Here is a 576,716-nt window from a genome sequence, read left to right as displayed (position 1 = left end):
CGACACTCAGTGTCTGTATTCCTTTCAGATTACCAGTCCCTTCTGTTCACTGTTCTACTTTCTGCAGATGTCTTTTTTGTCTTTGAGTTTGGCTATGAGGTCCTTTTTCATCCATTCAGATCTCCTGGCACTTTGGGCTAACTTCCTGCATGCTGGGATAATCAGCCTTGAGCTTGAAATAAGTAATGTTTGAATATTACCCAACTGTAAAATGTTTCCTGTTGTTGTTATCAACTCAGATTGGAGGGAGGATTTTTTTTCATCTTTTATCACCTTTACTCACACAGAATTAAGGTAGCAAAACCAAAAAGATATGTTTTCCTATAGTATTTTCTTTTGTCCCATATAATGAACCTTCTGACTAGAAATCAGAGTTCATTTTTCACAGAAACATGCAGAAAGTTCCAAACCCATAGTGTACATTATTGTGATAAAACACTTGCTTCACTAAGTATTAGAAAGAATGGTCTCAACCTGGATTCAGTTCCTAGACATATATGGGGGAAATAAAAAAGTCCATTTTCTCGTAGATTAAGGTTTAATCCTGAAATCACTGAGGTTAATGTACATAGACACACAGTATTACATTCAGAATCAGTACAATTCTTATCAGAATTATTTTCAAACTTGATTTTCACTTTAAATAAATCAGGCGTCTCTTCTAATGCTTTCTGCATGTCACCTTGGACATGAAAATATTTTGGTCATTTAATAATAAAAATAAACATAAACTACACAGATATAGCTATAGAAGTTGATACACATTGAAGGTAAAATTGAAATATTTTAACTGGTAGCTCTTCCTTTAAAACGGTGAGAAAAAAAAAACAACCCTTTGTCGAGGGAAGAAAAGACTTTTTATTGTTCAGATCCCAAGTGTGAGAAGCACTCTGAATACATAAAGGCTTATCATGAAAAACAGTGACAGGAATTTTCTTCTGAATTCCAGTGACTGCAGTTTTCAACTTTGTACTTTATAAATATTTATCTAACTCTAAGTTCCTGCAGTTTATAAAATTCTTGAGATTTTTTTTTGGTCATGATAGTTCAGTATTCAGCCTTTGCTAGCACATCCTCTGAATCTTTCAGACTTTAGATAAATAATGTGAGTTCACTGTTTCAATACTAACTACAATCAGATGCTTAAGAAGACAAAAAAGGGAACATTGTCAAATATCTCTCCTTCTTATTAACATACAAGAAAATCAACATTTGAATAAAGTTAAGGCTGTGGCATAAAGTAGCTAAACTAGGTATCCTTATCAATTTCTATAGCAGCTACTACAGGTACCTATTATCACAGCAGAATTTTTGCATCTTGTGAAGTTAACCTACAGTCAGATCATGCCTGACAAATTTGGTGTCCTACTATGACAGGGTTACAGAATTGGTCAATAAGGGAATAGCAACTGATGTCATCTATCTAGACTTGTGCAGAGCATTTGACACCGTTTCACATGACATTCCAGTCTCTAAACTGGAGAGACAATGACTTAATGGATGGCCATCTCAATGGATAAAGAATTAGCTGAATGGTCACACTCAAAGCGTTCCAGTAAACAGCTCATTGTCAGGGTGGAGACCAGTGATGAGTACCAACCCTCAGGGATGGGTATAGGAACCAGCAGTGTTCAGCATCTTTGCTGGTGACACAGTGAGATTGAGAGCACCTTTAGTAAATTTGCTGATGACATGAAGCTTTGTGGTGCAGCTGACATGCTGTAGAGAAAGGATTGCTGTCCAGAGGGACCTTGACACTCTTGAGAGGTGGGCCCATGCAAACCTCATGAAGTTCAATAAGGCCAAGTGCAAGGTCCTTCACCTGGCTGGGGCAACCCTAAGTGCAAATACAGGCTGGGCAGACACTGGATTAAGAGCAGCCCTGAGGAGAAAGACTGAGGTGTTGGTCAACAAGAAACTCAACATGACCCGTCAGTGTGCACTTGCAGCCCAGAAAGCCAACCATACCTTGGGTTGCATCAAGAAAAGTGCTGCCATCAGGTTGAGGGAGGTGATTCTGCCCCTCTGCTCTTCTGAGACCCCACTTGAAGTGTTGTTTTCAGCTCTGTGATCTCCAGCATAAGAAGGCTGTGGACCTGTTGGATCAAGTCCAGAAGATGATCAGAGGACTGGAGCACTTCTGTGAAGACAGGCTGAGAGAGCTGATCTTGTTCAGCCTGGAGAAGGCTCCACAGAGACCTGAGAGCCGCCTTCCAGTACCTAAAGAGGGCCTACAAGAAATTTGGAGGAGGACTTTTTACAAGGACATTTAACAAGACAAGGTGGAATAGCTTTAAGCTGATAGAGGGGAGATTTATACTATATATATATAAAGAAAAAATCTTTACTGTGAGGGTGGTGAAACACTGGAATGGGCTCCCCAGAGAAGTTATGGATGACCCATCCTTCGAAGTGTTCAAGGGCAGGCTGGACAGGGCTTTGAGCAACCTGGTCACCCCTGTGCCAGGGTGGTTGGAACTAGAAGATCTTTAAAGTCCCTTTGAACCCAAACCATTCTATGATTCTACATTTTTTTTTCTTGACAAAACAATTCTTAAACTCTGAGAACATAAAACCAATCCATATTTCCATTTCTGTATTTATGTATTATTGTATATATTGTGTTTTGTTATATTTTAAAATCAGAACATTTCCCATTTTAGACAAGTAGAGCTATAAATGAAAGACTGTTTCGTGTTAAAGGAGGACTTTAGATTTCCTTGCTATTTTAGAATAGAATTAGCACAGTATATATGACTTGACTTAGAAGTTTTAATACCAGCTTAACTGGTATTTCTGCTTTTATTCTCATCATTAGATGTCAAACGGTACTTATAAATTAAATTTATACTAAATGTAAGTTAAAATTTTCACTTTGTGAGTTTGCTAGACTAATGGTCTCATGTACTTTCCGCAAACTAATGCTCATCTTAAAGTCACTTGGATATGCATGATGAGATGGCTGCTATAAGTTGTTGTAGTTTTAATGTGGTTTTATCATTGTTATAGTGGAGCCAAGTTATTATACACAGTGCCTGAGCCAGAAAATGAGACATGCAGAAGTGTAGTGTAGGAATAAAAGACCACTGCAAAGAATGTACTGGCAATTAACAAACCAGACAACAAATATTAAAAGGTTACACATTCTTTCATTTCCACTAGTAAAAAAGAGCTTCTTAGTATTCCAGGCAATGCTTTTACTGTCATTAAATTATTCTTAGGCTTATTAAGGAAAAAATATTTTAAAAAGATAACATCAGAGACCTATGGCATGGTTTGGCTCTAAAAAAAAAGTAACTTTGAGGCATGTATTTATAAAATTCTATGTTAAATCACCAACACACAAATATACAATCCTCAAATATAAAAGCAGTTCTCCAATTTTACATTTTCTTGGGGTATGCCTTGAAAACAACTTGAATGACTTGTTCTTTTAACACAGCTGAGCAAATACAGTGCAAGATTTTCAACCAACCTTTGATTGAATTTGCTTTGACAATACGTGCAACCCTTTGGTGATCTTTCTGCAGGAATATTTGAAAGATTGAATTTAACTGGCAAGAGCATTAGCGGAAAGTAAATTTCAAAGATGCAAGTGAATATTTGCAAAAGCCAGGGTTTTAGACAAATAGTTGCAAAAGCTTTACCAGTCCTCGAAAATTCTTTCTGCATTCATCTCAGGGAAAAAAAAATAAAATAAAGAAGTGATACAGCTGACACTTTAGAAATAAATAACTAGTAAGTTAGTGGTTTAGATGCATATAACAAATGGTCCATGAACATGCAAGCTGCAGAGAACAATGCAAACTAAACAAAATAAAAAGTGAAGCCTGAAAATAGATCGTTGAATGTTTCTAAATATATTCAAGGATATCCTGGTTTGCTTGTTTAGTTCTTTGTTAGAAGCTATTCCACATGCAAGCAATAAGCTAATTTTGTTGAATAAATCCATTGTTACAAATTATTCACTAAACCCTAATCAATAATGCATTGTGGTGGATTCACTTTGACAGATGTCACTATTACTAAAAGTTATGTCTTGTAATAATGTAGTACAATACGAAACTTCATGAATAGTTAGCTGAACAAAGGTTTGCACTGGGAACATAATTAATACTTGACACTGTTAACTGCAAAACCATTTGTCATATATGTGAAAAAATATTATCCAGTTGATGAAACAAGTCTCTAAACACTCTTGAAATGCATAATAAAAAAAAATGGCAAAACCACACTGAAAAATTAGTAGTCACATATTAAAACACAGTAGTGCACTTCCGTGGAGACCTTGCAGTAGTCTCAACTACAAATACATATTTAAATACCTCAGGTAACAGAAAAATCCAGAAAAAAATCTGAATATATTTTTACTGCCAATTGGCCTTATAGTTGAGAAATACTAGTTGAGGGCTAGTTTCTATTCCATAATACCTGCTTTTTAGGTTTTTTGTCCTTCTGGGTATTTGTACTGTAGATTTGTACTGTAGTTAGATTTTCAAAACTGCATTTATACCCCTAAAACTGGTCATAGCAACAATGGAGAAAAGGAGTTAAGAACGCTACTTTTGGGGAACGATAGATGGAACAGATCCAATGCTGTTTTATCAGTTTATTCAAATATTTCAGTGGGCTTCATAAAGCTGATATAATCACTGAAAATGGTTTTCAGGAAATATTTCAGGGTGCAATATGATGTACAGTATGTAGGACAGTATAAAGCTTAGGAGCTTTTAACAATGCATACTTTCTGCTTGAGCGAGAGAGGGTTCTAGGTGGAGCTAATACCTGCAAAGGTTTCTGCACAATAGAGAGTCTAATGAAAGAGGAATGGTTACAACAGTATGACTGGCACAAACAGTATGACTTCCCAGAGAAGCCATCTATACTGCTGTTAGGTGGATTAAAGTACAAATCATACTCAGAAAGGTACAACTACCAAAATCCTCCAAATTATAAATTAACAGAGCATCTTCTTATCTGTAAAAAGAACATCCTTTCATTTCTTTCCTAAACATTTCTTGCCAGAGATACTAGAGAGCATTTCCAGATTATTTTAACATCTTTGATGGGACCATTGTTGTGACAATGGTGCCCCTTATCCATTTTCACTCAGTCCTGCAAGGGAATTTACAATTTTCTCTGTGGAAACATCCAGTATTAGATTGGTTTGTTGCTACTTTTTGGGTTCTCTTTCACTTTGATCTCTTCCACAGACCTTTTGTTTTCAATTTTATCCTTAGTCAAGACTCACTTTGTAGTAGCAGCAGTACATCTTTCTGATATTTTTCCATATATTTCTACTTCTGCCATACAGACATACGCAACCAAGATACAGGCAACATTTCTATTTTTACTCACTCTCATTTTATAAATTGCCACAATAGTTATACAGAAACCTAGAAATTGAAATATATTAACAGGATTCCCAAAAACCTGATACAAAATACCAGCCCCTACAAAGTATGCTATTAAGCTTGTTACTTAATACTAAAACAGAAGACAAGACCTTATTTACAACAAAGCATGGCTTTCTGTCAATACCTTCCATGTGTTTGATCTAATGAAAAGTTTCTCTTTCCACCAGGCAAATTTACTGCTGTAGATATCTGTATTTATATACAAAGCAACCTCTTCATTATTAGGCCCTTTAATATAACTGTTGCAGAATTGAAAAAGAATAGAGAATTCATGAGGGGAAATAAAAATGCAAAAAGCTTGAAATATTTAACATGACAATATGGGAATGTTTTCATAACACTGTTCATGTGATCATATTGGAAAGGTATTCTTCAGTTCTCAGTCATGATGAGATTTGTCTCAGTCACGATGAAATTTGTCTCAGTCATCTGTCTTTATCCAGGCTTTCTTCACAGTCCTATGCTTTACTAATCTTGGCTTGAAATTCTGCAGTTCTCCCAAGTTTAGTCCATACTACACAATAACAAATTCTAATTTTATTATTTTTATATATTTTATATATAAAGATATAATAGTAGTATTATACTATATCATAATTAATATATTAGTGATGTATTTTATGAAAGTATAATATTTAATACACCCATAAGAAATAATAGTAGTAATAATAATCACTTATGTCATAATTATCCTCATGTTGCAGATCACAGCAAACTCAGCTTAGTTTCTTGGATTTTGCCTTCATGAGTCTGTTACAAGTGGTCAACAGTAACACAGTTTCATATTTTAACATTTTTAAAATTGGAAAAGAAAGGACATCAAAAAGAATATTGCATGACTATCTAACCAACTTATTATTTTACCCAGTAACAATCCATACAGATTTTCCACTTCTCCATGTAATTTTTTAAAATAATAATAATTTTCAAAAACTGCTCAAACTGGTTTTGACCATCTATATTCCTTAGGTATTTCTTACTTGCAGTTACTTACTGAGGCATTTCTTAGGAAAAGAGAAAGTCTTTTTTTTTTTTTCCTTCTGTTTTTATTGTGTATTGTCTTAGTCCATATAAATACATGGATAGGTGAGGGTATATATACAGATATGTATCATCTCAACAACCATGTAATGCAGAGGTTTCAAAATTGCAAATAAATTCAGAACAAAATTACCTGTTAACTTTTTTTGAATGCATTTTCTGCTGGATTAATTTATTGCAAAAGCTCTCAGGAAGGTTTGATGGGTGGGGAAAATGGCAGGAGCTGAGTGAAGAAAATGAATGAACTGGATAAGGGTGCCCCAGACACTCCTCTTTTAGTGTCTTGGTGTTAAATTTTCTTATCTCAAGGACACCTAGCTCTGAAGGGAATGATTCCATCCTACTACTTTTCTGCTTCCTACTCACTCCAAAGAGAGCCTACAGCTAGCTTGAACAAGGCACACCACTTTCAGTTTTCTAAACTCAGGTAAGCTGAAACTTATTTTACATGTCTCCAAATAATGTAGAGCTAAAAATACAAACCTTTCAGACTTTCCAATAAATACAATGGATTTGTATATTAAACATTCTGTGAGACTTCTGTTAATAAGACTTTCAATTATCTCTCTTGAATTTTCCTTAAGAGTTGCTTTTTTAAGTTGCATTTATTTTAATACAAAATTTCACGCCATGCTACATAACTTAAACCCCCAAAGTTAAAATTCAGAAAGTCAGTATGTCTTGAAAAGGATAGAAAATAAGTGATTGATAACTGGAAAAAAACAGAAGCAGGATTTTGTGGATATAGTTTAAAACTCTTGGGAAAGACAGCAATGTTTATTTGCCAGGTAAGCTGCTGAAGTTCTGAAGATTCTTGACCTTTTAATCTTAAGACATTTCTATAAACAACTACTGATTTTTAATACTGAGTTCAAATCTCAAGGGCTCTGTTGCTAAGAATAGTTCCCTAGTGAAATTTGAAGGGCGTCTGGGAAAAGAACAATCTACCTGGTGGCATTCAACATCCAATAAAATATAGACCTGTATTCTCATTCCAGGGTATTATTTCTTGGTTGCGTTTTTTTTTGGTTGTTTTTTTTTTTTGTTTTGCTTTTTTTTGGCTCCCCCTACCCCTTTTTTAAAAAAAAAAATAAATTAATAATAACCCACTTAGTGTACAAAGCGTATTTATAAATGACTGGAAACAAAATTCATGAAATAAAGTACAAAATCAATGCTGAGCCTTTAGTTCAAGGGCTGTGTAGTTGTAGTCTAGACCTAAGATATTTTTCTAAAGCTGTGCCTGTCAAATAATATTAATCAGGTTAAATTGCACTTCATGAATATGTAACTTGTTTGTTCATTATCATGGATTACACTTCCATTTATAAATAATGATCTGGTTTTATTGCTACCATAAATAAATATTACAGATATAATTTAAATAGTTTTATTAGAAATAGTCTACATAAATATCCACATATCCACAGAAATATATCCATTTTTATACCACCATTTTCTCTAATGCATTCATTTTCCTTTTGTGCTTGTTTTGGGAAATGCCTCAAACATATTATGTATACATGTTAAACACTTAATATCTGTATTAGGGAAAATTCAACCATGCATTTGGAAAGATGCATTGTTTTTAAGCATAGTATTTATCTTTATTTTAGTGCTTTCACAACTGAAGAAAAATACTATAGTCCACAATTGTTCTAATATGACAAGTTTTGCTTCTACCATTATAGAAGACTTACTGTTTAGCTTTTCAGACAAAAACATTATTTCAGTTCTTTTGTTTCACTGTATTTTAATAAGTTGGGCCAAGTCATTAACATGAAGGGGTTAAAGTGATAACACTCAAATAGTTAACTTCAAAAGATGAGTTAAAATTATTTTCAGACCTAAGAAAATAAATAATTAAACATAGCTTCAGTATTTTGAAGGCAGGAGTCTAGGTTATATGTAGCATCTACTTTACCAGTAATTAAAGATTCAACAACTACAGCTAAAGACCCCAAAAATTAAACTTGTCTGTGCTGCATTTAATTTCAAAACCAGATAGGGTGACTGTCAATGTCTCATAGAGTGATAATACTGCCAAAGAAAAATCACTTTCCAAGTTATATTTAACAATCATGCACAGATGAACTGTGGTTCGAAAACCTGCAGACCCACTGGATGTGTAGGTCTGCAGTAGGCCCCCACCTGTGTTTCAAAGCCTGTGGAAACCATCCGACAGCTACTGCGGGCAGAAGAGGAGGAGCAGTGTCCAGAAACATTATGCTTTACTGCAGACTGACCTGCAAGACTGGAAAGGTAGCAAGCAGGAGAGCAAGAGCATCATGCTTCTGCTACAGAGCTCCCAGCTGCTGGAGATCAGACATATGGCAATGCTTTGTAATTATTTGTATTTCTTTAATGTCTAAAGACTCCAGCTGCGATCAGTGCACCACTGTGTAATCTCTTACTGTTTAAGAGATGGGCCCTATTCCAAAAAGTTTAGGATCTGAAGACACAAGGAAGAGAGATAAAAAAAAATTTCAACAAGAGAAAGAGAAAACGCAATTGGTCTGAATTATGCCAGACTTAGGGTTGCAGTGGACATTTTTAAATGAAAATTAAAGACCTAAAAAAAAAAAGGAGGGGGGGGGGGGGTAAAAGGCAGGGAAATATATGGAGGCAGAAACATCAAAATGAGAAGAACAAGAAAAAAAAAAGGAAAAAACATTAAAACAGAACAAAAAGGAAGTGAAGAGAGAATAAAAGGAAATAGAAGACAGAAAGGAATATGGATAAAAGAACTTTTATTCTCACGCAGTACCACATAATATTAATATGAGGATAAAGGAGAAAATATGGCATAAAAAGAGATTTCTTTTTGAATGGCACATGCAAGCTGAAATTTCTGATTTTCTGAAGGGAAAAAGATAAACACTAATAATATGTACAATTTTTGAGTTCCAAAACTGATTTTTTTTTTTCCTGCCAAGCATAGAATCACCATAGAATCATAGAATCGTAGAATAGTTTGGGTTGGAAAGGACCTTAAGATCATGAAGTTCCAACCCCCCTGCCATACCTCACACTAAACCATCTCACCCAAGGCTTCGTCCAGCCTAATCTTGAACATTGCCAGGGATGTAAGGATCCTTCTCATACCAGGATTTGACAGTCCTTTAAGCCATTTACACCACTAGAGAAGCTGGCTGAATCTGACAACGTTCTAGATGCGCATAAAAGAATCAGTGGGACAGTCAGTTTCACAAGAAGGTCAAATAGCAGAAGGCTCCACTACTTTGCCATCGTGAAAATTCAGAGTAAAACCATCATAAAACTGGACTCAGCATCTGGAAAATAGAACCAAACACTAACCTAGGAAATGGGACAGTAGGAGGGTGTATTAAAAAAAAGACCCTCAATATCCTGGGTGAATCATTTTCATTTTCGATAAAGTATTGTCAACAATTTGATCATTTGAAGGACATGTGTCCTGGGTTCAGCAGTAGCAGTCATGTTTCTCCTTCTTGGTAGCTGGTGCAGTGCAGTGTTTTGACTTTCGGCCTGGGAACAGAACTGATAGCAATGTTTTGGTTTGGCCAAGGACTTTGTGAGGCTCATGCTCTGCCAGGGAGGAGGGGAAGCCAGGAGGAAGCAGAGACAGGACACCTGACCCAAACTGACCAAAGAGGTATTCCATACCACAGCACGTCATGCCCAGGAGGTAACTGGGAGTTAGCCGGAAGGGCTGGGGGACTGCAGAGTTGGAGGAGGTATCGGTCGGTGCTTGGTTGGGCTGAGGGGGGCAAGTTATCGGTCGGCTGGTGCTGAGGTGTTGTATTCTCTTCCCTTGTTATTTCCTTTATCATTATTATTATCGGTGGTAGCAGTAGTGATTTGTGTTATACCTTAGTTACTAAACTGTTCTTATCTCAACCCGTGGGAGTTGCATTCTTTTCGATTCTCCTCTCCGTCCCTCTGGGAGTAGGGGGGGGAAAGAAGGGGGGGGTGAGTGAACGAGTTACCTGACTGGGTTTAAACCACGACAGTTCTTTTTGGTGCCCAACGTGGGGCACGAAGGGTTGAGATAACGACAGATTTGACTGGATTAATAGTCACTCGTCACAATGCTGATTTATTGGCTCTCAGAGTTGTTCTTCTTGATCTCACAGCTTCAGAATGCAGTACATTACTTAGAGCCGGTATTTGCTGTGTTAGTGTTTATCAAGTGTGGGGCTTGGGCTAAGGTTCTTGTCTCACTGTGCTGTCTGGCAATGGCTTCTAATACGGGTGGGCTCCAGCAGCAAGGCGGGACGGACGTCGCCGTGGACTTGTACCTGGCCGTCCGGCTGCTCTTCACGGGCCTGGCCCTCTCCCTACTCTCCATCTTCGTGAGGCTGCGGGGAGCCGAGGGGGAGCGGTCCCGGGAGCCGGCGGCAGCCGAAGCGGCTCAGGAGAGCGGCCCCGGGGACCAAGCGGCGGCGGGAGCGGGGCCGGAGGCCGCGAGGGGACGGCTGCCGGTGGAGGAGGTCGGGGCGGTCGAGGAGCAGAAGGAGGCGGCTGCCGAGCAGCGGGAGAAGGCGGCGGAGGAGCCGAGCCCCGCGGCCGAGCCGAGCCCCGAGGAGCAGCCGAGCCCCGCGGTCGAGCCCAGCCCTGCGACGGCCGAGAGCATTCCCCGGAAGCCGCCTGCCGAGCCCCAGGAGGATGCTGGAGACCACGCAGCATTTCCCAGCAAGGCAGAGGAGGAAGAGCTGGACTCAGGAAAAGAGAAGCTGGTGGTGGGAGAGCCGGCAAGCACAGCAGCTACACCAGCCCCAGTGACAAGTACAGCAGCATCGTTTGAGAGTTCTGAAGGTTTTGAATGGCCTTTGGGTACCCTTGGTACCTGCCTGCTGATTGTGATGGGGATTGGCATGTTGGCACACACACACACTGTGTTCTACCCACAACCATTTTGTCTGATCTCAAAAGTTAAGCAGAGTCAGCTTTGGGTCTTGTCTGGGGTTAGACAAGGATATAGGGGGACCAAGAGGTTTTCTCCAAGGCTGGACAGTCATGAGTGGCAGGGTGTGTGGGACAGTATGGGCAAGTATCTAGTCCACTGGGCCCCTCCAGTGCTTTGGAAGCATTGGAGATGGAAGGCAGCTGTATGGAGTCCCCAGCAACAAGCTGCAGAAACTGCTGAAGGGGACAGTGAATTATTTTGAGCCTGGTGGGCCCATGCCACTTCAGGCCATCAGAGCAGAGATGCAACACAGAGATGGACTCATGATCGAGGGGTGGACTTAACAATGGACACTATTGCCCAGGTTATTCACAAGTGTGAACACCGCACACAGTCTCTCCTGCTCTGAAAGACTGTTACAAGAGATGGAGCCTGGCATCATGGACCAGATGGACGCAGCAGCTTTATAGCTACTGGTCCATGCACTTAGATAAGAGTGATGGTATATTGAAAATGTGGGATCTGAGCATGACGTGAATGGTATGGAATAAGGGGTGGATAATGTCCTGGGTTCAGCAGTAGCAGTCATGTTTCTCCTTCTTGGTAGCTGGTGCAGTGCAGTGTTTTGACTTTCGGCCTGGGAACAGAACTGATAGCGATGTTTTGGTTTGGCCAAGGACTTTGTGAGGCTCATGCTCTGCCAGGGAGGAGGGGAAGCCGGGAGGAAGCAGAGACAGGACACCTGACCCAAACTGACCAAAGAGGTATTCCATACCACAGCACGTCATGCCCAGGAGGTAACTGGGAGTTAGCCGGAAGGGCTGGGAGACTGCAGGGTTGGAGGAGGTATCGGTCGGTGCTTGGTTGGGCTGAGGGGGGCAAGTTATCGGTCGGCTGGTGCTGAGGTATTGTATTCTCTTCCCTTGTTATTTCCTTTATCATTATTATTATCGGTGGTAGCAGTAGTGATTTGTGTTATACCTTAGTTACTAAACTGTTCTTATCTCAACCCGTGGGAGTTGCATTCTTTTCGATTCTCCTCTCCGTCCCTCTGGGAGTAGGGGGGGGAAAGAAGGGGGGGGGGTGAGTGAACGAGTTACCTGACTGGGTTTAAACCATGACAACATGTTTGTATGACTTTTTCAGAGAAATTCTAATGTATTAGATACAATGCAATTTGTTTGTTTGTTTGTTTGCTTGTTTTGTTGTTTTTTTTTGGTGGGCTTTTTTTTTGTTTGTTTTAAAGCTGATATTTTTATGTTATAAAAAAGGCCAAAGTCCACAATGTTCTTCTGGGTATCTTATTTATATGCATTGTAAAAACCTGCCTACAGATGTTTAGGCAGGAAATCAGGAAACTATATTGTTCCAGTTCTCTAGTATAATAGTATATATTAGGTATTAGGTAAATAGTATATATTTTACCACTCTGCAGTTCAGGCTTCATTTGAGTTTCCTGTTACAATATGAGTGAAAGGAATTGTAATATGCTATCTATCTGTAAGAGCACTATATATAGGACTACCCAAACTCCTAAGGAATTAAACTTGACCCAGAAGTTAACTGATTCTTCTCTGACCAATCATTCACGCTTGCCATATACACTGTGGCTGTGCACACCGGCCTGCAGCTTGGTTAGACAACAGAAAAATGTGTTTTTCTCTGAAATCCTATAGAAGCCATGTTGCTGACCTACCATAATTTGTACACTGCAGTGTTTGTTACACAGAGGGTAGCATTTTGTGGTTTAGCTTGAACTTTTACATTTGATTAGTTTTAACACGATTACCAGTAGGAGAGAGGTTTGCACAGGAGGTAATCAAGGAAAAATCCTGGAATTTCAGTGTTGTATGTTTCTTGAAGGTCACATAATATCATGTTAGCATCAAAGAATAAATTCTAAGCAGGAATAACTCCCTTCCTAGGATTGGAGTCAGTGTTTCATATAAAATTTAAAATCGGTATGTTTCCACTTAAGATTATTATTTCCGGGATTTCACAGGTGGATGGAGTCGTTGTTTAACATGTTATGATCTCACCAACATCGTAGGAAAAAAAAAAAAAAAGGGAAAAAGAGAGTAATGGATAGTAGTTTATCTAGGAGGTGATTAAATTTCTTACAAAAAATAGAATGAGAATTGCTTCTCCTTGCAACACCTGTTTTGAGTTAAGGACTATTTTTCTGGGCTCTCCACATCCATGGTTTTCTACCATAATAACAGAGGCTTTAATTCCCTTTGCTACAAAACGGAGAGGTTCAAAGGACTGGAATTTCAGCTGTATAGTCCCTGAAAGAGCAAGAGCTAAAAAAGCCCTGTACCAATCCACTTTTATAGTAAGGTCTTTCTCACTGTAAAAGTTCCTTTTTGCATACAGTGTGGGAATATATCATAGTTTAAAACCAGTCAGGCAGCTCGTTCACTCATTCCCCCCCTTCTTGCCCTCCTCCTGCTCCCGGAGGGACAGAGAGGAGAATCGAAAAGAATTCAACTCCTACGGGTTGAGATAAGAGCAGCCCAGTAACTAAGTGTCCTGGGTTCAGCAGTAGCAGTCATGTTTTTTCCTTTGTGTTAACTGGTGCAGTGCTGTGTTTTGACTTCTAGTTTTGAGAACAGCGTTGGTGAAGCCGATGTTTTCGGTTGTTGCTAAGTGATGTTTACCCTGACCAAGGACTTTGTGAGCCTCATGCTCTGCCAGGGAGGAGGGGAAGCTGGGAGGAAGCAGAGACAGGACACCTGACCCAAACTGACCAAAGAGCTATTCCATACCACAGCACGTCATGCCCAGGATGTAACTGGGAGTTAGCCGGAAGGGCTGGGAGACTGCAGGGCTGGAGGAGGTATCGGTCGGAGCTTGGTCGGGCTTGGGGGGCGAGTTATCGGTCAGCTGGTGCTGAGGTGTTGTATTCTCTTCCCTTGTTATTTCCTTTATCATTATTATCATTGGTGGTAGCAGTCGTGATTTGTGTTATACCTTAGTTACTAAACTGTTCTTATCTCAACCCGTGGGAGTTGCATTCTTTTCGATTCTCCTCTCTGTCCCTCCGGGAGCAGGGGGAGGGCAAGAAAGGGGGGGAAGTGAGCGAACGAATTACCTGACTGGGTTTAAACCACGACAGTTCTTTTTTGGCGCCCAACGTGGGGCACGAAGGGTTGAGATAACGACAGATTTGACTGGATTAATAGTCATTCGTCACAATGCTGATTTATTGGCTCTCAGAGTTGTTCTTCTTGATCTCACAGCTTTAGACCGTTGTAACTTACGTAGAGCCGGTATTTGCTGTGTTAGTGTTTATCAAGTGTGGGGCGTGGGCTAAGGTTCTTGTCTCACTGTGCTTTATGGCAATGGCTTGTAATACGGGTGGGCTCCAGCAGCAGGGCGGGACGGACGTGGCCGTGGACTTGTACCTGGCCGTCCGGCTGCTCTTCACCGTCCTGGCCCTCACCCTACTCTCCATCTTCGTGAGGCTGCGGGGAGCCGAGGGGGAGCGGCCCCGGGAGCCGGCGGCTGCTGAAGCGGCCCGGGAGAGCGGCCCCGGGGACCAAGCGGCGGCGGGAGCGGGGCCGGAGGCCGCGAGGGGACGGCTGCCGGTGGAGGAGGCCGGGGCGGTCGAGGAGCAGAAGGAAGCGGCTGCCGAGCAGCGGGATAAGGCGGCGGAGGAGCCGAGCCCCGCGGAAGAGCCGAGCCCCGCGGAGGAGCCGAGCCCCGCGGAGGAGCCGAGCCCCGCGACGGCCGAGAGCCTTCCCCGGCAGCCACCCGCCGAGCCCCAGGAGGATGCAGGAGACCACGCAGCACTTCCCAGCAAGGCAGAGGAGGAAGAGCTGGACTCAGGAAAAGAGAAGCTGGCGGTGGGAGAGCCGGCAAGCACAGCAGCTACATCAGCCCCAGTGACAAGCACAGCAGCATCGTTTGAGAGTTCTGAAGGCTCTGAATGGCCTTTGGGTATCCCTGGGACCTGCCTGCTGATTGTGATGGGGATCAGCATGTTGGCACACACACAGGCTGTGTTCTACCCACAACCATTTTGTCTGATCTCAAAAGTTAAGCAGAGTCAGGTTTGGGTCTTGTCTGGGGTTAGACAACAATATAGGGGGACCAAGAGATTTTCCCCAAGGCTGGAGAGTCATGAGTGGCAGGGTGTGTGGGACAGTATGGGCAAGTATCTAGTCCACTGGGCCCCTCCAGTGCTTTGGAAGCGTCGGAGATGGAAGGCAGCTGTATGGAGTCCCCAGCAACAAGCTGCAGAAACTGCTTAAGGGGACAGTGAATTATTTTAAGCCTGGTGGGCCCATGGCACTTCAGGCCATCAGAGCAGAGATGCAACATAGAGATGGACTCATGATCGAGGGGTGGACTTAGCAATGGACACTATTGCCCAGGTTATTCACGAGTGTGAACACTGCACACAGTCTCTCCTGCTCTGGAAGACTGTTACAAGAGATGGAGCCTGACATGGACCAGATGGACGCAGCAGCTTTATAGGGACTGGTCCATGCACTAAGATAAGAGTGCACCGAGATAAGAGTGATGGTATATTGAAAATGTGGGATCTGAGCACGACGTGAATGGTATGGAATAAGGGGTGGATAATGTCCTGGGTTCAGCAGTAGCAGTCATGTTTTTTCCTTTGTGTTAACTGGTGCAGTGCTGTGTTTTGACTTCTAGTTTTGAGAACAGCGTTGGTGAAGCCGATGTTTTCGGTTGTTGCTAAGTGATGTTTACCCTGACCAAGGACTTTGTGAGCCTCATGCTCTGCCAGGGAGGAGGGGAAGCTGGGAGGAAGCAGAGACAGGACACCTGACCCAAACTGACCAAAGAGCTATTCCATACCACAGCACGTCATGCCCAGGATGTAACTGGGAGTTAGCCGGAAGGGCTGGGAGACTGCAGGGCTGGAGGAGGTATCGGTCGGAGCTTGGTCGGGCTTGGGGGGCGAGTTATCGGTCAGCTGGTGCTGAGGTGTTGTATTCTCTTCCCTTGTTATTTCCTTTATCATTATTATCATTGGTGGTAGCAGTCGTGATTTGTGTTATACCTTAGTTACTAAACTGTTCTTATCTCAACCCGTGGGAGTTGCATTCTTTTCGATTCTCCTCTCTGTCCCTCCGGGAGCAGGGGGAGGGCAAGAAAGGGGGGGAAGTGAGCGAACGAATTACCTGACTGGGTTTAAACCACGACACTAAGGTATAACACAAATCATTACCAATAATAACGATGATAAGAGAAATAACAAGGGAAGAGAATACAATACCTCACCACCCGCCAACCAATAACTTGCCCCCGCAGTCTGACCAAGCACCGACCAATACCTCGTCCAACCCCGCAGTCCTTGCCCTTCCTTGGTAACTCTCAGTTACATCCTGGGCATGACGTGTTGTGGTATGGAATACTTCTTTGGTCAGTTTGGGTCAGGTGTCTTGTCTCTGCTTCCTCCCGGCTTCCCCTCCTCCCTGGCAGAGCATGAGGTTCACAAAGTCCTTGGCCAGTCTAAAACATCGGTGTTATCAGTTCTGTTCCCAGGCCGAAAGTCAAGCCACAACGCTTCAACAGCTACTAAGAAAGAGAAAAATGACTGCTACTGCTGAACCCAGGACAGAATAGCAACTGCATTCTATGTTACCCTTTAGAAAATTGACTTGACTGCTTCACTTCAGGCCAGACGTCTGAGTTATAGGATACCCATATGAAATTTTTTAAACAAATTTGATTGAAATTAAACTTTAAATTCTTACAAAACAGAGACTCACATTTCTTGGGGGGGGGGGGGGGGGGCTGGGTTTTGTTTTTTTGTCTGCTTTTCTGTTTTGTTTGGGTTTTGCTTTTGTTTTTTTTTTTAGCAGAAGCTATGAAGTCTGGGTATGCAGTGGGTTTACTTTCTGGGCAGTGGAGCAAGTGAGGTGGTGGTCGCTCTTAGAAATTTAGCCTTAAGTCAGTATATAAAGAATTCACACACTGACCCTTTAAACAGAGAGCTCCCACTGCAAGCATAAACTTGATTATATCTCAGGTCACAGTTAACTAGCTTACAATACAGCAGTGACCTGTTTAAAACAAACGTAGCCATTCGGCCACAATTGATTTGGCCTTTTCTCCACTTCCAAGGTTCTATTTCCAGAAATTCCCTCCGAGCTATTCAGCTGACATTATCTGCTTCATTTTCAATCAGTGCTAGTGCCACCACTTTCCACCTTTATTACTGCTCTGTAGTACTGTAGACATGCTGAGCTGGGATGTGGAGATCCCAGTATTTCAAAGATGTAGTGAACAGCTCAAGAAGCCTTGGGCTGCTGGAATAAAAAAACAAAGAACTTTTTATTGTTCCATGACAAAATATGAATTGTTTTCAACTGTAGTCTAGAGCTGATGAAGTATTTTAATTATTTTTTTTTCTATAACAGAACTAAAGTGTCGAGATATATGTATGTATAAAAATATAACTGATAACCTCTTTGTTAAAAAGCCATCAGGTGCAAAGGACTGTTTTTTTTAGACAGCACTTGCAGAATAGAGAATAATAATTTTTGAGAAAATCACATTTTTCTTTTCCCTAGTTTCAAGAAAAGCTATCTGATAGCTGGCATTATTATTATTATTATAGTTCTGCATAGAAAATCATAGAGCAAATTTGTCTTAGCAAAAGACATCTGTACACTATCAGCAAAACACAGCTGCTAACACCTGAATTTTTGGATTACTATATCTTGTATTCTTAAATAATGTTGGAAAATGAGGATAGCTATTTTTGCAGATACATGCAAACTTAATCTTGGATACAGTTTAATTTTAGTACTGACTTGTTGCTTGTTTAAAACAAACATATAGAGGAGTAAGAAAAGTAGAAGTTGAAAGTAATGAGTCACACAATTTTTACTGCTGACAAAATAATTCAGAGTTTCAATGAGATATGAATATATGCAATGCTCCTGTTGCTTTAGAATTTACTTCCTAAAAATCCCCTGTTATTATATTTATTGTTTGCTGACCATTAATGGTTTGTGGACTATCTTACTTAGAAAAGAAAGATTGCATACTTCTGCTCGTGGTAATAAAAGAATTTCTATCTTTCACAGATGTGTTATGCTCACATAGTTTGATTTTCTGGTGTTTTGTTTTTGGTTTTTGGTTTGGATTTTCTTTGTTGTCGTTGTTGTTTTCCAAATGAATCAATCCCTCTGTAGAGACTAAGCAAGAATTTCTGGAGAGAAATATAAACTAATAGCAGTTTTTCTCTGAGACTTTGCAATTTTCTCCTATTGTTCTCACAATTCACATTATTTTATCTATTGAAGTTTCCCTTATGTTAAGCTTCTAGAGCATTTATAAAGTTAGATATAAGGATATTTTTCAAATCACACTTGCTCTTGAAGAGTCAAAGACTATTCACTGGAAAGATTCCTATTCTGAAGGGACTGAATAGAATTGAACTATTCTGTAGTACCTTGGAGAAATTCATATGAAAGCTATATAAGAACCAAGAAGAACTCAATATATCAAGATGTTAATTTATATATGTTTAGACAAATATGTATATACAATTTATAGAATATTATTTACATACAATTTTATATATTTATATAATTTATGGGTTTTAAATACAAGTATATATAAATTATCAAAAGGCATAAATATATATACTTGTTAAAATTTTAAGTATAGACATTTCAAAATTGTTATCCTTTTATGTAGCTGAAACACATAAAGCAAGCTACATAAAATGAGACTCATGGTTAGTAAAAGTCCAATTTCAGCCCATCTTATTTTATTGGGTAATTTTCTGCAACTGAATGATTTCTTCTCACCCTTTCCTTCACACTACTTTATTGTATGTGCTTGAACGAGTCATTGCTTTTTATGTCCTATTGATCTAACAGCACTGTAGAGGTAAGATCTCAAGCCTGACAACAGCAAAAGATGATGCTTTAATTGTGAGGAGACAGTGAGTATTATCTGAGGTTTGGGGTTTTTTTCTGCATATTATACTGGAGGTTACAAGTCACTCCAAAATGGTCCTTTGCAGTGATTTTTTTTTTATGGGATGCTTAAGTATCAGGTATTAAATAGGTGAAGTATCATAAGGAATATTAGCTCTGGAGTGTTATTTCATGAAATTGATAACACCTAGTGGGATCTTGAACGGTGATAAATTTACAGATTGACATTACAGATGTACTTTAGAGATGCATGTAAAGATTTCCTGTAATTTGCTTAGGTTATCCTGTTTCAGCTCAAAATCTCTTTTCTATGTATTTTCATTGACACTATACTAAGATGCTGAAAACACAAAGTATTTTTGTTCTCTATTATTCCTGTTCCTACTGTTTATTCCCACCTGAAGTCAGAATGTCAGATTGTGGCATCAATCTTAGCACAGCAGTGAGGACTGATGTCACAAAGGAAGGATTATTATTTCAGGTGAGAGAAAGCAGCTAGAGCATATTAATTTTTGAAAAACAAAGAAATCAGGTTTTCCTACAAATGTAGGAAATAGAGAATAATGGAAATGAAATTAAACCAATACATAGTAGGTCTGCAAGTAGATTTTTCTTTTTTCTTAGAGAGATGATTTTCAAAGCTGTTCCACCAGAAGACAGTGATCTTAAAGGTGACTCAAACAGAAACAGACAAGTGAAGGGTGGAATTGCATCTCAGTGTCCTGAAAAAAAAAAACAACTTGAAAGTTCTATTTCTCTGTTTCTTTCTAATTTAATATTTTTATTGCTCTGTTTTCCTTCTTACATCTTTTTTTTTTTTTTTCCCCGCACCCATTTAAATAAAACAGGGCTTGTATTAATGGGCAAATGAAAAAGTAACTGAATCATGAAATTAAAAATTAACAATAAACCACAAATATTTAGAACAGGGTCTTAGCATGATGAAATTCTTTGCTAGTATCGAGTTAATTTAATTACCAGAATACACAACAATATGCATGCATCTGAGGTTTACAAGAATTCCAGTGAAATCAGAAGGGGGGAAATATAGCACTATCTATTTGTAGTGGAAAAAAAAAAAAAAAAGAAAAATTTGGTTGAAAAATAAACCCAAAACCAAACTAAAACCAAAATCAAAACTAAAATAAAAAAAAAGACTACTAATATTTTCCAACTCTCTCTTGTATATCTATAGGAATTATTATATCAAAATGGTCATGAACCCTGTGTTCATTTTTAATTCTGAGGTGTCACCTTTAAAATTAGACATGTATGTCTGCCTGTATTAGCTTTACTTATGTTTTAAATTTAATACCTCAAATGACCAATATTGTGTTCAGAAAATCAGCAGTTGGATGCGTGTTTATCTATTGTTATAAATAAAATTATTATAGATATCATTTTCCTGAAATTAAAGTATATCCTACAAGAACACCACTGGAATCTGCTTTAATTGGAAAAAAAAAACACAACAAAAACCCTGTAGTTTTTATTTTTATACATACAGGCTTAGATGTAAAAAAACTTGCAAAAATGAAATCCTGGACCCACTAAAATTACTGACAATTCTTTCCCTGATTTTACTGAGACAATTATTCCCATTCCCTGAATGCCAGTAGCTTATGTTTTTGTTGAATTGCTCAAGGAGGTATCTACTTATGTTCTTTTACAAGGAGGGCTGTTATAAAAGTAATTTAGACGTAATAGCCATTTATTAACGAAAAATCCCAAACCTGTCATGGAAAACAAAAAAAAGCCAACATATTTTCTAACCGAAACTAAACCAAACCAGTTACTAAATATTTTAAAGGCCATAAAATTAATTTCAGCTGAATATATTAATTATAGTCATATTTAATTTCCCTCTTTTACTGTCAGAACTGTCTCACAGGGCATTTTCTTGCAACAAAAAAAAAAAAAAGACTTTACATATGAATTAGTCTCCCATAAAAATCTAACCATGGGTTTGGATCTGATTCTCTTCCTCCCTAAGTTAATTGAATACTCCACAAGATGTCAAATTAATGCAAGGTTCACAGAGATTTAAGATGAGGTCTTGTGGCTCATTGAGCCCAGTGGTTTTCTTTTGCAATGGATGTTCCTAATAATTAAAAGAATGTTCATCTTCTGTAGTTTGCTTAACTATAACCTCCCCCCAAAAGTTTCCCAGGAAAACCTTCTCCAATTAGGTTTTAAACAGACTATTATAGCAAAGCTCAGAACACTGAAAACATCCAGGTACATTATTTTACCTATGTTAGAATCACAGAATCGTAGAATAGTTAAGGTTGGAAAGGACCGGGCAGGGATAACTCCCACTAAACCATGTCACCCAAGGCTCTGTCCAACCTGGCCTTGAACACCGCCAGTAAAGAACTTCTTCCTTATATCCAATCTAAACTTCCCCTGTTTAAGTTTTAACCCATTACCCCTTGTCCTGTCACTACAGTCCCTAATGAAGAGTCCCTCCCCAGCATCCTCATAGGCCCCCTTCAGATACTGGAAGGCTGCTATGAGGTCTCCACGCAGCCTTCCCTTCCCCAGGCTCAACAGCCCCAACTTTCTCAGCCTGTCTTCATACAGGAGGTGTGCCAGCTCCCTGATCATCCTCGTGGCCCTTCTCTGGACTTGTTCCAACAGTTCCATGTCCTTTTTATGTTGAGGCTACCAGAGCTGCACACAATATTCCAGGTGAGGTCTCACAAGAGCAGAGTAGAGGGGCAGAATCACCTCCTTCGACCTGCTGTCACGCTCCTTTTGATGCAGCCCAGGATACGGTTGGCTTTTTGGGCTGCAAGTGCATACTGCAGCCGGCTCATGTTCATTTTCTCATAGACCAACACCCCCAAGCCCTTCTCCTCAGGACTGCTCTGAATCTCTTCTCTGCCCAACCTGTAGCTGTGCCTGGGATTGCTCCGACCCAGGTGTAGTACTTTGCACTCGTCATGGTCAAACTTCGTAAGATTGGCATCAGCCCACCTCACAAGTGTGTCAAGGTCCCTCTGGATGGCATTCCTTCCCTCCAGGGTATCAACCGAACCACACAGCTTAGTGTCATTGGCAAACTTGCTGAAGGCGCACTCAATCCCACTGTCCATGTCACTGGCAAAGATGTTGAACAGGACCAGTCCCAACACCAATCCCTGAGGTGTAAGTTCCACATACTGATGCAGTAACTGTATGTTAAATGTAACAGGAGTAAAGTAGTGGACCTATTGGGGTGCTAATTATTCCAAAGAGTCTCATGCAGAACTAAACTCGGTGTCAACAGTATTTTGGACCTTGTTGTAGCAGACTGGAAAGGAATAAGAGAAGACGAGATGGCTTTTAACTTTATGCAAACTAGAAAGATAATACACTTGGAAAACAAGCTCTGTTTCCTACATAATATATATAGATGAGAAAACTGAGAGAAATTGAGATGTGAAGAAATCATAATTTCCTCATGTCTCTTCTGACAGATTGGTGTTACTGCCACTGATACACTTACAAGCAAGGCAAGCCCTTACAGAACTTCAAGAAATCTACTCATTAAAAAACAAAAATGTAAACATAGTAGCAGCACTAAAATAATGACATGGAATCATAGTAGCAACACATTTAATTTCTTTATTTTGTTGAGGGTTTTTTGGTGTTTTTTTTTGGTGTTTTTTTTTTTTTTAGATTGTTTGGGACCTGGCAATTGCATGCAATGTGTAGTAAGTAGTATTTGTGGAAGAACCAGAAATCGCCTTAATTTCCAAAGAGGTTCTAGGTGGAAGACTTGATCACAGGACATAAAGCAGGATAAAACAGTTTGCAGGCTTTTTTGCTACATTACTTAGAAAGAAAGTAATTTACTTTGAAAAAAAATCCCTATATGTGAAATGTTATTTATTGTTGAATGTAAAAACTCTGTTCTATGTTTATTGAGACACAAATATTTTGTGACCTAGATCTCTAATATTCAACTATCAAAGATGGTGGTAACAGTTTTAATGAATAGAAAAAAAAACAGGATTCCATTAAAAGTGAAAAAAAGAAAAAAAAGACAACAACATGTTAAGCTTTCAGAATTTCTCTTAATTGTTATCAGAAACTCAGCAGGGAGAGGAAGGAAGAAATCTTGAAACACCAGGAAGAGGAAGGGAGTGTGACCTTAGCAAGAAAGGATGACTCTTAATGAAAATCAATATCATTATTGTCTTCAGAACAATGAATCTTTCCCATTTATTTTTTTGCTTTCACAAATCCTCCAAGTAGCATAAAAGTGGATAATGAAAAAATGCAAGTCAAGAGACTTTTTTGCCCTTCTTATATTCATCTAAATTTTAGGTTATGTATTACTAATCTGTTTAGTTAATTTGGTTTGTTCAGTCAAACTACTTTGTCTAGAAATCTGTTTGAAAAAAATTGTATCTTGGGCCTCTTGAATACAGTAATCAAGGAGTAGATGACGTATTGGTTAATGCTGATGAACATGGAAGTAAATGATTGCAACACTTATTCTTAAAGATGGCTTACAGCAGAGAGAGCCCCCAGCCAGCAGAAGTTCCCTGGAAAATCTGTTTAGAACTCTGTGAAAGGTACTGAACATAAAGGTAAAAACATAGAAACACCCTTTGACTCTACACAGAGCCACAAAAATAACTGGGCTATTGGAAACCTGTTTCAGTGCAAGACAGGGTTTAAGTGGTGCAGCTTAGCCAATATATGTTTATTTGAGCTGCATACTTCTACTTTTAACTCTGAAAGTCTCCCTAGGTGTATCATCTCAACACAATGTCAACAGTCCATTGCAGGAGATCTATACTAGTGAGTTGGTTTTCTTGCAAAGGATGACTTCATAATCTTTCACAAGGGAAAAAAAAGAGATGGGTGTCAGGGAGCAGCAAGAATGGGGTGGTTCCCTGGGGCCCAGAGCAGCAGGAGCAGGAGGATCCCCCCATGGGTCTGACAGGGCTGGTCCTGGCAGCCAGAACCTGTCCCAACACCCCAGCTAGGAGCAGGCAGCTGGGGCACAAGGGACAACCCCAGGCAGCAGGCACGCCCCTGGGACTCGGACAAGGCCAGGCTGGGATATGGGCCTGCAGGTGGGCCCATGGCTGGTCAGAACAGGCCTGTAGGGAGCTAGAGAGCTATCAAGCAGGGATGTTGCTGGGGCACAGGCTGACAGTACTGGAGGGCTACAATGGGGTCCTGGGCTGTAGGCAGGGTGGGACAGGCAGGGCTGGCAGTGCCTCAGTGCTATGGCAGAAGGGAACACATGCATTTTGTATATGTTACATAGTAAAATCATAAGAAATAAATAATACATTAGGGATACTCAAAGACCCCCAAAAAAGTCAGTAGTAGAGACCATGATAGATGCAATTTGATAGGCATTTGAGATGAACCTTCATCAAACTCTTTGGTGGAAGGCATTTAGCATCACTTTTATTTTGCCTACAGCAGTCTCTCTCCCCCATCCATCCTTGATGTTTCATTTCACAGAGTCTTGGTCCCCAGGCTTCGTTTTCAGATTTGAACTAGAATAAATCCAATGTTTCAAAAGAAAAAAGACTTATTAAAACCTACAAATCTTCTGGTACACAGTTGTAGAAACTGACATTGGATAGATTTTCTGTCCGAGACCATAAGAATCTTATAAGCCTTCCATCCTGGTTTCTCAGGGACTTCTTCCCCAAATCCGACAAATCGCAAAAGATCCGTTTTACTCTTCAATTACTGTAGAGGACCTCAAGTGAATTGTAGAGCCCTCAACTAACATGGTAACCCATATTAACCAAATTGCAGTCCCAGAGAAAGGAGGATGCTTCAAAGATGGGTTGAAAAGTGCTGAGCCAGTTGGAAAGCAGAAGTACACCATACTTTATGGTCAATGTTATTTATACGTATTGTACATGTATAAAACACACAGACAGACTACCAAACACATGGCAAAGGGTATTAGGAGCACAAAACATTTTAATTTTTATTTCTATGCATACACTGCTGCATATACATAGACAATGTAAAGAAAATGTCTAGGCATAAGCATTGATGGAGGTGTTAGCATTTACAGATAAAATTATGTGCTGTGTAACAACTACTGTCACCTTTTGCTCAGAAAACAGAAGTTGTCTGAACTTGATTGCAAGCACAAAATCTGAGATGAGCTTAGACTTATAAATATATGGCATATGGTGCATAATTTCAGTCTGTCATAACCTAGCTTTTAAATTCCCAGAAATAATTTTCAATTTCAATGTCAATAATTAGACTCTTAGTTTTCAGGAAACTATAACCAATATTTGACTGCTCTTCCTGACTATTTATCTGAAAGAAAAGTCATAAATATTCTTTAAAAATCCTAGTCTAACTTGCTCAGGATTGCAGAAATTCAAGTGTTCAGATTCTTCAGACCCTGTTCCAGAAAGATTTCTTTCTGTTGCAGATTAATTAAAATGCATAGCTAGCACATTTGTGTAGTAGTCTTTGCTGTAATTATGAAAATGCCACTAAAAGATATTGCATTTGGTTTTGTGCATTTTAGATTGAATATTAACATTTTAATCTGGGCTGTTCATATTTTGCTTAGGCTATCTCTGACCTTCACTTTGAAACAGACTTATTTATGTGTCCCTGTGTTTTAATCAGCAATATATGAGTTCCTGCCTCTAGAAATAAACACTGTATTATCCTTCTTAGCTTTTTTTTTCTTTTTTTTAGCTCTTAGTCTACTTGCGAAGAGCAAAAAAGGAAAAAAAAAAGTCAACTCCAGTTCTGAGTTCAGTTGAAGTTTGTTTATGTATATTGAAACTACTGGATAAAAATAAATAGAAATCAGCTGCAGTTTGGCAAAGCAGTTGTTTCAGATTCAGTGTCCCTGAAAGATCTCATTTCAGGTATATTCACCTTATGGAGTTCCAACTTTTTGATATTTTTACTTCACATGGTGATTTTATGTCTTGCAGTAAGAGAACTTTCTGAGCTTAACCTTCTACAAGCAAAAAATTGAGAGTTTGTATTGACAAAGAAACACAGAGTTGACTTGCTGAGAATTTCTTCTTCAAGATGAATATATATTACTTCTTATGTGGACAGATAAACTGAGTCTGGAAGAAGTGGTGACTCTAGCTGTGTAAGATCTTTCAAGTAGAATTATTCCTGGTAAAGAACATCTTTTTTTTGTAGAACATAAGGTTTCCAACTGTATAGTTGAAATGATCATTTCGTGTTTGCTTTCTGGAGATCAGTTTCCGTACAAGACATATGAAGACATACACCTGGGCCAGAGCAATCCCAGGCACAGATACAAGTTGGGTGGAGAAGAGATTCAGAGCAGCCCTGCGGAGAAGGACTTGGGGGTGCTGGTCAATGAGAAAATGAACATGAACCAACAATGTGAGCTTGCAGCCCAGAAAGCCAACTGTATCCTGGGCTGCATCAAAAGGAGCCTGACCAGCAGGTCGAAGGAGGTGATTCTGCCCCTCTACTCTGCTCTTGTGAGACCTCACCTGGAATATTGTGTGCAGCTCTGGTAGCCTCAACATAAAAACAACATGAAAGTGACGGAACAAGTCCAGAGGAGGGCCACAAGGAAGATCAGGGGACTGGAGCACCTCCCGTATGAAGACAAGCTGAAAAAGTTGGGGCTGTTGAGCCTGGAGAAGAGAGGGCTGCGTGGAGACCTCATAGCAGCCTTCCAGTATCTGAAGGGGGCCTATAGGGATGCTGGGGAGGGACTCTTCATTAGGGACAAGGCGTAACGGGTTAAAACTTAAACAGGGGAAGTTTAGATTGGATATAAGGAAGAAATTCTTTACTGTGAGGTTGGTGAGGCACTGGAATAGGTTGCCTGGGGAAGTTGTGAATGCTCCATCCCTGGCGGTGTTCAAGGCCAGATTGGACAGAGCCTTGGGTGACATGGTTTAGTGTGAGGTGTCCCTGCCCAATGGCAGAGGGGCTGGAACTAGACGATCTTAAGGTCCTTTCCAGCCCTAAATACCCTATGATTCTATGATTCTAAGGCAAGAGCTAAATGTCAAGTCACATACTAGTCCCTTGGATCCTTCAGTACCTAGCCCCACCTTGACCATAAACCCTAGGAAATACATGGATTTGAGGCCCTTATCTCTTTCATTTACTACTCAGCGCAAGGGCTAGTAGAAGAGGCATTTCCCTGATGCTTACTTTTTTTTTTGCATGGTAAAGCAAAACTGAAAGAAATCTTCCAGATTAGTAACCAACAACCTGACAATTTCTATTTCAAATTTTCAGCGGGTTTATGTAATTTTTTTCCCTCATGGAAGATTTCACAATATTGCAGACAGTTTTTGGTGGGAAGAAATTTCCATTGTTTAGAAAGCTTTAACTCTGGTTTTATAAAAAACAGGTAAAATTAGAGACGTCAACCTACCTTGAAACCAAAGTCATGAGCAGTACCTACTAGAACTGCTTCTTCACCTGCTGCTTGCTTGTTGTGATTCTACATCTCTACATGAAGGAGGAATAAAAGATTTATTTTGTAACACCTAATTATGACACTTTCTTCCAGCCCTATATACTTTCTTTTAATCTTGGAAATTTCTTTTATTGATTTTGAATTAGAATTCTTTTCACAACTAATAGTACTCAGTTTTAAAGTGTTCTCAGTTACTGCCATTTCTTGATTAAACAACTCAGCCTTCAGTTATAGTGTTGTTAACTATATCCTCTGACTCTTTAGAAATACAATATTTCCACTAATTTTATCAAGAGGGGAATGAGGGAAAACAAGACACTATTCAAGGATGCCTGAATAGGATGCCCATGCACTTTAATCTAGAAATATCTTTTTAAGCTTCTCCAAGGCAACTGGGACATCATCAGCTGTTATGTTTACCTCATTATTGATGCTTTCAGTACAATTCTATGAGGAAGATCTTACAGATGAAAAACAACAACAACCAACCAAACCAGAAAACCCCCAGACCCCAAAACTCTTTCTTATTGTATTTTGGATTTGTTTTCCCCATTCAAAAATCTTCAGTAAGAGAAGAAATACAAAGTTTTTATAGATTTAAAACCATGCATTTTGTTTACTGTGGTATACTTACCTTATGTCAAACCAGTGTGGTTTACTCCATAGCATTTTTGCCTTAATGAAATTCAGGTTTTGGAAAGAAAAAGTCTCCTAAAGGCAAAAATGGACACTCATGTCTCAGATGAAACAAGAATGACAAAGTAACCATAATACTACTTGGGTAAAGTGAAAATTCATTCATGCATGGCAGTACTTGACAGATGAAAGTTTTGAGCAAAAACCCACTTAGTGGTGCCTCAGAGGAAAGCATAAACACCATGAATGTGGTATGTCTGGCCATACTGCTTTATAGCCCTCTAGAATAATCTTGCAGTTTTCTGTGAATGCAGTATGAACAGCTGGATGCAGTTGTTTTCGTATTGAGGCCTCTGGCACATTTTTGGTGTTTTTTATATATATGTGTGTGTGTGTGTGTACAAACACACACATATATATGTATGTGTATATATATGTATGTGTGCGTGTATATATATATATCTTGATTTTCATCTTAATTTCAACAGTACTTCAGAAGTTCTTTTATGGGAATTAACATTCAGAAATATTAGAATACACTACAAAGTGTAAAAAATTGTTTTTAGAAGTGTTGTACAATGATGTCTTTTTTAATAGGTAGGAATTTCTTTATGATGCTACAAAGAGTGACACAGCTAAGCCACTGGTTTAATTCAGGATTATAAACTCTTCTGAAGTATGAATAACTATTCCACTTTCTGAGGTGCTTCTCTGTTCTCATTTTATCTTTGCAGTACATAGAGAAATGTCTCTAGTTTATAATAATTTTTTCTTTATCCACATTATGTAGAATCAAACTTGACACTAAGTCTTGTTTTTACATATAAATTAAAATGTACTTTGGCAACAACTTATGACAAAACATTTTTAGCTGCGATGAGTGCTGGCTCAAATTTAAAGGATCTTTAAAAAATAAAATAACATGAGAAATATTCTTGAACTTTTTTCTAACACAGTGGAAGTTTTGTTTCTTCTGTCCATGGCAAAAAGTCACCTCCTCTTTCTTGTTATTAGAAACCAAAAAAATGTAGCTTGAGGACCAGCTTTTCTTTTCTCAGCTTTTGTTTGACACCAACAACTTGTCAAGCTTTCCTCTGTGTCCTGGATTCAGCTACTATACTAAGGAATTAAAGTATGCACAGAGGAAAGTTATACATAGTGATGCTTCAAATAGTTAAAAAATCACATTGTTCAGGTTCTTGAAAGACTGAAATAACTAGTGATTTATCAGTGATGGGAAAAAAGTTTGAAGCTGACTCACATTCAGAAACAAATGGTTATTTGACTAAGGCTTCAATTCTTTAATAGCTCAGAAGGATGCTAAAGTGAGCATTTGCCTTGTAGTGCTTTCTATAATACATGACAATAATGGATCTTTCCACAAAAAATTATCACATTAGATACATTCCAAAATTCAATTCTTATTTGTTCCAGGAGAACTGGTATTATTCAGTCCTATTAAGGTTTCCAGGGAGAATGGTAAAACACAAACAGCCAGCAAGGGTTTACAGTAGTACTTCTACAGTTTTAGGAGTACTCAGTACCATTTAGTATTCACTATTATTTGTCAATGCATGTAAGGTTTGTTTCTCAAACAAAGGAAAAGATCATTTCTATATCATAAGAAAACATATGAGGGAAGCACTAAATAGGATAGTTCTGGGGACAATGTAGTTGCTCCCAGTTTCAAGAATACTGTTGGGAAAAATTAATGAACACAATGCTATGTGCGGTTAATAGTGATGTAGCAGTAATGGAAACCTAGAATAATTCTGCCTGAGGGTAATATATATCACAGAAGATGATAGTGCGTGGAAAGCATTTCTTTGCTTTCCATTTGAGAATGGAAGTACAGTTGCAGATTCCAGCAGTTTAAAAAAAAAAAAATTATATGAACTGTTGAACAGATTGGATGAGTTTATAATTTCATTATATTATTGAAATAATTACAGTAAATGAGCTTGTATTTTCTTTTTTTTTCACAATATATTTCATGAATTAGAGACCAAAGTCATCAAATGCTCACATAAATATGTATAATACTGCCCTTGCTGTGGTAGCAGGACAGCTAATAGAACTGGCTAGAAGGCAGAGCTCAGCCCCTGTGATATTGCCTCCTAGAGGCTTCAACTCTCATGTCTTAGTCTTTTGTTCCAGGCCTCAGCTGGCAGACAGAGAGGTTCTTTTTCAACACAAGTGTAGAGGAGGCAAAAATAATGCAACTGTTCCTTGCCTTCTGAATATAGCAAACTCTCTCCTATTTTCCAGTACTGGAGGGTGGGGAGTGATTGAAAGAAGCAGAAATAAACATCATCTGAATCATTAAACCTGAAACATAAAAACACTGGGGGGGCCTGCAGAATTACTATATGGTTTCCATTGTTTGCCTTACCCTGGTTAAAATAGTGTTAATAGGTTATCAACTTGTCATTTTCACATTTCTTTTAACACTTGGTGACATTAAACAATAGCCATTCCAAGCTATAAGGAATCACTAATAAAAGTGTAAAGTAATACACATTTTTAAAACAAACCAGTGTTCAGTGGGACAGTAGTGATGCATATTACAATTCCAAGTCTGGCAAAATGGGTGCAGATGGAAATAAAAGCTATACTCTTAACTTGAAGGGTGGAAAGGGAGGATGCAAGTAAAGTTTATTGATCGTGCAGAGGGATTTCAACAGCTCGAAACTCACTAATCATCTAATTTGAAAACAGCTTGTCTCATTTTCAAATATCCGGTTCTTTGCTTTCTTAGGAAATTTTCAGATGCAATATGTTTCATTAGAAAAGGTAGGGAAATGTTAAGGCATGACTTCAGCATATAGTAGTAATGGTCACTACTGCTTTTGTTGAGTAAATGTAGGAATGCATGCAAATAATCATTTTTATTTAAACTATCTGAGGAGGTTACTGGAAAGTGCAAGATGAAAAATATATAAACCATTTTCTACAAAGCGAAATGATGCAGTGGTTGAAAGATTTCCTGAAATTAAAAATTTATAAAGATAAAATAAGTAAACCACTATGTATAAATAATCCAGGAATACACTATTACTGGCAATTCACATCATATATTATAATTTTGGAGCTTTGCTACATTTTTCACATCTATCACAAACACATGTACAGCTAGACACCTGAATTTCTGTTGCATATTTTGTAAAGACAGTATTGGCAAGAATTTGTTAGTGTGATGAGAACAAAATGGAATAGAGTATTGACGGTTCAGTATCAAAGACTGAAGATTATTAGCAAGAATTTGCTAGTGTTATGAGGGCGAAATGGAAGAGAGTATTGAAGATTCAATATTGAAGTCTGAAGATTTTCTATTGAAAATACATTGAAATGTATTGAAATATATTGTAGTTTTTTCTAGATCAATAATTCACTATTTTTTGCAAACCATAAGCAAAAGAAACTAAATTTTTCTCCTTCTGTATATGGAATTCTTATGAGATGACAAATTTTCTCTTATAATTCTTATCTATGTATTTTCTAAGCACTTTTCAAGAGGTCATTCAGGAAACACAGCTGAAACGAGCTTACAAACAACAAGTGAGACACAGAAAAAGGCAGCAAAACAGCTCCTGTGTAGATATTAGAAAAGGAACACAAAGAATAATGTAAGTTCACTATCCAATGGAAAATGAAATTTTCCAAAATAAGTAGCAGCTTGAAAATGACAGCGTCAATCTAAACTAAGCTTAAGATAACATCCCAAAAGTGAATTTCTAAGCCCATTATGGTAAGAAAATTAGACTGGCGTTTTAGGTTCAAAATTAATTCCCCTCTTTATAGTTACTTACAATAAAGGGTTGAATTTAATAGTACAGAGTAATTTTATCCTTCTTTAGTGAAAATTTATATGTGGCATTTGTTGTTTAATTTTCACTCATAAGCCACATAAACTAAAAGTTACTGCTCCCAAGTATTTTATTTCTACACAACACAACTACACTGGAAAAGAAACTAGCATGACATTTTGCTTATGTGGGAAAGCCCATACTTAGTCTTGCTACTTAAATGTTGCGTCTTTCAGAATGTGGAATAATGACAGAATGCCTTGCAAGTGATGGGACTTAGCTGAATCATAATATTTCCATAAAGCACATATTCACAAAAACATATTCACATGACTGAAATGTAGGTTGCCAACAAAAATAATATGGGTAAGATGAACTTACTGTTCAAAGCAAATAAAAGAAAGGAAAGAAGTTGTCATGAGACAACTAAAGATTTTGTACTTTCCAGCTCTTAACTAATGCAATTTTAAACTTGAATCTGATTACTATTAAAAAAATTAACAATTTCATTAATTCTTCAAAGACACTAAATGGACTAACTTGAAATAAACTTACTAGACTTGGGACAAACAAATAGTCTTCAGAATTAACATTCTTCCTGGATGACTTAATAGATAGACTTATGAATGCATAGATCTAAGTTAAACTGTTAATCCTTCAATTAGTTTTTCTTGAATCACAGTCAGGAATATTGGTGAAGTAAAGTGGAAAAAAAAAAAAAGAGTAAATATTTATAGAACACAGTTTTCTTGGATTATGAGTTTGAAACAATTAATTAACAGTAGATTCCTCCAAACAAATACCATAAGCAAAAATAAGTGTAAAACTCAAAACTTCACTAAAACTTAAGGTCTGGATAAAACTGAGTCATCTTATTTCAACAAATAGAAACAGAAAAAGAGGAAAATCAAACCAGTGTATAGTTTGCAGCTTACAGAGAAGAAAATGTTAATGACATTTTGTAACCCTGCTTCACATTTTGTATGACACTTACCACACCAAAAGAACTGTCTTGTAAACTACATTAAGATGTACATCTGGATGTCTTTGTCGCTGACTTCTATGTTCTATTTCAGTCTGGGTCCTTTTATTTTCTTTCCCCAGAAGAGATGATGGGTGAAGGAGAAAAAGTTATTGTATGCTGATATAAACTAGGACTACACCAAGATATTCATGGCATCTAGAATTGGGATTTAGCAAGTACTTCTTAATCACAGCACTATCTATCTCAGGAAAGAACCTCAGAAATATTTAATAATGAAAGAACAGAGCTGAGTTTATAAAATTAAACAGAAATGTTTCAGAGTTCAAACTCAGAATTATGGAATAACCACGTAGCACTAACAGCCACTCCCAATAGTAATGCCATGCTAGGAGGACAGAAAAAAAGGTCAGAGAATGTGACCGATAAATGTCTACCAATAAGTATGGCTCAAATATAATATTTGCTATGGGCTGAGAAGGTAACTTTTAAAATTTTATCAGACTAGGGTTCATTTGACTACATGCAGAAGAACATCCCTAAAAATATGTGCATGAGGTTTTCATATATAAGGGTGCCAAATCTCAAAGGCACAGTTGATATTCAAAACAGTGAATGAGCATTCATTAGTAAGTCCTTACAACCTCCAGTGATGTACTGGAAAACCAAGGCAAGAGTGGTGACAAAGTCTAGACTGGTTCTGCATACTTTTACCTAATTCATCATGCTGAATTCAGAAAAAAAAAACCAAAACAACTAGCAAACCCAAACATATCTGCAAGCCATTTTCTCAGCATGGCTCACTTTAAAATGACAATGAATAAGCAAACAGACCTTGTGCTGTGGAACCTTTTGCATTGCTGAAGTATCTGTAACAGTGTATCTCCAAATTTAGTCACTTATTTTCTGGTCTGTCCTTGATTTAGTTAAACTGGAAAATAATGCGCTCCCAAAGACTTTATTAATCATAGCAAAATTGCTCAAGATCATTTATTTATTGGGCTGTAGCTGATTCTGACCTTGAAATAATACTTTCTGAAGGAAATGCTGTAAAATACATGCAGCACTTTAAGTTTTACATATCCTTTTAGCATACTGTTCTCCTAATGTCTGGATTTAAACCCAGACAGCACATTCTCTCAAACCATTTGGAAAATATTTTTGTAGTCTTTTGCCAGCCATATCATTTCTATTCCAGTCATGTCATTGAAATATGTGGTGTTTTAAGTTCACATCTTTGTTGTAAATTACCTCAAGAGTATGATTAGCAAATCAATTCCTGTAGCTATATATTTGCCTGTTAGAGAAAAGAAAGATCATGTTGAAACTTCCACTGTAACAAAATCATCTGTGTCCCCATTGGATTTTTGATAAGCTTGTTCAGATTTAAGAAATCTTGTTTCTTGTTCTCTAGTCTCTTGAAGAATGGAACAAATCATTTTTCTTTTCAAGAACTAGGTGAATTGTTTAAGACAGCATCTTAAATGTTAGGAAGCCTTTGATAGGAACTTTGATAAAGCTGCTGCTGTGTCTGCAGTACATACATTATGAAAGCAAATATCCACTTGTTAACATGTTAATGGAGTATTTTATCTTTTTTAGCATTTTTTGTTGGTTTGTGGTTTTTTTTAGGTTACTGTTCATTAAACTTGAGTTATAAAAGAACTATCTGACATGTAACCTAACACTCAGAGGACATTTTTTTTTTTTAATCATACAGAGAGTTTTGGTGAGAGGTTGCATACAGCACAAAAGGTCATTTTCCTGCATCTCTGTAGCACAAAACTAAATCCTGACTCACAGTAGAAAGACTGATGTAGAAATCCTTGTTTATTCTAGCCAAAGGTTGGCTTTGCAAACTCTGAATCAGTTCTAAGACTCTAGGTCACCCTTTCCTATTTTTTAATGTCACTCTAAAATCCAACATTTGTGACAGATTAAGGGGGGGGGGGAGGTTTTTTGTGAGAAAGCAGAATTGTGCAAGTCAAGTGTCTTCTTATTGTCTTCAACACTATTAACCTGTGGGGGTGTGGACAGGAATGTTATCTAATGTATTGTCCCTCAGTGATTATGGCATGTATACACTAGCAGATGTCAACATATACAGCATGGTCTATGGAAGGGTTCAAAATACATTAGCTTAAAGGAGTCAAATTGAAACACCAATAGTAATACCTTGCACTTTTTTAGTAACACTACCACTATTCTGCAGACTGGCAGTATGAAGTACAGGGACAATGATGTGGCCACAGTTACCTAGGAGTTTATGGCAGAACCAGTAATAAAACACAGTTTGGAAGTTGCTAGGCAGTTAATCCATGGAGAACTGCAGAGGAGTTCACTTCAACGAAGAAGGTAATTAGTAATAGTTCACAGGTTTCTTAATGTGAACTAAATACACAGAATTATTAATTCTATTTCTTTTTATATTTTTTATATTTTTATATTTTTAACCTGTTTTGTTCATCAGTCTTCACACACATTACAGATTTATAAAAATCCTTTCTACATCAAATTCAAAGTTTTAGATTCAAATGTTATTTGAATCCTTTCTTTATTAATTTCTCACAGTAACTCCTAAGAAAGCTGCACAGGCAGTAAACAAGACTTTATGTGATTGTTTATCTATTTGTCTGAAACAAGAGTAAGAGCTGTCTGAGTTCAAATATAGCAGAAGATGTGAAAATTACATTTTTATTCAGGATTAAAATCTCAAATGTAATTGCAAGAGAAATCTTCATTACCTTAAAATAGGGTTCTTCTGCCATTCAGAAAGAAAAGTGCTGACTTCTACCGAAATCAACAGTAATTTTCTTATAAATAGGTCAATGTGTGTGTGACAAGCTGAACATCAAACTGTTTCAGGCTTGTGACCAAAATCTACAACACTCACACTTTAAAATGCTGTCAAAACTAATGGAGAAGCTTTCTTTAAGCAATAGCTGGAGAATACAGTAGTGAACATTTGAGAAAACATAATGAACCATTCCAGCTATGTGAATTAATGATTTATCATCAACTGTATTTATTATTGTAAACTTTATAAAGTATGCTGTGGGTAATTTCTTATTTTTCTCCATAAAATATTCAGAAACAAGAAGTGTGGATATTCCTTCATGTTCTTTTTCTGTCTATTTTTTTCCTATTTTCACTGTTTCATAATTACCTACCAAGAAATAAAGAAAATAAGGCATTCTCAGAATAACCTTTTCCACTTGAAAGTCACCTGAAAGACACAACCTCCTTTGCAGCAGGTGTAGTTTTAATGGTGCTTTGATGCCATATGTCAAATTTCATCACTTGCTGTGAGGAGTGACATTTCTTTTGATAGCTCCTAGCAACAGCAATACAAGTTGTTGGTGGTCACCTCACACTAGACAAATAATTCCTGCAGCAAGAACATTTAATTTCAGTTTCATGCCAGGCTGCACATAATCTCTGCTGCTCTCCTGTCTGTAATTCCTTTTAAAGTAAAATAAATCTATATTGTTAATTCGCTGCACACTGTATTTGGTTTCACATGCACACTCACAGTAGTACCACTACATTCTGCATGGGCGCATTTTAAAGCTGCTTTCAAAACTGGATTTCCTGTCAGTATAGGCAGTTAATATGTGTACAAGGTGCAAGGTGCAGTTGCAGGTGACTTTCAAGAGCTTGTTTGCCCATAGGTGCCATGCAGTGGAAGTGCATCATTGCTATAGCATCAGACATACTGGTGCATCAGCAGACATCTAGGTATGGGGGATCTGAAGATTTTCTAAGAGCCCTCTATATGTATGGGGTGATGGGGAATATGACATTCATCTTTGTTACTGTCATAATCATTCTTAAGAGTCAGATAGGTATTCTGAAACCTTTGGCACCTACAGATAAAGGAATCACTTTACAAGTCATCTTGATTTTCAAATGGCATTTCACATTTGTTTTTCTTCTAACATTACTTATATATGAGAAGCATACAATAAATTGCAGTGCAGCTTTGCAAATCCAACACTATTGGGTATTACTAATCAGTAACACCTTTGGCATTTGCAAATATATAAACAAAGCAATAGAAGGAAGAGAAATAAAATGCCTCACTGCTGGGCAGAGGGGAAAGGGAAGTATGAAGTATCTACAAATTCCTTTGGGAAGGGAAGCAATTTGACAACTTTTCTAATTCATCCTTCATTAAAAAAGTGACTGACATCTTTAGTAGAAGAATATGAACTCATTGTTACAACAGGGAATGGAAACATGAGACATATTTACCTATGTTATTTCCCCTTTAAATTAGAAGGAGCTTATGAAGTATCTATGCTAACATACATTGTTAATGAAGTCTCAAAACTGTCAGCTTAGGTAGTGAAGAAATTCTGGAGGACTGGTAACACACAAAGAAAAACTGCCTTTGAAAACAAGAAAGACAAAGAATCAGAAAAGTATAGACCTATCACATTAACCTCATTCCTGAAGAAATAGTAGAACACACAGTCTAAAATAAATTTGCAAATTTATCTACCTGGTAGTTAAAAAGAAGAGTAACAGCCGGCATGAATTTGTCAAGAATAGATCATATCAAACCAAACTAATTTTCTTTTATGACAGGGTAATAGACTCTGTGAATAGAAAGAACGTGTTAGATAGCACATATCTTCATTGCAGCAAGCTTTTCCCAATCTTACATGAGATTCTCATAAGTAAGCTAAGAAAATGCAGCTGTTATGAGGTGAACACCTAAATGGCAAGTATTTCCCAGAGAGTAGCTCTCTTTTCAACTAGAATATATCAAATAGGGTTCTATAAGTTTGGTACCACTGGACAACTGGAGTGAAAGAATAAGGATCCTGGTAACCAAAATCATAAATGAAACTAAATTTTGATGAAGTACAAAAATATCATAGGGCAGAAGTGTATATGTAAATAATCTTGGCAAATGAGAGAAATTGTGTGGAAAGAAATAAGATGCAATATAGTAAGGAAAAATACAAAATTTTACACACAATTAGATGCAAATGGCTGCACAGGCATAGGGTGTGGAGAACCTGTCTGGGCAGCAGCATTGCAGAAATTGCTAAAAAGCTTGTGAGCAGAGTTACAGTCACAGCATACATTAATCAACAGCATCACACTAATGATGAAAACTCATTTAACTTAATAAGTACTGGGCTATTACCTGCAAAAAACCCTGAATTCACAGTTTTCTAAGTGCTAGTAATGTCTCAGATGGAATAAAATCTTCAGTTTTGAGCATCTTAGTTTGATTCAGTTGGTGATAGTCCATGAAACAGTAGCAAGTGTGAAAACAGGTCCTGGAAACACAATTATGAGTAAGATTGAAGAAAATAGGTTCATTATGTTTAGAAACATGATGATGATCTTCGAATGTATAAAAGGTGTTGTGAAGAAGAAGGAATAATTACATTAAATGAGAACAATGGAGGGCTGGATTAACTCCAGGAAAAAAAAGTTTAAACAGTAAGAAAGGTTAAATAGATTTTTGGAACTGCTATCATTTGAAACATTTAAAAAACTGTAGAGCCTTCTAAATATCAGAATTTCAGGAGTGACATAGATATAATTGATCCAGTTTTCAGTGTCTACATAGATTTGTTTATGAGCTAATTGCTGTTATACCCTGTTCTTTAGCCCTGGAGACTGACTGCAGACAGCATAAGTAATCTGTTATCTGCTTAAATGTGGTAACTTCTTACAGACTAAAGTTTAAAATTACAAAACAAACAAAACCAGAGTGTCCCTCAGTAGAACTGTCAGATTCTGCATTTCTCAATGGGATTATGCACATATCTGATTCCTAGGCTGATCTCAGTTTGTGCAGATATAAGAATACTTATTCTCTTTCTGAAGCGTGTTATAGCTTTTATTTCTGTCTTATATGCATATAATAGTTGCTTGTCACAGGATCTAGGGGAATATTTACTGGTTTATACAATACATAAAATGCTGACTTCCAGATTGTGTACTATATGGCTGTATGTCATCACAGACAGAATTTGATGACCAAAATGACCCCTAGTATAACGGAATGGCTCTGCATTTCCAACTTACTTCAAATGTTTTAGCATTCATTATCCAATACTGTGCACAACACTACTGTAGTACATACAGTATTGTAATAATATATTATTAGCATAGAATATAATTTAATTATATAATCATTAGTATATAATATATATCAGTAAATAATATATTGATCAATTACTATTTCTTCTATTTTTATTCAAGGAAGTAATATGGACAAGGCTCCATAACTTTAGTGGAAAATTCAGGAAAAATAACTCAGTTGCTTCTTCTGGCATTCCTTTTTTATTTATTATTCTGTCTCTTAGTGTTCTTATAAAGCTGATACGGTCAGTCCATATTAATTCTTCAGGTTGATACCTCCATTAGCTGCATTGCTAATTAGATGCATTGCCTGCCGGCAACACGTACTGTGACTAAAGGACAAACACTAAAAACACATGTCAGAAAACACTTCTTTGTGAGAAAAACAATGTAATGTGAAAGAAATCCTTCTGTATCATGGATACTTTGATTTCCACATTAAAGCAAATATGTCCCTCTAAGTGTTTTCTTATACTCTAAAAATTATGTTGACTAGTGCAATATCTATGCTTTAGAAAATATTTGGAATGCTATGTTCTATTATTAGGAAAAGGGAAATTCCTCAAGAAACTTTAATAACCAACAAGCGTGTTATGTTAAATTTTAAAATTATTAATTAGTTCATTTTAAAATACCCAGAATTCAGTAAAAAAAAATAAAAATAACAAGAACCTTTATTTTTTATGTTCATCAATTATTACATGTTATGAGGTATTTTGAGCCCCAAAGAGCACATATTCTAAATAGACAAGAGTATAAGCAAGATGGGAATCAAATACACAGAAAGAACCATATCAAATTTTGAATTTAAAAAATGTGCCCATCTTTTCAAAAACTGCAAGTATGTAGATCCTGGGTCAGATTTCTGCATTCTAAAATTTAGTCAAAAATTCCCTCAGAGAGATTGTAGTACAGCAAGTGAAATAGCTTCAATCCAATCAGATGCAACAATTTCAATTCTGTAAAAATTAAAGGCATTATTACTAAATATTCAGTAATACATGTACCAGAGGTCTGTTAGTACCCATTATATTCCAGTGACAATCAGGATCTTTGTATGAAATTTTGGGTTTCCATCTTAAAATAATCCATAATGTATTTTACTGAAGAAATAAATATAAATAAAAATAGTTGTTCTTTCTGCTGCAAAGAAGTCCTTGTCTTTCAACTTGTCCTGGATTCAGCAGTAGCAGTCATTTTTCTCCTTCTTGGTAGCTGGTGCAGTGCAGTGTTTTGACTTTCAGCCTGGGAACAGAACTGGTAACAATGATGTTTTGGTTTGGCCAAGGACTTTGTGAGCCTCATGCTCTGCCAGGGAGGAGGGGAAGCCGGGAGGAAGCAGAGACAGGACACCTGACCCAAACTGACCAAAGAGGGGGGGAAGTGAGTGAACGAGTTGTCTGGTTTGGTTTAAACCACGACACAACTATAACTAACTAAAACAAGAAAAAAAAAGAAAAAAAAAATTTTAATGGTCTTTTTTTCTTTCCTTTAGATGTTACCAGTACAACATCATTCTTTGTCCACCAAGAAAAGTATTTAAAAAGGCCTGCAATGCTCAACTTTGTCAACTTACTTTCTATGGTTCCATTATTGCTGAATAACTTTACAGCAAACAGAGCAAAAATATATCTGAGCTTTCTGTAGGGACCTAGGAAAATAAGCAGGAATTGTGCCTCAGGCATTTCTGGGAGAAAACTGGGAGGGGTAACTCCTCTCTGGTGAGCACATTTAAGATAGCACATATCCATAATTTATACTTAATTTCTTTTTTTAGTAAAATTTTAAGCAGAACATATATTTTTTAATTTATTTCTTATTTATTTATTTATTAAAATGCCTGTGGTACTTGGTGGAGAGGAGCTTGGGAAATCTAACTGTGAGCTCAAGGAAGCTTTCTGTAAAGTTGGGATCATTTTTTAAGTGCTTGATAAAAAAAAAAAAAAAGAAAAGAAAAGAAAAAAAACAAAGCAAAACCTAAAAAAATATCAATTTTCCACGTTTCAACAGTATTTAATAATAAGACAGGGTGAAAAGAATCTTTACAGAGACTGTAGAAACAGATTTAGCTAAAGACCAACAGAAAACTCAGGACTGTCTGAATTGGTCTCAACTTTGTTGTAACTTAAAACTATAATTCAGTTTTGAAGAACTTGAAAAGGGAGTTTATAAAAGTTTGTGCTTTTATAGCATTGTGCACTGTTTGATTAGAAAAAGGATGAAGCAAATGGTTTCTCTAAATATTTGTATGAAATTGAGTTTTAAGTTTGTATTTTGGCTCTCAACCATCTTTAATGTTTTCTGTAAAAGGGACACCATAAGAGGGATTAAAGAAGAAACATGATGTACTTTTGAAAACAAAATAATTATAGAGAGTAACAAATGAAAAAAAATCAGCATATGCTACTGAGCAGTGTAACTTCGTTGTGTACGCCCCTGTTAAATAAATGATTGCTTTAGGAAATATTGAGGGTGCAAGTGCAGTACTTCATGATGCAGTACTGGTAAGGCTGCATTCTGAAGCATGACAGATCAGCCTGAAGCACTAGCCCTGTTTTGTGGTCTGATTTTGAGAGGTAATGTGCATCTGAGAAAGGTGCTGATTGCCCTTAACTCTCACCAGGTTCAGTTCTTCAGTACCTAACAATTTTAATCTCTTCAATCCTAATGCCTACTATTAAACTGTAAAATATTTCCCCCCTGAGCCACATTGCATTCTTCCATTTGGTATTCATTGATTTACCACCCTACTACTATCTCCCCAATTTCCAACTGAATTAAAACAGAGGGAGAATCATGTTATTTTTATTTCCTTGTGATGTTTTGTGTTAGCATCACTAACAACGTCAGAGTAGCTCTGGGAGCAGTTAACAGCTTTTGCCAGAGACAGCAAGAAACACTGAGCAAACTGAACAAAAATTAAGAGGCAAATATTTATAAACCAAATAGCATCTTCTACAGTCCTTAAGCATATTAAAAATAAGTCCACATGTAGAAAAAAAAACCTGTATGATTCTTTATAAAATAATCCTATAGAAAGAAACTTCAGATGACTAGTGTGCAGCAGCAAGGTAGCCTAATGTCTAGCAATAGTGAGGCTGAAATAATCAACATTTGTGAGTAAAAATAGTATTTCTGAATAGAAATATTTATTTTTTCTGATGTTGAGAAAGGAAGAAAATGCAGGAGATGAGATGAATTCAGTAATTTTGTAGTCATTAATAAAGTTCTGTTCACAAACTAGCTCCTTTAAAAATCTTTTCTAGAAAGTGTTATGAGCAGAATGCCATAACATTACCTCACCTTGCACTTGGTCTGATAACATTAAACCCAATATTTATTCTCATGCAGCTGAAGGTACTATTCAGGAGCTTGGAAATGAGGGGGAATGTTCACCTGAAGCTGTTCACATACAGGAAACGGAAACAGATGCAGTATGCATGCGCAGGAACAGAGCGCAGTTTACTGGCCCATTACCAGTGAACTACTTCAGCAAATTTCATGCAAGCATACTTAATTGAATGATATTCACAGTTACTAACTCCTAAATGCTCTTTCTGCTTATGCTTATGTGCTGGGTTCAGCAGTAGCAGTCATTTTTCTCTTTCTTAGTATCTGGTGCAGTGCTGTGTTTTTGACTTTCAGGCTGGGAACAGGGCTGATAACAGCGATGATTTTAGTTGTTGCTCAGTAACGTTTACTCTGACCAAGAACTTTGTAAGTCTCATGCTCTGCCAGGGAGGAGGGGAAGCCAAGAGGGAGCAGAGACAGGACACCTGACCCAAACTAGCCAAAGAGGTATTCTATACTCTGCACGTCATGCCCAGGAAGTAGAACTGGGGGCAGTTACCTGGAAAGGTTAGATCACTGCTTGGTCGGGCTAGGTATCGGTGGGTAACTTTAGTTACTGGACTGTTCTTATCTCAACCCATGGGAGTTACATCTTTTTGATTCTCCTCCCCATTCGTCTGGGAGCGGGGGTGGGGAAGAAGGGTGGGGAGTGAGAGAGAGGAGAGGCTGCATGGCTGAGTTTAAATCATGACAGTTCAAACTGCATATTTAAAGCAAAAGCATTTACTCAGAAACAAAACACTGAGCCACGCATAAGAATATTTTGAACCCCAAACAAGTCCTTTACAGTGTCCCTGGTCTTATGGTGGCAAAATGCAGACCTTCACCAATACCAGAAAAATCCATGCATTTACATGTTTTGCAGGAGATTTCTAGTTAAGAGTTGCATACTGAACTCAGGTGACAGAGAACTGTTTTGTCTAAACTTCCATCAGGAGTAGCTTTCAGGCTTCACTAACACCTGCTGAGCCCAAATGGATTACCGCTGCTGTGTGCCAGTCTGGATGGAAATGCTTATGTCTCCTAATATGGTTTTCTTTTTTACTGTTTTCAGCTGTCAATACCTCCTCTTTGTTCTGTCACTGGAAAATATTTTTTTTTTCTGTTTTTTTTTCTCTGCAAGGGAGTGCAGGGAAAATATATGCTTGGTGTTTATATAGAAATATTATTATACCCCCTATATTCTGTTTTTCTCTCTGTTTTGGGTTTGAGAGTTTTCTTTCCTTTATATTTTGGTTGTTCTAGTCAGCCTCACAGTCACAGTTCTCACTTTCTCTTTAAATTCTCTTTCAAACATTTAACTGAAAAGGTGCTCATTATTTTTTATTTCAAGGTCTAGTCAAGTGTCAGAAATAAAGAGGAGATATCTACCAGCTCTGCAGCAGCAGATGCCAATTTATTCGTACGAATATGATTCTCAATCTCTATTTTCTCTTTTCAAGGTATTGAGACACCTATGTCACATAAATCCATCTTACTTCCACCAAGGTTTTCTTATCAGGGCAATTTTGCTGACTGTATGAATAAAATAAGTGAGGGAAACATGTCCACAATGCAAGAGGTAAATTGATCAGAAACATCTAGGTTTTTAAGATGTCAAAATTAGCAAAGCACTCTGGCAGAGAATAATCCAGATAGGTAGGTATAGGTTCATAAATAATTTTGAAATTCTTATGAAATAATGCAAATGTAATTTTTTTTTTTTAATTTTCTTGACAGATCATTTCCACTGTTCCTCTCACTGGTTCAAGAAAAAGATGGAATAATAGCACTGAAAAAGACCTATCAGCTTGTACTATGAAAGATCAGTAAAGAGAAAATACACTTTGACAGAATTCAGATATAAAAGACAAAGACTATTACTGTCATCAGGTTCTGAAATTCCATTCCAGATTCAGTTCAGTTTAGTGACTGAAGTCCTCAAACCATAATATTCCCCATGCTATTCACATTTTTAACCTGTTTAGTACTTTGTTCAGGCACTGTCTCACAAATACCAAGTTGAAGTCCACTATGTTTAGGTGTGATTTTTTTATTGAGTCCAAGAAATTTAAAATAACATTTATTTACTGCCTGCAATTACTAATTTCCTGTAAAATATCATTGATACCTGCCCTTGTTGTAATATCCATAAGAACTCAGGCAGTCATAAACATGTGTTTTATTTAGGTTTTTCACTTACTTTGTATTAAGGCTCAACTAACCAGTCAATCACTATGGTTATTACACTAGAATTAAGGTGTATGGTTGATAATTCTCTTTCTCTATATATCTTGATAATTCTCTTTCTCTATATGTCTTTATTTCCTGACTTTTTTTGAAAGCTTCCTTTTGATTGTTTCTTTTTTTCCTTGTCTGCTTTCTAGATCTCCTTCTTTAATACTAAAATATCTGTCACCAAGCTTCCTTGGGCACACCTATTGTTCTTAGAAACCAATTAGTTATATTTCACACAAATTAGCCAAATTGACTAAAAGCAAAACAACTTTCATATAATTGACTACCAGCCTTTTCTTATGAAGTATCTGTGGCTTGTTTTTTTTTTTTGTTTTTTAAGTCTGTTCTGATAGAACAGTCTTTTTGAAAGACTTTGCAGTGTTCTGTGTTCTGTACTGATAAAATGCATTTGGAGAGACGTCATTAAAACATACAGATTGTTTAGAAGCTATAAATATATACAGTAATATACCTGTATATCAAATTTGATACAGTATTTGAACTGCAGTTTCTGTTTCATTTTTGTACAAGCTACACTTGCCAGAATGTAACCTGTCTGTAGCTAGATCACATCATTGGTTTTCTTTTTCATCTCTGATCACTCTAGGTTTTAACAAAGTTCAATCAACAAAGAATTATATTATGTAAATAAATTATAATAAATAATGCAATATGCTGGGGTTTTTTTGTTTCATAAATGTACACATGTGTGTTAAGAAGTGGTCAAATGAGCTTTATTCGGTGTGAAATACTATTCTTCCACTTTAAATGTCTTCCCTAATAACTCCTCATGTTGAACTGCAATTTACTAAATGTTCAAACAAATTCTTCTACACACATACACAGACATGCTCACACATTGCATTAACTCATTCTATGTAAAAAAAATTCAGTCGCATAGCATACATGGATATGAGTTTTAACTTTATTCAGATTTTATAACAGCTATCAAACATTCGTGATAAACTTGCTAACTTTTCACATTATATTGAAAACAGGTATGCATTCATATGCTTGTCCATTTCACCTGTTAGTTTGTCCAATGGTTAAAAATCTCATGTTTAGGGTTTGTTTTTTTTTCAGCCAAAAAAGATAGGCTGAGAAAGTTGGGGCTGTTCAGCCTGGAGAAGAGAAGGCTGCATGGAAACCTCATAGCAGCCTTCCAGTATCTGAAGGGGGCCTATAGGGATGCTGTGGAGGGACTCTTCGATAGGACAAGGGGTAATGGGTTAAAACTTAAACAAGGGAAGTTTAGATTGGATATAAGGAGGAAATTCTTTCCTGTTAGGGTGGTGAGGCACTGGAATAGGTTGCCCAGGGAGGTTGTGAATGCTCCATCCCTAGCGGTGTTCAAGGCCGGGTTGGACAGAGCCTTCGGTTACATGGTTTAGTGGGAGGTGTCCCTGGCCATGACAGGGGGGGCTGGAACTAGATGATCTTAAGGTCCTTTACAGCACAAACTATTCTATGATTCTATGATTCTGTGATTTTATGATTCTATGATTCTGTATATTTATCTTCATAAGTAAATAGCGTGGCAGTTCTTTCTGTATCTGCCTTTAGATTCAGTAATTCCTACAGAACTAAACTGAAATTCTCTAAGTAGCTGCTAGCATCATAACTTTTACCTTAGATTTATGGTTCATAGTTGGGTCAGCAATGATGCCATCTGCAAATATTCTGCTACCTTTCAACAGCAATTTGTTCTAGCTGTTTTGCCATTTAAACAGTGCAGGAGAAAAATTAGAGGCATTTCTGTATCTTGAACAAAAGTAGTAACTTCTGCTGCAAACAGACTGTACTTTCAGTCATCCTTTGACTACTTCCTGCGGGGAAATAAAGCACAGCAGAAAATACACAAAGATAATGTAAAAAAATGTCTTTTTATACTTAGCATGTGAGATATTCATTCAGATAGCATTTTCAGAGTGCCCAATTGGCTTAAGAGTCTGATATTAAAAAAAATGATGTAATTGTTGCCCATTTTACCGTTTTTCTGTTTTTTTTGTGTATACACGTCCAGTCGTTCTCATGAGGAGAGCTATAGAACAGCTAAGGTATTGGCTTTAGCAGTCTTTCCACATTTACTCTAATTTGAAGCAAACAAGCATCGCTAAAGAAGGCAATTTGGTCACTTATCCGTTTTCTATTTTCTGTGCTGAATGGACTGCTGCTGTATACAAGAGGGAGATTTTTCACAATATAAACAATCTGCCATTGGGATAATCTCCCAGGAGAAGTGGTGGATTCCCCATTGATGGACACTTTTAAGATTCAGCTGGACAGGGTATTGGGCCATCTTGTCTGGACCGTGCTTTTGCCAAGAAAATTTGGACCAGATGATCCTTGAGGTTCCCTCCAGCCTGGCATTCAATGATTCTATGGCTGAATTATTTACATACAATCACCATTATGTTCCTAAAATCTGTTCATAGACCACCAGGGAGTGTGTTTGGTCTTGATTTTCTTTACATTTTCTAACAGCATACACAACATATATCTTACAATGACATTCTTAAAAGTGAATGTTGCATTAATGCAAATAATGAGGTTTTAGATGCATAACAGAAATAACTGAAATGCTGAAAAAGTTGGAAAATGCAGCTTGGTAGAATGAAGTTATGTTACTTTTTCCTATGTTCCAATAACTGAAATGCTGAAAAAGTTGGAAAATGCAGCTTGGTAGAATGAAGTTATGTTACTTTTTCGTATGTTCCAATAACTGAAATGCTGAAAAAAGTTGGAAAATGCAGCTTGGTAGAATGAAGTTATGTTACTTTTTCGTATGTTCCAATAACAGAAATGCTGAAAAAAGTTGGAAAATGCAGCTTGGTAGAATGAAGTTATGTTACTTTTTCCTATGTTCCAATAACTGAAATGCTGAAAAAGTTGGAAAATGCAGCTTGGTAGAATGAAGTTATGTTACTTTTTCGTATGTTCCAGTAACTGAAATGCTGGAAAAATGTTGGAAAATGCAGCTTGGTAGAATGAAGTTATGTTACTTTTTCGTATGTTCCAATAACTGAAATGCTGAAAAAAGTTGGAAAATGCAGCTTGGTAGAATGAAGTTATGTTACTTTTTCGTATGTTCCAATAACTGAAATGCTGAAAAAGTTGGAAAATGCAGATTGGTAGAAGAAAGTTATGTTACTTTTTCCTATGTTCCACTCTTGTTCAGGTAATATACTGTTATGTAGCTTTTTTTAATTAATTAGTAATGCTCTTGGAGGAATCAGTAACACCCACAGGTATTATCACCTTTATAAAATGAAGCTTAAAGTCATCTGTAAAGTCAAAGACACATTAAGATAAATGTCAGGTTTATTATTCTTCATATAATGAGCCTTCAAATCAGCCTGCCTGTGAGTACATGAATGCGTGTTTCCCACCATACACATAAGTGGTTATTTTTTTCTTTATTTCCAGAATTCAGCTACTATAGTGATGTAATTTTTTTTAAATATTTATTCTTAAGGACATTTTATTTACTTTTCATCTAACAGCACCTCTGACTGTCACATCTGAACACTCTGCATATTAATCGTATTTCACATTCTGTTAATAATGTGATTCAAATAAAGTTTGGTAGGTATCAGTGAGAAACTTTTTCTGCCATGTGTTTAAAACAGAAGTACATTTACTAAGTTTTAATCTAGAATTTGTTAAGAAAACAATACTTTTTTTTTTTGTTTTTGTGTGTGCTATACACACAAAAGGAAGAAGTTCTTTACTATAAGGGTGGTGAGGCACTGGAATAGGTTGCCCAAGGAAGCTGTGAATGCTCCATCCCTGGCAGTGTTCAAGACCAGGTTGGACAGAGCCTTGGGTGACATGGTTTAGTGGGAGGTATTCCTGCCCATGGCAGAGGGGATGGAACTAGATGATCTTAAGGTCCTTTCCAACCTTAACTATTATATGATTCTATGATTCTACATGACAAAAAGAATGAAGAGAGCCTTTAAAACCTTTGCATAAATAACAAATTTTTTTTTATTTTTTTAAAGAAAAAAAAACAAGCCTGCTTCAGTGAGTTTCCAAATGTTGAATTTCATGCCAAGTCTTCATGCCCGAAGTATAGCTACTGTGTTCTTTAAAAGAGGAACATCTTAGTTGTCATAAGGCATTTGTCATTCTTTCACTTATTTGCTGAAGTTGAAGTTCTGTTAGTGTTTTTCCTGATCTTTTTATTTTCTTCAGGGCTGAGAATGACAGGATTTCAACAAAGGGGAAAAAAAGTCATAACTGTAGCCAAGAAGCTCGGATGAATGCCCAAGGATGGGTCAGTTGTGAGCAGTACAGAAAAAAAACCCTCAACAAGAAAAAAAACAGAAAACAAACTCTCTTTTTAAAGATACAGTTCTTATAACATGGAGCATTTCAGATTGTCCCACAAGATTGTAGTTACTCTTGAATGCCTGTTAGAGCCAAAGAACATCATGGATCAGAAGGAAGCAGTCATTTATCAATAAATCTTACAACTGATATAGGGATGAGGAAAAGATGTTTTTTACTCCAAATGCTTAATTCATGTTATTGCCACCATCTAAATGAAACAAATGACAGAGGCTATGCTTTCAAGAGGCACCCACTACCCAGATCTATATGTTGTTTCAACTTCTTCACTTTTCTCTTACTTTCCTGGTGCCATCTTACATGAACCTAATTCACTTTTGTCTGTACCTTGCTGAGAAAAGTTGACTTTCCTAAAACCCATAAGACCAGTTTTTACTAGTATGAACACTTATCTAACCACCTGTGCTGAATTTTATGTTGTGTGCAAACTTACACATAGCAGCTGACACAGCATCAGGAATAAAGTACTCCATCAATATAATTCACTTTGCTGCAATCTCTAACCGCATTTGGCTTTATACAAGATCATGCTTTCAACAGAAAGTTCTAAAAGATATACACAAAGGGGTACATAAGCTATTGTGTTTATGAAAAGCCCAACCTCTAGAGCACTCTTAATTGGTCTTTTAAATAATCGTCAAACATCTTAAGCTACTCAAATTGGACTCAATTCAGAATAGAAAAATATTGCCACCTTTTTTTTACTCTCATGAATGATTTGTAAAACAAACTGTAGTTTCTCTGTATTTGTTTGCTATTCAGCAATCTACTTTGTCAATGCGTCTTGGCCATGCTTTTTCTGTGGATTAAATTTGTGCAAATATTTCATCATTTAAATTCCAGATGTTTTGAGTGAACATACATGACAAGTTTATGCATTTTGGATGAATGAGTCTGACTCATGCAATCAGGGTTTCAGTACAAATACTGTTGAATTCAAATTAAAAATTAGTTTCACTGGTTGAGAAAGACAGTTTGCACAGGAAAACTTACTGCTGTGTTTGAGCCTTTTCATGCACCTACAGGAAGATAGCAAATGTGTATGAGAAAGAAAGGTAAAATATTTGTGTTATGAAGACATCAGAGGTGGAAGCAGAGCAGGAGAAAGAGTTAATTGGCTGAGGAAGAACTAAAAATATCAATACAGTATAGAGCAGCAAGAGAATGGGCAGAGAGGTAAAGAAATTAACAGAGGGAACCAAGATTCAGCTGCACAGAAATAAAAAGAAAAAAAAAATATCCACAGAATTTAACAACAAAGGAGGAAATAAAAAAAGAACCTAGGAAACAAGAATGAATTTTGTACAGAATAGCTAATTCTGTATGGGTTTGTAATCCCAAGGAGCACTACTAATCATATTGATGGGATGTATGTGGGGCCAGAAATGCCCTGCTTCATTACATTCATATGGCACCTGTCAGTAGAACCGAATGTGTGCAACTACTGAAAAAATAAGAATGTAATTTGGCCATATGGCTTGCATTTCATCACAGTGCAGCCTTCTATCAACTTAGGTGGCAGACAGCCTGTGATTGTATCCACTTGTCCATCCACCTGACAGCACTGATCCCCTGTCATTCAAATCTGTCTTGTCCCTGGCTGAACCTCCCAGCTGCTGCTGATGTGCCTGTTGCTTATGCTACTGCTTTGCTCTTCCTGGTGATGACTGGTCTCTTCTGGCTTTCCTTAGACTTCGTGCTGTTTCACCAGCAGCTCCAGCTGCTTCTTTGTGTCCTCCCTTGATTTACTCCCTTTAGCTGTATTCAATTCATGCTTTTTGTCTCTCTACAGACTGTAATATTGGTGAACACAGGATTCATGTGCTACTGATTTAGTCTCATGTAGCCTGGCTCCAAAATTGTTTGTGTATAAATGCATGCCCCAGTTCAATAATTTCCTAACCTCAGCAATTCCATTGTTCAGGAACAGACACAGGAGACATAAGAACTGGGTGCTTTTTCTGCATTGATATACATCAATAATGCTTGGCACAGAATCAGTTTTTCTACATTTTGTGAAACTGCCAGTCATCTTCCAACCTGTCTTTAATTAAAGGAAAATCTTTGATTAAAGATAAACAAGCCTAGTCAGAGTCCTTTTTAATTTTTATTTTTTTTTAAGATATTTCTTAGTCTTCCAAGATTTTTTATTTATTTATTTTTTTAATGCTTTGGATGTATCATTCTGTCCTGGGTTCAGCAGTAGCAATCATGTTTTTTCCTTTGTGTTAACTGGTGCAGTGCTGTGTTTTGACTTCTAGTTTTGAGAACAGCGTTGGTGAAGCCGATGTTGTCGGTTGTTGCTAAGTGATGTTTACCCTGACCAAGGACTCTGTGAGGCTCATGCTCTGCCAGGGAAGAGGGGAGGCTGTGAGGAAGCAGAGGCGGGGCGCCTGACCCGGGCTAGCCGGGGAGGTATTCCATACCACAGCACGTCATGCCCGGGGTGGGGGGTACCTGGGAGTTACCCGGAAGGACAGGGGCTTCCGGGTGGAACTCGTTTTCTTGGCCGGTGGTATCGTATTCTCTTCCCTTGTTATTTTCCCTTATCATTGTTTTAGCTGATAGTAGCGGTGGTGATTTGTTGCTGGACTGTTCTTGTCTCAACCCGTAGGAGTTGCACTCTCTCGATCCTCCTCCCCGTTCCTCCGGGAGCGGGGAAGGGGAGAGCCCCGGTGCAGGGAGGGGGGGGGAGACGAACACGGACCTTGATTGTTGTCAGCTTGGCACCACTCACTGGGAGTGAGTGAACAAGTTACCTGACTGGGTTTAAACCACGACACATTCAAAACCTGCATCACACGCATTATGTACATGAAAGCAAGAGCTAATTTTAAATATCCCCACAAAGTGTCATTTCTTGCATTGTGACCTGACAAACCACAAGTACCTCCCAGCTCATGTCAAAGATATCTTTAAAAATTTTTCAGATGATAAGGCCAATCTTTTTGCTACATTCCCCAGGACTAAACAAACCTACTTCCATCAGGATTAATCAGTATTAAAAAGGCTGCTTGGTTTAATCTATCTTGTGCGCTCCTGGCAAAGATAACCATATCCATAATCAGCCTAAAGGTCAAAACATGGAAAAGGCAGTATTCATTTACCTTTGGGGCACTGACAACATCACTTACTGCATTTTTTCTACCTTCAGTGGTGGTTTTGTCTTGTCAGTCAGTACATGAGAGATATTATCAACAATAAAAATAAAAACAAACCTATGATTCATTTACAGAACCTGGAAGATGAATGTATAAGCACAGATAGTAGCATATATTGAGTTCAGATGCATTTAATAACTATATTTCAATAGTATATTTACTTTGGAGAGTTGCCAGGAAATCTGAAATCTCACCTCACCACAAATCTAGAGCATGCCATATAGTAACATGTATCAGTTTCCCAAAACGTGTTGACTCACACACCCCCTAAATGATCTAATTTTCTTTTAAAACAATATTTCTGAAATTGTGTGCCAATAAATATCAGTGGAAAAGCCTGGCTGTGGAGCACACCTGGGTCCTCTGTCTGGAATATGATAATTAGGTATCCGTCTTTTTATTCATATATAAATATATGTTTATATGTATCTATAAATAAGATTTATAGGCTATTTACACATAAAAATAAGACTTGAAAAATTTAAACAGGTATAGATCATAAATTGATCTAGATATAAATAAGAAGATGTATAAATAACTGGTAATTTATTTATAAATCTATATAGTTAACTATTTTAAAAGACAGAAGTCTGTGGTCAGTTCTTTCCTTGTCTGGATGTAATCTAACCTCTAAGAGGAGACAGAGAATACTGACCATAGCACACTGGTATTATCAGTCTTTTGTAACCCTGATTTTTCTAAGGTAATTGAGTTAGATTTTAGTTAGCTTATTTGTTTTTCTGATGTAAAAAGTTAATCAGATAAGCCACATCTTTCTTTAACTTATAGACATCAAGATTTGTGATGAAAAATTTCACATAAGCAAATAACACTTTATTGAAAAAGTTGTATCAGTCATTACTTGCTGCAAGAAGTATCTTTACCTTGAAATGATTACTTACCAAAGAAAGAATGAATACTTTTATGAGTAACAGTTCAGGGTTTGTTGTTTTCCTTCAGTGGAAACCTAGAGTGCAAATTTTCAAGGGTTTGGTGTTTTGTGTATTTTTTTCTCCTGCAAGTATGGATTAGAGAAACCACACTATTAATATGCAAAGATGTATATTTTCTTTCGATTTTACTTCTTCAGAAGTAGTAATGATATTACACCATGAAAACCGATAATGTGATTCATGGTGGACTCATGAATATAAACCATTTATCCCAATTTTGAGTGAAATAGAGGTTTAAAAAATGATTTTAAACTCTGTATAACTGAGCAAGGAGATTAGTTCTGAAAGAAAATAGGAAATGTAGTGGAGGAGGTAGTTTCAAAATTTCTTCAAATTCTGGAGCTATTAAAGCACTTGAATTAACAAAGTCCTATATATTTTGGCAGGTTCACAGCCATTGAAAACAGTATTATATTTCAGCTGGAGTACAAAATCATGTAATAAATTGCATACTAATTTCTTGATTTAAATTACCAGAAGGGGAAAAGGTCACATAAGTTTGATGATGCTTGAGTGATGTTACACAGGTCAGCATTCTCTGTATCCTCTCGTACACTGAATTTACTCTGATTTCCATCAGTCAGTGGTCTGAGACAGGGGAAAGCAGCCTGCTAAAGTCTGCCTGTTTGCTATGACATTGCCACAATTTTTAGTACTTGGAAGGCTTTCATATTTTTTGTAGTAGGGTGAGTGAAACAGCAGAATACAAATGAGAGAGAAAAGAAAAAAAATTTAAAAAAAAACTTATTAAAATAGATTTTCTTGTTGATTGTTTGTTTGTTTGCTTTGTTGTTGGGTTGTTGTTTTGGTTTTTTTTTATTTTTCCCAGGAACTTAACAGACTTTGAGGAAGGGTAAAAATGTGGTAGGGATGTGGGAAGGAGGGACCGACTAGTGCTGAAGTTGCTGGTCCTGCTGATGTCAGGGGTCTGGGAATCAGGGACAAATGGTGGGTGAATCAGGGGAGGAGCCACGAGCCACCTCCCTTCACGCAGTGCCACCATCGCCACAGCCTGATTTCTACCCTTAGAACTACCTGGTCCCATGTGATATGATGTAGGTCATACAGGCAAAGGTGCTGCTTCTCAGTGTCCTGGGTTCAGCAGTAGCAGTCATTTTTCTCCTTCGTGGTAGCTGATGCAGCGCTGTGTTTTGACTTCCAGCCTGGGAACAGTGCTGGTGAAGCCGATGTTCTCGGTTGTTGCTAAGTGATGTTTACCCTAACCAAGGACTTTGTGAGGCTCATGCTCTGCCAGGGAGGAGGGGAACCTGTGAGGAAGCAGAGAAGGGGGACCTGACTCAGGCTAGCCAAAGAGGTATTCCATACCACAGCACGTCATGCCCGTGGTGGGGGGTAACTGGGAGTTACCCGGAAGGACACGGGCTTCTGGTTCGGACTTGTTTCTCGGCGGGTGGTATTGTATTCTCCTCCCTTGTTATTTTCTCTTATCATTGTTGTCGTTGGTGGTAGCAATGGTGATTTGTGTTGTACATTGTGCCGCAGAAAATATATGGACTCAGTCAGAGATCAATATGATCAGACAAAAAGCCATTTATTACAAAGCCTTAGCCCCTTAAATGCTATTTCTTACAAGCACAGTGATTTGGCATATTATGATTGGATACATGTCTTGAAGACCCTTTGCAACTAGCATATAATTGGTGTGCTAACTTGACCTCAAAAGCTTGCCAACAGTCCACAGTTCTCATTACCTCAGTGAATTCCAGCTTCTTCTAATCTTGCTTGCTTAAGCTTCCTTGGGCCTCTCACGGCCTTGCTGTATCTTTCAGGATTATTCAGAGTTTATGTACCAATTATCCATTCTCCCGTGTGAACACTGTCTCCACAACATTGGTTGCTGGACTGTTCTTGTCTCAACCTGTGGGAGTTGCACTCTTTCGATCCTCCTCCCCATTCCTCCGGGAGTGGGGAGGGGGGGGGGGGGGCCTCGATTGCTCTCAGCCCGGCACCACTCACTGGGAGTGAGGGAACAAGCTGTCTGGTGAGGGTTTAAACAATGACAGTTCTTTCTTGAAGGCTTTTAAAATTGTCCTGGGTTTAGCAGTAGCAGTCATTTTTCTCCTTCTTGGTAGCTGGTGCAGCGCTGTGTTTTGACTTTCAGCCTGGGAACACTGCTGATAACACTGATGTTTTCAATTGTTGCTAAGTAATGTTTACCCTGACCAAGGACTTTGTGAGGTTCATGCTCTGCCAGGGAGGAGGGGAAGCTGGGAGGAAGCAGAGACAGGACACCTGACCCAAGCTAGCCAAAGAGGTATTCCATACCACAGCACGTCATGCCCGGGGGTGTAATTGGGAGTTATCCGGAAGGACACGGGGTCTTCTGGGTTGGACTTGTTTCTTGGCAGGTGGTATTGTATTCTCTTCCCTTGTTATTTTCTCTTATCACTGTTGTTGTTGGTGGTAGCGGTGGTGATTTGTGTTGTACATTGGTTGCTGGACTGTTTTTGTCTCAACCCATGGGAGTTGCACTCTTTTGATTCTCCTCCCCATCCCTCTGGGAGTGGGGAAGGGGAGAGCCCCAGGGGGCGGGGCCTCGATTGCTTCCAGCCCGGCACCACTCACTGGGAGTGAGTGAACAAGCTGTCTGGCTAGGGTTTAAACCATGACAGTTCTTTTTGGCACCCAACGTGGGGCGCAAGGGGTTGAGATAGCGACAGATCTGTCCGGATTAATAGTCACTCATCACAATGCTGATTTATTGGCTCTCAAGGTTGTTCCTCTTGATCTCACAGTTTCAGTATATCGTATCTTACTTCCATTCGGTGTTTGCTGTGTTAGCGTTTTTCAAGTGTGGGGCTTGGGCTAAGGTTTTTGTCCCATTGTACTTTATGGTAATGACTTGTAATACAATAGAATCATTGATCATGAAACTGATCTGGCTTATGTTCCCAGTGTGGTCACCACCTTTATACTTTGGGAGGTATATAATAGAAGTGCTTAGCAATTACACATCTTTTTTCTCCTTCTCGGGTGCTCAACCTGTGAAGGAGACATCCTTTTACCCTCCCAGTCCTCCCCCCCAGACCATTTACATTTGAGAGTTTTGAATTTTTTGAATGGCCTTTTAATGCTTTTGAGACTTGCTTGCTGATCGTGATGGGGATCACCATGCTGGCACGCATACGGAGTGTGTTTTGCCCAGTACTGATTTCAAGAGTTAAGCAGAGTCAGGTTTGGGTCTTGTCTGGGGTCAAACGACGATTTTCCCTGAGGCTGGACAGTCATGAGTGGCAGGGTAGGTGGGATAGTATGGGCAAGTATCTAGGTCAGTGGGCCCCTCCAGTACTTTGGAGTTTCACTACCAAACAGCTGCAAAATCCAGAAGAATTTAGTAAAACACTTAAATGAGGTGTGTGGTCATTCTGGCCATACCAGAGATGGACAAATCATGGCAACGTGCTGGGGCTTGGCCTATGCTTACAGGGCCTTGTTCAACACTATCAGCACCTTCAAAAGGAAAAGAATGTCGGCGGATCTGAGGGCAAAGCAACAGTCAGCACAGCTACCCCAGCTCCAAGCACAGCAGCTACACCCCCCCCAGCAACAAGTACAGTCGCTACTCAAACCACAGTGATAATCACTGCAGCCAAACCAGAGGACCAATTCGTACCAACATCGGTTGCCCCTGTACACAATAGAACAAGCAAAAAAGAGGCAAGAAGGGTGAAGCGAGATGAAGAAACAATGTATTCACCACCTGGTCTAGCATCTGATCAGGAGTCATCATCACATGACGAAGAAGAAGAAGAAGAGGTAACTTATCGACCTCGGACCTCAACCGAGCTACGGAATATGCGAAAAGATTTTACCCGTCAACCAGGGGAGCACATCATCACCTGGTTACTCCTATGCTGGGACAATGGGGCCGATGGTCACGAACTAGAAGGTACAGAAGCCAAGCAGCTGGGATCACTTGCTGGAGAGGGAGGAATTGACAAAGCAATTGCAAGAGAGAAAAAGTCCCTCAGCCTTTGGAGGAGGTTCTTGGCAGCTGTGAAAGAAAGGTTTCCATACAAGGACGATGTTATGAGTCATTCGGCCAAGTGGACTACTATAGACAAAGGCATCCAGTCTCTGAGGGAATCAGACATCGTAGAGATGATCTATCACATCAAGCTGAATAACGGGGATACACCCATAAATCCAGATGAAGTTGAACTACACGACCCATGTGGCAAAAACTTACACGGAATGCACCGTCATCATATGCCCATTCATTGGCAACAGTAACCTGGAATGACATAGTACCACTAACAGTGGATGAAATGGTTCATAAACTCCGAGAGTTCGAAGACAACCTCACCCCTTCCATCATCTCAGCTGTGGAAAAACTGTCCCAGGACCTCAAACAATTGAGGGACGATCTATCTGATTTATCCAGCTCCTCATGTGTACCAACATACATCTCAGCTATTAACAAAAGGCGTCCTATTTTTCAAGAGAGGAGATACAGGAGGTATACGCCACGGGGTACCCTATGGTTTTACCTGCTGGATCACGGAGAAGACATGACAAAGTGGGATGGAAAACCTACTTCAGCTTTGGAGGAGCGGGTGAGTGAATTGAAGAGGGGAACAAGGGCCAAGACTGATCGTCCCATGAGAACTACGGCTTCAGTCTCTGCTGAGCAGTTTCCCAGATGGAGTGGAAGAGCTGATTTTACTTCAGCTCCTGTGATAATGAAGAATAATCCCTTTCACCACGACTTAAGTGTCCAACGCTGTGATGACCGTTAGAGGGACCCTGCCTCCAGCCAGGTGGAGGTAGGGAACAATTGAATTTGCTAGACTGTGTGGATCAGATGGCCTGGCACATCAGTCCCACAGAAGTATAAGGCTCTAGTAGATACCAGTGCACAGTGTACCCTGATGCCATCAAGCTGTCAAGGGGTGGAATCCATCTATATTTCTGGAGTGACAGGAGGATCCCAAGAGTTGACTGTGCTGGAGGCTGAAATCAGCCCGACTGGGAGGGAATGGCAAAAGCACCCTATTGTGACTGGTCCAGAGGCTCCATGCATCCTCAGCATAGACTACCTCAAGAGGGGGTACTTCAAAGACCCAAAAGGGTACCGATGGGCTTTTGGTATTGCTGCTTTGGAGACTGAGGAAATTGAGCAGCTGTCCACCTTGCCTGGTCTCTCAGAGGATCCTTCTGTTGTGGGGCTGCTGAAAGTTGAAGAACAACAAGTGCCAATTGCGACCACAACAGTGCACCGGCGGCAATATCACACCAACTGAGACTCCCTGATTCCCATCCATCAGCTGATCTGCAGACTGGAGAGTCAGGGAGTGATCAGCAGGACCCGCTCACTCTTTAATAGCCCCACATGGCCAGTGCCAAAGTCGAATGGAGAATGGAAACTAACAGTAGACTATTGTGGCCTGAACGAAGTCACACCACCATTGAGTGCTGCCGTACCGGACATGCTAGAACTTCAGTATAAACTAGAGTCAAAGACAGCCAAGTGGTATGCCACGATTGATATTGCCAATGCATTTTTCTCAATTCCTTTGGCAGCAGAGTGCAGGCCACAGTTTGCTTTTACTTGGAGGGGTGTCCAGTTCACTTGGAACCGACTGCCCCAGGGGTGGAAACACAGCCCTACCATTTGCCATGGACTGATCCAGACTGCACTGGAACAGGGGCAAGCTCCAGAACACCTGCAATACATTGATGACATTATTGTGTGGGGCGATACAACAGAAGAAGTCTTTGAGAAAGGGAGGAAAATAATCCAAATCCTGCTGAAAGCTGGTTTTGCCATAAAACGGAGTAAGGTCAAGGGACCTGCACAGGAAATTCAATTCTGGGGTATAAAATGGCAAGGTGGATGTAGACAGATCCCCACAGATGTGATCAACAAGATAACAGCAGTGTCTCCACCAACTAATAAGAAAGAAACGCAAGCTTTCTTGAGTGCAGTGGGGTTCTGGAGAATGCACATCCCAAATTACAGTTTGATTGTAAGCCCTCTCTATCATGTGACCCGGAAGAAGAATGATTTTAAATGGGGCCCTGAGCAACAACAAGCCTTTGAGCAAATTAAACGCGAGATAGTTCATGCAGTAGCCCTTGGACCTGTTCGGACCGGGCCAGATGTAAACAATATATTGTACACTGCAGCTGGGGAGAACAGTCCTACCTGGAGCCTCTGACAGAAAGCTCCAGGGGATACTCGAGGTCGACCCCTCAGCTTTTGGAGTCGGGAATACAAAGGATCTGAGGCCAGCTGTACCCCAACTGAGAAAGAGATATTGGCAGCCTATGAAGGGTTTTGAGCTGCTTCGGAAGTGATTGGCACTGAAGCACAGCTCCTCCTGGCACCCTGGTTGCCCGTGCTGGGCTGGATGTTCAAAGGCAGGGTCTCCTCTACACATCATGCAACTGATGCTACATGGAGTAAATGGGCTGCACTAATTACACAACGAACTCGAACAGGAAATCTCAGTCGTCCAGGCATTCTAGAAGTCATCATGGACTGGCCAGAGGGCAAAGATTTCGGAATGTCACCAGAGGAGGAGGTGGTGATGCGTGCTGAAGAGGCCCCACCATATAATGAACTGTCAGAAAGTGAAAAGCAGTATGCCTTGTTTACTGATGGATCTTACCGTATTGTGGGAAAGCATCAGAGATGGAAGGCAGCTGTATGGAGTCCTGGATGACGAGTTGCAGAAACTGCTGAAGGAGAGGGTGAATCGAGTCAGTTTGCCGAGGTGAAAGCCATCCAGCTGGCCCTAGACATTGCACCCCAGAGAGAATTGAGTCAGACAATGGGAATCATTTCCGGAATAACCTTATAGATATTTGGGCCAAAGAGCACGGCATTGAGTGGGTCTATCACATCCCCTACCATGCACCAGCTTCTGGGAAAATCAAACGGTACAATGGGCTGTGAAAAACTACACTGAGAGCAATGGGTGGGGGAACTTTCAAGCATTGGGATACACACTTACCAAAGGCCACCTGGTTGGTCACCCACAGAGCCCTGCCAACAGGGCTGGCCCAGCCCAGTCAGAACTTTTACATATTGTAGAGGGGGACAAAGTTCCCGTGGTGCATATGAAGAATTTGCTGGGGAAGACAGTCTGGGTTATTCCGGCTTCAGGTAAAGGCAAACCCACTTGTGGGATTGCTTTTGCTCAGGGACCCAGGTATACTTGGTGGGTAATGCGGGAAGATGGGGAAGTCCGATGTATACCTCAAGGGGATTTGATTTTAGGGGAAAACAGCCACTGAACTTAATTTTAAGCTGTTGCCTGCTGTGTAATACTTTTATAGCCCATCAACTAGATGTCTCCAGGTCACCAGTGACTAGCCCTGACTTCCCTCCAGCCATCATCCCAACAGAGAGTGAACTTTGATAGAACTGGATGAGTTCTGCAGTAAAGGAACGACCAGCAGCAGCAGGCAACGATCCAATACTGCACACAGCCTTTCCTGCCCTGAAAGACTGTTACAAGAGATGGAACCTGACATCATGGACGGAATGGACTTGGCAGCATTGTAGGGATTGGTCCATGCACTAAGAAAATGATCTTTCTCTTGGTCTGTATGTATATGAATGTATATATGTGGGAGAGCGATGGTGTATTGAAAATGTGGGATCTGAGCATGACGTGAATTGTATGGAATAAGGGGTGTATAATGTCCTGGGTTCAGCAGTAACTGTCATTTTTCTCCTTCATGGTAGCTGGTGCAACGCTTTGTTTTGACTTTCAGCCTGGGAACAGTGCTTGTGATATGGATGTTTTTGGTTGTTGCTAAGTGATGTTTACCCTGACCAAGGACTTTGTGAGGCTCATGCTCTGCCAGGGAGGAGGGGAACCTGTGAGGAAGCAGAGACGGGACGCCTGACTCAGGCTAGCAAAGGAGGTATTCCATACCACAGCACGTCATGCCCGGGGTGGGGGGTAACTGGGAGTTACCCGGAAGGACACGGGCTTCTGGGTCGGATTGGTTTCTTGGCCGGTGGTATTGTATTCTCTTCCCTTGTTATTTTCTCTTATCACTGTTTTGGTGGTATCGGTGGTGATTTGTGTTGTACATTGGTTGCTGGACTGTTCTTGTCAACCCGTGGGATTTGCACTCTTTTGATTCTCCTCCCCATCCCTCTGGGAGTGGGGAAGGCGAGAGCCCCGGGGTGGGGGGGGGGGGGGGGTCCTCGATTGCCACTCACCCTGGGAGTGAGTGAACAAGCTGTCTGGCTAGGGTTTAAACCACGGCACTCAGACATACCTGCTTAATTCGTATTGGTTGTTTTTTGATATGACTGGTAAGGAGCCGACCTGAGAAATTAGTTACCTAGTAGACGTGACCATTCTGGTGCAGTGGTGTGAAAATTACAGCAGCATATGAGAACCACTGCCAGTTTTACTCTAGTGGGTTGTCGTGGTTTAAACCCAGTCAGGTAATTCGTTCGCTCACTTCCCCCCCCTTTCTTGCCCTCCCCCTGCTCTCGGAGGGACGGAGAGGAGAATCAAAAGAATGCAACTCCCACGGGTTGAGATAAGAACAGTTTAGTAACTAAGGTATAACACAAATCACTACTGCTACCACCAATGATAATAATGATAAAGGAAATAACAAGGGAAGAGAATACAACACCTCACCACCCGCTGACCGATAACTCGCCCCCAAGCCCGACCAAGCTCCGACCGATACCTCCTCCAACCCTGCCATCTCCCAGCCCTTCCTGCTAACTCCCAGTTACATCCTGGGCATGACGTGCTGTGGTATGGAATAGCTCTTTGGTCAGTTTGGGTCAGGTGTCCTGTCTCTGCTTCCTCCCAGCTTCCCCTCCTCCCTGGCAGAGCATGAGGCTCACAAAGTCCTTGGCCAAACCAAAACATCTCTATCAGCTCTGTTCCCGAGCCGAAAGTCAAAACACTGCACTGCACCAGCTACCAAGGAGGAGAAACATGACTGCTACTGCTGAACCCAGGACATTATCCACCCCTTATTCCATACCATTCACGTCATGCTCAGATCCCACATTTTCAATATACCATCACTCTTATCTTGGTGCACTCTTATCTTAGTGCATGGACCAGTCCCTATAAAGCTGCTGCGTCCATCTGGTCCATGTCAGGCTCCATCTCTTGTAACAGTCTTCCAGAGCAGGAGAGACTGTGTGCAGTGTTCACACTCGTGAATAACCTGGGCAATAGTGTCCATTGTTAAGTCCACCCCTCGATCATGAGTCCATCTCTGTGTTGCATCTCTGCTCTGGTGGCGTGAAGTGCCATGGGCCCACCAGGCTTAAAATAATTCACTGTCCCCTTAAGCAGTTTCTGCAGCTTGTTGCTGGGGACTCCATACAGCTGCCTTCCATCTCCAATGCTTCCAAAGCACTGGAGGGGCCCAGTGGACTAGATACTTGCCCATACTGTCCCACACACCCTGCCACTCATGACTCTCCAGCCTTGGGGAAAATCTCTTGGTCCCCCTATACTGTTGTCTAACCCCAGACAAGACCCAAACCTGACTCTGCTTAACTTTTGAGATCAGACAAAATGGTTGTGGGTAGAACACAGCCTGTGCGTGTGCCAACATGCTGATCCCCATCACAATCAGCAGGCAGGTCCCAAGGATACCCAAAGGCCATTCAGAGCCTTCAGAACTCTCAAACGATGCTGCTGTGCTTGTCACTGGGGCTGGTGTAGCTGCTGTGCTTGCCGGCTCTCCCACCACCGGCTTCTCTTTTCCTGAGTCCAGCTCTTCCTCCTCTGCCTTGCTGGGAAATGCTGCGTGGTCTCCTGCATCCTCCTGGGGCTCGGCGGGTGGCTGCCGGGGAATGCTCTCGGCCGTCGCGGGGCTCGGCTCGGCCGCGGGGCTCGGCTCCTCCGCGGGGCTCGGCTCTGCCGCGGGGCTCGGCTCCTCCGCCGCCTTATCCTGCTGCTCGGCAGCCGCTTCCTTCTGCTCCTCGACCGCCCCGGCCTCCTCCACCGGCAGCCGTCCCCTGGCGGCCTCCGGCCCCGCTCCCGCCGCCGCTTGGTCCCCGGGGCCGCTCTCCCGGGCCGCTTCAGCAGCCGCCGGCTCCCGGGGCCGCTCCCCCTCCGCTCCCCGCAGCCTCACGAAGATGGAGAGTAGGGCGAGGGCCAGGACGGTGAAGAGCAGCCGGACGGCCAGGTACAAGTCCACGGCCACGTCCGTCCCGCCCTGCTGCTGGAGCCCGCCCGTATTACAAGCCATTGCCATAAAGCACAGTGAGACAAGAACCTTAGCCCAGGCCCCACACTTGATAAACACTATCACAGCAAATACCGGCTCTACGTAAGTTACAACGGTCTGAAGCTGTGAGATCAACAAGAACAACTCTGATACCCAATAAATCAGCATTGTGATGAGTGACTATTAATCCAGTCAGATCTGTCGTTATCTCAACCCTTCGTGCCCCACGTTGGGCGCCAAAAGGAACTGTCGTGGTTTAAACCCAGTCAGGTAATTCGTTCGCTCACTTCCCCCCCCTTTCTTGCCCTCCCCCTGCTCTCGGAGGGACGGAGAGGAGAATCAAAAGAATGCAACTCCCACGGGTTGAGATAAGAACAGTTTAGTAACTAAGGTATAACACAAATCACTACTGCTACCACCAATGATAATAATGATAAAGGAAATAACAAGGGAAGAGAATACAACACCTCACCACCCGCTGACCGATAACTCGCCCCCAAGCCCGACCAAGCTCCGACCGATACCTCCTCCAACCCTGCCATCTCCCAGCCCTTCCTGCTAACTCCCAGTTACATCCTGGGCATGACGTGCTGTGGTATGGAATAGCTCTTTGGTCAGTTTGGGTCAGGTGTCCTGTCTCTGCTTCCTCCCAGCTTCCCCTCCTCCCTGGCAGAGCATGAGGCTCACAAAGTCCTTGGCCAAACCAAAACATCTCTATCAGCTCTGTTCCCGAGCCGAAAGTCAAAACACTGCACTGCACCAGCTACCAAGGAGGAGAAACATGACTGCTACTGCTGAACCCAGGACATGGGTACAGAAAAAACACAGCTCCTCTTTTCTTATTACTATGAACTAGGTACTAGTATGTCTGTGTATCCTTCTACAGTGAGTGAGTCCGATACTTTAAAATGATCATCATATCCCATAACATGGTTTTAGAACCTACTTAAAGCTCTTACTATGGAGGGGCAGACCCTGAGCCAGTGCCCAGCTATTGCAGAATGGCTCCAAGAGCAAGGCCATGGATTCTTAGAGGTCTTGTGCGAGCAAAGCAAGGTGTAGGCCTCACAGGTAACCGGATACCGGATGTGGGAGGAGAATGTGAAGGAAGCTGTGTAGAACTAACCAATACTGTTCTGACCAGTAGGCGTGGCTAAACACCACGCGGATATAAGCGAAGTGCGCCACAAATAAAGTGGAAGTTTGCTTATCGCACATATTGGGTTGGCGTGTCTTGCTTCTCCTCACCGCTTACACCCAGCTGCAATAACATATGACCAATAGCAGTACATCAGCAGTCAAAGGTAGAGCTTACAGTTTCTGGTCATGGAAAGAAGGTCTTCGATTTATTCATGACTACTTAATAAAGTCCCAGAAAGCTGGTTCTGCAAATTGTGATTTCATTGTTGTTTAATATTCATTAATGCTTAAAGCAATGACAAAACTATGTACATATCATAAATATATAGATTAAGATAGAAAATCTTTTCTGTCCATTAATTTCCTTCCCCAAGGACATACAGACCAATTCTGTAATGCCTAATGCTTCTGAATACTTGAAAGTCACATTAACAATTTTCAGGACGGCTTTGACATTAAACGAGTTTAAAGAAATTTTGGTTATCGTGTATTGCAGTAAGTCCTTGTTAAGAGAAAAAAAAAATAAAGTAAGCTCATTTTATTTTGTTTTCCTGACTAATGTTTATTTTCTTATGCAAGAATATGTTTGTTCTTATTTTATCACGCTTATCTGTTGCATTGATTAGAAATGCACAGTACTAATCATATAAAAATCTATGTAGCACTCTGTGTTTTAAGAATGGGGTAATAACTTGACAAAACCTTAAACCTATGTAGCACATGTATTACTACATATCGTTATGTATGTCTTCCTGATCAAACCTAAATCCTTGTTAAAATACTCCCAGTGAATAAACAGACAGTCTTAATCAAACTGGGAGTTTTATTTTCTTGAGATTTTATTGAATGAGATGGCTCAAGTATGCTACATGGAAATCCAAATCAAACTTCTGTTAAATAAAAGATGCTATGTACATCAGCACCACCAGACTAGGGGGTCCCAAACAAAGGTTGCCTGTATAATACTGAAATAGTATATAACTTTCACTTTCTCTATACAAGAAATTCAGGAATCTTCCAGTCTTTCCTACCTAGCAAATCTCACGGTATGTAATAGAGTCTGAAATGCTCTTTTGGAAAGATGGGATAGCCACAATATGTTGTGTGATTACAGGACTTAAGTGGGATAAGTAGCTTGACAAAGGAATTTTAAATTTCTGGTTTTAATTTTTTGGTTGTTATTTTGCACAGAAAAGTGCTGGAATAATACTTCTCTCCTAGTCCATTTCAATGATCAGGGCAGTTTGTTAAATTATGTGGTAAGGGTCTTGCCTTGGTAGGGATGTCACTTGGTTAGTTAGCCAGTGATTAACTGAGATTTTATTCAACATTGTAAGAAACCATTGGCAATATTTTGAGTTCTCATGGGTTGCATCAGGAGTAGCCAGTGACTCAAAGCACTGCATAGCCATCTAATAATTTCAAACAAATGTTCCTCAGATGCTTCTCTAAATTAAGAGACAGTTGATTACAGAGTACAGCTGGTTAAACTGAACAGTGCAAACATGTTAAAGCAGGGGGAAGAAACAATAAAGGCTGTTTATTAAATGGTGCCAAATTTATGCTGAGATTATCCATCCTTTCTTAAGTGTTCAAACAATATAACTCTGAACAGACATTCAAGCAGAAGCAAGTATCACCTTATATCTTTGCCTAACAAAATTATCTCACCTTTTCTGAATGGCAGCATGATTGTAGCAGCTCAACTTTGTCATGTCTATGGTGGGGCTTGTCCTGGATTCAGCAGTAGCAGTCATTTTTCTCCTTGTTGGTAGCTGGTGCAGTGCTGTGTTTTGACTTTCAGCCTGGGAACAGAGCTGATAACAATAATGATTTGGCTTGGCCAAGGACTTTGTGAACCTCATGCTCTGCCAGGGAGGAGGGGAAGCTGGGGGGAAGCAGAGACAGGATACCTGACCCAAACCAACCAAAGAAGTATTCCATACCACAGCACATCATGCCCAGGAGGTAACTGAGAGTTACCCGGAAAGGAGGACAGCAGCGTCGGAGGAGGTGCTTGGTCAGGCTGGGGGGGAGCGAGTTATCAGTTGGCTGGTGGTGAGGTGACGTATTCTCTTCCCTTGTTATTTCTTTTATCATTATTATTATTGATGGTAGCAGTAGTGATTTGTGTTACACCTTAGTTACTAAACTTTTCTTATCTTTATCTCAACCTGTGGGAGTTGTATTCTTTTTGATTCTCCTCTTCATCCCTCCGGAAGTAGGGAGAGGGCAAGAAGGGGGGGGGGAAGTGAGTGAACAAGCTGTCCAGCTGGGTTTAAACCATGACAGTTCGTAAGGTAAACTACTCTTTATCGTTTCCTTCAGTAGCTGAAAACAAAAAAAATGAATCATCAACAGTGTATTTATAGTCTATGTTCTATGCTTCCAAGAATCACCATTGTCATGTGTAATAAAGTTCACAAATTTTGAGTTAGACTTTTACAAATAGTCCTCTTTCACAAATAAATATATATAATTTGTACAGACTGTTGCCCTTTACCTGAGGCGTGAAATTTTAGCTTTCTTTTCTAAACAACCACCTGCCAATATGACTGCTAGCTTAAAATCTATTTTTCCTCACATCCTTGTAAAGTAACATTTTTCATTAAAGAATAAATCAGAGGCATTTGAGACATAAAAATACCAATAAGCTCTGTTGAAAGTAAAAATGTTTGCTATGCATTACTTTGTAAGTTCTCTAAAGAGATGAAAACATTTAAGTATACTGTCATTAACTCCAGTTGTCTTTGTCCTTTATTACAGGATTAGAAGATTTAAGATTAAGAGTCTTTTTTATATGAAGATCAATTTCCCTCTAGGGTAGTTGAAAGCCACTGTTCACCATGTTTTAAATGGGTCAAATAATAGGACTTCTTCAAATCCCCTGTGAATAGGACTTCTTCAAATTCCCTAGTTTGGGAATCCTCACCATTATGGCCTAGCATATTTATCTCTGATAATTTATCCACACTACCAGCGCAGAGAAAAAAATATTTTCCCATATAGCTAGCTATCAAATAATTAATCATTTTTTAAATGAGAGGATGGATGTTCACATATACACTGCTTCCTGGCATTGGTAATATAACATGTTTCATTGATATGAAGAACCATTAACACTTTTGGATGCAGTTAATTTTCTTCCCAGTAGCTGGTACAGTCTGTGTTTTTGCTTTAGTCTGAGAACAGTGCTGATAACACACCAGTATTTTAGTTGTTGTTAACTGGCGCTTACACTGATCAAGAACTCTTCAGTCTCTCATGCTCTGCTAGTGAGGAGGGGCACAAGAAGCCAGGAGGGAGCAAAGACAAAACACCTGACTCAAACTAGCCAAAGGGGTATTCCATACAACAGCATGTCATGCCCAGTATATAAACTGGGGGGAGTTAACCTGGAAGGGGCGGATCACTACTTAGGTCATACTAGGTATTAGCCAGTGGTTGGTGAAAAATTGTAGGTCTAAACACCACTGCTGCTTATTTTTTTTTTCCCTTGCCCCTTTTAGTTTTACATTCTCTCCCCTTGTTATTTCCCTTCCCATTATCATCATTATTATTAGTAATAATATCTTGTGCATTAGTTATTAAACTATTCTTATCTCAGCACACAGGTTTTACATTCTTTCAATTCTGCTCCCCATCCCACCCCAGGATGGGAAAAAGGGGAGAGTGAGTGAGCAGCAGCATGATACTTAGTTGCTGGCTGGATTTAAGCCATGACAGTTTAACTGATAATAAGAATAAAATTTTTAAAAGAGGAAAAGCCCCAGAAAAGTTGCATGAATAAATCACCTGTTGCTAGCCAAACATCAAAAGTAGAAATCATATTAGAACTCTATAGTCTGCAGTAAGGGGATCCACATCACTGATGCTAATAAATGTTTGCTCTGGGTTCAGCAGTAGCAGTCATTTTTCTCCTTCTTGGTAGCTGGTGCAGTGCAGTGTTTTGACTTTCAGCCTGGGAACAGAGCTGATAACAATGATGTGTTGGTTTAGCCAAGGACTTTGTGAGCCTCATGCTCTGCCAGGGAAGAGGGGAAGCCAGGAGGAAGCAGAGTCAGGACACCTGACCCAAACTGATGAAAGAAGTATTCCATACCACAGCACGTCATGCCCGGAATGTAACTGAGGAGTTATCCGGAAGGGCTGGGACTGCAGGGTTGGAAGAGGTATTGGTCAGTGCTTGGTCAGGCTAGGGGGGCAAGTTATCAGTCGGCTGGTGGTGAGGCGATGCATTCTCTTCCCTTGTTATTTCCTTTATCATTATTATTATTGGTGGTAGCATTAGTGATTTGTGTTATGCCTTAGTTACTAAACTGTTCTTATCTCAACCCGTGGGAGCTGCATTCTTTTTGATTCTCCTCTCCATCCCTCCAGGAGTAGGGGGAGGGCAAGAAGAGGGGGAAGTGAGTGAACAATCTGTCTGGCTGGGCTTAAACCACTACAGACATGTTAACCAACATGGAGTGACAAAAAGAACTGTCATGGTTTAAACCCTAGCCAGACAGCTTGTTCACTCACTCCCAGTGAGTGGTGCCGGGCTGGAAGCAATCGAGGCCCCGCCCCCTGGGGCTCTCCCCTTCCCCACTCCCAGAGGGATGGGGAGGAGAATCAAAAGAGTGCAACTCCCATGGGTTGAGACAAAAACAGTCCAGCAACCAATGTACAACACAAATCACCACCGCTACCACCAACAACAACAGTGATAAGAGAAAATAACAAGGGAAGAGAATACAATACCACCTGCCAAGAAACAAGTCCAACCCAGAAGACCCCGTGTCCTTCCGGATAACTCCCAATTACACCCCCGGGCATGACGTGCTGTGGTATGGAATACCTCTTTGGCTAGCTTGGGTCAGGTGTCCTGTCTCTGCTTCCTCCCAGCTTCCCCTCCTCCCTGGCAGAGCATGAACCTCACAAAGTCCTTGGTCAGGGTAAACATTACTTAGCAACAATTGAAAACATCAGTGTTATCAGCAGTGTTCCCAGGCTGAAAGTCAAAACACAGCGCTGCACCAGCTACCAAGAAGGAGAAAAATGACTGCTACTGCTAAACCCAGGACAATTTTAAAAGCCTTCAATCAGATAGCCTTGTCTATCTGAAAATTGTATCTTTTTAAACTTCTCAAGATTCATAAATTGCCTACTTACAGGTATCCACTCAGGTGAGCTTGAATGAGTCCAAGCTTTGCAGTAGTCCAAGGTCTATAAATAAGAATGTAAAAGATTGAATGGAAAATCACCAAAATCTCAACTAATTCTTTTCTGTTTCGCTTCACAACCTCCCTATGTTATATTCTTCCCTCAGATTCATAGTACAGCTCCAAGCCCCCTGTACACAGGAAGGCAAAGTCTACCTTGGAGAGAAAAATCTCATGGTGCAGAGATGAGGAAGCGACCAGAAGGATGCTGGAGGGTAAAGACATGCTTTTTCTCAGCTGTGTGAATGTACTTACCTTTCACTGTGTATTCTCTAATTGCTGTAATAGCATCTTTATAATAACATTATAATTTTCAGTGTTCTTTAATAAGCTTTCTTTAACAAACTTCCACCATGCTGTCAGCCTGCTCATGTGATGCTTTTAAGCCTTTTGTTGACCACTTGAAGGTAATCACTTGGACTTCATTTTATGCCCCACTTTGTTATTGAAAATGCATTATTTCCTCAAATAGCACAACCCAGCTGTGCTACAGAAGTTTTACTCTCATCCTTTCCCAAGCCTCTTGGCTTACTCTTAATTTAATCCCTGATTTCTGCGAATATCACTTTTCTATTCAACGAAAACCAAATTGTTTTCCTAAAACAGGCACATTTATTGTAATTTAGTACAATGTTTGACACAAGCAAAAGAGGAAAATAAATGAAGAATATGAATTGCTAAGACTTGGTTAAAAAATAATTCCCCAATAGGAAAGATGCAGTACAATACAGATCCATAAGTACTGTCAGGACAATTGCGAACATACCAAGAACATGTTAATTCCAGGTTTTTTTTAGTTAAAACAGTTCATTGTATGTGGATGTAACCCAAAGGAGAAAGAATCTTTGAAAAATGTAAACTGTTTTCTCTTCCTTGCTATCAAGAAAGGAGAGCAGGTAGAAAGGTCCAGTAGAATTTTCTACCTACTAGTGGGAGATGTTTTATATAAAATATCAAAGACAATATAAGAGTCTTCAGTAACTTTACAGAGTTCAGTAACTTCAGTAACTTTACAGAGTTTCTTACTTCTAATTCTGGAGGAAAAAAAAACCAACAAAACCAACAAACCAAAACAAACCAGAAAAGACCTGAAAAGGAAAAAAGGCTCATAATTCTAGACTTTTCATTGCATTTTGCATAAAACTCTCTAAACAGTATTTCAAAGGCTTCTTATTCTTTTTAAACTGTGTTCTTAGGATGCTATTACTTCCAACCAGAAACATGATTTTCACCTACTGAGGTCATTAACTGGTTTTCTCTCACTAATCTATTCTGTCCCTATTGTACATATCATAATATATGATTCCTGTTCAGCTGTCCAGGCTGTCAAGCTTTCCTTTTTTCTAGCACAGTTCTTACCCATGCTTATACAGAAGGTTCCCACGCTTGCTACAGCTTTGTTCTTCTGATTCTGATCTTTATTTTTTATTTGTTATGTATTCTACACAGTTTTGTATTTTATATCAAGATTTATGAAAAAAATAGCAGTTACTTAGTTCTGGAGAAAAATTCTTATCATATACAGGCATTCAGAGAATTTCATTGAGAAGCAATGTTCAGATGGCTCATAGCTATTTTTATACTTAATCCATTCCTATATAAGAAAAGGAAAAGAAAAGGGGAAAAGAATTCTTTTTCACAATTATTCCTTTTTATGAAATAATTATATATCATTATATGGCAAATTATTCACAGAAATTTCATACTAAACTCTAAATAACATTAGCACAAGACAGCACCTTTTTATGGCAACACTAGCACCATGAAGAAAGAGCGACTAAAAAAATCAACAGAAGTTCAAGTTAAGAAGCAACTTACTTACATACAGCATGATGGATTCAAGTCTGCATACATTCAGTAATTGGAGCTTATTTATCACATTGTATCTTATGTATATGCTTATACATATGAATATGTATATATATCTTATGCTTATGTATCACATCGGTTTCAGTCTTAAAGATGCGAGGACAGCTGATAAGGCTGTTAAGTCTATCTCTGGTGTGTACAGTTTTCAACAGTCATCAAAATAATACAAGGAAACACATAACATTACTGAATTATATTTTATGGTATATATTGTGTGGGAAGTCAGGCTAGATGATAATAATGGCTGTTCTGAGGCCAAACTTTACAAATAAAATAAAAAAAAAAATACTGGTTTGAGGGTGAAAATGAATTCAAGTGATAAAGATCTAGAACTGACAAAGAAATTTCAAAAGAAATGGGCTCCTAAATTTTTTAAAGTCATTTGGAAATCTCAGATAATGCTCCATGTCAAATCAAATCTCTGTAATTGATCTTGCTATCTTGCTCTAGGGAGAATAGCTATTTTTTAAAACAAGTACAGAGACTTTTTGGAGGGACTGGTAATCTGTAATTTTCTACCTCTAAAACTGTTCACTGCATGAGGATAAACAGGAAAAATACATGAGAACAAAAAGCATGTGAATAAAATTTTGTAGCCTGTGGAGGATGCTGAAACATAAATATTCTGAATTTCAACATTTCACTGACAGAGGTGAATAATGCCCATTCTCTTGAAAATATGCTTTTTCTGTCTACTGGTTTTGATATCACATATTCTTGCATTTATTTAGAAGTGTATGAAACATAGATAACTTTTTTTTTTTTTTCCAGTTATTAACAATTCCTTGGTTGGGAGCTGAGGGCTGCTGAAATACAAAGTAAAACAAAACAGATTGATGGTTGTTCAAAGCTGCCCAGAGCTTTGTAATGCTAAAAATAAGAGCAAATTTTCATTGTTTGAAGTATATTTCAATGTAACTACAGTCAGACAGGAAAGCTATAAACCTTAGAGTATTTTCTACACTCTTTACCAAAACATAACTTCCTGTCTTCGAGTCACACACCAGCCTTAGCGCAAGTTTCTGTTATGGAGCCACCTATGTCCTAACAGCTTTGGAGCTCTGATTTCTGTTCACAAATCTACACTACATATATATATATATATATGCATATATATATATTTAATAGAAGGCAAAAGCACCCAGCTGCAGATGTTGAGATACTATTAAAAGAAATAATAACCAAGTCTGACAGTTATTTTTTAAAACAGCAGTTGTTTTATTAATTCATTTATACTGAAGTTTAATCTGGGAGTGATATGGAATCCCTGATCTTATTTTCCTAAAAATGCATTAACATGTTAAAGGACCAACTAAGTTACAATTGTCAAATTCTGGGAAAATTAGAGTTCTTTAGCTCAAAAGCTTCTATTCGTTGAAGTATGTGACATATCTATGAGAAAAAAATGATGGTGCATTCTTAAATGCAAACATGTACACAAGCCTTTAATAAAATATATTTCTAAAGTGCTAAGTGAATTTCCTTTTGCTTTAGGAATGTTCTGGATATACTCTTGGTGTTTTAATTTGTTAGCCCCAGCTTTCTGCCTTCTGCAACTCAAAAAGGTTTGGCTCTTTGCTGTCAAGTATACCCATTCTTGAAATTCTTTATATTTTTTTTTGCTGTTCACATCCCTTTTCTCCATGGCAACAGGCATGCCTGTGCAAAAAAAACAAACAAACCAGGAACATATCCTAATATTCAAAATACTCTTCTTTCACTGAGGTGTTTTATTTTTTTTTCGCATTTTTTTGCTTTTTAGATTTTAGAATCGTGATGGATCCCATCAGAGGAGTTTCTATAGATTTCTAAAGCTGGCAGAGGATGTGTCTAGTAAAAATCAGTAATTCCCCTAATGCCATTACCTCAGTCTTACATAAACTGAAGGAATCAGGAAAAGCAAAGGAAAGATAATAGAATCATAGAATAGTTAGGGTTGGAAAGGACCTTAAGATCATCTAGTTCCAACCCCTTCCATGGGCAGGGACACCTCACACTAAATCATGTTACTCAAGGCTCTGTCCAACCTGGCCTTGAACACTGCCTGGGATGGAGCATTCACAACTTCCCTGGACAGCCCATTCCAGTGCCTCACCACTATCACAGTAAAGGATTTGCTCCTTATATCCAATCTAAACTTCCCCTGTTTAAGTTTTAACCCATTACCCCCTGTCCCATCACTACAGTCCCTATCTTTCAAATATTTTTTTTTTTTTCCTCATAATATTCAAATTGCACATTTTTCCCTGCTTTGTCTTAAATGGACAGAGAAGTATTTCAATTTTCAGTAGAAATTGTTTAGTGAATTATACAGGACACTTCATATATAGATATTTTACTTAGTGATGAAATTAATGGGATAACTTTGAGCTTTCTTTTTGCTTTCCTCTTTCGGAGGATGAGACCAGTTGTTACATAGGAGAAACTTATCAATGTCATTTATAACAGGAATAAATTACCTTGGAAACTTGACTTTGGATACTACATAAAAATCTATTTTACAGATATTTATTCAGAGGTGACTATAGGAAAATATGATCCAGAAACACTCAGACTATTGCAACGTAGACTTGAAATAAACTCACAGGCAGCATTATATTTGCTTCAGGATTACTGTGAGACAACTTGTGCTACCACAATAATCCTTTCAAAAAAGAGGGAAAAAAAAGGTAAAAATAATAATCATTTTTATATGTATATTTTATACATATATCAAAACTAAACAAGACTAAATATTTATACATATATCAAAACTAAACAGCAGAAGAATTTTATAGGGGTAACTCATGCAGTGTTCTACTTCTCTACTTTTAATAAAATAATGTTATCTGAAGATTAGTAAAGCGTTATGAAATATACATCTCACTATAGCAAAGCCTATGCAACAGCAGTGCCTGTATGAGTATGAAAGATTAGGATTGACATGAAATGGGAGGTGAAGAACATTTTAGCTCTCTTATTTATTCTTCTCCTCATTGTTTCAGTAGATACACAATTCATTTGATGAGATGGAAAAAGAAACTTAGGAAATTATGCAAATATTCATTTTCTTTCTAGTAAAATATGATATTTGTCAAAGATTATTCATTTATGATTAATCAAATATCAATTGTAAAATTTAGCACAGCTCAACCATTCCAGAAAAGATCAGAACTTTGACATTAATGGAAAAGGACTTGCCAATATAAAAAAGTAGGAATGAAAATAAAATGTTGAATTTTTTCTTAGGTATGCACTTCACTTCAATACACTATTTTATTTTTTTTCTACTGTACTCCTTGTGTTGGATATTAGACATATACTTTCTCACAGGGTCATTGAAAAGTGCTTCAAGAGAGAGATTTTAAATTTAGAAATCAGGCTTTTGGCTATTTTTTTTTTTCAGGAGAAAAATTTAATTAGGACTGCATTATAGCAAAAGTTATCTAAATATCTACAGGAAAGAAAAATAATCTCATGGGAGAAAGCATTTTCACAGAGAAATTGTCAAATGGAATAAGAAGTTTATTGTTCTTGTACTTACAGTTGATGTAGTACTGAAGAAAATTGGGGACTTCTGCCTTGCATCCTTGAAGGGTGACAAGGAACAGTTGTTAGAGGGTAGCAACTGATAGCAGTCTATCCTTAAACCCTTGTCCTTTAAATGGCTCTAAACAGACCACATGTCAGTTAGTGTGTTATAACATAAGGAAAATGCCAAATGGTTTCATTAAAGGATAAGTAAGGAAAGATGAGACCTGTGCTTCATTATCAAACACTGACAGCATTCAAGAAGAAGGAATGGAAAATAGATTCTAAAGTATCTGAAATTTCTATTCCAGATTTTTTTTTCTCAGTTCGTCAAAATGACACTAAAGGGAATTTTTTTATTAAAAAAAAAAAAGATAATGGCATCAACTTACTTCCAAAATAAAGGCAAGAAGTAAGCCCAGTCATGGCATTCAAGTAGAAATCAGAAGTAATGAGAATAAAGAAGCAGAAGTATATAATGGTTTTGACAGACTTCTTAGCACAAAACTTGTATTAGAGCAAAAACAAATTCATCAGTGTTCTACAATATGTAAAGAATTCTTGCATCCAAATGAGTTTTCATAATCATTTAATTAATATATACAAATAATTAAGATATACAAAGAATGAAGTGATATAGAAACATCATAACTCAGATTAAGAATGGTTTTGAAAATTGAATAGACTTTCAGAATTTTTACAGAAGGTTTTTATATTCAATCCATTCCTGTTTGCCTGGACTTTAAAGATGCTGACAGATTTGCAAGTATGACCAGGCTATGGTCATCTCAAAAATGAAAGGTATTTTTCTCCAAAGCTGTGTTAAATCAGAAGTGACGTATGTAACCGGAGCAAAAGAAGTCAGCAAAATATTTATATGTCTTTTCTGGAGATCAATATTTATATGATCTCAAACTAATAATTGTCTGTACTTTTAATAAAATGGAAGAAAACAATTGCAGCCATGACACCCAGCTTCTTTATCAAAAGATATGTCATTAAGCTCACTTGACTTGTTTTGGCAACTGACCTGCTAGAAATAAAAAAAAATCCTAGTTACCACTTCATATTTTGGAAAATGTAATTTATTATGCTTAACATGTCAAAAATTTTATTTTGTTATGAATTATTGAATTAATTTTTTTCTTTCTTAAAAATGCAAGATTTCTCGGTATTGTTATAGAAACTTTCATAGCTTATTTTAAAACCTCTCAAAGTTTTCAGTAACTCAGAAATTTCATCTACGAAATCTAGATTTTATCTGATTATGAACAAAAGGTTTTTCAATGCAAAGAAATATTGTGGTGAGAAATGATTCTGGAGAAAAAAGTTTTGATTCTAAAAAGTTTATTTGAATTTGTTTGGGATATTTTTCTTGCATATTATGGAATAATTTTAAAATAATTGAATTTTATGATGTATATCTTTATATATTTTTTTATGAAACTACTGAAAAAATTTCTCCTATTTCATTTTGCAGTGAAATAAGACATTTCTTTTTGAATGCAGGTATACATTACTACAATGGCATTCTTCTTTAAAGAACGCCTTTCAAAGTTCCCCCTTTTTCCTTCCTACTGAAGATTAATTTATTTGATTGTAAATATTCTATAATTTTATCACTAATTCTGGAACTGTTGTGGATGTATTGCAAAATATTCTGTGAGATATCAGAAATAATCCTTTAACCAAATTATAGTAATAGATTTATGGGTGCGTAAATCCTTGTCAAGTGTGAGGAATAAAACTTGAGGTGAATCATCACAAGTCTCATGCTGTGGTATGGATCCTATGTATTCAGTTTGGATTCCTTTTTGTTCATGTCTTATTCAACTTCATTTTGATTTCTGCTAGTGTTTTATGATGTGTCACTATGAAGTAGGCATCAGAAGAAGAACAGAAAACAGAACAAATGAAAAAGACAGATAGAAGGGTAAAAGGATTTCTAGTAATAGCGGAGATGCACTGATTACATTCTGAGGTAAGTGAAATGATGAGATTCCATTCATTGCTGGTTCACGTGCATTAAAATAACATAAAGTAAATCAGCTGTCCTGAGGAAGAATTCTCCATTATCTCTGAGGTCAGACACACAAGAAATGTAATAACTTTAACTCCTTCAGAAGGGAAATTATAATTTCATAGACTCATAATAAGATTACATAGAGTCAATGCTTCAACCAAAATAGGAATATAACATAAAATGTCTGTTAAATCTACTGTAATTAGTACAAGAAGTATAATTATGCTCCGTAAGAAATAAGCATGTTTAGACTTTGTAAGCAGAAACATTTAAGCTGCCTCTTCCTCCTCCGAGAACTTCAAAGTACTCAATGAGGGCAAATGATAGTATGAGCTAGGATGTAAAGACATCAAACTTGTCTACAGAGTGTCCACAGGCAAAGTACAACAAAACCAGAACACAAACAGGTTGTTTTGCCCCCAGGCTGCGCTATATGAAGAGGTTGTCATAAGGTTTTTCCATGTACAGAAACAGCCCTTGTATACTGTCAACATGTTCAAGGAATGACTGTGCTGAACTGCAGTTCTAGACTTGCAAACTAAGGTGGCATATTCAGCTTGCTGTCGTGTGTTTAGAAAACTGAAATCCTCTGGAACCTGACCTTCTTTACCATGATCCTCTGGCTCAGATTTTGAAGGCCATCACTTCCTGTAACACTCAGGTCTGTTTTTGGAGAACTGAAGAGAAATTGCATAGGATTCATAGAAGTGTATCTATTGCCTGCACTCAATAGGATTCAACATCATCTGACAATTACCTTGTGATTAGGCCCTTATGCTATTGTAATTCAAATATATTTTTCACTTTCTGTAAAAATCTGAAGACTATTTTCAAGTAAAACAGTTGTTTGTTTGGTTTGTATTTGTTTGGTTTTTTGATCAACTTCATTTATTATCTTCCTGGCACCGATTTAAAAACATGCAAGTTCTACTAAGAAGCTGATATTTGCAGCTGTCACTTGCTGTTTAGGATCTACTTCAAAGTAATGTTACTATTAGCTGAATATGCTTTGCTACCTTTCAGAAAAAGGCGATCCAGTGTTTACCATCTATATAAATAATTTCTACAGGGATTTCTCACTATCCATGATGCAAAGGAAAACAATAGTCTAATTCTCCATTCTCTTGCACTTTCTTCTCTCATTACAATGGATGAGGAAAAAAAAAAAAAAAGCAGATTTAGTTATATAACTGATCAACACAAGTTATAAATTTCTGTATAACTGAGAATAAGAAAGTAATTTTTTTTTAAACCCAACCTGAAAACACATTATATAGTCATGAGAATAGTGACTATATTAGTACTTTAGAAAAATACTCATCTTGGCAGAAGTTTTCAATTAGTCAAGAACAGTAGAGAATAAACAGTAGAGACAAATAAAGACTGAATTAATCTTTTTGAGAATAAAAATGGAATAATCATGGAGTCATAGAATCATAGAACAGTTAGGATTGGAAAGGACCTCAAGATCATTTAATTTCAACCCCCCTGCCATGGACAGGAGTGCCTCACACTAAACCATGTCACCCAAGACTCCATCCAACCTGGCTTGAGCACTGCCAGAGATGGAGCATTTACCACATCTTTAGGCAGCCTATTCCAGTGCCCCACCACCCACACAGCAAAAACCTTCTTCCTTGTATCTAACCTGAACTTACTCTGTTTAAGTTTAAACCCATTACCCCTTGTCTTGTGCTACAGTCCCTGACGAACAGTCTCTCTCCAGCACCCTTGTAGGGCCCCTTCAGATACTGGAAGGCTGCTACGAGGTCTCCATGCAGCCTTCTCTTCTCCAGCCCCAACTTTCCCAGCCTATCTTCATACGGGAGGTGCTCCAGTCCCCTGATCATCCTCGTGGCCCTCCTCTGGACTTGCTCCAACAGTTCCATGTCCTTTTTATGTTGAAGACACCAGAACTGTACACAATACTGCAAGTGAGGTTTCACGAAAGCAGAGCATCACTTCCTTTGAAAAACGTACCTTAACTTTAATGTTCAAGTATGGCCAAAAACCTGCAGTAATATTTTAAGCCTTAACATTTGAGGAGGCATTACTAATCCCCATGAACTGTGGAAACACCTGCATAACTGAGATTCTTCTGTATTATGATGTATTTTGTTCATCTGTTAGTGCTGTCAAAAAACTTGCAATAAGCATAAACAATGCAACAGTTGCCTATCTTGATGCTCTCAAAAATCCTTGGGATTTGATTGACTTTCTTCAGTTTTAGCAATGGTATTCAAAACAGATGTTAATTCTTCCAGAGAGTTACACAGGTTGCTAGACTGCCTCGGGGCTCTGCCATCTGACATGCATATTTTTGTCTGAATATATTTTTGTATCCCACTTACAGAGCACCCACTATCTTCAGCATAAAAATAAATGATATACTTTGCCTTAGGAAACATTGCTTGAATATTTTCAGCTTTACAAACTAAATCATTATAACAATTTCAAGAAGCTGACTCTTTTTGGTCACTATTATTACACTAGGTTATGTTCATAACTTATTGAGAATAAAGCATTATGTGTTCATACTGAAATTAACAAATGGCAGTAAGCAGAGGACAAAGCTGAAGCACATAGTTCCAAATAATTTAGTACTTTGATCATTAAAGGGGGGTGAAACTGTTAATTATGCAGTGTATGTTTCTATGAAAAACAGCTGCAAAAGACAAATTCTGCTTCAGGTCAGAAATCAAATAAATATCTTAGGCAATGCCATGAAAAACACAAGAGAAGTTATCTTCTACTACACACTGAATACAACAGAAAGATAGAATAACAACTATGGGTTTAATAATTTGTTCATCAAAATAAGTAGTGCAATAATTTTTCTTTAAATACATAGTAAGGTTACTCAAGACATTAAAAAAAATAATGAGCTGATGTCAGCATCTGGGAAATGAAAAAAATAACATTTTATGCACGATTTTAACACAAATGTATTATCTGTTCCTTAAATTCACTAAAGGTATCCAATTCTGGTTTGTTGAGATTCTGGAAAAACGATCTTAATCTCAATATAGTTGTGCCTATGTTTATGTCCAACTCATTTTTACCAAAATAGTACATAAACAAGCAAAGAACATCCATAGAAACTAAGCAGAAAACAAAATGGTTGAGAAATTTTACATTGTTAATCAGAAAGTGAACTCTTTTACCCTGAAGACAGATAGGTAGTTAAGTATTACAAATATCAACATTTTTTATGAGAGTACCTGAAAATGTCCTCAAAATCCTTTTCAGCATCATATCCTCTACTTCACTTTAAAGAGGGGGAAACTTGGAACTATTGCCTCAGGATTCCTAAAGCAGCCAATCATTTTGAAAATGCATGAGTCTAAATAAAGATTAATGATCAGCTTTTAGGGAAACAGGGTGGCTGAATTACATAGTGAAGTCTAATCCTCTGGCACATTTTTTCAATTTTTTCCAAAATATAATTATTTCCTTTCCTTGCTGTCTTCCCATGTGAATTTTCAGCAATAAAACCATTTTAATTTGTATTTATAAGAGAAGCCAGAATATTCTGAGAATTTCTAACGACATTTCAAAAATCCATATGTCTAGACACTTAGAAATGATACAGACGGTTCCTTCTCTTGTAAAATGCAAGTGTCCATCTCTTCACTGAAATAGCATCGCTTACAAGCAGTTATGAAAACAGTTATCCATTTTGTGCTGTAGCATTTTGCTTATGGTATACTTTAATATATTCAGTTAATAGTACTAATCTCTTAATTGAAGAGAATCTTCTCAATAGGACTATTCAATGCTCCATCTACTCTCCTGTATCTTTTATATGCAACACAGAATCAATATTTTGTCAGTATGTCTGAGAAAATGACAAGGTTTTCAAGTTTGTTTAGTAAATCACAATGTTTTCTCTACATACTCGTTTGAGAAAGAAATTAGTGAGTTTAGAGAAATATTGAAACTGAAAAGAGGAATTAAAGTAAAACTGGTAATACAATGTATGAGGAAAAGGTACTTTAAAGTATAAAAGATGAAGAAAAGGAAAAGTAATGCAAGCAATGGCACTATAATGGTATTGAATCTGCTTATATATTCTTACATCCTGACTTCCATTTCATGAAATGTTATTGTCAACTTATGTCTGCTTTTATCTCAGTAATGTTCATTCACTCAATCAAACCCAATAGTTGCTATGCCTGAATGCTCTGCAAAGAGCACCTTGGGGCTTTTGTTGCTGATGCTGCTTATGGCATTTTTGTGGGGGTTTTGGTTTGTTTGTTTGTTTGTTTTAAAACAGCCACTATAAAATCATTGAATTCTACATTCTATTACAATTAAAATGCAAAATTATTGTGATTCCAATACTAGATACTTTGGACAACAGATCATAGAAGCGCTGTCAATAAAAAATGAAATAAGTGTTATAAATACCCAAATATAGCAAAGCAGGGGACTACCTGCGTAGATGAATTTGTACACAGCATTAGTATCCCTGAAAAGTAAATCAATTGCTGTATGCAATCTGTAGCCAAGGGGGAAAATCCTGACAAATTTGCTGTCAAGAGCATATAACCAGTTCATTTTGTGTAACCATTGGTTTTGTACCATGTTAATGAAAACTAAAATCAGACTAATAAGTACACATTCCTAAATGCTAAATTCATTATCACAGACACGGGTCTGTTGTCTGATCAGAGGCCTTTGCTGACATTTGCATTGGCCAACAATGCGCAACCTGTATTTCCATAGCTAGCAAGTGTGACAGAGACTCTAAGTGAGGCCCAGTCTAGGTGCGTGACTGGAGACTAGATGTGATTTCCTACAGTGTGAGAAATAACACCAGATGTCTTTATGTTGGCTGGCAGTCAAGCTTGGTGCTGGCATCAAAACATCTTCTTGTAGAAGCTTTGTTCTCTTTCCTCAAACAATAGAATCACAGTCTGGAATGGAATAGAATAGAATAGAATAATAGAATGGTTAGGGTTGAAAAGGACCTTAAGATCATCTAGTTCCAACCCACCAGCCATGGGCAGGGACACCTCACACTAAACCATGCCACCAAAGGCTTAGTCCAACCTGGCCTTGAACACCGCCGGGGATGGAGCATTCAAATTAACAGTTCAAGTTTAATCTTCAGTGAAAGCTATCACTGTCTGGTATGATATATGGGTGCACAGAATTCTTTTCAGTATACATAAATGTCATTGGCCATTCTTTCTTCCCCTAATATGAGCACACGTAATATATTGATGCAAAAAGAAATAGGCCAAGTTTTCTTGAAAGTTTGGAGTAAGTAGCTGGTTTCTAATAAGTCACTGAGAGTGGCATGTGGATTTATTCTTTAGTGCTGGTTTTAGCTTCAAGAGTTTCTAACTTAGAAAAAAAGAATTAAAAAATAATTCATCACATATCAGCTCTCTCTGTTCACAGCAAGATGCCCTCTTCACCAGAGGCTACAGAAAGATGATGAAAGAGTGACTTTTTTTGCTGAGGGAATTCAGATGTTGACATATAGCTCCAGAGTTCACCTAAAGACAAATGTTTGTCTTACTCAAATGTCATTCATTATTTTGTTAGCCTGAAGAACATCCTTTCTTGCACTGGAAATTTGAGAAGCATACATAAAATAAGTAAACACATTTGCTGTAAGCATTTATAGAATGAAGAATGAATGAAATTCCTGAAAATAAATGGAATATCAATAATGCTAAATAAGCAGAACAAAAAGATTTATTTTATTTTTACAATGAAAAACTACAATACGGGACTTGGATTGTGAAAAAGACATCCCTGTGATTTTTTGTTTTTGTAGTTTGTGCTGTTTTATTTGTTTGGGTTCTTTTTAATTCTAGGTAAAATTCTTAAGTCTCCAAGGAGCAATCAATAATAGAATATATTAATTGCAACAAAACTTACTTGTGAGGAAAATGCTTAGTAGCAGATTACTCATCACGAAACTCATCCAGGCAGCTGTTTGTTTTGCCAGCAGATGTTCATTTTTCCAGTCCTGCTAATCTTGCAAGTCATTTTCCCCAAAGTCCAACAGCAAAAGCTGTTGACAAAATCAACAGTTACTTCCCAAAATGGTTGAAGGATCTGCTGGTGTTTTGATTAGAAAGCAAAAGTGAAAACCAGGAAATATACCTATCACATACTTTGGTTTGGGAAATCCCTCCAAGAGAGTTACCTATGTTTACATTTTCTTAAAAACTGGCTGAAATTGAAAAGTCAAAATAAAACATGCATTGCATGAAGCTTAAAAAGAAAAAGGGTGTATTCAAAGTAATTTGTTCTAAAGAGTTTTTAAATAGGTTTTTAAAATGTCAGGTTTTATTTTACCTACCAAATGGACACAGGTATTAAGTTTTGTTAGGTGTAAATCTTTAATTAATATAAAGACAATCACATGATTATGAAATAACTTTACCCTGGAAAGCTTTTGATCCTATGCTTAGTCAGCAGACAAATCAAAGTACCTGTGCATACGCTGATGATGCCTTGGTCACATAGGACTGAGACAATACTTCAGCATGCGTGAGTATCTAAATTATACAAACTGAATATATTGCCAACAGATATAGGGTTGTGTAAAAGTCTGCATTGAACTGAATCTTTAATAAACCCTTAATTTAAAGACTAGTTCTATTTATAATTTAGAATAAATTATAATCATAACAATAATTATTTTAATAATTATTATAATCATAAATATAATAACAATAACAATATTGAATTTTCCCCCTCTTATTTTGCATTCTTTTTTCTTTTTTTTTTTCTTTTTATTTTCCCTAATATGGCTTTGTAGAGCTGTACCAATATTTCTTTGTTTGGGAAATGTGCTGACTCTTTCTGTCTTAAATTTGCCATTATGCAGCTTATATGAATTTATCAAATCTCCAGGCTGAGCCGCAATTTTATAATTCTTCACAACTTCTAAAATCTCTGCTTTCCGTATGGCATGTAGTCCTGAAGTTAACGGTGTCGGGTAAATGGTAATTCACACTGTAGTGGCAGTTGGGTTTTAAATATTCAGGTTGGGTCCAAGTCAGCACATAGGAACTGCATCAGTTATAACAGCATTATTAGATTACAGATCATATACTTCTTTTATATTGGCAGCTCTTCCTCCCACCAAAAATTGGATCATTCCACTTAACCAGGAATCTAAGAGAATATGCCATACAAAATGGTCTCTGGCTGCAAGACACTGACAGTCCATATTTACATAAGCTCATTTAATATGAGACACCTTAAGCTACCACAGCAGCTAGAAGTATCAAGTGTGAGCACTAGAACAGATTCATCTCAAAGCGGTTTTGGTCTGGAAGCAGTCTGATGAGCTCATACAGTGAAAAGCTGCTCAAATCTATTTTACTTCCAGATCCATGGGGCCTATTGTATAAGTTTTTTTGCTTTTGAAAGCAGTGCTTCACAGCTTTGGTCACCTTGGAGTAGCATCAATTGGCATAAATCAGGAATTTTTCAATCAGCATTCCATGTCAAAACAGATTTATTCATTGTAAGTTTTGTATTCTGATATCAGCAAAGCTTTCATTGGTATGTAATGGTTCTGTGTAGAATTCCTCATATATAAGAATGGACCTCTCCAAAACAACCAGCTGAGCACCGTATCCCTCTTGTTAATTAAGTTGTTGTGTTTGGAAGAAAAAGAATGGCCAGGGACTTAAATCCACTGTGTGGTCCTATCACTCAATTCTGTATGTGTTTATGTTTTTATATACAGATTGATTGTTTTTATTTCAGTCAAATGAGTAATGTCTTTCTTTTCCATTTAATCTTGAAATGTCATGGATTTAGAAAAATACCTTTCTATTTAGTTAAATTCAGAAAATTCTTGAGTTTATTTAGGAAAGGACAGCAACTCTTTTATTTGTCTGGCCATAGTCTAGGAAAAGATTTTTACAATAGTGTATATTTGTATAATACCACGCAACTTTAATTTTAAAGTAAGTTCTCTATAAAATTTCCTATTCAAAAATAAGTATTTACAAATATATAAATATATACTATTAATTAGGATTTTAAAAAACAAGATTAAATATTTAGACTCATTTAGGAAAGTTATACACATTTAGATGTTGCCTCTGCTTTTGAAATTGCAGCATACATTCACTAATAATTCCTTAGACATAAACTGAATTTGTCTTTTATCGAGTCATTGGCTGCAGCCAACCTGAGAGAAAAAGTCTTAACTGTTTTCAGTTGCTCATTCTGCTATGTCCAGACAACTTACTGTGACAGATATATGACCTGGAATATTGTGTACAAATCCCAGTAACAACCAGATTCTTAGGTGAAAAGTACTGCAAATACATGGAAAAACCTGAGACAAGAATCTTACAATTCATGTAATCACTGTATCCAAAAAGCCAATGACAATAAAAATGATATTTGGCTCCGAAAGACCTGTGACATATCTATGAATCCCATAGTGTGCCTATTCATGAAAAATGCTTTTTTTAGAAACACAATTATCCTTCATGGTCTTTGCTTATTAGACTTCCTCTGCACACTGGGGAAGAAGTGAGAAGAAAAATAAATTCGGTTCCTATCCATACACAGCTATTCAGCTTCCCTATTTTATTGTATTAAAGTCTTATATTCAGAGCCATGGAGCTAGGCCAAAAAATATCTGTTTCTAAACCTTTCAGATAAAGAGGTTTTGGGAGAATGGGAAGGAAATTAATCATATTTTCTACATCATATTTTTTTATACATATTGTCAATATAATGATGATTAGCTTTTGATTCTAATTTAGTTAAAGTGGTTTGGATTTTAAAAAAAAAACAAACAGGAGGAAAAAGAAAACCCACAACAAAACAAACCAAAAAAAACAACACAAAACCAAGCAACAAATGCGAAGAAAGAAATAGAACGCATGGAGATTGTTGGTTTTGACTTCCTGCTCAACAAATATTGATGCATCATCAAAAGAAATTCTGATTTTTCACACCCGGCTAAGTAGTAAACTGTTTTATGGTCTAGATTTGTGTGAGCTACTGTGATTTTCACTCCAAGTCGTTCTTCCGTTCCACTCCTCCATTTTAATTCTTCTCATTTCTTCTTACCACTAATAACAACATAGCTGTAATCACTGACATTTTTACAATGATGATAATTTCATGTTTTTGTTGGTCACATTTGAAAGTTCAGTTTCAGTCCCCCTGAAATCACAGTAACTATAGCTGGATATTTTAAACTAGGCAGTCTTGTAATGCTGCTTTTAATGAAAGCCAAATATATTGGTCCCTCAGCCTAAAGCTTTTAAGGAAATGCTTAACATCGCAATATCCATTTATCATGTGTAGGAGCTGGCAGCTGTGGAATGTGTTTCAAAAGCAGTAGCTGTAAATATTTGCTAAAAGACCTCCAAAAAATGTTATCAAAATGTTTAAGAATAACAGATCTGGGTCTTAGCTTTGAAATAGGTAGGATCATGTGAAAATATGATGAAAATATATTATTGTAATTCAACGCAGATGAGAAATGTAGGAGAAAAATAACTGAAGAACTTTGACATTATATTTTTAATATAGCATTAAAACATATTAGACATACACCAAAGCTGTCCAGTAGAGCTTATTGGATCCATTTTTGAGTTTAGAGTTTGACAACAGACATCAAAATATAAACATCATTATGCAGTATTTTGTGTTTTCAACTCTTAAGCACAACCTCTGCAGTAGCTCCCTGAATTAGGTGAATAGTATCAATGGAAAAAAACCCTCACTGACAGCAATGAAAATAAATGAGAATAAAATGCAGTGTAAATAGCATAGTTGTAAACTCTTTCACAAAGATATCCACTTTTGTGAATACTAATTTATTTTATGTAACTATATAAATTCTGTGTTTTTCTATAAGTGTTTGGGGTTGTATTTTCAATCACATCAAGGTTATATGTTTCACACTAAAAAGCATGTAATATAATGTCATTCCACAAAGGGTTTACCAAGGAGAACTGTGAATCAACTCACCTCCCCTCAGAAAGTTAATGAAAGCTGAGGGAGATAAGAATCATGGAAGTGACATGATCGTAGTTCATATATTCAATCTTCATTTAAAAATCTTAGAATAGCATAAAGAAGGCAATTAAAATTTATTAACATGACCTGCAGAAAACCCTGCCTTTCCCTTGTTCTTTACATAACAATTTTTTTTTCCCAGAGAAAATGAGCATGTAAAATAAATATCTCGATTTTTATCTCTATTAAGGTTTTTATAAATTATAAGTTTTTCCTTGTAAACTCACTGTAGAGTGAAACACAACTATGGCTCAATAATCATAGAACCATAGAATCATAGAATTGTTAGGGTTGGAAAGCGCCTTAAGATCATCTAGTTCCAATCATACTAATATGACTATATAAACTGAAATGTTAAAGAAATGGGTTTTAATTTATACTTCCTTTGTATATTTTTTAATTGCTATGCTTAAAAATAATTCTGAATAAATAAAGCAGTAAAACCTCATGGAAAAATATGCAACAGTTCTGGCAGTTACTGACTGAGAGAGAAATATTCTGTACGATATTAACAGAGTGGTGAGGGAATGGGAAACAACTCAGCATCAGCTTGTAAATGTGATTAATTAAAAACAGATAAGACTCCCACCTCCTTTTATTTTGGACAGTATTCCCCTTTGATTCCTTTCAGGACCCTTGTACACTATGTTTTATTTCTACCCTATGCCTTTGAACATTGCTTTCATCTTGCCCCTTCATACCCAAACATCTTACTACTTTCTAAACCAATACATCCTGAAGTTTTGCAGGATGCCAAACTGTTCATGTTCAGATTCAGAGTTCTTTTCTTTGAATTAATATTTCTCCACCATATTCAAATGCAAATTGTTTTTTGTTTTGTTTTGTTTTTTTTTGAGAAATAGATTGAATAGATTGTTTGGGAAAGATTTGGTTTAAGTATTAAATGTCTTTTCAAGTATACATGATAATATTATTCATATGCACACTTGACTCCTTTCTCTCCAAAGAGAAATAAAATGACAACAACCAAATATAAAAAAGTGAGAAAATTCTGCTTCTAAGTGGAAACTTACGGAAAGTCAAGACCATCATTGAAAACCAGACTTGATTGCTGATTATAAAATTTTCAGATGAAACCTGAAAAGAAGCTTTACAAATATAATATCAAAAATATGAGGTTGCATTTTCACAAAATGTAGATTAGTGGAGATCCAGTGATGACGAAATTTGTTAGTTATATTAAACAGAAGAACTAATTGTTACTTGTACCTCTTGTAAATTGAATTATGCTGCTCTATTATCTGGGAAAATACAGAATTTTTTTTTTTTTTTCTGCTGTCTGAAGTCCTTAGGTTATTTTGTTCCAGTTGTCAAAGGAGAATTTTCAGGTTTCATACTCAAACTTATATATTAGATAATGCAGATGTGAAAGGCATAATCTTGAGATAATTCTGCCTTAAATGGTGGCTTACCAACAGAAGGAGATAAAAGGCATGAATACAATCAACATAAGTACTAAAACCGTCTGGATCACTCGCCAGCAGGGTTGTATGAGTGATTGCAATACCATGATTGGATTTGCAGAGTGGTGGCTGCCTTCTGTACAGCAGACTTAAATGGGGAAGAGAATCCCTTTTGAAATACTCCCCTTGCACTAAAAAGAGATAACTTGCTGGTTTAAATGTGCACATTTACTTTTACAATATAAGACTACACTGTTATGGCTAGATAAATTCATTTAAACATATGTGCATGTCATTTTATACTGCTTAAATGCTACATATTTCCCAGTCCGTAAGAGGCAGAATAATCTTATGGAAGATTCTAAATTATTCCATTTGGAGAAAAGTATCCTACTTTTATGGATTTTTTTTTTTTTAACTTAATTACAGGAAAAATAAATTCTGTAGAACTTGTCTTCTCTCAAGAAATATTTACAGGCAGAATATTACTTGTAACTTGTATAGTTTTACTAAGCTGTTAGGTTACTTTTCAATTCCAGATCTCACTAAAGTATCTCCACAAATGTAATCTACCTGCTACAAATCTTGCACATCTTTAATATTACTGTTTCGTGGAAATAAATACACAGATAAACCATATCCTCAAATGGACATTTCAAAATTGGTCTCAAGACATTGTAATGAACATTATACATTCTATCTCCACCTATTTTAGAACTAACCAGGTTTATGAATACATATAATTGAATGTGAAAATCTGGATTAGTATTTTTACTGTGCATACTTATCTTCCAGATAATTTACAGTTTAATAGCAACACAAACTAAACAGAAAGGAGGTAGTGAACAAAAAAGCATGCAACTAAAGCTTCAAATAACAGATTCAGAATCTGTGAATTCAGAATTCAGGTCTATGATTTTCAGGAAGAGTTTAAATGTCATACTGAAAAATGTCATGTGTTGATGGGGGGAATAGTAATGATTTGGTTCAGAAACATGTCGGATGTTTTTAGAAAATTAGGAGAGACAAGTTGTGATTTGCTCAATTTCAAATCAATTTGAGCTGTGTAGCATCACCCATATATCTCTGGAGGACTGAGCCATGATGAAGTTAAATGAGTTGCCTAAGATTTTATGGTAAGACAACAGTTGACATGGGAAATAAAGGCTAACTTTTTCAGTCTACATTCTAATACTGTTCCTAATTCCATTTCCATATCAACCCACTGTGAAGCAGAAAAAAGGATTACAACATCTAATGCTGAAAGAGTGTAGCAAGGCTTTTAAATAATAGAAGAGACTTTGTTCACAGAAACATTTTTTTATCTGTGCATGGCCACAAAGAAAATATTTTATAGTTAAAAAAAAGAATATACAAAGACATCAGAGAAAGGAAATGGCTCAGCTCAGGTGGATGCACGATTCAGTGGATAACAAGATTCATAAACGGATTCTTTCTTCCTACTTGAATTTTTCTCACTTTAAAAATACACTTACTTTCCTTTATGAAGTCCCAATTGTCCTGATGCCACCTGGGAGCTTGGGAGCTCTGGACAGCTCTCAGACAGGCTCTTTTTTCTCACACTAATTGCAGCTCTGTGCTGAGACAGAAGATCCCAGATCATCCAAAGACATGGCTGGCTGGGAACCTCATCCTGAGCTTTCATGATACTCTTTCTCACCATGCGACATTCCTTTTCTGTCACCAGCTGTGTCAGCGCTGCTGCAAATACTGTAACTTGTCTGTTCAGAGGTAGCATACAACCGCTTTTGCTGTGGCCAAGTGAGGTACTTCGGTGTGTCCTCTGCCACAGACAGGAATTTCCACTCCTCTTTTGCTTTGCTGCCACTTATCTTACCAGGAGGACAATAGGTTTAAATCTATAGGGCTTATGGAAAAATAAACAACAACAAAAAAAAGTGTGTTGTGTGTCATGTAGCAGAGAACTTTCTCTAGGAGCAGTCTTTACAATCCATGCATTCAAAACAGCCTGAAATATTTCACTGAACCCTTTTTATCTCATTAGAAGGCAGGCTTTGATACATAATACTTATTAAGGTGGTATTTCCCACTGAATAAAGAAGCTTGGATAATCACACCTTTTATAGATCATTATGAAAATTCCATGGTAAGTGGAATTTTACGTATTTTTTATTTCTTGCCTTATGAACATATGCTGCAGAGAGAAACCAAGCAAAACGTAACTTCATGGTTTGCAATCTGACCTTAATTTCTGTTGCTGCAATTATTATCTTTATATATCGTCTTTCAAAGTCTAAATAAAAGAGCACATTTCTGAAAGAGTGCTACAGGTAGAAAGGATTTTTGTGAGATTGGCTGCTACAGCTCATTGTAGCCATCATCAGAGAGAACTTAATAGACATACAGTATTTTTATATATATTTATCTCCACATACTATAGCATTCGGTCCTTTTCTCTGTCCTTATCCTATTATTTTTATATTTTCTCTTTTTAATTTAGATTCATCCAGTCAATCAACTTGCATACCTGTCTAGACTGTTTTAACTACACACATTCAAAGCTAATACTTGGAGGAGGCAGAACATCAGTGGGGAATGAGAAAGGAATGCTTTCTCTCCCTAATTGCACAATGGGATTCTGTCCAAGTTGAACAACAAATAATAGAGGAGATAGATACCATTTTGCAGTGTCAGCTCACTAATAAATTGGAACAATGAAAGATTCTATTAAATCCATTTCTGAAAGCATGCAGAGTTTCAGAGGCCTAGTACAAGTACATCCTCTAAACACAATAGTACAACTCTGCAATCTCCATTGCCCTTCAAAGTTTCTTTCTGAAGAACAGTAATTTGTTTTCAGTTTTCTAGGACACCATTTATGTGGTCACTTACTTATTTTAATCGAAGCACAGGCTGAGGGTCTTATCTACTGATTATTCATGAATAAATGAATGATTTTAGTGAGCGTGTAGTTCATACAGAGTAAATGTTAGACCAAGTCCGTAAAATAGAAGCTTATCCTGTTCTTGATGAAGCTAGGTATCCTCATTTTTAGGTCAATTACTGTGAGTATGATTCCCTGAAAATGTGCATGTAATCACTATTTCTAGAAGTATATACACAATGCACAACACTGGTGAAAAGAGCAGACAACTGATTCCATGAACAGAAACCATATGTTTCAAAGAAGCTAAAGGGCCAAGTGCTGAGTCCAAGTATTACTTAAAGACATACGACTAGATTTATATTTAGCTGGGTGGCAGAAATATACTGTTTTCTTGGTTTAGTTCCCCAAAGAGATGGCACAAGGCTGAATGATGGCTAGATTATTAGATATCAGAGGATGATCTGTTTCCACCCTTTTGGAAAGAAGCAGGCAATCAATTTTGGATTTGCCTGTGTTCCAGCCCTCTACCAACAATGCCAGGCAGAACTGTGTCTACCACTGTTTATTCTGGCTAGTACATGTGCTTAATAGAACTAGAATAGGTTCAGTCCATAAACTGTGTTTGTATTTTGTCTAATCTGCTATCACAAAAATGTCCTACAGGTAGATACTAGAGTTACTTACTCATTTCTGACTCTAGCATTGCCATGCTGTTCTGTGTAAAGCTGTATTGCATTTTAAACATAATGCTTCTGCTGATCTATGCTAACAGAGGAATAATCATACCAATTTTCAGCTTCCTTTCCTGACAGTATCCTGTCAGCAGTGAGAGACATGGATACTCATGAGTTCTTAAGACATAGGTTTGTGGCAGTTTCTTCTTGATACAGAAATCACACATCACTCAAGTCTATGTATGGCAGTGTAAGGGTGGCGAATCATAGGCAACTAAGCCAGACAATACTGACTTCTTTCAAGACTACTTCCAGAACATCTTATAGTATCTATCTGTAATAGCTTATCCCTTGTGACTGGTATCTTTTGTTAAGGTCAAGTATAATCAACATTCAGCAAGATGACAACAGGTTCCCTATGTGCTACCATTAATCCTCTGGCTCAGTTCTGTTTGCAAAAACAGGTCTGACTAAGCATAATCAGAAGCAATTGTGAAGTGGTGTTAATTATGTTTGTTGTAATTAGCTCGTGTGAGGTGGGCTTCTAAATTTGGAAATAAATGGGAAATAAATGAGAAACAGAAAAAAGTGGCTGAAAAGAAAGAAGATAGTGACCACTTTGAAATGCAATCATATTTGTTATGCTTCTTAAGTACTTAAGAAGTGCTTGATTCCCATTGTAATTATGGTTCCAGCTGCCATTTTTGTTATGGAGTCACCAATATTTTTTACTGCCACCAGGTGAGTAACTTCATTCTATAATAATGAACTCAGACTTTAGTCATCAGTGTCAATTTTTGTAGCCCACAGATACAGCAGCATTTTCTGACACAGCCCCAAAAGAGCATAATTGAATAAGTTAGAAAAAATAAATATAATTTTTATTTACAAGGCATCACATTTACATTGGAGTAGATATTTAGACTAGAATTCTCTGCCTTTGCTAAACAGGGAGCTGGTGATTCAGCATGTGAGCAGAACAAAGCTGTCATGGTCAATGAGTTACAGTTGGTTAGCTAAGCTGCAAGAGCAGATTGTCTATTGCCTTGCAGTACATTTCAGTCAGGTTTTTCAATACGGTGTAGCCAAAACCAGTCACCTATGTGAGCACCTCTGGTGCTGGCACAAACCTCAGGGGAGCACTATAGTGCGGTGCACAAGGAGCTTTCCTGAAGCAGAGGATCCTCACACAGAGCTCCAGTGGGAACTAGGTGTCAGCTGCAGGGTGTGTAACTTGCTTTTATGCCAGTACCATGCAGCAGCAGTGAGCACATCAATGGGCGGCAGAGGAACTCCTCCACTTCAACAAGAACGTGATTTTTTTTTTTTTCTCAATTAGGATTTTTTTCTCAACTTGGGAAAAAATAATTTAATTTCTTCCTAATTAAAATAATTCTGACAGTAAGAAAAAAAGACAAAACCTGAAATATATTTCCCCTAATTCAACTTCTGCCCAGGCTCAACTTCACTCCTTCGTTCCTGATCTTCTATCTTTTCCCTGCCCTAAGTGGAGGAGCGTGATGGGGAATTAGGATCTTGCTCAGTCCACAAGAGCTTCCTCCTAATGTCATTTCCTTACTCCAGCTTGGAGTCATTCCCGCAGGATACAGTCATTCATGAACTGCTTCAGGTTGAGTCCTTTCCATGAGATGTAATTCTTTCAGAACTGCTCCAGAATGGATCCTCTCCATGGGGAAGAGTCCATAAGAGCAAACTGATCGAGTGCGGATGCTCCACAGACCACAGCTGCTGTGTGGGCTCCTCTCTACAGCTACAGGTGTTCCTGTGTGGGTTTTCCATAAGCTGCAGCTTCCTTCAGGGCATGCCCACTATGTGTCATGGGTTCTTTCACAGGCTGCAGTGCAGATATCTGCTCCACTGTTGTCCTCCATGGGCTGCAGGGGGATAGCCTGCTACATCACTGTCTTTGCCATGGGTTGAAGGGGAATCCCTTCCAATGCCTGGGGAACTTCATCCCTCTCCTTCTCTTACTTAGGTATCTGCAGGGATGTTTTCCTCACATTTTTCTCACTCTTCTCTCTCACACCTTTTGCACAGTGATTTTTACCCTTTTTTCAGTACTCTTTCTACAATGCAGCCCAGAAAGCCAACTGTATCCTGGGCTGCATCAAAAGGAGCCTGACCAGCAGGTTGAAGGAGGTGATCCTGGACCCTCTGCTCTGCTCTCGTGAGACCTCACCTGGAGTATTGTGTGCAGTTCTGGTGTCCTCAACATAAAAAGAACATGGAACTGTTGGAACAAGTCCAGAGGAGGCCCACGAGGATGATGAGGGGCCTGGAGCACCTCCTGCATGAAGACAGGCTGAGAAAGCTGGGGCTGTTGAGCCTGGGGAAGAGAAGGCTGCATGGAGACCTCATACCAGTCTTCCAGTATCTGAAGGGGGGCTATAGGGATGCTGGGGAGGAACTTTCATTAGGGACTGTAGTGACAGGACAAGTGGTAATGGGTTAAAACTTCAACAGGGGAAGTTTAGATTGGATATAAGGAGGAAATTCTTTCCTGTTAGGGTGGTGAGGCACTGGAATGGGTTGCCCAGGGAGGTTGTGAATGCTCCATCCCTGGCAGTGTTCAAGGCCAGGTTGGATGAAGCCTTGGGTGACATGGTTTAGTGTGAGGTGTCCCTGCCCATGGCAGGGGGGCTGGAACTAGGTGATCTTAAGGTCCTTTCCAACCCTAAATATTCTATGATTCTACAAGGTGCCACCATCTTTGCTGAAAGGCTCAGCTGTGCCCTGTGGTGGATCATTGGAGCTGGCTGCATCTGAGTATGTCCAGCACAGGTCAGACCTGACCTCACAGAGGCTTCCCTGCAGCCCTCTCTGCCAGTACCTTGCTATGGAAACCAAATATGTATCTTTGGGGATATGATTTGTAATCTTCCTTCTTGTACATGCTTTGATCTCCATGTATTAAGCACACCATTCACAACTTCATAAACACTAAATTTAAATTGCAATTTTATGATATATACTAAAAAAATCACAATCAAGCAACTGTAAATACCTAATGTGTCTGTATAAAAATGTTATTCTATGTTATTCCTGAAAAATTAACAAATTAAGTAGAAAAGATTTAAACAGCTTGTTTAGTTCCAAATTTTAAGAAGTGTTTGATCAAATACTAAGACAATCACAGCACAGTGCAAATAATGTGATATCTTTGAAAGAAACATGCAGTCTATGAAGGCTGAAATAAAACTAACTAAATTATGCAGCTCAAGTGGTTTTAATGCCCTCATGAAGCACAAGGCATCTTGAGAGCTGAAATAAAAGGAAGAAACTCCTAAAGGTTCATATGATTCATCAAATAATAAGTATACTGTTCCTTAAGTTCATATTACAGATATCTATTTCTCATTTTAATGGAAAACAATGGATCAATTGCACATAAGCCTGAGGTAACCAAATACTACACCAGTGCATCATTAAGTTAGAAGAATTTCAAGTTTCAGTTATTCCCAGTAGACAGACAGAGAGACAATCGTTGAAGTTTTGACTATGACAATTGTTATTTCCCCATATAAATCATGTGCAGTTGTAGTCCTAAATGGCAGAAAGGTAATCCCATATTAGCGATGCAGGAGACATATTTAGTATAAGCTTTCTGAATCAGAATAAATAAAAATCCTAATAATTCAGTTGTGTTCTTCAACTATTTCTACCCAGCCAAACCCGTAACAAATCCAGCCTTAAGTGTCTCCAACCTTAAAAAGCACTATACCTTTGGTTGTTTGTTTTTCCCCTCCAATTATAAAATTAAAGCATATAGACAGATGAGATTCTGCTGATATAGTGCTTACTCATCAAGTACTTTTAAAGAAAATAAACTGCTATGAGATAAGAAAAGGAATATTCACATGGGTTAATAGGTTGTGAAGGGAGGATACAGACAGTAGAAAAGAATGGCCAAGTTGCAGATAGCATGGATCTGATCAGAGAAGACTCACAGGGATTGTAGTGGAAACAGGTGTCATATATTAAAAAAACATGACCAGGGTAAAAGAAAGGGTGTGAAATAATGATGTTCCCATTTGAAATCAAATTTCTCAGGGTAGCAAAGACAAGGACTAACTGAAGTATTGCAGAAGACCATCACAATACTGAGTGACTAAAAGGTGAATTAAAATCAGCATGAGTAAATGTTTATTTGCCAAGATAGCAATACAGGAAGCATCATCCTGACTCCTAATAAATCTAAGGTGCAGTGATGTTTTGAATACTCCCAGAAGGTATGTTTCGCATCCCACCTCAGAAAAGTATGTTGTAAAATTGGAAAAGGACAAATGCATCTTTAGAAAGGTTTCAATGAAGAATGATCTTGCAGAGTAGATTCTTCAGCCTGAAAAAGAAATTACTGAACAGATAATGACAGATACCTATAAAATAAATAAGACATGCAGAAATTGAATGGCAAATGATTATTCACTCTTTCCTCTAATACAGTAAGTAAAGCTAGGAGTTGGTAGGTTCAAAATAAAAGAAGTCTGTGTCTTCTCTAGGTGTTATGAATCTGTGAAATGTCTTGCTTCAGGTTCACAGACTGATACAGCTGTTCAGGCTGCAAGGGAGCTCAGGAGGTCTGTAGTTGCAAACTGCTATCCGAAGTAGGGTCAGCTCTGAGGTCAGGCTTACCAGATGAGGTCAAATTTATATAGCAAAATTATGTCATGGGCTATTACACCTACCTATAACACCCCTTATGCTCCTCCATCCCCAAAACTTCCATGACTCTGGGGAGCTCAAAAGTGGTGGTGTGTACAAGAGTCTTCTAGAGACAGATTATTTTGTGCTTGCCATGTAGTTTTGATGGAGACAAAAGATCTGCTATACAGATCTTCTTCTGATCCAGTATAGCTTCTTTCATATTCTCGTGGATGTACTAGTGAAAAGTATGATTCAATAGAGAAATTGTTAAATAAATGAACAATGTATTTCCCAATGAAAACATAAAAATCTGTAATGAACCACTAACGGGAAAGAGGTATATTATAAAGATTAAAGAATGTGTATGCGAACTAGGATGCCACTGCCAGTTTTGACACCAGGCTCCTGGGAGTTGTGTTTTAATTGCCACTGAGACAGCATGCTGAAATAATTGGCTGTAACTGCAGATTCACTTTTTGCCATTTGAACTGCCTTTATTCATTCTGGCACACTGCTTAGATCTGGTTCTTTTCAATATAATGTGAGGGCTGTTAGCAATAGAAAAAAGTCACTCTGCTGCCAGAGTTTAAACCAATCTTAGCTTTTATAGTGATTTCAGCTCAGTGTGGCTACGCATGAAGAAATGGTGACTAGCTAACTACTGCCATTTTGCTAGTAAGTAAAGACTGCTGTGGATCCAATCCTGTACCTGCTGTCTTTCAATTTTAACTTCTTTTGGTGCTCAACAGTTCTCAAAAAGGAATCAGTGGGTCAGCATACATGTGTGCACGATTATGCCCATCTATGTCCTCAAAGGCAGGACATGAGTAAGCGAGATAATACCTCTCTGCGGGGGGGTTGCCTTATTACAAGCCTTAGCCTGAAGTCAAGCAGCAGCATGTGTGAGCAGTCCAAGGAGCAAATGTATATTGTCAGATACATTGTAATTTTAATGTTGGGGACAAAAGCAAGTAGGGCTCAAAATTCTGCACCATTTAAACTCTACATATGTAACATTCACAAATTTATGCTAAAAATGCTATAGTGCAAAAGCATGCACTCTTAAGTCAGAAGTTACCAGACACAGTGCTGCTCTTGTCCTAATTGTCTCCATTGTATGTATATGTTGTGGAATTAGGTTGTACTTTCATACCATTTTCTGAGTATCCTTGCTTCTTTCAGGGTACCTTTCATACTCTGTACTGTTCCTACACAGCACCTTTATCTTCATTATTCAGTGCATGGCCATGTGCCTTCTTTACTGACTATTATTCAAACTCTGCCTTGAAGGCAAAACTAATTTTTTTTTTAGATTTCTATGGTATTTATCACTGATATTACACTGTGGCACAAACAAATCACTTGATTTTTACAGTACTGTTGGAAAATAAAATGTTATTTTCTTTTATGCAGGAAAGCAGGGAAGGGAAGATGCACCTATTAATTTAGGGTGCCTATTCTGGCATGAATATTTATACCATGGGGCATTATATAGCATTTTATCTATTCAATGAAAAGGTCTGATCACATTTGCTCCTTACTGCCAGACTTTTTACAAATCAAATCCTAAAACTCTCAGGAAGTGAAGGATGTATAGTCTGATGACCCATAAGAAGTTTGAGCAACATTATCTTCCCAGAAACACAGGTGTCAGTGTAATAAAGAAGGGCAGTCTATTTCCATATAGCACTATTTAAATGGCTATGTGTAAGACTCTTCTTTCTCTCTTCCATCTCTAAATTTCCTCATTTTGTTTTCAACTTTCTGAAGAACCAAAGCAGAATTCTTACAAACAGCAGTTTCATTACAAAGTCTGTGTCCATGTGTAGAGCGTGCCTATTCTTTGCAATGTATATGTATTTTGACAGTGGATTACAAACCAAAGTATTATATACACAAAGCTGAATTGTTGCAGAAATATCTTAAATACAACACTTTATGAGCTTGGGAAGCTTTGCTGTGGTAGTTGATACAAAGCAAGTTGCAAAGGTGGATTCAGAAATTACAGAATCACAGAATTATTAAATCCAGAAGGGGACTTGAGATATGTGGAGACAGTGTTCTCACGGGAGAATGCATAATTGATACATAAACTCTGAATTATCCTGAAAAATACAGCAAGGACATGAGAGGCCCGAAGAAGCTTAAGCAAGCAAGATAAGAGGCTGGAATTCACCGAGTTAATGAGAACTGTGGACTGTTGGCAAGCTTTCGAGGTCGAGTTCTCACACCTGTGTTTAACCAATTATATGTTAGTCACTAAGGGTCTTCAGGACATGTATCCAATCATAATATGCCAAATCACTGTAAGTGCATGTAAGAAATAGTATATAAGGGGTTAAGGATTTGTATAAAACAAACAAGAAGCATAACTCATATTGAGTCGTTCTCTTGATTCTGGTCGCTCTCTCTGACAGAGATAATCTAGTCCAACTTCCTTGCTCGAGCAAGATCAGTTATAGCAGGTTTCATGTCCAGTGGGGTTTTCAATATCTCCACAGGTGGATCCTTCACAAACTGTCTAGGCAACCTACTTCAGTATTTTACTACCCTCAAAAAAAAAACCACAAAACCAAAACCAGTGTTCTTTTGTGCTCAAATGTAATTTCATGTGATTTATTTCTGCCCATTGTTATTTGTCCTGCCGGTGGGTACTGCTGAGAATCTGTCTCAGCCTTTCTTCATATGAAAAATGCTTCAGTCCCTTCAATAGTCTTTGTGGCCCTCTGCTGAACTCATTCCAGTAAGTCCATATCTCCCCTGTACTGGGTAGCCCAAAACTAGGCATAGCATTCCAGTTGTGTCGTTAACAATCCCAATGCAGGATGCTGTTAGCCTTCTTTGTCCTGAGGGTGCATTGTTATCTCATGGTCAGTTTGCTGCCCACCAGGCCCCAGAGGTCCTTTTCTGTAAAGCTACTTTGCAGTCGGCTGGCCTCAGGCATGTACCGGTGCCTGCAGCTATTCCTTCCCAGCTGTGGGACCTTGTACTTCCCTTTCTTGAACTTTATGAGATTCTCAGACCAATTCTCCAGACTTTTGAGGTCCCTCTGGATGGCAGCACAACACTCTGGTGTATCAGCTATTCTCCCCAGTGTTGTATCATCTGTGAACTCGCTGAGGATGCAATTTGTCCCAGTGTGTGTCATTAATGAAGAGGTTAAACAGTATTGGTAACTCACCTCACTGCTCAATTACCTAAACTCTACATTGTCAGCTTGTCTACAAGGATGTTATGAAAGAGAGTATAAAAAAACTCACTAAAGTAGAGGTAAACTATGTCCACTGCTTTCCTCTCTTCCATCAAAGCAGTCACTGCATGGCGAAGGCTATCAGATTGGCCAGAAGTCATTTCCCTTCAATAAATCCATGCTGACTACTCCCAGTCACCTTTTTCTCCTGCACATCTTTGGAAATGGTTTCCAGGAGAATTTTCTTCGTCACTTTCCCAGGAATATGGGTGAAGTTGACCAGCCTACAGTTCCTTAGATCTTCCTGCTTGCCCTTTTTGAAGATAACACTGGCATTTGCTCTCTTCTAGCCTTCAGGAACTTCTTTCAGTCACCATAACATTTCAAAGATAATTGTGAATGGCCCTGCAGTGAGGTCAGCTAACTCTCACAGGATTTGTAGGTGCAACCAGCCAGGCTCCAATGACTTTTAAGTGAGGAAAGTAAAGAACTTCAGTATAAACACCTGCTGATAACAGAAGAATAAAATCTAGTATTTGGGGAAAAAAACTCCTTTAGGTTCAGGATCATCTGCTCTTCTACCTTGCCAAAATTCAGATCTTGTCCTTGCTTTCTCCATAACCCACTCAATCTGCTGAATCTTATAGAGTGTTTCTAAGGGCTGCAAAGCAGAATGACAGTTCATATCAGTCATTGCAGTCTAGCTCAGATTTAGAACAGCTTGGGCTGACTAGAGCATTCACAGTACAAAGCAATCAGCTGTTTAGGTACAGTCAGATACCTTTTGTCTTATGTGCTGCTGTTATGGTTTTAGTTTGTAAAAATAGTTGGGTTTTTGAGTTTGGACTGTCTGAAATAACAATGCAGCTATGATGCTGCCTGCCAGTTTTCCTTTTTAGCATGACTCCAGGTATTCATTTCATGTTCTTAGGCACAACCTGAGTGTGCGTGGATGTAATTTAGGGTATAGAACAAGCTGGAATTGTGTTGGAAGACCATACTTATCACAGGATCATTCTGACATGGACTGTTCACTGTAGATCCTAGGACAAAGATAGACCCCTTGTGTCCGGGAAGGAACTAGTGAATCTACTTGAGAAGTGAGAAACTAGTAGGCATTCCTGCAGTATGATCAAGAGGAACCCAGAACAAGGGCATAAGAGAAAAAAAAAAAAAAAGGTTGGACAAATTTCCTGCTTCCTTAGCAAATGATTTCCAATTTTCCAACTTCATAATCTCCAGCTCCACCTTTCCTGTACTTCTGGCCCAGTCAGTAAATAGTTCTTTCCATGTTTTGCAGGCCCAAATGCCTCCTCATTACTCTTTTTTTGCCCAGAAAATTCCAAAAGTTCTGTCAAGTTCCTTGTACTAAGCAAGCACAAGCCAAGACTCAATAAAGGGGTAAGATCCAATTTTGTCAAAGTGTCTGACTGAAGCTTCTTTATTTCACTGTCTTATATTAGTGATGAACAAATATCCCCAGCTCCTGTACACCTTAAATTTGGCTCTGATAACTTTCTCATTCTATAAAGCTTGGTATGAAATAGAGAAACAATAATTCTCTTGGTAGCTGGATCCAGCTCAGTCCAGGAACTGGTGCAAATGAGGTGTGGACAGGGTCTTAAGGGAATATAAGAGAGTAAGACACTGCTGAAGTATGCAGAGTGGAACTGTTCAAAAGTAAGAACCTGGCACCATATGATCAGGTGTTTCCATAGATGTCAACAAACCAAATCTGTCAGAAAGGATAGTTTCATGCCCCAATGACCATAAATTTTAGCACTACCTAGTGAAAGTTTCTAGCAGTTTATAATAGTGATAATAGGCATTTTTTCTCAGCTTTCTGTCATGTACAGCTGAAGTAAACCAATAAAGAGCAAAGACTATACATGCTGAAAACATTTCTCTAACACAAACATCTAACATGTCATTTAAATATAGACAATATTTGGCAAAGGTCTAAGTAACTAAACACATTTTTTCATAGTGTTGTATATCTTAGACACTGTTATTAGACACACTTAAACTAGTCATCATGTGACCAGATCCAGCTGAGTTTTTACTTCTGTTAAAATGTGCAAGAAACTCAAGTACTACATCACAGTTTTTAATAATTTCATATTGTTTAAAAAAGGAAAGTCAAAGTACACTGAGAAAATGTCAAGACAGATTTTGTGCTCTACCAGAAGTTCTGCAAAATATGATTTTTATTGGTTTTAGTCACTGTTACTACTGTTGGACATAGAGGTTTCTTCCCTTATGAACCAAATTGAATAGGATTAAATGTTTAACACTGCTACAGAACACCTGGCTAGATCTTTTGGAACTTATAGTAGTGTTAGTCACTACATTCATACTATGTATTCTATTTAATAAGAAAAGCCCTTTACAGTTAGAGTTAGACCACATGTTTTTTAGCTTTTGCTTCTTTCTGCTTTGATTACATTACAATCTGTTTCTTAAACGTGGGGTTATTCACCCACATAAACAATACATACTAAGTAGATGACTATGTATAGTTTTGCTTTCCAACAGGAATAATTCACCTACTTTTAACATCAGTGTAGAAGTAGAGTTGTTAAAAAAGTTAGAATGATGGATAGTATTTTTGAAGTAAAAGGAATCTTCTTTGTTAATAAGTAAAATATCAGTTCCAGGCATTTATTGATAATGAAGTTGAGTAGCCAAACGAAAGACATTTTTCCAGCTGGTCCTAAGCACAGGTCTGAAGATTCTTAAGCACTGCAAGTACCAGCTGTCCGTGCCACCTTGAAGAAGATGTTGAGGCTTGAATCTAATGGCATTCATTTTCAGCCAAGCAGAAGAAACTTTCTGAGAGCCAGTGATGGAACCAATATCTTAGTTCATTGCAAATTGCCTTGTTATACACCATATTGCCAGTGCTTTTACTAAGGACCTGAGGGTATGAGAGACTCGTTGACAAAATTCTAGCACATCTGCCTAGCCTTACATATTGTGTATAAAAATTAATGTTATTTTAACAGACTCCAATTGATCAACTGAGAAAGTCTGCACAAATAGGGCAATTGTGCCACAAGATAATGAATTGCAACACTTATATGTATTATAAATATTTTACTAATTAGTATGGCAGCTCTTAACAGTAGTAAAATATAAGTCATGACTGAAAAAATTGATGTATTTTTGGTGTATTTGATGCACAGTGAAGCATTTCAGGAACAGCTTATTTACCACTTTAATATTAAATCAAAATCAAGTTTTCATATTAAATCAAGGTTGATGAAGGCTCTGTTTTTTCCGCTGATGAGCTCAGTCCTCAATCTGGTTCTAAAAATAGCTTTTGTGCATTGACTCAGTGAAGTTAGCTCTTTTGGAGGTCACATTGTTGCATAGTCCTTTTCAGTTCCACGTATTTTACTAACTCTGCTTACTTTCCTTTTTTATGCAGGCAAATACAGGCTTAAAAAATACAATGTCAAAGTAAAGAAAAATACATGGGAATTACCATAAAGATTAGAATACATAAGACTCACTTATTAGAATTTACTTTGGAACTTATGAAGAATTATGCCATTCTGATATTTATAAAATCAAGACTGGATATTTTGAAAGATTCTTTTGGCTGAAATTACTGAAGCTTGCACAGACATTTAGAAAAGTATCATAGTATGCTTGTGTTACATTATAAGAATTTCTATGAGGAAATATTAGCACATCTCCAATTTACAGTATGAAATTAAAAAAAAAAAATCTTTGTATGTCAACAGGAAGTTCAAACCCCCTTTCCCTCATGTTTATCCAGAAATGAAAAGAAATGAAGTCACCACGCTATTTATCTTGCTTCCTTGGCCACTTCATTTACCACATTTTATAATTGAGCTTAATTTTCCAGAACATTTTCTAACCAATTGCCTCTATTTGTTAAGCAAAATTTATGGCTGCCCTTCTATAGACAGAGCAGAATATGAAGAACATTTTACACCACATTGGAAAGCACTGACAGCTATAACAAAATTTCATCTGGATTTATAAGTACCTTACCTTTATATATTAGGATTTCTAGAAAATAGATTTTAATATGGAAAATTTTTATCAGTGATTACAAAAAGGAATTCCAAAGTGTTTGCTTAAGAGAAGACTAACATTATCAGGACAATGCAGAGAGCTCAACTATTCCACAGAAAAATTATTATGCATTTTTTATATTTTACTAGTCCAGAGAAGAGAATTAAACTTTGTCACCTTAACTAAGCTAGAGATAAAAACATTGTTAGCTTTCTGACTGAAAGTGTGTAAACGTTCAATTTATAAAACTTCTGAAAGTAATGATAAGGTCATGCAAGCCTTTTTGATAAGTTACTATTTTAAATGCATCGTTGTAATAGAAACTTGAGGATGTCTTCTATATTTGTAGTGTAATTACATAAGGCTTCACCAAGGTCAGATAGTGCCTTAGTGAACCGTCACCACCAAGAAATAGTGGTATTTGTGGCCTTCTATGATGGATTGACTGAAACAGGAGACAAGGGAAGAGTTACAGATATCTACATGGACCTCTCTAAGGCCTTTAATATGGTCCCACACAACATTCTTGTCACTGAATTGGAAAGCTATAGGGTTAATGACTGCTATGCGGATAAGGAACTGACTGGACTGCCATTTCCAAAGAACTAGAGTCAACAGCTCAATATCCAATCGGAAATCAGAAATGAGTGATGCCCTCAAGGGTTTTGTAAGGGGACCAATACTGGAGCTTTACACAAATATATGTAGATGGTTCTTAGCATAACAAAGATATTTTTGTGGCTACGGAAGGTAAATAACCTTAACACTAAGTAAATAAACAACTAGATGGTCTTCCACCTAACAAGAGACTAGAATAATCTGAGGCAAAACTCCAGCCTCCCTGGCAAACTTCAAGTGGAAACTGACTGAAAAGGGCTAATGTACTATGTTGGGTCAGAGATAAGGCATATGGCAAGTCTAAGACTCTGTCTATCACACTCTCAGGCAGGAAAGAGGAAATTAGCTAGATGAAGAGATACAAAACAAACATAGATTTTTTTTTTTCTTTTTCTCCCACCTATTTAATACCATTAAAGCACAAGTATCACAGTACAGAGACAAGCTAAAGTAAGCTGGAACTGCTTATGATTTTCAAGGTTTGTTTTTATTGTACCATATGTAACTAAGAGCTGCCATTTTCTTTTTTAACATCCTAGCTATACATTTCACACTTTTGTATTTCTTGTTATACCATCTGCGTCACAAAGACATTAAATTGCTCATCTAATTTAATTAAAATCTTTTTCTTCTTTGCCACAATTTGCCCATGAGGTAACAGTTCTCCCCCTTCCTCCCCCCCCCCTTTTTTTTTCCCAAGTAAAGACTATGTTTTCCATTGTCCTTTACCTTTCCTGCAGCTGGAAGATGAATTAGGGGAAGAATCTACTACTGCTCACAGGAGTGGTGTAGCATTCACAGTCAACTCAGACCTCTTTATTTATCAGGTGATTTTGCAAAAATGGAAAGCAAAAGGAATACCCCGTCCCAAGGAGTACTACCAGTCTATCCTTTCAGTCTTCTTCCATGATAGGTTGTTATATATTCACTTTCAACACAAAAAGGAAGACATCTGGACTAGAAAATATTGAAAAAAAACTATTAATCAGGTTTTGAAAATGCATGTAACAGAAGGTGAGGAGAACATAAGTGGCACTTATAGGTTAAGAGCAATGTATGCTTACACTTGAGTTGAAAAACTATGACATGGAGGGCCTTTTTGTAGAATTTGTGAGTTATTTTAGCTTTCTCAAGGAAATTAGTGGAAGAAGAAATTAGCTGGAGAAAAACTATGGATCTAGGACGAAAGCAAAGTTGTTTGATAGTACATTTCTTTTGTTGTTATTTTAATAGCCTTAGCCATGCTGTTGTACTCTTTAGTCTTTTTTAAGGAACAAGCAAGTTTGATGTCTCATTATTTTGTTTATGTTTTCCTTCATATACTCTCACTTTAGGTTTATAGAGCCCACTATTCTCCAAAATTAAAGCTAGTTTTCCTCTGGGTCACAGATCAAGTTATGGGATTGTTTAATTCACAACAAATGGGTTGGGAGAGGAGAAACATATATAGTGGGTAATTATAAAGAAGAAACACTAAAACTGATATCAAAGGTGGAAAAAAAAGGAGACCTAGTACACACTAATAATTTGAATTCTGCTAAATTTTGTAGCTAAAATTGCCTTGTCAGTAGTGTGGTTTCTAGCTTTTTTCAGTTAAGCAACCCATTCTGTCTTTTGCTGCCTTACTAATGCACTTTTTTTTTTTTTTAGGAAATCTGGGGGTGTTGTATCTAGTAAGTGGTGGAAACTTCTGGAACTAAAAATAATGTGAAAACGTCAATTTTGATAAAGTCCTTTATTGACAGTAAAAAAGTTATTATAAAAGTCAGATCTGAGAAATTAGGCTCCCTTTCAACTTTCAGTAAATAGGTTCCCTTTCAACTTTCAGTGAACAGGGCTAATTTTTAAGCCATTATTTAGCTCATCTGTACAAAGGGTTAAACACAAATTATATAAATCTAGAGAAAAATGTAAGTCAACTATCTTTACTGCTAAAAGTCAAAATCATGATGAACAATAGAAACAAGTTCTGTCATGTTTGTGTTTATTGAATGACAGACATGACAGATATTGGGAGTTAACATGTCAGTTAAAATATTTGTTGAAAAACAAATCTGAAGAACAGTGTTTTACTGATTCAGCATAACCCTATTTGTATTACATCATAGTGTCAGAATAGATTTAAAGCTAGCTGCCTTACAAGAATACATAAGATATTTTGAAGTCAAAATGACTTCTTATAAAGCATCTCATCAAAGGAGGTATCAAAGCAACTTTATAGTCTTGGCCTAAATTTTTAATTTCTCACATTACAAAATTTAATATCTCATTAACAATTCAGTCACCTCCTAAATCAGTATTAAATCATCTACCCATCTTTCTATCAATTACCAAAGGTGCTAACCCACCAAAACTCATTAGGACTTACTAAATTCTAACTCTCCTTTTATTAATTTAACAAAAAAAAAAAAAAAATCTTAATCCATAACCTCACCGTCCAAGTCTTAGAAGCACGAATACAGAATCATAGAATCATTGAATGGTTTGGGTTGGAAAGGACTTTAAAATCATCTAGTTCCAACTCTCCTGTCATTGGCAGAGATACCCTGCATTAGACCATGTTGCCCAAGGCTCTGTCCAGCCTGACCTTGGACACTGCCAGGGATGAAGCATTTACCACTTCTCTGGGCAATCTGTGCAAGTGCCTCACCGCCCTCACAGTAAAGAATTGGTCAGGCAGGATTTCCCCTTGGTGAAGCCATGCTGGCTGTTGGCAAGCACCTGGTTTTTCATGTGCCTTAGCATGCCTTCCAGGAGAATCTGCTCCAAGATTTTGACAGGCATAGAAGTGAGACTGACTGCTCTGTAGTATCTCAGGTCTTCCATTTTCCCTTTCTTGAAAATGGGGTTATATTTCCCTTTCTCCAGTCATCAGGAACTTCACCTGACTGCCATGATTTTTCAAATATGATGGACATTTGCCAGCTTCTTCATGACTCATGGGTAGATTTCATCAGGTCCCATGGACTTGGGCGCGTTCACGTTCTTGAGATGGTCTCAAACCAGATACTCTCCTACAGTGGGCCCAAGGTCTTCATTCTCACAGTCCCTGTGTCTGCCTTCCAAGACTTGAGTGGTGTGGTCAGAGCCTTTGCCAGTGAAGACTGAGGCAAAGAAGTCATTCAGAACCTCAGCCTTCTCCAAATCCTGTGTAGCCAGTTCTCCCATTTTGTTCCAGAGTGGGCCCACATTGTTCCTAGTCTGTCTTTTATTTACAACATACAACATAGAAACCCTTCCTGTTATCTCTGACATCCCTGGCCAGACTCAATTTTAACTGGGCATCAGCTTTACTGACGTGTTCCCTAACTTCCCAGACAGCATCCCTGTATTCTGCCCAGGTCATCTGTCCTTGCTTTCAACTTCTATAAGATTCTTTTTTCCTTCTAAGTTTCCTCAGGAGCTCCTTATCCATCCATGGAGGTCTCCTGGCACTCCTACCATATTTGCTTCTTGTTGGGACTCAACACTCTTGAGCTTGGATCAGGTGGTCCTTGAAAATCAAGCAACAGTCTTGGGCTCTTCTGCCCTCTAGGGCTGTATCCTATGGAACCTTACTAAGCAGGCTCCTGAAGACACCAAATTCTGCACTCCTGAAGTCCAGGGCAGTGAGCTTGCTGCGTGCCCCTCTCACTACCCTGAGAATCTCAAACTCCATCATCTCATGATCGTTGCAGTCAAGGATGCCTTGGAGCATCACATTCACCACCAGCCCTTCCTTGTTGGTAAGCACAAGTTCAAGCATGGCACGTCTCCTTGTCGGTTCCTCTATTACTTGCAGAAGGAAGTTGTCTTCCACGCAATCAAGGAACCTCCTGCATTGCTTGTGCCAGTCCATACTGTCCTTCCAACAGATATCATTGTTCATATGTACATACTCTCTATATAGCTTTTAACACATTTCCTTTACAAGTGTTGAAACTGAAGAGCAAGTCAGCCTTCTCTGTTACTGTCCAAAAAGTACTGTAGTCCCATTCATAATGCTTTAGCTTCAGGTCTCTATCTCACATCAGCTGTGAAAAGGCAATGCCAGTCCAGCTGGAGTTCTCATCAGCACACAGTCTCCTCTGCAGCAGCTGAGATGTTGATAAGAGTTGCCTGTTATTAAACTCTCCCCTAATTAGCTATCTTCATGTTACATTAATTTTTAGGTAAAGTTACCATTCATTTTTAGGTAAAGAAGACAGAAGGCTGTCTTGCTTTGCATTCATCCATGCATTTTTATTCAGTTTCTGTGAATCCTTGAACTAAATTATAGTCAATAAGAAATTTATAGCTGCCTGGATTTGGGAAAATGCAAGTTGTTTTTTTTTTTTTCTTCTGGAAGTTTTTTTCAGGATTTGGAATCATAGAATCATAGAATCGTTAGGGCTGGAAAGGACCTTAAGATCATCTAGTTCCAACCCGACTGTCATGGGCAGAGACACCTTACGCTAAATCATATTACCCAAGGCCTCGTCCAACCTGGCCTTGAACACTGCCAGGGATGGAGCATTCACAGCCTCCCTGGGCAACCTATTCCAGTGCCTCACCACCCTAACAGGAAAGAATTTCCTTCTTATATCCAACCTAAACTTCCCCTGTTTAAGTTTTAACCCGTTACCCCTTGTCCTGTCATAGAATCATAGAATCGTTAGGGTTGAAAAGGATCTTAAGATCATCTAGTTCCAACCACGACGTCAGGGACACCCTACGCTAAATCATATCACCCAAGGCCTCGTCCAACCTGTCCTTGAATGACCTCCTTGGGTGGATAAGGAGCTGCTGAGGAAAATTCAATTGAAAAAAGAGGCTTATAATAAGTGGAAGCAAGGACAGGCGGCCTGGGAAGAGTACAGGGATGTTGTCCGAGAAGCTAGGGACCAGATTAGGAAAGCTAAGGCTCAGTTAGAATTAAACTTAGCTAGAGGTATTAAAGATAACAGGAAGGGATTCTACAAGTACATAGCAAATAAAAAACAGACTAGGGAGAATGTAGGCCCCCTCTGGAAGCTCTCGGGAGAACTGGCTACACAGGATTTGGAGAAGGCTGAGATTCTGAATGACTTCTTTGCTTCGGTCTCCACTGCCAAAGGCTCTGACTGCACCACCCAAGTCTTGGAAGGCAGATGCAGGGACTGTGAGAATGAAGACCTTGCGCCCACTGTAGGAGAGGATCTGGTTCAAGACCATCTTAAAAATCTGAACATGCACAAGTCCATGGGTCCTGATGAGAACCATCCGCAAGTCCTGAAGGAGCTGGCAAATGAAGTTGCGAAGCCGCTGGCCATCATATTTGAGAAATCATGGCAGTCAGGTGAAGTTCCCGATGACTGGAACAAGGGAAATATAACCCCCATTTTCAAGAAAGGGAAAATGGATGACCCAGGGAATTACAGACCAGTCAGTCTCACCTCTGTGCCTGGCAAAATCTTGGAGCAGATTCTCCTGGAAGGCATGCTAAGGCACGTGAAAATCAACAAGGTACTTGGTGACAGCCAGCATGGCTTCACGAAGGGGAAATCCTGCCTGACCAGTTTGGTGGCCTTCTCTGATGGGGCTACAGAACTGATGGACAGGGGTAGAAGAGTTGATGTCATCTACCTGGACTTGTGCAAAGCATTCGACACTGTCCCACACGACATCCTTGTCTCTTAATTGGAGAGACATCAATTTGATGGATGGACCACTCGGTGGAGAAAGAACTGGCTGGATGGCCGCACGCAAAGTGTTGTGGTCAATGGCTCAATGTCCAGCTGGAGACCAGTAACGAGTGGTGTCCCTCAGGGATCGGTGTTGGGACCTGTCTTGTTTAACATCTTTGTCAGTGACATGGACAGTGGGATTGAGTGTGCCCTCAGCAAGTTTGCCGATGACACCAAGTTGTGTGGTTCAGTTGATACGCTGGAGGGAAGGAATGCCATCCAGAGGGACCTTGACACACTTGTGAGGTGGGCTGATACCAACCTCATGAGGTATAACTGTGACAAATGCAAGGTCCTACACCTGGGTCGGAGCAATCCCAGGCACAGCTACAGGTTGGGCAGAGAAGAGATTCAGAGCAGCCCTGTGGAGAAGGACTTGGGGGTGTTGGTCGATGAGAAAATGAACATGAGCCGGCAGTGTGCGCTTGCAGCCCAGAAAGCCAACCGTATCCTGGGCTGCATTAAAAGGAGTGTGACCAGCAGGTCGAAGGAGGTGATCCTGCCCCTCTGCTCTGCTCTTGTGAGACCTCACCTGGAGTATTGTGTACAGTTCTGGCGTCCTCAACATAAAAAGGACATGGAACTGTTGGAACAAGTCCAGAGAAGGAACCTTGCATACCACAATTTTGAGTTAATTGATTTAAAAATAATAAGTTTGATGGATCATCCTTATTCAGTATACTTTTTCTGTCTGGTTTTCCTGCTTTTATTGCCCTGGTTTGCATTGTGAAATCTTTAGTCAAAGAATAAGAAATATTTACTTTTCTGCAGAATTATCTATGGTCTAATCAGCAGTGTTTCCAATTGTGTCTTTAACTTTTTGCCATTATTTTTGCATAAAATAATATATTTTCTTGTATAACATGGACCTTGTTTTTCTTAATTTAATTTGACAGGATATATGTTCAAATACAAAATTTTTAAGATGACTCAGGCTTATGGCGTTCTATTTAGGTTCTTATACTAGAGCACTAAATTATTCAAATATATACCAAAAAAAAACCTAAAAAGAAGCATTTATTTAGAATTTCTTTCTTACATCATTTATTGGTGAAAAAATATAATTGTTCTAGTTTCATTTAAAGGAATGAATACTTAAATATATGCTGCATACTTTGTATACATGAGACCAATAATTCTCCTCTTAAAGTCACTTTAAAGTAGTTTTAAAATGCTACTTTAAAATAAGAATTTTTTGTTAGTAAACATCCTTAAAAAAGACCCTCAGATTATATAAGAACCTTACACTTAATAATCCATTCAGAAAATAATTATATAACTCTGGATCCAGATGTATTATTTTTAAATACTTAGGAGTCATTAATAGGGGGAAAAAAAAACTATGTTTTTAAAAGCATAACTTCTTTAATATTGCCTTTATACTCAGCTAAGAAAGACGAAATCAGGCTGCAGTCTGCTATCTAACAGATCAGTATTAGAAATATATACCATGGTCTGACTGCATAGTTTCCGAAAACTTTTCCTTGTAATGAAGCTTAAGTGACAAGTTGTTCACTGCTAGCTTGGGAAAAAGAAAAAAAAAAAGGAAAAAATTTGAAAGAAATCCTCCAAAACACAGACATTTTAAATTTACACATGTATAAATAAGTAGCTATCAGATGGTTGGGAAAAAATGCTACTTTTCTAGTTAAGACCCTTTGTTTATCTTTTTGACATTTAGCCACTGTCCTGGGTTCAGCAGTAGCAGTCATTTTTCTCCTTCTTAGCAGCTGCTGCAGTGCTGTGGTTTTGACTTTCAGCTTGGGAGCAGCACTGATAACACCAATGGTTTTAGTTGTTGCTCAGTAATGTTTAGTCTGGCCAAGGACTTTCTGAGTCTCATGGTCTGCCAGGGAGGAGAGGAAGCTGGGAGGAATCAGAGACAGGACACCTGACCCAAACTGACCAAAGAGGTATTCCATACCACAGGACGTCATGCCCATCATATAAACTGGGGGCAGCTACCTGGAAGCGTTATATCACTGCTCAGGTCGAATTGGGTATTGGTCAGGGGGTGGTGAGAGGTTGTATTCTCTTCCCTTGTTATTTCCCTTATTATTATTATTATTGGTGGTAGCAGTAATGGTTTGTGTTATACCTTAGTTACTGGACTGCTCTTATCTCAACCCGTGGGAGTTACATTCTTCCGATTCTCCTACCCATCCCTCCAGGAGCAGGGGAAGGAAGCAGGGGGAGTGAGCGAGTGGCTGCATGGTTCTGAGTTGTCAGCTGGGCTTAAACCACAACAGCCACCTATGTTGGAAGTCCCAGCCCAATGTACATTTTGATCATTCCAAGCTGGGAAATCTCTCCAGATGATAGTTTATGACAGAAGATATTGAACCATCAACAAATCTTTCACTAACTGGCTTAATTTTTTTTTTTTTTCTGATGTTCCACCAGATCTTTCTTTTCTTCAGGCATAATTAATGTTGTCAACTTACAGGTTTTTCTTCTCTTCATCTTCTTAAGGAGGAGGAAGGAAGAGAGCTTATCTTAGGTGCTTGAAGTAAATCATTGCTCCCATTTCTAATGTAGAGATTCAAGATGAAACTCTAGTAATGATAAGGTAAATTGTTATTATTGGAGTTGAATTATTCAGTGGTATCCATTACAAAAGTGGTAGCATCACAATTTTATATTTAGACTTCCTTGTAGACTGCAGCAGCAGCTTGTTTCCAGCGCGCTTTTAAGCATAAAAACGATGTGCGCACTTCCTCAGAAATAATGATAATTGGTGGTGGCCAGCTGAAACTGATAATTTACTGCTTTTGTGCTTTTCTTTGGTTTGGGGGGGGAGGGTGGGCGGGGGTGTTTTTTTTTAAAGCATGGACTTTACAAAGCCTTCCCAAAAATATTTTGATTGAAAAGTACACGTGTTCCTCTGATTGTTGTATTCTAGATATTTATTGTTCAGTTTTCAGTTGGTAAATGATGCCTTAACTATAATCAACAAATATAACTTACACATCATTTTTTTAATTGCATAATCTACATGTTGTAGCCCATTTGTCCTGATTATTCACAGGTTTTTAAAGAGGCTATATATTTTTCTAAGTGTGAATGCACTGTGATTTATAAGCTGTCAAGCAAATCTTTTTCCACTTTGTTAAGGCCTTTGACCTCTCTGATAGTTTTATTGCAGAAGTATGAAACTGAATCTTGCACATTTCAAACAGAGGAGAAAGCTGACCCTTTCCAAAACCTCAGTTGAAATATTTTCTATAACTGTCTTCATTTTTATGAGAAAAAGGGAATAATTCTTAGCGCAAAGAATGATGAAATGTATGCCTTACATAGGTTGGTTGGTTTTGGTGGTTTGGTTTGCTTTTTGAGTTGTTCTTTTCTTTTTCACCTGAAAATATATCAGAAATAGTTCTATCGTTTAATGCTCTAGAATACAAACAGTGCTAGTACTGTTGGTGTATTTAATTTACAGCAATTATCCATTAACCATCTATCTTTTCTCGATTCCCACTCTAAATACTTTTGTTGGCTTCAAAGTCATCGAGACAGGTCTTTACTACAATGGCTTTGTTTAATACTATTTCTGTCATTATCAGCTTTACATTCTCTTTTTTTATTATTTGATCTTCAGGTGAACTTGCTGCAAAATAACTTCAAAAGAAAGAGTTCCTGCATTTGCTTATAAGTTTACCTTCAAGATATTTTGAAAATTGGATTAATGGTAAGAAGACAGAATAAAATCAGACATCATCATGTGTAAAACTAGCAAATGGCATTTGCTACATTATCTGACTTTTAAAGGTTGCTCAAAAAAAAGTCCAAAGCAGATCTCAGCTGCTTTTCAATATATTTCCTTGCACACACAACCACTCAAAGCTTTTTTTCTTTCTTTCCTAAATCTTATGAATTTCAAATTTACTCTTATTTGCAAGAAAGAAACCAAGTTTAAATTTAATTGCAAAAGATGGGAATAAAGGGAGAGACAGGTGATTCCACCTCTTCCAGTCTTAGTGTAAAATGGTTACCTGTTAAAGTAATAAAATATCTCCTTTTCAAGTGACTTCTGAAAAGCAGCTTAACTCTGTAGAAGTGGGAATTAGCAGGTGACTTCTGTGGAAGTTAATCTATGGGGTACAGCATAAGGCAGATGATTTTGTGATAACATTTAACTGTAATGCAATGTTCTTGCAATCAATGTATGAAACCTGATATGGTTGCAAAGCAGTAACACAGGGAATTCATGGATACTACTCAATATAAGAATGGACACCATGGCCCTGGTCAGATTTGCAGAGTTTTGATGGAACTCAAGGAACTTGAGGGCGTATCTTCCTGGGCATGTACACTGTATCATAGACCCATATAGTACCATGGAATGGTTTGAATTGAAAAGGACCTTCAAAGATCATCTGTTCCAACACTTTTGCCATCTTTCACTAGATTAGATTGTACAAGCCCCATCCAACCTGACTCTGAACAGTTCCAGTGATGATCCATAACTTCTCTGGGCAATCTGATCCAGTGTCCTACCACCTTCATTGTAAAAATGCCTGAATGCTGAAGTCTGGTCCTATGCACATTCACTTTGCTGCTATGGACAGTTCACCGATTCTCAAAGTGCAAACACAATCTGAGAATAAACAACGTTAGTTTAACAAAAATGAAAAACACAAGAAGCAGCTTCTGAATAATAAAATAGTCCACTGCAACATTAGGTTTCAAAAAAGAGATTTAGAGATTAAGAGTGGAGTTCTCAGTAGAGATAGAATATTTCATATCTTTATGAAAATACTTTCTTGTTCAATGCTCATTCAATATTATTTATATTAAATATTCTTGGACTCTTTCATAAGACTTCATGTGCCGAGAAAATTTTATAAAATGTTTCTAGAAATTAAAATTAAGCTGTTTGTGGGGATATACAGTATTCTAGAACTTTCTAACAGTATGACAGTATTTACAGGTAGAAGTTTTATGCACTCGCACCAGAGCACCAAAGTTATGGGAAATCATATCCTGAAAAGGGTGCATCTAAATTACATTAAAATCAATATGCAGTCAGTTCCTGACCTTTTGACATCAAAAGGAAGGCTTTATGTAGGTAATGAATGAGTACTATTGATTTCATTTTAATTCCAATACAGATGTACTTATTTAAACCTTATACATAGATTACTGCATTAGTGTTTTTCAAATTTTCATTGCCAGTTCCATTTCTGTATTAAGTTTTATGTGGTAGTGCAAACTTGCAGCTATTTGCTTCGTGGCAGCCATAATGGCTTTAACTAAAATCAAGTACTCTGTTGTGTTAGGTGCCACATGAACATATGTTATGAAGCAACTCCTGCACTGAATATCAATGTTAAACTCTTTAATGACATGTGAAAACAATGCAGGTAAGCCTACACCATCACTCAGTTTTATCCTCCAAGGCTGTTGAGATTAAAAACTGAAAAATGTAGCTTAACAAAATCTCCGAATTTGCTCACCCTCATCAATGATCCACAGAAACACCAGACATTCACATATATACCACTGACCACAAAAATGAAACTCCTTGCCAGTGATTAACAATCAAGGTTATCGTTCTTGACATAGGCAGTGTTAAAGTGAGGCATAATGTTCAAGGTGCCCATAAACTTATTCCCTTTGAACAGACAGAAGCACTGCTTTCTCAACAGTTATGTACTTTCCCCATCACTCTCTGTCAAAACCTTAATTTGTGCAAATTCAGCTCAGATTAAATCAGTCCCTCTGCCACTATTTGTACTCTACCTATCATAGTAAAAACAAGGGAAAACTTGAAGCTCAGTCACAGATAAGTCCTGGAAAAGCAAGATTTGCACTACAGCTTGACTTCTGAAATCCCAGTTAATCACCTCCTTCAACCTGCTGGTCATGCTTCTTTTCATGCAACCCAGGATCTGATTGTCTTTTTGGGCTGCAATCTCACATTCCTGGCTCATCTGCCAGCATTCACAAATCCTTCTTCACAGGGATGCTCTCAATCCCTTCATCCCCCAGCCTGCATACATGATACTGGGTGTTGCCCTGACCCAGGTGCAGGACCTTGAGGTTCACATGGGGACACTTCTTGAGCTCGTCCAGGTCTCTCTGGATAGCATTCTATTCCTCAGACACGTCAAACACACCACTCAACTTGCTGAGGTTGCACTTGGTCCCACTGTCCATGTCACTTATGAATATTAACCAGTATTGGCCCCATATGAACCATGAGGACACCAACTGTCACTGTTCTCCATCTGGACATTGCACTGCTGACAACTACTCTGGGTCTGACCATCCAGCCAGATCCTTATACACTAAATAATCTGTCCATCATATCTGTCTCTCTGCAATTTAGAGAGAAGGATGCTGTGGGGACCACGTGAAAGTCCATATAGATGATAACTGCAGATCTTCCCTTATCCACTGACGTAGTCACTCCATCATAGACCACTAGGTTGGTCAGGTGGGACTAACCCTCAGAGAAGCCATGCTGGCTGTCTTCAATCATGGGATGTGCACTTGCTCACTACGTTCGTGTTCCAACTTAAGTGAAACCTTTCTGGTCCAGCTGGAGAGTGACAACACATGTGAAGGTCATTATGTTTTCTTCTAGTGAGGTTCCATATCACAGTAAGAGATAAATATGTCTTATTTTTGTGTATTTTATTTTCAATAATTCAGGATTCCATTTCTAAGTTCAGCATCTCCAAACATGAGGAAAGAGCTCGTGTTTGTGTGAAGGGAAATATGAAATAGTGGCTGAGCAAGTAGAAGGTTTTACTTAGACTTACCTAGAGTGAGACAGTCAGTATATCGCAGCTTACAGTCAGTGTAACATAGCTAGTAAATATATCAGCAGGTCAGATATCGTTTCCTCTGCAGCTGTCACTCATGCAATTATGTACATATTTTCTAGTCCTTTGATAATATTCCTTTCAGAGATAAACAAGCATGACTTACTTCAATTTCATGCAGTCATGAAAAACAGAGACCATTACAACGTTGAATTCCTGAGCTGCCCACAGCTTTACAGGCTTAGATAACCTTAAAAACTGATGTATTTTGATGGAGGCAACGGAGTAATGAGTCAATCTGTATTCTACACACGTGTGTGTCCCCAGATTCAGATTGCCACATAGTGTCCCCAGGAATTTCCCAGTCTTAATGCCACTCTTCTGCAGCAATGTACCAGACAAAGAGAAAAAGAAATTGTAGAGTTGTAGCATAGAAATGTTCAGTTGCCCTACCAGGTATCTTTAATATCACAGTTTGTGATTAGGAGTAAAGCTGCTCAATAAAGTCTTTATTGAAGTGAAGTTCCAGAATCTTCAATATCAAGAAAATTTCCACTCATTTCTTGAACAGCTAAAAACTTTTTTTTTTTTTTTTAAAAGGGAGTGAGAGAAAAACAAAAATCATTTTATTGCATATGTGCTATGGCTCAATAAAGTTTATTGGTTTTGACACTGCTGTTCTTCCTGATATTTCTGTTGGGTTTTTTTTTTTCTTCTTTTTTACCACTATCTGTGGTATTGTCCACACATTGGCATATGCTTCTACAGTATGGAAAAGACCCCAAATATTTTACAATATTTTTCCAGAAGCAGCAATTGTGGTACAATGTCCTGTACAGACTTAGAGAACACATTCAATTTTTGTAAACTGTTTTTTTACTATAAATCTTTCAGAATGCACAGACTCAGGTTATTTTTTTGTTTGCTTGTTTGTTTTCTTTCCAGTCCATGACCCTAAACCTACAGATGATACTGTATACCCAGACTCCAGTTTCCCACACAGATAGACAGATCTCCCAATAACTGGGATATATGGATATGGGCTAAAAAACCTCTGACAGGGCAGAATCTGTAAAAAATGAAAAGTCTTTATATTTGAAGATTGTTTCAGAAGGGAATTTGAATGAGTGGAGAGGACCTTTTTAAAATTCAGTAGGTAAGCTTTTCTTGTTTATCAGTTTTATTACTTGTGTGACCTTTCATTTTGAAACAGGAACCGTTAGCAAATCCATGCAGCTTACTTCAGCTGAAGATTTCTAAGCCTTTTACTGAAAATCTGGATTATTTTCTTCTGCTCTGCAGGACATTAAAATGTATAATTGGGCAAAGAAATACTGAAATGTTTTACCTGTCACCTGCTGGTCAGTAATTAACTTCATATCCTCCCCTCTGTTTGATGCAATGTGAGAATATTAATTTGTTCATGAAGGAATGCTGTCAGTTTCCCTGTCTCTTCACCTTTTTTTACAAAAGACAAAAGACATCTTTCAGAAAAAGCAAAAAGTATCTTCCTGGTGTGCAAATATTAGTCACAATGAAAAGCAGCGTGAGCATTATAAAAATGTCTGCCACTCCACTTTCACTAATACTTCAACCTTTTCTTCTAATCTTAATCATCTCTACCCCTCTCTTCTATCTTTCAGGATGTATATTAGATCCTGAACTTTGTGGCTTATGAACTTCAAAAAAAAAGACCTCCTGTCAATTTTCTCACCTGCCTGGCACTTCAAGTGTGAATTCTTATAATGTAAATTGCTGAGTAATTACTGATATCTTCAAGTACCACCTCATATACAGACCTTTACTCTGTATACTCATATGCAGACCTCTTTACTGTGAGAGTGGTGAGGCACTGGAACAGGTTGCCCAAAGAAGTGGTAAATACTACATCTCTAGCTGTTCAAGGCCAGGTTGGGCAGAGCCTTGGGCAACATGGTCTTGTGTGTGGTGTCCCTGCCCATGGTAAGGGGAGTTGGAACTAGACGACCTTAAGGTCCTTTCCAACCTTAACCAGTATATTGATTCCCTGATTCTATGTACAGGATCTTTTATTTAAATACTAATAATTGATTCATAAAGGGTAGTTAAACTACATTTTAAATGGTATTTTGAAAAAAATTGAAGTAAAACTGTCAATGAATAAATGGAAGATGATTTGCCATGACTGGAAGACATTTGCCATGTTTTAACTGACAAACATCTAAATTGGAAAATGTCTAAGTTGACATTTTAGGTTTCTAGGAAGTGTTTGAAAGTAACCCTTTTTAAAGACAAAGCTAACAGATCAGGTGATCAAATTGGAAGGAAGTTTAGGGATACGGTATCTATATATATTAATATATATGACAAGATATAAAACTGTATTTTAAATAATATATGTCTTCAGAGCAAAATGGTATGATATGGGGAAAAAAAAAGTGGTTCAGAATCAAAAAAATCAGCGTTGAAAACTCGGTTTCTTCTCAATTACTATAATCTTAATGGTGGCTGTGTGGGGAAGGGGTGTTTTGTTTGTGTTTTATTTTTCTTGCCATTTGTGGGGGTGTGTGTGGTAAAAGCCCGTGCTTCCAGATGTAATATCTTTGCATTATTTTACCTCACCTAAAGAGACAAGTTTCTGCCTGCTGAAATTAAAGCTACTGGGATTGTCTTCTCTCTCTGGTGAATTTCATGCAAAACATTAACACCAGCAAAGCAGAAAAAAAAAACCAAACAAACAAACAAGCCCACAACAAAACCTAGCACACACTATCAGTAATTCTTTCTTATCTAATTGTACCTTGTTTGACACAGACTACACAACTGTGCAGCCTTCTCTTCTCCAGGCTGAACAGCCCCACCTTCCTCAGCCTGTTGAAGACTTACCAACTAGTGTCATAACTAGCCATTTGAGTTACTTCATACAAACACTTGAATTATACTCAATAAAAGCTGCATCAAAAGGAGTGTGAGCAGCAGGTCGAAGGAGGTGATCCTGCCCCTCTACTCTGCTCTTGTGAGACCTCACCTGGAGTATTGTGCTCAGTTGTGATGTCCTCAACATAAAATGGACATGGAACTGTTGGAACAAGTCCAGAGGAAGGTCATGAGGATGATCGGGGGACTGGAGCACCTCCTGTATGAAGACAGGCTGAGAAAGTTGAGGCTTTTCAGTCTGGAGAAGAGAAGGCTGCGTGGAGACCTCATAGGAGCCTTCCAGTATCTGAAGGGGGGCTATAGGGATTCTGGGGATGGACTCTTCATTAGGGACTGTAGTGATAGGACAAGGGGTTAGGGGTTAAAACTTAAACTGGGGAAGATTAGATTGGATGTAAGGAAGAAGTGATGGCATACAGAAAATATCTGGTTGAAATAGGTGTATCCTGCTTCAAGGAAAAAGAAGCAAAGAACCCATTCCTAGAACCACAGCCAAATTCATAAGAAACCTAGAGAAACAATTAAGAATCCAATTGGTCAAAGAAGGACCTTAAATTGTTTTTGCCTTTTGACATGCAGCCATGTAGATGGCCATGTGTTGTTTCTTGGCTACTGGACTAAAGACGATTAAAACAAAACATAACAAACAACACCCCCCCCCCCAAAAAAAAAAAAACAAAAAACACACCACCACCACCAAGAAAAAATAGAAAAACAATCTCTATAGATTGTGCATCTACATAGTGCGTAAGCATGCCTAAGTGTGTGGATTTACATTTCAAGAGATACTTGAACTGTTTTATCCAATATATTGTGGTACGCAAATATTGTGGTATGCAAACAGAATCAGTCAAGAAAAAAACAAAGCTAGCTTGCATATAGCAAAAATCTATTTTATCCTGTCTCTAGCAGGTGAAGAGCTGACATACCATTGTATGCTAATGAAGGCAATTTTCCAGAAGTGAGAAAAATGCATTGCTTTGTGCACCTTTTTAAATACTATGCATGTGTATATCAAAATCATTGGTAAGCCTTCAGCTCATCAGTACATATTAAGAGTGACATTTCATACTTCATAATGTAATTATATTTAATGCTTCTAAACTTGACACCAAATCATTTCCTGAGAGTAATTAAAGTGAAGACAGACTATGGAATTATTTTCAAAAAAGTTATGTTTGCCATGTAAGATATTCAGATGTTTAACATAGGTTTTTGTGACGCTATCCCCATATAAATAAGAAAAAATTCCTGAGCTTATATAAGAACAAAAAGAACTTTAAGACGTATTAAACTTGAGGGGCCATTTCGTCTTTACACTCGGGTGTTCAAATATTAGATTGACAACTTTTGTTTCTCTAAGGCTTATAGCCATAAGGCTTTCCTTGCACAATAAAAGAGAAATTTTAATAGCATCTGGGAAACTGGAAACCAAAAGAAATGCATACAGGTCTTAAGATCCCCAAATCACACATTTTCCACGAACACAGGTATTATATTTAAAAAGAAAGTTCACCAATATTCAGTTACAGTTAATTTTACTAAAAGGCTCAAAAAGAAACTCTATGCAATAAATATGAACAGGTCTTTACAGAGATGACTTATTGTGTTTGTAAAGCCCTTAAAAATACTGAGACTTTGCCAGAAAGAACGTTCATTTTCACGTTCTTGATACTGCTCTACTAAGTAAAAATCACAACAAAAAGTAAAAGTAGGAAAAACTATTCATATCATAAATGGGTTAAGAGAGCTGGAAGACACTGAAGCAGTCTTTTAAAGTGGATCAGATGAACTTTCAAGTTTCTAGGGAAGAATATCTTGTAATAGAATAGCCATCTGCAAAGACAGAAAACTAGGTCCAATTTCTTTCTCTACCTGAAGATATTTAAAGTAGCTTTTCAGTTTCTCTAGAAAAGTACAAAGCACCAAGCTGCAGAGTGTTCAGGATGAGGTTCCCTAATTTTTTATTTTTCTTCTGTCAATGATGACATTTTTCAAGCAGTACCAGTGACAGACGTGTGTAATAAAGCCCAGGCACAAATAAGAGCTGGGTTTTGTTCACTCACAAGTGTTTGACATAATTTATTCAAAAGTTTGTATGAGTAGTGGCAATAAGGAGATGCTTATTTTTGACTATTTTTACCTCAAAACCAATTGAGATTTAACAACTCCAGGAAGGTATTACAGTTCTGCTTGGTTCCAAGGTAAAGGCTTAAAACAGAGTAAAAAAGTAAAATTGATTTAGAATATATTTCTGAAAGATATTCTCTGAGAATTAAGAGCTGTTTGCAAGAAGCTCTTGATAAAATACTGTGTCTCAGTGCAATGGGTCATAATAGCCTTAAAGTAGACTCACACAGAAACTAGGGCAATTTCGGTGTGTGGAGAGATCTTTGAGAAGAAAATAATGGTAGTAAGTAGTATCTTCATTCACTTATTTTTGAGGACTTTTCAGTGACCAAAACTTTGTGTTTAAACCATTATATTTCAAAAATGGCACTGATTTGCCTGTTTAACTGAAGAGCTTAATAAGCAGATGCTTGCCCATCTGCCATCTGTCTGTCTGCCAATGCCCAAGAAAGCACAGCTCAAAGCAGCAGTGTCTGAGGTGCCTTTATACAGCACATACTGGCAACTGAAAGCATTTTCTCTGCAAATGCCTGCTACACATTTAGGAAATACACAAATCCTTCTTCTGACAGAAGCAGTAAGTTGATTAACAAAACGATTATCTGCAGTCCTTTTTATATATGTAATCTTTTTCAAGACTGATGTCTTGTTTCTTCTGATAACAATTTTTTGTTGTTGGTTCTAAAAATATGAAATGAGTGGTTATAACTTACTCATGGGCATCAAACTCTTTAACAATAACCCTTGTTTAGAGATAGCAACAAAATGTCAGTTTGAAAAGTGAGTCAGTGACAATGACATGGGTTCCATATTTATCCTCTCAAAGCCTACCATAACACATCTGTGTTCTGTGAAAGAAAGGTTGATTTCAATGATTGCTAGCCCTGCAGATTTCACTTACGATCTGAAAAACAAACAACACTCTTATCTAATAATCTTGCAATCAGGGATTACTGGACAATTATCTGCTGGTGATGCATTAGACAGAAAATTATATAGGATAGTTTTGAACAGTTGTTTTTCCTTAGCAACATTAGCAAAAGTAAAATGCATTAAATCTCTCATGTTAGAGAGAAGTATTACTTCTAATGCATTCCAACAATAATTTTGATCATACAAGTAAAATGAGCACTACAAAGTTGATATATTTGGTAAGAAAGAAAAAAATGTTTCTTCTAATATTATAGAATGAGTTATGAAAATATTTATGCTATTACAAGATTCAAATAAATTAATAGATTGTGGTTTACAAACATTTTGGTGAGTACTTGGGGGTTTTATGTAAATTTTCTTGAAAGTTACATCAAAAATTTTCACAAACAATTATTCAATCAGATGCTTTTAACAAAATCTATTGGGGCTTTTTTTACAATTGTAATGCTATATTTTTCCCCAGTAAAATGTCATGGCTGTCCACTGACGAAGAAGAAACATCATTATATTTAAATAGCCAAACAGCCTGTTTTCTCTGCCCATGGCAGGGGGTTGGAACTAGATGATCTTAAGGTCCTTCCCAATCCAAACCATTCTATGATAATAAAAATGCAAAGTGGAATTACTTGTTTTTTGTGATTTTGAGATTTATGCTTCTTTGCTTAAGTTCTTTTGAGAACTTAATTCCAGTTCAAATTATAGAATGCAGGCTTTGGAGTACTGCAAGTGAGTGCATGGAAAAAAAAAAATCAAGACAATGAATATATTATTTTACTGATTAAAAAGGCAAGGAACATTGTTGTTGTTACCTAGTTGTATGAGTAGCAGTGAGTGTTGCAAATATAGGAAGCAAATAAACACTAGAATGAACTAGTATTTCATTCTCAAACTATAATATTGGTCTTCATAGTATGTGTCAGAGAACATTTAAATGCTTTTTTTTCATTAAATAACCTCACAGAGAATCAAATAGTTTCACACAGAATGAAGACAGTCTCAAACTGCTCTTTAAGCACTACCATTTCCCTCTTCATAAAACAATAACAATTTTAGAAAAAATCTGTCTTGAAGGATCAGATCATAGAAGGTAAACAACTGTGTGAAAAAGATGCTTTTCAACATGAAACAAATGGAGCTGAAGGAGAGACTGTTCAGTAAAATAAAAAAATAATACTTTCACTCCTCCATGTGGGACACATCTCCAGCTGATTAGGTAATGTCCTGTGTTGTTCTGAATTCTTGAAAATAAATTCCTTACTTTTAAATTAGGGGGGCTGTTGTTCTGTTCCCAGTAAAGTTCCATAAGACTATTATTCTATATGTACTATACTTTCCTTAAATGTAAATCTGAGTTTTAGAAATGTTCTTTAAAAGTTGGCTTCTTCACAGATTTCCAGTTTTTATCCAGGTATTAAATACAGTTTAAAGCAAGTAAGTTATTCTTTCTTTATGATTAGTATCTTCTGTCGAACACTAAATTATTCTACACATTTAAGTTTAAACATATTATGATTCCAGGTACATTTCATTAGAGAGATTATAATACCTGTTTGGTGACAATTTTTACACAGTAAATGTGAAGAGTAGCTGGTACAGACTGTCATGAAGTCAAATTAGAAGTCCACATAGAAAATATTTAAATCAAGTGTTTCCTTCATTATTCTTCTGTTTTCTGAAAATACTAGCAAAATTAATTCTGATATAATACTTTTATTGTAAATTATATTCACTTTCTTTAAGTTCTTCCATTTTCGGTGAAGAAAAGGAAACAATAAAAGTAGGCCTAATGTTGTGTGGATATTGAGTGAATGAGGTATCTATTTTATCATCTGTCTATTGTCTTGTAGATTGGCCTAACAAAGAATATCTTTATAACGCAATATTTTTATAGAACCAGAAAAACTAAGATACTTGATCAATAAAACAATTAGACATTTGCAATCGTTATTGAAAGATCAGAAGTGAACCTACTGAAAAGTCAAAATGCAGCTTGCAGGTTATCTTTTAAAATTACAGAATTAAAAGGGAAAAAAATGCACCATATAAACTAAAGGAAGATCTGCTACCAAGTTTTTCTGTTTCCTCTCAGAAATTGTGTTTTAGAGGATGTAGTTTAAAGTGGTTCTTTAAGGAACAATTAGAATGGGTCACATCAGCAAAGACACTTTTGAAAAGAAATTTGCTTTATGAGGAGCAAAAGAAAACCAACCAGAATCCCCAGAGAAAAACTGCCTGAATATTAAGGGAGTAACGTAACATTCTCCTTAATATGGTTACCTTGCCATCTCTGTAAGAGAGCTTAGAAATTATGGAAAGCTTTGGAAGTAGTAGATTGCATGCCTACTTTTTTGGTTGGCTTTCAAGACACACTTTTTTTTTTTTCTTTCTTTAAGTAATTGAGGATGCAAATCCCATACAGTCAGTATGTTCTAGAAAATTCATATGAACTTCTTAAAGCAAAGATAAAACTGCTTGCAGGTTTTTATCATGGCCAGAATAGTCTTTTTTTAATAGGTGTTTGAATACCTTTTATAGACCATGAGAGCTACTTTAGCCCCAGGCAAAGTATTTGATCTTAAGAACAGATGCTAATTTAACAATTCAGAATATTTCACAATAAACTCTTTCCATGGCCAAAGTACAGGAATGTGAAGTTGGTAAATTTCCCAAATGAACATGGATGGTACAAATATTTTATAATACAAGAGAATTCTTGCCCAAGACATAGTCTTAATTGTTTTCAAAACAGTTCCATAGCAAATTCTGTCATAAACAAAAACATCATTGAATGCTGTTATCTCCCTTTAAAAAAAAAACTGAACACTATGACATAAAAAAAAAAAACAAACAAAAACCCAACAAACATCAGCTTTCCCCAAAATCTCCCCAAAACCCACATAACAACCATGAGCCCAATGACGAGTCCAATGCCCATGACTTCCATTAGTGTTGGCAGACTCTAAAACACAATCAGCTGATCATATCTTCCAAAACAGACAGTAAGCTTGTGGCTTCATTTGTTTTATTTCCTGCCCTAATATCAAAGTTAACACTTCATACTTAACATCTTCTCTCACTTTTGTCATTCTCTTTTAATTGACAATTAATGAAATACTGAACGCCAGTGCTCACTGTTCTGCATGGCTGACTAGTAGTTAGCCTCTCTGATTAGGTAAACACTTGTCTCATCCAAGCTGTAAATATAAAAATGAAGATATTAAATTGTACAGGGCTTATATTCATAGACTTAAAATAAACAGATCTAACACCATGAGATGGAAAAACATATGATAAATTCTATGTAAATTTTACTGAAAAAAAAAGACCCAAAACAAGAAAAAAATGCAAAGGAAAATGGTGCGATTATTGGCTTTATGCCGTGAACTATAGCTACAGTACCAGCTACTAAAAGAAGGCATAGATAAAGAAACGGCTTACTAAGGAAATAATTTCTCCATTTGCTTATGGTTGTCCCAATAATTGTCATTAATTAGGACAATTTGAAGAAGCATTGTCTTTCAATAGTGTGGAATCTAATCTCAACATTAGAATAGTTGTGTTTTGAATTTTAGATGGAACCATTACTTCTCTTTCCCCCCTTGCCTCTTACTGCTGCTTTCTTTATAGAAAATAACCTCTGGTGCAGTAAGTGAAGACAAAGCATATACATGCACAAAATAGGAGAAGAAATAGATGGACTCAGAGAGAGCTTATTCTTATCTCCACATCAACAATGATAGTTTTGGTACCATGCAGCCACTGAAACACAACTTAGAAAAGTTTTTAGAATTTTTTTCATAAAAGTGGAAGATTGTATTGTTGATCTTGATATTGCATTGTTCTGCCATAGCAGAACTGAACAAATAATTGTCATTCGCTGATGATCTGCATTTGCCTTTGTAGGAAAAGGAGTCCCAAAAATGGGAACTTACCCTGTCATTCCTGGGAATACTGGCTGTGAAGGGGTGCTGACTGGTCTGGAACCTCTCTTTCATGAGTTTCATGTGATGCTTTCTCAATCTGTATGTGTCTGCCCTGCCAAAGAGTCTGATGAGAAGGAGTGGTCTGAAACAAATTGTCAGTACTGACAGTTCAGTTGACATTTGCAAAGTAAGCTCCCATCCTCTTGGAAATTATTGTTATGAGGAACAGAATCATACTGTCATATTTGAATGAACTTTCTTGGAAGCAGGGATTTGGAAACTTGATATTTTTGAGTGGTCAGTTAATAAATGAGAAGGCTGCCTTTTACATAAATGTATTGCCATACAGCTGTAATGTCATATTTATTTTTCAGTTATATATACACATTTATTTACAAGTTACATCTACTGTACTCAAAAAGAAACGCTGACAGTATGAAAGGACAAGGAAGGTTATAAAATAGCTTATGTTTGGCTATTCTCCAATCTGGGATAATAGGATTCACAAGAAAAGACTGCTGAAGACACTTCTCTCATCTGTCCTATGTTATCTTTCTTTACATCATCCTGGGTGAGAAGGAAGAGGAGGAAATTCTGCTTTGACACTTACTGAGTCACATGTTTTCATAAAAGTCTTTGGATGCAGTTTAATGCTCAATGCTTTCATCACTGTTCAGTTTCATGTTTTATCTTTCCTTTTCAGGCTCCTGCCCCAGTCTTATATAGTCTCTCCTGGGTGTTTTGATCTTTCTCCTTCCACACCAAGTGCTCCTTCCCAGGGGTTAAAGGGGAGGGTAGCAATGTCGCTGCTTTTAGTTTTCAGCACAGATTTAATCACACATGTGCTGTGCCAGAAGATTCTCCCAAGTTAATTTTAACAGCTCAGATTTTTCCCTAAACTTCTCGATAACCTTTCTTACTAATATAGATTAGACAATGCTTTAGGTATGCTTTTAATGATCAAAGTCAGACCACAATAAAGTTTCTACAGACACCACCTATGGACTATTTCCATAGCAAGATCCCTGGGGCAGTTTTTTAAGTTATCCTTCTTTCTTGCATCCTGCAGGTATGGTTTTGTCCTCTCAATTACCAGCTAAGAAATTGGATGTGTGTGTCCTTAATATGTGAATGCAATTGAGCTCTTAAAGGTCATGGGTAAGTGGTATTAGTAACAGTCAAAAACTCTCCAGGGTGCAAACTTGAACATAGTTACTGAACATAGTCCAGTGACTAAGGTATAATACAAAACCACTACTACTACCACCACCAATAATAATAATGATAAGGGAAATAATAAGAGGAGAGCACATACAACTAAAAGGGGAAAAGCAAAAGAAAACAATAAACATAAGCGATGCACAATACAGTTGCTAACCACCTACCGACCGATACCTAGCCCGACCCAAGAAATGATCAGGGCCTTCCGTGTGACTCCCCCCAGTTTATATACTGGGCATGACATGCTGTGGTATGTAATACCCCTTTGGTTAGTTTGGGTCAGGCATCCTGTCTCTGCTTTTTCCCGGCTTCCCGTGCCCCTCCTCGCTGGCAGAGCATGGGACTGAAAAGTCCTTGATCAGGGTAAGCATTACTTAGCAACAACTAAAAACATCAGTGTGTTATCAGTGTTCTTAGACTGAAGTCGAAAACACAGCACTGCACCAGCTTCTAAGAAAGAGAAAAATAACAGCTGAACCCAGGACAGTTCTTTATTTGAAGCGATCTTCTATGTAACTGGAAACTGGATAAGGGAAAAAATCCTGAAATCAGAGTTGTTTTCTTATTAATGTATGAGTGTGTTGGGATCCCACTGAATATCAGCCCAACAGACTCCACCTGTGCTGCAGAGAACTTCAGTGAAGTTGTTGCTAAAATTTGTAATAATGCAGCCTCTACTTATAGTCCCATTTTAATGCTTCCTCAAGAAGATTAATGAATATAACTACAACTATAGCTAAATATACAGGAAAAAGACAAGACACTAGCTAAAACCTTTTTCTTCCCTGTTGATGTCCCACGAGCAACAAAGCACCTGTCTATTGCTTGTTAGACACTTAATATAAAAATCATTCTTCCCCTATAAACTGGCATGCTTTTAGTGCTTACTTTAATCCCCTAAACTTTTTGATTCAATATTCTTTCCCACAGATTTGTCTTTGACTGCCCTTTTGAGTGCTATGCTATAATTTGAAGAACCTGCAGCTACTGTAAGCAATCCTGCCTGTGCTGTTTTCTCATTTTAGGTGGAAGACCAAGTCAGCATTGGAAGATAAAAGAGAACAGAGAAGTGACAAGGATGGAAACTGATGGGGATAAAAGTAGCAGAGAAAAAGACAGTGAAAAAAAAGAGTAAGATGAAGACACAAAAGAAGTAGCAATTTGTGATTGAGCAGAATGACAGAGAAAGAGGATATCTTATTTTGGAAATATTTGCCAGTACTTTTGACTATTTTACAGAGTACAAGTTTCAGACATATGGACAAGATTGCAGTTATGGCATGAAGGCAGAATCTAAGAACTATTTCAAGCTCTTTGCTCTTAGTTTACACCTCAGCCATGACCATATTAAGCATAGGATAAAACCTAGGACTATGCAAGAAGAATGTTTAGAAACAACAGCGTTTTTGCTGTTCATGAAAAATAAGTCTTCAACGTAGGTTTTTCTATAAACCTTTCCTTCGTATAAAATGTATCAGCTCTTTTCTTTCTTTTTTTTTTTTTGTCTATTTTCCACTTTCAGTCACAATATGAATTTCACCTCATGCTCTCCACATACATGACTCAATGAATATTATCAAAAATAAAATAGGAAAATAAGATTTATTTACTTCATGGTTTAAGCCCAGCTCACAACTCAGAACCACACAACCGCTCACTCACTCCCACTCGCCCTTCCTCCACCAGCTTCTGGAGGAATGGATAGGAGAATCGAAAGAATGTAACTCCCACGGGTTGAGATAAGAGCAGTCCCGTAACTAAGGTATAACACAAAACAGCTACTGCTATCACCAATAATAATAACAATAAGGGAAAAAACAAGGGAATAGAATACAACTGCTCACCACCTGCCGACCAATACCCAGACCAACCCAAGCAGAGATCTAGCCTTTCCAGGTAACCTCCCCCAGTTTATACACTGGGTATGACATGCTGTGGTATGGAATATCCCTTTGGCTAGTTTGGGTCCGGTGTCCTGTCTCTGCTTCCTCCCAGCTTCCCCTCCTCCCTGGCAGAGCATGAGACTCAGAAAGTCCTTGGTCAGACTACACATTACTGGGCAACAACTAAAACCATTGATGTTATCAGCGCTGCTCCCAGGCTGAAAGTCAAAACTACAGCACTGCAGCAGCTGCTAAGGAGAAAAATGACTGCTACTGCTGAACCCAGGACAGGGGTTTTAGTAGGCTTTTAAAGGTGTATTTCAGTTTCAATAAAAGTATTATTTGTCCAGATCTGTAACACAAGAAAAATGACTTCCCCATTGTCCTGGTTTCATCTATAAGGCTTATAACAGGGAAGGCGACGGGGATGAGGGAGCCGGTGTTGATTTACCTCTGGGTTTAAACCACAGGAGTCCTTTTTGGCACACAACATGAGGCACAAAGGGTTGAGGTAACAACAGATCTGACCAGAGTGTGACAAAACAAATTTATTATAAGCAAAGCTGTTTTGGATTAATAGTCACTCATCACAGTGTTGATCTATTTGCTCTTCGAGTTGTGCTTGGACCCAGAGTTTTGCTATGTCACATCTTACTTGCAGTCTGTATTCACTGTTTTAGCATTTATGAGCTTTGGGTCCTGGGCTAAGGTTATCGTTTTGTTGTACTTTATGATAGTGGCTTGTAATATGATAGAACTATTGATCATGAAATTGATCTGGTATGTGTTCTCAGCATTGCCCTCACCTCTATACTTTGGGAGGCATGTAATGGGAATTCTTAACAATTACCTCTTTTTTTTACCCCTTGGAGGACCAGCTTATGGAGATGTCATCGTCTCGTGCCTTCACCTCCCCCACCAGCCCATTTACAGTAGCATCTGAGAATTTTAAGGGTTTTGAATATGCTTTGAATACCCTTAAAACCAACCTGCCCTTATACACAAGAGGAAATGGAAACTAAAACCAACTGACATAGTGAAGGAAGATGAAGAAGAGTCAACACCAGAACTAGAGGGGCCAAAATCAGAACTAGAGGAACCAGTACAAGAAACAGAGGAAGAGGCAGAACAAGAGGTAACTTCTTAGTCTCTTTGAAGCAGAGTGCAAGACAGCTCACTTTTACTTGAAGGGGGATCCAGTACACTTGGAATTGACTGCACCAGGGGTGGAAACACATCCCTACCATCTGCCATGGACTGATTCAGTCCACATTGGTACACTCGCTAAAAACAAAGCCACAATATACGAGTATCAAAAGCACAGTTCTGCCAGTTTGTTGATGCTAACACCAGAATATATACCATAAAAGTGTTAAAGTTAGGCTTCAGCACTTCCTGCCTGAAATCTATTAGTAAAATCTAATTTTGTGCATTTATTGCTCCAGGTATATGTCAATTACCATACATAACTATACATTTAGATGAGCCTAGGTGACAGTGTTCATATAAATGAAACAAAATGGGATATCAAAGTTGAGTTTTCAGAGTCATATAGAGCTTTCTAAAAGCAGGATGGCTATGAGATTATTAGCAAAATATATCCAGGAGCAAAAATGAGGCTCATACAGGAATGACTTGCAGATCTTATCTAAGCAGATCATTTATCCTCCCTCATGTTCCCCAGTCTCTGAAATACTGATTTTAGCTGAAGTCAGGTAGTTTTGGAGCAGGCTGTGGTTTTAACAGCTGGTACCACTAAATTAAATTAAATCAAATCATCAGCAGGACAGCCTTCTTTAGGCCATGTTTTAATAGTGTTTTATAACTCAGTGGGACAATTTCTGTCAGCACAGATTTAAAATCTGAGTGGTAACCTGACTTTCATATCTCTTTTCTATGAAGAAATAGCCTGAAAAAATGTGTTAGACTATAATAAGAGATATTCAGAGTCTAAAAAATATATTTTAAATTCCTTGGCAGATCCAGTAGCGCATAACTATTTATTTCCCTTTTAAATTCTGTAGCAGATATATATACAGAGTATTAACTTTCACACAACATAGGTATAAATGTAGCATAATTCTAGAAGAGATGGCCATAATTTTTAAAAGTTAAATGGTGAAAAAAGCTATGTAGATCAATTGTTGTGCTACAATCTCACAACTGTTCACCAGTCATTTACCGTAGTCTCCAGATTATGAAAAACCATCACTGATTGTCATATGAAGATGTCTACAGTGTACAGAAATAAACAATAAAGTTTATGGGCAGTTTTAGGATGTTAGGATTAGTTTTTGACAAATATTTGAAATATGAGAACAAGGAAATGGATAAACAGTTATTAAATAAACAAAATAAATAATCTAATACTTTTGAGGGGAAGTTCAATTTTCTAATATATGTTACTCAAAAATGAGATCAGTTACGTTAGATCAACAAAGACAGTTTGTCAAATACTTGACACATTCGTGAGTCTTGACTGAACACTAGCAATAACAATGTTATAATAAAAATTAACATGTTTGTTTACATATCAATCAAGTTTCAAGAATAAAACAAAATAAACATTCTCAAAAAGCAAAAATTGCTTGCATTTTTTAACTTGTTATCCCATGGTCATAAACACTTTGGGTTGACAGATTAAGATTACAACAGGGTTAATACTTTGGGGAAAGCAGTAGACAACTGTTCCTTTGTATTACTTTGAATGACCTATGCTATCTAATTTACTTGCTGATTCGAAGAAAAACTCTGAGAACTCACCAACAAAGTTTAAGTTGACAAGCAGGCATTCTCTGTTGCGGGGCCAGGAGACACAGGGAATAGCTCCTCCGAGCATGTCTTGCTCGAGCACCAAACAAGCCGTGATTATACAGTCATCAAACATACACATTCATAACATTACATGAATATTCATAAAGCTACTTATACATGACGAAATTTTTGTAGAAAATTCCTCCCACATATGCACAATAATGTGGTAGTGGTCTTTGGGACCCCTGGTGGTCATTTCTTCCTCATCTTATTCTTCCTCATCTTATTCTCCCTCACTCTGTTCTTTGGCTGAACTTTAGGTTTGGAAAGTCCCATTGTCCTGCCAGCAAACACTAGTTCGGTTCTAGCTGGTCATTACAAAACATTTACCTAAGATACTTCTTCACTGTCATCTACCACAAAGCTCTTAACCATTGTTATTGTTGCAAAACTACCAAGCTCAACGTTACTTAACCACAAAGCAGAACTGATTTTACTTATTTACAAAAGATTATACTGTATTTTGTATTTCTTTGTTTCATTGTTTACACTTTGCATAAAGAATTCAATCTTATCTCTCTCCTGTTTCATTCACTAGCAACATTTTATGTCACTAGGGCATTGAATAATTGATCACTATTCACCTTCTCCATTGTTTTCATAATTTTGTCATGTAATTTATGTCATATCCTTCTTTAGTTGTCTTTTTTCTAGGCTGAAAAATCCAAACATATCAGAAGACATCTGTGAGATCCTAAAGGCTGACTTAAAAATTTAGAAAGAAAGACAAGTATCCTGGGGTTTTTTTTTGACATAAGCCTAATTTTCTTCTTTTTCCATGAAGAACTGAGAAAAGAAACACAGGTGTCACTTTCCTACTTGAGAACTCTTGTATCACCACATTGCCCATAAGAAAATATTCCCTTTAACTCTCTTCAAACCATACATAAGGAATGATTACCATCTTTTCCCTTTTGTAATCAATTAATGTATTCCTAATGGTTTTATCTATCTAATCAGTGAATGAAAGAGCAACTTGCCTTCCCAGGTAAGAATGACCTTAGAAAAGCATGTCAGTAAAGTTAAGCAATTCGAACTGGGACAGTATGAATAGTGCAGCTTTGGCCATTGAGAGCTTGCTCTGATCCATGGAGGGTATTTATGCATTAGTCTTGTCTTTTGCTTGTATGGCAAGTCCAATTTTTCATTAAAATATGATATGATTATCTAATAAACGGGGCTCTTTTACCTGATAGTGTTATGAATTTCATTCTTTACCATTGGCTATTTATCTGCCTAGTTACAGTTTTTCTGTGGAGACATACTTACCCCATAAAAGCCTCTAAATGTTATCCCTTTAATGCTTTCAGAGTAGTTATTACTGTTTATGGCAACATATTATTGTATACACCAGAGTCCAACTGAAAACAAATATGCTACTTTTGCTTTTGAATAACAGACCACTTCTCTTATATTACAACATTGTCTATTTTTCCTGGGAGGAATTTGTATGAGAATACATGAAGAGCCAAATGCTACTAAGTCCTTTTTATCTGTACTGTTTAGGTGTAGAGCTGATATACTGCATTTCCTAGTTTGTTATGTTTTTTCCATTATATTTATGCTCTATGTTATGTTTGCTAGATTTTCAATTTTAATTTCACTAATCATTTTGGAAGATGTCCCTTTTTATTACTCTTGGTGTTTTGCTTTTTCCAATCATGTCCATAGAGTCATCCATGCTTACTAAGCTTCTCCTTGGATGTATTTTTATTTCTTTTGAATTTTAGTCAAAACCTCATCTTTTATGAAAGACATGGCTATCCACTTTAAGCAGCAAAACTGAATTTTCAGCCATGGATCAGAAATCTCCTAAAATTTTACCTTTTTTTTTTTATCCCATGTATTCAACAAATCTCAGATTCTGTGGATTTTACACAATGTACAGAGCTCATCAGTATTTAATATACACTTTTTTAACCAGGCTTCTTTAGATCCAATCTGCTTAACAAAGATTCTTTATGTGTAATGAGCTAATATTTAACTATCCCTGCATAGCCAAGGAGTTTGCTGCTGTTGCAGCACTTCTGCCTACAAAGTTAAACCATTTAAAGACTCACTTTACATCTGTCAAGGAAGCTGCAGTGTTAAAATCATTTCATAAACCAAAAGTCTTTATCTGAAGCTAGAAACTGGGTGGGGAAATAGACGTAATTCAAGATCAAGTTGAGAATTACAGTAAGTTTCAATCTTTAACATTTTCAAACTCTCCACTACTCAGCACCGAGAATCCCCCTCACATCTTTCTTACGTTTGAGCTGATGTCTTGTGCTATCACCTTTTGTTTTAGGTTTTTTCCTTATTACTTTCAGGGGTTTTTTTATCATCTTATATAGTAATCACTCAGTTTCCTAGCTCCTGTTACCTCTATGTTTCAGGTTTCAGTAAAGAGGCTTGCTGTCACTGTTAAATAAAGGGAAACCTTGCCACACACACACACACGAGTTAACTAGCAAACTTCAATTTTCTTGGCTTGTTTTTATCCTCTGTGATCTAATCTTTTATGCCACTTTCCTACTGTTTAAGGAAACGAGCATTCTCTAATTATATAAGAGTACGGCCACATTAAATCCAATTCTTATTAATTACTGAAAAACATGTTTAATGATTGGCACAGGGAATTCTCACTGCAATGCTAGTATGCCCTAGAAAAAAATCTGATCTCAAATAATGTCCTCATGTGTAAAGCAACAGTAATCTGTTAACAAAGAAAGATATGATTGTTTTCTGATTGCTAGATAAAGACAACTTCATTGTTTGCTTTTTTTAAAAAGGAATTCCAACTTCCAAAATTGTTTTTTAAGACAGACATGATAATACAGGGATGACAGGGATCTCTGCAGGAAAAAAAGCAAAACAAACGAAAAACAAACAAACAAACAAACAAAACAACACCAAAACCAAAGACTGTCTATACTCAGAATGAAAGAGATTAAACAACAAATAGCATTGTGCAAGCCTGTGAAATTCTGTTGTTTGCCCTCTTCCTCAGTTCATTATATGTGATTTTATAATCTCTCAGGTTGTTATTTCTATCAATAAAAATTCAAGAAAATGTCATTTTAAACAATTTGTACATTATTCAGCTACTTCAAAAATAAATTTTTGCTCTATTACAATGAGAATTTGTGAGTTTGCCTTGTTAAAGCTCGTATAGTGGCTATTAAGGGCATGTTAGAAACCTGTGTTGTACAGTCTGCATAATCACCTAAATGCCATACCCTGCCACTGTAAAAAGACTTAGGCCATATTTTTAATAGCCTGGTGGTGACAGTGCATATGCATCTAAGGACAATGCACATGCAGAAGCAGCTAATTAACATCAAATACTAATTAGTCCCTCAGTATTTAGCAATAAAGTATCAGCAGCTGTCTTAGATGCCATATGTTAATTAGCATTAATAAACTTCAGAAATAATTGTCTCCATTGTTCTGTGTCATAGTACTCCCTCTAATTATACTTTGGAGAGCATTGCCTATAAATGGTAGCAAGCATTACATTGCTTTGCTTGAAGTTTAATGAGCAATTTATGGCAACTTATGGCAATAAAACAAAGAAGCTATATCAGAAAAAAAAAGATTAATACCAATTTTATAAGTTTATAATTAATGTTTTGGCTTGTTCTTGTGCTCAAAAATTCTGTGAGGTTGGAGGAAGATACATTTGTTGTTCTGTATGCAGTAGTGTATGCAGCAAAAGAATAAAAAGGTGATGTTTTGGTGTAATAGAACTGATTCACTGTCTTTGCATGCAAATGATGAAAAAAACAGTTTTATATCTCACATGAAATGGTGTGAGCTGTTATGCTGGAGTGTTTATGCTCAGCTCTTAGTTTTTATGGTTGTTCAGAATTCCATTTGTCTAATGGTGAAGAAAAAAGTGTTATTTTTTGTTCACTCTGATCAATATGCATTATCCACTACGGATGTTTTTCCACAGATTTCTATTTTCTTGGCAATATTGAAGAACTGTATGATTTCTGGCATTTTTTATTTTATTTTTTTTTTTTTTAATCAGAGCTCCAGCAAAATCCATAGGAAACACAAGTTTAATATTAGGTCTGTGGCATAAAACCTCAGACAACCTGAGACTCTTGAGATCCATTTAGACTTGCCTGAAAACTTGTGATAACCATTGCTAAAGAAATCCAGCACTTCATTACAGGAAGTGCAATTTTCCATAAATTGATCCTTTTACACACACTGCTCAGTCTCTGTATTGCCTGGTTTAAAGCATGTCAATAAAGTTAAGCAGTTCAAATAAAGTGAGTATATGTAATATTTCAGAACACCTCCCACTTATTGAGTCCCAAGAGAGTGAAAATTAAAGATCAGGAAAAAGCATATAATATAATAAGACTAGTGAAGACAAAGAACCAAGTTGAGCTTCGATCCCCCAAAAAGGAGATTGTATCCTGTAGAAAATCACCAGACAAACCCTACCTTATAATATTTAATTTCTAGAATGGGTCATGAGTTAACAGAGGGCAGGTCACACAGATGTTCTGACTGTATTTTACCAGAAGTAATAAGAAACACCCCATGGACTGTGCTTAAGTTTCAGCTACCTGTATTTGTATAACCATTACAGCTTAAAGCAAACAAGAAAATACCTTAACATTAAGCTTGCTTAGACATTTGTTTTCTTTTTCTTTTCTTATTGTATTTACAAGTCTGGCAGCAGACCAGTTATAGAATGAAAACTACTTAAATACATAAACTGACAAATATGTTCATGCAGAAAGAAAAAAAAAAAATTTTCTGAAAAAAAAACTGTAAATTCAATAGTAGAGCTGGAATCTCATCCTAGATTTACACCACTGAATAAGAGAGCATTGAAGTGGCATAGAGCTATCTTAAATTCCATGCATTTTGACTTCTGATAGCTATTTTTATACATGAAGAGTCTAAATTTTAAACTTTTAGAATCAAATCCTTGGCACAAATAATAAATGGGATTATTAGTTTTCCTTTCTACAAAATCTTTGCCAAATTCAAAAGGAAAAACCAAAGCAATACAGAAATAAAGGAATCAAACCAACATCCCACTGCCAAAGGAACTGAACACTTTCCATTAAACTGTAGCTAATCCAACTTATCCTGACTGGAGAGAGAAGCAAACTGAAGAGGTATATGGCAAACAGAAAATGTTGCTGTTCCACTGTTTACTGGTATTTTTTAAAAATTACTCACCTTCCTATAACAGTTTGTTAGTAAGATCTAGGATGAAGGGAAGGCAAAGGGGATGTAGAGGCAATTTAAAAAAAAAAAAATAGTGTAGCAATTGGCAAATCCATTAGTGTTTAACAGCCTGATCTGAAGCTGCAATCATTCAAGACCATGACAGAACTTTGTAAAAGATGATTTCCTCCAAGGAAACAGATCATTAGCTCATAGAAATGACTAATGTTATGAGGGGTTACTAGTCTATTACTTCTATCAGTGCAGAACCCAAGTACGAGGATTTCACCAAGTGCATTAATGCCTGTGAAACAAGTGAACTGAAGATGAAAGAGTGCATATGCTTAGTATAAGCACAAATCCATACTAAAGCATGTGGTTAAACTTTTGCAGTTGGCATGGGTTTGAAGCACAAAATTCAGTTACAGGTTATGTTTGGACTTGCAGTTTATGATTAATAGCATCTACAAACTACTAATAAACAAATATGCTCTCCCCACAGAAATAATAGTACAGGTGTTAATATTTCTGGGGGAGAACCAGACTCTAGAACTGAAGTTTGACCCTGTAAACCATCTTCTAAGCCATAATTTGAAAATATTTGTATTATAATTTACAATGATACTCGATTTGAGATCTTCTCTCATTTTAAAACTATTTATTTGCATCATGTGTAAGAGTGAGAAAGGAGGCTTATCCACTTCAAAGCAAACTAAGGCTGAAATTATTTCACGCGCATACTTTATTATGATTTATTAGCATATTAATGGTATGTCCATAAAATGAAGTAGTTTGAATATCTTTATTCATGTTCACATGCAGGAACATAAAACTTAAAAGTTATCTTAATAAACACTTTTGTACATTAGGAGCATCTTTCTTCATATCTTCAGAGATTTTCTTTAGAAATAGCTGTTTTACTGTAGGTTTGAAATGTCAAAACCAAAACCTATCTTTCAGGAAATGCATCATCTATTCAGACGGGAAGGGGTTTCTACCAGTGTTTAAAACTTCAGCTTGGACTAACAGGTGACTTATGCATTTGTACTGTATTTTATTTTATTACAAAAGTTTAATGCAATTTCTTTGAGATTCTGTTTTCACAACAATCCCTAGAGCTTTAGATAAAGGTTTTAATTGGAAACATATCTACCTTTACTTTTTATCGAGTTTTTACAGCAGAAATTAATATATTATGCAGGTAGTTGATTTAAATACAGAATATTTTTTCTCATTTTACATTAACAAGATCTTCTTGTTCTCCTGACAAGTTGATGCTTCCTTTTACAGTATCATGTGTTATCACAATGCAACATTTTTCTTGATTGTAAACATATTAAAAATATAAAAGAATAACTCATAGCTTCAATTTTTTTTAATGTCCTGGGTTCAGCAGTAGCAGTCATGTTTCTCCTCCTTGGTAGCTGGTGCAGTGCAGTGTTTTGACTTTCAGCTCGGGAGCAGAGCTGATAACAATGATGTTTTGGTTTGGCCAAGGACTTTGTGAGGCTCATGCTCTGCCAGGGAGGAGGGGAAGGCAGGAGGAAGCAGAGACAGGACACCTGACCCAAACTGACCAAAGAGGTATTCCATACCACAGCATGTCATGCCCAGGAGGTAACTGGGAGTTAGCCGGAAGGGCTGGGAGACTGCAGGGTTGGAGGAGGTATCGGTCAGAGCTTGGTCGGGCTTGGGGGGCGAGTTATCGGTCGGCTGGTGGTGAGGTGTTGTATTCTCTTCCCTTGTTATTTCCTTTATCATTATTATTATCGGTGGCAGCAGTAGTGATTTGTGTTATACCTTAGTTACTAAACTGTTCTTATCTCAACCCGTGGGAGTTGCATTCTTTTCGATTCTCCTCTCCGTCCCTCCGGGAGCAGGGGGAGGGCAAGAAAGGGGGGGAAAGTGAGCGAACGAATTACCTGACTGGGTTTAAACCACGACACTCATAGCTTCAATTTTTCCAAAATTGATATATGCAATATCTTGACATTACCAAATATCTACATGTCTACATTTGGATTTGGAGAAGGCTGAGGTTTTGAATGACTTCTTTACCTCAGTCTTCACTGGCAAATGCTCTGACCACACCACTCAAGTCTTGGAAGGCAGATGCAGGGACTGTGAGAATGAAGACCTTGGCCTCAATGTAGGAGAGGATCTGGTTCAAGACCATCTTAAGAACCTGAACATAGACAATAAAATCCATACGCAGGCCCTGAAGGAGCTGGCAAATGAAGTTGCTAAGACACTCTCTATCATGTTTAAGAAATCATGGCAGTCAGGTGAAGTTCCCGACGACTGGAAAAAGGGAAATATAACCCCCATTTTCAAGAAGGGGAAAATGGATGACCCAAGGAACTACAGACCAGTCAGTCTCATCTCTGTGCCTGGCAAAATCTTGGAGCAGATTCTCCTGGAAGGCATGCTAAGGCACATGAAAATCAACAAGGTGCTTGATGACAGCCAGCATGGCTTCACGAAGGGGAAATCCTGCCTGACCAATTTGGTGGCCTTCTATGATGAGGCTACAGAACTGATGGACAAGGGTAGAGCAGGTGATGTCATCTACCTGGACTTGTGTAAAGCGTTTGACACTGTCCTGTATAACATCTTTGCGTCTAAATTGGAGAGACATCAATTTCATAGGTGGACCACTTGGTGGGTAAAGAACTGGCTGGCTGGCCGCACACAAAGAGTTGTCATCAATGGCTCAATGTCCAGCTGGAGACCAGTAACGAGTGGTGTCCCTCGGGGATCTGTGTTGGGACAGGTCTTGTTCAAAATCTTTGTCAGTGACATGGACAGTGGGATTGAGTGTACCCTCAGCAAGCTTGCCAATGACACCAAGCTGTGTGGTTCAGTTGATACCCTGAAGGGAAGGAATGTCATCCAGACGGACCTTGACACGCTTGTGAGGTGGGCTGATGCCAACCTGATGAAGTTTAACCATACCAATTGCAAGGTCCTACACCTGGGTCAGAGCAATCCCAGGCACAGCTACAGGTTGGGCAGACAAGGGATTCAAAGCAGCCCTGAGGAGAAGGACTTGGGGGTGTTGGTTGATGAGAAAATGAACATGAGGCAGCAGTGTGCACTAGCAGCCCAGAAAGCGAACTGTGTGCTGGCCTGCATCAAAAGGAGCATGACCAGCAGGTTGAAGGGGGTGATCCTGCCCCTCTACTCTGCTCTTGTGAGACCTCACTTGGAGTATTGTGTGCAGTTCTGGTGTCCTCAACATAAAAAGGGCATGGAACTGTTGGAACAAGTCCAGAGGAGGGCCACGAGGATGATCAGGGGACTGGAGCACCTCCCATATGAAGACAGGCTGAGAAAGTTGGGGCTGTTCAGCCTGGAGAAGAGAAGGCTGCGTGGAGACCTCATAGCAGCCTTCCAGCATCTGAAGGGGACCTATAGGGATGCTGGGGATGGACTCTTCATTAGAGACTGTAGTGAAAGGACAAGGGGTAACGGGTTAAAACTTAAACAGGGGAAGTTTAGGTTGGATATAAGGAGGAAATTCTTTCCTGTTAGGTTGGTGAGGCACTGGAATAGGTTGCCCAGGGAGGTTGTGAATGCTCCATCCCTGGCAGTGTTCAAGGCCAGGTTGGACAGAGCCTTGGGTGACATGGTTTAGTGTGAGGTGTCCCTGCCCATGGCAGGTATGTTGGAACTTGATGATCTTAAGGTCCTTTCCAACCCTAACTATTCTATGATTCTATGTCAGTACATGGACTTCTATTCTGCCCATTTCTCTTATGTATCACAAACCTGGACTATCTCATACACTGTGTGCAAAGAGGTGACATTTAACTACTCCCAACAGCAAGGATGGTGTGGAAACACATTGCCTTTAAGGACAGAATTAGAAGGTACCCTAAATACATTAGATGTTTGCAGAGGGAAGAGCATGAAAACAAATTCTTTTAAAAATAGTCATGAAACATATTGTAGGCCTCAGTTCATTGATACATTTAATGAGAAACTTGCTTTAAGGTGTATAAAATCCCCCCCTTGGGCTTTTTAAACATTCCTCCTCTTAGGACTCTTTATGTACCTAAGTAAGCGATTGTATAATCTCAGGTACATTCTGGTTGTCTGAACACCTAAACAATAATGTCAGCTTCCTGTTCAGTACCCACAGGACAGATGAGCTCTAGGGCCACAGCTTTTTCCCTCTAGCTGTTCCTTGAAGTGGCTAATAAGAATTGCTGGCTTTGTCTTCATGGAAGTTAGTGCTTTGTCTCTATTAGCAAACAATGAGATGCACTGGGAACACATTCATAGAATAAAGTAGTGGATATTTCCTCTACTGGAAGTATATCCACACGGTGAGCATGCAGGAGGCTTGCTGGGGGGACAACTGAGAATTTGGGTTCAAGGGCAAAATTCTAATAACCATGGTTTCTACCTAGAAGTCAGAACACTTTGCATGGATGAATATTATGAAATATTCATTCCTCAATTAATTTCAGATAATCTTTATAACATTTATTCCTAATTATTTGAAACATGGGACAGAAATATTCCTTCTTTGAAGCACTTTCTGGACTTGTGAGTTTAAGTCAGTTCCATATTTCAGCAGTTTCAACTGCAGGGTTCAACAGCCTCAGTTAATTCTGAACATACTCACTGTGACATAGGTAGTTTCATTATCCTTCTTTCTTAGAATTTTTTGACAGCTTCAGCCACCCTTTCAGCTTTTCCACAGTTGTCAAATATTATCATAAGAAAGACTCTTGAGCTGGTGCTATTAGCTCACTAGCACAAGTTTCCAACACTAGCTGATGTAAAAAAAAAATTAAAAAAAATAAAAAAAAAAAAAGAAAGAAAGAAAGGAAGGCAATATGAGAGCAATCCCAGACACTTTCACTGACAGCAACAGCAAAACAGATCCTTGGAATAGTGTCATACCCAATCTTAGATCAGGTGAGCAATAATCTGAGGGAGAAATTTCTTACATTCTCTATTAATTCCTGCTCCAAAACTGAACAGCGAGGACCACGAGCTCTAGGTTTTTTTTTTTGCATTTATTATCACAGTTTTAGTTTTTGTTGGTTTTAGTTGTTTTATTTTCAAGAATCACGTTCATTTTATTTGTATTTTACCTAAAACAAATGCACTTCAGAGATGTGTATTCAAATCATAATTATTGTATTGGCTTCCTTTAATCTTTGCACAGATTATTTTACTTATACAATTGAATTCAAGCACTTGAATTGACTAACAGAAATAGCAGATGGTTTTCACATATGGAAAAAAATGATTAATATCCACAACACATTTAGCATGTTCATTTTTATTAATTGCAGTGAATGTTCTCAGAATCTAGGTTTCTGTCTTACCAGGTACCATAGAAATATAACAGGCTTGAACTAATGCTGATTTAGCCATATTCATTCAGGAAACTGGTTACTTTATTTGCATTGATTCAGGGTCATTTGCTTGCTTAGACTTTAACTATAGACAATTTTGTTGGAGTGCCAAGCCTTAACAGCTATTTCTGCTGCTGTTCAACTACCTACGTTCATGCTGAGATTCAGAAGGCACTCTTTTTGTAATCTCATGACAATTTATGTCGAATAGGTTTCTGCATCAGCCTCCTACATTGAGGCAAAATTCACTGACAATTTCTTGTTCATGTCATACCCAGTCTAGCTTCAGGTCAAACCACCACCTCACCTTCATATCATTTCTGTTGCTCTTCACATTCAGAACAGCTCAATGTCTGAAATACCTTAACCATACAGATTTACCCAAGTTACCTGTTATAGTTTTAGTCTTCCTTCTCAGGCTCTGCTTTCTCAGACTCCAGGAGTCTTCAAATTTCTGTACCTCTAAGGGTCTCGGGGTCTCACCACCCCACTTCTCTGTTCTGCTTGGGCTTTTAGGTATCATTGTATCATTTTGACAGACAGGATTCTTCAAGAACCACAAAGCTAATCTCTTTTATAAAATGCACCAATTTAGAACTGTGAAGGAACCCTGGACTAGTTGTTCACTGTTTTCTAGCCTTATGCATCTATTCCAAGGGTTTACCAGATCATAAAAGACTGCCTATGACCTTTCTTTCTCAGCCTTTTCTCTTGCTATGTGGTATTACAATTCAGTATAGTTAAGCTTCCTAATGATACCAGTCTATGGTCCATGTGTGTAACAGAACTGAATCTGTTCCTATCCTCAGAGGACCTGCTACTATTCACAGACCCTGATGCTGTGCCCCTTTCCTTTTTCTCGCTGAGAGGACCATGCCTGACATGGATGCTCCATCTTCTTCACAGGTCAGGTTCCCTGCAACCCAAGAAAGCAACTGTTTTGAGAAAAGTAAATAAAATAAAAATAAATAAAATAAAACAAAATAAATAAATTTAAAATGAAATAAAATAAAATAAAATTTATTTGAAAGAAAAATTAATTTTCTTGCTTGAAATCACAGAATGCTGATAACAGTTATTTGGCTGCATATCTTCAATAAAGAATATTATTAATAAACAAAACGTCGCTTTAGTCTCTTCCAGTTACATAGACTATCAGAGAAAAACTGTCACATTCCATTTTCTTGATAAAAGTTCAGAGTGGAAAGTACCAATTGCCTGAAGAAACTCCCACAGTAGCTTAAATAGTTAGATAGATAGCTAACTATTAACTGAAAACTGCCACCGGTTCACCACAGACATTCTTAAAGATTCTCAGCAAGTAACATCTCCTGGGGATTTAATGCCAAGATAGTTACACTTTTGTAGAAACATATATGTACTTGTAAGGGAAAAATAGGTAAAGACTGTTAGAGAAGAAACAGCCTCGTGTAAGCAGGCGATTTTCATTTATGTGAATTCTCTCCTAGGGCAAATTTTATTTTATATTTTACCTCTGCTGAGCCAGTTTCGGATCAGGAGTGATTTTACCCCTAAAATATATTCATCACTGTAGTTAGCTTTGCAGTATGGGGTGCATTTGGGTATTGTGTACATGTAGCATCGTTTAGGGTTTTAGCTGGTGTTTTCTTGGATTTTTTGCGTTTTTTTTTTTTTGGGGGGGGTGGTTTAGTTGTGTTTTTTTGTCTGTATAAAACAAAAGTTTTGTTGGAAATGACTGCATATTTCTCATTCTAAGTGAACAAAGCAGAAGTAAATAGATAATCTGTGTACATACTAAAGGGAGGTATAAAGTAAGAACAGGAGTAATAATAATTTATTCTTATAGGTAATTCACTAAATAAGTGAATTTGCAATAACTCTGCAACCTTTCTGTCAGGGTATTATTACAGCAAGTCCTTACACTGACATGATGCATTCTCATGTCTACCTACTTGGCTGCGGATGTGACAGCCACTAGAAACAGAAACACTTGCACTTGTAACTCTATATTCCTTGTAAATCATCACCAACTTTTATATATATATAAAAAAAAGCTTTTTGCTTTGTTACTTAGAACTTGATTACATGGCAAATTTTACAGCTTACCTGCCATAACAGATGCTCCTTTCCTTCTACAGACTAGAATAAAGTAATTCTCATAGGCAGTAAGCACTTTGGCTCTTAATAAATGTTATGGGAGATCTTATTTTTGCAGGAGAGCAAAAAACTCAAGGACTGAGTGATTTGTAGCTTTTTTACATGACTGTTTTTACAACTGAAACAATTGTTATTGTCTAGCTGACAAAACCGTCTGTGATCTACCAATCAAAAAGAAAAAATAAGTTTAAAATTAATGCCAGATGAGGAAAATCTAACCCTTTGTATGAGTTCTAAGTTCATCAGAAAAATGAAAGAAATTGTAAAATCACCTCCTCTGTTTAGAGTTCAGAGAGTGTTAACATCAGCGCAGTAAACCAAAATACTGTGAAGGTAAATAAAGCCCACTTTGGGCTAAAATAGAAAAGCCATGCTATTGTTTTAGATGTGGATATGTCAGTCATATGACTAATTTTCTGGGATGCCCTGCAAGATATGTAAATTGAAAACAGTGCCAAATATAAAAGGATCATCAAAGTAGCTGTGCTATGCCTGAAGACATAGGGAAACACAACACCTCCAGCTTTATACTAATAAAGTCTAAACTGCTTGTGTCTAAAAATAACTATAGGATTATTCAACTAGTCTTAGCTATTGTTAAAACATAACTTTCCATATATCCACACTTGAAAGTATTGGTTTTGAATTTAATATTTCAAAGTACATCAAGCCAATGTGCTTGAAGGTGGGCAAACTGATAATAAATTGTGTAAATAAATAAAAGCCAAAGGGTTAAAAGAGTTTTCCTACTTTACTCATTTTCAACTTTCCTTTTGCTTTCCAAGTTATTGCACAGATTTATTTTAATGTTTCTCACTTGTTAAAGCACCATTTTATTTCAACAAGGAAGTAAAAATCCGGTATAAGGGTAATCAGCAGGTCTATTTTTTCAAGCTGAGTTCATACTAAGTCTGTCAGAAATACAGTGAAGAAAGACAGAACACAGATCTAGTAGCTGGACCAGAAGAATATATCCTTATTAAAAATTACTTAGGGAGCAGAGAGGTGCTGCAAATGGCAACACTTTGGATGAGAAAGATTATTGCAGAGGGTATTTTCCTTTATTTACAATAATTTCCATGAATTAATAACAATTCCTTTTCTTCACAGCAATCATAAGTCATGAGCAGCCTTGTATTTAGTGTAATGTCATATTTTATTGAACTGCATTGTCTGTTTTCATAAGTTTTTTCCTATAGACTTTAGAAACAAAATTCAGAAAGAACTAATTTTCACTTTAAATCAGTGCACATTTATCTTTTTCTGTTGTGGTGGTGGTGATTTCCTTCTTTTCTTTTTTTTTATTTTATGATCTTTTCTACCCTTTATACCTTAAGTTAATGCATTAGTCTTCTTCTCAATGCTCTGAGCTGCACTCCTGAATATAGTTATCATTATACTTATCACCTCCAGTTTTGTTACTCCAGTTCTCACGTACCCCATCTGATTTGATGAAAGGATGTTTTGCTGTTAACTTCTCCTGTTTTTTAAGTTCCCAGGGTTTCTGCTCATGCTGCTACAGTTTCATGTTACTTCTGTCAAACAAGCCGAATGAACCAGTTTACACAATCCTGAATCTTTTGACAAGCTTTTTCTCAGCCAGGTGCCTCTCATCTTTATATCATATAAGGCTGATTATTTACTCTATCCTCTTAAAGATGATGAAACAACTGTTTCCCAGGATAAAACTGAAAGATTTACATCAACCCAAGTTAGGATTTTCACACAGTGAGACTAAGTGATTAAGTAATTGGTGAATTTTATCTCTAGGTGATCAGTGAATTTCAGGCTCATCTTAAAATGGAAAAAGTATTATCTCCAAAATACACTGCATACATTTTTTACACTTTTCATCTCTAGAGGGAATCAGCAACAAACATTACTTATTCATATACAGGAATGATATGTGCCAAGCATGATTAAATTCCAAGTTGTATAAATGCCGCTGAGAGTTTTGAAAATACTTAGTTACAAAATTTTCTTTGGTATCCGTGAGACTTAGGGCCTTAGCTATATTTTAGATTCCTAAATACTTTAAAAGTCTAACTCCTTTGTTATGTCTTCCTTAAAAGAAGTTTGTGTCTGTGATAATAAAATGACTACTCTGATATTAAGACTGTTTTATTATGTGTACAATGTCACAAATTGAAAGTTCCCTACGCAATTTACAGCACATGGCCTGACTAAGACCTGTGCACACTAACTGTAGCCAGAGAACCACAAGAAAATATTTCAGTGCTTCTCAAGTAACATCTTGTAAGGAGTACAGGCTAGATTACACTGAAAAGGTGATGGAAGAATCAAGAAAGTTGAGTGAGAAACAGGTTGCTTGAAATAACAGAATAAAAAGCCATTAAACTGATTGGAATACATTACATTCCACTGTCAGCTGTTTTAATTAATACATGTTTAGAAACATCTGACATTATGAGATGTATTGAAAAGCTACTGCTTTTTTAACACCTAAAATTTCTCATGCAAAGTATTTTTCTACCAATGAAGGATGCATCTCATTTTACCTGCATAACAACCAATCAATCAGTCATAACTGACCATTTAGTGTTTTCTTAATGACTACTCATGTCACTGTCACCTGGAAACACTGATCTCTGCAACTGCAGCAAAGGAGTAGAAGCTGGCAGAGCTGAAATGAGACAGTTCTTCCCTAACGGATGCTTACCAGAGATAAACAAACTCTCGGTCTTTGATGAAATTTCACAGGGACAGACCTGAAGCCTATTGTGGAAGGGGGTATAGATATGATGACTCTTGGAGGTTGTGAAGCAAAAGGCTTCTGATATTCCTGTTACAGCTTGAAGGGGTGAGTGAAGAGGTCGGGCCACCTTCATCAACAGGACCAGAAAAACTACGGACCTGTCTGAATAGCTCAGGCACTCCACAGTCATTCCAGTGAAAGGCAAAGCAAAGTTTACCTCCATTTTATTAATAGTATAAGAGAAAGTGTTGGGGAAAACAAACAAACAAACAAAGGGAAGTTTCTATGCTATCTAGACATTTACATTGGGGGCATTTATACTGGGGGGGGTAGGGGCAGGGGAATGCAATCTTCTTCAGCAGGAGTAAAAAAGATTTTATCAATATTTTTAATATGAGAGACAATTTCAAACATAGAAAGAGCAGTTGTAGGAAAAAGAGGCTAGCTGACTGTTGGAGGGAGCTGTGTAAAGTACCTCAGATTCTCATGCCCTAAGGCAGCTAGGCTAACTTAATATGGGCTGCTCCAGACAGAAGGCTCAATGAGCCTGTCTGAGAAAAATTGTAGTAGGTATCCAGTTCGGGTATTTAACACAGCTTTCTGGCATTACCTTTCCATTCCTTGCCTGAACTGCAAACCTGATGTCTTAGAAGTTTTATTCCCCTTGTCTTTATTTAATATTTGGTCAAAATAGAAAATAATACTGTTGTTACTTTAATAATCAAGATGCATTTTAAATGGGGACTGTGAAAACAAGACAACTGTTAAGCCTAAAGAGAGATTTACAACTGCATTAGTATAATCAGCGGATTATAGCTTTAAAACACGATCTAAACTACAATATTTTAGTATACGACAGCTAAAAACATTACTGAAATATAACTGTATTATCAAAGCCTATATAATAAGTATATTGTTTCAGTCTAGGTTTTTATTTCTTGGTGCACAAAGGTAGATATTAGTTCTAATGCATATTCTGTCATTTTCACCAATCCAGAAATGATATTGCTGTCATTGGCAAGTATGCCCAATTCTCTTTTTGAATCTCATTTTCCTTTCTGAGTTTATTCTGATTATGAACATTTTAGTTGGTGACATGGGCAGGGGCATTAAGTGCACCCATAGCAAGTTTGCAGACAGCACCAAGCTGTGTGGTACAGTTGATGGGCTGTAGGGAAGGGATGCCATACAGAGGGACCTTGAAAGGCTCAAGAAGTGGGCCCATGCAAACCTCATGAAGTTCAACAAGGCCAAGTGCAGTGTCCTACACCTGGGTCAGAGCAAACCCATGCACTTATACAGACTGGGCAGAGAGCAGCCCTGAGGTGAGCTGAGACTTGGGGTTGTTGACTGACGAGAAGCTCAACATGCAGCAGCAGCAGCAGCATGCCCTTGCAGAAGAAGCAAGATTTAAATTAGTATCCAGAAAAAAACTTTTCACTGGGGGTTGTGAGTCGCTGGCACAGGCTGCCCAGAGAAGTTGCAGGTGCCTCATCTCTGGCGGTGTTCAAGGCCAGGATGGATGGGGCTTTAAGCAACCAGATCTAGTGGAAGGTTTCCCTGCCCTTGGCAAGGGGGTTGGACCTAGATGATCTTTAAGGTCCTTTCAAACCTGTACCATTCTATGTTTCTATGATTCTATCTTTAAACCACAACTTCCCTCATTGCACTATAATTAACATGTATTTTTTCCTTTTTGGGAGGCCATCTATGATGTCATTAATTTATCTGTTCAATTGTATCACCTCACTTTTCAGATTATAAGAGCTTTCCATGTAAAAAGTAAAATTCAGTTCCTGAGTTTCTCTTATACAATTCTTTCTAACATAGTTATTATTTTTTTCTATTTTTTAAATCTATAACACCTTAGGCATGAGTGCAACTCATGATTTGATAGGGAAATGAAACATTTGTCTACAGCAAACTTTTAGAAGTAAAAATAATAAACATATTAATTCTTTCAGGTTTTTGACAGATTGGTATCAACAAATTTGCTACAGTGCTGAATTACATTAAAATATTTACCTAATATTTTCATAACAGTAAAGGTTTATTTCATTTTCTTTCCTTGTGTTAAGAATAAATTCTAATTTGCTTTCTGACAATTACTACAGTAAGCCAGACTCAATTTACAAAATGAAACCCTGGGGCCTGGTGGACACTGACAGTGATATGATAAACACTTCTGCTCTGTTACAGTATTTTGCTTGAAGCCAGAAACCAACTTCAAGTTGAGAAATTTAAAAATAAAAACTAAAAGCAAACACAGAATGCTAAAGTGTTTAGTAATGATTTCTTTTTATTTTTCTTAGGATCTGTTGCAAATAAAGAGAAGACAAAAAATCCACCAACCTATAAAATGGCAGACAAATTATGATTAAAATCATAAATAATTTGTTTTAAAAATCACTAAAAACATTTTCTGAAGTCGTTTTGCTTTGTTTCTTTTATGCTCTGACACAGCAGATTGCACATTATTACGATCTATTCTACAGCCAATTGCATGGAACAGATTCCTTAGCCATGGCTCTTACACAACCTACACTCAACTTGCTTAGCTACATGACTGCACACAGTAAGCAGTCTGTAGGCAGTCCACACTCTTAAACAGTAGAGAAGTTTTGGCCTCTGCATTCAGTTAGGGCAAGATAGATCAGACATTTTCTCAGTAACTCATTTTGTTTTAGGTACTGCATCAGGGCATTTTTATTTGGTCTAGTGAAGATGATCTGGTGTCAAAAGTGAAGCCATCTCTACAATTTTTGCACTTATATGGCATAAACTTATGAATATTTAGAAATTAAAAATCTATAAAAAGGGCTCTGTTTCTTCAACAGCCACATGAAATAGACAAAGATATCTCTAGAAAGGCTGGAAATAAAATTTTCAGAGAAATCAAATTGTTTCTGAATGAGTGGTAAAGCGAGAGATCTCCAGCAGGCTTTTTCTTTTTCATTCTTCTCTGTCTTTCTGCTTTCTGTCCTTCTCTGATTTAATTATTTTTTTCAAAACTAATGAAGCCTTCCCACAGTTCTACAAGGGTTAGAAGAAACTAAACTTGTTGACACCTATAACAAGTAAATATACTGGAATGGTAAACACACTGAAAAATTTAAACAAAACAAAATTTCCTCAGAGATTCTGCAGTACTGAGACACAAAAAGAGGTACATGGAGAAGCTAAAAAATAGACACTAACACTATAGTTCTATCAGTTGCTACATTAGTGTTTTCTCTTTTCCACTTAAAATAGCAGATTGTAAGAGGCTGATTTCTTTTAAATATTCTTTCTGAATTTTTTCTGCTGATCTTTATGTCTGCCTGGCAGATGTGGCTGTATTATCTATTCACACTAACTTTTCTAAAGGTTTCCACTCAGCTTTGAAATAATGAACAGTTGTTGAAACATAAAACACCACCTGGCTTAGTAATGGAACTTGCTGATAAGTCATTTGTTAATGACATTCTTCGCCCCACCCCATGCTCCTACTCTTGAAGGGAATCTACCCTGCATATGACTACATGCCCTAAGTATCATAATGTTGTAACTGCAGTATGTGCCTGTGTCTGTGTGTGCCCACCACAATTTGTGTCAGACATGATGCCTTGAATTAAGGAGACTACAACATGGCAGGGAACTATAGTTAGAAATTCTCACTGACAAATTCAGAATCACTGACCCTAGGAACAACCAACCAGTCAGCCACACCTTTTTACCCAGCAAGATCTTGGAATAGATTTTCCTGGAAGATATGTTAAAACATATGAAAGACAAGGAGGTGATTAGAGACAGCCAACACCTACTTGGAGTTCTGCATAGAGCCCCCAGCATAACAAAAACATGGACCTGTTAGAGCAGGTCCAGAGGTAAGCCATGAAAATGACCAGAGGGCTGGAGCACCTGTGCTATGAAGAAAGACTGAGAGAGTTGTGTTTTTTCAGCCTGGAGAAGAGAAGGTTGCAGCCTTTTTCTATATAAACGAGGCTTACAAGAAAGACAGCAAGAGACTTTTTACCAGGGTCCGTAGTGACAGGGAAACGCCAATGGCTTTAAATTAGGAGTAGATTTAGATTGGTATTGGACATGCTGAAGAAATTGTTTATAATGAGGGTGGCGAGGAACTGGAACAGGTTGCCCAGAGAAGTTGTGGGTGTTCCCACATAGGAGCCTTCCAATATCTGAAGGGGGCCTATAGGGATGCTGGGGAGGGACTCTTCATTAGGGACTGTAGTGACAGGACAAGGAGTAACGGGTTCAAACTTAAACAGGGGAAGTTTAGATTGGATATAAGGAAGAAATTCTTTCCTGTTAGGGTGGTGAGGCACTGGAATGGGCTGCCCAGGGAGGTTGTGAATGCTCCATCCCTGGCAGTGCTCAAGACCAGGTTGGACAAAGCCTTGGGTGAGATGGTTTAGTGTGAGGTGTCCCTGCCCATGGCAGGGGGGTTGGAACTAGATGATCTTAAGGTCCTTCCCAACCCTTACTATTCTATGATTCTGTGATTCCATGTTTGGAAGAGTTCAAGGCTAGGCTAGACAGGGCTTTGAGCAACCTGATCTAGTGGAAGATGTCCCTGCCTATGGCAGAGGGGTTGGACTAGATACACTTTGAAGGTCGCTTCCAACTGAAACTATTTATGATTTTATAAGAATATCGTTTGTGAAATTCTATTTTAATTTGGGTTTAATGTTTTTTTATTTAAAAAATTACTTAAATTAGCTGGCAAGCATTCTTGCTCTTCTCACTTGCTCTTAGACCTCAGCATTCTACAGGGAGGTCATTCCACAGTAGCTGGATAATGAAATACAAGCACAGGTGGAAGTTCTCAGGTGCTTGTCCCTCTAAGTGTTCAAAAACTATGTAGATGAGGCCCTCAATAATATGGTTTAGTGGTGGTCTTGGCAGTTCTGGGGTAATGGTTGGACTTGATGATCTTAAAGGTCTTTTCTGACCTATTTGATCCTACACAGCCAAAATTATCGAGTATCAGATTACAATGAGGAGATGCCCACCATAAAACTTTCATTTCAAGGTGTCTGAGCACAAGTTAGTCTCAAAGATGTGCAGCAATATCAGGTGATGTACCTAATGGGAAGCACCTATTTGCACAGGAGATCAATAGGTGTAGTTTTTCTGAAGCAAAACTGAGCATGAATATGAATTATGTGGAAAATCATAATGTACTGAAATTTCCACCACAGTTTCAATATTTCAGAAATTTAAAAGTTCTAGACAAGTGCCCCAATGTTGTGGATATGTGTGGACTGAAATCTTTCTCTATAATATAGTTTGTATGTAACTAGTAAAATATTATTTTAAATATAGTATGCTTTTTGTAATTCAACGTTCCAAAGGATAATTCTGGTTAGCAGTGAAATAACACAGAATTGTATATTATTCATTGACAATATTATCAACTAGATTCTGACCTAATGGCAGAAAAAAGCTACAGATTAACTTTCGAGCTTTACCTGAATTTACAAGGCTGCCTTTAAAAAATTGCTCTTATTTGTAAATTAGACACTATGTTGGAGTCTGTGAATCTGACGCATATTGATTATGCTGTGTTTCTTCATATGTGCATGAACAGGAACAGAGAAGCAACCAATCAAATTCAGTGCATACTCTTAGCAAACACAGTTATGATTATATCTTTAAATTGAAGCTATGCAGTAAGTGACTGTAAATTAGAGGCATAAATGAGTGAGGTATAAAAAAAAGACTTTTTTTTTTTTCTTAAAGAAAAGGTAGAGGGTAGTGCTTTATATTACTGATTATGTATGACAAAGCTATATTGCATCTAACAACAAAAAAGCTTGGGTCCTTCCATCCCTCATTTTTGCTGCTGGCATAGCATGGGCAGTGCAAGCTCAGGTTTGTCTGCATCTGCTAATATATAGATGTCATTGGATTTCAGTAGGAGCAAACCATTGTGTATAGGCTGTAGCTATTATGAAAAATAAGCACAGCTAGAAAATCAGCAGGCAAGTACCTTCTATGTTACTTTATCAGCTGACCAGCAGGAGGCATTCGTACCTTCAGCAGCTGTCACTTCGGCTCTTCTACTTATATCCCTTATCATGCAGAGCAGCCAAGGTCAGGCCATATAACTGCATCACTTTCACAGTATCAGCATAGCTGAGCTTCCCAGCCAAGTCAATGGCTGAGAAAAAGATAGATGAGGTTGTTTTCAAACCAGTCTTCCCATTTCACAATACTCTGAACAGCTGCTAAACCACCTGGCCTGCCACAGGATTATACCTTATTTAATTCCAATCCAACAGAACTCAAATACTGTATAGCATTGCTATTTCTGACTGCAGGAAAAAATGTCTTTTTTTCACAGTCAGAGTTCAGGTAAAACCTGAGTTTAGTAAATGATGTAGCCCTAATAAAGAAAATTACAAGAGGTGAATAAACTCCCCTAACCAGCTAGCTATTACTAGGAAAAGCGTTCAATGTGCAAGTACATGGCAAAGCTTGAATAGAATTTGGAGACCAAAAGGACTAATTTGTGATGGCTTTAGAACAGGGAGACCCAGGTACTGAATCATCTGTAGTCTGTTTATATATAATCATTTGTCAGAGAGTGTATTAGTATGGCAAGGGTTTGGTATCGGTGTGGCTACAGGGGTGGCTTCCGTGAGAAGATGCTAAAAGCTTCCTCTAGAAGTGCCCACTACAAAAGTGAGCACTTAGAGAGCTCACTCCTCTAGGTGTCCAATAAAGCCAATGCCAGGAGGCTCCAAGATGGACCTGCTGCTGGCCAAGGACAAGCCCATCTTTGATGGTGGTAGCACCTCTGGGATGACGGGTTTAAGAAGGGGAAAAAACAACCTGGGAAACTGCAGACAGAGAACAGAGGAGTGAGAATAGGTGAAACTGCCCTGCAGACACCAAGGTCAGTGCAGGAGGGGAGTAGGTGATCCAGGTGCCAGAGCAGAGATTCTCCTGCAACCTGTGGGGCTGGCTGTGCAGCTCCTGGAGGTCCATGGTGGAGCAGATCTCCACCTGCAGCTCATGGAGTATGCCACAACTGAGCAGGGAGATACCTGAAAGAGGCTGTGACCCCATAGGAAGCCTGCACTGGGGCAGGCTCCTGGTATGACCTGTGACCCCCTAGAGATAGTACCCTACACTGGAGCAGGTTGGCTGCAGGACTTATGACCCCATGGGGATCCATGCTGGAGCAGCATGTTCCTGAAGGATGTACCCCATATAAGAGACGCATTCTGGAGCAGTCTGTTCCTGAATGATTGCACCCATGGAAGGGACTCACACTGGAGAAGTTCATGCAGAACTGACCCTATACTAGAGCAGGCGAAGAGTGTGAGGAGTCCTCTACCTGAGACGGAAGAAATGGCAGAAGAATTTTAAGAATATTTAAAATAAGGTTATTGCTAGCTAGACTTGTGTAGATAATGATAAATAGGAAGAAAATAGAAAGCTTTTGTTCTCCAGCTCTTACATCTTACAAAAATATTATTAAATACTTGATTTAATTTACTTATTTCCATACCTCATTTAATTTAATTTACTAATTATTTTGGCCTTTATTCTAAGTCAGGCCCTCCTGAATCAAGAGAGACTTTATGTTGTAGCATTTCTCAAGGAAATGTTCCAGAAATACAAAGAATGATCCTTTTCTGTTGTTATATTTTCTCTGCAGAAACCTGATGAGCAAGTTTATCAGTGGAGTCCCCGAAAGCACAATTTTAGCAAAATATTGAATATTCATGTAAAATAAAGAATGCAATTTATTGTATGCTTGTAAAAATCATTGCAAACTATTCACTACTATCATTCATGAAATAATAGATTTTGCTATCTTTCAGCATTTGTTTTTAAGGAAGATCAATTTTGGTATTGTAATCCTAGATGTCAACAGGACTTAGATTACCATGCTTCACTGAATTAAGGATAAGGAAATATGATTAACTCTTCACATTTTCCTTTTCAGACCTAGAACTTTTCAGTCAACTGCTTGTAATTTAAATAGCTATCAGGTGTTAATCTCATTTGTTGTGGTAAGTAGTTTTCTGCCATGTGTTCCTCCTTACACTTTTCTCCTACTTTAGCATGTGTCCTTCATGAGCTGAAGTCACAGTATCACAGTATCACAGTATGATAGAGATTGGAAGGGACCTCAAAAGATCATCTAGTCCAATCCCCCTGCCAGAGCAGGAACACCTAGATAATGTTACACAGGAATGTGTCCAGGCGGGTTTTGAATGTCTCCAGGGAAGGAGACTCCACAATCTCCCTGGGCAGCCTGTTCCAGTGTTCTGTCACCCTCACTGAGAAGAAGTTTCTTCTCAAGTTTAAGTGGAACCTCTTGTGTTCCAGTTTGTACCCATTACCCCTTGTCCTATCATTGTTTGCCACTGAGTAGAGCCTGGCTCCATCCTTGTGACACTCCCCCTTTATATATTTATATACACTAATAAGGTCACCCCTCAGTCTCCTCTTCTCTAAACTATAGAGACCCAGCTCCCTCAGTCTTTCCTCATAAGGAAGATGCTCCACTCCCTTAATCATCTTCGTTGCCCTGCACTGGACTCTCTCCAGCAGGTCCCTGTCCTTCTTGAACTGAGGGGCCCAGAACTGGACACAATATTCCAGATGCAGTCTCACCAGGGCAGAGTAGAGGGGAAGGAGGACCTCTCTCTACCTACTAACCACCCCCCTTCTAATACACCCCAGGATGCCATTGGCCTTCTTGGCCACAAGGGCACAGTGTTGGCTCATGGGCATCCTGTCGTCCACTAGGACGCCCAGGTCCCTCTCCCCTACACTGCTCTCTAACAGGTCGTTTCCCAACCTATACTGGAAACTGGGGTTGTTCCTGCCCAGATACAGGACTCTACACTTTCCCTTGTTATAATTCATCAAGTTATTCCCTGCCCAACTCTCCAGCCTGTCCAGGTCTCGCTGGATGGCAGCACAGCCTTCTGGCGTGTCAGCCACTCCTCCCAGCTTAGTGTCATCAGCAAACTTGCTGATAGTACACTCAATTCCCTCATCTAAATTGTTGATGATTCCATTAGATCCTTCAGGAAGCATTCACCTGCTCCAGAATGGGGCCTTCTGCATGGGATGCGGCATGGATATCTGGAAGTCTCTGATGTGGCACCTGGATCAATTCCTCCCCTTCTTCTTTCACTTTCATTTCTGCAGGGATGTTTCCCTCACATTTTTTTCTGTCCTCTCTCTCAACTGCTCTGCAGCAGGTTTTTTTAACCTTTCTTTAAACACATTTTCCCAGAGATACTACCATCATGGCTAAGAAGCTCAGATGTGTCCTCCATTGGGTCCACTGGTATTAGTTAGGGTTAGCTGTTTCTGGCACAGGGCAGACCCTGGCCCCTTCTTGTCTCTTGCAGCACCTCAGCCAGCAAAATCTTGCCACCCAAACCCATCAGAAATATGTGTAATGGAAATTTACAATTACTCTGAATGCTTGGACTTAAAAAACAAGACAATCTGACAATCCTGAAGAATTCAATGTTGAAAAACAGATTTGATTTATTTATTAATTTATGCCAGATTTGTAAACAAATATGAAAAACAACTTTGCATTACAAGTTCAGTTTGAAGCAGAAGTTATTCTTTATATACTTACATACATACATACGTACACATGCATATACACATACACTGTCACATATACATATATTTTACATGTTTATGTGTACGTACACATACATGTAAAAATTGTCATAGTTGGGATTTGTGTTTTCCTTACTGTGAAGTATTAAAGATTTATTGATCTAATGGAATATGACAATTGTGCAAAAGAATGTGATGTTCTAATTGGAAACACATGAGCTCTTAATTCTGTGTGTATCACCCTCTTGTAATTATGTAGAAGATGCATCATGATTAATTGTTTTAAGATTTAAGATTAGTTCCTCTTGAATAACTATTACAACAAAGTTATGTCAATGCAGTTTGCTTCCAACTTTCCGTTTGCACATGAAGAAGAGTAATAACTTCAGGTGTACAAGATTACTGACTAGCATGCAAAATACTATGCCTCTTTTCTTTTTTTATTCAAAAACTTATAGTGATTAATGAAACACACAACTTGTAATCTTTTCACAGTTTAAGAGATAGAAAAGTAGGAGTAGAGCTCTATAAACTCTCAGATGGTACATTTGAATTCATGTAGTATTTCCCAAAGGGGAGTCCAGGTTACACTAAACAGACTAAATACTATGACATGGGTGAACAATGTCGAAAGCACTTGAACACTTTATGTAAAAATAAAAGGAGTTTGTAGCTTTGGTGGCTTCACAGAGTTTGATGTCTGAGCCTACTGACTGAGCAGTAGCCAATAAAAACAAATTTGCAGTTGAAAAAATTGATAGTTTATAACCATTAGGGACTGTAGCAACAGGACAAGGGGTAATGGGTTTAAACAAGGAGTAATGGGTTTAAACTAAAACAGGGAAAGTTCAGGTTAGATATAAGGAAGAAGTTCTTTACCATGAGGGTGGTGAGGCACTGGAACAAGTTGACCAAAGAAGTGTAAATGCTCCATCCCTGGCAGTGTTTAAGGTCAGACTGGACAGAGCATGATCTAGTGTGAGGAGTCCCTGCCTATGGCAGGGGGTTGGAACTAGATGACCTTAAGGTCCTTTCTAACCCAAACCATTCTGTAATTCTATAATTCTATAAGTGCATTAGAGGTTGGAATAAGAATTTAAATTATTTTGTTGATTTGGGGAGATAGTCTTCTAGAAGATTTAAACTCTGTGATAAAAAAAAAAAAGCCAAACAAACAAACTAGGTTACATGTCACGACATAACTGAATAAGAGAAATCCCTTTCATTTAAAGGCATTAAATGAACATATCTGAGATTTGTTTCTATTTTCTGATTGAATCACCATATGTGTGCAGTTGATTCTAAATCCTGTGACACACAGGATTACTGCACAGATAGATGTATGTTACATCTCATATTCCTCTGCAAGGATCAGGCACATAACAAACAAAAGCAAGCAAATATACAGACCAGAGTCTTGCTAGACCTGGGTGTCTGACAGTCTACATGGTTTACCTTCATGAGAAACATTCTTTGTACAAATAATGAATATATGACAGGGCAAGTTTCTTGCAAAGAAGCAGACTGCACTGTACCCCAATTCTGCTAAGAATTGAAAAAGTACTAAATAAGTTTGCTGTTCCACTGGGAGAAAAAACACCTGTGGGAGACTTGGTAGCTGTTGTCAGACATGCATATTGCAAGTGTTTATGATTTTCTGTGTGTTTATAAATGTATACATACAACTCTTGTAGGACTTTATTATTATGCCAGCCTGGTCACATCAGAAAATCAGAGAAAAAAAAAAAGAGCTGTAACTGTAACAATATTTATATAAAATATTACAGATTTTTTGACAGTGGGATAGATTGCTTGATTTGATCCTGAATATCAGAATTTTCTCCAAGAAACAATTTCCAAGAATATACAGTTCCAGCCTCAGGCATTCTAAGATCTTTCCTTGGTCTGAGTTTAAAAGAATATTTCACTAGGAAATATGGAAAAGATCAAGACAATACTACTGGAAAATGTTAGATGCAACTTTTTGGGGTATTCCAGGAATCAGTTACTACTGGGTTTTAGTTTTAATACACAAGAGGTATATTGATTTTCTATTTCAATGTTAGTCACAAAAATATTAAGGATAAGTAATTAAAGTGCAGGGACAAATCATTCTGGGAGATTAAGTAGTTTAGTTACAAAAAAAGTCAGCTTTGCATAGATAATAAAAAATCTGATTACTTTTCTAAAACCTACATGCAGTTACACTAAGAGAAATATATATCTTGAAAAAAAGTTACATTGACTATCTGGAAAAATATTACAGAATATGAGTCTTGACTCCATCATCAACCAACCAACAGTTTTGATCCATGGTTCCTTGTTTATATAGAAATAAAGAAAACTTTTAATAAATACTTTACATGTAGGCTTCTGTACAGGAAGGCAAAGGTTGTGACGTGTTTTATGCCCAAATTCCTAACACTTAGAGGCTTCTTTAATGTTTACAGAAATTCTTTAGTGTTATTAAAGTTACGCTTAATTACGCACACAATGTAATTAACTAGTAAGACTTAGCATCTAACATCAATGTAAAAGCTGGCTTTACTACTCAAGACAGTCACTGGGAGCTTCCACAGCTGGTTCTGGGAGCTATTAAGGACAACATGTCAACAAATCTTTCCCAATAAAGAGTAAGACTTCTAGTTATTAAGTAGTTTCCATAGAAGACACACAGGTGCCATTGAAGACCATGTAACCTCCAGAATGTGAAAGCTACATTCTTTATGCCATATTGAGGTAAGAGGAATCTTTTCTGCGTTTAAACGTTAAACCATACATATACTCTCTCTTCAGAGGGAAACAAGGCCTTTTTCTATCCAACCATAGACACAGAAGGGTCATGAGAGCACAGAAAAAGGCTACATTATTTTACATCTCCGTTTCCAGGCTTTCTACCTAGCCTGTAACTTTAACCTACCAACTATCCCTAGACACAATTCAGTGAAATGGCTGATCCCTATTGCAATTTCTAGGATCCTTTGCAGGGACTCAAAGCCTAGGTAGAACCTAATGGATGATGTCTAAGATGTACCTTCACATAGTTTGGCTTTTTAGGTGCCCTGAAGCTCATTTTACATTTGCATGATATGCTCTGTAGATACTGGGGGGAAAAAATTCCCCAAAGTTCAAGGATCTGTTGAACAACAAGGATATCACTGGTTCTCTGACAGGTATGTCCCTTTTCCTTAAGTTTCATCATTGCAAACACTTGCAGAAAAATGTTGTACTACTGAAATCTCTTTTGCTGCTTTCCTTATTAATCTCAAACTTCTGGCAGCTACCGTAGCTTGTCTTACCTTAGTTCCTTTATATTCTCCTTGGGTTTTTTGTCACATCATTATGCTTTGGGACTCTTTTTCCAGCTAGTTTTAGTAATTCCAGAAATATTCCATAAACGTTGTCTACCTCCCATTGTACGTGTCTCTATCTCAAACCTGCATAAGCACAGGAATGCACACACATAAGACTGTGTTTACTCTGAGTCTACAGAAAACAGACTAGTCAGTAAGATATTGAGTGTTTGTTACTAAAATTGCAATATATTCTCTGTTTTATAGACAAAGTCTTATATTCCCAAGCCAGGTTTAGTTGCTGTTTTTTTTAAACAAAGATCTTTTGTTTCTTCTGTTTTCAAATTAAGCTCATTTTCAGTCATTCAGATAATTTATACATTCCAAAAAAAAGGCCTATATATATGTTTTCATTTTTTGCACATACAAATTCACACATTTTCCTTTCAAAGTCTGAAATCTGCAAAATCAAACTACTCAAAAATTTAGCCAGCTGAACATGCACAGATATTCATGTAGACTTCTCTTTTTCTTCATTACCCATTGAAGTATTGTATTTGTGCATTTTCAAAGACTTCATAAAAAGTATCTTCTTCCTGTGCTTGAAAATATTATCACAACAGGAGTGTAAACAAAAATTCAAAAAGAATTTTAAAAGTACAGAAAATCAGATCATTTGCCTTTCACCACAAGAGTCTTTTCAGAAAAGGCTCCAGGGTAGCTATGATTTATCTTTATTCTTGTTTAATTGAATTTTTCATGTTTCACATTGCCATTAATTTGTAAGTTGGAAGCTGAAGAAATTAGTACCCTTGTGATTTACATGTCCCTATTTTCTCATCACAAGCATGAAAACTACGTAAATGTCTGCAGAGTTTGTCTGCAGTTATCATCACTATAAGCCAAGCATTTTCTCATGTTCATGGAAGATTCTGAACACACTGAATTTTGCTGGTTAGAGGATTTGCAGAAAACTATGACAAACATTTTTGGAGGAAAAAAATATCTTTTTGGATGCATTACACAGGCAAATGTAATGCACTTGTTGATGTAGTGGAAGCATATAATCTCAGAAAGCTTATTTTCTTTTAATACCATCATATTTGATGTCAGAGAGAAAACAAAAAAAAAGGCAAAAAAAACCCTGAGAAACACTTCCTGATATGATAAGGAAAGATAGCTACACATTAAGCGAATTGCTCAAGTATTATGAATACTAAAAGAATAGATGCTTTAAAATTATGTATGTGAACTTACTGACAGTGGAAAGACTAGCTTTGTACATTAGGAAAAATAGTCTAGTGTTCTAACAGATGTTTTGTGCTGTTGCTTGTCTCTGAAGACAGTGCATCTTGACTGATTTGGATCAGTTCTAAGTTTTTCTTCCAGAATCAATAACTGATAAACAATGTTACTATCTTTGCTCCCAAGGGCTCACCATGCACTGTTACTATGAGCAGCAGCCAGGCTATGTTGGTCTTTATGAAATATTTTTTTACAAGTGTCACATGACTAGTTGGTAAATGCACCCCTAATTCTCCTCTCTTTGTTGGTGTTCCTTTTTACTTTCATAACACATACATTAGCTTAAAGGGAGACAGAGACACTAGGGAGAGTATGTCTAGACATGCAGTGTTAATTGAAATAAAAAACTTAACTGCAGTTTCTGTAGCTCATCAAGAGTTAGAAAGACAGGTTGCTTCCTTTCTTGGATTTTTGGAAAAGCAGAGGTTCTCTACTGCCTTATAGAGCCATGAAATTCTTGGTAAAAATCCTCTTCCTTCAAATTATGTTTAATCTACTGTCTTCTTCCTTCTACTCTTAGAAAAGCAAAAAATCATACATAACTTAATTCTTGTCAATAGCTGTGTTCTCCACTATCGAACCTTTCATATTGCATTGAATAAACATCAAAAATCAGATAGAATTTTATTAGAAGTCAGTGAAGGTGTTTCACAATGATTGCTTTGAAACTAAAAGCATTGAAAATGTTATAAACAATGTAGTAGTTAAAAAAAGAAAAGTCTTGAACTGTCTTCAGCTGCATAGAAGTTTGGGCAGAACTATAAGAAAGGTTCAAACATTCATAGCACTGTAGTTTCTTCTTAAAGAAATAAAGTCTTTGGGAATCCATAACAAAATGCAAGACAAATGACAAGAGACAGAGATAAGTCATAGGATATGTTTGTTTAGAGATGGGGCACTGGTATTGGTTTTAAAAACAATAGATATCTTTTTGTGCAAAAGCTTTCACTTTTCTTTCAAGCTATTCACTGCAATTGTGTATATGTCAGAGTAACATAACACCTAACTTTTGATGTTTCCAACAGTGGTTTCTATGTCTGAATTAGTTGCCTAGACTTCTTTTCTAAATGAGTGAAGTTAATCATCTATCTCAGATATCTACCTCAGGATGAGATGAATCACGTATTTCAAATTAACTCTTGTGATTTTAAAAGGAGACTAAATTACTAGTTCGTATGCTAACATCTGAAGTTTGATGAGATAAATTCCACTCTTCAATCTAGACAGTACTCAGCATGAACATCACAAAAAATTCAAATATTTGAGCCTACTTGTTAATGAAAGGCTGGAACTCACCTACAATTCTGAGATTAATATACATCTGTTTATTCAAGCAGTGGCATACTCTTTAGACAGCTAGTAATTATCCAAAGTATTTGGAGAAAAAATTTGCTGGACATTTTCTCCACAGTAGCCATTATATATTTCATCCCCCCAGCCCTAGAGCAGAATACAAAGATAAAAATCTTTAATTTCATGTCAATATCATTATATTAGGAATTATACCTATATGTTTATAAGGCAAATAAACTTGCAGTGAGACTCAACCTTATAAAATTAAGTCCATGCTATTCACTTTCAAAATTCAAATGTACATTGTATCAGACAGTGCTAATAAAGGTGGTTACTTCATAATAAATCTGGCCTGTGTTTGTGCTTCATGGTGACAGCTGAGGCACAACAATGGGGTAAAACCTACTCTAGAAAAGCCATTTCAGCATGTTAACAGAATACCAAGCTGAAGTAGCTATCCTTTCCTGTACTTAAACACTCTGTTTCAGAGTAACACCACATCTTGCTGTGTCTCCTAGCATACAACTACAGAAGCCTATTAAAGAACAAGGTCCTTCAATTCCTGTTGAAATCAAGAGGAATGATGTCATGAATTCCTGCAAGAAAACTTTCTGAGTTCTCCATAAGTACACAACGCATATATATCATACAACAAAATATACAGCTTTGCATAGCACGCTACATACAAAAAATACATGACATATTATTAATAATGAAATCATATAGAAAGAAGAGTAAGATATATCTATGCAGAAGACAGTAGAGATTATGTGTTATAGTAGTTACTTCTGAAAGTTAGAACTAGCAGCTTCTGTTAAAAAAAACACATTTATCTAATTATTTAAAAGGGCCAAGTTTTGCGCTATTATAGGCACTGCCAAGACAAGATAAGCTTATGACAGGCATATTGAAGCCGTTATGTAGGGTATTGTTGAAAATTTGACAGGCCATAACTCTTGTGGAACTTCCCTTGCATATTAATACAGAATTCAGCAGAAGGTTTTGATGAAGTTAAATGCTTTGACAGGATAAATTTGGCCTTTGAGGCAGAAACAAAACATGGTTTTCAAAGCTTCCTGCTCTCTTTGGTAGCAAAAACATTAAATTACAGAGCAACAATATTTGTTTCCTCTGACAGAAGATGCAGCTTGTGTGATACATTGCAAATATGTAGCTTAGCTAGCATGCTAGCTAATTCTCTTCATTTAAAATATTATCAGGTTTTATTTGGGGATTTTCAAATAGAAAAACTTTAGCGATTATGTGTAAAGCACTAGAATTGGTATCCAAGTATTTTGTAGACTAGCCAAAGAACTAACACTCATAGTATATATGACCACAATCAAAATGCATGTCCTAGTGGTTAAATCTAATGGCAATATCAGTCACAAAATCCAACATGTTCAAGACAGAATTCCACCTGTGCGTAAATCTAATGCCATTTGCAAATAACTTGTGAATTCATCCAGAATCCATCATTAAAATGAAGGAATGTTTTCCATTTTGACAGTATTCAGTAATATGAGCCATTGAACAATTATTCTGCATTTAGAATCTAAATAAACTTGAAGCTCTGAATTAGCATGTCACCCAGAACCAAACAAAAGATACTGGTTTATTTCACATGATTGAACTGTACACTGAAGCCTCCAAATCAACACAGAATGAATTGTTGTATATGTAGCTCATCAGATGCGGTAAATTTGGGCATGAAAGAAACTAAGAATGGTTAGGATTAAATGTCATGGCTACAGGGCATACCTTCTAATTTTATCTTAAACCAGCACCTTCTAAACATGGTACCTCTGTAGAAAAAAAGAATCAGGAGAGGAATAGTGCTAATAGATTAGCATCATGTGAGCAAAATGCTTGGGAAAGAACAAGTGTTTCTTAAGTACATGAAAGGTTAATGTCCAGACACTGATTTAAAATCAGTGGGGGTCCTCGATTGCTCTCAGCCCGGCACCACCCAATGGGAGTGAGTGAACAAGTTGTCTGGCTAGAGTTTAAACCACAACAGTTCTTTCGGCGCCCAACATGGGGCACGAGGGGTTGAGATAACAACAGTATCCAAAGTGAAATATTTTCTTCCTAAACCTGTTTTTATTTCAGCTTTTTCCCCCATGAGAGCAGCGGCCGCAGCAATGGTGCTGGGCGTGGTAGCGCGCGCCTGTAGTCCCAGCTACTCGGGAGGCTGAACCCGCCGGATTGCTTGAGCGCAGGAGTTCTGGGCTGTAGTGCGCTATGCCGAGAGGGCGTCCATGCTAAAGGCTGGCATCAATATAAAGCTCCAAGCGGGCCCGGCTAGCTCAGCTTCTGAGATCAGATGAGATCAGGCGTTTTCTTGGGCACTGTGGGGTTCTGGAGAATGCACATCCCAAATTACAGTTCGATTGTAAGCGCTGCTGGAGACGGGGCTGGCCCAGCCCAGTCAGAACTCTTACATATTGTAGAGGGGGACAAAGTTCCCATGATGCCTATGAAGAATTTGCTGGGGAAGACAGTCTGGGTTATTCCTGCTTCAGGTAAAGGCAAACCCACTCGTGGGATTGCTTTTGCTCAGGGACCTGGATATACTTGGTGGGTAATGTCCAGATTTGTCTGTATATGGCTTTCGTCTTCACAGAGGAGACTGGGAAATGCCTATGACCAATGAGTTTTCTTCTTCTTTTGAAGGAATGTTCTAGGGAATAACTAACAAGTCTTTGCTTTTTGCAGTTTTTACCTTTCTTTCTGTAGTTTAAGAAACAAACCCCAGCAATGAATCCTGCCAAACTTCCCTTGGGTCACAGACTACACTGAGTTTGTCTTCTTCACTTATGTAGGTGTATTATTTCCACTAAACTTTTTCAAGTATATCACATTGGTTTAAAAGCTGTTTAAACCAAGCAAATTTCAAACAAGTCCCCATCCCAGTCTTATAATTTGCTTTGGTAAAACAAATTATTGACTGTGTAATTAAAATATTCCTACAAAAGAAAGACATGAAAGGAGCACTACTCTAGTTCACAAAGATGGAGTTCCTCATTTGTCAAGTCAGGTATCCTTCAGCTCTAGCCCACACTGAGTTATGAGTTATCTCACGCTGCTGCCTTTCAAAATGCTCCTTCTTGTCTCTCACCTGTCCTTCCCTTATCAGTGTTCTGTATGTTTCATTTTTGCAAAAAGAATTCATATGTGAAAAACAGCTTTTTCAGTAAATATGACTGTAGCAACTTGGCTTTCCTGTGTTCTGAATATTTTTCCAGTTTCAAGTTCTCTTTCCCCCCTATTATCCTATCCCCAAAGCAAATTTTCTGACTAGAAAATTTAATTAGTGCATCAATTATAGCTTTCAATATTTTACTGAAATAAAATTTGGGGATGATGATGATTCATTCTCCATAATATTTCTCAGAAATACTCACTGCACATTTTTTATTCTATTTATAACTCACTTTAGCTTGTCATAAATATCACATGAACCATATTGCTAAGACAGCCGTCAGATGTGGCAATTCTAATGCTTTTGCTTATTGGAGAGAGATGTGTTCATATCAGACACAGGTGTATGCTTTTGAAACACTTTTTTCTGCTTTGGTGTCCAGACAATACAGGAAGTTTAAAATCATTAATATAAAGTCAGATTACACATTAGACATGGTATACTATCTTCAGATTTCAAAGTTTAAGTTAAAAATATATACATTTTACTGTAGCTTGCATTGCGAAATAGTACATACTTGGGGAATATATGCCAATCAACTTGTGCTTGTGAATACAAACGAAATTCTTGAAACCAAACATTTAAAATCTTGCTGAAGTCAAATCACTTCGGGTACAAACACACAATTAAAAAAAAAAAATCCACACAAACAACAGATGTCATTTAAGAACCTTTAATTACTGTGCCTGCAATTGCCTCACCACAGACGAGTTGTTTGACTTCTATAACTATCTTTACACTTAGTAAGGTGTGTGGCCAGCAGGTCAAGTGAGATGATTCCTCCCCTTTACTCCGCTCTCATGAAACCCCACTTCATTATGTAATACTTTGTATAGATATACAAAGTGAGTCTAACAGAAGTGTCTTGACCGAAATTTGTACCATTTATTCTGCTGAAGCTATTGAGTAGTAATAACAGTTTTCTTCTTGTTAGAACTAAGTGTCCTCCTCCCTTCAGAAGAGGCAGAAGTAGAATTTGCAGTGGTCACTAATATTTTCTTTACCTTCTACAATACTTTCATGCAAACAACTGTATTGATATGTGTATGGCAGATGAAGAAGGTTTTGCAGGTCTTTGATCAAAGCATAGTCCTGTGTTATAGAAACTGAGCATAGCTGATGGCTTTACAAATTTTATTAATAATTTATTCACTTGAGTACATAGAGTTCTTGACCATGATACATTAACTTGGACTGTATTATCAACTATACTGACCTTCTAGGAATAAAAATTGAAAAAAAAAACCACCACAAACTCAGCGTATTTTACTAGGTCCCTCATATTTATTTATTTATTTATTTTACTGAAACCAACTTAATCTCATTCATCTGTCCAGCTTCTTTGTTCCTCTCAAAACAAGTACATCAGATTGTCTCTACTCTGTGCATACTGTAGTTCATAATCAGCTATATTAATTTAGTTAGATATGAAGGAAATAGCTGAAGTTAATACATCAGAATACAAATTTTATTCAACACTCCCTCCCTGAGTACTTGTGTTTAAGGTATATTTTACCATAAAAGAGAACCTGAACCAGGATACACACATGTTAAGAGTGTAAAGTAGTTATTCTTGGCTTAACACGCATGAAGGGCTAGGACCAGCAAGCTCAGTGTTAATACACACTCTAACCGCTCCCTTGAGAGACCCAATGAATCTTTCCCAACCAGTCAGGATTTCTTTTTTCTTGAATCTCTGAGCTTTGAAGTATCTCTCTGTTACCTGTTAAACTTCTGAATATTTTTATTTGTCTTATCTTGCTTGGCTTTAGTTCCTGTATTTTTTCCCACTTCATCAGGAGTTTTCTTCATAAGTCACAGACACACAAAGCTATGCTGAATGACACTAAGCCTCAGTTCACAAAGAGGTGAACCCCTGGAAGTTAGGTTAAGCTTTAGCACTAAAAAAACAGACGTAGTGCTCATTCTACCATCTTTGCTGTCTTTGATGTAAAAGTCAGGTACACAGATAGAAGTGAGGATTTGCCAACTGCAGCAGCTAAATGTAGTCTTTTATTTCAGTTGCCTGCTATTATGTTCTTTCAGGAAAACATGAATATCAGATAACTTAAAACAACAACAAAAAAAAACACCAAAAAAAAAACCCAACCAACCCAGCTTCTTGCTTCTGTTGACTTTATCAGTAATATAATTAAAATCAACATCGTCATGTTGTTCATGAATAATTATGACAATTTTTCTATAGGTTATAATTGTTATTCCTCACTCTTCTTCAAACCCAGGATTACATTCGATGACACTTGCCATAATAAAGTATTATCAAAGGTGATCCAGGTACTGCTAGCAGAAAAGAGCTAAGGGCCCTAAAATACATTATAGTAGACTGACACAAAGACTGTCTGCTTGGAGCAATTGTGAAGAAACATTTCAAACTGCCTAAGTTGTCTCACAAAATTCGAACTCTGTGTTACATCAAGGAGTATGTGGCAAAGCTAAAAGCAGGAAAAAGCGTCCAACAGTGGTGGAGCCCACATAATACTGCTATTAATTAGTATTTTCAGTGATTGTCAAACAGGGAGAACCTGCTCACAGCATCGCAGTGGACAAGTCTGAGTATAAGTCAAAGCCCTTTTCTCTGGACTGCATTTCTAGTTGTACTTGTGTACTTATTTCCTCAGCCAGAAATGATGCATAGCTCTTCAAGCACCAAACTTAAGTTTTTAGACTTCAGAAGAGTAAGATGTACACACAAAATATGGGAAGTTTCTGGGTCTAAGGGAGGGGTAAGAACATTTCTGTGTGCACAAGAGATCAAGAAAAAGCAAAAGCTGTGTAGAGTTCCTGCCCTATACACATTTGTAACACTGATACTGTCTCTGTACAGCTGAACTCTTCTTTAGAAACTTGTAATGGCCAAAGAAAATAACAGAGTACCAGAGGAACAGGAACATTGTGAACAGTCAATGGTAACAAGATGAAATCCGTTGGAAGAACAAGAAGAAAAAGAATAATGGCAAAGAAAAATGAACATTTTTAAAAAGCACACTGAAACCGTATAATAAAAACTGGAGGGAAAAACGTAGGTCAGCAGCAAAAGTTTTGCTGAAGAAGTGAGAAAGATGAAATTATTACCACTCTTCCTTAACAGAATCAAAGCAAGCATTTTGTAGAAAGTTTTGTGTTGTATTTTTCCCAAAGTAAGTGAACATTGTGTAAAATTCAAGTGATTTATTTCACTAAGAGCCACAATGGATGCTTGAATGCATAATTCTGCCCTTACAGTTTTCTTAAGATTGCTACCTCTACTATTCAAGACCTTAGATCATCCTTTGCCCTTATTTTCTCTAGGTTAAAATTTCCACTTGCTACTGATGTAATTCTTCAAAGATGGAAAAGTCAATCATTCTTTTTTTCCTATTTCCCTATACTAACACTTTGTCTCCTCCCCTCCCAGTCCCTCCCTGCTCCCCACCCTCCATCTCCTCCCCTCCAGTGTTAATTTCTAGTCATCTCCCTTCACATCATCAGGACTTCAGTGTAGTCTCTTCTTTTGGACCTCTGGTCATAACTTCCTTTTTACTCATGCTGAGTATACTAAGTCAACACTGATTAAAATGCAAAAAGTCCACCACTGGGCTATGCAGTGTTTTCCTGAGATCACCTCCTCTCCTCTCCTCTCCTCTCCCCTCCCTTCCCCTCTGCTCCTCTCCTCTCCTTCCCTCTCATCTCTTTCTTACATTCTTATTTTCATTTTTCCCCTTTTCCTTTTCCCTTTTCCCTTTTCCATTTTCCTTTCCTTAAATTATAGAACTTTCTGAGAGTATTTGTCCCATCATACTTAAAAAGAGATTATTCACTCTTCCTTCCCAAGAGCTGATGAACTTCCCTGGCAGTAAAAGAGAGGTTTTTGAACCTGTGACCACAAGACTGGTGCTCAATTGATCTCTTAATTTTGAGCCATCTTCAATTCTGCCTGCTTCTCTCTTCTTATGACTAGGACAGGAGTGCAGGGGAAACAAAATGTCTAATAGTTCCCAAGTCTCCCTTCGGCCCTTCCACCGTTCAGCTGAATTAAAACTATTGTCCTCGTCTTGTGAGAAAAGGTCTGTGAAACTACATGAATCAATTTTTTTATAAAATGACATGGATGTTTTCTTCCACCAGATTTACATTAGGTTTTATTTCAGTCAAGTCCCAATCACATTAGCAAATAGTTTTGGATTTTTTATTCTATACCTGAAACTCCAACGAAACCATACTATGTTATTAGGGATCTCCATTAACGCTTAGATTTGCCTCCAACAGATGGTCCCTTATAGGGTTGCTACTGTATGTTATTTTGATGGCACCTGTCCTGCAATTAAATGTGGACCCTTTGTCACTGGAATTGAGAGATATTTTCCACTATAAGAATAAATTTTAATTTACTTCGACTCCGCATAATTAAAAGTATTTTGCTTTATTTCAGATTCAGTGTCTGCCTGAGAGATCTTAAAAACAATATATGAAGAAACTAAATGGTTCATTATTGCCAGAAGTAGGGCAAACTTTGGTGCCTTGCCTTGGTGAAGGAACTAGACTTCAATTCTTTTCGATTTCATGATTGTCTGTACATTTTTCCCATGGTTTCATAGTCTTGACCAGCTCATGGGGATACAAGGAGATTCTGCATTATGCTGTAAAAAAAACCCAAACCAAACCGAAACACCCTAAACTCACATCTTTGTCAGATCCTTAGTTTTTATATTTTCAGGTTCTGAAATCCAAGTAGTGATTAAAACAACAAAAGCCATAGTAGGGAAGGTATGAGAATCTGATTCCAGCTGGAGAACCGCATGCAACTCTCACAAAGAACTAAATTTTATGATTTTTTTTTAACTTTTAATTACCTGGTGACCTGGTGACCTCAATGATGTTCTTTCAATTTAAGATGTGCTTTCAATGTGCTCTACAGAGCAGGGGGTTGTATGGAATTGTACAAGTTTGCTGCAATCTTAAAAAAAAAAAAAAAACACACTATAAATCTTCAAGAGAATGACTGTTCAAAATGCTGTGTTTTTCTCAGACTTCCAAATTTACTTTTTCCCTAACTGACACATTAGCTAAATTAAAATGCGGAGAAACATGTATTGCTATTTAACATGTACTGTTATTTTTTCTGTAAGAGATGCTTTCAAAACCTGACACCACCTTCCATCACTTAGAGCTTTGCATAGTTGTTAATAAATTTCGTACAGAACCAAGGGATGCTTTTTTTTATGTAGCAATGTTATGAAGTTCTCTATAAAAAGGACAGCTGAGAAAAGCTATTTTTCAGCTACGGCAGTGAAGAGCCTACTCCACAAATTTTGGCTGAATGAAGTCATTTAATCTTCTACAAGGTGCTGAAGTAGTACATTATGACACGGAGTACAGGCTGTCTCTCTAAGGCAGTTTGTTTTAAGGTGAAATATAATCTCACCATTATACATAGAGGGCACTATTCATTTAATTTATCATGTCATGTCCAAAATGACATGCTAGGCTTTCTACAGTGAATGAAAAGAGTCGTCCCTGGGAGTTATATCACTCAAAGACACATGTAAACAGGAAGATGTGCATTTCTGTGCAAGAATCTGTACAATATCCCTATTTCTATTTACTCTGTAGAAGACGTAAGTGATTAAATATTCAGGCAGTTTGGACTGTTAAACCAGAGAGGAGGGAAGGAACAAAGTGTATAGTTTACATTTCTTTGTTCATCATTCAATTCATTCCTTCATAATGATGAACTTAAGTGAACTGTCATATCTTAATTCGTCCCATAGAATATGTACTTTTCATTTTTTAGCTAAAACATTGGAAGCATTTCTTTAGAAGTTACGAAGGAAAACAAGAGAATATATGATATATTTCCAATGTTAAAGCATTAAAAATTAATATTCTGGAGAACAAGTCTGTACTGGTGTTATATAGACATTCTTCATTATCTTGCACACAAATGCAATTGCCCTCTGTACTTGCAAAATCATATACCAAAACTAAATCAGGAATTCTTTTTCTGTGAACAAGAGCTGAAAAAGAGAGACAAAAATTTACAACTGACTTAATTACTTTTAAGACAGAAAGACAAAAATGTGTTCTTTTTCTAACTGTATTTCATAGAACCATAAAATCAAAGAATCAACCAAGTTGCTCAAAGCCCCATTCAGCTGGCCTTGAACACTGCCAGGTATAGGTCAGCCACAGCTTTTCTGGGCAACCTGTTCCAGTCCCTCAGCACCCCCATTATAAACAAATTCTTCCCAATATCTAACCTAAATATCCTCTCTGTCAGATTAAAGCCATTTCCCCTTCTGCTGTCATTACTTGCTTGTGTAAAAAGTGTCTCTCCAGCTTTCTTGTAGGCTGCCTTCATGTACTGGATTTTCTCCTGGCTTTTTTTGAAAATCTATTCTCTTTGAGGACATCAAGAGTATTGGGGGGAGAAGCACGCTCTACAGGGGTACCCAAATCCGTATTTAAGAGTCTAAGTGTTTGTTCTAAATACTGAAAAGGACATAGAAACCAAAATTAGATGTACAAGTGGTGCATTTAAATTTTTTGTTCTGCTCAGGATCTTATGTGGCCTTTGTCACCTCAGTATTTAGCCTTGTACTAAACAAGTGGGAAACAGAATCCCCAGTATAATAATCCCCATGCTTGACCTTGTGCTCACCAACAGGGAAGGGCTTGTTGGAAATGTGATGCTCCAGGACAGCCTTGGATGCAGCGATCAAGAGATGGCCAAAATTGAGATCCTCAGGACAGTGAGAAGAACGTGCAGCAAGCTCACTGCCCTGGACTTCAAAAGAGCAGACTTTGGCCTCTTCAGGAACCTGCTTTGGAAGGTTCCATGAGATATAGCCCTAGAGGGCAGGGAGGCCCAAGACTGTTGGTTGATATTCAAAGATCACCTGCTACAAGCTCAGAAATGTTGCAACTCAACTAGAAGGAAGTGCAGCAGGAAGGCAGGGAGACCTCCTTGGATGGATAAGGAGCTGCTGAGGAAAATTAGAAGGAAAAAAGAGGCTTATAATAAGGGGAAGCAAGGACAGGTTCTGGATGAAATTAATTAATTATTTAATTAATTAAAAGAAAAAATAATTAATTAATTAATGTACAACAGGTTTCTAGGAAAGCCAAACATCCCAAGTCCTGAATAGGACTCTCAGCAGAGCATGTTATTGACAAACAACAAAACTTTTCTGTTTCCATGATTAAAAGACCGAGGGTACAAACACCCGAAAAAGTCTGGTGACAGCAGAAACAACAAAGTTCTTTAGTGTCTATTTGCACTTTCATGTTCAGTGTTTGTAGTCTATATTGGATTCACAATGGTAGACATGGTAGTCTCTCCTAAAAGAGGAAAAACTGCAGGAAGCAGTGAATCTCCAAGGCTGTGCTTTTTCTTATCATCTTCCAGTACTCTTGATTTAGACTTCATACTCAGCTCTAGCAAATCTCTACAGAACACATACCAGAAATATAGGCTATACTTGGGGAGAGATTATGACCCTACATAAATTGCTTTTTATATGAGAATGCTTTATATTCAAGCCTTGCTCCAGCATGAAAATCCTTCCTGGCAGTTAGAAATTTAAACAGAGAAAGAAAGCACAAGATATGACAACAGTCTGAATTGTGTCCACAGAGCTGCAAAGAAGTACTATTTGGACTCTTCTTTTTTAAGAGGCTTCTTATTTGTTATAAATCAAGCTTGCACACTTTATTAGTATAATTGTATAAGAAATGCCAACATTCCCTATCATTGCTTTCTTTCCCTATTAAATATACAATAGTACAATGGCTGTCTGATGACCCACAATGAAAACTCTAGCACGTACAGTCTAAGCTACAAAATATTTTTAGGTCTGAGACCTGACAGTCATATCTGTTGTTAGCAAACATAACAGCAGAGTAGATAACCTGAATGAATAATAAAGATATACAAGTGATTGTAGGTATCCTGCAGAAGACTGCACTACTGTTATTGCTATCATTCACTGAAAGACTTCATGAGAGTTTTTAATTTAATGTACTTTACAAGTGGACTGTTCAAAACACATCACCATTTAAAAATAAAGGCGCAAAAAACACCTAAAGTAAAGGTGAAGAAGTACAGGTATGATCAGAATATGACAAAAATCTTACAAAAATTATCATCTTATAAAAAATTATTTTACTGAATTAGTTTACGAAATACCCACAGAACAAAATTCTGGACCCAGGGCAAAATTACGTCTAACACCAGTGCCTGAAATCCTTCTGTTCTCATCACTTTTGTGTTCTTCTAGACTCTTCTGATTTTTTTTTCCATATTGACAATCATAACAAATTCACAGCTACATTCTCTGGTTTCTTAAAGTAATAGTCACTTATAATACTAATAGAAAATCCCACACTTTGCATTTTTGGATGTAAATATTAAGCCTTCAAAAACAGTTTTATTGTCTCTGTTGAATTTTTAAAGATCTGTAGAATTAAAATGAACTACAAAGCACCTGCTTAATCAACTCACAGCAGCTGAAGGGATGTGTTACATATATGCTTTGGGTTTGGCTGTTCCAATATTACACTGAATGTTGTTTACAGAAGCTGAGAATATTTTCTACTTGCCTCAGTCCACTCTTATTTATACTTCCGCATAGAAAAACAGCTTCTCACTGATAGAGAGGAGAGCAGAACCGATATTTTGCTAGTGAATCAGGGGTGTTAACTTGAATCTTACTCCAAACAAACCAGTCAGCAAATGAGCCTCTGAAAATTTTTCCTTGACTCTCAAAAATGGATAAATGTGATGCCAGTTCTTCCTCTACTGCAAAACCTGTGTTGCTGTAAATATGCTGAACCAGTTTGACAGTAATTCTGTTTCCCAGATTCACTGTACAGTGCTATTTTACAGACTGCTCATTCACAAAATTGTTCTTACCAATGATTAACAAATTAGGTTTATTAATTTAAGTTAATGTTAATAAATTATTTTTGGCAATAACATCATCCTGTTTTGTTGTTTTTTTTTTTAAAACACTGTTGAAGTGGCAATAAGTAATATCTAAGAAGCTCATAAAAGACACAGACTTCATTCACTATTCACCATTCACAGGTCTAAACTTGCTTTCCACTTCACATTTCACTTTTCCTTTTCTTTCTTTTTTTTTTTTTTTAACTTTTATCAGTAACATGTCCCAGTCTCCTTAGGCAAGAAGATAATACGGTGCTATGTCGATATGGTATGACACGCGCAGTTTTATCCAAAGCAGCTACAGATGTGGAGATGCCACAACTATAGTCCTAGATTTCTGACACACAAGTTGATAGGAAATTTGAAAAGAAGTCTGGTACTCCTAACACAGTGACATATGAGATCCTTCACCATTCACATGTGTCAAAAGGAAAGTCAGGAGCATTATTCAGATCACAGATTAAATGAATGGCAGTGAATGTCAGGACAACAAGAAGGGAGTCAATGACAAATACTTGATTCTGAGTAATTTAAAAAAAAAACAAAACCAACCAACAGTTTATGAATGGTAGAACTTCAATAAACCATCCAGAAATTTTACCCAAAAAAAAACTGAGGGAGAATTACAAAGTTAACTATTGGTTTCATTACATGGATTTGCTCTCAAAGCTTTGACAATATGCTAGCAACAGCGTCTGCTTCATAAAAGACAGTTAGGAAAAGTAAACCCTTTTTTTGTGAAGACATTGCCACACTGCAGTGCTCTTCAGAATGACATTTTGTCCAGTGTTTCTTCATTTGTCCAAGCATTTTATTCATAATAATTCTGTCTCTGTATTTTATTTTATTTTATTAGACATAGCATGAAATAGTTGTAGCACTTGATGAGCTGAATGAAAACAAGGTTGCATAGAGATGGTTGAATCCACCTTACACAGTTAGAAACATAACTTTCTCAAAAATATTGACTGCGTGCATATAAATTATATTTCTAAATAGTTTCCTGATTTTCTTTTTTATCTCTGAACAAAAATAACTAGAATGTAAGAAATACAAATATTTCAGGTCTGCCTGAGAGCAAGAAATACCAAAAATTCTAGTTGTCTTTATGTGAATTTGCAGGCATGGGACATTTGGGACACAGCCATAAGATGAAGAGAAGCAACTGAATATTGTAAAGCACCAGGAATCTTAACTCTTGCACAAAGGAGAGGGAGATGCACTAAAACCTTTATAACAATCACATTCATTAATTTTTTTAGTGCTACTGCGGACTAGTTTTAACAAGAGTGGCAAAGCTAAATCCATCAGGTTATATCTTACATTCAGACAATGGCTGAAATGAAATATTTAAGAGATATGTTGTAATCCCACCATATACCTTTGAACACGTGTTTCTGACTGATTTAAATCTTAGATCATAAAATATTATCACAATAATATATTTTCCTAGTTCTAACAGTTTAAAACCACAGATTTGTATCTGTGGAGGTTTTTCACCCCATATTTAAGTGTCACTAAGAACATTCTCAGCAGTCTTAAGTCTCACTAGACACCAAATGAAAAAAATTTTGTTTGAACATTTTGCCATTATGAGAAAATCCGCACTGCGCTACTACAGCAACAGAGTCACTTTGTCTTAATGAAAAATATATCTTTCTCTCTCTTCCCTCTACAAGTGCTTGGAAACACTAAAATGGTTTCACCATATGTGATATACTAGACAGGCTCAAATTTGCTGACTACAAATATCTTTCCAGGGCTCTCCATCATATTAGTTGAGGGGAAAAACAAATCAGCCTTTCAGAATATTTTTTTCTACTGATAACATTTAGTCATTAAGAATGTTTAGAAGGCAAGGAGTCAACAGCATTATTCACAAGAGTAAGCATTGTAGAATTCTTTCAGTGTAGAATTATTCATTCATGTGAGGAGAACAAGCATTTTATATTTTCAAATATCACAGTCGCCAATCAAAAGTTTTCAGACCTTATATCAAATAAAATTACATCTATTTTTTTCTGTCTTATAAGAAAAGGGTAGGAGGATTAATAGACCAAATAACTAATAGGATAAATATTGTCTTTTTTCATTGCGGGGGGGGGGGATCAGTGTTGAATTATATCATTTTGGGATATTTCCTTCCTCTTTCACCGTCCCAACATGTTAGCCAAATGAAAAGAGAAGTGAATCATAGGAAGGATATGGCTTGTTCACAGGGAAGGAGGAACAAACTGCAATACCTGCTGTGGAAGTAAAGAACGTCTAAGAACAAAAAGCAGTACAAGTCTAAAAAGTCAGTTGATAGTACTGTGTCAGAATAGGGTATTTGAGGGCATCTTTTTCAGCAAACAGTTTCAACATTCAGTTCTTTCATCCAAACTGTAGACAAAAGAAAAGCTTAAACTTGAGAATTTCTTAGAGGACAAAAAAAAAAAAAAACCTGATTAAAAAGTAAAGATTAAAATGAAAAAAGATGGAGGAAAATGGAATGGAAGAAAGAGAATACATAGAGCTGGTAAAAAAAAGATTTATATTTCATATAAACACAAGCTCCAGAAATGGAAAGATTTCTAAGAGGAAGTTTTTTAATAGAAATAATTGCTCTGGTGCCTTTAGTTACAACAAAATATCAATCCAGTTGCTTTTGCAAAAATGGTCCAGCACTTTGTTTGCAATTCTATGTTTAACCAATACTGTTTAGTTCAAAATGTTTCTGTTGAGGTTACATAAATTATTCTTCAGCAAGGTAGAAAACTGTAATTTCTAATATTATTTTATTAATGCTGTCTTAATATTAAGGCAACACCACTCACTACATTCACTATTCTTCTGTATTTCCATGTTTATTGTTGGAACAACATTTAATATTTATTTTAATTTGCACTTATCACTATTTCACTAAGAGGTGTTTTTGCATTTCAGTCATATTGAACATTAAGGAGTGCATTTATTTCATTTTAGCATAGTGAATATCTCCTAAAGAATTCTCACAATGCTACCCAGGACACAGGTAAATTCTGTAATGCAACTTTATAGATGCCACATTTTGAATAAATAAACATTTGTAAAAACTAAAATAAAAAATCTAATCCTGAAGTCTTATTGCTTTCCAGATCCATATTTACTATCCAATTTAAATGAAAGCTTCATGATATTTAGTACATGTTACTCAAAATAATGCAACATGATACAGCTTCATTTTCTTTCAGATACTGGGTGTATATTAATGTAAATCCAGTATCTTATGTGGAATTACTTCTGATTTACTTTTAGTAATAAAAAATAGTGAATATGGACAACTTGACAAAAGCTTTGAGTTATTCGAAGAATATTTCCTGGGTGTTAGGTAAGACCTAATTAGAGGAATTCAGACATTGAATATTATTTTTAATGGAGAGAGAAGATTCATTTACTGACCTAAATGACATCTCACATAATGCAAGGAGTTACAAAGAAATCTTGTTCATCTCTGAATCAAATACTTCCATAAAAATCTGCATGCCATCTTATACCATGTTTTGTTCAGCCTTACTGTTTTTATCTATGGCTGCCTGGAGTTGGGTTAAACTGCTTTATATATGTATGTTAGCTATGTTGTGTTTTCTACTTCTCATTCTATCTTTAATTTCTCTATTGTTTTCTTACAACAGGTAGATTAATGACGTGTCTTTTTGTATTGCTTGCATGTGCCACTCAGGTTCCATATATTGAGGTCTTGACAGGTGATGATGCAATCTTAATCCAAAATACAAATCAGCTCCAACCCATGGATTTTATGCATATATCTAAACAAGAAAAGGAAATATATATATATTATATTTATACATATAGGCAAAATCATTACTTCTAATTAGGTTGTTAATGATACACAGACTTATAAAAATAATTTTACACATTCAGAAGTATACAATAATATTTGAACTAGTATCTTAAACAGTGCTCTCCCAAAGATCTTGTTGCTATTACTTGACAAAGGAAATTACTTAAGACATGAGTGCTCAAATGAAATTTTTGTTTGTTATTGCCTGCTTGACCAAAAATAACTTTGCCGAGGCATAGTTTAGTATACTTTAACAAGCTTTAGCTTAGTAATCAATCATCTACATGACGCACAGAAGAAACAATTATCAGTTGCAAGATAGAAAAACATAAATTACATCTAGCTGAAACATATGTCCCAGATTATGGTCAGTATTACTATTCTAGTAATACTGCCAGTGACAGAACAGTAAAGTATTAGCCTGACAGTGAGTAGATAACCCAGTATTCTAATTACAGAAAAACACACATTTTCCTTTCCCTTCCCCCAGGACAAATAGATGTGGAACCTCTTAATGTGAGGATATTGTTTTGATTCCTGTTTTGACAGAAGTGTAGTGTAGTCTAGAAGAAGTTGTAATTTGTCGTCTTGCAAAAGAGAGAAGCCAGAGTGATGTAGATGTCTGGAATAACCACCTTGGTTAGGTAGGCAATAGAAGTTTGTAAATGACAATAATATTTTTTATTAAATGGTGGGGGGGGGTGGATGTGTCAAGGGGGGAGAATTATTATGTCACCATAACATGGTTTGAAGTCTTAAAAAAAAAGAAAAGTTAATCAATAGTTATTGTAATCATTGCTTTAGTAGAATGTGTAGGAATTAATGTGTATCGTAGAATCATAGAATCATAGAATAGTTAGGGTTGGAAAGGACCTTAAGATCATCTAGTTCCAACCCCCTGCCATGGGCAAGGACACCTCACACTAAACCATATCACCCAAGGTCTCGTCCACGCTGGCCTTGAACCCTGCCAGGGATGGAGCATTCACTACCTCCCTGGGCAGCCCATTCCAGTGCCTCAGCACCCTAACAGGAAAGAATTTCCTCCTTATATCCAATCTAAACTTCTCCTGTTTAAGTTTGAACCCATTACCCCTTGTCCTATCACTACAGTCCCTAATGAAGAGTCCCTCCCCAGCATCCCTATAGGCCCCCTTCAGATACTGGAAGGCTCCTATGAGGTCTCCATGCAGCCTTCTCTTCTCCAGGCTGAACAGCCCCAACTTTCTCAGCCTGTCTTCATATGGGAGTTACTCCAGCCCCCTGATCATCCTCGTGGCCCTTCTCTGGATTTGTTCCAACAGTTCCATTTATGACATCATAGTCTTCTAAATAAGAGCTTTACTCCTCTATAGATCATCTTGTTCCCACTTCCAAAGTTTTAGTCCTTTTATTTTACTTGAATTGACGATGCCTAAATTAAATGAGCCAGATGAAAGTATAGTAAAAATGGCCCAAAACTGGACAAAAGGGCTCTTGACAAGTAGGAAATTGTCCTCTATGCTTTTTAAACACCTAGAACTTACTAAAATCTGAATTGACTGTTGATGTTATTTTTGAGCAAATCAAGAATTCAAAGTTACAAAGACTGGAGCAGCTACTTAAGGCAGGAAATAGTTTTCATTCTGAAGATTGCTAAGCGTTGCCAAGAGATTTTCATGAGTTAGAATAAAAAATATTTCTTTCATTATGTACGACTCATAGCTTCTTCCTTCATTCACTAAATGCTACAACAAACTAGAACAAGTCAGTATCATCAGTTGTCTAAGAAATAATAATTTTTTTTCCACTTCTACAGTTCAACATTGTTTGTTTGTGGTGTCCTCAACATAAAAAGGACATAGAACTGTTGGAACAAGTCCAGAGGGGGGCCACGAGGGTGATCAGGGGACTGGAGCAACTCCCATATGAAGACAGGCTGAGAAAGCTGGGGCTGTTGAGCCTGGAGAAGAGAAGGCTGCGTGGAGACCTCATAGGAGCCTTCCAGTATCTGAAGGGGGCCTATAGGGATGCTGGGGAGGGACTCTTCATTAGGGACTGTAGTGATAGTTCAAGGGGTAACGGGTTGAAACTTAAAGAGGGGAAGTTTAGATTGGATATAAGAGGAAAGCCTTTTCTGTTAGGGTGCTGAGGCACAGGAATAGGTTGCCTAGGGAGGTTGTGAGTGCTCCATCCCTGGCAGTGTTCAAGACTAGGTTGGACGAGGCCTTGGGTGATACGATTTAGTGTGAGGTGTCCTTGCCCATGGCAGGGGGGTTGGGACTAGATGATCTTAAGGTCCTTTCAAACCCTAGAATCATAGACTATTCTATGATTTATACAAAATTATCGAATGTCTGTGTGTCCTGGGTTCAGCAGTAGCAGTCATGTTTTTCCTTTGTGTTAACTGGTGCAGTGCTGTGTTTTGACTTCTAGCTTGAGAACAGTGTTGGTGAAGCTGATGTTTTCGGTTGTTGCTAAGTGATGTTTACCCTGACCAAGGACTCTGTGAGGCTCATGCTCTGCCAGGGAGGAGGGGAAGCTGTGAGGAAGCAGAGACGGGGCGCCTGATCCGGGCTAGCCGGGGAGGTATTCCATACCACAGCACGTCATGCCCGGGGTGGGGAGGTAACTGGGAGTTACCCGGAAGGACAGGGGCTTCCGGGTGGAACTCGCTTTCTTGGCCGGTGGTATCGTATTCTCTTCCCTTGTTATTTTCCCTTATCATTGTTTTAGCTGATAGTAGCGGTGGTGATTTGTTGCTGGACTGTTCTTGTCTCAACCTGTAGGAGTTGCACTCTCTCAATCCTCCTCCCCGTTCCTCCGGGAGCGGGGAAGGGAAGAGCCCCGGTGCGGGGGGGGGGGGGGGGAGGCGGACACGGACCTCGATTGTTGTCAGCTCGGCACCACTCACTGGGAGTGAGTGAACAAGTTACCTGACTGGGTTTAAACCACGACACTGTGAAAAAACAAATAACGAAATCACCTGAGTCCATGGTATTCCAGAATCTCTTGGGTTCCACTATGGAAGGGCATTTAATGCTACTGCTGCTCAGTTCAGTAGAGTTTACTTCAGGTTTGGAATGTTAGTTTTCAGTGTATATTCATGCTTCATCACTCAGTGTTTCTTTATAAGTTAAAGTAGTAATATAAATTGACATTGTCCATCTAAAAATCTAAACACACCTTGTTGTGCTACATACCTGGTATATGGTGCTCTCTGTATGATTATATATTCATATATAAACCAAATATTTTCGTCTGACCACACAAACTGAAATTTATTATGTGATTATGAGATGTCTATTCTAGAAGTTGCAAAATGAGAGCTCCTAGAATATGAAAGATATCTAGGAGGGAATATGTAATGAGATCTGTAAATATTTAGACGAAAGTACAATTATAAAGGTGTTCTGTAATTATTTATAAGTGAAGGGTATGAAATAAAGGAGCTTGGGGTTTGTTTTGTTTGTGTAAGCACTCATTCTTCATTAACATCTTTAAGATAACAATATACACCAGCATGGCAAGAGCATCCATGTCTTTCAAAAAGAGTTAGATTAACTTCTGGCAATTGAAATTTTGCTGCTGGTGTTGTTCTTAGAAGTGGTACTGGGCCTGAAAGTTCTCTTGCATAAAAAGTTGATGGAGTTAGAAGACAGTGTCCCTCTTTGCAGGAAATAAATCGGGGTCATCTACAGTAATTCTTCTCTAAGTCAGTCTTGGGACAGTAATAATCAAATTTGACCAAGCAGCAGACAGTAGTCATACTGAAGAATAAGAAGGGAATATGTTCCTTACTTCTTAAATTATATTATTTGGTTAAATATATCTCATCATCTAGCTAATTTGATATTACAGTAGGGTAAGTTGTTACCCCCAAAACAAAACCCACTACTTTTTCATTGTCCTTTTCTTTAGCAATCTTGTGTCCATTTAGTTCTCCCTTCCATTTTCAGTCCCTACAACACCAGACATAAGGAGATGAGAAAATAAATAATAAACATGGAGACAGTAAACAAAGTAAGCAACAGGGAACTCCAACAGTATATCTGGCCTTTGGAAAAAAGCAGCTAAAGTTTCTCATGAAGAAAAAAATGGCTCAAAGCAATTTTCAGCTTAGGGACCCCTCATTCAGAGCTGAAAGCCATAGCTTACAAACCTGTTAATTAGTGCATGTCATGAAAATTAAAAAAAAACAGATAATGTCTTAATTATACACTCCTGTTTTGCTGCTCCTATATGCCACAATGTTGTATCATTGCTTGTCCTGCTTCAAACCAGTTTGTGCCACCTGCTGTCAATGGACTAAATGTCCTGTCCCGCTGGTGAGTTTGTCAGTACAAGGGGACAGTGGTGCTGTACTCCAGTTTGCTGCCAATGAAACACTGGCTTCTCCCGCCGTGCATCTATATTTATTTGAAGTTTGCCTATATTGTACAGTATACCATGTGCAGTCATATCAGATAACCAAACACCCATAACTTTAATGCCAGTATAGCGATAAATCTCCTTAATTCTACTTGAGACATGAGTCTTGTGCAGGAAAACAAACAAAATGGAAGAAAAACTCACACAAGCATTCCCGTCATCATGGTCCTTTTTCCAGCGATAATAAGAAGACACTTTTGCTTTGCAGGCTCACTCTGTGCATACACAGCAAGTACATTTTTATGTGTGCAAAGACAGCAGAGTGAATGCTTTCAAGATTTACACAGGTATATCACCATCAATATTCATTATTTAACACAGATCAAAAAGAAGGAAAATAAATTTATCACCCCTACCAGCTCTAGTAACTCTTAAGTGTTTGAAAACTATCTGATACTCCTGTAGTGGCAATGGATTTTTAACCAGGCAGGTGCAGTGAGAATAACACAGAACTGTAGTGGGCTTTCGTATGTTTCAATTATAGAAAACATGGACCAGGACTGCAGCCACAGGAGACATACCGAACAATAACAGATGTGTTTTTCAAATTACAGTAAGTGCAATTAGACTACATAAATACACTGGTCAAGCACTGTTGGGTTGCTCATTAAAAACGTATTTTTAAATGAAGGCTGTTATGAATGTACAAAACCAGAGTGGGTATTACCAGTGTTTTATTTATTTGTTTATCCAAGTATGACCTTTATTTATGAAATAAAACCACTGCAATGGAGGACAGTTGGTTTTGCCTAGTGCTGCACTGGGAGGTACGTATGAAGCTTCTGACCAACTTCAGTGAATATTAGACTGAGCACACAGTGCTTTTTCCTTCAGCTCTCATGCTGCAGTGACATTCTCATTGGAGTCACTGAAAATGATGCATGAGCACGGGCAGAATGCAGATTGAAGTACTGGACTATAAAGTGAGTGCTGACAGAAGTTTCTGGATTTTTTCCAAAATTAAAGGTTTATTATAGAGATTCCTAGATATCAGAAATACCTTATCCACTTGTGAACTAAAACATACTATGCAAGACACCTATCCACATGGAAGAAATTTCCGATATCCTGTTCTCTAAAACTATGGAATATCTAGATTTCTCAGAATAAAGAGAAGTCTACTAATCAGACCAACCAGTTAGCCATCACACCCCCTATCTTCACCCCCTCCCCATGAATAATGGAGAGAAGAAATGAGAGATGTATGGCAGATCATATAAAATTGCAGACTAAAGAATGACAAAAGAATCTGAAGCATCTCAACATCATAGTGACTAAATATTTTTGGCAAGGCATTTCTTATTTAGAATATTAAAAGCAGAAATCAAAACTTTTTTTTTTTATGGACAACTTCAGATTTTCTAATCACAAAAGAAAACAAGTTGTAACGAAAACTAGCTTAATATGCCATGGACTATGTTAATTTGGAGTTGCTTCCTTTTATCCTTAAACATGTACCCTAATAACTAAGGAAGTTTTCCTGACATACAAATTTAAAGAAATATCCAAAATTGTAGTTTTTCAAATAGATATTTATAAGACAATTCATATTTTAAGGAGAAGTTTAGGAAGGTACCTGTACTTCTTACTTAGATTTCTATTCAGTGATTGGCATAATTGGTGGTACTGACACCTATTGCAGAGGCATTCATTACTAGTATTTGTACAGTTCAGACAGGGCAGGGGCAGGGAACTTGTTGCTTTCTTTTGTTTTAATTTTCTTCTTTTTATTTTAAGATTAGGGAAAAAAAACAACCCAACCATATACTGTTACAGTACTCTAACAATCTAAGATGATTTTTACCATTAGAAAGATGTCACAAATCAAATTAATGTCTCCTGAGCAAAAAATTATGTTCAGGATCGGACTAAGTTTAAAAATTTATTCAGAGTTTCCCTAAGGAATGGTAGGACACAAGTATGATGGTTCCTTCTAAAAAATTAAAGGTAAAATTTACCAATCCTATGTTAGATCAAGCCTCTAACAAGGATTTTACTAGTTATTGCCAATGCAGAGGGAATTCTAGCTTCTGCAGTTCCAGACAACTCAAAATAAGATATGCAAGAATTCGTGATAAAATACATTTAAGTATTTTTTGAAGTAAATACTGATGTCCTGGGTTCAGCAGTAGAAGTCATTTTTGTCCTTCTTAGTAGCTGATGCAGCGCTGTGGTTTCGACTTTCAGGGTGGAAACAGCGTTGATAACACCGATGGCTTTAGTTGTTGCTCAGTAATGTTTACTCTGACCAAGGACTTTCTGAGTCTCATGCTCTGGCAGGGAAGAGGGGAAGCTGGGAGGAAGCAGAGACAGAACACCTGACCCAAACTAGCCAAAGAGGTATTTCGTACCACAGCACGTCATGCCCATCATATAAACTGGAGCAGTTACCCTGAAGGGCTAGATCACTGCTCGGGTTGGGCTAGGTATCTGTCTGTGGGTGGTGAGTGGTTGTATTCGCTTCCCTTGTTATTTCCCTTATCACTATTATTATCTGTGGTAGCGGTAGTGATTTGTGTTATACCTTAGTTACTGGACTCTTCTTATCTCTACCCACGGGAGTTACATTCTTTCCATTCTCCTCTCCACCCCTCAGGAGAGGAGGGAGGAAGAAAGTGGGGAGGGAGGGAGTGAGCAGCTGTGTGGCTCTGATTTACTGGCTGGGCTGAAACCACGACAACTTGTCAGCCTGAATCAAGGCCCAGAGCCCAGCCAATAGCAAATTCATACTGTTCATGTAAGGGTTTTATTGAAAAGCTGCCTAGATGCAATTGGAAACACTGGGGTCACGGGTACAGTTACATCTTTACAACTAAAATTCTACCCAGGTGCCAAACTCACAAACATCATTAAGTTAAAACCCACCTATTTCCTATTTTGAAATCATCAATGTCATAGCCCTCATTCAACCTCTAAAGATCTCTGGAAATAAAAACATATGACAGGCCTTTTCCACCTGATCTGAAAGAGTGACTGGAAAGAAGAGCTTTAAACAGTCACTAGCAAAATAAGTGGGAGGTAAGACCCCTTCCAATCACTAAGCAAAACCATCCTTCTTTTCAGTGAGAACACAGTCTCTCTGTCTGTCTCTGGTCTAACAAACATTTAAATATCAATTGAAAGTGGCAGTTACGCAAGGAAGAAATGAGAGCTTCTCCACTACGTGATTCTCTATAGCTTTGCTAGGCAGTAGATATGAATCTGAATCCATGCCAGAACAGTAGCCTTTGAATCTGGACCAGCTGCATGTTTGATAAGAGTTGAGAATAACAGAGATATTGGTTAAAAGATTTTAACTGCTCATATTATTTTAATGAAAGAAAATTACTTAGAAATTTTCAGAAAGGGGTTTATGCCAGATAATACAAATCTCAGTAAGGCCAAAGAGATCACTGAACAGGGCTTACCTTAGCCAACCAACTAGTCAGAACAGCAGTTTTTATTTTGCAGCTGTATAAATAGGGTTTATAATCCTTTCCCTTCATCAATTAAAAACACAGTTTTTTTTCTGTGCATCTGGACCCATGTTCTGGTGGTGGATGTAGTACAAACACCTGAATGGATTCAAGGAGTGCAAATAGGAGCAGGATCTGGCCTTTAATTTTATTAGCCTAAATGCCTAGTTTAGTAGAATGAAATGTCTTTATGACAATTAATTGAGTCAGGGAGAAGAACAATTAGCAGATGCTTAATATATCCTTGCCTAATGAACAAAGTTCTTTCCAAAAGTGAATAAAATTTCAGTTTAAAGAAACTCAGTAGATATCATTACAACTCTCCCAGGTGAAGCTTTAAAGGAATAGACACTATGAGAATTTAAAATTTGGGATTCAAGACACCACTGCTAAGAAGCATTTTACCTCTTTCTTGTCTTCACTTTTTCCTCTCCTGCTACACTGTTTAATTATTAAGTCTTCCCTATTACCTAGTTTGTAATGGAAGAGCACATGACACAAATGCCATATGAAGGAAAAAGTACATTATTGATACAAGAGGTTCCACTTAAACTTGAGAAGAAACTTCTTCTCAGTGAGGGTGACAGAACACTGGAACAGGCTGCCCAGGGAGGTTGTGGAGTCTCCTTCCCTGGAGACATTCAAAACCCGCCTGGACACATTCCTGTGTAACATTATCTAGGTGTTCCTACTCCGGCAGGGGGATTGGACTAGATGATCTTTCGAGGTCCCTTCCAATCTCTAGCATACTGTGATACTGTGATACTGTGATATGAAAATGTCACTGCTGTACACAAATGCAGTAACATAACCACAAAGAATAAGAAAGTGAGACTTTTTGTTCTGTTGCATGCTCTTTCTAAATATTATTCAAATGAGAATTTTAAGTTCACTGAGAATGTATTCTATTAAAAATACATATTATTAAAAATCATAGTACTAACATCTCATTGACTCAATGAATCAGATGGCAGACCATTAAATTCTTCTCATCTTTGTGCTTGTCCTTATCTTGTGCAGTTACAGTGCTAACTGTTGGAATTATTCACCCATGCTTGCTCATTTGCAAAAAACTGAACTGGTATAAACAACATGCAATAAAATTGCGGTTAAGTTCTCTGTTCAAATCTGCTCTTAAGAAAGCTTCACAAGAGCATTTTTATCATCATGCTTTAAACTTTCTTTAACTCAGAACATAGTAAACTTGGACCATTTACTTCCTCAGTTTCTGTGTCAGAAAATAGATATAAGAATTACCTCTTTCCTGCAGAGTCTTCTCTGCAAGTGGCTACATGAATCTTCTCTCAGCATCCCTGCAGACATCCTGTCTTTGTGAGCCAGCACAAAGTGTTTCCAAGTCCTCATCTATTAGTGACCTAAAAACGGAGTGTGTCAGCCTTTGTTTAAACTTGGTATCAAGATGTTTTCAGGTACATTTATCCCTACCTTCACTAAAAAAAAGAACACAGTTTCCAAACTCGGTGTGTGGAGGGCTAATAGGTGACAGAGCCATGCCTCTGAACCATCAGAGGTGTCTCCTATGGGTATGCAGGCAATCTGTGGGACTGTCCTGAGGAGTCACACAGCTGAACCACCTTTCCTGCCTATCTGAAGTAGCATTGACACGCTTCAAATGGGACCAGTGAAGAGCTGAGCCATTAGAGGGCTAGATCAGAGATACTGTGGTAAAAATGCTTGCAAGTCTTATGAAAACTTAACCAGTCACTCCTAATCACAAACACACAGAATGGCAGGTGATTATGCTATGCTGCCTGACACTGTGCCACTATAGTCTGGACATGTGGGAAAAATTTAAGATGTGTCACGTTGTTTGTGTGTAAAGAAATTAACACTTTCTCAAAATCTCACAAAGTAAACCACCTTCTCTGTTTTAGCAAATTCAGCCTATTCATTCAACCAGTGTTAAGCATAGCTGAACACTGTTTTGTGGCACACAATACTGCTTTAGAACAGTGATGTTACCTTTTCTTAACAGGGTGCTCCAACAGGCAATCTCAAACTCTGGAATTTTAGCCTAGAACCTGCCATTTTGGAAGCCTTTATGCTCATCGCATTCCTTGTTTTCAGGTTTGCCTTCCTTTTCTGTGCTGCTGAAGCCTTTGCTAAATTCCCTCATCTTCAGATGTTCCTGGGCCACACACAGAAAATGTGTTTGTTTTATTTCTCATCGAGCAAACCTATGTCCTGTACAGTTTGAAAAAGGCACTCGCCAGAGCTCTTACTCACCAGAACACTCTGGAAGTTAAGAAATGCATGTGAAACAGAGGCAACTCTTTCTTCAAATGAAGCTCTACTCTATCTTTTTATATCCAAGCCTCATTTCTCAGTGCCATGTGGTCAGTTACAGCTACATCAGTAAGGAGCCAATAATAAACTGTGAGCATTTAGCTCATCAGGATTATTTTGTTTTTTGAATAAAGCACACCATCATTGCACAGGCTGATGTAGAGCAAAAGTCTTTTTCACACTGAAATATGTCCCAGGAGAGGTGTTTTTCTGTATGAAAAGTGCTAACTGGTGAAAAAGACAGCATATAGTTTAACGAAGAGAGAATTTCAAAGGGTAATAATTCTTATTTTAATTATTCTAGCCATTTATGTTATCTTCTACATAATAATTAAAGAAATAATTAACACTCCGAAAAGAATTGTCTACTAAAGCTAGCTGCTCTACTGCAAATGATTTTCCTCTGAAAGATGTGTCTTGAGGTAAATAGCTTTCAGAATTACAGAATCTCTGAATGTGGGGATCATGACATCAGGTAGATAACAAAAGATATACCTTTATGATTTAAACTTAATGGAAGTAGATTAATAACTTGAATCCCTTTAATTTATTTTTAATCTCTATCTTGCATAAACATTTTGCTTTACCCAGCCTTGAGTTAAGAATCACTTTAAGGCAATAGAATGAAACTCTGCTGACATAAACTGAGACCTTAGTGATTATTTCTAAGATGCCTAGTGTATTCAGGAACAACGTGTGCCTTCAGAGTACTTAGAAGTGGAAAGCAGTAGCATCAGGGAACATGCTGAAATCCTGAGGCAGCAAATATGTTTGTCACATTCTGATGTGGAAAAAGAGATAGATTTGATTTCCTATTTCCTGAGGGTTTATGCTCAACACACATTGATTTGTGGAGTTGGTGGTCAGAGTATTATTCTAATTCCTTCCTTTACTTATTCTATTTACCAAAAAAGCAAAAATAAACCTGTTGAGTGTTCTGTTGAGATCAGTCCAGAAGCCATACTTAATATTTTTGATCTTCACTATATTTTGTTTGTTGGTTTTTTTTTACTTAACATCCTCTTAAAAAATAAAGCAAAACCAAACAAACAAAATGCCAAGCAATCTGCAAGAAAGGCAACTGCTGAAAAGATACTAACTTGTTTAAACAAGTCACTCCAAAAAAGCTTCCACAATATTTTCAATATCACACTTCTTTAAAGTAAGTGTTTTACTAATGTAAAAATCAGTAAATTGAACAATAAGCATTTCATAAACTAGGCCTACTTATATTAGATGAAGTACAATTATCCCTGAGGAAAGGAGCTTTAAAATAACCTTAACAGAAAGGCAAATTCTTGTTGACCACTTTTTTTTGTTTCCTCCTTAATGACAGCAAACAACATAGGGTTGTAAGAATGAGTTTATCATAAGACCCTTTTTCTAGGTAAATTCTAACTCAAAAAAAGATTCATACAACTACAATAACACAGATATTCTTTAATCATAAATAAATAAATATTCTGAATTAAATTGTTTGATCTTATTCACTGGTTTAATGCTGCTACCAAATACTAAACCACATCCCTAGAAGGAAGCACACTCTAAGCCAAGTGCCCTATTGAGGCACAAGTTGTGCTCTGGGAAAACTCTTGTGCTTCATTATACCACAAGTGATTGATATATTACCCTGTGCAATGACTTTGTGGCTAAAAGAGCATTAGATCTTTATAGTTCATTGTACACAAAGCTTCTTGTAAAGTCAAAAGAATCTCTTTCTCCAGTGGATACATTTTGAAGGAACTCACAGAGTTTTGAGAGTATTTGAGAGTACTAGGCATCTATTGAGGGAATAAGCTTGAGCACACAATATTCAGTGAGAACCAAAGGAACTGGGTTTTTCTGTAGGTGTTTTTAATTTAGAATTTCATAGAAAAACATTAGAAAGATTTCACACAAAACCAATATGGTCTAGAGGACTGTTAAACAGCTTACACATAAATGATGTCTTAAGTATGAAGGTTACTTCCCTCTCTGATAAGCAGTGGCAATGGCAGAAATTCTCTGACTCCAGTGTAAAGTGAGACAGCTCTGTTTAAAATATAGCAGAATTGTTTTCTACATTTCTAGTAGGTGAATGTTGTATTTTTGCATGCCTATGCCTAAGAAAGTCATAACTGAAAACACAGAATGGAATATTTCTCATCATAAACTTAAGACCTATATATATATTGAGGTATAAATGTACTTTGATATGCCATTTATATCAATGTTAATTATGATTTCATTAACCATAGCCAGTGTGTCTCACAGCAAGAGACAGTGAAGGTGGCAGAATAAAGAAAGTCCTTATAGTATATTGATCTCCTAGAAATCTCTAGGTGCCAAAAGGCTTGTTCAGTAAAGGCTCAATGATTGTTAAAGTAGGTCATTAAGAAAACATGAATTGTCACCAAAGATACAAGAGAAAAACACAACAGTCTCAAGGCAGCTTTTAGTTACTATAAGCTTTGTATACTTTTATTTTAAAATATTAGTCTGTAATATTGATATCTTAAGGTTATACTTACTCTTAGTGGAATTATGTCCATGGTGTTCTTTAGAGGTCAAACTCTGTACATAGAAAGGGAAAGTTTTACTTGTCAAACTTGACATGAGAGAGAGAAAAAAAAACAACAAAACAACAAAAAAATATTTGTTTAACAAATGACCAAAACAAAAACACACACACAAACACACACAAACCCATCCCCCTTTCCCCCAAACCAAACCACTACTACCTTAAAAAAAAAAAGCAAACAAAAAAAACCAACCTCTACGCACTCTCAAATTCATATGAAATTTCTTCTTGAAGTTGGATTTGCAACAAACTTACTGATTCACTTAAGGTAGAGGGAAAATCAGCCAGTGCTAAATACTTCCAGACAGAAAAAAAGTCTAGCAAGACAATACAGTGGCAATGTACAAAGGTAACTAAAATACATGGACATCAACAGATTAAATAGAATTTTAGTACATTTTTCCAACTTCTCAGCTACCTCAGGTTTTACAAACCTGGGAAAGAGGATGTAGATTCATCTTCTCAAAGGCAGAGAACATGGAAAAGACTGAGCTAAGTTTTTAATTTCAGACCTGATCACTATCTAGAAAGAAACTGACCTATGATAAACAAAGTAAGATCTTCTTCATTTCTTCCAATCAGTCAACATATTTATGAAGAAAGGGTCCCACTTCCTACAGCCTGATCAAGACCAAATGATGATATTAGTACTTCAGTTGTTACGTGGTCAGTTCTGAGAGATTAAACAATTTCATGACAGTTGCTTTGGTAATAAGCAAAGCCATATATTAAAACCCCAAACACTTGTAGAGTTCCTTAGTTTAATTTCGAAGTCAAATTTTCTCCAATATGATTTTTGTGAAAGGACAATATCTTTTGCAAAGTGATAATCCCCTTCAGCCCTCTAAACAGAACACAACTACCTTCAGAGTAAAAAATAACTACCTGCAAATGCTTTAATATTTTCTTGTAATACAGTCAGTATCTTTTCTCAAAATTCCTAGAAAATCCATAAAGGTATATAATTCTGAATATCCTGATTATTTGAAGTTACGTTTTAATCTTGCCTTTAAATGTTTCATTTTTCATTTTCAGTATATTTGCACAGAGGACATAGCAACTGGTTTTATCTATAATTTTACTTCCAATTTTAATGTCTAGAATCTCATGGAGCAAATATTTGTGAAAAAAAAAAAAATTAAAGATGCCACTCTCACAGAACCCCAGTTCTGGGTTTGGAACATAGCATTTGTTTCACTTGATCAAACCACAGGTTCACCAAATCCTATGACCTGCCTAAAGCAGACTCCATCACTGGACTGTATCTTCTGCTGAATCCCAGAAATGAATTCATTCAAGTGCCACAGTAATATAATGTACCACAAGGCAGAGAACAAAGTCTTAATTCTTAAAGCATGAGATTTTTTTTTTATCATTACATACATAACAAGTTTGTCTTAAAATTTATTTACAGTACCTGACAGGATGACCTTAATTTGCAATAAGTTTCACAAGGGGTGCTTACTTTTGGGATGTGTGGGTTTTTTTTTCCTGATGACAGTAATTCTTAATGTCTACTGGTCTTTTGTAGTAATATAGTGAAATATGAAGAAACACTGACAGACTAGCTTGTGCCATGGGAACCTGAACTGTTGAGTTTTATTTGCTTGCTACCTTAACTTTCTCTGTCTTTCTTTGCTATTTGTCACACTTATAAAAAGAATGTACTAGACCTGAGCCTGAACTAACCCCATTAGTTCTGATTTTCTTTACAGAAATAAAATCAGAATTGCTATTTCTGGCCCTTGTCTGCAAAAAGTAAACAGACAAACAAGAGCTCCCTCCCAAATTTCTTTTTACTATAACTTTTACAATAAGGTTTTGTGGAAATTATGCCATGTTTTTCCCTCACTAGGAAAACTTGGAAAGGTGTGCTTTCTTTTCACTCCTGAGTTCTGCTCACTGCTCAGACCCACTACTCAGTGGGACGAGAAAGATAATCAGGAGCGCAAAAAACAACAGAACTTATGGGTTGAGATAAAGACAGTTTAATAGGTAAAGCAAAGCTGCATACACAAGCAAAACAAAAGAAGTAATCAATTCACTGCTTCCCATCAGCAGGCAGATGTTCAGCCGTTTCCAGGAAAGCAGGCTTCATAATGTGTAGCAGCTACTTGGGAAGACAAATGCCATAAATCCAAACGTTCCCCTTTCCTCCCTCCTTCCCCCAGCTTTAAATCTGTGCACAACATCAGAGGGCATGGGATTTGTATTAAAATAGATATATAATTATATAATCCCATTAAACATAAGAAAGCTTTTTCATTTCAAATCCAATTCCAGCATATTATTTACATTCTTTTTTTTTTTTTTCTTGGCTGGAATATAAGTCATTGCTACTAGAATGTCATAAAGCATATACCTATGGAAAAGTAAATAAAGAATTTTGAATCATTTTTTATTGTAATCGTAATTCTAATAGAATTTTCTTTAGTCATCTTTTATCTGCAGGTGGCCTGTTACCTATAATATTTAATTTATTTGAAAGATATAGTCTCCTGTAAGCTTGTCTTACTGTCTGGAATGTGAAAAATTAATTACACCTTGGTCAAGTTGATACTTTCTCATTTTCCTTAGCTATTTCTGTTTTTCTGCTCTGCATGTGTATACGTATTTAGTCTTATGTAGGGTCTGGATATGAAAGTAAAAGAACAACAATCCAAAAACTTCAAGCAAGAGCTTGTACCTAGCGACGACATATTAACAATGAAGAAGAGCTGAATATGTATGACTAACACCTTTGGTTTGTAACAAGCCACCTGTGCCATGGCTCTGTTTTGTTGCTGCTTGGCTGCCTTGAATCGGATGATTAGGAGCTCAGTGACTGAGTCTGAGGAAGCACATGGTTGTCTGCATCTCCATAACTGGCATGTCCTTTTAGCATTTTCACATGTTTTTTGTAAGCTATTTGTTCTTTTTGCCTTACAGACACTTTGTTTTGATTTTAGTTACAGGGTTTGCTGGTTTAGACCACTGACAATGGGCATGAGACCCAGGCACCTTTAAGAGTATGGCCTCCAAATCTGTGGGCAACCTCAGTAATGAAAGGTACAGATAGCCATGAACTTGCACTGTTGGAGTGTCCCCTCCCTGACTTGTCCACTTCAAAGAAGTTCAGTACAGTTTTTCAAGTGCTTGGACCTTGATTCTTTGCTTGCTTTCTTTACCCTTCACCCTGCCTCCCTTTTCTTCTCATCCTCAGTGAACAAGCTCCTCCCTCTACTGCTGCATGAGTGGGATTCAGTCCACTGGCCAGGGTACTTTGGATTTCTACCTCTTTTTTATTTGAGTATATTAATTTTCATTCAAGAATGAAACTATAACAAATACCACAACAGCTTTTATTAATGTGCATAAATGTGCAGCTTTTCTCAGGCGTGTTGGCTCTCCTTTTCTCATGTGGTGCCATAAGGAGAATTTTTTCATGTGAAGGTCTGGGAGCCTTTCTCTCCATCTCTCTCTTAGCAGACACATTACTCAACAAATTTCTTCAAAGGTCATTCTCATGCTATAACTAGTGTCAATGACAATGGCTTTAGGAAAACACTAAATATTACAAATCTGAAGTATAAACCTTGGTGGTCTTTGTTCAGCACTTCATTCGTGTTAGGAACAGAATAGTGAGAAGGGTAAGAAATATATATATATCTGTATCAAGATACACCTGGCAGCCATAAAGAGCAGCAGTCTTTGAGGGAAAACAGCTTTACAGTCACAAAATGTAAAGCTCTGCTAGAAAAACAGCAGATACAAAAATTGTTTCACTTGTTGTACACCATAGGTTTGACCTCTCTGAATTCACCCCATTATAACTTCCATGATTCTAGCCAACATGGTTTAGATGAGGTCTGCTGGATAAGACAGAAGAAGCAGAGCTGTTGTCACCATATAGGGCTGCTTGAAGGGGCCTTCTCTGAGCCTGGCTGCTGCTACGGCTGCCTGATACAGGGCAAGGTTTTAAGAGTGTACTCGTTTTCGATCTTCAAGAGCAACAGTTTCAGGTCAAGCTGACACATTGTGTCCACCCCCACAAGGGCTTTAAGTGGTGATTGAAACAATATCTCATCTCATTTCTATTTACCAGGTTAAAGGAAGTGTCTCTCCAGAATGGGCTTTCGTCTGTTTGCAGCAGGAAATAAATTTCTTCTAAAAATAAATCAAAAAAGACTCTCAGAGCTGCCAACACAGGTCAGTGTAAAATAATTCTATAATACTTGGTTACTGCAAAAGTTTTTCTGAGCACTTTATCTGAAAAATATTGAAAAATCTCTGAACCTGCTTAGCTACTTTGTATAGACCTACTCAACATAGTGAAGCTTTAACAACTTCTCTCCCCCTTTTGCCTTCCACAAGTACTTCAGCTAGGTATTTCAAAAGGCATTTTTATGGAAACTGAGAAGTTAAAGTAGTCAATTGACCATTCTCACTCTAAGCTATTGGATATAAGCAGAAGAAGCTATGAGAGGAGATAATAGGAGGAGATGCATTTTATGAAATCAGTTAAAATTTCAAACTTCAGATGATGTTACAGTACATAACTTAAGCTGTCTGTCCTTATAGAATGCCAGCAAGAGGGAAAGAGCTGCATACTGTATAGGACTTCAATGATTTGGCCCAATTTGACCCTAGTTGTATTAAGGAAGTTATTTCTTTTTCTTTCAGTATTTTTTGATTATTCCTTAATGCAGACATGATGCTGCAAAGTAGGCAAGGAAAGCAGTAATTCAATACCTTTATACTTTGCACAAGATAAGCAGAAATGCCTTTTCTTCTAAAATAAGTAAATAAGTAAATACTATTTCCTATGCTTTGTATTAACTTGTAGGAGTTCATAGATATTTTCCTTGTACTTTAATATATATTTTAAAGTTCATATAGTTAAATACCAGTTCCTCAACACACAAGCCTATATCTTAAGACTTAGTGCAGAAAGCTAAATCACATCAGGAAAAAGAGAAGCTAATAGGATGAAAACAATCACAAGAAAAAAAAAAAAACAAACAATGCAACAGATTTATCATTCATTGAGTCTGTTCTTATCCCTAGATGAAAACTGGCATGACTTTATTAAGGGGAATTTATTTTTCTCCGGGTTAAGCTTCTCTTCACTTTAAGTACATCGGAGCTGAGAATTAAACAATACAATTGGCAAAGTTCAGAGTGACAGCAAAACATTCCCTCCCCCCCCCCCAATATTTAATTTCCTAAGCAACTGACAACCAGTTATCTTGTATCAGTAGGAGAGATGCCCAGGAAAACAGCTGCTTTTATGCATCAGTTCATATGTGCTTAGTACAGGATCACATAGATATACTGTAAGGAGAGAAACAAGCAGAACAATCACTAACAAAGCCAGTGTTTCATTGAAGTTGCTTAAAACCAGAAATGAGACACAAATCCATAAATCTGTGTAGTCATATTTCTTCTACTCTGTATCTTGCAACAGTAATTTCCTGATTACATTCATTATTAGCTATCATTTGTGTTCAGTAATGTATAGTTGGATCAGCTTGCTAACTTTGAAGTGTCTTCGCTTTAGGCCTAGATGTTCACAAAACTGAGATATTCCTTTAGAGATTCTGTCTTCAGTGTTGCTCTGTGCAGGTAGGGCAACATTAGTAGGTGTCAGTAGCAAGAAGAGAGCACCTGGAAAAGTGACTGAGAGATCTGCCAACATAATTTTACTGTCAGCTAATGAAAGTCAGGAAGCTTCCAGATCTTCTACTTTGCATTCTTCTACACAATTATGTCACAATTTGAAATCATGCCTAACAGCCTGTAATAGTAAAACAAATGAAACCCAATCCAAACATTATAGAGACAGAGAGGACAGTAGAAATCAGAGGTGTGAACAGCTTCCTTAGGTGGTTGAATAGCAAGGAATTTGCTGACTTGACCTACCTAAATGTTTGCAGAAAGAAAAACAGTAAATGCTACTCACCCACAACTGACTGATAGAGCAAATTAGCCTATACCTTGCTACATCATGATGCAAAGTTACTAATGCTAGTTAATTTCTGTAAGTAAAAAGGTCACTAAAGTGTGAAAAAAAATCCTAGTGGATTTCTGTGTGAAAAGAGGGCTTGGACAACTAAACAGTGTGTGACCAACAGCATTACTTTTGGGGATATAACTTTTTAGTCAATTTTTAAATTATACTTTTTAATTTCTCAGCTCACTTCTGAAGAAAATGGGCTACTGTAAATTTATGTCTTCATGTCTATGTTGTTTTAGTGTGGCTTTGAGAGAAAAAACTCAAAAGAAGCTCAAGACTGTATTTCAAAGGACTGAAGTCAATCTGTATATTCTGTAGCTATCAGACTTTTGTAAGGAGTTCTACATAAAGTCCTTTAAAAACAATTAATTTTTCTTGTTAATATATGTTAATATTATGCTATATTAAACATATGTTATATGTTAATATATATGAAATATGCTACATATTTATATACAAAATATATATAATTTAAATCACATATAATAAAATAAATAAGTATAAAAAATAATAACTTTATAAATACAATATCTATTTTAATATTTGAAACTTAATATTGTTTGTTTCAATATTTAATATTTTATTATTAAATAAACAATAAATACAATGATTAAATATAATAAATATAAGTATATAATGAAGTAAATATTAAAATTAATTAAAGATAGATAGTAAAATATGATAGATGTGTCATTTATATATAAATATGTATGTTATATTTTAATAAAATGATGTTAATACGTTGTCACTTGATGCGAGCTCTTGCTTGAAGTATTTGTTGTTCTTTTACTTTCATATCCAGGCCCTACGCAAGACTAAATGCACATAGACATACAGAACAGAAAAACAAAAATAGCTGAAGAAAATGAGAAAGTGCCAACTTGACCAAGGTGTAATTAATTTTTCATATTCCAGACAGTAAGACAAGCTTACAGAAGACTATATTTTTCAAATAAATTAAACATTCTAGGTAACAGGCCACCTGCAGACAAAAGATGACTTAAGAAAATTCTATTATAATTAATATCACAATAAAATACTATTCAAAATTCTTTATTTACCTTTCCATAGATATATGTTTTATGACATTCTACTAGCAATGACTTATATTCCAGCCAAGATAAAATAAAATTTCATCAACCTTTCTGCTTGAAATTTCATCAGTCTTTCTGCTGAAATTTTAGCAAGCTTATCTCTTTAATTTTATTCAATCATTAAAGGGCAAAAAAAAAAAGGTATTTAGCTTTATCTTGTCATTAACTCTGTCGTGGTGATTTCTTACAGAAACACCACAGAAAGACTGCATCTGTTGCACTGAGTGGTGGCAATTTTCACTAACATGTTTATCATCAGTACAACTTGTTTAGTGAGTGAAGCTGGTAGTCAGCTACATTTATGAATTTATTTGATGAAAATGAACTTTCTGCCAAACTTCAGTATTGTGTGGAAAATACAAAAAACAACAAAAGGAAGATCCTGATTTTGATTTAGGATTAACAAAAAACAAACAAACAAACAAATCTGCCAGGAATTCTTGTAGTTATGAATTTTTTTATTCAAGGTCTTGTACTTTGTGGTGTGAATATGGTCATAGGATCATAGTGAAGTGGAAGTTACCCAGGAACTTTCAGTCACTCAACTGGTTCAATGTGCATGTCAAGAAAACCAAAATACTATTAAAAGGTCTCTTTGCTTCATATCTACCTGATAAGACTTCCAAATAATTTATAATTTTACTTGGAAAGAAAAAGAAAATGTTTTGTGTTTGAACAAGAAAGGATTTTTTTTTTTTCTGAAGCATATCAGTTGTCTAATTAAATGTTCCCTCTGTCTGTAAGTTTTTTCTCTCATATCCTTAAAAGCAAAGTGGCTAAATCACAAGAAACAAAAGTACTGCTTTGTTCTCCAGAAAGAAATCTTCTGTTCCAAAGAAGCAAGCAAGGCTATGAGAAACAAAGATGCAGACCTGTATAAAGTTGTTAACATGAAATCCTTGAAGCTGGAACTACAAGATGAGAAATCTGTTGAAGGAAGTTGCATTCAAGGCAAAGCAAAAACTGATTGATGGCATTTACAAAAGAAACATGGGAAACAATGAAGTGGTCACCTAACCATATTTGAAGCATCTTCTAGTAAAACTGCTCTTCAAAGTTAACATATACTTACCTGTGATCTTACCACTAACTGATAGGTTACGCAGCAAAGCATATGAAACTGTTCAAGGAGGAATACCATGGAAATAACAGAGCAGTAGGAAAAAATTGCCTGCTTTTACTACAGTGATCTAGAAGAAGAAATTTTAGTTTCTGAATGCAATAACTTAAAACACTACTTTCTAGAAATAAATCAATCCTTGTGTACACCCAACTTTAAGCATAAAGACTGAGAGCCTAGACTCTGTATTTCTTATAATTAAAATTGTTTTACAAACTTTCTTTAATATAATGGTAATAAACTCCAACATTAAACTAGACATTTTCTTTTAAGCAGAAGCTGATTAAAAATGTTAGGCATCTCTGTGATACAAATAACACTAAATGATTTGTCTCTGGTGGCTATGAGTTGGGTTGTACTTCAAGAAGCAGAGTTTTCATATGTGATTTTCTACTTCCGTGGGAAGTTATCAGGAAGATATCTTTCTAAATTAGTTCAAATAAATGTGTATCATACTAAAATACACAGCATATTTCACAAAGCAAAACATAACCACAATTATATAGAAGTCTGGTTATTTCTGTAGCAGAGCAGCACTCTTATGACCTAAAAAATCCTTCACATGACCCTAGTTTGACCTCCTACAACTACCCAGGTGGATGGACCCTGCACCCTACTTCTTTAGATATTGAGATGAGCAGCTGTTCCTTCTCCAACTTGCTACTAAGACAGTATCTGACAACACTAAGGGGCTTAAACCTCTCTGAGAGTACAGTGGATGAGCATGCAGCAAACAAATGTGGGCTGCAAGGCTGTGCAAATCCCAGAAAAACAGCTGCTGACAGCAACATGAATGCTGATATCCTCAGAAAGAGAGTTGTGACTGCTTGTCCTGGAAGATGGCTTCCAAGTTCTGAGACCACAAATGGCCAGTGCTGGTGATGGTAACCTGTATAAACTGCTTAGAGGGTATTTGAGGCCATGGATTAATGAAGTACTCTTGTTAATTGAAGTACTCTTATTAATTTTAATAAATGTCAGCTCTTCAGGGCAATACTAAACTAAAATATGTGACTCAAATGTGTCTCTGATAAAACTGAGCATACTATGTATCTGCATTCAGAAAGGAAAACAAACAAAAAAACCCCACTATTGCAATGGGTGGAAGACCAGATGGTGCATAGCCTTGCAGGACTCAGCTACTCATAGTGAGAGCCATGGTGGATGTTTTGACCTACTTTGCAGCAGATCTGTATGGCAGCTTCAAAAGTATAGCGACCAACTGGAGTGGCACCAGAGAGCAGAAAAAAGTTACTGTCATCTTAGTGCCAGTGACAATGCAAGAGCATGAAGACAGGAGCATATTTCAATTAGCAGACCATTATTGATCATCCCAATATGGAAGATAGTCTGTCCTACAGCAGGTACTCTATACAAACCTATAGCTATCAAGAGTACAATTATCTTCTTACCACTAGGTTCCAGCAACCCAGCTGTGCTGATGTCTGTCAAGGATATCTAAGATGCCGCTGGCACTGGCGACTGAACCAAAGTCCAGGCATGCAACAATCACGGTAGAATCATGGCATTATCATCCCAGGTGTTTCCAGCTCCTGTTGACATACTTTTGATGAAACACAAGTGAACCCAAAGGGAAATGGGTATAGGGCTAGCCTCCAGGTAAACATGACTTCATGGCATAGTACAGGATGCTTGATTCTTCTGCCATTTCTGTTGAAGAGTGATCAGTAAGGTCTGACAAGTAACAGAGTGCTTATACATAGTATGCTAATGTCAATGCACAGAATGCACTGAGATGACAGCAGAGAAGAATTGACATGACATTGAAAAAACAGTGTAGATTGTGAAGTCATGGAGGAAATGAAAGTGCAGTAAAACTCTCATGATATAAAAGGAAGAGGCGTCAGTCTTATGTCCGTGCCACTGTCATAGTCAGTATACCATTGCTTATACAGCTGGACAGAGGAGATAAAGACCTCACATATGGTTTGAGAAGTATTTGGAGAACATCTTGAGATGACTTACAGATCTATGAGTGTAACCCAAATATACAGTAGCCGTACTGTTCAGCAAGAATTTCAGGGTTACCTTACACTGAAAAAGTCATCCTGGATCATAAGGTAGATTATATTTTTCAAGCTAGGAAATAATGATTTATTTTTAACCAACAGTTTACTATGGTCCACAACACTCTGTAACAACTACTTTTTTTGATACAGCATTTATTTTCAGATGCATCAAACACTGACTTTTAGAAATAAAGCTAACGTAAGCTAATGCCAAGATGCATATATATATGGGAAGTGAGGTTAATTTTGTTAGGTTGAATAAAATAGAACTTAAAATTGCAATGTCAATGTTGATTGCAACATTGCTGCAATAATGCCAAAGTACACACAAAGCACATAACTAAATAATGCTGAAGTTGCAAGACTGATTTTTAATTAATTGATTTATAAACAGATTGAAATGCCTTTATAACAGATCTTTGAAAACGGTATTGCCAATGATATGTATCAAGTTGCCATTTTGCTCTAAAATGGCTAAGTGCTGTTTTTCAAGCTTTGAATGAATTGGGCTCAGTGGAGTGATTAGTCAGAAACTAACCTTTTTGGTAACAAAGAGAAATCAGAAATAGGCAATAACTTAGTGTTCAAGTAAATTAAAAACAGTTCTCTAAGTACAGACACTTGCAAAATTGCACCTATCCAGCAAAATAATATCTAATTTAACACAGTTACTAAAGATAAATGATTTTTCCTGATCAAATTATATCAGGATGAATAATTTTATACTATATAATTGGTGAGCTGGATAATTCAATAAGCCCATTTGCTGTGGCTGACTTCCTTTCACAAGTAGAAATTCTGTAATGAGGAAGGCAGTTTTGTCAAAACAGCTGCCAAATGGTAGAAGCATAATAAAAAAAGACCATTAATCAGAAAATTAATTAAACATTCTGCTTATGTAAAAGCTGCTGCATACTGAGAAAATGTGAATGGCCTGACAACAGCATTTGTAACAATTTATTCAGTGGAGAATTGTAGGAAACAACCAATGTATTACAAAAGTATTCAAATACAGTTATTCTGTATTTGAATCCTTTGAAAAGGATTCAATTTCTAAGGTTAATTGGCTAGGAAAATAATGGAAACAAATTTAAAATGTCTATTCCTTTTCTTTCTAGTCTCTGTACAAATACTGTAGGGTATTATTCCTTTTGCCTTGCCTAAAGTGAAGAGTACTCCTAGCAAAGACCAAAGTAAACTGCAGTTATAACATGGGTGGCAGGCATTAGACCACTGGCATCTCTCAGAATCAGTATTGTGGGATGAGCTGGGACCAAGATATTCTGCATTGTTTGATACTGAATGAGCTACACAATAGTTTTTGATACTTCTGAAAATAGTTTCCAAAGTTTCTTCACCTTTGTTAAAAAAGTTGATCTACTCTTGACATTTAAGCTGGATACTACCTGTTGAAGGCTCCATTTTGAAATTGGTGTTGTTAACTTCCCTAAAGCTGGGTAAAACATTAAAGCTCAAGCTGACATGGTGGGGTTTTGACACTGAGAATCTGAATAAAAAAATACTTTTGTAGTGATTTTATAAAATAATACTGGTAGATACTAAGATGAAAATTGGTCTCTGTACACTGATCTGAAAAAAAAAAAAAAAGTGGGGTAATAGTCTTTAATATGAAACAAACCCAGAGTTAGACATGTGGTCAGTGTTAAATAGTGTCAGTTGCTGACAGACAGCTGAATATGATCAGCAGTGTGTCCAGGCAGCCAAGAAGGCCGATGGGATCCTGGCTTGTACCAGACATAGTGTGGCCAGCATGGTTAGGGAAGTGATCGTCCACCTGTACTTAGCACTGGTGAGGCCACACCTCGAATACTGTGTTGAGATCTGAGCCCTTTACCACAAGAGAGATATTGAGTTGCTGGAGTGGGTCCAGAAAAGGGCAACAAAGCTGCTGAAGGGTCTGGAGCCCAAGTCCTATGAGGAATGGCTGAGGTAACTCAGGTTGTTTAGCCTGGAGAAGGCAAGGCTCAGGGGGGACCTTATCGCTCTCTACAACTACCCAGAAGGAGGGTGGGGCAAGGAGGTGGCTGGTCTCTTCTCCCATGTAACAAGTGATAGGGCAAGAGGTAGCAGCCTCAAGCTATGCCAGTGAAGATTTATATTGAATATTAGAAAAAATTTCTTCACTGAGAGCATGATCATGTATTCCAACAGGCTGCCCAGGGAAGCGTTGGAATCACTGTCCCTGTAAAGGTGCAAAAAATGTGTAGATGTGACATGGTTTAGTGGTGGATTTGACAGTCCTGGGGTAATTGTTGCACTTGATCCTAAAGGTCTTTTCCAACCTAGTAGATTCCATGATTCTATGAAGTGTTTTAAATAACTTAGTATTGAACAGTAGAATTTTCACCCTAAGGGGAACATCATATTGTTTGGGGAATTAATATGGAATTTTAAGGCTTTTGTTCATTTGTTTTTGATAAGAACAAATCTTCAATGGATGTGTTGCGCATCCATGTTTTATGGCAATAAAATGTGCCCTAATTTTCTGGGGTATATAATCACAAAACAAACAAGAACAAACAAATAAGAGTTTCAAAAGCTTCTAATTAATTTAGACCCACTCATTCCTTTGAAAATCAATGATAGCAAAACAGGTAGTGACTTTGCGTATATCTGCATAGCTGAGTTTGAAACAAATGAAAGAAGGAAACTTTGTGGTTTCATGTGCAGTTCCTGCTACTTTTAAATAACATTCAGCAAATTACTTTTTTTTATTTCACGCTCTTTGTTTCCTTTTTAGGGCAGCACTGAGCAAGGAGAAGATGATACAGCTGGGAGAAGACCCATGTCTGTGGTCATTATCATCTGAAAATGCATTCTGATTTATGAAAGCACCTGACTATTTCCAAGATAGTACATTTGAAATGCAGTTTCATTTCAACACCAGGTGTTCTTTTCCATACCATGTATCTGATCTGTAGTAACAAGAAACTTTCAGTTTATAATTCTGTGTCTAGCTGAATGAATAGAATGCCTAAATTATATTCTGTGCTGCATAGCTAATAAAGTGATCCAAGTATTTCCATATTACCATGTACAGAAAAGATTTAATCAGAATTATATGGAACAGTTTAAATTTAATATCTGAATTATTTTTTTCCCTCCACTTTTTTCACTTTTTTTTTTTTTTTAAGGGAAATTATTTATTTATAAGTAGTTAGTGCTTGAAAAGCCCACATATATTTCTTCCATGGATGTTAAGATCATGTTGAAATAATGTCAGGTCTCCTCTTAGCTCTATAGAATATTTATAATTGTTGCAGTATCAGAACAATAGGAAATTAAAAACTAATAGATTATGGAAAAAAGCCATGTAGAAACAACACAGCAAACAAATCATATTAATGAGCAATATTTTTTGTGAATGTGTTCCACTTGCAATATTTTAAAGCTATGTCTCCAGGTACAGAAATGGTGCGCTGAAGTGAAGCCATGAAAACTACTGAATCATTCATAAGCTTGCCATAGGTAGAGGGTGGTTAGATGGTTAATGCAGAAATTTTTCAGGCTAGAGGTGAGTTATGTCTAGATTTAGGTCACAAGTGGGACACATTCAGTAGTATCAGCTTGATTTCTATGGATAATTTGTCACCTGCACAGATATATTTTATGATTGGCAATCTGTTCCAACATGAAGAAAGACAGGCATAGCAAAAAATATTGCAATTGGGATTAAGAAGCTGTGTAGACAAGGATTCAAAGTGACTGCCTACATGATGACTAGCTCTTTCCAGAACTACTGCTCCATTCAGAATCTTAAGAAAATGGCATCAAACACAGGCTTCCTCACAAAATACAGAAACATTGAAATGTTAGTTTTGAAAATAACATTACAATTAAAAAAAAAAATTACTGCATAAAAGAACATTTTTATGTTAAAGAGATATATGATTCTCCAAATTTTACATCTTTTGAGGTGCAAAAATAAGCATTTTCTGTCTAAAATTTTAATAACACCTAACTGAATACATAAATGAACACATGCAGCAAAAGAAATTACCTATACAGACTGAGATATGATTAGGAATTCTTTGTTGTTGCCATCTAGGAGACAAGTGCTCTGGGTAGGTAGAGACTTTTTGCTACACAGGTATTCTTTGCTTCAAGGCTAGAATAAACAAAGCTGTGCTGCTGGAAAGCCAGTGAAATAAAACTCATACTGTTCTCAGTTGTTGTTGCCATACATTAGAAGGTGTCCAGGTGACATCTGTAGGTGTTCTCAGGGTGTGTGTAGTCTGGTACATGTACATAGGAAAAGGAACTGGACAGGTGGAGCTGAGAAAATAGAATATTTATGTCCATCAGAAATATAGCAAGCCTCTAGTTGCTCAAATGTTGGTCTTTTATCTTTTCCATTTCCTCATTCCTGAAGGAAGTCAAGATAGCTACACAGAATTGAGAAGAACTACTTTGATGTAGCATTTGTAGACTGGAGCATAAGACATGATTTCATGACATTCAGCTTCAGAAACAGGGAATTTGAAGAGACAGGTCTAGGTTAGCTGCATCATTTGCTTCCAGTACACTTAATAAATACATAATAGTGATGTGTTGTTTCAGAGACCTTATACTCTGAAAGCAGAACCAGCAAAATCAACACAAAGCAAACTGTAGACTGCATCAGACATGTGAAAAACTTATAGTGCAGTTTTACAAACTTCTGGTTTTATCAGATTTCTCAGGACAACACTCTGCAATTAGCCTGTAAAGTTGTGATACTCTATTCAGAGGAATTTCTACTTCTATGTCAGTATTATCCTTTATTTCACCATAGATATTAGAAACCCTAAGGCTTTCATTTGCACCACTTCAATGTTTATTTATTCGATACTCAAAGGCAACCCCACTGCTTTGTAGCATCCTTCTACTTATTCTAACCATTTAACAATCTTGGGAGCTTTGAATGGCACCTAGAGCATTTTTAAGTTTTACCTATTAGAATAATTATTCACAGTTATGAGTTTATGAGCTCAAGGCAAAGTTTTTATTAATTTATTTGGGAAGTTTGCAATTGGATTAAACTGCTGGTTGCACGTCTGTGAAAGAAACGTCCTTCTAGGTGGTACGCTTTTCTGATGGATTGCTGGTATGAAATAAGTATTTTCTAAAGAAACATGTTGGTTGTTCTTTGTTTTATTTTTTCAAGGGAAAGTTATTTTTTTAGTTCACTTACAAGCTGCATCAACGTAATATCCTAGCAAGAAAAAAATCAATATAGAAAACAAAAGTAGAGAATCCATGGGATAGCTCTTTTATTCCTCTTTCCCTTATGTTTAGGTCCCATTTTAGAGAATAAAATGAGCTCTCAGGGTTCTTAGCAAGTTCAAAGTGCAGGATAAAAGCAGCATTTCCTTTTCAAATACACTACAATGCATATAATTCATTTATTTCCATGTCCATCTATTTATTATCACCGTTACTCATACAATGAACTATATAGAAGCTTTGGTTTAGGCCACCTCAGTGATCACTGGTAAGAAGATTATTCTTAATTCTGAACTGCTTCCTGAAAAACTTGTTGATGCTGTTGGGAAAATAGAGGTTCATTTAAGAAATTAAAGCAGATGCTCTAAATGAACGGGATGAACACCTGTATTAATATGTAGAAGGTATGAAAGTTAACTGATAACCCATATGTACATTGCTTTTAAAAATATGAAATCATTTCTTTCCATTCGATCTTCTACCTTTAAGCTCTTGCAGCACTTTTCAAAACAGTGGAAAAGGAAGCTACCTTTCTATTTTCATATGGGTTGCCCAGGGAAGCTGTGAATCCTCCATCCCTGGCAGTGTTCAAGACCAGGTTGGACGAGGCCTTGGGTGATATGATTTAGAGTAAGGTGTCCCTGCCCACGGCAGGGGGGTTGGAACTAGATGATCTTAAGGTCCTTTCCAACCCTAACTATTCTATGATTCTATGATTCTATGATACATAGAAATGTCATCTGTGTAGGCAACAGTGCGTGCGGTGAGGAAAGCAGAAGCTCTAATGCCACAAAACTTGCAAGAGATTTCAAGAATAATATGAAGGTCATCTGCAGATAGATTAGTCAAAAGCAAAAATCAAGGAAGTATAGCAAATGGGGCTGGCAAGTTAATCACAAATGTGACAGCAGGGACCTAGACAGTAACTGCTTCATCTACCTTAGTCTTCAGTCTGAGGTCTCTAGCACAAAGGAACAGTAACAAGGGAAATGGTGAACTGCTAATGGTAGAAGCGGTTTGAGTTACAGACCACCTATACAAAATGGAAATAGACAAATTCATGAGACTAATCAAGTTGCATCCAAGCATGCTGAGAGTGTTACCTAGCATGACAACAAAATAATTCCTATCAATCATTTCTGAACACCCACAAGGATCAGAAGTCCACATAACTACAACAGGGCAAATATTTTGCCCAATTACAAATATTGAGGGAAAAAATAAAAATAAAAAAATCAGAGAAAGTGCAGACAGACACCTTTCTGGTGTCTGGTTCCTGGAAAAAATAAGGAAGAGGTCCTCAGGGAAGGACAACCCAGGAACATGAAGAACAAGAAGGTACTGGGAGAAGCTGATATGGATTTACCAAGAGTAGATCATACTAGACCCACCTGGTTGCCTTTTCGATGAAACAACTTGCTGAATGGATGATGATAGAGCCATGGGTGTGTTCTGCCTTGATTTTGGCAAGGCCTTTGACATGGTTTCCTGCATCATCTCCATGGATGAGTTGTCAAGCTCTCTGCTGAACAGATGGACATTTGGGTAGAAACAGATCTTAACTACCAAACCCAAAGAGTAGAGGTGAATGACTCAAAGTCCACTGGCAGAAATCAGATACTGAGTTCCCCATGAGTTTCTTCTGGGCCAGATGCTGTTGAGCTTCCTTGTAAATTACCTTGATGATGGGAGTGAATTCACACCCACCAGGTTTGTGGATGACACTGAAGTGGTAGGACAGGCAGATGTAGTGGAAAGAAGAGTCAGCATGCAGAGAGACTACAACAGGCTGTATTAATTGCACTAGATATGGTTGCATGAGTTATTACAGAGAAACACAAGCCCTGCACACTTGGAACAGAATAATCCCAAGTAGTAGCACAGGCTGAGGTTTGGTTCAATGGGGTCTTTTATCACTTAACAACATTTGTTTCTCTTACTGAGAAAAGGAAGTAGCTGTCATATTTCTGTATTATGACTCTCATTTATCTAATGTCCTTTCGAAGCCACTACTTATATAGTCTCCATCACACTATTCAGAACAGATGAAAAGACCAGAGCATCTCTGATGACCTGAGAGACTTTGAACCTGTGACTATGTGCAGGGTGGAAGCCTTTCATGTGTGCTGCTGTGCAGTTCTCTTTCCGGAGATGTCCTCTCAAATTCACTGATATTCAGTCACATGGCCACCAGTGACTCAGGCATAAGTCCCAAGTCCCCAAGGCAGGTGTACATCAACTGCTTTTCACCAGGAGAAGTGACATCAATTCCCTGCTGGAGACTGTTGAGAGATGCAAAGGGACAGAAGAAACCAAGCTGTGATCTATAAGAAAGATGGTATGTGTATCCTTGTCATAAAGGTGCTTTTAGACTCTGCCTTCTATTAGACTCTTGCTGCCTTGGTTAGTGGGAGAAAAGAGCTCAGGGTGAGTAGTGAAAGGAGACCATCACAAACTAATGTTGAAGATGTCCTCATTCATAGGGAAAGAAGGGATGGAGAGATGAAGAGACAGGACATGACAAAAATATGTAAAAAAAGGAGGAAGTGGAAAATTAAGAAAATCTATAACAGTAATCTTTTGTTCATATACAGTTTTATGTTAACCTTTTTAAACTGGTCTCTCCTTCAATTGTTGTATTTAATTATTACCACTGGAAAGAAACTGAAGACAGATGTATTGCTTTGGGTAGCTTTTCGTGTGTATATGTCATACAATAAGTGTATTAAATGTTTTTTTTTTTTAAATAAAAGCCATAAAGATTTGCAAGAAGAAAAAAATAATTCAATGAAGAAACAGGACTCAAAAGTTCAAGATAGGTTTTAAACCCTGACAAAGTAAAAGGCTGAAATTCAACAGGGTTAACAGAACGCTTTGTTTACTAAAGTTTTATTTTGCTTTCTAAGTTACTCAGGAAAAAGGGAGGAAAAAAAGACCCAGTAAGATCATTAGTTCACCATAAAAGATCTGTTAAATTATAACATCTATAGTTATGGTTCTACTAAGAATAGATACTTAGCATATCCATAGAGTACTACCCAAACTTGCTCCCTCATGGAAAAAAGGCAAGGGGTTAAAACAGTTTACTTTAAAGCACCTGAGTGAAAAAACAAAAACTAAGAATTGTAAAGAGTTATTTTCAAACAGCAAAGAAAAAAAAGAGGAATAAAAAAAAACAAACCTCACAAAAACTTGTACACTGGAAGCATATGCAGTTGCATATTAATGATGACATCTGTTATGTACTGCCTTGAGTTCCCTTAGCCACAGAATGTTACATAACCACTGTCAGGAGATTTAAAAGACTTCCATTAATTTGTGATGGCAGCAATTAGCAAGAAGGGTGTTAATACTTACTGGTGCTCAAGTTGTCAATTTCTGGCTATTTTTCATTTGGATTCTCTGTAAACTCTCACTGTTGTTTACACAAGGATATCACTGCATCTAGGTAGAAAACAATTTTTCTTACTGGTATGAGATATTCACTAGACAGCTGAAATTTCTGTTAGGAACAGCTAAGGACAGTTTGCTTAAAGTAAAATCAATACCATGTATAAATCAGTACATACATAAAAATTAAGAGATAATTGTTTGGTAAAGTGCATTTTTGTCTCTGCCCATCTCAGTTATTGCATATTACATGCTGACATATGTAATTTGGCAGTGTGAATAATATGAAGTCTTTCTGTTTAGCTGATATGTGGTTAGACTCCACAACTCATTAAAGTTGTAAAGTAGGTATGCTTTTATTCAGCACTGAGGCGCAGGGGGGATAGCTCCTCCAAAGGCACGCACACCTCAGCATTGTTCTTCTTCATATTTATCCTCTAAACTGTTACATATTCATGAGATTACACAACACGCCTATACTTATACATGACCTATCCCTGCTTCATATTATAATGAGGTAAAAGGTCCTTGTTTGTATAGGGTCTCCTGGTGGTCATGGGTGGGGGTCTCAAGATGAAGTAAACAAGTCTTCCCTGAATTTCTCATCTCTAGTTGTTGCGCATGTTCCCTGGTGATTTAGTCACTGTCCAAACTGCAAAGCTGATTTCAGTCGTTTTAGATGTCCAGAGAACAGGAGTTACTGTTCCTTCCTCCTATCAATAGCCTTGGTCCTCCCACTCTGTTCCGGCAAGCATGATAAGTATTGAGCACATATTTGTTGAGTAAGCACAAGTAAGCAGTAACATTGTTAGCGACTTAACTCTAACCCCCCTCTACATCAGTTAAACCCTTCGCATCGTAGATGATCTGAGTGATATATATTTGCCTTAACATCTTTTCATAAGCAAAAGCCAATTGGTCAGAATTGAAAGCTCATTCATGAAAACATGCAATTTTTCTACAAATACCTTTTTTGAGAAAGTTTCTCTGGTCAAAGACAGAGTTTGTGGTCAAGGAAACAGTGACTTGAAGATATGTTAATTGAAGCTATGGAGCACGGATGTATGCTTTTCATGTAAGAATAAAACTCAATAGCTGAGTTGACAATTCTATGTCCTGCTTTCAGCTTATTGCTAATCACATTCTAAAGTATATGGTGGAGACCAAGAAACATTACAGAACAACATCACCATTACACAAGGTAGCAATGAAGCACTGTTATTTTCCTTTAGAGGTGACTGCTCTGGAGAAGATAGCATAGACCACAGTCTCCTTAAATTTCTTCTGGAAGTGGCATCCAAGATCAGGGAATTGTAGTTATATCCATAGAAATACCCAATCATTTAACTTACCAGGTTTGGTCATTCTGTTATGAAATGTCAGTTCAGGCTGTGGTTTTGAGATAATTATTCATTTGATAAAATACAGAATACTGAATCACTGGCTGTGTTTTGAAATCATTTAACAATTTACATATCTGTTATAATATTAACCTATATTTAAAATATTTTTGTGCCACAAAGGTCCACAAATCTTTTATGCATTGTATTCCCCTTCCAGAATTAGAAAGCAGAGCTGAGCTGTGTGAACTATGTTGCATAATGCTACAAGGAGAGCAGAGTAAATTCTGTCAGCTACAAAGAACAGCTATGGGATCATTTATATGACCACATAAAACAAAAAATCATAAAGGTCTTATTTGAAAGACCCATAACACAGTAAACTTCATGCTATTCAGTTTTTTTCTGCCTCAGTTAAATTGCTAGGTTAAATTGTCACTACCAGAAATTGAACTTTTGATTCGGTGGAACATATTTCAAGCTTAGCACAAAAAAAATACAGTGATCTGCCCCACTTAGATCTGCAGGCTGCACTGCTTGATAGCATACATTAGTTAAACAATACACGCTGAATTGAAAAAAATCTCTATCACCTGCAATCATTTTCACAATCTATATTTAAAAGTCCTGTGCCTACAGTATCCTAAGATAGCAGAAATAATATTTTTGAGGTTTGGAGGGCTTTTTTTTCCCCAGTGGTAGAATGCAATAGCTTCCAATGCTCAGTTTTAACTATCATTACAAATTACTCTTACTCCTCTGTGATCATCAGCTGCTTAGCTAATGTCAGCAGGAATAAATCTATTGTGACTTTCAACTATCTAATCTCCTTTACAAACCACCAGTCATGTAGTCTTTATCATATGTAGTTATTTCTGCTAAGGTAAGCAGGAATAACTGTAGAGTAGGAGGACCTGGGGGGACAGGAAATAAAAACAAAAAATCATAACTAAATGGATATTGGGGAAAACAAAAGAATAAAGGTGTTTTTAATGACATTAAACAAAAGCCATGTGGTCTATCTGTCACTACTAAATATCATGGTCCAGATGTGTTGCCCAGTTCAGAAAATTCCTGAAGTATATTTTGCTGATGTGAAATAATAGAGAAAGGTTTCAAATAATCCTCTTTTAAAACTGTTGTTAATTACCTGCTTTTGGCTAGCACCAGCAGCAGGTTGATAGGTGGCCAAAGAAGGACCTTTGCTCTACTACAGACTGAAAGTACTTATATTCATTCCCCTGACCGGGTTCTCTGAGGCAGAACAATCATACAACAGCAACTGCTGTCTTGGCATATACTGATGTAGTGGTTGGGAATGCACATCTTCTTACACTTCTTTGCCTCCTAATTTTCAGCTGCAGTCCAGAAGGGTTAAGTAGATAGTCCTAGCATTGATGGGGGAGATGGTTCTCTGCTTTGTCAGAGAACATGGCACAGACAAGCTCACAGACACACAGGATGTTAGTATTATGCTAACTGTATTATGCAGTACTGTAGTGTATAGTACTATAATATATGCGGTATTGAAATAATATTTGGAGCCAGGGAGTCCTAAAGAACTGATGATGCTGTGATGGGATTGTGTTACTATTGCTCTGAGAGGTGAATGAATGGGCATATGAGTCTGAACATCCTTTTGCCTCCACAGCGTAGTAGAAAAGGGTAAAGAGTAGGGTATCTTGCAGAGACCTTTGTTAAAACAGTGCTTGAGGAATAACAACAAATGATATAAATTTATTAATGAAGCCCCATGCCATTCTTACACTAATGTCATGCAGGGATTTAAAACCGTTCATCCTGTATGTCAGAGCACAGCGCATGTGCACATATTTTCATCTTTTAGCTTTGGGTATCAGTGTACTGAAGCTCAACATGGTAGGGGGCATGCCCTTTTCATAACTGAAGTACCTCTTGCCATAAAAGGAATTGACCTAGGTGGGCTAATGTTAACTTGAGCAATTATGTCTGTAAGGAACTGGACATCCTGGATTGCAATGTAGACCTACCCAAAGATGGGCAGGCAAAAGTTGTCTATTAATCTTCACAAAAATATTATGAATGTAACATATCTGAAACCCCATGCAGATACTGGTTTACATGATTAATTAACTTAATTGACTTCTTTATCCTGCTATGTCAGTTGTGCAACAATATCTGGGAAGAAAAATGCTAAAGAAATATGTTGGTACTCAGAGGTTAAATCTACACCTACACATAACATTGTAAGCCCACTCCATGAGACTCCAGTCCATGCAGTGTTAACGTTTGTGACCATAACAGCTGCGCATATGATCATAGCAGCTGTTTTGGTTTCCAGGCTGTGGAGAATTACAGCAGATGCTTCACTGGGGATTCTCCAGAACAGGGACAAGACACAGCAAGAGTAAACCTCTGGCATCAAGAACTGTTCCTGAATACAGTAGTATTCAGGGTCCCAGTGCAAAAAAATACTTCAGTTAACTGGAATAAGTCCAGGAGAGATACACTAAGACAGCACTTGCCCTGTGGGGAGAGGTTCAAGGACCAGAACTGGTTCAGCCTGGAGAAGAGATGTCTTCAGGGACACTTTACAGCAGCCTCTTGGCACCAGTGGGGTGGCTACTGAGGAGGGGTAGAAGGGCTCTTGACATTGGTGCACCATGAAATGACAAGAAATAACTGCCATGAACTGGAACAAGACTGGTTCTGACTGGCTATCAGGAAAAGCTTTTTCTCCCTGAAGACAGCCCAACAGTGGGACAAGCTGTGTCCAGTACAAATCCTGACAAACATTCAGGCTTCCTTTAAACACAAAAATCCTTCAAGGCATCTAATAACACTGCCCATTGCAACTATACATTAAAATTCCATGCCACCAAAGGTATTGCTTTTGTTGTTGTTGATCTTGGAGTTGTCAACAAAAATGACATGTAATTGACTAAAACCTAGCTTTACTGGACTCAGTCCATTAAGGAATGCTTTTATTGCTGCTTTTTTATTTACTCTAAGTAACTGCTTCCTGACCTGGCATTTTCTTGGTCCTTTCTGAAATGTGCAGAGCATAAAAGAGAATAAAACCTACAGCAGTAGAACAAGTGGAACAGCACTGAGCAGTGCTATTGAACTTCACTCTGTTTTCTGGAGTGGGATGTACAACCAGTGAGATATTTACTGGTTTAGGAAGAAAAAGTATGTAGATATAAATTACAAAAAAAAAAAAAGGTTTGAGAGTCTAGGTATTCAGAAGAAAGAAAAGGTGAAAGAGGATAAAATAAAAGCAAAGTCCAAAGTAACTAGGAACAGAAAATGCTATATGTTCATTTCATTTTAAAAGAAGTTGTAGTCCTGTCTGCAAGATAACTGCTGACTTAACCAAAAATTACTATTTAGCTCTTAGGATAATTCAGAATAATAGTCATGGTTTAAGCCCAGCTGGTATTCAGAAACACACAGCTCACTCTTCTCCTTCTTCCCGCCACCCCAATCCTGACAGGATGGGGAGGAGAATCAAAAGAATGTAACTCCCACGGGTTGAGATAAGAACAGTCCAGTAACTAAGGTATAACATAAACCTACTACTGCTACCATCAATAATAATAATAAAAAGGGAAATAACAAGGGGAGAGAATATGCAACTAAAAGGAGAAAGAAAAATAAAAGCAATAACAAATAGTGACTCACAATACAATTTCTCACCACCCACTGACCTATATCCAGCCTGACCTGAGCAGCTATCTGGGCCTTCCATGTAACTCCCCCTGGTTTATACACTGGGCATGATGTGCTGGGTATAGGATACCTCTTTGGTAAGTTTGGGTCAGGTGTCCTGTCTCTGCTTCCTCCTGGCTTCTTGTACCCTTCCTCACTGGCAGAGCATGAGAGACTGAAAAGCCCTCGATCAGAGTAAACACCACTTAGCAACAACTAAAACACTGGTGTGCTATCAGCATTATTTTCAGAGAAAAGTTGAAAACACAGCACCGTACCAGCTACTAAAAAGAAAAATAACTATTACAGCTAAACCCAGGACAATAATTCATTTGCATCTTATAATTTTACACAGTTATTTTGTAGTTCAGTGCTTTCTGTCTTTATCTGCTCAATCTAGCAATATGTATGACTGATATAACACTGAACTGTGAGCATTCATATTTAAATTGCCTTGTTAATGGTTGAAACATCTGGCATAACATTTTTTACAAGAAAGTTAAGGTGGAAATTACTTTTACATTTGTTGGAACTATCTTCCACCTTGTTTAGTCAGTTTGTGATTTAGATTAGGCTAAAAGGTCCATATTTTGTGAAGAAGCATTAAACTGCGCATTTCAGAATGAAGTAAATCAGTCTAGACATATGCTTAGAGAAAAATAAAATAGAGATGTAAGCTACATTATGCTGCTTAAGACAACCTAGAAGAGACTGCTTGGTCACAGTGCCCTTCTCTTACCACTTATTAGGGAACTGATGGCAAATCGTAAATTCAGCCAGGGTCACAAAATCTCTATGCCACAAACTGCAAACCACCTTTGACACACTTTGTGGTAGAAAATACTGAAAGAGACAAATTTCGTTGCCTTACAGAACAGAGTAGATTTTAGTTAGCTGTGATAGAAGAAACCTCATTAAACGATGTTCTTACAGCAGCACTAAGGCTGAGTGTATTAGATAAGAAACCATCTTGTATTCTGCAATCCTCAAACATCTAATTTTGATTACAAACAACATATTTCTGAGGTGGGTTTTTTTTCTGGTTGTTGTTTTTTTACATGTGTGAGCATTCTCACAAAAAAAAAGAGAAAAACTTCCCTGCTTATAGATCATTTTGCCCATGCTGAGGGTCTGTCCTGGGTTCAGCAGTACCAGTCATGTTTTTTCCTTTGTGGTAGCTGGCGCAGTGCTGTGTTTTGACTTCCAGCCTGAGAAAAGTGTTGGTGAAGCCGATTTTTTCAGTTGTTGCTAAGTGATGTTTACCCTGACCAAGGACTTTGTGAGGCTCATGCTCTGCCAGGGAGGAGGGGAAGCTGTGAGGAAGCAGAGATGGGGCACCTGACCCGGGCTAGCCAAGGAGGTATTCCATACCACAGCACGTCATGCCCGGGGTGGGGGGTAACTGGGAGTTACCCGGAAGAACACGGGCTTCTGGGTGGGACTCGTTTCTTGGCCGGTGGTATCGTATTCTCTTCCCTTGTTATTTTCCCTTATCATTGTTGTAGTTGATAGTTGCGGTGGTGATTTGTGTACATTGGTTGCTGGACTGTTCTTGTCTCAACCCGTGGGAGTTGCACTCTCTTGATCCTCCTCCCCGTTCCTCCGGGAGTGGGGAAGCGGAGAGCCCCGGTGGGGGGGCGACACGGACCTTGATTGTTGTCAGCTCGGCACCACTTACTGGGAGTGAGTGAACAAGTTACCTGACTGGGTTTAAACCATGACAGTTCTTTTTGGCGCCCAACATGGAGCACGAGGGGTTGAGATAAGAACAGATCTGACTGGATTGATAGTCACTCGTCGCAATGCTGATTTATTGGCTCTCAAGGTTGTTCCTCTTGATCTCACAGTTTCAGTATATCATATCTTACGTCCATCCGGTATTTGCTGTATTAGTGTTTTTCAAGTGTGGGGCTTGGGCTAAGGTTTTTGTCCCATTGTACTTTATGGTAATGACTTGTAATACAATAGAATCATTGATCATGAAACTGATCTGGCTTATGTTCCCAGTGTGGTCACCACCTTTATACTTTGGGAGGTATATGATGGAGGTGCTTAGCAATTACACATCTTTTTTCTCCTTCTCAGGTGCTCAACCTGTGAAGGAGACATCCTTTTACCCTCCCAGTCGTCCCCCCAGACCATTTACATTTGAGAGTTTTGAATTTTTTGAATGGCCTTTTAATGCTGTTGAGACTTGTTTGCTGATGGTGATGGGAATCACCATGCTAACACGCATACAGAGTGTGTTTTGCCCAGTACTGATTTCAAGAGTTAAGCAGAGTCAGGTTTGGATACTTACTGGGGACAAACAAGAGACTGCCATTAACATCGGTATCATGTTTGCATTTGTTTGATGGCTATGTTACAGATTTACAAATTATAGAAGTCGCTAGAATAAAATTGCTCCAGAACAGAAATGTATTTTGTAAAAATAATATGGCATTCCAGAATTTAAATGTTAACTTGGTTCTCAGTCACTGGTACGTGGATAAAAGGGACTGTTGGGTTCTTCCTAAGAAAAAGTCATATTATCATAGAGAGAAAAAGTCCCTCAGCCTTTGGAGGCGGCTCTTGGCAGCTGTGAAAGAAAGGTTTCCGTACAAGGACGATGTTACGAGTCGTTCGGCCAAGTGGACTACTATAGACAAAGGCATCCAGTCTCTGAGGGAATCGGCCATCGTAGAGATGATCTATCACATCAAGCCGAATAACGGGGATACACCTATAGATCCAGATGAAGTTGAATGTACACGACCCATGTGGCGAAAACTTACACGGAATGCACCGTCATCATATGCCCATTCATTGGCAACAGTGACCTGGAATGACATAGCACCACTAACAGTGGATGAAATGGTTCATAAACTCCGAGAGTTCGAAGACAATCTCACCCCTTCCATCATCTCAGCTGTGAAAAAACTGTCCCAGGACCTCGAACAGTTGAGGGACGATCTATCTGATTTATCCAGCTCCTCACGTGTACCAACACACGTCTCAGCTATTAACAAAAGGCGTCCTATTGTTCAAGAGAGGAGATACAGGAGGTATACGCCACAGGGTACCCTATGGTTTTACCTGCTGGATCACGGAGAAGACATGGCAAAGTGGGATGGAAAACCTACTTCAGCTTTGGAGGAACGGGTGAGTGAACTGAAGAGGGGAGCAAGGGCCAAGACTGATCGTCCCATGAGAGCTACGGCTTCAGTCTCTGGTGATCAGTTTCCCAGATGGAATGGAAGAGCTGATTTTACTTCAGCTCCTGTGATAATGAAGAATAATCCCTTTCACCACGACTTAAGTGTCCAAAGCTGTGACGACCATTAGAGGGACCCTGCCTCCAGCCAGGTGGAGGTAGGGGACAATCGAATTTACTGGACTGCGTGGATCAGATGGCCTGGCACATCAGTCCCACAGAAGTATAAGGCTCTAGTAGATACCGGTGCACAGTGTACCCTGATGCCATCAAGCTGTCAAGGGGTGGAACCCATCTATATTTCTGGAGTAACAGGAGGATCCCAAGAGTTGACTGTGCTGGAGGCTGAAATCAGCCTGACTGGGAGGGAATGGCAAAAGCACCCTATTGTGACTGGTCCAGAGGCTCCATGCATCCTCGGCATAGACTACCTCAAGAGAGGGTACTTCAAAGACCCAAAAGGGTACCGGTGGGCTTTTGGTATTGCTGCTTTGGAGACTGAGGAAATTGAGCAGCTGCCCACCTTGCCTGGTCTCTCAGAAGATCCCTCTGCTGTGGGGTTGCTGAAAGTCAAAGAACAACAAGTGCCAATTGCAACCACAACAGTGCACCGGCGGCAATATCGCACCAACTGAGACTCCCTGATTCCCATCCATCAGCTGATCTGTAGACTGGAGAGTCAGGGGGTGATCAGCAGGACCCGCTCACCCTTCAATAGCCCCATATGGCCAGTGCGAAAGTCTAATGGAGAATGGAGACTAACAGTAGACTATCGTGGCCTGAATGAAGTCACACCACCATTGAGTGCTGCCATACCGGACATGCTAGAACTTCAGTATGAACTAGAGTCAAAGGCAGCCAAGTGGTATGCCACGATTCATATTGCCAATGCATTTTTCTCAATTCCTTTGGCAGCAGAGTGCAGGCCACAGTTTGCTTTTACTTGGAGAGGTGTCCAGTTCACTTGGAACCGACTGCCCCAGGGGTGGAAACACAGCCTTACCATTTGCCACGGACTGATCCAGACTGCACTGGAACAGGGGCAAGCTCCAGAACACCTGCAATACATTGATGACATTATTGTGTGGGGCGATACAACAGAAGAAGTCTTTGAGAAAGGGAGGAAAATAATCCAAATCCTGCTGAAAGCTGGTTTTGCCATAAAACGGAGTAAGGTCAAGGGACCTGCACAGGAGATTCAATTTTTGGGAATAAAATGGCAAGATGGACGTAGACAGATCCCCACAGATGTGATCAACAAGATAACAGCAATGTCTCCACCAACTAATAAGAAAGAAACGCAAGCTTTCTTGGGTGCAGTGGGGTTCTGGAGAATGCACATCCCAAATTACAGTTCGATTGTAAGCCCTCTCTATCATGTGACCCGGAAGAAGAATGATTTTAAATGGGGCCCTGAGCAGCAACAAGCCTTTGCGCAAATTAAACACGAGACAGTTCATGCAGTAGCCCTTGGACCGGTCCGGACCGGGCCAGATGTAAAAAATGTGCTGTACACTGCAGCTGGGGAGAACGGTCCTACCTGGAGCCTCTTCCAGAAAGCTCCAGGGGAGACTTGAGGTCGACCCCTCAGCTTTTGGATATAAAGGATCTGAGGCCAGCTATACCCCAACTGAGAAAGAGATACTGGCAGCCTGTGAAGGGGTTCGAGCTGCTTCGGAAGTGATTGGCACTGAAGCACAGCTCCTCCTGGCACCCCGGTTGCCCGTGCTGGGCTGGATGTTCAAAGGCAGGGTCTCCTCTACACATCATGCAACTGATGCTACATGGAGTAAATGGGCTGCACTAATTACACAACGAACTCAAATAGGAAATCCCAGTCGTCCAGGCATTCTAGAAGTCATCATGGACTGGCCAGAGGGCAAAGATTTTGGAATGTCACCAAAGGAGGAGGTGGTGCGCGCTGAAGGGGCCCCACCATATAATAAACTGTCAGAAAGTGAAAAGCAGTATGCCTTGTTTACTGATGGCTCTTGCCGTATTGTGGGAAAGCATCGGAGATGGAAGGCAGCTGTATGGAGTCCTGGACGACAAGTTGCAGAAACTGCTGAAGGAGAGGGTGAATCAAGTCAGTTTGCCGAGGTGAAAGCCATCCAGCTGGCCCTGGACATTGCTGAAAGAGAAAAGTGGCCAGTACTTTATCTCTATACTGACTCATGGATAGTGGCAAATGCCCCGTGGGGGTGGTTGAAGCAATGGAAGCAGAGCAACTGGCAACGCAGAGGCACCACTCACTGGGAGTGAGTGAACAAGTAACCTGACTGGGTTTAAACCACGACAGGGTCTCGGAACTTCTGTCAGACACTGCATCACTATTCAGTGATTTCCAGCCATTTACTTCTGCACAGGACAGTGCTTCCTCACACCCACTGAGCTTTCATGGCATATGACTGTCTTAGAAATGACGGGAATCTTCGGACTTACCCAGAAGTAACTTGTTTGGAACTGTTGTCCAATGACAGGAATTCAGGGGAAAGTTGAGACTCTCACTATGAGTTTGAAGACAGAAAGCAAAGCTGAGACAGAGTGGATATTGGAAGCAGAGACTATGGGCTCGAGACTAAAGAATAATGCAGTAGAAAGATACTGGATATACAATCTTTTGATTTAAGAAAAATCTAAATAATTAAGTACTAATTATTATTATTAACTGGTCAAGGAGGCTTTAAACTAGATGTGTTGGGGGAGGGGGGCATCATTCCATCCCAACACACCCAGTCAGTTGCCAGAACCTATAATAAATGCCTGGAGCAATGTAGAGATATCCCAGCTGCTCCAGCCAATGAGCCGGCTTCAGCTGGAGCTCGGCTCAGATGCCTCTATACAAATGCCTGTAGCATGAGGAACAAACAAGAGGAATTAGAGATGTGTGCACGTCTATGGGGGTATGATATAATAGGCATCGCAGAAACATGGTGGGATGGCTCCTGAGACTGGAGTGTTGGAATGGAAGGTTACAGGCTTTTTAGAAAAGATAGGCCTGGCAGGCAGGGAGGGGGAGTTGCCCTTTATGTTAGGGAGAGGCTGGAGAGTATGGAACTCTGTCTGGGGACAGGTGAGCAGTCCACAGAGAGTTTGTGGGTCAGGGTTAAAGGGAATATAGCTATGGGAGACATTACTGTGGGGATCTGTGACAGACCACCTGAGCAAGGAGAACCTGTGGATGAAGCACTCCATAGACAGATAGGAAAAGCCTCACGCTCACAGACCCTTGTTCTCATGGGTGACTTCAACCACCCTGACATTTGTTGGAAGGATGGTACAGCCTGGCACAAGCAATCCAGGAGGTTCCTCGATTGTGTACAAGACAACTTCCTTCTGCAAGTAATAGAGGAGCCGACAAGGAGAGATGCTGTGTTTGACCTCATTCTCACCAACAGGGAAGGGCTCATTGGAAATGTGACTCTCCAGGGCAGCCTTGGATGCAGCGATCATGAGATGCTCGAATTTGAGATCTTCAGGACAGTGAGAAGAGCATGCAGCAAGCTCACTGACCTGGACTTCAAAAGAGCAGAATTTGGCCTCTTCAGGAACCTGCTTTGGAAGGTTCCATAGGATACAGCCTTGAGGGCAGAGGGGCCCAAGACTGTTGGTTGATATTCAAGGATCACCTGCTGCAAGCTCAAGAGTGTTGCATCCCAACCAGAAGGAAGTGCAGCAGGAGGGCCAGGAGACCTCCTTGGATGGATAAGGAGCTCCTGAGGAAAATTCAATTGAAAAAAGAGGCTTATAAAAAGTGGAAGCAAGGACAGGCGGCATGGGAAGAGTACAGGGATGTTGTCCGAGAAGCTAGGGACCAAGTTAGGAAAGCTAAGGCTCAGTTAGAATTAAACTTAGCTAGAGATATTAAAGATAACAGGAAAGGATTCTACAGGTACATAGCAAATAAAAAACAGACTAGGGAGAATGTAGGCCCCCTCAGGAAGCTATAGGGAGAACTGGCTACACAGGATTTGGAGAAGGCTGAGGTTCTGAAAGACTTCTTTGCTTCAGTCTTCACTGCAAAAGGCTCTGACGGCACCACCCAAGTCTTGGAAGGCAGATGCAGGGACTGTGAGAATAAAGACCTTGCCCCCACTGTAGGAGAGGATCTGGTTCGAGACCGTCTTAAAAATCTGAACATGCGCAAGTCCATGGGTCCTGATGAGATCCATCCGCGGGTCCTGAAGGAGCTGGCGAATGAAGTTGCGAAGCCGCTGGCCATCATATTTGAGAAATCATGGCAGTCAGGTGAAGCTCCCGATGACTGGAAAAAGGGAAATATAACCCCCATTTTCAAGAAGGAGAAAATGGAGGACCCGGGGAATTACAGACCAGTCAGTCTCACCTCTGTGCCTGGCAAAATCTTGGAGCAGATTCTCCTGGAAGGCATGCTAAGGCACATGAAAATCAACAAGTTGCTTGGTGACAGTTGGCATGGCTTCACTAAGGGAAAATCCTGCCTGACCAATTTGGTGGCCTTCTATGATGGGGCTACAGAACTGATGGACAGGGGTAGAAGAGTTGATGTCATCTACCTGGACTTGTGTAAAGCATTCAACACTGTCCCACACGACATCCTTGTCTCTTAATTGGAGCGACATCAATTTGATGGATGGACCACTCGGTGGATAAAGAACTGGCTGGATGGCCGCACACAAAGAGTTGTGGTCAATGGCTCAATGTCCAGCTGGAGACCAGTAATGAGTGGTGTCCCTCAGGGAGTGGTGTTGGGACCGGTCTTGTTTAACATCTTCGTCGTTGACATGGACAGTGGGATTGAGTGTGCCCTCAGCAAGTTTGCTGATGACACCAAGCTGTGTGGTTCGGTTGATATGCTGAAGGGAAGGAATGCCATCCAGAGGGACCTTGACACACTTGTGAGGTGGGCTGATGCCAACCTCATGAAGTTTAACCATGCCAAGTGCAAGGTCCTACACCTGGGTCGGAGCAATCCCAGGCACAGCTACAGGTTGGGCAGAGAAGAGATTCAGAGCAGCCCTGCGGAGAAGGACTTGGGGGTGCTGGTCGATGAGAAAATGAACATGAGCCCGCAGTGTGCGCTTGCAGCCCAGAAAGCCAACCGTATCCTGGGCTGCATCAAAAGGAGCGTGACCAGCAGATTGAAGGAGGTGATCCTGGACCCTCTACTCTGCTCTTGTGAGACCTCACTTGGAGTATTGTGTGCAGTTCTGGTGTCCTCAACATAAAAAGGACATGGAAGTGTTGGAACAAGTCCAGAGGAGGGCCATGAGGATGATCAGGGGACTGGAGCACCTCCTGTATGAAGACAGGCTGAGGAAGTTGGGGCTGTTGAGCCTGGAGAAGAGAAGGCTGCGTGGAGACCTCATAGGAGCCTTCCAGTATCTGAAGGGGGGCTATAGGGATGCTGGGGAGGGACTCTTCATTAGGGACTGTAGTGATAGGACAAGGGGTAATGGGTTAAAACTTCAACAGGGGAAGTTTAGATTGGATATAAGGAAGAAGTTCTTTCCTGTTAGGGTGGTGAGGCACTGGAATAGGTTGCCCAGGGAGGTTGTGAATGCTCCATCCCTGGCAGTGTTCAAGGCCAGGTTGGACGAGGCCTTGGGTGATATGATTTAGCGTAAGGTGTCCCTGCCCACGGCAGTGGGGTTGGAACTAGATGATCTTAAGGTCCTTTCCAACCCTAACGATTCTATGATTCTATGATTTACACTCTTCTACACTTAGGTATATAAAATATATGGCAACCAACTCTCCAGACAGATCTATTGGATTGAATAAGTCAGCTTGGAAGGTCCAGAATTTAGGAGTTCCACTTCTAGGTTTATCCAATAGAAAAAAAGCATGAAACTTCAGCATGTGTTCTGAGTGGCTGCATTAGGTACCTACAGTTAAGTGGCATAAATATTTCTCCCACGACATTTCTCTTTTTTATGCTTCATTGTTGTAAAAAGTTTTGTTATTAATTCTGTAGATAATCTTAGATTTTTTTTTTAAATAATCCATTAGCATAGTAACAACTTCCCACACAGTACGACTGTGACTGTGGAGGAGAGGAGAGATGTGGTCTCCTGGTGGTGATCAAGACACACAAAAACAGGGGAAGTGAGGAAGCTCAAGTTAGCCTTATGTTGCACCACCTTGAACCATTTTATTTAATTTGGATTTCTTAAAATTGCATTTAGAAAAACAAAACTGCAGAATTTGAGCAGCAGTTTTCACAGTTTAGAATTCTGAGAGCATTTTGTTCTTCATGCCTAAAACCATTTACCTTTAATTACAGGCTCACTCTTGTAAAAGTTGAGGGTGATTATTCAGCAGTTTAATTGTAGACAAGCTCCAAAAAGACTACTTAAAAGAATAACAGTACAACAAAAATCAAACTCACTCTGACATTTGCCATCCATCCCAAACATGGGATGAAAATCAATTGGCTTGGATGGACTGTGCAAAACATGATTTATCTGGATTTGTTATGAACTACTTTTGGCAACTTTGATAAGTTCACAATTAAAGGTGTTAGTGCCTATTCATATTCTTGCACTGCCCACATGATTCACAGTTTTAAAGATTAAACAAGCCTTAAACATCTTAAGGCTTTACCAGGGAAAATAATTATCATGACCAAACTGAAATTTATTCTAATGATTTATGTATGGCTTATGTATCAGTTCATTCCTACTTAAATCTTAAAAATAATACATGTAGAAAACAGTGACGTATCTTCCACTTTGCTGGTTACTCTGTCATTTGCATTCCCAATGCTCTATTATTTATTATTTAAAGATCAAACTGATTTCTGATACCTTTGAACAATCAAAAGACAGAAGAAGACAAAATTCTGCTCCTGGAAATCCCTGTGACAGACTGCCGCTGGGTAAATGTACTAATGAGTAAGTGTAGCAAATTCAGAGGAACAATTGCATTTAAATAATTAAATAATAATTTAAAGGAAAGGAGGAGGAAAGCTCACAGAAATTTAGTTTGGGAAGATGACAAAAAATATCCACTTTATATGCCATGTTGTGGATAGTAATGCAACTCCATCTTCAAATAATGTGCTCATTAGTGAAAGCTCTCAACAGAAACAGTCACACATGTAGTTTTACACATGTAATTCAGAGTTTTCAGGCAAGAATTTCAGGTTTGCATTATTTTATGATCTCTGATTTTTTTCTGGACACGTTATGGTAGTTAAATGTAATGCATTTTACACAGTCATAGTCTTCTGTATAGAATTAGCTATGTTTCTAATATTTTTTTCATCTTATTTAATTAGAACCACTGTTTACATTACTTCCATATTTTATGAAACTTATTCAATTACAAATTGAGACATTTTCAAAAACACTTAAATATAAGGACTTAATTTGTTTAGATTCATAATCAGAGAGGTTTTCAACAGCTATTTAAAATCATTACAACCGTTACTATCGCTGCATTACTTGCTAATTGGATTGAACTGATCCTTTGCAAATTGAGACAGCAATTTTTTTTTTTCACAGCAGATATTAGCTATGAGCAGAAATGATTTGGTACCATCTTAAAATCTGATATTCTGACATGTTTTTAAACAACACATTTTAGATATTCACAGTTGCTTGTGGATGCTCCAGTGACTCACCAGCACTGAAGCAGAATGATGAGTGTCATGACAGTGCAAGCACATGGTGTGTTCGCTTCTCTGTACCTGAACAAGTGCAGCAGGAGGCCAGGAGACCTCCTTGAATGGATAAGGAGCTGCTGAGGAAAATTCAAATGAAAAAAGAAGCTTATAAAAGGTGGAAGCAAGGACAGGAGGCATGGGAAGAGTACAGGGATGTTGTCCGGGAAGCTAGGGACCAGGTTAGGAATGCTAAGGCTCAGTTAGAATTAAACTTGGCTATGGGTATTAAGGATAACAGGAAGGGATTCTATAGGTACGTAGCGAATAAAAAACAGGCTAGGGAGAACGCAGGCCCCCTCTGGAAGCTATAGGGAGAACTGGCTACACAGGATTTGGAGAAGGCTGAGGTTATGAAGGACTTCTTTGCCTCGGTCTTCACTGGCAAAAGCTCTGACCACACCACCCAAGTCTTGGAAGGCAGATGCAGGGACTGTGAAAATGAAAACCTTAGACCCACTGTCGGAGAGATCTGGTTCGAGACCACCTTAAAAACCTGAACATGCACAAGTCCATGGGTCCTGATGAAATCCATTCACGGGTCCTGAAGGAGCTGGCAAATGAAGTTGCTAAGACACTGTTTATCGTGTTTGAAAAATCATGGCAGTCAGGTGAAGTTCCTGATGACTGTAAAAGGGGAAATATAAACCCCATTTTCAAGAAGGGGAAAATGGATGGCCTGGGGAATTACAGACCGGTCAGTCTCACCTCTGTGCCTGGCAAAATCTTGGAGCAGATTCTCCTGGAAGGCATGCTAAGGCGCATGAAAATCAACAAGGTGCTTTGTGACAGCCAGCATGGCTTCACGAAGGGGAAATCCTGCCTGACCAATTTGGTGGCCTTCTCTGATGGGGCTACAGAACTGATGGACAAGGGTAGAAGAGTTGATGTCATCTACCTGGACTTGTGACACTGTCCTGCATGATATCCTTGTCTCTAAATTGGAGAGACATCAATTTGATGGATGGACCACTCGGTGGATAAAGAACTGGCTGGATGGCTGCACGCAGAGAGTTGTGGTCAACAGCCCAATGTCCGGCTGGAGACCAGTAACGAGTGGTGTCCCTCAGGGAGTGGTGTTGGGACTGTCTTGCTCAACACCTTTGTCAGTGACATGGACAGTAGGATTGAGTGCGCCCTCAGCAAGTTTGCCAATGACACCAAGCTGTGTGGTTCGGCTGTTATGCTGGAGGGAAGGAATGCCATCAAGAGGGACCTTGACATGCTTGTGAGGTGGGCTGATGCCAACCTTGTAAAGTTTAACCATGCCAAGGGCAAGTTCCTATATCTGAGTCATAGCAATCCCAGGCAAAGCTACAGGTTAGGCAGAGAAGAGATTCAGAGCAGCCCTGCGGAGAAGGACTTGGGGGTGTTGGTTGATGAGAAAATGAACATGAGGCAGCAGTGTGCGCTCACAGCCCAGAAAGCCGACCGTATTGTGGGCTGCATCAAAAAGAGCATGACCAGCAGGTCCAAGGAGGTGATCCTGCCCCTCTACTCTGCTCTTGTGAGACCTCACTTGCAGTATTGTATGCAGTTCTGGTGCCCTCAACATAAAAAGGACATGGAACTGTTGGAACAAGTCCAGAGGAGGGGCACGAGGATGATCAGGGGACTGGAGCACCTCCTGTATGAAGACAGGCTGAGAAAGTTGGAGCTGTTGAGCCTGGAGAAGAGAAGGCTGCATGGAGACCTCATAGCAGCCTTCCAGTACCTGAAGGGAGCCTATGAGGATGCTGGGGAGGGACTGTAGTGATAGGACAAGGGGTAATGGGTTAAAACTTCAACAGGGGAAGTTTAGATTGGATATAAGGAGGAAGTTCTTTGTTGTAAGGGTGTTGAGGCACTGGAATGGGCCGCCCAAGGAATTTGTGAATGCTCCATCCGTGGTTGTGTTCAAGGCTGGGTTGGACAGAGCCTTGGGTGACATGTTTTAGTGTGAGGTGTTGCCCACGGTCACTTTTATACAAACAATTGGGTCAGAAGCAGAATAACCCAGAGTGAATAATAACTGTAGTCATCTCAAAACAAATAAAGACAAGAGCATGAATAAAAAGATGATAAGGAAAACCAAAGCACCTGAAATCCTACAGATTACAGCAGTTACATGGAATATGTTCAAGCAAGATTGTGATCTCTTGCTTTGAAAATAAAGCCATTTCATAATCTTCAAAAATAAGGTATGGGTTTTTTTTAATACCAACAGCTGTAAACCATTAAACAATGTACCATATTTAGTTGAGGAAAACCAAACCAGTTCTCAACACTATTTTATTAAGATTCATAAATTGAACTTTTTTCTGTAGGAATTATTTCCATACATGAAATTAAAAAGAAGGATAACACATTTTAAAATTTTAAGCATTGGATTCAAATAGGCAATTTCAGAGATGTTAGGTCCTAATACACAAATACATTGTACGCGGATAACAGATCCAACACTGAGAAGACCAGAAAATTATTGTACTGAATGTAGAGGATAATAAAAATTATGTCACGCGGTTGTTTTGAATAAAAATATAACAAATATAAATTTCGTAGAAAAAAAAAGAGAAGCATTTAAAAATTAAATGAATGAACGCTCACAGTTCTGAATAGAAGTTGGATAATTTTATGAAAAGTGAAATGCACAAGTGTAGAAGCAAACTAGTCTAAGAAATTTTCTTCCTCAAATAAAATTGCCATGTATTCAGGAATCAGCACAAAAAGGTTTTAGGTACTTGTAAAGAAATTAATCAGAAGTCTTTGTAGAGGTAGGATGCAACAATAATGAAGACTTACAGTAATCTTGCAAATCAAAGTGATTTCTTTGTAAATGGGAAAATAAACTGTGGAACACAGAAAGAGTCACAGCTCAGCAGCATTGTGCTGAGGCACATGCCATTTACACGGGTATTCCACCTTCCTAAGGCATTTCCAAACTTCCATCACATGCCAATGCTCATACTGATCATGAAGAACTCTTTCTCTCTATAAGATCATGCAGAAGTCTTCATGCCAGTCTTTGGGGACAGTGTTCACTAACTACAGCGTAGAAGTTATGACATTATTATCAGCATTGCTAATTATGCATCTAAATAGTAGTAAGATACTGATGCATTGCTACCTGGTATTAGTCATACGCTTTTCTTTACTTTCCTATTATCTTAAAAAATGCCTTCTTGTCTCATGGACTGTTAGGTTTTTATTGAGATATTATCAGCAGTATGTGAAACTTGAGCAGTCAAAACTGCTTCCTAAGCATCAGCTACAAGAGGCTTAGCTCTTTTGATTAAAACCTGTATACTCAAATAGATGACTGTAATGTAAGAACTACTGAACCTTTACCTCAGAACTCAAAGGCTGACAGCTGTGCGACGTAAATCACACTTTCTTTCCTTCTAATCATTCTGACATTTTTTTTCAACTGAATTACTGTCTTAGGATGGGTAGGAATGTTTCTTTATTTACCTGACATATCAAAATTAGCCAAGAAAATTTGTATTTCTCAAACTTTGAAAAATGCTAGGCTTTTCCGTAAACAGTCGGGGAGGAGGGGTTAGGGTTTTTCCTTTTTTTTTATTTAAAACCATATGCATATAACTGTTAGGTCCTCTAAAGTAGGGTTTTGGTGATGGAAGAGGTGCAAATTTTATAAGTGGTCAAAAATTAGTATTTCCTACTTTTTAAATGTTTTATTATCTTAACTCTCTAGGAAAACTAAGGAAAGTGTACATTTTGTAAAAGAAAACATTTTGTAAAAGAAAAATGCTGAAAGAAGACAGCTTAACTAAATTGAACAGTTCTTTCATTGCACTGAAAATCCTTCTAGTTTCTATGTTTGGTTGTTGTATTTTTTTGTATTGTTCATGTAGTAAAATACTGTCGTGGTTTAAACCCAGTCAGGCAATTAGTTCACTCACTTCCCCCCACTTCTTTCCCTCCCCCTGCTCCCGGAGGGACGGAGAGGAGAATCGAAAAGAATGCAACTCCCACGGGTTGAGATAAGAACAGTTTAGCAACTAAGGTATAACACAAATCACTACTGCTACCACCAATGATAACGATAAAGGAAATAACAAGGGAAGAGAATACAACACCTCACCACCAGCCGACCGATAACTCACCCCCCAGGCCCGACCAAGCACCGACCCATACCTCCTCCAACCCTGCAGTCTCCCAGCCCTTCCGGCTAACTCCCAGTTATATCCTGGGCATGACGTTCTGTGGTATGGAATATCTCTTTGGTCAGTTTGGGTCAGGTGTCCTGTCTCTGCTTCCTCCTGGTTTCCCCTCCTCCCTGGCAGAGCATGAGGCTCACAAAGTCCTTGGCCAAACCAAAACATCCTTGTTATCAGCTCTGTTCCCAGGCCGAAAGTCAAAACACTGCACTGCACCAGCTACTAAGAAGGAGAAACATGACAGCTACGGCTGAACCCAGGACAAATACATTTCACAATGCAAAGTGATTTTTGAGAGAAAAATGTTATAACTATGGAAAGTTAATCTTTAATATTTTTTAAAGGAAGTTGAAAGGACTAGGACCATCTCCTGATATGGCATTCATTGAATGGTTGAGTGTATCAAAGCCCATAGACATCCATCTTGAATTTTAGTTATATCTTTACTTCTGTATAGAATAAAAATGACCCCTTACTCTTTATCTGCCTTTTTTCTACTACTTTGATATTTGAAGAGCTGAATTAGAAGAGTTTCATTCTTAATATTACGTATTTTGATCTTCATTTTTTCCTCTTGCTTTATTTTCCATCAATACTTTCTCTTTTCCTTTCCCAAATACCTGTTCCTCTCTTGCGTGTTTCACCTATAGTGACTTGCAAAATTTCCTACAAGAAAGCAGTGTCAGATCAGACATACAAATATTTTTATGCTTATGTATAATATATATGCTTATAGCATATGTAGACAGGAAGTTAAAATATGGCACTTAAAAGCCAACACTTCAATATCTTTCATCTCCCATTTTATAGATGAGTTATTTTAAAGAATTTTTTTGTATCTTATAAGATACTTGAACATTAGAAGTTTATTTCTTTGCTTATGCAGTACTTACTGTGTTTTGCATTCCATTTAAGCTTCAGGGCAGTAAGTTACGCTATTGATATTATGCCAAACCAGATATATCAGCAACTTTTGCAGTACTCATCTTGTTCCATTGCAGACTTCATCTATGGAATTTGAGTTACTACTAAGTCTGGAAGTACAAAATAAGAACAAAATCTACCCTCTGTATCTTTCTTAAAAAAAACAGCAACTAATCCTTCATTGTTTAATAATGTTAATTTCCCTGAAGCCTTAAATTAATATTTAGAAGTTTTCTGTGTCTGATTTTCATTAAATAAATTATAATTTATTGCTGACAGTATTTTAAGTAAGGAGAAGATTTTGATTCATTTTTTTGTTTTTGGTTTTATAACAATTCACCATTACAAATGGAAAGGACTAAGTCTTATTTTGCTTCATATTCTACAAGCAATCTATACTAAACTTTAATTGCTTTCTAACATAATGTGCAATAATCTATACTAAATTATTACAAGGATCTTTCTATTTTTCTCTGATAGTTTCATCAGTGAAATATAATTTCTAACCAAGATTTATTTTCTTTTTCATATACCACTAGGGAAAACACATTTTTGCTACCTGGTCCTTCAAATATTTATGAAAAAATCCTGACACTAATCACAGGAAGAAATAAATAGCTGGAAAAAAATATTTACAAAAAACTCTAGTGAAAGTATTCATATTAGAGGAAGTTGCAGATCTTAAACTACAATGCTACTTTTCTTTATCCCTGAAAAGATGGGGAAGGGAGTATGTAAAAGGCTAATAAATGGGAAAATCTGGAAAAGAGATTATTTTGGACGGTAAGACCCGGGGGGGACCACCAAACCCAAGATTTCCTTTTTCCTATTTTCAGTGCTTGCTCAGTATATAAAATTTGAGTGGGTTTGGGTATTATTTTTTTTTTTAATTTCTTCCTCCTGTTCAGTTGTCTCCATGCACAGCTTAGTACAAGTACTTGCTTTTCCAGCTGGTATTGTAAACATCACCATCCTGCAGATGCTAAAAAATGAGCAGCCTGCTCTTTCCACTTTTAAAACTCAGAGTAGCAGAAGCAGATTGGCATTGTTTTTTGACATGCACAGCATACATTACTGCAAGATGTCATATTGCCCCAAAAGGGTACTCAGAATGTCAAGAATCTTGGACCAGACACAACAAGATCATAAATATGCTACAAGAGAACACACTAGAATATTTGTATAAGATTATTATTAGGTATCAGATGAATACTGTTTCATCACATGCTTTCTGTGGAATAGGATTTGATGGTTACCTACTTGTGATAACATGAATTATATCTTTATTTGAATGCCACTGCATTGCAAATAAGATTTCAAAACTAAGTAGTGCTTACACTTTTATGTAGGTTAGACTCAAAAAAAAAAAAACAAACAACTTATTAAGGAATAGATTGCAAATGCAAAGTTTTCCATGATCACAAGAATAACTTGCTTACAACTCACGCTGTTAGTGTGGATATTCACTTTGGGCTGGGAGCATTAAAAACTCCAAATCTAAAAACTCCTATCTTAAAAACTCCAAATCTGAATTAATTTGATATGGAAAAATAATAGTTTATATTTATAACCATTTGAGGAAAAAAAATGTTACCTTATAATTATCTTTTAAGTGACATGTTTACAGTGTATTAATTTAAGAACACAGGCTTAAAAAAAAAAAATCTCATTTTGTTTTGATCCAAATCATTTTTCAAAAAAAAAAACTAGTAGAACAAAATGTAATGAAAAGTTTTGTTTTACTTAGGCCGCAACCTTACTAATTCCCCTTGGAACTATTTGCAATAACATACAGAGTGCAAGTCATGATTCTTATTTTAATAGTTCCTTTCATATGGACAGCTTCTATTCTAACAATTCTTCACTCAGGAAAACTCAGAAAAAGAAAAGAGAACCTGCTGTGAGCCAAGGCTACAATATTTTGATCACACAGCTGGTCTCCAACTACTGTGGCCCATAAATGCAACCCTGGAAAAAAAAAAAAAAAGGATAAAATGAAAAAATTTAGCACACATAAATTATTAATTTACCTTCTGCAGGTGGAACTTTTCTATCTCTTTATGCTTTCAGATGTCACCACTGATAATCCTAATTTAATGGGCCCCTATCTATACATGAAATAACCAAACCAACCCTGAACAAGTTAGGTATGGTTTTACTAGGAGATTCTTAACAATACAGTTTGTAAACAGCACTGTCATGAACTGACATCCAAGCAAGCTCTTGGTACTAGCAGCTGTTGGTAGAAGCAAATCTGTACTGCAGGAGTCTCACACAACTTACTTTTCCCATACTTCTGCAGTTCTTGCTCTCTCACTTCATGTGTTCAGAGGTTGACAGTAAGGATGTTGGTAATGACCAATGTTGGTAATCCATTAGTGTTGAATGGTGACTTTTATCTGGTCTTCCTACTGTAGCTTTTTGCACTACCATTTACATCATATCTTTTTTGTTCCATACCCTGCGTAGAAACCTCTACTCCAGGAACCATGGTATTGCAGATTCTACACTTTCTGCAAGGTCTCAGCGTGGCCCTAAACCAGAATTCAATACATTTCTCCATGCCTCAGATATCCCCTAAATTGTGCAGGAACTGAGCGGTTCATACTAGGACTAATCAGAAAAAAGAATCGAATTGCAATATTGTATCTGTGTCATACAATTTCCTTTATTGACCTGCAGCACCAGCTTTCTAATTTTGCTCATTTCATAGCCTGAGCTAAATATCATGTGAGCTGTATACAACCTTCAGCTTTATATATAGTCCATTTCTTTACGAAAGAATCCAGTCTCTAGAATAATCTTACTCTACAGGTCCTTTTTTAACCTTGTTTTCCTGTTTATTGGTCCATTGATTTTTTCCTCCAGCCACACACTTCCCTGCTTCCCTGCTTACCCCTACAGGGACTTCCTTGATGTCTGACCTTGGCCTTGTTCTAGCTGCCCATCCTCATTTCAGCAAAAATAATTCATAACCATGGTAATTGTGCAGCTTCTGGGGGACATGGACTTCACAAAGCCACAGATCAGCATGTAACCACAGGGTTCTGCAAGCCTTTAGGGGATGCTTAAGCTTGGGAGAACAGGATGTACCTGTCTTGCCACTGTGCATGAGGATCAAAGGCTTACCTTAGTGTTGCGCATACCTGCCCAGTTATATACTTTCTAAGCGCCTGTCTCACTGTCTTCAGAGGATGGAGCCTTTAAAGAAGTTACTTACTTTCCTATAGTTCTGACAAAGACCTTTGAGACTTTGATCGAATGGGAGCTGTACTCAGAAAGCTAGGCAATTGAAAACTTAAAAAAAAAAATAAAAGAAAGAAAAAAAATCATGTATCTGATTTGAAATAATTGTGCCTATCAAAGAAAGGCAAGCGTATGCTTCTAACAGTAACACAGAGCAAATACAGGATGGACTACTGCCATCTCTTGACTATCTATATTTTAAAGTATTTTAAAAATATCTTAAGAATTGTTCATGTTAAGAAAATTACTGTTAAACATAAAAAAAAAAATCCTTTCAAAATATTTTTATGATGATATCAAAATGGGAAATGAGTAGTGTCTTAGCAAATTGACAGATGTGCAACATGGTGAGACAGAGCACTAGCAGTGCTACTAAGGTGGCTGCAGCATTTCAGTGAAAATTGCTGCCGAAACAACCACATCTGAACTTTTACTCATACAAAACTGGAAATTTACAAAACTATAAAATTTTATTTCATAAAAAATTTCTTCTTTTTTGATAGATTCCATTCTCAAGGTACTTTGAAACCATTTTCAGAACATCTGTTAGTGATTAAAAGCCTTAGGAACCTAAAAGTCTAGTTTTACAGACACAAATGTACCCACAAAACATACAACTGTGTGTGCAAAATGGGCATTGAGCAGCTCATTCTCTGATTAAGTCACGATTAAACCCAGTATTCAAGTTGAACACACAACCAAATGCCTGACAAGTGTAAGTTAGATACAAACTATTAAAAAGCAAGCTGAGGATTCTCCATTTTTCATGTGCTTAATAGGTCATCAGGGAATAGAAATCTGCAGTATTTTCCATATAACCACTTTACAGAGAAAGAAGAATAGCAATTAAGTCACAAAATGCTGTATCAATATATTCGTTGCACCTACAAAGGTACCAGAGAGCTGTACCAGAGATAGATACATTTAAAATAATTTTATAATTAGCAATATTGCCTCTACAAGACCGGTACCCAAATATTGATTCTAGTATTGTTTAGGATATAATGTTTTGTCCTGTACCAAAACATTTCGTAAAAAAAAAAAAAAGAAAGAACACTGCATGAAACTGCTTCTAACATTTTGTCACTTCAGGGGAAAAAAACAACCTGAAAAGTATTCCGATTTCTAGCAACTAAAGATTTAAGCATTTTGGATGTGTAAGAAGCAATGTTTAAGGAAAAGCTAAATACTTTTCCTAAAGCTGATGAAAATAATGAATTCAGTGACAACTTCATTGCTACGTTTTTAGGCAAAAATCTGAAAAAAATAAAAAAAAAGTAAACCAGACATTTCAGGTGGGATTTCTATAATGAAGATAACTTTTTTCTTAAATGAACATAATTTTTTCAATCATTTATACATACTTGTGTCACAATTCATAGTTATAGGTCCAGAATTACAAGGGACCTAAGTAAATAACTTAAGTGTAGTCAGACATTGCTTATTGTACCCTTTTCTATAAAAACTTGAATCATCTTCCACCAGGTTTCTCTTGTGAACAGGTAAGTGCTGTTCTAAAACTAAACAGTCATTGGTTTATGGTAACATATAAGAACATTATCCCTTAAAATAGTTATACGCCATGTGGTAAAAAATTTTGGTTACTATCAGGAGCTGGAAGAACTTAGAATAGAATATCAAGACATATATGTCACTCTGTAGGTGTGTCTGTGCAGTTAAAAAAAAATTTAAGTCCAGAGGGAGGTGTGTGAACTCCTCATAATCAAACAGTACTAGAAGCTTCTCAGACTTTCAACTCCCTTGCATGCTGTGTGCATCCACAATGACGTCAAGTGCACAAATTACTGTGAGTATATCACTCATTATGCCTTGGCTTGCAAACCACAGTGATAAATTGATAAGCTAATGGAACACAACCTTTTCAAAGTTACCTTATGAGGTTGAGGGGGAAGAAGAGAAAATTAAAAAATGAGAGAGCAAGCAAGGAAGCAATACAGAGAAAAGTAAAAATCTCTTCCAAGTGGCCAGCTTTGAAGAGAAGCAACAGCAGCCTCCAGATGAGTCTTATCTCTGAGGCATCCTTCCCTATCCAGCAGGTAATTTCCTCTGTAAACTTTTTCCTTAGTAGCTATACATTTTTCACCAGGACCCACTCAAACTGCCCACTGGATCTACCTGTCCACGATGCTATTTTTGGAGCATGACTGACCAGATGCAGTTGTACACTGACTGATAAGCTTTGTGAATGTCTATTATAGGGTAATATTTGTTAGATAGATAGGCTATGGAGCTGTAAATTAAAAACTGTGATAGGAAGGGTGAAGACATGCTTAATATTGAGTTATAGACTGAAAGCTGCAAGGTAAAGTAATGGAGACAGAGGAAGAACAGAACAACTTAAATAGCAAAGGCAATCCCTTTCTACAGAAAACCCAGCATACCAGTGGTTCTGACTCTATGGCTCCAAGACAACAGGGAGATGAGCACTTGAGATAGGAGGCTAAAGGCACTGCCTCAGCAGCATTGTGGTATGTGGTCAACAGATTGTACAGTTGCTTGTGAAAAGAAGGCTACAGGATCGCAAGAAGAGTTTTACAGGATGACATCTTACATTGCAGGGCTGTAATTGGTTTTACTTGTCAAGATTTTGGTAGTTGAGAGACCTCAGGGGTGGCCTCTCTCCAAAGAAACCAGAAGATTCACCTGTGCTGTACAGAGCCAGTTCCAGCTTTGGTCACAACTGTGTGCATCAGCATTGTTGATAGTGCCTTTTGTCATGAAATGAGTGGTTAGGGTTGCTCAAAGAATGACCATCAAAGTATTAGAAAGAGCAGTTTTAATATGACTTATAAAGGCACAATTTAAGAAAATTCAATAGCAAGGTTCACTCTATTACTTAGTACATGGACAAAATACGGAAAGGAAAATACAGTTAAAATTGAACTAAAAATGATTATACAGAGACCAAAAGCACAAGGTGTAAAGGAGACCTTTCCATTGGGTCATGAGGTTCAGAATTGACCCCCTTGCTTTCTGAACTACAGAAGGAGCCTAGGTAGAGCTAGATCTAGTCTTCGTCTCAGACTTGGTCAATGGCATGTATGTAAAGGGTTATGCCTCTGTCATATTAAAGAAGGGGCCAAAAAGCTGCTCAACAGAGAATTGAGGAAATTTGAGAGAAAGAGCTTTGCAGCAGCAAGGTCACTGAAAAAGGAAGGGGAAGAAGTGCTGCAGGAGATAGAGCAGAGATTACCCTGCAGCCTGTGTGTATTGGTGGGTACCGGGTGGCCAGCCAAGGTTATCATACTGTCCTGGGTTTAGCAGTAGCAGTCAATTTTTCTCCTTCATGGTAGCTGGTGCAGCATTGTGTTTTGACTTTCAGCCTGGGAACAATGCTGATAACACTGATGTTTATAGTTATTGCTATGTAATGTTTACCCTGATCAAGCACTTTGTGAGTCTCATGCTCTGTCAGGGAGGAGGGGAAGCCGGGAGGAAACAGAGACAGGACACCTGCCCCAAGGTAGCCAAAGAGGTGTTCCATACCACAGCACATCATGCCCAGGGGGGTAACTGGGAGTTACCCGGAAGGACACAGGGTCTTTTGGGTCGGAACAGTTTTTTGGTGAGTGGTATCGTATTCTCTTCCATTGTTACTTTCTCTTATCATTATTATCATTGGTGGTAGCAGTAGTGATTTGTGTTATACCTTAGTTACTGGATTGTTCTTATCTTAACCCATGGGAGTTACATTCTTTCTATTCTCCTCCCCATCCCTCCAGGAACGGGAAGGTGGCGGGGGGGAAAAGAAAGAAAGAGGGAGGAAAAAGGTGGGGAGGGAGTGAATGAGCTGTCTGGCTAGGTTTAAACCATGACAGTTATTTTTGGTGCCCAACATGGGGCCCAGTAGACTACTTTAAACAAAGGCATCCAGTCTCGGAGGGAATCAGCCACCATAGAGATGATCTATCACATCAAGCCGAATAACGGGGATATACCCATAGATACAGATGAAGTCAAATGTATATGACCCATGTGGCGAAAACTTACACGGAATACACCGTCATCATATGCCCATTCATTGGCAACAGTAACCTGGAATGACATAGTACCACTAACAGTGGATGAAATGGTTCATAAACTCCGAGAGTTCGAAGACGTCACCTGGTCTCTCAGAGGATCCTTCTGTTGTGGGGTTGCTGAAAGTCAAAGAACAACAAGTGCCAATTGTGACCACAACAGTGCACCGGTGGCAATATCGCACTTACAGAGACTCCCTGATTCCCATCCATCAGCTGATCTGTAGACTGGAGAGTCAGGGAGTGATCAGCAGGACCCGCTTGCCCTTTAATAGCCCCATATGGCCAGTGCGAAAGTCTAATGGAGAATGGAGACTAACAGTAGACTATCGTGGCCTGAATGAAGTCACACCACCATTGAGTGCTGCCATACCGAACATGCTAGAACTTCAGTATGAACTAGAGTCAAAGGCAGCCAAGTGGTATGCCACGATTCATATTGCCAATGCATTTTTCTCAATTCCCTGGCAGAAGTCAAATGCAGTAGTGGGAACCAGCTGTCTGACTGGGTTTAAACCATGACACTCACCACAAAGGATGAAACACAAAGCCACTCTGAAACATAGAATCATAAAATAATTTATTTTGGAAAAGACCATTAAGATCATTGAGCCCAACCATTAACCTAACACTGCCAAGTTCACCACAAACTATGTCCCTAAACACATCTACACATACTTAAAATACCTCCAGGGTTGATGCCAACTACCCTGGCAGCTTGTTCCAGTGTTCAATAACCTTTTGGGGAAGAATATTTTCCTAATACCCAATCTAAACCTCCTCTGGGACAACTTGAGGTCATTTCCTCTTGTTCTATTACTTGCTACTTGAAAGAAGACATTGACACCATAGTCCAGTTTCCCCCTTCCTCCCTTTCACAGCATGTTCATGTATGTGAGCTTATCATATAACACAGCAAAGTTAGGATTGTAAGAAGAACAATGGTGTCTTCTTGACTTGACTGCCCACATAGAATCATAGAATAGTTAGGGTTGGAAAGGACCTTAAGATCATCTAGTTCCAACACCCCTGCCATGGGCAGAGGACACCTTACGCTAAATCATATCACCCAAGGCCTCGTCCAACCTGGTCTTGAACACCACCAGGGATAGAGCATTCACAACCTCCCTGGGCAACCTATTCCAGTGCCTCACCACACTAAGAGGAAAGCTTCACAACCCTTATAATAAAGAGCTTCTTCCTTATATCCAATCTAAACTTCCCCTATTTAAGTTTGAACCCATTACCCCTTGTCCTATCACTACAGTCCCTAATGAAAAGTCCCTCCCCAGCATCCTTATAGGCCCCCTTCAGATACTGGAAGGCTCCTATGAGGTCTCCACGCAGCCTTCTCTTCTCCAGGCTGAACAGCCGCAACTTCCTCAGCCTGTCTTCATACAGGAGGTGCTCCAGTCCCCTGATCATCCTCATGGCCCTCCTCTGGACTTGTTCCAACACTTCCATGTCCTTTTTATGTTGAGGACACCAGAACTGCACACAATACTCCAGGTTAGGTCTCACAAGAGCAGAGTAAAGGGGCAGGATCACCTCCTTCAACCTGCTGGTCACGCCCCTTTTGATGCAGCCCAGGATACGGTTGGCTTTCTGGGCTGCAAGTGCACACTGCTGCCTCATGCTCATTTTCTCATAAACCAACACCCCCAAGTCCTTCTCCACAGGGCTGCTCTGAATCTCTTCTCTGCCCAACCTGTAGCTGTTCCTGGGATTGCTCCAACCCAGGTGTAGGACCTTGCACTTGGCATGGTTAAACTTCATCAGGTTGGCATCAGCCCACCTCACAAGTGTGTCAAGGTCCCTCTGGATGGCATTCCTTCCCTCCAGCATAACAGCCAAACCACACAGCTTGGTGTCATCGGCAAACTTGCTGAGGGCACACTCAATCCCACTGTCCATGTCAGCAACAAAGATGTTAAACAAGACCGATCCCAACACCGATCCCTGAGGGACACCACTCATTACTGGTCTCCAGCTGGACATTGAGCCATTGACCACAACTCTTTGCGTGCGGCCATCCAGCCAGTTCTTTATCCACCGAGTGGTCCATCCATCAAATTGATGTCTCTCCAATTTAGAGACAAGGATGTCGTGTGGGACAGTGTTGAACGCTTTACACAAGTCCAGGTAGATGACATCAACTGCTCCACCCCTGTCTATCAGTTCTGTAGCCCCATCATAGAAGGCCAAGCCCCATCATAGAAGGCATTGTGAAGTGCAGACGTGCTTACAGGGAATTATTACTGTCTGTTTATTCACTCTGGGTTATTCTGCTTCTGACCCAATTGTTTGTATAAAAGTGACCGTGGGAAACAAAATTATTTTTTTTGTTTTTTTCCCCATTTAATAACAAAGGAATCATTTCCCCTGTCCGTTTTACATATAATTGGTAAATTTCTTTAAATAAAATAACACAAATTCCCGCATTTAGAGAGTATTTTTGAGTTATCATTACTCCTATTTTACAGACGGTAAGACTGAGGCTTAAAGACCTTTAGAAATGTAACTCAAGTTATCTAATTGAAGATCAAGGAGTAAAATCAAGATTAACAGAGTCCCCATTCAGCACTCATGTCATTTTAAGAAACATTAAATTGTGAGATAATTTTATAGAAATTTAATAGGATCAAGAAAAAAAAAGAAAAAAAAAGGAGAAAGAAGAAGAACAACAACAAGGGGAAATAGAAATTTTCTAAATCCTTTTACATATGTATTATTATATGAAAGACATTCTGAAACAGCTGTATAGTCCCTAAAGTCATGCTAGGCAGACCACAGAATAAGCAGACAAAGTTTTTAATGTTATATGTAAAAAAAAAGCAGTCCTTGAAATATCAGTGGGTGAATCTAGCTACAACCTCTGGGTATTAAACTGCTAGTAGTATGCAATTGTACAACATGTTTTATGCTCCTTAGTGAAATGCTCGTAATTACCCGTGTCCTCCTTTTTATTTTTTTTCTTTGCCCTTCCTGAACCTGACACAGGAAGTTATTCTATTTCTGCATCACAGGTTTTCAAAGAAAATTCCAGGAAATAAAAACAAACAAAACCTCCAACTCCATGTTATACAGACAGCATTTTTTCCTCCAAAATTCAAGGAAAATAGCATATTAAGGAGAGAGGGTCTCCTTACAATTCTTTTGACAGTTTTATTTTTGAATATATATGTATAATGTTTCTTTTTCCTGCAAGATCATGATCTCCCTTGCACTGTGTGTATTTGATGAATCTCTCATTTTTAACTTGCTACACTGTGTCACCTGAAATTTCTGGTCATCACGATTTGCTTCTCACTTTAGTCAATACCATTTTGCTGCCATTATCAGCTTCCTATTTTTTAATTTTCATTTATGTAATGGTGTTACTTGAAAGTGAAGATTTGTATTTTTTTCAGGCTGCCCTGAGGTGCCTCACTTCCAGATGAAGTTGATGTTTTTACTTTCTGCACTTGCTGGCTTCACTTAGCTCCTTTCATCATTTTCTGTTTCTTGTGTGCGAGCAAGCAACAATGTGATGAACTTAGAGACAGTCACTAAATGAAGCACAGCAAAAGAGATTCCCCAAAGAAGGAATTGCTAGAGAGCCAGTCAAGCACTAATGACAGAATTGAAGGACAATTAAATAAAAGATAAAACATAAAATACCTTTCTCCCCCAGACACATTTGAATGCAGCTTTATAGTGTTTTCCTTTTCTGGTTTGCATTACATGTACTGCCAATTCTAAACCAGCCAACTGCCAATTCAGAAGAGATTTCATGCCGATTTAGTGCTGTACAGTTTATAAAGCACTACAGCAGCTGCAGAAACTATAAATTTCTGCTTTTCACAAGTTTGTGGATACAGTCATGCATAGAGCAGTAGCCTTGCTTATGAGACATGACAGCACTAGTGAGAGCGCTTGATTTCATTAGCTAAAGAGCTGCAGTGATCCCGTCAAACCTCAGATAGTCTTAGTGCTATTGGTGTTTATGATCAATGAAGCTAAATGTTAATCCTTGCTCATTTCCAAGGAAGTTCTGCCACCTACCAGCTGAAAATGCATGACCATGGCATCACAAGTCACTGAATTAATTCATTCGAAGTATGAGAGTGATAGCACTAAAAGCAGATAAACACTTAGCTGTAAGATTTTTTAGGGACCATTCTCTACCTAGAAAGTTTGGTACCAGATCATCCTTAAGGTCCCTTCCAACCTGGTGTTCTATGATTGCTATTAATCTTGATGGATATTAAGGAACAGTTTGGGATTTTTGCTGCTTTGTGGAGTATTACAAAAATATATTTTAAAAAATTATCTTTAATAGGTATTCTAGCAGCTGAATGAACAGCATCTCCTACTTGTTTTCACCAAAAGGTAACTCTTTCTAAAGTACTTCCTATAAAAAAAAAAAACAACAAACTATTGGCTAATGTTAGTATAGAATTCTTCATTAATCACTTCCTTTACATTTGAGATACATGTGTAAACAAATGCAGGACTGTGCCCTGAAGTTAGCCTCCTATAGCATTTTGTACACCCTCAACACATATGACTGTTCATGGTATATGTCAGAACAGGCTGTTGAACATCATCCTTTAAAAATACAAATTAGTCTAGCAAATACATGCCTACTGTTTCTGTACAGGGTAGTGAATCAAGTTCTTAATTTGTTTATGGATTTTATTAGCTACAGTAAAATATTTAACTCTTCAATAAGAATAAAATGTTTCCAAATAAATGCCTTTGCATTATTTTAATACTTTCACTTGTTTGAATCATTTGGGACATAGTATAACTGAATCAACACACAGACCTTGTAAATTACCAGCAAATAACCATCTTATCAACAGCTTCTATAAGAACTTACGCTCATGAACTAACAAAGCTATGAGTCACATGTTCACGAACAACGCTGCCACTAAATGAGAAAGTGTATGGTCAGGAGTTCTGGAGTAGCATTCAAAAATTTAATTTAACTGCTAAAAGTATATTCCAGTGGCTAGAATATTGTGGTCCTGCTGTGCATAGTCCAGACTACAATACTAGCAAGGGAAAATTCAGAGCGAGAGTAAGAAGGGGAACAGCTGACAGCAGGCGCCACCCAAAGACCCTGAAACGTAAACTCTACTCTCCCTCTCAGGAGAGGGTCTACTTTGTGCATAGACCTTCTGACAGGATGTCCTGGGTTTGACTGGGGTAGAGTTAGTCTTCATAGAAGCTACTATGAGGCTAGGTTTTGGGTTTGTGCTGGAAACAGTGTTGATAACAGAGGGATGCTTTTGTTACTGCTGAGCAGTGCTTATACACAATCAAGGCCTTTACTGCTTCTCACCCCATCCCACCAGTGATTTGTCTGGGGGTTCACAAGGATTTGGGAAGGGATACAGCTGGGACAGCTGACTCCAACTGAGCAAAGGCATATCTCACAGTATATGACATTATGCTCGACATATAAAGCTGTGGCAAGAAGGACAGGGAGGACATTCAGACTGGTGGTGTTTGTTTTCCCAAGTAACCATTACATACTTCAAGCCCTGCTTTCCTGGGAATGGCTGAATAACTGCCTGCCAATGGGAAGTGGTGAATGAATTCCTCATTTTGTTTTGCTTTGCTTGTACACTCAGCTTTTGCTTTACCTATTACCTTTACCTTTATCTCAACCCACAAGTTTTCTCACTTTTGTCCTTCTAATTCTCTCTGCCATCCCACTTTGAGGGGTGGGCAGGAGTGAGCAAGCAGCTGTATGGTGGGCAGTAGTGAGCAAGCAGCTGTATGGTGCTTGGTTATCAACTGGGTTTATATCACTACTCAGGAGTTGGTGATTTAAAAAAATTGAAAAGCAAAAGCAAAAAAAAAGCCAAAAAACACTTCCCCCCCCCCCGAAAAAAAAAACAACCCAAACCCCATTAAAATGAAAAAAAAAAGGGGGGGGGGAGGGGGGAGAAAAACAACACAGAAAACAGCCAACAAAAACCAAGCAAATTCATCTGGTTGGTATCACTCTCTGAGAAGTGGAATAAACCCCATACTGTTTATATAAGAAGTGTCCCCACTCATGCTCTACCACTGTTTGCCCTCAGACAGCCTGCACTGCTAGTTCCCACCTGTCTTCTGAGGCACACCACGTGATGGGCATCTAATGGGCCAAAGAGACAGTCATCTAGCCTTTAATTAAACAAACAAACAAAAAAATCACTGGCTTTACTACCATTTGTTTTGTAACAAAATCTGCAGGATTTACAGCTACATCTTCAACAGGATTTATTATTTCCCAATAAATATAGTAAGAAATGGTCTGTGTTTTAATAAATCATCTGTGTTTATTCAATCTTCTGCTGTTTTGACTAGTGCAGTCCTCTTTAATAATCATCTCTGAAGACAATATCAGGGGTTAATAGCTATAAACCAAAGACAAGAGACCTACCCATAATGGAAGCAATAAAAAAAGGATTGTACTGAACAGAAATTGCTGCTTTTTTTTTCCCCTGTTCAATCTACCAAAAATTAGGCCCTGCATTTCATATTTCTTTTGCCATTAACATAAATCAACTTGAGCTTAATGGGGAGGAGTCAAGAATCCTATTATTAAAATAGATCTAAATGAATAGCATATAGGCAGTGGTAATAATGTGCGAGTTTTTCAGATGCATTTAATGACAGCATAACATCCCTCTGGGCATAAATTATTGGGAACACATCTTTTAAAGCACATTGAGATTCAAAGAATGCATGCAGATGCCTATTGCTTAAGACTAAAATTTAATCACCTCCTGCTTGTGACCATTTGGCAGCTTCAGGAAAGTTTTCTCCAGAACTAGCTCTCTAAAGCCAAACTAATAAAGTGCTAATTAAAGAAAGTACATGGAAGACATGAACACTAGGAGCCTGGAGTAATTGGCTACAAAAAAGACAGAGCTGAAACACGTCATTTTCTCTGCTGCTCCTGATTAGGCTCTAATTCAAATACCAATATTTCACTGCACGTAAAGGTACTTTGGGAAAGATCTCGGGCTTTCTCCACAGAGAAGAGGGTCTACAACAAACAGTGATAAAAATGCTTAAGAAAAAAAAAAATCTATATTTAATCGTAGGCTACCATCAGTATAACATTTGTGGCAGTCTGGGGAGTGCACAGAAAGCTTATTTCTTTTCATTCCACAGTGGTGAGTCAGATCAGAAAGAACTGAAGGAAAACCACCATTATTAAAAAAATAAAAAGAAACAAAAACAAAAAAAAAAAGAGAGAAGAAAAAGAAAAAAAGAAGCTGGCTCTGGGACAGAAATCATCTCCCAAGCCTGTCACAACCAAGCAGTAATTAATCTGAGGAGCCTTTCATCTGCCTTGCAGGCAAGCTGGAAAAAACACCTGCTGGTGCTTTCCTGAAGAAATGGGCAACAAGTGAAAGTCACTTCCTATATCTTATTTGAAATGGTTTTTATTGTTGATTTCCTCTTCAGTATCATAAAATTAACTTTGATTGAGTGAGCTGATGTACGATTTCATTCTTGTTGCTGTTGCTGCTGTAGCTCAGTATAATTTCCTGCTTTTCCTGAGAAAAAATCCATTTTCTCATCTACTTATATTGTCACTATTTAATAGCCAGAGAAGATATTTTTGAACTATATTCCATATGTGAAACAGGACTTTAAGCAACTGGGCAGCTACTCACATTATGATTCACTAGAGCTGACAATTTAAAGGAAAATTTTTATATATTGTCATACTACATTCATAGATTAACACACTACCAAGCTACTTACTCACATACGTGACCACTCACTTAGGCGTATGAATTTAGCAAGATATGGCCCCATGTTCAACAAAGCACTTACTTAACCATACAAATAATCATATATCTGCTCAACAAGCCTAAGTAAATATATGTATAATTTGAAGAGTATTGCCATGCTACACAAGAGATAACAAAAATAAGATAGTTCTTAATTTTCTGAGTTAGGAAGCATTGTTGGTTTTGAGGTTTTTAATTAAATTATTTTAAATAAATAATTCTGTAAATAGGAATATATCACAGGAAAACAAGAACTGCAGACTTGTAAAATTATGTGAATTATATTTTGCTATCCTAAGTAGAATTTTTACTTTTCTATTTTGATAGTAAATACTTTTAGATCAAATAATACTCTATTCCTTTTTTTTTTTAATTCTTTTTAATTTGAAATCCCGAATCCAAACTGCATCTCAGAAAATATGCAAAAATTCAGTCTGCCAATGCAACATGATAAGTCATTAATTGGAACAATCAAGAAAATGTTAAAAAAAGAGGGCTTTGGAATGCTTCTAACAAGGCATTTTAAGGATTTTATTTTAATATTTTTTATGGTTACTTTAGAGTAGTTCAAGTCTGATTTAAAAAACAAGTATTTCTCAGGTATTGACATCTTAATTATATTCCTTTCTTCTGACAGGAAAAAAAAAAAAGAGTTCAAACTATTAAATTATATGGAAAAACTCTGTAAAAATATGTATTGAAAATTGGTGAGTAGTGATTGTTCCCCCCTAAATTTTCTCAAAATTTAAGGTCTGAGTGCATTACTTATATTCATGTTTGTATTTAGATAAAGGCAGGTTCCTTGGAAGACATTTTCCATACCAAAAAATAAAAGGAGTCAAAACCACACCATCTGAACTTTACAAAATATCAGCTTTGACTGAACTCTAATGTTTGTCATGACTCATCTAATGGACTTGACTGAAAATTAATTCAGTCTTAAGGAAAACAAACAAAAAAACCAAACAAACAAAATCATGAATTTCACTCTTCACAAAACTGTGCACAATTCCTAACTTGTGCATGAGATGCGGAGATTTGATTCATTATGGTGGCATCCCATGTTAAGTATTCACTGAAACTTTCAGTAGATATAAATCATAGAATTATAGAATAGTTAGGATTGGAAAGGACCTCAGGATCACCTAGTTCCAATCTCCCTGCCATAGGCAGGGCCACCACACACTAAACCACGTCACCCAAGACTTGGTCTCTATTTAGGTTTTATCAACCTGGACCTAATCCTCTCTTTTTGTATTGCCTAATCTAATCTGTATTTTGTAAAAAAATATGTAAACATTAATTGGTATTGCATATCCAAAATGCATGATTTAAACTAGTATACCAAGGAGCTTCTCACAATCTTATTCTCTAAGAACATAATACTTAAATAGTTCTTGACATGGAAATAGCTATTAATACTGCAACAGAGAGGTAATCCCCACTGCCTTGGTGATAACTTACTGCTGTACGAAACAAGTCTTTTGGTCTAGGAAACTGGATTGACATCCCCTCACCACATTTTATCTAGTTCAAATACAAAAAGGTTGATGGGAGCATAGAATAAGAGAGGGGATGAGGAAATAAGACTTGTCTTTCATTGTAGTGATGTCTCAACTTGCTTAATGCAGGTGGTAAAGCCCCCTGCATTAATAAAAAAATACTCTTTTCATGTGAAGGTTGAATTAGATATAACAAGAGTTTGACAGATCCCACCCAAAAAAAGGCTGAGTATACTCATAGTGAGGGCAGTCTTTGGAAAGTGGGAAACACGAGTGTAAATTGCTCCAGGCAGAACAGGGAATTGAATCTGGGTCCCAGACTGAGGACCAGTTAAAAAAAAAAAAAAGCCTCAGAAATTCAGTAATCCATTTTCTTCCCTTCTTCTGCAGATGTTTTAAATATAGCTTGACATTGAGTAAAGTGCTACATGAAGATTAGAAAGAAGTTTTCAAGAGGAAGGAACCCCCAAAACTGTAAGCAGAATTTCAGTGAAACTAATTACTCCTTAGCATTTTACTTTGGCAACGGAGTGAAAAAAAATTATTACTCTCTCAGCCTGAGGAGTAAGATTTAACTCATTTATAAAGTCTATTTTAGCCACATCTCAAATATTTTCTTCAGAAAGGTTACTCAGAAAACTGGAAGGCAAATATAGTTTAAAACCTAGAAATAGGAGAGCAAAGTGCATTTTGACACAGTGCAGCCAGTGAGGTGAAGCCTGACGAAAAGATTTTTAATCTACTCTGTGCATACTTTATACATTTTAGAAGCATATTTCCTCCTCTTTACAAGACTTACTTTGTTATATGCCTGCAATGATGACCTCACAATTACCAGAACACTTCAGTACTAAGAAGGATGCAAGATACTCTCAAGCACAGTCCCCCATCATGTCACGGCTTGTTTTGGTGTTGTCTGAAATTGTTATTGCAGGAGTGTGAATGTTGAATGTAAATAAATAATCATTACACTATTCCTTTTGTCAGGACAAGGCTAGCACTTACCTTCAATTCTTTATAGTCATAATAAATGTTGGTTTTAAAACAGATCTCCTTTTAAATTTTTCTTTGTTTTTTTCTTCACCCTTCTGTCACATTGTGATCCAGCAGTACCTACACAGACACCCAGCATCATTACAGCCACGCTAGACATTGGGCCTAATATGTTATTCACCTGACCCAAAAAAAAAAAAAACAAAACAACCCTTTGCAATAATCTATCTTTATAAATTGCAATTAGAAAGAGAAAATAAAGCCAAGATGAGAAACAGAAAGCTATCAATCAGTACTCTGAAAAATTATGTTAAGGGTATAATAAGGACCTGTTTACTGGGTTACAGTAATCACATCATTCAGAGAGGGCAATATTTACCTTCTTTTTTTTTCCTCTCAGAAAGAAAAATAAAAACTACCCTAACCTTATTTCACCAAAATTCCCACAGAAAGGGTGCTCTTCCTAGCTCAGTCCCTCTTTCCCCTCTCCTCCCTTCCCCCGAATTTACATATGAAATATCTGGGAAAAAAGACAAAACACAGGAGGCACATCATTGTTCTCATCAAGTTCCATTGACTTTGAAGGAATGAGAGGCACCTCCATTAAAATTAAATGGCACCTGCAAATTTTCAAACCAAGACATTTATTAAAACCTGATAATTTAATGATATAATCACCTAGAAAATACAAAAAAAACCCGCTGTGAATAATAAAAATAATGCCCATTCTTTTAGATACAGACTGGATTTTAAAACTGTGCTACTGTACACGAATGAACTTCTAACATCACAGTCAAGGCTGCATACAGAATAAATTTGGTAATTTATCTCATATTATTTTTATACTAAATATGAACAATGGAATTAGATTAGATCCAGAAAACATTTAGGTTTTAATACCTGGGATTTTTAGTGTGGAATAAAAAGAATAAAAACCTTGCTCAAAATATTTACATGCACAGTTACTGAGCCAAATTTCTTGTAATTTTTGAACCTTTAAATTTGTATTTGATGCATGAATAATGCATTTCAAAGTAGACATTAAGCAATTTGGACACGCTTTGCCAGATTTACTACTTTGTTCCCTTTTTTTTTTGACATCTTACTTTTACTGATGATAAGATTTGAAACATTTTTTTGCCACAAAATTCAACTCACATCAGCAGAACTACACTTAACTCCATGGTCTTCAATCCATTTCACAAAAAATGTTCCCCATTATTTTTGTTGTATATAGTAGAATATGAATTGTGCTCATGAGCCCTGGACTGTAGATGAGCCCTGATCTTTTTTTGACCTATTTTTCTGGACTACAGTTCTGGACAGACCTTCTTTTCATTTCAGTAGGATATCTAGATATGAGATGAAGTAATCATTTGAGTCAAAATATTTAGTGCCAAATTTTTGTGTCAGATATCTATAACAGTATTATACATAGAATCACAGAATCATAGAATAGTTAGGGTTGGAAAGGACCTTAAGATCATCTAGTTCCAACACCCCTGCCATGGGCAGGGACACCTCACACTAAACCATCTCACCCAAGGCCTCGTCCAACCTGGTCTTGAGCACTGCCAGGGACGGAGCATTCACAACTTCCCTGGGCAATCCATTCCAGTGCTTCACCACCCTAACAGGAAAGAATTTCTTCCTTATAGCCAATCAAAACTTCCCCTGTTTAAGTTTTAACCCATTACCCCTTGTCCTATCACTACAGTTCCTAATGAAGAGTCCCTCTCCAGCATCCCTATAGCCCCCCTTCAGATACTGGAAGGCTGCTATGAGGTCTCCATGCAGCCTTCTCTTCTCCAGCCTGAAGAGCCCCAAATTTCTCAGCCTATCTTTATATGGGAGGTGCTCCAGTCCCCTGATCATCATCCTCGTGGCCCTCCTCTGGACTTGTTCCAACAGTTCTGCCAGCAGCAAGGAGAAGCAAGACACGCCAACCCAATATGAGTGATAAGCAAGCTTCTACTTTATTCGTGTCGCACATCGCTTAAATCCTCGTAGTGTTAATTATGCCTACTAGTCACAACAGCATTGGTTAGTTCTAAACGGTTTCATTTACATTCTCCTCCCACATCTGGTTTCTGGTTACATGTGAGGCCTACACTTTGCTCGCATAAGGCCTCTAAGGATCCATGGCCTTGCTCTTGGATCCATTCTGCAACACAGTTCCATGTCCTTTTTATGTTGAGGACGCCAGAACTGTACACAATACTCCAAGTGAGGTCTCACAAGAGCAGAGTAGAGGGGCAGGATCACCTCCTTCGACCTGCTGGTTACGTTCCTTTTGATGCAGCCCACAATATGGTTGGCTTTCAGGGTTGCAAGCGCACACTGCTGCCTCATTTTCATTTTCTCATAAACCAACACCCCCAAGTCCTTCTCCACAGGGCTGCTCTGAATCTCTTCTCTGCCCAACCTGTAGCTGTGCCTGGGATTGCTCCGACCCAGGTGTAGGACCTTGCACTTGGCATGGTTAAACTTCATGAGGTTGGCATCAGCCCACCTCACAAGTGTGTCAAGGTCCCTCTGGATGGCATTCCTTCCCTCCAGCATATCAACCGAACCACACAGCTTGGTGTCATCAGCAAACTTGTTGAGGGCGCACTTAATCCCACTCTCCATGCCAGAGACGAAGATGTTGAACAAGACCAGTCCAAACACTGATCCTTAAGGGACACCACTCATTACTGGTCTCCAGCCAGACATTGAGCCATTGACCACAACTCTTTGCACGAGGCCATCCAGCCAGTTCTTTATTCACCGAGTGGTCCATCCATCAAACTGATTTCTCTACAATTTAGAGACAGAGATGTCATGCGGGACAGTGTTGAACGCTTTACACAAGTCCAGGTAGATGACATCAACTCTTCTACCCCTGTCCATCAGTTCTGTAGCCCCATCATAGAAGGCCACCAAATTGGTCAGGCAGGATTTCCCCTTGGTGGAGCCATGCTGGCAGTCACCAAGCACCTTGTTGATTTTCATGTGCCTGAGCATGCCTTCCAGGAGAATCTGCTCCAAGATTTTGCCAGGCACAGAGGTGAGACTGACTGGTCTGTAATTCCCCAGGTCGCATAGAAGTTCGGTGCAAGTGTGCTGTGCCATGCACGTGAAAGATGACTATTGTATAGCATAAACGTAATTTTGCTTCACAATAGTAATGTTAGTCTGTAGTACGGATGCTAAAGCCATACTCAATGTATTGCAAGACTCTGTGGCTTTAAAGAGAGCATACCCAGGAGCATGTATAGTCGTAAATACATTTAGAACTGATTTCAGTTGACATATAATTGAAGCATTTATCATTTCAAGTACAATTGAAACCTTACATATCATCAGTAGCGCATTTTTGAATATAATTCTTAAATGATACCGATCCTAAAACATAATTCAATTACTACTAAAGTAATTACTTGTAACCTTTTTGGCTCTGAGAAGAAATTATTTCTTTACATGAAAACTACGGGCAGATGAAATATAAATGGAAAATATTATGCCACTTTTAATAATCAATTATCAGCCTCAAAGTGGAAAGAGAAACACTCCTTTCTAGCAGCTAGAAAGCAGGCATTCATTTAATTAATCCTTCCAGCATTTCATTTCCCTCTTTCATATTCTGTCACTTCTTTACATGTGCTTTAATCTCCATTCTTTTTCCATTCTCTGTATTCCTGATGTAGAACCCTCTGTGAAGCTCCTGCTCCCCCCAACTAGAGAATTTTGCCCAGTAGAGTGTGTGTAAAACACTTGCACTTGTTTAATTCTTTCAAGAACACTACCATATGATGCAGAATATGAAAGCACAGGTATTTATAGAATCATAGAATAGTTACGGCTGGAAAGGACCTTAGGATCATCTAGCTGCAACCCTCCTGACGTGGGCAGCAACACAAGACACTAAACCATGTCACCCAAACTTTTATTGTTTCTGTTCTTTCTACAGCTATCCAAATGGAAAGATCTGCATGATGCAAAGTTTTCCTGTACTTTTATCAGTCTCAGTCACAGGCATTCTCCATTGGGAGTGAAGTGTCAGACACACTCCTGGATACAGTATATCTCAATAATGTCTGTTTCTTCATTTTACTTCCAGGCAACACCCAAGTTCACTTATTGGAATATTTTTCATAGGACAAAAAAATAGTCCAACTTTTCAACAATTTCATGTTGATAACCAACATTCATGTGACATTTCCCTGGCAGCCCTTAAATGAATCAATTAAAACAGAAACAATCACTATAAACATCTGTAAAGTATTACTGACACATACACAGCAATTAAATCTCTTAGCAAAGAAAAATACAAAGACTTAATGAAGCAGTTTATTCATATGGAAATGAGAGTGCCCTGACCAAACACCAGAAGCAAATGAAGAATATGCTGATGTGGATCAGGTTGGGAATGTACTGAAGAAAAAATTAATGTCAGAGACAGGAATATGCCAGCTGGTGGCCAGGTTAAACAATCCCTTTCATTCCTGATGTTTTGCAAGGAAAAGGAGTTTAAGTGGGATTTCAAAAGACAAGATTGGCTTTCGGGTAAGGAAAAAGGTAAGGAAATACAAAGAACTGTCATGGTTTAAGCCCAACCGGTAACTCAGAGCTACACAGCCACTTTCCCCCTCTTCCTCCCCCAACTCCCAGAGGAATGGGGAGGAGAATCAAAAGAATGTAACTCCCACAGGTTGAGATAAGAACAGTTAGTAACTAAAGTATAACACAAATCACTACTTCTAATATCAATAATAATAATGATGATAAGGGAAATAATAAGGAAAGAAATTACAACCACTCACCACCTGACAGCTGATACGCAGCCCAAACTGAGCAGCAACCTAACCCTTCTGGGTAAATGCCCCCAGTTTATATACTGGGCATGACGTGCTGTGGTATGGAATACCTCTTTGGCTAGTTTGGGTCAGGTGTCCCGTCTTTGCTTCCTTCCAGCTTCCCCTCCTCCCTGGCAGAGCATGAGACTCAGAAAGTCCTTGGTCAGAGTAAACATTACGTAGCAACAACAACTAAAAACATTGGTGTTATCAGTGTTCCCAGCCTGAAAGTCAAAACACTGCACTGCACCAGCTAATAAGGAGAAATATGACTGCTACTGTTGAACCCAGAACAAAAGATAAAAAGTGGCTAAGGTTAATTAAAATGCATTATATTATCTAATTGCTCATTTAGGCCTATTAAATTGAGAAGCAAATTTGTAATAAAGTGATAGAGGACAGCTGTAGGAAGACCCAGCTGCAATGCTGCTGTCAGAAAGGTTCTCCCTTATTTCAGCTCAGCCGTTACAGAAATTTCTTTCTGGTCCAGAAATTTCCTTATCCCCAGGGTCCACTGTTGAGTTCCTTCAGCCATTCTAGAAATACATGCCTGTTTCCTCTGCAAATGGCACTCATTCTGGTGAGATGCACAGTTGTACAAGTCACTGGATTCCTATGTGCAAGAGCAGGTAGAATTTCTTTTTTCTTTTTCTTTGACTTTTTTTTTTCCCACAGAAAGGAAAAAACAAAAAAAAAAAAAAGAGAAGACATTATTTTCACTGTATACAAGGTCTTTGCAAAAACTGGCCTCGAAGGGAAGGCCTGAACCAGAAAGTGTCTTCCTCAGCAAATAATTATTTAATATAATTCTCTTAATAAAAGTTCCTCCAAAACCACCTCAAAAGTGGGTTATTTTTTTGCCCTCTCTATGTTGTTTAGAAAATAATTCAAGATTTTTTTTTTACTGGATATTTAGAAACCATCTTGTAAATGTATTCATGATCAGTTTAAAGTATTCTTGTTCCAGCACAGTCTTTATTTTATGTAGCTCTTTTTCTCTGATTTTCGCTCCCTTGAGGTATTTATAGGGAGCTTTCAGCTGGATGAATTCAATCAAATACTTTTAGTCTCTGTCAGTAAGATTAATTCTTTATTGCCATGATGATCCTAGAAACCTTTTTCTGCATTGCTTCCTTTATAAATTTATCTTTCTGGAGTACCAGATGTACATTGTACACTGCTGTACAATGCCCTTAAATACTTCCCTATTTCCATTGAAAAACATGTTTGATATATCCTAGGATTGCATTAGCTTGGCAATACTCAACTGCTGCTGTAAAGAAACTACAGAAGAAATACAAGCATTAATAATTCATGTATTCATTATAAATGTACTGACCATAATGGAATATTTTAGTATTAATACTGATATCCAGAGGATTGCTCTTTATTGAACCAAGTGCTTCTGTTAAAGTATCCATAAAATGGAAATTCATACAGTCTGAAATTCAAGCGTTCAGCCTCAAAAATGCTTCTCCAAATCCTAACTTTAACTTTTATCCTCAATTCTGCTCCCTGCTTTTGGGATTGAACATGTGATTTAACTGCTCAACCCCTCTGGTTTCTATTGGACTGATTTCACATTGATGTATTTCTTACCATCAATGTCCAGTCAAAGTCAGGTTTTCCTATTGAAACAGAAGGTAATATTTTCCACAAATATCTACAAGACTGAGTAACTTTTCTCTTTGTACTATCTCCATACTGGAAACTCTGACAAAATTAACAAATGAAAGCAACAAGCAGCTGGACAATACTTCAAGAATGCTTGAAGCAGTGGCAGCTTTTGAGGTAGCATGGAGAACTTCTGTCTTTCTATTCCCAAGACTAGGGTATGCTCTGAGGCACTGTTAGTTCTCATTGCAATTTAAAGTCAAACATTTGCTAAGCAGAACAGTTTCTTATGACCTATGTCAGAAACTACCATGCAACATGCTGCAGCAGTGTCCAAGGAAAATTATAAAGAGTTGAATGTAGCCTACAAGTAACCCTTAAAGAGAAATCTCCAGTAGTTCTAAAACAGCTGTTTGTGCTCTTTTCACTTGAGTAACCAAGGATCAGAACCAATGTATCAGCCAGAACAAGCTCCTATAAAAATGAAACCTCTATTCTATCACTTCAGGTTCATTCATTTCAAAACATCTTGTCATTAAAAATATATATAATTAAAATCATGGTGTGTATGTGTCCTGGGTTCAGCAGTAGCAGTCATTTTTAATCGTTCTTGGTAGCTGGTGCAGTGCTGTGTTTTTGACTTTCAGCCTGGGAACGGTGCTGATAGCACCAATGTTTTTAGTTAGTGCTCAAATGTTTGGTCTGGCCAAGGACTTTCTGAGCCTCATGCTCTGCCAGGGAGGAGGGGAAGCCGGGAGGAAGCAGAGACAGGACACCTGACCCAAACTGACCAAAGAGGTATTCCATACCATAGCACATCATGCCTAGGATGTAACTGAGAGTTAGCCAGAAGGGCTGGGAGACTGCAGGGTTGGAGGAGGCATCTGTCAGTGCTTGGTCAGGCAGGGGAGGGGGCAAGTTATCAGTCAGCAGGTGGTGAGGTGTTGTATTCTCTTCCCTTGTTATTTCTTTTGTCATTATTACCATTGGTGGTAGCCGTACTGGTTTGTGTTATACCTTAGTTACTGGACTGCTCTTATCTCAACCCATTCTTTTGATTCTCCTTCCCATCTCTCTGGGAGCAGGGGGAGGGCAGAAAAGGGGAGGGGGGAGTGAGAGGGAGACTGCGTGATTTATGGCTGACTGAGTTTAAAGCACGACAATATGAAGGTCTCCTGGATCCTCAGCAGAAATGTTCTAAGCATATAATTCTTTGTGCTATTCTCAGCAAACAAGAGGTTCCAGTCAAAGCTAGAAATAGAAGAATTAGCAACCTGAGCAGTTGTAACTCAGTGCTTAACTTGTAACATAGCAATGAACCAGAAGAGCTAATGCAACAGGAAGGTTCCCTGAGAAAAAATATCCCAGACAACCATGTCTATTGAGCTCAGGTAATATGAGTGTGCTTACACTTTAATTCTGTGCTGAGACCGAATGTCTTGATATTCCCAGACAAACAGCAAGTCCCAATGAAGCAACTAATACCTACTTACTTCTGTAAAATACATGTACATAAATGCTACAGCTTTTGGTGTTCCATCTATTACCTGAAGGTGGCATGTGTAAATAGGTATTTACATTAAATACTTTTCTATCTCAATTTAGATTGGACTGACTTTTCATTCTTCCTCTATTTGTGTATTAATTTACAATACTGTTCAAAATTGATAGAGGAAATATGAGTAGTAAATTCACTATTTACTTCTCACTTGCAGAAACAAAACATATAAAGAATTCATATTTGTCAACCCACAGGCTGGCTTAATGTATCCAAGATTATCTCAGTCATGATTCATTAGAGTGTTAGAAAACTTTCCAGGTTAACAAAGATTAAATCACTGTAAAAGTATCTTGGTTATGGCAAAAGTAAAGTCCTTTCAGGTTCCCCATTCTTCAGTGTGAAAGTACATGAGCACTCTGTTTCTATGCTCATTAGATAAACAGATTGCCTAGCTACTTTTTTAAAAACTTGTAGAAAACTTATAGTATAATTATAGGACTTATCTCTCTCTCCTAACCAATACATACACATCCCCAGGTATAAGCATCCCACCTGTATTTTACCAAGTATGTCTTGAAATAGGTCCTTAATTATTTCCTGCTTACCTTTATATTCAGTTCTCAAGGAGTATTTCATTAGTGTTCCAGATATTATCTACTGAATGGAAACTTTACAAAACACTTATACCTCTTACTAAGAAAATAGAAAATATACAGAATTTTCATTATGTGGAATTTGATTATGCAGTACAGAAAACTGCTGAGAAAGCAAGCAAGCAAAATATTGTCACCTCTCAGAGGAATGTGTCCCGCAAAGCCATCTGGAACAGCAAGATTCACAGAGCATCTCATGCTCACTGCTGCTGCTAAGACACTTGGCTTCCCCTTGGTTTAAGGATCTGGCCAAAGGAACTCTGCTTGGCAAATTCTGACCAAAGAACTTGCCCCAAATTTGTATGGGAAAACAATTTACAAGGAAAAGCCCTCTCCCTTCACCCCCCGCCACTCCTTTAGAGAGCAAAGACAATTTGAAAGGAAAGTAAATGTAAACACCACACATGCAATTTTTATGAGGTTTACCATCTGCCATTGTAAATCTCTGAACCATCCTAAGTATCTGCGTACCAACTAAACAATTCTCAAAGATAGATTGCCCTAACATCTGTATAATGCCTAGCTTTTTCCAAAAATCTTGTTTATACAAATATGAGGCTCTTTTTCATTTCTTTAAGAGCAGAGGGAATTCCAGACAAACTATCTAGATAATAGGAAACAGTAAACAATTCTGTCTTTGAAACAGGGAAACATCTATGTAAATGCTGTTTCTTTTCCTTCAAAATATATCTTCAAAATAAGCTGAATTAGGACACAACTTGAATATCCTTAATCTTGATATCACATCTTCCAAACAGAAAAACTCAAAGTATGTAATGTGCTAACAAAATGAAGTTCAGATACTTAAGATTTTTAAATTTAATATTTTTAAAAGGTCCTGATTACTTTGGAAACTGCTGTTTTTTAAAAAAGACGAATTTCTCGAATTTTCAATTGTTAACTCAAAAGCAATAAAAATACAAGGCACTCAAAGGGCATCTTTGTTCATCTTCGTAAGACTCAAGTTTTTCTGGGATTATTGTTTTTCTTCCCAGAAACAGAAAAAAATAGCATCATTCTTGAAACTATAGATATGAACTGCCACCTGAAGATGGTGAAGACTCGAAGGGAGCAGCAGTATGTCAACCAGAAATCATTTAATTATCTTAGCCTTGAAAGCAAACAAAATGTTCTTCTGGGGGGAAACAAAACTATTTTAATTGATTTCCCATAGTGTTTGAAACTGACAAAGTTTTGCACCTTTGTGGTTGTGTTTCCATGTGACAGTGAATGACAAAGTAGCAGGAAACTGAAATTTATGCACCACCTATGATTTAGGTATTTTTGCCATCATTGAGTCTCTGCAAGTTCAAGTTCACTTAAGAATAAGATTTAAATTTTTTTTTCTTTTAATTAACCTTAGAGCTGATAAGGCTTGCTGAAAAAAAATATCTGTTAAGCAGTCTATGTGGAATGAGACTACAGGATGGCTAGCCATTCCTAAACACAGCTAACAGTGTGGTTTCACTGTTCACACAGGAAGTACATGGCCCTCAGCACTCACAGATCTCTACTTCATACCGTGTCTTTGTTGTTACTTTTTCTCAGATATCTAGCTCTTAGAATATGTCTAAGCATTCTGTGATTTCAACTCAGTCTGCCCTGCAATTTTAAATTCTCCTCTGCAGCTCTGCTAAGGGAATTGCTACTGTCCCCTTTTGGTTCAGGGGACTAAGGACTCCATCAGTATTATTCATATGTTTGGACTGACATCTTCAGCCTGAAAGCACCAGTTGTTGAAAGCAACATGCATTTTTCATATGTTTTTGCTAATTATCTGCATGGTACTGCTGAAAACAAGACAGAAAATGTCCTTTTACCATTGTATGAAACTTTACAAGCTACAGGCACTGTGTATAATTTTGTTCTTGGCAAATCAGGAGAGATAGAGTAGAGCTAAAGAAAATGCAGAGAAGAGCAACTAGAATGATGAAGAATGTGAGAAAAGCTCTTTTACCAGGAGAAAATAAAAGGAGCATTTGGATATCTTCCACCTGAGAAGAAGACTGCAGGGGTACCTAATAAGAAGGACATGTAACTGTTGGAACAAGTCCAGAGGAGGGGCACGAGGATGATCAGGGGACTGGAGCAACTCCTGTATGAAGACAGACTGAGAAAGTTGGGGCTGTTGAGCCTGGAGAAGAGAAGGCTGCGTGGAGACCTCATAGCAGCCTTCCAGTATCTGAAGGGGGTCTATAAGGATTCTGGGGAGGGACTCTTCATTAGGGACTGTAGTGATAGGACAAGGGATAATGGGTTAAAACTTAAACAGGGGAAGTTTAGATTGGATATAAGGAGGAAGTTCTTTACTGTAAAGGTGGTGAGGCACTGGAATGGATTGCCCAGGGAAGTTGTGAATGCTCCATCCCTGGTGGTGTTCAAGGCCAGGCTGGACAGAGCCTTGGGTGATATGGTTTAGTGTGAGGTGTCCCTGCTCATGGCAGGGGTGTTGAAACTAGATGATCTTACGGTCCTTTCCAACCCTAACTATTCTGTGATTCTATGATTCTAATGAGGATTTCCAAAATCAGGAATATGGTGAATAAGGTTTATGCAGAACTGACCTTCATCAAAATTTTCAATACTGCAATTAAAGTAAAACAGTACATCTAGCAGACATTCAAACTGAAACAAATACAGAACTTTTTAACATAGAGGTAAGGTAACTTCTGGAAATTCTTGGCACAGGGGTCACACAGCAGTCAGTAACAGCGGGATAGAGAAGGGATGAGACAAATAATGGACAATAGTTCCATAAATAGATAGTAAAAGAACTAGAAGAGGATAGTCCTTGCAATGTACCTAGTCAAATGATCAAAGATGCTGTGGAGCTCAAGGGTCAATGGAAAACAGAAAGGGACAAAGCTTGCACCCTCTGTTATTGCCACTGTCAGAGACAGCCTTGTAGGGTAGAGAGTATATCATTCTCTCATTTCTGGTGTTCTTGTGCCCCACTCTGCAGAAGTCTTTGGTGAAATCAAGCATCACAGTCTTAAGTAATATATAGAAAAAAAAAAATGGAGAGAGAAAGAAAACAAACTCTCCATTCCAAGCCAGTGGAATAAGAAAACAAAAGATGGAGTTATGGGCAAAGATTGGATATTAGGCTAGAAAAATGCCAAAAAAAAAAAAAAAAGAGTGTTGTTTTGTTTTTTTTTTCTCCTAGGGCTATTGCTCCACTGACTCACAACTTTGAGTAGCTTTAGGAGCAATCAGGTAGAGTGTGGAATAGGCACAGAAGGGCATTTAATCTTTCGGTTCATGTGGTGTTTGTTGTTTTTTTTTTCTTTTAGTTTCTTTATTTCTGTAGAATCCTATGAGACTCTTTCTCTGTTTTTCTCTGTCTTTTTTACTTGATTTTTTTTGTTATGAGACATTTTCATACAATTTTGTTCAATCCTTAAAAAGCAAGGAAGAGCTATTTTCTTCTAAATTTCTTGTTGAAAAATGTTATTGAAATCAAGGCATAATAGTTCCAATTTTGGTATTATTTGCTTCTGAATAGAAGTAATATCAAAAGATAAAATGAGAGGCAGGGAAGAAAACTACAGATGTACACAAAGATGTATCTGTTTTGTGGTGAAGGAAAGAAGAAGAGAGGCAGGAAAACAGAGGGGTGTAAGGAATAAATAGCTGAGACATTACAGACATGGAAAATGGTTGTAAGTGGATAATTCTGTCTTTATTAAATGGGATATTTCTGTACCTCAAGTACTAGCATAACCTTAGAAATAGGTAGAAGGAAATACTAGAAACATGGAAAGTAAGCACAAGAAGAGACACCAGTAAGTGAGAAAAGAGAAAACAGGTAAGAAAGGACATGGCTGAAGAGAAACGTGTCAAATGCACAAAAATAGAGAGAACAGAAAAAAAAAAAAATCTTTCTTTCTATATATGAGACTATTAAGAAAGTGCAGTAAAAGCAAGTAAAGACAAACTTAAATTTGATCTAATAGCAAACATCTCGTTTTCATAAAATGCAAAATGAAATTCATATGAGAATGTTATATTTTCACTGGAAATGTAGTTTTAAATGCTACTTCAACCTTCATTTCCTCTCAGAAAACAAACAAAAATCAAAGAAAAACAAGCAGAAAAAGTAGAAAAATTATCAAAAATCTCAACTCCCAAAAGTATGTCTTGAAAAGAATCTAAACCACTGCCAAGTTTTCAAAGAGATATTTATGGAGTTTAAAAACAAAATAAAAATTTGGACAGCCACCAATAAACGCTTACAGGAAAGATTTAACCTCCATTCATAATGGAGTATCATTCATTTATTTAAATAATCTCATCTAGTGGAAGACGTCCCTGACCGTGGCAGGGGGTTTAGAACAAGATGATGTTTAAGGTCACTTCCAACCTTGTACGGGGACAAGTCCTGTTTAATATCTTCAGCAATGACACAGACAGTGATACCAAAGGTGCCCTCAGCAAATTTTCAGATAATATCAAGCTGAATGGTGTAGTTGACATGCCTGAGCGATGGGATACCATCAAGAGGGATCTGGACAAACTTGAGAATTTCGTGAGGCACAGCAAGGCCAAATGCAAGGTTGTGCACCAGGGTTGAGGCAATCCCCAGTATCAATACAGACTGGGGACTGAAGAGATTGAGAGCAGCCCTGCCAAGAAAAATCTGGGAGTACTGGTGGATTAAAAGCTGGACATAAACTAGCATAATGCACTTGCAGCCCAGAAAGCCAACTGTATCTTGGGCTGTATCACAAGAAGCATGGCCAGTATATCCAGGGAGGTGATTCTCCGATCTACTCCCCTGTTATGAGACCCCACCTGGAGTACTGAGTCCAGCTCTGGAATCCTCAGGAAAGACACGACCTGCTGAAGTGGGTGCAGAAGAGGGCCATGAAGATGATCAGAGGGACAAAGCTCCTCTCCTATGAAGACAGGCTGAGACAGTTGGGGTGGTTCATACTGGAGAAGAAACAGCGCGAGTAGGAGGGGAGAATTTTCTACGTTTCAGAGAGATGTAATTAAAAATGTATTAGTCATTAGCAGAGTTTCAGGAGAGGATAACTGTGCTTCAGTGAAAAATACTCCTTGGACTAAGGCTATTTCCTGAAGCCAACTCTTTCTTTTCCCCTAAAGATAAAACAAACAACCAAAGAAACAAACAAAACCCCAAATCAACTATCTCTATTGCAACCAGGCCTACCAAAAATGTTCAGAAAATAGTCTAGAACAAACTGAGTTAAAGATACCTTATAGCTCATAAAATATATTAATCTAGTTCATGAAGACTGTGGCTAGTTTTAAATTGAACCAACATATCTTTCCAAAATTTTGCCACTTTTCGAGATCCCTCTAAAGCTCCTTAAGGTCTTCTCAAGCACCAGGTCTTCTAAATACCTTTGAATGATTTGACAAATTTTGCTGCTTCAGAGTTTGGCTGCAGTTGCAGATCACTGAAACTAATACAGAGCATTTTGGTAGTGTGAAGTAGGTAGGGATTCAAAGCACAGCCACTTTGTCAGGGTGAGCACCAGAGGATAAGCCCCTTGGAAAACACAACATTGCCTTGTAAAGAAGAAACATTTCCCACTATCAACAGGCTCCCCTGTTAATTGTTTTGATATATTTTATCACAGATTTAATAAGCCAGCGAATCTTGCCCTACATCCGGTGTATCCCTTTCCTTCCCTGGTTTTCTAAGGCTGCTATGGGGAAAAAAGTAATCAAGAATGTCTGGTGAAACTGAACTGACCTAATGAACATATGTCTGAGTTAATGAACATTTCCATGGACTCTGTCAGTGCATTTCCTAAGGCAATTGTAGGCACTGAGTGGCTGTCATTTTCTGAGCTGCAAAGTTGTTCAGCTGGCTTGCCTCAGCAGTAAGTCACTTCAGTTAATGTTGCTATTAATAACTGCATTTAAAGGAGCTTTAATTTTGCTAGGGGTTTGAGCTTTTGTTAGGGGCAGAATGCTGCACTGGCTGATTACTTAGATCCATATCTGCATGCTGCTAAGTGAGTGAGAGTGGTTCTGATTTCCTTCATATTTCATTTATTTCTTTAAATCTCCTATAGTCATGCAGCTGAAAGGAAAGTTGGAAGAATAAATGCATCTTAGGGTCTTATGTTAGGCACAGGTTCCCTATACTGAGGGACTGTCTGACTCCTTTCTTCTGTGTTTGGGTGAGGTCTTATTTCTATTCTAGCTTTGGCTGTGCAGCTTCATGAAATATCTGTCCACTTGCTCCCTTGAAAAACATCACAAGGTGGGTTTTTTTTTGTGTTTGAGTACAGGGGAGGGTACAGGGTCCACTAAGGTGTCAGCAAGCATGTCTATCTGGTAGTATCAGGGGTATTTTTGCAACATGATGTGCCAGCTTTGATATCTTTTATGTAAGCAAAAGGACAGCTTGCTTCATAAAGGTAGTCGCAGTGGTATGTGGTTATTTTAATTAAACTGTAAGTGATTTTAATTAAGCTCTATGGCTTTCTTATGACAGCAGACTTCACTCATTCTTTAGGACTATATGAACACAGCCAGCCTGAAAATGCACACATAGAGTATTCACAAATCCTCAGAGAATGATGAGTCAACTTTATTGTCTTCTACTTCTTTGCTCAGATAATGGCATGCTCTTCTGCAACACTGGGCACTTATTTCTGTTGTTTTTCTGTTTTTCCTTTTAACTAGACTACAAGGGATGAGCTACAATTTTTCCATCAACAAAAGAACAATAAATCGTTTACAAGCCAACTAATGTAATGTGACTGATTGACAGAGTAGTAAAAAGACAATTGCAATTAGGTAGAGATAAATGCAGAATGATGCACAAAGGGGAAAAAAAAAATCCTAATTTTACATGAAACATGAAATGTTATGAGCTGCCCGTTCTTACCCAGTGATGAGGTTATAAATGACATCTCTGTGAAAGTGACAGCTAAGCGCTCTGTAACAATCAAGAAGCAAAAAAGTGCCAGGAATTCTTATGAAAAGAAAAGGAAACAAATCTGAAGTCATCTTTACTTCTTTGTACAAAGTGACAGTACACAGTCCTTCAAAACTGTTTGCAGATTGAGTCTCAACAGTCACATCTGTAGAAGGATGTTGCATCTCCCTCAAAAGGGATTTAGAGCAGTTCTGAAAAGTACAGAAACATCCAACATGAAAAGTTTCCATAGAAGAAACAGCAAAAGTGAAGATCCTTCTTTATAGAAAAGAAATGCTAAGATTCGTATGATACAGGTCTATAAAACTGTAAGCATAGAGAAGGTAAATAAGTAATGGTTGTTTATCATCTTTTCTGTCAGATGAGTTAGAGGCATCCTTTTAAACAAGTAGGTGTCATACTTCATATAGCTTCAAAAAGCAGAAGAGCAAATATTTGGAAAAAAAAATTCACCTAAGCCTACAAAAGTACAAAATCACTCTATATAGCCCTGGGACAGAAGCTGCATATTTGCTGTCAGATATCCTGGGGACCTGCACGCCTGATTTATCCCTTTCTCTGGGCATGTGCTCCTGTTCACTGTCTGAAACCGATTAGTCATCTACATGCACATTTAGTCTGACATGATGTAGGATTGCTTCAATGAAGACGAAAGGGATGTACATTTTTCTGTAAACTATCTAGCCCAATTTATGAGCTTTTACCATTTTCTCTTTCTTCCTTTTAAGGAGATCTCACTGAATGAATGGTAATGAATAACATGAATAACATAAAATGAATGTATAATCATCTCTCAAATAATCTTAAAATAGACACATTTTTCTTGTAAATATTAGAGGTTGCACTTCTTCTCTGCCATATAGTTCTCCTTTTTGAAACTTTGAAAGATAGTTCCTCATCAAGACACAACTTGCACTGTCCAGCCCTTCAGCCACTGTGAGGTACTGGAAGTGCTGCTATTCTGCAATGTTATACTTGTGACCCTAGAGAAGTAATTCCTGATTACCTAGGAATTACCTAGGCTGGTAATTCCTGATCCTTCTGTGTTCTCTCTCCTGCATAAGACTGCCCCACACCCAAGAACATCATGATATAGAGCTATTGCAGTTTCAGGCTCTTTGCACAAGGGACTTCATGTAATCCCAACCTTCTCTTCACAAACCTTCACATGATGCTTAGTAAGCAGTCCTCTTCTAATATTTGGCATGTTGTGTCACAAACTAGACAGAATACTCACTTCTTTGCAGTTACTGAATTGACCCAATTGACACACCAGAACTGAGACACCAGAGAGGAAAGTGGTCCATTGCTGGTCAAAGGTACCTGCTGAGCACAGCTGAGTACTCATGCAGAACTGCGCAGATGTTACTTATATTTACTAACGCTCTTTCTAAAGAAAAAGACAGAAATTTGCATTCTGTACCCAAGTCAGACCAAACGTCTTGGATGATTCAGAAAGATAATCATAACATTTTCACATAAGTCAATCACAAGAACTTAATTTAGTTTTTAGTAAAGAAGACGTGAAGAAAACAAGCCTCCTTTTGCTTTCCCTTGTTTCTTTGTTGTAGAGGTAAGTCCTGATCATCAATTAGCACAGAAAAAATTTCTCAGAGGATTTTGGATTAAGCATACAGAAATGTCACAGGTAAAGTCAATTTATTGTGATGCACATTTAGCTCAGTTTGTTGTCTTTGCACAGACAATCAGCACACTTTCAGGTAGTAGGTGCAAAAAAGAAATTTATTGTTATGATTATGCTGACTGTAGTTCTTCCTATTGCTTTGTCTCTTTAGAGGTCTGGAAATGTGATTTATTTTCTGTCTGATGTCAATACTGATCATGCAGGCAGGCATCTCCTTCAGAAAAGCCACCCCTCAGCTGGCACTAATCACTCTCCTCATTGGAAAAGTCAGCACAAAGGCCAAGGATTGAATGGAAATGAAGCCCCAGCATCTGCCTGGTCACTCTTGGTCAGGGTTGAGGTATATGGAAGGATTATTACCTCAGCTGCATGGTACTCGTTTTGTGGAGAAATTGAGAATTTCAATCTTCCTGTCTGTCAATCCAGAAACTTTTATGGGCACAATGTCCTTTAAAAATTAAAAGGAAGAAAGAAAGCAAGGAGAGAAAAATAAAAAGTATGTATTGACTGTGTTTCCAGCAGCAGTAAAACCATTTTAGGTGTATATCTCTGCCATGATCTATTTGTTTTCAAACAACAGAATAGTGGAAATACAATCTATGAAATACTGTAAATTGTTACAATTTCAGCTGTGCATCTTCAAATGCTATGTAATTTTCTCCATTGTGTCTGCCATTGAAGCTCAGTATGCATACTTGTTAAGGAAATGTATTTTCACTCACACTGGAAAAAGCTGGGAAAATAAGCACAAATGCAAAAATGGTATGTATGCATACTTGAAAGAATGTATTAGTTCTCTTCTGCAGTCCTTAATGTCGCCAGGTTGGACAGAGTCTTAGGTGGCAGGTGTTAGTGGGAGGTGTCACTGCCCATGGCAGGGGAGTTGGAGCTGGATGATCTTAAGGTCCTTTCCAACCCTAACTATTCTATGATTATTACAATGATAATATTGCTTAGCTTTTATTACAACATTCCTTTTAACACATATATGGGCTCAAAATAAAATTACCACAAGAAAAAGATAAGAAATTGTATGTATATGCACAGTTTAACCCTGTCTGTCAAAATAAAAATAAGAAAAAAAGAAGTGAAAGTAGACCTAAGTATTCTTTTACATATGTTGTGAGAATTCAAAACACAGTTTTGGGTGGTACTCAAGTGCAGAAAACTAATATAAAGTCTCAAGACTTGTTTCAAAATAAAATGAAAACAAACCAGTCAAATGCTGGGAGAAATGTTAAGGGAAGAAGAAACCACCTTCTTGTTCTCTGTAGACTTTCCAAATTTAAACACTTTTTTATTATATTAAAAAACACATTAAAAAAATCAGGTAAGGAAGCAATTATTGGAATGATATGAAAATGATTTTTTTGAATCCTACACTGGTCATTAGCAAAGTACCTAAATCATGAGTTCATGAGCAAGAAAAGTCAAGAAAAGACAAGAAAAGAGAAGAAAGTCTGTTGTTGAAAAGCTGATGTTGACTGCAGTACTTAGGCCTAGCAGCACAGAGCCTTCTGCAGAAATAGACCTGGTAACAGTAAAATTACGAAGATAAATTAAAATCTTTCATCAAACAAATGAGCCACTTGAGGAGAAAAAAGTATAATTCAATGTTTAAAACAAAATATATTTTTTAACTTTTTAACAAGCTCATATTTTCTGTAATCAGTATGCCTAACAGGGCAGTTTTTACTGTTTTGTAGCAAACCTGTGTTTTTATAAGAAGTCACAAGATACTTGGATGAGCCACCATTTGAAAGATATGTTGTAATTGTCAACATCTTTTGTAGACCTTACAGAGAATATTCCTACCATCAGCTTAAAAAATTCAGCAGTAATAAAAAATAAGTTTATATTTGAGACTGTTCTGTGTACTTCAGGTTTTGTCTCCCTGAAGCCCCATTTATGTTCTGATTTTCCAGGCAGATGGCAGAGCAATGTATACCACGTTTTATAATGAATAATGTCTTAGCTGCCACATTGTCTAGGTAGCTCTGTGCTACCAGCCATCTGGAAGTTCTCATCTGTCCTGGTTTTGGCTGGGATAGAGTTAATTTTCTTCCTAATAGCTGGTGCAGTGTTGTTTTGTCTTTAGTCTGAGAACAATATTAGCAACATGCCAGTGTTTTAGTGTTTGCTCAGTAGTACTTACCTGATCAAGAATTTTTCAGTCTCTTATGCTCTGTCAGGGAGAAGAAGCCAGGAGGAAGCAACAACAGTACACCTGACCCAAACTAACCAAAGGGGTATTCTATACCACAGCACATCATACCCAATACATAAACTGGGGAGAGTTACCTGGAGGGGCAGATTACTGCTTGGGTCGGGCTGGGTATCAGTCAGAAAGTGGTGAGAAATTTGTATTGTGCATCACTTCTTGGGTTTGGGGGGTAATAGGGGTTACTTCTTCCTCTCTTTGTCTCTCTTTCTCTCATTATTTCAATTTATAATTATTATTATTATTTATTATTTTAATTGTTGCTGTATTATATTTTACATTTATTTCAATTTTTAAACTGTTCTTATCTCAACCCTCAGGTCTTTAATTTTTGAAAGATTCGTCTCCCCATCTCAGGGTGGGGAGAGGAAGTGAGAGGCTGCATGGTATTTATTTGCCGGCTGGATTTAAACCACAATAGAAACATGAGTGAATTCAAGTGTTTAGCAAGAGTCAAAAGGATTACAAAATTAGAACAATTATTGGAAATATATACAGTCTTCTACTCCAAAGTTTAAAGTGTATTTTAAATAATAAGAAATTGAAGAATATGACACTTTTCTCAAAAAATTGATAATGGAGTAATCAAGCCTCAAATCTAAGTCAATGTGCTCTCTTCCAATAAATACAAAACTCTTCCAGTTGTTATGGACAGGCCCCATGGCCTTAGGTACTTCTGATTGGTTTAAGTGATCCCTAAATTGCTCCTCCTCCAGCAGGGTAAGTTTGCCGTGTTCCAGCATCTCCCTCTGGTCTTGGAAGCCTGGGACTCCTGAAGGCTGGTTTTCCCAGTAAAGACTGAGGCAAACAATGTAGTGGGTATGTCAGATGTCTCATGGCTTTTGTCAGTCACGCTACCCCATTCAGCAGAGGATTCACATTTTCGCATCATCTTCTGGCCATTTATGTACTTAGAGAACCCTTTCTTTTTGACCTTCACATCCCTTGCCAGATTCAACCCCAGGTCAGTATTTTCTAACCCTATCCCTGCAAGACTGGACAGCAACTCTAGCCTCCTCCTGGGTGACCTGCCTCCTTCCACACTAATCAGTGATATAATTGAGTTTCCCAGCTAGCACAACTAAACAAAAGAAAACCGGATTATTATGCCAGAAACTCTGAAAAGCGTGTCTTATTAACTTACTTTGTCATATTTGCCTAACACTGAAGAAGCATGAAATATCTTTATTGCCCCAGGGGAAGAAGAAATCTTTTTCTGAGCAGAACAACAGACACAAATTGTCACGATTGTATCATGCAGTTCAGTGCTCAAAGAATAGCAGGTCAATTCTCTAAATTATTTTAGCTGAATATTCCTTCCTATGCTTTGTTTATCTAGTGGAGAAACATAGCATTTACTTGAACTCTTCAGCTGGTGTAAATTAAGGCAGTTACACTGAAATCAGTGATTCAATTACTTCAATAAAGGTGTATTGTTAAATGTGAGGATCTACTAAAAGATACTACATACTTCCAATGGTTTTAACACTATAACGAAATCATTTTTGCAACTCAGTTTAAGAAACTGTACAGGCGAAACCAGCTTGATGAAATACAGCTGCTTTTTTGCTTTTTTTGCCTTTTTTTTTTAATTTTAATTAGTTTTATATGCATAGAATAATTATCTTAATAAATGTTCCTAACTATAAGCTGGAATAACTTTACACGTATATAAGAGACATTTAGGACATGCTCAAACACATGATAGCATACTGTAATCTTAACTTGCAAACAGCTTGATTCTAAAAGCAATTATACACTTATTTTATTTATATACATACATGTGCATAAGTCTATTTGTAAACTGTTTGATTCTGAATGCAGTTATATACTTATTTAATTAAAAGAACTTGAATATAAAGCCAGGAATAGGGTAAGTGGATAACCCTAAAATTATAAATTCTCTTCTCAATTCTGTGAGGAAAAAAAAAAACATAACCGAGCTTACTAGAGTTTACTGAATTCACTAGACAAGATGTAGGATACATAGAGAAACTGAAGAACTATACACAGCCTATGGATACTATTGCCTGAATTTCTCATCTATTATACGACATTACTGAGGGATTGGAATTACTAAAGATAGCATTAAAATGTAAAATTCAGTTTTGCACATATGAGTCTGACTTCATCCATGTGTTGACTGGAACATGAAGTTCAAGTAGTTGAACTTATAAGGAATTTTTTTTCTCTCAGTTGTAACTCAATCAGAAGATTAAATGACTCTTTACATTTACAAAGAAAACATTATGATCTGAATTTCTCCTTAAAATTTATCTTTTCCTGCTGTGTTAACCTGAGTTTTTCAATAGTATACATAACAAAGCACATAGCAATAGCAAGACACAGTGTCTTGATGTAAAAATAGAATTTGGACCCATGTCTGAATTATTTTGGTTTTACAAGTTTAATTCTGGCTGCTACAGCCTTTGCAAATACTTTTGGGATAACTGCACTTCATGAATTTGTCACATTCTGATTTCAATTACAGTGCTATCCTGTTGGCATAATTTCCCAGATGCTACCAGAATTATTTCTGATTTACATTAATATTAGTTTAGTAAGAATTAGTGCCACAGCTATTCTGGAGCTGCATTCTAAAATGCATCATGCCTGTCAGCTATTTATGTCTTTGAAGGCTTATATTTTTAACATAACAGACACTAAAGCATGTATTTATACAGTTATATTTTGTACATATGCTTATTTCTTTAATTCTTAAATTGCCGAAGCTTGTTCCGGCACTTGCAGATTATTGACTGCTGCTATTCCTCTTTTCTTTAGCTCCCACAGAATTACAAAATGAATTTTAAGAATAAATGGCTATCATGATGAAAAGGAACCTACTGCAGGCTTTTTATTAAAAGGATTTGCCATGAGAGAAAATTCAGTAGAAAATAATGTGATGAAAACCAATTCTCTAGTCACAAGACAAGGACCCCATTACTTCTAGAAGTTATTCATTGTTACACCAATGATTACAAACATTTCTTTCAAATCCATGATGTATTAAATTATTTCTTTGGGCATCTATTTTAAAAACATATCCCCAATAAAGATATGCAAATATTGCTGGAAACAGGAAAAAAAAGGCAGAGGATTTGTGGTGCACACTAAAACAAAGACCGGTTTGCAAAAGATAGTGTTCCCACACAAGACAAGACAAAATCGTTGCTCTGAGATAGTAATCTGTGCACAAAGCTGAGAAAATGGGAAAAGTCTCTTATAACCTAAAATTTTAGAATTTTCAATGCACAAAAAATGCCTCCAAAAAATTGAAAAACACCTCATTTCTGTATGAAACTCTAGAATTTACAAATGGAGAAAAAACGTAAGATTTCATTTTTAAGATTCCCCAAGTGATTCATCAAGCTGCTTAAGTCCCTTTTTAAAGTACTTGTTAATTGACCATCATTCCATGGATGTTCTTCAGAAAGAATTGGTTAGATTTTTCTTTTTAGTTAATTTTTTGCTGAAACAGTAGATAAGCCTGTTAGTTAAAGGTTCATGGGAAGCTATAACCAGTGAATGCACCTTCAGGTGACAACACAAATTTATCAGGATACAATATGACCATACAACTGAGATACCCATTTTCATACGGGCTTAAACAATACTTCCTACAGGCATCTTTTTCTTTTGCCCTTTTTCTGCAATTCCTTTGTTTTCATGTAACCAGATAAAAGCTATGGCCTTTCTAGGCTCTCAACATCATACAGTCTAAAATAAAAAAATAAAATGAATGCAAGAAGTTGAGACCTTCTATGCCTCCATTTTCACAATCATCTATAGTATAGGAACAGCTCAATTTCCATTTTTCCGGACATGTTTGTTTGAAATAAGTCCTGGCAGCTTGACAACACTGGCAGGCCAGTTCTTGGCAGCATTGGTTTTCATTTCTAGCTCCATGAAACAGATTGAAATGTAAGCACCACATGTCCAATCATGTAGTCTTTATTAAATGACTCCTTTGAGGTAAGATGGTATTTGTGCTGACTACATATTCATGTGGACACAGATGTAATCAGGGTCCTAAAAATGCAATCTACTTATATATTTAAATAAAAAGGGCTGAGTATAGAGAATTTTTTTTTACTGCAGTAGTCTGAGGAATATTCAGAAATACTCATTTTCTGGAGAAAAAGAAACTTGTAAAAAAATAATTTTGTTTTTTATTCAAAGCTGTAATAAGTTCGCAAACATTTATCTTCTCCTTGATTCTACCTATAAACAAGATAAAAAAGTGGTTCTCAAGAGTATTTGCAGATGATGACTGGCTTATGAAATTTCTTCCCCAGGTATAAATTAAAAAGCTTTGCATGATCATCATCACCAAAAAAATATTAAAAAAAAAAATTAAAAAATAAAAAGTCAATATTCAAGAATAATAAATACAGAAAGATTTATGAAAATATATTTGATTTAAACAGAAAAAAATGCTTTTATCCAGAAATGCATTCAAACAGCTTAAAGGTCCTATTTCTCACCATCTATTGCATTATTCATCAAACAATTCGAGCATATCTTCATTTTGTATACATATAAAACAATGTGAATTCCTCTTTCAGCTTTACTTCACCTTTTTCTTTTGTTGGAGTACCTGGTGCTGAAGAGCTTTCCGCGTAAGTAGACATTTTTTTATAAATGTATCTGTATCAAATTAACCTCAAGAAATTAATTTAAACAGAATAAAATATAATATGGATGCATTTTAAACATTTCTTACATGTCAGAAACATGTTCTGATTCCAGATAAAGCCAAGGAAAACCTATTGTTTAACATTTAAGAGCCACATTAGACTGTAAAGCTCAACAGTACAGCCATAACAATCACATAAAACACACAATATACACCTAAGAAAAAGTACTTGTACAGTAGTATTATTTTTTCATGTTGTGAGAATGTGAATAATTAGCTGGAGTATCTCTTAAGACAGCCACTCTTTCCTATAGATTAATGAAGTCTCATTTTGGCATCAAAATCATCAAAGCTCCAGGACAAAGCAGTAGGGCTCCAGGAATGCTGTAATATAGATCACAGTAATATAAAATCACAGTTTTTGAGAGATTGAATACTGAGAAAAACAGTTAAATCATTGAGGCATTCTTCAAAACCTTGATCAGAATCTCTAAGGTATCTGTAGTAACAGTACTACTTTCTTTAATGGGTTTTAAATTCAGCCTTAGGGGCTGACATTTGAACGCCTTTTTCTTCTTCCTGCTCTGCCAGACTGTCCTTGGGGACTGATGTATATTACACGGATTGTTTTCTGAGCGTGATACCCAGGCCTCTGATTTAGCTAGGTGCTTAGATTTCTTTGTCCTCTGATGTTTTAGTCACAAGATGAATTCTTGAGGAATCTGTCACAGCTGTTACTATACTAGAGGCACCAGTTCTAAGGATATCTTCATGCTCCCACAACCCCTCATCTCCACAAGCAGTGCAGGCAGGCAGCACGTGAATGGCACAGTGGTATTGAAGCTCCCTGGCTCCTCAGCCCTGCAACCCACAGGTGATAAACAAGCCAGCAACAGTGTCAGAACTTGTGTCAGTGCTCTAGAGCATGGTGGCCCCACTTCTGAGTCTGTTCATGGTCCAAGCCATGCAGGTCCAACTTCAGCACCACAGGTATGAGATTAGAGCTTTTCTGACATGCAGCTTCTTCCAACACAATATCATCAGTGACAACTTTATCAGTCCCAAGGCAGAAAATAATGCTTTGGTACCTACATCTTAAAAGAGCTGTCATATGTTTTTGGGGTTTCTTCTGTGATTATTTCCCATAATTGTCTTCATTATTAAATTTAAAGTCAGTGGCCATTTTATTGAGATAATGAGATATTTTGAGATTTCCCAGAAGTGATGCAAATAGATGAGGCATATCTTTCAAGTTTGTCACTAAATCCATAAATTGGAAAAAAACTCTTACAATACCTTTTCAATTTTTTCTGTATGTTAGGAAGTGGAAATAGCTTAAGACCTTCATACACTTTCCTAATAGCTCTCTGAGGTTTCTTTGCCTTTACTGGGCAGTCTTCATTATCCACCTGTCAATCATCACAAAATCATAGAATAGTTTGGGTTGGAAGGGGCCTTAAAGGCCATCTAGCTCCAAGTCCCCTGCCATAGGCCTCTAGACTATCCGCTAGACCAGCTTGCTCAAAGCCCCATCCAACCTGGCTTTGAACATTTCCAGGGATGGGGCATCCACAGCTTTTCTGGGCAACCTGTTCCAGTGTCTCACCACCCTCACACTACAGAACTTCTTCCTAATATCTAATCTAAATCCCTGTTTAGTTTAAAGTCATTCCCCCTTGTCCTGTCACTACATGCCCTTGTAGAAAGTCCCTCACCAGCTTTCTTGTAGGCCCCCTTTGGGTATTGGAAGAATGCTCTAATGTCTCCCCTGAGCCTTCTCTTCTCTGAGCTGAACAACCTGAAATCTCTTAGCCTGGCTTCATAGAAGAGGTGCTCCAGCTCTCCAATCATCTTCATAGCCTTCTTCTGGATTCACCCATGCAGGTCCACGTTCCTTCTGTGTTGGGGCCCCAGATGAAAACAGTATTTGAGGTGGATTGTCACCATAAATGTTGAAGAAATTGCACTTAAGGAGTACAACAGATTGATACCAGGAAGGAAGTAACTTGTAAATCCAGTATTCAGGCATTTAATGAAGAAACAATTAACCAGCTGGTAGAAAGGGTGAAATAGCACTAAAATCTTTTGTACTGTGCTATTTATTTACATTCTAAATGGCGAAACAAAACCTTAAAAAACAGTAAACAGTCTTTTCCCAGACAATTCAGATCAGATTCATAAGATATATTCCCAACATTTGTAGTCATATAGTTTCATTTTTCTTTCTTGTAAGTTGGAGTTTATATTTTTGCATTGTAGAAGTAAACTATTTTTTAAAACCGCCATTTTTAAAAGTAGGGTTAGATACAGATAGATATTGCTTGGAATTCCTTTGTGAGAAATGAGGCTTGCCTTTAAATCTGACAACTATTTCTCCTGATTAAGCATACTGAACTTTTTCTGCCAAGAATCTGTTTGGAAGTACTTGAATAAAATACATGATCACTTACTTGTCATTTCATATTTAGATCAAATGAAAACTGAGGTTGAGTTGTGCTTGAAACTTGTAATTTATTATTTGAATTCTCTGAGTATTGATAGTCAAAGAACTCTGCCCTTCTTTTGTCTGGGTTGTAAAAGTAATAGGGATGCACGTTTCCAGGATTTATTATATTTTGAGTTATTAAAGATGAATTAAAAATATAGAAAATAAATTGCAAGTGATAGATACATTAACATAATATTATACTTTCCTGTAGCCATATGAGCTGTCTTAGAAAATATGCTGAGCAGATAGATCAAAAATGTTACAAAAAATCTACTTCCCTTCATTTCTAGACATCTAGAGCTACATTTCTTTGTTAGTTTTGTAAATATGTAAATTCTTCTTTGGCAAAGAAAAAAAAAAGAAAGAAAGAAATTTCTGACGTCCAACTGAGATCCAAGTAGTCTAGTCCTCTTGAAAGTAATAGGGGTTCTGCATTTTATCTAACTGGAGATAAAAGATGAAACCCATGGCAAAATCAGTTTATTTGAGATACAGATTTTACTGGATTATTTTATTCTTGTTTTGTGATTTGATGCATTTACCTTTTATTCACCTCCCCGCCTCCAGCTCCCACCCAGACTAGGAATCTAACTTAGCAAAACACATCAACTACTGAGAGCCTGAACTGACAAGCTACAGATGTTAGGGCAAATAAGGATAAGCAGCTAATTGGATAAAGACCTCCATTACATTCCACATTTCATAAGCCATTCCATTCTGGAAGCTATAGAATGTAACTTGTCAACTCTGTGAATTGAGGCATTTAAATAGAAATATATGTTTATATGCAAGAATCACAGACAATAGTTAAAATCTCTGAATAAGAAGGAAGAATACAAAATTAAATAAATGATATTTAATAACAGTATATGATGAGTGATAAACTCTCCTGAAAAAAAATTCCTGATATTCAGAGTTCTATGGTTTGAACAGTTGAAGTTGTGACCACCTGTTTTTCTAAATGAACAAACAGGAAAAGAGACTGAAAGATAAGAAGTTTTAAATCAGGTACCTCAAAATTAAAGCTATTTTAGAAAGAGATCAAAACGTTCATCATAAGCTTATATTTAATTTCAGCTGTAATTTTTTTTTTACCTCTTCATCTTATTTCTATTTAAGATCAACTTAAGAAAACAATGAACTTGTGAAGAGGCAATGTACATGAAAGACATACATTATGTAGTCATCCTACTTTTTCAATAAACTGATTTTTGAAGTGTATAACTGCTCTGCAGTAAGGAACAGGAAAATGAAAAGCTCAGGAATTAATGGAAAGCAATTCAGTTTCACATTCTTGTGTCTTTGCAATGCTTGGCTTATTTTGTTTCAATTTGTTTTGAATTTTTTTCTTTTTAATTTTCTGTCTGTGTACAGTGTGCCATATGCAAAACAAGATTTTTAAGTATTTCGTTCTAATATGAAAAAAGTGAAGCATTACTCACATTATGATAATCTGATAGATTTCTTTTAATCACGAGAAATTTCACCAACCCTACAGAAATACATACGCATATTATTCTATCTACATATACAAATTATCTATTAAAATTCACTCTCTCCACACTTTTTTTCCTACAAAGAATAATGAACAAACACACATTCTTCAGCCAGTATTGCTGCTCAATGAACAAAGGTATAAATTTATAAACTGAAGGTGTGAGAACTACGAGCAGTCAGATTAAGATTCACTGCTTTGTAGAAATTGTTAGGGAAAAAAAAAGTTCTTAATGAAGAATAGAAATATAGGAATAGAGGACACATGAAGAAGGAAGGGAAATCTTAAAACAGTTTTTTGATTCACATATACTATTATTAAAGCATGCCTAAAACATCATGAAGAATTTCAAGGCTTATGGAGGGCTTCAACATGTGCTTAGAGAGGTCCATGGATTGTTTTCAAAGTTGTGTGCTATGGAGAACTCAAAAAGGTCACAAAACCGCTTCTAGCACACTTCTAAAACAATATTTTGCACCAAAACCCTCCTGGCAGCATCTTCTGGATAGAATATGGTTGAAATGGGTATAATCTTTAATTTTCATTGCCTGAGTTTGTGATCTTATCAGAATTCCAGCCCTCTTTTTATCTTTTTTGTATGTTCTTCAGTGCCTCACCTTTTCTTAGTCTTGATTTTTCATAAAACAACTTACTTTCATGAGAATGAAAGAACTGCCACATTGCGTTAAATCAAAGTTTCACCCAGTTTAGTATCCCATGTCTGACAGTGTCAATTAGCGTATGTATGCTAAAGGGAAAAGTACAGGAAATGAGGCAAGTGTAACATAATTTTCCCCTGTCAAACCTTTACAATAGGATTATCTTTAGTACAAGGAAACCACTAACAATATTGTAACATTTGTACTTACAGATCATCTCTCTTAGAAGCAAAGCAAGAGTTTTCTTATTCATTTCAGAAGAGCAAAAATTTTAAAAGTGAAACCAGCATCTCATTAAAACCTCCAGAAAAAAATATTTAGAAAAAAATTACCTGCCCTAAGTAAACTTTAATTTTCTTCCTTTATGGTTTACTATTCAAAAACCCGCTATTCAGGGAACAGATTATTTAACAATAAATCATATAAATATGAAGAACTTACCCCTGAAATGTAGCTAGAGAAAAACTTACATGAAATACAGTTAACTTAGCTACTTAAAATATGATTCTGAATTCATGATTCTGTAAATCTGCAGATACCAGCAGTGGTTAGCTGAATAAAATTAAATAGTTTACCCATTTCAGATACACACAATGCCTTTCTCACTGATTAACGTGATCCCCTTTTTATATGAGTTAGCAAACTCATATAAAACAGACATTCAAATGCAGCGTTGTTGCCCATCTGGAATGAAAACATTATTTTTTTCAGCCGTGAGTATTCCTAAATGCAGCATTACAAAACTTTAATTTCATGAGATACTAGTTCCATTTTGCAATGAAACCTCTAAATCTTAAAGGTCTCAGAAGCAAATGTTGAAGATAAGTTATACTTCATATTGATTAAACACTGTTGAAATATTTTGTTTCATTTTTGAAGCTTTTGTTATATTGCAGAAAATCAAAGCAAGAAAGTTATGTACTTCAATCCATTTGAAGCAGGATATTTTCTCCTTTTCTGTTTCTCATCTAAGAGAAAACATTGTATTCAGAGTTCAGTTTCTGATAATCGCTTTTTTTTTCCTTTTTCTTTTTCATTCCTATCTAAATACTGATGTCGTTTACTACCCCACATGGAATGAGAACATTACTTCAATCAGTGGCAAAAGCATCAGAACAAGGATGTGAAGAGTAAGCAGGCATGGCTATTTAAGCAAAGGTAGCAAGGGATAATAAGAGTTCAAAACTAAGACTACAGACTAAATGAAAAAGATGTTAGAAAATAAGGTATAGAAAGTCTTTCAGTTCATTTTGCAAACTAACATTCTGCACAAATACTTCAGGATGTTTCAGTCAAAGTCTTTCTCTTGCAGCAGTCAGTGACTGTCTATCTTGGAAATGATTTCCTGACCGCTGTGGAAAAGACTCTTCTGCAGTTAAGCAATAGCTCATTGCAATTGGCTTATACAGCTTGAGAAAACTTGTATGGAAAGTTTAGAAAATCTTTGATGGAAATAAGGAATTCCAGGCAGTAAATGAAGAAAAAAACAAACAAACAAACAAACAAAAAAACAGAGAAAATCAAGAGTCAGTTGAAAAAAAGCAGTTTATACTGATGTGTAAGTAAACAGCTTTTTTTGAAACAAAATCAGATATTCTAGACAAAGGGAAAGCACTCAACCCAGTAGTTAGGTTTTTCTTAAATCTGGCTAAAGATTAAGATTCTCTGTCAATGTTATCTTAATTGACTCATACATCATTCTGTTAACACTAATGGTAAATTAAATAAGCTCAATCGATATTCAGACACTGAATTGTGGTTAATTGACATTGATCTTAATAGGCATTATCTTAAAATATTAACTGGTGTGCATCCACAGCTGTAGGGATTACATATTATAATATTAAATTTCAGGATATCATTTGCAAAAAGCATTAGTAATAGTTACTGAGTTTTCCTTATGTATGAAGAGGAATTGCAACCAGTCATCCCTAGAAAAGAAAATTAAATTATCCCCTTACAAAGAATATATTATTTTTCTCATTACACTGTTTTTCCTTTTCTGTTGAAGTGACTACTCTGAACTATTAAACACTTTTAAATCATAATTTACCAAATTTGTTGAATTATGCTAACATGCAAAATGAATTAATTGAATTAATTAAGAAAAATAAGTGCAGTAAAATGCAAACAAGTACAGAAAAAAAAAAAAAAGTTGTTGACTAAGGAATTGAGATCAGTCATCCGGTTGTATGATGCAGAAGACTCCTAATGTTCTGTGGAATGAATGGAAGTCAGAGTTATTCAGACTGGGATTTCCCAAAAGGACTAACAGCAATTAATATCTCTGTTTTCTAGCTTCTTGAGAAAAGTCAGCTTCAAGTGCAGTAATACGCAAAGAACTATCCCCAGCACTTTCTGAAATCCCCATCACTAGTTAGTTCCTAGTCTAGAAGGAGAAAAAGAATCATTAATTTCTATTTTAAATTTTGGCCTTGTTTCTTTGCAGATGGCTTCAAGAACTACCGCCTGAGAAGCCATTTGACTCTTTTTTATACCCTATGATTTTGATTGTTGTTGCAGGTAATTTCTTAGAGTTCACCATTATTTTAATAAGTCTTTAAATCCAATTTAACCATTTAAGTTCATGTATTTATGGATTTTTCTGTATATATATATGTACATATACAGATATGCTAGGACTGACTAACTTAGTGAGTAAATCAGGCCCTGTGTTTCAGGGGACATCTCAGAAGACCTCACAAAATAAGTGATAGTCCTAACGAAAATATCACTGGTACTGAAAATGAAAATTAAGAATGCTGTTCAATTTGCAATGCATTTCTTTCTAGTATTAGGAAATCAGTGAGTAGGCAACAACAGCTATGTAATATATTATATACATTGTATACTATATATGATGTAATACATACACTGCTTTATTAATATAGTCTTAAATTGATGATCTAAGGAGACTGGGAAGGAGAGCTATGTTTTATGGATGCATAGATATCACCTTTTAACATAGACTATCAAAAGCACCTCTTGATAACATGAAGCTCTGAACCTACAGTTATTCATATGTTTCAAAGAGGATCAGGACATGTCACTTATGTTGGTTTGTCTGAACATACAGTTATGCACATCTATGCACCTGCATCTATGTTAGAAGAGCCACTGAGCTTTTCATGGATATAAATGGTGCCAGAGAAGGATTATCTAATCTCTAGAAAGTGGGCACAACTGTCTTGAGCTGTCTGGCTCAGTAACCTAAACCTCAGCTCAAGCAAAGCTACTAAAAGATGCGCATACTCTTAGCAAGAGTTAGGAACACAAGAAAGTCAATGTGCATAAGCACACACACACATATGCATGCACAAACATGCACTCTATCTTACTGGGCATGAGAAAAAAAAATACTAAAATAATGGGAGTTACAAGCATGTAAGACAGATGGTATCTCAGGACAGCTAAAGAAACAATTAAAATAAAAGTAACAGCATCAGCTCTAGATACTCTCTGCAAAGTAATGAATGCTGTTACAGAGCTTAGCTAATTAAAAGGGATTCAAAACCACCTATATCTTGTTTTGTACCACCCAGGATGCTAAATATGGGCACTGGCAGACTACCTGAAGCAGCAAATTACGACCGTAAAGACTATCATGTCAGTTCTTTCTAGGGAAATGGTGCTAAGAAACAAAACAAAACAAAAAACTAGCATGAACCACATGTGTGCAATAAAGAAGATAATGGTAGAAAAAGCCACTCTAAGACAATTCTTTTCTGTGATTTTTTTTTTTTTTTCATGAAAATCTTATAAAATTTTACAAGCTGCACAGGTAAACTATGGTGAAGAAAACCATACTGTTCCAACTATTCATGGCTGATTTGGGCTGACCTGGTCACAGATGAGCCTAGGTGTTCAGACTAAAAGGGTTGAAAACACTAAAGAATGCAGAACTCATTTCAGTCTCAAAATTACAACCATTTAGGGGAAATTTGTACATTCAAATATTCCCAGTGTTAGTCTTTGAAGCATGTGTATTAAAGTATTGTGAAAGAAAAGTTCATGGAAAAAAGTGACAATGAAAAGTACTCATGTTCATTCTTGGCCAATTTTAGTGAACTTTTCTGTTGAACTGCTCATTGTAAGTACAACCTTCTTCAGGATAAAATGTGACCCAAAACGCACCTACCTACAATTTCTACACTAGCAAATTGACTTTGGCAGAAAAACAGTGCTACGTTGCTATTAAGACCTGGACCCTGCATCAATAAGTGTGCTAGCAGGAAGTTTACATATTAAAAAAAAAAAGTCATAAATTATCAGATGTGGTATTACACAGTAGCACATCATCCCTATTATTTTTTTGCAAAAATGTTGAAATAAAAAATTGAGTTGCACTCACTGTCATTCATTTCAATCACTTCATATGCTCAGTGCTCCCAAAACTTGTAAAAAAAGTAGGAAAGAAATATCAACACCTGTTTGCTTATAAATTATAGCAAATCTATGCCATATCATAGTACAGAAAGTAACAGTCTTAGCAGTTAAATTTCTGTTAATAAATGTTCTCTGACAATACAGAGGACAAATGAATTTCCTCTCTATGACATTTTTTACTCAGGAATGTTGAATGAGAAGCTGACACAAGTTGTTATGTGACAACTTTGGAAGTCAATCAGATCTCCATCTAGCTGAGGATTTATTACAGTTAAGTATGATAATTTCTTTATTTACCTATCTGCAGTTTCCAAAACTATCATCTTCCATAGTCAGAGTATTTTCTTTATTTCTGTAAGAAGATTGAAATTGCCCTTACTATGTTCAGGCTGCTGTTTAGAGCCATAAATACTGTTTGGGTTTGTTTTTTTTCCTTATTACTCCCACCACTGTAGAGAAACTTAGTAAAAGATAATGTGGCTAGCAATACTGAGCACAGAAACCAGATTTCTTTGCCTTGCCTATGAAGCAGAGCTGAATCACTGCTGTATTCTGGACAGAAAAAAAAAAAAGGAAAAAAGAAAAGGTTGTTTCAACTTTTCTGTCTTTCATTTTTATGTTGCGTAAGTGGTATACCAGCAGGGAAAGAGAAACTGGAGAGAGAGAGGTGAATACAGTGGGAAAAGTGGGACAAGAGGAGAAAAAAAAATTAATGTAGGAAGATTTGTGATACATGAAAAAACTTTGTTAAAGAAATATGAAGGTTTCAGAAGTTAGTGTTCCAGTTTCAAGAAAAGTGAAAGTGAAAAAATGCTACAGGCTTAAATCTATTTAATTTTGTATATTCTTTCCATGTGCCATGATTTAAGCCCAGTAAGCAACCCTTTCGTGAGTTTGGTTAGTTTGGGTCAGGTGTCAGTGCCTGCTCCCTCACGGCTTCTTGTGCCTTTTCTCACTGGCAGAGCATGACAGGCTGAAAAGCCCTTGGTCAGCGTAAATATTACTTAGTAATAACTGAAACGCTGTTGTGTTACCAACATTATTCACAGCAAAAACATAACTACTACAAAAATTCTACCCCAGCGAAAACCAGGATACCATGACAGATTCCTACATTGAACAATCCTGCACTATTTTTCAGAAACTATCATTGTTCTTTTTTCAAATATAAATACAAAGAAAAGGAATATTGTGTACATTTATATATAGATTCTGGCAGGGGGTTCTTTATATAGATTTTATTATCTGACACAGACCATTTGGTCTAGTTATTGTTTTCTGGATTTCATAAAGCTGTACCTACTGCAAGGTATATACCACAAACTGATGTAAACGTATTTGTTTGTTCCCAGGAGTATCTTTTTTAACACCATATTAATTCACATGACACAAACCTAGCACTATTTGCCTTTTTTATCAAAATGACATCATAGTGCTTTCCATGTTGCAAGGTTTGAAGGAAAAAAAAGTCTGCTGCTGACCTATTTGTGACTTGCAATGTGCCCTGATTTCAACAACTAAAATTTAGCCAGCTCATCCAGGCTAGATACATAGCTATGCCTGCAGGGATAACGAAAAAAACAATTGTGTCACCAGTGGATATGATGGTCTGTCTCTTGGACGTGTCTTTTTCTATTGAGCATAAAACTAGATGAAAAACTGGTGTAGTTGAGACACGTGGCTAAAGCTAAGAAGAGCGAATTTCATGTTTGGTATTTTTTTTCTTGCACCTCTGTATTTTTCCAGGTACTAATCCTTTCAAACTGCTGTCAAGGGCTGATCCTACTTACAGTCAGCAACAAAATTCAGACACAACAGCAAGGTCCTAGTGGAATGATTTTTTTTTTAACCTTTGCTTAATCACGTGCATATGCAGAGTTTAATCATTTATCAAGAGAATTTTTAAAAACTGAAATATACTCAAATGGACACAGCATTTCACTTGCATCTCTGATTTATTTCTTCTACAGTTAACATATTGTGTCCTCCATGTAGTGAAACCTACTTTCATTAAGCATCAATCTGCTTCATAATGGAAGAAGAAAAATAAGAGGAAAAGTGTTCTCATTTTTAAAAGCAGCTTTTTTTCCCATTACTTTTTATGATTAATGGTCTTATAGTTTAAAAATGGGAATATTGACCTGTTAAGAACCCTGAAGTCTCAAAAACTTTGAACTGAACAGAGGATATGATCCTCATAGACCAAGAACACAACACAATTAGATTTTACTGACCGTGATACAGTATAAAGTATTTCATTTGCTCCTACTGCAGAAATTATTCTGCTGAGAATTGGATTACATCCTTTACTAAAGTAGCGTTGTTACAATGTTTTGCAAATGTGAAGTGTTTGTCATCCTGAAAATGAAGCTTAAATAAAAATACAAATAGGATCGGTCCTTCAAAATGATATCGAAAGGGAAAAAGTACAAACAAAAAACATCCAAGAAAACCTAAAACTGCTCAAACTCAAAAGAAATATCTGAAAAGAAATTCCCCCCTGCCTTTTTTAATTGAGACGGAATTAAATAAAATTAAAAATAGAAATAGAGGAAGCACAAAAAATATTGACGATTTTATGAGCAATAATAGTATAATAAAAAAGCTGAAGAAATTAGACTAGAGTCTGGAGGTATTAAAAACTTAATATATGCAGCAGAAAACTCAATTTCAAACAACTTGAGTTTTACTGGAAGCTCACTTATTCAAAAGCGCAAATTTTTGTTCTTTGGTTTGCTGCCTTCTTAGGAGTTGCTAACAGCTTTATTTAATCAAATTGAGCACCACACCAAATCCAGTTCTTCTTTTGAACTTTAAGTTCAGATCCAAATGCTGTTGTCTGGCCTTATTATAATTTATATTACTTGTTATATTTACTATGGGATTAGTTGCATTGCACAAATATTGAGGAGCTCTTAATCCTTCTCCAAAAAAAATTAAAATTCAAGAGAGACTCAGTTTGAAGATGGAGCTATGACAAATAAGCACACACAATGATGAGTTATCTGATTTCTCACTTTAATAGTACTCTGTAAAGAAGATGCAGAGCTAAGGCTACCTTGATCCTTGTTCTTCATTATGTTACTACAGATAAACTTGGTAGGTTTGGTCAAAATGGGCACTTCACACTGAGCACTGCTTCCAAATGCACAAACCGATTCCTGCTGATTTCAGGAAGAAATCAACAAATCCAGGTGAAGGCAGAACCTAGGATCATGATTTCACCATAATGATAGTTGCTGCTAGATAATCTGACAAAAGAAGTATGAGGATAATTAGCAGGCAACAAAATATAATTCATAGCTAAAAACACCTTAGCCGTAATGTAGAACAGACAATATGGAGTCAAGTATCTGACAAAGATGTAGTTTGCATACATCCAGTTAAGATAAATAATAATTTGAAAATAAAATAGGATTAAATTACTCCTAAAGTAAAGCTTGATACAATATACTAATAACAATAAAAGAAAAAAAAACAAACAAAGAAAACAAACACCATAACACCTCTCACCCCACACCTCCACCACCCAGAACAAGGGCCTATGGTAAATCACCTTGTATATGCACTCTTTCTTTTAATCAAATAGGGCAGCAGTTGTTGGCACTGAGACTACTTCATGACTTGGAAAGTATTTCTGGATTTGAACTGGTAGTATAAAAGACAAGCTCTCTAAGCAGTGAAATAGAACAAACCTTTTTATACTCTTTTCTTTTCCTTTTTTTTTTTTTTTTCCCACATTCTGCCTTAAAAGATTGTATTCCAGATTGGCCAAATCAGACTAAGCCAGTGATGGTATCCATTCATTTTAACACAAGTTTGTTACAAAGATTCTGACTGCAAAGTTTGAAAACGGATAGTCATACATTTGTTCTTTCTAGCCTTTTGTCCTATTCCTTCACTCTTTTAACCTCAATTTCAAGCGATCACTCTTCATCTTCCTGCAGCACTTTTAGTATCGTCTCTCCTTTCATTTTTTTTTCTATCTACTACATTTCCTTCCTAGCAATTTCCTCAAGGTTCCCATTTAAAAAGTTACCAGAAATCTTTTAACTTATCTGCCTGAAGTAAATGCAACCTGTAAACTACACTTCAATCACCCCCCCCCCAAAAAAAAAAAACCAACTAAAACTCAGCCACTAGTTGGAATTAAAGAGGAATTTTTTTTCTTTCTAAAAAAAAAAAAAGTAGAGTACTTTAGTTTAAATAGCTATTGCTTTCTGATCAAACCTTTCATTTGAGAACACTGTTTACAAGAAATGTGGCTGATGCAACAGGTTGCATCCCAAAATGGGTTGTTACCAAATGTCCTCATATATGGATCAGTGATTACTGAGCCTCAGTCTGGAGTTGTGTACAAAGACAGTAATAGGAACGATCAATCTATTTACAATTTCACCATGAAGGCAACCTGATATTGTGCATGGCTTCTGCATGACTGACCATGTAAATAGTATAGCTTTTCTCTATTACCATTCTTATGAGACTTCCCCAATGTTGAAAAAGACACAAAAGTTTTGCCAGTGGGTTTAGCACTACCGAATTAATATGAATGAAATAAATTGACTAGAAGTGACTTCAGCATTGACCAGTCCTTCATGAAATTCTCCCTTTGATTATTTCTTAGAAAGGAACCAGAAAAACAAACAGGCTGGCGTAGCATACAAAATAATTAATAGGGAATCATTATGCATTAAATAAGTGAAACCCTCACTTGAGGCAGAGATAGTGCCAGAGACAGGATTCTTACCTAATGTGGTAAATACTGTGGGTTTAATTCAGCACATAGTTGAACTTCAGTAATTCTGAATTGAATTTCCAAGTTTATACTGAGTATCTCAAAATGTGTGTTGGGAGCAGACTTGGGTGCTCTTCTGTATTTGCACTCAATTTTGCATTTCACAGAGATAATCAGAAACAATCAGTGGGAGCTCTCTCTGCCATTGCTTCATATACACAGAATTCTTTTCTAACATACAACATCTATTTTCCTCATATTATATTGACTCACATTTACCTATAAAGTGAAACATTCCTGTCCATCACTCCTCACAGAATGACTGGAATATTCTTTTAATCAGTCACTTTACATGTCTGATTTTCTTCATAATACTCAAAGCAATTTACAATCTCACCTGTCCTAATGTAAGCCACAAAAGGAATTAAAGTATCTTAGAGAAACATAAGAATGCTGTAAGATCCTTTCCCTCTTCTGCAGCTGCTGCATGCAGCTTGTTTCCTCTTTCAAAACAAAAGAAGAATGTCACAGGATGTTAAGAGGGAGCTTCCTCTGGTGAATGCGGGGCCAGGGATACCTCCTGCCTGGCCACTGGAGCCGAACCTGGGGGTCTCTATCCCAAGACAATGGATGCAGCTTCTTTCCCTGTTGAATTTCCTTGCAGGCTCAGACAGCAGAAAAGTCGTAACCCAGATGCACAAGCATATTTGCAGGTCACCTAAGTACTAGCATGGCCTCTCTGCCTGGTAACCCTGCCTGGATCCCACGTGCTCTTACTTGCCCCAGGGCTCTCCTACTCACCAGTTGGCCCAGCTTGAAGATTTCTAGTGAGTTACACACACATACTCCCATGCATACCAGGTCTGGGGATTATGAAAACATTCTGGTAACCCTAGCAACTGGCACCAGGCACACAGGCTGTGACCAAGAGTCCTGCTCCAGCTGCAGTTGCTAAGCCTCTCGCTCACTTTGCTTACCCCTCTTCTACCTCAATAGCCACACCACTTGCTTCAGCCGCTAGCAACACAAGCTGCAGGTTGGCTGCACCTTTGGTCTGACTCCAGTAGCTGTCATCAAATCCACTCACATAAGACTCACCAATAGCAGACACCCAGCCCTAACAGCCGTCACACTCAAGACAGAGCATGAAATTACACAGAGATAGTTAAGAAAGGGTTTAATAACCAAATAGGACAGTCAGTCAAATGTACTGAGCAGCCCCAGTTTAGATGTGATCAGATGCTTTTTACATGCCTTTCTGTTTAATTTCCTCTTCATTTCTCCCCATTCCTCCCTCCTAAATGTTCTTTCAGAAGTTCTGTATAATCCCACAGGCTGCTCTTGAATATCCAAAATCCTCATGTTCCTCTTTTTAACCCCTTCTTATCAGTGCAAGGCGCAGGTTAACCTTCACCAACCCTGGGCCCTCAGTTTCTTGGTGGCCCAACTGGAGGCTTCTAAGTTTTGGTGGTGATGTTCTTGTTTTTAAACTGGACAAATGCTTCATGTTATTCAGTAATGCATAATCGATATGCACATGTAAATAGTCATAGCAGAAACAAGTGGAGTCTTCACTACAGAGTACTTGGCTGTATCCTAAGACGTAAAGAAATATTAAATCTCCCTGTATGAATCACTTTCTAAAAACAGCTTCATACTTAAAAGAAGAACAACTGGAGCAGGACAAACTTTCATATCAAACCATAATTTATGCCAGAGAGCAAAATTCTCATTTTTAAAAAAATAAATCTAATTTTAATATTTCCCTGTGCTACTTGTTCTTTCACACACAGAGATAAAAGAACAGCACAAGGAAAAAACAAACAAACAAACAAACAAACAAAAAAACCAAAAAAAACGCAAGCAACCTGTTTATTAAATAACAGAAAAGGTTCAATTCGGTATGGAGTCTAAAAGCTTGTTACTAATATAAATGGAAATGAGATGTAAATCTGATTAGGGTTTCCTACTGTTTGTTCTTCAATTTTTATTGCATTATATGCTAGCAATTATTTTACAGAAGTGTTATTTAATATCTGATAAGAGTTCATAGTTGCCCTAAACCAACCTCTTAACATGTCTTCACTTAAATATGTGCAAGACTGATGTTCATCAGATATCTATGTACGTCTCAGGCCTGGGTTTACAGTTAATATTTTTTCAGTGAAAAAGAGGTTCAGATACAGGTGGAACTCCTCAAAAATAGCTACAGGATAGGACAAGTGCAACAACTGAAAGCAGTCTGCTGTTTAATGTTAAAAAAAATATATGCTCTGATTAACCTGTCTGCTGTAACTTGTTTCTTTTATGATCCCTTGACTTCTGCAACATCCCCAGGCTTGATTAGGCTCATGCTAACCCACTGAAGCAAGCAGCAATCATGCTTACAGGTCATCAGTCCAGAGACAGCCCTGGAAGCACAGATGATACTGCTGAGTTAAAAGGATCCTGCAGGACAGCCTGAGCACAGTGCACCCCTGGAAGAGCAGAAGGTGAGCATGGAGAGCATTTGTAGTCCAGAGTAAAGGTGGTAACAAGATGAGCTTAACCAGTGGGCAATTAGCTTATCATCAAAAATGAAAAGAAAACGCACTGGCTAGTAAGAAATTACGCTATAGGTTGGTAAGAGGTTATTAGCATCTCTATCAAGTTCTTAAATATACTCCTGGAAATGGAAAGATAGTTGAGTTTTAGGACTATGGTCTGCAGCAGAATATCTCTTGCAGTAGTTTGAGTGAAAGGAAGAAAGTCCTGTGAAGCTGTTTTTAGCGTATGAGATGACATGTGCCTGAATGTTTTGGCTATAAAGAGAATAAAGTGGTGAGGGAAGATGAACAGAAAATGCTAAAGATGGAAAGTTTGTCCAATGGAGCACTGACTAAGCCAGGTATACATGACATTATACACTAAACCTGAAGTAGGGCCTTTGGCGTTATATCCCAAGTGCCATTGGCTGCATACTCTGATACCACCTTTGAGGAACAGTTCCTTTAGTCCTGAGTCTCACTGCCTGGACAGCATATCCTGCCAGTGTGACTTAACATGATTCAGAAAAAAAACATTTGTGGTGAACTAAGACATCCTGCTATGGCTTGTAGCAGTGGCATGCAGGATACCTGAGTACCCTGGTTCTTAAGATGGGGGAAACTGGGGGGATCTGGAGATGAGCCACAGTTTAATCTGAGGACACTCAAGGAATCAGCATGGGGCAATGCTCATTAGAAACTCCACAAATCCAGTATCAGGATCTCCAACAGATACTCTGATAAAACTAGGATCCTGTGAAACAAAAGCAACGTGACTATCCAAGGAAAGAATGTGTGAGTACCAACACAAGAACACATTTAGGTTTATATCAGCAACCCCAAATCTGCCACTTCTTAAATGAAGCAATCTTTATTATAGACACCCAGTAGTTTCTCTTATTCTTGTCAGCAATTCTAGGATTTTCCTAAGAATAGGAAACAGATTCAAGAATAGGGGAAAATGTCCCATGAGATTCTTTTTTTGAAACTTGGATGTCTATGAGGTGAAGGAAAACAAAAAATACACTGGGACTTACGAACAGTGTAGCCAGTCTTTCTTCTAACCCACGTACTTTAGACTGCTTCTGAGTAGTTGAGCTTGCTTGACTTCAGTGAAATCTACTGTTTAGAGTAGGCTTAGCCTAGCCTTGATTTCAAGCTCTTGTGCAATATTTCAGCAATGTATCAGCACTTTCACTGAAGATCACAAGTGAGGAAAATGGTTATGTCTAAAATTTTTAAACTCATGTGAATCTGAGTACTATTTCTTAGGACAAAAGAACAGCTCTACTGTGGGTAGCCAGAGTCACACTACAGAGAGCTACTGCTTTTCATACAAAAAATTTAAGTAAAATCTTTACAGTGGAAAATCAGAGTCAAACTTGTGACAGAGGTCTGTACCAGCTTTCTTAGAAAACAAGAAAACATCTGTAGACAGATGACCCAAAGTTTCTTTTATTTATACTATAAGCAAAATTTATAAACTTACTACACATTTATAATAATTATTTTTCATACTTCTGTACTTTGTGCCAGGTGGAAGTGAAGTGCGAGGCTGCCCTGAAGATATTTTAGGCCAACCAACACTAGCAGGAGCAGCACATTGAAAACTTCACAAAGAAATAGTTTTTCACTTGTTTAGCAGCCCAGTTTGACAGGCTTAAATGTGAAAGTCATGAATTAGCATTTTGAGGGGATATCTTTTGGATGCAGCCAGTGCTGAACAAAACTGATTACCAGGATATGTACAGTCATGAGAGGTTGCAAATTTCAGTGCCCTGTTAACATCTGTCCACTGCTCCAGCACTGGAATTGGGGTCTTTCCAATTATTTTTAATGAGCTATGTCATATACACAAAATAGTCCATCCATCACATGAAAATTTAATGTAAAATCTATTTAGTAATTTTTCTTACTGAAGAGAGATCAAACTGTCTTCAAAGAGTTCTCATGGATGGCGGGTTATAGAAAAGCATCAAAATTACTGAGAAAATTGACAATATAGCATGTTGAACCATAGCACATCTGTTGGACAGCTATAAACATTAAGGTTTTTGTAGCTATAATCTAAAGCTACTTGTCTGTCAGATGACACGTGGACTCAGAGATAGCACGATGCTCTAATCCAGGAACCTGGAGCTGACTGAAGCCACAGCTGCCTGCAGCCTTTGTACCTTAGCAAGTGTACTTCAGAGGGTGAAGGCCAAATCATATGACCTTCCTGTTCTGCTTTCAGAGCTTTGGGAGTGTGTGGCTCCTGGATTTGAGCTTTTCCATTCCTTGGTGTTTAGTAATGACTGAACCATATTAGCCTGAGCAGAGAAGACCACTGCTGCATAGGTTATTCTCAGCTAATCCGAGACATTTCTTCAACCTCCATTCTCCGGTATGCTATCACTCCGACCTGATTCTGAATCCTCTGCGGCTCTTCTGCTTAACTGTCAGAGTTGGAGTTTCTGCTCTTTTTCTGCCTCCCTTCTCCTGAATCACCTGTCACTCACACTTTGCCCATATGCTATGTCATACAGAGCTGATACTCTTGTGCTGCAGTACCTCTATCTTCTCTCATTCCAGAACAGCTTCCTTTCTATTATTTCTATTCTTTAAAAATTTCCAGGAAAGCTGAACCATCTGATTCTTGCCTTTTTTTTTTTAATACCTTGTTTAATCCATTCCGTGTCAATAAACAGAACAGGTAAAATGTTGGCAAACATGCAGTACAGGTGAGTCATATTAGATCTAAATGTAGCTGTTTATAATATTCAGAAACAAATGATCTGGGTGACTCTTTTGGGAAGTGTGTTTTCCCCAGTATCACTCTGCCTGATAGCTGCAAGAAGGAACAGTGCTCCCTATTACAGTGTTTCGTTTATAATCTCTTGAGAATAACAAGTAGTGAACCTGAAAAAGCAAATTTCCTTCCTTACCAGTAATATATACTGTCTTATGGTTTTTGTTTTTCCATTTAATTTCTTTCTTGCAAACTAATGTTCAGGTATATTTTTATCCTTTAGAGGGAGATTAGTTTGAAAGCTGGGTTCATCACTGGGACCAGAGAATTGTTTTATACGCCCAGGGCTAGGAAGCCTGGAAGGCAGGTACGTGAAATCAGTGATGCATGAGAACCAGAAATCCTGGGTATGTCATCACATAGCCTAGTTGACAAGGAGATTCAAAAGATGAACTTTCAAGTGATAGACAGTCACATTGATGTACATCACTACATTGATATTTCATAACAAGATAAAGATAAATCGTAGGAAGTCTCACATGATTGGAAACCCACACTGAAATTACTGAAGAAAAAAGACTTCTGATGTTTTCAATTGCAGACTTAGACATTGGCCCTAAAAAGCCTCTGTCATTGTAATGGTTGCTTAACAAGGAGAAAATAATAATTAAAAAAAAAAAAAGAAGAAGAAAACGGGTAGGGTTAGATGCTTTCCAAAAAAAATAAAAGCAAAAAAACTTAACCTGAGCATCTGAATGTCTGAAGCGCAGAAAAGTTTAAGACTAGGAAAAGGATTTGGAGTTGGAAATCGTTTTTATAATATCTGCTGTCATTTAACTCATTTAATAACTAGGAGGGAATGTGGAGGCTCAAGGGACCACCATGAAAATGTGGATAAAATATCTCATTGATCTAGCAATGCTTCTCACCCTGAAGAGTTTAATGCATTGATATACCCATAAGAAAAGAATATTGCATGTTTTAAGTCTGCATTGCATCTGGTAAGGATGGCAATTTAAGAAACAGATAGCAGCTGTGATTGACACTTCTCAAAGCCACTTTTCACTATGTAACCTATACATGTAATCATGTGAATGAAATAGATTTTATGAACCATATAAAGCTGTACAGAACTGCACAACTGATCTAATGACCATGTGCTCAATAGATGGCAATTCCCATTTCAAGTACTCTCTTCTATATCTGTTTTTTATTATTTTGCAAAAACAGCGAGAATGCAGGGGAATCAGTGACGGTGGCATTTCCACTTATAGTCACACATTTTTCTTTCTAAAACAGAGACTAGACCAACAAAAACCTGAAAGCCATATCTAAGTCAAGGGAGGATAAAATGCCTCTTTTTTTCATTATTTCTTCTGAAGAGAATTTCCCCTGAAGTAATGATGAGGCTGTTAGTTTTAATTCTTTTGTGGTGTGGAATAGTAGCTTTCCCATCAGCACTTATGTCCTAATTATTTTTATTTTTGCCATTAAACCTGGAGAGGTGCAGGTTTACCTCTCAAATGGTATAAAAGATTAATATAAAAGATATAAAAAAATATAAAAGAAAGTCAAGCAGCATTCAGTGGCAAATTGGTTTCTGCGCAGAGAAGGGTATTGCACACTTGGACCAAACTTAAATAATGTCAAGTTTCATACTCTGTTTAGATAAGCACTGCTAGCCACCCATGAAAATAAAATTACCTGTACCTAGAGGTGCAGAGTATTCATAGAACCATAGATTAGTTTGCAATGGAAGGGACCTTAAAGATTATCTAGTTCCAACCTCCTGCCATGGGCAGTGACACCTTCCACTAGAGCAGCTTGCTCAAAGTCCCACCCAACCTGGCCTTTAACGCTGCCATGGATGGGGCAGCCACAGCTTCTCTGGGCAGTCTGTGCTATTGCCTCTCTACCTTCACAGTAAAGAACTTCTTCCTAGTACCTAATCTAAATTTCTGTTTATTTTAAAGCCATTCCCCCTTGTCCTGTCACTACATGCCCGTGTAAAAGGTCCCTCTCCAGCATCCTTGTAGGCCTCTTTTGAGTATTGGAAGACTGCTTTAAGGGCTCCCCAGAGACTTCTCTTCTTCAAGCTGAACAGCCCCAAATCTCTCAGCCTGTCTTCGTAGGAGAGGTGCTCCAGCCCTCTGATCAAATGTTGTTCTTCTCTGGACTCACTTGAGCAGGCCCACATTCCTCTTGTATTGGGGACCCCAGGGCTGAACACAGTGCTTCAGGGGGGGGTCTCACAGTAGAGGAGAAAAATAATTAAAAAAAAAGAAAGAAGAAGAAAGTTTGGACAGCTTTCTTCATCTGTTTAGTTGCTGGCAACAGAGATGCTCCATTGTGACAGGTTGCCTGAAGCATAGATGCAAGTCTCCAGATTGTGGACTGCGGTGCAGTAACCTCTCATAGTTGTGACTGCCAGACTGAGGAAGGTGGGCAGTGGGTAGAAACTAAAGAAGCCTACTGGCCCTTGTATTTCCTGCAGAAGAGCAAAGCCTAAACACAATACCTGTGTGAATGAAAACCTGAAGTTACTAGTATCTATAGTGAGATAATGCAATTAGGAAAAGAGAGTAAGTAAGGCTCTGCCTTCCCAATACACACCAAGAGAGAAGTGTCTTCTATATGAACCTGCACATATAGAGGTTTGAAGCTTTCTGCACAAAGAGTTCCTTATTCAGTGTTCCTTCTCTGAGCTGACAAGGCACAGTCCGGAACATAATATACTTGTTTCTGGTATGCAGGGCAGTGAAGAACTGTTTTTTAGTGAGATTTTAGTAAGCATTAAACTGTTGTTGAAAAAACACTCTGAAGACATCTCTAAATAAAAAAGACATGTCATGCATTTGGAAAACTACCTTCAAGTGCTTCTCTAGCCCAGTTCTTGTAAACAAAAGCACTCACACAACAAAGAGTTTTTGAAAGTTTCATTGTCATTTTCATTTTGTATGAGATGCTTCTCATGGGGACATCTTTAAAAACCACTCCATCAATCTCTGTCAGTTTCTTAGGGCAGTCATTAGTGAAATGTCACCTTCTAAGTTGCTCACACTGGGAGTTTAGACAGCTTCGGCTTTAGAAAATAAAAACTTAACATAATTGGTACACTTAGTTAGATTCACTTAAAGGTAGAATCATTGCAGAAGACATAAGAGACAAATAGGTATGTTAAATGACTGTAACTGTAGGGGGTGTGGGGGAGGGAATTGCTTTGGTTTCTTTGAACAAGTTCAATATTTCACTATTTCACTTTCCCAGTGGCAGCCTTTAAACTTCTGCTGAATTTCAAGTAAATAGTCCCAGATTCTCTAGTGTCTGAGGTCTTTGTTCTCCCTAGAAGGCATACTTCTGTAATTAGCCAAGAGGCTTTCATGTAAGACCACTATGAAAGAGAAAAAGCCTCAGAAATATTTTCCAGTGAAAATATAATGAGGAGGTTTTGAGTGAGGTAGTGTCTAGAGGAGATCACCAAGATAGATTCTAGATTTCCAGCTAACAGCTGGTAAAAATGCCTAACTAGCTCAGAGGCTCAGTCTGGAGACCAGGATTAAATGGATATTCTAACTACATTAGGGACCGTAGTGGTAGGAAAAGGGGTAATGGGTTCAAATTTAAACAGGAGAAGTTTAGATTAGATATAAGGAAGAAGTTCTTTACTGTGAGGGTGGTGAAGCACTGGAATGGGTTGCTCAAGGAAGTTGTGAATGCTCCATCACCGGCAGTGTTCAAGGCCAGGCTGGACAGAGCCTTGGCTTGGGTGACATGGTTTAGTGTGAGGTGTCCCTGCTTATGGCAGCAGGATTGGAACTTGATAATATTAAGGTCCTTTCCACCCCTAACTATTCTATGATTCTATGGATTAGAGGTGCTTAACTGGTTCCCACACTCCCTTACAGCCCTTGGATTGTGTAGCCATCCATACAAAAGATAGAAATTATTCCCAGCTCACTGGCATAGAGTCACATAGCTAAGGAATGCTTCAGACAGTGAAAATAGTGTGTTGTGAGTTTCTGTAGTTGGAGAAGCATCTGCCATGTCCTGAATCACCTGCCTGATATGTTCTGTATCGTACAAAAAGCAGAAATACCACCTCACCATCATTTTTCTCTAAACAGAAAGAAACTAACACAAAAGTATTTCTTCATACCGGTGGAGAAGCAAGTCCTGTTAGTATGTTAGCTGCTAAGTACACTTAGCAGCTTGATGTCATCAAAGCACTCAGACACAGTTCTGATGTATTGCTGTAGTGCTAAAATGCACAGCATGGAAGCAAATGCTTGGGCAAGAACAGCTGTCTCAGTATATGCATGTATATTGCAAACATTTAGAGCAAAGGGGAGGTGCCTGCCACCCAGGATTAACGGTACTGGAGGACTGGCTTTTCATACTCTATAATTCAGAATGTAAAGCTCATTCTTGCTATATGCCTATGTGCTTTTGTGAATCTCTCTGATCTAATATGCAGTAATACTAGGTATCAAATGAAAATTAAAAGAAACATCTCTGTATTCAAGAGAAAAATCTGTACGGAAGTTAATGAAACAATACTTTCAGTTTTAAACTTCCAAATCTCTGATTTTATAGAATTTTTCATTTTCTGTGTGACTGAGCTTTCAGGGATTAACTTCTCCAATTTCATAATGTCTTATTTTTTTACCTCTTTTATTTCTTTTTATACTGAAATTGTGAGGAAGCTGATGAAGTCATCAGCTTTGGCTGCTATATACTGGTAAGAGCTATTGCACAGGAATTAATAATAGATATGATGACACCTAGTGGTGCTGTAAAATACTTATTCTTAAAGATTAATGCAGTTTAAATTCCCCCAATTTAAAGTAACTGAAAAGGTTGTCTGTATTTTTTCTTCACTCATTTGAATATAAAAAGGTGCAGTGATTTGTAATTTTTTTCTGCATTTTCATTTTACTGAAGAGAAAAAAATAGAGAAAATCTTCTCAGTACAGAAAATAAAATTCATTTTTTGAGATTCCTTTTTGGCACCAGGTCTCATTGGCCTCACAGAGGTCTACAGAAAAACAGTTATTGCCATATATATCTTTATTTCATTGATGAGATATCAAGGCTTAACTGTCTATCTTTTCTAGGGAAGTTAGTTCCACTGTGATAAATATAGATTACAGGATTTCCTCTTCTTTTATAAGTTACATTACAGGAGACAAAAAGGCTTAGCAAGTGTATCCAAAGTTCTTTTTAGTCTTGCAACTTAAATTTCTGTAATAGCATCTTTTAATGTAATCAGATGATTTGTTGTTTACAGGCCTGCATGAACAGGTATCTAAGATTCAACTTCCCAGTGTGTCAAAGTAATTAATAGATTATCAGAAACAATCTGATAACACTTTTATTATAAAGTGGTCTAAAATGTAGAAGTAATTATAAAATGAATCAACATTTACATCTTGAATTTACAGATACCTCTCTGTCAGCTTTTAACATAGAACACTTGTAACTCCATGTAGCTACTCACATGTAACACCAAGCAAACAAGGAAATGTAATTTACCTTAACACTTCTACCTCTGTAGCCTAAGGACTATGCCAACATTATATTCTTGTTTTTCCAAAAGTCTCTTGGAAATGAAAATGACCAAAAAGAAAGCCTCTCTTCCTCACTGTTCTAACATTTGATGATAACATCTCCGTTCTTAGTATCTTGGATACTCTGTTTTGCTAACTCACATTTTCTCTTCCTATGTGCAATACACAGTGCTTTAGTCTAAAATGGTCTGTCATTCGTCAAGAATAATAACAACAAAAAAGAGAAAATCAAAGTATTCAGACAGAAGTTGAGAGGTTTCTAATCAAACAATAGAATAAAGAACTAGTTATAGACAGAAGAGGGATAAGTAATTACTATTTATAAAATTTTGGTGGATTTTACGTAATCAGAAGGTGAACATGTGTAAAGAAATAAATAACAAACCCCTCTTTGACCACTATTTTTCCATGAACAGTGGATAATAAAAAATAATCCAAAAACCTGTAGAAAACTAATTTTCTACAAAAAGTATGGAGGAAGGAACTACAAAATAATACCTTAGTGTATCAGTTCTGAGGTGGACTTTCAAGTGTGACAAGAAATGCACCACACTATTTACAGGATGGCGCCACAGGCTCATACAGACCAGGGATAAGGTAATGCTACTCTGCATTGTTGTATGAATATATGAATCATCACCTGCAATTTTCTCCTGTAGACAAAGATACTTTTAACTGTCTTGAATCTTCCCATATATATCCATAATATAAAAGAGAGAAACAAATTTATAAAAAGACACATGAATGACATGAACATTTGCAGAGATAAAAAGTGTCAGGAAAAAAAGATGGACTTTGGCTTCTTTTTCCTCTAAATTTATATGACAATTACCTTTCCAGGAAGAAGAAATATGACAATTTCAGACATTGAGAAAAAGACACTTAGGAACATTTTTGTTTTTTAAAAGCCACATATTTACTCTTTAAAACTCCTTCTGTTTATTTAAATTATGGGTGCACTCTGGTATAGAGACACTCATACATTAAGTGCTATGATTAATTATAAATTGAAGTAACATACTAACCATTTTTTCCATGGTAAGGATTGCACCCATAGTAAAGACAAAGTCAAACTCAGTTCCTCCAGTCTCTTTTAGTGGATTGATCATGCAGAGTTAATACATTTATGAAAGAATGCCTTTCTGTACCATGAAAACTGCAAAGCAGCAAGAATTACCTGTTTAAAACACCAGTAACCAGTTAGGAGTAAAACACAGCACCATATGGATTACTATGAAGAAAATTAACTCCACTCCAGCCAGACGTAGTACAGTGCTAGTAGTAGCAGTTGCTTCAGCAGTACAGCAGAAGGCAACAAGAGCACTGTGGATGGACTAGTAGTCCATTGTGCCAGGAACATGCATTATGCAGCATAAGAGACTAGATCCTTCCAGAAAGCATTACAATCACAGAATCATAGCATAATTTGTCTTGGAAGGGACCTTAAAGATTATCTGGTTCCAACCCCCTTGCCATGGGGAATGCTGGTCTTGAACACTTCCGTGGTAGGACATCCACAAGTTCTCTGGGCAACCTGTTCAAGTGTCTCACTACCCTCACAGTGAAGAATCTAAGCCTTAATCAGAATTCACAAATCCTATGTGGTGAATGTGTCTCAGAGTTACAAACAAAACTCAGGTATCCTTTGTATTGTCAAGGCACAATATGTTCTTAGGAGCCTGACGACAGGAATCACTTGTTTACACATTAATACCTAGCCTAGATTCTCATATGAGATAAGTGTATGCAGCTACGCTAAATTAAACTCATTGCAACGATTAATGTCATGAAAACAAACACTATAGGAGGGTGCAGATACACTGCATTTTGAGAGTGAAGAGATGCCATACTCTGTAAGTGTCAAGAGGCAGCATGCTTCATAAGAAGACTTCGGAAAAAGAAAGCACTGTCCTCAACAGTCATGTTAGTGAATGCAGCATGGTCTAGTTTCTGAGTCCAGCAAGCTGGGGAAAAGGATGTTAGATCTTTTTGTATATAAGTTTCATGACTCATCATGTGGAAGGACAGGATGAAAACTAGTATAAAATTAAAGCCAAAGCTTTACATTTACAAGAAGAAACTAAGTAGAATGCCTGGAATTTAGCTATCAAAATTCCAGGTTAAAAAGGTAAAGACTATTTGATGTTTCCACAGAATAACTTATTCATATGCTTAATTTGGTACTCAAACCTGACATGGTATAGTAAACTTGGAGTAGTAGGATATCTCAAAATTGAGTCTTTTGTCAGCATGCAAAACCTAAAGTATTCATTTTTACTTACCTGTTATTAACAGACATGTTATTAATAGACTGATGAATGACATTGCAAACAGGGGATACTCAGGTGAATTTGTTCATTATCATAACTAATTTCCCAAGGCATCAATTGGGTAAGTTCTAATTGTAGATGGTTTCAAAGTTTTCAGTTGCAGTTTAATAAATAATACTGGTAAAACCCATTGACACTGCAAGCAATACGGAAAATAAAATAATTTCCTACTTCATGACAGAAGATTTAAATTCAAATAAATAAACTAAAGAGCCATATTGTTTTACAACCTATTAATAATCATAATCTATGATTTGTATTGACTAGTGGACTATTAACTCCATATTCCAAGCCTATGTATTTCATTGAAGGAAACAGAGGCAGGCTTTTCAAAGACATTCATTTAGGATTACAAAATGTTCAGCTGGAAAGTCATTTGTTTACACTTTTGAGTGCCAACTTTTTTTCCATTAATGAGTCGAAATCTTTTCAGATTATATTTATTGGAAATTTCATTAGCGTTTGTAAACAAATCACGCTTACAAGGGTGTCTGTGCCCCTTTTGCATTTTCCATTATTCCCTGTCTAATCCTATCTGTCTGTAGCACTGCCCATTGTTTTGAATTTAGGTTAATCCCTTATCTGAACATGTAGTTCACTCACAGAATAGGTGTCAGAGGGCATTTTGACACTTTGATTCATATTTCAGTTTTTAATGTCTCATTTCTACAAAACAATATTATAGTATGATGGAAAACTTTGAATGGGCCCCAGCTAAGCAAAAATCCCAAAGATACAAAATCAACTTAAAAACTACCATTTGGCACTCATCTGCATCCCAGAAGAACCATGTGCTTCAAAAAAAAAGCAGTATTTCTTCAATAGGTTAGACTGAAATTGAACAAAGAAAATAAAGAAGATTCCTCATAGGGAATCACTAGAATAAAATCAAAGTCAGGATCTTGGAAATAAATATCTCAGGAAACAATTGGGTTTTTTGTAGCAGAAGCAGTAACTTCAGCAAAGTATATATGAAGTAATTCTAAGATCTGTTCCTCATCCATTGATATGAATAACAGCATTCTTCCTCCTGTCACTGTCAGTAAGGGTACATTATGGAAATTTAGAGTTGCATAGAAGATAGACTTGTGGTAATTATCATCTCTGGTGAACTTAGAAACAATGATTTTTTATGTTTAACTGACATTTGCTGGAAAGATAACAAAACCAGAACACATATTTCACAGCACCTCATGTCTTTTAACAGATCAATCAGTTTCTTCTGTTTCATTTTTTTATTACATCAGTGAGCCATAAGGTGGGTAGCACTTCTCTGAAAGGACCCAGGGAAGTTTTTCTTTTTTTTCTTTTTTTTCTTTTTTTCTTTTCTTTTTTTTTTTTTCCTTATGCATACACCCTCTTTGAATATGAGTTATCCTATTCAAATATATCTCATGTAAAATTGAAACGGGATGTGGACTAAGATTTTGCTTCAGAAGCATATACGAGTTTCACTCTTAGGATATATAAAACCAGTGGTTTATATCTGTCACACTAGAAACACTGATTGTTTTCTTTAAGGAGACATTCATAATTGGGAAGCAAACAATTCTGCGTTCAAGGTAATGGTTTGACTTGATGATCTTAAAGGACTTTTTCAACCTAGTTGATTCTACAAGTTTATGATTCTATGATTCTGTGATTCTAATCCATTTTTTGTGTTTTCAGAGCAGACTACACAGGAGCAAGACAATCCACACCAAGTGAAACAAGTCCTTAACTCATCACTAAGACAAAAAAAGCACTGTATAAATGACACCTACTGAAGTGTCAAGGACGTTGCTGCTTCATGACATGGCTTTCTTACCCACAAATAAGGAATGTCCAGTAGAGTACACTAACACAAACATTTGTGCTACACAAAACTATTTGGTCTCCTTTGCCATACATCATCCCATTCATAGATTGCAATATCCTTTGATATAGTTATGGGAACCCAGTGCACAACTGGCTGATTAAGCTTTTTGTAAGATTAGTGGCATGCATACCCCACATATAACACATAGTAATACAGTTTTATATCTAGAACTTTGCTTTTAATCTTTCGTGTTCAAACTTAAAGCATTGGAAGGCTGGTTTTGAGTAGTCTACAATGAACAGAGAAAAACAAGCTTATATATGAATTCAGTAGACATACATTTGAACTTCCACTGGGAAGCGTTTCTATGTCCACAGATTAAAAAAAGATTGATATTGACTGGTCTGCTCATTTTAAAAACACAACAAATAAAATCACCAGTGTAAGACACAAACAGGGCTGCAAAAAGGGATATAAAATGCTGTTCTTATTACAAATGACAAATTCAAGGGTCTGATGCTTGATATTTACATGTACTTTTTATATAGCACTAACTAAACTGCCTCATAATTAAGGACAACTCCCACGAGGTAGAAAGTAATTGCTCATTTGTAGACGAGGTACTTCTGGATGAATAAGTGATTAAAATATTTATATTGCACAGCTTGTTCAATTCACTCATGTTATCAGATTAATTTACTTTAATTCATGATGCATCAACATTTACATGGTTTTCGTCCAAAAATGGTACTTGAAATAGAATAACTTTTTATTACCTATTTTTCAGCTTAATAATGTCAATGCGTTGGGTGGATAGATGGCTACTGCTTCATTAGCATTTTTTTATTTACCCTATAAGAATTATTTTTTGTACTGGACATGAAAAATTTATAGATACTTATGATGAAATAGATTTCAATCTGGAACCTCCAGAGAATATGTTTTACATTAATAAAGATTTACTAGCAACAAGTATATATAATTTTGTGAGTCCTGAAAAAGAAGATGGCTTGTTCTTTTTTGCTTCATCAAATCAAAGTGTTTCATAGATTTATAGAATCATAAAGTGTTTTGGGTTGGAAGGGGCCTTAAAGATCATCTGGTTCCAAACCCCCTGCCATGGGCAGGAACACCTTCCACTAGACCAGCTTACTCAAAGTCCCACCCAACCTGGCCTTGAACACTGCCAGGGATGGGTCAGCCACAGCTTCTCTGGGCAATCTATGCCATTGCCTCTCTACCTTCACAGTAAAGAACTTCTTCCTAATACCTAATCTAAATCTACCCTCTGTCTGCTTAAAGCCATTCCCCCTTGTCCTGTCACTACAGGCCCCTGTAGAAAGTCCCTCTCAAGCATCTTTGTAGGCCCACTTTCCGTATTGGAAGGCTGTTCTAAGGTCTTCCCTGGATCTTTTCTTCTCCAGGCTGAACAACCCGACCTCTCTCAACCTGTCATCACAGAAGTGCTCCAGCCCTCTAATCTTCTCTGTGGGCCTCCTCTGGCCTCACGCAAACAGACCCATGTCCCTCTGGCGCCCCAGAGCTGGATGCAGTACTCCAGGTGGGGTCTCACAAGAGTGGAGTAGAGGAGGAGAATCGCCTCCCTTGACCCGCAGGTCATGGGGAGTCATGTTGAGCTTCTTGTTTCTATCTGAAGGTTTCATAAAATCTAATATTCTACTCTGACCTTTATTTAAAAATTAAAATCTGTACACTGCTGTGATTTGCGCTGATTTCTCTCCCAAAGGACTTAACACTATCAATTAACTCAGGTGTAAATCTAAAAACCTACTGAAACCTGTAGTATATATGCATATATAGGTTGAGATTATTTGACTATGCTGTATACTATATAATACTTTACATCCATATACATATTTCCATATATGGAAACAGAGTGCAATGTATTTCTCAGTGTCAGGGCTAGTATACTGCTTATGATCCTGGCCCCCAGATTCCGAAGGTGGGACTTTCATAAGTATCATTAAAGTGTTTGACAAAAACCATAGTGGACACATGTCTTCTGGAGACGGACCAGATGCGCCTGAAGATTAAGCGCCTGGAGATCAAAGCAGGCTTTGCAGTCTGCCCAAGAAGATGGGTAGTGGCTCAGATTTTAATTAGGTTGTTAGAAGTAACTCAAGACATGTTTATCCAGCTTGCTGTGACAGCAAGGTAGACAGAACTACTGTAAATGTACTATCTAGCAGTGGCAGTTTCTGAGAAACCTAACCAGCTCTGAGGACTTTTCATCATTAACTGCCTTTCCTGTATTATGTTCCATGTGGACATATGTGGAAGCAGTGAAAAAGGCATTTTGGTCTCACAAAAGTCACTTTTTATTCTGATGTCACCTATCTTTTTTTCCTATGGGAGAAAACACTGTAAATACGTAAATCACAGAAGCCAGAACAGACCATAATTTCAAGGGTTAGATACCCTGCAGACTCCATAAAATAATCATCATAAAAAATAACTGTCTCAAAAAAAGCTCTTGATTTAATATTGACAAGGTAATATACAAAAAATGCTATTGACCTTCAGATTATATTGAGACTGAAGACTTCCCATGTTAATCTCCAGTTGTTAATCTCAAAGCAACTACTATGAAACTCTTCCAGGAAGTAAAAAATATACTTAAAAAACATAAAAAGAAGTATTTCAAGAATCTAAACAGTTGCTTTCAATCAAAAATCTAACCTTTTACCTTATTTACCATGTTAACCTTTGATGTGATCAATAGGGATGGGATGGATGACAAAAGATAAAACTTGAAGTCAAATCAAAACATATCTTTTATGTTTTATTTTATCTAATTTACATACCAATTTCTCCAGGCTTTCTTGACACTTTTTTGGTCCAGTTATATTACTCACTAATATCTCTAACAAAGTGACATCAGATAGTTATTACTATGACTTTGTTATTACCGAAACTTAACTTCTCCCATGATACTAGCACTTTTAAAAAGGAGCTCAAATGGCTAATGAAAATGAGATGTTTCTTATCATATTGGGATTAACACACTTCTCAGGGTATGATTATACATAAAATTCAATAGTTGTATCAATATAAATTTTTGAGGCAGTAGCTTTGTGCTATGCACTTCTGCAAAATAGAGAAATTTCTCAAGAAGGCGATCATACTAATAAATAATTATTTTAACTTTTATTTTCAGAAATCAGTTTGCTGGTTTAGCAGGTTTGTGAGCATGTTGCCAAAAGATCTGACTCAGTAGTCAAAGACTGCAACCTGCATAAAACCTCTGAACATGTTGGTCTATGATTTTCATATAAAATGACCTATCAACTAACCCACTTGCAATCACTCCAATACAGAAGGAGAGCAAGTACACTGAGGATTAATTAGAATTTTTCCTGCAGTCAATAGAAAATGTGATACATGGGAATTTTGAAATCTATCTTTTGTAGACACCTTGCCTGCACGTCAGAAAAACAATAAGCAATAGATCTGTGAAGTGATTTTTAAATAAATGTTAAATGAAATCTTCGAGTTACAGTACTTATTTGTCTTCTGTTTCAGTGCTGATGGACAATGTTCAGTGGACAGTTTAGGGTAGGGAATCTGCAATGAGCCTTGTTGCCTCAGGAAAGGAAGAAAAGATGGAGAAGAGCTGTCAGAACCTTGTACATTCAGTTCCGTCAAACATAGGATGCCTGCAGAGTGTGCCAGCATAAAAGAAAATAAAACAGACACTTGTCCAGTTTCAGACTCAGTGATACCCCCTAAGAGACTTTGCTGTGGTTGGTTAAACAATAGAGAAAAAAAATTACGTTACAGGAACGTACTTGCCAAACAAAAGCCTACAATGTCTCTCTGACCAGCAAAGGGTCTTTACGGTCACAGTTAGTATTTTCACCTCTGGGCATAGTTCTTAGACTTCTGGAGTAAAAATTCTGGCAAAAAAAAAGCACAAACAGAAATGTGATGAGACCTCAGTAAGAAGCAGTCTGTCTGTGTAAAGAATTGTAAGGGATTTTGAAACTACAAAACAGAAGAGATACTAAATCAAGATATTATATTACTATAAAGAAATAAGGGGGTTTTATTGTTACGTTTTACAACAATTAATGCTGAAGTAAATTCTCTTCAGGTTTAGCCATATCAGCATTCTTTCCTCGGGATTTCTGTTTTGTTGTAGTTAACGTACTTTTGATCCTTTGGTAGTGCTGTTACCTCCTACTTCTGATCCTTAAGAAATAACAGCAGAAACTCATTCACAGCAAAGAAGCCATGAACTGATTTCCTGTTTTTCATGTTTCAGAATGAAAAATAAACAGAAAGAACTTTTCATAAATGCCTTTTAGCAGATTGTGGAATGCCTTTTATAGAAGATACAATTTTTTTCTGCAAAGTAAAAAAAGGAAGTATTTTTAAGGTTTGAGTCTTGGTCCTCGGGCATCTTACTGGACAAAATCACATACAAATATGGTTTTCACATTTATTTATACCACCTGGTCAGTTAACAGGATTTTCATAGAGTTGTGGAATCACAGAAAATTCAGGCTGGAAGGAGGTTCAGAAGGTCTCCAGTCCAGCCTCCTGCTCCTATCAGGGCCAGCTCTGAGGTCAGAGATAGTTGCTCAAGGCTTTGTACCACTGGCTGTTGCAAACCTCCAAGGATGAAAACTGCACAGCCTCTCTGAGCAGCCTGCTCCAGGTTGCAACAGCCTGCACCTCTCAGACTCTCCCCACAGGACAAGTGCTCCCAGTCCCTCATCCTAAGGCCCATCTCCTGAGCACACTCCAATTTGTTGCCTTTCTTGGATCAGGGGTCTGGACAAAGTATTGTGGATTTGGTCTAATGAAGGCTGAGTAGGGGAGAATAACACTCCTCTAGCTGCTAGCAATGCTCCTGCTCATATAGACCAGGGAACTGCTGACCATACTTGCTAGCTCAGGCTCAACTCACTGCCCTATGGCATCCCAGCTTGTTGGTCTGCAGGCTGGTGTCATTGTAGGAGCTCTTATGTATCAGGAGCAGCACTTGACACTTGTCCTTGCTCAGTTTCACAAGATGCCTATCAGCCTATTCCTCTAGCTTGTCCAGGTTTTTCTGGATGGGACCCTAGTCCAAGGATCTATCAACTTGTTGTGGTTTAAACCCAGTCAGGCAACTTGTTCACTCACTCCCAGTGAGTGGTGCTGGGCTGACAACAGTCGAGGCCCCCCCCTGCCACCGGGGCTCTCCCGTTCCCCACTCCCGGAGGAACAGGGAGGAGGTTTGAAAGGGTGCAACTCCTACGGATTGAGACAAGAACAGTCCAGCAACCAATATACAACACAAATCACCACCGCTACCACCAACTACAACAATGATAAGGAAAAATAACAAGGGAAGAGAATACGATACCACCGGCCAAGAAACGAGTCCCACCCGGAAGCCCGTGTCCTTCCGGATAACTCCCAGTTACCCCCCACCCCCGGCATGACGTGCTGTGGTATGGAATACCTCCTTGGCTAGCCCGGGTCAGGCACCCCATCTCTGCTTCCTCACAGCTTCCCCTCCTCCCTGGCAGAGCATGAGCCTCACAAAGTCCTTGGTCAGGGTAAACATCACTTAGCAACAACCGAAAGCATCGGCTTCACCAACATTGTTCCCAGGCTGGAAATCAAAACACAGCACTGCACCAGCTACCACAAAGGAAAAACATGACTGCTACTGCTGAACCCAGGACACAACTACCAACTGATCTCCCCTGTGTCTGATTACATCTACACAATTGATGGGAATATTGTGGGAAGCAGTGTCAAAAGCCTTGCTAAAGTTGAGGTAAATGTCATCTTTTTCATCCCTAAATAAAGTTATTTTATCATAGGAAACAATAAGTTCAATCAGACATGATTTACTCCCAATAAATCCTTCCCAAACTTTCCTAATCATTTTATTCTCCTGCATGTGCCCATAAACTTGTTACAGGACTACTTGATTCCTAACTTTCCCAGGAACCAAAGTATGGCTGACCACTCCACAGTTTCTTGAATCATCCTTTTGGATTTTTTTTGAAGATGAGTGCAACACTCTTCTCTCCATTTGCTGAGTACCTCTTCTGTTCTCAACCACTGTTATAATATCAGGCATCTTTCTCAGCACCCCCAATGCAGCTTTTAATATAAATGGGTCAGACTCTTCCAGTAATCCTTGACTTGATCCTTATGCATTGCTGATCATTCTCTTCCTTGAGCCCTGTCTCTAATCACAGAAGCCTGAAAGATCTTAACAGCAAAATCTCAGACAAAGCGGGCACTGAGTACCTCAGTGTCATCATGGCCACTGTCACTAAAACCACATCTCTGTAAACAGGTCATCCTTTTCTTTGTTCAACCTTTCCCTTTTGGTGTAGCAGTAGAAGCTCTTGTTGCATTTGACATCCCTTGCAAATGTCAAGTCTGAATGATTTTGACTACATTTGTCACAAACAGAGAGGCTCCTGCTATGATGTGATGCAGAATCAGCTTAAGCCCTTAGAGTCCACATAACCTGTACGTCATAGTTAGGGTTTCTCAAGATATGAGCACAGAATTTCTTGTCTCATTTTGATGGGAAGTTTATGTATTTCCGTGTTACTCTTGCTTGGCATAAGTACTAGATAGACTGCACCTCCATTTTTGTTCAGCAACTTCTGTTTGTGCAGAGACCATTGTAAATGTATTAAGCACCTGTATAATTATGCATTTATTAATGGATAAGAATTACTTTGTGATAAAGCTTTGTCCCACATTGTCCCCTGTGGCTGCATGGTTTGTATCTCCTGTTCCATGAAAATGGAATTTTTGTGATACACTCCCATCCCCTTCCTTCCAGCGATGTGACATAGCTAAGGAATTCAAATTTATAGTGCAGATTTCAAATGTCAGTGATAAATGACTTATTTCTATCATCTGCTTTAACAACATCTTTTTTCCTGAATTGAACTGCTAGTTTGGTGGCTTTGTCCACATGTGGAGTACTTAGCACAAGCCCAGGTAAAATGTATGGGCTTTCCTTGATGCTTCTTTTACTCTAGGACTGCATTCAATACATGTACATATATGCATACTCATACCTAAACAGAAATTAATACATATCTAGATATGAAACTTGTTCCTCAACTCTTGGATCAACTATTTTCTAGTTCATCTATGAGCTGGAAATAGTGCCTATGTTCTTAATGTAGAGAAGTCTCATTTTTCTTGCTTAATTTATTAGTGAAGACTGACAGCTTGAAGAGAAAACACTTCCCACAGGCAAAGGTTATTGATTCTAGAAGTAAAAATTATTTAAAAAACTGGGAAGACAGGGATTGTTGGTTTCCATTAGACATACTGGTTCTGGGACTTTCTTCAGTGGTGCGCTGAATGGCAAATGTTTCAAATTTAATTTGGACTTCAAAAAGAAAAGCCATGAACAAACAAACACACAGAAGAGAAATAAAAACCTTAGAGTACGTTAAAAATTATAAAGTTTTCCACCAGTAATGAGACGCTTCTGGTAACAGCCCTTCAGATTTCTCTAGGGGCTTCTAGTTGCCAAAGACAGGCTTAATATTTTCTCATTATTGGCTCTCCAGTAGAGAGGAAAGAAAGTATCATCTTCTTTGAAGTTAAACAGAAAAAGTGGTATTCTGAACAAGTAATTTACAGCAGTAAAATGAAGCAAAGAGTGTTGCAGAACTTCAGTGATGCATTGTTATAGAAGCAAAAGAGATGGACTATGAGCCTTTCTGTCAGGTTTCTTTAAAAATAAAGAGAAAAACCAAAATCAACCTTCTTGTGAAATGTGATTTAAAACAGTAAGGAGGAAAGAATAACAGAGAGATTGAGCATATGTGTTCCTGCAATACACCTCGTAATACTTAATCTGCATCATTTCACATTTATCAAAACAAGATAAGCAGGTGCAAATTGTGGAAGTATCATTTGGCCATCTTGTTGAGTCAATCAAATCATCAGTGTTCCAAGAAGTAAACAAACCTTTTTCTGTTAAACACTTTCTTTGTCAAAGCAAGAAAGTCCTTCTAAATGTGGACAAAAGATGTTAGCCCAGGTGTTCTTTCCCACAGACAACAGCTTTCAAGAATAAAGACTTTTAATGCCACAAAAGCAGAAGGTAATTTTTCATCCTATATTCTTAAAACACATTTCTGTCATCTTCAGTTGTCATTAGGTGGGACTTTCAAAAGCCCTTAGACAAATTATAATAGCTCCATAAAGAGTTAGTGAAACCAATAGTATTAGTTCATTATTTTCATATCTTTTAAACATCTCTACCTTTATGAGAGTTTATGGTTAAATTGGTGGTTATGACAAGAGACATAACCTTGAATTGTGTTGTTAAGCAGTGACTCACTCTTACACATAGACGGAAGTAAGGCAACATAATTCTGAGTTCTAAAAAATTGTATTTTGCTGTCTTGCAGATATTTACAGTCTTGCATCATTTACTTTGATATCTCCATCTGTAAAAGGAAGATAATGATACATAGCTGCTCCATGTATCTCACTGGCATGCAGAGGAGACTTTTAATTGCATTTAGATTATCATTGAAACTGATGAAGAAATTACCATTAGCATTTGTGACTGGACTATTTATAGAAACTGTATTTCATATGGTTTGAGGAGACCTTACAAAGCAATCCAGCCACTACATTGTTCTAGCCTATACAAAGTAGCTCTGTCTGATGGCCATCTAGTCTGTCTTTTGAAACCTCCTAAAGTAATCCATTCTATTGTTTAGCTATCCTTGCAAGGTGATTTTCCCCCCAGTTTCTGAAATTAATAATTTCTACAGCAAATCAAGTTAGTTATTTCTTGATTATAAGAAAAATACTTTTTAACACAGTGACAGTTTACAGTGTGATGATTAATATTGTGCTTCCTCTCACCTTTCCTATTTCTACTTCTCCTGTTAGCATCCTAGAAAGGCTACATTGTCAACATCTGTATTAAAAATGTTGGCATGGTACTTTTAAGGCAGACAACTACTTTAAGAATGGTGATTTCTCGTTTCTTAAATAGTGCACTGGTTATATCCCAGATGATGTTTGCCATCTCTGCAAGTATGTCATTTTAGCTCAAATACATATGTGAAGAATAAAACTGCCAGATCAGTTATCCTGCCTTCTTAGCAGAATTTCTCTCCTCATTTTAAATATGGTGTTTGCTGGGGACAGAAGCCCAGGTTGATTTAAAAAATATAGTACTCACCCTCACTTAATTTCTTCATATTAATTTGAGACCATATCCCCATTTGTAAAATTCAATTTTAATTACAAAATTGTCATTGCCAAGCACTTGGATCTTCCCCTACTACATAAGAAAATCCTTTATTCAGTTACCATAGCCTTTAATACAAATTCTGTGTAGTTCCAGGTCCAGGAGAGACCTCTGATGGCCCACACAGTAAATCTCAGTCTTAGAGAATATTTTCACTGAATCACAGGGAAGATTTTGCTGGATAGAACCTGTAAAACCTAAGGAAACCCTGGACAGATTTCTGATGGATAGCCCTAATAGGCCCTGTATATGTAATATGCACAGATCTACAGCAGATTTGTGAGAGGTGAGAATCCTGTGATTTTAGAGAATAAAGCTGGAAAAACACCTGAAGGCTAGGCTTCCAGTCTAAGTCATCACCACTTAACCACACCAGCTGCATGCAATCCACTGATAAAACAATTTCTGATATACAAGCAGCCCAAGAGGTTAGGTAAGGAACAAGAAAGAAAATAAAGCTTTATCAGGAAATGCAAGTGCAGCATAAGACAGAATACAATATATGATGGCCCTTATGGTTTATTCTAATAAAATAACAAATAGCATTGAGTTTCTTTAGCTGCCCCTCTAATGTCTAAGTGCAACAGAAAAGTTGTGTTTGAGAATAAAAGAAAGATTATGCTACACACCAATTTGAAAAGACAGTAATTTCAGCTTTAAGTGAAAGAAAAGTAAATTTACATAACCCAATACATAAGCTTTTGTACCCCTAAGTTCTTTTACACATGAGTAGCTTTACTTAATTTAAATTTTCTTTCAAAATAATGGAATTATCAATGGTGAGTAGTAAATATATGCAGGTTTAAGCATTTTGTGATGCGAAACATAGGAAGAATTTTCTCTCTTGTAAAACAATAAAATCTAATCAATAGTAAGCATTTTTTCTTTTCTTTTAACAATAATTTTTACTTCACTGCATCTGTTAGAATTTTTTTAAAAAACAGAGTGAGGAGGAAAGGAAAGTGTGTGTGAAGAAGAGCATTAAGAATACATTATCAGGAACATTAGGTATACTAGCATGCAACATTGTCTGATTTTCTTACAACTCCTTTAGGTTCTCACCTGATCAATAAGAGGTATGTTTGGGAGGCCTCTGACAAACATAATAGTTAATTTGTTTAGGGCTTATGCCAAGTAGTGAAACTATAATTAGAAAACTAATTAAGGAGGCCAAGGCCCAAGTCCACAAAGATATTTAGGCAAGTAAATTCTTATTTAAATGACTAATTCCCCATGAGAAACACTCAGACACGATTGCTGTGGCAATGCACCTTGCCACTTTTATTTTCAATTAATATATGACAGCATCTCTTTAGAGTGATGGCATCTGATGTAAATATTTCTAGAAAAATATAGCCATCCCAGCATAGTAATAGCTCAATCTAGTTAGTTCACACAAAGCCCTTTCTCCAGCATGGCTTTACATTTTCCAAGATAACCTGGTTCCTGTTAGGTAAAATATTTCTTTGTTCTATACAATGCATTAGGGAAAATCCTGATATCACAAGATAAAGACAGAAAGTGTAAACTGCATACATAAAATATTCTGAATAGCTCAAACACCACAATTGACCTATTATTTTGAACCTTTTAGTTAAAGACTAGTTTTCTGAAGTGTCTTCAAGGACTTTCATGACTTTAATGTCCTTCGAGCCATCCCTCAGACATATCTGTCTATATTACCTTCATATTCAAGTTACTTTGTAGAGCTAGTTATAAAAAAAGATTTTTGGAAGGTCCCTATGTGCAGTTGGAAGTATTCTGATTTTTTTTTTGCATGCCCTATCAAAGAGATATTGATAAAATTATACTTGGTTAACGCAAATATATAGTGCATACTACTCTCCTATTATTTTAGCAGATGTTAGGGATACTAGTAGAAACATATAAATGCAGGACAACTCAAACAAGAAATAAAAGTAGAAATAAAGGAAATAAAAGTACAAATAAAATAAATAAAGAAGATAGCACAACTGTAGAAGAGTTTTCTAACAAACAGCAATTCCACATGGAGGAGTCAGTCATGATACCACTTTAGCTTTCAAACACTAACCTGTGAAGAGACGAAGAGTCTACAATATGTAGTTTCTAGGCAGTTTCAGAAGAATTATCTCAGTGTCTCTCACAGTGGAACACCTTTCTCTTTCCACTGAATTTATTTCACTGGTGTGGTGAAAAAGGATGATAGATTGAGGTAGCATGCATCACTTCTAACTAGTCTTGGAGGTTTCTGGAGTGCTTTTATGCCTTTTTCTGCTGTGGCATATCAGTCCTTCACCATTGATCAAGCAATGTAGACAGGATGCAGAAGTGGAGTGCGAATATGTATTGTATTATAATAAATGAAAAGGTCAATGAAATCTTGACTGCATGCTTAGCTGCTTCATGTAATGAAGAAGCTGAGTATTACCCTCTAAAAGACATAGTTAGATAGTTCAGGTAGATGTATAGACAGTTTTCACCTGAAGAAAGATTTAGAGCAATTGGTTGTTAGCATATACAAAGGGGACAGAAGAAACAGAAACAGGTAAAAAGCTTGATCTGAAGTTCTTCTCTAACATTCCTAGCTAGTAATATGAAATCCTAACAACTACATCATCATGCACTCAAAAATTTAATCCCAGTTATTGTCAATTCTAGTAGTATCCTGTGAAATGGCAACTTTTCAACTTCTTACATATTTGAAACAGCAAGTCATTTTGTTGATCCAAGGAAATACAGCAGAAACAGTTAAATTTACCATAAGAAGGAAGCTTTAATTTTAATATTCATTCAGTGTTGTCTTTTAAACAATGTTTATTTGTAAATATGTGAATCAACCTTTTAATACGCAATCATAAAGTTATACCACCTAGATAAATTGTCTAGCTATAGCAATATGTGACTGTGGGTCATTATGCATAAAGGAATTCTATGGTGTCTTAAACAGTAGGAATTATTTCACTGTGGGAGACTTTAGTTTTCAAAAATATAGATTAAAGAATAATCATTAAGAAGCTTGGATATTTTTTGATAAGAAGAATAACAGATTTCCTTATCAAAAAAGACCCTGAAAGAGGAAGAAGTGGTGTTATTCTAAGCTGAGTAAATACATTAGGACATTACGAAAGGGTATGAAAGAGAAAATTTTTTTTTTCACTCAGTTTAATTTAAATAAAAAGATAATCGAAAGTACAAAATTAGCATGTGAGACAGCTGGGCTGAATATCTCAGAGAATGAAGGATATAGAAGAAGCAGGATGGGAAGATCCGGAAGGGAGTACACAAAAGAATGCAAAAGGCAAATACAGTGGTGCACTGGTATCAGAACATATAGTGCAAATTAGAAATTAGATTAAGTGATTAGCTGATTGTAAAACAATCACTGTATTATGTGCTTCCTAAAATGTATTTCTGGTGTAGTATTTGCAATAAAGATACACTATAATGAATATAGCTTTAAAAGGCCCTGATGAAATTTATTCCAGAATTTACAGACCTGTTCAGTAATGTCCAGGAAAGATGAATTCTAAATAGAAGAGGTTCTAGCAAGGGCTTGCAAGCTAAATAATGGAGTAGATCATACCTCTTTCAGGAAAAGCTTGTAAAATAAAGGTGGGCAAAGGATATAATTACTTCTTATTATTACACTATGCCAACTAACACTTGTCAGTGATAATAGTTTATTTAAACCATAAAAATGTTGATATAAATTGTATGGCCATTAAAAATCAGACAAAGTAGAATAAATCTTTATAAGAAGACTGAAAGAAGGGCGGGGGGGGAGATACAGCAGTGATTTCCAATGCACCCAAAATGATTGTCTTTTTCCTCAGGCCTGGCTTCCTTGTTCACCAACTGTCTTACTGTCCAAATGCTATGGTGTTCTAAGTGTTGTCTGATCACTGACATTGAAGACAACCTATTCCAGGCATATTTCCTTGTACAGAATAAGAGGGGTAAGACCTGAGGATTTTAGGGACACTGAGAGAAAAGTAGACTGGAATATCTGACTTCAAAAGCACTGGAATTCAGTTCATTAAACTGGGATAATGTTGCTCAAAAGCCATGTTACTTCGAATACAGTTTTATTCCTCATAGAAAGGAAGAGTGGAGGCTTTTGTGTGAAATACATGATTATAAATATAAGTACCGGATTTTATTTTGTGATAAACCCCATGGATGGCTAAAAGCAAGACATTCTCCAATACTGAGAAAATGTAAACAAATAGGTGAATCAATTGAAAAGACATTGAAAAAAAGATTAATTAAAATATCTTCTGTTTTAAAATACATATAATTAGTTTCAGTGCTTTACCTGAACAAAACTAACATTACAAGTACTGTTTTGAACAGGCTGCTAAATTAAGGTAAATCAATTTAATTTCACTAATATCAGTGAAGCTTCACTATTTTACCTACTGCTACTCTGCCCCATTTTAAAAATTAAATTATTGCAGGTAACACCTATTATTTCCTCTAAAGAAATAAACAGATGTTGTTATGATCAAATATTTCTTATTTGAAAAGCAGTTCTGCACTTTCAGGACAGAGATTTTTGTTTGAGGTAGCGGTGTAAGGTCTGTCAAATTCAGTACAATATGTCTTATTAATGGCCTCTAAGCCAGCCCTTATAACCATAAGCCTACAGCATTATCCAAGATGTATTTGAAGAAAAAAATTACTTGACACTACAGAAAAGGTTAGCACTACGCTGCAGGGATTCTAATTCTTAGTTTCATTAAGGAATTAAATTAGAGCAAAATTTTTACCCTTTCCTCTTTCCCTCAACACAAAAAGGAATGTTAACCTCAAATGGACCTGCTGCTCATCTTCAGTATTTTGCAACCTTTTCTTCACAGCAAGGGCAAAGGCCTACACATTGATATTCTGAAGGGAATCTGCATGACATTGTTAGGAATGGGCAAATGATCTGAAAGTCCCTACACAGCCAATATAATTCTGATTAAAGCTTGGCATTTGTTTTCTTGCTCTTTGGAGCAGACAGCATGCTGCCTGGAATTAGAAATATGAAAGGCAGAGGAACTTCCTACTGTGCAGAGAGTATTTTTTTCCTGCTTCACTCCAGAATGCAGCCAAGTTTGCAAACTTTTTTGTTTTGAGCACAGATCATTAAAGTGAGGTCATTCCTGTTTTCTCTCAGAATGAGATGTGCTGTGTCTCACAAATTTTCCCCCAGAACTACTGAAAAAGACCTTGCTCTACTAGCTTCCTGATATTTCATCTCCAATATTTTAAACTGGAAAACCCTGATTTAGTTCTTTAAGTCAAAAGATGTATATCACTTTTGACAGAATCTTATACATACTATAATAAGTGTAAATTAAATACGTATAGTAAAGCCCTAGAATTTTAAAAGAAAGGCCTTGTTTGAATATGTACATGCTAAATTACTTGCATTAAATGCATTTGTAACTAACTCCATCTCACACTCTGACTTAAATTTTATTAATTTCCACTTAAATGTAACTATCATAACCCTGAATACAGACTGGTTTCCATGACATTAAAAAGTCCCTAAATGGTACGAAAAAGAAACTTTGAGTGAAATACTAATTCCTTGTAGTCAGTGGCAGAACCATCATTAGTCTTCAGGATTTCATTCGTTGCTTCTATTATATTTGTTATAGCTATTATTTAAAATCCAACTGACTTTTAACTTGTGATGAAAGCATTTACAGTGCAGTCACACAGCAAGGCTTTGGCAAGAATCATACAGTAAACCTTATACAACTACCCTAAACATTTTGTTGTTGCTGTTTCTGAAAGTGCAGAAGTGGTTTTCAGATAAGAAATGTTTGGTTATTACTACATGTAGTTTTGTTTGGTTTTGTTTAGGGGATTTTTCAGAAATGTTACAATTTGGCTGCACCAGTTAATATTCAAAAATGAGGAAGAATATTAGTAGGTAAAATGGCAAAGCTTTGTTTATATCAATTAAGTTAATTTGCAGCAGAAAAATGAGCACAGCAGGACCAGCCTCCAGAAAACTCATTACATGAGATTCAGACAATCTTACACTATCTAGTTCTGTTCTTGAAGAGCCCCAGCCAAGTGATTTAGGAAATGAGCCAGTGGGTTCTCCAGTTTTTTCTCTATAAAGGAGCTAATTGCTCCTTTTATTTACCCTGTAGGAAGAGAATGGTTAGGAAAGGAACTTAAGACCATATAGTTCCAACCCCACTGCAACAGACAGGGACGCATCACATAAGACCATGTCACCCAAGGCCTCGTCCAACCTGGCACTGAACACTGCCAGGGATGGAGCATTCACAGCTTCTTTGGGCATCCTGTTCCAGTGACTCACCACCCTCTTCTTCTTTACATCTAACCTGAACTTCCCCTGTTTTAGTTTTAACCCATTCTTCCTTCTACTGTCACTACAGTGCCTGATGAAGAGTCCCTCCCTGGCATCCCTGTAGGCCAGGATATAGAAAGGCTGCTATGAGGTCTCCACACAGCCTTCGCTTCTCCAGGCTCAACAGCCCCAGCTTCCTCAACCTGTCTTCAGATGCGAGGTGCTCCAGTTCCCTGATCATCCTCGTGGCCCTTCTCTGGACTTGTTCCAACACTTCCATGTCCTTTTTATGTTGAGGACACCAGAACTGCACACAAAACTCCAAGTGAAGTCTCACAAGAGCAGAGTAGAGGGGCAGGATCACCTCATTCAACCAGCTGGTCACGCTCCTTTTGATGCAGCCCAGCATAGGGTTGGCTTTCTGGGCTGCGAGTGCACACTGAAGCTGGCTCATGTTAGGTTTCTCATCAACCAACACCCCCAAGTCCTTCTCTTCAGGTCTGCTCTGTATCTATTCTCTGCCCAACCTGTAGCTGTGCCTGGGATTGCTCCGACCCAGGTGTAGGACCTTGCACTTGGCTTGGTTAAACTTCGTAAGGTTGGTATCAGCCCACCTCACAAGCATGTCAAGGTCCCTCTGGATGGCATTCCTTCCCTCCAGCGTATCAACCGAACCACACAGCTTGGTGTCATCAGCAAACCTGGTGACGGAACACTCAGTCCCACTGTCCGTGTCACCAACAAAGATGTTGAACAAGACCGCTCCCAACACCGATCCCTGAGGGACACTACCCATTACTGTTTTCCAACTGAACATTGAGCCGTTGACCACAACTTCCTTTTGTGCGGCCATCCAGCCAGTTCTTTATCCACCGAGTGGTCCATCCATCAAATTGATGTCTCTCCAATTTAGAGACAAGGATGTCATGTAGGACAGTGTCGGACACTTTGCACAAGTCCAGAAGATGTCAACTTCTCTACCTCTGTCCATCAGTTGTGTAGCCCCATCATAGAAGGCCACCAAATTGGTCAGGCAGGATTTCCCCTTAGTGAAGCCATGCCAACTGTCACCAAGCACCTTGTTGATTTTCATATGCCTTAGCAGGCTTCTTAAGAGAGCCTGCTCCAAGATTTTGCCAGGCACAGAGGTGAGACTGACTGGTCTGTAATTCCCCGGGTCATCCATTTTCCCCTTCTTGAAAATGGGGGCTATATTTCCCTTTTTCCAGTCATCAGGAACTTCACCTGACTGCCATGATTTTTCAAATACCATGGCCAGCAGCTTCCCAACTTCATTCATCAGCTCCTTCAGGACCCGCGGATGGATTTCATCAGGTCTCATGGGCTTGTGCACGTTCAGGTTCTTAAGATGGTCTCGAACCAGTTCCTCTCCTACAGTGGGCGCAAGGTCTTCATTCTCACAGTCCCTGCATCTGCCTTCCAAGACTTGGGTGGTGTGATTAGAGCACTTGAAGATTGAGTCAAATAAGTCATTAAGAACCTCAGCTTTCTCCAAATCCAGGGTAGCCAGTTCTCCTGACACCTTCCGGAGAAGGTCCACGTTGTCCCTAGTCTGTCTTTTATTCACAGTGTACCTGTAGAACCCCTTCTTCTTATCTTTCACATCCCTAGCCAAGTTTAATTCTAACTGGGCCTTAGCTTTCCTAACCTGTTCCCTACCTTCCCAGACAACACCCCTGTATTCTTCTCAGGCTGCCTTTCCTTGCTTCCACCTTTTATAAGCCTCTCTTTTCTCCTTTGAATTTTCCTCAGGAGCTCCTTATCCATCCAAGGAGGTCCCCTGGCCCTGCTGCTGCACTTCCTTCTAGTTGGGACGCAACACTCCTGAGTTCGTAGAACCAACCAAACAAAGCTTAAGTGTGTAGTTTTGGTGGTATTATTGTTGCTGTTACAATTTTGTAGTTTTTAAAATATTTACTTTTACCCTGAGTTAGAGTATTAATAACAATTTTTTTTTTTTTCTGTTAAGATAATATATGGATGTTTTATCTTACAGAGGATGATAAGGGGATTGGAGTACCTCCCGTATGAAGATAGGTTAAGAAAGCTGGGGCTGCTGAGCCTGGAGAAGAGAAGGCTGCTTGTAGACCTCATAGCAGCCTTCCAGTATCTGAAGGGGGCCTATAGGGATGCTGGGGAGGGACTCTTCATTAGAGACTGTAGTGATAGGGCAAGGGGTAATGGGTTAAAACTTAAATAGGGGAAGTTTAGATTTGATATAAGGAAGAAGCTCTTTATTGTAAGGGTGGTGAGGCTTTGGAATGGATTCCCCAGGGAAGTTGTGGATGCTCCATCCCTGGTGGTGTTCGAGGCCAGGTTGGACAGAGCCTTGGGTGAGATGGTTTAGTGTGAGGTGTCCTTGCCCACGGCAGGGGGGTTGGAACTAGATGATCTTAAGGTCCTTTCCAACCCTAACTATTCTATGATTCTATAAGATTCCACATAAAGAAGGTCATGCTAGCTTATCTTTATATAGCTAGGAGTAGCAATTTCAAACTCTACAGAAATGCTGAGTCCAGAACTAAACAGTAACATACTTCTTTCTGACTTTTGTGCAATAGACAAAGTACTTCAGAGACTGGTATAATAACGATTTAAATCAAAGCAACGTGAAGTCAGAACATCTCATCTAAATGAGAAAGAGATGCATGTTTACTTGATATTTCCTGTATTTGAGGATTTGATAAACCAGTGTATTATGGTGAACTAGTCAAAAAACTTACTTAATACAAACCTTAACAATTCCTATTTTGTAACTATACCTTAAGTGTAGTGCAAAAGTTTATGTGAAGTTAAGAAAAGTTCCATTCTTAGGAACTGGAAGGTCTCATGCTTATCTGAATGTTCACCCTTTATTGAAAATCTATATTTTTCAAGAAGTTTAATGCCAATCTGTTAAATTATCTATAATACCCATTAACACAATCTGTGGGCTATTTAAATTGGATACCTTTTTTTTTTTTTTTTCCCGGTTTATTTCCAGCTAGTGTGTATCTGACCACTAGAATAAAGTACTCAAAGGCTGAATCCTATGGAGAACGCTCAGAAATGTCTCTGGGTTATACCTGGACATATGCCAGACTTTTTAATGAATGAGATGTTTACTCTGACCAAATATAATAAAAGAATTACCTTTTCCAGTACACTCTGCCTCATCATTTTTCTTGATAAACCACAGCTAAAAAAGCAAAGAAGTTTATCGGAATAGACACTGATGCTAAGAAGGAGAAGGTTCGGCTTGCATGGCTGATATTAGATTTTGGCATGACAGCTGCAAAGTTAATTAATTCACTGAACTGTGCCTCAGTTTTCCTATGACAGATAGGGTAAAACCTACATAAAATGGTCTTATCATTAGGTGAGAACAAAGGATGATGATGAAGTCTGCAATTTTTATGTATTTTCCAATTCTGACACTCTTCTTCTGATAAATTTCTCAGTTTAATCTCATAATTATTTCAGGAATTTCTTTAAAATTCCACAAAACTAATTACTATCACTCAGGAGTTGCATTTTGCTAGGTGATGAGAAAGTATCATTACGCTATCATAACGTAAACACTATTTAAATTCTTTGTCTTTACAGGTAGAACTAAATTTTTTTCTGTTATTTAAACCAGCATTTCCAAGAAAAAAAAGAGTAATAATAAATCTTTTGTAATCACTTTGATTATTTTATGCCACTGAAATTTAAGAAAATAACCCACACTAATTTTGTTGAGATTTCCTTTATACATGAATGATGTTGTTGCCTGACAGCATTAGCAAGCATATAGTAATAATGACATTGTCTTTGTCAGCTGAAGCTTTCAGAATGCCTTGTTGTCACCATGTACTCAAGTGATTTAATTTTTTCTGTGTGTCTTGGTTTATATGCAATTTACTCATTTCACCAGTAATACATGACAAATCATCTTTGGAATAATCTAGGGGGAATTTGTGTACAACAGAAAGAATTCTGATACATGCTTCAGTAATTTAACCCCCACAAGAACTATGGATAAAACCTTTACCCCTTATTGGATTGTTAAGCGTAAATGTTTACTACCTCTTTTCTTCTTGGAAAAAATCCTAGAAAACCGGCCAACACAAGGTTACTATAATTAAAGGTACATATGTTTATGTACTTAAATGTATTAACAGGCCCATGTATCTTCTTCCTTCACTGTTATTGATTTGAGCTAAAATACACTCAGGTTTCTCCTTAACACTCTTGTCTGATTTCCCATTTTTGGTCTGTGTGTTCTGTGTCATCTGATGTAGTGATACGAATTCCATAGTAATGATTTGTTCATACATTTTTAAAACAGAAAATTTTCAACTCAGCATAAAGAAGAAATTTTAAAAATGAGGGGTTTTCTGGCTTCAGCAGTATCAATATATTCCTCAAAGAGATATAGAAACTTTCTAATTGAGATTAATCAAGCTGGAGTAGAATATAGATGAACAGTTTATAAAACATATAGTTCAATATTAGATAATAGTCTTTACCATGTCATATTTTGCAGCTGTACATCTTATGTGCACACATGATGCTTTCATAAAAGCATGATCAAAGCACCTGCAAATTACTCAAAACAAAAACAAATGTAACGAAACTTATCAGTAATTTTGTCTCAGTCACTGAAATCTGAATTTTATCTGGCTTTAGCCCCAAAGTAAAGGGAAGGAGAAAAACAAACAAACAAACAAACAAAAAACACCAAACAAACAAAAAAAAAGAAACATCAAAAGTCACCTTAATTCTCATGAAATAATTGTAAAAGTAGGCAACTTTCACAATGGTGAAATGGTTTTGCAACGTTTCAACTAAATCAATAGAATAACTGTGGCTGACACCCAGCAATGTCTGTTTTTCTTTCTAGAAGATCCATAATAATAGGTCTTGGAAGTTATGTAAATAAGTATAGGTCGATTGAGACAGTGCTCATTCATGCTACTTATAAAGAAAACATAAAACAAACAAACCAACCCCCACCTTATAATAGAAGAAAATAATATCCTATAGTTTATACAGAAGGGTACATGTGTACAATACCATATCAGCAATAACCTACTGTTACAAATCTTTTGTTTAATGTTACATCGTGGCTTGACGTGCTGTGGTATGGAATACTTCTTTGGCTAGCTGGGGTCAGGTGTCCTGTCTCTGCTTCCCCCCCAGCTTGCCTCCTCCCTGGCAGAGCATGAGGCTCACAAAGTCCTTGGCCAAACCAAAACATCATTGTTATCAGCTCTGTTCCCAGGCCGAAAGTCAAAACACTGTACTGCACCAGCTACCAAGGAGAAAAATGACTGCTACTCCTGAACCCCTTATTCCGTACCATTCATGTCACGCTCAGATCCCACATTTTTAATATACCATCACTCTTATCTAAGTGCATGGACCAATAGCTATAAAGCTGCTGCGTCCATCTGGTCCATGATGCCAGGCTCCATCTCTTGTAACAGTCTTTCAGAGCAGGAGAGACTGCGTGCAGTGTTCACACTTGTGAATAATCTGGGCAATAGTGTCCATTGCTAAGTCCACCCCTCGATCATGATGCCTGAAGTGTCATGGGCCCACCAGGCTCAAAATAATTCACTGTCCCCTTCAGCAGTCTCTGCAGCTTGTTGCTGGGGACTCCATACAGCTGCCTTCTATCCCTGATGCTTCCAAAGCACTGGAGGGGCCCAGTGGACAAGATATTTGCCCATACTGTCTCACACACCCTGCCACTCATGACTCTCCAGCCTTGGGGAAAATCTCCTGGTCCTCCTATATCGTCATCTAACCCCAGACAAGACCCAAACCCGACTCTGCTTAACTTTTGAGATCAGACAAAATGGTTGTGGGTAGCACACACTCTGTGTGTGTGCCAACATGCTGATCCCCATCACAATCAGCAGGCAGGTCCAAGGATACCCAAAGGCCATTCACAACCTTCAGAACTCCCAGCTGATGCTGCTGTACTTGTCACTGGGGCTGGTGTAGCTGCTGTGCTTGCCGGCTCCCCCACCGCCAGCTTCTCTTTTCCTGAGTCCAGCTCTTCCTCCTCTGCCTTGCTGGGAAATGCTGCGTGGTCTCCTGCATCCTCCTGGGGCTCGGCGGGCGGCTTCCGGTGGATGCTCCTGGCCGTCGCGGGGCTGGGCTCGGCCGCGGGGCTCGGTTCCTCCGCGGGGCTCGGCTCTTCTGCCGCCTTCTTCTGCTGCTCGGCAGCCGCCTCCTTCCTCTCCTCGACCGCCCCGACCTCCTCCACTGGCAGCCGTCCCCTCGCTGCCTCCGGCCGCGCTCCCGCCGCCGCTTGGTCCCCGGGGCCGCTCTCTCGGGCCGCTTCGGCTGCCGCCGGCTCCCGGGGCCGCTCCCCCTCAGCTCCCCGCGGCCTCACCAAGACGGAGGCGAGGACGAGGGCCAGGACGGTGAAGAGCAGCCGGACGGCCAGGTACAAGTCCACGGCCACGTCCGTCCCGCCCTGCTGCTGGAGCCCGCCCGTATTAGAAGTCATGGCCATAAAGCACAGTGAGACAAGAACCTTAGCCCAAGCCCCACACTTGATAAACACACAGCAAATACCGGCTCTAAGTAAGTTACAACATTCTGAAACCCTGATATCAACAGGAACAACTCTGAGAGCCAATAAATCAGCATTGTGACAAATGACTATTAATCCAGTCAGATCAGTTGTTATCTCAACCCCTCGTGCCCCACGTTGGGTGCCAAAAAGAATTGTCGTGGTTTAAAACCAGCCAGGCAACTCATTCACTCACTCCCCCCCTTCTTTCCCTCCCCCTACTCCCGGAGGGATGGAAAGGAGAATCAAAAAGAATGCAGCTCCCACGGGTTGAGATATAAACAGTTTAGTAGCTAAGGTATAGCACAAATCACTACTGCTACCACCAATAATAACAGTGATAAAGGAAATAACAAGGGAAGAGAATACAACACCTCAGCAGCAGCCGACCAGTAATTCACCCCACCCCACCAGATCAAGCACCCACTGATACCTCCTCCAACCCTGCAGACTCCCAGCCCTTCTGGCTAACTCCCAGTTACATCCCGGGCATGACGTGCTGTGGTATGGAATACCTCTTTGGCTAGCTGGGGTCAGGTGTCCTGTCTCTGCTTCCCCGCTGGCTTCCCCTCCTCCCTGGCAGAGCATGAGGCTCACAAAGTCCTTGGCCAAACCAAAACATCCTTGTTATCAGCTCTGTTCCCAGGCCGAAAGTCAAAACACTGCACTGCACCAGCTACCAAGGAGAAAAATGACTGCTACTGCTGAACCCAGGACAACATTTTATCTAAGCACTAAAATTTTGTTTTCTTTTTTAAAAAAAACATAATGATTCTGCCAATGAAATGGAATCTCAGTTGAGGGTGGTTGGATATAGCTAGAAAAGTAAAAGTAGGTCCCCCAGAGGCGTGGGGGCCAGTGTCTCCTCTAAACTACAGCAAATGTTGTGATGAAATTCCAGGTGCTATGGTTGATGCATAGTACTTAAATGGAGCTGATCTTAGAAACTGATATTCCAGCATGAGAACAGTAGAGCTCTTTCATCAAATACTGATCTTATGATCAGGGAACGGAACTTGTATTTCAGAGTTTGCAAAAGGACAACCCATGACTCCACATAATCAAACTACCTTCAAATCATTTTTATCCTTGCTCATTAGAGAAGAGAAGGTGATATGTGTTCTTTTTGCATAACACCTCTAATTTTCTTCATGGTACCTGACATGAACCACATTAGCATCACACTAATTACATTATCGTTCACGTTGTCTTCCTCTAACTCAATTTCTCAGGATTAACACACCTCTAAAGAAGAGTAATTTTCCCATTTTCCTTCCTCTTATCTAACCAAAACCTTTCTTAAATGAGCTTCCTGGAGAATAAAAGACTGTGTTTTGTAATAGTTTAAATTATTTTTCCCTGAAGAAAAAAAATTCAAGAGTAATTTTTGACAAGAAAGAACTTATGCCCCAAACCTAAAAACAATTCAGAATTGTCATTAAGCAAAAAAAAAAAAGTATGAGTATTTGTTTCACCATTATTTTCATGCACTGACAATTCTTGCATTTTGTCAAATAATGTTTAGCCTTTATCAGTACAACTTCTAAGACCTAGTATCACACTTTCTTTCACTCTTTTCAGGAAGTGAAACTATTAACCTTTCCTTTTCCTTTAGAGACACTAGTAAGGTGTGTGGTAGCTCAAACTCCCACTTTATAAGCAGGAGTAAGAGAGGTGAACTTTATACAAATCTTCAGAAGACTAAATTAAATCAAGACTATCAGGTATTAATCTCCTGCAGGCTGCCCTCAGGAAGGGAAACACAAAACAAAACAAAACCCAACCACAAAAAAAAACAAAGAAAGAAACAAAAAAAACAAATGCCAAAACACACACACACACACACAAAAAAAAAAAAAAAAGAAACAAGGGGGAAAAAAAGTAAACAAGAAACAAGAGAGGAAAAAAAATTGTCCAAAACTTGTCAATTGGAAGGAGCATGTATTTTGACCCTGACGGAAAAATTCCATTCCCTACTAGCAGTGTTTTGACTGTAAATTAAGCCTGGCAAATGTCAGCGTACAATTATGTCAAATGATGTTTCAGATGACCCAAGCAATGTCCTTAGTCTCCTGCAACGACATATGAAATAATATACTACGCCACGATACACTGAAAATATTAAAAATGCTCAAGCAATTAATAGCCTTAAAGCAAATTTTACTTAGCTTTGTGATATTTTGATTTTTTTTTTTAAAGAACAATAGAACAAATAAACACCTTGCCAAATATTTGTTGTCAAAACAACAGAGTTCTGTTTTGGCTCAGCCTCGTAGCTCTCACAAGGCAACCTAGGAGATGCCATCTCTTGCAGGGCAGCAGATGAAATCAGCTGTTGAGCACAGAGGGAGCACAATTTACTCTAAACATTTCTATCAGTCTCAGCAAAAACTTTGTTTCATAAACAGAAAAAAAAAAAAAAAACCCAAAAATTTTCCTCTGCAAACAAAGATGTTAATAAATTTACATGATGAATGCTTTCCTTCCTCAAGACATTAAACCATTTTTTTTGTGCAGGCGTTGCAGAAACTGTAAACTGAATTATGGAACAATTTTCCATGTCTTTAATATGATAACGATAAAGGAACTCTCACAGAGTCCACAAAGCTGCAACAAAGGACTTAATACAGCCACTGTATAATTGACAAACAAGAAAAGTGATCTGGATGGAGAGGGAAAAAAAGGATAAGCACTTATGTCTGTTTATTTCCTCTTACCGCAGTGGTAGGGCAGATCATTTTGGTTTTTTCATTTTTTTCTCCCGAGGTAAGGAGATGTCTGTCAAAGAAAATCATCAGAAAAGAAGTCAGAAAACTATTCAAAACTGAACACAAAAAGTCGAAAAATATTACCAAAAGCAGTACAATGTAATAAAGATTTTCACTCTGCTTCTAATCTCTCCTGGGAAGGCACAGCAACAGGCACAGAAAGTAAACTATGTAAAAAGGAAAAAGAAAAAACAAAACAGGAAGACAGCGTATAATTCTAGGTCCATCTTGATTTTAAAATGTCATTGCTTTCATTTCAGGGTAGGTCTAAATTTATGGAACCCCCTGTTAAGAATTCAGAAATTATTTTTTTATTAAGATGTTTATAATATGTACATTTTGCTATTTGCCAAATGTAAAATGTGTTGCTCAAGCCGGTAAGTATTTATGTATTAAGAAAAAATTATGTGCATGAATAACACTGTTGACTGAAAATAGTAGATGGGGATTTAGTGAAACATTTTCTGGGGAAAAAAGAAAAAGAAAAAAACACACAAAAACACAAACAAAACAAACAAACAAAAACCACAAAACAAAACAAAAAAAGAAAATCCCACAACGTTTTGTATGAGAAAGAAAGGTGACTGCAGCGAGAAAGAAGACTAAAAAATCTCAGTGCTTTCCTTCATACTCTTTTTTAACACTATTTCTTATTTTGAGATTTTAATTATATTATAATTGAATGACATACTATTATATTTTTATATAATTATTAAATATATTTAATATTAATATATTAAATATATTTAAAATATTTAATAATATACTATTATTTCATATTAAAACTATAATTATAATTGTACCTTTTTCTTGTAGAATTAGAAACAAATACCAATATTTAATGTTTATGATCATCAAATACAGTCTGGATCTCACCGGTCCCTGAAGCTCTTTTGCTATGCTCTGTGAAGACCCTAAAATTTAACTCCACTGAGAGTAGCTGGCATTATAGCATAAGCTGTTCTGGATTTGTTCCAGATTGTCATCATTTGGTGACCTTACAGTATATGCCAAAGCATTTCTGCTGAAACAGTTAAGAAGGACAAACATCCACCTACAGATTAACGATAAACTGCATGTAGATAGTATTTCTGAAGAAGATAGGATGCATTAAAATAAGAAAATATTCAGACATCCAGATGTTAAAGAGAATTATACTCTACTGGAGTTGGTTAAGAAAAGAAGACAGAGGCAGGGGTGTTTTTCCTCCAGATTGTCTCTGGTAGTACTGGCAATTCACTAGCAATACTGCAGTGACTTCACAGTCCACTGACTGCATGGCTGTCTTGGAAAGTCTTAGCCTTATGGACACATGCAACCACCTACTTCAAAATTTAAATCAAATACCAGCATGTCTGGATTCAGTAAAGTGGGAAGTAGAGAGCAAACACATTCAGAATGTTCCTACAAAAGAGGAAAAAATGATTAGTAAGGAAAAAATATATGGGAGATATCATGGACAAGAGAAGGAATGAAAACAGATGAGAAAGAGAAAAAAGATATTTTTTACCTGAGACTGACAAGAAGACAGAAATGCTACAGAAGGCACGTGGGCATCACAGGCTGATGCAGAGGTATTTGCTGATCTGACAGATCAGAAATAGAAATAACTCACCAGTCTGAGATTGTGGGACTCTTACATAAAAGCTCAGTTTTAAGGTTGTTTCCTGTAAAATTTAAGAACAAAGGGGGAAAGTTAGTAATACAAAAATACACTGTGTTGGGTCAGTTTTCTCCAATTCCCATATTTTTATATTTTTATTAATATTCCTTTTAAAGAAAATCTATTTAAAAATACCAAACTTGAAATATATTTTCTTCTGCCAACGCTTCACCACGCTTGAGACATGAGGAGGGGATCAAAATGGGCTGTGACTGTGCCACATCCACCTGACCAAAAATCTCCCTGTTGTGACAATGTCTTTACCCAGCTGGCAGACCTTAGATCAGCTCCTGGCCTTCATTCTCCTGTCCCAGAACAGAGCAGAAATCCTTTCAGAAGAGGGAGCTTCTGCTGTTAGGACTGTAATTAGCAAACTGAACCTCTGTGTTTAAAACCATCTACTGAAATAATCAGTCGAAACCTTGCTGTTCCCTTATGAAAAAAAATTAAAAAAGTAAAAAAAATTCATTATTAACTTTCTTCCTCTCCTCCAGGTAATGTAAAAGCCTTCTTCCCTACTAGTTGTGTCTTTTGAACATTTTTGTCTCAATAATTGGCTAATTAGAGATATTTTCGTGTTTCATTTCAACACATTTAGTGTACTTCTGTGATTATGATGTGTTCACATGCATTAACAGGGGAGCAGGTGGATCGCATCAGTTTCTGCCAGCTCAGTGGCTATGAATATTCCACTCCCTGGATTTATTTCACTTATTAATCTGATTCTGCATTCATGTTTCAGGTCTAACATACTGCTGTGATGTCAGATGTTAACATTTGTGTTTGTTTCCAAACACAAAAATAGCCTCTATTATTTGGCCGTTTTTCAGCTTTTATTGACATTCAGAATGGTCTTATTCTTCCCTTTATAAAAGTCCTTCTTTCATTCCTATAATCTTTGTGGATATTTTACGTAATCAAATGCCGATAATTTTCCAATACAGTAATATTGCATATTTCAATGACATCAAGCTGTAGCAGTTTGGGGAAAGCAATCCCTGTCTATCTTCATATAGAAGAACCAGAATCACCACTTATTTTTGAGCACTACTCTGGGACTTCAGAAGGGAACACTGTTATTCACAGCACTAGTGGTGAAACTGGAGAGGTCTCCACCAGCTACAGAAGGTTTATTTATAACACCATCATCGCAATCATTTTCTATAACCGGCTAAGTAATAAACTTCCTTTTAGTTACTGGGTTTGGGGTCAAAATCTGAAGCATTTTTAATTTATGTTGTAGCTAAGTGCCCTGGCCTCCACCTCAGAAGCTTACTGAAGACATATCAAAGAAAATACTGTCAGACATTTCCACACCTTGTCTCAGTGGAAGTTTTCTTTGTCCTTCAGGTAACGCTCTAACCTTGAAGTCAGAGCAGTTCTGAGATTTATTTGGAAGTTAAGAGCAGCCTTGTAATCAAGGTGCCTTGTTACCACATCTGAACTGGAGCACTTGAGATCTGGGTTCCTGAGGGCAGCCATGGAGATATTAGTCCATAGCGTTCAGGGGTGGTCTATTTTTCCCTTCCTTAACTTGTATGCTGCAATTTTCTGTTCTTGGTTTCTCAAGCTAATTTTTGTTGGTGTGCAATTCAACTGTGAAGACACATGTTGTGCTTCAAACAGGTCTGAAACTCTGTTTAAATTGTACTTAGGTCACGTTTTTCCTAATTAAAGGGTTTAACCACTTAAATTAAATGGTGGGTTAGAGATTTCAATTTTCTGTATGTCATTCATTCATGAAAGTGTGGTTTATAAATTTGCTTACAAGCATGTGCAAAAGGCTCTGTCTTTTCAGACTTTGTTACCGTGGCTCAATTTATTTATGCACTTTGAAATAGAGGACAGTACATGCTTAAGGCTTCATTTAAAAAGCCCTGTTCTGAAGGATTAAGCCTTTTAAAGTTTTATTGGTGCCTATGCTTTATATTAATTGTGTGGTATGTCTCCAGGTATTTTCACAAAGGGCATTTTAGAAAGGTAAATTCAGCTGATGGATGAATTTCTCTGCAGAGGTTTATTAACATTTTTGTCAATTTAGCCCATTAAATACAGCAACATCCCTAGGTGGTGTTGAATTGCAATAGCAGCACAGGCTTCACACAACGATGGCAAACTGATTCCAATAATTTTCCCAGTAGTATCCTCATAGCACAAGTGAAATGCTGATGTTTACAAGTATGGCTAAGTAAGTAAAAAGTACATAGATTAAAAAAAAAAGACCTTATTTAAAGCAAACTCACCTTATTATGTGCTCAAACTTCAGCATAGTCTAAGGCATGGAATTAAGAGTATTAACAGCAGTATTTCCCTCACTACGGCAAATATGCCAGAACTTTGTGTAAATATATGCGTAACCTGATAAATGAGGCTTATGCATCAGAAACTTGACATCGAAATCTCACTTTCTCTAAAAGAAATGTCATAAAACCTACTGCGCCCCAATGTCCACAAATGCCAGTGAAATAGTTCCTGTTGATTTCTGCAGGCAGTGTAGCAGGTGAAATAGCCTATCAAAAAATAGCTTGAAACTGATTTTTTTTATGAAATATTTATAATGGAAAAAAAAAGTTTTTAAAAAAGAATACAAAAGCTAACTCATTTTAATATTGTACCTTATCCCAAAAGGAATGATAGAAGTTTCAAAGATTGTGTCATTCTTAGAATGTGAAATATATCTGAAAACACAGTGTAGGAGATAAAAATTTCGCCCATGATATGGAATGGAGAAGTAAAGTGAACACAGCTTCTCTCCATAATACCACCCGTAATTTGTGCTTATCTACCCATATGCCATTAAAAAATAATTTTTTTTTTGGTACAGAATATCTTATCAGGGTTGTAACTGCTATATATCTAACAGGCCTGTGTCTGCTTTGCATATTGTTAGCCTCTCAGCAAGCTGTGGGCTAAGTTAGTCTTCCAGAAACCGTTTCTTATTTCTTTGCTTGCTTTAAAAAACAATGAATAAAGCAGAAACAGGGATGGCTAGTGATAAATACTATAAAAAACAGAAATGAGAAAGGCTGCTAAAAACTGAAACAACTTCAATACTCGCTTCTCTTCCTGAATGTATGAGTCTACCCCTGCTTAGATTGCTATTTTTCCTTGCTTTGGTGTTTTTTCTAATGCCACTACAGAACCAAAACAAAGGCAGTTTATATTTCTAATTGCAAATAGGCTTTATCAGAAGTGGGGAAAAAAATCCACTTTCAGTTTCTAAACATAGAAGATTTTATCAAAACTTTTCTTTTTTTTTTCCCCTTGAGAATAGTATGAGTCATGGAAGTGTGCACCTCTCCTTTCCTTCAGAAAGGAATAATTTCATTCCAGGCAGAATCTTAGCCATAGTACAATACAGTTCTCAGTGCACTGAGCTCTCAAATAAACCAGTGCTCATTTATATGCATCTTTATCTTTTCTTTTTTTTTTTTTTTTTTTTTTGCTGGTTACAAAGTAAATATTAGTTACTCAAAAGTAATTGTTGTTTTCCATTATCAGTTCAGAACTATTATCACCAATAGAGGATAACCAAGCCATGGCTCACATTTAAAAGAATTTTTCTCTTTAGATGACTCTTCAAGATTAAAAGTCCATAGTTTCATCAAAATACCTTCTTATTTTGTGTCTTAACACTAGTACCACTAAACAAGCTATCAGGGACCAAAAGCATGATTAATTTAGACCATTTTAAAATATTTGAATTTTAAAAAATATTTTAGATCTTGGCTTTTGATAAAATGTTGTTTTCTATGATTCCGTGATTCTAAAACAAAATAGATTAGATGTTCAAGGAAACATTTTAGCTCAGAGGACCACGGTGCAAACTCCTCAGCCACCTGTTTCCTCCAGGCAACTAACTTCCTAGTGGGTGGACTTGAAGAGAGATGCATCTATTCCAAGTGAGACTAAACATCTGAGCAAAACCAGTTAGAAAAATGGGACAAAATTAACATTGTGTCTACTAACACCAGCAGCAATTAAAAAAAAATAAAGAAAAAAAAAATAGTTACTGGGGGCTGTCACAACATAAAATTGATTTTGGCTTTCCACAAAATGATTGTTGCTTTTCTACAGCAATGGAGTGCTATTGTAAGTATTAGGTACCCTTTATTGCTGAGTGTCCAAAACTGTTGCTGCTTGTCCCATAAAACAAAGCATTGCTGCTCAGGCAGTTGCATGCACAATGATTCCAAGCAAGGTCACTGATGATATGCTTTCTACTGTGTGCATCCCAGCTCAAAATCTGGTTTAAACCCTAGTCCTGGGATTATTTGTTCTTCTCAAATGCCTTCAACCTATGATGCACAAACTACTCTCTCACATATGGTCGGAAGCGTGTCAGCATGTCCTGGTGCTCTTATGTTAGTTTTTGTGGACATATTTTGTGCAAAGAATGTTCTAACTCCTTGGCAAGTTTTAACAGATTCAGTGGGATTCATTAACATTTTCCTGGTCCCAGAGAGAGTGAATTCTTTACCTTTTCCCTTTAGTGCTAGCTTAATGTTCACTTATCTACCTACCTATAGTACCTCTGGCCACCAATGGAAAAAAGCATGAATTATACAGAAACAAGCGAGAAGGCAAAACCTATGTAATAGACTTCTCATTTCATGAGTTTTCGAGTCTAACAAACACCATAAGAAATGTGACAAAAAACACTAACCCGGAAATAGAAGACAGGGAGAAAAGTGAGGAAAAAGCTGCAGGGGCAGAGAACAAGAGCCAGTAAATCAAATCAATTGTACATCACAAGGCAGCTTATAGACTAACTCTTTGGTTCTTCAAGGTTTCTTTTGATGCAGACTGTTCCTGCATCTCACCCTAAGAAAACCTACCCTGATCCAATGCCTACATCTCAATTCACCCTCCCTCCCCTATTACTTCAGGGAAAAAACAAATGGCAAGCTAAATAAGTAAAAAAAAAAACAGTTTTTCTTTGGCTTTAAATTGGGTTTTAACATGTATCTGAAAAAAAAAGGAGTGTGATTGAGAAAAGATAACAAAAGCTAAGATTTTGCTGACAGCCAAGGTCACAATGATTCAGTCAGTGTCAGAAGCCTTTAATCTAGTTCCTGTAATGGCCACCTGCTCCCAAAATACCCTGGCCACTGATTTCTGCCCTCAAGATTGCCAATTGGCCCAAGCATCCTGTAGCAGCACAGACTATCAGATAAGAAAATCAAGCCAAGCAAAAAGTTACCCAGAAAAGTATTTATGGCTGGATAAGTTCCCTGAAGCTGTTTACCTCCTGGCTGCTTGAACACTTGCACTAGTCTCATCTGTGCAGGGTGAAAAAAACAAAACAGCTAAAACCTTTTGTTATATTTTCTCAAAAAGCCTATTTACTTTTATAGCTGTCTGGGTTTACATGGGCAGAGTGAGCTTCTCGCTCTGCACAATGTCTAGTTACTCTGCATAGCAGCTCAGGACTATAAAAGCCTCTTATCAATGCACTTCATATATGCTGTCGCATACTCTGACCAAGTATGTAAGTGCCAAAATTTGTCATAAGGGGAAGATGCAGGCTGTAAGGTAACTTGCTATTCTGTAGCTATGGGAAGTAGCTTTGGTGTTTAAGGTGCTGATCATGAACAAACCACAATGGAAATAACCTAGGCAAACAATTTGAACAAGTTGCTTTTTCAGATACTGCAGACCTTATATGAAAGCTCATTTTGGGTTTCATCAGTAGAAGTTTCATAGTTGGGTGGAAGGAGAAGTTGTGCTAGAAATTGTATGTATTGAATGAAGAATCAAATAGAACTCTATGTTTTACTTCATTTGCAGTCTGAATTATTTGGGAAAAAAGGAATCTCTCCTGCATAATCCCTTTGATCCATACAAACAGAGTTGGAATAAAAGAGTCAAATCATAACTTTCCAGTCATCTAGTGACAATATTTTACATTAATGTTGGAATAATTTTCAAAGCTAGTTTTTATTTATATGCTAGTCAGAATTAAAGCCTTCAAATACACAAAATTTAACAACAGTGGATTCTATTTGGTGCAGTTAGTGTAACAATCTTACCTGCTACTGTTAAGCATCCATATATAAAATGAAACAATCTGGTTCTGCTAATTAATTTCTAAATAATTAGGTCTTAGTAGAGTTTAAAAGGTATAACTTTAAATTAATACAAAGTACAGACAGGTTCCATGCTTTTGACCCTACTAAATCTGCAGAATTTCAGTCTTCTGCATTTCTAGTAGCTTCTCAAATGAATTAATTCACCTGTCAGCAAGATAGCCACAAACTCTTTCCCCCTAACAGGAGCTCTAAATATATTAATTCAGTTTCACCTGGGAAGGGGAAAAAAAAGATTGTTCCTTTCTGATGCAGTAGCATCAAAATCTGACCTTTGAAATTCCTTGCAGAATTCTGCCAGAGAGCTGCAAAAGAAACAAGAAATTGGCCTCAGCATGGTACAGCTCACGTTTCACAAACACTTCAGAAAACTCGATATAGTTTTCTCATGGGCATACCTCCAACTCATTACAGACAACAAACTGTGAGGACTGCTCACAAAGCAAAATGAGTAAATTAATTATATGACAAGTGTTAATATCTTATTTAAAATGAGCAATCCCCAAATATCAATTAAAAAGTTTCTCTTAGTGTTGGAGATTGTTTGTATCTTAAAGGACAAAAAAGCAGCAAAAACTTCATGTAAGAGTAAACTTGTGAATTTCTTTCCCTTTTAAAGCATTTTATAAGATTAAAACTATTCAACATTCTTCAAGGAGAGAGCTTCAATCCTGCAAATAATATTGTCATATGAATATGTTTCCATGGAAGCTTTTTTATTCTCATGAATAAAAAATTCTGACATTGTGACAAAAAAAGTAATTCCTAGAGGGATATTTCAATGTATTGCTTAATCTACAGAAAAATATAACTCAATTTTAAATTTAGGAATAATTTTCTTCAGCCTATTCAAAGAACCAGATCAATCTTAGTTCAATCTTAGTGAATGCTAAAATGGAAACCTGGTTATGTCTTTACATTTCACATAAATGTTGTGCCATCAACAAAATCTGAGGTCTTTCACTGGCTATTTCACTGTAATAGACCCTTTAAAATCCAGAAAAGACACTGATGCAATTTGCAGCAAACTAAAACTCCAACATTCCCATCAGTATAGGCAAAATGAAATGTGGCCATAGAGGGAGAATAAGTTTGAGTAGTTCCTTATACAAGAAATGAAGTAGGTAAATGAGTGAAAAAAAAACTTCTAATAACTATTTCTACACCACAATCTCTACGCTGGAAGCATCACTAAGTCTGTTGTTGAAGATAAATGGCTGCTGAGATCTGTAAGAATCTACCAAAATTTAAACAGACATGAAATTCAGAAAAGAATGTGCTAAAATTTTAAATTAAAAAAAAAGAAAAAAAAAACAAAGATAGACTGACCCAAGATATAATATGTATATCATAAAGGTATTTGTTGCAACATTTATTAAAAACATGTGAATAAACTTCCTAGATATTAAGAATCTGGTTCTGAATGCATTGGCAACCATTTCTCTAAATTATTTATACTTTTCTAGGCATAGAGAATATGAACATTTAATTTTCTTCTCCAAGAAAAGGTAATACTTCAACAACCTGGAAATTTTCTTTCAGTTGGACAGGTGTTTATTTTGAAGTATTGTAGCATATGAGGGGGTTATATTTTTCATTTGCATTGTACAGTACTGCATTTCTCTTATTTTAGTATGGACTAAGCATTACAATGCAAAAATCAGACTGCAGGTCCATCTAGTATGGTATCACCCCTCTGAAAACAATGCTTATTTTTCCCAAATATTGTATCTAAGTGATCCAATTATATATATACATACTGTGAAGAGGCATTTACTGTTAAATTCTATAACTTTTTGTTTCATAGGATAATTTCTTATGTTGAGATTGAACGAAAAATCCTTGATAAATTATCTGTTAATTTTAGTTATAATACTCTGTTCTTCTCATCTTTATATAAGAAATATGCTTGTCAACTTTATGCCTTTGTTCTTTTTAAATTAACTAATCAAAATACAATTTTAAAAATTCTTTTCTTATGAAAAACTTTGATTACATTTTTTGTGCTCATCAGCTTTGTTATTGCGTGTCCCTAAACATGTCTAATTTTTCATTATCATTTTCAAAGCAAGATAATCCACATTGCAAGCCGGATTTCAAATTAGTCTGAATCACTGATTTACGTAAAGACCTGTACAGAGTATTTGTTCACATCAGAAAGCAAACATAAAACTAGTATAAACACATTAAAATAAATTCATTTTCCAAATCAATCTCACTGGTTTTTTGTTTTGTTTTGTTTTGTTTTTCAACATAAACACAGTCCTCTGGCTGAGAGCTCCATTTCTGTTGTCATTTTATAATTATATAGAAAAGGCATTATCTCTCAGTACTGGAAAAATGGAGCAGCAATATCTCTTCTGGAACAACAGTGTATGTCAAGTGTTGTGCAATACTCAGCCAATGCACTGATGCATATCTTAGGTATGCAGTTTAAAACAGGCATTGGTTAGAAAGCATAGACTTTGACTCTACTGAAATGTTAAGGGCACGAATTTAGAGTTTTGTTTAATATTTTGTGATTATCACTAAACACTCAGTTATGACATCTTCTTACCATAAACATTTCTACTGAAAAAATAAATAAATAAAAATCACACCCTAAAATATTTATGGACTTAAAACCCCCAAAAAGGACCTAATTTAAGGATCATAATGACTTTAGTGAAATGAAATTTTATGAACCAGAAATCAAATACACACCCAGCTCACAAATTAGAAGTGTGGGGTTTTAATTAATTTTGTCTTCTTGCTCACTATTGGAATTGACATATCCAACAGTGTTTTCTCTAGACACTGTTCCACTTTATCTCTTCATTTGAAGGCTCAATGTTGCTGCCCACTTCCCAGACAATATTAGCATATCCTATTACAGTAGTCTTATCTGATAAAAATCCCAAACTTTTATTGTGAATAAAACTTCCTGTGATATTGAAGAGTGCTAAAATAAACTTCATTTCTAATCTCGTGGATTCAATTTAATTTTATGACAAGTATAGCAAAGGACAAGAGCTTTCGTATTTCTCATTGCATAAGAATTGTTAGTGCTTCTAAACTCCATATGTACTTCTATATCTGCTTCCACACTATTGAAGAAACTGTTATCCTATCAGTCTTGCAATCCACTTAGCTATTGCCAGAAAGTGGTAGAGCACTGTCCTACTTCCTGTCAAGTCTGTAATAAATATCTGGTGAGGGACTGAAACAGAAAAAACCTGTTTGCATTAGACTATAACTCTACTTTCCCATTATTTTATATATATATACATATATATGAGTGTATAATATATATGTATACATCTATATAGTTTATATATATATATTTCAATGGAAAGGTTCTTAGAAAAGTATGTTGCATTAGGTGGTTTTGAAGTGCTAACTCCATCTTTTTCTTGCTTGAAGCCTGTAATATATAAAATATATTAATATACATGTTGCATTAAATGTTATATTACCACTCTTATTAACAGTATACATGTTATTCATAGTATACAGATTTATATAGTTCATATTTAATTTACCTGTATAGACAATAAATCTGACACCGCTTACCTTTATCTCAGACAAGACTGCTCAGAGTCCATTACTGTGTAACTTAGTTTGTGCGTAACGGCTAGCTCCAGCAGAAGGTACCACTAAAGAGGGTAGCAGAGGGAGCATCAGGCAGTTATGCATTTTCAAAGGAATGTTGAGGCTAGTGAGTCATTAATAACTATAAGAATTTTAGACAATACAGGAGAGCTCTAACCTTGAGAAACAGCCAAAGGATAATTTTGAAGTACAATTATTCTACAAAATTCAGATACTAGTTAATGAAGTGAATTAAAAATAAAGAAAATTCTGATATTATTCTAATTAAGAAAACAAAACAAAAAAATCCTCACAGTACTTATGTTACTGATACATCTGTTGAATATATCTGGTCTCACTTCCTGGGCATTGTTCTAGCATTCTTGAGGAATATCTCCCTCTCCTGTCATGGACTTTGTTCTTAAGTCTTGTTCCTCTGAATCTTTCCATCTTTCTGAGAGTTTGCTGTGAATTCTCAAGAATAGGGAAGCATAGTGACATTCTTTTGTTTCTTGCATAGGTTAGCAGAAGTACTCAATAGGCCCATTCTTCCTCTCCTGTGTTATCTGTAGAATTCAGAATGCTTATTTCTGCTTTCTCCAAAAAGTGCGTGGATATTGCAGATACATCACAAAAGGAAATACACATGAGAATGTTCACATTTTATATAAAACATTAAAAATAAATTGTCAGTCCTGAAAAAAAAATAAATTGTCTGGGTATCAATTAAATCACTAGCTATCTCAAATGACATATATATAGGAAATTCAACCAGGAAAATGAAAGTTAATTCTAATGGAGACTTTTTTGAAATACAGCAGTATTGATTTGATTTTTTTTTTAGTTATTTGCTATTCTATGTTTATACTTTATAAAATTTAATTGCAAAAATTAAAGGTCTTTTTACTGATAAGAAACCTAGCATATGACTGTGTGGAAAAGCAATCTCAAATACAGAATTATGAAATTAACCAGTACATTCACACAAAAGCTCAGTCAGAGCACTGTGTGATGAAACCATCAATTCCTGTATAAGCAAAAAAGGAAAGAAAACAGGACTTAGTCCTCTACAGAAAACCAGAAGTTGAATATATGATCATTTTTTTAAGTAACCAACCAAAGTATTAGAAGCTATGTCATAATTATTTCCTGAAACTTAAGATCAGTGGACTTCAGAACTGAATTATTTTCTTTCTGTAAGATTAATTAGAGGATAGAGGTCCAGAACATTTTATCTTAATTTAATGTGCTGATAACTGAAACAATCTGTATTACCAGCTAATCTAATTTATTAATGTACATGTTGAACAGTGCTATTAGATGACAAAAAAGCTTCAGTGTCTAATTCACAATTATCCAACACGAAGACTGAAGAGACTGATTCCTGTTCAGATAAATAGTAGGTTTTGCCTTTCTCTTCTAAAGGGTATGTTTCTGCCTCATTGATTTCTGAGATTTAACCAAGACTAAATGATCTGCATAATAATATAAAAAAGATTTCTGGAGAACAGCCCAGGTCTTGCAACTCCACCATCCTTGTTCTTATCAGAAACCAGCCTTTGCTTCCTAACTAGATTTTAGCCCATAACATGTTCCTTTCATACATTGATTTTAGTGACGTGATTGCTCCTGTGCCTTTTAGTCCATTTACTACTCTTGATCCTAAATTCTTTTTGCCAGCAGAACTGATTATTTTCATGTGTTTAATCTGAGTGAAATGGCAGCAGACCAACATAACTGAACTATGATAAAAAAATGGTTCAGACAAAGACTGGGAAAAGGCTAACAAACACAAAGTGAAAGCTCTCTAACAAATAGACAAAGCAATAACTAACTGTCTTTCTCCAACTAGCTGTAATTAACAAGAGCAGAGCTAATGATTATAAGTCATGCTGGTGACCTTTTGTTTCAGCATCTGAAAACACACACAAAAGCTTCTCAGCAAATAGCATGTTAAAGAGCTCCTCCTTCCCCCACCTCCTTATTGCCATATATTGACATAGACTGTCATCTCTCAAAAGAATTGCTTCTTGGCAGCAACACTACACTTTCAAATAATACATCAAAGCAAGGTTTTTCATTTACAGCCATTATTGTGCTTTCGAGTGGATGAGTTGTAGCTCTAATTTCTTATTAATTAAATATTTCAATAGCCATCTTAGGTAGCAATGAATGGGAGAGAAAGGAACTGTGACAGAAAAAAATTCTCGTGTAAAGAATTGTTAAGGTATGAAATATAAAACATAACTAAAGTACTGCTGTGGAATTTGCAGATAGAAAGACTTTCATTAGCTGCTGACATCGTGACTTGTCTGGATAACAAATGCTACATGCAGGGAATGCAAGTTCATCAGTTGCTTTCATGTTATGATTTCATGATGTGGGGAATATGTAATATAGATAGCACCAAATACACAAAGGAAATAAAAGACCACCCATGGAAACTTTAGTCATTGGTTATAAAATGAAACTGTGCTTCCATTAATTATTCCAAGAATATATTAAAGGAATAATTACAGGAAAGGATACGTTAACTTTAAGCAGCTTTTTCAAATATGAAATACACTAGCAAGATCGTAGCATCTTCCTTCTCTCTGATTTGATTTCAAGCAGACATTGAAAACTAAGAAATACTTAATATCTGTGAAAAAAAACAAAACCAAAACCACAATATTTTTATTCCACTGGGTATAAATACACTTAAATGATTTTTTTATTAATGACACTGGGTATAGATCCTCCCAACAGTCTAAATTCTCAAAGTAGTCATTCAATAACACAAGACTGTCTCATTTTCAAAAGCACTCCTGTGGCTCAGAAACATCAGAAAAGCATTAAATAAAAACAGAAAAAGAAAAAAAAAAACAGGAAAACAAGTGTTTGGAATTTTTTTTCAATTTTTGTTTTGAAAAATTTCATAAGGAGGATTTTTTTTTTTTTCTGAAACCAGGATATTTTTCTTCCTTTCATTAGACTGAGGGAGACTGAAGAGAGCAGGAGAAAGGACAGATTGAATCCGCCATGTAAGACACATCTGGGCACCAGAGAAGTTCCTCTGGCTTCTCTTGAGTGTAGGGCATGAGAAAGCAGGACACTCCCAAGGCAATCGCTTGGACATCTACATTGCAAGCAGAAGAGACATGGATGAGAAAACCAGATGAAAGGGAAGTCTCGAAGCAGAAGACAGTAACCTCATGGGAAAATCCAAGAAAGAGTAGATTTCAGATGGGCTGCTGAAGAAAGCAAGCTGTGAGAATGAGGATCAAGCACTGGTAAGAGTCACAATACTTGGAAATGTTCTGGAAGGTGCTGATAGCTCCTTCTTTATGAAACAGCAGCTTGTGATGGCTGACTAATATATTCCATTGTCATTCATTGTCATTGTTTCAAACGTCTCTGACAACAAAGGGCTCAAAAAACCCACCCCTACAGAATAGAGACAGCAAGGTGAGTGGAGGAGACAGGCAGAGGAAAGAGAGGAGAAGGAGAGAGGGTAGGAACATAAGGGTTTGTAACTCCATGGCTCAATGTATTCCTAAACACACACACACAAAAGAAATGTAATAGAATATACTTTAAGGTTGGAAATATATTCACTGAGGAAATAATGTTTTAAGGGTTATTAATCACATTGGTTTTAAAGCAAGTGAAGTGAAGATATGAATACATCTGTAGAAACTGTCAGAAAACTTTGGTCACGGCTTTAAGCTCTAACTCCACTGTAACTGTCACATTGTACACATGTACAGTTTTAATTTCATCTCAGAACAACAAGCCAATGATAAAAATAATTTTAAATTATATACATTAATCTCAACAGAATAATGACATTTTCATTGAGCTTAGTATGCTACAAAAATTCAGATATAAATAACATGGAAGGTTTATGAAGGTTGCTGATTTTTCAGATATGAGAGAGTTAGCTGAAAACCAGATTGTGGACAATTATGGGCATTTTATGATGTATGCATTATTAGATGTAGCTCAGGCAGCAGACCTGAGGTCGCCTGTGTGGTGCAATTTGACTGGTGTGAAAGCTAATTTAGGGCAGTGTTCTGAAAGTGTGGTTTCAATTTTAAAGCTCAACAGGGACACAGGGTGTTATTGGTTATTGTCCTGCCTACATGACATGAAGACAACTGTACATAATTAAAATGCTTCCAGGAAGCATCAGAAGACCACTGAGCACACTGTGGATCTTTCGAATCTTACAGAGCTTCAAAACACAAAAACCTCTAGAAAACAGTTTAGTGTTTAACAATGGTATGCATAAAAAAGGAAAAAAGACTAAAGAGAAACCACTCTTGTAATTGTGTCTTTGTAGTTCTGACTGAATTTTATTTTAGTTCAAGAAGATAAATTTGATGAAATTGCCACTTTATTATTTAAATTTGTAGAGTGTAAGGAGTGCAAAGCTTAAATAATTTCTCATTGTAAAGTTTCCTGAGCTTAATAATGTTCACAAGACTGGTTATTTCAGTCTCTAGTTTACCTCCATCAATCCTAGTCATCTGTCTTTCTCTGAGTTTTATACATAAAAGTTCTTCAGCATACAGTATCTATTGCATGTATAGTTCCTCATTACAAGGTGAAATTTGTACAGCTTCACATAGGCAAAGCTTTTAAATAATGGAATACGTATGAACACAGCAAACCTACTTCAATTCTAAATAGTTTTTAGGTGTGTTAAACTTTCCTTATGTTTCAAAACATCCGTATATGCAAATCTGCAAACAAATTGCATTGTAAGGGAAAGAGGAGCAGAGTTATTTCCTGGCAAAGCTCATTAAGAAGTCTAAATATAAATTATGTTGTTTCTTGTTTTAATAACTGTCTATGTAAACACTGGAATAAAGTGTAATATTTTGAGAGACTGAAGGTTCTCTTTTACTTTGCTGCAAGTTAACTATTTTCCTGAAATACAAGGATGTGATCCAGTGACATTCTTGATTTATCACTGTAGCCTTCTAATTACTAGAAATATGAGGAATTTAAAAAGATAATCTAAAGTGAGATGACAGATAACAATATTTCTATGTGAAAACCAGGCATATAAGAGAAGAAGGGCATAACTTTGAAAAAAAGCTGTGTCTATAGATGACATTAAGGGGAAAAAAATTAACAGCAGGAGCAGCAATTGCTGGAGGATAGAGACAATATTGTTAAATAGAAAATCAATGGCAACATTTGTACACAAAGTGACTTATATTACATCCTGTCATTGAACCTTTAATCCTAATTGACACTCAATAAGTCTGTCCTTTCCAGTGTTTCTTTCTAGTTTATTTCTGTGTTAAAAAATGACAAGTCCTAGATAACACATTATCTGATATTCTAAAGTTTCGATTGCATATGTCTATTTTCTTGTGTTCCAAAGGGCTCTGTGCCCATTTGAAAGAAAGTGTTGTATCTTGAGTAGGTTAATATGAAATAAATCTTGGTGAAGACAAGGCAGACAGTGAATTTAATGAGTTAGGGCCAACCCAGTAAAGGCTTCACTTAACCCGTTCATCATCACTGAAAGTTTACAAATCCCCTGTTGCTGTAGCAGCCTGAGTCAGGTACCAAAACTCCCTATAGATTACATGGAAAGAGTTGAGTGTCTGATAATAAAGTTCATGACCACTAGTACACAAAACAGCTCAATAGTGATACCCTTAAATTAACAGGAATTAATAAAGAGATGTATTGTAATTCCCTCCTACCCTGAGTCTTCAGGCCATGCACTTCCATGCAGAGCAGTGGCAGGTCATAATCAAGTGTGGAATTCCCCATAAGAACACAGCCCTGTTAAAGTGAAAGAGCAGGTCATTCTTACCTGTAGCTGGGAGAGATTCAAGCCTACAGAAACAGACACACTATCAGTTTAAATTTACTGGGAAACAGTCAGACAAACTCCCAGTTAACACATTCTGAATAAAACAGTAACCAAGATAGATCCTGTTATCTAGGAGATGTCCTATATAGATACTCACTGGATGACAGGCATGAGACAGAATTCTGCGTATTTGCTTTCTGGCAAATGTGTACACAGATAAAAAACTTAAATGGATTTTGTGAAGAAACATCTCCTCAAGGCTCAGCCATCATCTGTGGAGAAATGCCAAGACATTTGACATGAATATTTCACTAAACTTCTGAGGAATTTTTAACAGGTACCTTTATATGTCTTTATGCCTGTGTATGTGTGTGTGGAGATTGGTATTACAAGTGCTGCAAATCCTTCTGACTCACTTTGCAAATGTTAAGACCCAGTTTAAAAACACAGACTGATGCTAGGGAAAAGCTGTGTAAAAATCACATCTGTAGTGAATCGGTACACTTGTAATCATTTAGACATAAACTGTTGACACCAAGAATAGACCTAGCTGCACCTAGGCTCCTTCGGGAGTTTAGAAAGCAAGGGGGTCTTTTCTAAACTCATAATTCAATGGAAGGATCTCCCTTACCCTTTGTGCCTTCTCTGTATCAACCATCTTTATCTCAATTTTACCTTGATTTCTCTCTTTATGCTCATCTATGAAACAAATAATAAAGCAAATGTTGCCATCAAATTCTGTTAAGTTATTTTTTATAAATTCTTATAAAAACTGTTCTTGCTAATACCTTTGATGTTCGTTCTTTGTGCAACCTTCAATCACTCATTTAATGACACTGTATGGAATTAAAATATCTTGTTTCAATATAAGGCAGCTCACCTAGTCTAGATTATTCCTCCGACTGTATCTTGAACCATCATCCCTTAGAGCTATTCATTTCCTCTCAGCTTCATCCCTCTTCTGCAACTGAAAACTGGAAAACCTTGTTTCCTAGCCATACCAGAAATAAGGAGTTCATAACCTCTTGAAGGAAGTCTTTCCTCTGTACCTCTTTAATATTGATCAGTTACCAATCTGCAGTAGCAAGATCTTATGGGACCTATCCATCAGGTTTCCAATTTTCTGAAAAGAAAAAAGAGAAAAATAAGGAAAGAAACTAAACTAAGTAACATTGTTACTAATCTCTAAAATAAAAGGAATTCCTATATTGACACCTATTACTGAACTTTAAATATAGTCTCACTCTTGCAAGAGGACAGCACAATAAAGTGTACCCACAGGTGCATGATAAGCAGTATTGAATCTCACCAGGCAGTATGCAGGAGTCACTGAACTTCTATATCCTGCATTCACTACAACCTACATATTAAGTTGGGGTTTTTTTCTCAAAATTATGACAAAGGTAAATAAGTGTAACAAACGAGAAAAGAAATAAAGTACACAATCTTTAAAAGGACCTGAAGTTGTCTCGGGCAGAACTTCCTTATTTCTGTTAGCAGTGCTCACAGGCAATGCATATAGCACTCTTTCAGAATTACTGTATTGCAGTGTCCTAAACACATTAGCCAGGAAAGAATTGCTTAAAGGTATTGAGGAAGTAATGAAAACTTCTTAAATGTAACTTTCCATTTAGGAAACAGAAAATCAGAATAACTGGATGGGAAAGGTCTGTGTTTTTTTTCACACTGTATGATGGGAAATATACTTTTGAACATGTGAGTTTCTGTCTTAACACTATCTACAAGTTTATTGAATAAAGTACCCTACCTCTACAATATTGATTCTCTGTGACTCAGAATTGCTTCAGGGCAAGTTTAGACTTCTGCAACGATAATTGTATTTCTATGTATCTCAAAGGATCTTGGTAGCTATTTACCTTATCTAAGAAATAGAAGTATATATGTGACTCTAAACTGCCCTAAAATTGAATAGTGCAAGGAATATATCACTCAACTAACCATTTCAGTCTGTATTACTATTAGAACTTTACACCTGCATTTTTCATGTACCAGATAGATTTGTTTAGGTCTAAAATTAAAGCAGATATAATGAAGGATTTACTGAATTCAGGGACCAAAATCTATACTCAGGTTAATTGATATTGATTTGTAACTAACACCACATTCAGCAGCATTGATATCACAAGGTGGTAGCATAAATTAGTGAAATTATTCTGTCAGACCTAATAGCAACAGAAAATGTAGCATTCAATTTACCTAGAGAACTTTTTCTACAGTATATAAAGCTATTGATAGAGCCATTTTACATTCTAGTCCTTTAGTAATCACATGACTTAAGAAAATGTATTAGTGTGAGTTGCTGGAGAAGTTTTCAATCTATTCAGTAGGTCAGAAATTAAAAGTGAAACATGGATTGATTAGAGCATATGAATACATCCAGAATCATAAAGCTGTGGGACCTAACAAGAGATCTAGCAGAGTAGCTTTATCAAGAAACTTGATACATTTAAGCTAGAAATAAGGTGCTAACTTTGGACACTGAGTGAGATAGGCAACATTATGAAGGACACATGGGATTCTACTGATAATTTCAAAATACTTGCTTTTCTGGAAAATGGGCTCTAACCAAACACAAGGATTAGTCCCAGCAGTCTGTGATAGGCATGCCATCTTTAAGAGTTTGTGCCAATTATGTGTTCTGGCATAGTATGTTTTTACTTGAAAAAAGTGAACAGAAACAGCTGGTTTTAAATCACTTCCTGGGCAAATAGGACCTGAAGTTTATGCCAAATGGCATTCAAAAAACAGCTTGACAATATATAAATATCTGTGTCTCCCCAGCCATACCTTTCTTTTCACTCTATCAGTCAAGAATGTCTGCTACATACTGAGCTGAAAATAAGTATGTTCCCATAAATAATTTTTAGAAATTTCGTTGCATAAAACAAAGAAATAAAAATGCAAGTGAAACAAGCATCTACTACTGTATAAATGTATAAATACCTGCCAGAAGGCATTGTGTTGGTGTGGCCATTCCCTTATTCAGCTTTTAGTGCCCCCAGCAAATGCTGGAGTGTGCCTGAAGAGTTTTCCCCAAAGGAGTCCAGTCTGTGTGCTGTATTCACTTATAGACCAAAACAGCGTGTGTAAAGTGGAGACCACCAGGGGATTTGATTCCGAAGCACACTACTGTCCAAAACCAAATTGTTGTTTGACATAGCAGATATGGTTTAGAATGTGAAGAACAGAATGAACACCATAACATATATCTCTATTTAATTTATCCATCAGGCAGTTGTCTTAATCATAAGACATAGGAATAAGGAAGGCAGGCAAGGAAATTGGAGCAGGATAGAAGCAATAAGAGAATAATCTAAGAGGAAGACTTTTAGATGGCATAAAAAAATCAGTGCCTTTTAGGAGTAATTTTTAACTACAAAAGTTAGTATCTAAATTAACATTATAAACTATTAATTCTGTCACAGGGTGAAAAAGAAGTTCACTGCCACTGCAGTTCATGGCAGCATATGAGGAGAATGGACATTTATCCTAGGGTATATTGAAATATTTAAATTGTACCTTGTAGTACCATTCACCTTATAGTGAATATTAAACCATCATCTAATACCCTGAATAACTTTATATTATTAGGATAATCCAGTTTACCACTATTGGACTTTGAGGTTGGTGTTCATTATAAGCAAATAGTTACATGTATAAAATAAAATCCCAGGTATTCATTTCTCTCTTAAGGGAAAATTTTACATTTAATTTTTAATATGATCCAAACTGAGCTTCTTTTAGAAAAAACGTTACTATGATTTAAGTATTTGCTAGTTTCCATTTATGCATACTCACTGTATGTGTATGTATTTCTTAAGCAGAAGAATTTAATTACATTGAAGCACAAGATAAACTCAAAAAGCAAGTTAAGCTCAAGAAGAAACAGCACTTTCTTTTAAAATCAAATGTATTGCATAACTGTTAACTTAATTTTCTTCAGATATATTTTTCAAATACAATAAAATTGAATAATTTCTCCAAATCATGAAGAAAGAATAAAGAGGCATATGGAAACACATAATGAGTGATTAATATTTTACATTTTGTTTTGCTGTTCAGACACAACAATTGTAACACTATTTTAATACCAGCCAGATCACACCTAAGAGAAAGATCTTTGATTATCTATTTACAGTAAATAAACCTATATATTAGTAATAACTAATTTGCACCAGGTTACAATAGGACTGAGCTTGACCAAAAAATGCTCTCCCTACAGCTCTCAAAGGGAACAATTAGTTCCAATTCTGCTCTGCATTGAGATATTTCAGATTTATTGTAGCATTAAATAAGAAAAAATATTCATGAGTGACATTTCTTCCCTGCTAATAATGGAGAAAGATGAATTTTTTGCACACTTGAGTGCCTCCAAAATTATAAGATTCCATATAAAATATATTCCTCTCCTGAAAGAAAATACCAGATATGTGCATACGGTATTGAGAGTGACCAGTATGATCCACATTCCTGAGAGGTCTGTAATACTGATGGACAGACTTAGAATGTTTTAGCCAGCATAAAGTTTATATTATTGTACTTTATATTCAGGCTGTTTCTAGCCTACAGTTAATTTATCTTGGCTTTCCAGACAGATTGACTATTTAGCAGATGTTCAAGTAGCAAAACATTCACACTTCTTAAGCATCAAATAAATTGCCTAAAAGAACACAATTGCACAACTGGAAAGGAGAGGAGAAACCATGGGGAAAGGAGGCAGAACCCCAGGCTGTCAGCAGCACCTCAAAAGTTTAGATAGCTTCAGAAATAAAATTATCATTTCAAATGATCAGTCTGTTAAAACTTTTTTCCAATGAATTTAGCTTTAAGATTAAAACAGATGAGAAATAACATTTAATTCCTTTTCCTTTGTAAAATATGTTAGCTTAACTGCAAAGAAAAGAGGCTAAATAATGTTGCTTTGGCACTACAAAACTAAAATGGACTCAGGATACACAGTCTCTAACTGGATCTCATGTTGCTGGAAAGTCTTTAGGTTAAAACTTTTTCAGGTCCTGACAAAATGAGGGAACATGGTAGCAGCAAGAACATGGTCAGACTATTCCTTTCTTTCTAAGTGAAACAGAGGGGACAGACTGTAAAGTCATACTCAAATGTACCCTGACTGAAAATGCAGTCACTGCAGGACTGAAATATCCATGTCATAAGCTTTTCAAAGATCCCTGTGCTATTTGTATTGTTTATTGAAAAAACTAGTCAGCAAAAAACCTGGATCCCATGTCTTTATCTGCTACAGCCATGAAAGCCAGCCTATTCTGGTGTATTGTCAATGTGTCTGACACAGTAGATCATCTGTCTGTCTTTGAGGCTTGGATATGTCCACAAAATGGGGAATATGAGAAGCAGATAGGCATAGGTCATTGCAGATAAAAGACAAATAATATTTTCGAAAGTCGTTTTACTGATATAGAAGAAGGCCAGAACACAGAGAGACAGATGTGAAGAGATATAATAGCAATAATAGTACCTGGAATAGAAACTGGTGTTACTGGCAATAAGAGGTAGAGATTTACAAAGATTTTCAGACTCAGGATATTTACTGGGTTTTATGATGAAAAAGTAGACAAAATATTATGAAGTAGGCAAAGAGAGCAGACAGTCTATTGTACAAATAGCAGCAACATTTTCTCAGGCTACTATAAATTTTCAAATAAATAAGCTTCACAAGATTTAGGAAAGCTTTAGATTATTCTGAAGCTGAGGGAGAATTTAAGCTGTTTGCAAAAGACAACCTAAAAAGTCAATTGGGGATTTTAAAGGATATGGAGGAGTTGTTACCCCACTTATCTGTGAGTACTTGTAGCTTAAAATAACTGCAATGCTAGAAAAATTTGTTGTCATTGGCAATGTAAGCTCATCATAAGAAAAATAAGCATATAAAATAAAAGAAGTATGTTTTCATGCCCTGTGAGGCAGACACAAAGAATGCAGAAAACACAAACCAGTATACTGTGGACTGCCACAACAAACTGGGGCAATAAAATCATCTGGAACAGTTCCTACAGTACCTAAGGCTTTCATAATGTGTGCTCAACAACTGTTTTGTAGGAAATTCTGTTTACATGGACAAGATTTTCTAGAGTTGTTGGTTTAGTTACAGCTATGTAGCATTACATAAAACTTTCAAAAGCATCTGGAACCAAGCACTACTCCCCAGATCTTCTCCATTCAAGTACAGCCTGCACAGAAGATAGTCATATGCCAATATTTTTACATCCATTTATATCCAAATTGAGGTGGTATTGAATAAATATTCCTATGTAGATAAGACCAAATCTACATCCTCTGCAAATATATTTTGGCAATGAATTTTTTCTCTTACTCATTGCACAGAGTAAGAATGAAAGAAAAGAAAAAATATACATGAGTGCTCAAATTTACAATTATATATGACACATGAAATGATAGCAGACCAGAGCCACTGTTGATAATTACCTGACTAATACAAAGATATAGGGCTGAATCAGGATGGAAAATTCTGTATGAATGTGGAATCTTAGTTTCAAGAAGCACTACATTGTAATCTTTCATTAATGCATAGTTTTTTTAAAAAAAATGTTGTGTTTTCTTCATTTGGTTTATATCCCAAACTCACATAAAAACAATAACAACAACAAAAAAAATCTTAAAATGGCTCTTGAAAAACAGTTGACACCGGAGGTGGGGAAGTTTCTTTTTGTACTAAAAATTTACATTCTGGTTAGAAAATAGTTCTGAGCATTTGAATATTGTAGCAGAAAAATATTGTAACAGAAAAATTCCACTGAGAAAAACTGGTTTTAAGCCAACAAAGAACACCTCTTCTGAGAGTTTAGTCTGTTTTGTTACTTAATCCAAATACGCGTTGTTTTTTTTTTTAACAAAACAACAAATACTATTTGTACCTGTAGAGAAAACAGAATTATACTAGTAATAATTAGATTGTTTAACTACAAAGTTTGTAAGAATTCCACATGCAAAAGAAAACCCCTCTGCACTCAAATAAAATAAACTATGCCCTGCACCAGTGGGACTTGTTTTGTGCTCTTGCCTGACAAGCACCTGCTGGTTGAGCAAGAGTGCTGACTGGTTAAATTGATTAAACACCCATGTGGGGAGAATGTGTTGGTTTTTTTTAACTCACTGAAATGCAACAACTCACTTGGTGAGTGACAAGTTGTTTTTGAAATAGATCATGTGTTAAGAAGCAGTTACCTGCTGCCTTAGGAAAAAGAATATACTTAGGAAAATTTCACATTTAAATTTCACTCTCTTTTCACTTTTTACTTTCTCTATTAAAGTGCAGGAAATTGTAAATTTGTAAACTTTTCCATGCTGATTATAGCAAGAACAAGATGTCAATGTTTTCTATTGTAATATACAATAATATTTCACAGTTTTGTCATTTTTGTGCAATTATATAGGCAATCAGGATGATAAATTCATTTGGCAGGGAATACAATTTTTATAGTTGTATCATCTCCTTAATCCATCACTTATACATAAAAGAATTCTAATATTGCAGGAAAACTCTCAGCAGGCATGAGAGAACAAACACTAATTCATAGAAGCCATTTACTAATTTCCAAGTTTCGGAAAAAAAAAAGTGTTGATATGTGTGCAATATATTATGCAACAAAGCAGTCATAGATCCATGTGGAAAAATGTAGAAAAAAAAAACGAAGAAGGTTTATTGATCTGAATTAATAATGAAAAATAGATGCAAAAGTTCATGGTGCTTTGAGTGATGGGTATCAAAGTATGTTTTTTAGTATTTGTATTGCATACAGAAGTACTATTTGTTAGCTCTGGGACCGCCAACACAAGAAGGATGTGGAACTGTTGGAGCAAATCGATTGAAAGGCCATGAAGATGATCAGAGGGCTGAGTACCCCTCCTGTGAAGACAGGCTGATAGAGTTGTGCTTGATCAGCCTGGAGAAGAAAAAGTTCAGGGGAGACATTGTTGCAGCTTTTCAATACCTTAAGGGGGCCTACAAAAATATTTAGAGACTTTTCACAAGGGCTGGTAAAGACAGAGCAAGGGGGAATGGCTTTAAACCGGAAGAGGGTAGACTTAGATTAGCTATTAGGAAGAAATTTTGCACTATGAGAGTGGTGAGAACAGATTGCTCGGAGAAGTTGTGGCTGCCCCCTCCCTGGAAGTGTTCAAGACAAGGCTGGACAGCAACCTAATATAGTGGAAGGTGTCCATGTCTATGGCAGGGGGTTTGGAATCAGATGATCTTTAAAGTCCCTTCAAATTCTAACCATTCTATGATTCTATGAAACCATTCTATGTTGAACTTTGAAAGCATGATTTACAAAGGATATATAAGCTTGTTTTACTAATGTGTACTAATATTCTGTACCACATAGCCCTCAGTCTTGACATACCAATTATCCAGATTGAGAACCTGACACAGCACACTTTTTTTTTCTTCCTTCTCATGAAACTATGCTTCCTTTTTATTGAAACAGAAATAGATACAGCTCCTTTCTATAGGAAAAGGTACAATGGAAGGAGTAGAGATTGACCACATTTTAGTTTCATTATGATGGGAAGTTAAAGAATGACGAAATTTGCAGAGTGCTCAGAAATACCACAATTAGGACACAAACACTGAAACTTTAAATGTTGCAGTAAAGCAATATTTTTGCAATTTGACTTATTTTGTTCAAAGAAAATATTAGTCTCTTTTAAAGGAAATTTCCAAATTTTCTTTTTTACAAAAATTTTAAAATAAGCCCCTTTATTTTTGTTCTGATCTTGCTAATATCTTCTCTAACAAAACAGATAAAATATGTTCCATTTGATTACAGTCTTCTCCACAGCCTCTCTGTCTAGTGTTTAGATACCTTATTTCATAAATATAATTTGTATGATAACTGCAAGAAACTTTGAGGAAAGGAATTCTCCTTGATGAAATATTGCCTTTTCAATATGTTTATATTCAGACAGTCCTTGAACCATACTACTACAAAAAAAAACCAAAGGAAACCTATAAGTGTTATACTTTCTGAAAGCTGCCTTTTCCTTCCATGCCAACATGTTAAAACAAGGTAATTGTTCTTCAGCAGCATTTTCAATTTTTGGTGTGAACAAATTGTCCAGCAAGTGCTTGACTACTACGGGTACTTAAAAATCATAAATGTCTGCAAAGTTTGAGAAGACCATATATTAAATAGACAAAAGGAACCGTGTGCTGTCAGACCTCTTCTGAAGTGCCCTTTGGTAGAGTTTGTTGTGCTGACATTTATTTTATTAAACATTCAATGGATTCTCAAATTTATAAGCCAGAAATTAACATTTCTTACTATATAAGGTGCAGTTGGGTATATTATGCCGTTGGTTACCTTGTTCAGTCAAAGCTGAGATCCAGTCCAGAAATAATACATTTTAAGTACCACTATTCTTTGTCTAAGTACTGTGGCAATTTTGACTCTATACCAGAGAATTGATCCTCAGCCTCTTAAATAATTTCTTGATTATTTTTTTCTGTCTAAAGCCACTACTACTGTCATGAAGTCAATGATTTTTCTGCATTTTAGAGAGCCTTATTCATACCTCTGGAAGAGTTTTTTACAAGATTCTGTGGAAGGTTTACTTGACAAATCACTATCTGACAGAAGGTCATTGGCAGCAAAGTGTAGACTGATAGATATTTAGATACAGCAAGGCACTGAAATATTAAAGGAATGTGTGTGACCCATAATTCGAAAGCTGGCATTTAGAATGAAGTTCACTAATGCCTTTTCCTTTCAATGTACAATTTTAACCTGTGACTGAGTTTGCTGTTTATTAAAGCTATCACTCAGTTAAATGGGAGGTAAAAAGACAGCAAGAATAAAGAGGGAGAAAAAGTAGAAATGGAGGCTCTCTGGAGAATTAAAGCTATTTAGCAAAACTGCTGATTTCTAAATTCTTAAAAGTTAAGGGTAGCTTTTAGATAAAATTATTTAAAACACTTGAGAAAAAAAAAAAGATCTTTTCTGTGTATAAGCTGTGTGAAACCCAAGAAGGTTAGACCAAAACAAGTGTAAGAAATTTAAAGATGTAGAATTATTTGCTTTATCAGTGAAATGTAAATATTTTTAAAAGCTGTTCTCACTATGTGCAGTGAATCAGTAAGTTCATGGCTACGAAAAACATGCTTATGCATGTCTACGTATCTATCTGTACATGCACACAGAGCACCTACAGAAACATACAGAGGCACATAGATATTTTACTTCACAGTTGGGACTGAGTCAGATAGAGTAACAGCATCACATTATGTTTTCAGGAGCTGACAGTGACATGGTCAACTTTTAGCAGAAGTTATTGTTATAACCAACTTTACTAACAAAGATATTTTGTGTTTAATTAGCAGAACAAGAAATATCAGACTGAGAACAAGGAGGAGGAAAAGGAAAAGAGGAAGACTAAGATGAGCTCTTAGTATGATCTGCAGAGAAAATGCAGTAGAATGAAGGTTTACATTGTTCTCTGAACCAAAATCCTGCTAGTGAGTGTTTTAGCCTTTCCCATCATCTTCTGGGAAAGTCACTGGACTGTAACTTGTAAAAACACAATGTTGTGTCAAGCCAGCACAAACTACTTTCCCACAGTGCAGCACTTTCCCACATAGAAAATGCCTGCACAAAACTGTTATCTCAGAAAACTTTTTCCTCTTATGTGTTGTTAGGAACTGAGGCTCACTGCAGTTAATTCAAACAGCAGTTTCAAGTCTTGCAAATGCCCTGTGACTGCACTTTTTGATGAGTATAAGGAGAGGAAGGAAACCGCAGCCACCTCCGTCCACATTTTCTGTAAGCAAGCTTTAGAGCCACAAAGCAAATTTATAACTAAGCAAGAACAAAGGAAGGAAAAATACAGCCCAGGTTACACCAGCAGAAATGGTCTAAAAATATTTGTCTATCAAGCAGAACAGCACAGATCCCATTCCATGCAGGGTTTTTCCCCATTTGGTGTTCACCTGTAGGGGATCATTTCAAATAAGCTATGCAGCAGTGTGTTGAGATCAGGAGAGGATCCATCTGTGTGACAATAGTAACACCTGACTTGTGGTGGAACAAGCTCACATTCCTGCCTGAAGTCCCCTGCCACAAAAGAAGTCCTGAAAGTGCACTGAAAGTATTGCATTAAGGACATGGAACATTGTTTGCGTGCTTAAGTGTCATTTATGATTCATAACTCAATAAGGACCAGGGACTTTCTTTACCCCACAGCAATATGATACAAGGGTTATATGATGTAAGGAGTAACTTAAAGGGCCTGAAGCACCTGGAACCCCTGAAAGCAGAATACTTACAACGGTGCATTATAAAGAGGATACTATGGGTAAGTTGAAGAGTGTGACTCAGAATAATTTGCTTTGTCTGGACTCTGGGCATGTGATCGTGTCACCGAACTAAGAGCCTGCTTTTCTGCACTTCTGTGCAGTCTGCCTACATGTGAAAATACCTTCTCCTTCAAAGGACCACAAGTTTTCAGAGAATGGATGCTGTTGAACACTAAGAAGATTCTCCTTTTTTGGTGTGGCAAAATAGCTAGGAAAAGTTTTTTCTCATGAATCTATTATCCTGTACTGGGTTTTAAAAATGGAATTGAATATAAATATATATATCAGGTATTAATTTATGCAGACAATTAAGCTGAATTAAAGCCAGCTAGTGTGTTACATACTGCCATGAGACATCGCATGATCACATATGTGTGTTTGCACACTGTCATGAACCCAGGACTCACACCCATCCTTTTGTTTATCTACTGACCCCTAACTAAACAGGAAGTGAGAAAGGGGGCAGTATGAGTAGAATGAGCACTGATATTAAGAAAACAGTGAAGTCTGCTTTGTTTTGTAAGTATTAAATACTGTTACTGCTCTTTTGGTACCAATGTTATACCTTTCCAACAATCTGTCAAAATTTGCAGACTTGATAGCACTGATTTACAAGATATCTCACATCTGGAAACTATATAAATTATCTAAATAAACAAGACCATAGAGTCATATGTAACGAGATCCTTGGGATTACCACAATATTGTCTTTTCTCAAAATACTCATATATCATTTTCATATTTCTGGCACTACAATCACTAAGATTTACTACCTATGCACTCATAGCAAGTGTGTCTGTAGTGACAAGATCAGTCTCAAAGGCAGATAATTTTCAAGAGATAGAAAGAGAAATGTTATATAGAAATTACCCCAAGTCATAAAGTATACCCATTCTGGAATACAAAGATAGAAGTTGATTGAATAAAGCAAGGCTAGTATGAGTCCAAACTAAAATAATTCCTAGATATTTCTGAAGAGGGCAATGGGAAGGAGAGGGTGGATATATTTCTTCATATATAGATATACGTATAAACACTTATCTATATATGCATATATATATATATATATATATACACAGAGCGAGACTGGCAAAAAAATGAAAGGTTTGAAAAGACATAAGCATACACACAGTGGAAGATTTGCATCATCTCCACAGTTATGGGAATCAATTTTGTCATCATACACATACACAAAACAAAAAAAAAAAGTGCAGTTACACATCTTGTCTTCTATACTCATTCTGAAAAGAGATGTACAAACTTAGAATATATGATATACCAAGCATGGTATACCTGCCATGCTATCTGAACAGGGCAGCTCTCCTTGTGCCATCAGTTCACTAAAGATTTGAAGAGGCAGTTAAAGAACTAATTTTCAATGACATATATATGAACTGCAATTTTTGAGCTATTTGATAATTATAAGAATGTAACTTATCTTGATGAAGTCATGCATGTTCACGTAGATATTCCAGTCATACATTGGTTCATACACTTCTTGGGAAAAGCTCATAAATCTTGATTTGCAGCACCTTATAATTAAAAATTGTGAACCACAAAAATACTTGTAACCTGTAAATTTCAAGATGTTTCTGGAATTCACAGAGATTTGTCTTCATCTCTTCGGTTACAATGCCTTACAGACCAGACTTATGGTAGATTTTACTTCTAGAAATAGAAAAATACTAAAATAAATACTTCATTCATTATTGTGATTCCAGTGACTGCTGGATATTTTTTTGGCACTGCAATACTGAAGCTTAAACATAGATTATTATTTTTTTTATTTAATCTAGTCTTGAATATCAGATTCCTAAAGGCTAGAAGTGTCACAGCTTTTGCGTGTACCATGTTGGATCACTTCTTCTCTCCATTCTCAAAGGCATCATACAACCGGAAAATGTTAAATAACTACAAAAAAATTCATACCATAACAAAACTCTTGTTGTTTGACTTCATTGATGACTTACTGGCATGTTCCAAGATGCCAATTACAAACACTGCAGGAAATAAATACTTTTAACTTTTCTCTACAATATTGCGAAAGTACATATGTAAAGAAGTCTGAACTCCTGCTGGGCAAGTTACAATCATAGAATCATAGAATAGCTAGGGTTGGAAAGGACCTTAAGATCATCTAGTTCCAACCCCCCTACCATGGGCAAGGACACCTCACAATAAAACCATGCCACCCAAGGCTCTGTCCAACCTGGCCTTGAACACCACCTGGGATGGAGCATTCACAACTTCCCTGGGCAATCCATTCCAGTGCCTCACCACCCTTACAGTAAAGAATTTCTTCCTTATATCCAATCTAAACTCCCCCTGTTTAAGTTTTAACCCATTACCCCTTGTCCTATCACTACAGTCCCTAATGAATAGTCCATCCCCAGCATCCTTATAGCCCCCCTTCAGATACTGGAAGGCTCCTATGAGGTCTCCACGCAGCCTTCTCTTCTCCAGGCTGAACAGCCCCAACTTCCTCAGCCTGTCTTCATACAGGAGGCGTTCCAGTCCCCTGATCATCCTCATGGCCCTTCTCTGCACTTGTTCCAACAGTTCCATGCCCTTTTTATGTTGAGGACACCAGAACTGCACACAATATTGCAGGTGAGGTCTCATGAGAGAAGAGTAGAGGGGCAGGATCACCTCCTTTAACCTGCTGGTCATGCTTTTTTTGATGCAGCCCAGGATACGGTTGGCTTTCTGCGCTGCGAGCGCACACTGAATCCAGCTCGTGTTCATTTTCTCATCAACCAAAACCCCGAAGTCCTTCTCCGCAGGGCAAAGTTATTCTGAAGCTCCCAAAGAATTACAGATTGCATCTGTACTATCCTCAGAATTTATTCCATTTCAGAAAAGGTGAAATAACGATGTGGTTACTACTGATATTTTACTGAAGCTATTTGTTGTGATCCTAGTCTATTTCCAGCCTTTGTTACAGATCTAGCAGCAATCCAGTATAGTTGCCTAAGATATAGCTAACATTGCAATCAATGCAATCTGTATGCCTTTTTTTGATTTAAACACTACTTTAGTCACATAAGGTTTGTTCAAGCGACAACATTTTTCCCTAGAGTGTCATTCTCCTTTTAATGTGATCTTAATTAATGTGCCACATCAAATCTAGTGCAACTATAGAGTCAGGTAAATTTGGAAATTCATTTCCCTTCCTAGCTGCTACTGCAAGATGTAAAGCAAAAACAAAAGAAGATGGCTGGGAAAGAGGGTGGAATTTTGAGCGACATGAAGTATCTATAAGCTGTTGTAACATGCATTTCTTTTGCAGTGTACACTATTGGCTGTTGCTAAAGAAATGTGTACAACAGCTGATTTTTGTAACTGAATTTATTAAAAATGGGGTTCTTTTTCCTGTTTCCAAGCTCAGCTGTCTTTAAAACCTCTAAAACCTGAAAATTTTTTGAGTACTGGAGAGATCCCATATTTACAGAACTTTACAGGTCTTTGTTTTTAAAGCTCTGGTGTGACACATATAATCAAGATTCCATCTTTAGAAATGACACAGGTTTTATTTCTGACATTGAATAAGGCAATATTTTACACAGGTAGGTATTTCAGCTATCTATAAATATAATGAGAAAAATAATTTTTCATTTAGTCTTTTTCTTTATGGATTTATCTATTGATGATCATTTTTTTATCCCTATATTCATCAACAATAAAACATCCAATCAATGTAAATCCAGTTACTTGAATGGGAACCCTGAAATCCTGTGTATGAACACTTTCTGTTGTATATTTGTAGAAAAAAAAAATGCATGTATTACTTCATTTGAAGAAATCCAATTGACTTTGTTTGACAGTGATTATTCTAGGTTCTTTTCTTGAGCAGAAATTTATGGCTATATTGATATAGTCTATTTTCTTCTGAAGCATAATGGCCAGCACCAGCAGCCATTAAAAAAAAAAAATAACAAAACACAAAAAAAAACAAACATGCAACAACAACAACAAAAAAAATAACAAAACACATACTTAAATATCTCTTCTGTTTTTCTTGTCATTAAACATCTTCAGTCTGAGTTCTACAAGTTTCATCTGCCATGCAGTGTGCATGGTAATGCATCACATACCTGTACACTTCTGGTATTTAGACCTATCTGTACTGCATCCCTGCTAGACTACAGCTGGCTAATTGTTTATGTTACAAAGAAGAAAGTCATGACAAACACTTAATTTTTCCAAGTACTTGTTGAAATTTTAGCAGATCTTTTCCATCTCCCAAGGTATTGAATTCTGTATTCTAATTATTTTTCATATTACAACTCCAACTCCAGTAGGAGCAAGAAATATTGGACTATTTGAACATCATCCCAGGGGTATCAATTAATTCCCTTCTTCTTAAGAGGAAAAAACCTTGACTGTGACCCTCAAAACTATTGTCTGACCTTCAGAAGTAAGTCCAAAAGCACAGTAAGTTGAGACAGTAAGTTTTTTCTTCAGCAGCAGCAGCAGCTGTGGGAGCTCTAGCAGTTCTGAAGAACTGGTTCTTTTCTAGGTTGCCATGGTGAGGCTTCTCATTTATAAGCCATTAATGCTATGCTTTTTTTCCTCAAAGTCAAAATTAATTGTTGAGCGAATGTCTTCCACAGGAGGTAGGTTAATAAAATAAACCAGTTTACAAATCCTGCAAAATAAATTAGTAATCCACCCTTTCAGAATCTCTTCTTTTGAAATTCTTGTAGTTAAAATTCCTTGTTAAAATTCTTCACAAGAGGTTAGTTGTCCACACATTGTTATTTTAGCTAAATTACTTGCATTTAAAGCCTCCTCAATGACATCTCATTTCTCATTCTAAAGCATGCATCCTCCAGACTGTTTTGCAACAACCGCATAATTAATATATGCTGACCAAAGAAACTTTTCTGTTGATGAGATCACTTATTGAAGTTGCACTCTAATTTCATAGTATCACTTCTGCATCATAAAACATATTTGCTATAAAACACTAGCTTATACATCCCACCTTTTTTTTGGTTCTATTCTTTCTATATCCTTTCTGGTTTTCTTCAATTTCTGCCTGTAGTAATCACTTCAATTCACTGAAGGCTCCTCTACTGCTATCAGTACACTGACTGCAACACTAGCAAATTTCAAACAAACACTGCCATTGTTTCAAAACCTGAAAATAAAGAACTTCACACTTTTCTTCTTGCATTAAAAAAAAAATATATTCTTTGTTTCTTTTGAAACAGTGCACTTAATAAGTATCAGAAAGGATAATCCATTTTAAAGCCTGTATTAAAATGCACAATAAAAGGGCAAGTGCACTAATTAGTACCATTAATTTCATAGGAATGTGTTCTTTTATATTTTGAGGCTACTAAGAATTATGGATTATTCTAGAACCAGAATTCAATGAACTTTGTTTTCAGCTCCTGAAGCCAAAACTCTTTGACATTTCGATTTATATCTGATTGTCAAATAAGATATGCACCACTACAACTTCATTTCAAATGATGCAGAAAGGATGTTTCCCCAGGTATTAGTTCTCCAGAAATCTAACATTCAGCTTTTCAGGAGCAGTTAGTTGTTAAAAACACTGACATTGTATAGGATTAAGTAACTGGTGACTTATGGTTCTGAAGGGTAATCAGTGTGATCTGTAATATGGGAGGGTATTGAATCAGAACATTTTTCCTGATATCATCTGAAGGGTTCATCTGGAATGATACAGCTAAAGACCGAAAGCAAAAGCAAAAGCAATGGAATAAAATGTGTCATGTAGAAAAGAGACAGTAAAGACAAAACAAAAAGAAATTAAAAAAAAGAAAGAAAACAAAAAAAAAGCAAAACAAAAAAAAAAACAAGAAAACACATGCAAAACCAGCTGTACATAAAAGAAGGAGGAAAGAAAGAAGAATATCATCAGCAAATTGGCCTGGCATGAAGTAGCAGTACATGAAAAAAGGTGAGCAGGGAATAACCAAACAGACATCTGAGGAGTCAGAGATGGGACGCAGTTGCTGCAAATGGGAAAAACATTCAGCCTTCAAAAGGGTATTATTCTGAATATAGAGTATTTAACCTGCCTGCCCAATGAAGAAACAGATGGAACACGACACAGCTGCTGATGCTTGGAAACAAGAAGGCAGTCACCTAAAAAACACATGGGAGGGAAGCAAGGCCAAGCTTGTGGACAACTAATCTCTTTTCTTTATTTAATTTTACATATTTAGCATACTAGAAATCACAAGACTCCAAAGCAAATTAATGCAGGTGTTAGAAATATGTTTTTAAGATCCTAATTACTGACAGATGAGTGGAAAATCTTTGCAGGATGCAAAATTGGAAATTATAATTCCTACCTAAATCCCATTGAAATTAACTTCTGGTTTAGGCATTTTCCTCTGACAGAAGTCATGGGTTAGTATGATAATGGTTTTATGCCTTCCATAACACAAAATCTCAAGGAAACAACCCTAAATTCTAAACAACACAAAGCAAGTAAATATTTACTTACTTTGCCTTCAAGAATCTCTTCCATATCTCTCTCTCACATCTGCATTATTATGACTTACAGTTGAAGGCACAGACTGCAGAGCAGTTTTAACACAATTGCTTATTTTTGTCGATTACTTTGTCTGGAGTTCAGCAGTTACAGTAGAAACTCCAATAAGACAATTCAGAATCTCCTTACATCTTTTCAAGAGTGCTTGAGAATTGGAGTCATCAGTCCACCTTCTCATACCTTCTGCTGCTCTTCTCTTCAAATGTAGTCTTCATTTTCCTAAACTTTCTGCCTGTGACATGGATCCTTTGTCTTCTCTCATGTTTGTTTTCATAAATACTGAAGGCATCTACAAAGTAGTCCAAGAAAATCCCTTCCTTGAAAAAAAAATGCAGAGGAATGGGTAGGTTCAGACAGCGTTTGTGAAAATGGTTTGTAGGGGCTTACACTCATGAACCTGAACACCCCAGGGCAATACAATAGATTTTGAAGAGGATGAAGCTTTAGTTTTGTGAACATCTACTGGGACTTCTTCCAAGGCATGACCAACAGAGTTGAAAAACACATCCAAGCATTTGTTTAAAAATTTTGGGAGTGGACAATGAAGACTAACAGTACAGATTTCATTCTATCAGAATGAACTGTCCATTTCTCATAATACACATGAAGTGGAATGAGTGTCTCTTGCAGCATTTTTTTTTTTCATTCTTTGAAATACTGAGCAATATCCAATTCCCTGACAATGGCATCGATATCTATGAATGAAATAGTCTGAGCCAGGTTATGTCTCACAGGATCTTTGCACACTACTGAGCTTCTAATACCCATTCTTGATCTGTTTCATTAATAAGGGATAGAAATGTTTTATTCCCCCAGATGAAAGCTCTGATTCTCAAGTGTACTGGAGCAACAAGTATGTAATTTGTAAACCAATTTGATGATTGCATAATGCACATTACATTGTGAATATTATTTTAAAAGCATCAATGCTTTTAACTAAAATCCACTACAATTTGTGTATTCATTAAACATTATCATTATTTATGCAGAGTTTTATACTTTCTGTATTGATGTGTAATGTTAAATCACTAGAGTATTACAATAAAATGGAGCTTACTTTTTCACAATTATATCAATCATGTTGTTCTAGACTGTCATATTATTCCATTCATGTTCATTGTACTTTATTATGTCTTGATTTTGTGCATTACTGTGATCTTTTTAAAGCTAACACAAAAATAAGGGCAACTAGAAACAGTAGTGAATGAATGTTTTAAAATATTACTGCCTTGATTTTTAAGTAAAATCCTCCAATTAGAAAACCTCATAGAAGCTAGGAGTAATGTCTCCTTTCATATGTCCCTTGAAAAACTAAAGGATTTTTTTTTCTTTCCCTTATGACATGGATTTGTGTCCTGAAGCAACCAATGCCATGAATTCAATAGAAGTTTGCAGTATTTCAATGTCTTGGGCAATCTGAGCGGAACAGTTTGCTGTGTGCATTCTATCTCTCTCACATACCAACAGATATATCCAAGAACATCCTGGATTCATGCAAGCACATTCATACGTTCACACTAATTCTTGAAAACTAAAGTCATGGTAGTTGTTCCATTATTAATAAGAGACTTGATTACTGGAAGCCCAGGTATTCTGCTTTGTCCTATAAATCCTTTCAAGTTGAGGGAGTTTTAAAATAACTTTATATTCCACAAATCTTTCACAATGCACAACTGAAGTTTGCATTTTGTTTTGCATCCGTAAAAAAAGAATACATAAACACGTCATAAAATAAAGCACAATAGTGGTAATTATAATGAAATGTCTCCTTAATTATGTTTACCTTAGCATGAAAACCTGTGCTTTCTAAATGAAACTCAGAGCTAAAGAAATGTTCTCCAAGAATGAATTTTCTCCCTAGGGAAGACTAGGAAAGCAGATGGTACTCTTCTTGCATGGTTACAATATTAATAAAGACTATGCTGCAGGGAATAGGTAGGAGCTGTAATTCTGATACATTAGTCCATACAAGCATCAGCACAAAGCCATGACTGCAATTCTCTTTGAATGTCTGCCTAAGCACTTTCTTTCATGTATTATTAATGTTCATGGGAAGTTAAGGTCCATGCTTACCACCCATTCTGCCTTTCTTTTCTGCAGCATGTGATACACAGTATAGCGGCATCCATATGAATATCAATGTGGGTATTTAAGTTCTCATGATTTTTATTTTTATAGTATAATATTTTTCTATAAATAATTGTATTTTTGAGGGAATTAAAATCAGGGACTGCAGACCTATTTCACAAAAATCCTTCTTAAAAATACTTACATGAAGAACTGAAATTTAATTGTAGTTTACGCATTGAATATATTTAGTATCAGTCTCGTTATTTTCTCTATTTTCATCTTTCAAGACTTTTGGTCTGACATAGAATCATAGAATCATAAAATAGTTAGGGTTGGAAAGGACCTTAAGATCATCTACTTCCAACCCCCCTGCCATGGGCAGGGACACCTTACGCTAAATCATATCACCCAAGGCCTCGTCCAAACTGGTCTTGAACACTGCCAGGGATGGAGCATTCACAACCTCCCTGGGCAACCTATTCCAGTGCCTCAACACCCTTACAGGAAAGAACTTCCTCCTTATATCCAACCTAAACCTCCCCTGTTTAAGTTTCAACCCGTTACCCCTTCTCCTATCACTATAGTCTCTAATGAATAGTCCATCTCCAGCATCCCTATAGGCCCCCGTCAGATACTGGAAAGCTGCTATGAGGTCTCCACACAGCCTTCTCTTCTCCAGGCTCAACAGCCCCAACTTCCTCAGCCTGTCTTCATATGGGAGGTGCTCCAGCCCCCTGATCATCCTCGTGGCCCTTCTCTGGACTTGTTCCAACAGTTCCATGTCCTTTTTATGTTGAGGACACCAGAACTGCGCACAGGTGAGTTCTCACAAGAGCAGAGTAGAGGGGCAGGATCACCTCCTTTGACCTGCTGGTCACACTCCTTTTGCTGCAGCCCAGGATGCGCTTGGCTTTCTGGGCTGCGAGCGCACACTGAAGCCGGCTCATGTTCATTTTCTCATCAACCAGCACCCTCAAGTCCTTCTCCGCAGGGCTGCTCTGAATCTCTTTTCTGCCCAACCTGTAGCTGTGCCTGGGATTGTTCCAACCCAGGTGTAGGACCTTGCACTTGGCATGGTTAAACTTCATGAGGTTGGCATCAGCCCACCTCACAAGCGTGTTGAGGTCCTTCTGGGTGGCTTGGTGTCATCAGCAAACTTGCTGAGGGCGCACTTAATCCAACTGTCCATGTCAACGACAAAGATGTTAAACAAGACCGGTCCCAACACTGATCCCTGAGGGACGCCACTAGTTACTGGTCTCCAGCCGGACATTGAGCCATTGACCACAACTCTGCGTGTGTGGCCATCCAGCCAGTTCTTTATCCACCCAGTGGTCCATCTATCAAATTGATGTCTCTCCAATTTAGAGACAAGGATGTCGTGTGGGACAGTGTCGAACGCTTTACACAAGTCCAGGTAGATGACATCAACTGCTCTACCCCTGTCCATCAGTTCTGTAGCCCCATTATAGAAGGCCACCAAATTGGTCAGGCAGGATTTCCCCTTAGTGAAGCCATGCTGGCTGTCACCAAGCACCTTGTTGTTTTTCATGTGCCTTAGCATGCCATGCAGGTGAATCTGCTCCAAGATTTTGCCGGGCCTAGAGGTGAGACTGACTGGTCTGTAATTCCCTGGGTCATCCATTTTCCCCTCTTGAAAATGGGGGTTATATTTCCCTTTTTCCAGTCATCAGGAACTTCACCTGACTGCCATGATTTTTCAAATATGATTGCCAGGGGCTTCGCAACTTCATTTGCCAGCTCCTTCAGGACCCGCGGATGGATCTCATCAGGTCCCATGGACTTGTGCACATTCAGATTTTTAAAATGGTGTTATATCAGTTCCTCTCCTACAGTGGGCATAAGGCCTTCATTCTCACAGTCTCTGCATCTGCCTTCCAAGACTTGGGTGGTGCAGTCAGAGCCTTTGCCAGTGAAGACCAAGGCAAAGAAGTCATTCAGAACCTCAGCCTTCTCCAAATCCTGTGTAGCCAGTTCTCCTGAGAGCTTCCTGAGGGGGCCTACATTCTCCCTAGTCTGTTTTTTATTTTCTATGTACCTGTAGAATCCCTTCCTTTTATCTTTAATACCTCTAGCTAAGTTTAATTCTTGCACAATCTTTCTATCATGTCTCAATCTGGGAACTGAGTAACATATAAATCATTGCTTTCAAAACTTTAAAAGATTACACCAATGTGATCAACAGCCATTAACTAAAACATGAGAAGTTTCACTTCAACATGAGGAAGAGCTTCTTTATGTTGAGAGTGGCAGAGCAATGGAACATGATGCCCAGGGAGGTTGTGGAGTCTCCCTCTCTGGAGACATTCAAAACCCGCTTGGATGTGGTCCGGTGTAACTTGCTCTAGGCGGCCCTGCCTTGAAAGGGTGGTTATATCAGATGATCTCTAGAAGTCCCTTCTAACCGTGTGATTCTGTGACTCTATTATGTCAATATCTACCTTGCTTAACAAATCCCAGCCATACTGTAAATTATACAGCTCTAACATGATTCAAAAGATGCAAGAAATGTGATGTATTATGTTGCATTCAGCTTTTGTACATCATTTGTGACAAGAATTAGCTACCAATGTGTAAAGCAAAACATTTTTTCATTTGTCAAAATATTATAATACCAGAACAGATCTGAACAGAAATAGAGTACACCTTCTTCAAATCCATTAATATATTCAAAGTTCATTCAGGATTACAAAATTGTGTTTAATATATAAAAGTAAAACAAAATGATTTTTGAGAAATATTGAGGATTGTGCAACATATTCACATTTTGTCCACAAAACTCAGAAGCAAAAATAACAAATGAGGAAAAAAAAAACAAAAAATCTACATTCCCTTGAAACATTTCTATCCACCCCTACTGCATGTGAGAACCAGTTTGCCAACTGATTGGTTTTAATATATATGAGTGCTATTTTAAAATTATACTATGATGTTCATTATCGCTAAAATCTTTTTTTAACGTTTGGAGCCATCTTTGTCATAAGTTACCATTCAGTAGCAATAGATTTTTGCAAAACTTGTCCTTTCTTGTAGCTGCATCAGTTTCTCTTCAAGTAAAATGGGAATAGTATTTTATTCATGTGTTGCACTATACCACAGTTTATGGCCAACCAATGTTGTATTATGTTTTAAATACTGAATTCTTCATAGCTGGCTTCATAAAAAATGTAATCATAAGCATGGTGAAAAAGACGGAGTTTAGTTACAAGCACTGTTTACATGGAAAAAATGAAACGCTCAAGTATCTTTCTTCACTCATGAAAGTTTCACATGCACTAAGACGTGTATCAGTAATACATGCCTTATTGTCAGAGAGTAAATAATGCATAAGACAACCAGGTAAATGATATAAAATGATGCTTTATAAAGGGCTTTCTTAACATGATCATGTGAGATACATAGTCTTCTGAATAAAAGAAGTTAATTTCCAATATGAGTATAAGCATTAAGAATGTAACTCCTATCCAAATTCCACAGATGTCAGTGGAAGTAACCATTAATTAATGTGTTATACCAGTCTTTGTTGCACAGACCGGAAACCATCGCTACTTGAATAGTTACTGTGACTAAAAGTTATCATTAATTTTGATCTTGTCTAACATTCACTATTAAAAACTGAAATGTTATTCTAGGAAGAAATAGAATATTAAGAAAAATTAATTACAGAAGCATTTAATTGGAAAAAAAATCTTATTTAACTTCACTCAGTAATAGTTCTTTAGTCATGGATCAAACAAAGCTTTGACTTTAGGAGGTGGACTTTCAGTTCTTTCAAGAAAATTGCTATTGTTAGTGTTATGAATTTTTCATTTGATTGTGACCATGTTTCACTGATTATGTTTGTTTTGATAAGGATAAATATGAAGAGATCCTGAAAATATCTAAGCTAAAGACAGCCCATATATATTAAAAGTTTAAATCAATATTCCATGTCATTGTAAAAACACATTCCAGTTCAATCATGAATTTCTGTACCTGAAAGATGTGCTGGCTTTGGTGTCTCATTAAAAACTCTCTTTAGATGATCACTGTAGTTAGTTTTGCCCTGAAAAAGTGGCAAATTACTGAAACTTGGCAGGAATTTTTTTGAATGAAAATGATCGGAGGGATTGAGCACCTGTACTACAAAGAAAGGCTGAGAGAGTTGGGTTTGTTCAGTCTGGAAAGAGAAGGCTCCAAGGAGAACTTTTTTCAGCTTTTCAGTACTTAAAGGGCTCTGGGGCCCCCAACACAAGAGTGACGTGGAGTTGCTTGAGTCAGTCCAGAGGACGGCCACAAAGGTGATCAGGGTGCTATGACTCCAATGAAGAGAGGCTGAGGTGGATGGGATTGTTCAGCCTGAAGAAGAGAAGGGCCAGGGGAGACTTCAGAGCAGCCTTCCAATATCTAAAGGGGTCTGCAAGAAAGCTGGAGAGGGACTTTTTTATAAGGACATGTAGTGACATGACAAGGGGTATTGTTTTAAGCTGACAGAGGGTGGATTTAGATAAGACATTAGGAAGAAATTCTTTACTATGAGGATGGTAAAACATTGTTTTGTTGTAGTTGGCTTTTGTTTGGGTTATTTATTTATTTATTGATGATGATGATAGCTTGTATCCCAGTGATAAGAAACTTATCACTTAATTAAAAATAAATAGGACTAGGAAAACCAATTGCAAATTTGGATACTTTAGAATTTTTTTTAGAAACATGGCATATAACTAGATCACTTGTATATGTTAACAAAAGTAACATTTAGGATTTATAAATTTAAAGTACTTTACATTTAGCTAGAACTCTGCATGCATTAAGATGTTCAAATTATTTCATCTGATAATACCAATTAAATTCTAGATTAATTCTTGTCCTGTTAGGGACAAGCCCAAGAGAAACATGCTAGGGCTTGAAGGATGGCAGACTAAGGAGGACTCTCAACCTCTTGTTTCATTTGAGGGAAAGGATAGTTGTTTAGACCCTGTCCCGCAGGGGAAAAAGGGTACCAGGGCAAGAGTTAGCAGAGCTCACTCACAGAGCTTTAGGTTAGATTCAAAGTGTGAGGGGGTTGTAGCTCGGTTTGAACCAGTGGGGAATTGTTCTAGTATTAATGAAGACCAGAAGGCCTCCCGCCTCCCAGGGGTCCCACTAGCGTGCTCTGCTCGCTCCCTGAAATGCCTGTACACCAATGCACGCAGCTTGGGGAATAAACAGGAGGAGTTAGAAGTCTGTGTGCAGTCTAAAGGTTATGATCTGGTGGCAATTACAGAGACATGGTGGGACAGCTCACATGACTGGAATGTGGTCATGGATGGCTGTGTCCTTTTTAGGAAAGATAGGTCAGCAAAGCAAGGTGGTGGAATTGCTATTTATGTGTGAGAGAGACTAGAATGTATTGAGTTCTGTCCAGGGACAGATGAGGACCAAGTGGAAAGTCTGTGGGTGCGAATTAAGGGACAGGCTGGTATGGGTGATACAGTTGTGGGGGTCTATTATAGACCTCCTGATCAGGACGAAGGAGTTGATGAGACTTTCTACAGGCAACTGAAAGCAACCTCACGACTACATGCCTTGGTCCTCATGGGGGATTTTAACTACCCCGATATTTGCTGGAAGACTTACACAGCCAGTCATTCACAGTCTAGGAGGTTCCTCCAATGCATTGATGATAACTTTTTAATGCAAATGGTGGACAAACCAACTAGGAGAGGAGTGCTGCTGGATCTAGTACTCACCAACAAGGAGGGTCTGTTTGAAATGGTGATGGTCAATGGCAGCCTTGGCTGCAGTGACCATGAGATGGCGGAGTTTAGAATCCTGTGTGGGAGGAATAGAATACCTAGCAAGGCCACAATTCTGGATTTCTGAAGGGCCAACTTTGGCCTCTTCAATCAATTGCTAAGGGAAGTATCATGGCAAAGGGTACTAGGTGGTAAAGGGGCTCAAGATAGTTGGTCAGCATTCAAGGACCACTTCTTCCAAGCTCAGAATCAGAGTATCCCAATGTGTAGGAAGTCAAGTAGGGGAGCCAGCAGACCAGCATGGTTAAACAAGGAACTCATGCAGAAAAAGAGAATCTATGGATTATGGAAGGAGGAGCTGGCCACTTGGGAGGAATATAGGACAGTTGTTAGAGGATGTAGGGAGGCAATTAGGACAGCTAAGGCCTCCTTGGAACTTAATCTTGCAAGTCGGGTTAAGGACAATAGAAAGGGCTTCTTCAAATACATAGTGGATAAAACTAACACAAGAGGCAATATAGACCCACTGCTGAACGAGGTGGGTGCCCTGGAGATAGAGGATATAAAGAAGGCAGAGGTGCTAAATACCTTCTTTGCCTCTGTCTTTACTCCTGCAGACTCTCCCTGGGGGACCCAGATTCCTATAGCCCCAGAAGGAGTCAGGATAAAGGAGGAGTTTGCTTTGGCGGATGAAGATTGGCTTAGGGATCAGTTAAGCAATCTGGACATCCATAAATCAATGGGTCTGGATGGAATACACCCGCAGGTGCTGAGGGAGCTGGCAGAGGTCATTGCTGGGCCACTCTCTGTCATCTTTGGTAAGTCATGGGAAACAGGAGAAGTGCCTGAGGATTGGAGGATGGCAAATGTCACGCCATAAGAAGGGCAAGAAGGAGGACCCGGGTAATTATAGACCGGTCAGCCTTACCTCCATCCCTGGAAAGGTGATGGAACAACTTATTCTTGACACCATCTCTAGACATATCAAGGATGAGGGGGTCATTAAGAGCAGCCAACATGGTTTTACCAAGGGGAAGTCATGTTTGACCAACCCTTCTATGAGGAAGTAACTAGGTGGATGGATGATGGTAGAGCAGTATATATGGTTTTTCTTGATTTCAGTAAGGCATTTGATACTGTCTCCCACAGCATCCTCATAGATAAACTAAGGAAGTGTGGGCTTGATGAACAGGTAGTGAGGTGGATCAAGAACTGGTTGAAAGGAAGAAGGCAGAGAGTTGTGGTTAATGGGGCAGAATCTAGCTGGAGGTCTGTGACTAGTGGAGTCCCTCAGGGGTCGGTGCTGGGACCAGTGCTTTTTAATATTTTCATCAATGACCTGGATGAGGGAACTGAGTGTACCCTCAGCAAGTTTGCTGATGATACTAAACTGGGAGGAGTGGCTGACACACCAGAGGGCTGTGTTGTCATTCAGCGAGACCTGGACAGGCTGGAGAGTTGGGTGGGGAGAAACTTGATGAAATTCAACAAGGCAAGTGTAGAGTCTTGCATCCGGGGAAGAACAACCCCATGTACCAGTACAGGTTGGGGGCTGACCTGCTGGACAGTAGTGAAGGGGAAAGGGACCTGGGGGTCCTGGTGGATAGGAAGATGACCATTAGCCAGCAGTGTGCCCTTGTGGCCAAGAAGGCCAATGGCATCCTAGGGTGCATTAGAAAGGGTGTGGTTAGTAGGTCAAGAGAGGTTCTCCTTCCCCTCTACTCTGCCTTGGTGAGGCTGCATCTGGAATATTGTGTCCAGTTCTGGGCCCCTCAGTTCAAGAAGGACAGAAAATTGCTTGAAAGAGTCCAGCACAGAGCCACAAAGATGATTAAGGGAGTGGAACATCTCCCTTATGAGGAAAGACTGAGGGAGCTAGGTCTCTTTAGCTTGGAGGAGACTGAGGGGTGACCTCATCGATGCTTACAAATATGTAAAGGGTGAGTGTCAGGATGATGGAGCTAGGTTTTTTTCAGTGATGTCCAGTGACAGGACAAGGGGCAATGGGAGTAAACTGTAGCATAGGAGGTTCCATGTGAACATCAGGAAAAATTTCTTTACTGTGAGAGTGACAGATCACTGGAACAGGTTGCCCAGGGGGGCTGTGGAGTCTCCTACACTGGAGATACTCAAGGCCCGCCTGGACAAGTTCCTGTGTGATGTACTCTAGGTTACCCTGCTCTTGCAGGGGGATTGGACTAGATGATCTTTTGAGGTCCCTTCCAACCCTTGGGTTTCTGTGTGTGATTCTGTGTGTGATATGACTCTTGGGTATGTTTTCTATACTTCTTATCTGGTAGTGTAGAGGGAACACTGATGTTCCTATATCCATACATTCATATATAATGTAAGTAATCTAAAAAATTTTTGTAAGATGGCAGCATTTATCCTTCGAAAATCATCAAGGTTTTCTTTTAGGCTGTGTCGTGGTTTAAACCCAGTCAGGTAACTCGTTCACTCACCCCCCCTTCTTTCCCTCCCCCTACTCCCGGAGGGACAGAGAGGAGAATCGAAAAGAATGCAACTCCCACAGGTTGAGATAAGAACAGTTTAGTAACTAAGGTATAACACAGATCACTACTGCTACCACCAGTGATAATAATGATAAAGGAAATAACAAGGGAAGAGAATACAACACCTCAGCACCAGCCGACCAATAACTCACCCCCCCCTCAGCCCAACCAAGCACCAACCCATACCTCCTCCAACCCTGAAGACTCCCAGCCCTTCCGGCTAACTCCCAGTTACCTCCTGGGCATGACGTGCTGTGGTATGGAATACCTCTTTGGTCAGTTTGGGTCAGGTGTCCTGTCTCTGCTTCCTCCTGGCTTCTCCTCCTCCCTGGCAGAGCATGAGGCTCACAAAGTCCTTGGCCAAACCAAAACATCGCTATCAGTTCTGTTCCCAGGTCGAAAGTCAAAACACTGCACTGCACCAGCTACCAAGAAGGAAAAACATGACTGCTACTGCTGAACCCAGGACAGGCTGTTATCATGTTATGCCAGTCCAGAAGCATAAAATGCCATTGATGTGAAAAAACCCAAGATAATATTTGACCATTCAGAAATCTCACATTTAATAAGCCTTTTTTTTTTAATCCTTTTCCCTAAAAATATGCTACTTTGCACAGCCTTGCTATGAATTGCTAGGTGCTAAAAGGTGAAAAAAAAGGGTTTCAGACCTTAATTATTCTATGATAATTTTAACAGTCTAGCATGGAACTATGATGATGGAGTTTATTTTAATTATCAGAAATACATTTAGCTGAACACCTCTAAAGCTCATTCAGCTAAAACCCACATGGGACTATCCACCTAATCTTACAGGCAATGATTCAAACTGAAACCAGGGGCAGAAAGCTGGTTTCAACATGAACAGTACTTAGAAATTCAGCTCATTGCTTCTTAATCCATTGAACACCATTCAGGTACATTAACTGGAAGACAGTTTAAATCACTCACTTTATGCCAAAACATATAAAAACTAAACTTAATCTTTTTTTTAAATCAAAAGGTGGAATTTAAGGACTGTATTTAAATTAATGGGAGTAGAGCTGTCTCTGTCCATAAGGTAATAAATTGTTTTGAAAGTGCCCTGCGCTGATTTGCACTGAGCGTGGATATTGGGCAAATTATCAAAGCTACTGAACAAGGACCTTTATACTTTGAAGGTCCATTGCTGCAGATAGTTGAGGGAGAGAAGAAAAGAATGTAGAGATTAGCTGTTAGGTATATTAAAACAGTTATTTACTGAAACGTATCAGGACTTCTGCTTCCAGGGCCATTAAATATTAGTTTAATGCAGAAATATGCCTGCAGATAGAATGTGAGTTATAAAAAGAGATATAGAATATATTGAGTGTACCATTTTTCTAAAGCATTTCAGCCTAATTTTTATGATTCGTCAAACAGCCATCTCAACATATCACCCTGGAGTCTTCCCAGTATGTTATACCCAAGAGCAGCACAATAAAAAAAAAAATATTTTCCAGCTGTATACATCAGGATTAAAACACATCTTTTGAAACAGGTTCTTAACTAGATTAACTAGTCAGCCTGAAGGCACACCTAACACACATCCTGGCTGCATCTATACAACCTGTTTTACAGCACATACTAAAAATGAGAAATTATACAGTCAGAGTGTTTAAGGATCTTGCATTAATTTTCAAAAAGTGAAAATACGTAAATGCATTCTTAGGCATTTCCTGATAGTATGTGACTCCACATCAAAAAAAAAGCCTCTACATTGACAAATACAGACTTAAACTGTTATAGCTTAATATTAACCTGTCTCCATAAAATCATAAAACTTTTAAAATTCTGTTTGCAGTATTCCCCTTTCTAAAGACAAGGGTATTAATCTGATAATGCAGCTCAACATCCAGGCTAATCATTGCAAAATTCTTAGCAGTACTTTGATATTTTTTTAGGGTTAAGTTCAGATCAGCCTTTACAGTTGTGCAATGCTTGCTTTATGTTTAAACATTTCATTTGCAATGAGGCAATATTTATGTTAAAGGCCAGATTCTATTCTTGGTTTCATATTGAATGAGTGGACTTATCATGTATTTATGTATATCTATAGTAAATTAAACAAGAACTTGTCTTTGTAATAAATGTTCTCTCAAAATACAGTCTGATGTTCCTGAAGCCTTTTTGCTTGAGGTTTATATTGCATTTTCTCAATCACAACTTGCTCAGATTCTGAGGCTGATTTAGAAATACTCTCTTGTCTCAGAGTAACTTGAAATATTCTGCCACTTAAAATGATGTTGGACCATTTCAAATTAATTGACTTAGTTAGAAGTTGAGGTTTAAGGAAGTCTTCCTTTTCTGTGAAATACAGATACTTTTTCAAGAACACATACGTATGGATGCATTTCTAATATGAACCAGGAGAGCAAACTGCAGTAAAACAACATTTAGGAGGGCAACAGGCTTTTTGCATTCTTAGGCAACTGCTCCTCTCTTTGCAATGAGCAAAGTCACCCTAGGAAAATGATAACACTTCATTAGGTGAAAGAAATATTTCATATGGGATGCAAAGGCTCTCTTAATACTTAAAAATTCTGTCTTAATTGAAATATCTGCTTATAGGTGAAAGTGAGATATGTGAATATTTGTATATACTCACATACATTCATGAAGTACCCACCCACTGGAAAATAAATATTGTTGCTATTCTTGCTATTATCATTAATGTTATTAAGGGTGCATTTCATTTTCTGCTTCTCAATTGTTCAAAATTTTTAAGTGACTGACTCACAGTGTATCATTAACTTAGAACTATGACATATTAAAAATAAGTACAGTGGTTTAGTTTAATGTTTGGACCTTTAAAACTTTAAGGCTTCCTTCTGTCTGCATGAACATCTTACAAAATAACAGATTTTTATATAGTTAAATAATTTGAGCATGTCCTGAGCTCAGCAGTAGCAGTCATTTTTTCTCCTTCTTAGTAGCTGGTGCAGCACTGTGTTTTTGACTTTCAGCCTGAGAGCAAGGCTGATAACACCAATGGTTTTAGTTGTTGCTCAGTAATGATTACTCCTACCAAAGACTTTCAGAGTCTCATGCTCTGCCAGGGAGGAGAGGAAGGCGAGAGGAAGCAGAGACAGGACACCTGACCCAAACTACCCAAAGAGGTATTCCATACCACAGCACATCATGCCCAGTATAGAAACTGGGGGCAGTTACTCAAAAGGGCTAGATCACTACTCAGTTTGCCTGGTTATCTGTTGGTGGGTGGTAAGCGGTTGTATTTTCTTCCCTTGTTATTTCGCTTATCATTATCATTATTGGTGGTAGCAGCAGTGGTTTGAGTTATACCTGAGTTACAGGACTGCTCTTATCTGAACCCGTGGGAGTGATATTCTTTCGATTCTCTTCCCCATCCGTCTGGGAGCAGGGGGAGGAAGAGGGAGGGGGGGAGTGAGCAGCTGTGTGGTTCTGAGTTACTGGCTGGGCTTAAACCATGACAGAACACTTATAAGAACTGCTAAAATCAAATCAATTGACAACTTTCCTTTTTTTTTAGATGCTCCTTCAACATCAATTTATCTTTCTGCTCATCCATGCCATAAGAAACTTAATATTCCCACTACAGTTTGTATCCTTTCACCACTCAATTCTGCCTCACCTTCCTAAAAATGCTTTATTTTTGATTCCATTTCTTTTACCTAGGGCCAAACAGGAACCCAAAATTCAGTTTGTCTTTTACAGTACTCTATGGGAAAACAAGAATATTTTGGTGGCTTAATCTGGCAGTGTTGCTTCTAACACTGTAGTTCAATGGCCCACAGATTTCTGAGAGCCTTTTCAAGGGACTGTTGTCAATACTTCTGAATCTAAAAAAAATGCCAAGCCTGTTATCAGACACATTAAGTTCAATAAATTGTTGTCATATGCTCCACTGTGAAATATAACAGGTCCCGCAAAACACAATAGGCTGAATACAACACAGTTTAGGAATGGAAAATATTTTCTACATAGCACAATCATAATAATGTCTAAAAGAAAGTAGTTTTCTCTTTTAAAAACAGAATCCACAATCCTAAATCTGACAAAAGAAAAAACTGATTCATAAAAAAACACTAACATGAAAAAAAAATACTAGTTTATGTTATTCAGTAATTATTACTGATACATTGGTTGGGAGATGGATGCACAAGCTTTAACATGCTCCCTTGTGGAAAGAGAAGCAAACAACCAGAAATTGAAGGTTAAGTGGTAAAAAAGTCAAAAACATGTAAACAATTTACTAAGGAAGGAAATATTTGCAGTCCTTATAATTGGTGACATTAATAAACAGTTCTGACAAGGATATGGGAACCTGTGCAATTACTGATCACCTTTTTTCCCCTATTCTGCAAAGTTCTTGTAATTTATAAATTTCCCTTTCTTAATGTAATACAGAAAAGAGAGAGAAAAATTACTATCAAGACTTGTAATCTTTGTTAATAATTCTTACTAAGGAATAAAACCAAAAATAGCCATTGAAGAAAATAATATACAAGTTGGAAGAAGTGGAAGTCTACAGGCTACTTGAACTGAAATAAGACTAGGAGAAAATTACCTCAAAATTGTATTATATAGTTTCCTTTCCCTAATAAAAACCATGAGAAATAGAAAAAGAAAAAAAAAAGGAAAAAATAAAAGAAAAACAAAATGAAAAAGAAAAGACATCAGGCTAAATTATTGGGCTAAAACTGAAGTAGATTAGGAAACCTGAAAGTAAGTTAGAAGGCAACTTTTGAACAAAGCAGGTTTTCATCAGGAAACACTGAATCAGCAGAATTTGGATGTTTGATCGTTGCCATCTTTCTTGACAAACAGGAAAAGTGCAGATGGGCTGATGCCAGTTTTTTTTGCCAGCTTACACAGTGCTCAGCCTCTGAAGATCTGCCCATCTGAGCTTAGCACTGCATGTACACTGCCTTGCGGACGGGGACCTGGTGCTTTCAGAATCTGCTGCTCCAGAAAGTGCTGCCAGTTGGACAGCTAGGGGTCATGGGTGTGAGGGCATCCAGATTTCTGGAACAGCTGGTGCCTTGCACTAACTGACATCCACAGTTATATGAGCAGACACAGGAAAACACAATTAATTTCATAGTTTCTTGGCTATGGGGTAAAATCCAGTTTTAAAAGTTACAATTTGAGACAAGCAGGAAGAAGAATTTTTGACACTTTGAAACTGTAGCAAACATAAGTCCCACTGGGAGACCGAGAAATGGGCTTTCCAGTCCTATACCAGCAGCAGCAGTCACACTCAGTTCTCCCTGTAGTCCTTCCTTGTTGCCTACCAATGGTACTGCTGCATCCTTTTCCAGATAGACACCTCTAATACAGTTATTTGTGTTATCATGCAGATAATACAAATGTGGAAACAAATGCCAATACAGAGTCAGATGAATAGATATATCCCAGAGATATTATTTCTAAAGTGATGGTGCTCCCTTCCATAGAGATTCATTAAATGGTTCAAATTCTGTTACAGGTGAAAGGTTAAAGCATTAAATTTGCATTTTTCCCAAACATTAAGAGATCATAAGTGTGTTAGCTACTTTGGAAAACCATGCATAGAGCAGCTTATAATTTTACTTTACAGTTCTCAAAAACTCTTGCACTATGATTTATAACCTTTCACCTGCAAAGGATTAAAAATCAAAACTGACAAAAATTTTCCAACTTGTTTAATTTCTGTTATATTTTCAGACCAATAGAGAGTGAATTAGATCTTTTTGTATTAACCAAAATCTGTTAGGTCACAACACAGTTCACTACAATGGAATTCTATAATACATTTGTGAAAAAATTGGATCATTCTGTAGTTTTTAGTGGTGCCAGTCTGTGGGGAGGAGAACAGCAAGCATATAACAAGAGAAAAAAAAAAAATGCACAAGCAACATCTGTAATATAGCCATTTAATTCAATAAAGAAGTGTGATAAAGTTCCCATGGGCCTCAGGAGCCTCTTCATCATTTCTATAATCAGAGCAAGCAAGCTTGCTTTATGTCTGTAGCGACAAAACATCTGAAAGACAAGGTCCGTCATGAAAAGCTTCTTGCATGTCTGTGGAAAGTCCTTGGCTCCCAAAATTTTTGATGTCAGTATGTCTCTTTCTAAAATGTCTGTTCTGTAGGACATCAGAAAAACATAACCTTTTCTTTGTCTGTGCATGATCATACAGAGAACTTGTGGAATCTCTAGGTGTGTTTTGGGTCATCTAGCATAGGAATCTGTCAGAACATCGTGAGTCTCCAATTTGGCCTGCATGCATATATACAGCAGATAAGAATAATGTCATCAACTCAATGGACTTTAGATCCCATTTCAAATGAAAAAGCTTAAAGATAGCAGAAACATTCTCATAACTGAAGTGTTCAATGCATCAGAGATATGGTTAATGAAAAGATGAACGTTTTGTTCATATGCTGTAGCAGAAAAACTACTTATTGTAGGAGTGTTTAAATTTTCAATTTAAATTTTGTCTATATATTGCAGCATTAGCAAAATTTGGAATTCTATTTGATGCTAAGCAAACGCAATTTTCTGAGAAAAATATTGCTCTAGTAAAAAAATGAGAAACATAATTTGTCAATACACAAAAACAAAAAAAAAGGTCTTCAAAGACAACAAAACAATAAGGACTGCAACATGTTTTAAATCAACATATAATCTTATAGGTATTTTAACAACAGGAAGTACTAAGTTGTTCAAAATATCAAAACATACACGATATATATGTGAAGTCACATAAATGGCATAGCACGCCTTCTTTTTTTCACATGCATATTGTCAACAGTTCTTTTCCTCCAGTCCATAGAGTAACACCTGTATTTTTTTATGGGGGGGGGGGGGGGGGGCAGAAATAGCAAAAAAAAAAGGGTACAAGTAAACAATATTCTTGAGAACCCAGCTCCTTGATTGCGAGATCAATTATTTGGAAACAGATTGAAATACAAGTGTTTGGGCTTGGGGGAGGGGGGGAGATTGGTTTGAGGTTTTTTGGGGGGGATGTTTGGGGTTGTTTTTTATTCTGGTTATTGTGAGGGACATGGAGTACTCATATCCATACTCAGTTCATTATGCTTTCTCCGTCAGTGTCAAAGTAATTTGTATTAACCTTCTATATCACTATCTAGATTTCAGTATGTCTCTCTCTTTTCAGTTCAGTATTTCACATTTAATAGCTATTCAGTATATTTAATAAGTGATGAAAAGACCTCTCTCTGTCTACAGATCATTTGTCCTTTTCTTGTTTGTATGTGATTCTAGGTCCTAGAATCTAATTATTAATTAGATCATGCCTTATTTCCCCATCAGATTTTGACATTATGGCCATTAATACCTACTCTTTCAAATCCTTCCTGACAAGAAAAAGTATGTTCTGTTGGATTCATGTAGCTTAAAACGTCCATGACAGAGCATTCATTTGAGACTCAGAGATAAACTCTTCTTGCTTAGTAAATAACCCTTGGGACAACGTTTTGTAATGATGAGAACTATCAGCTAACTGTATGGAGAGCTTTTATTCACCTCTAGAAGAAAAATGAAAAGAAATTACTGTCTCAGGGAAAGGAGTTCAAGTTTTTGTAAAATCACAAGCTACAAAGCTACTCAAGACAATATAAAAGATCACATTTGAAAAACAACAGGATGGCTTCTAAATATAAAAGTGTGCATACCTAAGCACTAAACAGTCTGAACCATATTTTATGCATGTTGAATGTTAGTTGCAAGGTAGGAGTTTAAGGGAAACTGAAAATGGTGGAAGACGATATATCAATAATTAGTTTCCTCACTATCAACCCAAATATCTTTTGGTTTGTCTGCAATAATTTTTCTGGTATCAAATCAATTTTCTGTACTCCTCAGTATCAGACAGAATCATTTTCATAGTAAAACATTTTTTTGGTCACCATAAAAAGTTTAAGATGCATAATCTTTCAGATATAAATTGGAGCTTAAATAGAAACAGCAACAAAGAGCTTAATTTGTTTCAATAAAATGTAAGCTTAATTTTTTGAATTAAAAAAAAAAATAAGAGAAAGAAAAGGAAACATAGATAAACATGCAATAACCTAATTGCAAATGGCAGTGAGCTACATGAATATATTGTGACTTATGACAGCCATAACTTTAGACTAGGGAGCAGGTAAGAAACTACACAATATTTTATTCTATATACACTAAAAAAAAGCAGACCCACAAATCTCCACAGAAATGAAATTTTAGTAACAAAGGGGAAATATTTCTTATGATTTTCTTTTTTTTTTTTTCCCTTGGGTAGCTTTACTATAATCCATCCAGGAAGTCTTTCCTGGAAAATATCCAAATTCTGTTAGCTTCCACAAGCTTGGAGAGACATATTATATTCTTAGTGTCAATCTTATGACATCTTTCCTTGGGAAATCTAGTCCATGACAGCACTATATGGCTTATGAGGATATCAGGAAGTAAATGTAAGGGTATTATAGAGCATTACCAACCGTAAAGGGTACTATAAAGGTGATTACTTTGAAGCTCAGGACAAGCTATATTTCCAGCTATCTTTCTTACTTTCCTAGCCTTCTAATTTGAAATATATGCTTCAGTCACTCTTTGCAAAAGCAGATTTTGCAGCAGCCCCAGGAGGGAGAAAAAGTGCTAGAGCATTTATTACAGTCTATCCAAGAAATAACAGGGTTAATAATGTTTGATAAGCCTAGGCAATGTAAAGAGTGAAAAGAACTGATGCATTTTTAAAGAGATTGTCAGTCCCATTTGAGGCAGGCGCAATAGTCACCTAGAGAACTCTGTCAGTAAGCAATGTCATTAATAATGATTCATGGATATGGATATTCATGACAGCTGTGTCCTCACCTTTAAGTACCTCATACAATATTTAGCAAGTGCTGGGAGATATTGCAGCAGGGAAGCAACTAAATTGCTAGAAGGCAGGGCTGATTTAAATTGTTTAATGTTCATCCTCAAAACTGGTGTACTGATTTTTCGGAGTGAATCTCTCTGTCTCCAATAAACCTGCAGCGAGCAAAATGAGTAATATTCTAATCATCTAGTCAGTGAAATCTTATGATAGTGTGATTTGTTGGCATCAACACTAATACATATGTATAAACTGGCTGCTACCAATCTTCCTTCCATCACTGACATACGAAAATCATACAGACCAGTTTCGCAGAAACACCTTGAATTTTAAAATTTAGAAGTACGTTCTTAATGTGTCATTTTACTCTTAGCTGTTGTAGTTCAAAAGCATGAATTCATTGTTTTCATAAGGGATACTTCACCATCAGACTCTCAAAAAATCTAACTGCAAACTACTCTTGAAAATAGGGGATCAATTGACTAGTAAAACAGTCCTCTTGTATAGCCCTTTAAAGAATATAAAAAAAGAGCTCTGAAATTGCATGCTAAAACTGCTTAAATCTTATCAGCATTGCCTCAATTTCAATGTTCAGAACATAGCAAAATTTTTGTAGAAGGGAGTCACTATAAGATGGCTCCATGCACAATTCCAGGACCCTTCACATCCAATTTTACTTTGACCCCAGGCCTGACTCACTGATGATCTGCAAGTGATGACAAACAGGAAAAACTTGTGAGTCCCTAAATTTTGCATTAATTCAGAAGGATTCCCAAGACAAGGGCTGATTCATTTTGCCAGTACATATCTCAGAAGGCATCCTGGCACACAGCAGCTGCTTCAGATCACGACTCATAGACTCTACACCTTCACAAACTGTGCCGCTTCTTCTGCTCCTCAGTATAGTAAAGCTGACAAATTTTTGCATTGTTTGTTTTAAATTAATGATGCATATAACACAATGTTAATGGTGGGCAGCAACAACAGTGTGTCTACTATGAAGGATTCTTGCACCCTAGCATATGCATCCTTCATCAGAGCCAATCCAGAATCAAAAGCTGTGTCATTCATGCAGTGGTGCTTGGAAAGTCGCATTTGTGGATCAGGTTAATTACAGAAGTAATCCTGCCAACTATCCTACCACTAGCCCTAGTTTCACAGATTCAAGAAACGTCTTGTGCCAGCAGCTGAAGGACTGGTTCCGTCATTAGCATAGAATCATCCCAGAAAGGCTTGGGTTGGAAGGAACCTTAAAGATTATCTAGTTCCATAACCCTGCCATGGGTAGGGCCACCTTCTACTAAACCAGGTTGCTCCAAGCCCCGTCCAACCTGGCCTTGAACACTGCCAGGAATGGGGCAGCCACAGCTTCTCTGGGGAACCTGTTACAGTGCCTTGCCATGCTCATAGTGAAGAATCTTTTCCTAATATCTAATGTAATTCTACTTTATCTTTTAGTATAAAGCCATTGCCCTTTTTTTCTATCACTATTTTCTCTTTAAAAGTCCCTCTCCAGAGTTTTTGTAGGCTTCCTTAGAGTCTGCTCTAAGGTCTCCCCAGAGCCTCCTCTACTATAGGCCAAAATCTCTCAGACTGTCTACATAGGAGAGGTGCTTTAGCCCACCTTTGTGGCCCTCCTCTGGACTCATTCCAACACGTCCACTTCCTTCTTATGCTGGGAGCCACAGAGCTACATTCAGTACTCCAGGTGGGGTCTCACGAGAGCAGAGTAGAGGGGCAGAATCACCTTCCCCAGTCTGCTGGTCATGCTTCTTCTGATGCAGTCCTGGGTACAGCTGATCAGATTATGCTAAGTTTCTCCTTAACCAACACCCTAAAGTCTTTCTCCTCAAGTCTTCTTTTGATCTCTACCCAGCCTACCTTTGTGCTGAGGCATGTGCATGACCTTGCATTTGGCCCTGTTGAATTTCATGAGGTTCTCACAGACCCACTACTCATGCCTGTCAATGTCCCTCTGCATGGCATCCCTTCCTTCCAGCATGTCATCTGCACCACATATCTTGGTGTCATCAGCAAATTTGATGAAAGTGTACTCAATCCCACTGTCCATGTCACCTAAAAAGATGCTGAGCAGCACCAGTCCCAATACCAAGCCTGAGGAACACCATGAGCATGAGACAGCATGAGTTTCAACTGTTCGAGTACAACCATCCAGCCATTTCCTTACCTACTGAGTGGTCCATGTGTCAAATCCATGTCTCTGCAGTTCAGAGACAAGGATGTCACACAGGAGAATGTTACATGCCTTGTTTAAGTCCAAGAAGATGATGGTAGTAGATCTTCCCTTAGCCACCAATATGATAATCCTATCATAGGCGGCCACCAAATTTGCCAGGTGTGATTCTCCCTTATCCATGTTGGCTGTCACCAGCCACCTCCTTATTTTCCATGTGCCTTAGCATAGTTTCCTGAAGGATCTACTCTGTGATCTTGCCAGATGTAGAGGTGAGACCTGTAGTTCTCTGGGTCTCCTTTATTCCTTTTTCAAAACTGAGGGTTACATTTTCCCTCTTCCAAGCAGTAGTAACTTCACCAGACTGCCAAGTCTTCTCAAATATGATTGATATTGACTTAGCCACTTCATCCACCAGTTTCATGAGGAACCCAGAATACATCTCATCAAGTCCCATGAACTTTTGCTACCTTCAGGTGTCTTACATGGTCTTGAACACATCCTCCTGAAGCAGGGAGTTCATTCTCCAAGTCCCAGCCTTTGACTTCTGTGACTTCAGGCAATGTGGCTGGAACACTTGTCAGTAAAGACTGAGGCAAAAAAAGTCTTTGAGTACCTCAGCCTTGTCCATACCTCAGGTAACCAAGTCCCCCATTTCCTTCTAGAGGGGTCCCACATTTTCCATAGTCTTTCTTTTATCAATGTACCTATTAAAGCTTTTTTTCTTGTCCTTGACTTCCCTGGCCAGATTTAGTTCTATCAGCCTTTAGCTTTCTTAATCTTATTCGTACCTGCTTGGACAATTTGCTGGCTAGCAACAAAGGCAGCATTGCCAAGTGATTCCACTCTCCCTAGCATCTATTTTTGTAAGAGCTTGGAATGACAGTGCCTAATCAAAGCATGCTGTCTAACAGTTGGTGCCTCAAACATCTGATGATGCCACTTAGTCTCTCAATAACTATTATTCATGCCTACTTGAGCGCTCACAGTCTTCTCACCTCATTCGTATCTTTACCATTTCTGTGCAGGCATTAACATACAGAGAAAATACAACTAGAAGTGGCTTTTATTATGATACAAAACAATCCTCTGAGGAACTAGATTAGCCTGTCTTTCATAGACCAATCTTTCCATACCATGTTTTGTATATTGAATTTATGGAAAGTTCTAAACAAAGTGGTATAAGAAATACTACTCTTTCAGGCACCTATTTAATTTTGGTGAAAAAATATTAAAAAAATTATTGCAAACTATAATGCATTTCCCCAGTAAATTAAATTCTTTACAGAACATCTATTGAGTCTAAATGCAGTTGTCAGATATTTGTAATGATAGATAATTATATTTCTGTATCGCTGAAATTCTATACCAGGTATACAGCAAGTCTGCTGAGAAGATGGTCCCTTGGAGGCCAAATAAAATCTGTTTGAAAATGAGGCATTGCAATCTCCCATTTTAGGGACTCAAACCTTGCCCTGTCCAGCTCAGATTTCAGTTACTAGCGTTTTCTAATACAGAAAACAACAAAATTAATAAGTGTCTAAAATGCCAATTAAAATCGATAACTTCCCTTTCTCCTTGTTGAAATCTTGTTCGATATCACAGAACCACAGAAGTACTGAATGCTTGAGACTGGAAGAGACCTCTGGAGATTGCTCAGTTCAAGACCAGTGCTCAAGTAAAGTCAACTACAGCAGATTGCTTAGGGTCATGTCCAGTTGGGTTTTGAGTATCTTCAAGGACTAAGACTCCACAACTCTGAGAAATCTGTTCCAGTATTTGGACACATTTACACTGGGAAAAAGGAAAAAAAAAAATAGAAATGAAAGGGGGAGGGGAGTTTCTTATGTTTAAGTGGAATTCCCTGTATTTCAGTATTATTAAATAAATAGTCGAAGATTCAAATTATGATAAACATTTGCAATTGTGACATACATGACGATTCAAATTTTCACTTGCAGAAATTAAAGACAAATATATTGGCTCACCAAAACTTTGAATATTTCTTCATAATTCAGTTTTTAGTTGGACTGATAACATACAGGGTAACTGAAGGCAGAAATTTTTCATTTGGAATGGGATTTCTGTCTGCTTTTGAGGTGAAGAGCAATGAAATAAAGTAGTTTCTTTAATCATGCTTCTTACTATTTTTGCCTTAAAAAGAGACAACAGACAGTTGGCTAATTCAATGCCATGAGACAAAGAGTGAACAAATGTCCTATAATGAAGAACAGCCAGCTGGCACAATCATCTGCACTAGGCATGTTTCCAGTTTATGAAGTGGAATATTTAACGTATTGGTTCAAAATACTTTCTTGCCAACCATGTGAAAACGAAATTAGTTATGGTCAATTTAGTTATGTACCAAACATAGAAGGATAATCAGTCACCTTTCTTAGAATTATTTCTTTGTCCCAAGAGTGTACACATCCCACCTTTATTGAATTATGAAGAGAAAAACACATTTCATGAATACTTATTTGGAAGATGGGAAATCATCTGCATGTCTTGTAAATTGGACCACCTCAAAGTCAGGATAGAAATACTGAAGGCTTCTATATGTGAAGCTAGAAATGAAAATTCAGAAGGAAATGTTAATGCTTATTGCCAGCAGGTTTTAAATTTCCTTGGCTTTGAATATTTTGTCTCTTAAAGATATCTTGTTTAATGGTGCAGAAATTAGTTTCATTAAGGTAAATGGTCTAAAGCATAAAGAAGAGTTAGTCATCTAAGTCCTACTGAAGTCCTCACTTCACTTTTGACAGTTTACTTTAGTAAAATGATTTCCCACAAGCATATTTTGTTTGTTCAGTTGTTTATAATCTGCCTCTATGGTCCTTTTCCCAGCATAAGGTGAGTTAATGCTTCTATTTTATATTAACTGATATTCAGGTAGCAAGTTGTATTTGCATAATTTGACAAAATAATATAATTTTTCACAAAATTTAACTAAGAACAAAGATCATGCTGGATAAGAAGCCAGTCTTAGGTCTACTGATTTAAGTATCAGGAGAAAAGTTTCAGAGTTACATCAAATAAACAGGAAATTACATAGTAAGGTTATTAGTAATAAGGTAATAACTACAGGTCACGACCTGCTTTTCAGCAAGTCCTCCATTTAGGCAGAGTTGAATGTAAAAATAAATTTGTAGGTGGATGTGAAATTCAACAAGTTTATATTAATTCTCTTTTCCTCATGTATTTTAAGCAAGCAAAAAAGTAGTTTACAAAGGCATTCCCTCAAGTGAACCTTTGTCATCACTAATATCAATCAGTATTATGTTACAGTGAAAACATAGACCTGAAGTATTGCTTCTCTTTAAATCAAACATTGCCAGTTATCCTTTTAAATTAATTGCAAAATATGGCTAAACAGTCTCTCTAACATGCAGCTTTGCTCTATATATATTTTCTACATCAGCACAAAGAAATCTTCTCAGGTTGTCCACCAATCAGTACAGTGCAAACTAGTTCCATTCAAAAAGAACTCACTGTTCTGCATCAAAGCCTTCATTTCCTCATTAGCTAAGACAGTGAACACAATGAATAGAGGTTTCATTATTTATTTATTTATTTATTATTTCTGGACAAAAGTTAGAACTAAATTCTTCCTTTAAGCCCCTATATCTTTATTGATGTTAAAAGGTTATCTGAGTTAAGCAGAAGAAAATGTAGTCCTTACTTTTAAATGCTAGGGTAACGGAGCCAAACCTTCTTTCAGAAACAGTAAAGAAATGTTTTTCTAAGACCTTGTCATTTAAATCTATTGTGTGATCTGTGTTTTTCCATTTCACTAGTGCTATCCATTAGTGTGCCTGGGATGATTCAATATTTCTCTTTCTAGTTGAAAGAATACATAGATAAAATCTGATCTGATGTTAGCTTATTAAGCTATTTAAACAAAAATACTTTTTCTTCTCTCAGTCATGACCTCTGATGTACACCAGGTTTCTTTTTTGGTTGCTTTTTTTCCTACAACAAATGCTTTATAAATCAAAAATAATGGACTTGCAAGTCTTATACATCATGACTATTCTAGACTCAGAATTCACCAGACCAGAGTCACTTTTAATCTTAAGCATAAACCAAAATTATATTAATATAAATAGCATGTGTTATGCAATTTAAATAACAATAACTTTTGTTTACATAACAGGGAACTGGTTCGAGACCACCTTAAAAATCTGAAAGTGCACAAGTCCATGGGTCCTGATGAGATCCATCCGCGGGTCCTGAAGGAGCTGGCAAATGAAGTTGCGAAGCCGCTGGCCACCATATTTGAGAAATCATGGCAGTCAGGTGAAGTTCCTGATGCCTGAAAAAAAAGGGAAATATAACCCCCATTTTCAAGAAGGGGAAAATGGATGACCCGGGGAATTAGAGACCAGTCAGTCTCACCTCAAGGCCCGGCAAAATCTTGAGCAGATTCGCCTGCATGGCATGCTAAGGCACATGAAAATCAGCAAGGTGCTTGGTGACAGTTGGCAGGGCTTCACTAAGGGGAAATCCTGCCTGACCAATTTGGTGGCCTTCTATGATGGGGCTACAGAACTGATAGACAGGGGTAGAGCAGTTGATGTCGTCTACCTGGACTTGTGTAAAGCGTTCGACACTGTCCCACACGACATCCTTGTCTCTAAATTGGAGAGACATCAATTTGATGGATGGACCACTCAGTGGATAAAGAACTGGCTGGATGGCCGCACGCAAAGAGTTGTGGTCAATGGCTCAAAGTCCAGCTGGAGACCAGTAACGAGTGGTGTCCCTCAGGGATCGGTGTTGGGACCGGTCTTGTTTAACATCTTCGTCGCTGACATGGACAGTGGGATTGAGTGCGCCCTCAGCAAGTTTGCCGATGACACCAAGCTGTGTGGTTCGGTTGATACGCTGGAGGGAAGGAATGCCATCCAGAGGGACCTTGACACGCTTGTGAGGTAGGCTGATGCCAACCTCATGAAGTTTAACCATGCCAAGTGCAAGGTCCTACACCTGGGTCAGAGCAATCTCAGGCACAGATACAGGTTGGGCAGAAGAGATTCAGAGCAGCCCTGTGGAGAAGGACTTGGGGGTATTGGTTTATGAGAAAATGAACATGGGCCGGCAGCGTGCACTCGCAGCCCAGAAAGCCAACCCTATGCTGGGCTGCAGCAAAAGGAGTGTGACCAGCAGGCCGAAGGAGGTGATCCTGCCCCTCTACTCTGCTCTTGTGAGACCTCACTTGGAGTATTGTGTGCAGTTGTGGTGTCCTTAACATAAAAAGGACATGGAACTGTTGGAACAAGTCCAGAGAAGGGACTTCCATCATCCATGAGGATGATCAGGGGACTGGAGCACCTCCCGTATGAAGACAGGCTGAGGAAGTTGGGGCTATTGAGCTTGGAGAAGAGAAGGCTGCGTGGAGACCTCATAGCAGCTTTCCAGTATCTGAAGGGGACCTATAGGGATGCTGGAGATGGACTATTCATAGACTATATTAGAGACTATAGTGATAAGACAAGGGGTAATGGGTTGAAACTTAAACAGGGGAGGTTTAGGTTGGGTATAAGAAGGAAATTCTTTCCTGTTAGGGTGGTGAGGTACTGGAATAGGTTGCCCAGGGAGGTTGTGAATGCTCCATCCCTGGCTGTGTTCAAGACCAGTTTGGACGAGGCCTTGGGTGACATGATTTAGTGTAAGGTGACCCTGCCCATGGCAGGGGGGTTGGAACTAGATGATCTTAAGGTCCTTTCCAACCCTAACTACTCTATGATTCTATGATTCTATGACTTACAGTTCAAACTTTTACTGAGGCACATAGAGGTCTTTCAGCTGACTTGAAGATACAAGGATCATACCCAGTTCCCAGTACTGTTGGCAATATGGTGTATTAAATCTTCAGCGGTGGTACTTGTCACCATAAGAATCTGATTAAATGAATATAAACATGAAGAAATCATGAGGAACATCGGTGACCTTTTGCTCAAGTGGGGAACAGAGCATAGCTGGTTGGAAGAAGACCTAAGAAAGTAGGAATATTGAGTGGATCACTGGAGTTTTTTTCATCTTCAGAGCTGAGATCAGATGGGGGTGTCTATCTTGCTCATTGGTGAATCCATGTAGCTGCTGTTTTAGCAGTTAAATGGGTTGTGGCCCTTTTTCGCTGGTAGTAGAATGGATGAAGGAAAGACCATAGCAGTAGAACAGAGTTGGACAACGCAGACACAAGACAGGAATACAGAATAAATCTTCCTGTGACTGCTTAGCCAATGAGGAGGTGAGAAAATGTCACAAAAATGATTTAGAGTCACTCAAAAAATAACCATCAAAGGTATTAGCAAGAGTAGTTTTAATATGATTCATAAAGGCATAACTTAACAGAATTTCATGGCAAGGTCCACTCTATTACTTATTACGTGGATGAAGTTTATGAAGGAATGTCAAAGAAAAATCAAGCTAAAAATGATTGGCACAGATTCCAAAAGCACAAAGGGTGAGGGCTGAGTCACTGTTTAGACTCTGTGGAGACTGACGTCACGGACTCTGGTGAGGTATAGGCCAAAGACCTTTATTGCTTCACTAACAGTTTTTTTATGCTATCGTTCTACAAGCATGCATCATCAGAAACACTGATAGGGTACTGCCTTGTGTTCACACGCTTCTACTGCTATTCCTATTGGTTCAATGCTGCTGTTCACGCTCTCCTGCAGTCACCAGCTGAGTCCCTTCCCTCCACTGCAAGTCCCCTCCTCTCCTGCCCTCCTCCACTTCAAGGACACAAGGCAAGCTCATCGAGGTTAAACTTGCTCTGGCCCTTGTACTGTCCCACAAGACTCAACTCCTGTTAAGTCATTAGTTTCAGTATAGACCTCCACGCTTTCTAAAATGCTGCTAGACGTAGCTGGATCTGGTCTTGGTCTCACACCTGGTCAACATTTTATATCTAAAGGGTTACAAACATACAAATTCACCTCTGAGGGAATTTTTGCACTGTTTTCATATAGCAACAGTTTGTGGTTTTAAGGTGGATCTTATAAAGTGAGTCAGTAGAATTTACTACAGTTGCTATAACAATAAACACACAAACATACATAGAGGCATATAGAGGTGCCTCTTAAAAACTCCTCTCAATTTCAGTGAAGTCTTTACATCAAATGTCTCAGCATGCTAGTGTTGAGTCTTGAAGAGTGGAGGTACTTCATCCCCAGTCCCATCTTTTGGCAATGGTCCCTCAATTATCACAAACTCTCAAGTCTGCAAACTCTAAGGAAACTCAGAATGTCTCACTTAGGAGCACTATTTATAGGGTTCCAAGATTATTTGCTTTAGTAATTAGTAAATCTCCATCCTGGTTACAATACAAGTAGGCAATTATTAGAATTTTTTTCAAAACTCCAGTAACAATGGAACCCTTCCACTACAGGGGAAGGACTATTCTAAGGCTGTCAGGGAACGACTGACTATCCCTGCTCTCGCTTCCCACCTTAGCCGTGGTGACATCCTAGTACAACCAATGCCTCCCCCTTTAGCCACGCATGAATTCCTTATATGGACAAGGGGCGCTTCACTACTACCCGACTCATTGCACAAAGGCTAAGGCCTGACAGTAATCCCCGAAATCGTAGACCAGCCCAAAGGATGGGGAGGAAGGGAAATGGAAATACACCACCACAAGGAGTGAGGGAAAACATAACTTTCCACCAGAGTTTATTTCCTGGAGGAAATGAGGCTGAAACCGTGGTGTCCCTGTAGGGCACAAGAGCAGTGAAGCTTTCAGCTCAGTGATGGACCTCATAGAAAGATACATTGATCTGCCCCATACACTATAAGTGCTCTGCATCAGACTCATTAAAAAATAATTTTCATACAGTGGAAGATCTATTATTTGGAATTCTTATGAGATCAAGTACATGTTAATTATAAGAGTTACTATTTGCAATTTTAAAGGCTAAGGATTTCAACTGTAACTGTAATTCAAGTAGTAGATCTGCCTTTGCTTAGAGACTTTAATCAAAACAGTTGCTTTCTCTAACATACACAGGATCTCAAACACAATGTATAATATTCATAAAAGCTTTATTGATGTTATATATAAGTGAGACAGGATATCATAACTGATTAATGGAATTGATATTAATGCAGATAATAATGTGTTGGCTTGTTTGGTTTGGCGGAGGGGGGCCCAAAATGAAATATCTCTTCCTAGCATTTTAAGTCTTTCCTGAAAAATTTCTCTTTGAGGTCTGGTTTAATGTTATTCCCCATTCTTAGGTAAGATGTAAAGATGACGGAGAAAACAAATGATAATTTTGAGGTAAATGCTTCTGCATGAGTTCTATAAATGAGCCTGTCATAAATGGTTGTATTTCAGCCAAAACTATCTTTTTAGCATACACCTAGCTGTCACAGGCTACACCTCACCCTTCTATATCTGGTCACTATGGGAAAAGAATCCCACATGCAGGGGCAGTCAGTGGAGATTAAGCTTCAGGCAAGTCTTAACTATTACAGATTTCCACAATGTGTAGTATTCAGAAGCATAACCACTATGTCAATGTTTAACTTCCCAGTCATGGAGTCAGCTTGAAGGGAGTCTGAGCACTGCCATAGTTCACAGGAAATGAGAATCATCTGCTCTGAATACAGCCATTGTGAGTTGACCTCACTCCATAGAGATGCCTTCACGAAGTTTTTAGCACCCACAGGATCTTGGAGACTGCATTTGGCTGACAAATGCAGCTTTGCACACGCTGTGTGAGGACCTTGTTGAACTGTAGAGTGCAGAAAAGTTGCATCAGAATCTGATCTCCATCTTTTCAGCTGTCTTGACTAATATATGCACTGTCACTCTACCTACATTCAAAGAAAACAGCATAATGTGAGAAAACATCTGTATCAATCTGGCTCCAGGCTAATTCCATTATATCTTTCACCAAAATCAGAGCAGCACCGCACTGAAGCATCTGGCCTATACCTGACAGCAGTCCTAAAATTATGTCCTCTCTAACCCTACACAGGTAAGCTCTGCTTATGGCAAGAAAGCCCATCACACAAGACATATACATGCTGATACAGTCACATTCATTTGCATGAGTATAGGCACCCATAGGGCAAGACATGCATTACTTTGCCCTGGAACATGTTGCTACTAATACAAGGTCTACACCCCACACTTAGACCTTATTTCTTATTTCACTTCATCGACTTCCCACACAAGAACTGATCTCATGTATCCCTAGAAAGACTGACCCTGCAGACTTACGGTGTCTGAACTGGCACAGCATGAAGATATTCTTTGTTTTTATGTGCATGATCTCTTTCTCTCATCCATGAAACCATCAGAATGAATGCTGATTTAGCTATTCCAACTGTTGCTGTCCCTTCATAAGTGTACTGGGAGGAAAAATTAATCAGGGAGATATCCTAATATTTGACATTGTCTAGAGACATTGTCCTGGGTTCAGCCACTTACCCTCAAGGACATCGTGAAGAGGATCTCTGAGAAGAGTAGCCTACCAAATAGGCAAATAGTGCCCTCCAAAATAGAGTTGACGAGATTGCACCAAGCTTAAGCCTCAAGATACGCTAATTATTGCAAAAAAATTTCTGCTGATCCCACACAAAAGCCAGGAAAATGTAAAGGTGGGCAAGAAGAGGAAGGACAGGAATAGTCTTAATTTTGTGAAAAAAGCAATGAGAAAGGCAAGCTGCTTCCCTGGTTTTGATTCTGCTCAGAGGGGATCAAGCATGTCAGGAGTTAACCAGTAGATGGAGAGGAGCGGTTGCTGCAGTGCATCTGGTGTAGACCCCTCACTTCCTCTTACTGAATCCTTTCGCCCTGAGTTTCAGAGAGATTGAGGAATTTCCAGCTTACACCGTATCTGGACTGTGGCCAGATAGATGTTTCCTCTACAATTTTCTAGCTATGCATTTATTTTTCCAAGACCAGAATAAGCTGGCTGTGGAACATGGACAATGTGGGAGCACTGTTAGTGAATATGGGATGATTTCCCATCTGTGGCTCTTATGAAAGAAAGAGAAGTCTGCTGCCTTTGTGATTCCACATGACTGGGGCTGAGAAGATGGCCAAGAATTAATAAAAATGAGAGAGCCTGGGAGGATTTTGTGATTGCTGCTTCACCTGAGTGATGCCTATGGTAAGCCCAACAACTTTCAATTTTCCCATCAGAGTTTGTGATTTCTGAGAAAATGTGTAAGTCAAAACGCTTGTCAGGCTTGGATGGAAAGCATCCTTCCTGAAAGTGGCAGTATGTCTTTTGCCTCATAGTAGAAGAGGGTTGGAAGGACCGTAAGAATATGTGAGGCCCACCCAGACTTTCAGCAGACCTGCTCTCGGTCAGGGGACCCAGGCTGCTTGCCACACCCAGGTATTGCACTCTGTTAGGTATTGCCTACACAGTTCTGCCCAGCATGATGGAAGCAAAGAAAGTATGCTGGCAACAGCTGCCTCCCCTGATGTTTCTGTGGCTGCATGTGCATGCTGTCTCCATGGTGCATGCTCCCTGTCTGTGTCTAAAACTGGTCATAGTCACACAGAATGTGTCCGCTTCATCTCGCTCCAAGAATATGGATTTTTGACACTTTCAAAAGCTATCTTCTATGTTTAGCTTTAGTGTTTTCTCATATGCCAAAAAAAAACAACAAAAAACCTGGATAATAGAATCATAGAATCGTAGAATAGCTAGTGTTGGAAAGGACCTTAAGATCATCAAGTTCCAACACCCCTGCCATGGTGTCCTGGGTTCAGCAGTAGCAGTCATGTTTTTTCCTTTGTGTTAACTGGTGCAGTGCTGTGTTTTGACTTCTAGTTTTGAGAACAGCGTTGGTGAAGCCGATGTTTTCGGTTGTTGCTAAGTGATGTTTACCCTGACCAAGGACTTTGTGAGGCTCATGCTCTGCCAGGGAGGAGGGGAGGCTGTGAGGAAGCAGAGACGGGGCGCCTGACCCGGGCTAGCCGGGGAGGTATTCCATACCACAGCACGTCATGCCCGGGGTGGGGGGTAACTGGGAGTTGCCCGGAAGGACACGGGCTTCCGGGTGGAACTCGTTTTCTTGGCCGGTGGTATCGTATTCTCTTCCCTTGTTATTTTCCCTTATCATTGTTTTAGCTGATAGTAGCGGTGGTGATTTGTTGCTGGACTGTTCTTGTCTCAACCCATAGGAGTTGCACTCTCTCGATCCTCCTCCCCGTTCCTCCGGGAGCGGGGAAGGGGAGAGCCCCGGTGCAGGGAGGGGGGGGGGAGACGAACACGGACCTTGATTGTTGTCAGCTTGGCACCACTCACTGGGAGTGAGTGAACAAGTTACCTGACTGGGTTTAAACCACGACAGTTCTTTTTGGCGCCCAACGTGGGGCTCGAGGGGTTGAGATAAGAACAGATCTGACTGGATTGATAGTCACTCGTCACAATGCTGATTTATTGGCTCTCAAGGTTTTTCCTCTTGATCTCACAGTTTCAGTATACCATATCTTACGTCCATCCGGTATTGGCTGTATTAGTGTTTTTCAAGTGTGGGGCTTGGGCTAAGGTTTTTATCCCATTGTACTTTATGGTAATGACTTGTAATACAATAGAATCATTGATCATGAAACTGATCTGGTTTATGTTCCCAGTGTGGTCACCACCTTTATACTTTGGGAGGTATATGATGGAGGTGCTTAGCAATTACACATCTTTTTTCTCCTTCTCAGGTGCTCAACCTGTGAAGGAGACATCCTTTTACCCTCCTAGTCGTCCCCCCAGACCATTTACATTTGAGAGTTTTGAATTTTTTAAATGGCCTTTTAATGCTCTTGAGACTTGTTTGCTGATGGTGATGGGAATCACCATGCTAACACGCATACAGAGTGTGTTTTGCCCACTACTGATTTCAAGAGTTAAGGAGATTCAGGTTTGGGTCTTGTCTGGGGTCAAACGACGATGTAGGAGGACCGAGAGATTTTCCCAGAGGCTGGACAGCCATGAGTGGCAGGGTGTGTGGGATAGTATGGGCAAGTATCTAGGTCAGTGGGCCCCTCCAGTATTTTGGAATTTCACTACCGAACAACTGCAAAATCCAGAAGAATTAGTAAAACACTTAAATGAGGTGTGTGGTCATTCTGGCCATACCAGAGATGGACAAATCACGGCAACGTGCTGGGGCTTGGCCTATGCTTACAGGGCCTTGTTCAACACTATTCAGCACCTTCAAAAGGAAAAGAATGTCGGCGGATTTGAGGGCAAAGTGACAGTCGCTACTCAAACTTTGGCTGCAATGAACTGCGCAGCTACCCCAGTGGCAAGTACAGCAGCTGCTCAAACTTCAACTGCAACAGACAGCGCGGTTACCCCAGCTCCAAGCACGGTAGCTACACCACCCCCAGCAACAAGTACAGTCGCTACTCAAACCACAGTGATAATCACTGCAGCCAAACCAGAGGACCAATTCGTACCAATATCAGTTGCCCCTGTACGCAAGAGAACAAGCAAAAAGGAGGCAAAAAGGGTGAAGCGAGATGAAGAACCAATGAATTCACCACCCGGTCCAGAATCTGATCAGGAGTCATCCTCACATGACGAAGAAGAAGAAGAAGTAACTTCTCGACCTCGGACCTCAACCGAGCTGCGGAATATGCGAAAAGATTTTACCCGTCAACCAGGGGAGCACATCATCACCTGGTTACTCCGATGCTGGGACAATGGGGCCGATGGTCACGAACTAGAAGGTACAGAAGCCAAGCAGCTGGGATCACTTGCTAGAGAAGGGGGAATTGACAAAGCAATTGCAAGAGAGAAAAAGTCCCTCAGCCTTTGGAGGAGGCTCTTGGCAGCTGTGAAAGAAAGGTTTCCGTACAAGGACGATGTTACGAGTCGTTCGGCCAAGTGGACTACTATAGACAAAGGCATCCAGTCTCTGAGGGAATCGGCCATCGTAGAGATGATCTATCACATCAAGCCGAATAACGGGGATACACCTATAGATCCAGATGAAGTTGAATGTACACGACCCATGTGGCGAAAACTTACACGGAATGCACCGTCATCATATGCCCATTCATTGGCAACAGTGACCTGGAATGACATAGTACCACTAACAGTGGATGAAATGGTTCATAAACTCCGAGAGTTCGAAGACAATCTCACTCCTTCCATCATCTCAGCTGTGAAAAAACTGTCCCAGGACCTCGACAAATTGAGGGACGATGTATCTGATTTATCCAGCTCCTCACGTGTACCAACACGCGTCTCAGCTATTAACAAAAGACGTCCTATTGTTCAAGAGAGGAGATACAGAAGGTATACGCCACGGGGTACCCTATGGTTTTACCTGCTGGATCACGGAGAAGACATGACAAAGTGGGATGGAAAACCTACTTCAGCTTTGGAGGAACGGGTGAGTGAACTGAAGAGGGGAGCAAGGGCCAAGACTGATCGTCCCATGAGAGCTACGGCTTCAGTCTCTGGTGAGCAGTTTCCCAGATGGAGTGGAAGAGCTGATTTTACTCCAGCTCCTGTGATAACGAAGAATAATCCCTTTCAACACGACTTAAGTGTCCAATGCTGTGACGACCATTAGAGGGGCCCTGCCTCCAGCCAGGTGGAGGTAGGGGACAATCGGATTTACTGGACTGTGTGGATCAGATGGCCTGGCACATCAGTCCCACAGAAGTATAAGGCTCTAGTAGATACCGGTGCACAGTGTACCCTGATGCCATCAAGCTGTCAAGGGGTGGAACCCATCTATATTTCTGGAGTAACAGGAGGATCCCAAGAGTTGACTGTGCTGGAGGCTGAAATCAGCCTGACTGGGAGGGAGTGGCAAAAGCACCCTATTGTGACTGGTCCAGAGGCTCCATGCATCCTCGGCATAGACTACCTCAAGAGAGGGTACTTCAAAGACCCAAAAGGGTACCGGTGGGCTTTTGGTATTGCTGCTTTGGAGACTGAGGAAATTGAGCAGCTGTCCACCTTGCCTGGTCTCTCAGAAGATCCCTCTGCTGTGGGGTTGCTGAAAGTTGAAGAACAACAAGTGCCAATTGCGACCACAACAGTGCACCGGCGGCAATATCGCACCAACCGAGACTCCCTGATTCCCATCCATCAGCTGATCCGTAGACTGGAGAGTCAGGGGGTGATCAGCAGGACCCGCTCACCCTTCAATAGCCCCATATGGCCAGTGCGAAAGTCTAATGGAGAATGGAGACTAACAGTAGACTATCGTGGCCTGAATGAAGTCACACCACCATTGAGTGCTGCCGTACCGGACATGCTAGAACTTCAGTATGAACTAGAGTCAAAAGCAGCCAAGTGGTATGCCACGATTGATATTGCCAATGCATTTTTCTCCATTCCTTTGGCAGCAGAGTGCAGGCCCCAGTTTGCTTTTACTTGGAGGGGTGTCCAGTTCACTTGGAACCGACTGCCCCAGGGGTGGAAACACAGCCCTACCATTTGCCATGGACTGATCCAGACTGCACTGGAACAGGGGCAAGCTCCAGAACACCTGCAATACATTGATGACATTATTGTGTGGGGCGATACAGCGGAAGAAGTCTTTGAGAAAAGGAGGAAAATAATCCAAATCCTGCTGAAAGCCGGTTTTGCCATAAAACGGAGTAAGGTCAAGGGACCTGCACAGGAGATTCAATTTTTGGGAATAAAATGGCAAGATGGACGTAGACAGATCCCCACAGATGTGATCAACAAGATAACAGCAATGTCTCCACCAACTAATAAGAAAGAAACGCAAGCTTTCTTGGGTGCAGTGGGGTTCTGGAGAATGCACATCCCAAATTACAGTTCGATTGTAAGCCCTCTCTATCATGTGACCCGGAAGAAGAATGATTTTAAATGGGGCCCTGAGCAGCAACAAGCCTTTGAGCAAATTAAACGCGAGATAGTTCATGCAGTAGCCCTTGGACCAGTCCGAACCGGACCAGATGTAAAAAATGTGCTGTACACTGCAGCTGGGGAGAACGGTCCTACCTGGAGCCTCTGGCAGAAAGCTCCAGGGGAGACTCGAGGTCGACCCCTCGGCTTTTGGAGTCGGGGATACAAAGGATCTGAGGCCAGCTATACCCCAACTGAGAAAGAGATACTGGCAGCCTATGAAGGGGTTCGAGCTGCTTCGGAAGTGATTGGCACTGAAGCACAGCTCCTCCTGGCACCCCGGCTGCCCGTGCTGGGCTGGATGTTCAAAGGCAGGGTCTCCTCTACACATCATGCAACTGATGCTACATGGAGTAAATGGGCTGCACTAATTACACAACGAACTCGAATAGGAAATCCCAGTCGTCCAGGCATTCTAGAAGTCATCATGGACTGGCCAGAGGGCAAAGATTTCGGAATGTCACCAGAGGAGGAGGTGGTGCGTGCTGAAGAGGCCCCACCATATAATAAACTGTCAGAAAGTGAAAAGCAGTATGCCTTGTTTACTGATGGCTCTTGCCGTATTGTGGGAAAGCATCGGAGATGGAAGGCAGCTGTATGGAGTCCTGGACGACAAGTTGCAGAAACTGCTGAAGGAGAGGGTGAATCGAGTCAATTTGCTGAGGTGAAAGCCATCCAGCTGGCCCTGGACATTGCTGAACGAGAAAAGTGGCCAGTACTTTATCTCTATACTGACTCATGGATGGTGGCAAATGCCCTGTGGGGGTGGTTGAAGCAATGGAAGCAGAGCAACTGGCAACGCAGAGGTAAACCCATCTGGGCTGCTGCACTGTGGAAAGATATTGCTGCCCGGGTGCAGAATCTGGTGGTGAAGGTACGTCATGTAGATGCCCATGTACCCAAGAGTCGGGCCACTGAGGAACACCAGAACAACCAACAAGTGGATAAAGCGGCTAAGATTGAAGTGGCTCAGATGGACTTAGATTGGCAACATAAAGGTGAATTATTTTTGGCCCGGTGGGCCCATGACACTTCAGGCCATCAGGGCAGAGATGCAACATATAGATGGGCCCGTGACCGAGGGGTGGACTTAACAATGGACACTATTGCCCAGGTTATTCATGAGTGTGAAACATGTGCTGCAATTAAACAAGCCAAGCGGTTAAAGCCTCTTTGGTATGGAGGACGATGGTTGAAGTATAAATATGGGGAGGCCTGGCAGATTGACTATATCACACTGCCACCAACCCGCCAAGGCAAGCGCCATGTGCTTACCATGGTGGAAGCAACCACCGGGTGGCTGGAAACATACGCTGTGCCCCATGCCACTGCCCGGAACACCATCCTGGGCCTTGAGAAACAGATTTTGTGGCGACACGGCACCCCAGAGAGAATTGAGTCAGACAATGGGACTCATTTCCGGAATAACCTTATAGATATTTGGGCCAAAGAGCATGGCATTGAGTGGGTATATCACATCCCCTACCATGCACCAGCCTCTGGGAAAATCGAACGGTACAATGGGCTGTTAAAAACTACACTGAGAGCGATGGGTGGGGGAACTTTCAAGCATTGGGATACACATTTACCAAAGGCCACCTGGTTGGTCAACACCAGAGGATCTGCCAACAGGGCTGGCCCAGCCCAGTCAGAACTTTTACATATTGTAGAGGGGGACAGAGTTCCCGTGGTGCATATGAAGAATTTGCTGGGGAAGACAGTCTGGGTTATTCCTGCTTCAGGTAAAGGCAAACCCACTCGTGGGATTGCTTTTGCTCAGGGACCTGGATATACTTGGTGGGTAATGCGGGAAGATGGGGAAGTCCGATGTATACCTCAAGGGGATTTGATATTAGGGGAAAACAGCCAGTGAACTCAATTGTATGCTGTTGCCTGCTGTGTAATGCTTTTATAGCCCATCAACTAGATGTCTCCAGGTCACCAGCGACTGGCCCTGACTTCCCTCCAGCCATCATCCCAACAGAGAATGAACTTGGAACATCATGGACCGAATGGACTCGGCAGCATTATAGGGATTGGTCCATGCACTAAGAAAATGATTTTTTTCCTCTTGGTCTGTATGTATATGGATGTATATAAGTGGGAGAGCGATGGTATATTGAAAATGTGGGATCTGAGCACGACGTGAATGGTATGGAATAAGGGGTGGATAATGTCCTGGGTTCAGCAGTAGCAGTCATGTTTTTTCCTTTGTGTTAACTGGTGCAGTGCTGTGTTTTGACTTCTAGTTTTGAGAACAGCGTTGGTGAAGCCGATGTTTTCGGTTGTTGCTAAGTGATGTTTACCCTGACCAAGGACTTTGTGAGGCTCATGCTCTGCCAGGGAGGAGGGGAGGCTGTGAGGAAGCAGAGACGGGGCGCCTGACCCGGGCTAGCCGGGGAGGTATTCCATACCACAGCACGTCATGCCCGGGGTGGGGGGTAACTGGGAGTTGCCCGGAAGGACACGGGCTTCCGGGTGGAACTCGTTTTCTTGGCCGGTGGTATCGTATTCTCTTCCCTTGTTATTTTCCCTTATCATTGTTTTAGCTGATAGTAGCGGTGGTGATTTGTTGCTGGACTGTTCTTGTCTCAACCCGTAGGAGTTGCACTCTCTCGATCCTCCTCCCCGTTCCTCCGGGAGCGGGGAAGGGGAGAGCCCCGGTGCAGGGAGGGGGGGGGAGACGAACACGGACCTTGATTGTTGTCAGCTTGGCACCACTCACTGGGAGTGAGTGAACAAGTTACCTGACTGGGTTTAAACCACGACACATGGGCAGGGACACCTCACACTAAACCATCTCACCCAAGGCTCTTTCCAACCTGGCCTTAAAGCTAAGAATAATTTCTAAATCAAAGATCTCATAAAGAAGTTTGTTCCAGTAGCCATAGTACTTCAACTTTATATTGCTTAAGTATATAGCTTTAAAAATATGACTAGCAGAAGAAATAAATCCTGCCAGATTAATCATAAACATGTTGGAAATAAAGCACCCAAGGACTTTACACTCTCCTTGGAAGAGAGATTACAGTCTGGACCAGACTTTCACCAAAAACCTAGGTTTGAGCTCAGTTGCAACTTTATAAGGTAGTTACACATCTTTCAATTGCGCTTTTTATGAAACCATGTGACATTATTGTTTCAGTGACAGTTATATGGCATGGCACATCAATGTAACCACGATTTGTCAACAAAGAAATCACTAATAGAAAGCAGGGTATCTCACATTTTCTCCTAAAATAAGTTGATTTTATCCAAAATCGATTACTGAAAATTGGCCTTGAATTAATTGAACATGAAATCTGTCACAACAAAAATATAATTATTACATTATGTTACTTGCTGCATCAGCCTATCACTAGTTTTTTCTTTTTCCTTGTGAGGATTTCTTTTTTCCTTCTGCTTTTCCTTTTGAAGAGGAATGAAATGACAATTATTTTTTGAATTGCTGAGAGCTATTTTCATGTTACCTGAACATTTGAGCAGTGGCACCTACTTGCAGGGCAATGCTCATCATCTATTGCCAGACAGTGTCAGCCAAGAAGCTACTGATCATTACAATCACATGATATTCAGCTTTTTTAGGGCAAATATTTTGGAGCTTTTCCTGGAATAGGTAGAGTTACATCAGAAAAGGAGAGGTAATATCAGCACCACAGTTCTCAGGACAGCTCCTAGAATTGTCCTGAACATTGCCAGGCTGGGCAGAGCAAAGCAGTGCGCCATTCCTCTTTATCCTAATAAAATAGCTACAGCATTAAAGGAACAGCAGAAATTTTAAAGTCACTAGTGAACAAAATAAATAAAACAAACAAACAAATAAATAAATAAAAGAAAAGCAAAAAAAGCTTTAAAACCAAAATTGGGTTTCTTCTATGTCTATTGATTTCCCCTGTCAAATCAAAATGAGACTCTACATCTACTGCTTTAAATATGTTTATATCATTTTTGACAGCACAAGCAGGCTGTCTTTGTAATGGAGCTGTTAAAATCAATTACCAAAAAAAAAAAATTGCACACAAAAAAAAAAATTTCACAAATACAGGCTGGGCAGAGACTGCATTGAGAGCAGCCCTGAGGAGAAGGACTTGGCGGCTTTGGTCAATGAGAAGCTCAACATAAGCCAGCAGTGTGTGTTTCCAGCCCAGAAAGCCAACCATATCCTGAGCTGCATTAAAAGGAGCATGACCAGAAGGTTGAGGGAGGTGCTCCTGCCCCTCTACTCTGCTCTTGTGAGACACCCAGCTGGAGTACCGCACTCAGCTCTGGGACCTCCAGCATGAGAGGGACATGGACCTATTTAAATGAGTCCAGAGGAGGCCACAAAGATGATCAGAGGGCTGCAGCAACTCTGTTGTGAAGAGAGACTGAGAGAGTTGGGTTTGTTCATCCTGGAGAAGACAAGGCTCTGCAGAGAACTTAGAGAACCATTTCCATTTTAAAGCTGGAGAGCGACTTAAAAAAGATATGTAGTGATAGGATGAGAGGGAATGGCTTTAAGCTGAAACAGGGTACATTTAGATTAGAAATTAGGAAGAAATTCTGCACTGTCAGGGTGGTGGGCAACTGATACAGGTTGCCCAGAGAAGCTGTGGCTGTCACATAGCTGTAAGTGTTCAAGGCCAGGCTGTATGGGGCTTTGAGCAATGCGGTCTAGTGGAAGGTATCCCTGCCCATGTCAAGGGGGTTGGAACCAGATGATATTTAAGGACCCTTCCAACCCAAACCTTTCTATGATTCTTAGATCTTATTAATTTATTTTCTGTTTCTATTATTATAGAAAAATTATTTTGTTTTATTCAGTAGCAAATGTGGTAGCATTTCAAATAAGCCTAAAATATAGATAATTGAAAAAATAATTTAGATTATTTTTTTAAAGCCTTGTGAAAACTAAAAATGAGTACTGCTCATAAGAAGTCAACCAAATAACAATGTTCATAAAAAGTTCTTTCCTCATCTTTCTTTTTGTGACATAACACAAATGCCATGAAAATCTGAGGAATATATTTTTCAATGACTTCAACTGATTTTGAAACCAATTTTGCTTACACTAAAGGGTGGACCTGATGCTGCCCTGAAGTCTACTACTACATAAGTTCTCAATATTTAGTCCAGAGATAACTAGATGACTTAGACATTGTGGGAACTTTGTCGTGCATTTATTGCTCTGAATCTATGGGTAGCAATGTGCTATAACTCTACACCCACAGAACAGTCACATTTTTATGGGCCCAATAATGCTGAATAGGTTAATCTCTTGGTTTTGAAGAAATAAAACTTTGGTTTGTGCAAAATGAGTCATTTGGACTTGGACTCTCATAGCAATTTAAGAGGTAACACAAAAACTGGAATACCTACTCACTTTCTAAAGACAGAAGTAAAAGGCCCTGGAGCAAATAGGCTTCTGAGATTGTAGGCATTTTATAAAGGTTTTACTGCAGGTCATCATAAGATGCAGAGACTTGATGGATTTCAGGAGTCATTCTGGGTCACCTCTTTTACTGAAGTCCCCTCTGTCTTAATCTTGATAAGGAATTTTATAAGCTGCTGTGATGGTTTTGGCTGGGATAGAGTTAATTTTCTTCACAGTAGGTTTTATGGGCTATGTTTTGGATTTGTGACCAAAATAATATTGATGACACAGGGATCTTACTGCTGAACAATGCTTACACAAGGCCAAGGCTTTTTCTGCTCCTTACACTGCCCTGCTGGTGAGTAAACTGCTGAGAATGCACAAAAAGTTGGGAGGGGACACAGCTGTGATAGGTGATCCCAAATGACCAAAGGGATTTCCCATACCATATGATGTCATGCGTATCGATTACACTCAGGCATGTGATGGAATGTGGCTGGGGATGCCATTGTTTGGAGACTGTTTGGGCACCAGTCAGTTGCTGGTGAGCAGCTGGGGTTTTGTAGATCACTTCTTTTTTCTTGATTTCATTTATTTTCCTCTTTATATTTGTGTGTGTGTGTGTATGTTTCGATGGTTTGTGTTTTTAATTATTAAGCTGTTATTGTCTCAACCCATGAGTTCTCTCACTCTTACTCTACTGATTCTCTCCCTCATACCACTGTTGGGGAGTGAGGGTGTGGCCATGTGGTTCTTGTCTGCCTACCAGGGTTATATATGACAGCTGCATTGCGCTGACCAATAGATGATTGCTTTCATAGACAAAATTAACATCATTGCCATATTTTCATTGAACAGTAAAGGAAATTTCAGACAGTACATTCAATGCTGTTTGTTCCAGAAATTCCTTACAGACATTATGATAAATTTGGAGAAGTTATGCAGACAAGGAGGCATACTTCAGCCCAAAGGTTCAGAAGAAGTAGTTCTCCCACTAAGATATAAAAATGATACTAAAGATATTAAAAATATTAAATTATTGATTTAGATTTCACAAGAATGATATTAGAAAATGAAACTTCCAGACCCACACAGAAATTCTTGCCTTAGTGCTCTCCTCAGCCAAGCTATCCTTAAGCCATCTACCTTTGGCTAAAGTCATAATACTCAAGTTTACCTGAAATAAAGGCTTCTAGGAAGCGTTCATCATTTGGTGACATATCTCTATAATGCAATCATCTGAGATGAATATTTAGTATAACATTCTTTTGCAATCCAAAGTTCAGAAACAACATGTTTGTATATTCACCCTTACATTCTCATTGTAAAGAAACACTGATCAAATCAAAATTAACTTTTTTTCAGTATGTACCTTTTTTTTATCTTAGTTTCGGTATTTAAAACTACTTACTTTTCCCAATTATTCTAAGCAAAGTTTATAGTACTGTTTTTTAATTTCTCCCTTAAGGAATTTTGCACCATGTCATTAATTTAAGTGGAACAAATACAATGATGAGAAATTTGGAATCTAAGTCGTACAGGAAAAATAAGGTTCAAATTCAGGTTTTCTTTATGTTATAATTGTGGTGTGATTGGGCATCAGAGCAGGGCCTGTGTACACACCCAATGCATTAAGTCATTATTTCCCTGGTTCAGAAACAACCCAGATGGTCTCTGCATAGATGTTGCATAGATATAATGGTCTGGCTTGAGATAAGGGACACACTTGAGACAAGGTGATTGACTTACTTCCCAGTTTCCTTCACAACATAATATTTGAGTAATTACTACAGGAACTCTCCAGTTGGGAATTTTGGAAAGGTCTAGAGATTTCCCCAGGCAGCTTCTGCTGTGCATAAACTAATTTGTATATTTAAATATGCATATTAATATCCTGATTGGAGACTCAGACTGTCCTAGGGAACCTTATATGGTTCAGAATTGTAGAATTAAACAAACTGTACATAATTGTAGGTACAAACTGTTATTGCAGATGCAGAAATTATAAAATAAGTCTTTCATACATAGGTGAGATAATTAGGAGATATTTTGCATTTATATGAAGACAATCAATAGTGAGGGATTGCAGGTGTTGCTGGAGTGTTTGTGTAGGACCATGGGCAGCTGGAGTACAAGAACTAAGTAGAAAGGTTATTCAGGGAGCCTGTCTTGATACTGGAAGATGCTGCTACACAGATCCTTGCAACAGAGATTTCTATTACTATCCAGGCAGCAACCAACCATTCTTTTTGAAAGATTTGATCCCCTGTCTGAACATTGGCTTATGCAAAGATCAAAAAAATAAAAATGGAGTGTTTTTTTAAAATTCTGTCCATGTATACACAGTAGTATAGAGTTTAATTAGGCAGAGGGGAACTTAAATTTCATTTCTGTTCCTTTGGAAAAAAAAGTATTGGAAAAAATACTGGGATAAAACTGTGAATATTTGAAAAACAAGACTGAAAAGCAAAAAAATCTACCTTGAAGGGACTGTAATATTTCCTTCTTTTTTTTTTCCACAAAGTAGTCATTATGATTAAAGGCATTTCCTGATCATAAGCCTTCACAATTTGTTTATTTTATTTTTAGATCTCCTTAATAACACAAATAAAGTTAAAACTTTTTATAATAGCTGATCCTATGATATATGTGTGTTTTAAGAAATGTAATAACAACTTGCTTCATATTCCTTTATTCATACACAGGTGACTTCAATTAATCAGTTAAGACATTGGTACATGCAGTATTCTAGATGTAAGGCATGTGAAAATGAGAGGGATCTATCACTCGACAGGTGGATAAGCTTTCAACTTCTCATTAGTAACAACTGACTGATTGACTAGGTTAACCCAAATAGAAGATCAAAAGCCAAACAGATCATTTGCATATTATATTAATGACATTTATAGATGACCATTTGGTATTTCTATGGGAAATATCATAACACAGTCTGATTGTTTTTATATTCACTAGTGTTGCAAAGAAAGCAACAGTGCTCACCTCTAATATTCTAGTGGTACAGTTTATTTATAATTTTTCTATGAATGCAAATTATAACTGCCTAAGAAAAAAAATAAGCCTTAGGATGATATGTGAAAGAAAATAAATTAATTGATGAAGAAACAATATTCTACCTCACCTAAAAATTTAGGTTAAAATACCTGCATTGCATAAATCTCCAGTGATTAAACAATGTGCCCTAGGTGGGTCAAAGGCAATAAAAAGAGGCAATTCATTTTAAGAACACAAGGACATAAAAACACAGGGCCAGAGGGAGCTCAGGAAGCTCCCTTTAATTATACAATAGTTACAGATTGTAGAACCAAACCACACATGCAATCATTATATAACAAAGTATACAAACATTGTATTGGTTATACAATCATTGTATAACCAAATGCTAAAATGCAGATTATAAACTTTTTATATACATTATTATAACATTGGACCTAATTTTACAGTCGTGGGACCAGAAGATTGAGAAACTCAGTTCTCTTCATATTCCTTTCCTCTGTAAGAGAACAAGCTGTAGTAAATTCTGCCTTACCATACTTCCATACCACTTGTTTATTAGTTCAGTGAGCTTCCCACTGTGTGGAAAAGAGAAGGAAACAAAATATCTTTTTTTCTGCTCTATTCCTTTCTTTCTCTAAGGATGGTGTGAACTGGTCACAGGCATCTCATTTCCTTGAAAATACTCCTTTAGCTGTAATCAGTGTTGTTATAGATAAATTAAAAGGAATGTATGGGTTTTCTCTCAGGGTAAAGTCAACATTCAGTCTTGGACTAACTTCAGGATGATTCTGAATGCAAATTTAATATTCACCTCTTGTATATTACACTACATTATTCCATACAGAATTACTCAACTGTATGCAAGCTAAAACTAAGTGTTACATGTAAAGTGTTTTTAACATAGTAAGACAGTCATGTTGCCAGCCCACCACCAGGCCTGGCTATCTCTGTCCAGTCCTCCTAGGGCCTCCCAAGCCTCATAAATTTATATGTATGCCTAATGCATATGTTTGGCATGTTCCCTCTATAACCATGAAATGTAACTGCATCTGGAAGCTTAGCAGTGACTGGAACTGAGTTATTTTTTCTCATTATGGATATTGCAAAACGCATTATAGATTTTTTTATCAAAGGAAGGTTAATTGCAAACATTGTCATTACTACATTCTTTAAGTGCATTGTATTTGCCACTAAACTACACCATGCCTCAGAAAATCACCTGCATATTCATAGATATAAATTCTATGCTTATTAAACTGTGCTGAACTCAACTGCAGTCTGTAACACAGTATGCTTGGGCATCAATTCTAACATGTTATTGTGCTCCACATCTATGCTTCCTACCTACAGGAAAATGATAGGAAATAAGGAGCAGGTATCTCTCTGTTTCCTGCCTAGGACAGCACCTTATATTATTCTTTTATGCCTTTTCTTTTTTTTTTTTTTTTACTTGCTTAGATCTTTGCTGAGATTTTTCACTGCAAGTACATGAATAAAACAAGGTATATATAATTTTTCATTATATAATGAGAAAGTGCAGTTGGATATAAACTAGACACACCCAAAAAAGAAGATATAAACTAATGATCCAAGCAGCAGATTAACTAGATGATCTTAAGGTCCTTTCCAACCCTAGCCATTCTATGATTCTATGATTCTATGGTTAATGTGTTGAATAAGTAGATCCCAGATTCCTGTGTTGAATTAACTGTTGTACTAATGGTTAATTGTTGCACATTCAGTACATGCCATGCATTGTGCTGCCTGTTCCCAGATGCTGATACACTAAGGATGAGTAAGCAAAACTCTGCTTTCCTTGTTCTTCCACTGTTTAATATATAGTCCTTAAGCTTTGCAGAAACTGTCATGGAAAACACAAGTACATAAATACAAAGAAGTCTGACTAAATCACAGAGGACATGATCTCTTACACTTACTGTTTGTATAATTTTGAACTGATTACATGGCAGCTGAACTTGTCCTTTGTAAAGTGCTACACTGTTTGATAGCTATACTTATACCAATCTATTGGTTTCTAATTTTCTAATTAGCTGTCTTCATACGTTTAAAAATAAATGCTTACTGGAGAATTTTATACTTAGGTTACTTCAAATCTAAGAACTTGTTCCCACTCATATTGATATTTTAGTGATTATAGATGCATTTTTTAGATGTCAGTTTAAGACCTGGACTCAAGAGGTTAAGTTAGCAAAGTGGATTAGTAAAAAAGGGATTTACATATTTCACTTTCTATACAGTCTGACTTTATTTCCAATTAAGTTCTGCCTTTGCTGTATGTCTTAAGCTACAGGGATCTCTAATAATGGTGTCTGAATGTTGAACATTGACATACTCAAATGTGGATTATCATTGAAACTGCCATCCTTGTCTCAGTATTAAGAATTTTATAGTTGAACCCTGCTTCCAAACAGGTGTCCCCTGCAAAGCACAGCCTAATATAGTATGTGCAAGGCTATGTTTCTGATACACAATTAGTAACCATGGTATAGAATTTAGCATTGCCTATCATATTGCTGTCAAAAGAAGAAGATAAGGAAAACACTGTGAAAACTACTGAGAATTTCATTTTGATTTCAAAATTGAGGCCCTACACTGTGTTTATAAAATGCAGCTGCTTAGATAATTGCAATTTGTTATTTTTTACTCTGCTGTCATACACAAGGGACATCTGCAGTACATAATAGTATATTTATGCATCTTTGGATGCTACGTCAACTGAAGTTTTGAAAACATGGTCATATAAACAAATTATCCTCCTGAAGGATGAGTTAGTATAATTTATATCAACATGCACCAAAGTACATATACTGTTTTCCTGTGCAAGTGGAGTAAGTGAATGATTTTCTTGTGTTTGTCATGTCTGTGCTCTGCTTTACAGAAGTATAACTCATCCCAGTCAAAACTGAACCAGTAAAAGTTTGTTCCACTACCAGTATAAATAAAATTTGATTTTACTAATCCTTACAAAATAAACACCATTTATCTAGTACCTTCACTTGGCAAGATATTTAGAAAAAAAAATCAAAACAAAACCAAAACCAACTCAAAACAAAACCTTGCCACACAAGCCTAATATACTTTTCTCTCACAGTTCAGGTCATTTATAGCTCCATACTTCTGCAATGAAAGTTGGAATTTGGTGGAAAGCTAGGCAGGGGAAGAAAAAGTTGATACTGCATAAGGGGACAGGGGAGAATAAAAATTCCATTAACGTAGATTCTGCTGTTTAATAGTGAAAAAGTCTGCATCTACAAATTACCTTCTCATGGCATTAGTGTTTCAGTAGGTTTTATTTAAAATGTATTTTTTTTGCTCTGAGCATATAACTTAATTTTGTGTTCGTAACTCTAACTCTGTGTGTAAAACTTTTATCTAAATAAAAATGATACATAAAGTATAATACATAAAGGTCCAGTATGGCATAAAAGAGAAATCTTTAGCTGGGAAGCTGTAGACACAAACATTTCACTGCTGCAGTTCCCTCATTAATACACCAGAAAAAGTTGCCTAGATCAAATGAATGTACCCCACAAAATATATATGTCAGATGTGTCAGTATTTTTTTACAGTCTCCTTCTACCCGAAGTAAGGTGCAACCCCTCAGTATCTTTCAGTGTTTGTGATTTCACTTCATCAAAATCAAAGCTGTGCTTTCCAAATTTGCTAGTTGCACTGAAAAATCTTTTAACCCCACGTTTAATGTGGTTCATGAAACAGTATATTGTCATGTGGATAACTTTCATAAAAGTCCATATATATGTTGCATATATATATATTTAATTATACTGTATTTTCAGTTTTACAGAGCACTCTTAAGATAATTCCAGTCTTTATCTCTAAGACTGCATACATATCTCAGGAGCCCAGAATGCCCACACGTGAGTGACTGTACACACCTTCACCACTAACTTCTCAAGACTGTGAAAGGTAGACTTTAGTAGTGACCAGATCACCTCCTGTTGAATTCTAAAACTATATAATATATGGTTGTTTTCTGAAATAACCTTCTGTGTCATAACTGTTTTATACACACTATAGCCCCACTACAGCACATTATTACTAGTAACCACCAAAATCTGGCCATTACATCTTAGGGAAATGATCCCTGTATTCCACTTTGAGCTACCAGTCTTCTCTAATAAATTTATTTCCTTTTCTTTGTAGGTCTCAAGGACAGCCGTTGTAGACCAATTTCTCCTGTTTAATAAATTGATTAATGAAAGAAAACTTTTTCTTTTTTTTTCTCATCTCATTTTTTTCCTTACCCTTCTCACAATAGATACTGAACTGAATTCTGTCATTCCCATCAGGAACCTACTGTATAGGCATTATTCAGACAAGTCTTTTGAAGTCCACCTATGGGATGATTTTCTTATCAGAACATTGCTGAACCTCACATATTCTCTCCTTCTCTGTATTTCCACATTCATTTTCATAATGACTAATTTCCAGTGTAAAGCCAAAATTTTTTTAATAATTCTACTCTTTATTTGTAGCTTCATTTTACAACTGGAAAATGTAGTTGTTTACAGTCAGGAAAGCAGAGGATGAAGAAAAAAATATATCGCCACTTTTTGATGAGTTGACAGAAAAGAATATTTTTTTTCAAGTGGCAGGAATATATTCACAGATATCATAGAATTGAATCATATAATCATAGAATAGTTAGGGTTGGAAAGGACTTTAAGATCATCTAGTTCCAACACCCCTGCCATGGGCAAGGACACCTCACAATAAAACCATCTCACCCAAGGCTTCGTCCAACCTGGTCTTGAACACTGCCAGGGATGGAGCATTCACAACCTCCCTGGGCAACCCATTCCAGTGCCTCAACACCCTTACAACAAAGAACTTCCTCCTTATATCCAATCTAAACCTCCCCTGTTTAAGTTTTAACCTGTTACCCCTTGTCTTATCACTACAGTCCCTAATGAAGAGTCCCTCCCCAGCATCCCTATAGGTCCCCTTCAGATACTGGAAGGCTGCTACGAGGTCTCCATGCAGCCTTCTCTTCTCCAGGCTAAACAGCCCCAACTTTCTCAGCCTGTCTTCATACGGGAGGTGCTCCAGTCCCCTGATCATCCTCGTGACCCTTCTCTGGACTTGTTCCAACAGTTCCATGTCCTTTTTATGTTGAGGACACCACAACTGCACACAATACTCCAGGTGAGGTCTCACAAGAGCAAAGGGGCAGGATCACCTCCTTGGACCTGCTGGTCAGGCTCCTTTTGATGCAGCCCAGGATGCGCTTGGCTTTCTGGGCTGCAAGTGCACGTTGCCAGTTCATGTTCATTTTCTCATCAACCAACACCACCAAGTCATTCTCCGCAGGGCTGCTCTGAATCTCTTCTCTGCCCAGCTTGTAGCTGTGCCTGGGATTGCTCTGTCCCAGGTGTAGGACCTTGCACTTCTCATGGTTAAACTTCATGAGGCTGGCATCAGCCCACCTCACAAGCATGTCAAGGTCTCTCTGGATGGCATTCCTTCCCTCCAGCGTATCAACCGAACCACACAGCTTGGTGTCATCGGCAAACTTGCTGAGGGCGCGCTCAATCCCACTGTCCATGTCACCAATGAAGATGTTAAACAAGACCAGTCTCAACACTGATAAGCTACTGTATAGCTACACATGTTTTACAACCGTTGGTATGTACTAAAAGACAGAGAAGAATGAGAAAAGTAGCATAGTGATTCTGGATTTATGGAGAGTCCTGGTTTCAGGAAACTATATTCATTTCTTCCTTCCTGCTACAAACTAAACAACCTCAATTTATTAGATTTCTCTTTGTACATCACATTTCTTAGTGCTCTGGCTATTCTCACTGGCTGAACAGGACAAAGCACTCAAGCTCAGGCATTGCCAATGCTTCCTAGAGCATAGGATTTTGCATTCCAGGGAGGGGTTTTTCCTTCTCTGCAACAGTGTGTCCTGGGTTCAGCAGCAGCAGTCATGTTTCTCCTTTGTGGTAGCTGGTGCAGCGCTGTGTTTTGACTTCCAGCCTGGGAACAGTGCTGGTGAAACCGATGGTTTTGGTTGTTGCTAAGTGATGTTTACCCTGACCAGGGACTTTGTGAGGCTCATGCTCTGCCAGGGAGGAGGGAAAGCCGAGAGGAAGCCGAGACTGGGCGCCTGACCCAGGCTAGCCAAGGAGGTATTCCATACCACAGCACATCATGCCCGGGGTGGGGGGTAACTGGGAGTTACCCAGCAGGACACAGGCTTTCTTGGCCGGTGGTATTGTATTCTCCTCCCTTGTTATTTTCTCTTATCATTGTTGTAGTTGGTGGTAGCGGTGGTGATTTGTGTTGTACACTGGTTGCTGGACTGTTCTTGTCTCAACAGCAGGAGCTGCACTCTTTTGATCCTCCTCCCCGTTCCTCCAGGAGCGGGGAAGGGGAGAGCCCCAGGAGGGAGGGGCCCGTCGATTGCTGTCATCCCGGCGCCACTCACTGAACAAGTTGCCTGACTGGGTTTAAACCATGACACGGTGTCATGAGTCAATCTTTAGATTGCCATCCAGTATAGCCTCCCTACTGTTTTCTGAAGAACAGATTCTTAACATGCTGCTGCCTTTTTCACTTAATTCAGGGATGGCATAAGTCTTCAGTAGCTATCTAGGGTACCTAGGACAGGGGACGCCAATGCTACAATGGTAACATGACTTTTCAGGATAAAAATTCAGGTTGATAATCTCACCTGATTAGGTGCATTCACCTTGGGAAAATTCTTTTCCACTACCAGGGCATGACAAATATCCATTATGGTTGAGGAATAGAGAGTATTCATGTTTGTTTACTTATTTTCAACTCAACATGTAAAGCTATCCTTACTCAAATCAAGAGTCAATGACAGTTAAATTCTTGACTAGGCCACCAATAGCACCTGTAATAACTATGACGTTTTGAAACCTTTGTGACTGTAATAAAATCCTTAGATCATATTCACTGCTCTCTTCACAAAGAGAAATAGAACTGAAATAAGAAATAAGTGGAAATATTAGAGAGGATTTGGGAAAAACATGAAGAAATCATGAAAACTGAATAGCTTTGGTAATTAGCAACTGGTTGTAAAATTAGGGAAAAAAGTTCTCAACATATTTCTGCTAAGGACTGCTTAAATACTAAGTATCTTTACTCAAAATACAATGCTTTTAGTCACCCTGTAAAAATTCCAATATGATATAATACAATTTATGCTAATCATAAGAGTAAAAACAGAATCATTTTTGCAATACCCAGAATGACACAGCAAACAGCAGTATTTCTGTAAATTTTAAATAGAGACAAAATAATTTTGGAAGAAAACATAAAGGCACAAGGCAGAAGCAAACTGCAATTTAAGATTTTTTTTTCTGTCGAATTGGTGTAACCACAAGACTCATCATTAGAAATTGTCAGTAGCAGGTCTTTCAATTTCAAAATTAATTTCTCATTCATTGCTGCAAGTGAATGTATCTGACCATACAGTGCAGGTTTATAATCACTGGCAAAACAAGTGTCTGTCAAGCTCTATTACCAGAAAACCTACCTTTTCACTGAGTAACTAATTGTCTGCAAACATTGTACTTTAGTCACTCCAAGGCAAATTTCTCAGGAAACCCTTCTTTTAGCCTCAGGGGATCCTGGTGACACCAGTCACTTCTGTGAATCAGCTCTGCAAACAGAAAATGCTTGGTGCATGAAGTCTTTCCAATCCTGTATCTGGACACTAGCCATTATGACCCATGAACTCTGAAGATGGCTATGATGCCTAGTCGGGAGGGGGGGGGGGTTGGATAAAATAAAAAGGGGACAGGGGTATTGCAGAAAAAGGAAAAATATGCCATAAGATTCTTGAAAATCTGGACTCACAATATGTGATTAGCTTTTGAATGCAGAAACTAGCCTTTATTTCCAGATCATGAAAGTCTTATAAGTGTCTGGAGGGAAGGATTTCCTGCTAAGTGAGGCTTAGAAGGAACTCAGAAATAGTACTATGCAGAAGTAACAAACCACAGCTAGAATCACTGTTTATTCACTGTCCACATACAGAAAGAACGGTTCACTTGTTGAATCAATAAATACCCCGGTTATTTTCAGACTCAAAAGCGTTGTTTGAGCTCAAATGACATTGCATAGAAATTCACACAATGGATTAGCTAATGAATAAACCAGCACTAAGATAAAACACTAAGATAAAAATGACAGACAAAATGACATTTCTAACTCCATGCTGTAACCAGGAAATAAGAGTTCAAGTTACTCTAAATCTTTAAAGTACAGACTTGTCAAGTGGATAAGAATAAATGTCAAATGGGGCAAGGTGATATTCTGAAGAAAAAAAAATCTAAAAATATTCATAATTTTTCTTTCCCTATATTAACAAATTTCTCGCATTAATATATCTCCAAAATTTCAATAGGAATTTTTGATACTTATTTATGAACATGTAATTATTTAAGTATGTATATCATTGTGACAAAAAGGCAGAAAGACTGGAGATGATCAGTAATATCCACAGATGTCCAGACACAAAAGAAACAACATGCTCCCTTTGTAGCAGTGGCAGGTAGCTGGAAGAGACCCTGAATAGATAATTTCAGCAGAAGAATTAGAACTGTTCTATGTGAAGTTACTGTTCATAATTTAAAGATGTCAAAATAACCTTTTCACATATAAAAATTGGAAGAAATCAGTGAATTATTTCCATATAAGCTACAAAGATGACATAAAATTAACATAAAATGAAAAACATGACAGAGTAAAACAAGGACATAAATATGAATTAAGGTTAAATTAAACTACAAAAATTCAAAAGTACAAACAGTCAATCACTGTTATAATTTGAAGTTGTAAGGTGATTGTGTCTTCAGTATTGTCTTTCTTTTTGTAATATATTAAAATTTATATTAAAGCATTTATCCTTTTTACTCTTACTTCATCTGAACATCTCTATCCTTGGATTGTAAGCGTTGCAAACATTTTGTCTAAAAACAGCTCCAGCTTGTTGCACTAGGATCACCTCAGTGCATTTTGGTTTGATAGGTGCTTCTGATATAGTCATTATCTTTGAGAACATAGTCATTATATTTGAGAACAAAAATGATTTGATACTGTTTAATCTTCCTTATATGTAATTATAGCAACCTAAATATGTTACAGAATTACTGGTTATTTTACTTTGAGTGAAATGCTATGGGACAAATCCTATCTTTAGACAAGTAGTCAGGGCTTTTCACATCACAAGAAGACACATATTCATATCCAAGGTAGAATCTTCCTATTCTTTTTGCAATAATATCAAGGTTTTTTACAAGTCCTCCATAAAATAATTTTACATGAATACAGTCATATTTTCAATATTAAATTAAAATTCCTATAAAGATCTTTCTTTTTCATGTGTAAGATTTAAAATACGAAATGGCTCTCACACATGAAACTTCAAACAACTTATGATGTCATTTAATTTCCAGACTATAGCTCGCGTATTTTCTTAAAATAGGTAGAATCTATGTGCATGAGGCCTGAAAACAAATGCTAACAAATCTTTAATACAACTGCACCAGGAAAACCAGAAAGGTTAGAATGGCATTTTTCACTTTTTCTTCTGTTTTTCTTTTTTGGTGTTTTTTTTTTTGGGGGGGGGGGTGTTGTTTTGTTTTAGTTTTTTTTCTATAATGGTAACAGCAAAGCTGAAAACATGTCTGTATTCTCTAAGGAAATATTTCTGTAGGTGGAAAAGTAATGGTTGATTGCTCTCTTAACTTCCTTTTTCTTTGGGGAAGGGAGGATTTCAGTGTATATTTCCAGACTCCTAAGTGTTTGTCCTTTCTGAAATACAAACAGATGATATAACTTACACCAGTCAAAATTTACTAGAATAATTTTTAAATTTATTTTGCATTCCTACCTCTCTTCTTGAAATCTCTACTATTTGAGATCATCTTATTTAACTTTTTCTACTCATTTTTACTCCAAAAATATCAGGATGTCATGTTAGCTTTTAACCAGCTTATACAAAGGACTTTAGCTAAGACTCAGTAGAATGAATCATTTAGTCTCCTACTTCCTTTAAAAGAGAAATAAAAACTTCTAACTCAATCTTTCTCTAAGAGTTATCTCAGTAAGTGCTATTGGTGGAAAATAAGTAAAACGTTTACCAGTAATTCAAATTTCAGATGTCCTTTTCCAAAGGATGAATTGGAAGAAAGTAACAGTACAGGTGCTCTTTCTTCTGCTTTGAGGTTTGGGTTTGGGATTTTTTTCAGATTTAGTGTATGTTTTTTAAGAAAAGGGAAACAACTAGCATATAACTTTCAAGATGAAGCCTTACTGAGTATTTATACTCAGACAGGCTTTCTGCTTTGCTACCTATTGCTTTCTGAATCTCTAACTTGTTTTTACTTTTATAGCCATTCTTTAGCCAGTGGTTATATGATGATGATGGCTTGGCTTCATGAGAGAAGATTTGGGAAGGGCTTTAACCACGCTTACTACAAGCACAGTGACCAAGGGCATGTGGGCTATGCAAATCTGGTTGGAAAAGGATGCTTAGGCAATCAGGGAGTGTTTGACCAGGACTGTCATCTCCTGAATGATCTCGAGCTACCCATGTGCTGGTCCGCCCTCATGCAAGGTTGGATCTGCAGCTTCCCATGCACCTTGTCACCTACCGTTTAGACCCTCGCCTGTCCATACAGACAAGTGAGAGTCAGCCCTTTCGGCCTGCGTAGTGGATTTTTAGGTGAGGCGCAGCTTGTGCAGAACTGGTCCCCCCCTTTACACCTGAGGTTTAACTGCCACAGCCTCATGAGCTAAGATGGTGACAGCAGTCTGCAGGTCGTAGGTTTTGTAAGAGTGTCCTCCTCTTAGGTGGAGGACCATCTAAGGCCAGACGAGCTCCATCAGCCCAGGTTTGAAGATAGGAGTTTTCCTTCTCCTATGAGGAAGGCCTGTCTTTGCCAACAAGGGTTCAGGAAGGGCTTTAACCCACACATTCTGAGCAAGACTGTCACTTCTTGCGTCAATCTTGAGCGACCTCTATCGCAAGCCCACTGAGGCCCTGGCAGCACTGCAGTATTGCTATGTCTAGGTGGGATTCTGACTTAGAGGCGTTCAGTCATTGTCCTGGGTGTGGTGCAGCTGCTGTGCTTGGAGCTGGGGAGCCGTGCTGTCTGTTGCAGTCGAAGTTTGAGCAGCTGCTGTACTTGCCACTGGGGTAGCTGCGTTGGTCATAGCAGCCAAAGTTTGTGTAGCGACTGTACTTGTTGCTGGGGGTAGTGAAGCTGCTGTGCCTGGAGCTGGAGTAGCTGCGCTGACTGTTGCTTTGCCCTCAGATACACCAACACTGTTTTACTTTTGAAGGTGCTTGACAGTGCTGAACAAGGCCCTGTAAGCATAGGCCAAGCCCCAGCACGTTGCCATGATTTGTCCATCTCTGGTATGGCCAGAATGACCACACACCTCATTTAAGCATTTTACTAATTCTTCTGGATTTTGCAGTTGTTCGGTGGTGAAATTCCAAAGTACTGGAGGGGCCCACGGATCTAGATACTTGCCCAAACTATCCCACACACCCTGCCACTCATGACTATCCAGCCTCAGGGAAAATCTCTTGGTCCTCCTACATCATCGTTTGACCCCAGACAAGACCCAAACCTGACTCTGCTTAACTCTTGAAATCAGTACTGGGCAAAACACACCCTGTATGCGTGCCAGCATGGTGATCCCCATCACGATCAGCAAACAAGTCTCAAAAGCATTAAAAGGCCATTCAAAAACTTCAAAACTCTCAAATGTAAATGGTCTGGGGGGAGGACTGGGAGGGTAAAAGGATGTCTCCTTCACAGGTTGACCACCTGAGAAGGAATAAAAAGATGTGCAATTGCTAAGCAATTCTATTATATACCTCCCAAAGTATAAAGGTGGTGACCACACTAGGAGCATAAGCCAGATCAGTTTCATGATCAATGATTCTATTGTATTACAAGTCATTACCATAAAGTACAATGGGACAAAAACCTCAGCCCAAGCCCCACACTTGAAAAACACTATCACAGCAAATACCAGATGGAAGTAAGATACGATATACTGAAACTGTGAGATCAAGAGGAACAACCTTGAGAGCCAATAAATCAGCACTGCGACGAGTGACTATTAATCCAGTCAGATCTGTCATTATCTCAACCCCTCATGCCCCACGTTGGGCACCAAAAAGAACTGTCGTGGTTTAAACCCTAGCCAGACAGCTTGTTCACTCACTCCCAGTGAGTGGTACCAGGCTGACAACAATCGAGGCCCCCCCCCCCCCCCCCCGGGGCTCTCCCCTTCCCTGTTCCTGGAGGAACGGGGAGGAGGATCAAAAGAGTGCAACTCCCACGGGTTGAGACAAGAACAGTCCAGCAACCAATGTACACAAATCACCACCGCTACCACCAACTACAACAATGATAAGAAAAAATAACAAGGGAGGAGAATACAATACCACCCGCCGAGAAACAAGTCTGACCCAGAAGCCCCTGTCCTTCCGGGTAACTCCCAGTTACCCCCCACCCCGGGCATGCCGTGCGGTGGTATGGAATACCTCTTTGGCTAGCCTGGGTCAGGCACCCAGTCTCGGCTTCCTCCCGGCTTTCCCTCCTCCCTGGCAGAGCATGAGCTTCACAAAGTCCCTGGTCAGGGTAAACATCACTTAGCAACAACCAAACCCATCGGTATCACCAGCACTGTTCCCAGGCTGCAAGTCAAAACACAGCGCTGCATCAGCTACCACGAAGGAGAAAAATTGACTGCTACTCTAAACCCAGGACAGTCATAAGCCCGCAGATGGTAGCCTCGTGCCAGTGGATCCTCAGCCAAGCATAAGCACCAGGGGTCTGGACCTGCGGTTCCTCTCGTACTTAGCAGGATTACTATTGCAAAATCACGTCATCAGTAGGGTAAAACCAACCTGTCTCACGACAGTCTAAACCCAGCTCACATTCCCTATTAGTGGGTGAACAATCCAATGCTTGGTGAATTCTGCTTCACAATGATAGGAAGAGCTGACATTGAAGGATCAGAAAGCAAAGTCGCTGTGAACGCTTGGCCGCTACAGGCCAGTTATCCCTGTGGTAACTTTTCTGACACCTCCTGCTTAAAACCCAAAAAGCCAGAAGGATCGTGGGGCCCCGCTTTTACAGTCTGTATTCGTACTGAAAATCAAGATCAAGTGAGCTTTTGACCTTCTGCTCCACAGGAGGATAACTCCAGGATCACCATTGCATTCATAAAGGTAGAACTGGAGGTGGGGGGAGGTTTCCCCTACCTGTATTATTTTACCATTTTGTATGTTGACTTTTAAATTCCATACTACCACCCAGTCATTTAGTTGTAGAATACTTCTGTAATCTGTCACAGCCAGTTTTACTGAATATGAATATGAATGCTATACTGAATAGCTTAGTATCATCAATAAATTGTGTTATACATCTGTTTGGGGGGGGTGTTCAGCTTATTTATGAATATGTACATTATTTTGTAAATATAACTTGATAGTGTGTAGTTCAGGAAATGTTTGCAAAGCTATGTCACACAGCCAGAAAAAAAAGTGGGGTTTCATCCATTATATTTGTCATGATGAAGGTAACCTGTAACTTCATACTAAATGTTTTTTGTGGTATGCATGATCATAGATATTTTTGGAAAAACAGTCTATGAAGAATCAATATATATCATCTTCATTATTTAAAATGTTTTTGGCTTTAATAGTGTCTGAAGTTCTGCAAGACTACTTAGAAAATAAATATCTTGATTTGTAAATAATAATATAAAACATGACTTTTTGTGTTTGAAACATTGCTCTAGAACACAGAAGTCAGCTGAAAAGGAATGAAAAAAAAAAGTCTAGATTCATTAGATTTCTAGGTGATATTATGAAATGAGAGAGTAGAAAAATCTTTCTACTAGAAAAGATAGAAAGTAGAAAAGCCTTTCTCTGCTTTATGTATGTCTACGGAAATCTGATTTAAAACAATGATTTCTTGCTAATGGATTCTTTTTTTCTTTAATCTCAGCAATTTCCCTTCCCCCAGTTGTTTGTTTCTTTTTTAATAATGGTCATCACAGAGCAGTTGAACATAGGAGAGTGAATAATACACTCAGCTCTTCTCTTTTTGAAGGCTGAACATCTCAAGTAAAGAAATCATCAATATTTCAAGTTTTCAACAGCCAACATGGGCTTGATAGTTTGTTTCTCCCATTTTTCCTGCTTATAAATGAAAGTCAATTGCAACTCATGGAATAAATGAATGATCTATAAACACTACTTTTTCCTGGTTGACAGGAGGACTTTTCAAAAAATGAGTGACAGTAATAGTAGGTATTTAGATCTCTGGATAGGTAAGCAATGGGCCATTTCAGTGCAGGTGTGACTGATGGAGTTCATCAACACTGTAACTTTACACCACTTTATTGTTTTACTGAAACTTGAATTCAGCTCCTGGCATAAAATTAATGCTTCTCTCAGGTAAAGTGATTGAAGCTATTTCTGCTAACCACAGTTCAATCCATTTTGGTTTGAAGGCCTGAAAGCTCAACTGTTTAGTTAATATCTCATTAGCCACTTAGTCAAAATAAACCAGTTGGACAAAAACATATTGTTTAAACTGATAACACATATTGTTAAGTACTGTTAAACTCATAAACCAATTCATTGTGGCTGAAATGAACTAGAGGACAGCTCAACTGGTAGACTACACTGCATGGATATCTCCAGCGAGAAGATCATTAAGAGAAGTGCATTGAAATTTCTTCAGCTTTGAAAGCCCCTCCGCCCTTGAAGAGGGATTGTGAACACATCCTTACAGACTGCGTAGACTGTGATAGATCAGCATATAGAAATATTCCTCCAGAAAATCTACATGTACATCTTTTTCCTGTCACTTTTGTAAGAAGCTTTTCACTATTTCTTTGCTACTTCTTGACTACTGCTCCCCAGAATTTCATTTGAAATAGGTTAAGGCATTTTCTATAGAAAAGTCAGCAGGACTTCCTAGAATTACTATGCCAGTTTAACTTTGGACAAAGAGAACAAACAGGTGGTCTAGTGATGTAATTCATTGTTAGAAGCAGTAAAAATTATTTACTGTAAAAGTTTTACCATCAGAAAAAAATATTTTTTAGATTCATTTTCCCATTGAAAACAGATTTTCAATAATATGATTTTCCAAAAATGATGTTTTGAAATTGATGTGTAAGTGAATTGATCACTTTCCTACTTCCCAAAACATTGCTTATGTCAGCATAGGAAAGATTGTTGATAACTTACTTAATTGAATTAGTCAACAGATATTTTCGAAGTCTCATAGGATTGCTCCCTGCAGCTAAGAGTAACATTTACCCATCTTTCAAATTACACAGAAGTATGTAGCACCACTTTCTGAAGTTCCTGTCCTATAAGAGGATCTTGACTGTGGCAGAAGGAAGCAACAGGATGCTGTGGATGGAGAACAATGGGAACAATGGATGACCATTGCAAGGGAGCTCCCTCAACTAGCTCTCAGGTCTACCTCCTTCATTCCCTAGCTGTGACAGTACTACAGCTGTGAGGCCTGACATCTATCCAAAGTCAACACTGAAGAGTGCTAAAGATTCCTGGAAGATGAGACAAGCTTCAGTGTGTAGAAAGTGCAGGTGGACTGACGCACTTATGCAGGCCAAGCAAGCCAAATTCAACTTGCAGCTTTTAAGAGCAACAGCTTGCTGAACAGAGTTATTTCTTTTCCAGTGGCTTTACCAGATATACATACTCCTTGAAACTGAAAAGGCTGGCTGTCTTTTCTTACATCATTTCTATGGTTAACCTTGTGAAAGAACATTGTGGATATTAGGTGATTTCTTTTGTTTCAAAGGTTCATAGGTGTTATGAAATTATGATGCTCTGAGATAGTACCAGGAATATCTGCCTGAGAAGATGAACTGTGATTTTCTTACATTCTTGTGCTTTTATTATTTCCAAATTCCATGCCAATGATTAATATTATTGAACTGAACATTCTTACTGAAACAGAATTTTTGTTTCCCAAGTGCTGAAAGATGACTTAAAAGAAAAAGCCTCGTCTTAAGAGACATCTTTAAAACCCAGTATTTAATTTGGAAGCACCCATATTAAAAATTATCATAAATTAAGTCTTCAGACTTCTCAACACTCATAAGCAAAAAAGTTCAGCAAGTCTGATGGGCTTTCAGACACTATTAGTAACATTCACAGACTGAAAAGAAGTCTCTTTTCAACAAAGCCGTGAGCACCCTATTTTGGTACATGAATCCTCTGTAGTGTCTTTGTTTCTCCCTACTCTTGTGAGAAACTGCAGGAAAAAAACTGCTAGGATTCACCATAGAATCAATAGCCAGTACATTAAAACCTAAGCATACCTCAATGTAGATGCTGAAGTTCTAATTTCTGTCACTAGTCCAGTGTGTTTCTTGAGTACATAGAAGAGATTTCAATAAATATTTTATGGATCTCTTCAAAGGCTTATCTATTTCACTATTGCCATCTTGTGTTTTATGACACCCTTCCTTTTAGCAAAGGGTACAATAGTAACATGGATGAAGACTATCATATTTTTAAGGGTATTTTTTTGAGGTTCTGTAGCTTGACACTACCTCCTTAATAAAGTTCCTTTTATTGTTATTTTTCCTGAAAATAAGTATTCAGATATTTTCAACTGAAACTCTCTGGTTTTAGGGTTTATTTTTCCTTGCCCTTAATTACCAGTAACACCTCTTTGAACTATCCCTCTAGTAGTTTTAATATTGAAGACTCTTTTTTAAGCTGCAGTTGTGATTGTGGTGGGAATTAACATGCCACTGTAAGAATTATTCTGTTAAATTCCTCATTAAATTCTTGTTTTATTTGAACAACTCTAGGAGAAACTCAATAACCGGAATTTGTCTAGAGTTTCTATCAAGGTTTTTCACTTTATATTTCACGACAATTCCCTTCCCACACTTTGCTCTGAGACAGACGAAACAAATAAAAGAATTAGTTCTTCCCTCACCACCACCTTCATAAACTTAGAAATAATTTGCCTCACAAAACCCAAAGTTCCCTGAGTACTAATGAGCAAATGTTTAAGAGTTTATTGCTGCAGTGCACAGATTTTGCCTTTTTATTTTGAACAACTTACACTGCAGTTAATAAACTTGCATCTGAAGAAAACGTGGGCAAGCCTAGTGAAGTGGGGTTTGGTGTCATTTTGGAAACTTGAAATTTATCTTAGTTCCTATCATTCATTTCTCGTTTGTTAATAAAAATTGCCTTTTTAAAGAAGGCAAGGCAAAAGAAGCACATGCAAACACAATTACTTAAGCACCGAACATCCAATTAGAGACCTGGATAGCGTATTACTGCAATGAGTGAGGCAAATTTTAATGTTGATTTTTTTTTTTCCTGCTCCTGCTTTACTTTTCCTCAGCTTTATTTGCAGAGCAGACACAAACTCTGCCTCATCCCCTTCATCCAAGCTCTCTTGATCCAGTAGTTTACCTAATTAGGTCCTGGTTTTTGATTAAGTTTCTGTATATTTTCCAATCACTTGTGTCTCTTTCTGTTTGGTTCTTTTTGTTATCCTCTTCCCCACCCCCCCCTTTTTTTTACCCCAAGGTGAGTTTGCTTGTATCTACAGGTCTTCAATATCCTGGAGTAAAATATGGAATAAAATATGGGGGGGGAAGGGAGTAAAATATAGAATAAAATAGAATATATGGAGTAAAATAAAAGTCACAATAAACAGCTCCATCCAGTGGTTTTCCTTGTCACCATGTTTCCCATCTTACTGTTCATTTTGAGCAAATAGTTGAGATTAATTTTTTGGAAAACGTGTGCAAAGAATATGAACATCAATAAGAAATAAAGAGTCATGCTCAGAATTTTCATTTTTCTCCCATATATGTATTATTTTCTTTTTCTTTTTTTTTTTTTTTGGCTTCTGCAACACCACTTTTCCTTTCATAATTAGGAGAAGCAACTGCAAACTGCTTGAATCCTAAAGTTAACAGGTTATTTTATTTTAAGGTGCATGGTATGTCAGATACTGCTCACAGTGATAGAAAAAGCACTTCACAAATACAGATTTTCTGCTTTTAACTTGAAAAGTTAACAGCAAAAGTATTTTAGCTTTTCTTTGTTTCTCTGTGAGTCTAAAGGATTTATTTATTTATTTACTTATTTATTAATCTAAAGGAAAGCAATAGCTACTGTGTTAGAAAAGAGTAGGCAATATTTTTATTGCCATAGTCAATTACATGAGCCTGTGTAACCTTTCCCAGCTATTATATCCTTCATATCTTTCTGCAGTAATGTTACCAGTACAGAAAAAAATTCAGAACATCATGGAAGAGTTAGAAAGGGAGGCAGCTGGCATTACTTAGAGTCTAATCTGAAATGACCAGACTTCTAATTTATAAAACTGGGACAGCACATGCCAGAGAAACATCAGCAGGGGCTTTGGGAAGATACAACTCTAGCCACACCCTTTTGTCAAATGCATCCTTGTTTACTGAAAAATTCAAAGGACTGCTTGAGGAGAGGACCTGTGAAACAGCTAATTGAAAATGAAGGTGTAATACCAGCTTTTTGAAAACTTACCAATACCTTTGAAAGCTTGTATATATCAATTTTGTTATGCTAAATATTTTCTTTTGGAAAGGATACATAACTTCAAGGAATTAAATGTATGCAAACAGATATGCACATTATTGTGAGGCTGCTAGCCCATCTTCTTTTCAGGTTAAATATGTTTAATCATTCTTTTCTGTAAGTTTGAATTCCAAGCTAGGAACAAATTAATGACACCTTGGCTTTAACAATTATTTTGTGAAATAATCTTCCAAGTAATGTCTTCATTCTTGAAGAACTGGATTTTGACTGCTGAAATACTCCTCAAAGATGTGAGCTTATGCATCTTCACAAACTCTCTAATTGCTCTTAGGCTGCAGTTTATACTGTTTATCTGTCCTCAAGTTTTATACCTGCTGCTATATACTCACATGCATTTATTTCTTTTCTTAACAAAAAGGACTTGAATATCAAGCTTTTCTGATAGTCACTCTTGGACACATTATTATTCTTTAATAATAAACTGGGCATAAGTATTCATTATGCATAGAGTTAAATACAATATTTATAAAAATAAACATGATAATAATAATCTACTTTTCACAAAATTTTTCTCTGCAGTATAACAAGTAAAATTAGAGAAGCAAATACAAAACTGTATCTTTATAAATATCTTCCTCTGATCAACCAGGGAAATTCCCTTATTAAAAAAAAAAAAAAGAAAAGGAAAAAGAAAGAAGTAATAAGTTGTTTCATCTTATTTCCACATTTTTCATGTACTGTTACCATTGAAAAGAGTATTGAATCACTCAGTATAAGATACCAAAGTCAGTTGCATTGAAATACCTGAAAGGAGATTGTAGTGAGGTGGGTGTTGGGGATTGGTCTCTTCTCCCAGGTAACAAGTAATAAGACAAGAGGTAATGGTCTCAAGCTACACCAGGAAAGGTTTAGACTGGATATTAGAATCATAGAATCATAGAACAGTTAGGGTTGGAAAGGACCTTAAGATCATCTAGTTCCAACCCTCCTGCCATGGGCAGTGACACCTCACACTAAACCATGCCACCCAAGGCTTTGTCCAACGTGGCCTTGAACACCGCCAGGGATGGAGCATTCACAACCTCCCTGGGCAGCCCATTCCAGTGCCTCACCACCTTTACAGTAAAGAATTTCTTCCTTGTATCCAATCTAAACTTTCCTTGTATAAGTTTTAATCCATTATCCCTTGTCCTGTCACTACAGTCCTTACTAGTCCATCCCCAGCCCCCCTTCAGGAAAGGTTTCTTCACTGAAATGGTGATCAGGCATTGTAACAGGATGTCCAGGGATGGGATGGAATTACCGTTCCTGGAAGCATTCAAAAAACATGTAGATGGGGCCCTTAGTGACATGGCTTAGTGGTGGACTTGACAGTCCTGGGGTGACAGTTGGGCTTGACGATCCTTCTTAAAGGTCATTTCCAACCTAGTTGATTCTCTCAAATAGAATTTAAAGTGTAAGAGTAGTGTAATATTCAAACTGACAATGATAGAACACACTGTTATTCCAACACAAAGATTGGGCTGAAATACAAGAAAAATATGAAAAAACATGTATGTAGTCCAGCCTACCTGCTATTATATGAGTAATACATTCTCCAAACAGTGCAGTACACCATTGAAGATGGATGAGGTAGTCTGGGATCTGATATTTAATATTTAACTTTTTTTGTTGTTGTTGTCATTATTTGAGAAGTTCCTCTGCCATAATTTGTTTCCATTTCTGCACAGCATGTATATAGTGCTAAAACAACTGTTGTGCACTTAAATCATGAAGCTAATGAAATAAAATATAACTCAACTTAGAATGAGAAGGCAGCAGTACTTTCCAACAGAGGAGCAATATAAATCCATGACAAAGCAATAAGTCAAAAGACAGCAGCTGGTAGATTTAATTACATCTTACACAAGCAAGGGAGCTTCCCTTGTTCTAGATCAGAATTTTCATAATTCAGGAGTAACACATATAAAGTCATATATACCTGTACAGAGTTAGTCAACAAGAGGCAAGAAGAATTTTGTCATCAAAAGAGCAAAAATCTGCAAGGTATTCATAATACATATACCATTAAATAAAAGTTAATAAGTTTACCATTTCATAGCTTTATTTAAAGATGAAAAAAGTCCCACAGACTTCTGACTTTGTACTTCCACTTGTAGTATCTAAGAATTTTTTATGGCTGGACCTGTTCACATCTGAAAGATTCATCTTTTAGAAAGCAGACAATATTGCTATAGTCAGTTATGTGAGTGTATGTAAGCTTTTCATCTTACTGGGATAGAATCAGTAGGCCAAATACTGATTCTCAGTTTTACATGAATGCAAATCAGACTAAATAGCAGTGTCAAAACAATGTTTGAGACAGAGAAGCCTGGACATGGCTAAATGCCATCATACCCATCATAACAGCCAGGTTATGCCCCTTTGGAGGATTTAAGAAACCAAACTTTCACCACAGTGCTATTTAGAAAATAAGTGCTGATAGCATACTGTAAAGAAATACAGTTTCTTGCCAGAGAGGTTTTTGATGAGGGATTTGACTTTTGCTTCAGAATATGCATATCAGCTGAAGTACTCAAAGTACTGCTTATAGCTACCAAATATCAAGGATTATATTGAACTTTGTATTCATATTTGAATTCCACAATTTCCTCACATTTTATTTGGGTGATGTTCTTATTTAAAAATAGAAAGTGATTTTAGCTTTGAGTCCTTGAAACAGGAAAAAAGACAACAAAAAAACCAACAAAAAATCCCCAGAAAATAAGGAATCCCATTGCTTGGTCACAGACTTTTAGCAGTTCAAAAAATGGACAAACAACGATTATATTGAAGATACATTACTTTCCATGATGAATGCCAACCTGGGAATTGTCAGCTGAATCATAATGTGCAATTTCCCAGAGCTGTCCCTTCAGGAAAAAGCCACACCTCAGTATAGAAAAAAATGCAAACAAACTGCAGGAAATGAATGTATTGCATACACAATTTTTATTTGCAGACTTTGGAATGGTACAGGGGAAAAGGAGAACTACAAAGGAGCTCACCTACTTTTTGATGCATATTAAAGTACATTGAAATGTAAGGAAATGTTCTTACTACTCTACCAAGAAGAAAAACTGTACCTGGTAAGATGAGCTTTAAAGAGTTAGAAGTATTACTTTTGACTTCTTCAGCTCCTGATTCTTTCAGACACAGACTCCGTTAGAGATGTGATTAAGATGTTTATCCCAAAGACAGAGCATCTTTTTTCTGCCCGCTATGGTCTAGTGCAATGCAGAGAATGCTCCTGATTCACTTCCAGGGAGTGTTAATGTAGAATGACCACATTATAAGTGTGTTACCTAGACCTCCTAATGAATTAACAGAGCTCCTCTTTTGCTTTCACAGCCACAGACTATTGATTTAGTGAAATATATGAAGAAGTTAGTCTGCTATAAATGGACTTGGCTTACTGGATTAAATTTTGTTCAATTGGCATCAGTTTTACAAATGAAGAATGTAAATTCTGTATAACCCCCCTATTCCTGTATTTTATTTGCTTTATATCTTGTTTCAACAGATCAGGGGTGGAAATTATCAGACAATTTTGCACAGTTTTTACAAAAATAAAATATGGGTCACAGAAATTCTTTAAAAGTAACTTTCAAAGCTTAGTTTTTCATATCTCAGAGCATAAGTCAAAGAGCTGCTGAAGAGTTCTGTTACTCAGAGAAACTGGGGTTTTTATAGGTGTCCTGGGTTTCTAGTTTTGGTAATGCTTGTGTGGAAAAAAATTTATAGTGCCTCTGGTTATCCTAAAATCCAGACAACTTTCCTGAAAGTCTACTATATTCCCAATTTTGCAGTTGTCTTCTTCAACTCTTTTTGCTTTGCAGCTAGATGACCAGCTCATCCTCTCTAGGAACTTTTCTCAAACACTGCAAATAAAACAATTAGAAAATAAAATTATCAGGATTTTATAATGTTTCAGAGAGGTGAAGATAATGTGATACACTTTATGATGCACAACATATCTTATCTTCTAAACCAACATTAGAAAACATTGTGCTTCAGCTCAAGACTGCAACGTCTTTCAAGCCTGCATTTGCAGTTGCCAGGCAGTGCATTAGACACTCACAGCCAAACCACACAGACTGCATCTTGGGTCATTTCAGGTATTTTTGCAATAGCTCAGCTACCAGTGGTTTGACTAAAAATAGTACAATTATGGGTAAAATATTTCAATTATGCTAATGGATAGGGAGGAGCATGCCTCCTCACTAGACTTGTGACATGGATGATGGCTTTCTCTTTGTCCTTGCACAGGTTTTATCTAGTGCCACTCCAATGCTTTTACACTTTTACTAAAAGGAGTGATTGCTCCATTTCCCAGATGGAGACTGCCAAATTTGTTCAGTTATTGATAGAGCTGTAGGAAAAATCTAAAACATATGACACACAGAAACAATTTCATAAGACAAAACTCAGCTCATTGAGAATCGAGAGAGCCATTCTGTCCATCTCAAATATTCTAAGTCTTCTAAAAACTTACATAGCTGGAAACTTTTACGCCTAAAAAGTCTGTTCAAAATTATTTCTTTTACATGATGCTATTTTTATTGATTATGTTTTAATCATTGTGGTTTTAACAGTAGTTCATGTTTCTCTTCATTAAACTTTATAATTATTAACTTCAGGAAACAAAAGCATTTTCCTATGCCTTAGGTGACCAACTGTACAATTAGAAGCTTGTTTAGAAAACTGTGTTCCACATTCTGAGAATGCATACTTGTAGGGTATAACATTGTCCAGTGGAAAATTTTTGTATGAAGTAAGTGATGAAGCAGACATATTGGTGTCAAAGTAAAACTGGATTCTGTAGAATGTAAGAGAACATAACAGTATTTTGCATTCTTTACATATAAAATCAATATTCTATGTAAGAGAAACAGAAGAGAAATAGGGTGCCTTAAATGCATATTATATTACCATTTGAAGACCTTTTCCATAAAAGAAAGCAGGACTGAAGCAGACAAAATTCATATCCAGTATTACTCACTGAAAATAATCTGACTAGTTCTGTCTCATGGTTGCCCCAGGTACTCCATAAGGCAAATAAGTGTCAAAGTGAATAAACTATTCAAAGCTAAAACTTCACAGCCTGAGGTGACATAAACACAGTAGAGAGGAAGCTGCAGAGCCTCGTACAGCCATTACCCACGTAGAACTGGACTCCATTCACCTGTATTATCAATACAGTATGTCTCCTTTAACACTACATTTGAAAATTAGTATTGCCTTTCTTCCTCCACTTCATGATTTGGAATAATAATAGTAATGTTCTAACAGAAATATAATTTTTCTTTCAATCTTTTCTTATTTCACATTACCTAATGTTTTTTCAATATCGAGGTTTTTTACAAATATTAGCTTATTTTTGAAAAATAAAAATGACTTATGCCCTCCTAGCTATTCTGATAGTTCTACCCAGAAGCTTACTTAAAATTGAGTCCCCAGTTTTATACAGAAAGTAAACTGATCAAACACATGGCCCCTGACTACATAAACAGCACTTCCTCTTTGAAATTATAATCATAAATGGAATAAATTGATAAATCTCAGAAAAAAATCTTTTGAAAATAATAGAAACAAAAATATCTTACATAGCGACTTAGAAACACAAATAAACTAGAAAACTATGTATCAAGGAAAAAAGTACACTTTTTGTAATGAATTAGTACCTGGATATTGTTCCTCACATACAATGTGTAAGCTTATGCAGTTTAGACAGAGGCAGAATCAGTAGAAAGCAGTCTGCAGCCAGCAATTAATTCTTTAAAACGTGTAATAGCGATGTTAATATTAAAAGGAGAGGAGAGAGAAGAAATATAATACCTCAACAAACAATGTGAAGTCCTAGCATCAAATCATAAAATATTTGACTCATAGAAAATGAAAGGAAAGAAGAGATTAATGCATCCTGAGAGGATAGAAATTCTCTAGGCATCTGCACTGTGTGACTCTGGACAGCTGGAGGTGAAAAGACGTACTCTTGTCTAATGTTTGCTACTACACAGGGTGTGGAGGCTTGATACTGTACCTTGTAAGCTGAAAGTTTAGTGTGGGTAAGGAAAATCCTTGTACTTGAGTATAACTTATACTGGCTTTTTAATATTTTTTTGTATCTTTGCTCCATTATTGCAAAGCATGCGCTTTCATATAAATTTATTCTTCTGCACTCATGGTAGAAGTAACTCTATAAAAGGAAACAATATGCAACCCTTAAAACTAAGACTCTGATAAGCTGCACCCTATTTAACAAAATGTATCAGAGTCCCTCTGACCTGTATTTTGAAATGATCTAGAAATCAATTTAGAAACACGCAAGTCTGTGCAGACTAGGTGAGCTCCAGTGACCAGCATTTACACAGAAAACTGCAACGTTCAGTAAATAGTCGGATAAGTGTTCGATTTGGAAATTAGTTTACTGGCAGTCGGTAAACACCAATAATTATATAAACAGTCATCATAGAATCATAGAATGGTTTGGGTTGGAAAAAACCTTAAAGACCATCTAGTTCCAAGCCCCCGCCACAGCCAGGGACACCTTCTAACAGATCAGGTTAATCAAACAATTATTAGAAATCAAGATGTTGTCAATATTAACTGTTGAAATTAATAGAATAGCTTAATGTTGAAAATAATGCCTTTTTATATTATCATCTTTTCTAAGTATCTGCCATAATAAACACAACTTTGCCTACAAGGGTTTTGCAATGTCTTGGTTGAAACAGAGTATTGTTTTTACTTTTGTATTATATTTCAGTAAGGATTCAATGTTTCTAAACACAGCTTCAGAAAATAATTTTCTTCTACAAAAGAGTTTTTTAACCATGCTTTCAGCTAATTTAAAATAAGAATCTTAAAAATGCATAGTTTCTGGTCCGTGGGAATTTCTCTAATGTCTGTTCAACACTTGCTTGCTCTATGATTTTTCAGAAGTAAACCCTATGTTCAAGATGACTTTGTGATACCAGTTTCTCTGCAGTCACTCCAAAATATCTTAACAAAAAGGTTTTACAATATTTTGACACAAATAGCTGAATTTCTTTTTCTTTAAAATTAGGAATCTGATCTGGCTGCTGCAGAAGAAAGTCTAATGAGGTTTGGACAAAAGAAATATGTTTAAGAACATTAATTTATCAGATTTAGGAATAAAATCATAAACACCTTTAAACTGAAGTAGTCAAATAGGGGGCAAAATCATGCCATGCTGACCTGGTTTCTTAAACTACAGCCAAACCCTAAGTTAGATCTTGACTATCAACCCCTCAGCTCATCCTCCTTCTCACATTCCTTTTGAAAGTGCTTTCTATCATCCCTTTCAGTCCCCAGCTAAGTGAAATGAATATTTATCTGTTCATGTCAGTGTGGCAATGACGGCCATGCAGTCTTTCTGGTTTAAGTATTAAAAACTTCAAATGGTCTTTCAGCAAGCAAGAAGGAATATTTTGCTGCTCTTTTTATTACATAAAAAATATGGACAAATCTGTCAATTGTAGAGTTAAAAAAACCTGCAACCTCCAGATTCTGAAATAGCACTTCATTTTTCAGACACTAAAACTGTTTCTCTCTGAAGAGCCTTTTGTGACACAAACACGCAGAAAGCCTCCTGGCTGTTTTATTATCTTACAGAGCTGTGTGTTCTTTTGCAGAGGCACCATGCCTGCTGCAGCAGCAGCACCATAAATAAACAGCACACTGCCGTGCTGGAAAGGATGAGTCCTTTCAACCGACCTCCACAGAGAAATGCGTCTCGGGGCTGCTGTTGCTTGCGAAAGAGGACTGTGATGAGAAGCAGGAGTGGGGCAGGCATGGACAGCTCCTTAGGTGAATGCTGGCTGGAAAATGTCTTTAATTTATCCAGTTCCCCAGGCAATTGTCCTGAAGATATCAGACTTCTGCAAGTCGATGGCCTTTTCCTCCAGCCCTTCCCCTTTTCATCTGCCTCCTCCTCTCAGAGGCACACATGCATCACTGAGAAAGAGCTTGAAAACTACATGGAGCCAAACCTGGATAGCCCGCAATCTACAGAAAATCACAAGTGAAGGCTAGCATCAGGGGTGGCAATGTGCCCTTTTGGAAGGCTTACAAAGGTATAATGTATGCTCTTTGTGAAAGGATGTCTATCTTTTCATTGCTAAACACTGAGCATCTTCTGCTTGCTTGGACAACAGATGGATTTTTGTTTGGTCTGGTGGCAAGACTCTTGGCTATTTAGACCAAAAAAGCTCTGAACTGCTGTCCTACTAAGCAGCTGTATCTCCACTCTGTCAATGAGAGAGGGCTTTATGAAGTGCCTACACCTACAGAAGTGGCATTTGCATCCTTCAGCATGTCTCAGGAGCAGCTGAGGTCATCTGCCTGCTCCACTGCTTAGTCAATAGCAAAAGGTATTTGGACATGCTGGTACTTCACTCAAAGGGAGCCAGCCTGGGCTCTGAAAGGTACCATGTCAGCTGACACAGGAAACACTGAGCTTCTGTAATGCTGAATTAGTTCTGGTCATCTTCAGCAGTGAATCTGTCTCAAGATTTTCATTAGCCCCACAAATACAGTCATTCGTGAGCACATTACAGGGTCCCTGAGTAGCCTGGTGACATGAGTTCTATCAGCTGGTATCCCTGAAGCTGTACACAGCAGCTCCTGCAGCTTCTGCCTTTCATAAAAGTGTCTTACTGGTCTGATGTAGTGAATCCTTTTACTAAAATGATTTAGCAATTTTCTATACATATTTATTACGTAAACTAAATATTTGCTTGATATTCTGTATGGATGTCTAAGAATATTCCCTTGCCAGAGAGTTGATATTCTTTGCAGACCTTAAGAACTGAAGAAACTAATATTTGACACAGCCTTTCTGAGAGGGCCGGCTGTCTTCCCTCCAGGGTACCAGTCTTACCTTCAACCTTATTTCTCTGAGACAAAGAGTATGGTTGCAGTGATACTGTATATGGTGAAAGCTGTACAAGAGATCGATTTTAAAAATCAAAAATAGATCCACCTCAGCAAGTAAGCTATCACTGAGTAGAGCTAAAAATGAGATATGCTTCCCAGGCAAATAATCAATGAATGGCTTTTGCAGTATTACTGGTCATCTTTTCAGAACTCACTAGCAATTACTATTCAGCTAGAAACTTTTCAGAGCTACAATTTACTACAGAAAAAACAGGCCTTCTATGTGTTCCTTTTTTTTCTTTCAAAACAGTAAAAATATTTATGCATTCAAAACACAACAGCCCTCCAAATTTTCTTGGGCAAAAAAAGTGTGTGTTCAGATAGCCAACCAAAAATGAAGATAGCAGAAAACCTGTACTGTGTGATAACTAATAGAGCAATTACAGCAGCTGAAAGGAAATTCGAAGAACAAATAGCCAAATCACTACTTCACTGAGCAACTGAAAATTGGAAGAGAAATAAGGTAACCATTAAGAAGTAAACATACTTTACATATAAACTAAATAGTGTCTTACCATCAGTTAAGTCAGTAGAGTCCATAGTTTAGTAACAACTATATATTGAAAAGGTGATGCTAAAAAGTAAAATAAAATAGGAGGCTGTTTGACAATTTCAAAATATATTTATGCTTGCTAGATCTACTTTGCTCAAATTTTATCTTGCAACTAATGAGGACAATGTACTCTGAGGGAAAGGAAAAAATATAACTAAAACTAAAACAGACTACAGTAAAGGAGAAAAAGCACACTTTTTGTTTTCTTAGAATGGAGATCAAATTCTAAGACTTACAGATTTGTAAAAAGAATCATAGAGCTAGCTGGATGGGTCTTCTGACAGAACTGAGTCTAAAATACCTAAAATCTTTGGTTTGTGGTACCTTCAAAATTGGTCTACTGTCTGTTGTTCCCTCAGAGGTGTAAAACATGACAAGTCCCTGTTAAAATGTTATTCTTTTTATTATAGTTAACGACTAAAGTTTTAATGAATTTCCTTGCCTGTTAAACGTCTTTCCCTTACACTGTGAATTGTTCTTGAAGATCTGAATAAGGAAAAATGTTTCTTCAACCTCCTACAGGTTTTGCTGAGAAAAAAAGGTTGAGTTGGATTTCTAAGGTCCTCTTTAAACTTGATTTCACTGCTGAAGAAAGGTTACAGTTAAATTAGGAGCTTCAACAAGTTTCTAAAGCTTATATAAAATCCTGCCTTATGGACTTATCTCTCTGTGAAGTTTTAGTTTTCAAATGGCATAGTATGTGTTATTTAAAACTGTTCTTACTTTATCTTGCAAAGTTTATTATGGAGTAATATAGCTATGGCAGCAAATCCAAGTATTTTTCATACCCACTATTCCAGAAAAAAATCACCAAATACTACAGTACTTTTGTGGTTTGATAATGAATAAAGTATTGTGAATGCTTCTGTTACTGCTCCAGATAAAATAGGTACTATTTAGTTATTTGCTAATGCTTTAGTCATTTGAGATTAGAATTTGTGTAACCTCTAATTTCTCTGGTGAATAAATTCTTCCTCTTCTCCTGTACATGAGAATAATCAGTAACTGATGATGTCTATGCAATTAATGACTTGATGAACATCCCAAACTCTATTTCTAGGCACAGCTGTCATTTTTGGAATGCCACCAGGCTGAACTAATCCAAACAAAGAGGAGAAAGTAGAATTTTGGAACAGGTGGGATCTACCTTCTACTCTAGAAACATGACTGATGTCTGTTTGTCCGAGCTTCAGTTGATTTTCTGACTTTCCTTGTAGCAGGAGTTATTTTGATTTATTATCTCATAATTTTCAACAGCTCTCAAATTGTTGCTATCAAGGGAATCATTTCCAAAACACATTTCAGCAGTGGTTCTTATGTAAGTACTTCCTATTCATCAGGAAGAAGTCTGCAACTGAAAAATCTAACATCTTTGTTGCCTGTATCCTCTGAGGGAAGATCCAAAAGACTTGAATACTGAGCAGTTCTTATGTTCCTAACAGCTGATTCCTAGGAAACCTGTGTTATATATGACAAATAATATCTGGGACTCAATCCCAAGCTTACAGCAACCCTACCAGCTACTGCTGTTTTCAGATTGGTATCTTGCAGCTGGTTATCTTCTTAAATAATGAAATTTTCTTTTTAATTTTCAAAAGCTTCTGAAACTTCTGAAAAACTTTAAAAACCCTCTAAAAACTCTAAAATATTTTTCCAATCTTTTTCTCATCTTAAATTCTGGGCAGGATGGTGATAAATATACAGGCTTAGATTTGTAATTCTCACCTTTTTTTTTCACCTTCCAGTTTAAATCAGTCAATGATGTTGTCCTACTGAATAAAGCTTCTGGCCAGTGTCACTACACAGGTTGATAAAGGATTCTCTGGAGTAGATTACAGGCAAGGCATGATATATAGCAGTGTCTGGTGCAAACTGTTTGTGGGTTTTATTTAACCTCTTTGTGCTTTTGCCTCTGGATGAAGACAGGCAAGAAAGAAGCAACAGAACCCCAGGAGGGAGGGAGTGATAAAAGTTGAGATTGGAGAAGAGATCAGGGGATGGCACCTGGTGGGAGAAAGGGCAGAGAAGATATGTCAGTATCAAGCTTTATTCCAGAGAGGTTCAGAAACAATGGCTCAGAGATGCATCACAAATCCTGAGAAAATAAGGTATTTCAACAAAGACCACAAACATCTGTTCAGAATTTTGAGCATGGAACTATTACAATATAAATATTGATAAAATAATCCCTACTTTCAGGAGAAATTAGAATTACAGATTATTTTATGGCCTGGGGCATAAGATTGTGTGCCTACTACTCAGTTTTTTTATATTACTCTTTTTTTATGGTTATAATTGTCTATGATAAAGTCCACTTGCAATGTAAGAGATTTGTTTGTCTTTACCATCTGTTCTACATACTTAGTAAGGAATACTGAAGTGAAAATTTATTTTCTCCCTTTTCATTGGCTCTGCTCTCTATGAATAAATAATGCTGGCCATTTATTAAATATTTGTTGTCTCACAATTTCTTGTACCTCACATAATTAAAAAATGTCTATACTAAAGTACTAATCTCATGACAACCTTAGCATCAGTCTTCACCTTTGATTCTCTGTTCCACTGCTTAGTCTCAACAGTCTTCTTCTTATCTGATGTTTAAAACTTTTCTAAGCTTCATTTTGACCACAGATTATTCATGGTTTTCCCTTGATGCAGTAATATTGGTCTTTTTAATTCTTCTCTCTCTATTTTCAAGTACCATTTTCAATCTCTGAAGCATGGCCACTTTCTTTCTTGTGTGTGTTTTTTTACTTCTTACCACTGTCTCTGTCACCTCTTGTGTAGGTTAACAGTTCTTTTTTTGATATTTACTATTTTTGTTTTCCCTTTTATGTGACCGCCTCCAACTTTAACATCATATTTCAGCATAGTTCGGTCTCCCAGACCTGTCACTGGTTTATTTCCTGTTTCAGCATTACTGAGGCTGATTTTTGTGTTAATCAATGTTAAACTAAGAGCTGCTCATTTCTGTAGATTTCAATATTTCTAGTAACATAGTTTTGCATTTTATTATGTTTATTACATTCACAAGAAAAATCTGAACCAGTCTTTCCACTTAAGAGATCACAGTTTATGCCTAACAATTTTATCTCACTATAACAATCCTGCTACAATAGAAAGCTATTGATCTGAAGGCAGCTGTATGGTATCGTGTAACTTTTCTACATGTGTCATGAACTCATACCTTCTCAAATCCAAGCTAAGAACTAATAAGGTAAGACAGGGGAGGAGTAACAGTGGTCTTTTCTTCAGCCACCTAAAGAGTCAGGACAGCATCAAGGATCAACCTACTTTCTTAAGCTGCACTGCATCATACACCAAGGATCAACATAACAGCTACAGATGTAGCCTGCCCCCCTGGAAGACCCTCCTCCTCTGGGTGCAGGATGGCTCTCACAGAATGCCACAGCATTACCCTCCAGTTTCATTACCTAATCCTGAGAGAGCTGGAGGCACCTCTGACATAGGGAGTACAGTTTGACAGCCCTAAAGTATCTCACACGAAACGGCCACACGCAACACCCAAAAGCTGGTCTGTAATTTTGCACAACTTGCTTTGGCACCAAAGTCACCCTTTCTCACTTCAGATGAGCTGAAATTCCAAGTTAGATTATAACAAAATTTTTGTAAGATGTCCTCTGCATAATCTTTTAATTGTGGAACCATTGCAGTGACAAGAAACTTGACAAACCATAAACAAATCTGCATGCACTAATTGAGCTGAAATCCATGGAAGACACAACTAGCTGACTCTTTTGCAAAGTAAGGCACTTATAAAGCTTGTGAGGTCTTTTCAGAAGGTTTTGATATATTTATTCCCTAACTGACTTTGGGAAGAGAAAGGAGGAGAGAACTTTCACCTCACAGGAAAAGCTTACATCACTAAAAAGGTGAATTATCAGGTATTTGGGAATAAAACGCTTTCCAAATATTTTTTAAGTGGATGTGATTTTCTAGGTTTCATAGTTATATTATTAAAGGGGTAACAAATTGACCCCACAGATACTATTCTCCCACACATGTTCCAGAGGTTACCTGTGCTCATGTTTATAGCTTCCACTTTTAAACTATAATACTTCCTTTACATTCCCATTAATTCTTCCAAGGTTTCATGCCACTATTTACAATTTCTTATTTAATGGATTTGAGGTTTAAGACCTAGCAGCCTCCAGGCAACAGCAGTGCTGAGCAGGCAGCATAACAATGAAGTTTAACTGCTCTTGAATAAAAATAAATCATCACAATTAGGGGGAAGATCTATGTGGGAAAGCATCATGCAGTTCAGTAGAAGGGGCCTGTCAGGTACTGCAGGTGTTCTGTTTCAAAATTCCTAATTAGTTTGTTTTCTCCCATAGAATATTTGTTTGGGTTGTACCCACCCTGATCAGAATACAAAGTTTTCCCTTTCAACTCATTTCTTCAGGGAATTTCTAGGTCATTTCGCTAGCTATCTTCTGACCTACAAGGGAAAGGGGCTGAATATAAGCCTTTTGTCTTTTTAGAAAAACTTCAGTGGGATTCTAGCCACTGCTTGCTGAAATGGTATTTGTAAATCTCTGTTACAGGCCCAGCTGGAACATTTGCAGTTATGCTAATTTCAGTGTACGGCTCTGCTGGTGTGACAAGCGAGGCTGTAGAATTCAAGTATTGGCAAAGGTCTAAAATGTGAATATTTATGTCAAGTTTTTCAATTGTCAAACAATAGATACTGCATATTTGCAAGTCTTTGAAAGGTGATTATGTGATTGAGAAGATAACTTTCAGGAAGCTTCATCTCTACATATACATTCAGGCTCCCAATTAACTTCTGCAAGAATGGAGCAGTCTAAACAACCCATTTATGTACACACATAAAGATCCACAAACCCTTATTGCTATGATACTGTATTTGGTTTCAATTTGTTAAGACTTACCACTGCTATGATTAGTGAAAATCTGAAACACCAAAAAAACAAGGGGCAAGAAAGAATAAATTTTATTCTTATGGGGATCAGGCAACTGATTCCATACAAACAGTAAAGACAGATTTCATTTTTTATATATTTCTACATACATAAACACACACATATGTAAGCAATGAAAACACCTAGGAAGATTTCTCCCCAACTGGCTTTTCCCCCTGTCTCAGTTATGAGCCAATTTGAAATGCCACTAAAGTTGACAGAGGGGCTCCTGCTATCTTCAGTGAATACTTAGTCAAACCCAGAATTACCTTCACAAACATCATTAGCTTAAACAGCACACAGAATGGCAGCACTGAAATCTTCCCAAGCCTCAGGCTGCTCTAATTCATTTGCTCAATCAGTATCTACTCCTCTTTGACTTTATCAGCTGAACATATAACAGATATTTCTTTGAGACCTGTGCTAAATGTGAAACATTGACATACCTGGAGGCTCATAAAAGCTCAGTCTAACAACCTGGGATTTTTATTATTTCACTCCCCACTCCCCAAGGCAGAACAGTGCAAATCATTCAGCATTATACCTTTGCAGAACAGCATAGTGACACATCACTTAAAAGAGAAATCTGAAAGTTCCATTGCAGTCTTTGTATTGGTACATAAAATGTATTAAATGAGAAGAGGCCAAGTAAAACAAAACCAACAAAATCTGACTACCGTTTCACACTCCAGTGAGATTGTAAATGATGGCTATGTGCAATGCGGAAGTATATGTAGTCTCTGACCTCTGCTCTTAGGGCCATAAACCCTTTCTACTTACAATGACAAATGCCCCAAATACTATTCTATTTGGGACAAACACTATCTGCAAGATGCTTTGAGCCATCTTTTATTTATGCCTCTTACTGATTTTCTTCAGAATAGAATGGCATGACTAGAAAGCTCTCCTACCAGCAACAGGCAAGCAAACAGGTTGACAAAAATAAAAGCAACTTAAGAATAGCCACTTAACAACTGTGAGCTGATTGAATATGGCAAAGACCAGTGTCATCTAAACTTTTTCACAGAGAGAGAAAGAATTTCAATACACCCTATGTGTTTAAAATAACAGCATTTTATCATCAGCTTTGCAGAAATCAATTTTTTTTTCTGTTACATAGTCTGCATTAAAATCTATTTGACTAGATCTCAGTAAAGCAAGTATCAAGTGAAGTCAATGGAGTGTAACCTTGCAAGAGTAGATAGAGCTCCATATTTCAAGGTTTCAATTTATAATTCTTGCAGCAACAAAATCACACTCGCTCTGAAATTTGCCCATTCTCTTTTTAAACACAAAGGCATGCTTGCCATGTGTCCCTGCAGAGGAGAAAACCACTTTAGCTCAGATAACTCACCTGAACCTGCATGCTCTTTTCCTCACAGTAGCCCATGTTTTTTACTGATTGTAACATAATTGGACCTGACTGGACTAGTTATTCTTGCTACAGTATTATTTCTATTACATCAGCGGTGTAAATTAAAATAAAATAAATAAAATTTAAAAAAGAAAGCAATTTGCTTACATTTATTGCATTGTGGTATCTGAGGTTATGTTATACTTATTTTCAGTTTCCCAAAAGACATATATGGGCTGCCTAACCGTGCTAACAAATCTCAGCTTACATTATGCTTTGTAATGATTCACTGTATTCCATCATAATTCCAGCATGCAATATTTCATCAGCAAATGAAAGTTGAATTGGAATCTCTTTTCAGTTTTAATTTCTTTCAAGTGCTTAAGATTTGACAATAAATAAATAACAAAAAAGTAAAAAATTTAGCTTTTTATGTAAATTATATTTCAGTTATCATATTATATCTGTATAGCATGCAATATACCATAACTGCTTTACTGTGGGTAGCACAGGTAAGTTTTACACTTGTAAAGATATTCTGAAACAAGCTGAGGCTTATGTAAAATAATGATTAATTAAGAAAGCTATTAATTTCAAAAAACACACTTTCTATTCCAAGAAGTTCAACTGTGGTCCTGGCTGTGTTTGCTATTAATCAATCCCTAGGTGGTCTCACTGTAATGAACCTTCTGAGAAGTCTGGACAGGGAACCCCTGGTAAGCAATCACAGGTATTACCTCCAGAGCTAAACTAGCTGAAGTTTATTACCCCTTCTGGAACTGTGAGCTCCTCTATGTTTTCTAGAGAAGGATATGACAGCTGAGAGTTGTATTACTTTAATGGATTCTGAGTTGTATCTTGATCATTCAGAAAGATTCTTCCTATTAATCACTCAGGCTGTTACTTTTTTTTTCATTTTCTTCTCCTGTTGAATACTTTTTATTAGCACTGTTTTTCCCACAAAAAGATATGAGGGAATTCCTGCATCAGTCTTTTATAAGGTGTCCCAATGCCCTAGCATCTTCACGAAGTGTGACATTAACAAACTAAACCAGGCTATGACTTAGGAAAGTTCAGAGATAATTCAGGCAGTGAAATCACAGCGATGGAGTGTCTTATGTTTTCTTCTGCACTATAAAGGAAAACATTCTCTTTGAACTCAGCAAGGACTTTGTAGGACAGGAGGACTATTTGAACCAATTCTCAGCATACTCTTCTCAAACTGTTCTGTGTGTTGGAGGAACCCTGCAGATCTCTTGGATGTAAATTGCAAATTGTTTCCCCTAGTCAAATAAAGGACACACACAAGGTTCTCCTTGTATTTATGTGTCTAGTGGTACTTGAGTCTGTGGCAAACAGTCAATAAGAGCAAACATCAATAGCAATAAAAAAGGCTTGTCTTTCCTTTTTCTGCAAAGTCAATGGAATCTGTCTCATGTGATTTACTTGCTCACTTTTGCAGGTAAAATGGTCCCAGGGCTGGAACAATTCTGTTTGATAGGCACATTTTACAACTGTTTAAATGGCTGCCAATATCATCATCCATCTTCTGCTATCAGAAGTGTTGTCTTACTAATGTTTTCTTGTTTATCACACCTGAATTACCTACATGTAATGCATAGAAGGGCTTTGTAGATACCGCCTTATTTTCTGTACTTCAGAAATTGAATAGCAATTTAGATGTCGTTAAAACCAGCCTAGCATATTTCTAAGATCAACCAGTAAGGATAAACAATCTTCAAGAATATGATTGCCGTTTATTCAATACAGAACTGGTTTCTGTAACTTAAGTTTATTCACTTTAAAAGGATGACTGTCTGGTAGCATTAAATGATTAACGAAAACATAGAATCACAGAATACCAGGTTGGAAAGGACCTCAAGGGTCACCTGGCCCAAACTTTCTTGGTAAAAGCACAGTCTAGAAAAGATAGCCCAGCACCCTGTCCAGCTGAATCTTAAAAGTGTCCATCACTGGGGAATCCACCACTTCTCTGGGGAGATTATTCCAATGGCTGATTGATTGTTCTCATTGTGAAAAATTTTACTCTTGTGTTCAATCAGAATCTCACTGGAAGTAATCTGCACCCATTACTCCTCATGTTTTCCACATGACTCCTTGTAAAAAAAATTTCATCTTTGTAAACACCCTTCAAATACTGGAACATTGTGATAAGGTCTCCCTTAAGCCTTCTTTTCTTAAGGCTGAACAAATCCATTTCTCTCAGCTTTTCCTCATAGAACTTCCCAATCCTTTGAGCATCTCTTTGTGGTCCCTCTCTGGACTCTCTCCAACCTATCCATGTATTTTTTGTGTAGAGAGCAGAACTAAACACAGTATTCCAGGTCTGGCCTGAAAAGCACTAAGTGGAGCTGTATCGGATGTCATTTCTTCAAATTGGATGAGACTTTGAGCAACCTGACGTAGTGGAAGGTGTCCCTGCCCATGGCAGGGGGTTGGAACTGGGTGATCTTTAAGATCCCTTCCAACTCAAACCGTTCTACAATTCTATGAAATAGAAGAGAACAAAGGGCAGTTAGATCAATTTCTGTTTGATTTTTAAAAAAATATAAAGGCTATTATCCTGTGCTACCTTAGACTGAACCTTGTTCCTAATGACCACTATACCTTCACACAACTGGATGTCTCAAAAAGAATTCCTTAAAGGGAATTTGTTAAATAGAGCTTTGAAGAACTAAATGAACTTTGGTAGCAGTTGTGTGCATATCCTAAGCATTAGCAATCGTTTACTCTGGATTTTGAGTTGTTCTCTGTGCTAAATTTAAGAACTCAAAAATAGCTGTAAAAGAGAAGACTCATTTAGTAATATGATGACTCACAAACTAAGAATGTGATTGATATCTATTACATTAATTGTATTGAATTTTGGATGTGTGTGGAAGTACAGACACAATTTTGTAGGTGCACATAGCAATAATACCCGCACAAAATTTTGTTCCAAACTACTTCTTAAAAATCAATCATATTACATTGTACTAGGGTGATCAGGTATTGGAACAGGCTTCCCAGGGAAGTGGTGGAGTCACCATCCCTGAAAGTGTTCAAAAACCATGTAGATGAGGCCTTTAGTTATATGGTTTAGTGCTGGACTTCACTGTCCTGGGGTAAAGGTTGGACTTGATGATCTTTTAAGTTCTTTGCCAACTTAGTTGATTGCATGATTCTAAATACATTAACATTAAATGTTACGCCTTTTTAAGTAAGGAGCTGAAGGTAAAACTCTCAGTGACTACGTTCATCTGTTTCAACTTTTCCTGTTTCATAACAAACACATCACATTTGTCACATGCAGTCTGACCTCAGTGAAAGTTTTTCACTTCCATCATCTTTACTAATACAACTGTTCAAGACTATTCGAAGGGCTGCCTTCCCCTTCTGGAATGCGTGTCAGTATGATTTTTTTAACCTATTATACGCACCATTATACACAGGAATCTCAACAAGTCAGGAATTTTCTTCAACCTGTGCAACTGCAAAGCTTGATTTCCTGCAATGTATCTCAGATATTGTCTCCGGTTTGTCCATAGAACTGGAAATAAATTCTGATGTATTTTAAAGGACATGAGAATAAAGCCAAAAAGTATGGCTTATGATTTCTTAGCCTGTCTCAACTACAAAGTAAAATGACAGTAAGCTACTGTGACAGTGACTGTTCTGTATCCTGTCCAGGGCATAAGATAAGATTTTACGCTTGCTTTACAGTGGGAGAAATAGAGACAATAAAATTACTAAGATACATGGAGAATATTGAGGTATTCTTACATTGCAGTAAAGCTTAAAATCAATTAAAAATCAGTCTTGCTTTTAGAAAAAAAAAAAATTGTGGGCTTATTGCCAGATACTATAAACTCCCTATAAGTGTGAATTTAATTGATGCTTCTTTCCAACATCAACAGATGCTGTGAAAGTTCAACAGCATGCCAAAAAGAACTTTGAAGAATCTCCGAGAGTACAGCTAAGCCTTGAAATTTAGAGAATAACACATTAGAGCAAGAAGCTCAACCCTAGTAAGCAGGTTTACAACATTTTATTGGTTAAAGATTATTTTTCACAAAGAAAATGATAAGGGCTTCTTATTTAAAACAAAAGCTGACATTGTACTTTATAGTTATATATCCCCAAGGAGAGGGGAACAACTGCACATCCCAAATAAGCTGAGTGTGTTGATGTGGACTGCACCTGCACTCATATATTATGAAAAAACAGGACATTAGTACCTGCCTACAGAGGGAAAAAGGTCCTGGCTTATTAATGTGCTTAGTTAAGTCAATGCCTCTTCACTTAAAGATGTATAACTACACAAAAATCAGTAGCAATAATGGACCCACACTTCAATAGCTTATGAAATTTGTGTCTATCGTCTAACCAGACAATTTTTACATATTTTAATTATGAGAATTTTATTTTTTTCTAATTGTAAGTATTGTTACATTAGCTTCATGTCTGACAGAATTGAATAAAGCAGAGTAATGACTTACAGTAATAATGATGTTTGCTTCTCAAAAATAGAATGCAGAATGTATAGAGTATATACATATATGCATATATATTCTTGTTCAGAAAAAAAATTATTAGAACCAATATGATGTTTAGTATCAATGATAATCCTAAAAAGCAATTTGGTTTGGAAAAACTGTGTATTTCTGTGCAGTCCTCCCAGTCTCAGTTTTATGTCCTGCAGAAAACAGTGTCTAGATAACACAATGCCAGTCAATGTAATAATGATGCTCAAAACAGCAGTGCATTTCCTTTAAAACATGTCTGGATGCACAGTAGGACTCAGAAACACACTATGCAATTACAATTGTAATTACAATTTTACTGACAGTAAGCTGTAACCTTTAAGAGTCATGGGATCTTATTTGCTGATTTATCTGAAACAGCTGCAGTGTGTCGGCAGTTACAACTTTCATCATCAACATTCCAGCTTTACATGTCAGATCTCAAAAGCAGTCAGTTCCGGTTCTTAGCTTATTGTTGCATAAGAACTGTTCTTTAAATTTTACTCACTGTGTGCTAAAAATATACAGGCTGGCAGACATTTGCAAAATATATACACAAAGGATTCGAGTGGAGACTCCATTCTGACACAGTTCAGTGTGTTTTCTTCTACTTTTTGTCTGAACTAGTTCATAGTCTAATATAAATTGAAATGTCAATACCTTGTATGACATTTACCTTGGCCTAGCAGGGGATCAAGAATACAATAACAAATGGATTTTTTCCCAGTTCAGCCAGATTCTGCAATCAAGCTCTTAAGAATAGGTCTGATCTACTGGAGTGACCTGACCAATATGCAGAAATACCTGAAGGGAGGGTGTAAAGAAGACAGAGCAAGGCTTTTCTCAGTGGTGCCCACTGACAGGAGTGAAACAGAGGGCGTTGCCTTTGAACATCAGAAAATGCTTTATCACTGTAAGGGTGACCGAGAAATGGCACACTTGCCCAGGAAATTTGTGGAGTCTTCCACTTTGGAGATATTCAAAAGTCATCTGGACATGGTCTTGAAAAACCAGCTCTAAGTGACCCTGCTTAGGCACAGAGGGGCTGGATCAGATGACCTTGGGCACCTCTCTGATGCAATGAGGAGGCAAGGGAGGCCAGCTCCCCCTGGTGACAGCAGAGGCATTGCCTCTCGCCTCTGTGAGGCAGCCAGCATCCCGGACAGCATGGCTGTACCGAGGGATTCTGAGCCCTTTCTCTAGCCCTGAAGGACAGGAGGAGGTATTTGGTTAAAAGAAACCCCTTCTGAAGGAAACAAGAAGTAAGGGCTGCTGCAGGCAGCTGGTGCTCTGCTTGGGGACCAGCCACAGCAGTGGGCTTGGCAGTGGTAGGTTTACAGTTGGATTCAACTATCTTAAAGGTCTTTCCAGATTGAATCATTCTATAACCTCCAGAAGTCGCTTCTCACCTCAACACTTCGATGATTCCATGATTCTTTGAATTCTGTCAAGATGGGCATCCAAAACAAGCACAACAAGACCTCTAAACCAGAACAACAAACTCAAGGTGCTTTATAGAACCTTTACCTATAGACCTAAACATCCTTGCCTGTGTGTGTGAAAGAAAAGAAGATGAGAAAAAAAAGAGAAGAGGAAAAAAATAAACTCACTGTTTTCTTAAGTTACAGTGGAAAAAAATATTGTACTGAAACAACCAGTAACTTCAGTAATTAGAATAATACAATATTTTACAATATTATAAAAATATTTTTCAGGTCAGATATTTTTCCTGTAAGAAACAGACATCAGCTGATACTAGGAATGACATTCTATGACTTTCAAGGATAAAATAGAGTTGCACTTACAGAGGAATGAATAGCAATAAGAAAAAGTGCAAGCACTTATACTGTCTGCAGTTTTGTGTTTAATGTTCTGGATGTCTTCATTAGAGCTACATTTAAATTTTCATGTCTCAAATATACTTTTTCCTTTTTTTTTTTTATTACCTAGATGATAATTCATTATTATAACATCCTACTAATGATGGAGGATATGTCCTCTGTTTATCCATATCCCTTTGTTAACAATTCCTATGAAATGATGCATTTCATCATTTTCATTATATTCAAAACCTACTTACATAAACTGAAGCTATGTAAGGCCCCAGAAGAGCAACCCCGCCTAACTGAAAGCTTGCAGTTGCAGCCACAGATGACACTATGCACATGACTCAATTACACTGAACAGCACCTCTTCCTCCTCAGTACACTGCTGGAAAACTTATTCTACAGGTTAGGGCAAACAAAGCATGTAAGGACGGTTTCAGAGGGTGTCCTGTGTGCCAAAGTTGATAAACAGTGAATTACTTTACCTGATAATATTTCATTCCTGATCTGTACTGTCTGTAATCCTCTCCTGGTAAATGTGAAGCTTTTCGACTCTCTAGACAATCTGTCTGCTGCTAAGACCTGCAAACTCACATTTTTCTTGACAATAGGCAAGCAAATCTCTGTGAGTAAAAGCATATATTCCCACATCTTTCAGGTAGGGCTACAAACACTTTAGAAGGTCCACAGAACTTTCCAAGGCATTTTATTTTTAAAACCATTTAGGAGGTCTGGACTGGGGAGGGGGAGAGAGGGAGGGAGGGAAGAAGGGAATAGAAGCAGTGGAACAACCAAGCAGAAAATACTAGCTTTTTGATGTGTATCAGCATTACAGAAGTATACAGATGCAAGATTATGGTGTGTATTAGGCTAAATTATGAATAAAAATGCTATATTAAAGATATATTTGCTATAGAGCATTCTACTAAATAATTTTAAATTTTGCTAATATCTATAGTCACTACTATAATAGAGTGTATTTTTCTTATTACTCAGTGGTTGAATTTTTTTTACTCATTCTCCTATTCTAAAAAAATATATCTTGCTATAGATAAGGCAAACAGAGCTAATAGCTGCCAGTCTCAGAGCGGATTTTCAAATAAGCTGTATGCGCAGCTTTGAAAATCGGGAAGTGAAATTACTGTCAGTACGCAGTGCCCTCTAGTGCTCAGCTCAGGGAAACGGTGGAAATAGTACACTGCTTTTTCAGACTAGGTGCGTCTTGATGCTTAACAAAAGACGGAAAGAGAAGAAAAAATGATGACGACCTGCAAGAGTCTTCAATTCTACTTTTAGACACCACATCATTCCATTCTGAAACATATGAAAAAAAAGCAGCAGAAAAAAAACAGGCAATTAGGTCAGACTGTGTACCAGAAAACCATAATGGCAAAAAGCACACCTGGTAACATGAGCCACCAGCCTGTAATGTCAAACCTCATTTTTTCCTGTCCTTTAAGAAGCATTAATACAGAAGGAAGCACTGAAAACACAAAACCTAATGCTTTTTAGTACCAGTTTTCAGTTTTATTTAATTATGTATTTGTGCAAAATACAGATTTTTCTACAGCTATCCAAAATCTATTAAGATATTGCCTTATTATGTTCTAATAATCATTATTCTTGATAAATCTGATTAATCGATAGGTGACAGACACATTCTCATGCTCATGTTTATTATAACACAAAAAGGATTTTTTACCATGAAATAATAAATGGGACATGATAGTCTAAGGGAAAGTTAGCAGAAAAAAGCTTCAGGCACTGATCTGCATCAGCAGGGCAAGGCTACCTTCAGGAATGGGATAGGCATGGCAAGGGCAAACAGCCTGGTGGCTGAAACCAGGCATCTGGTAAAAGCATTGCTTGGGTTTTGTGGCTTATCAGAAGCTCTTCTTTAACCTCAGTTTGTTGTGAAACAGAGAAAACGGTTCAGGCACAGCTCTGGATCATTACTCAAATTAATGAGACAGACCCATAACTTAAAAATGCATAAATACACAAAAAGGCCATTTATTTCAAACTAATAAATCCATTCAATTTAAATCCTGGTAAGACTCTACTTACATGTCAGCTGCAAACTCCCTGACTGGGAAGGAAAAGGTGTTCTCAGGAACACATCACATCCTCATCTGTGCAGGGACCTCTTGAAATCAGCCTCATTTAGGGACTTCTTTAAACAAGATAAAGCAGAAGAGACAAGACCACTCCAGTTTTCAAAAAGTCTCACACAAACCATGCTCTTCCTTCTCCTCTGGTGAGAGAAGCTTATTTCTGGTTCAGCTGTATTTAGATCTACTTTGTTCAGCGACATCAGTGGTGAACTCTGAAGGGATTCAGCTCCAATAACCACACTTTCTGCCTTCATGCTGACGTGAGCAAAACAGCAAACAAATGGAAAATATACTCAGCTTTTCAAAGGGAGTTGGATCTTTCTGTCACAGGAAGGGAAAAAAAAGTGAAAAAAAAAACAAACCAACCAACCCAAATTAATTCATCCTGCACTGGGTGCGCAGAATTAAAAGGAAAAACTGAACAGCCTGCCTGAAAAGCTCTACCGAGTCCCTTTCTGCATGTTTTGCTGGTTCACACTGTTTCTCCTGTTATCTCTGCTTTAACTGCATATATTGCCCTGAATTGCTAACAAAAAGCAGTATCGAACTGTAAACTAGTCACTCATTTCATGAGCGAGAAGGGATATAGAGCTATATAGGACATCCCAGAGTTATGCATGGCCTGTTTTGAAAAGCCCTGCTCTCAGTTACCACAGGCAGAATTTGTCACCATCATGCATTGGTAAGATCCATTACTGCCAGCAGAATTCAGGCACCTGCACATCTCCATTTAGACAAGCAGCTTTGGTATTTAAGTAAGGAGAAACCCAGGAGTCTTCCCATTGCTACACCCACAGCAGTCACCAGCACTTTGCAAACTGGGATTGATCTGAAGACTGCTGCTTCATGCAGAGTACAAGGTACTCTAGCCACAATCTTCCTAGAGGCCGTGTGAAATACCAGTAGCAACAAAATCAGACACAACTCATAGTCGTTTTAGATAGTAAAGTTTTATTGAACAGATTAAATGCCTGTTTGAAAAAGTAAATTTCGCCATCATTCCTCGCTTTGTTGTCACATTTATTACACATATGAACCAGTGTAGTGTCCTCAAAAAATACAAATTCTACACAGTGTCGTGTTGTATCAACCACTGAATAATTTAGAGTAAGAGTATGCATGAGGACTTATAATAAGGACAAGTTTATGAAACTTAATATTTATATTGCTGTTACAGGACAAAAAGGAAATGTCACAGTTATGATTGCTTAACTGCAATAGAAATTTCATTCAAGCAATCTGTCTGGATGTGTTGATCTTTTTAAAATATTTCTGCCAGATTCTACAGATATTTTACAATACTTTTTACAGTGACATATATTTTTAAAGATAAAAGTAATACTTTATATGAGTTAACGAACTTATAAAGTCTGGTATATCATAAGTCTCAAAACTGAAAAAGCATCCTGAAAGCACTTTATATACTTCACTTTCCTGAACGTATTTTTAGGTTTATTTAAATTTAAAGATGAGAAGTCTAGCTTTTAAAATATAGCTCATATGTTTGGTACATTGCATCATTCTTGCACATCCATGCATCTTTTCCCATCATCTTACAATTTTCATCATTAATTTGAGTGAAAATACAAGTCCACTCCTGTTACATTTATTATGAATAACTACTCTGTTGTGTAATTTTCCCTTATGCTACTTCTCTCCTTAGGAAGATGCTTAAAGAGGACGTTACTCTTAGAGTTTAGTCTGGAGACTTCAGCAGCTGGATATGGTGAGTTTACCCAGCAAATTACAAAAAAAGCTGTAATACATTGCACAGTATGACAAAGATACTAAACTCTGAAAGACCATTCAGCTTATAATTAAAACTATAAAGTTTTAACTTATAAAGCTTTAACTTTTAAGTGCCAGTGTTAATTGACACAACTATTAATGAGGTATGGATGTCAATTTCTCCTGCAAAGACTTGAAGATGTTGGATGTATTAACAAATATTTGTTATCTTCCGAGGTGGATTTCATCAGCTACACAAATTTGCTGACTATGGATGCTGGCTTCCTTAAGAACTGAGCATTCTCAAAAAGGCATTGACAGCAACCCAGGAAATCATCAAGAGATGAGATGCAATCCCTATAATTCACAAGAAGCTAAGGAAAACTATCAAAGGCATCTCTGTATTCCCCTGACCATTAGAAATGTTGTCTGTACAATCTGTTTTTTCAATATGTGTTCACAATGAACGTAAAGAAACACAGACTTACAGACTCACAGAAAACACATTCATTTCACTGTCCTTTTCAAAACTCATATTCACTCCAGAGAGACAAAAGAAGACCACTGTAAAAGCACATTTTTTCACCCCTAACAGATCCTGCTAAGTAAGACAATCAAGCATGGGCCTTACAGATAACTTCTGTCTGAGGAAAATAAGACACACCTGATATTTCCTGAAAAACCCGACCGCATTTCTTTATTACAGTTAATGGACTGCCAGAAAAAGAGATGCCTATATTAATTGCAACTTTCACATTGGGAATGTATCTAAGTGACTGAGACTATGTGGAAGATAAAGACAGATTCTTGCTAATACAATTTATTGAGTTACAGTCCCTGATTTTTACATCTGCTTCCCCATGAAAACTCCAATCTTGTGCTGTGGAGTCGACTGAAGCAAATGATTTCTTGCATGCCCTAGCATGGGCCCAATTTGCATTTAAACTTAACACAGTGATAAGGTGATGATGTTTGTTTATTTCTGCTTTGTATTATAACAAAACAGAGTAGAACATTTTGGAAATTATTTTCGATCTGAAGCCAAACAAATTCAAAATCTGACAGGCAATTATTTTTAGGGAAAAGAGTAAACAAAGAAACAGGAATGTGTCATACTTTGTTACACATCTTTAAGGACAATAATTTGCAGTATAATATGTTACTTAAAATCTTTCTTTGACTAAACCATTTTTTGTTCCCACTACTAGCTTAACTCCTGCTGAACTGGCTACTTTGCACAGGCTACTTCTTATGTATGAACAGAAATTCAGTCAGATACAAAAAGTCTTCTGGAAGATGTGTTTAATAACCCAGCAATATTTCACGGAGTTCCAAATCAGAGCCGATTATATTCTGTATCAGCACAGTTGCGCAGGCATACAGTGGATTCCAGAGGGCTAGTACATGAGATGGAATCTTGACACTGTTCTAGATACTGACTTCTCCAAGCAGATACACTATATTTTGTATTTCACCTGTCACAGGAAAGAGTTAAGATACATAAAAATGCAGATAAATCTTTCTTTCTTTCACATCAATGTATTAGAAGATAGTATAAGAATAAATACATTATTTATGTGACTGGCATTTCTCTGGGCTGAAATATACAACTTATTTTATGCTTTGTGTGAGGTTCATAAAACCAGATATTTCTATCATTTGTAAAACTAAGACTCTCTAAGCCCAAAAGTATAAACAGATTGGCCCAGGGTACCCTAAAAATGAGAGAGAATGATCATTCTAATAGCGTTGAGCATGTCTGGTGTAGTCAGATTTTCACAAAAACCTCTGCCATGCCACTAAGCAGTCAGAAGCAAAATGTGCCATCTGCTGCTACCACTTTTTTCTCATTGTTTCCAAAAGCTAAGAGAAATCTAGCCAAAACAATGAATTGTCCAAACTTAATAGAGTTTAAAAGTAACAAAAACCAGGCAGCCTGAGGCTGCAGAGTGTGTGTGCAGAAGAAGGGTCACATAAGAAATACATATTCAGGCTTGGGTGGCTTCCCATCAATAAACCAAACCTGTTGCCACTTTGCCATGGGTGTGTCAAGAGCACAGCATCTTCAGACATCTTTAGCCTATGTAAACAGAAGAAATAATGTAAAACAAACTTAACAGATTATGCCTTATTAGGTACACTGATCTCAGCAAGATTACATTTCAGTGTGCATTTTGGTGAAATGGTTACCATAGGGGCAGGGCTTAAGCGCTTTCTTCTCCAAATCTTGAAATTTGGAATGCCACCTTACAAAGCTTTGCTCAGGGGGATTTATTTTTTTTTAATATATGGATATATATATATTTTTAGCTATGAAAAAAAAACAAAACAGTTAAAAGAGAAATGTGGTATGAGAGAGGAAAAGAGTTATGACCAATTCAAAATCAGCCATCTTTAGACAACTGGATATTTTCTTTAAAGATACTCTTTTTCTTACCATAGAAAAAATTTTGATCGGGAGAATTCTTTAAGAGTTATAATTCTGGACTATTGCAGTTGGTGCTTGATGTCAATATAGCTGTACTGGATAAAATCTCAGGGCTCTGTCTTTCCAAATAGAAATACAGAAAATAATACAATTTGCTTTCTGCTTCCTTTTTCCTCAGCTGTGAAAACTACTTTTTCTTCAAACGTTATTGGTCAAATTCTGAAGTCAGCATGATTTCTAAGGTAGTGATAAACATAATTCAGTCCAGTGGGTTCCCACATAGGCAGCTCAGGCGGGTACTGTACTATAACTTTAGAAATTACTAAAAATGTGTGGGAGAAAAGGTAAAATTAATGAGACTAGATCATTTGACACAAGATTAGTTCCATGTAGCAAAGATTTATGGGACTACCTGCTGTTACATTTCAAAGGGGCGTCACTCAGAAGTTGCAGAAATGCTACTGCTGGTAGACAATCGCCTGTGCTTTTGGCATATCACAGCGTACTTCTTAACTGACTGCATTATAGCCCATGTACACATTCACATGAAGAAAGACTTGATTTCTGACAAGTGTTTTGATAAAGATTTTCACATGATAATGGTGAAAAAGTGTTTCCATCATTCCAGTTAACGGAAGCATCTTGGTTTAGACACTGGATCAGATAGCAGTTTGATTCATTCAAATGTCATTTTATCTCCAAATCAATTTCAAGTCAATGCAGTGATTAAATGCACTCATTACATATTCTCTTTTTCCAGACAGAAATGTTATGTCTTACTGCTAGAAATGTAGCTCCTTTCAGCATCTTCAGAAGCAACCTGGGGAGAAAATAATACAAGACATTTTTTTCCTTCACAGTTTGCTTAGGTATTTTAGGTGTGATGCTCAAGTGTTACTTATGACTGAGACTTTTTTCTATGTGTAGTGTTACGTACCACCACTGGCTGAACCCAGGACAGAGGTATAATTTAAATAACAATGGACCCAGAAGAAGAACAACACACCCAGTCAGTTGCCAGCACCTATAATAAATGCTCGGAGGAATGCAGAGATATTCAAGCCACTCCAGCCAATGAGCTGGCTTTATTTGGAGCTCGGCCCAGATGCCTCTATACAAACACCGGTAGCATGGGGAACAAACAAGAGGAATTCGAGATGTTTGCATGTCTATGGGGGTATGATATAATAGGCATCACAGAAACATGGTGGGATGGCTCCTATGACTGGAGTGTTGGAATGGAAGGTTAAAGGCTCTTTAGAAAAGACAGACCCGGCAGGCAGGGAGGGGGAGTTGCCCTTTATGTTAGGGATAGACTGGAGAGTATGGATCTCTGTACTGCAGGACAAGGGGTAACGGGTGAAAACTTAAACAGGGGAAGTTTAGATTGGATATAAGGAGGAAATTCTTTCCTGTTAGGGTGCTGAGGCACTGGAATGGGTTGCCAAGGGAGGTTGTGAATGCTCCATCCCTGGCAGTGTTCAAGGCCAGGTTGGATGAAGCCTTGGGTGAGATGGTTTAGTCTGAGGTGTCCCTGCCCATTGCAGGGGGTTTGGAACTTGATGATCTCAAGGTCCTTTCCAAAACTAACTGTTCTATGATTCTATGATCTTTGTTGGTGACATGGACAGTGGGATTGAGTGTACCCTCAGCAAGTTTGCAGATGACACCAAGCTGTGTGGTTCGGTTGATATGCTGGAGGGAAGGAATGCCATCCAGAGGGACCTTGACATGCTTGTGAGGTGGGCTGATGCCAACCTCATGAAGTTTAACCATGAGAAGTGCAAGGTCCTACACCTGGGTCAGAGCAATCCCAGGCACAGCTACAAGCTGGGCAGAGAAGAGATTCAGAGCAGCCCTACGGAGAAGGACTTGGGGGTGTTGGTTGATGAGAAAATGAACATGAGCAGGCAGTGTGCACTTGCAGCCCAGAAAGCCAACCGTATCCTGGGCTGCATCAAAAGGAGCGTGACCAGCAGGTCAAAGGAGGTGATCCTGCCCCTTTACTCTGCTCTTGTGAGACCTCACTTGCAGTATAGTGTGCAGTTTGGTGTCCTCAACATAAAAAGGACATGGAACTGTTGGAACAAGTCCAGAGAAGGGCAACGAGGATGATCAGGGGGCTGGAGAACCTCCCATATGAAGATAGGCTGAGAAAGCTGGGGCTATTCAGCCTGGAGAAGAGAAGGCTGCATGGAGACCTCATAGCAGCCTTCCAGTATCTGAAGGGGGCCTATAGGGATGCTAGGGAGGGACTCTTCATTAGAGACTATAGTGATAGGACAAGGGGTAACAGGTTAAAACTTAAACAGGGGAAGTTTAGATTGGATATAAGGAGGAAATTCTTTCCTGTTAGGGTGCTGAGGCACTGGAATGGGTTGCCAAGGGAGGTTGTGAATGCTCCATCCCTGGCAGTGTTCAAGGCCAGGTTGGACGAAGCCTTGGGTGGCATGATTTAGTGTGAGTATCCCTGCCCATGGCAGGGGGTTTGGAACTAGATGATCTTAAGGTCCTTTCGAACCCTAACTATTCTATGATTCTATGATTCTAAGGATGATTTCAAACTGGGCCCTGAGCAGCAACAAGCTCTTAAATTAAAAGAGAGATAGTTCCTGCAGTAACACTTGTACCAGTCCAGACTGGGCCAGATGTAAAAAATGTGCTCTACACTACAGCTGGGGAGAATGGTCCTACCTGGAGCCTCTGGCAGAAAGCTCCAGGGGAGACTCGAGGTCGACCCCTCGGCTTTTGGAGTCGGGGATGCAAAGGATCTGAGGCCCGCTATACCCCAACTGAGAAAGAGATACTGGCAGCCTATGAAGGGGTTCGAGCTGCTTCGGAAGTGATTGGCACTGAAGCACAGCTCCTCCTGGCATCCCGGTTGCCCGTGCTGGGCTGGATGTTCAAAGGCAGGGTCTCCTCTACACATCATGCAACTGATGCTACATGGAGTAAATGGGCTGCACTAATTACACAATGAACTCAAATAGGAAATCTCAGTCGTCCAGGCATTCTAGAAGTCATCATGGACTGGCCAGAGGGCAAAGATTTCGGAATGTCACCAGAGGAGGAGGTGGTGCGTGCTGAAGAGGCCCCACCATATAATAAACTGTCAGAAAGTGAAAAGCAGTATGCCTTGTTTACTGATGGGTCCTGCCGTATTGTGGGAAAGCATCGGAGATGGAAGGCAGCTGTATGGAGTCCTGGACGACAAGTTGCAGAAACTGCTGAAGGAGAGGGTGAATCGAGTCAGTTTGCCGAGGTGAAAGCCATCCAGCTGGCCCTGGACATTGCTGAGCGAGAAAAGTGGCCAGTACTTTACCTCTATACTGACTCATGGATGGTGGCAAATGCCCTGTGGGGGTGGTTGAAGCAATGGAAGCAGAGCAACTGGTAACGCAGAGGTAAACCCATCTGGGCTGCTGCACTGTGTAAAGATATTGCTGCCAGGGTGCAGAACCTGGTGGTGAAGGTACGTCATGTATATGCCCATGTACCCAAGAGTCAGGCCACTGAGGAACACCAGAACAACCAACAAGTGGATAAAGCGGCTAAGATTGAAGTGGCTCAGATGGACTTAGATTGGCAACATAAAGGTGAATTATTTTTGGCCCGGTGGGCCCATGACACTTCAGGCCATCAGGGCAGAGATGCAACATATAGACGGGCCCGTGACCGAGGGGTGGACTTAACAATGGACACTATTGCCCAGGTTATTCATGAGTGTGAAACATGTGCTGCAATTAAACAAGCCAAGCGGTTAAAGCCTCTTTGGTATGGAGGACGATGGTTGAAGTATAAATATGGGGAGGCCTGGCAGATTGACTATATCACACTCCCACCAACCCGCCAAGGCAAGCACCTTGTGCTTACCATGGTGGAAGCAACCACCGGGTGGCTGGAAACATACGCTGTGCCCCATGCCACTGCCCGGAACACTGCCCTGGGCCTTGAGAAACAGATTTTGTGGTGACACGGCAGACAATGGGACTCATTTCCGAAATAACCTTACAGACACTTGGGCCAAAGAGCATGGCATTAAGTGGGTATATCACATCCCCTACCATGCACCAGCCTCTGGGAAAATCGAACGGTACAATGGGCTGTTAAAAACTACACTGAAAGCAATGGGTGGGGGAACTTTCAAGCATTGGGATACACACTTACCAAAGGCCACCTGGTTGGTCAACACCAGAGGATCTGCCAACGGTTGGCCCAGCCCAGTCAGAACTTTTACATACTGTAGAGGGGGACAAAGTTCCTGTGGTGCACATAAAGAATTTGCTGGGGAAGACAGTCTGGGTTATTCCTGCTTCAGGTAAAGACAAACCCACTCGTGGGATTGCTTTTGCTCAGGGACCCAGGTATACTTGGTGGGTAATGTGGGAAGATGGGGAAGTCTGATATGTACCTCAAGGGGATTTGATTTTAGGAGAAAACAGCCAATGAACTCAATTGTATGCTGTTGCCTGCTATGTAGCACTCCTATAGCCCATCAACTAGATGCCTTCAGGTCACCAGTGATTGGTCCTGACTTCCTTCCGACCATCATCCCAACAGAGAATGAACTTTGACAAAACCAGACGAGCTCAGGAGTGACCAGAGGAGTTCCACAGTGTCATCAGCAGGCAACAATCCAACACTGCATGCAGCCTCCTGCTCTGAAAGACTGTTACAAGAGATAGAACCCGACATCATGGACCGGATGAACTCATCACCTTTATAGGGACTGGTCCATGCACTAAGGAATGATATCTCTCTCTTTGTGGGTGGGTGGATGTGTACATACATATATATATATATATATATATATATATATATGAGACAAGAGTGACGGTATATTGAAAAATATGGGTTCTGAGCATGACGTGAATGGTATGGAATAAGGGGTGGATACTGTCCTGGGTTCAGCAGTAGCAGTCATTTTTCTCCTTCTTAGAAGCTGGTGCAGTGCTGTGGTTTTGACTTTTGGCCTGGGAACAGCGCTGATAACACCAATGGTTTTAGTTGCTGTTCAGTAATGTTTACTCTGACCAAGGACTTTCTGAGTCTCATGCTTTGACAGGGAGAAGGGGAAGCCGGGAGGAAGCAGAGACAGGACACGTGACCCAAACTAACCAAAGAGGTATTCCATACCACAGCACATCATGCCCGGTATAGAAACTGGGGGCAGTTACCCAGAAGGGCTAGGTCGCTGCTCAGGTCAGGTTGGGTATTGGTCAGCGGGTGGTGAGTGGTTCTGTTCTCTCCCCTTGTTATTTCCCTTATCATTATTATTATTGGTGGTAGCAGTAGTGGTTTGTGTTATACCTTAGTTACTGGACTGTTCTTATCTCAACCCATGGGAGTTACATTCTTTCAATTCTCCCCATCCCTCCAGGAGCAGGGCAAGGAAGGGGGGGAGTGAGTGAGCGGCTGCTTGGTTCTGAGTTACTGGCTGACCTCAAACCATGACAACCTTGTTTGCTGACAATTTGAACATTCACAGTGATGATTCAGACATTCATCTGAACATCCTTCAGGAGGCAGAAAATCACAGGCGAGCACAGTTGCACAGAAGAGGGTTGCAAAAGCATCAGCCTGCAAAGGTGAGTCTCTGCCTGTCACACTTGTAGCAGCATATAATGGCACAGAGGTAATGGTGCTTAAAGTCATTTTGAGCTCTACAGCTAATGGGATTTGTCATAATACATTTCATCAGAAATTTCAGAATGTGATGCTGTTGTATTGACTGCATTTTAACCACTAAGGCCAAAGCAATGACTACAATACCACTGGTGAACCAGTTTCAATCAGCTGATCACAGGAAGCAAATTTCAGCATTTATTGGACATAATCCCGCTAGTTAATTTTAGCCATTAATTCCACACTCGCTATGCTACAAAGTGTGAAGTGTGTATTTCTTATTTTCAACAGACTGAAGATGTATGTTAGTGTATTTGGTTTATGTGGCAAGGTATTGGTAGTGGCGGGGGGTGTGCTACAAGAGTGGCTCCTCTGTGAAGCTGCCAGCAGCTTCCCCTACATTCGATATAGCCAACGCCATTTGATTCCACTAGCAAAGGCTGAACCCATCAGCGATGGTGGTAGTGTCTCTGGGATAACAGATTTAAGAAGGGGCAGAAAAGCACTACTATGAAACAGAACCCAGGAGAGGGTGAGTATATGTGAGAAAAAGGGCACTGCAGACACCAAGGTCAGCACAGAAAGAGGGCAAGAGGTGCTCCAAGTACCAGAGCAGAGATTCCCCTGCAGCCTGTGGTGGCAGGCTCCTGTGGCCCTGTGCAAGGGAAGCCTACGCTGGAGCAGGTTTGCTGGCAGGACTTTGTGACCCAGTGGGGACCCACACTGTAACAGTCTGTTCCTGAAGGGCTGCACCCTATGGAAGGGACCCGCACTTGCACAGTTCATGAAGAACTGCAGCCCGTGGGAAGGAGTCATGTTGGAGAAGTTCACATTGGAGAAGTTCATGGATGACTGTCTCCTGTGGCAGGGACTCCACGCTAGAGCAGGGGAAGGGTGTGAGAAGTCTTCCCCCTTAGGAAGAAGGAATAGCAGAGACAACGTGTGAATTGACCAGAACCATCATTCCCTGTCCTGCTGCACCACTGAGAGGGGAGGAGGTAGAGAAAATTAAGAGACAAGCCCAGGAAGAAGGGAGGCATGGTGTTTTTAATTTTGCTTTATTTCTTATTATCCTTCTCTGATTTGATTAGTAATAAATTAAACTAATTTCTCCCAGCCAAGCCTGTTTTGCCATGGTTGTAACTGGTGAATAACCTCTCCCTGTGCTTATCTAAACCCACAAGCCTTTCGGTATATTTTCTCTTCCCTGTTCAATTGCGTAGGAGAAGTGATAGAGCAGCTTTGGTGGGCACCTAGTGTCCAGCCAGGATCAACTCACCACAGTAAGTCAAATATTCACTGAGGTACTAATTCATTATGGTTTTTAAACCACTGGATTTCTTCATGACTCACCCATTTTATTTCCTGTTAATTTTGATTATTCAATTCATATTATATTATTTTTAATACACTGGAAGAATACCAGAGGTTTTTTATGGATTACCTGTTTTCTCAGGCATTGTAGCGCTTACTTCTGTGAGGAAAAACTGTGATGAACAAATAAAAATACTCATATCAGTAAGCCTGAAGTTTTATACCTCTCACGGAGTTCCAAAATCATTTTCGGTGTACAGTGAGAAGCATTTACAATGAAATGAGAGAATTTAAAAACGCAGTCTAAAGTGCTATAAAATAGGTCTCCTTCATTAAACAACATAAAGGACCTAAAATACAAAACAATTTTGAGAGCTCAGACTCCTGTTATGAAAGAGGCATGACAGGATGAGGAAAGAGAGACTGCCTGAAACACAGAAACATGTAACCTGTCCTATAGAACAGGTGAAGGGACATTGATTTTCACTTCCATGTGACCTAACTTATATGCAGTCTGAGACTGGCACCACTACTTAAGCACTACCAAAACATAACAGTAGTTTTATCACAAAATCATGTCTGGCTGGCTGCAGGCTACACTATTAAAGGGAATAAGAGGTGGTAGAAAAATAGATACTTCTCAATCATATATCCATGTTTACTTCTTAAAAACAGCAATTCTTTTCCAATAATTTGGAAAGATTTTTTGTTTCATTTTCAGATTGCGTTAACTGAGTGTCATTTCATTTTGTAAAAAAAACATTGAAGGACAAATGCCAGTTTCCATCTTGCTCCCATCACATGCATTAGTACAAGCAAAATTCAATTCCTTTATAGCTCAGAATATGTGGATCACTGAAAAATACTTAAAATGTCTGCATCACCAAACTGTTTAACTGGAAGTTAACAATCCAGTGAGCAAGGGATTTTCCACTAACAGCTTTTACCTGCAATGTCTGATTAACATTTTTGAGAAATCTATGCAATAAAGTTAGCGATTCTAAACAACTGAAATTGTTATGTGCCTGATATCCGAGATGTATCTAACCTTTTTTAGTGTACAATGAGCAGTTACCTCTATTTTTTTCAATTACAGTGCTTCCTTTAATCTATTTTCTCTAGCACGAAGATATGCTGTCTGTTCTTTAAGTGCTTCAAATCAATTAATTTAGCAAATCCTTGTTTTCATATGACTATCTAAAATTCTTATAGGAAATACTGTATTTTGGCACCATAAAAATCATGTGTTCCTAAGATTAAGCAAATGTTACGAGATAGCTTTAGTGCAACCGTAGCTTTAATGCTCACCACCCCACTTGAGCAGAAGCAAAAGGACTGTTATGTCTAAGTTCTCTTCTAAGATATACAGTTTTTCATTTAAGAAAACTTTTTTCTTCTATCCCAAGTTTAAAAAGATGTGTGTTGGTTAGATACCAGAATTTTATGAACATGAAGTAGAATAAAAAAAAAGTATAAGAAGAAAGAATGTGGTAAGGTAGAAGAGATACTTTAGATGAAGGAATAGACAGATGTCGAACAGTACCCTTGGCTTCTTAATTATGCAACGATACAGATGAGGGCATATTCAAGATAAGGCTGGACAGAGCTCTGAGCAACCTCACCTAGTTGAGGGTGTCCCTGCTTATTGCCTGAGGATTAGCCTAGATGATTTTTAATGGTCCATTCCAACTCAAACCGTTTTATAATTCTATGATTCTATATAAAATTGTATGATTGATAAACAATAATGTGGACCAACCCCATTGCAAATCTGATAAAGAAGAAGGGTATTACCTTACCTAGGTTGGAAATGAAAGTCAGTATTTTAGGTTAGTCAATGTTTTAGGTTACCCAAAGAAGTGGTTAATGCTCCACCCCTGGCAGTGTTCAAAGACAGGTTAGGTGGAGCCCTGGGTGACATTTTCTAGGATGAAATGTCCCTGCCCATGGCAGAGGGGTTGGAACTAGGTGATCTTAAGGTCCTTTCGAACCCTAACTGTTCTTATGATTCTGTGATTTTCTCCTCTTTGATGCTTTCTACTCTTGTATTCATGGCCTTTTCTTTTGTAATTCATATTTCTAACAGACCAGAGTTCAAGCAATTAAAACTATTAAAATAAGTCTTGTGGGTCAGGTTCCCTGTAAATGTTTAATGATTTTCCCAAACCTCTTTTTTCCTGTGATGCTCTAGGCCATTCGTAGACCCATCATTAGTGAACTTCCTGAGCGATAACCATAAAGTATTCTTCTCCATTTTGAGACTTTATTAATATCTTGAGAGAAGAATAGAGCCTTTAGTTAATCGGTTGTGTTTTGGTTTTGGGAGAGAGGAACTAATGAAAAAATGTTAAGGTCTGGTGCAAGATTTTTTGTAAAACCCAAACAGCAGAGGAGCAAAGGGCAGGAGGGGTTGTCATCTGTAGCACTGACACATGACAGATTGACATTACACATATACTTGATACTTCAGGCCTGATTGATAGGCTTCTTTGCTTACTGCTATATGTTCAAAGGGGACACAGATGGGTTTCAGCTGGGATATGTGACAATCACTAAGTGGTCTCAACTCTCAGTTATTAAAGTGTCCCAAATAATACTGGTGTCATCTCACTGCTGTTTATAATCAGTCTTTTTCAGCATTAAACCAACCAGATTAATTTTTTAATAAGACAACCAACCTGGAAAAGAGATTGGCTAATGTAAATAACTTTATAATGCTATTCAGGTCAGAACCACCTCAAATTTAAGGCTATAAATACTCACCCTTTCCTTTCTCTTTTATTGCACCAGTGGGAGAATTTCAGTTATACCAAGAAACCAATCCTTTATTTTAGAAAAGAAATGCTGATAACAGTGGAAGCATAGCCTCCTGCTGCTAGCAATATGGGGAAATCAAGGATTTGCTGGAGGAAAGGAAGCATGCTTTAAAAATGCACAGTTCAGGAGACTGAAGTTTCCAGTTTATTTCCTTGTGAAACTACAGAAAAACTGAAGTTGTAAGAGATCACTTCAACAAAAACGCCCTACAAAGCAGAAGAGGCCACCTCCTGGAAGTGTCATTTCTTTTCTCATGTCTGTACAGCACAAGAACCATGTGTATTTTAGCATTATCCTAGCATTGCTTCTTGAAAACAGCTGCTTTTCTCCTTGGACCCACATAGATCTGCATAAGTTCCTGAAGTTAAGTCTGCACAGAATTAGGTATTTGTTAACCCTCATTACTGCTGCTGGCACTATTAATGGCATATTTCCATTAGTGACTGTTGTGCTTCCTTCCATGAGCTTACATTCACAATTAAACTGGAAATATCTATTAATTTTTCACAAGGAACTAAAAATGATAATTGGATTTTATTAAAATAAATCAGTGACAGCTTTTAATGCAAATGCATGGGTAACATCAAAGACACTGAAGAGCTGCTGAAAGAAATAATAATAAAAGAGTGGATCAGTCTCACAAGTTTCAGCTGGCAACTTTTCCCCAGCCAGAGGGCCTGTTCTATTAAAACATGGCAAGTACTTAGCAGAAAAAGAATAAAGAGAATTTTCAAGAAGTGATTGCCAGATCAATACCACAAGAAGTTACTGAGTTTGATAAAGAAATGAGACATCAAGTGTGGAGGGATTACACAGTTCACTGTCCTCTGTAATTATCAGAGAGGACAAAACATGCTACAGGGGGATACAAACCAGGGTAGCTTGCAGGCAGAGGAGTGCTGCGGTTGCAGTTTAACGTTCAGATCCTCACGTTATACCCAGAGTAAGATATCCTAATATCCCACATGATGAACAGAAAAGTCTACAAAATAATGAAAGGAAGGATAAAGGAGATAAAATATCAAAAAGCTGCAGGTAAAGACCAAGCCCCCAGAGAGATGTTAAACATCTCTGATGATGAGCTTATCATACAAGACTCACGAATATAAGCCAATGCCAGCTGACATTTACTGGTATTTACATGCTTTACTGAGCTTTCTGATCTCAGAATCCAAAATCTAATTCTTTGCACACTTTGTGTCTTTCATCTTTTCTTATTTTTCTTCTCTCTATTTCTCTTTTCTAGTGATTCCCATTCTACCCAGTAACTAATCCATTTTATAAACCTGCATAAAGTATAGATAAGTACTTAAAGAAGAATAAAAGAGAAAACAGAATAAAAGAGAAAACAAAATAAAAAAGACGTGGATATTGTGCACTTTGATTTCAGAAAGGCTTTTGACATTACCTCTCATAAGATTCCTGTAAAGAAGTTGATGGTGCATGCTCAGGACCACCAAAGGCTGCCACTTTTGGAAAGCCAGATGAATGGTCAGGTTCAGAGAGAAGGTGTTTGGTAATCAGTGTCACAAATTCTAGTTGGAGCGAAGTAACCAGCAGTGTGCCCCATGAGTCAGTACTGGGTCCAGTCCTATTCAATTAATGATATAAAGGATGGGGAAGAGTTTATCCTCAGCAAAAACACAAGGGATAAAAACATCAGGACGAGCAAGCTTTACAAGAAGTTCAGATTAGGGACAGTGAGGAGAACTGAAAACTAGCTGAATTATTTGTCTTAAAGGGTTGGGATCACAAGCACAAAATCTACCTGGAGGCCAGTTACTAGTGGTGTACCCTGGGGATCAATACTGAGCCAATAACTGATTCACAAATTACCTGAATGATGGGGCAGAATGTACCCTCAGCAACTGCGCAGATGACACAAAACTAGGAGGAGTGGCTGATGTGCCCGTAAGTAATGTTGCCATTCAGAGGGACCTCAACATGGTGGTGAAATGGGGTGACAGGAAACTCATGAAGTCCAACAAAGGGAAACACCGAGTCCTGCACCTGGTTAGGAGTAACCTCATACACCAGGACAGGTTGGGTGCTGACCAGCAGCAGTGGGTCCTTCCTGATCATGCGCTGACCACCAGTCAGTGTTGCACACTTTCAACAAAGAAGGCAAGAAATGTCCTTAGCTCCAGTAGGAATAATATTCCCAGCAGATCGAGGGAGGTAACCTTCCTCTCTACTCAGCTCTGACAAGACAGCATTGGGAGTGCTGAATCCAGTTCTAGGCTCCCCAGTCCAAGACAGACATGGACATATTGGAGAGAGTCTAGTGAAGTGCCACAAAAATTATTAAGAGAAGGCCCCAGTGTTCTTACCTGTATGTGTATATATAAATGCGTGCACATATATATATAAAAAGTGTGTGTGCGTGTATATATATATATGTGATGGGAGGGAATGAAGAAGAGGAATTCAGACTCTTCTTGGGTGTGCCCAGTGACAGGACAATGGCCATAAATACATACAGAAAATTCCTTTTAGACATAACAAAAAGCTTTTTCACCATGAGGGTTTTGGAGCGTTGGCACACCTTAGTCAGAAAGGTTGTGAAGTCTTCATCCTTGGAGATATTCAAAACCCAAAACCCAGGCAAAGCCCTTAGTAAATACCTTTAGTTAATCCTGCTTTGAGCAAAAACGTTGGACTAGACCATACCCAAAGTCTCTTCCAACCTCAGTGATTCTGTGACTCAAAAGATAAACACTGAATACTGATTTTCAGAACTAGGAAATTTTCATGTGATGTAAAGCACAAAGAGATGAAGGTGACTTCCACATTGCTCTTACTTACATAATACTCATAAATATTTGCTTTGATAAACTATTTTAAAACTCAGGATTACCTATTTATACTGTGTTGCAACTACTCTTGTTTTAGCCCATCAATACCGTTTTTCAATTTTCAGTTTGTTTAGAACTTCAGAAGCAGAGAACTTTCTGCTTATTTCAGACCTGCTCAGATAAGTATATATCACTATTACCAGGGAACTCTATGAAAATAAAGAAATAGTCCTGTGGCTAAAAAGAGATTGTATGTTTTTTCCAACAAACACCCTTATAAGCTTGCCCTGCAGTTAAACTGCTATAGCAAACAGTAATAGTCTATTCACATCTATTATAAAAGGAGTATCACCTGCGGTTTTATTGACTGTCAGAAAACAGGTCTTATTTTGTGAAACAATAAAAATCAAATATAGTGTAAAATCCCCCAAGGTTGTAGCCTGTAACCTTGTAACATCAGAAATGACAGCAGTCAGCTTTTCTTTTTTTTTTTTGCCTTTTTTATTTCATACTCCAAAAAAATAGGGATTATATTCCAGAGCAGGGAGTGTTGCACCCGTCAACATACTATCATCCAGAGATACAGCAAAGGTATCAGAAAGTGCCTTCAATTTGTGTCTTTTCTGGATAAAAAGTCATGAGATACTTTTCAGAGGTAAAATATCTGTTAGGAGGGCAGTGACTTTCAGCTGTGCCTCACAGCATGTCTGCTGCAGGAAATACAAGAATAAACTCTGTGGTCTTAGAAAAGAGGCAGCTTCTTCCAGCCAGGTCCTTTTCCTCAGCACTTGGAAAAGGAGCTGTCCATGGACTATGTGGGATAATGCATATATTAGGTACCTATATCCAGTTTCAGCGACTGCATCATTCTTCACTTTTTGGGCAGAGGCCAAACTCACACTGAGATCATGCTCTTCAGGAATGTTTTCCACCAATGTCTTCATTAAGACAACTTTAAAAATGTGCTACCCACCTTTGCCTTCAAACTCCAGTTTTCACTGAAGGGAAATTCATGTGGATAGGCTGCATAGAGATGGGCCTTTCTATCAGCCTTTCTAGGTATCCTTACTCAGTTGCCTGATGTGAATCTCTGAAAGTCTTTTTCAATGTTTAAAGAGAAGAAATCACAGAATAAATCTTAGGCTGCACCAATACACAAGCATGTGAACCAGAATATATTTGTCAGCTTTTTTTGTTGAAGATATTTTCACCTGAGAAACAAAGGATGTTGAAAGATTTTCAAATATAGCCTGTACTCAGACATCTAAGTGGCCTAATATTTCACACTAAGTACTTGGTAGCTCCATTCATTTCAACTCTCAACTTTACATGCATGCTGAAGTTACATAAAAGCTCCCTAAAATTCTGAAGTAAACAACATGCAGTAAGGCACATTAGTAGATCATTTTCTGGTATCATACATAGCCATGCTTCAAGGACCTTTTGAAAATAGGAAATTGCATGCATCATGTAAGAAAGGAAGTTACATTAGAAAAAAATGGGTTGTATTTACTTTGCTGATCTACTGCTTTGTGTTTTTAAAGAGACTGAGAATCTTATCAGTAAAGGAAGGGTTACTTAAAAAAGGAATGCCAACTCAGAATCAAATATTTAACAAATAGCTAACTTGATTTGTTAACAAATAATGTACCTGAAGTTAGACTAACACTGACATTTGGAATAGGCTTCACAGACTTCACACTGCTGATTGGAAGATAGGAATTTGTACATGAAAACATACACACAAAACATTCCTAGGCTTCACCAAACACAGGTGAAGGAACAACAGGGGAATAAAAATTCAGACTCTCCATATGCTTTTCTTCAGTGTCCATTCTGGAACAGGAATAAGCCTGCTTTTCCCTCATTCAATACAGTGTTGGACTCAGAACATTTTAAGATGCAGTAGAAGTTTGAATTAACAGTTTAAATATGGGTTGATGATTTAAACACGTAGTCAAGGTCACTTAGATAGTCCAAAAATGCCCATCAGGAGCCCTTGTGTGCTTTTCAGAACAGGCATGTTCCACTGCAGGCCTCCTGTCAAGCCCCAGTAAGAGCTGCAAGGGACCTTGGCCAGGAAACCAAATGAACATAACTTGAAGACACATTCACTTGATTCAAGCTGTGGGTAAAGAAGGCTATTCAATTTCAGGTCTGTCCAATTATCAGTTTGGGTATTCTTTTTCAGCCCAGTATGAGCTCAGATTTGAGTCTCAGCCAAGTAAATAGCTGCCTCAAAGAGCAGCAGAACAAGGTATCTTCATTAAAACTTAGCTAGATAGTTTGAGTGCTTGGCAAGAAAAGAAATGAAAGCAGGGAAAGTAAATGAGGAGCTCAGTCTAAGAGCTCACTTTCATCTAGCCAATGTAATGTAAATCTTTTCTATTGTGCACTTTAAGATGTAAATTGGATTCAAGTTGATGTCCACCTGTCTTGAACCAGCAGGGATATCTTCCTGCCTCTATCAAAGCATCTTTCTGCCAATTATTGCTTGCTGTGACAGTTGGAGATTTTTCATGTATGTGCAGACAAACTCATTAATATTAGCTCTTTCACCTTCTGATTCCAAGAAAAAATGTAATTTTGGAAACTATCAGGACTCAAGTGATCTGTATCATCTAATTGCAACCTAAAAGATCTAGATGATTATGAGAAAGAAGGCTTATTTTCTTGGTATTTTCTATTTTTAAAAATGTGCTATTTTTAACAGGAGAAACAATTATGTTAATACAGAAAGATGCTTTTATTGTTTACTCACTGGAAACAGACAGATAGCTCACTATTCATTAAAGCAGATTTTATTTAATAGCAGCAAGCTGAGATTTCCTGATTCATTTAAGTAAGTTCTCTGCCACTCCACAGAAAAATAGACATTCATTAGAAAAACTTTACAGAGCTCACATACTAGAATTCATTGCATCATTAAAAAAAGTTCAGATCAAGTTGCTGCAATCCCTGAGTTGTTTAAAAACCCAAACTTTCATTTCAGTGACCACAAAACAAATGATAAAACTACCATTTGTTTAACAGTGAGAAGGAAAAAAAGGAAACTTTTTCCTTTTTTCTTTTGTCTTTTTCTTGTGGGCCTAAGGAATTTTGAAGCAGTTCGGCTTTAAAAGTTGCACTTATTTTTCATTTCTCCACAGGTTAAATTATTCTTTTGAAAAATCTTGGTATGAGCAACATTCATGCCAATTTTTGGCTAATGTTCTGTGTCTGACTCAATCACTAGGGATGGGCACAAGACACAACTTTGGCTACCAAGGTCTCAGAAACAGTTTTCCAATGTGTTTAGGTAGACACATTGGGTGCATGTGCAATACGTGTATGACGTAATAGTTATATTTATGATTAATTTAAGCTGTTACCTTAGTTTTTTCCCTCAGTAGCAATGAACGCATTGCCTGATATATTGATTTGCTATAGATTATGTGTAAATTTTTTAAGTGCTCACCACCTCTGAAAAAATTCCAGAGAGACCACAAGTAAAAACCACCCTTTGAATTCTTTCAGGAGAAAATATATGTCTGAAAACTGTTGACAGGCAGGAAAGGGTGCAAGTATTAAGGAAAACCTGAGGGAGTTGTTGGTCCTTGTAAGCATGAAAGTTAAAGAGGAACGGTTTTCAGGGTCTAGAATGCCTCTCTCTGGGTTTACACCACGATGAGTGGTACATACATGTTTATTTAAGGAGAGAAGTGATTTAGAAAACCTCAGAAAGTACAGCACTTCCTCCTTATTTAATTTGGCCTTGCAATTCAAATAGTGCAATATGATACCCCCAAAATATTTGGAAACAGCAGACAACACGCAAAACATACTTGTCAGAAAAACATGTAGAGTGATCTTTCTACCCTCTTTATATTTGAGTTGCTTGCACCCATGTTTTTTTTACATTGTTTAGGTTTGGGGTGTTGGGGGTTTGGTTTCAGGACATGTTTTTCTCTCTCAAAACATAAAAAATGGCTGCCAGATCACTAGAAATTACTATTGTAGATAAATTTTTGTGAAGATGAAAAGTTACCAATAATGACGTTGACAAGCATATTGGCACATTTCAAGTTCCCGGCACATCTTGGCAGCCACCATGTGCCCCCTTGTCATAGCACCTCGACTTTGCTCCTTAGAGTATTTTTGTAGTTTCTTTCTCACCATGGACTTCCACTGGATCATGAAATAAAAGGTTCTCTGCAAAACATTAAGAATAATGGAAGGAAGCCCTGGTGGCTCAGGAAGAGTCACCGTGAGATGTGCCTCTCCACAGAGAAGCAGTACCACCCACAGGCTAGCATACCTGGAGCTGGGAGCCAGGCTCAGAAGAATCAAAAGCACTGGCAGACCACTGTAGGGGAGCAAGCAAACAGAAAACAAAACAGGCGTGATCCAGGAACCACCACTTTTCCATCTCTAAGGATCTGGACAGCCTAGTTTCTTGGACAGTATTATCAACTACATCGTCAACTGCATCATGCTCATGTGGAGGCCATACCCAGGGCAGGACTATTCTGTAAATGAACTCATTCACTGTGTGACAGGGACTTACTAGGAGCCATCATAACATGGACAGATACACAGTATCTTATACAGTAGAAGTTAGATAATTTGAAAGTAGTTAAGATGTGAAACAGGCATTTTTCCTTATGTATCATATTTGTTCTCGGATTCATGACCTTTCCTTGAAAAATATGTGCTAAATAAAGAAAATGAAATTAAATCTAACTGAACTAAGCCTTTCCTTCTACACTAACAAAACAGTTACACAGCTCATCTGCAGTTATATACTGTACTATCTGCATTAGACTCCCCCCAATGACCATATGATATTATTTTTAGTTATATAAACTCTGGTACTTACGTCTTCTTTCACTCAGACAGAATGGAAAAGTAAATCCTAATCCTCTATAAAAGGGAGATCAAATTAAAAGGGTTAATTTGAAGACAGGGTAGAGACACTCAAGATTAAAGAACAATCACAAACACCTTCAATATAGAAGTCATTTGAAACCATCCTCCAGAAAGGCTGAGTGGGAAGCTCTAGGGCAGAAGATTAGAGATCAAAGAAAATTCTCCTGAGTACCATCGCACAGTGCTCCAGATCCAGCAAATCACTGAAGCATATATTAGATATAGTAGAGGAACTGTAAATTTTAACCAAGGACCAAGCTTTTATAAAGCAAGGAGAAATCATTAAAAGCTTTTGTTTGTAAGACAGGTATTGGCATAGAAAACTTAAAAACATTCTTACAAAACAGATTATAATTCTGTTTCTCTCTCCATACTTTCCATGTCTTTCGGAGGCCATCTACTCTAAGCTTTGCAACATGGCAGTATACAGTTATTTTCAAAGCAGAGCAAAGCTAGATCTCTACAGCAGAACAAAAAAAAGACAAAAATGTGTTAATCTCTAAAGTCTTTAAATATATATACATATATGTATGTCTTTAGTGTATATGTATGCATATGTATATATAAATGTACATACATACAAAGGTATAGTTATATCCAGTTATGATATGGCTATATAGATATGTGTCTATAAAATGATAAAAAATTATAAAACAAAGAGAACAATTAAATATTTTACCAGTATATTCTGCACCTCACAGAAACAGAAACTGCAAAACATCTTCATGTACAAATGCTACACGCTGACAAAACAAGCTTGAGAGAGGGGGCTCAGCTAGGACAAGAGCCCAACATACATAAGTGCTCCTCACGGCAACAAGTTACATTCATGCTGCTGCTACCAGAGCAACCTGATCATCTGTATGTCACAGACATTAGGAAGGGTTTGTTGTTTTTTTTTTTAATTAAATCCTACAAAGGGATAAAGAATGCAGCCATAGAATCTTTCACAGTAACACAGCTGAGATGCTCTGCCTCTTCCTGTGCTTTTTCTGCTAGTGTGCAGAGAATACAGGGTAAAATCTTCTTGCCAGAAACAGTCAGACCATTTTAAAACACCAGTCTATTTATGCTTGTTTCTTTCAGTTTTCATATTTTCTTCTTTCACAGCAAGTAGTCCTAAGGGATTTGGTAGAATATGCACATCCTCCTAAAGGATGATAATGCTGCTGTGAGGCAACTACGTGACTGTTTTATATCCTACAGTATAGACAGTCTTATTCTGTGGACATTTTTAGCTTAGTTTTCACAATGAGGGTGTTAGATTTGCTCTTTGCTGCTGCAAACTTGAGATTTTTGACCCAGTAGTAGTTTGGAGCATGTAAAGCTTTTGCCGAGAACAAACAGAGGATCATGGAGGGTGCAAGGATTACAGTCCATAAATGCCATAAGTGTTCTGAGTGCAGTTTACTGATGGTTAGACAGGACTTCCCCCTTGTAAACTGCACTAGGGCTACTGAGCAACCTAATTGCCACTAAGAATAAAACAATATTCCTTGTCAGTACCCACTGCTTTTGCGAGCACAAAGTAAACTTGAAATGAAGGTCAAGTCATTAATAATGTTTCCAAGTCAAATTTGTGCAATGGCTGCAAAGCAGCTTGAGCCAAGGCATTTTAGGAATGTCTGAAGATCACTACTGGAGCAAGCAGAATTTCGTTTTTCACTCTTCTTTTTAATCCCAGGGATCCCAGGGACCCCAAGGATCCCGAGCAAAAGTCCTCAAAAAGCCCTTCATTAGCTGTTCTGCTGACATGCAGAATAAGTTTGGATTTTGATTGGTTCTCAAAGTTCTTTATTTTAATCCTTTCTGATATTTTGCCTAATAAATGATTGATAAGAAAAATGATCCTTTTAAGGCCAGTCACTGTTGCTTCTTACCTTTCTTCAAAAACTTCCAGTAATATGCTATCATTTTTTTTATTTATCCCACTTACTCAAGCATGCTACCAAACTTATCTATGTAAGGGGGTGTGGGGGGGTCTATATGTTTTGAGAAGTATATACTGTTGGACCAGTGCTGACAACTACAAAATGCATACAGAAAGCCATGCAGTAGTAGGATGTAGTGAAAAAGTGGTGTAGTGTCCAAATGGTTAAGGCATTGGGTTTTTAAGGTGACAGCTGAAAAATACATACACAGAAAACTGCAGGATACTTTTCCCAAAAAGTGAAGGGCTGAGTCAGTCATGAAAGGATCTGAGGATCTGGCATTAGGGACCCTCAGGTCTTTGAAACCATAAGATTAGACCACTGTGTCGCTCTTTGGAGCAGAAAAGAGACTAAATAGTGAAGCAACCATTCCAAGCACCAGCACATCTTTGCCTAGAAAAGGAAAACATATCAACCCACTGAGTAAAATTTCTCTGAATAAAAATGAAGAAATATTTTAAAAGTAAAAAAGGCAATCGTAGCGTAGACTTACATAATTTGGAGTGGAAGAATCCTCCCGAGGTTTCCTGGTCCTTCCCTCAGCCAAAACAGGTCCAAACTCAGAGAGAAACTGAGATGCTCAGGGTCTTGGTCATAAGCAGCCTTGTTCAATTACAACAGATTTCAGTAGTGTAAAGAAGATTACTGTGAAAGATCATATTTTCCTTTTCAACAATTTCATTTTCAGCAATGTAACTGAAGGAATTTCTCGTGCTGAAATCATTTCTGATTGAGAACAATTTGGGAGTACATTGGCTGCATGGCAGAACTACAGAAAACAAGCAACAGGAGGATTGCTATCATCGTATTGCTGTAGCACCTTTTGATATATTTCATGGGACATCCCAAGCACAATCATAGTATAAAAACTTAATTCCTGTCCCACAGAGCCTAACATCTGCACATTAGATGAGATACAGCAGATAAGGATGGACAGATTAGGGAAACAACAGTGAGACAGAGTAGTGGCATCATGACAGGCAAGAATCACAGCAAACTGGGAGTTTGTCCTGTTGTTGATCTTTTCTTTTTTTGGTAGATATCAGTGCATCTTCAACTTTTTACAAGAGATTTGAGCAAGGACAGTGATTTGCACAGGTTTATAAAGTTCCCTTCTTACCGGCATCCCAGCAAGGTTTTTCTTTCAAGGACTCTAGAAATATTTGAAGGATATAATCTCTTTCTTACGGAACAAAATTTTCCATTATTAAAAAAAAAAAAAAAAAATCAAGACCAGTATTGTTGTACAGCTTATTCTAGAATCTGAGTTCTTTATGTAAGAAAATGCTTAAAGCCTCCCCTGTCCAAAACATGAAAATTACATCTCTGATGGACCTTTCTTATTTCTATGCATATTTGCTCATACTATCACAAAAAGAGCTTCCCTCTGTCAGCTGGTCTGTAGTCAAGACTGGTTCAGGAGGGAAGTAGGTAAGTGATAGATGGAGTGGTCACAAATTCATTAATTTTGAGGCAGCTTCTCATTTTATAAATCATGAAATCAGCTGCGAATACCACAATTTCATCAGAATCAAATTGGCTAACTGGAAAAGAGAAAAATGAAATCAGTTTTTAGTTTTTCTCTAGCGAGTTTTTGTCATGCTTTGAAATTTTACAGGAGCTTTCAATAGGAGTTTATGCTGCAGCTTCTAAAAGGACCACTAAAGAGACCTGTGGTTAATGATCCTTGTACTGGATCCTCACCATGTACCTTGATTTTTAGAGTGCTGAAACAGTAAAATCAGAAGGCTCTCTGGGCAGTGCACTCTTCTGAAAATTGAACTACCTGATTGAGAGTCCTGTAAGATAAGAACAACGAATTTGTTGCAGAACCTACATCACTGCAGCTGAGGGACTCTCTCAGCATTCCTGGTTGCTGTATGTTACCAGGTTCAAATGTGGCATAAAAGCTACATACACAAACCAGATGAGAGCTGTAGCAAACTACAGAAGAGGCTACATCCAGAAAATTCCAGAGTAACAACTGATTTTCTCAAGCAGTATATCTAAATATAACGAAGAGAATGCTCTTAAAAGATAAAAACAAAAACTAAAAAAGATAAATTCTTATAAGACACAGGAAGCAAAATGTTGGCTTTATTAATAAATAAAAAAAACTCTTCCAAGGTAATGTGTTCAGTTTAAGTACCATACTACAATAAAAACATAAACCAATTGGCAGGACTGCAATAGCAATGTCTGGAAAACATTTTTTATTAAAAAACAAACAAACAAACAAAAGCTAAATTGAAATTCTTCAAGTTTGTAGAGTGAAACACAAAGCAAGTTTACAACAGCCTTTCATTATTAACAAAGTAACTGCAAAGGAAGGGAAAGACAATCTCCATATCTGGGAAAAAAGACATCAAGAACAAGTACATTTATTCTGCAAGTACAAAAAAGAAAAGAGCTTTTTTAAGTTCAGAATAATAATATTTGGAACATAGCTAGCAATGGAAAACTGAATTTTCAGTCACTGAAGGTCCAAGAACAGTTTAGACATATCAGTAATGGGTTATGTATAGCTGATCCTGTCTAATAGGATGTGTTACAAGACTTTTTAAGGTCACCTCAAACCTTTGAATCCTGTGATTTTGATCACTATTTTGAGTTTGTTTCAGGCATAAATTTTTGGTTACCAAAAGTTACTTTCCCCACTTCCAGTTAAAATTGATCTTTGAGTAGTCCAAAGATACTTTCCACTATCAATCATACAGCTCAGCACGACCACAATTTTACCTTTAAGAAACATCATATCATGCTGAATTCTACATTAGTTACTGTCCTACTTTCAAAGTTACTCTAATGCTTGTTCTTTACAGTTTTCTATTTCTGCAGGTTAAGGTTACATTGATTTTAATTCACATTTGAGGTTGGAGCTCTTTCCTTACAGAACTAAAACCGCTTGGTTTACCAGCTTGATTGCCAAGTGGAGCTCTCAATTTGTATTTTCCTGCAGTAACAGCATTATTTTAAAATACAGGACAAGGATTTTAAGAAACTGCAACCATTAGTTGCTAAAAGACACTTTGCATATGACTTTGTCCATCACATTACTAGTACAAGATCTTCTATTGAAAGAACTACCACTACTGATACAAACAATGCTCTTGATTGCTTTTTTACTTTATGATAAAAATGGCTTTAGAAAGTTTGATGGAGTTGAGAACCTGGATTTGAAGAAACTGAGAGCTTTTTTAGACTAAAAGTTTAACTCCCCTGCAATATCCTCCATAGGCCCTATTTACCATTAGCCACTATCTCCCTGGTACCTTCTGACAGACTTAGGCCTTTTTAAACTGCATCATATTACAGGAAAAGAGAAGAAAGTTGAGTCTTTAGAGCATTCTGTAGTTGAAAGTTGCAACTAAATGTTTCAAGTCCTGCAGTTTTTATCACTAAGTACAAGTAATATGATGTTTCTGGAGCAAGCAAGTTAGTTAGTTCTGGTGCAGAGGACTAGTTTGTTCTGGTATCACCCAGAGGGTTGTTTTAAAAGTTCTTTGTGCCTGGACCTATGACTTGCACGTGTTTTATTGGGGTTCAAGGGAAGAAAATAAGCTTGCTAAGAAATTAAGCTGTAGCTACTTCAGAGTTATGTAGCAATTCAACAAATAGTTTTGTTGAATAAATTTTGCAGGGTTCCATTTAAAATTTATGAAATTCATCCTTCTGACTGAAAGGTACAGCCCCTAAATCATTCCTTACACATGGGATGCCCAGCTGAAAGCTCATCGCTGCTGCAGAGTTAAACTACGTTAGAGGGAAACACAGAGTTGTCCATGTTATAATAATAATAAAATGTTCTCACTTCCTGTTGTTGACCTTCTCTCACTGTATTCACACAAATGGGATTTTTAAATTTGCAGGAAATTAGACTTGAGAGGTCCACTTAATTAGAAGGGGTAAAAGTGACTGAATTATACTATCATTTTGTTGTTAGGAGAAAGTTTTATTTAACTGAGAAATGGGGAAGAAACATAACAACACATTTGACATCGATGTATAGACCTAGAACTGTTTTAAAATGAGATCTTTTTAATAAGCCAACAGGTTCAGTTGCAATAAAATAATAATCTGTTACTGTTAATGTAGAACTGACATAATTTAAAATAATAATTAATTATATAAAAATTTAAATAACAATAAATAATAATTTAAATAATTTATATAAGCAATCAAACTTGATATGCTAATGTAGTAAATATTTTAGAATTCATTTCAGAAATTCAGGGGGCATTAATAAGCAAGAAAAATAAGAGACAAAGGTGGGTACTGGTGCCTCTTTGGAAATTTTTTCCAGGGACAAGCTTTAGAACTTTCTCTGCTATTTGCCGGCCATGTAATACTCTATATTCTTATAGCTCTGTATGGCATCTGGGATTATGATGATGTAAACCCATGCATACAACAAGAAGAGAGCAAAATGAAATTCTTAGATTTGTATGGAATATTTTGTATTAAATAAATAAAAGGGTTATTTCAACAAAATAAAGTAATTCTAAAAACAATTCAAAGCAATCTGCAGTAACCTAGTATTTGGGCTTTTTTTTTGCTTTATTTCCTGTTTGGCAACCAGGTGGAAAAATGTGTTATTTGCACAGGCCCACCTGGTGACAGTAATTCTCCGTAGTCACAGGAAAAGAAAATTAAAAATTAAAATTCCAGTTCTGTTCTAGTGTGCCCACAATTCCTCTTTGCACAACAATGCAAGAAGTAGTCCAGCTAAGCAGTACAGCACGGGAAAATGAAGGCTTTCATAGTAAGGAACAATGCAGACTTTTTTTCTTTTACACAATTTTCTGTGACTTATCAGCTAAGATGTCTAGCTGATGCTTGGCTATGGCAGAGACTGAAACACCAGATAACATCAGCAAGTCAGATACACTTCTTTGCCATACCACTAACAAAATTTCTGACAACTTCCATTTTCCTAAATACAGATGTTTTGGAAAAAGAATAAAGAAACAATTATTTTTTTTCTTTAGACTCACATTTTATATCTTCTGCCCTACCTTTGATAGGTTTTTTTATTCTTCTGAGTATCTGATGCTTAATCCTGATATAAACACCATTCAGTGAGAAGCAACTATTTCCAATTTAGTTCTTACCTCTTTCGAATCTATGCCGCTAGACAAAATTTAGTCTTTTAGATAATTTCAATTCAAAAGAGAAATTGGTCTTAGATATTGAATGCAACAGCATTTGGACTTCCCCCTTCCCACACCTCAGAAAATTACAATAGCCTACCTTCTTAAACATAGCAGACATAGGTCTAGAAGAGATTGTTTTCTTGCTCACAGCTATGAGCTTGTTTTAGCCAGCATCAATCAAATTAATGAAGAGTGATAAATGACATATTTTGAGATGCCCTTCTGTCTTAGTGTTTTCATGTGCTGCTTTTCCCAACTTGGCCCACTCTTTTCAAGGAACACCTATAAAAGCCACATTGTCAGGAGTTCTCTATTCCTGAGCAACTTGATAGTTCCCTATCATTTTTAGTAAAACGAGAAGGAAGTACTTGATGGACTATTACAGCTATATTAAATGAAGACTGGTACTTAAAACTCCAAGCTCTGCACCATTAAAAAGTAAACTAGCTGTGGGAAATTGTCTCTCTGCAGTAACAGTTCCCATATTTATCGCACAGTTTGGATACATCATTCCAGCACATCTGATTCCATCTCTGAAAAGAAAGAGATTGTTATCACCTATGGGGGAGTTTAAGCAGCACCTTAAATAGTGGGGACAGTTTAACTGCTTACAAGAAATCTGAAGAGGGACTTTTTACAAGGGCACATAGGGGTAGGACAAGGGGGAATGACTTTAAGCTGAAAGAAGGGAGATTTAGCTTAGATGTTAGGAAAAAAAATCTTCACTATGAGGTTGCACAGGTCACCCATAGAAGTTGTGGCTGCCCCATCCCTGGCAGTGTTCAATGCCAGGTTGAATGGGGCTTTGAGCAACCTGGTCTAGTGAAAGGTATCCCTGCCCATGGCAGGGGGGTTGGAACTGAATGGTCTTTAAGGTTCCCTCACACCCAAGCCATTCTATGATTACATTGGTGCCCTACTTGTCGATACCATGCTGGGTACCCATAGAAGGGTAAAAACAGCCATAGCACCACCAGCCCTACATGAAGCATCCGGATTGCACTGATTTCCCAGTTAATTCTTCCAGGAAGAAAAGTACACCCAGCACTATTAGAATAAACCATAATTTTTTCAAGGAAGGAGAACTATGAACCAAACCCCTGACCAAAACACAGCCACCAAAGTACCACCTTACAATGAACTCTCATATAACGACCAGAAGTACAGGCTCTTCACTGATAGTTTCTGTAGACTCCTGTCCTGGGTTCAGCAGTAGCAGTCATTTTTCTCCTTCTTGGTAGCTGGTGCAGTGCTGTGTTTTGACTTTCAGCTCGGGAACAGAGCTGATAACAAGGATGTTTTGGTTTGGCCAAGGACTTTGTGAGCCTCATGCTCTGCCAGGGAGGAGGGGAAGCCAGGAAGAAGCAGAGACAGGACACCTGACCCAAACTGACCAAAGAGGTATTCCATACCACAGCACGTCATGCCCAGGATGCAACTGGGAGGGAGCCGGAAGGGCTGGGAGACTGCAGGGTGGGAGGAGGTATCGGTCGGAGCTTGGTCGGGCTTGCGGGGCGAGTTATTGGTTGGCTGGTGGTGAGGCGTTGTATTCTCTTCCCTTGTTATTTCCTTTCTCATTATTATCATTGGTGGTAGCAGCAGTGATCTGTGTTATACCTTAGTTACTAAACTGTTCTTATCTCAACCCGTGGGAGTTGCATTCTTTTCGATTCTCCTCTCCGTCCCTCCGGGAGCAGAGGGAGGGAAAAAAGTGGGGGGAAGTGAGTGAACGAGTTACCTGACTGGGTTTAAACCACGACAACTCCAAACAACAGAGCCAGAGGAGAACAGGAAAACACAGGACCAGTCAGTGAGCCAAGGGAAACAGTTGCAGTCCCAGCTGCAACTAGAGACTTAGATTGGGAGCATAACAGAGAACTTGGTTTAGTTCATCTGTGTATGATGTGTAGTGCCAACATGCTGATCATCTGCAAGTTGGTGGAAAATGATCATGGGAAGAACTTGAATTTCCTGTGCAAGCTTTAAGATTTCCCTAATCATAGCCTTCCCTGCTAGATTATCTGCCACCCTTTTATCCACTTACAAAGTTTGTCAAGACTTTTTGGCTTCCCTGGCCAATGACTTGGTTTTTAACCACCTGGAAGAGTGGAACTAGCTGCAGGCTTGCAGATTTCACAGTGCAGTGGTTTCTTTAGATCACTGAAGCTGAATGAAGCTTTAACCGTCATCGGTCTCTAGGGGACATGACTGCTGACTTGATCTTGAAAAGTGTTCATTAAGCCTTGTTTTGATTCATATTTTTTAAGCTGCAAAAGTATTCTTTTTTTCCTCTAGTCCTGTGGCAACTTTTTATTTTAATAGTAAAAGGCTGATAAAAAATGCATATGAATTATGTCTGCTGGATTTCTTTTATTAGCATGCCTATTGATGCACTCAAAGAATATTCACTGTGCCATTTTAAGAACTTCTGGCATGCCCACATTGGGACTGCTAAGCTGAGTTCTGGTCTCTGCATCTGGGGAAGGACATAGGAGCTGGAGAAGGTGCAGAGAAGGGCAACTAGATGATCAAGGGGCTAGAGAGAAGAGAAAGGTTGGAACTCTTCAGTATGGGGCTGAAGAAGCCTTAGGGAATCATGAAGGCAATGGAAAAGCTGAGCACAGAACTGTTGTTCACTAAATCTTGCTATCATCTGAGAATGAAGTAGCACTTGTTGAAACACTAGTAGTGAACTGACTGAAATCATACTTTTTCACCCAGTGGGTATTAAATTTATGAAAGACAGGAGATAGGGGAAGAAAATGGTATCATCTCACTCAAAAAATGGTAGACAGATTCATGGACCACAAGACCATATGAAGAGTGAGGTCATGGATATACCTTAAAACATTCCAAATTATTGGGGGTGCTGGGACAGTAAAAGGGGAGTGAATGCTAAAAGTGACAAACAGAGTCTCCTTTGTGCTGTGCAAATTAAAAGAAATATGAAATATAGCAAATCTTTTAGGGACTTAAAAGTTGACAGCATGGTATTAATCAGATATAACACTTGTCAAAAGTAATACAAATTCCTACTTCCCTTTTCTTCTTCAACTCTCTAGTGCATCTATCTCCATTTTGACACTGGTTACCCTGAAATGCCTTCTTGACTGCTTTAAGGCAATAAAAATGGAAATAAAAAACTCTTCAAAAGATATTCAAATAAATGACAATAGCACACAATAAGGCTGTCAATCCATCTTAACTCAAAAGAGTAAAATATATGTCAGTAGAATGGGTTGGCATTTACTCAACATCAAATTGTCAGGAAGCATTTAAGTGTGCCACACCATACTAAAGTTGACAAAATCTGAAGATTTCATCCCCAGAGGAGAAGTCAGCAATGAGGAAAGAAACAGGAGCTATTCAAAGTCTCCAACACAATCAGAAACACAGACTTTACCAACTCAATCTCTCCTACCCAAGTCTAGAAACAGTTATATCCAACAGCTCTGTTTCACCTCTGCCCATCACTTTAGTAATGTTTAAAATAGGATGCTATAGAAAGCATGTGGAAGGAAGTGAGAAACACTGAAGTGTGAGACTATAACGGTACACCCTTGCTGATACCAGACTGCTGTTTGAGCTTTACCATATGCCAGGCGCAGAGACTTCACTGGACACTGCAATGGGTAGTCCTTCCCATACAGATCTCTTGCTCTCTATGTTATGTCTACAAAATAGTCACATATGTGAAAATCAGATGCGTCAAGGCCTTTTGGTCAGATGAAGGGAAGAGAGATTCGTACTACCTTGCTTTGATTTTTAACTGTATAAATTTTGTTGCAGGTTTAAGCATGAACTGTTTTCAACACACAACTCCATTTTGATTAAAAAAATAACTAGGTTCAACAAAGGAGCCCGAATATCAGTGAAAAATAGTGGAATTTAGGCTCCTGAGTCACTCAGGTCTTTTTTAAAAGTGCTTTTATATGCTGACTAACAAATTAAGATTGAATTATCAGTTGGTTTTAGACATCACTGTCTAAAATTAATTATGCTAAAATTTAATTAAGTAAAATTTAAAAACACAGCAGCACAATGTCAATATACCTCTGAAAAAGCTCATATTTGATACAGATTTTCATGCAGCTCATTTTCTGCTGCAATGTCATGAAAACAAATAATAATTGTAAGAGATACATGTCTGAGAACAAAAAATGAGGCTGTTTTAAAATTACTACCTTTACATTTTAATTTCCCTACCAACATTCATAAGTCAAATCATGCTTCATACATGAATACAAAATACATGGTGTACGAATAAAGTTACTACATGAATAAGGAAAGGGAGGGGTATTAATTTCCCCATTTTTTTTCACCTTGGAAATTGTTTTGAAAATTTAACAGGCAAATATATTTTTTTCCCCACAAACTGTATCTCTGTAAAAGCATCACCAGTTTCTTGGTCTTCTATTCCATGTAAGCAAATATATAAAATTACTTCTGTGTAAATGCTAAGAAAATAATAAGTATCACCGCTAGGGGATGCTGATAGTAAATCAACAGAACTTTTTTGCTGATAGCGGTGCCTTCAACTTACTATTTTCTGTTAAAAACTTCAGTTTAAGATTAGAACGTTATCCCAAAATACAACAGGCCAGAGGTATTTGGTCAAATTTGGTCAGTGAAGCCCTGAAGAAAAAATATTTAAATATTCTATACATTTACATTTAGGAGAACAGAGATGGTATGTATATAGCAGCCCAGAAGTTTCTTAAATGCTGGTATAACATAATGCATTTAGCAGTGTTTCTCACAAATTCAGATTTACATTTATGTAGTTATCTGGGAAAAAAAAAAAGTCTTTTATTAGTTCTAGGATCTTGGTGAGTGGAATGTACAGAGGAGGAACAAAAATGCAGAAATTGGGGGGAAAAAATGAAAAATCAAGCTTTATTACTCCTGGCCATTTTAGTTTTGGATGCTCTTTAATACTAAGATTAGGTCAAAACCTAAATAATCGATGTAGCTGAAGGAGATAAAGTAAAGATATTGGTTTACTGTTAACACAAAAACTCATCCACAAGAAGCAAGATGTAAAATGAGTTTCAAGAAAAAGCATAATTTCTGTTTAATCTCCAATGTATTTTTATACCTTGCATATCCATTTTGAGTTCAGGAAAGGACTTTCAAAAGGCTATTCCTTGGTTAAAGAGACTAAGAGCTTTTTCTGTTTTTTTTCCTCTGGTTTTACTATTAAAGATATTTTCCTTGACATTTGGAAAAAAAAAAAAAACAAAACTAATTTATCTTAAAGTATTAGAGTCATTTATCTTTGCTGCTGCACTGCTGTTTTCACTTGGAGTTTAAAGTCTTTGGAGCCCAAAGTCCTTGGAGCCAGGTCCTGAGAAGGGCTGAGCTGATATTGGAACTAGCAAGTCCTCACAATTTGACCATTTTACATGTTTCCATAGCTGCTTAAAAAGAAAAAAGAACTTTAAAGAACTTTCACCTTGCAAACTTGAAAACTATCCATTTAAATTGAAGGAGCATCATATAGTCCAGTGAAAGCAGAGCTCACAGCTGACCTCTGTTTCACTTGCTACACCATCTGCTGAAATGGGAGTAATGCTTTCTTAGGGGAATGAGAAGTAAGGCAGGTAGAATTTATTAATAACTGGCATGAGGGTCATACGAATATATATGATCTGAATTATTTGGCTGTGTGAAAACAGACTAGTTTGGCCTCTCAGACCATTTTTATTATGATTTTATAGCAGTGGATGGAAATCACTAAGAAGTATTTTTAAAAGATTAATTTATCTTCCTTGCTGCAATGCAGTTTGTATGTGATGTTTCTGGCCTATAAGTCAGATCCTGAAGGGTGCAACCACCTCATATCTCGCCACTTCACTCTATGTAGAGAGTCCAGTTCCAGAAGTCTTGTGAAACTGAAGTCCCTGCTGGGAGTTCCTTGACTGTTGCTTTTAAGGATGAAAGGCATGTAACTAGATTGGATGAACTGATGCTTGTATCATATTCTTATATATGTCATATACACATAGAATTGCATCAGTCTGGTTCTCCTGACTAATATCAATTGCACTGAGAGATCAGCAGTGGTTGATCGCAATTTGGTCATCATTTCAGGCTGCTCAAAACAAAGTTACAAAACTTTCATGTCGGCTATCAGGATAGGAAATAGCAATGAATCTGATATTCTTAGATGCAGAAGGATACAGAATATACATATACAAATACTTGTACTTTTATACATCAAAGCTAAACATACAGCCTGTAATTAAGAAGTCATATTGATGAACAACACCACCTGTATTTCTCATAATATTGATAACAGAACAGTATAATGATACTTTTCATAGCTGACTTGGTCTTCTGAAGCATGCTGGGCAGAACCAAAAGCATACAGGGTTTTGCAATGCTGTATAAAGTTGTACTAATAATGTCAACATTAATAACGCTGGCATCTTTTCATTATAATCTGCATTGGGAAACTACATACTGAACATCAATACAATAATGTAGTTGTATATATCCATACATGAAGAAATTCAGAAATCCAAATCACTCCTTTTTCTCATTCAAATACATTTCCATATATAAAATTTATAGAATCATAGAATAATTAGGGTTGAAAAGGACCTTAAGATCATCTAGTTCCACCCCCCCTGCCGTGGGCAGGGACACCTTACACTAAACTATATCACCCAAGGCCTCGTCCAACCTGGCCTTGAACACTGCCAGGGATGGAGCATTCACAACCTCTCTGGGCAACCTATTCCAGTGCCTCACCACCCTAAAAGGAAAGAATTTCCTTCTTATATCCAATCTAAACTTCCCCTGTTTAAGTTTTAACCCATTACCCCTTGTCTTATCACTACAGTCTCTAATGAAAAGTCCCTCCCCAGCATCCCTATAGGCCCCCTTCAGATACTGGAAGGCTGCTATGAGGTCTCCACGCAGCCTTCTCTTCTCCAGGCTCAACAGCCCCAATTTTCTCAGCCTGTCTTCATACGGGAGGTGCTCCAGTCCCCTGATCATCCTCGTTGCCCTTCTCTGGACTTGTTCCAACAGTTCCATGTCCTTTTTATGTTGAGGACACCACAACTGCACACAATACTCCAGGTGAGGTCTCAGTGCCTTTTGCACTTCTGTACTACTCCCGAGAAAGCATATGGGACAACTGAAAAATGAAAAAAGAAAACATATTCGCCATATGTAGTAGTCCCGCTCTTAACCATCATTTCTCTTGCTTCATCTCATAAAAAAATGGGATTCCAAACACAGCCCTTTAGCATAATTCTGTTTGTTAATATGTACATAAGCTTCCTGAAAAAGGATGTAATTCACCATCTCTTTAGGCTGCTGACTATTGTTTTTTCCCACTTACATCTCAGTTCAATCTCAGACAGGCAAGTCTCAATTTATTCAATATTCTATTATTGATTCTTTGATTTTTTTTAATTTTAAGATGAAATAGAAGCATATGTGCATAAGTGATATTATTTCTCTAATTAAATCAAAAGTAAAGAAAACTCTTTTACTCTAAATACATAACAATTTATTGTACAGTTGCATTAAATTAACTAGTAAGTAACAACATTGTCCTGGGTTCAGCAGTAGCAGTCATGTTTCTCCTCCTTGGTAGCTGGTGCAGTGTAGTGTTTTGACTTTCGGCTCGGGAACAGAGCTGATAGAGATGTTTTGGTTTGGCCAAGGACTTTGTGAGCCTCATGCTCTGCCAGGGAGGAGGGGAAGCTGGGAGGAAGCAGAGACAGGACACCTGACCCAAACTGACCAAAGAGCTATTCCATACCACAGCACGTCATGCCCAGGAGGTAACTGGGAGTTAGCCGGAAGGGCTGGGAGACTGCAGGGTTGGAGGAGGTATCGGTCGGAGCTTGGTCGGGCTTGGGGGGGGCGAGTGATCAGTCGGCTGGTGCTGAGGTGTTGTATTCTCTTCCCTTATTTCCTTTATCATTATTATCACTGGTGGTAGGAGTAGTGATTTGTGTTATACCTTAGTTACTAAACTGCTCTTATCTCAACCCGTGGGAGTTGCATTCTTTTCGATTCTCCTCTCCGTCCCTCCGGGAGCAGGGGGAGGGCAAGAAAGGGGGGGAAGTGAGCGAACGAATTACCTGACTGGGTTTAAACCACGACAAACATTTAGTTTCCAGGATACACATCTACATGAATGCACCTGTTTCTTTCTTCTAGGGCTGGATATGTACATGTGTAACAGCAATATGGGAGTGACAAAGCAATAAGGACAATTTTCCTTACCTGGTGAGTAACACATACAGTTCAGGCCAGACTAACCAAAACCAATCATATTGACTTCAGCTTGTTTGATAGAACCTTCTGTCTCCAAAGCATGGAGAATGCAATATTCAGGAGAAAGATTTATTTAATTCCCTTCTTCCTTGTAAACTGAAATATGGCCAGAAATTAGCTGCTTGATCTCCACCAATAAACTCTATCACAGGTGCGGCCAGATCATTGATAAAGCTTCCAAACCACAGCATCACTTTGATCCAGCCTACTTGAATTACCATAACTCTCTTAGAGGAACATGTCAGAAAAAAATCTTGAGAAAAACAAGTCAGTAAACTTGAAAGAGAAACATTTATCTAAAAAAAAAAAAAAAGAACCAAACAAGCAAAGAAAATAAATAGATAAAAAAATAAATAAATCGAGAGATGGATAAAAATTAAAAAATAAAAAAAAAAAAAAAAAAAGCCAAGAGAGCCTGGAATCTCAGCTGTGAGCTGCCATGTGGTATATGTGGCCTCATTTATGTTCATACCCAAAGGCTGTTTTCCCAGTTACGCCTGCACATCACAGATCCCTCCAGATTCTAAATTGAATTCCTTCTCATGAAAACAAGGAGTCAAGATGTCTGTGTAACCCCAGTCTCAGAAGGACTTTTAGATCTTTCTGATTAGGACCAGGTTTTGTAGCTAGTCTTAACGAATGGGGAGAAGAGTCCTTCACTATCTGCCAGAACAAGAAAAATTAGATGCATCATGAGAAGGTTCATTTTAAATCATTAATGTAAGTCTAATTAAACAATTAAGGAATTCTGGGGACAGAGTTTCAAAGTAATCGGTGAAAAACAATCAAGACGGGTCACCTAAAGATCCTAACAGAAAAGAAGGGAAAAATGAAATGGTTTGAAAATTTGTACCAGTCATAGCTGGGAGACCATGCAAATACATGGAATTTCAAAACAAAATCACTACATTTTACCTAAAAGTTAGCCTCTTTCACTTGAACATGATGATCTTGTAAGAAAAGCCCTTTGATTTTTGAATAAAAGAAACATTACCTTGACTGTCTCACAGCTTCAGGATACTACACCTAAATTATAACTATTTCAAGTTAACTTTCATTCTTCTCCAACTTGCTAAATTTATGCCAAATTCAGGTATTTTCTTAAACATTAACATCTGGAGATTTAAGTGAATAAAACCACTTATGCAGTATGTGAATAGTGTTATTCCTCATGGCTCTACCTTACCAGAGGCAACAAGGCACAGTTAAATAAAGAGTGTTTTCAAGTGTGAGATAATGTCTTCAACCACTAGTTCAGGTTGCATCTTAAGAAGTCTTCTCCCAGAGCTTTAGTACCATGGTTAAACTGGTGAAAACAGAGTAGACGTTCATCCACACCAAAAATTTTTGAAATTTAAAATGAAGAAATTAAACTGAGAATAAAAAGAGACAAAAATTGAATCATAGAATCATTGAATCATAGAATCATAGAAAAGTTAGGGTTGGAAAGGACCTTAAGATCATCTAGTTCCAAACCCACTGCCATGGGAAGGGACACCTCACACTAAACCATGCCACCCAAGGCCTCGTCCAACCTGGTCTTGAACACTGCCAGGGACAGAGCATTCACAACTTCCCTGGGCAACCCATTCCAGTGCCTCACCACCCTTACAGTAAAGAACTTCCTTCTTATACAATATAAAGCTCTCCTGTTTAAGTTTTAACTCGTTACCCCTAGAGTCCCTGATGAAGAGTCCACCTGCAGCATCCCTATAGGTCCCCTTCAGATACTGGAAGGCTGCTATGAGATATCCACGCAGCCTTCTCTTCTCCAGGCTCAACAGCCCCAACTTTCTCAGCCTATCTTCATACGGGAGGTGCTCCAGTCCCCTCATCATCCTCATGGCCCTCATCTGGACTTGTTCCAACAGTTCCATGTCCTTTTTACGTTGAGGACACCGAACTGCACACAATACTCCAGGTGAGGTCTCACAAGAGCAGAGTAAAGTAGGCAAGATCACCTCCTTTGACCTGCTGGTCACGCTCCTTTTGATGCAGCCCAGGATATAGTTGGCTTTCTGGGCTGCAAGCGCGCACTGAAGCCGGCTCATGTTCATTTTCTCATCAACTAACACCCTCAAGTCCTTCTCCACAGGGCTGCTCTGAATCTCTTCTCTGCCCAACCTGTAGCTGTGCCTGGGATTGCTCTGACCCAGGTGTAGGACCTTGCACTTCTCATGGTTAAACTTCATGAAGTTGGCATCAGCCCACCTCACAAGCGTGTCAAGGTCCCTCTGGATGGCATTCCTTCCCTCCAGTATGACAACTGAACCACACAGCTTGGTGTCATTGGCAAACTTGCTGAGTGCGCACTCAATCCCACTGTCCATGTCACCAACAAAGATGTTGAACAACCACTGATCCCTGAGGGACACCACTCGTTACTGGTCTCCAGCTGGACATTGAGCCATTGACCACAGCTCTTTGCATGCAGCAAATTTCTTTCTAAGAAATGCTTTTGAAGTTAATGCAGAATTTTTCCCATCAGCCATGGACTGGAAATATCATCCGAAATCTTTTCATGGCCCTTATTCTTGCTAGGTCTTGTCACTCTAGAGAGTGACAAGAAAACATAGAAGTATTTCCAATAATGAATTTCACTTCCTTTTGTTAATACAGTTTCTGTAAGCAGTTAATACCCTTGAACATATTCATTTAATTAAATGTATTTATTACTTTCATTTACTCAACAGAAGCTGGCAAGAATTATTTCATTTAATCTCTAGGCTGCACGCCCACACATACTTTGCTGCAAAAATTTTATATTCAATGTCTGAAACCTGAGATCTTTTTATTTGCAAAGGGTCATGAATGCTGTTTCTCCCCTTTGACTGGCTCCCATCATCAAAGAAGTGTTGAGGGAAGCAGCTGGGACTGGGATTCTCTCAGGGAAAGAAAAGCAGTACTAGGGAATTGTAGCAAATTTACATTTCTGGGTGGTTTGGGGGTAATAAAGACCTTCCCAGGAAGCTGAATCCACTTTAATTTTGCATACATATGTTCCTGCATCCAGAATCTGATTTTTGAAATAGATCTTTTCATGTCACTATCATGAAAAACTTTGCCTTCCATTTAAAGACTCTGGCAAAATGAATGTTTCTCTATTCCAATCATTTCTTACACAGATACTGTAAAGTCTGTCATTCACTAAAACATGAATTTTCTTTGTGTTCCTGAATATCATCTTTAGTCACTGAAAGACTGAATCAGTGCTGTTCTACTTTGCAGCTTGCATATACATTTTGAGATTTTTTTTAACATTGTTTATTCGAATTTACTACAAGTGTTTATGTTCATGAATTAGTTTGACTCTGCCCATACCATGGCATTTTAACATCCTATTCTGCAAAGCTGTGATGTTTCATTATTGTCTGATATTCCTACCAGTTGTAAAAAACACATGAATCCTCAAATAAGTTTTAAATACAGTTGCTAAAATCCTCATTTTAGAGGACTGATTTGCAGCTGACAATAAGACAGGGGAGGTACCTGCAAATATCTTATAAACATCCTTATGACTCCCAGGGAAAGATTCTTTATCAATGAAGCTTAAGAAGGAATGCTCAAAGGGCACTGACAAGAAACCTGGGGTGGATTTCATCAGACTGCACTCTGGTTACTGTGTGAGCAGAGCTGCTTCTGGGAGGCTGTGGAGTAACCTTGACAGAGAAGTTAAAACCTAAGCAGCAATTTTTCTTTTCCTGGGGGAAATCATAATGGCTTATCAGACCACAGTGCCACAGACCACTCTAAAGAGAGTCTGCTGTTTCTTATGTGTGGAACATAGGCAATGAAGGGGTTACCATGTCATATTTTTTCCCAATTGCTTCAAATGTGGCTGGCTAAGAATTCAGGAAACGTTCACTATAGTCATATGCCAGCACCTGATTGTGAAAGTCTGATTAGATTGAATTACTGAATGTATTGTCTGGTCTGCATAATAGAATAAAGAATGGACACACCCTTCTCCTAATCCTATACACAGTTCTGGGGCAGTGCTTTTCCACACTGAACACATTTTCAATTTTCCTACTTTCATTTTCTACCCTTATTAGGTGTAAATATAGGTTGCACTGAATGAAGTGTGTCACCCCTCCTGCTTTAGTGTTATTTCCTTATAGCCAATCCTAGGGTTATCTACCCCCAAGCTAGCATGCTTTTACACACCAATGCACAATTTTCCTCTACATGATATTTGTTAACTTGTATTAACAAATAGTGTAAAACATCTTTCTCCCAGCCTAGACAAGCCCACAGCAATAGTCCAAGAACACCTAAGTCTCAGCTTTTATTCTACTGTGATACTAAATATAGCTCAATAGGAGATTTGAATTTTGCCAAGTATGGGGAAGTCAGAAATAAACTGTGAAACATTCAAAAGACTTTGTTTTCCCACTGGTTGCTTTTAGTTTCTCAGTCTCTCTTGCGTGAGCACAGCCAGAACACGTTTTCATAGTTTTTTTTTTTTTTTGATTCAGATACCTGTGAATATACTGTGCCAGTTATTACAGAAATATCTCATGCCCTGGGGAGTTGGGCTACAGGTTAGAAGTGGTACGCTTTGTGACATAAACCATTGAGTTATTTGATGAATATTCTGAACCTGTTAGGCCATCTTGTAGTTCTGCTGCTAAGTGCAGTGCTACCTCAGTGGAGCTGCTACTTCTGTCCCTCTCATTTGTTTAATGTTTCTTGCTTCCTGTCTTGTAAAGGCAGGTCTGTATCTGCTGTGATAACACAGATCAAGCATTTTTGAAACAGTGAAGAAACCTAAATGTCTAATGAGTTATTTTCAATATATGCGATTCATAATCAGAGAATTAGGAATTCGCAGGTACGAGTGTTAAACTGTAAGATTTGAAGCATACTCCACTTTATGTATGTTGAATGCAAATGACAAATGAAGCTGGAAAGCTGCAGCATCCTGGAGTTAGTACCCCAGAGACAGCCATTTATAGAAGACAGTAGCATGAATGGGTGGAGACAGGAAGAAAATCCACTGATGTGAACAGAAGAATGATGTGCTTTGGGGCACTGAGGTCATTTTATCAGTTCAACAGGATAGAATCAAACCAGCATGAGAAACCTTGCAGGAAAGTTGTCATAACTGTAAAAATAGGAGCTCCTGTAATGAAGACTGATATAGCCCAAATTACATCAGGGATGGAGGAAAACAAATGGGATTGATGTCCTCTGCCATCGGCCAGGTCTACAATATAATCCATAATTTGGGGGTAGGGGAGGTGAGCGTGGTGGTGTTGTGTTTGTGCGGGGGTTTGTTTATGTTTTGTTTTTTGTAGGCTGCAATTTAAAACAACCACAGAGGGGACGACAACCTTAGAGATAATATAGCTGTACTCGATGGTCATGACTGCTCAGTTACCATACAATACTAATTTTAAGGTCCAATCCAATAACATTCAGGATAAGCAGCTTCTAATATCTTGTTGCGAGCTTGTAAGGGTACAGTAGGGTATATGAGATCAGATTACACAAACCTAGGAGGAAACACAGAATCATTAAGATTGAAAGGTTCCTCTGACAGTCATGTAGTTCAACTCCCTCCTCAAAATAGGGCCACTTAAAGCAGATGGCTCATGCTCTTATCTAGCTGAGTTTTCAGTCTCTGAAAAAATGGATATTCTACAGATGCTTCGGGCAACTTGTTCCAGCATTTGATCACCCTCATGATTAAAAATAAATTTCTTACATCTAGAAGAAATTTCTCATGTACCATCAACCTCTCATAACCATTCATCTTCAAGAGGAGTCTCACTTTGTCTTCTGGAGAAGAGAAAGCTCAGGGAAGACTTTATAACAGTTTTCCAATATCTAAAGGGGGCCTCCAAGCAATCTAGAGAGGGACTTTTTACAAGGGCATGCAGTGATGGGACAAGGGAGAATGGTTTTAGACTGAAAGAGGGTAAATTTACATTAGACATTAGGAGGAAATTCTTTAGTATGAGAGCAGTGAGATACTGGAGCAGATTTCAAGAGAAGTTCTGGATGCCCCATACCTGGCAGCGCTCAAGGCCAGGTTGGATGGGGCTTTGAGCAACCTGGTCTAGTGAGAGGTGTCCCTGCCTATAGTGAGAAGGGGAACTAAATGATCTTTAAGGTCCCTTCCAACCCAAACCATTCTATGACTCTCTACAGTCTCTCACTAGGTAGCTCTAGACAGCAATAAGAGCTCCCTCTCAGCATTTTCTTCTCAAAGCTTTCAGCTCAAAGCTGGATTTGTTTAAGCCCAATCCTCTGAGCTTTTCCTCATACATCTTGTGCTCTAGCTCCTTGAGCATCTCACTGGTGAGCTCAAAATGGGATGCAGTACTACGGAAATTATTGCACAAGTGCCTGACAAGAGGGAAGAGCCACATTATTTGATTTGCTGGCTACAGTTATGCTAACACAGCAGACTGTTTGTCCATGTACAGCAGCAGGTTGCCCCAGGCCAGGAGCTGCTGGACAGTCCTAAGTCCCCAGCTGTGAAAGAGATGAATCAGCCAAGAATGACGAGAACCACACTGGTCATTCATATGATGCCACACCATTAATTCAACAAACTAGCCACAGCTGAAGCAGTGAAACTTTCTGCAAGCCATTACCATCTCCCAGCTGAGACCCACTTCTGAAGTATATTGCATAATGCAGCCCTGGTAGTAGAAAGCATGGTGGCCTCAGACCAGAAAAGCATCACTGTCATATCAGTGGGATTCTGGGTGAGCACTAACACAGCAACACTGACCACAGGAAAAGGGATACATCAGTAACTGAGATACAGTGCCATGAATACACACATTCTAGGGCAATACACAGTGAAAACACAACCATGTTTTATGCAAAAAAAGACTTAAAATACCCTGGACAGAGGCCACCTAAGGAGGAGTTAGACACTGCCTAGGTGTAACCTTTCCTTGTCTATGGCAAAGTGTGGCACTTCTGTCTCAAAAATAATGAAGCGCTGGATGGGGTCTTGGGCTAAAGCATTAAATCTAAGAAGAGAGGATTGTTTCGCTATAACAGACTCACAAAAGAGGAAATCTGGGTTCTGTTCCCAGTTTTGCTGCAGAATTCCTATGTAACATTAGCCAAGACTCTTTTGAGCAACGTACTCTTAATACTTATCGAAAAATGGTATCATGACTTCACTGGGAATTTCAGAAGTGAATTAGTGAAAGAAAATAGGATTACTTCTTTGACTGCATGTTCCACATTTCTTAAATACTATTTATTCTTATTAATGAACAATTACAATTCTAATGGCATTTGCAAGGGTTGTGAGATACTTGGCAGAAAATGAAGTGTTACCATTGTTTCTTAGTCAAGTACCATGTTGCTTCTTTCATAGGGTAATTAGAGCAAGGCATTGACAAATCTCCAAACCAACTTCCTCCACACCCCATCTCCTCCCATGGTGGTGCAGGGTTTACAGTGCTCCCATCAACTAGGCGGATCCTCTTACCAACAGTACAAGTGAAGCCACCCAACATTTCACTCTGAAAAAGGAAATGCATTTTCCTGAATACACGCCAGATTCTACTCCACCCCTAACTCTCTGCACTGCTTAGTTACTCATAGTTTAATGGTATGAAAGCTGCAGAATTAGTGCTCCATTACCAGTCTATCACTGCATTTTCAGTGACAACTTGATTGCGTTAGGTCAATTGCATTGGGTTAGTTAGTTACTGAGGTGAGTAGCTTGAGAGAGGATGCCTTCAACACCGGGGGGGGGGGTGGGGGGGGTGGGGGGGGTGGGGGTGTTGGAGGCGTAGATCAGTGTCCCGGAGCCTCAACTGAGAGCGACAAGAGCCACCGAGGGAGCCTCAAGTCCTCGACAGGACCTGCCCGGGAGCCGGCAGCTCAGCTGGCGAGAGCGAGCAGCTGACTCACACGAGGCGGAGCCTGAAGCAGCGGCACCAGCCCTGAGTGGGTAAAAGCCTGCCCAGGGAGCGCGAGGGACCACAGCGGGTCGAGGCAGTTTACGCAGGCAGACGAGCGGTATGGTGAGCACTCGCTGTATGATGAGGGCCCGGTCCGGGAGCTCTGCTCTGGCTGCCCCGGCGGTGGCCAGCGTAGGCACCCAGACAGAGCCGACGAGAGGGGAGGCTGCAGTGCAGAGCTCGGGGTGTAGAGAGTGCCTGCACTGGTCTGGTGAGGGGAGAGTGCACAATGGGCAGGGCTGCGCTCGGTGCTCCCTGGTGGAGGTCCTCCTGCAGCAGGGGCTGAGCTGCGGGATGCTGTTAATAGGCTGCGAGATGTCAGGGAAGCTGGGAGGAAGCAGGAATACTTGCTCCAGGCCCAAACTGTGCAGGGGCCTCGAGCTTCACCTCTACCTCATGAAGGAAAGAAGGAGGCCGTTAACCTGGGAAGCTGGGAATTAGTGACAAAAAACAAACAAACAAAAAAAACAAACAAAAAAAAAACACAAGAAGAAAAGGAGGAAGAGGACAATTAAAAGCAGGGGGCTTCCTCCTAAATCCCCTGTCCCCACGCAGAACCGCTTTGCTGTCCTGCAGGGGGCTAATGAGGAAACGTACTCACACCAGAAACAACCAGCTGGTGCATTCCTAAAGAAGATCTCTACTGGTGCTTCCAGGAAAAAGTGTTGGGTCATAGTAGTAGGGGACTCTGAAACGGACAGAAGCACTCGTCTGCCGGCCAGATGCCGTCTTAAGGGAGGTGTGTTTCCTACCAGGGGCACGGATCAGGGATGTTGCAGAGAGGCTGCCTGCTCTAGTAAGTCCCACGGACAATTACCCACTTCTAGTGATCCATGTGGGTGCTAGGGATATAGATAGTAGTACCCTGGGGAACATAAAGAAGGACTACAAAGCCCTGGAGGAGGTGGTTAGGGGCTCTGGAGCTCAGATAGTCTTTTCATCAATTCTCCAGGATACAGGGGAGGACCTAAGAAAAGCTAGGAGGATTAGCCAGGTTAATAACTGGTTAAAAGGGTGGTGTCATAGTCAGGGGTTTGGGTGTCTCGAACACGGGACCCAAGCTTGTAGGCCAGGTCTAGTGGGGGCTGGTGGAGCTGGTCTGATAAAGAAGGGAAAGAGCAGTTTTGGTAGGAGGCTTGCCAGACTGGTCAAGGAGGCTTTAAACTAGATGTGTTGGGGGAGGGGGGCATCATTCCATCCCAACACACCCAGTCAGTTGCCAACACCTATAATAAATGCTCGGAGCAATGTAGATATATTCCAGCCACTCCAGCCAATGAGCTGGCTTCATCTGGATCTCAGCTCAGATGCCTCTATACAGACACCTGTAGCATGGGGAACAAACAAGAGGAATTAGAGATGTGTGCACATCTACGGGGGTATGATATAATGGGCATCGCAGAAACATGGTGAGATGGCTCCTATGACTGGAGTGTTGGAATGGAAGGTTAAAGGCTCTTTAGAAAAGACAGGCCCGGCAGGCAGGGAGGGGGAGTTGCCCTTTATGTTAGGGATAGGCTGGAGAGTATGGAACTCTGTTTGGGGACAGGTGAGCAGTTGACAAAGAGTTTGTGGGTCAGGGTTAAAGGGAGAACAACTATGGGAGACATTACTGTGGGGATCTGTTACAGACCGCCTGATCAAGAGGAACCTGCAGATGAAGCGCTCTACAGACAGATAGGAAAAGCCTCACGCTCACAGGCCCTTGTTCTCATGGGTGACTTCAACCACCCTGACATCTGTTGGAAGGACAGTACGGCCCGGCACAAGCAATCCGGGAGGTTCCTCAATTGTGTGGAAGACAACTTCCTCCTGCAAGTAATAGAGGAGCCAACAAGGAGAGGTGCCGTGCTTTACCTCGTGCTCACCAACAAGGAAGGGCTCGTTGGAAATGTGACGCTCCAGGGCAGCCTTGGATGCAGCGATCAAGAGATGGTCGAATTCGAGATCCTCAGGACAGTGAGGAGAATGTGCAGCAAGCTCACTGCCCTGGACTTCAAGAGAGCAGACTTTGGCCTCTTCAGAAACATGCTTAGTAAGGTTCCATGGGATATAGCCCTAGAAGGCAGGGGGACCCAAGACTGTTGGGTGATATTCAAGGATCACCTGCTAGAAGCTCAGGAGTGTTGCATCCCAACTAGAAGAAAGTGCAGCAGGAGGGCCAGGAAACCTCGTTGGATGGATAAGGAGCTGCTGAGGAAAATTAGAAGGAAAAAAGAGCCTTATAAAAAGTGGAAGCAAGGACAGGCGGCCTGGGCAGAATACAGGGATGTTGTCTGGGAAGCTAGGGACCAGGTTAGGAAAGCTAAGGCCCAGTTAGAATTAAACTTGGCTAGGGATGTTAAGGATAACAGGAAGGGATTCTATAGGTATGTAGCAAATAAAAAACAGACTAGGGACAACGTAGGCCCCCTCTAGAATCTATCAGGAGAACTGGCTACACAAGATTTGGAGAAGGCTGAGGTTCTGCATGACTTCTTTGCCTCGGTCTTCACTGGCAAAGGCTCTGACCGCACCACCCAAGTCTTGGAAGGCAGATGCAGGGACTGTGAAAATGAAGACCTTGGGCCCACTGTAGGAGAGGATCTGGTTTGAGACCATCTTAAAAACCTGAACGTGCACAAGTCCATGGGTCCTGATGAGATCCATCCGCGGGTCCTGAAGGAGCTGGCAAATGGAGTTGCTAAGCCACTGGCCATCGTATTTGAAAAATCATGGCAGTCAGGTGAAGTTCCTGATGACTGGAAAAAGGGAAATATAACCCCATTTTCAAGAGGGGGAAAATAGATGGCCCAGGGAATTACAGACCAGTCAGTCTCACCTCTGTGCCTGGCAAAATCCTGAAGCAGATTCTTCTCGAAAGCATGCTAAGGCACATGAAAATCAACAAGGTGCTTGGTGACAGTTGGCAGGGCTTCACTAAGGGGAAATCCTGCCTGACCAATTTGGTGGCCTTCTATGATGGGGCTATGGAACCAATGGACAGGAGTAGAGCAGCTGATGTCATCTACCTGGACTTGTGCAAAGCATTCAACACTGTCCCACACGACATCCTTGTCCCTAAATTGGAGAGACATCAATTTGATGGATGGACCACTCAGTGGATAAAGAACTGGCTGGATGGCCGCACACGCAGAGTTGTGCTCAATGGCTCAATGTCCAGCTGGAGACCAGTATGAGTGGTGTCCCTCAGGGATCGGTGTTGGGACCAGTCTTGCTCAACATCTTTGTCCGTGACATGGACAGTGGGATTGAGTGCGCACTCAGCAAGTTTGCCAATGACACCAAGCTGTGTGGTTCAGTTGTCATACTGGAGGGAAGGAATCCATTCAGAGAGACCTCAACATGCTTGTGAGGTGGGCTGATGCCAACCTCATGAAGTTTAACCATGAGAAGTGAAAGGTCCTACACCTGGGTCAGAGCAATCCCAGGCACAGCTACAGGTTGGGCAGAGAAGAGATTCAGAGCAGCCCTGCGGAGAAGGACTTGAGGGTGCTGGTTGATGAGAAAATGAACATGAGCCGGCTTCAGTGTGCGCTCGCAGCCCAGAAAGCCAACCGTATCCTGGGCTGCATCAAAAGGAGCATGATTAGAAATGAAAGTCTGAAAAAGGGTGCAGAAGTGAACATGAAGTGAGAAGTGAGCCCGTGAATCTTAGGAGATTCTAAAACTTACTTTTGTACCCAAGAAATTGAAAACCAATGGCTCAAATGAGATAGGCTGTGCTCTAAATATCAAGTATTTAGAATCATAGAATATTTAGGGTTGGAAAGGACTTTAAGATCATGTAGTTCCAACCTCCCTGCTATGGGCAGGGACACCTCACACTAAACCATCTCACCCAAGGCTCTCTTCCACCTGGCCTTGAACACTGCCAGGGATGGAACAATCACAACTTCTCTGGGCAACCCATTCCAGTGCCTCAGCACCCTAACAGGAAAGAACTTTTTCCTTATATCCAATCTAAACTTCCCCTGCTTAAGTTTTAACCCGTTACCCCTTGTCCTGTCACTACAGTCCCTTATGAATAGTCCATCCTCAGCATCCTTATAGGCCATCTTCAGATACTGGAAGGCTGCTATGAGGTCTCCACGCAGCCTTCTCTTCTCCAGGCCTAACAGCCCCAACTTTCTCATCTTATCTGAATATCTAAAATGTGCACAAGAACATCAGAAAACTTAGAATATATAGATGTATATTAAAAGAGAGGTAAACTATGTATGGCAACAGCTTTGTAAGCTCTACAACACTAAATTAGTTGATATAACAAGATTAAGACCATTACAGCCAAGGTAGTCCCTGTAAATGGCATATGGGAATGAAATACTTATAAGTTATCTATGATAACACGCAGTAAATATGAGTGATATAGCTACATCAGTTATAATTCCTTTATGTTAGCCTTCAAACCAAGACTCCCAGGAATAAATCTGGAGGAATCATCTGGAGAAATTGGAAGAATGGGTCATAAAGGAAGATAGCATCCTTTCTGAATTGTCTTCTTGTTAACCTAATATCTTATCCAAAAGTTTTCTGAAAATACTAATTACTTATAAAATGAGAATAACCATCAATAATGAATATTACTGATGACTACATTTCATTTCACATCAACCCAAAGTGCCTATCCATCCTAATTATTTCAGGATGAATGAAAAAAGAATACTTCCCTAAACATTTCATCGAATGTGCTATTCGCCTTATTTTCAAAATAGTACCAAACCAAGTTTCAAAATGAGATGGTGAAAATTTTCATTTGGAGAGGAATGACATAAAATATTTTTAGATTCTGAATTTCTTACCCTCTGCCACAGTGCTTTTCAGATAGAACTGCATGCCAGATTCAAAATTCCTGAAAATACAGCCAGAACTCTTGTACCATCTGGTTTTTGCCCCTCTGCTGAGTTATCATCCTTTATGAAAATTTATATCAGCAAAGATGGTGTTAGGAAAAATGCTGAAAAACATAACAGCTAGTATTTCAGAGACACTAATCCTTAAAAGCTTTAGTAATGTGAGTAAAAGTTAAGTTAAAAGAGGTAGGTTGGATGTGAGCTCTCCATATAAATATAAAAGTGCTAATATGGCAATATCCATCAGGACACTACTGTGAAATCCCACTAACTTGGTAATTTAGGCATATCACGTTTTTACTGTATATTTCCTCATATAAGTGGGGACGAAAATAACCAAGTTGATAGAATAACACTTTTAGTAAAATAACCTTTAACTGAATTCACATCAAAATGTTAGCAGTGTTTGTATCTTAGATATACTTCAAATTATTAAAATAAATTCCAGGGTTTCCTACCAATTGTTCATGATTTCAGGAAGCTTGCTATTGACTGAAAACTATCATCTGTAGGGATTATCACCAGATGCCTAAGCATCTCTTAGGGTTACATGATTTCAGCAAGAACTGTGTGTAATATGTTTCACAGAAGCCATTAGTAAGTGATTAATTTTGTAATTCAAGACTTAAGCTCAGTAATCCATAGCACAATAGGATCTAAAGTAAGGCACTTGAAAATGAATTCTTTGCTTAGAGGGCACCTGAAATTATCACACTGTTGAGCACCAGTTTTTGTTAAAGAAAGACTAAGAGGTTTCATTTGAATTTTGCTGAGCACTTAGTTGTTAATTTTCACACACAAAGTGCTCATAACTTTAAAACTCTAAAAGTGTCCTAAACAATGTGACTGGAGTTTTCAAGTAGTTTAACTTTCTTTAAGCATCTAGACAAGACCCTGCTTTTAATTATCTGGGCATGGATACATGGAAAATTCATGGATTATACAATACTTGGGCAGAAACAACAGGCACAGAAAGAGATGCTGCTTAACAGTGTTTCTGTGAGAATAGCACTGCAGCAGGTAATAAAAAGATGATGTTCTGTGTATAATCGTTGAAACCTTGGCTATTGGGAGGCCTCAGAAGAACATGGTTCACCGAAATCGTATGTATGAAACTTTGGGTTTAGGTAGTAGTGGCTATTTCCCTGCCCATGGCAGGGGGGCTGGAACTAGATGATCTTAAGGTCCTTTTCAACCATAACCATTCTGTGATTATCTTTCATTTGAAAGACACCAAGATACTGCTACTACCTATTTTGGTTTCTTCAGATGTGTCCTCTTCTTATGTCCATATGGAATTTGAGGACTCCAGACAGTCTTCCAGGATTTGTTTTGGTATCCAGTAATGCCATCATGTCACATGTTTGAAAAATTTTTGTCTCTTAGAATGTCTCCCTACTAAAGTGAATATCTGCCCATGTTTATATCTTAAGAAGTAGTTATTCTCAATGTTTCAGGTTACAGTTAACACAAATCAGCTCGGGACTGAAAGCAGTAAAATTTTAGGTACATGGCAGTGGGTTGCATGGGCTTTGCACAGACCCTGTATTTTCTAAATTTCATTTACATAGGTTTGTATTGTCTGTGCTTTTCTCTTGGGTACCATAACTTTCCATTACCCAGAAAACTGAGAGTTAATTACAGAGTTACAGTTGATTCCCAAAGGAGATTTGATTTTCAAGGTCACATGCAGCACACTGTTTTCATCTCGGAGAGCCTTCAACTTCTTTGACCGTCACATCCCAGGGATCCTAACTAAGCATCAACTTTTTAATCCCAAAGATATATATTAATCTGATCTTAGTAAAATTTATAAATTTGATCTCAGTACTGCAAATTCTTGTGCATTTAGATTATTTCACATCTCTTATTATGTTTAAGGAATCATAGAATCACGGCTGCAATACCACATCTCCCTAGTGTCATAGACAAGGACTGAGGGATCTCAAGAGCCAGTTACCACAGCTATGGTGGCAACTGTGAACATAACTGAAAGCAGTAAGTCATTTTGTAGAGTCCTGAATGCCACAGCAGTTACTGATACAAAGACAAAGCACATGGTTTGCTATAACTGCAGGACTTGTGCTACAGAAAAAACTGCTGTTCTTCTTATGTCACCAATACAGGAGAAATGTATATGACAGCATTTACCATTCTGGTAAAGGCGACAGGGAAGAAAGAGGAGACATACCTCCCCAAAAATGTAGCTATGGAAGCAACACTTGAAAAAGTTAGAACCAGAACACTCTTTCTCAGAATTTATCATTTTTTCTTACAAAATGAATAGTAGCAGCAAACAAAACTGAAATAACTCAGACAACTACTTTCCTTCTAGTTTTGCAGTTTTCTTACCCTTCCCTATTCCTTGTGAATAAAAGCTATATAAAACCCCAAAGAAACACTAACCAATCTTTGATGGATGCAGATGTGAATTATAATGAATAATTCTGAAGCATAATTTGAAGGTTTTATGCACACAATCACAGCAGAATAACAACAAGGTCATTATTAAGGTCCTATTTCATTTGCTGTTTTCATTAAGGACTTCAGAGGGAGAGAGCAACCCATACACATTTAGGGTTAGCTAAAAGCCCACTTACTAAAAATTCTGGGAAAAGTGATCTAAACAGTAAAAATTACATTTCTTCCAAAGAAGGAGTGAGAATTGATTCTTCTGAGCAAATATGAGAGTTACCAAAACCTTCTGTGTTCCTTTCCTGATTTGAACTTCATCAAGTCAAACAGCTGCTGTCCTACCTTCATACCCCTTCTTGTCCCAAGGCTGCCTGTGCAACTGCTACAGTTCTCAAACCAGCTTTCATTATTTCATATGGTAAGTACATAACTTTCTCAGGTATCCTCTTTACATGGGATATATTCACTCTTGGAAACACTGTCAGTATAAAACAAACATTGAGAATCTCAGCAAAACTAGTCTTTTCTGAAATGTAAACACTGACAAATTGTATTGTTTCAGCAAAATTAAATTGTTAAACCCAGAGATGCCTCATTGTAAAAGACTTTATGTTTTCTCTATGTATTATTTTAATTTCACTAATAGTTTAGATATGAGATAACACTTTGTCTAGGGTTTAGTGATTCGATAGTGGCCTAATATATGACAGAGGTATACACGTCCCAGTGATTAAAAATTATCAAAAATGAAAAAATCAGTATCTTAGATACCAAGAGTGGAAAATCGTTTGCATGTAGTCTTAAAGGCATTAAGTAGATTTTAAATGTGTTTGAATGACATGGGAGTGAACACCTGAGAAGCCCCCAAATTGTCACAAAACTGCATTTTCACTTGTTTGCTCTTTAACTGAGATGTAAGACAAAGCTGATCATTTTTGTGGCTGCATCATATAAGGCATGACTGGAAAATTAAAATTCAAGTATTCGCCTACAATAAGGGCAGAACAGCTCTTATTTGCCTACACAGGTAAATGAGTATATACAATTCACTTGGGTTTCACCACCAGTTAGCAACAAATGCCCCAGCTACTGGCTAGTAGATACCACAATGTTGCTTTCATTGTGGATCTAGTCAGACTACTATTAACAATATTTGTACTTGTCTAAATTACAGTCCATTTTGTAATCTTCTCATCTTAGTGCCATGAAATTGCTACTGAAATGCATATTTTTTATGTACTTCATTAAGCCATAATATTATTATTTTCTCATAAAGAATAAAGAAGGTCAAGGTACCTTCTTTTTCTTTATTTCTTCCAGATTTTTGGTGCTTGCATATAGTCACGTTAGGAACACATGTCACATTTTCCCCTAAAATTTCTGGGACAATTTTAGAAGAAGAAGAAGTTTCTGCTGCAACTTTGCCAAATCTTTTCCATAGGATATCAATAGTCAGAGTATTAGTCCCATACTTTTCTCTGCCAGCATCAAGAGAAGTTAATAATTAAGGGAAAGAATATAAAGGAAGCAGGGTTAATCTTTTTGATATAAAGAAGGTTTTATTCTGACTTTTCATTGTACTTAGCAAGCAGCACACTGTATTGCTTAGCCCCTTAATAGTAGGACTGGTCCCAGTTACCCTGAACAAAGCTGTAGGTGTGTCTCCTAAGCCTGTTGTTCTACTTCTGTGCACAGTATATGAAGAACTTACATATTTCATTAAAAAATTAACAAATCCCTCTTAGCTGTCACTTTAGCTGACTTCCTGCCTGGTGGAAGGACTTCCTTCCTTCCACAGCCCATGATGGTGCTATACCTCAAATAGGGTTTTTTAAGATATGCTTGTGATCTTCCAAACAAAACGAAACAAAGAAAAAGATAAATTTTTCCCCAGAAAGCACTGGTTGTGCTATTGGGGTATCAGCAAGTACTTGCTTCCCATGATCATGAAAGCAGGAGCAGCAGCCACAGGCAAAGTAGCTCCCAAAAATCAGTGAACAATCAAGTAGATGTTTAGGATCTGGTTTGGCTGGTTTTAAAGTGAGAGCACAGAGCCAAGTTGAGATTTAAATCGGAATTAGTAATAAAAAAATGTGGAAGATCAAAAGGGGATGGGAATAGACTTACATATCTGGGGACCACTATAATAGCTTTCATTCTAGTGTGTATTGAAAAGTATGAGGTCAGCTGATAACAAGAAAATATATTCTAATCTTATTATTGTTGCTGAATATTGAAGTGGGAGTAAACTAGGTACATCTGTCTCAACCTTCCCATTTTGTGTCATCTTAATATGTCAAAGACAGAAGAATTAAAGGCTTGTCCTTGAATAAATTACCTCTTCTACACATAGAGAAATGCTGTATAAGTTACTGCCTCTCTCATTTTCTCTTCCAGCCATTCTTCACCACAATCACACATCTATGGCTAATTGTCAAATGGCAGCTTCCATGAATAATTAAGTTTAACTATCAGGGAAGCTAACATTCCCAAGAATAAAATGTTTAATGGATGTTTCCCTCTATCTCATTCAAATAGCCTTTTTTAAATTGATGATACCACAGCTGACTTTTCCTACAAATGCCACAGCCTTTCCTATGTAATAGCATGTGAATTCTAAGTAGAAAGACATTATCCTTTATGAACTGTTTCATGGCAACACCATAAATCACTCTTCTAAATGATTTCTCCGTGTTACATGCGCGAAATGCTGAACCTATCAATCCCTCTTGCTTTACGAGTCTCAGGACAGCACAAAGGCAAGAAAGCTGAAAGAGTATATATTAAACCTTCCGAAAATTCATAACTCAGCTAATGTAAAGAAGCAAGTATGCCTGACATTGCTGTTTGTTATATTTACTTGTGAAAATGTGACAGCAATACCTTCCCCATTTGATTTACTCACTTTGTGGCTTTCAAATGAGCAATCTACTGAATGTACATCAGCAAAATCTGATAATGCTAGTAAACATATCTATCCTGGAGCCCTCAGCATGAGAAAGACATGGACCTATTGGAGTGGGTCCAGAGGAGGGCCACAGAAATGATCAGAGGGCTGCAGCACTTCTCCTATGAGGAAAGGCTGAGAGAGTTGGGTTTGTTCAGCCTGGGGAAGAGAAAGCTCCCCTTTTAGTACTTAAAGGGGGCCTAAAAGAAAGACGGGGACAAACTTTTTAGCGGGGCCTGTACCTGTAGGACAATGGGTAACGCTTTTTTTAAAAAAAGAGGGTAGATTTAGACTAGGTATTAGGAAGGAACTTTTCACCATGAGGGTGGTGAGGTGCTAGCACAGGTTGCCCAGAGAGGGGGTAGATGCCCCTTCCCTGGAAACATTCAAGGTCAGGCTGCAGGGGGCTATGAGCAACCTGATACTCTTAAATGGATAATCTTGTATTGTACACTGTTGTTAGGCTCTACAGTATTTGCATAAGACTATTAAATCAAGATTTTTCAAATGGCAAATTTATAGAAGTATTAATAAAATTGAAGTGATTATCCTATAAATTCCTTACTATAGTAAAATGATGATGACACAAATATTCGTTTGCCTGTCACTTTTATAGTGACTAGCATTGGGTCAAAAGATGGTTTTGGAGGTGAAAGAAGGAGATGAATATCCCACAACAGCTGCTTTACCTCACTCAAGAATCCTGCCTGAACCTCTTGGGGTTTTAGGGATACCCCTGGGATATTAGTTACACCAAAACCAAACATAGCAGAAACCAGACTTCTTAACTGGCAATTGTTAATGGTTAGCATACTTTTAAAAATTAAGTATGTCCCTACCTTAGTCCACAGAGCACTCAAGTTTGGGTGAAAGGTTTTGCTTTTAAAAGATACTATCTTTAATGTCCTAAGGTGTGGAATCAGCATTTGGCTGAATGCCAGCCAGCTTCACAAAGCAGTCCCACTGGCATATACATCAGTGTTAGACAAATAATGTTTTCATACTTCTAAGATTGAAAGAATAGTGATCCTGGCATCACTTATCTTAAAGAAATAGAACAACAAGCTGACATTTTTTGTTTGTGCTTCATTATATTTAATTAAAGAAAGAAAGTAATGCCTTATCACTGAACAGAGATTTCTCTTGGCACGCTACAAAGACTGAATAGAGCACTCCACAGCCACATAAATGACTGACATCCTTTGGAGGACAGCAACTTTGTATGAATAGTTTAATTCCAAATTGGAAGAGCGATTCCATATATCTACTGATCAGTGGCGATCTGACAATCTGTTAAAGTACCTGCCCATATGGCACTGTCTCCTTTACTACCAGAGCTATTCCAGCTGCTATATTATGTAATAAAAATAAAATAGACTCTATTTTTAAATTTTAAAAAGTACTCAGTGGTATTCTAATGCCTCTGAAGGCAACATGCCTTTGATTCCAGTGCAAGCAGAAGGTGAATGCTTTCCATATTGCTTTCTAAGAATGCACAAAACTTACAACATGGTGATCAACTGAGCTACAAAATAATGTTTATCAAACAATTTCTAAACCATAGTTTCAGCCACTGTCTGTACCATGACATACTTTGAAATATTTTGTAAAGGACAAGACTGTCTCAGACTTTTTTGGTTTTAGGCTACTTCTTTTTTCTGTAACAACCAAGTAAAACCTAAAATGATAGACATAACTTTCATACTTTAAAATACACAAATGATTGTGTTGTTTGTTGCTTTTCTTTTTACATCCAAACACTACAACAATTATCAAGCTACTTAGAGGCATCAGAGCTTACAGATCCAAAGAAACAAGTAAGCCTAGCAATATAAAAAGAAAAAAAAAAAGGGTAATTTGACATTTAAAAATACCCCTCACAATACAGACCCAAGTAGTTTCTTATACCCTCTGACAAATTAGCACTTCTGTTTGCTTGGCGAGAAAACATTTGCCTTTATTAATTTCCTAGAAATATCTCCATTACATTTTGATGTTCATGGCTAAACTAATTTTTCCCTTGAGCAGAATATAGAGATGAGCTATGATAAACATCCACAGAAGTGTAATTTCCCCCCAGAATGTTGACTAACAACAGCCTCTGAACTCTGCAGTGCCTCGTCAACGTTTGGCAGCTTATATTGGCTGGCTAAATCAATGGTGTAGTTTTTAGCAAGAATGGTTGACACGCCATGAATTGTTCCTGATTTTCCATCCAAAAAGGTCAAGTGGAACTGGTTGTCTATATTTATGGTTCAAATTAATTTAAATGGTATTTATGTAATGCAAAAAGAATAAGAATTTGATTTGGTAATAGATCTTGAATTCACTAATGCATTTATTTTTCTTAAAGCTAGAATATGAAACTAGATAGGTAGGTAGGTAGGTAGATACCAGAAGATACTATTGGCTAATCTACTTTACAAGGAAAACCAGAAAAAGTTTCACTCCTTTTCAGTTTTCTGGGAATCATTTTTTAAGTAATGTGCATTTCTCATCATTTAGCCAAAACTTTCATTTCCAAATGCAGCTTTTTGCATTAAAGCTTAGAACAAAACAAAAATAAGTCGTTCCATTTAATACCAAGTAACTCTCCATTAATTCATGCAATACAGAAATGCATTCTATTTTACTGCTCCATATTGTGCTTTTAAGCTATTTATTGATATACATATGTGATTACAGAAATTTCCATGCAAAGTAAATTTTTGTCTATGTGTTACCATGTTGCTTGTGAAGGCATGAGGGTAATTCACAAGTGCATTCACAAGGCCTTAAATGCTCCTTTGGACTGTATGAAGTTCTTCAGTGTCCTCTCTCATTCAGTCACATGTATGTGCACAACCACACATGCACAGAAAGGGACAAATGAATAACTCCATGGGATTATTCCTTCGAGTAGGTTAATTACTTGAGCAGGTTAGCTGATCTCTTTGGAATCTGTAGCCAGTCTATTGCTTGCTTCATCCTCTCCTCTCAAATTACTCACCTCAGTGTATAGCGCTTTGTGTAAAATTTATTTTCCTTTCCCGTCTATTTTATCCAGTGATCTTCTGTTCTTGACCAGTTGTTCTGCCAAGTTTACTGAAACTCAGAGAAATTAAACTGGTGAGTTTATTGAGTCTCAGAGTAATTAAACAGCTAGTGCAAGGTCGCATATGTCTCAGCTCAGCCAAAATTAACAAGAGTTAAAAAGCAGATCTCTAAGTGCATACAGAAGAGGGGGAAGAAGGTGAAACTTCATCACTTTGTTTTTCAAAGTGATAAAGAGGGAGAAGAAGGTGAAATTTCATCACTTTTTTGGTCGTTGGGGTTTTTCTGCTACAGAGAAGTTTAGGTAAATTTTGGTCCTGTCAAGAAGAGGATCTCTCTTTCCTCCTAGTAGATCCTTGATTATGCCATAAAATTATATTTTCATGTAGAAAGAGCAAGGCTTATCACCATTTTTCTCCTCTTTTACCACCTCTGAGGGACAGGATGTAGAAATGGGCAAGGCTGTGTCCAATTTTTGAAAAGGGAAAGGCGTAAGTAGCTGCTGGTAGCTACATTAAAGCCTCTCTAGACAAGAGACCCATTGTTTGTTGTTAGCTTTCTTAGAAGCTGAGAGAAAAAGAGGATGTTAGTCCTTTAAAGTTAAGAAAATCAGCTCCTTTTCCTGTCGTGATTTTTAAACTTTCATGCTTTATTCCTACAAATAACTGCATTGAAGAGAATTGTGTGATACATAACAACAAGTCAAAGGATTTTATGAGTTAATAAAATATTGTATGTATTAATATTACTGTGTGCCTAAGAAAAGAATTAACAGATTTGGAAAAAACACAAGTAGGACTAGTGTGTGAGGCATGGAAAAGCTTCAGACTGGTTCAAAAGGTGTTAAGGTATACTTCCAAAATAAAGCATGCATTACTACTAAGAATAAATAAGTATATAATAATACACTCTCTTACTCCTAAGGATAGATGAGATTTAAGCAATATATAACCTCTATATATTATATTAAGGTTGTTAGTTCTTGTCATCCTCCCAAGCTGCGTGCCAACTCCGTCATGATTATTTAAATTATGTATGTTTTTAAATATAAGATTTGAAACTTGTTAAAGGTCAGCAGAGGAGAAAAATTTCATGTTCATCTTATTTACTTTTCTGTATTTCCCCAGACCCCCAAAATAATTTGTGTTTAAAATGAAACACTGACTATCACCTCCTAGCAAAAGAATAAGCATCTGTTCCCAACAGGTCCTTAGAGAAAGGCAAGAATTTCAGTTGATTGCCACATTTTCACAATATCCACCCTCTCAAACTAGAATTTGACATAGATTTAAAAAAAAAAAAAAGAAAACAATCTTCTTTTACTACATAAAGATACCTGACTTTTCTTTCTCTAATAGTACCAGCAGGCTCAGTTCCAAAGATGGAACATTTTCAATTCCAACCTTGAAAGAGAACAGGTGATGCTGATGTATTTATGGTTCTACATGCATGAGGCTCCAGATTTTCAGATTTTCTTATAGCTCCCTTTATTTCACATCCTTCTAATATCCTTTTAGAGTTAGGAAACAACTCATTATGCTTTAATTCCTTCCCACCATTTTTTTAAAAATCTTTGGTCAAAATCCTTGGTGGTTTTCAGTTTCTCTTCTAGAGAAAAAATCCCTTACAGTATTTGACATGCCCTTCAGCATTAGCACTTTTGGAATAAAATACATCTTTCCTTTGTTCGTTACCAAAATCTATTTATGTATTTCCACAGGGAAATATCTGAGGCTCATAAAGCAATGAGAAAAAGCACTAATCCATTCATTAGCGAAGTATTTGATCTTTTCCAAGACTATCCAGGACAGAAAAATTAGACTTTGCTATTTATTCCTACACCAATGTAATCTTTAAAAGAAAAATGTGAGAAATGTGAGGAAAAAAATAAAAAAACAAAAACCAAAAAAAACCCTGGTTTTCTAATGGGTGTTTGAAAACATAATCCTCGAAAAACTTCCAGAAGCAATGCTACAAAAATAGATAAACAGGCATCAAATTGTGAAGCTTAGACATTATTTACGTAGGTAGTATGAACAAACTCTCTCACACACACACACACACACACACACACACACAAGATAAAAAAGGCAAAATCCATGTAATGTAGTGTTGATAGTCTTCTTGATAGACTCAAGATGTCTCCAGCCCTTCTAGGGGTATTAATTCTCTTTTTTGACTTTCATATGAAGCCAGAAGGATGAATTAGTTTTCCCTCATTTCCCATTTTTTTATTTGTTTACTCCTAGCTAGTTCATCACCTCTGCAACTTAAACCAAACAAACCAACCTAAATTATAATAATTACAATATGATAAGAAATAAGTATGCCAGTACACTTCCAATAAATTATAAGGATAAGCAGGTCAGAATTTGTTCTGATACAAACTATTACACAGAGATTTCTATCATTTTCTGTTCAGCTAAATATGCTCATAGAAGCAGTGCTTTGGCAAATATAGGAGAAAGAATATAATTTCAGATTTGCTCTTGTTCTTCTCATGTGCTGAAATATTTATACTACACAGATTTTATGTTGGTTCAAATACAAACGTCTCTCTCGGATGTGATTTTTTCAAAGCTTTCAGTGCTAGAATGAATCTGAAGCAGATCTTGAATTAATTTTAACACTGGCTTTGCACTAAAAAAAGTACAGAACAGCTTCATGAAAAATCTGTTAGATGCTCCAGCTGGGAGCAATTCTTTGCCTTGTAAATGCCAAATTACTTACTGTTCTGTTTAATGTTTCTGTATAAAAAAGTAGCACTTTCCATAATGATCAAGAATGTACTCATCCTTAAAATTCCTACTGACCCCAAAACACAGAAACAGGAACTGTTAGACAGAATTTAAAGATTTCTAACCCAAGGTAAAAGTGTAAGAACAAATACAGAGCCAGACCAAAGACCCTCACAGCTCAATATCATGTTTGCTCAGTTAAAACCCAATTCTGTAAAAGACAACCAGAATAGAAAAAGCAAAACCAGCATGCCCTTCAGATGCCCTCCTATCTAGCCTTCGCTATCTTTGCGTTTAGAACTGTAAGTATTTTTAACACATGACCTTACCATGCTCTTACCCACACACACTCTTAGCACCTTAAACATCCCCTGAAAAGGAGTTTCACACCTCAAGAGCGGCTATATGAAGCACCTCCTCCTCTTTCTTCCTTTTGAACCTGTCCCTCTTACTTTTCACTTTCCCCCCTTAGATACAATCATAGAATCATAGAATAGTTAGGGTTGGAAAGGACCTTAAGATCATCTAGTTCCAACTCCCTGCCACGGGTCTTGTTTTGGGAAAGATAATGAATCCTTGATCCCAGTTTACACCCAGTACCTCAGCCGCCTGAAATAATCTCATTGCCCCTGGCCAGTAACCTACATGTTACTTCAACCGTGGGCTGGTTGTGGTGACGCCAAGTGTTTGCAGGTCATACTTGGGACAGGCCAAACCTCATTAGCAGCATTGGCTATAAATGGAAGCTCATTTCTCTGCCATATTATTCTTATTCTTGTTATGACAACTCTTGGGAACTCTTGTTTTAAACCATGAAAGGCCTCAAACACCAATGTATGTGTGGAAGATTTCCACAGAGACTTCTAGAAACAAATACTTCCTCTGCTCTCTCTAAATTAAGGATCACTTCCTTTGAGCTGTCAAGCAACAACCATTACCACATTGCTGAGGTCAGACAAAGATTTCACTCAGAGGCCTTGCACTGAGCCCCTTCACAGAACTGTATGAATCCTGATGCAGCTGACAGCACTTACAACACCAGCCAACTGAATGATGATCATGTTGTTATTTCTTCCTTCTCTCTGATATGAATGGATACAGTTTGAAGTCACATTTCAGGTTTTACTATGAATATCCCATACAGCAAGCATGTCGGTGATGCTGCAAGGGCAGCTGGGGAAAATGACACCAGAAGGAGCGATTCAATCTTCAGGAGCTCTAAACAATCAGGTTGGGTAAAGCACATGGGGGAAGAAATGTCAGCACTGTAAGGCACAATTACTGGGTTTTTAAAAGAAAATGATTTTTAAAACATTGCTATTCTTCAAGCAGATTTCGTTACATTTTAAAACTGTATGATAGAAACAAAAACACCTAATAACACAATCTCCTTTTTTAAAGCAAATTATAGACCCATTTCTTCAAGTTTTTCTTCTGGGAGCTCAGGGCTATTATTCTTGTAACTATTTTATTCCCTTGCATTGCATTGTACATCACATATTCCATACTGCAAAATATTGACAGTTTTACAAGTACAATATCATTCCAGTGACTGAGCACACTACCTAAAATTTTAGAAAAGCAAACCTCTACAAAACTAAGCATCCATTTCCCAACTCAGCCTGTGCAAAATGTAACTTTCATATTTCTGGAGCAGCAGATATGACAATATTGAAAAAAAACCGATCCTCCTTCAAAACAAATAAAACCTCTTAGACACCACCTCAAGTTTAATTCTGATATAATTAAATTTATATAAAGTAGCCAAATAACTTGGGTATTAACTAGGAACCGTAACTTATCTAAAAATCAGTCTTTGTTGAATAAAATTGTAACTGGTCCTCGGAAGGATAACTAATTCACTGATGTTACTTGAAACAATTTTTTATGTGTTTCATGCCTTTCTCAAATTCCTTAAAATTTTTTTTTATATTTTCATAATTACCACTTTTATATGACAGCATCATTTGTTTGCATATTAAACAGCTACATCCCAGAACAATCTTTTACCTCGAGCACAGATTTATTTGTACTTAATTATGCCACTGAACTACATCAGTTATATTTGAATGAATCTTTAGTGCCGATTATTTTGTTGAAGTTCTTTCACAAAGATTTTCCGTTCACAGTTGAGCATGGTGATCATGTTAACAGGAAGGTTTTGGGATTCTGGGGTGGCTACAGACAGCTATTACTTCATTTTCTTAAGACATATATTTTTTGTCACTGAACTATGATGTTAGCTACAATATTGGGAAGTTTCCACCTCATGTGTCAGCAGCTCAGTAGGACAATGTACTAAAATATATTATTGGCTTTTTAGAGACAGAAATTAGCCTTCAATGATTATGACAGCAATTAATGCTTCTGAAACAAAAGTTTCAGTCTAACATGGCTTCTTAACCACCCGTAGGAAACTGTATGTTCTACAATTCCATTTAAAATTAATTACACTTGATAATTCATTGAGGTCAATGTTCATTTGAGGATTTGATAATGCCAAAAAAAAAAAAATTGTATATGTAAGAAAATGCTTTCCAAAATTAACAGGTTGAAGTAAAATAGAACTCATATTATTTTTCCTCAAATACCATTATTATTTGGGAAAAATTTGGGTAACATTCTAATTATGAGAAAGTATGAGTTTGATTCTAAGTATTAAATTATCTCCATCAGAAATGTGGATATATAGCAAATTAAGTACCAAAAGATGATCACAGAATCATAGAATAGCTAGGGTTGGAAAGGACCTTATGATCATCTAGTTCCAATCCCCCTCCCATGGGAAGGGACACCTCACACTAAACCGTGTCACCCAAGGCCTTGTCCAACCTGGCCTTGAACACCACCAGGGATGGAGCATTCACAACTTCCCTGGGCAACCTATTCCAATGCCTCACAGCTCTAACAGAAAAGAACTTCCTCCTTATGTCCAATCTAAACTTCCCCTGTTTAAGTTTTAATCCATTGCCCCTTGTCCTATCACTACAGTCCCTAATGAAAAGTCCCTCCCCAGCATCCCTATAGGCCCTCTTCAGATACTGGAAGGCTGCTATGAGGTCTCCATGCAGCCTTCTCTTCTCCAGGCTGAACAGCCCCAGCTTTCTAAGCCTGTCTTCATACAGGAGGTGCTCCAGTCCCCTGATCATCCCCATGTCCCTTACCTGGAGGGGCGGAATCACCTCATTCAACCTGCTGGTCACGCTCCTTTTGATGCAGCCCAGGATACGGTTGGCTTTCTAGGCTCCAAGCGCACACTGAAGCCGGCTCATGTTCATTTTCTCATCAACCAACACCCCCAAGTCCTTCTCTGCAGGGCTGCTCTGAATCTCTTCTCTGCCCAACCTGTAGCTGTGCCTGGGATTGCTCCGACCCAGGTGTAGGACCTTGCACTTGTCATGGTTAAACTTCATAAGGTTGGCATCAGCCCACCTCACAAGCGTGTCGAGGTCCCTCTGGATGGCATTCCTTCCCTCCAGTATGACAACTGAACCACACAACTTGGTGTCATCGGCAGACTTGCTGAGTGTGCACTCAATCCCACTGTCCATGTCAGTGACAAAGATGTTGAACAAGACCGGTCCCAACACTAATTCCCGAAGGACTCCTCAGGGTGATGATTGTGAAGTTGTCCTCACTTTCAGCATTATATTAACCCACACAAGTAATGATTTTTTGATTAACACATCCTAATGTCTAACTAGATGTTAACAATGTCAATATTAAATTTCATGCAACGGGCTGTAATCAGACCACAAACCATCCCACAGAAAGTACAGTGATAGTAACAATTTCCATCCTCCTATCATTTGGATTCACCCACTGAAACTTAAAAGATATGTGAAGAGAAAGAAAACATAAGAGGAAGTTAGGAATCTTGAAATCGGTTATTGATTGCCACAGATGAGTGACAGAAAGTCTACCAAGGACCTGCACTTTGGTACCTTTTCCTGTCAACAGAACCTGGAAAGACAGGAGTTTCTCAGAATGTCGCCAACCAGCAGCATACTATCATTAGGGGCAAGATGTGAAAAAGATGTCAGAAGCTAAAAAGGAACTCACATATGAGAGGTCGTATCTTCCGTGGACTCTCCCACTGCAGGCAGAAAATACACCAAGAGAGATGCCCACCCTGCCACCTACCAAGCACACCAACCCCTCTTTTGTTTTCAGGAATGACATGAGTTACATCCTTCTGACTGGGATTTGGGAATTTCCACAACACCTACATTCAGCAGAGCTAAGCAGTTTTCACTGTGACAAGGTTTCAGACCCTTATCACAGCAATGGTTTTCATTTTGCTGGTGTTCCCACCCGTTAGTGATCTTATCCAGGAGTTAAAAAAATGGACAAAGATAATCGGATGAATTTCAAAGACTTCTGACTTTTCAATCTAAACATTTTCCAAACTTTAGATCCATAAGAGCTATAGAGTATCTTAGAAGTCATTGCACAATAAAGTCTTGAAGCTGAGACTTTTAGAGGTTTCAGCACTGTAAGACTGTGAAAACACTACTCACTCAGAACAAACAGCTCAGGTAACTTTTCCATGAGTTGGAATGGGTCTATTTAAACCAGAAGCAGTTTTGCTTCAGACAAGCTCAGGTTTGAGGATGGTTAGAAACTTCAGTTTATTTTCCTCTTGGAGTGATACAAGGCAGACAACCAGGGAAGAAAGGTGCTCTGAAAGAAAATACAAAGCATGCTTTTCAGTGGAAATCCAAGTTTGTAGCAGTGGACACAGAAAAATGTTTGGCAATGGAAATAAATTTCAACCAGAAACTGAACAAGACAGCTGCTGTCTCCTGATGGAAGTAGGTGGCTGAGGCAGAGGAAAAGGTGGGGGGTGATATTCTGTGCAAAAGCAACACTGCCAAAAATGTTTTCAGCGTGCTACCCCCTTGGTTGACGTGATGTGGTCAAGCCAGTTTTCTGGTGACAACCTGAGAAATTCAAGTGGTGTTTTTATTCTTTTCTTCGTTTAAAGGTGTGTAACTGAAAAGACAATGTGTCATAAAGAAATAGATCTGATGTTGATCACATAACAGATACCCTCACTACTTCATTAAGAACCGTGGAAAACACATTTCAATTATTTCCTACATCTACTTAAGTAGTATTTCCTATTAAATAACTGGAACCAACAGGGGTTGCTTCCAAAAAGCTGCCCTTCTTACTGCAGCAGGCTGACGAGACGAATGCGATGCCTTATGACAAAACTATGAAAACTGTAACTGCAGCCAAAGAGTTTTGTGAATTAAAATTACAGCAATTTTGAAGAACAGATAAAAACACAATACGCATTTAACATCAGGCACAGTTACTCTAAAATTTCACCAAACTTGTATTACCTTTGCTACAGCTCCTCTTCCTTTCAGTGTATGTTGACTCTTCCCTCAACACACAATTGCTCAAGTGGCACTTGAGCTGTCCGTTATCAGGAGCGGTCCAGATTCCGCTACGCATCCTTCCTCTGTGTGCATTCAAACTTACTCATTCTCAACCACTGAAAATGAAACATGTCTCGTTTATCCTTCCTTCCTCATTCTATGCAAGGAAACACTCCTTTCTTTTTTTAAGCTCCTTTCATGAGGGCCCGGCCTACCCCAACCCCCTGCAGTACCACCTTCAAAGTTCACACTTAATCAGATTCAGTAAACACGTTAGTAGTTTACTGACAGTATGCAGCAAGATAGCCTGAGAAAATGACAGCCTCCTGTCTCAGGAGAAACAACACCTCCTATCTCTGAGTCATTCCTCAAAAACCAAACAAATAACCACTGTCTCCACTCCCTACAATATCCTATTCCTACCTCACATGGCTTTGACAGGAAAAAAGTAGGTATTACCTTACCAGAAATGTCAAAGATGCACATACTACCATTACAAAAGATACTAAAATGCTTGGCTGAACATTACCCTTTGAAAGAAAAAGAGAAAAGCACAGATTGCAAGCAATTTCTATATAAATACAGAAGTGATCGAACATTGTTTCTGGAATATTAAGGATTTCTACTAGATCTTACACCTTTGTAATCTTTGAGGTCTTGTTTTAATTGTGGAGGATGACTTAATTCAATCCCCCAACTGCCAAGCCCTGACTTGTTACAAGGGTTACGTTATCAGACATACAGCAAGCTTTCTGCATCTGGTAGTGTCTTCATGTTTCTCTTCTACTCTCACAGCTATGAAGCTGATTGGATGTGAGGCAGAAATAATTAGGATTATAGGCATCTTGATTACAAACATTTCAGCCCAGCCTGGATCATGCTAACTTTACATGCAGCTGTAAAATTAACTCTTACCTTTTTCCATTTGACAAGGAAACATCTGAGGGCAAGTTTCATTTTTGTCATATTTTCTGGAGTGAACAGAACAAATGTAAAGACCATCATTCATATTTAGTAACAAAACCCCAGCAAGATCCCCCACGTACTGGCGGAAAAACCTCACACCATACTGAGCATGAAATGCTAGTCCCAGCAGTAGGAAATAGGAGAAAGAGGTTTTCTCTTGAATGGCAAACGCTATGAATTATTTCTGGTCACTGGTTTAGGACTTAAGTTAGAGAATATAGTAGAAAAGTACTTATCAGCTATGGACAATACGAACAACAATTACTTGCTACCAAGGCTGGGGGTTTTGCTTATTGAAAGCAAACAAACAAACCAGTTATAAGGAGCTGTTGGTATTTTCTTGACCTTGAGTAGTGAATCTTTAAGTCCCAACTAGATGAAAATGTGAACAGTTGTACATATCTTCTGTAAGACAGAAATAGTTTATCCTTGATCTTCTGGTTTATTTGTGTGATCTCCCAGGGTTTAAAATACCACTGTCTTTTTAAAATGAATCCAGGAGAGCATCACAGGAATATATGAAGAACACCACCATATATACATATATATATATATATATATATATATATATATATATATAAAATTATTATTTTAAACTACATAAGTGCTATTCGCTTGCATGGAAGACAACAGATGGTATACTACATTTAACATACATCTGGATGAAACTGAGACTTTACGTTAGTAATAGTGTAATTATTTCCTGGTCTTTTTTTTTTTTTCTTGCTTTGAAAAGTAGAAATTAATACAATTGGTATAACAGAAATACTGAATAGTCAGCTAGCAAGGGCTAAAAATATGTAACAATTTAAACTGTAACCATTAAAATGTAAATGTTTGTCAGATGCCCAGACTTCACAATGTCACTTTATATTTTTTGGTTTAGAATGTCATTAAGGTATATAACACTCCACAAATGTTTTTGTGAATGAAATTTTTATTTACACACTGTATCCAGAAGCAGATACATAAATCCTTATACAATTATTTTTCAAAAATGTGCAAGAAATTACTTTAATTTTGTTTACAAACCAAAACACATTAAAATCAATGGACTTTGGATAATTCACTCTGTGGTGTGCTTAGTACAAATAGTGCACACCAGGTCTGAAGCAGAGAAAAGTGTAAACTACAGCAATCTGGATTGCAAGTATTAACTTCGTGGCACTCCATCATCACTATAAAAATTCTTTAACCCAACAGGTAATCATATAAAATTCTTTAAGAATTTTTCATTATCTGTGTAGAATTTAGAACACTTTCCAGATACAACAATGCCATATTTTCCATATTATGAACTACCATCTAGCCCATTTTTTGTTTATAAAGAACGCTTGTAAATTATGTTCTCTGCAGTCATAAAAAGATTTTAAGAAATTGAGTTGGCAATCATTAATTTAGCCATAGCTTAGCTCACAATTTGAAAGTTGAGTAACAGAAAAATACTTCTTATCAGAATCATAGCCCATATATTGCTGGTATGCTGTTTTAAATTTATAATTCCAGTACTCACATAGATGAAATGCATCAAAACAAAACCTGCACAGCTTTCACTTAGCTCAGCAGTCAATAGCCACAGAAAGAATTTGGCTTTACCAAAATGCAAAGTCAGCTCATCTGAAAACAAAGAGTTTAATTAATAATTGCATTTCTGATCCGTCTGACAGAAAAACATTTTGATAAAAAGATGGCATTCACTACATCAACAGCAGGATAAGTGCTATATCCTTCAAATAGATCAAAGAATACAAATCACTTTCAGGTGTTTGTAACACTGGCTTACAAAAAAAAAAAACAAAACAAAAACCAAACCCACACATGAGTTGTGCAAATTTATTTTTCTATTTCCAAATATAAAGTGTTGTTTTATTCTAACTGGTAAAACAATGTTATTAATAACATCAATCCAGATACGCAAAAGAAGGAGCTTTATTCCAAAGCTTCATTTTCAAAACATTTTTCCACAATTCAATTGCGTTTGAACCCTTAAACTGTTGTGCTGCATAAATAGCCATTTTTCTCCTCTGTAAGGATCACAGTCAGTTAGCTTTTATTCCTAGTGTATCTGCTTCCAAAGGTCCCCAAAATATCCTCAATCTCTTTCTTTTTATTTATCAAGGACACTTTGTTCCCCTAATTTTCATGAAGGAGAAGTCAACACAATTTTTATGGTTACTCTGAGAACTTCTAAATTGTCTCATAACTAAATTAGTTACTTTTATATTAATGTTTCTTATAAGAAATTGTAAGTATCTTTAATGTTTTCAACATAATTTTTCTGGGTTCCTTCTCCTGGCTGGCCAGTTAACCTCAGTATGAAAAAACAACCCAAACAACCTGCAAGGTCCTGATTAAAGAAACCTGTAAAAATAAGTATTTGTGTCTACTTACTACTGATTTAAAGTAGCTTGAGCTTAGTAGAAATATCACCCCCAATTTTTATTTAGAAGCAATGTGCTACATGGCTCTCACATTCTAGGTCTAAACCACTTTACACTGTTCCTTTTGTGGAAGCCTGCGGGCGGGATGACAAAGTTAAACTTGACCTGAAGAAGTTCACAGATGAAGAACACAGCAAGGAAAGCAATTATAGAACTGGACAGCTGAACCTAAGTGTGTTGTTTTTGTTTTCTGTTTTGTTTGTTTATTAAAAAAGGCATCAACTTGTATGAGTGAAAAAAAAAGAAATTTATAAAGGCATGGGCAAAAATTTAGCATGTGTGTTCTTGCACGTTTTTCAATTCAGCAATAAGACAAGGATATTACAGCTTCAAATATTTAAGTTTTAATGCAGTGACTGCTAAATTAATGTATGTGGCATAATATAAACAGGTTTAATGTATTCAACAGTGGTATTAAATGGCAAAGAAAATATTTAATATACTATAATCTTTCAAAGATTCTGTAGAATGCATAGGCCCTCTAGCTTGTATGGGGAAAGAATTTTTAAAGTGAAGAAAATGCCAGAGTTTTTCTTCAAAAGTATGTGTCTGAAATCCATAAAAATTATTTTCTTTTTCCTCCTCACAGCCAGAATCAGAATACTGTACCATACAATAGGTTATTGTGCCTTTCTGAATAAAGTTTGTGATCCTGATTCAGTGACAGGGTTAAGGGCAAATCAGTAGAGGAAAAAAAAGAAAACACAATTCACACTTTCATACATACATCTCAATGGCAGAGCCAACAAATCACACATATAGACTGCTCTAGATTTTTTTCTTTTTAAGTTTAAAACTTTATCAGACTAAAGAAGAAATCCTTATTCTCCCTCCCTTAAAAGCAAAGGCATCCTTTCTCTACCTCTGATTTTCTTTTTTTTTTTTTTTTAGTTTTTAGTTAAACATTATGGTCAAAAAATAAATTAAAAAAATATAAATTTAGTCTATCAATTCAGGCAACCCAAGATGTAGTGCTACTGCACCACCTTGCAGCAATACTGTATTCATTACTAAAGACTTATTTCAGGGGACAAAAGGCCAGGCAAAACAAAGAAAAGAAATGACCTAAACAAGAAAGCGCTATCAAAGATGAACAGCCTCTTCTAAACTGATGTTTAATGACTAGACACTCCTACCAAGGATGGGGAAGATGACATTCTAAAATAAAAAATGGGGCAGGCACAGGCAAAGCAAGCCTCCCTCCCAGGTTATGACCCCTTTAACAAATAACAAGTAAAACTGATAGACTCATTGGCAGGGAAGGGGATGAGGAAGAAACCTGAAGCAAAACAGAAAAATGCCATGGATTAACCTTGCATGACAAAAATATTACAGTGTAGAACATGTAATCCCCACTGAACGTCTTTCCCTACAGAAGGTCACAATAACTGTGAGCTTTCCAATGCCAGAATTTTTGACAAATATCATAAACATTTACTTAACTGATTCAATATTTCATATGTCAAAACATATTTTATGACAATAGACTCAGACATTTTCTGTGGTCAGGGTTAGTGTTCATATGTTTTATAATCTGAAAGGCTATGAGAATAGAGATTGAGAGATGCATTTTAAACATCTTCCATCTAAAATGTCATGTCCTGGTCCTTCCTCCCCAAAGGATATATAAGAAAAAAAAAAAAAAGGAGAAAATTATCCAAAGGATATTAGTGTATTACTGCATTTCCAAAATGAAAAAAATGCAGAAAATGATAAAATTTCAAATAGCTTGAATATATATTGTAGAAATAATCCTATTAGAAGTTTTCCCCCATTCCATGCAATGGCTTATCAATTTATATTCCCATGATAACAATTCCTAGAAACTTTCAAAAAAATTGAGACACCCCCCCCCCCCCAACAGGGGGTAGGAGGGAAAAGGACAAAAAAGATGGGGACCTGGTAGATGTTCATTTATTTAACTTAGGGCATGATTTTAAAGGTAATATTTGACAAGACCAAAATACTGCCATTTCCTTATAGGTACTACACATTGACTTTTTTAAAAGGCCATTTTTAGAAGGACAGAACACCGAGACAAAAAGGCAGCTGAACTAACCTTCTCAAACACAAAAGTATAGACAATACAAGGCTGAGGAGAAAGGTGTTTTTTTTTTTTCCCAAAGATATGCTGCATAACTATGTTCTTATCACACAGCTCTCACTGTAAGTTCTGTATTAGGGCATATCTTATAGAAATTCATAATTAGGATACTGGGGAATTGTTTTTAACATAGGTGTAAATTCTGTAATTTAGAATACCAGTATGTTTTTTTTATCCATGATCTTTTTTTTCAAATAGGCTATCTTAAAGCAGGGGGGGGGGGGAAATCCATTGAATAAGTTTCATTTGAGTTTTACTTATTGTTGAATACACATGAAATGTGCTTTCAATGCATAAAAATCACAGTGGATAGCAGCAAAGGACTTGGGGGAAATTAAGGAGAATCTGATCATTCACATTGTGATTAATCTGCACATTGATGAAAGATAGCTATTTCACACTTCTAAAAATAAACTTGAGATCATTCTTGAAAAAAAAAAGCCCCCCAAAATAATACACAACCCCCCCAAAACAAACATAAATCCAAATGCATTACTTCTCTTTTACACACAAAAATGAAATATTTTTATGGCAGCAAAAGATTTTGATAGCAATGAAAGTCTGTAAACTGTAATTCAATCTCTTTTTGTTGTTGTCGTTCCCAAAGTGCAAGATGCATGATTCCCGTAAGCTTTCAGTAGTGCTTTTCCTGTAAATAATCCTTCATTTTGTTTGGCAAAGGCAGTTTCTGAATCAGGTCTATTCTTGTGTACTGACGTATTACAAAACGACACAGGTATTGTAAAGAACGCACCTGCATAAACCGAGATACTGGATTTGTCAGTCTCACTGGGTAAGTTGCAGATCCAGGCAGGCGAGATCTCGAATAGCAGAAAGCTCCATTTTCAGAGTCCCTGATTGAATGTTCAATTAAGTCAACTATAGATGTATGTCCCTCCACATCTGGCTGTTCATAAAAGCTAAACCTACCATTTGAGTGTTCAATTCTAGTGTGAAGAGTTTTTCCATGGGAACGAAAACTCAAACTTAAAAGGTAACGATCATCAGAACTATCTCGAACGAGAAACGAGCCATCAGGCACATTAGCTAATTTTCCCTCTGCCTCCCAACGTGTAATGGGGCCCCAGTACCATCCTTGTTTTGCAAGTTTTTTCAGTTCTTCTGTGAGACTTGTCACAACCATAGGACCACTGTTCTGTACAGAATCATAAACTCTTCCAACTCCTGGGGCAGTGTTAGGATCAAAATTCAAATGGCAGCGCATACTTTCAGCCACATGGGCATCTGTGCCATTCAATCCATTGAAGTTCCTTTGGATTTGATTATTCTGCATTGGAGGTAGCAAAGGTGAGAGTGGAGGGACATCACTGTGATTAACTCTTGGACTTTGTAACATGACTCCTGTGGTACCAATCAACAAACCATTCACCGTCTGGTCCACAAAGATATCCGGTGCAACGACTACATCCTGATCCACTTGGCTCTCTTCTTCATGGAAAGCATTTCCCCCCACTTGAGAAGACACAGTTGAAACTTCCATGGGTGAGGAACTATCCAGACAGTAACTACGTGATCCTTCCAAAGGATACATTCCCTCATCTAAAGGCACAGTATACTGAATGTAGTCCTGAGGCATTAATCCAATAACTACAGGCACATGTTCATCAATATGAAGATGCAAGTCCCCATTCTGAGATTCTGTATTTTTTAACACACTGTTTTGTTCCTGGAACACGTTGTCTGACTGCAAGTCGTGAAAGTCCTTTCGAACACCATTCAGTGCTGGGCTTGGATTAGAGGAATGGACCAAGGCCTTGACTTTGACTTCCATTTTGATGCAAGTCTCTTCTGAATTTGTAGGTCGAAGGGGCCACGGAGTTGGACTGTAATGGTGATTACGGAGAGAAGTGGATCTCAGAGGTCTTTGAGCTCGCACATCTTTGAAACTTATTGGAGCAGATGAGGAAGAAAAGGTGTCATCATCTGCAGAGCTTACAGATGGTGTGCTGCCTTTGCCTTTCTGTTTTTGTTTTGCTGAAAGCCTCCTTTTTAACGTACCCATTAAACTTTCACTTTTTGATCTATTTTTGCCTCCTTTTTCATCTTCACTATTGACTTCACAGCTAGCCAAATCTTTACCATAGCAGCTGCCAAACAAGGAGTCATCTTTTCCAAATTCACTTAATGACGGCTGCTGAACCACTACAAAGTCGCTTTCATCTTTACTTTTATTTAAGTTAAAGGACTTGCGAATTGTTTTGAGACTAATTTTCTTCATTATGACAAGTTACCAAGTTTGGCTGATCAGCAGTGCTTGTGGTGATATAGCCCTAACACATGCAGAGCAACTTCTGCTTCATTTATGTGTTTATCCAGCCTCATTTAACTTCAAGAGCCATTTCCTGAAAACAAATAAAAAACAATTAACTTCACAAAAGAAATATTTTTTAAATTATCCATAAGGGTTTCTGCCCTCCAAACAAAACAGAAATTCCTGCACTTTAAGTAGTGGGCATCAAACAGAAGTAAATATAGAGAGCTGACTTGGAAACCAATGAGGCTCGAGGAATTAATCTGATATATCTGCCCTGGAGATTTCCCCCTTTCATTTATTTTTTTATTCTTTCAGCATGCTATTTATAAAATATACACAGAATGACTGACGATGGAATGGACCACCAGGGGTCATCTAGTCCAACCTTCCTGCTCAAGGACGGTCACCTAGAGCACATTGCATCCAGATGGCTCTTGCTATCTCCAGGAAAGGAGGCTCCCCAAGCTCTCTGGACAATCTGTTCCAATGCTCAGTCACCCTCACAGCAAAGAAGTTCTTCCTCATGTTCAGCTGGAGCTCCCTGTGTTTTTATTTCTGCCCAATGCCTCTTGTCCTATCACCTGGTAGCACCAAGAAGAGTCTGGATCTATCCTCCTGACATCTTCCCTTCAGATACACATTTATCAAATCCCCTGAGTCTTCTCTTTCCTAGGCTGAACAGGCCCAGCTCCCTCAGCCTTTCCTCCTGTAAGATGCTCCAGATCCTTAATCATTCTGGAAGCCCTTTGCTGGACTTGCTCTCTTGTAGTGGGGAGCCTAGGACTAGACACACTACCCAGGTGAGGCCTCAAAAGAGCTGAGCAGAGAAGGAGGATTACCTCCCTCACACGTTATGTCACACTCATAGGCACATATATTTAATGCATGTATACAGAATTTTGCATATGTATATATGTGCTTGTACATAAAATTTTCAAGCACAGAAACATCCCTCTCTTTCAGAAGGCTCCTAAAAATCCCCACTATAGATGATAAAACTATAAAAGATACTCTATATATTCTATCCAAGAGGATTAAACTCTAATTATTCCTAAAACATGGTCTAACAAGGTCACACTTTCTTTACAAAGGAAAGTTGAGCAATACTCAAATAGCTACATAATTCTAGGAAAACTAACTCTAGTGAAGAGACACACATTAACAGCAAAGTAACATCTGGTTAGAGCAAGTCATAGAAGTCTCCTCCTGAACTTCCATACAAGAAAAGTTAATTTCCAAACACTGTTTTAAGTACAGAGGAGGTCAAATCACGGGCTCTCCTTGCTTTGTACTAATAGAGCTTTCTTCCTGCAGTACTTCTGCCAAGAGTAAGTGGACACATCTGCTCCAAGCCCAGCCAACCGCTCCCACCTGGCTTCTTCCAGTCATGTACCCACCCCCTCCACAAATTAGACTTTTCAGCTCGGGTTGTTTTTTTTTTTGTGTGTGTTTGTTTGGTTGGCTGGTTGGTGTTTTTTTTTTTTGTTATTGTTTTCGTTTTTTGTTTGAGGCTTGGCTGCAGTGGTTTTGGGGGTGGGAGGGTGGTTTTATGGGGTTTGGTGGGGGCTTATGTGTTTTTAATATTAGTTAGACCTTCCAAAGCAAGCAGCTCTGTAGAGAGGGGAAACAGAAGCTGCTGCTGCCACAGAAGTAGGTTCTACCATTAGTAATAGCCATTATTCCACATACCTCCAAACATGTGTGATATGAGCAGCACAAACTGCAGCAGTGAGCCTGGTGCCAGACTAATAAACATGGCAAGTGAAGGAGTCCAATTTTTTCAAGAAACCCTCCAGAATTTGGGGGACTGAGGGGAAAGCAAAACTGCCCTTTTCCACATTTTTCACCCATGGTATCACAGTACAAGCAACTGAGAAAATAATGGCATGAACAGAAATTAATTTGATCAAGTCAACAACATGATTTTCTTAAATAACAACTCAAAAATTGCATAAAATCTTGTAAGGAGAATTATTACTATAATCAAACAGCAATCCATTGACTATTACTATTATCCAGCCCAACTTTTGTGGTGCTCAAGTACACAAAGACTAAAGGATCATATCCAAAGCAAACTAAAACACATCTAAGGATTCTGAACTTCAAAATACCTTGACAAAAATTGAGTAAAGCCCTGCTGCTGGGCAGTTGAACACTGCTCTCAAACAGCAAAAGCACTAATGCTTGCTTTACTCAGAAATGTACCCTAGTCCTGTATTCAAATCCCCTACACTATGCATCACCCCACCACAAAGACCCGTTCTGTCTTTGCCATAACCTCGGACATTTTCCAGGTCCATCTTTAGAGTATCTTAGGCGATTTCAATTTCCTTTTCCTAATTACCAAATTAAAGAGCACTTTCTCTCAATGGGGAGAAACTAAAAAATTTCTTCCCATAAACTGATTTACTTGCCATCAGCAAAGAAAACATGCCTTTAGGAAAGAACCTGTTTCCTAAACAAAAGACTAAGAACCAATTCTTGCTATAAATAAATATTAAAATGTTAAAACCCAGTATTTTATTAGAAGTTTACTGCTAATCTCCCACTTTTAAGATGATTCCTGTGGTACCAGGAGTTCTGACACCTGAAAAAACATGAAGATGATACTGGGATATGTGTACATATTTTCAGAAGTTAAGACACTACTTTTATTTTCCTTTTCTTATGACAGATACATGCAAAGCCATAAAATTTAACGTTTTAAATTACTGATGTTTAATATGAGCTCCATATGTTTCGAATAATTGGCAAATACAGAAGTACTGAAAATCAAACATGAGCAGAACACATTTAGTGAGTTTTATACGCCTGAAATTTGGCATACTGGAATAACTGACAAAGTACAGGGTTTTTTTTAAGAAAATGCTATAGATACAGATAAAGGGACAGTTACATATCAATGAAGAGTAACTTGAAATGCTTTGTTGACCTTCTATTCCTAAACCATTTGGATTTTGCCATCTTACCAATCTGCAGTTTCATTTCATCATGCATAACTGAAATAACCTAACAAAATGAGTGAAAAATTTAACTTCAGGATTCTATGCTGCTTCTAAACTGACAAAGTCAGAGTGCTTGTTCATTTGATAAATTTAACTGTGCCTTTGTGTAAGTACTACCAGAAGCCTGGGAATCCTCACATTAACCTCACTTGTGAAATTCATGATCTTCTCCAACTGTTTCTGACATCCACAAGCTGATACTATTTCCACTTCATCAGGTATGTACCCCCATCCTTGTGGGAAGTATATCATAATGTTTGCAATTCCTAGCCCTGAAAAAGCAAGCATGAAACAAAGTAAAATCTGCCTTCTACCCTAGGGAGAAAATAAAATAACACTACCAGGCTGCTGACTGGGGAGAGATGTAAGAAACCCAAACCATCTGATTCATGATATATTTTTTATTGGTGTGCTTCAAAATAAGTAGTTCCCTAGGATCTGGCTGAAGGAACAACATTTCTTCAGTTTCTCCATAACTAAAAGACTTAACAGCTCACTTGAAAGAACAGTTTTTTGTTTTTTTTTATCACATACCAGTCTTTCGGTATAAAAATGTATTGCTTTACAAATGAAAAAGCAGTATCTGAAAATAATCTCAACAGATAAATCTCTATGGCAGCACAGAGAATTAAAAAATTTTCTACTTTGAATGTGCCTGAGCCTGCTTGAGCTAGTGGTTTACATCTGTCAATCTACCTTAGCAGCCAATGTCTTCATCAAGCAAAACACGACTGTCCTAATGCACAACTCATTACTTGTATCATTGTAACATTTCATATAAAGAAATAACATAGGTTTGAAGTTCAAATACAAACTACATGAACAACATGCATATATCTAAAAGTCCAGCTCATTCATCCAGGAAAAGATGATAAAAATCTAGTCAATGACAGGCTGCAGCCAAAGCTCTGCAAAATAAACTGAACACACCTACAAATGAGAGCACAACTCTAAACAAGTTTTCCGCATGAGAACCACTCTACTTTATGATACCTCATACACGTATTTATCCAAGACAGCAGAAAGCAAATACACCATGAAATAAAATACTAATTGATCCATATACTCTTCTTTATTTGCACATACTTAAAAACGTAACAGTAATTCTGCATTGTGGATTAATGTGTTTAAAAGTACTGTATAACCAGTCCTCAACATGACGCACTCATACACTTGCAAGTGTAGAATTTTCTACTGGCTACATCTAGAAGAGCTGAAGCAGAAGAGCCGAGCATGCACCCCTTCCAGGAATACATTAAAACAAGCTATTCAACTTCTTCACAACCCTCAGCACTGCAACAGCTTTGCTAGTGTTCTGTATGAATTATAGCATCACTGAAATCTCCCACTGATGTGCTCTTCCAGTGCCATCTGCTGTACAGTGAATTTAGACAGCGTAGAGATACCTCCAGAAATTCTTCTTGCAGGTATATTTGGCTAAAAACAGAGTCTGAACTATGCCAATGTACTGCCAAAGCCTGGTAGCTATGTACACAGTAATACCTGGAACATACATATTGAAAATGGGAGATTAATCAGACCCAACAAGAGAATCTGATGTTAACACACAGATTAATGAGGCAAAATGAAATTCTGCCTTATGAACTTTCATCACAAATTCTGCATCTTGGAATTTTAAAATTATGCAGGTTGACAAAACACAGGCCTCTAGACAAAAACTACCGTATTGCCAGACTGCCAGATTACTACCCAGCAAACAACATGGGCCCCTCTGTGCTTATAAAAATAATCATAACTAAATTCACATGCCTTATTTTGAAGAATAACAATATGTATTAATTACATATAAATATGAAATTATTAGTGAAAAGAATTAAAGCAAAAACTTTATAAGCTGCTTCTCTGAAATCTGAAGAGCAGCAATGTCATGGTTTTAAGCAGATTTATGAAAAAATGCAGAAGTTTAAAAAATGTAAATCCATTTGTGCCTTTGAATAGTCAACAGTTTAGTCAGTTTGATGCTACAAAACATTTTCAGCACATAGTTATCTCAATGCAGTACTCACAAAAGTACACCAACAAAAAGTTTGATTATTTGTATTTATATGACCTTTATTTATTTCTTATCTTTTTCACACCTTCAGGTTAGGTGCACTCATTTCCTGAGAAAAATACTATAAACAATACTGCAAGAATACACTGCTATAGAAATACAACATTAACTTTTAGGAGTCAGGACAGAAAACATCATACTGGAAACACACAGCAAAATACAACTCGTGGTTGAACGAAGAATCACCTTTTACAAGTTTAATAAAAATACCATCATAAAATGGCTTGGAACTATTAATCAATGCTGTTTCAGATAACTTAGAGACTTTCCTATATAAATTACATTGTTAAATAAATGTTAATCTGCTCATTTATTTCCATAAATTGATACAGTGGAGCACTGAACTTGATTTTCAACTGCAGTATTCCTGAGAAGTCTGGCTGTTCACTAGAAATACATAATCTTCATTCTTATACTGAATCGTAATAAGACCTACATAATTTACAACTTCAACTTACTGCATTTTTAACATAATTATTTATATTAAAGAAAATAACTAAAGATACCTTGAAAGATAAAAAAGTTTCTGCATTCCTGGGGCATGACAAGCAACAGGTTTTCACTACAGTCAGATAATGAAGCCTAGTCTAATTATCTGCAGAAGTATGAGATGTTGTTCCCCTGCTGCCTCCAAACTCTTGCTGAAATATATTCATGCATTACTCAGAAGGGTGTTTCAAAAACAGCATCTCAAGGTGTCCTGGGTTCGGCACACAAGGTAACACCAATTTCAAGTGCTGTATTTCAGAAATTCATAAGAGTCTATATTTACTCCAGAGTTCCTAAATCTATGTATGTAAAATTATTAAGAAGTTGTTCTCCATACCCGATTTTACTTCAATAAGTAAAAAAATCAAGTCTGGATCACTGGAAGTTATTTCTTCAAACCAGTAACAGAAAATACTAGCTCAAGATACTTCCTGCCATGTATTTAATTACCAGTTTCAGTCTATAAGTACAGAAACTATACATAAAATACTCATTAAGAAAGATTAAATATCTGTTCCAAATACCATCAGTTTCTGATAGAACATATAAACTACATTCAGCTTTCTCGCTATAGGAGCTGTCAACATTCTTAGGATGGTGAGGTTCTTTTCCTTTCCCAGAGCTTCAAGTAAATTCCTTCACTGTATTACTCTAATATGAAGAGTCTTTAAATGAAGTAATCTGAACCCCATTGAATAATCTTATACCTTGAAAACAACAAAAAAGATGGATGATTTTAGTAGTGGCTTGAGAATGAACATTAATGTAAGATTGCAAATTACACAAAACCTCATCCTCTCCTGCATACCTGCTTTTCTAGAGCGTGGAGAAGCTCAGACGTACACCTTCATATAAAACTGGAATAAGGTAAAAGACAGATGAGAAAATCATCTGACAGTACTTTATACTCATAACAATTCAAGAGTTCTCAAAGATGCCTATTTTTAAGCTAACTAATCAAAGACCTGAACACTGACTAGATGTCATTCACCACAAATTTAAACTTCTACTCTCTAAGATATGAACAGCTAGGGAAAGTACTGTCAGCTTCTCTAGAGGCCAGTATAATTTAATAGGCATTACACAGATTACAATTCAAAATAAACAAACAAAAACAACAACAGTAAGTCATGTCATTGCTTTTTTTCTTGGGTTTGTTGTTGTTGGTTTTTTTTTCTTCTTCTTTTCCCTCCTTTTACAAAGCTTAAAGGGAAAACATTATATGGGCAATAATGTTCTAACAACATACAGAGTAACCCTAATCACAGTTAGCAACCTATAGCAGAGAATAAGCAAGGTATGCCTTTGGTAATAAGTAGAAAAGTGGGATAAGATAATAATAAAGGGATTTTTCTTCACCATTAATAGAATTAACTGTATGCAAAGCCAAAGAAGTCTGTATACCTTGACTAATTGCTTCTGGCCTGCTGTTGAAAAAGGATGCTCCTTAACGTATGGATTTCCCTGACTTTTTTGTGGGTTTTTTGTTGTGGGTTTTTTTTTTTTTTTTGTAAGCACTACTTAATCCATGGCTGCTTGCAGTAAGTCCTGTTCTTCTTTCCCGTATTTGGTCGCAGGAAGAATATTTCTATCTGATTGGTAGTTTTTCTCTGGGGAGTAAGTGAAGGGTGTTAAATGGCATCTCCGTATTACAGTTCATCTGTGCATATACAGTCTCGTAACTACAATAATCTCATCACTACAATAGCAAAAAAACTGCTACTAACACTAACAGTCCTCTCCCAAGGTTGCATCTCACTTACATAAGGATGGCTGACTGGGGTGCACATCTGCTCCACAGCTACTACAGGCACACTAACTCGGTACTTTAAACTGAAATCAGCACCAGCTTCTATCAGCTGGTGTCAGCTCAAGAACATGGACAGCATCATACCACCACTGTTGCTTTTGGAGTAGGAAACTCTGGGGGAGTTGGGTGGATGACAGCCAGAACAGTAACTGCTTCGACCACTCTTACTACATCTCTCAACAACTGGGAACCAACAGGGAACAAAGCAGATTGTATTTTTTTTATACATTTACTAAAAGACTGGCACAAGTACCACCTTTCATCACTTTCTTTTGAACAGACATCTGATAACAACGTATACGGCTTACGAATTTTTCAAGCATGCTGAAAATATACAGGGAAAAGAAAGCTACAACTTGGCTCTAAAGACCCTGGTGAATTAGCAGTGAGGGGTAAAAGAGCAAATGAAAATGACCCAGAAGCTACATATGCCAAGCTACTGAAAAACAGAACAGTGGAATATTTTTGCTGAATCAAATGAGAGAAGTCACTTAAAAAATCTGCTATGTGTTTCACTGCAGGAAAGCGCATCTGTTGAGTGCAAATAAACCTTGTTTTTTCTTTTTCACAGCTGTGAAAAAGGAGATGAAGAAGAATAAAGCTCGGTCAGACTCAGTTTTCATTTCTTGCTATTTTACAAGACTGCAGCAGCCAGCCTTGCAGCAGGCTGTCTGTCAGCAAAAATTAAGTTTAGCTTCATAAGCAAAGGTTAGATTTCCTGGGAGATGATGTATGAGAATTCATTTCTGTGTACGGGTCCAGCCTACCTCTCTGTCCTGACAGAAGGTGGATACACAGAAATGTTTCTCCTCTGTTACAAGGTATGGTAGCACCCACATAGCAGGGAGGACTTACTGCTTATCAAACATATTTATGCAGTCCTCATACAGTTATTAATTATTTACTCAGTTATGTTAGGAGTCTGAAAACTTCTAAGATTACAATGCTCTATAAAGGAGTTTCTCATTTAGCAAGAAGCACCAACACAATGTTCTGTAAAAAGGAATAAGTTTTTAAAGAACTTTGCTGTAAGATTTTTGTAAAGTTACTTGCAGAAACCAGTATACAATTTACAGTAAGAAACTGCCTTCAGCAAAGAACAGATTCTGTGCCTACTTATTTGAGAACAACAGAAATTTGAAATTAATACAGTGAAAATGAAAGGAAGAATGGGAAAGACATTCCACAAGAACAAAAATTTCCACTTCTGCCTAATGCTTAAACCCTGGAACATGTGTTGAAGAGAACATTACCTATCTAACTGTACAGATGCAGACACTAAAACCCAATTCTGAATGCAACTTGTTTTCTGAATCCCAGAATTTCAAAATGCAGTTTTAGAAATGTTGTCCACCCATTTAAAGGATACGCCAGAAAGGCAGAAATAATAAAGCAGACTATTCTCTCAAAGTGATTTTTGTGGCTAGCAATAATCTGGTATTCTTTTAATATTAGTGAATAAATAACAATTGTGAGAAACAATTTTCCAGCCCTTCCCAAAAAAGGGAAGAAAACACTTAGCAGACAGGCAACAGCTGAATATTACCACTTCATGTTGACTTGTACTGATGTTCGTTTCACTTTCGAAGTTTATATTGGGCCACTTTAGGCTAACATTTCTACAGCAAGCAGAGAAACACCGTCACTGTGGCCAACTTCCAAAACACAGATATTTTGATGAAGAGACATAAAACAGGTCCCATGAATTATCTTTCTTACAGTGTTGTCAGGACATTCAGCTTCTCAAGCCAATCTTCTACCATGGATACACCCTGCAGTTATAGGGCATGTACCAAATGGGCAATACAAAAATACACCTCCAAGTTAACACATGTACATGCATGTCTGTGTGCAGGAGAATAATGCTAGAAAAGAAAGGAAGACACTGTGAGAGAAAGGAGGAAAAGACAGGAAAAGTAACAGAAGGAAAAGCCTTGTACCATATTTCTGCTGAAAACAGGTTTACACAGTATCACCATATACTTCACTATACTACTTGGAATAAAAATTGAGTATTTTTATCTTTTTTTTTAATATTGCCATTCTCCCTAAATTATGAGTTGTTAGTTTGTTATAATCATGTTTGCTCCTGTCTAATTCATCTGATGTGAAAACAAAAATAGAGGAAGTAGCTTTTACATACTATAGCACCAAGCAAGTATGACTGATAATTATGCATTCCTTAAGGTGCAACATGGGATACTCTCTTTTTGAGCAGCAGAAATCAAAACCTAAGCAACACATCAAGAGAGATAGAGAGTTACATTCACAGAAAAAAAAAAAACAATACTTTTATTTTAAACATTTTCCTAGCCACGTTATTATGCCAACAGGTGGCTTGACAGCATGTATTTGTAAAACTGGTATCTTGACCAGCAAGTAACTGCTCACCTTCCCTATTCAATTTATGCTTACTTGACAAACAATCAGGAACATCTAATTGACCTTTTTTTCTACAAAACATTCTAACATTCACCTGGCATCAAAGGTACGCAAAACCAGAAAAAAGATTTTGTACAAATTAAAATTATTATTTTCAAAATATCCAGCAGGAAAAAAAAAAACACAAAACACCTTTGTAAAAATACCCCCAAACTTAATTAAGAACATGCTTTTCTTCAAGCAATAATCCAAATTTAGTTATCTAATCTATTTCACTACTAACAAAAGAAATATTGTTAAAACTGTAAAAGCTAAATTTATTAACACAAAGCTGTCTAACACATACACAAGATAGAACAAAAGCTGAAACAAGTTTTTGAAATAAGAGTCCAGTTTGCAAATTCACAATACAGAGGATTCCGCTTCACCATATGAAGCACAGTCATGTTCTACAATTGGAGGACCTGTGCTCGAAGTAGGAGTCATTTTCCTGTTCTGCTTCTCTGAAGGCCTGACCAAACTACAGTACACTGCAGTCTTATACTGCTTTTGTACCTACCATTCTGCCTTGGATCTCATGACTGATGATGGCCACACCCATGTCTTCAAATTACCCTCAGCTGGTTTTGTTTCTGACTGGGGCTGAATTAACCTTTAAATTTGCATGACCAGGTCAGATCTGAGTTCTTTACAAGCTATCACCCTACCACTTTTACCATGCTTTTTTCAATAACAATAAAAGCTTTCTTTCATTAGAACGTAACACTCTACCCTCTCAATTTAAGCTAAAATGCAGCAATCCTTTATAACTCAGTTAACCCTTTACATAAATGGAAGGATTAAGCTGACCCATTTATGGTCTGAGAGGAAAGAGAGCATAGCACCTTGATTAAAGAGAAATAATGCAGAAAGATAGCTCTTCCCCACAGCATCTGTACAGCATTCACACATACATGCCAAGGAGTAAGAAGCAGTTAATAAGGACATTCCTCAGAATCACAGAGAGGAAGAGACTGACCTCTAGTTTTGGACTTTCTTCACTAAATTATCAAAGAAAAAAAAAAATGCAATGTATTTGCTACACAGATACCACAAAGATCCACCATTCTCCCCTAGACCATATGAAAAGGTTTAATGTCAATACTACATAATACTTGCCTCATATCAAGGCATTTGGCTGCCATACAGCTCAAAGATTTAGTAAGTTTCAAAACCACAGAGACCCCTATTCCATCACTTTGCTTTTTTTATACATATTTTATACACATAAATCTGCTGGTATATTTAATTTCTAATAATGGAAAATTCTGTCAGAAACCCAACACCTGGTATTATCCTCATTTTCCACGAATGAAATATGAAAGAAATCTCATTTGTGTGAAATTCACATAAATTTTGTTCATTCTTTTTTATTAAAAACAGTGACATTTTTTCAAAATTAATAACCAATTGTTTTATTACAAATGCACACCATTAACACAAACATAACTTGCGTATAATATGAAAGTATATGCACCATTCTGTATAACACATTGAAAGAGAAACTGACACTCAGTGAAACATGAACTACCTGAGATGAAAAAGGATTGGTTACATTTAAGTAACAATTTTTAGTTGAAGACCTTTCCATCTTTAAAATAACAACTAGATAAAATACTGTCATGTAGTATCTCATCTAAAGCACAAGCTGCTACCCAAGAACCAAAGTTCCCTTCTGAACAGTTCAGAGTTAAACTCACATTCAAAGACTACAGTTTGTTTTAGCATTATTTCATATAGAAACAAACTCAACCAAGCAAGGCTCCTCCTGCCTGTATGCCCTGAAGCCTCTTCAGAACTGCCCAATACAGTTTTATCAAATAAGCAGAACAAGTAGTGTCTCAGCTGAGGGAGAAGCCATAGCAAAAAAATCATATATTATTTATATATATATATAAATCTGCGTGGACATTTCTAAATACAGGAAAAGCTTTCTCTGGAACTCAAAACATTTCTAAAAACGAGGAAAGTGGCATGAAACAATTTTATTCCTCAGAGACACCTTTCACATAACTGTTCCATTGTAACAGAAAAACTGCTTATCTCCAACTGCCAGTATCTCAACTATGTTCTTTAGAAGCAAAAGTGGTTTGTTACTATGATTTGGTTTTAATTTCCCATTAGCAGTTAAAACCAATACTTTTTATACCACTGTGACAAGAAATCACTATCAAAAAATACCAAAAATTAAAAACATTTTCTATGTATTACATCAGTTCAAAATTTGAGATTATTCTTGAAGTGACCAGTAAGTTCCAGAATCAATTTTACTTTCTTGAAAATTCACTAAAATAATCACACACAACTTCTATCACAAAGGAGTAAAATCTTTTGTGTTTTCCCTCTTGAACAACAGCATACTGAGAAAAAAAAATCATTTTGTATCCTTTATCTGAACTATTTATAGAGGAAACACACTAAACAATTTCATTGAAGTTCAAAGTTCAATAACTCAAAAGTTGAGAAAAGCCAGAAAGGTTGCCTAAGCAATTCTCTTCTCCATCCTGCCACCTCACATACAGGACTATAGTGTTACACTAATTCTACCTTTCACCACCCTTTAAAATGTATGGTCCTATCACCTACAGTATACTAATTAACATCCAAATTCCAGAACTCACAATATAATTATTGGCTTCATTAAGGAAATTTTTGCTGTCTCTATATCTGACACTTATATAATAATGCTCAGGCATTCAGTGCTCTATTCAACACTTTAGGAGCCATGACAGAGAGCTCAATTTTATATCTTTATACTTTTCAAAATGGATTCATAAGCCGAATAATAGGCCAACTTAGGGCTACATAATTCAAAACATGAATTCTGATTTTTTTTATGATGTAGAGTGATGGCGGGGGGAGGGGGGTGTGGTTTGACCTGCTGGGGTTTTGAGTAAATGGGTATCTACTTAAATCTGAAATCTCCCCCATCTCTCCAGGTAAAAGTACAAGATGACAACAGAACCAAATGAGTTTAACTCCAGCAGCTGACTGCAACAGTAAACTGCCACCCACTGAAGGAAATCGGTAAAAGCTGTGGTCCCTTTCAGGGATTTGCTGTCAATGGAGGAGTAAGGTAAACCCAAGTCCTTGGAGGTTCATCATCCTGTGGGCACATACCTAACTTTTCAAGGTACCTTCTATCAAAGTCCTCTATTGAGTCATGATTCAACTTCCTGACTTTCTTTAAAGGTTACAATTTGCCAGATATTTTACAAAGTCTTTTCAGCCCAACTGTTTCATAAATAGCAAAGCAGTAAGTGAATGAATCACATCCTATAGTAAAAAACATATCAGGTAGTCAGATAACAAGCAGAAGATCCATCAGTGGTATATATCTCAAGGAGTTAGAAAGATGAGGGGGGAGGGGAAATACCAGTTATGGAGGAAGGTAATTAAAAAAAAAAAAATAAAAATCCATACAGACACCCATGGAAACCCTGGAACCAAAACAAGAGTAGTTCCAGATCACTGGTGAAAGTGGTCTAGAACCTTCAAGACTAGTTCTAAACCACTGGTGAAAGCACAACCTGCAAAGAATGTAAATTCAGAATAACAATTAGGCCTACAATATTTCTGCCCAGAGTTTAAACCATTAATGACACAAACTCTGAGTCTGCTAAACTGGTGACTGCAGTGGGGCACAGAGTAACCTCACAACTGTACCACATTCTGCTTCTGACAATAAAGATCAGAGGCTGATGGCCTGCTTTCCAAAAACACAAATCAAAGCAAAGTACATTGTGACAAACTGCAAAGGTCAGAACTACAACCAGTCTTACATAAATGGAGATAAACCATCTGATTTTTGTCCATGTTAAGATCAGGGAGGGGCAGGGGTTCAGTACCTATGAATAAGCAACTCCTCTAAAAAAACAACAGCATTTAGGGCACACTGGAAGAGTCAGGCTACACAGACATGAGAATCTTTTACTCAAAATATTGCTCATCAAAACCCTTCTCCTCTTCACATACACAGAGCTGCTTAATCTATAAAGTACCAAAGTTCAGAGAGATATTATTATTACTATCATTATCAAAACCTCTTCAGTAGCCCTTAGCCTTATTTTTTGCATTTAAAAGCAGGAGTACAGAACAGCGTCAATGCCTACCTCTGGCTATGCATTCACCTACCTCCTTAGGCATGTTGCAAGACTGCCCATCATCACCCCACAGAATCATGCTGCATAAAATACAATGGCAACCATTTTTCAGGGACATCATGAGAAGCGGAAAAATGATCATAGTATCCCTCAGGATCACGTAAGTAAACTGCACCAATGGAAATCAAACTACAAATTTTACCAACTTGGATAGTGGTCCTAGCAATTGCGGAAGGGAAATTCTTACTCATTCTTGATTAAGATACCTTACTTTGTAACAAGTTTCAGATGCAGGATGAAATGGGTCAGAAATTCAGTCCAAGGTTTTCCCTCTCCAAGGCAGTTGCTTAATTCACTGAGATGAGAAAACAGACTATCTCTAGCCCTTTCTTTTCCAGTTCAGTTAATCTTCTGCAGAAGAGCTTTAAAAGAAGGAATAATTTTTCACACTACAGAGCAGCCAAAAGGCTGGTGTTCAGGGAAACCCTCATACAGAAAGGACAGAAGTGGAGAATCAACTTGGTTGTCTTACATTTTGAACGAGGGCTCTAGATACCATGCTGTTACATCCTGTATTTTACATCACTGGGAAATGCAGCCTGTACTGCTTGCAATCTGTGAAACTTGTACATGTAAATGACAAGAGAATTTTTTTGCTATATACTTTTGTGTTTTATTTCATTGCAGATAAATTTTGTCTATTTTATTTTTTCATGAAATAAAAATTAAAGCTTTAAGTAACTTAGTACCTCATACTGATAGGAAAGCATACTATTTCCCACTACTACTACATAAAACAATTGCATTTTTAAAAAGACAAAGTTAACAAACACTGAAAGAGTTTTTCAAACAGTTGCAGTCAAAATTTTGTACAACACAGAAGCAACTTAATCTGGGAAGTTGAAAAAAATAATTTTAATCAAATTTTCTGAAAAATAGTACATGCAAATTTAGTAGGCTGGATTTGTCTGGTATATTCTGAAGTGAGAAAAAAACACTTTTGAGGGATACAAGACATAATTTAAGCTGACTTTCAACAATCTGAAAATAAATACTAGTATCCATTTTGTTTTAAAAGTCTATTTCCCCACTATTTGTACTTAAATAAATGCTTATCATAAAACTACTGGCTTTGATAATACTTGATAAGTACACAAGCTCCCTATGGTCTGCATCTTCATTTTTGAGTACTACAATTATTATTTTAAGCTTCTCTAAATTTGGAGGGGCTGGAGCAGGGAGGCATGCACAGGCAGAAGCTTCACTCACTTTTCAACACTAAGCAGAGATTTTAACAGAGCTACTCACACGTTCACCCTGATGAACCAATACAGAAGTAAAACAATAATACAATATTTAACACTTCACTACTGATTCTGAAATCAGTTTTGGAATCTTCAGAATCAGAAAATGTTCTTCATACAATACTGCCACAGAAGGGTCACGTATCATCAGATTTCTTAGGAGCACAGAATACAAAAACAAGACAAGGCTCATAATTCTGTCCTCTTTTCCACTATTACAACTCCAAATTATTTTTATTGCAATCCTTATTTCAATATATTCTATTTCCAGTACCCCCAGCATTTTATTTCCTCCTTTGGACTTTACATGATTCATAAGCTAGCCTGCCAATTCCTAAATAAACTTAAAGACAGTTTGAAAGCTTTCTAATTCTCAAGAATGAGACATTTGAAAACAATCCTTCTAAACTGTTGTGTTCTTTTAAATGAATATTCCTCACTTAAAAAAAGGTGGTACCTGTATCAAACCACATAAAGAAGATTAGGTTAGGACCATTTGTCAACCTCAAATCTAACTGATTTTATACATGGAATGCCAAACAGTACTGGCTATTGAAGAACAATCTCTCATGGTCAGTGAAACAGAAAGCAGGGTTTAGTCTACAGACAAGCCAGCACAACAAAACAAAATAGGGCAGGGGGGCAGAGAAAGAGGACTTCCTTCTTTCTGTTTAAAGACTGGGGGTCTTCAGTCAGGTGGATTTCCTAAGAGGAAATCTTCTTCCTCACAGAGTACCTCTCGTAATTAAGCAGATGCTGCTGGAACACTCTCCAGCAGTAGAACCTGGATCAGTTGAACAGAAGTTGCACCCAGCATGTGCCCGCTGGCTCCTGGTGCATTCATCCTGGCTGTCCCTCCAAGGTCTTAGGACCTGTTGCAGAGAGTAACCCAAGCTTGGCATTTGGGAAAGCAAGACTATAAAATACTGCGTATTTAAAATATTTCCCTTCCCATTTTCACTGGCAGGAGGCCCAATAAGAACAAATGGTAAACTCATTATCTTCTTTATGTTTTTGAGCCCATGCATAACATATACGAGAAACAGGAGACATGGCTGTGCTCGAGGAACTGTCAAAGACACGGGGTAAACCCACCTGTACAGAGAGTATTATCTCCATCTAATCTCAGAGAATTAATATCTTGTTTCCCTTAAAACAGAAGGTGAAACATTAAACAGGTTTTCTAAATTGACTGATCCTTAAAAGGGGTGTTAAGAAGGCACATAAATTAACACCGCACAACTAGCACACTTACCAGAAGGAGAACAGAATTTTTACTGCATAGGTGAAGCTGCTTAGCCCTCTTTTTTATGAAGTCCTAATTTCTTAGATTTACAAGAATATACCAGTTCTGAAAAAGCTTACTCTACATGCAAATTTTCTAATTTTGGGTCAAAACTAGAGAGACTCTTAATTATTCATTATTAAAATCAGGAAGTTCTTTTTTTCCTCCTACACCTACACTCTAATCACCTGCAGACGGAAACATCTCACTACCACGCCAAAGAAACTGATGGAGAGCATTTTAGTGAAAGTTTTTAGACATGATCTTGCCCTAATGCACACTGGATGACTTTGGGTGGGTTGTTCCAGGTTTTTTTTTGGGGTGGTGGTGGTGGGTTTTGGGTTTTTTTAATAATTTTCCACAGAAGCGGAAAATAATCTTCCACACAGCCCTAAACAATCTGATTTTGCTAATACTGAATCCCAACCCAGCAAAGATTAATTAACTTTGAGGAGACATTTAAATCAATAGGAGTGTTTATTATACATTATGTTTAGCTTGCACATGAAGAGCTGGGGCCTTACACTGAGCAATTTCACATTGGTGTATAAATCCTCACATGCAGAATCTAAGATAAAATGCTCACTGTCTATATGAAGTAATATGCTCTGTGAGATTTACACAAACTCAAAGCCCTTAAGAAAGCTATCTCCAGAGCAAGGTCAAATTTCTGCAGAGCCAGGAGTATAGAAGCCTGGCTGCAAAAGCTAGCTAAGCTTGAAATTTCAAGCATGAAAAAGTAAGAGTAACATACACGCACGCAGACTGTTTTTAATCCTGTTCTCTCTGCCATACATTTAAACTTATACACGCTATAAATAAAATGAAAAAATATATTAGCCCAATTAAAAAAAATAGGATACATACTTTTCAATGCTGATACATAGAATTTCTGTTACTCTTTTCCACATCAAACAACATTTTAAACACTGCTGCTTCCAAAAAGCACTTATTTCAGTAATATACAGGACATCTGAGTCAGAACTGATGTAACAACTTCCCTTCACTGTCTTTTGACCACCAGTGGATTAGACTGCAAACAGGACCAGAGCATTAGTCAGTATAGACTCTTTTTTATCCCTTTATTAAGGAACTGTGGAATATCTGTATTTACACACAAGTATTTTGCCAAGTAACTAGATTTTTTTTGCACAAAGTATGCCAAAGGCCTATGCTAATCCTTTATTACTTCCCAACATTATTTACTATTAACCAAAAGCTCTCTTTCTTTCAAAAACCAAGAAAAGGAGAAAAAAAAAAAAATCAGTGTTTCATAGAGCACTGCATCAGCATTGGTTTTGCCCGATTTCCACTAAAGAGAGAACTCTGAGGTGAAGGAAAAAAGGAAAGCCACTAGGTACCTACCTTACACAGACCCAGACTTAAGATCTTACACATAAACTAGCAACTCATACCTCTTAATACACAAACCAAGTATTCTGGAGCACTCCCATTGGGCTGACCAAAATTCCAGCCTCGAAAACTTCCCCAGCACAGGTTTCACCCAAACCAGTATGCCTGCACAAACAGCTTCTGTTCAGTGAATCCTGCGAGAATTCCTTACTCGCCTAGTTCCCACCAGCTCCTGAATGGAGTCGACCAGAAAAGCTGTCTACCCAGTTTCTAGAGTACAGCTTCCACAAATCTTATCCTAGAAGGCACACCTTCTGTAATCAAACACCTCTGCCCTGATGCCACCAGTCTCTATTTCTCTGTTTTAATAAATCTTCTAATCCGATGCCCAATTACCAACTGAAAGGTAATCCAAGGGTATTAAAACCCATTTCTGATGCCAAAATCGAAGTCAGCATTACAGCTTGTAACTGCCCAGTCTTGTAGCACTTACTGAGGCAAAGTCAGAGGAGACAGAATTCCCTAACTCAGAAGGAACAAAAAGGAAACCGAACTTGACCACTGCATTGGAGACATCTTGGGATCAAACAAACATTCTTTGGAAATGTTTGGAGTAGCCTACTAATTTGTTCTCAACCTATCCAAGGAATGCAGACTGCATTATAGAATGAAAAACAATCACCTACTCAAGACTCCTACAAACTGCTGTTTTAGCACATTTACCAGAGAATGTCAAGATTAATTAAGAATAAAACTACTCAAGAAAAACAGAGATCATCCACTGTAAAACTAAGCCTGAATGGATCCTCACTTCCAGCAATTCTGTCATCAAGAGTGGCACTCTATGTATTAAATAATATGTAATATCCTTGAGAAACAATACCAAAGGTATTAAGTTTGGAATCTCAAATCCTAAAATTAATCAATTTAGCTGCTAGCTGAGAGCACCAAAACCTTACACAAGTCATCTTACAGATTATTACCATATACTATTCAAGTTAAATAATACAAATACAGTTGCTGATTATACACTGCTCTGGGAAGCACAGAAAAATACCACATATCCCTATGATTTACTTAACACCACACATAAGTTCATTTTCATTGTTTTTTGTTGTTTTTTTTTTTTTTTTACTACAGATCACCTCACACATGCTGAAGAAAAGACTACCATCTACTATTTATACCTTCCCTGCAAGAGAAAATATCTTCCATCCAAAACTGTTTTTACAGCGGTTTACAGTAAAATTACTTGGCGTTTGTAACAAAAAACCCACATACTTTACAAACCTGAGATTTTTTTTTAAACTGCCAACCTATTGCACTTGGCAGGTTCAAAAAGTAAAGGCTGTTTCACACAGGCTAGGAACCATCTCATGATCTATGTGTCCTATAAATACACAATAGGAAACAGTATTTGGAGAGCTGGACAGAAATGCCTATATACAGCATGCCTACGTTGGGGTTACCTGCAAGCAAGGAGACTTTTATTCATTTTCCTTAAATAGAATTTTTAAGTCAGAGGCAGAACAAGTTAGCCAATACATAGGCACCTGTGCTAAACAAATAAAGACTCATATTTAACTTGCATAGCTTTATTGGTGATGTAGCAATCAAGGAATAATTTTTTTAGGTAACATGTGGCTTACATTCTTGTCACAAACAAAGCCAACTGAGTTCCTCAGAGACCAAAATATTACGTGAATGGTTAAGGACACAGAAAAGGGCCAATAATTTTCAGAGTATGTTATCTTAATACTTTCCAGAAGAAAATTTCCTGACATATAATCACTGTTTTTTTTTTTAACTAAAAATATCTAAAGATGGGTCCTTAAATCTACATTACAGACTCTAATGAACAGCAGTCAGATTTGCAAAGCCAAAATTTTTTGAAATTATCTGGAGTTGCAGATGCTTATTGCCTGCATGCCTGTACATGACAAAAGCAGGCGTCAGAACACTGAAAAGTGGTAGAAGAAAAAAATAGGTACAACTTTTAAGTGACCTTAAGAAAGAAATTACAAACATAATTTATGTTCAAAATGACTTTGGATCTGAGAGTTTTAGTTCTTACAATAAGTAGACTAAATCAGATTCTGCATCATGGTGCTGGTTCAAATTCAGTCTGTATAGAGTCCAGCAAAGACTGTGTAACCTTCTTTATATGCTTGATGTATTAGACAACACTTCACATGCAGACAGCTTTCCATTTTCACCCAAGGCAATAATTCAAGGCCAGCTTGTTTTGATTTTAACCACCAGGAGAGGCTGAAGTAGGTGATAGGTTTTTGTTTCAATAAGATCATTCAGCTACAGTGGGGAAAAAAAAAAAACCTACTGTAACAAAAAAAAAACAAACAAAAAAAAGAGAAAAAAAAAAAACAAAAAAAAACAACACAAAAGGTACAAGTTTGTAAATGTTTCAAAACTAGTGTAACTTTTTAACACAGAAATATATCCATGTAACTTATGTAATATAGAGCTTAAATTCAGAAATTAATTCTTTACAGAGGAAAAAGCAAAAATAACAACAAAGAAAGAACCTACTGTGTGCCATTAATCTTTAACCTCTGCTGTATCAGAAGCATATTTTATTGGTATGAAGCTGCTTTTTAAACATGGACAATAAATACTCCATTACAAGCACAATCTTCATGTTTTCTAAAATAACATACTGCTGTATATCATTTGCCACCCAAAACTGTCAAGGAAAATTTTCATGACCTTTTTTTTTTTAAAAAAAAGGATACTTCCTTTTCTGATTTTACTAAAAATCTTATTGGGAGGCAGTGGGAAAGAGGATGTAAGAATCTGGGGCTTTGCATCAAGTATACCTATTTTCTTCTGAAGGCTGATATGTATTTACTGAAAAATAAGTGTACGCGAAAATGTAATGAAATCAGATTTTGGCACGAACATGACAGACATTACCAGATACTGTTATTTCTCTTTAGAAGTAAATACATCAATCAATAAATGAGGAAACTCAAAGTTCTGTTTCGTTTCAGTTTAATACTTCATCACAGGATAGTTGCATAAGAAAACTTTATTCTACATTTCAATCCCAATCCTATCCAATTTGTACTCACTACATTTTATAGCATTTGCATCCTTAATTGGATTACATTTACTTTTATACTACTTGTGTCTTTATTTTTCCTCCATGGAGCATCACAACTGCTTGAGCTACCTCCTCTAATTTGTTGGTAACATGTATTAAAACACTATCAACAAAAACCTGAGACACATACCAGCAGAGTATCCTTCCTACCTACTTTGTGTTATCACTCACCTCCCTACAACTCCCTATACATTGCTACTATCCAAACACTACCAAAATAGTGTAGGCCCAGGAGGGCAGTAAAGCAATAGCAAATAAAGTATTTGAGTAAGGGACTACCCTGGACTGTGGCCTCGGTTTTGCCAGCAATAGTGCAAGTATGTACTGAACTCAAGGCATCTACATGATAAAAGTCTTTCTAATGTTTATGTTTGAGTTATTGTATGACTATAGAAGACTTCATAAGAAAGAACAGAAAGAAGTAACTTGATTTCTAAGATGATCTGTTAATTAAGGGCTCATTCACTTCATCACTTTACTGTGTTAAGGAGAGTTTAGAGGTGCAATCAATCTACTTGCAGAACAATGTGGAGCAGTTATTTCTTCAAAACATCCCCCTCCAAGAGTAACCCAAGGTGTCTGGCTGACCGACTTCACAATCTAGGACCAAAGAAGTTAACAGCATAGTCTAAATTAACATACATCTTTTTCAGACTTCAGTATGTCAAGTTCTCAGGAAGTTTAAGGATTATCCATTATGTCTTCTGAACCCACATGAACACTCTGATGCTGCACATACACAGTGTGATGAAGTGACACAAAAGCTTTGCAAACAATACGGTGGGTGCTCCTTCCTTACTCCTTCCCAGGGAGTTAGCAAATGCAGGTATGTCTATAACAATACACTATGACCATTCATACTTTGAAGCATTAAAGCTTAATCTTAATTTTAATTTAATTTTAAATTTAAAATTTTAATTTAAAACTGTACTTAAATCTCAAAACTCAGGATACAGGGAATACACATTTGACTAAGCCTACAACAGGTAAACCTGCTTTAAGTACAAGTTCAGTTCTGAACACAGAGCAAAGCCACAAATACAAGAAATATGTAATAGGAAGTGAAGACTCCATTCAAGTACTGCTTAACACTTCATGAAAAGCATTCTGAAAAAGCTGAAATTTGCCTTTCATAAGTTACACATAAAACTGCATGCTACAATTACCACCTTACTGCAGAAGACTCCAAAAATATCTACACATGCTCTAGTAATTTAAAGTCTCCCAGTCAAGACAAGTAATTTATTTTGTAACTATACTGAAGCTTCCATATTTTTTACAATCCAAGGATGCGTTTATTAACATGAAACAAAAATAGTGCTATTTTTTCCACCCAGAGCAGAAATGCAGCTGCACTACTCAAGCACTTGTGCAGAGAGCAGCTCTCTAACACAGAAGGCCTGCAGCAGGCATTTTTAAACTATAGGTGTATTAAGAGGCTGGACAGGGTATAAACATTCCTGGCAGGTAGGAAAGAGAGGCTGGCACTTAATAGTAAAAGGGCACAAGAATTTACTAAGTGGAAGAGCAGCTTTCCCTGGCTGAAGTGTATTATTCTGCAACCAACGCCTTAACAGAAAGTAATGTACTCCACAAAAGTGTTCCAAACTAAGATGATTTTTAAAATATAGTAAGGCCAAAGAGTAAAGGAGACAAGAAGACACAGCTAAAGCACCTCACACCACAGAAGCATCAACCTCTACATCTCTTAGAACCTCAATGGTTTCTTCAGCAAGCGGGTAGGCATGGGCCAGGAGCTCTTTACCGAGGGAAGCAGCACCATTAAGGGAAGGAGAACACAAGAAGCAGCTTGAAGAACAATAAGCCAGTAAAGTTTGGGGGTTTGGTGTTGGGATTTAAAGTCAAGTTTTCAAGTGCTGCCTGTTCCAGAAACCAGCGTTTCTTTCCCTCGGCCCTCCGGGAGCCCGCGGCGCACCCTCATCTCAACGGCGCGACACCGGCGCCCCCGAGCTCCTCCGCCGCACCAGCCCCCACCCGGCTGCAGACGGGGACCCCGCAGGCCCGTAACTGCAGACGGGTTACAGGGAGGGTGGGGACGAGTCAGCCTAATTCAGCTGCCTCGATAATGTGGTCGGTAGAAGCGGGGCGTGTTTATTCAGCGGCCCAGGGCAGACCGGCGGCTGGTGGGGGTGAGAGGCCGGCCCCGGCCCGCTCCTGTCCCAGCGGGGGGCTGGGCAGAGCCTCGGCGGCCCGGGCCCGGCTCCCCACCCGCCCGCCTTGCAGGCCGCGCCGTGGCCCCGGTGCCTCTGCAGGGCCTGGCACCGCCGCAGGCTCGGGGATCTGAGCGAACAAAGGGAGAGGAGGCCGGGGCCGCCGCTCAGGCGACGGGCGGCGGGCAAAGCGCTAACCGCACTGTCCCCATCCCCTGGCCCTCCCTCCTCCCCGCCAGCCCTCTACTGCCGCCGGGGGAAGGGGGTGGAAGACCCGCCGCGGCGCGCCCATTGCCGCGGGGACGCTCACCCAGCGGAGGCCGCGGTGTCCCGCTCCCGGCGCGGATCTCTCCCTGGGCACCTCGGCAGCGCGGCCCGGCCTGCGCCGGCATCCGGGCTCGGCGGCGAGCAGCCTCCGGAGGCGGCGGCGCGGGACTCACCGAGAAGGAGGAGCTGGTGCTGCTGTTGCTTTTGCGGGGCCCGGCCCGGCTCCGGCTCCCTCCCTCCCTCCTTCGCCGTGCCGCCGCCGCTTCCTCCGCCTCCTCTGCCCCCACCCCTCCGTCCTCGGAGGGGCGCACAGGGGTGGCGAGCCCGCGATGGCCGCCGGAGCCGTGCCTGCGGCAGGCGGCGACCACGTACAGCCCGGCGGTGTTAGCGGGGCCTGGGATGCCCCGCTCCTCGCCTCCGCTTTCCTCGCTGCCCCGGCGGCCGGCAGCAGCCCTCCGCGGTCCGCCTACCCCCCAGCGCCCGACTGGGGGACCGGGCCTTTTGCCTTCCCGGCTCTGGGCTCCTTCCTGCGGGCTCGACGGCCGCCGGAGACCCGCGGGGGCAGCAGGGAACCGCTCTAGGAGGGGGCAATCACGCTTTGTTAGCCCCCGTCCCTTTCCTCCCTCCCATCCCGCTCCGGTATCTGGCTGCCCCCCTCGCTTATAGAAGCGCACAAGTTCACAAGGAGCTACTCTCCTCTACTTGTCTGGCGAGACGTATTGCCTTGCTGGTACCGCACTGCTGAGGGGGTTCCCGAGCAGCGGTGATGGGCCAGGCCCGCTGCCGCCCCCCCGGGAGGCGACGGAGATGGGCGTTCGGTGCAGGCCCCGCTGTGCTGGAGAGGGAGGTGGTCTAACCGTCGCTCTCCTCCGTTTCATCTTGCTTCACACCTCCCATGCCGTGAAGACGAGAATAGGCATTATTTTAGTGTTTAACTTCCCTTCACAGATCGCTGCTAAACTTCAGCCCCATCAGCTGTGCTACTGCGACTCCAGCCAAGCAAGCTGCGTGCCGGCTTGCTTGTTTGCCTCCCCCTTTTTTTTTAAATAAAATGCTAAATCAAGAGCAACAAAACAATTCTTAATATAGGATGTGTGAGACTGATGGAAGTGACTCGCAGGGAGCGAAGAATTAAAATCTGTGGACAATATGGGTCTTAAAAGTTTCAAGTCATATTTGTTGACTGATGTGGAGCTAGTAAAATACTACCTTTTATTTCCTGCTTGTGGTATATAACTGATGCAAATCAAGAACCTGGTTTGTAAAGATACGCATAATTTGCTTACCTATGTAATCACTTAAGAGCCAATGTCATTTGTATCACTCGTTATGCTAGTACTCACTGATTTCAAGGTTTAAAAGAAATGGTTGAAACTCACAAGATAGTGAGAATGTTCATGCACATTCTGCCTGGATTCTTCTACTGAGATCAAAGGTATTCGTGGGTTGAGGTCTGTGACTTCTTTAACTGCCAGAGTTATTTGCGATCAGAATGTGTCCTGATTTTGCTTACATTTTTGTATCTCAGGCACTTACTGAGAATTAAAAGGGTTCTCCTGAGTCTCATCGAGCAGTCGTATGCTTCTTTATGTGTCTGATTGACCTCAGTTGCTGGCAGGCCAGGACCATTTCAGGAGATTAATAGAGTTGCACAAAGAAATTATTTTTTTTCCAAACAAAGTTTGGCTTTTCCTGATCTATATAGAAAGATTTATGGTTTTAAGTGGCTTGTATTAAAACTGTTTTACAATTATGATTACATGTTATCAGTGGTGTAACAAAGCTAAGAATAGCTCCAAGTGGATAATTTCTGAAACCTCATGAGTTTTGTAACTTGTTTGTAAAACCCATATTGTTGGTGTTGAAAATATGAGCAACTTTCTATGTTGGCAGTGGTGCTTAAAAAAGGAAAGAAAATGAAATAACAAAAGGCTTTGTTTTTCAACATAGTAGGTTCCTCCTTTCCTGGAGAAACTGTTAGCAACCTAATCCAAAAGGGGAATAAGAGAGAGACACGTAAACAAGGAAGGTCTTCACTGTGAAAGTTTTGGTTTAATTATTGTGCAGTTCTGTCAGTTCCTCAGACAAGTTTGGGGGGGGTTGTGTGTGTGTTCTTGCCTTCTTCTAGGCCTCCTTTTCCTTTGGATACAAATATTGAACAACTAATTTTTTTCAGGATCCAGCTGGTACTCTTGCTCAAGACATGTATGCGATACTAACTTCAGCAGTGTCTTCAGTATCAGCTGTGAGAAGAGACAGCAACTGTATATATGAAGAAGTCAAAAGACTAAAAAATGTTTTTCTACCTTCAGCTGGTTGTTACCATAGACAATTTCTGTAGTATTGCACATGAGACAGAAACTTTTTTTTAAACAAAAAGGTCTTAGAAGTCTCTCTTTTTTCTGCAGCCACCCACACTTTATTATAGAGTTGGTTCTGGATGATGTTTTCCAGCTCATGTGTTAAACAAGGGTTTTGATGTGTCTGAAACTGCCTCCTTGTCACTTTTATGAATCAAAAGGTTTAGCTTTTTGCAGAAATGGCACTGACAGAGAACTTCAGAGAGTTGAAAGAAAGTAATCCTCAAAACTTGGTAGATTTAGCCCCCAGTCTGTCTTCCATACTTTAACTTTCTTCTCAGCAGGGATAATGCTAAATATGGCTTAAATTAGTATTGTTACTCGACATGATTCCTCATTCTTTCTCTGTGTCTCCTTCCCTCCTTCTGCTCATACACACCTTTCCCTTTTTTCATAGTGGCTGCAGTCCTTGTTGGACCTCTTTAAGCCAGCTCAGGTAGCTAAGTCTGTTGAGGTTTATTTACCTAAGAATAAATCACAACATAAAGTAGACTGGGTGCCTTATTTTTCACTCACATAATTTAGAAACTGTAATCTGGTGCTGTAAGAGTTCACAAGAACAACATTTTCAGATTGTTAGCATTGAGCAGTTTATAAGAAGTCAGGAACATTAAAGGAAGATACTGAGTAAGCAAAACCAAACAATAGTTTCCAGCTGGATTGGTTGCTGATGTAGTTCAACCTGTTACCAGGTGAATATCACAGCCTACACAAAAGAGGTACTTTGTGCATTTGGAGTGATGATAAAAAGGGGGAGAAGGATTGGGAATTGCAATCTTCTCTATAGGCTACCAGTGTGCTGTTAACTTGTCTTTGCCTTAGTATATAACTTTATGTTCAGGATAGACTTTTTCCCATCCAAGCATGTCAGCAAATAGCTGTATCCCAGTACAAGCAACAGTTTATCACTATGGGTGGACTCACCTAAGTGTGTTACTCGCAGTGCAACTTGGATGGCATATGAGGAGGATGTTAACAGGATTGCTCAGATGAATTTGTTCTTGGCTTAAAAAATGTGTGTTGGTCTAAATTGGGCAGTTCATATATTCAGACATCTTGTTTTAATGCTCTCTAGGCCCATATCACTTATTAGACTTGCTTCACAGTTGCTAGCTTTGTCCAAAATGATAAGGACTAAGAATTGGGGCTTAGTAATACAAAATTCAAATCTTTCATATCCAATGTCCATATATGCATAAGCTTCTAAAATCAGGGGCTCCAGATCCAGTTCTAATTACTTGGACTGAGGCCTGCATGTCGATGAGTTCCTTGCTTTGATGCGCTTATGGAGTTGGTTTTTTTTTCCTTTTTTATACTCAAAATTGTGATTACTAATTGTTTCATAACTTTCAAATCAAATATGTGCATATACAAATCTTTAGTTCAGAGAGGCAGATCACTGACAACAAAGCTGATGTTATATCCACCATACCCACTTTTTGTCCTATTGCTGCCTACCTGGGGATAAGTTACTATCATATCGTAACAACTACTCTCCTCCTTGCTCTTTGGCCTGAATTGCAGTGGGAGGTTAATGATTTTGTTTTCGTATTGCTCCTTGAAGGCATGTAACTGTATGTGAATGTATTTTAAGGACACAAATGCCTCCTTTTCTATTTCTGTTAAGTATAATTTGGAAAGGGCATTTGCAATTTTATTAGAATTTTCAAATTATTGTAATGCTTTACAGGAACTGGATCTTTTAGATGGTAAATATTCAAATGGCCTTGGAAAACCATAGACTTTTAAGAAAAGCAGTATATACAAAATCACTGTAGATTGCTGGTCATTTTTGTAACTGTGACCTAATTTTCTGGGGTTTTCAATTTCCATAGTCCTTTTTTATTATATCTATTTTATTTATTCCTGTATTTTTATTTTAGATAATATTGTATATTTATAGTCTTATATTTTAATAAGTATTAGAAATCTTTATATATCATATCATCACATGTAATGTTTGGATACTGTACGTTGATTGTTCCACTTCGTTTTCTCAGATTCTTGCACATTTTGGTTAGTAAATTCCATTTCCATTATAGCTGTTAGTTCATGTAAATATTTTCAACACTGGGGTTTGGTTTTGGGTTGATTTTTCTTTTGACCAAATTCCCTCCACCCAGTTTAATAGTAGTGTTAGAAAGCAGAACCGAAAAAAGGTGAAGTATGCAGGAAGTTCTTCCACCCCCTGATTTGTCTCAGATTGGGCTTAAATTTGCATTGTTTACCATCGCTGCTGAAATCAGTTTAAGGTATAAGTGGTGTTAAGACCTCATTATAGCTACTAAAAATAAACTATCCATATCACATACATATAAATCATTTGTCACATTTTAATGAGAGTAGTGCTATTGCTTCTATTTCACACTGTGGTTATCTTGTGATACTCTGTATCTTTATCTGTTATGCTTATACCTAAAAAATGCACTTACTTAATATTTTTCTAATTTACGCCTGTGCTTGAGTGCCACTTCCACCTGTTTCAATTCAATTCCAGAGAAATCATACTTAAAAATGACTGACAAGCACTTCTGTAATTAAGATTTTTAAATCCATTACAAAGATTCTGTTGACAATAGGAGTGTCAATTTTTTATCAAGAGCACAGCTCAATATTTTTTTAGATCAAAGTTCTCTATCCATTATATTACGGTAGAAAACAACAGAGTATGGCAAAATGACATTTCTAATAGCAAACAGCACATGAAGGCTAACTTCTGAATAACGGGGAAAGGGAGTAGTCATTTTAATTGTTTATGGACCAAAAGCTGAATAAATTCAGGGTAAATTGGGCCTCACAAATAGATTTCTGTTAAAGTCAGGGAAATAATATATCACTTTTCTTGTCATTGAAGACACACAATAAATCATGACAGTAGTTGCTGTGAGCAGCTTTACACAGTTAAATTAGCCTATGCATCTTACTCATTAAGAATCGTGTTGCCTGTATGTTTGCTTGTAAACTAGCTCAGGTCTGCAGTGAGTCCTGTAAATTTGGAGATGCAGAAAGACAGGCAAGGTTTCTGAGCAACCTGGTCTAGTGGAAGGTGTCCCTGCCCATGGATATAGCTAACAAAGACAATATATATGAAGTCTGTACTCTCAAAGCCAATACCTTGGAATACATACAGGCTCAATTTCATCTGTTTCCCCATACTAGTTCATCAAAATAGTGCAAACAGAAGGTCATATATTTTTTCTGTAACAAAAGAGCAGAAACTTCACTTCCTTCTTCAGCTTGTAAAATTTCTTCTGTTAAAAGGTAAAAGTAAGAATTTTTATGGGTACTAGTGTCAGACCCCTAATGAAAAACCCAAGAACATGTGTTTTAACTTGGAATATTGTATTCTTCCCTATAGCCAAATTAATTCTGTTTAAAATCTTAACTGTTCTTTACAATGCATCTCATAGGCTTGGATTTGTAGCCCTTACTTCAGTATTCACAACTGGCCCAAGGAGTATAGAGGTCACCAAGAGCAATCAAGTGCTAATGACAAAAAACAACTCCAGATGTCACTTTACAATGCCTAAACATCTGGAACTTTTTGTTATGGTTTCGCCATAGATCTGGAGGATCAAAGGAGATGTGTGTGAATTGAGAGAGACTGTGGCAAGGGCATGTGTTGCTCAGCACCTCTGTTTCCTGGTATCCCTGTCTGGTGGGTGAAACTGGTCTAGAAAATGTTGCATTAAAACTTTTCTTTCAGGGTAGAGTTAATGACAAAAGTGTGCCCCACACTTTTCAAATACGAACTCGGTCATTTAGAAATAATCAATTATATTTCTCAGGAGTTTATTGTTCTGAAGTGAAAAGGAGTTAGAAAATGACTTTTTACTTTTTCACAGGGAAAAATATTTTTGAAAACTCAAGAGGTAATATTACTTCTGTATTTGTCTGCAGCCAGCTTCTGTTAGTGTTACATGATGACTGAGCACACAGCTGTAGCTAGAATTTTATTAAAAAAACTAAAAGTAAATCTTGGTTAGACATCAAGAATCATCCCTAGTTCATTAGACCACATAAAAGAAAGCAAAGTAAAATGTAGATATCGGGTCAGAATGTTCGCCACAGAGGATTATATTAAATTTTAAAATGTCTAAAACCAGTAGTAGCAGGTGTGCCTAGAAATTGATGTTGTTCTACTTTCTGTGTAATGACTAACTGATCCTCTCAGCTTTAAGTGTTGCAGCCATTTCCTTAGTTATGAAAAAGAAGGGTTATTTTCAGTCTTGTTCTTAAGAATATGCTTTTAAAAACATGCATAAAAGCATTAAAAATGCTCAATTCATAGGCAGAAGCATGTAAAAAACAAACAACCCCCCAAAACCTGCCTGCTAAAATGGATGTATGGCTGCAGAAAGCTAGCAGATTTCACAATGCCGGCTGAGCAGTTCTTGTCCAGCCCTGATCGTCCTTTTCTTCCAGTTCACAGAAAAGATTCATGGTTGCTTTAGCACTGTAAGGCCATTCTGTAATGCCATGAGCAATTTCTTTTGATTTCTGAACTCCCACAGACTTTAGCTGGATCCAGGGCTGCTCCAGTATTCTCGTATCTTGGGGCTTATCGTTACACAGCGTACTTTCAGCTAGATCAAGAGTTGCCACAATACTCTTGTTTCTCAAGAGCTTGTTAGAGGGTGTACCTGCCACTGCTAGTTTTGATTGATTGAACAGTTTGTAAGTAACTTTTACCATATTGTTATACTTACAGAGCTCAAATTAAAAAATCAAAACAAGCAAAAAGCAAAAACAAAAAAAAAGAACCCCCTTGAAACACCTTGAGGCTATGTCAGTCAAGCAGTACAGTTCACAGCCTTCTGGAATAAAATTTCTTATTGCTGAAGAAATGGTATTTAAATCTAGATGGCTGACAGAGGTACATATGGAACTTCTCACATTTAGGTCACAAGTTCAAACATGGTCTTCATTACCTGAAAATTAAAACTCTCAATAACTGACATCTGTTACATAGCCAATATAAAATGAGCTGCTTTCTAAACTGGATAGCACAGAAGACATTATTAGTGAACTGGTTTCTAAGTGTACTCTAAACATGCACATTCAAAAATGTTTCTTCTCAAAAATGAAGTCTGGCTCTCAAAAAGAAGTCAACAGTACCAAGTTCTACAATTTTGCAAAGCACTGTTCTATTACTCTTGTCCTAACAAGCAAAAAAAAAAAAATACAGACATTAAAATCTCTGTTGCACCTGAAACGTGCTTTCTCTTTGAAGTTGGAGCTTTCAATTACAGTTCCTTACATATGTGCTGATCTCTCAGGAAAGGTGAAGCTGACCAGCAAGGGAGAGTGGAAAAGCCCTTGATTCCCACACTATGTGTTTTCAATAAACCTCAGTCACACACTAAAATATAGTCTACATTTGAATATGAGGAGGGTTTACCATCAGTTCATTAAATTTGGGTTGTTCTTCAGAAATAATTTGGTCAAACTCATCACAAAACTTAACTTGAATATTTAAAAAAATATAAAAAGACAAGATGATGTTTCACATCTTCAGAAGCAAAAAAGGTGAAAAATCTTCAGATTATGATTGGCTTTGTAGGTTGTTTTCAGTATGCAAAAGAGCCAGGAAATATTCTGTCAGCTTCTCTGTTTTCTACTCGATGACCAAAGACAAAGTTGCAGTAGTGAGTGATCTTTTTATGAGCCTTCTTCCACAAAAGCTTTGCAGATCCCTTAAGTATTTCTGCTTTTTATTTACGAAGCAGTACATTTTGTCACTGTGATTATAGCATAGCAAAACTCTTTAATCATTCTACTCTGCTCTGGATAGAAGTGACTGAAGGCATCTTTTGGAAGAAAAATAAAAGACTCAGTGACTACAACCTGAACATGCTGAAGACCATATCACAGTTCTCATTCATTTCATCCAGGAACTTTATCAAAGAAAAAAGCAGTGCCGAATATGTAACATGTTGTTCCAAAGCTGGAAATTATTACTGATGTAAAATAAAATTGCAGCATTTTCTTCCCAGTGCAAATGCAATGGACTCGAATGTGCTTCTCAGTACACCACTAAAATCTACGTTTTGTAAAGATAACACTAGGAATGCTATTATCTTAAACCCCAGGACTGCGGGCTTTCAGCTGAAACTGATAAATAAGGGTACTCCTTTTAGAAAAAGGAGGTTGATAAATCTGCAAAATGTGTTCACACAGTGAATACACAACCACAGTCTCTTTTGCGGGTAAAAATCAGTCTTTAGCCGGATAAAAAAATCTGTTCCACTAATGAAAATGCTTCTTTTGAGGGAAGCAGTGTCATTTTATTAAGTAGCATGCATTCAGGGCAGATTTTCAAAGACATGAAGGGCACATGGATACATCAGTTAGGTGCCTTTTGGATCTTCATGCCTTTGAAAAAAATATCTTCCCTTGCTCTGTTAGGATTTTCTTCACACAGAATTTCTTTTCCTTTATGACTCATCTCTATCATGTCTTTTCTGTAAATAAAACATTCTCTTGGTTTTATAAATATGCTGATAGGCAGCATGGAAAACATTAATTACTGTAAAGCTGAAGGATACTTTAGTAAAAGTTAGTAAAAGCATGAATTGAGGAATGTTGATTTAAATAGTATTCAACAGTTACAAAAAATGCCATTCAACCTCACTATGATCCCACCAGAAAAGCTATTTTATCATACACAAAAAAAATAAGATCTCTATTTGTCTAATCTGAAAGAAAATAGAATGAAATGTTATTAAAACCATATTATGTAACACTAATATTAAGTAGTTATACAACACATCAACAAATGTAGAATACTGCTTTTTTTCATAATGATAGCCATGTTTGATAAAAAGAAAAAAATACTTTAAAAGCTTGTCATATGTAAGTATATAGCTAGTGGGAATAACTTTTATCTGTGTATAACTGAAGGTAAATGCTTAAGTATCAATCAGCATTTAATTTTTGGAGTTTGAAACAAAGTCTTTATTCCATCTAAATCCTTCGCAAAATTGCTGTTCACTCCATGAGGACTGTGGTTTCCTCCTCTTGCTTAAATACTAACTGAAATGGTGCTATTATGTATGCTACTGAATAGTAAATCCTTCCTGTAATAATCTAGAGACAAAATTAATACGATTGCATTTTTAAAATCTTCCTGCTTCAGAGAACGTGAAACTACTTTTTATTAAAACTATCAGATTTAGCTAAATAGAACCATCAAATGCAAATTAATATAAATCAAAGTGGCTACTTTTTGTTGTGTTTGAAGAGGCAACTGCTCTCACAAAAAAGGTCCATTTAAATAATGCTAATTTATTTATTTATTTTTTTAGAAATTTCTTACTATTATTGATCATTACATCAAGTTAACTGTCCGTCGTTCATTCTTAGTTGACTTGGTGTCAACTGGATTGTTACACAGTTCAACTCTTTTGTCCACAACATTCAGATTCAACATTGTAAGTGAAAAACTGTCCTTAAATATATAATTTCAATGAGACTTAATCTACTCATTATCATAACATCTTCCTTTACATGTATTAAATCTTAATCATTGGCTTATTTCATAGTAAGATAAGTGCCAGACTATTACATTAATACTATTTCACTTGGCAGACAAACTTTAGTCTCAAAAAAAGTTTGGTTAGCTTGACAAGGCCCATCTCTCAGAAACTTATGATGTTTGACAATTAATTATATTTCTCTTTTTTAAGTCTCCATTATCACAAACCAAACTAGGCTTTTTTTTCCAGTCTTACTGAACACCAAGACAAGCTTTGAAGCTGAATATACTAAACAGGGGTGAGGAGGGGAGGAGATGCTTTTTGGACCTTAGTGATGAAAGCAGCATTTTTAGATTATCTTTTTAAGTAAAACCAAACATTTTTTTATATTTGTCGAAGAGACTACTGTAATTGTGCTTGTATGGCCCCTGTGATTGAGTCTACAGCTTCTCTTAGCCAGGGCATGTCAGGCTGGGAAGAGGGTACCCTTCAGGAGGTGTGGTAAACTAAACTTCCTGCCCAGTCTGCACTCTGTGTGTTTCCAAACCAACCCCCATAAGCAGGACTGTGATTTAGAAACCAGTCACAATGCTGTGTTTGATTTGATGTATCATATTACATTTAAACTGGTCTAATCTGCAAACACCTCTTCATTTCCTACTCCCAACAAAGTACCCCTGATGCTTCCCTTGAACTGAACCTGGAGCTTGTGCTGCTACAGGGTCTGCCAGGTTAATTTTCTGACAGATCAACAAGCTGATCCAACTCACAGTGATGATTGCTAGATCTAGTACAAGTTCAGGCAGGAAAAGGGAAAAGCAGGATCACGCTTTTATCAGCAGCCCACAGTCATACCAGAGGAGCTGTGAGCTGAAACCTCATCCTTAGGCTGAAGTTTCTTGGTCAGCCACTGTGCTACTTGCCCTGCTGAGCAGCCTTCTCCTGGGGCTGCTTCCTGCCAGCCCTGCACAACCTTATGGCTTTTCTACGGCAGTAGTTTATGCACCTGCACAGGGAGCAGGTTGAGGAAATAATCTAGGTGACAAAACAAAAATAAAATTAAGAAATGTTTTATTTTTTGCAGAAGTCCTGTCCCCAGGAGATCACTTTGTCAGCCTAGTCCCCAGTGCAGCAGTCCTGCTCGCACTGTAGGAGGCAACATGGGGTGAACATGACAGAAAAGGTAGCTGCTCCTTAAAGCAAAGTCTTTTGTCTATTATAGGTACTCCCACCTCTACAACAGAAAGAACTGGGGTTTTAGGACTTCCCAGCTGGCTAGCCACTTCCTCTTTACACCTGCACTCTCACTTTGCAGCAGTCGAAAGACCCATTTCTAATTACTTTGCCTTCCAGTAACTCCAGGGGGCCTACAAGAAAGCTGGAAAGAGACTATTTGCAAAGGTATGTAGGAATAGGACAAGGGGTAATGGCTTTAAATTGAAAGCGGATAGATTTAGATTATATATCAGGAAGAAGTTCTTTACTGTGAGGGTGGTGAGGCACAGGTTGCCCACAGAAGCTGTGGCTGCCCCATCCCTGGCAGTGTTCAAGGCCAGGTTGGATGGGGCTTGGAGCAACCTGGTCTAGTGGATTTTTTTTTTATTTTTTTTAATAATTCTTTACTTTTAAACATTTGTAGCAAAAGAATAAATAAATGTTGGCACTTTTCAATCATTTTTCAAATCACTTAATAAATCAATTAAGTATCACATTACACATTGGGAAAAACCCTGCAGTTGTTCCACAAGTCTATGAAATGGGATTTTCTCTGCAAGAAGCATGCTCATAAACATAAATGGGAAAATATACTTTTGATGAATCACACTGGTGGAAACTGAACAACTTTTTTTTCTTTTTTTTTTTTTTTTTTTTGTATTTTCCACAAAGCAGAGTGCTGTTTTTTACCACTCTGGAAATTCTTGTAGAATTTTTTTGAGAATTAAATTGTTATGGTATGGGCAGAATAAATGTGATACACACATTTTGCACCTGTGTGTGGTGACTCAAACTACTGACTCCATCAGTTCTGAGCACTTCGGTTCCCGTACATAGGCTCTTTTGTTCCTGGCATGGAGTTCACTCCCAGAAACACTGACATTAAGATCTCACTCTCTTGGACCTTGAGTGCACGAAATCCCTGATTTACAGATATGACAATGTGAAAAGGTAAGAAAACCAAAGGATAAGTGGAAAGTGTTGCACTTTGACCAAAGTTAAACAGCACTTCAGCAGCAGCAGCAGATACCTTTTCAGAGTATTTCTTCAGCTCAGTACTGCTGGTTTTGGTTCCTGAACTTATCTTCCCTATCAGGGAAACACTCTAAAGCATTTATAGGAAAAATCCTGTAACGGATTCTAGAAAGAACCTCATTCATAAACATCAAAATAACCTTAACTGCTCACTTTATGCCATGGGAGGACTCTTCTGTGAATGCTCGGTGATTTCAGATTTTCCAGTCTGCTTGTGGAAGTATGCTAAGTGGCTGATCTTTGATGAATAGCAATTAATTCCAGTAAAATTACACTAATTGATAGGAGCGGACAGTCTGTTTCTAGCCAATCATTTACTAATTGGTCACTGGTGCAACAGAAAGTGAATGTGAGCCTTGCCATGAAAACTTTCACGTTACTGGCACATAAGATGATCACTATACTGACTTTATTACTCTGTAATAATTTATGCTGTTTTAACTATCACTGCCCTGTAAGTTGCTAGATTCTTCCATACCATATTGTGACTATTTATATGCAGGTAGTTCTCAGCAGATCTCTAAGGACCCTCTTCATATCAAAGTTTAATTTGTATATGATAATTTACTGTTAAAGTTTCTTAGCACGATTACCCTAAGCAATTAGGCGATGCATCTGAAAAGGGTCATTTTTCTTTAAGAATGAAATTTAACAGAGCATTATTCATATTTTATCATTCATCTAAAAATCAAAACATATTTTTGTTAATTTTAGATATCATTAATTCACAGGAGAAACTTAGATGTTTTTCCAGTCCACGACTCTCTTACACAGATTCAAAAGACAAGAGTTGTATTGTCTGCTTCTAAGGAAAAACTGCTGGAGGCATTTATTTTGTTTTTCTAATGAACACCATATGAAAACAGACATAGAGCAACTATTTAATTACATTCAGTGGTCTGCTGTGGTGTCATACATGGGCTACTTCCTTCACTATGACACTGAACACACTACACTGATCAGTCTATTTAAAAGACTTTCTTTTTTCTCCAACACAATAATTTCTATATTACTTTGACCTGAATTTTTAATAGAATCATAGAATAGTTAGGGTTAGAAAGGACCTTAAGATCATCTAGTTCCAACCCCTCTGCCATGGGCAGGGATGCCTCACACTACACCATGTCACTCAAGGCTCTGTCCAACTCGGCTTTGAAGACTGCCAGGGATGGAGCATTCACAACTTCCCTGGGCAACCCATTCCAGTGCCTCACCACCCTCACAGTAAAGAACCTCTTCCTTATATCCAATCTAAATTTTCCCTGTTTAAACCCATTACCCCTTGTCCTTTTGTTACAGTCTCTGATGAGGAGTCCTTTCTCCTGCATCCTTGTAGGTCTCCTTCAGATACTGGAAGGCTGCTATGAGGTCTCCACGCAGCCTTCTCTTCTCAAAGCAGAACAGCACAACTTTTTCAGCCTATCTTCATACGGGAGGTGCTCCAGTCCCCTGATCATCCTCGTGGCCCTCCTCTGGACTTGTTCCAACAGTTCCATGTCCTTTCTATGTTGAGGACACCAGAACTGCACACAATACTCCAGATGAGGTCTTACGAGATCAGAGTAGAGGGGCAGGATCACCTCCTTTGACCTGCTGGTCACGCTCCTTTTGATGCAGCCCAGGATACGGTTGGCTTTCTGGGCTGCAAGCGCACACTGAAGTTGGCTCATGTTCGTTTTCTCATCGACCAACACCCCCATGTCCTTCTCCACAGGGCTGCTCTCAAGCTGGCCTCTGCCCAGCCTGTATTTGTTCTTGGAATTGCCCCAACCCTGGTTCAGGACCTTGCACTTGGACTTGTTGAACTTCATGAGGCTGGTATCAGCCCACCTCACAAGTGTGTCAAGGTCCCTCTGGATGGCATTCCTTCCCTCCAGCGTATCAACCGAACCACACAGCTTGGTGTCATCAGCAAACTTGCTGAGGGCGCACTCAATCCCATTGTCCGTACTGCTGACAATTTTTAATGATTGTGCTCTGTGTAAGGGTGAATGATACTGTTATATATAATTTACCAGACTTAAACACACCAAAGAGCAATAATATTTTATAGTTTTACATGTTACAAAGTCAGTCTTGCTTATTTCCTTATTTCAAAGTTCAGATTTACTGTTCAATAATACCACAGTTTTTATTGTTCCTGTGCTAGAAGCTTCTCATTTGCCTGGTTAAAGATGGTTAAAGATGATTTTGAGAGCATGTTGGAAGAGGAATTGATATTTTTATAGGCTTCCCTGTATTAAACATCTGTGGTTGGATGTGGGTTTGGTGATCAGATACAATGATTTACAGTCTTGCTTTCCAGCCTAGCATTTTTCACTGCATCAGATCCATAGCAGGCAGTATATATATTTCCCGGAGTTCACTGGCATAACAGCACATAACAACACATGTCATGACATGTCAGACCTTGGCCTCTACCATTCTGCTGTAAAATGGGGGGAAATAGTAGCTGTATAGTAGGATACTGCTAAATGGGGTTTTTATCCCTTTACGTATCTGTGCAGGTGCAATCAATTGAAGAATTATTATATTAATATATATTAATTATTCAACTGTTTTCCTATAGAAGAAAATTTGTTCTAGTTGTTTTAGTCAGTGTAGCTTTGTTTTATAATTAAGAATAACTTCTAGAAAACTTTCAGCAGGTAAAATAGCTCCGTGTTAAAGCTTATTTTAGAAATAAAAATACACAGACCAGGAGAGACAGGCAGCGCAAAAGCAAAACTACTGAAAATTACTTGGACTTCTCCACTTTCTCTCTAGAAGTTTCAGAACAACTAACAACCATCAGCTTGACATTACCAAGCTTGCTACTAAAGATATATAACTTCCATTCAGTGAAATATGACCTGTAGAAAACTTGCATCAAAAGCCAATGAAGTGAAGCAATGATTTATTTATTTGCATCCCAGTATAAGAAAGTGACTTTCAAAGGTAAGAGAGGTGTTCCAAAAAAGTATTGTCCCTGCTTGAAAAATTCCTACTCTTTCTGTTGAATGCAATATATTAAAGTGAAATGTATAACAAATATATCTGAAAGTGATTGCGCATATGTTCAGTTCAAAGAAATCACAGGTCACTGGTAGGATCTGACGTGGTCAAAGGCTTCTTTCCTATGAAAAGCTCAGTAATTAAAACCACAGTTTGTACAGGATTAATAGCTACAGTTTTTTACACTTAACTCTAAATTAAATACTTAATTTCTATTAAATAAACATATTGAGATCCACCTAGCACTATGGAATAAGAAACAGTGCGTACATTGTTAGAAGAGCATTGGCAGGAAAAACATTACATGAAGAGTTATTTTAAGTCTTCCTTCTCCCTACTAACACCTATTCTGTCTAAGACTGTAACTAATGGTGTGACATCTGGCAACCATAGTACCTCAGGCTGTGACCTTGTCAATTCTTGTAAAAGTGTGGGAAAAGTTTAACAGTGTAAGCATCAGGTTTAGATTTTTTTTTAACTGTCTAAAAGCACAGAATCAAATATAGATAGAAGCTGCTCAGCTCTTTCATTTCTAAACAGCAAAATCTGCTTTCCTTACAACAGATTCTTTCTGAAGAGTTGCAGATACAGGTTTTATGGAAAGAAAATAAGTGGTCAGGGGCTTTTTGTGGGGAGCAGTTATTAAAGCTTAGAGGAAATCCACTTTGTGTTCCAAATTAATTGGAATCATTCATCTTGAAGAAGTCTATAGCAAGATTCTGTAAAATTGTGAAGTACATTATTGCAAAATTTTGTAGCCAGCAAACTTTTTGCAAAATTGTGCACTTTTGCTATCCATTTGAAAAGGATGCTTATTTAATTACCAAAGGGTCAATATTAAGAATTGTGTTGCTATCTGGCCAGGTTCAAGATCGTATTTGTAGTTCTAATGATAAATAGCCTCTCTTTCACCTGCTGTCAAGGTAGTAACGGAAAGAAGAGAAACCAAGATCCTCAGCCTGCTTTTCTGGCAGAGGTCACTTTCTATTGCATGACACTGTGCTACACTTGCTTTGTTCAGTCTCTAGGGAGTCTGTCACAGTGTTTTCTCATTGCATGGCAATGATCACCACAGAGCAGTTTTTCATTTCAGAGATGATCATTTTGCATTAAGCACTGTGAGGAGTGGTACCTGGAGAAAGCACATCAGTGTAAAGAGGAAAGTCAGGGTAACATTAGCAATAGCAATAGGTATGAGTATGAATATGAAATCATCAGTATCACAGAATGGGAAAGAAGCCTTGGCCGAGTCAATAATCTCCAGTTGCCCAGAGATCATCTGCATTCTCTTCTTATCAGCAGGCTACTTCATGGTTTGGTTTTTTTTTCCTTGATATTCAAACTCCATTTTTTATAACCAGTAGAATACCAGTAGGTACTCCTACCTTGCCATCAGAATAATAGCCTGCATAATGTTTAGGAGTCTGTAATTGTATTAACTAATTTAAAAATATTTTTTTTAAAAAACACCTATTTCAAGATACATTAAAGACAATGTAACAAACAAAGCAAGTTTTTACATACATCACAAAATCTATAACTTCAATATACCTTGCTAACAAGTTCATAAATATCTGGAACTCTAAATCTTTATTAGATTTGTCCTGAATTTTAAATTACTCTCAGTCAAGCTTGGTATTAACTAGCTTAAAGTTAGCATTGCAAAACTTCTTCAATTTGTCTTTTCCTTAGTTTTGATACAGTTTGGTAATCACAGTTATTCACTGACCATGATGTCCTCTATGTCCAAATCCACAATTCTATGAACTGTAAGTAGTTGGCTATGATTTGAGTTTCAGGGTTCTAGTTAATAACAATTCAAAGTAAAAAATACTTTCGCAAGCCTGTCTGTAGAAACTGGACAATCCTATGAAGCTGTAATGTAAATGCATTTGTTATTTCTTTCAAAGGCCAATCTTACCTTTACTCCAATAATGAAATTATACCAATAAAGGTATACTCATCTAGTGAAATGGTACTTAATAATATTCCTTGAAGAAAACAAAACATTAACACCTTATTAATATCTTTTATCTTGGATAAAATACATCTTGCAGTCTTGACTACTTTTAGCTTCTGACAAAGTAACTGTAATTTCCTACAACAATTTGGGGGGTTTTGGGTTTGTGTTTTTTTTTTGTTTGTTTGTTGTTGGTTTTTTTTGGGGGGGAGGGTGGTTTTTATTTTTTTTATCTCAGCTGAGACAGAGCTTTCAAGTTAGAGCAGATATTGGTTGCAGTTTGCACCAATGTAACCAAGTTTTGAGAAAATGGCTTACAGAATAAACAAAGAAATAAAGAATCAAGTGTTCTCCATGTAACAGTGGTTTAACAATAGTTTCACTTTATGTGTAGAGCTTTTGTTTCTGGATCTGGGAACAGCATATGGGCAATTCCTTTTACCCTCAAAGGTCAGATTCCATTATATCTGACCTCCACATTACAAATTGGCAAACAAAGCCATTTGTGAGCCTTCACTGCTTGTCATTGTTATTCATGCAAATCTGCTGCAATGTACCATTGAGGACAATCATTATTGTAACCCAGCTACATGACAATGTATGCAAATAACCAAGACTGAGATAACAAAGAAAGAAACAAGAAATTAGCATTGATTTTCCCCAGTTGTCTGCATCTGCTGGCATTAGTAACAGGAATATCTAAAAATAAATGAACCAGTCCTCAGTGGAAGAATAACGGTCTTGAACACAAGAAAGAAGCCTGAGGAGAAAAAGGAAGAAAAGTTGTGAATCCAGATCATCAGCAAGTTCAGATCTGTTAAAAACCCTTGGCGGGGGGGGGGGGAAGGAAGTTTGCATTGAGAAGCAGGTTTATTTCAATCTGTAAGTGTTCTTAGATGTTTATTCATGCTTTATTTTCTCAGAAGGAATATTTAAAGGGCATTAAATAGGACTACATTAACTATATTGACTGATTTCAGTGTAGCATACCCTATATAGACAAACAGTTGCTGTCAAATGTCAGGATCCTCAGACAGGGTATATGTTATCCCCTGAAGATGCCCCTTTAAGCTACATAAAATTGGGGGAAGCAGGCAGAAGGACACTAATCCCTTTGGAGTTGACCTAAAATAGCAAAATATTTAGGTATGACAGTTAGATCCACTTAAATGCAAAATCCGTAGTAGGAAGAATTCAAGCTACATTAATTGCTTTTTTTGATGATAACAAAGTGGACTGTACTGGAGAGTGAGAAGAGCAATTCTGGAACAGCCAAGAGATGGGTTCTTTGATCTTATAAATTTGTTCTGTACATAATTTTTTGTGAATCAGCAGTTGTTTATAAAATAGTTTTACATTGAGCCAAACGTTTTTGTAGCATTTGTCCACTAGAGTTTAACTTTCAATTACAGACATTTCCATGTAAAAGAAAAATTATCTATTTTATGCTGTTATGTTTCTATAAAGGAAAACTTCCAAAATGGATGTGGGACATGCAATATTTCGGCAAAAAAAGTTACACAATCTGTAAGGTAACAAATGAAGATAACTTTCTCTGTATTCCTGTCTCTTTCTGTTCTCATGTTTTACTGTCTTTTCACTATATGTGTATGGGAATTATTACATGTAATACATAGTTGAGGACAGCTGTAATAAGTCTCCAATGAAAGGCATATAACCAGTTTTCTTACTACCAGTGTTTCTCTGTCCCGTTTTCTTTGGCTTAAGGAGTTTAATTTGAAAATCACCAGAAACATTTTCCTGTGTCAGTTATATAAATGTAGTTAAATACAGTCATTAGGATTTTCTATTTAGGACCTTTTCATATGTTTAGGGTTTCCAATGGAGATTTTACAAGCCATGAAATCACATGCAATGCCATAGAGTATTAACATCTATCAAAAAAATAATTTGAGAAAGTGTATAATTCTAAGTATGATTAACCATATATTTATCTCATTTTCCTGTTTTTAGTTTTAAAGACCTATCCATGTCAGCCTTTCCAGTGTTTCAAGTCAGAGTCCCATTGATTTCAGTGGTGCATAGGGATAAACCTCTCCAAGTAATTATAAACCTACCTCCATGCTTTGGGAAAATACAAATATATAAAAGGAATGGTGGTTTTTTTGCCTTAATTGAATGTACCTACTCCAGCCAAGAGTCTAAAAATTCAACCTGCTCCTCTATATGCAAATAAAAGCAATTTAAGTGTAGACATCTTCTATCTATTTTAATGATGATTAGATAACTCATAATTCCTTAAGAGGGTATTTTATTTTTGCTTTGTCATAATGTTCTAGCCAAACTAAAAGTTATAGTCCATAAAGATCATATATCTGGCAATCCAGAGTACCTTATTGTATTTTTCCACATTTTGCAAGAATTGTTTCCACGGTATTTGCTAGGAATGAGCACTAAAGTGCACTTTAGCATCCTGAAATGGTGCACTGTTCTGATACACTGCTGAGCTGATATCTTTAATATCAATACCTTTTATTTCCAAAACTAGTCATATCCGGGCACTTAAGAATGTTTACTTCAGTTGAGCCAGTGTCTCTTTTTGAAGTTATGAACAATTTTCTCAAATAAGGAAGTTCTATTAATATAAATTTACAGGCAAGAAGCCCATGTCTACATTCTTCTCTGACTCATTTGTTATCAAAAGAATGAGTGTCGTCTTTAGAAAACTCTATTTTACAACTGGAGCCTGAAACTTCAAAACTGTTTAGAATCTTTCAAAGTAAAAAATTTGCAATGTTAACATCTCAGGTTAAACAAAGAGTAACAGAGAGAGAAAAACACTAGCTTTATTTGTGTCATGCAAGGATACAAAGACAGGATTTATCATACCTGATCAACATCTGAGCTAACATCCTATCTAAGCCTGGTAATCTATTTAAAGTTTTGCCCAGTGTGGGATGCTTCATCTGAAGAGGAAGTCTCACTACTCCCTCAAATACCAGGATAATTGTGTAATGCTGTTGAGAGCTTAGGAGAAGCACTACTTCCTAAATTGTCCACATACTAAACTGAGCCCCTAGGCCTCCTTAATATACAGGACTGAGACCATAGCCAGCATGTGGTGACTGGTTCTCTGGCATCCCCTCCTGTACTTTCTCTCCATCAAATACATGTCTCAGCCAACAACTGTATTTGACTCTCCTCAACTAACTTTAAGCAATGGGAACTATGAAAACAATTCCTTAAAAAAATGAAAACTGGAGACAGGAGGTTTAATGAAAAGTCAGACTTAACACTGAAAGAGTAGCAGAGGGCTGCTACTAAAAAAGTGCCTGTGACTGGATGTGCGTGTGCACCCTCATGCCTGCATGTTCTACTGAAGTATCCTTCACACTTCAAGGCAGGGTTTCTTTTAGAAAAGGACATTTTAGTGGTACTGGATGAGGTAGCTCACTGTGCTAACTCTGAAAACTGTCACATCAATAACAAATAACTTATGATGAAATATTTAAGTAACAGGATCTTCTTGGATTTCTTTTTGGCATTCTTTCACAAAGCACTCACACCTTCACAGTTTATGAAGTCAGTGGAATTTCTTCAGTGAATTACTGCTCATTTGCGCAGGTTGTAAATGTAATTGTATATTTATAGTAATGTATCATTTTATCTTAGAAGCACCAGAACAGCTGGGGTTATCTCAGTGTCACCCTATTAAGCTTTTCTTTCTGAAGCTGGTAAGTGTCACATAATTTCAACATGAACATTTGTCATATAAGGCCTCAGATCTGGAATACATTCTAAAAATTACTTGTAAAATATTGCTTAAATAATCTCTGACTTGACTGGAATAAAATATAAAACAGAAACATTTTGGCACTGAGTAGTGTTGAGGGTTGTTAAGGGACATATTTCTCCCTCTGAGTCCTAGTGTTTTGATATTAGGATTTGACAGTTAACTTTTTTTTTTTTTCTGAATGGCCAGCAAAATGTTTTAACAGGAAACCTGAATTCTTTAAAGTAAACAACTAGGCTCGTTTTGCAAAATAAACAATTGTATGTACACCTTGGACTGGTAATTTGTCAATAATTTAAAATAACACTTTGACTTGACTATATTTTAAGTCAGTAAAAATTACCTATGACTTTTTAACTGGACCAAAATTTCAATTTTTGTGTGCAATTTGTAATGGTGTCAGCGGGCTTGCATTTTTATGTACTACAGCTTGTAAATCACATTTATTTATCCTGAATTTCCTTAGAGAAGGAAAAGCTTGTAGAAACTGATGAAAACAAATAAAAATGAATATGTATAGAAATTGCATGGGGGAAGAAGGTTGGAGACAAACAACATGCTAACCACTGATAAATATATAAAGGGTGTTAGAATCAGAGGGGTATAAATAGTCCATTGTCTGTCAGGAATGAAAACTTAAGTGTGCAAAATGGAATGCGGAAAAACAAGCTCAGTCTTTAGTCAAAAATATATAAAGTACAAAAAAGGAGTACAGAATAATTATACAAGTCAAAAGTAAGAAATCTTTACAAACAGTCAGAATAGCCTCAGGAAAGCCCTCCTAAGTAGTAGACAGGTCACTCTTCCCTTCAATACAAAAATGAGCTCAAGACCTAGAATTCTTTCATTTGTAATTTCTAGATATGGATGTTGCAAAACTGTCTAACGACACTGACTGCCCACTTTCCTTATTGGTAACAGGAATGGAATATCTAGTTTTCTTAGCTGCTTATGAAAACTAAGCCCCAACCCATCATTTCATGGTTAAAAATGTACTTTGTCAAAAATCTACAGCCTTTGAGTAACTAAAGGATGGTTCTATCCTCTCTTTTGATAGTGTTACAGGTCATCCATTACTTTCTTTGATACTTTGTCTTAAGATAGTTACTACACCAGTGAAATCATTTACTTCATTACATTTTCCCATAATATTCCTCAAGGGGGCATGCAGGAAAACAGTTGTCCTTATGACTGCCTGCAGAGAGTGAGTAAATTCTACTCCACTCCTTACCAGGTGTTGCAGGCTTTGCTACTTGCACCAGTGATGGCTGGGTATAGAAAGAAAAGCAGGAATCCAGCAAGCTCCAGAGTATTCATCAGGCTAAAGAGATGAGAGCTGGAAAATGTCTTTAAGGGATAATTTCTTTTTGGTTTTTTGCTTTGTTTTTTTTTGTTGTTGTTGTTGTTTGTTTGTTTTTCTGTTTTTTTTTTTTCTTCCCTCTGAAGGCACTCAGTTGTGATAATATACCTAATATACCTAGTGGCCAAATAGAAGCTGATGAAGATTCCCCTGCTTCTGAGTATCTTCTGGTGTCAGCTGCTAAATCGTGCTTCTATCTATAGCATATCTTATATAGTTTCTCATCTTCCCAGGTTGTGCTTCTGCTGCACTTCAGTCCTCAGGGCAAAGAAAAGCAGTCTCGTCTTTCTCACCAGTCCTATGTATGGTGGCTCAGGTTGCCATCTCTCCATTTTTAGAACATTTTCTCTAAAAAGAGAGCCAACAACAACAAATATTTAATTAAACCCTTTTTCGTTAGTTTTCATGCACTGTAAACAGCATGTCAAGTAGTGGCTGTCTATAAACACAGCAGTGAGGCTGCAGCTGGTCTTTAGACAGAAATACGCTGCAGCTGAAGCAGAGCAGGATGATATAATTTTAGAATACACAACCTATTGAGCAGTAATTTGGGGCTAGATTGCAGTTTTGACCTCATGCTAGCAGTGAGGAAGATGAGCTGTACACTAATAACGATTCCCAGTAGATGCTCCCTGTCATACTGGGAGTGCACAAACAGCAGCTGCTGGTGCCCTTACCAAGAACTGTGCACACCCTCTCCTACATTAGGCCAGCTCTGCTGACATCTGTGTACAAACAGCATCATTGCTTGAACAATGTCAAGGCTACCGCCTGCCACTTACCAAGTTTCTGTTATCACTTTTGACAGGTCCTGATAAAATATATGAGGCTCTGAACAGACTAAAATAAGGAAACAGAAAAATATGCTATTCTTTATCATAATTCCTATGCATACACTTATGGAGAAATGCCAGCCAACAGCTTGTCATTTCACTGAGAGATGTCTACATAGTGATACAGGTTTGAGACAGCTAAATGGGTGGCTTGAAGCTAAAAGAAAAAACCTGGGGAGGCACAATCTGGGACCAAACCTCTCATTTCGAAGCATCATCAGCTAAATGCTGTTTAATCCATACATAGCGTGGTGATATGAACCCACAGTCATCTTTCTACTAAAGTGTGAGCCAATAATAGACCCGTGACTTGAGAGAGTGGCTCATACTGGAGAAACGATTATCTAACATTAGCAATAGAGAATCTACATGCTGCTTTCCAAAAGGGTCACACAGCTCAAATGGATTCTTAATGAAATTAGTTATTTTCTAATCGTAGAGCTAATTAAATTTTAAAGAGAGACCTGCTGGCACTGGAAACAGTATTCACATTCTTCAGCTACAGCCTTCCTATTGAAAGAGCTGTTGAACTACTTTAGGCTGGCTGGACCTCTGCTATAGCTGTCTAATCCACGTTTCTTTTAGTATCTGTCAAGAATATTTGCTTAGTGGAAACAGAGATAATTTCAAGGAATACTTTTATAATAAACGTCTTTCTTAGAAATAAGTATACATCTTCTTCCTTCAGGCAGTGAACAAAGCAATAGGTAGATACTGGGTTACTCCTTCCTCTGCCCCTGACATTGGCAATTGGAAGGTATATATGGGTGGGGCACCCTTTTGCTATGGCCTACATTCAATACATAGAATTTAACTCACTAAAGAACAAATGAACAAACAAAGATAAAACTTCAAAAATAACATTATGTTAAGAAATGCGGATTTCTGCCCTATAAACTGAAGAATAAAGACACTGTCCAACAAAACATTGGTAGCTCTCCTAATGGTCACCATTATATTACTTGTTAAAAAGCTGTGTATTTTTCTTCACTAAATATAGGGACTTGGAATGTTTAGCTACTGCTTGTAAACAGAATGACTTTCCTATGAAGAAAATAAAATTATAATTTTGTTACTGTTACATCCAAATATGCATATTTTGTATGAAATTTGCTACTTGTTAGATTAAGATGAATGTGCAAACCAAGATGGTAAAGGATTCAGCACTGAATAAAAATATTTTTAGTGCAGCATGTTTCATATATCTTGTATCTCTAGGATGCTATTATTAAAGTTTTCCTATGTGAAACCAGAAAAAGGCATAGCCAGGGACTGCAAAAATATACATGATTTTTGTCATTTACCCTTTGAAAACCAGTTAAAACTGACTAACTGATAATAGCAGAAAGCCTTCCATGTTTTCATGTTTATGAATACTTCAGATTATTAACATCCCTTAAAAGTGATAAAATAAATCCTCAGATATGCATGCCACCAGACAACTCACTCCTTTACGCAGCCCTGGTGAAATGGGAGGTAAAAGAAGATGGAAACCAGAGATAGGTGAAGAGAGGCCCCCAACATAAGGACATGGACCTGCTCAAGCAAGTCCAGAGGAGGGCCACAAAGACGATCTGAGGTTCAGGAACACCTCTCTTACGGAGACAGGCTGAGAATGCTGGGCTTGTTCAGCCTGGAGAGAAGACTCCAGGGAGACATTAGAGCAGCTCCCAGTACCTACAGGAGGCCTACAAGAATCTGGAGAGGAACGTTTTACAGGGGCATGTAATGATAGGGCAAGGGGGAATGGCTTTAAACTGACAGAGGGTAGATTTAGATTAGCTATTAGGAAGAAATTCTTTACTGTGAGGGTGGTGAGACACCAGACCAGTTGTCCAGAGAAGTTGTAGCTGCCTCATCCCTCAAAGTGCTGGATGGGACTTTGAGCAACCTGGTCTAGTGGGGAGTGTCCCTACCCATGGCAGCGGGGCTGGAACCATATGATCTTTAAGGCCCCTTCCAAGCCAAACTATTCTATGATTCTATGATATGTATATATATAAATGATAAATATATAAGTATATATATGATACTTATATATAAATACGTATATAAACTTGTAGTGCTGATGAAACATAGCTGTTGGGTTTATTTTGCCTTTTTAAGTAGCGCTGACATCTAAGCTTCAGTGTTTTGACATATGACCTCTTCTTCCCTGAGTGCAACTGAAGCTTCTGTGGTTTATATTTAGCATGTTGACCAACTGAAATTCCAATCACAAAAACCTGAAAAAATGACAAGGTGGCAGCTCTGCTGCGTGTCTCTCTGTCAATGTCTCATTTATTCTCTCAGGCTACACATGCCAATATGTGAACAGAGTGCGTCCAGCTACCTGCAAATGAACCATGTCCCCTCTCCTCTATCATTCACTGCCTACCACCACTGAAGAGACTCAATCTTGCTAATAATCAGTGCTGTGGTTAATTCAGGTGCAGAATATGGTCCATTCAGCTGACTGCTTGGCAGCTATTCTTACTTAGCAGGGTGTATTAGCTAAAACTTATTCTTGTCAGTTCACTAAGAAAATAGGACTAGGTGAAGGCATACATATGGTTACATTTTCAAGCTGAGTTCTGAAAACTGTTCCCAGGATATGCAAAAAACGCCCTTTTTTTTTAAAGATAGAACTGAAGATTTGTACAGAAAATAGGTTCCCTGCATACACTCTATCTCTTAGAAGCGCTACAGGTGAATTTGAGTATGATGCTTTCAAAAAGTTCTTATGAGATAAAAAAAATATCTAAGAGCTGCCATTCAAAACATGCCAACTGACAGCTGTCAATTTTGAGCAAGTCATAAGGAGATACGAGACTGACTAGGAAAATACAATAAGGAATACAACTGAATGACAATTATATAAAATAGGTTAGAGCAATTTATAGATTATCAGAAGAAATATATTTAAGATCTGTAATCATAAAAATATGCATGCTATACCAAGACTTTAAATGTCTTAACAAGCTCTGAAAACTTGCCAAAAATTGAGAATCTCACATTGTTCAGGTTACTGTCCAAGCACCTTCAGGCAATTACAGCTCTTGCAGATGTCATAATGTCAGATTTGTGGGCAGTGACAAGCTGTGTGACTTTCTGCTGCCTTCACAAAGAGCAACAGAGAAATATGCAGTATGAAAGTCTCTAAAAGTTACTGTTCCTATATAAAAGCATGCAGTAAAAATTGAAACAGAAATAGCAATATTTAGAGGACACGGAACAGTATTGCAGCATACCTGGAGCCTAAGATCCAGTTTCAAAGTCTAGGAAAGTCACGTGAGAAATCAAGAAATCAGATCTGGTTTAGGGACAGTCTATACAAAAAATGAAGTTTAAATCTGAAATGCACACTTATACCACTTCAAAACTGTGTTAAAGATACAACTATAAATATTTTTTGTAATTTTGAGGATCTTGACAACAGAAAATTTTCCCAATATATTTCTTCCACTTGAACATGAAATAAAGAACATCTAACTCCATTGTCAAATATTTCAGTGTATGACTATTGTATTCACATTTCTCCAAAAGCTAGAGAAGTTGAGAAACACAAAATATACAATTACAACTACATCTCAAGTCAAATAACAGCTGTACAAGTATCTTTTTCTTCTCAGACATTGTGCCCTACTCAAGCCAAGCCGCAATTTAAAGTACAACAGTTGCCTCAGTAATTTTCTTCCCCTTGTCCTTTTTGTCCAATGTGAATCTACAGTGTTTAGAGGATGCAAGCCCTGTGTGTGAACAGCAAGGCAACTCTTATTTGTGTGATGAGGACCATAATTTTCAGGAACTTCATGGATTCTTGGGAAGACAGAATGGAAATAGAATCTCATTCCATATTTCTTTGGCACCTTTTTTTTTTGTTTTGTTTTGTTGTTTATCAATTATAAGGGAAGGGCAACATTGGAGAAAAGTATTAAATGGGAGGCTTCTCAATACTGGCTTCTCTTTTTTCTGTAACTCAGAGACTCTGAAGTAAGTGCAGTGGTTAATGGCCAGACTTGTGACTATGGCTATGTGGCTGAGGTGCGTAGTGGTAATGACACGAGTTTGGAAAGCTCACTTTCTGAGGCAAATACAGATTTTTACATAGCTTGCAGATAATATTATTACTAATTAACAGTAATAGTATTGAAAATTATACTGAGCTCTATTAATGTCACCCAAAGGTTTTACAAAGCCATAAATTAATATGATACAAAATAATTCCTCTGCAGAATTTTAAGAATTATTTCCTGTTTTGACCTAGACTTGGCAATTTAATTACACTTACATCAGAATAAAAACAAAAATGTCGTAATGTTGGCTAAAATGGAAGTATTTTCCAAATCCAAGAACCAATTACTTAAATGTTTTTGTCTGTTGCAATGATGTACAGCATTAGCATTAGCAGGAAAGAGTAACCTCCACAATTTAACAGTTCCAAGAATATATAGTTTTCTAGAACCGTAGACTATCTTGAAATGCTTAATATTATCCAAGCAATAAGCTACAGAAAATCCCTTTAGAATAAGCTGTCCTTAGGAAGCAAGTGCACTAAACAATGTGCTAAATTATTTAAAAGCAGTGAAGAAGTGCCTTGATACAAACTAAAACGCTAGATGTTTTAATAACATCAACATTTTTGTCAGAGTGGTTTATAAATTTTAAATTATATAGCTAGAATTTGTTTATAAAAGGGAAAACATATGTGGTAATTATGCACCATGAGCCAGAAATCATGGGTAATGCACCATGCCCTCAAATAAAGCAAACTCGTTATGTCCATTAGGCATTGTCTTGTGAGCTTTCTGTGGATGCAGAAGCAATTCATGGCAGTTACATGCCAACATCTGACACTGTCCCACAAGACATCCTTATCTCTAAACTGCAGAGGCATAGAGCTGACAAAGGGACCACTCAGTGGTTAAGGAATTGCCTGTATGGTCACACTCAAAGAGTTGTGGTGAATGGCTCAGTGTCTAAGTGGAGACCAGTGGCAAATGGTGGCAGATGGTGCTCCTCACGAGTCGGTGCTGGTACCAATTCCATTCAACAACTTTGTTGGTGACACATACAGTGAGATAGAGTGCACCCTCAGCAAGTTTGCTGACAACACTAAGCTGTGTGGTGCAGTCAACACGTTGGAGGGAAGGATGCCATCCAGAGGGACCTTGATAGGCTTGAGAGGTGGGCCCATGCAAACCTCATGAAATTCAAGAAGGCCAAGTGCAAGGTCCTGAACGACAGTTAGGGCAATCCCAAGCACTAATATAAGCTGGGCAGAGACTGGCTTGAGAGCAGACCTGAGGAGAGGGACTTGGGGGTTTTGGTTGATAAGAAGCTCAATATGAGCTGGCAATGTGTGCTTGCAGCCCAGAAAGCCAAGTATATGATGGTTCACATCAAAAGGAGTGTGACCAGCAGCTGGAGAGGTGATTCTCTCCCTCCACTCAGGTCTTGTAAGACCCCACCTGAAACACTGTGTTCAGCTCTGGGGCCCCCAGTACAAGAGGGACACAGACCTGCTCGAGTGAGTCTAGAGAAGGGTCATGAAGATGATCTGAGGGCTGGACCATCCCATGAAGACAGGCTGAGAGAGATGGGTTTCTTCATCCTGGTAAAGAGAAGGTTCTGGGGAGACCTTACAGCAGCCTTCCAGGGGCCTGCAAGAAAGCTGGAGAGGGACTTTATACCAGGACATGTAGTGAAAGGACAGGCTTAATGGCTTTAAGCCGAAAGAGGGTAGATACAGATTCGATACTAAGATGAAAATCTTCACTATGAGAGTGGTAGGATACTGGAACAGACTGCCTAGGGAAGTTGTGGCTGCACCATACCTGGAAGTGTTCAAGGCCAGGTTGGATGGGGCTTTGAGCAACCTGGTCTAGTGGAAGGTGTCCTTGCCTGTGGCAGGTGTTTGGAACTAGGGGTTAGATGATCTTTAAGTTCCCTTCCAACCCAAACCATTCTATGATTCTTTGATTCTA

General features: G+C 38.0%; 2 protein-coding genes and 2 long non-coding RNA genes across 6 annotated transcripts; 2 read left to right on the top strand and 2 right to left on the bottom strand.

Moving 5' to 3' along the window:
• Positions 1-221,294: 221,294 nt before the first annotated feature.
• LOC133267013 (ribonuclease H1-like) lies at positions 221,295-457,939 on the top strand. The gene is made up of 2 exons (XM_061448894.1): positions 221,295-221,606; positions 457,486-457,939. The coding sequence occupies exons 1-2, from the start codon at positions 221,430-221,432 to the stop codon at positions 457,807-457,809; spliced, it is 501 nt and encodes a 166-aa protein (XP_061304878.1). The 5' UTR covers positions 221,295-221,429; the 3' UTR covers positions 457,810-457,939.
• A 13,599-nt stretch (positions 457,940-471,538) lies between these two features.
• On the bottom strand, positions 471,539-474,463 carry LOC133266376 (uncharacterized). The gene is made up of 2 exons (XR_009742351.1): positions 474,296-474,463; positions 471,539-471,656 (listed from the first exon to the last, which is right to left on the bottom strand). It is a non-coding gene; the product is annotated as an uncharacterized LOC133266376 (long non-coding RNA).
• Positions 474,464-521,875: 47,412 nt separating this feature from the next.
• On the bottom strand, positions 521,876-548,016 carry SOCS6 (suppressor of cytokine signaling 6). 3 transcript variants are annotated; one of them, XM_061448891.1, is made up of 2 exons: positions 547,805-548,016; positions 521,876-524,446 (listed from the first exon to the last, which is right to left on the bottom strand). In XM_061448891.1, the coding sequence occupies exon 2, from the start codon at positions 524,320-524,322 to the stop codon at positions 522,718-522,720; it is 1,605 nt and encodes a 534-aa protein (XP_061304875.1). In that variant the 5' UTR covers positions 524,323-524,446; positions 547,805-548,016; the 3' UTR covers positions 521,876-522,717. The 3 variants fall into 3 exon arrangements, with proteins under 3 accessions (XP_061304875.1, XP_061304876.1, XP_061304877.1); XM_061448892.1 differs by lacking the exon at positions 547,805-548,016 and adding an exon at positions 538,527-538,729; XM_061448893.1 differs by lacking the exon at positions 547,805-548,016 and adding an exon at positions 538,532-538,729.
• A 236-nt stretch (positions 548,017-548,252) lies between these two features.
• Positions 548,253-548,802, top strand: LOC133266375 (uncharacterized). The gene is made up of 2 exons (XR_009742350.1): positions 548,253-548,477; positions 548,710-548,802. It is a non-coding gene; the product is annotated as an uncharacterized LOC133266375 (long non-coding RNA).
• The last annotated feature ends 27,914 nt before the right edge of the window (positions 548,803-576,716 follow it).

Source organism: Pezoporus flaviventris, unplaced genomic scaffold (genome assembly GCF_033815535.1).
Source record: "Pezoporus flaviventris isolate CSIRO_AGI_PZ_B2104156 unplaced genomic scaffold, CSIRO_AGI_Pfla_v1 ptg000007l, whole genome shotgun sequence".
NCBI lineage: Eukaryota > Metazoa > Chordata > Aves > Psittaciformes > Psittacidae > Pezoporus > Pezoporus flaviventris.
Note: the sequence above shows the minus strand (reverse complement) of the source record. Positions and strands in the feature narration are given on the sequence as shown.

What these genes read in the sequence shown, in the direction of transcription:
- LOC133267013 (XM_061448894.1), top strand. Translation starts at nt 221,430, where the DNA reads ATGTTCAAAGGCAGGGTCTCCTCTACACATCATGCAACTGATGCTACA. An exon ending in TGTCACCAAAGGAGGAGGTG is followed by an intron (nt 221,607 to 457,485) that starts GTGCGCGCTGAA and finishes CCAGAGGAGGAG; the next exon opens with GTGGTGCGTGCTGAAGAGGC.
- SOCS6 (XM_061448891.1), bottom strand. Translation starts at nt 524,322, where the DNA reads ATGAAGAAAATTAGTCTCAAAACAATTCGCAAGTCCTTTAACTTAAAT.